Genomic DNA, 563,343 nt, shown 5'->3' with positions numbered 1-563,343 from the left:
AAGGATCATCCCAACTTACAGATTTTGATTGTAGCTTAGCAGTATCTGAGCAGGGGTACTTTCCATTCTAACGTTGCTACTTAACGGGTTACTTAATTTTAATCAGACGACCAGTTTGTTTACTTACATTTGCTCTTCTTCGAGTCCTACCAGTAAAAGATGTGCTGTAAAAAGTTACCTCAGTACTGTTATGCTTAAATGCATTTTACTTTTTTTATTCTGAGTAATTGCAGGCATGCTGCAAGTGGGGTATAAGAAATATGTCTTTTTAATAGCTGTGTCAGTGCTGGGTCATGCTACTGAATTGCAAAATCTTGGCATCTTGTGGGAATCAATAGGAAAGATTAGATGACTGTGTAGTTCTCAATGCCCATATGGGTTTTTAATACATTTTTAAATATTTTTTTTTCCGTTAAGTTCTTGGAGTTGGTTTTGCCCATGTGACAAATAAGGCTGCTGAGTCTCTTCCAAAGGATACTGTAAAGGAATTTTGATGGCCTCTGAAGAAAACTAACTTCACTATATTAAATTCGTCTTTTTCAGAGCTTTCAGGAGCTGAAGTTTTTGAGTGTTTCAGAGCCTGATCAGGATTAGTGATTCCCCTGGTACACAGCTGACTCTTGTTCCTTTTGAGGAACCAGCGTCTCACTTTGATCTCCTTTCTGAGTCCAAAATTCAGGTTGCATTTCACTGATGTTTCCTCAAAGGATTATCAGCTACCATTGGCTTTGGGAGAGTGCATCTTTAGCCTGCCTGTTTCTAGCTGAGGAGGAAAGAGACAAACACTGCAGCACTCCACAGAGGTTATGATGTTCTGTGCTCATCTGCTTTTGAAGTCTCAATTTAAATTTACCAAAGCCAAACATGTAATATGTAAAACAATTTAATTCAGTACAAGAAAAATAATTCAGACCTAACAAAATCTTCAGGAAGCACTCACTGAGAAACCACGTTTATAAAGGTAAAGAAGCCTTCAAAGTGCATCAGCTTTTCTAGATCCAAGCTGATTGACACTGTAGAATTTTTACCGTATGCGTATTTATATTAGATTTGCAAAGTAGGATGAGTGCTCAGAGCTCTCTTAAATGGAAGAGCTGTGCCTGGCCAGCCAAGGATTTGTAGTCGCAGAGGAAAAGCCTTAGAACTCCTGATACAATGTCCGGTACAGCTGCATTAATTTTTCATGGTGAAAAATCTTAGGAGGCTGTCTTCTGAGCTGTGAGGAGCGATGTTCTTGCTAGAAAGATAACATTATCTTTCTGTCTTAAAAACAGAGGCAAGGCAGGGAAAAAGAAAACCTTTGTGTTTGTGTGACTTTTACAAACGAGCAGGGGAACATTTTCCAGTAGGCTAGAAATCAGAAAACGAATGGCCCTCAGTTCACAGGACATTGGGGCATGCTTATCTTAATGTGTCTGCTAAGTGTCAATCTCCCTGGTATTCACACAACTGAATGCAGAGTATGAGATAGCTACTCAGTTTATTGATAGGAATTGAAGAAGGTTCCGGTTTTTTGTTTTGTGAAACGAAGCTGAAACTACTTCATTGGCTCAGTTTACAGACTGGAAGGTACTGTAAATGAAGTGCAGTACGTCAGTCTCAGTATGCTGTCAGCAGTCGCTGAGGTCAAATAGTAAATTGCCAATGTGAGGTGGATAACAGAGGAAAGAGAAATGGTCACGGGTAGAGGTTTTGTAGAAGCGAACAGCCAAATAATTGCTTTAGTACAGTATCTATACTTAGTATCTACAAAACAAAGCAAAAAAATCATGCCAGCTGGAGAGAGAAAAGTATACGTGTTTGTCTATTTGGTTGCTGCAGTAGGTACAGGCTTCAAAGGTTTATAATATCCATGTGATGTCCTCCAAGTACAGGGTAGTACTTTGGAGTTTAGGTAACAAATTCTATGAGCATGTGCGTTGACACCAGCTCTCTGCAGCCTCTGTCAGCTGCAGGAATTTTAATTCCTTAAGGCAGCTGTTCTATAGTTCAGATTGCACCTTTGGTACTTTTTCCCATGGCTATTTCCGTCCATGAACTTCATCCCATTTTAGTGTGGCTCAGTTCAAAGGTTACTTGAAGTAATTTATTTCCATCCTTGGTGTTAACAGAAAATTGAAGAATGATTATAAGTTTTGTTTCTGCCTTAATTTTCAGACACTGGTTAGAGCAGAAATCTGTAACTTTGTGTTTCCTAGGAGCTCCCTCCAAAGATGAACCTACAGTAAATGTTGCTGTATTCTTCGCTTTCCTGTGATTCAGCACTGTTGCATTTTGTATGTTGTAGGAGGAGTGGAAATAATTAAATTGGACAACAGCTTTTTGATGCTCCTATTTTTTATAGCAGTATATTCCATTGAGATGCATATCCTGTTACAAGGAGAAGGTCAGTGTACTGGAATACAGTGGTCGTAAAGAACACTGAATGATTTATCACCATTGGCATAATCTCCATTCATAAGGGTCACAGATGTTGTGAGGGCAACTTCTTACAAATAAAGCTTTATTTTACAGATGAAGTCTGAAAAAGAGCTGTATTCCTCCTACTTCTGAAACCAGAGGCCTTAGCAAGGCTGCAGTCCTGGGGGTGATGGAATGGGTCAGGAACAAAGGGCTGGGAGAGGGCACTGCATTTCCTGCTGCCTCTGGGGAGCTGGAGTATCCAGTGGTAGCAAAATTCTTTTTTTGCTGGGTGACTTTTCACTTTTATAACACCCGTTTTCTCATCACGTGTAACTGTGTGTTATTTGATCTGTAATGCTGTGCTGTAGAAGTGCTCAGTGCTGCTTAGCCATGCTTGGTGCTGGCAGCAAGAGTTCAGCACCTTCCTTGGCTGGCGTTGCAAGCAGCTGACTTCAGTATTGTGTTTTAGGGAGGTGAGGGTGTATGTTATGAATTAAAAGGGCATGTTATTTTTAAATTTTTTTTTTTAAGATAAAATGTATTAACTCCCTGTAGTAATTCCTTCTGTGGCTTGTTTATCATATAATGCCATTAAATTCTCCTTATTTGCATCTCCTAAAATGAAGTTTTTAATGCTCTGACGCTGTAAGGAGTCAGTACATGCCAAAATATACAAAATGCGTCTAAGTGGGTTGGTTTGTAGTGGCTTATTTGGGTTTTTTCCAGTCCTCAGAAAAATTTTTTTAGGTTTTAACTGCAGCTCAAGCACAGAAGTGATGGTGATCTTTAAGCTTTGTTATTTTTTTCTAGTTTTTGAGATGGTGGATTTTTGTTTGATTAAGTAGTGGTATTGCCTGATAGGCTATCTTAAGTCTTAAAATTATCAACTTAATTAGTAATTTGAGTGCAGGTTTTTTTACTTCGTGTTTAAATTGTTTTAATATTTTTTTTAAAATAATAGTTGTATGTGTAATGCCTTTTTCTAAATCTTAAAATAAGCGATCTGCATCAAACATTATTCTGTGTACTTTTTGTACATAAACCATTTATTTTTAGTGTGTTTCTAATGCAGGAGGTAATTATCTGGAGCCTACGGTTTATCTTTCATCTGAAAGAGACTAAAGGCAAAACCAATTACTTGAGTTGTTCCTGAAGCAGAAAAAGAAAATAATTTTCCTGTCTGAAGCAGCCAGAGGGAAGCACCCTGTCTAATCATTAATTCTGTTTGTACAATGCTTGACACTCTTGTAAATGTGTTTGCATTTGTTAATCTGAAACAATTCCAGGATTTTACTGTCCAAGAGAGCTAAATGGGTGATACGGACATAAGTATTTCAAGTATATTTTAATAGGATTTTGGTATGCCAAAGAAGTGGTCCTGAGCCACAAAAGGACTTTTCAATCCATGGGACATCTGTGTTTTCTCAGTTTTCTTGGAAATGATGTGGAAACTAAGTATAGATAACCTAGGGATCTGATTAAATGTTAGTTAATTTAAAGTTTAACACAGTGTTTTATGATATGCAAGTAACATCACATATTCAATTATTTAAGAATGTGCTTAAAAATAGTTTCTGGTGTTTTGGTGGTTAGTGAGTCATTGAGTCCTAAAATAATGCAGTTAAAAGGCCAGGAGAATTAAAACATTTGAAGATGTTCTTCATGTTAAGTCTCTGGGAGGAGCCCCTAAGAGAGCAGTGCTAGTTTTGTTAGTCATTCTTCTTGTGACACGATCAAGTTAACTTGATGACCTGGTAACGTGCTTGTACTCATTTTGTTCCCAGCAAAGGAAAAGCAGTTCAAGTACACACTAAAATTTCACTGATTATAGGACTTGTATATATTTATGACTTAGATACCTCGGTGTTTTGTCTCTCATCAGGGTGATATCTGAGAGCACTAAGATTCTGCAGGTACTTGGAAGAGTCTTTGACTTCCCACCTTATTGCAGAAGCTGGCTAGGTGTGACAGGACGTGCTGTCCCCACTCTCTCCTCTAACCCTGATCTGCTGAGCTATGGCCTTATCCTGAAGGGAAACACCTCAGGGAAGTAGGAAACTTTCTAGACATGAACAGTATGACTTCTTTGGTATCTAACTTGGTTTTCTACCCTTTTTGTTAACTTTGATCAAAGCCAATGAGAGTCTTCATTATTTCCAGTATTGTACAACTACAGTACTGACAGGTTTTTTCCCATTGTTTCAGTTTTCTGGTACCATTTAGGTTATGGAAAAAGTTCTTTAATATGAGGGTGGTGGATGAGTGGAACAGGCTTCCTAGGGAGGTGGTGGGGACCCCATCCCTGTAGACATTCAAGGTCAGGCTTGATGGGGCTCTGAGCAATCTGCTCTAGTGTGAGATGTCCCTGCTTATTGTAGGGGGGTTGGACTAGATGATCTTTAGAGGTCCCTTCCAGCCCAAGACATTCTACGATTCTATTGTTCTAGTGACAGTACAGCTAGAGAATATGCTGTTGTCACTTTGACACTAAAATATACAGTAATTTTGAAGAGGGTAAATGTTCTAGAACATCTTGTGGTGTTCAAAATAAAATTCAGGCACTGAGATCTCTTTATTGAATGAGATGTGTAATGTAGCTCTATTCTTGTCACTGAGATTCTTGTTGAATTTCATTTTAGGTAGGGGATGATGATTTCACATCGCAGTAGCTAAAATCATGTTCATAAACTAGATCCTTATGAGAGACTTCATCCAAGTGTGGCTCAGGAACTGTGACAGTATTCCACATGGTGTTCTTCCCCATGGTTTTATGTAAGAGTTCTCTCATTCTCCTGTTTTCTTTGGATGTGGATTCCCAAATGATTTCAAGTTCCCCTTCCACTTTCCTAGAAAGAAACAGAAGAGAAAAAACTGATTTTAAAAATACTTGTCACCAGTCCATAATTACAGTATAAGTAAATTGGAAATTTCATGTATTTAAATGTTTGAAATAACCTGACTGGAACTGGTTCCTATTTTGTTTTTTAAAAAGCCCACTAAATGAAGTGTTAGGATATGATCAGGAAATAATCTGGACCCGTGTAACAAGTTGGATTGAGATCCAGGTACCACGACTGGCTCTGCCCCCTGAACGGGGACCTGCTGTGACTGCGGTTCTGCTCCAACAGGTGGGTCTGTCCCATGTGCCCTTCTGCCAGGTGCCAGGAGGTCTCCATCTCTCCACAAACAGGCTGAAAATGTCTGATCAAAGTGAGTTGTGCTCAGCTAGTGCCTCATTGTGGACATAAAACAGCAGTGCTGTAAATTTGTTCTTTTTTTGGAGGGGAGGCAAAGACAGTTCAGGGACAGTCCTTAAGGCATTACAACCTTATGGGCCCACTTCTCTGCCCAAGCATAATGAATTATTTACAGCATCTCACAGAATCACCTTGGTTGGACAAGACCTTAAAGATCACCCAGTCCAACCTCAACCTAACATTGGCTAGTCTTTAACTAAACCATAACCACAAGTACTCTGTCTGTACTAGTCTTTAAATACCTCCAGGAATGGTGACTCCACCAGTACCCTGGGCAGCCTGTTCCAATGCCTGATAACCCTCTCAGTGAAGAAATTCTTCCTAACATCCAATCTAAACCTCTCCTGGTGCAACTTGAGGCCATTACCTCTTGTCCTGTCACTTGTAACTTCATTGAACATATGGATCTCCACCTCTTTACAACCTCCTTTAAGGTGGTTGTAGAAAGCAATAAGGAAAAAGGTTATTTTTCAAACACCATATCTAACCTAATTTAATAGTGTAGTGTATTTCAGTGACAGATTTTTTTTAGCAAGTTATATTTGGTTAAGGTTAAACTCTTCAGTTTCCCCTGGCTTGCTTCCCCTAGTATGTCAAAATAGAAAATAATCAGGAAGCCATGATCATTTGAAGTGGGAAGCTGTTGCATAGAAAGTGAACACACAAATGTTAATGACTTTTCTAATGCAGTCACTTCAAGCCAATACCTGAAGAATTTGATAGAACTAGACCTTTACACAAACTGCCATGAATACCAGGTTCTACAAATGAGAAATTGATGCAAAACACTGAAGTCTTGAGATGAAATGCTGTCAGGCTACACTTCTGGGAAAAGGTGTATACCAGAAAATACATAAGCAATACTTCTTTCAGAGCCTTTTATGGTCTATTGAGAAGCAATCTCTCCTTTTTGAAACACCAAAACTGTAGATTATTTTCTCACAAAGTGTATTTCTCCTTAAGCCAGCAGTATCTAATACTACCAGTTACTCCTACATGCTTCACAATGCTTTGCAAAGGCACTTACTGTTCTCACCCTCCACAAGCCATCCTGAGTTTCACCCATTGGTTGACTCTGACCCTTTGTATTGTGATCTTGGAACATTGTCAGCTTGTTGCTTTGTTTTTAAATGAACTTCTGTGTCGTGATAGGAACAAAACTCCTGCTCTCTGTTGCCACTTCTCCACAATTGGAGTTTGTGAACAGTCTGCACAGCACTCTTGTGTTCCAATAGTAATTTATAAGATCTTAATCTGGTTTATCCTTATTGTAGTGCAGAACATTACCCAGGCTTTATTTCATCTACTAAGTTGTAAAACCTGAGACTTTTTTTAAAAGACTGTTTAATTCTTAATGCTTGTATGAGCTGGAGCCAGAGACAATTTGATGAATGGGGTGCTCATTTCCAGTCCGTATGTTCAGTTCAATGGCAACTGCGTTCATTTGAGAAAAAATAGTTCAGAGAGTTAAGTTACTGAAGTGCCCACGTGGTTAAAATTATTTCAGTAGGAAGGAAACTGATACCTTTACAGGTAGTGATGTATCTGAACTCTTTGTATAGGATTAATTTTTAAATAGCGCTGAGAGATGCAGAGTCTGAAGTGCTCCCTGACTCTGCTTTGGAATGAGCAGTCAAAGCTCATGTTGTTTAGGAAGCACTGCAGCTGCCCCTGGCTTTGCACACAGTTTACTGCAGTAATAGGAAGTCTTTTCAGTGATTTTTTTCTTGACACTAACATTTCCTTGCTTCTACTTCCCCAGGCAGTGGCCCTCACTACCCTTCTCTTGCATTTTTCTGGATCTCACCAGGAACTCCCTCAAGCTCTGCAAAGCATTACTGTCCTTGACTATGACTGATGTGACTTTACCCTATAAAGATCATCACTTGCTATTTCATTGTGCCCACAACAGCTGGTTCACCTCTTCAAACAAGTCTTTTTGACATTTGGCATTTAAATCTAGATACATACTCCACAATAAATAAGTCCTGTTTCCAGATGGTTTTAGGCAAAAAAAGCACATTAAGTTGGTTTCTCAGAAATGTAGGCTGTTGTTACTTAAATGAGTAAAAGCAAGAAATACACTCAACCTAATCTAGCAAAATGTAAGGTTTTATATTTTGTTGAGAATAAGCAAAATACCAATGCTGTAGTGATGTTTGAAGATGAAAAACAGGAGGTCTGAAAGCAGATTGTTCTTTACAGAAGACAGAGCTTTCTGCCTTTGCTGAAATAAATTAATTCAGCCTTTAATCTATGAAAATCTTACGTGGGCTGCTGGCTCAAGAATTAATTTCTAATAGTCTGTATCACAAACATCAACAGTTTTTATCATGGTTAAAATTTCTATGTAACCTTACAGATAAGACACCTCTTCTCTTTTCCCTGTGCATGGCTGCAAAGCTTTTCTACTGTTGGCCTTCTTCTGAGGGCAAAGTAAGGCAGATTCACTACTAAGGCTTTCAGACCTACAGGTCACATCCAAAGTACAGCAGCTATAAATATCTCAATGTAATGCTCCTCTGCAGAAGACTTATCTAGTAAGATTGCTCTGTAAACAATACAGATGTCATTATCAGCTGCCTGAAGAACAGAAAATAATACTGCTTTCTCATCAGTTGATTTAGGCAAGAGGTTGCTGTGAGTTCCCAATATTCTCTAACAAAGGCTGTAATTATTTAGAAGGCTCTGCAGAACAGCTTCTAGAAAGGTAAAATTTGCATATCTTTAAATTATTACATCTATACGCATTTATTTTGGAACCAAGTGGAAACATTCTGTTCCCTGACATGAAGTGGGTAAGTGGTGCAACCCCTGGTTTTTGTCATCGGGTGACAGATGATGCAGGAGGGCAGAAAATTCTGAAGGAAAGTCACCTTTTGTAACATCTTACGAAACCCATGTTCATCTGGATGTAGACGTGTCAAAAAGCAGAATGAGAGAATAAACAACAATGAGGAAGCAGATGAGTATCACTGCTATGCAAATACCTAAGCAAACGTTACTTCTGGACTGCTGTGATGTGCAGTAATGCTGCCTGTGGGCACGCTGGTCCTGGGCCGTGTGCCATGGCAAGAGGGTTCTGACCTGTGATCCTTCAGGTTTGCTTTAGTCCTGTTCAAGGTTATCAAAGTGGGGCTGTTTATCTCTGATGCAGTGTCTTGCTGAAAGAACTGCTGTTTCCAGACCTGAGGTGGTATCTTTTCCTTGTTTGACAAGAAAACTCATCACCAACAATAGATACAGTAAAATTTTATTATAAAGAATTTCATGGCAATAGCTAAGTCAGACTGGTGTGACTTCCTAACTCCACTATTACAAAACTAAATGCAAGAGCAAACCCAAATATATTTAAAAGTTTTCTTTTCTGTCTTCACCCACTTAGAGTAGGTGAAGCACTTAAAGAGTGCTTTTGGTTAGACTGACTGTGGTCAGTGCCTTAAAAATAACTTAATTTGCTTTAGTCTTCCTAAAGAGAAATACAAAATCAGCTATCCAAACAGTCAGCATACCTTCAGCTAAATTTTAAATTAAACTGGCTTTCCTGCTTAAATGTGGCATGTTACTTCGATTTTCGTTACCTAAACACTGAAATTAGATAACCTAATACACGATGTATATATTCTATGTGTTACCTGTAATGTTTATACAAATATTTTGAATGGAAAGATTTTCAGCTAGACAGTTTTCTTGATTATAAATTTACTCCATAAACAGTTAGTGGAAATAAATGTAAATATTTGCTACTGTCCTGGCACCAGTGACTTCAGTTGTCAGGTGGCAGATTACTACTAACAGTATCTAAACTACAAATAGTCTTTCCTTTCTTACACATTTGACTGTGTGGAGGAAAAGGAGAGAGAAAATAATAAGCCCTATACAACCATTTTTCTTCATCCTCATACCATTAACTGGATTATTTTGTAGCTCCATGTGCAGATCTTGCTTCTTTAGAATCAGTTGAAAGTATTAATTTTGTGTGCTTACTGAAGGAAAAATTAATCAATTCAGACTGAAGAGGAAAATGTTATTTAGTATAACTTCTGTATGCAATGTGTAATCACTGGACACAGCTGTGTGATGTCATCTCATTTCCCTGGTTTGGGGCTAAAAAGGTAAATTCTGAATGATCCACATTATGGAATTTGAACTGTGCTCTATCCTACATTGAAATAAACCTCTTTATTTAACTAGTTCTTCTCTACAACAAAAATTGTAACATGAGCCCAGAGGTATGAAAAGCACTTAATTAGTTAAAAATCCTGAATAAGTATTTCCAGAGAAATGTGGAATAGTCAAAATAGTTTTCTCATACATCAATTTCAGATGTAGTGGGATGTTCACTGTACAATTCCCAGATATAGTCACAGCTGTTCAACAGCACTGTATCAAGTAATTGAGAGGAACTGTGCTGATACAGCCTAGATGATACCAAGTCCTCTTTTTCTATTCTCTTTAAATCTCTTTCCCAATGGCAGAGATGACTTTTCTACTTCAGTGGGAGAGTTGGACTAGATGATCTCTAGAGGCTCCTTCCAACTCTTAACAATTCTGTGATTCTGTGACTTGCAAAATTACTTGTTTTATTACCTCTCTTCAGTTGTAAACGGTTTTTCCTGTATGCTGATAACATTGATGTGCTATGAAGCTTTCCACTACCAGAGGGCAAAAGTACCTTTAAAGGACTCTATATTAAAAGGGTATTTCAACACTGACAGACACAATTTTCTGTAAATCAGTTAAATTATCTTCTTTTTACTATGCATGTAGCCAATCTATGTCACTTATCAGCAGAAAAGTAGATTCAAAAGGAAACCCATCACATGAATACTTATTACATTCCTTTAATTTCCTACTACGCTGAAAACTGTTGAGGGGTGTGCAGGAGAAAGTGTTGAGCTTTCAGCAGAAGATGCTGTTCAGTAATTAACCTGGATCTTGATTTATAGACACCACCCCCCAGTCACTGAAGACTAGGTTCAGAGTGACATTCTTCTTAAGAATAAGTGTAGTCATCCAGAATAAATTCCTCCTTCAAAAGGTATGTTTTGGAGCTGGGAAGGATGGAATTAAGAGGACCATTTCAGTATAAATAAAACATGAGTGAGAAAGGATACCCAGAATATGCCACGTGAGGCTTGGGGCTGTGTGCAGTTGCCTCCCTCACCCTGTTCCCCATCAGATCTTGCTGGATTTCTTCTGCCCTGGACTGACTGACCTTTTCTGCTGCAGCACTTCATCAAGGGCTTCCTGTCTGTCTTGCAGCAGATACTGGAGGTGCTTCATTTCTTGCTGGTACTGAGCAGTCTTCCCGGCAAATTCTTTCTCCTGCTCAATCATTTTGAGACTGATATCTCCAAGCTTCCCAGCTGCTTTTTGTCTATACACCTGGAAGATTTAAAGGTAGTAGGAAAAATACGATTATAGAAGAAGAATCACTTCATGTTTTAAAGTATCTTGCTGCTTCACGTAAGGTTTTTTCTCTTCAGTCAGGCAGAAGTTATTTGTGGCTAATTGGTAATATAACTAAATACATTGGTCTAATCTCAAAAACAAGAAATCATCTTTGTGCAAAGTGATTCTGCCTTCTGAAATAACTTCCCAATTAAATTTCATAAGCATGTGAGGAACTGAAAAATACGGCTTGTGTATGGTAACACACTTCTACATCCTGCTGCTGTTAACAACAGGTACTATTCAATTTTTTTTTTTCCTTGTGATTATAAATAGAACGCTTCAACTGTTTCTGTATCTGCAGAATGCAATGTTTGATACAGGCTTTGGGGATGGAAGCACCCTTAATAAACCTGTAAACTATTTAGTGAGGCTTTGAAGATACTGCTATTTATGTCTTGTTAATACAAAGTTTTATCTAAAGTGTTAACCACTAATGTTTTGTCTCCATCTGAACCAGAGCAGAAAGTCTGAGTGTTCCTTCTGGAGGGAGGAAAAAAAAGGCATTTTTAGGTATGTTCTGTAAGCTACATAATCCTTTCCATAAACCGTTTCCTTTTTAGCTCTTGTACAATGTGTCACTTTAGTTTCTTTTACTCAAAGTAATGGGATAGTGACAAATAGTGATAAATACCTGGAATTTTAGTAATTCAATATTTAAGGCTCCCTTCCACAAGTTTTTGGGTTTTGTTCCCTAGCTTTTCCCTGTCAGTTCTACAAAAAGAATTAGAAACCTGGGAGTTAATCATTCACATTGCTCAACTTCATAGATTTCCAAAGAAATTTTCAAGATGCAGAGTTAGATGCTTGTTAACGCTGTGAGAGGTTCCTTCTGAGCAGAGGCTTGGTCAGAGCTGGCCTAGAAAAGTGCAGAGTCCAGGAGAACAGCTGAACTTTCCAGCCCTGTCTGTAATGCCTCCTCAAGCTCTGGACCCAGAACCTGAAATGTTCTCTTTAGGGCAGGTGCCCATAGTCATTTCAAAGAACTAGAGGGAACTTACTCTCTAACATAAAAGGTTGATAAAGAAACCAGCCAGTGGAACGGGTATAATCAGTATTTTTTTTCTAGGGATCACTGATCATCCAGCTAGTGGGAGGAGGTCTGTGTGTTTTAAGCTGCTCTCTGCCTGAGAGTGTTCAAGCCTGTGACTCCTGTATATCCCACAGCCAGCTGAAGCTGTCACATATGCAGAATGGTTGCAGAGTCAGTGGTACACAAAGGGCCAAAGTGCACCATGTTCTGACCTAACAATCAGGGCATGAAGTTAGATAAGGAGCGATACACAGTTCTGATCTTGCTCAGATTTATTATAACTAAGTCTGATTAAAATGCACAAGCTATCTCAGCAGAACTTCAGCAGCATGGGTGAAGAGTGCTGCGACTGCTCCATATGTGGCTGTGGGAGCCAGGCCAGGTTGGGGTGGTTCTGGGTATAGTGATGTGCAGCTGCTGGCACTTCCAGATCCTTCACAACAGGCTACTACCTTGGAATTGTTCAAGAAAGCCTTCTATTAATTTTCTCTGAAGTGAAGTAGACAGCAGTGAGCAGACTGGTGCTAACTCACAGCTGGAAGTAGTAATAATTCAGCAGTGGGCACTGAAGAGGACATAACTGACACTCTTCTAAAGTAAAGTGTCAGGAAGGTATACTCCTGGACACCATAATTCCTCTACACCGTGTGTAGTGAATTAGAAACTGGAAATTGGAGAATTCTGGATAGAAAGCCAACAAAACATTATTTCTACAAACACAGGCTCCTGGCCATGATCCATGAATTACGTGGTCCCGAGATCCCTGTTGAGGCAACAGGGCTATTTCCTATCAATCATGTATTGGTTTTCTCCCATCCTCTACCAGTAGATAGTATAAATGAGACTAATCAAAGTACAATCTGAAGAAAGCTGTCTGACCATTGCTATAAAAAGTGTTACAATTCTGATCCTGACAGAACAGCCTTACTCTCACAGTAATGGGAACCCTGATTAACTTTTTACTGGGTGTTAAGGAACATTGCCACTTGTCTCTCAACTAAGACCTTTTAAAATACATGAAGATTACAGACAATTGTCTTCAAGACCACAGTAAATAAACTTCCTTATTTGCAGATTGATACTGGCACGCAGAGGAAAGAGAAACAGTTAGAAAATAAACTAATTAAAGGGAAAAGCTGTTTATGCCAGAGAAACTTTAACACTGTATGTCCAAAGGTATGAGATAGTTGTGTTTGTACAGGAACTGCTTTGACAAAAACTTATCTAGTATTAAATAAACAGAACTGTAAGAATGACATTGTTCAGGAAGTGTCAAGAATAAACCTTTAATACTTCTTCTCTTTGCCAAGTAGCAATTTTGTGCTCTCCATGCAATAAATAGCAAGATGGTAGGGAAAAAATGAAAGCCAGCCTGTTTTGTAAATTTGCATTAAAATGAGGGGAGTTTACAATGGGAGATACTAAGTACCTCCAGTATAAAGGTTGTTTCTACCTATTTTTACTAAAACCTTATCATTGACAAAATCATAATAAAATGAGATTCACAATCCATTAAACAATTTGTTATAATTTGGCTTCTTTTGGACAGGTGTGTCTAATGTAAGGATTAATTACACTTGCACTGAAGGAGAGGGAAGGGTGCCTGATGAGAAACTGAAGTGCAATATCTGTTATCAGAGATGTACTGTTCAGTCATAAGCCCAAAGTGTTGTCTTCCCAGAATTTGTGTGAGATGTTCAGCTAAAATACTTGATGTGGGAGATGGATCTCCCTGCCTTAGCTGTCCCTTTTGCAGCCATTAGAGCTGCACGAAGATGAAGAACTCCCCAATGCTACAAAAACTGTCTAAGCTCATATTAAAAGATGAATCAGCATGGAATTCTGACTGTTAAGAAGTAGTTTCAACAGCAAAAAAACAGCTTACTTAAGTTCTTTGCATGAATCATCCAACTGCTTAGTAATTACAATTATGGAAGTACAGAGAGACTCCCCAAGCACTCCCATTCAAAGTACTCTCTCCAGTTATTTTGCTGACCACGGCACTGAGTCAGTACCTCTGAAGTTCTCAGAGTCACCTGGACCAAGACCTCTTTTCAGAGCTAGCCAGCGTGCCCAGAATACTGGTATGGCTGCTTGGATTTCTTTACTTAGGTTCCCTCCCTCTTGGCATCTACTAGTGATTCAGAAGGTGACACTGTAGGTGGTGTGTGTCTGTGAGTTTTGTTCCTCCTGTCACACATGGCTTCTGCCAGTGGGTCTGCCACGGAATTTGTAACTGCTTTTCACAAAGCTGATGCAGTGTTTTATCAATTTTGGTAAAGTTTTAGCTGAACCATAAAACAGCTTCATTGCAGACTTGAACTTTTATGGACAACTAAAAATGAATATAGTATGACATACCTATTTTTTTTGTTAAAGCACAATAAATAACTTGTGTGAATACTGGCAAAATTATAACATAGTGCTGTAGTTTTTCTTTTACTAAAGATGGAAGTTACTACTGCCTGTTACTTAGGGAACATAGTGTGTTAGATCATCATCTCATTAACTGCAAATAGAACAGGTATTCTAAGGCTATATTATTTAAAAACAAAAACAACTAAGCCACACCCTGTATTTTTATCAAAGATGTTATCACTGTTTTTAAAAACAGATAGAGATCAGAAATTCGGTGTGTATGACCTGAATATGTGTATTTATGCTATTTGATACTGCTGTTATTTTCTGAATTTTGGTTGTACTGAAAACCTAGAAAACATTTTTCACAATTTCCTTCACAAAATTTATTTACAGTAACTGCTAAATCCCAAACTAAAAATGGGCATTTATGAGAATAATTTTTAATCTGCTACTTAAGCATAGAAATATAAAATATGTAATAAAGCTTTGTATATAAATACCTACATGGTTTTGGGTTTTACTGTAGCAATAGCCTGTTACTTAGCTTTGAATACTTTCACAGTGATTCTGTGTTTAACAGATCTGCTAGACCTTGTTTTATTTTGAGGCTTCTCAATGCAATAGAGAAAAGCACAGGATTTTTGTTTATTTCTTTTCTCTAAAATAATCCATTAACAGGAAGAGCTCTGGACCAGAAGACCAGATCCACTTCTATGTGCAACGCATAAACTGACCTGATTCAGAAGGAAGTGAACTAACAGGAATGGAGTTGCCAGGTTTTTGCATGACCACTGGCCAGAGAGTGTGTGCCATATGTTTTGAGTGAAGATTGGCTGCCCCACCTGCCCTTCCTTCCTTCCTGGCCTCAAATAATAATTGCAGTGATGTGAAGGAAGCCCCAAAGAATCTTTTGCCACAAGCATGGTGCATCTAACCTGTAACATGGTTTTAGATGAGCTTGTGCCTGCTGAGATATGAGGCAACAAATTCACCAACAGGGAAGCATAAGATACCTGGTTATGTCTAAGAAGTAAAAAATACAGACTCACAGTGTAGGCACTTGTAAGTAACTCAGACGTGTAGGCTAGCAGCTTTTCTTTCATCATAGGCCAAGAACTGTATGCTCTCATTGACAAGATATAATTAGTATTTCTTATCTTGTATCTCACTGAAATAGCTGAAGATGGCTAAAAGCCAATGCAAAACACCCCTTTCTAAGATAAGAAATAGCGTGACACATGAATAATAGTTCTGTCACCCTTGAAATGAATGCATTTTAAATGTGATTATCACTGGAGACAGATTACACCTAAATACCTCCTAAGAGATTTGTCCTGTAACTGGACACACAGTGCAGTTGCCCAATTTGTGATTTCCTGAAGCAGCTGATAGTAGTACTCCTCCAGCTGCTATCATCAGACTAATGAGACCTCCAATCTATCTTATTCAACTAAGTAGGAAATCAGTCATCTTAAAACTGCTGTTCAAGTTTCATAGTTGTTAGCATTGTGCATGAACTGTGGGGGCAAACACATTCCAAGTTAAGAATCCTTTTGCCTTTCCACATTGACGAAATTTTTTATCAGCAGTACCTGAAAAAGCAGTGTGTGCAATATGGCTCATCCTCTATGCAGCACTGCATTATGTTACTGGGATTTTGAGTCTTGTGACTAAAAAGAAGCCAACTAAAATTAAGACAATGTATGTAAACTTATAAAAATTTTTTTTTATATGTAAAGAAAAAGAATCCCTGTAACTTTTCATAAATCACTGAAGAGAACAAATGAATATTAGTTCTTTTTGGAAAAGTGGATTACCTGCCTGGAGGTGTATAGGAAATTAAGGGGTTTCCAGCAAATAAATAGAAGATACTACCTTTTAGCAAAGTTCAATTAATATGATAAACGAGTAGATGATACTTTAAGGTGTTTTGTGACTGTTAAACCCTCTACTTTGCTATAAAAAAGTTTTGCAAGTAGATTAGTCTTTTGCTAAATAGAAACAGCAATATTTAAAAACTTTATTTACAGGCTTTCCTTTCTAATTTCCATTAAGAGCTGATGGGTTAAGAAGGTTTTTTTTTATTTCCCTTTGCACTTAAATTTCACAGCATGTACCGAGTGTCAATATTCTTAGTTTTATTTAAGTCCCTTCTCTATTCCTTATAGTAGTACTAGAACTATTCAGTTGCAGAAGAGCTGCATTTCAGGAGAATACAAGCCAATGTCTTGGTAGCAAAAATGTTTTATAAATTCAGATAGACATAAAAGAGGGTGAAAAATGGCTAAAAGATTTTTATAGTTGTGATCTGTATTACTTTAAATATATATATATAAAAAACAAGTCAGATGTCCTTTCCTTCCTTTTTTGGTGCTGAAGTAATTCCTTTTATGGTCAACTCAAAGATGTTAAAATACACGTTTCAAATGCATTTCACAGTTATAGTGCAGTCAGACACGATGCTTTGTATTTGTTTGAGCAGTTGTAAAGATAACCTATGATGTATTCTATAATTAGGCTCCATGTCTGAACATCCTCTGTGTTTCTAAAGCTCCTGTCCCATGGCCATATGGAAGTACTTAAAGGTAACTGTACAATTAAGATGTTTTTCATTCTTCCAAATCTAATTGTAAGGGACTTCAAGTCAAAGCATTAGTACAGCCTCAAAAAATGAGAGAGAATAATTGGGCTACACTACACAGCAAAAATTAAATACAAAAATAAAGTAATTTTAACTTATTTTTACACTAGTCCTAATTCTCCAGGTAATGATGTAAATGCAATGATCTGGCAGATATGCAAGGTACCAATATAGTGGAAAAAGACATTTCTGAAAACTACAGTGATTACCTGTTTTGTTCTTTAAAAACTCTCAATAAAATATTCCATAAATCTTTCATGAAAACGCTGACATAGATTAACTATTGACTTTTCTAATTAAAAAAAAAAATGTTTTACATAATATTTAGCTTGGAAATACTGCTTACCTTAACCTTTTCTTCCAGTCTTCCTAAGCGTAGACTGTCTTCTACTATTTTGTTGAGAACACCATGATTCTCATTTTCTAAACATTTGTTCTGTAAACATAGAGTACAGATAATGTAATCATTACTTTAGGGCAGATAAAATACATAAAGTGAGAAAGAAAAAGCTATTCTGTTTTGAGCTCCAATAGTCTGAAGAAACAAGATGGAAAAAGAATCCTGATAAATATTCTAATGATGGTTAATTAATAATTTCTCAACTGACGGTGAATACTATCTCACTAACAAAATAATACCTTGAAACATTTTAATTCTGATCCATAGCTACTGAGACTGTAAACCAAACCAATTCTGCATATTTTTCTACAGAGGAATGTATGTATATGTAGGGATCCCTTTGGGATGCATGAGACTCATCCTTCTGGGTCTGATTTAGTAGTCTGCTCTCAAAAGAGCCCTTGAAATTGGCACAGGTTCAGGCAAGGAATCTGAGTTGTGGTGTTGGAAACGCTTCTGTCTTGTGACTCTTTCCATCATTTATAAGCACTACGTTCTCCCTAAAACATAAAAAGTAATCGAAACAAACACTCCATAAGCTGTAAGCAATGAAATAATTTTAAAACTAAAGAGCTTTCAACTGCTAAATCCACTGAAAGCATTCCAGAGAGAAACAACCAGGTTTTAGGATTAGCTATGTCTGACCACCTTGAACTACTAAAACTTGAGTTGTTCCAAAGCTGTCAACCAGCCTTGCAAAAAGCTTGTAACTTCCAAAAATGAGCAACAATGTGCATGTGCTTCCACAGTAGAATGTCCATACAGGTCACTTCAAGGATAGTAGTTTACTTTTAGATTCAGAAACACATAGTAAAAATTTATGATGGCACGCTATTTTTAAATACGTGTAGCTTCAATAACTGAAGCCAATCTCTAAAAACAGATTAAAAATTATTTTAAACTTGATATATACCACTACAGACTGCAATGCTGATGTGAGTTAAGGCTTAATTATGTTATCTCCAGAAATTAGGGAAGTTGTTATAACCACTCTTCTGGAAAATAACCTTTTGCTGCTCCTGTTCTATTTGCAAAGGTCTATTTAAATAGCTAAATCTTTATACTGAAATTATATCTTTCTTTTTTGGTAATGCAAATTAACAATAAATTGTGCTAGTAGGATGATAATTGTGTGAACTATCAAGCTATATTAATTATTTAAAGGTAATTACAAAAATAGTCAGATGATCACGTTCCTGAGCTATCTTGTCCACCAAGCCAATAAGGTTTGTTAGATAGTGATGGGTTATCATTTCTTTTTCTGTTGCTTCCTCCAACTGCAGTTCCAAAAGACCTATTTTCTTCTTTAATTTCCTATAAAATTAACAGAAAAAGGAAAATCTTCAGGCTGGGAATTAACAACGGCATTAAAAGCACTTGCACTGCATGTTCAAATCAACTTGTAGTGGTCTCAAACAATCTAATATATTGCATATAAAATCACAGAACTTAGCAGTTACTTTACAACCAGGCCTTCATATGTGACCAAGATGTGTTCAGGAAATGTGTTTTTTCTGTAATAGGTAGAAGTCACACATTGTGGGGTGTCAGGCAGTATTTTTACAGATATTTGTGCTGTTATTTTTAGAAATGTAAGTATTTCCACATGAGGAAATGAGAATGTGATATGACCTGTTTGTCTTCTGTGTCTTTTCCATCTCCGTTTCCAGGATCTTTTTGTCAGCCATGAAGTTATTTTTCTCTAAACACAGTTTCTTGTTTTGAGCTTGCAGTGCTGTGATCTTCCCCGTTAGCTCTTCCACCTCACAGCGCTGCTTCTCCTGCTCCTGTTGTAAATGGCTGCAAAAACCAACAGCTTAAGCATCACGTACAGACCTACCTCACTAAAAATCTAACTTATATAATAAGATACCCACGTTGCAGGTATGAAAAGATATGTTGAGAATTGCTTATTTTCAGTGGTGACATCAGAGAGGTATTACACTCTCATGACAAATCATAAATTAATCATAACAGAAACAAATTTATTCAAATGAATTCATCCTGACTGCACTTGAAATCAAATTATAAAAATAGCCTATATGGTTCAAATGTATTCCCCTCCTAATTTTTCTTCAAAGAAATTACCAGCAGTGCCAAAACAGAAGACCTCAATATTTCTCAGGAAAGCACTGTACCAAGAAAACAGTAACCTGTGCTCTCCTGTTCTTAAAGCAAACGTACACAATGTCTTGTCAAAAACACTACAGACTGTGCTGTGTGACAGCACTTTTGTGCTGCATTGTTTAAAAGCTGGATAAACATAGTATTTTTAGTTTAGAATGTCAGAATCCTTCAGACATTTTCCCAAAGACAGGAACAAAAGAATGAGAACATCTTCTGTAGAGCTGATAGAAGGAATTAAGATTTGATAAAACTTGTATTTTTCATGTTTTCTCTTTCACTATTTAAAAAAGGTACATGTAACAGTATGTACTCCATGGTAAAACATTTCTACTGATGTCTCTAGAGCTGGAATTCCAAATTCCTTCTGTAATTTTACTTGTCTATAAAAAGTGAGGCAGTATTTTTTAAATATTTCTTTACCTTTCTTTGTACTTTGGTAGTTGCCTTCACAGATTACCAGCCTAAGTTTCCATTTGCCTCCTACCTACAGAGGTATCTGTTAATGTGAATGCTCTGCAGAATTGTGTGCACCATGTGTGAACTCTTACCTTTTTAAATCATTCACCAAAGCAAAGTGCTCCTCTGCTGCTATTCTGCTATCCACTTTGGCTTTCAGCTCTTCACAAGTAGAACGCAAAGCTTCCAGCTGCCTCTGGTACTCTGCTATCTCTTCTTCCTGACTCCGTTTCTTATCTTCTAAGATTATTATCTGTTTAGTCAATTTTGAAGCTTTGGGAGGGAAAAACAACAAAACCTGGGTACAGCAAAACTAATTCCATCACCGAGTGAAACTCCCAACTAAACTGTTCGTTCCTGTTTGTTCATAGCATTATGTAACAGTGGATTTGCCAGTTTGTTTTGTATTTTAAGTTTGTCTTGGGAATGTACCAAAACTTCAAGACTACTTCTTTTCAGACCTACAAGGGCTTTTCAGGGCTAGCAACTCAAGCACTTTACCTTCTTGAACATGTTGCCTGTGACTGTCTTTTGCTTTAGCTTGTTGAATTTCAAGCTGCTCCATCAACAATCCATTTTCTTCCAAGACCAGCTTGGCCTGAGTTTGCAGCTGCTGCCTGCAATGACAACTGGCTTAGAAATAAAATATAATTCAAATATTGACTTGTTTCCAAAGGAAAAAAAATTAACTGATTTCCAACAGTGTAAACTTATGAAATAGTGTTTGAACCTCTTTAATAATCTGAAAACCCTCACTGAAAGCAATGTCAGAACCCAAGGTAAGCTTATAATATTTAAAATCTTTGACTAACTAAAGCAAAAATTCCCCACAGAAAGAAGGAAAAATATGTTTGTGTGATTTCAAATTCTAGCATCAAAGAATGGTCAAGGCTGGCAGGGACCTCTAGAGGTCATCTGGTTCAGTTCCCCTTCTCAAGCACGGGCACCTAGAGCCAGCTGCCTAGGATAGGATTTCCATCTACTTGGCTTTTATCTCTGGAAAAATAATGCCAGTGTGTTTTCTGGGCCTGAGAAGAAGATGGGTGTTTAAACTGAACTATCCTGAGCAAAGAACTTAACTCTCTGCTTTATAACTGGTATTAATTCTACTTTCAAGAAAACCAATACCAGGCATTCTAATGTTAACAAAAGCTTAAGAAACTATTTGTTATTCTAATAATATCTTATACATTTAAGAAGTGTTAGCCAGCATGCAAGTAGAAATTAAACGTCAGATGATATCACATGAATTTAAATTCAAGCATTTAGCAAAATAAGACTCACTACCAAGGTTTTCTGATGAGAGTAACTAACCCAAATATATAAAAAAGTGCTTTGTTCCTGTGTGGCCTGACCTAGATAAAAATGCATCATATATCTAGATAGTGAGAGTTTCCTCTGCCACCAAAGGATATTCTGACATCACTGGCATATTCCAACTATTAGTAGAAGTGTGAAAGTTAAGTGTGTAATCTGCAAGGTCTGAGGCAGAATTGCATGGGCTTCAGGTGCATGCATATTCACTATTTTCTCTTTGCTCCAAAATTATTTCAGGCATTGCAGATCAATATTGTTTGAACAAGATGTAACTTCCAAAACTATTAACTCTTCAGCAAAATTTAATTTTGCTTGAGGGGAACATAATTTTTTCCTTAAGATCTGTAATCTTAATGAATAGCTTTTACATTAATTTATATTAATATAACTTGCCATTCTGTAGCAGTAATGAAGTTATTTTTCTTTAATTGCTCATGCAGGTCTTCATTCTCCTTCACTAACTCTTCAACTCGTACTTTAAAATTCTTCATATCCTCCTGGAAGACAGACACATAAAATCCTTTAAAGGTTTTTGTTTCAACTTTTCCATCAACAAGAACTTATTTATAAATATACATGCCTGGGTGCCTTCTAATTCTTATGTTAACAGCATATTATTTCACTACTCACTTTAATTCAGATGTGCATACTTAACTTCTGAATTGCATCATCAATCTGGTAATATTTGATTAAAAATAATATAGGTATTTGAGTTGTGCCACATTTTTGTTTGCATTAAGCACATACCTAAAAAAATGAGTACCCATTCCTTTATGCTCATTCTGTAAATAACTAGAAATAAAATAAAACAGGCCTGTAACCAGAAGAGCACAGTGACCATAGTAAATTCTTTCTACCACTGACTGTGTTTATGGTTTACTCTGTTCAGAGAGCACAGGTCTTGTACATCTCAGTGTAGTGTCAGCTTCTACATCAGAACAGCCTGACAAAAACATACAAGCCAAGCAGGATAAGCTAGCACAACAACCATGCAGGCAAAAGTAAAACAAAGTCACTTAATTTTAGGAAAAATACAGATTAGATAAATCCCTTTTAAAAAATTCTGTAGATTTATCCCTTGCTTTAGTGTAGAAGTGTGCTTTCTTTAAATGGCTACTTGCCGCATGCTCAAGGTTTAAATCTTCCTTTTCTCTTATTCTGTCTTCGTATGCCAACAGAAGAGGTGACAAATACTTCATATCCAACTTGAAAAAAAAAACACAAAACAAAACCCCCAAACCATGTAACTCAATTGCAAAACATAATCTCATCAATTTTTTTTTTACTATTCCTCTTGCTATATATTGCTAGTTTTAAAAGTTATTTAGGGTTTTTGGTATATGCTTTGCAGACAAAGTGCAGGACTTAGACAAGCACACCTACCACCCTGTGCAAAATGATGCTGCAGAAGCACTTACACGAGCTGCTTCAGGAGCAACCTTTGGAAAGGACAAGGCTGGATGCTGTACTTGCACACTTCACTAAAAAGCTGCTATTACTTATCAGTATATGTAACATGGCTGAATGTGGATGCAAATTAATACAAAACCAAAATTAATACAAAACCAAACTGAAACACCACAGTGAATACAGCTGATAATAATCAAATTTAGCCCACATTCATTACTAAGTGGGAAAATAATTTTTACACTCAAACTTGCATCTTCAAAACTAAATGCATACGTATGTGATTCTTGGCTATGATAGCTAGAAAGAGCAGAAGGGGGACTTTCCTACTTCTGTTCTAAATATCATTGAGGAAGGAAAATTTAAGATGTGCTTAGCGTATCAAGGAGAAATTGTTTCACATATTACAGATGCATTCCATTTCAGAGACTATTTGCCTTCTATTTGCCAGAGGTTCATAGGCTACTAGTGAATCCATGACCATTCCTACTATCAGAATCAGTGAAATACGCTGTTTTCTTATAGTATCATCTTAAAAGTAATCACAACAGAAGATTAACAATTAAGAAAATTAAAAAATAAGCAACAGACCTTTAAGCAAACCATTTGCTAGACAATACTAAGTGAAAGTGGCATTTATGATTTTCAGGGTAACAGTACTTCTACTTAATTTGCAATCAGTAGCTCCAAGCTGGTGACTGTGTGCAGTCTGCAGCTTACTGAGAATTCAACTGGAGCAGCTCACATTCATTGCAAAGTTCTGCCCTACATCATTTTATGCAACAAATAAATGTTTATAACATTCTTCTAGTATGTGATAGCTCATCAGAGTAACTAAGCAACATTGTAAACATTTTGGGTTTAGTAAAGAAATTCTACTGCTTTACTTTGAAAGGAATTAACAGGTAAGTGAAAATCTTATTCTACTTACCAGCCATGGTGGTGGTGGTCCTTTCATGGGTAAACTTTTCAGTTTCAGATGCTAAAGTAGATTTTTTTTAAAAAGATACTGGAATTATTTCCCGCTTTTTGAAGCACCAACCAGTGTCCACTGTAGTTACAACTGTTGCCCCAACCAAGCTGATGTTTCTAATTACATGTTGCGTATGTAACACACTCAAAAAAGTCAACAAAACTGAAGTTCATTATCTTACTAATATAGAAGAAAGTCTAACTTCTTAAAGTTAGACTTAACAATAAATGTAATTTTACATTTCAGAAAAAGCCTGTGCCATCTGTAGACTCTGTGGCAAATCTGTAGAAAACAGTCTTAAAAACTCAAAAATGGATGAAAGGACAATGCAACATTTCAGTACAAACTGCCTTTATAACTAAAATTCTCACCTCTTCTTGGAACAATGGCCTGAATTTAGTTTGATAGCGACTTAATTCTACATTTAAACGATGGACTGTCATTTTCAAAGCATCATTTTCATCTACCAGTTCTTGTGCTTGTTGTCTGAGAGAAAGTAATTCTGTAGCCTCCTCTATTAAAACAAATATCCAACAATAATGTTCAATCAAAATTCCATAAATGCTCACAATAATTTGTTAATTGTAAGAAAAAAAAAAATCAATAAGCTACAAGCATAAGAGAATCGCTGTCAAAATAATGTAATGGAATAATCTCATGTAAAATTACTATAAAAAGACATTACATTTCAAACAACCAAGTAATTTTTTTCATTTTAGGTATTCCTTGACAAAATTTCTACAAATGTAGAAAATGCTGTTCAGAAACTACTTCTGCAGAGATGCTTGCTGAAATCAAGGACTGGAAACCTACTAGTGCAGGAATAGGTTTTAAGAAATTAGAAAAATCAAACAAGGTAACTACAGAACAGCTTATATTGAAATAATGTTCTCCCCACCTTCTCTACTTGACTTCTCTGCAGCTTCTTTAAGTCTTCTGTTTTCTTTTTCTAGTCTCTTCAGCTTGATTTGCTGTTGTTCCATTTGCTGTTTTGTCCCTTCACACTGTTGGGCCATAGCCTGGTATGCCTTGCTCAGAGACCAGTTTTCTTGTTTAAGTTCTCTGAGCTTTTCTTTAGTCACGTTTTCCTGTGCTTGCCTGGCCCGAATAGACACATCTGTAATGCCACAGGGCTATGTATTTAGATGGAATTCAGACTGGAGTAAGAGTTTTCAGCAAATTATAATTTTTTTCTAATATTAGCATTAAGTATGAGTCATAGTTTGTAAGCAATACATCAGCTCATAGCTCCCAGAAGGCCAGAGAGAATGAAAAAAGTGGATTTGGATAGACAGAGTGGAGTGGCAGCAAGTTCCCATCTTTTCCCTCAGAAACTGAAAATGTTCCTTCATTATTGGGCAAAGAAAGTGTCAGCACATCTCCCTCTCCCTAGTATGGGTGCCTAGAGAGGTGAGACAAATATCCACTGCAGTAAGCAAAGTGTATTTTTGTGTGTATTTTAATCACCTATGTAATGAAAGCTTTATCCTCCTTCCCCCCTGAACAGGCTTCAATAATCTGCTACTGAGTAGAAGTTACTTAACAGTCCTTACAAAAGTAAAATTTTAGACCATCTGCAAAATCTTGGATATATTGTTGCATCAGTAAGAATGGATGACACTTAAACATTTTTCTTTTCATCAGGATGGGCTAAGCAGCTTTCCTATTAAAGTGAAGGCTGAGATTCTACCCTTAGCATCAGACCTTTAAGAGCCACCATAATCTAAGAGCATACAGGTGTGAATATAACTTAGTACAGAACAGTTCTTTAGTATACGATATAAACAAAACCCCAGAATTGGTTTTGAAATACAGACTGATCTCTGTTATTGATTACATATATTTGTCATCAAATAGTATAATACTATAATTAGTATAATACTGTAATTAGTATTAATATATTGACATATATTTGTGTGTTTAGTATTACCTCAGGCACTTATATTCACTGTTAACTTCTTCTGAGAAGGCACAAGATACTTGACAGCACAGAAATACACAGAAGGACATGAATTCAGGATAGGCACATACCCACCCATGTGACACACACAGTCTGGAATTGTTAGGTGGATGCAGTAACACATAGCTGAGACAGTAGCTGAAGGCAGACCACTTATTTCATATCACTGTATGTTAACCACTTCAGTTGGGATGGGATAATTAATAAAGGTGACATCCTGTACTGTAGATGAAACTTAGGGATTGGAGAGTTCCAGGATGACTTCAATTTCATTACGTTTTTTCACATCATTTACTTAAGACTTCAACAGTCACTCAGAAAAATAAAAACAAGTCTAAAATACCTAACATAAAAAGCCTGCCACTACTGGTTTTATACATATCAGAGAGCACTCAGCACTTTCTCATCTTCTGTACAAGAGAAATACGCCCTGCTCCCAGCCCCCAAATTAGCCTTAGAGAACACAAGCAGGAACATGTACTTTTACATACACATGCATATTATTAAAGTGAAAGTGTATAGTAAAGTCACAGAAAAATCAGAAGCACCTGGAGATGGTGGAGGCTTTTCACGGATCAGGTTTTCAGCTAATGGTTTTTCTTCCTAGAAGAATAATTAAAAAGTGAGACAATTTGCTCTAGCAGTTATCCTTTCTGAACTACTCTGAACAGCATCCCTGTTGGAAAACTTGAGAACTTTTGAAGCAGTTTCTTTCGTATCAGCAAAATGTAAGGATGGATTCACTACTGACAATATACAATTTGTCATTTACCCATCTTGAACTTTGTTTTCCCTTTGCTGGTGAAAACGTTTTTATGGAACAGCAGTGAAGTAAGGATTTGATGCCATGTGATTTAATATACCAAGACACCGATGCCAGAATGAGTCAAAACTCAAAAACAACTTCAAAAGAAAATTTATGTGGTCAAGAACTCAAAAAAAAAATAGTTATGTTAACAATGGAAGAACTGACCATTTTTGTAAATAATATTTTAGCAAGCTGATCTGAGAAATCACATTTTTGGGTCTTCTTTTTCAAGCTTATGAAAGCAGTCAGCTAGGCCCACCTGGAAAACTAGATGAAAATCTGATGAAGCCAGGCTCAGAATTTGAAAATTATCAGTAAGAGTTACCTCTTGCTATAACATGGTGTCTCCCACTCCCACTTTTTTCTTTCACATGAGGAACAACAGAAGATATGTTAAAAAAAATATATTAAAATAATAACCCCCCAGCTATTATACCCCCTATTACACCTCTATAGTGGTATTTTTCAAAAGGAATTATTAGCCATTCTTGTACTCCAAAAGAAAAAGGTTCCAAACTGGCAATAAATTAGTTTTATTTTAAGTAACTGTAAACTAGCTCTTTGTAAAACCCTTTGTTCCAAAATGCATCACAAATTAAACTTCATCTAAGTCTTACCTTTAAATTCAAGCCAGGGTGCTGGTTTTCTGCTAAAGAACAACAGATATTTCAGTTAATTAAAAACAAAAGTATGAGTGAGTCTATAAATTAAAAGGGCTTGTATGGATATATAAATTCACAAATACACTGCAAATAAATGAACAAAGTCTTCCCAGAACCACAACTTAGATCACTAAGTTATCATGGAGTAACAGGATATTGATGTGAGACCTTCTTTTACCTCAAACTGTACAGATGCAGCTATGGAAGAAATGTGTTGTTGTTGTCTTGCAGTAGTTCTTTAGAATTTGAATAAAGGACAAATGAAATATTTCCATTTATTTTACTGGGCTTGAATCCTATTGCATCTCTCCACAAGACAAGTAAGATATGAAAGCTTCCAAAATCTGCAGCACTTACTACATAAAATAGGGATTAGAAACAGTTTCTATATCCTATTATTTTCAGTTCAATGTATCCACTTCCAAAATGGTTTTACCAAAGCAATCCTCTTCTTTCTGGATATTGTTCTCTATAAAGCTTTTAAAATAACTACATTGAAATAATATGAAACAACACTGGGATCCAACATGAATAAAACTTGGGGGAAAAAAAGATCTTTTAAAAGAGACTCAGTTGTGCTCTGTCCTTCTCCAATAGCTACTCGAGTGCTACCATCCTCTGGAAAAACTGCATTTTGCAGCTCTGGAATAAATTCTCGCTTCCTGTTTTCCTGATACTTATACAGTAAAACTCCTATGCAGGTAGAGTGGTCTTGCTCTTGTCATATTTTTTCTCCATGATATTCTGTTGTTGTAAGATATGTCCAGTTCTGAAACAAATGTCCCTCATCTAATGAAATTGCTTATTGCAAAGACATTATTTGTGAAGCTTAATAGTTCAGAGCTTAGGGTGATAACCTGAGACTGATGGTCATGTTCACCTATCTACTCTATCAGAACCTTCCTGAGTGACCTGATGTACAATTTTAAGGTCCACACCTTAAAAGACAGCAAGAATGATACAACTTCTGTAGAAAGGATGAACAATACCAGTATCATGCCATTTGATTATTAAAAAGTCCCTACTACTGATTTTCAGGCATGACATTTTTTTATCCAAGAAAAATGACTGATTTAAAGTGTTTTCTTCTCTCTCTGTAGCTTTTTTTAACATTGATAGTTTCTACTTTTTTTTCCCCCCAGTTTTAGAGTGCAGCAACACTCAAATAGTTCCCAGAGTGTAAACTGGATTGATTCTGCCATATTAATCGACAGAAACATAGCAGAGAGTGACTGTACTAGACAAGAGAGAGTTCACAAATCTGAGGTTTTTGGGATTTTTTCCCCCCCATCTCTTTTCACACTCACTGACAGTGGACATTTAGGAGATTCAGCTATTAAGTGAATATAGACAAATCTTCCCTTATTATGTGGATTTCTACTTCTCTGTAACTACTAGAAATAGCTAAGTATTTAAGTAGCATTTCTTTCACTGTCTTTTTTTTTTAAAAAAGGAGTATGTTGTTATCATGTAGTATTTTATGAAAAAAAAAATTTTCCCCACAGTATTAAAGGTACAGCATTTTGACTGAAGTAAGTTTATTTACCTCCTATTTGCATGTTTGACTCATCCACCAGCACCTGAAACTCAGTTTCATGAGAAGACACCTCTTCCTTGTCAGCATTAGTACTAGGAGGTGGTGGACGCTCTTCCTGTGTAAAAACAGACAACCCAATCTACATTATGGTAACACTGTTAAAAAACCCCATGTCTTGATACCTGTATGAAAACTTTACTATGTCCCAGGTACTATGTACCTATGTCCCAGTCACATTTGGAATTGTCCTCCAATATTGAAATTGTCCTCCAATATTTTAAGATAATAAATGACAAGACACTTTTTGTTTTAGGGTTCTAAGTAAATAAAATCTAAGCCTTACAATGATCAACTGGAAGCAGGAAAATGAGTCATTTAGGTCACAAGGCCAAAACTCCCTGTCGTCTTATTCAGTCACAAGAGCGTGAAATTATCTTGTTTGCTCTGTGTCATATCTAAACTTGCTCTTAATAAAAGATCAGCCATTTATCTGCTGTGTCACAGTACTAGGGGATTAAGGAATAACTTTAAACATGGTCTTCATTGCTTTTCCCCTGTTGATTACCTACCAGTGTCCCACATATACCTCTCACTCCCTTTTTTTTCCCCCTCCCCTTACAGACTACTATCTCTTAACACAGGTGTTTTCTGATTTCTTTCACATACATGGCATTTTATTGCCTCTTTACTACTCTGTTACTTCCTCCTGTTTGCTAATTTTTATATCATTTTGGACAGAGATGCAAACTGAACTTTACATGTGCCTAGGAGTATCAAGCTGCTCATTGATGGCTAAGACAATCCAAACGTGCAATACAGAAAAATCCACTGGTCTTCAAGACAATAAGGCAATTTATTTTGTTTTATTCTCAGTCTCTCAGTCTCTGTATAGGTCTCTCCTCATTAGCACAATACTGAATCAATAACTAAGCTTTCACCATTTGTAAAAGTAAAGTTCCTAGTGCTTTTAACAAATAATCAGCTCTATATTTATCACACTCAAAATATTGGACATTTTACAAGACTAAATTATGCATAATAATTATGCAGAATACCAGTGTCTTCCTAATATAAAAAGGCTCCTACTAATCAAAGATATAAGATCTGTGAGAATCAACAAACAATCCTAACTCAGACAGGAGTAAATAAACCACAAAAAGAAGTATGTGAAATAAAAACTGAATAAATGTCTAAAGAGTAAAAAGAGAATGAAAATACTTTAAAACAGTTAACATTTGCATTAATATATTATAACACTGTAAAGGAATTAATAGATTTGAAATCCTACCTTTATCTTTTTGCAGGGAACAGCATAAATAGCATTGGTGCTAAAGCCTTCTCCCCATCTCTCATTACTGTGACAGCTGGACTCTGCCTCTTTATCAGCATCTGACAAGTAAGTCTCCATGTCCTCATCATCACAATAATTGCCTGTTGTTTCCAGGGATTGCACAGATCTGTGACTACCATCAAGTTTGCAGTTGGGCCTGCAAGTAGAAAGCAGTGTGAAGGCTATTTCAGTGTTGGTTACTCTTTCAAAAGATGTAAACATGGGTCTTAGAATATACACAAGTTGAAACAGCTAACACAGATGGACATCTATGCTTCTGCCTGCTGCCAGCAAGAAATCTAGCGTAAAAGTGTACTTTAAAATAGACAGTTAACACTGAAACTACATTTTCTTCTCTATCCTAAAGAAAATGCCAGATTAGAGATGGAACACTGCTGATTCTACCAAGAGTCTGAAATAATTATTTAGCACAAAGGAAACATCCGACATGTAATTCAGATGATTCTTCAATAATTAAATATTTGTGTAATTGATTGTCATTTGGCAGAAATAATAACATGCTTTTACTTGTGACTGCTGTGCAATCCAAATCACCTCTGTAAAGATTGAATGGATGGCATAACTTCATGAGACAAGGAATAAGGATACTTCAGACCTGATTTATGATGTAGTAACAAAAATGTAAGTGGCTTTAACATGAGAAGTTGAATTAGTTTGCTGTAACTCTCCGGTGAAATCATATTATTGACAAATTTTACTTCTAATCTATCAAACCAGAAAGTGCACACTACCCCATTCTGAGCTCTGTGACTGTTGCATATGGTTCAAGGCATTCTTGTTCCACACAGGTGGCATCACTTTCAGAAAGCGATCGCTGCCGAGGCTGAGGAATAGCAACAGTGCGCCCAGTTAGTGCTGTTGCAAGGATGGCTGCTGCTAGGGCAGACCTGGAAGAAAACAGAGTAAAGCCATGAAACAACACTGATGTCTTCTCCGTGGTCTACATTTTGTATTTTTTTCCATTGCAAAATGTCTTCACTATTTAAGCAAAGCAGAAAGTTCACAGTTAACACACATGAACACCACTGAAGTGCTACGGGACTGGGTATAAACTATTATCTCCCAAAGTAAAGCACAAAACTGGGCAAGCTATCATAATGCAGCCATCTAAGAGTAAAGTACATTACCTATTGGTTATCCCAAATCACGTGCATGAAAATCATGGAATATGAGTTACATGTTCAAAACTGACATAGATAATTTACAGTACTTGAATTCCCCTTAACCATAACAATGTTCCCTGGTGCTGTGTTGAAAATGTTCCCTGTTCTGCTACTTTGTCCTCAAGTTTCCATATTTCCCTATCCTGAACCTTTTCCTGATGCCTCTGAAGCTGTAAATGAATGCTGGCACACTGCAGGCCCAGGCAAGGGTAAGCAGATACAAGTGCCTGTTTGTGGGATGCTGCAGAGTGCAGAGAAGGGTAAGATGAAGCGGGACAAAAAGAGTAGGAACAAAGAGTAAAGGAGATAAATAAGGAGGGCTGTAACAGGAATGACAAGTTGGAGGCCAAAAAGGAAAAAGGAATGAGGTGGGATTAAGTAGGAATGTTACAGACACTAGAAAGACCAAGGAAAAGAACCAGAACTGAACTAAACAGAGAAAACATAAGAAAAACTGTAAGAAGTTACAAATTAAAAAGAAAAATTTGTGTTTTCTCTTTATATAACTTGCCTATGTAGCTAATTCAAATCTAAGCCAACATGGTTTTACATGCCAATTTTTTAAGTTCCTACTTTTTTTTAATATGCAATAAAATGGCATGTTAGTAATGTTTATGCTTTTGTAATGAGTTAAAAATGTCCTGACTCATGGTACTAGTCCTGCTACAGTCCTACATTCTACTCTAGCAGCCAAATTAAAAACGGTCCTAACTTCAAATAGTCCATTTGGTCTTTAATTAATTCAGATTTATAAGTTACATATTCATAATGGTCTTCGTCCTCATTATTTAACATGCTTAGGGGTGGGAAAAAATAGGTATCTTTTAAGTTCAAAGAAAGGAACTGCTCCCAGTAAAAATATATTGTTTATGAAAAAGTTTATGTAAATGCTGCAGCAAGGACATGCAATTCTTCTAATCATGCTACTGTTGTTGATGAAACAAAAGAAAAATAACTCAAAACCTACCTGGGCCTTTCTGGAGAAGGGTTTGGACTACGAGGGGGAGGGGTGCGGGGAACTGCAGGTTTAGGAGCTATGGTAGCAGCAGGGACCAGGCCATGAGCTATATGTTTCTAAATGATTTAAAATAAAATTAGTTGACAATGACTTTAAGTATCACAATGAAAAAAAACCCAAACAATACAGAATTGGACATGCACAAAAACTAACAATGCAAAATAATATAAAACAGAAGAACAATTACATGCAATTAATGTAAACAGATGACTTGAAATGGTTCCAAGTGTAACTTTTTAACATGTACAAACAGCTGCTAATGAAGGTTAGAAATGTAGTTTACTTAAGACCCAGCAATACAGGCTTTCCACCCACTATAGCATATTCAAAAACAGAATTTTAACTTACTACATTTTTTCTTGTGCATATATACATGAAAAAGTACTAGAAATTAACTTTTTTTCCAAAATATTTGAACTCTGTTTCAGAGTAATATTAATCCCTTGAAGAAAGAGTCTGTCAGTCAGAAGTTATAGCAGCAGCAGAAAAACCTATCACTAAACAAGTCTGGCAGACAAATGTTCAGCCTGAATTTAAAAAAAAAAAAAAAATTAAAAAATCATAATGCATTTTTATCAGCAAACCAAACATTTTTTTTTAAAGGGCAACATTAAACACCAGCTCAGAAAACCTGGAACCAGAGTTCCAGAAAGAGTACTTGGAATGGAAACACATAGTGGTTGATGCTGGGAGGGAGCTCTGGCAATTGTCTAGTGCAAGTCCCTGCTCAGAGCAGGACCAGCTGGAGTGTTGCCTGGGACCCTGTACACTTGGGGTTTGAGTATCTCCAAGGGTGGAGACTCCACAACCTCCATGGCCAACCTGTTCCATTGTTGGCCCACCCTCCCCGTGTTATTAGTATTTTTTTATTATTAAATTGAATTGTCTGTGTTTGAATTTATGCCCGTTGTCCTCTCTCTAGGCATCAGAAAGTACTGTGTCATAATAAAGTCCAGCACCTTCAGCCAGATGTTACTTTTTTTTTTTAAGAACAACTAAGTCTCTGCTGCAGAGATTAAAACTTTTTTTTTTTTTTCAGTTATTCCCTAATTGTCTTCAACAGGATAATGAACAGGTAAACTGGTAAATATTTCTGCCTTTACAGGAAGCCACATCAAATAACTAAATGGTGCCTTAGAAAGACTGTCTTTTTACTCGGTTTTATCTTGCGAACGCACTGCTCTCTAACGCTGAAGTGTCTGGCGCGAGCCGTTCTGCTCCCCAGCGGCTGCTGACTGCAGCTGTCATACTGTAATTGCCAGGGAATACAGCTGAGGGAAAAGGATGCTTGCTGTCATCCCACAGGAAAAGGAAGACGACAGACCAACACCAACACGGCGGGAGCCAGCGAGCTGCGCTTCCCCTCGCGGGGCCCCGGCTCCCAGCGGCCTCCCCGGAGCGAGGGCGCCGGGAACTGCCCCCGTCCCGCCACGTCCCGGCGCTTATCGAGGGCAGGCGGGCAGGGACGGGGCGGAGGGGCGGGAACACCGGCATCCCAGCGCTCGGCCTCCGGACGTCATCTTTTCTTTGTTTAGGATTTATTTTCGCCCCGTTTTTCACTGCAGAGGCCACCGGCGCAGCCCGCGAGGCGCAGCCGCCTTCCCCGGGGCCGCCGCCCGGGCAGACCCGCCGCCTGCCCCGCACACCCTGCCTCGCGGGGACGGGACCTGCCCGGACCCGGGCGATACTCACGAAGGAGCCTTTCCGGCCTCTCCTGAAAAAAAGCGCCATCGGGGCCGGCGGGGACCGGGCCGGGCCGCCGCCTCCTCCTACTTTCTCCCCGCTTGGGACGCTCGCCCCGTCGCCCCCCGCCTGCTAACAACGGCGCGGCGGGTTCGCGGCGGGTTTGCGCTCCCCCAATCAGCACGCGCCTTACTCAGCCCTCCTGCGGGCGTAGCAACCTACCCGTGGCTGGGCCCGCCCCTCCCCGCCTTCTCATTGGTCCCCGCGCCCAGCGCCCTCCTTCCTATTGGCGGCCGGCGCTGTCAGTCAGGCGCGCGGCTGGGCGGGCAGTTCGCAGCGCTGAGGGAGCGCGGCCTCCTCCGGGCAGCTCAGGGGGGGCGGTGGCCGCTCTTGGGGTGTCCCCGCTCTGGGCTGGGCTGCAGGGGGTGGCGGGACGGTGGTCCCCGCTCCTCTTTGGCTTTTTTTTTCTTAATTCGCCCTGTAGCCCCAGAGGCCGCGGCCTCCCCCCTGAAGCCTGAGCACCGCGCAGAGCTGGCAAACCTGAAAATTATCTCCGCCAGCCACCGCCGTCTGGTGATTTGTCTGGCGACTTCTGCCGGCTGAAGGCTGGAGATGCGTCTGGAGTCAGCTTTGAAGCGGACTTTCTCCTGGCGAGGGTGGACAAAGGCACAGAAAGGCGGTGTGGGTTGTTGTGGGTTTTTTTTATCACCTGTGTGTCTTAATTCAGGTGTTTTTCAGATTGACTGGCAAAGTTGGGAGTGGAGCTTCCAAGGCAACAGCCTCTATTCAAGTAAATAGCAACGCCTACCGATTTTGCTATGTTAGCTGTAACTGTAAAATAGCTTCGGGGAGGAGATAGTGTCTCTTCCAGAGTATTACATCTTACACATTTTAATAATAAAATTCAATTTGAAACGGGTTTATAAAAATGTGTCAGTATATATTCTGCGTTTCCTACTAGGGTGTAACTGCTGCTGAAGTAAAGAGTTAAAGGTCGGATGACAACGAAAGCAAACGTTCCTGTTATAGATGTCCCTTATGGGCATGTGATTGGAAATGAGAAGTGGAGAGGATCAGAGATAGCCCAGAGGCTACAAGGTAAGAGCAAACAGATTGGAGGAACAACAGTTCAGCCAAAGCATTTTCCTCTGTCACCCAGTGTTGCTGAGATGCTAGAATGTGTTTTACTGGTGCTACATTTGTGGTACAGCCTATGTTAGCAGGCTAAAAAATTCCTGTTTGTCTATCTTGTATCTATGTAGTCAGTTTTCTCACATTTGCAGAGTTGCTGAGCACTGTACAGAAGAAGCAGAAGTATCTGCTTCTTGGGAGCCACAGAAACAGGGCTATTGTGAATATGCATTTTCCCTGAAGTCCCTTGAATTTACACGGATTCCGTGACTGTGCTGTCATCTCTTGGTACAGCAAACTAAATTAAGACCATCCTTTAAGAATAACATCTGATGATTTTTTGAAGTCCAGAGTTTACCGAGAAGCTATAGCACTTTCAGTCTGTAGTTTGAGAGTGCTATTAATTGGCTTTACCAAAGACGTCACACAGTACTTTGGGCTGCTTGTGCTGATTTTGCTTAAAGAGAAGAAAGGCTTTTAAAGAACACGAAATTAGTTGTCAGATCACAGGGATTACTGACATGTTAGGAAGGTTGTGCTGTGGAGTGGTCATTAGATTTTTAAACTAATTTTGAATTTAATTTTTTTTTCTTTTAACAATCTCACCTTAAGGGAAAATTAGACTTATCTTTGAAGATGGCTTGGGACTTGTGGATTTTCATCTTTCAAACAGAACTTGCATTTTATATATTTCTGAAGCAGATTTGGTTGCAGGGGATGAATTCAAACGAAAATTGGTTCGGTTTAGAAACGTAAGTACTACATGTAAAGAAAATGAGAAGTTTTCCATTTATATTTGTTTATTCCATACTTCTGAAAACATTTTTGTGTTATTTTTAAATTCTAGTGGAGCGTAACTTTTGTGATCATTTCCACCTGAAAACTGAAAAATTACACAGCTGTGTAATAATGCTCTATTAAATTCCAGTACTGTTGCTGTAACCTCTGTTCTTCCTCTGATTTGCTTTTGCTCATTTTTGACAGAAGTTTTCTCTCTGTTGCATTGTATCAGTTTGCTATTAACCAGGTCTTTTCTTCTAATTTCCTTTCAATGCAGGCCAGCAGTCTCAGGGGAATTGTAATTGTAGAGAAAACCCCAATAAGTGATCAGTACTTCTTGGCAGTACAAAAGCTTGTTATGCTAGAACTTGGAATGGTGTTGCTTCATGTGGCAAATCAAGGAGAAGCTTCTCAACTTATTACTCAGCTAGTAAGTTTCTATGTTAGTGGACAAACAATTATTAAAATATGGGACACAAGGAGAATTAACTGTTTTCCCACAATCATAACTCATTTCAGAAAGAACACTTGGGATCTTAAGGCAATGCAACATACTTTGTTGTTTGAATGTAAGGAATAAATAAATGCTGTGCAATACTAATGTGGAAAAGAGGAAAGCGGGCTCATTTGGGAGCCAAGAAAAACGTTGAAGGATACTGGATTTTTTCAACATGATTGTGCACTGAGGTGGCATTGGATAGCTTTAGGCAATCCTCACTTAGGTTCTCTACCAAAACTGACTTGAGATTTTGTGGGGGAAACTGTGTTCTCTTTTCCTTTATCCTTTCTCTGATTGCATCAAAAAGATGATAAAATCATTGTTTTAATTCACGGTTGGTATTAAGAAACTGTTGGTTTCCCAGTGAGACTGTGTGGATCTGCATCAAAAGCCTTAATAAGGGCACACACATAAGGAGGGAGCTCGTTTGTAAAACTTCCTAGTGATTGGATTGAACTCTTTGGAGATTAAAGAAACGATTTTAAAACCAAAAGCCGAGCTCCAGCAGAGGGCACTCGGCGTCACTTACAGTTTTGTTTTGCTTCAGGTCCGTGAACAAAGTAAGGATCACAACAGCAACCCCTTTCTTCGTAAACAGCGTTCTCAGCTAGCAGAGCCATCAGTGTTTCGGACAGTGCAACAAATTCCAGGAGTTGGGAAAACGAAGGCTCTGCTTTTACTGCAACAGTTTGGAAGCATCCACCGGCTTTGTAATGCATCCGTCAATGAGCTTGAGCAAGTGGTTGGACAAACGGTAGCACAACAAATACACAGTTTTTTATGTTCCTGACATGCATGTGTAGTGCTGTTTTGGAAAACAAAGCCTTTTTTTGTTTGTGAATTATAACGTTTTTAATAATCACATTATGATAATTTCTATAATCCTGGGAACAACTGGGGGGTGTTGACTAATTGTGTAAATATTTCTCTGCTGCTGCTTCTTTACAGCTGTTCTGCTCTTGTAGATTGAGCTATGAAAATAGCCTTGCAAAGAGAGCTGTAAAGGGCTTTGCATCTACCTTGTATAAAAAACAGAGAGCTGTCTTTTTCAGCATCCACATTAAAAAATGGAAAAACAATTTGCTTGCTTCCTTTTGTCTTCCAGAAATGTTAATGTGGGTGGTTTTATCTTCTCAGTAATTGGAAATGTGAGTTACCATGCTTTAAAAAAGTTAGCATACATTGCTTTGAAGTAGTATCTTTGATTTATAATTTAATTCCTTTTGAAAGTCCAACTGGAATAACACATCCTTGATTTTACATTAATTTCTTTCTCTGGGTCCTTTTTCTCTTCACTGAGTGTTATCACATTCTTTTGTGTGCAATATCCAAAATCTTGCTTAATTCATGTTGTGCTTTTGAATAGCTTGGGATAATAATAAATTACCATCTGTTTTAATGATATAATTATCTATTACGTATAAATTATAAATAATACTACATTGTTAAATTATAATGCACTACAAAGAAATATGGCAAGCTTTGCTCAAAAATAATAGGTAATCCTGTAATTCCAGTATTAATATTTTCAAAAGTTATTTGTAAAGAGGAGGAAGGATCTTCCTGATATCTTGCATTTTATTTTAAATTGTATTCTTACCATGTTTAGTAAGCATAAAGTTGTCTTTTGTCTTATGTACCCAATTAAGGAGGTGTATGAAAAGCTTATTTCATACTACTTGGGTTTTGGATCACAGCAGGAAGGCAGCTGAGCAGGATTTTAAGCCTCCTCTTTTAAATTAGAGATGAGAATAATGGCCCCTTGGCACCTCTGTAAGTAACCTCATCCACTGGTTAGAGGGGCAGCAGATACACCTGTTATTTATACTGATCCTTACTTGGGATGAAAATATAGTTTAGGCATAACTATTTAATTGACTAAATTCTATCAATTTACGGAATAAGATACTATTTCTTACAATTAGCGAATGATTAAGCTTCTTTAGAAATCTGTCTGTTTAGATTTTTTTCCCTCAGACTTTCTTGCTTTGCGATGGTGACTGAATTTCACATATCAAGGTAAGTGGCTATTGATGTTGCAAGGCAAACATGTTTTTACTACTTCAACTGTCCATCCGCTCAGCGCATTAAATAAAGTTCAACTGAAGTAGTAACAATTAATACTCATGGAGTTACAGGCTGAACTACTAATCTAATGCAAACCTTTATTTTTAGTAGCCCTATACATCCTTGCGGATAGGAACTTGTTAAAAATATTCCTGTGGTCTGAGCAAGAATGTAACTTGCCATGAAGTTAATATTTGCCTGAAGTGTAGAATGAGTGTTTAGTTAGCTGACAGAAAAATGTATTTGTATGGCAAATACAAATACAAATGTATTTGTATGGCACTTGGTAAGCCCAGATTTTGGCTTGAATTGAGGGGAGGGGGTTGTTAAATAAAAAAAGACCCCACCCCAACCTTTCCTAGAGGACTGGTGAATGTGATGCTGGGAATGAAAAGGCAGCTAAGGGGAGGGAAGATATTTGCAGGAAGATGTCATAGTGGGCTAAGAGAAATGAAGAGCTGGAGATTCATATAACTTTGCTAAAGATTCATAAGCTGGATAGCAATTTTAACCATACATGCAAAGTAAATCTCTACATGGAATTCTGTATGGCAAGGATCATGTGTATCAGTGCTGCTGCTTGTGTCTGTGTCAAAGTGCTACTACAACTACAAATGAAGAGTAGCTACTATGGATAGGTGAGTTACAAGTAATTTATAACATTTTTAGGTAACCTTTATAGGGGAACTGTAGAAATATGTTAATACTCTTTGTAAGGAAACAAGTCTTGGACTATAAATTTTAAGTTCTTGTACTATAACAATATAAACTTTAAAGAGACAGTTTCTCAGATCTTTGTAAGCAACATTACAGAAATATGCAAGAAGTATATATGCTAGCAGTGAATAGTGAAAACTTGTAAGTTATGCTGTATCATCCAAGCTGTAACAGAATTCAAAGCTACTACTAAATGGCAGCATCTGATTTTTATTCTTAAATAAGTCAACATATTTACACCTATTACATAAGAAACTAAAAATAAATGACAACTTTAAAGTTTACACCCAGACACACTTTCCCCTTATTTTAAGTTTTGAGTATCAAACAGCATATATCTACTCTGTAGATGGCAATGTTAACTAACACTACAGTGTTAGCAATTTTCAATTCATTTCAATTTCAGAAGAGAAGAATCTCAAAGAAATGCTCAGTTATTTTTTGTCTCCCTCCTTAACATATATATAGAAATACTCAGTTGTTCCAAGGGGAGGAGGATTATTTTATACCTACTTGATTTTTTTTTTTCTACTTGGTGTGATAATAAATAGATATTCTGCCACTTAAAACTCACAAGCACTTTTTTCTCGTATTTTAAAGCATCACCACAATGTAGTCTTGATCACTATAGCGGAATATGTCAGCTTTGAGATGGGTTTCACAGCTACCATTTTTATCAAGACTAGTGAGATACAAGTCTTATGGTAAGTAGGTTAAATAATTTCAAGTTTGGAATTAAGCCTGTTTTTAACAATTGAATCAGCAGGCATTTAAAATATAATCTAGATGAGAAAAGAGCAGAGTAAAAAGCCTTTTGTAGTTCAAAAGATCTTTTAACTTCTAAGCCTTCTAATTCTCTTCCAGAATTAAATTAACTATTCAGTAGAATACACCTAGTACTCTATCAGAATCTATCAGAATATCTATGCATAAAACCCACCCCTTTAGGACACTGCCCCTTGGCACAAGGCTAGTTTCTCTGAACAGTGTTATCCTCTCTTGCCTGTGGTTTAAAATGATTCTTTAAAGTAGTGTTAAGTGATTTATTAATGACTTTAATGTGTCCCATATTGCTTTGCATGCAGCATCAAGTTTGTAATAAATAACTCATCTATCATAATTATAAAAAATTACTAATGATACTGTATTTTGAAATTCCAAAGGAATCCAGTCCTCATGGGAGCAGTTTTATCATCTACACCTTGTTATTGCATGTCTCCCAAACCACTTCATTCTGACCTTCAAATACTTAACAAGTTACAGTTTTTGCCAGCCTCTGACCTTCTTAGTAGCCTAATACACAGTAAGAGAAGTCAGTGGCATTTGTCTGAATTCATGCACACTTGTATAAAATTGATTGGTTTTTTATATACATTTTAAAGACAAATGTCATGTTAACAGATCCTTCTGAAAGATTCAGTACAATGAACTTTCCGTATTCAAAAGTGTGAAGGGAGAGAGCTTCTTCTTAATCTGAGAACTTCCAGCTACAGCTGAAGGTAGGCAGAGGGTGCTTGCAGCTTTCTGTCTATTTTTAGTTCCCCAACTTAGAAAAGGCAGTTTCAGGGGGGCTTTCTTGGTCTGATCATTCTTATCCTCTCCCATGGCTAAACAGATTAAGGAATATGTCTTCTGCATTCCCATGGAATAAGTTGCACTCTTATTATGCTGTAGGAAAAAGAGAAGCATTATAAGAATCAGTCACCCAAAATGGGTCAAAACTTTGAAGGTAACAAAAGGTTACTGTGCAGACAGTTTTCCAACGCAGACTACAGCAAGCTTTCTATGCTGATGACATACTAACTGAACACAAGGCTCTTCAGCATGCTGTGATGTGGATTTTGCCCATGTAGACTCAAGGGTATCCTGTGCAAAGCATAAAGGGACTTGTGAATCTTTTCTAGAGGATGTGTTAGCATTTACTGGCTTCTAGTGTAACTATACAATATATACACTAACCTCTCTACAAAGCTTAACTATGTAGTTCTTGCACAAATCTGTGAAGGAGTCTTTTTGCTGTATTTGGCCAAGTTCCATGTTGATTGTAACAATGACAAGAGCTGCTATAGGACACTCTTTTGGGATACCTGAAAGGCACAACCTTATCTGTCTTGCCTTAGATGTGCCCTGAAGCAATTCTAGTATAGTCTGTAACAGTTGGAATGGCAGGTGTGCAATTCCTTATTGAAAATAAGGAAAGTCAACTTCTTAAACAAAACAAGAAAACTGAACAGCAGTAAAAGCACCTTAATCCCACCAATACTTCAGTGCCTAAGCTTGCCAGGGAATGTTAGAAGCTTGAAGCAGTGACTTAGCTGAACTACAGGTTCTCTCACACTGCAAATAAGTTTTAAGCTATTTAGAGCTTAACATTTTTTAATCTTGTGATAATTTTTCCTTAGTCTAAAGCTTTTACAGCAACTAAGTAACTGACTAGACAACCAAAATGAAAAATACATACAGTATATATATATACATACATAAAGTGATTTAATACAAAAGTCACAGATTGCTTATGTTGACAGTGATAGAAAACAAGCACGTATTATTTTATGTTCTATTTAATTCCATTATTATTTCATTGTGACTTATCCAATGCTGAACAGAGTAATATTTTTATCCTCTGTGACAACTCAGAGGAAAATAAAATACGCCCTGGAATTTATAATGCAATTAATCCAAGTAGCTCCACCACAAAAAAAAACAACCAACAAAAAACCCACAAGGAACAACACCATCCCATCACACTTACGCACAGGCTGTACTTTAGCTTGCTAAGTAATGATGTTTAAAACTGAACACATGCCTGAATGCTTTATATATTCACCGGTGAAATAGCGTATCTGACTACATGAAAGTAAACATTAATCAGGGACTGAAGCCAGGAAAGTGAAAAAAATCTCACAGATCCAATCTACAAAACATATTTGCCTCATTACATACCATGGATGCCGTTGTATCCTGGCAACTGATAACCTCCATCTCAAGAGGCTCCTCTCCCACGCTTTTGAGTTTTTCCAGCACCTCATTCACTCCAAGCCACTTGCAATCCACACCACCAACAGAAACAATGTAGTCACCTTCTTTTAGACCCATTTTCTGGAATTACAAAGACACACAAACTGTTTTTAACATCATACAGTATCTGCTGTAGAACCAGTGGCTAGCCTGGCACATGGAACAAAAGTGTATAGATAACATAGAAACACAACTTTTCCAAGCACACAAATTACCCATTTGAGTTACCATTGATAAATGTGATTTTAGCTTTATGTCCTTCTCGCTTTTCTCCTTAGGTAAACAAAGCCTGTTTTTTGCTACTCAATCATCCCCCATGAGATATTTTCTGCAGTTTTGACTTTGGTTTCTTCAGGGGTTCGTTTTTTTTTGTACTTCTGTGGTTGCTTCTGCCTTTCCTGTAGCTAAACTGTGCTCATCACTGTGTGCTGTTTTGTTCCTTTGTTCTCCCACAAAAGTACAATGTATGAGAAGCCAGTCATAGGTTCCTTGCCCTCTTTTTCCTTGGACACATGCCACCTTGCCTTCCCTTCCTGATCTTCATCCTTACTGTTCTTGCTACTTTCTAAAGCCTTTATCCCTTCTGACTTCCTGAATTAGATGGGGAATAACATTTGCTTTTATTATTTGGGACTTTTTATCTATTACGTGTGAACAGAGAAAGAAGTCAACTCCAGTTTAATGTGATGTCAGGGATACAGATACTCCACCTTCTAAGGTGCATATAGCACTGAAAATATGCTCAGATTATATTAATTTACTATACTGATATATAGTAGAATTTAATAAATACTCCATATGCTAGTATGAAGAAGATAAAGTTACATTTAAAATATGTCAATGCTAAAGTCTGGAGATAAATTATTAATACTGCACCAATCTACTTACTGCTGCAGAGCAAACTGGATCAAGACAATAAATTTGTACTGGTGAGCCTCCTTTAAGACTGAATCCTAGCTCTCCTGCTTCATGGTGGACACGAATGGTACGTGGGGCTGTCCATCTCTGCTTGGCTGAGAACACTGTAAGTGGTCCCTGGAGGTAACACAGCAGCAGGCACATGGTTATGGTTTACTGTCATGTGTGAGTAAAAATTACTATTTTTTTTAAGTTATAATGCTTTAAGCTCTTGTTCTTTAGGTTTTGCTCAGGTTGACTTCCAGCTGCTTCCATTGAAACAGACAGTGAGATTTATCCCAGAAGTTTAAGGTGTCCCCTCAAGTACTAGGCCCTACTTCATGACTGTTCAGGTGATACTTCAAAAAGAATGGGATGACAGCACTGCCAGGTTGTTCTGAGATCTCTGTTAAGGTGTGCAGAATCTTTTGGCTGCAGCAGGCTCTATATTACTTATTATTATAAGTTCCTATATTACTTAATTTTGGAAGACAACATTTAATTAATGACACATTGCATATTCCAATCTAACTACAACCCCCAATTCCCTTCCAACACCGACACACATGGAGCTATCTGAAAGGCTGGCTTGGAGGCACACAACTGTACACATTCTGCATGCCCATCTGCAAGTACTACTGGTTTCTCCTCACTTTTAAATTGTATACAGTTATCCACTGAAACTTCATGGGACTTTTATGAAGGTTACCAAGAGTGAATCCTGTGCAAAACCATATACAAATGGCACTTCCATTCTTTGCTAGTCTCAAGTTGACTTACACCTCTGAAGCTAGGAGTGATGTCTTCACTAACTTCTCAAAAAAAGCCAGTTACTACAGGATCATCTTTGCAGACTAAAATGCTTCTGTCTTTTCCCTCACGTTACACCGAGGTTATACTTGCTAGCAAAATGACACAGGTTGGTCAGCATTAGCATGTTACATACCAGCCTATGGAAGAAGTCTCTCACTTTCACCTTGGAAAACAGAGGAGTGATTGTCTCTATTTTATGCTCTGTTTTAGCTAAAACAAAAAGAAAACCAATAATTTTCTCTCAGGTATTAGTTACAAAACACACACATTTTTCTTGCATTCAAGCTACACAGAAATTTCTCATAAATTCTTACCAGGCTGTAAAAACACTAATTTTTGTGGAAAGTTGTAAGACGAATGATTTACAAACAAAATATGCTGTTCTCCTCTTTATTTTTCTTTGAGAGATATTTTAAACCAGTGCTCATTCTTTCCTACTGCTTGCAAAGAGGAAAGAGTTGGATGAGCTGGTTTAAGGTGGAAGAACCAATAGCAGTCAAATTGAGTTAACAAGTTAGACTTGTCTAAGAGTTGTGCTACAAGAAACAATTACTAGTTTTCCCCTATATGATTTTAGCTTTAAAAGTTTCCCCATTTTTTCTGGCTCACAAGATAAGTCACCAAAAAAAGCTGAATTCTAAATAACCACAATTGTTATCTATCCAGAAAATGGTGTGGCCAGAGACAGAAACACTGTAAAGCAGCTGCAACAAAAATAATTTATCTGTGATTGAGGAAAGATGTAAAGAATCTGAACTCAAATGGACAGTATAGAACTTGTACGTTAAGTATCAATCATATTACATATGTATACATACATATAAAATAACGACATATCCCCATGAAAGGGAATAAACGTATGGTTAGATACCCTTCACTTCTAATTGTGTACACTTACGAAGGATATCTGGAGCCTGGATTAGACTGAGAAAGTCATCTTCTGTCTCCTGCTGAGCATATTTGAGAAGCGAGCGCTTATGTGCAGCTGTCAGAACCTCCTGAAGAACATCAATGTTTCGAAGCTTTTTGCACAGACCACAGACTCTTAGAGCTTCTTCATGGTAAACAATGGCTTTGCGTAAATGTGACTTCCCTGAAAAGAATGAGAAACTGTTGCTTGTCATCCAGACAAGAAAGACAAGGTAATTTTCACATTGTATCTAGTAGCTGTGTGAAACTGGTGGTTACCTAATTGTTTTCTCTGAACTTTGTCCTTTAAAACTGTGAGAACCATCAGTCCTTCAGGCATGTGGTCATACAGCTGGGACAAGGCTTTCTCCTGCTCATCTTCATCATCACCAGACTGCACTATAATAATTGATAGAGAGGATTAACCATTACACATCTACTGGTGCCCTGTTCCTTTAGGTGTATTGTTGTGTAGTTTTTACTCTCTTCTCTCCAAATGCAGTGAAATATTTTTATATGTATATTAAAGTGAATTACAAGTTTTTAGGACTTTTATCAGTTTTGCAAGTAATACTTATGTGCCATATTGACAAATACTGAACAATTTGGTAGGACATAATGGATATAATATTCCTTTTGTTTCCATAAAAGTTAAGTTTCTTGAACCTTCATATTCTTCTGCAAGGGACAAAAAAGCACAGAAACAGAACAGAAAAATGGCCACAAATCAACATATATTGAAACTGCAAAGTTCCTGGCTCCTAGTCTTATTTGTAGACCAAATTATAACTGATTGTGTTTATTATTGTTATTTATATGAATATATAAAAAATGTACAATTCTTACGTTCATGGTCACAGAGAATGGTGGCAATGAAGTAATGTGCCAGAGCTTTGTAATGGTCTGACTTAATTTGTGCCAGTTTAGACCAGGAATAGGGGATATTCTCTTTCACTGGTTCCTGATTCATTGCAGTGTTAACCAGCATGTAAACCTCTCCCACCTAAAATAAAGCACAGAATTGAAGTATTAAAAGTATTTAACATTAGTTATTAAGAACTCAAATAAGGGATATTGTATTCAACCTTAAGATAATTTCATGTGTGTCACACCAAAGAGGGGGAAAAATTGTTAGAAAGGGTTGGAAATAACTTTGAGAAAATTTGAAATTCCATCTCCAATTCTTCTCTTACAAGCAAAAGCAAGTCAATTTTGTACAGGAACAGATGGACTAAGTTAGCCAATCTATATGGCTTCACAGTTCAACAAAATCACTGTATCATAAATGTTTTTTAATTTATGGATACATCTAATTGGGTTAATTGATCTGAGAAAAAAGGTGAAGCATATCACTCAGTAGGTTTGTGCTTCACTTCTGAAACTAGCCTTAAGTTTGTGTTGTCTATTTAAAACTGGGCTACTCTCCTTTATGCAGAGGAAACAGCTTTTCAGGCTGTTTTAATGGATCAAACAACTCCAACTGACAGAATCCAAAAATATCATTTTACCTTGGCAACTTCCTGTGTCATTTTCACCAGTGTAAAAAACTCATTGCGTATTCCAGGAAGACCAATCTGCTCAAAAATACACTCCTGAGCTTGTGCAAGCATCATTTTTACTAGTACATTCAGCATAGCTGGGCTCATATCATAACTTGGTGTGTGAGTAAAGGTCTCCTTTAAGTAGGTTAGGACTCCTGAAATTGAAAAATGGTTTTGTCAGCATGACAAGGAGAGAAACAAGTGAACTTAATTCTAGCATGTACCATAATAATTAAGATTGAAAGCATACTTTCTGGTATTGCACTACAGCAATCTGAAGGGTTTCTTAGGACACATTAAATTAAACTGACCTACAGGTTTTGCTTTGCATTCCCATCCAACATCTCCAGGGACAGTTCTCAAAATCATAGTTCACAGAAGCTGCAAGTTTTAAGGGCAGTGCCTTCAGATTTGCTTATTATCTTGACTATAAAGCTGTGCTAAACTGAATGTGACTTGTATATGAGAGTGTTAGGCTAGGGCATAGGACAAGAAAAAGAAATCCATGCAACTATAATGGGGGTGACAGTAGAGCCCTTGGGTGGAAGGAAAAAAACAAACATGTAAACTCAATTATCAATCTCCTTTTCAGATGCTGCTAAGTGCATTGTGTGTCCCAAGGAAAGCTCAGTTCCTTCCCTGTAAGTAAACTAGAACAATATGTTTAATAGGGGAAAACCAGATTCTGCTCTATACATTTGGCTCTACCAACATATTGTTTCTATCATTCATCAAATTAAAAACAAACACTAACTGTAGTGCAGATATTAAGTAACAGTTTCATGGATGGAAGCGTAACCTTCCGCGTGCATGTCATCCAACTGGTTTAGTGAGTTCTACTGGTCTCCTAATTGCCGATAATACTACAAAAGTGGAATGATAAGACCTCTGCTTTTTCAATGTCCCAACTTCTGTAATCTTACTTCTTGCCACTACATTTAGCCCTGGCCATGTTGTGCTATATTTTCCTACTACTGGTTTCTGAGGTTTTTCAGTTTCTGCATATCTCTTCCTTTTTGCACCAAAAAAACCCCACAACCCAGACTTGCCCGGTACACCCCAAGTACTGCTGGAGTGTCCTACTGAGAGTACAGGGGGCAAAAAATAATTTCTAAACATATTTCTGCTTATGCTGTAAGCATCTGCACATAGAGCTTTGTTGAGGATAAACTCTGTGCAACGGTTTCCATTCAGCACAGAAAAGCAGTTAATACCTGCTCTGCATCATGTCTCTACCAACATAATGAACAGTGTTACGGAGCCATGCACAGGTACAATGAAATGCCTCCTGACCCCATTGCTTTGGGGCCCTGCAAAGGTGCTGTGCTAGCAAATGATGCCTTTCAGATGGTGAATTCTGTTCTGCAAATATGTTGAACTGAAAAGCAGTGATTGTGGTTTTTTGCAAAATGGAAGGAGCAGCAGCAAAATGGAGAAATTTCTCAAGTATTGAAATTTATTTTAGATTAGATACAAAGGTTGAATTTTTTTTAGTAAATGCATGAAGAACTACTTTTTTTTTTATAGTGGTGTATTCAATCAAATTGTGTGGTCCACAATTTGTAGCTGATAATGCTACCAATACAGCAGCAAATTTCACCAGAGAAGAGACCATACAGAAAATTAGGTTTTAAGGCCTTTATCAACCCTTTACATTTTCTTGTACAGATTTTACACTAATGCAGTATCACTGAGGTAAAAGCAGCTGTGTTGGTGAAACAAAGATTGAACAATGAAGGAGTTAAGTTAGGGCTATTACTTGGACCTTTGAATTGCAGTTCGTTAATCATTAACCACAGTATTCACTATTTTTATCTGCATGTTCAGACTACAGGTTCCAGGTTTTGAATTACAGCCTCATCTCATCACTAGGCTTCTTGAAATAACCTATTCCTTCTTTTGTGTTATGAAGTCAGTGAGCATGGCAGAAATCTGCAGGGTGTCAGGATGAGATTAGGATCATTTGCATAAAGACCTTTCCAATATTTTAAAATTTGTACCTGCAGCTCTCTGGAAAGCATCAACAGCATTTTCAAGTCCAGTCTGGGTCTGACGATTGCATCTTGTTCCAATCTGGGTGTAGAGGGCTCCAATGTTGAATAAAATACTAGCTTTTTCAAGCAACAGGTTTTGCTGACACACTGGGACACCTGTGAAGGAATCATACCTTGGGAAATAAATATTAGAAGAAGTGTTAAAGCAGAGTCCATTGAAACAATAGATAATTTCATTCTATTTTTCCAAAATAGTAGTGGAATTCATAATAATTGTTCTGCTTTACTGAAAAAGAAGGTGAGCAGAAGTTCCATTATGTACTGTGAGGATGATCTAGATGCTGCAAGCCAGAGAAGGACTTAATTTGAGGCTTAGTTTTCAGCAAGTTTTATAACATACATGCATATGCATAAGCATATTGTATCTAACACAAGTGCCCACCACAGAGGCTGAGTGAATACCAGGGAACCATCCATATGTGCTGCTATGTTCTTGTACTTATGTTCTTGGTGTTGCCAAAAATCAACTACTGGCATGGTCAGATAATCTATAGCTTGTGTTTTAAAGTTTCTATTTGAAGTTATATAGAAATCTAACAGTTCCTCTTGGCTGCATGGTAGTCATCACAAAATTAACAATTCTGTATTCAGAGTAAAACTTTGCTCATAGATGTAGAAAACATTTCTCTATAATAAATTAAGTTGCTCCTCCTCTCGTCAGGCCAAAATGACAAATTAAAGAAGGGGAATTGAGGTCTGACTCATTGCCCATCTGCTTCATGCACCAAGGTTCAGAGTCCAGGAAACACCTGCAGTTATCCAAAACAAAGATTATTTTCTGTCTTTTTTGCCCTGTGCCAACCAGTAGCCCAAATCATAATCTAGCCAATGGCTTCACTCTAAGCATGAAAATGGCATAAGATGCTCAGGTTTGCTCTTAATGCTAAAAAAAACCAACAAACTGACAACACAGAGCAGGGAGGGTGAGACACAGTGATACGCTTCCAAGTAGCCAGAAGACAATTACTGATTAACAGTGTTCTGAAAAAAAAACACCACAAGACAAAAGACAAACATGAACTACACACTTACCATGTAAATAAAATTCCCATGTGCCTGGTGGGTGGGAAAAATCTGTTTTCTACATAACCAAGTTGAAGGAAATAGCTTATCAACATCTCAATGCCAGCTTCATCTCGGCTGGGAGTGCGGCAGGCCTTAAAAGACAATGGATTGAAATCAAGTTTATTCTGTTGAGTTACAGGGTAAATACTGACACATCAAGGATAAAGCTCTGCTTCCTTTGGTCTTCTGCACCTCTTAGAAATGTGTGGAATCTGAAAACAGTAAGCTTAAGGCCATGTGGATGCATTCCAAAGAAGAGTTTTTTAGTTGCACATAAGTAGCATGTAACCTTTAAGGAAGCAAAAGGGATCTGTTTGGCAAGTCTCAGAGTTAATAAAATAAAGATTGTAGGGATTTTATGAAAGCTACAAAGGAAGTTTATGCTTCTAGTATAATACAATACAATAGTTAGAAATAACCACCATTCTACTACAGTATTTTGCCAGATTAATTCACTTCAACACTCTTCCTGCTAAATTTAAAATACTTTAAAGTGGAAAAAGTAGGCAAGACAAATATTAGATTTACAAAGTTGTGTCAGTAACTCAATCACTTTACATAACTTTGTCCTTTTTTTCGCTTGTTCTTTACTCAGATTGTCAAGCTCTTGGACAATGGAGATTCATGTTCTGTAGCTCAGAAATGGAATTCCATAAGAATATGGTAAGTTATAAGTAATAATGGCATATTCTGATTCCACACAACTGTTGCTATTTACAACTGTAGATTAAAAGACCTCATGGTATGCCATACTTGAACTTACTTGTCTCAGATCCATGAGATCTGCTATTTCATCTTCATACTCAGAACCGTCTTCACTATAATGTTCCAAAATAAAGTCCTTAAAAAAAAAAGTAAAAAAATGTGAATATCTCAAGTTAACCTAAGCTATTATTTTCTTCTGCAGTTGCAAACAGTAATAAATTGATTCAGTTGTGATTTGCGTGGTGTCTGCCCCCTTCCAGTTAACAGTACAATAAGACTCCAAAAAGACATTAAAACTAATAATTTGATTTGGTATCTGAGACAAGAAATTTCAGTCTCATGTAAAGGAGCCAAACACCTATTACATCGACTCCACTGGGTTTTAAAACAACAACACTTAGTGGTTTTGAAGGGGACAAATGAACCCTGTTAGCTAAAATAACAAGGGAATCAAGTGACCATAAGAACTTGTTAAGAGAAAGAGACTGCCAAATTCTTGTCAGCTATATTAGGGCAATTCCACTTAAATTAACAAAGCTGCAATGGCATAAAGTGGTAAGATAACTGACTGTGGAGATTAACCTAGAGAAGTAAAAGCAGAGACAAATGCTACAGTGATACAAGGTGGTTTACCACGAGATAAAATCTACATTGCAAAATATACAGTAGTCCAAAAAGTACAGAAGGTGGCTCAAACATTAGCCAACAAACAAGCAGTGTTAGTGCTGCAACCCTGCTTCCCAGCTGAGCTAGCTTTGTTAGTCCAAGTTGGAGTATCACTGCATTGTGCTGAGTAAAACCTTCAGTACTACTTCCTTTCACACTTACAGAAGTAATCAATAGTCTTATTGGAACAAAAAACTGTAGAAGGAATTTTTACTCCCTTTGGTTTAACTCTCCCATCTCCAAAGTGAGATTTCTTATAACATCTTCTGACTCCTTGTCCTAGTTAGATATGAGCAACAATCCAAATAATAGATGGTTAATTTTAACACGTTGTGATCTCAGTTTTAGGGCAAATAAAATATAAAATTATTTGTACATAAATTACTTCTGCTTCTTTAAACAAATCTGAAATCAGTTATTGCTGTTAAGTATTTGAAATGTGTGTCCAAAATTTACCTTTAGGGGGAGTGTAAAGTCTACTTCTTTGGTTTCCTTCAGGCCAAGAGGTACCAAGGGAATGGCAAAAGTCTCTCTATGGAAAAAAAAAATCAGAAATATTTGTTTTCTGTTTGTCTGTTGATAAGATAATTACTTGTGTTTCATGGAAGTTTGTATGCTGATGGGTGTTAAGGTAAAAGGTACATAGTTGGTAACACTTCCTTCTTGTCCAAGAAATTCTGCTTAATGTGCTGTGACCTCCCAAAAAGAGAGTGAAGAAAGCTACTTGTCTGCACTTTTTTTTTTCATTTGAGCCTATTTTTCCTTTAAGGAATGAAAAGACTCCAAGACTGGCCTACTGCTATTTAGCTGAACCTCTATATACCTGCACAAGTTGTATGGACAGAAAACAGTTCCACAGCTGCTAGATGTGCCACAGTAAGAGCTATGATAATTATCAATAGTTATCATCAGTATTTTACATGTTACCATTGGTTTCACATGTAGAATGTATGCATGTCTAACACAGGAAAAAGCAGAGCCAAACAACTTTAACAACTCCTACTAAGAGAAGGAAGTCTGAGTACTACTTAGTTTCTAGACAATGCTAGGTGTTAACCTCTAAAATATCAAAGGGGAATAAGGATGAGAACTGTGACTAAAAGATCAGATCAGAACTGCTTCCAGATACACGGTTTGCTGAGTAGGTTTAACAGATCACTATCAGGCAAGGTTTGTCTGATATTTTCCTTTTTCCTGAGAACAACTGATTGATTGTCCAGATAATTGTTTAGAGTGTTCTGTTACTAACTACAAAACCCCACAGATGTGATTTGTTTATGATCTTATCAGCAAAGTCCTACGGTTGAAAATTCCATCTCAGGAAGGTGGGAGTAGGAATACAGTTTCTTCAGCAGAGGAAGTCTCTAAACTGGTTGGCAAAATCCAGGAAGTGGCTCTGCTAGCTTGAAAATTACTTCCAGGATACAGAGCCAAAAGACCACTTCAGGTAGTGCAAATGGTCTGATTTCTGATGAGGCTTTTAGAAGGAACTGCAGTGCTTTTACAACAGATTATATCAAGACCTCTTCCCCAAAAGGAAGTGAAAAATCTCAATTGATCTGATGAATACTAGTACCACCCACAGTCCTTGTAGACACCAGCATTTGTCATTCAAAGGAACTGAATTTGTATTTTTTAAGTTTCTCTGGTGCCACACCCATGGAGTCAGCATCATGGGGGCACTGAACAATTAGGGAGGTGATCCTGGATTTCCAGAATGAAGCAGAAATAGCATCATGCTTCTCAATCCAGCTGAGATGTGTGCAAGCGCTGGGAAGGCCAACCCTTCAGATGGTGTAACACAATACAGTGTAACCCAGCAACGTGGGTGTGGCCTCATGTTAGGGACTATATCAACAGTAGATTCAGAGAGCAACTATTATTAGTGATGTGTTATTAAAGGTTAGTGAGCAATTACAGAGGGAATTAATACTTTTAAATTATGGAAGATAAAAGGCCTTTAGTGCTTAGAATGAACAGCATCATAAAGGTAAAACACCATTCCAAACAGACTGGGGAAGTGGGATCAGGAGAGAATAAAAAGCAAGGCTTCTTCCTGCCTTAGGGCCTAACCTACTCCTCACCCTTCATTAAGAATCCAAATATTTCAAATATTCTTTAGCTAGAAGAAGGAATGAATAGTACTCTGGAGTCTTGCTCTTATTTCCACAGTCAGAACTTTCATACTGCTCTCTGCTCTTACATGCCTCTATGAAGACCAGTTAAAATCTTGAACAAAAAATGTTTCTGCATCAAAAAGTTGACAAAGCTTGCCAAGGTACGGAGGGCAGGAACTTTAGCACAAGTTTCTTTTTGAGAAAAATGAAACTTAGATATTTTGTGTCAGGTCAGCATTCAGCGAAAGATTCCCTCCTACGTTAATAATTCATTTTAGTCCATCTGGATATTAACACCTAAGAACAGTGCTAAGACAGACCGAAAATTAGACTCCTCTCATATGAAGCACTTGAATTTGTCTCTTGAGCTGCTACTGTTAATCACAGAGTAAATGTTTAGTTCTAGCAGCAATGAGACATTTAACTGATACAGAAATCACTGTAGTATTCAGGCAATGAATAATCTTTAACTTGGATGTTTTATCTTTGAGGAATCCATTGCATTTTGAAGTTCCGTGTGTTCTTTAAAGTTGGAAAAGTATCTTGGAAAAAATTACAAGCTCATCTTCTAAAAACTTCTGTTTTAATGAGCTAATTTATGCATTTCTGTCACTGACCTGCATACCATAAAGATTACCTCGAGTCTGCTCTAAGCTCCAAATCAGTGGTGTACTTCTATTCTCCAGCTAAAGGGAGAACTGTTACATGCCCTGCATTTGAGAACAGGTATCACTGGGTTTGCTCACTCCAGATTGCACTGAACCAATTAGCCCTTCTAGTACTGGAAATGCTGCTGGGTGCTGTGTTTCTCCCCATAGAGCCCCAAGAGCTTTCAGTTCTCGCAATACCCTCCTCCACAAAGGAACTCCATATCTAAGGATTAGTGGTACATACCTTTCCCAAGTGAAAGACAAATATGCAGACTAACCCTTAGTCAACAAATCTACCATCAAGTATGTTCTTTTCCTACCAAGTTCTGTATTATTTCACATAGTTGTCTAGCATTCATGTTCACCTAGAAACAATTCTGTTTCCAAGGGTAAGCAGAAGATCTGTTAATAGTTCAGTAACGTAGCTTTATACTTACTCTGTATTTTGATAAACTTCTACTGAGATATTAAGTCCTTCCAGTTCCTCCTTTAAGATCTGCAGGTCTGAGTTTACGAAACTCAGTTCCAGTAGTACCTGCTCTCGTACTTTGTTGTTGGTGGTTGCTCTGCAGAAAGAAAGAGGCATGTATTTTTTTTTATTGCTGAGGAAGATTTTGTACATAAGCTTGGCTGACCCCCTTGCTGGCATTCTCAGCATTTTTAGGATATTTTTTCGATTGCCATAAAGAGATGATACAAGACCGCATGTTTCACAATTTATTAGGTTCTTCTGTCAAGGGAGAGCCTAGGATAGTTTCCAGATAACTGCACACAGGTGGTTTGCTATGTGCTAATTTTTTTTCACGTGATTATGGGTCAGGCTTATTTCAAATATGTTAATCAACAAAACTAAAGCATCTTAAACAGAATAACTGTGCTGATCTTTTTCTAAAAGTTAGGAGAGTGGAGATGTGGCAAGTCAGGATATTTTTTTCAAAAGAGACTTCCCCACTTTATAAATTGAATAATGATCTGTGAGTAATGCTCTTACTACAGGATGTATTAAACCAAATACACAGGTAGAAAGATATTCTTTTTAATACAATTTTCTCTATAATTTTATTTTGTCAGATGCAAATAAGATCTTTAGTGTTTGCTTATTTCCTTTGCAATTTATATGTTTACATGGCAGCATTTTGAACTGCTAGCACAGTAGATGTTAGTGTCCAGCCCCCTCCTTCCAAACATTTCTGTGTGATTTCTTATTTGTGTATTCCAGGATATTATATCACTATTTCTAACCTGATTCTCCAGACAGTATTACTGTTTTCAAGAAACTTAAACTGTTATCTATAATCACAGATTTGAGTTAAAGATAAAAGGCCTTGATCAATATCCAGGCTTAAGATATTGTACCCCTGTATTAAGAGAGTCCAAATCATTAGACAATAACAAATTTAAAATGAGTTTGCAGCATTTTGCATTTACCTTTATTTTAGGATAAAATTCACATTCATAAATATTTATGAACAACCCTGTCATACATCTAGGCTCACTTGGAACAATCCTCCAGTTTTATGGAGCACCTTGGTGAAGAACTAGTTTTTCCCAGGCTAAAATTCTAACCTTCTACTTCATATTATAAAAGTGTTATCTGTGAGTTTTCTATGGTTTACTTCACTGAATACCTGAGATTGGGTAAATAAAGCAGTATTAACATATGCTTCCTGCATAAGCCAAACTGGACACAAATATAAGGTGGAGTGGATCTTCCTTGATATAGGCAGCACCACATAGATAACTGGATGAGCTCTGATACTAGCAGCAATTGAATTATGGTGCTATTAAGGCTCCACATTTGGTCTAGTTTGCCATCCTACACAAGAGGGATTCTAGTATCTTTTTCAGAAACCCCGATGTTCCATCCTGGTGAACTTCTCTAATACAGCTATATTGCTCTTAACATCCATGCCAGGCTAGAGTTCATTTTGCTACCTTTTCATGTTTTTGCACTGTAGGCATACTTTCTAATGACAAACAGCAAAACACAGCAACAGGGGCAATGTGATATCCTTGAGATCCTTTTAAGTCTACTCTGAATTCATTTTTCACTCAGAACTTCCAGAACAAAAGACAACGAAAAGGAGAAGGGTGACTTTCAGAAGTTCTAAAACCAAAAATCTTTGCACTATAGGGATCATTTGTTTCAAGCACAGCATTTACTCTCAGCCAAAAGTAAAGAAACCTGCACTGCCAGTTTTTTCTCATGTCCTGCTGCAGGAGGCTGCTTGTGGACAGCAATTGGTTGGTTTCTTTTAGGACTTGATGAGATGCAAATGGCATCTGAAAACATAAAGTTGGTTTATGTTATCTTAGGAGAATGTAAATATGTCTAGTCATGTGAACTCTCTAGTGGTCAGGTTACTTTAAAAAAATGCTTCTTTCAAAGAACTAGCCATTTTTAATAGTCTAACAGGTGTAAATTAATTTTATACTTTCAATAACTTAAAAATAAGTCTGGTCCTCTACTTTTCAAATAGGCTTAGGTTCCCACTCCTATCAATAGCAGCTTCAGTATTTCAGAAGTTAATATTGGTATCAGGAGCTGAATTTTAGGACATCTTTAGGTTGAATGTCAGGGCAACCCATGTTCACATTAGAAATTACTCATCTCCATAGCCTTTCCAAAACACTCCTGAGTTGGTATGCAGGAACATCTACTGAATGAACAGTGTCGTTTCCAAAGCAGATATAAGAATTTTACTCCTTAAGTCAATTACCAGAAAACAAACCAAAATTAAGTCAGTCACAGACACTAAAACTACATAAGCTTTGGACCTACCAGCTGTCTTGCCAAGAGCTGAGAGGCAAAGGGCAACCTATCAATTAATGGCAAGTTTAAGAAAAGTGAATTTATGCAAGCATTTTCACTTATCTAAGGGAAGTATACTGACTAGATTTTTGTTCTTGGAGACACATTGTTGCTCCAGTTGCAGAGAAACAGGGAATACAGGAGATTATTGCAGATGAGTATTGAGGAAATTTTCAGTTCTCAGTAACAGATGGGTGGATTGTTGGAAAACTACATGATTGTTTGATAGGCAGTCAATCACAGGATGTAATACCCTCAAGACAGGGTCAACATAAAGCTCTTCCTATGGGACAGTCACATAAACTTTGTCTTAAAAAAAAAGTGGACAAAATATAACAGATAAAGGGAAAAGCCTCTTCCAGTTACTTCAAACTGTAGTAGAATTTGGTGGCAACTGTAACCCAGCTCAAATTAGATGTGTGCCACCCTGCTACTCCTCTATCTCTGCTACATGGAATAAATAAGGCAACTGATGGTCCTGTGCACTGTGGAGCACAGACCTTAAAGGGTCTTTGAAAAAGCAACACCATAATAAAAATACCTTTATTTGCTTTAAGGTGTAAAAAGGACTCATTACAATATTCAGCAAGGTTCGCTTGCCATTATCACTAGCAATAAAGCTGATCAAACAGAGAGAAATGTGAGATAGTCTAACATTCAGATCATTTGCTACAACACCACAGCTCTGAAAACACACTTTGTGGCAGGTAATCACTCCATAGAGCTACAGCATTAAAAAAACTTAAGCAATATTCACAAAGCATCCAGCAGTTGTTTATGCAGCATGTTAGGGGAGCAGTTAGGCAGACTAGGAAAGAGCAACAGCTAAGAGACTTTTTAAAAAGAAAAAAAAGACCAACAACAAACAAGCACCAAAAAACCCCCCAACTTGTTGCTTAGGCAAGAGAACCAGGAGTCATGAGACATACCTTAAAAGATTTTCAGCACCAGCTCTCATTCTTACTGCTCTTAAGATCTGTTGGTTTAGGACAGCTCTTTGATTTTGCAGTTTGCTTCGACCAGTCTCAGCAAGAGGATTACATCCCTAGAATTAAGGAAAAAAAGCTTTTTTGTTGGTACTGGAAGAGACTGAAAAGGGAGTAACTGAATTTGAATGAACTTGAATGGCATAGGTTCTTCATGCACACAAATTAACTAGATTGACATTAATGACAAATAACTGACAGTGTTTATTTTCTCAAACTTTGTCATTAAAAATCAATAGCAACATGATGACCAAAATATTTGACATTAAAATCCAGGCAGAAAGTGTTGGTTTTAAAGCTCATGTGCATGTGTGAGCATGCATTACACAAGAAGGAGGCTCAGATCTGATACAAATCTTCCCTCAAGTACTCCAGCCACCAAATTGTGTACTATTCTGGACCTCTCCCTCTTATTTGGTTTTGACTAGAAAAATTAGATTTTGGCATAAGAGCATTTAAAAGTCTCTCAACACGCTCTAATTATGAGTGGTCAGGCAATGACATACCAGCACAACAAAAGCAAGTATTTAAATAGAACATGAAGTTTTAGTCATCTGCTTGAAGTTCAGTTATTTGGGTTGACAAGTGAAAGCAAAACATCTTGACAATAGAGAAATGAGCTGATCAATCTAGATTTTGCTAGTTCAACTGAGAAAGCATTTTAAATGTCTACTTTGAAGAGCTTGCAATTAACAGGTGAAATGACATGAAGCTTGTGCAGACATCTTCAGAAGCACCATTTGCTAGATAACTTGAAAAAAAAGCCCAGAAAACATGCCACCTTCAATTACTCCTACTGCAGAAACATTTGTGCATTGAAATACCAATTACAGCAGAGGCCCAAAGCTTGGGTGTGCAGTATACACTCTCTTCATTGAGAAAGCCCTGGCAACAAGCACAACATGCACGTGTAGCAAACTCATTCATCCACTCAGATTAAAAGTAGTCCTTTAGCAAATATTTTATGCTCCTTTACACACAGAGACATAAGCAAGGCACAAGGTGCAAGATGGTCTTGTATCCACAAACTACTTTCTGTTCCTAGCCAATTTTTTTATGGGCTGCCACTGTTTTTCCTATTTTGCTTTTTCGTCACTTTGTGTTGTATAATCTTTCTCTTCTACTGCTATTCAGTCTTCTTTCCTTCTATCCATGCAACTTTTCTTTTGAACCTTGCCAATTATTTTCTCTTGCTTTTTGCATTCAGTTTGAATACTTGATCCTCATCTTGGGCCTGTCATATATCTATATCCCTGTACAGGTCTGTGATGCTTCCTTCCAACTTCTTTCTCAACTACTTAGCCCAAGCATCCTACCTAAATGTGTACTTGTCTTGCCCTTGTCTTTATTTCTCTGTACAGCTGCAGCTTCTTTCCAGAATTCCCTGCCCTTTCCATATGCTAAACAAGTTTAATTACATCATTCAAATGCTTTTTTACAGCTCTACTTCTGAGAAATCTTTCAGGAAGGTCAACTGCCTGATTCCCAAGCCCATGAAGCTCAGTAGAAGTGGTGTGTTTATTTCAGTAGACCTTTGATCAAGCTCCAGCCCAGAAACCAAACAGGCTCCCACAGAATAATGAGTGCAAAAGTGCAATAAGCTTAAACTCTGTGCAAAGAGAAAAAGTGGCAGAGATGTTTCCCTGCATTTCAGGACCAGGCACTATCTCTGTATGAAGCTTTAATGTAAAAACAGCCCTGAGGCCTAAGAGGGCAAGGCACTGACAGAGTGAGGTATCATATCACCTCCAGCATGCCTGGAAGTGCTGCACTTTTGTCTTGGCGATGAAAGGCTTCTTGTGGATAGAGGAGTCTGTTTGCAGGATAAGCTCACCTGTTGCAAGCACATACCTCCCATTTATTCTCAAGGCCTATAAGGAACTTGCATTTTACCTTTTGGAAAAAGCTGCATTTTACATCTCCTGCACAGGGGATGGGGACACTCAGCTGATTTGTGTTCATTTGCAGGCTTAAATTCTTTACTGTAACCAGGTTGCCAGAAAACAGATGGATAGAAGTCTGCATAAAGGATAGTGAAAATAACCAGTAGCTACAAAATAACATGAAAAATACACAATCTGGGGAATATTCCCCCTTGTGTAAAGCACACATTCTGTGTACTAAGTAGTAATTTAGCAGACAGGTCCAAGAAAATGCTTAATTTTGTTTTACTTCTCCCAGACAACATTTGTACTTGGTTTACATTCAGACAAGCCCAAGAATGTTAATGTTCAGTTCATTAAAATATCTGGCAGCCAAACTTCCCAGTGGTTTCCACACCTACTGTTTAAATTCTTGTCAACAGATTACTAGATGCTTAATTTAATTACTGTTTATTTCTTTGCTGAGCCAAGACAACTTGGAAAGAGAACTGGATTTTACCCTGGCTTATATACTTTCAGTAAAATTATTAAGATTGAACAGCAGCAAAATAATGTTTATTGCTAAGGAAGTTGCAAAAATGACCAACAACGGAGTATGATTTAAGCTTTCATTCAATTAAAGCATTTTTTGGGTGGAAAAAAAGACAAGGCAAGTAAATTGAGTAACTGCTGTTTTAGACAGTTCAAATAGTAAAGACAGATACCAGTTTTAGAGCCTTTTTTCCCCTCAGACCATATCTGCACTTCATAAAGAAGTGCTTTAGGTACTTAAACATTATTATTCTTAGCTTCTGAAACAAGAAAAGCCTTTTAAAACCTAACATTCAGTTAGCTAGTGAATTTATTTCTCCCTGTTCAGTTGAATAGCATTGTTGAACTGCAGAATCAGGAAGTCAAAGTGTTTTTAATATATCATTATCAGAGGCAAGACCTGCGCAAGAGTTAGAGATTCTTGCCATGTGTTATTTATTGACCTAGTCAGGGAACATCGTGAAAGAAAGAGACACTGATATTAGACAAATAAAGATGCACCTTGTGCTGGTGGCTGCCTGTACAGGGCCTGCATGTTTGATAGCAATCCTGACTAATTAATGGGGTGTTCTGACAGATTTCAATGGGATTGCTGCTCACCTCTTGTTATAACTAATGCCTGAGCTTAGGTGGCAAGATATCCCACTGGGTTTTATTTTTAAGTTTATAAACATTATCCCACACACACTTATTTGGCAAACAGTTGTATCATGAATGCCTGTGGGATGTCAGTGTGACGCTGTCTCTGTCAGACCAGGCAGAGCCAACTGAGCAGCAGGAGCTCAAGCAGAGTTAGGAAGTGTCTGACTGGTTCAGGACTCACACTGGATTTTGGGGAGATTTTATTCTACAGATTACCAGGGGGCAGAGAAGGTAGGTAGGCAAGCCTGTAATCAGGTACTCTAGGTTAACTATGGATGGACAGCATCTTGCCTCTGTACAAGGTACCAATGCATACCTCCCATCGGAAGGAGCCTTAAAATCCCCCAGTCTGAGGGATATAGGTAGTATCCTTGTGGTTTTCCAAGTTTAGGCTCTAGGCCTTGAGCAATTACCTATCAAACAGGGAAGATCACTGTAAAAAGTATGGGTCTCAAATAAAGATGCAGTTGTATTTAATTTGGATGCCAAGAAGTTCTTTCTTCAAGACAGTATTTTTTAATATCAGAAATCCAGTTGTGATGGACATAAAAATTATGACTGTTTGCCAGACAATGAGTAATCGCAATAAGCATTTGAAATTAACATAAATATGATTGATGAAGTAGTGCTTTGAACTTTCAAGATGAGCCACACACTGTCTGAAGGTGACACAGAGTTGAAACTGGGTGTGCCTTCTTACTTAAAATAAAACATTCCTTTCCAGCCAGTGCAACCTGTGCTGCTTGTCAAGCCCAGTAGCATACGCAAATGGCCATATCCTCCAGATATTTAAAAGTGTGTGTAATTTAACTTAAGACACATAACTTCTTTGGCTGTAATAACAATTGTAGTAAACAGTATGATTCACACCAATATTTCTAGAACTGATCCTAAGTCCTGTTAAAATACTATGTTTATCTCCTTACCTTCTCTAACTACTATAATTTAAGTTTCTCTTTGCATGTTTCTAACTAGTTAAATTTTGACATTTAAGCTACATACTGAAAATCTTTCAACAGTTTTATCTGAGTTTAAAAAAAAAAAAAAAAAGGGGGAAGGTATGCAGAGGGAGGAAGATCTGGTCTTCCAGAGCCTGGTCTACTTGTGCCATGAACAAGTATTTTACAGTTCTAAGTGCCTGGCCCCAAAGATTAATAAAAAGTTTTAGAATGATTGTATCAAATTCCAAATATGATTTTTCCATCTTGCCACACTAGTCACTAAGCAAAATGAAAATTAATGTTTCATCAGAGATGTCTGTGTCTTGATTAATCAAGTTACAGATTATTCTTAGTTTCACATGAAGGCCTACTTTCAGTTTTATGTTTCATGAATTTGTATATAATGAGTGGATATGGGATGATGGAGGGTTATGAATTACCAAAACGTTGTTTCTGTCCTGCCAGAGAAGTGGAAAGAAAATAGGCAAGTAACTATTCCTGTGTCAATGTTAATGGTTGCCTGGCTACTAATGACTAGAAAAACTACAAGAGCAAAACCCCAGTGGAAACACAGGTGTAACAGGTTGGTAAACTGATACATTAACCACGGTTGGGGGGGAAGCCCTACAGAAGAAACCCCAAAAGCTAAGGAGTGGAAGGAGTGAGAGTTAATTAGGGAAGTGCTGATTCACAAGCTGGTTACCATACCCATCATCATTTTCATCTTGGTGCTTCATTTATGGAACTGCTTGTTTTTTGGTTTTAGCCTTTTACCCTGACAGAGAGGACTAATACTGACTTTCTTTCCAAATCATCAGCTTGGTCTATATGGTAAGTATCTAACCTCACAGATTGAACCAAACCTTTAAGAAAGGGAAAAGAAAATAAGCATATTCATTAAGCTAGCTGTCTTCCTGCTCTGCCTCTAGGTAGCACAATGGACTGCTATCCAAAACATCCAAACTGAAGACTGCTTAGTGTTGTACCAGCAGATGCTGAGAGAGCTACAGAAAAAGTAACCTTGGAAAATTAACTATGGCTATTTCTTGTGATTTATTGAAACTTCCTGACTGATTAGAGAATTTGATAAGATACAGTCTGCATAAGGTGTTATAAGGCAGTAAACCAAGATGGGAAAGATACATTAGAAAGGAACTGCTATATATCTCTTCCTTGCTCTGCTCCTACCCACACAAAAACCCAAAAAAACCACCACACCAAACCAAAAAACAACCCAGGGCAGGTATAGCCTTACTAATAGATCAACATGCACACCTTGGATCCTGTGACTGGATGAATACTAATTTATAAATATTCTGCATTCTGTATATTGATGTGTTTTGGGGATATTTACTTGGTGACAACTTGCTGGTTAAGTGGGGTAGTGTGCTGTAATTAAAATGAAAAATTAAAAAAAAAAAAAGGGGAAGACAGCTTGTAAAAGAGAGCTAGTTCTCCCAAAATAATTCAACAGTAACTAAAAAAACAGAAAGAGGTCTGAGAGGCCAAGCAATCCACAGAACCAGGGCAGGCTTAAAGAATAACTTCCCCAAGGTGGGTGAAGCATCTTGCATAATTAAAGCAGCACATGAGGATAGACCTGCTTTAATTGCTGTTGGTCTGCTGAAAAAAATCCTCCGAGTCTAAATGCCTTGCTCTAATTTTAAGATAAACTGTTATTTGCTCTTATCATTAGTTTTGTCATTATTTTCTGCTGACCACAGACTCCATCATAGGCAAGAAAGACTGGGGGCAAAATTTGGATGGACGTGCAGGATACGCCTGGTTGATTCACAGGCTGCTGCCAGTAATGCCAAAAGAATGTGGAAGTCCACACAGAAGAGGTCAAGGCACAAGGCTGGCTGTCCAAGAGCACTTGCACCACCCAGGAGTACAGGTACAGTTTGATCTGGCAATGTACCATGGAATATACTGAACTAAGACATCCACACGTGATGGCCGAGATAAAAGAGTAGCTGAACCAGTTTCCTGGTGCGTTATCTTCCCATAAAGTAAGAAGTTTTAGACAGAAGTTCCATCTTCTCTGTGAACACACATTAACAGCTCAATCAGTAGTTTCATTGACATGAAATCACCTAGCACACCACTCAGATAAACATGTAGGGCCTAAAGATACTATGTCCACAGTACGTCCTTGGGTTCACAGCTTGTATCTGTTCAAGATTGCAGGAGTGGGATTGGGTTTTGGTTGTTGGTTTTTTTCTCCTAGAACTGCTGAGTCAAACAGAGAGCTCTGATCTTTGAGACCCTTCAACTAGTGTACAACAAGGACTACTGGTGGTTTCCTGCTTACATATAACTTTAAGGGACAGAAGGCTTTGAGCATCTAGCCTGATCTGAAGTTTAAAACTTTATTAACCTTATGAACTGGATGGATCTTTCAAAGGTCTGAGTGAACAGAGGGAAAACTGTTCCACTGCAACACTGGCTCATCCGGATTTATTTGATATCAGATTCATATTTACTTTCTACTTCTTTAAGACATAGATAATTCAAAAGTGGCAAAGATGCTCATGGTTAGATATAAAATTGATCTTAAAGTATTTCCATATATGAGAAAAACTTAATTCCTGTCCAGGATATGGGCTTTATACTGATCTGATGCCATTTCCTTGAACTGAACCCTAACATGCAACAATTTAATTGAAAATAAACTCAGTCCTTTAGCAAGTATGAGTGCATAAGATATACTTGTCTGGTAACTATGAAGCACAGCTTGGTTATTAAGCTTCATTTAGTCTCTATTAGTAAAAACAAACAGGTGGACAAGTTGATTTATCTAAATTAATGAACTTGACAAGTTCATGAAAAGTCAGCTTTTTTACTAACATACCTCAAGACAGCCTGGGAGCATCGATGCTGTAGAAAACATAGCTGTACAAACTAAATAATTTCAACTTTGCCACACATAATGATTTCCTGCTATGGCCTACTAAAAAAGAAGTGATTACTCACCATATATTATAGTAGGATTACTCAAAGGAAGAAACCAGACAAGATATGGTCAAAGTTTTTTTTCACTCTGTCTAGTTAATTTTACTGCAGTACCGATTCCTTGCAGCATGGCTGGCAGAGGGAAAACTTGGCTCTTTTCAGCTGTGGAACAGTTCCTCTGCTAAAGGGCAACATTGTTGCTTAAGCAATTCGGTGACTACTGGGGGCAAAACCCAATAGCCTCTAAAGAGGGCAACAGAGCAAAGCCATCTGTGCTTCCCTGCCGTGTAAGCCAGGGGGAAGCAGAAGTGCATCGTAGGGATATTTTTGTGCAGAGGTGAGTGGCAGCAACCTGATAAAGCTTTTTTTTTTTCTCTAGAGAATAAACAGTTTTTTAGTTTCGGATCCATAATATACACCGAAACCTCAGTGTAACTACACCCCTACTTAAAGCCCATCAACAGAAGTTACAGGCGCGGATATTTTAAAAACAGCGAGGGAAGGCTGAATCAAAGCTCCCCGAAAACGGCGCTCACTGCCCTTCACCTCCCGGGAAGTTCACAGAAGCCCCCAGGGCTGCATTACAGGCGATACTTAACTATAATTACTGCTGTGCCGAAAGAATTCGGGTGCAGGTTGTGCCATAAGCCGCCCACTCAGTCTGAAAAGTAATTAGGGCGGATGTTCCTTAAAAACTTCCTAACGAGTCTGTTAACTTCACTGCCTTCCTCCAGTAAACTTTTTCTTACAGGTACACAAGGCAATTTACTAGAGAGCGAGCGCGGGGACGCGGTGAGGAGCGAAAAGGAAAGAGCGCAGGAGGGGAAATAAAACGTGGAATTCCACTAATTCTGTGGAGGTATGAGTGCTCCTGTCCTGCAAGGTGAAGCTCGGCCCAGGGACAGGGAAGGGAGGGTCGCGGCTGTGCGGCTGCGGCCGCCCGGGACCCCGCGCAAGCGGAGCCCCCGCCCTGGCGGGACAGACGCGCTCAGCCACAGCCGGTGTCCCCACCTCGCCTTCCCCCCCGCGGCCGGGGAACAGCAGCCGGCTGCCGGGGGTTCGCCCAACCCGGAGTGCGCGCCGAGCGGGCTGCCCAGGGCACACAGCCCACCGGGCACACAGCCCACCGCCCCCGAGCCTCCCACCTTCCGAAAGTAGCCGTCCTCTGCCGGCTCCGCCGCCGGGCAGCCGCGGGGCGGCAGGGCGTCTGTCATCTCCGGGCGAGCCAGCCGTCCCTCTGCCGCTGATGCGAGGCGAGCGCTGCTCCGGGGAGCCGCGGCCCTGCGGGAAATGTCGGCGCTGCCCCACGGCGCCGCCCGGCTCCTCCTCCGGTGGCGGCGGGGAGGAGCTGCCCCGCCCCGCTGCGCTGCCGCTCCGCGCCCCGGCCGCGCTGGCGGGTGTCCCGGGAGAGGTCTTTGCTGCCACCCTGGGCCGGTCCCCCATGAAGCTCAGCGACCGGGCAGCCCCGGCGGGGCGGGCGAGGTGTCCCACGCCAGGGACAGGCGGTGGCTGTGACTGGGAGCGGAGCCCGCTGCGCGACGGCGGCTCCGCGCGCTCCTGCCCGGCCCTGCGGCGCTGCTCCGCGCTGCTCCGCGCTGCTCCGCGCTGCTCCGCGCAATTGTGGCGGAGCCTGGCCTGGGGGCACCGCTCGCCTCGCCGCTTCCCCACGGCCTCCCCTTGCCGCCGTGCCCGCCGGCGGGCCACCCCCGGCACTGTGGGGCTGTGGCCAACTTTCCCCGGGCTCGGGAAACCTCATCTCCCCGCGGGTGGCTGTGCTTCAGCCCGGCGTTTGTTCTCCCGGGACGGTGCTCCCCAAGCCCGGGGGTGCCCCTCGCAGCGGGGAGCGTGACCGGCATGGTGCCCACCCCCCGCACGGCCACATCGCGCTTCAGCGATGGGCTTTGGGGGTGCGTGTGGGGCTGCCGGCACGGCTCGCAGGCCTGGCCTCCGTCCGCGGGGGCGAGGGGAGTTCCCACACTCCCGGGGAAGGGCAGGAGCGCGGGAGAGATCCCAGAGCGCGGGGAGCTGGAGAGGCTGATAAGGGCAGCGTTATCTCTGTGAAAGTCAGTGCTGGCTCCGGGAAACTGCCGTGGGATCAACCTCAGAGTTGCAAAAATCTGTTGCAGTGCGCGCCCTGAAAACCTCCTGTTTTAGAAATACTCCACGGTGTAACCGGTTTCTCAGATGCCATTATTGGATGCTCGGATAAGCAAATTGCCGATAGCGGTTCCTATTGCTGGTCAGGACTAACCTAGAGTTAGGACCTTTTGCACTTAAAGATGCAATACAATAAAATACTTAAACTGCTGTTATGGAGCTTGTCTTCTCCCCCTCCCTTTCCTCTTTTTTCATCTTTCTTAGAAGTATAGTGTAGTTGTGTCAGGAAAAAACACATAGATACAACGTTTCTTTATCAAAGGGAAAATATATTTGGAATTACATCTTTAACTGAAACTTTCTTTGAAAACATCCATGTCTCCACAGAGTTATGCAGGACAGTCCATTTAAACTGTATGTCTACTGCCTGTTTTTAAGGAAGAAGACTAGAGTCAGCAACTCAGAAATAGGGATCCAGAGATCTGCTGCTGTCTCTCTTGAAGTCAGCTGAGTTTTGCTCTTTCTGATTTTTTTTCATGCTCACCTCAGTAGTTATCTCTTTTTTTCAGTAATTCTAGAGTTACTAGGTGAATGTATCTCATTCGGTGTTAAACGGAAATAGATAAAAGTGGGAAAGCAATTTAACTTGCTCCAATTTTTATTTAGAGGATGTAAAAATGGTTTTAAATTATTTTTATGCTATTAGAAAAATTACTTACCTGCCAAATTAAAAAGGGGTTTAAAATTTAAATTTTGATCGGTCAGTGTAAAACTCCAATGCAATAGATACAAATTAGTTCAAGTTAATATAAATGAGAGATTAATTAGTAATAGTTCATGCTGATACAGTCTGGGAATTAAAACAGTATGAATCTTGGGAGTTTGCACTGCTTTCACTGGATTTGCTGAAAGCAGATCTCATTGAAAGACTTCAGCTATTACTCCAAATCAAGTCCTGAGAGTTTGTAGCCAGGCCAAAGGGTCAGACAGTTAACAACAGAATGAGTGACTATTATGTGTAAACCACAAATTTGCAGAAGTTTCTGCGCAGTACAATAACAAAGATAACTTGTAACATATCTTAGTGATAAAATGCAGCCTTTCTTTGTTGCTGGTGAGTGCTACAGGCACCGCCTTTCTACAGCAAATGCAGAAGAGTCCAAGATAGCTCTTACAGCCTTCCTCCCCCATCTTTAGTGTCCTGGGTATATCACCCAACACTCCCACAACTGCCAGATTAGCCTTCCCACATGGGTAAAGGCTACTTCATCATGACTGTATTAGGGCTGGTATCTTAAGTAAGTCACTGGAAGTTTCAGCTGCATATGGTGTATATGCTGTTTTGCAAAAAGCACATTGATTGTATGGTCTCAGTAGCTGGGGCTGAGCTGGATAATGACTGGGTAGGAGTGCTCCCTGGCCTTGGAATGTAAATTGGAGCTTAGAACATTCCAAAACCTGATTTACCCTCAAAAAAAACATGTCCCTACTCTTTTTAACAGTTGGTTAAACAACTTGTCTCTGGTAGCTTTTCGGTTAGTGGTAGAATTCCTAAATTGAGGTGGGTTTTTACTGCAGACTTTCTCAGTTTCTCACGATTATATTAGTCAGAGGGTTTGGTTTCCTGCATTGTAAGGGTTGAATAATAACAGGTTAGGAATCCGGAACACATGCACTCGGAAATAGGGCGTATAGATGCAGATGTTTGGTTGATATTTATCTTTACTATTAGAAGAGACTAAATTCAGTGATACAGGTCATGGCACTATCTCTGAGAAAGAATCAAATGCTGAAGAATTTGCACCCAAAGAAGATCAGTATGTTGTGCCTAAGGCATTGAAATTGAAGCAATTGGTCTTACCTCTGCATCAAGTCTCTCTCTTTGTTTTACACAACTCAGTGCTATCTGGCTTTGTGCATCTCCAAAGATAAACCAGACAGGTGATCCAAACAATGACCATGCTGACAACGGGCACAGAATGTCCGAGCTTGAGTTGTCCCGAGTTTTGTCCCACAAAAGTAAAGGTAAGAGGGACCAGAATCTGGATAGTTTTACTGCAGACACAAAATAGTATATATGATATACATGTACACATTGTGTGCCATATTTCTGTTATGGTTGTACCACTCCACTTTCTCAGTCAATCCTGTCCTTCTCCCCCTCCCCACCTTGAAAAATTATGTGAATATATGAGATTCTGTATTTAGTCCTCCCCTTGGCCATTAGGAAATGGTCTCAGTTTGGGAAATTCATTTCCTGCTGGGACGGTGCTTGATGCACTGTTGCATACTGAAGACAGGAATCTGCTTTGACTTAGTAAGGACAGGTGCTTCTCTCTGGAATGTTTCTTTTTTGTGATTTTTGCAGACCCTGAGGCTACAGGATGGTAACAGGTGCCTCAAAGACAGCTTTTGTCCCAGAGAGACACAGAGGCTTATCAGCAAAACAAAGTTAGAATTATGCTGTTTGAAGGGAGAAGTATGTATCAACTCCTGCTGTTTCTCAAGGTAGATTATTGAATTCTGAACCTGAAATATGGTTACCTATGTCTTCTATTGTTGGTGGCTTTGAATACTAAGCTTCTATTCTGAAAGAAAAGACAAAATGTTTTTGTTAGTAACCCTGACAGCAGCAAGTTAGTCAAGTTAGTACCATCCTGTATTTCTGAAGATATGCAGTTCTTAATGAGCACATGTCTGGCTACTGTAGGAAAGTTTCAGGTGAGGAGAGAGGAAAGTGGATCACAAGTTGATTCCCCCTACGCCCCCTTCCAAATATGAATTGAGGAGGAAAAAAAAAATTTAAATTGTGGCAAAAACAGGGCATGAGGTCACAGTAGCAACAGTGATGTGAATTTGCTTTGATACTGTTATATGAGTTTACAGGATGTAGGAGGTTTTCAAGTTTGAAAGTAAAGAATGGGAAAGTATTCTCACAAACAAAGTAAGTTCTTCTGCATTTTATGACAGATGAATTGAAAACTGACCAGACAGGAACTGCAAGTAGAAGTGTCAGTGGGTGGTTTCCTTGCCAATAATTTTACTAAGTGACAGCAAAATGGTATAAAAATAGTGCACACATTCAGTACAGGGGCTCTGGATGGCCATGAAATGATCAGCTATAGGTGCAGCACTTCACTGCTTCAAGTTACCAGTGTGGAGCATCTGTTAACTGCAGCTTTATCTTCACTGAAAAAAAAATAAATCCCATTAACTACTGAATAGCCAATATGCTTTGCTTATTCTACAAGAGATCATACCAGAAACAAAACATTGTAGTTTCAGTGGGAATTAAGAACATAAGGCAAAACGTGGGCAAAATCATCACCACTTCTCCCAGATAATGATTTGCTGAGCTCCATAGATAAAAATCTGTGTACTTAAGGACAATATTTGTTATCTCTTTTTTAGATTTCCCCCCCATTGTTTTAAAAAATGGAAATTAGCACTCTGTAGAATGCCTCAGGCTCTGGATTTCTTGTGTCTGTTTGGTAAAGTAATACAGTAGCGACTGTGCTGGTGGGAAGAATATTCCCATTGAATGGCAGTTAAAGCAGAGAAGTCAAACTATCTGTCTCTTTTTGCTGTGTTTTTAAAAATGAAAAGGTAGTGTATTTAATATCGTATTTTTATACTTCCTATCCTTATGTTTTCCCTTTTTTCTTTAACATGTTTTTAAGACCTCTGTAAATTACTACATTTTTGCTTCCTTCTGTGATGTATCTGTGACGCTGCTTTTAGCATGAAGTTCCATGACTCACATAGCTTAAAACTAATCAACAAGAAGTTATATATTTGAGGAACTCCTTTTAAAGAACAAAAGATACAGGAAGATACTTTTATAATTTATACTTCTTGAAACACTAATTCAGAAACATATGTTGGAAATATATTGAAAAACTAAAGCCTGAAGTCCATCTATGGCTTAGGGGCTCAGTTTCAGCCTTATATACTGGCAAGTATATACTATATACTGGCAAGTATTTGAAAATTTATTTTAAAGTGTTGATTTTTTTTTTTCACCAGCCACATGATTGTAAAAAAATCTATTTTATATGTAAGCTATCCAGACCTACTAATATTTTCGTTTCATTACAATTACAAAAAGATACTGTCTTGTTGAACAGCTACAAATAGCAATTGTCACCTGGTTTAACAATTGTAAAGGAGAAAGAGCTTACAATGGAGAAGGAAATACTGCTGGGATGCAAAAGTAATTCTAATCTGATAAAAGCCTTAAACGGAAAAAAAACCTTAATATTTGATTACCCCAACTCTTTGAACATAACAGACAAGACGCTTAAAAGATTTTGTGTCAACCTTGTGCAAAGCAGGTTTATTTAAGCCCATGTGTTAAATCAAATTCACATAGAATTGACTATTCAGGAACAATTATTTCCTAAACAAAGAGAAACAGCAACTGTGCTAACAACTCATTTTGCCACTATACATTCTAGCTAACAGTTTACTAATTTGTAATTATGTGAAAAGATAATGCATGTAGATAAATGTCTGTGGCTTCTACTGTATTGTTTTAATGTGAATTAGAAACCTAAATTAAACAGAGCACTCCCTATTTGCATGGAACAGGGTAAATATTTCCTATGGAAACCTGAAACCACGTGAAACTCAGGTAGTTTCACTTTGAAAGAAACCAGTTCTGTGTATACAAACAACACTGGATTAGAGAATACACCGCTAAACTTGCACAAGTCTATCTGCTAAGGGCACCAATCTCTCAAGACTGTGCTGTGATTTCTTTTCAAGGATTTCAAGAAACTGCTGATACTTGTTTACAGAAGTTGTGGATTGATAGAATCTAAGTTCAGCATAAAATTACGTGTTTTTACTTTGTTTGGGTTTGCAGTGCTTTGGGGTTTATTTATTGTTTTCCTAATCTATACTAGATTGTGCTTGTCGTGAGTCTGAATATTAAGGTGAAATGTTAAGCTTGAAAATTTATCAGGAGACTAGATACAAGTTTCTCATGGATAACACTGTGGAAAGCCACAAAATTAACATCCGAATTGTGAACGCTCAGTCTTACCGGTGAATATTGAATTCTTACGTGGTCTTTGTATTAAATGCCTTCAGGGAAAGCTTATCCCGTGATACGGGGCTCCCGAAGAGGTGCAGAGTGTAGAGGGACAAAGCTATTTTACTGAAGGTTTGCGTGCAGAGGCTCCTGCACACGCTCCCTTCTTCTTGGCCCGTCAAACGGCGCCGTTAACCCCGCTTTGCCAGATCTCCGCTCACGGCCGTAACTCAAGGAACCGACCCCTGCTCACACGGCTGCGGCACGCGCTGCGCTGCCCGCCCGCCCCGGGACGCTCGCGCTGCCGCCGCGGGGGGGGCGGGGTCAGGGGCTGCTCCGGGCCCCGCCCCCGCGCGTGACGCGCCGTGTCCTGCGCGAGCCACCGTTGTGGCAAGATGGCGGCGGCGGCCAGTGACAGCGAGGAGGAGGACCTGGCGAGCTACGGCACCGCGCTGCAGCCCCTGCAGGAGGGTAAGGGCCGCCGGGAAGCTCGGCTGCTGCTCCTGGTACCTCCGCCACGCGCTACGCGAGCGGCTCGGGCTAGGGGGCAGCGCGGGTATCCTGGAGGTTGTGGGGCCGGGACGCCTTGGAGGGTTCGGCTGGGGCTGCTTTCCGCCTTCCTGCGGCCCGCACCTTGGGAAGGCTGCGGCGTGTGGGCCCGGCGCGGACCTGACTCCCTCTTCAGTCGCCGTGGGGCGTAGGATCTGCCTTGGCAGCCGTGTTGGCCTGCGAGGGGGGTGCTGGTGCCGGCCCTGGGTGAGGGGCCACAGGGGATGGCCTGGGGACAGAAGGCACAGCTCCCGCGATGGGAGGGTGAAAAAGCGTAAAGAAGAACAAATGGGCTTTATGCAGAGTTGTGACCTTGTTTCTGATTTTCTTGATTGTAGGTGAACGAATTAAAAAGCCAGTTCCTCTTCAAGAACAGACTGTTAAAGATGCAAAGGGGCGATACCAGCGTTTCCATGGAGCGTTTACTGGTGGTTTCTCTGCTGGTTACTTTAACACTGTTGGCACAAAGGAAGGTTGGATATTTTTCTGTCTACTGGGAAGGGCTAATTGATTACTATAGTTTAGTGTTAGTGAAAAACAATTATCAAGTAAGCATTTTTTTTGTCTTCATTATACTGTAAGTAGTTGAAACAGTATGGTTGAAGATATTTCCCCCAGAGTTTTTGGACTGCAGTTTTATGGGTATTCCCTTGATGTATCCTTGAGGTGTGAGGTTGAAACGTTTGAATTATTCTCAAATATTATGTTGCAGTTCACAGTACCTTACCTAGATACTTCCTTTCTTGAAAGGATGGACACCTTCGGCTTTTGTATCATCACGTCAGAAAAGAGCAGACAGAACTATTCTTGGACCAGAAGACTTCATGGATGAAGAGGTACATTTAGAAAGGAATGCAAATCTTTTGGAAGCAGTTGCCGTGACAGCAGGTTTATCAGGCAATGAAATCTTCTAAAGAGCTTCAATAGTAAAAATTGAAGTAACTTTAAAATTACTTTTTCTATACAGTATTATACTGTTAGGTCCTGGAGAATGTTTCATAGATGAGGGAGCTCCTGTAATCTCAGTAAAAAAAAAAAAGCAATAACCCACAACTCTTTTTTTTTTGAAGCTGTTTAAAATATGGTCATCCAAGTTATTGAAAAAGCATGTATACATGGCATGAAAAACTTAGCCAATATGAGGGTCAAATCCTGTTTTCTTTCCTTTACTGTTACAGTAAGTAAGCATTTGAGGGAAACTTATTTTAATCTAAATTTTCCCTGTTGTTTATATTTTCCAGGATCTTAGTGAATTTGGAATAGCACCAAAAGATATTACAACCACAGATGATTTTGCATCCAAAGCTAAAGACAGAATAAAAGAGAAAGCTAGACAAATTGCAGGAGTAGTTGCTGCCATTCCAGGAACCACCGCTTTTGATGATTTAATAGGACCATCAAAGTAAGTAAATTTAAATAAAAGTCAACCAAACTGTTCCTTTCATTTTGAAGAGTTACAGTGATTAGAAAAGTAATGTATGACCATGGTAATCTATGAAAGAGACTGGAAGATCTGCAGTGTTGCACTTCCAGAGTGACCTCTACCTGGATTTTTGTTTTCTATGTGCCAGGTCAACATTTACTAACTGGGGTGCAGTGTATATGCAGATGTTGATACATTCACATTTGATTATAAAGTGGGGTATAGAACCATAATTTTGAAAGGTATTTATGTATATTATTGCTCAAGAAATATTAAAAATGTGGGTTTGGATAATTTTTTTCCCCCTTCTGTTTTCTTTTTAGAATAACAATTGGGGTTGAATTGTTACGGAAAATGGGCTGGAAAGAAGGACAAGGAATTGGACCGCGAGTCAAACGAAAGCCACGCAGGCAGGAACCAGGTAGGGTTAGAGAAGTTCTGGAACTCATTAACAGAAAGCTGGCATTCATAGACTGATTAGAAAGTTTATTTTAAAACCACCTTGTATTTGGTCTGTTTCTTTAATTTGAGAGAAATTTAGTAAAGAACTGCAATTTATTTCTCTTACAGATCCTGCAGTGAAAGTATATGGTTGTGCATTACCACCTGGATTGTCTGAGGGTTCTGAGGTATTGAACAAGCAGAAGTAGTTTATTAATTTAAGTAAGAATGTGTGCTAACACTTGTTAAAAACTTCTTTGAGGCCTTTGAACCGTATTTCAACAAGCAGTTTCAAGTTTTGTTACAAGTATTCATAAGTATTATGCTTATTGTGAATAATAGAACTAAACTCATTCTTCTGCTACCTAAGGAGATGTAGTTCATACCTAATTTTTAATTTATAATTTAGGAAATCAGACTTGCCTAGTCTCATGTTAACTAAATGTTGCAAAAGCTCAATAGACAACACTTTTAGTAATATTTGCTGTTACATACTTCTATTTTGTATAAGGATGAAGAGGATCAATACCAGCCAGAGAACGTGACGTTTGCGCCAAAAGATGTCATGCCAGTAGACTTGACTCCAAAAGAGAACGTCTTTGGACTTGGCTATAAGGGTTTGGACCCCTCACAAGCTTTGTTTGGTGTATCTGGAAGAGAACACCTGAATCTTTTCACAGCTGGTTCTGAAGACACAAGCAATTTACTTGGTGATCTGAGACACAGTAAAGGAAGAAAACTAGGTATTACAGGTCAGGTAAGGACATCTCAAAATGCGTTATATTATTAGTGCAGTACAATCTAAATAAATTCCAGTTTTTCTTTTGTGGAAGTCACCTAGCCACTGTTGGTTGTAAGACATCCAAAGTGTGGTTTGAGAATAGGATTTTTTTTTGTTTTTACGTAATATGAAGATGTGGGCTAATCCTTAAACTCTTAAATGCCTTCACCTATTGATAAAGTGAACTATAAAGTACCTTACTCTGATTAGTTGAGTGGAGGAAATTCTTGTGTTACTTTGCTCAGAGAAAGTTAATAATCAATATGGTTTCAGTTTACATTTTTGTCAGTTTTACTGACTTCTTTCAGTAATGTTGAAATGTCAGCTACTGAGGTATTACTTCCCTTCATGGTATTTATTGTTCTTATATAGAAGAACTGTCAATTTATATTTCTGAGAATTTTACTTGTTAAATTTTCATGCCAAATTACATTTTTTTCATTTTGAGAACACAACCTGCTATTAGTCAGACTGCCAGTGCTAGGCTGCTGTCCTCCTCCTGTACAGCCCAAACTCATTGCCCTTCCCTGGAAATGGAGTGGAATATGTGTTGTTTTGTGTTTGGTGAGGTTTTGTTGTTTGTTTTTGTTTAGGCTTTTTTTGCAGTAGTTGGTAGGACACTTACTTGTGAAGCTGCACATTTTTCCTAGTATCTGTATGTGTACCAGATAGACGTGTAGATGTGTTCGGACATGTGACTTAAATGTATTATTTTTTCAATTTTGAATTATTATTTTTATTTAAAATATATTTTAGGCTTTTGGTGTAGGAGCTTTAGAGGAGGAAGATGATGATATTTACGCAACTGAAACACTGTCAAAATATGATACTGTTCTGAAAGATGAGGAACCTGGAGATGGCTTGTATGGCTGGACAGCACCTAAGCAGTATAAATCCAAAAGAAGTAAGAACCATGGTTCTATCTAAAGAGCCAGTGTGATTTGTATTTAGAAAAAAAAAATACATAACTGTGGTATCTATTTTCCAAATATTTTAATGTTCAATGGACTGGTATCTTCTAGCCATGATATCTTAAACTTTATCTAGCCTGCTTTCTGTATTCAAGTGACCAAATCTGGAAATAATTTCCAAAGTCCTCCATTAATCCCCTTGTAGATTAAACCCCAAAATGATATTTTTAAAAGAAGAATATGTGCTGCTCTGTGAGACAGCATTCAGCTCGACTGAAGGAAACAAATGATTGTGAATCATTACTAGAAAATATGCAAAGATAAGTGATTTTTTTTGTTTAGACATACTTGAGTATTTTCCAAGAACCTTTGTAAATTTCATCTTTATACCACTTTTTTAGTGCAACTTTTAACTTTTAGTGCATGAAATACAATAGTGATTTCTAGGGTACCCGTTGATGTTTGTTAGTTGTACAGAATGAATGTTACCCCTGATGGTAGCTGTGCACAGTAGTGGTACTGTTGCCTCAGTATTAACCATGTTAGCTGTATAACACTGATCCAGAATTAAAACCCTTCATTTTAAATGAAAGGCAGTGAAGAAAACTGCAATTTTGCTCCATAAAGTATATTGCAAAGTGGAAAGTATTCAGAAAAAGTGCATTTTGCCAAATGTGTTTTAAATATTGACCAAGTCTTTGGTCATTTTGTAGGGTCTGAAAGAGATGTTAAATACATAGGCAAAATCTTGGATGGTTTTTCCTTGGCATCAAAATCATCAACTCCAATCAAGGTAAGTGAATATTGGTATTTTTTAGTTAAGAATAGCATCAACAAATTGACTTGTGAGCCGTATGGACTTTACAATTGCTCAGTGGTTTTTATGTTCTTAGAAATGAAAGTTCTGGTTGGCAATAAAGGTAGCTGCATGAGCAAAATTACAGTGCTGGAGACTGTTCAATACGAACCTAAAATTTGTAACGTTACTGGATTAATTTAAAGTTTGCCTGTGTATTGGCTTCGAGGAAATGCCTTCAACACTATCCACTGTTATTTGACATAAAGTTCAAAGAATGGTTTGATTTCACTTTGAAATTAAAAATGTACATCTTTTGTTTCTAAATCTTTTAGATGTAATGTTCAGTGTTCTGTACAAATCAGGCCCCAAGTTTCATCCTCATCACTATTTTGGTGACAAGTTAATTTGTTAACGCTGTTATCACATTTTCATAATTTATGACACATAGATTTTTTCATAAATTAGAATGACAAACAGAATTATGTGACATGGCCCCTCTTTCTAATGAGGAAGAAGGAAGAACATTTGCCTGGTGTATAAAATAGCGTCATAGAGGAAGCACAGGGATGATTTTTGAAGTAACAGCTTGAATGAAGAAAGTGGGAGAAAAGGACTTTGAAAATCATTAAAATACAGTAAGCACAGAAGTACTCAGTAGTCCAATTAATTGATTAAATCATGTGTTCTGTTTAAAAAAATAAATCGTTAAGCAAAACCAAGAGCACTTCCTCAAATATTAAGACTTTAGTTAATTTTGCTGTGCCTTGATGTGCTTTTTTTCATCAATGTTACACGTTAACAATAAAGTTTGTTCCTGGAGTTTGTGTTACAGTACCACTTACTGACTGGGTCTAAAAGAATCAGTAACTGGTAATACCTCTTTCTACTGCTAAGATGTAAATTGAGGCATTTTTAGTTAAGGTGACTTTTTCTGAAACACATTTGGAAGTGTTAAATACAAAGTTGTATTTCAGTGCATTTTTGTTTTGTCATCCCCTTGTCAAGATTTACCCACCACCTGATCTACCACGCAACTACAGACCGGTGCATTACTTTCGACCTGTGATAGCAGCTGGGAATGAAAACTGCCATTTACAGAAGGCATTAGAGGAGTCGACTGGAAAACTGGAGAGTGAGACAACACAACAAAGCAGGCACACTTTGAATGCAGCTCAGAGGAGGGAACGACTAGGAGAGACTGCTTTAAAAGGTATTGATACATGTGATTGCATCTTTGCCTGTGTTTCAGGGTCCCTTTTTGTTCATATAACAAAATTTGGTCTAGCCTTGAGCACTATTTTCTGATATAAAAATACTAAATCTGGTTGGATTAGCTAAAATACCTCGTATTGTTCAGTTTAATTTTAACAGATTAATTGTTAACACACCTGCATATGTTTTCTTTTATGTAAAACTTATAAAAACAAATGTTATGTATGGGATTGTGTTTTGCTGTGTTGTGGTTTTTGTTATGGTGGTTTTGTTTGGTTTTATGTCCTTACTATGATTTCAGAATAGAGTAAGCTGTGAGGATTTTTTCCCTGTAAAATGAGGTCTCACCGAAATACCTGCAAATTCACTAAAAGTGTAATTTGTAAATGAGGTTTGCATTTGTATCTACAATAGTCAAGCTTACAAGGTAATATGTAAATATGTGGTAAATAGCATAAAAGATCCAATAATGGCAAAATTTTTATCTGCTATCTCTGCCATGATACTGTTTGCTGATGTTTTAGAGCATTTTCTCTGAAAGTATATGCTTAGTGGTAGGCTTCTTTCCTCCCCTAAAGTGGCAGAAATAGTTGTCCTAATTTTAAATTTATTTTTATCTTTTACTGCTCTTTTTTGGTTTTAGGTCCAGCTCCTTCTGTTTTGGAATATCTGTCTGAGAAAGATAGAGAGAGACTTAAAGAAGTGAAACAAGCATCTGAACAACAAATGAAAGCAAAAATGTTGCCTCAGCAGTCACGAAACAGCAGATTCCAGCCAGCCTCCCCAGATGATGCTTCTCAAAAATGGCAAATGTTGTTGGGGGGTCAGTTAGCAAATGCTGGTTCCAGTGACTTCAAACCATTTGCCAGAAATCCAGAAAAACAAAAAAGATATGAAAGCTTTGTGAAAAGTCTTAAGCAAGGAGAGAAAGGTAACTGAAGAGATGAATCCTGACATTTAAAATTTTCTCTGATTTTTTTTTTTTTTTTTTTTAATTTCACAGCATTTTCCCCTCTACTTCTTTCTAAGGAAAATACTAAAATAAATTTTTACTGGTATTTAATTGTGTTGGCTTCAGGAAGGCTGCTCAGGAATTTAAGTGTCAGCAAGACTTGTTTTTAGGCATTAGATTTCATACTTCTGTGCTGCAGCAAAAGTGCCGTTCTCTGGGATATTCTACTTCATTGCCTGTAATTTTGGGTTTCCAATCTTTCATTTGGCAAAGAAGACTTCACCTTTGGCCAGCACTATAAACTATGAATGGAACAAGTGTTTTCATTTAGTTTGTTTCTGTCTGAGGGATAAAACTGACATATCCTATAAAGGCAGAAAGATTGTGTCCCAATAAAAGGCATTTTTTTGCCTTTTTGCACACAAGACAGGAAAAATGAAAACTCATAACCTGCACTTCCAGAAGAGATAAGCACCCTGACATGAATGAAGTAGTTCACACACATGTGCTCTGGATACTTACAGTCACTGTCACTTGCATTCTTCACAAAAATGTGTGGCTGTAAAATCACAGCATACATAGAGCTCTTACTTAAAACCCAACACACTTCATATGTTCTTTTTCCTGCTGTGTCGGGTAGAAAACATAGCATTATTTTTTTTAATTATCCTTTTTAATGATAAAAGATTTCCTGGTCAGTAACCTCTTCTGGTTACATCAGACTGCTTGAGCATTGAACTCACAGCTCCTTCGTTCAGGACTGGGTTCTTCCCTGTGTAAAATGTAAAAATCCTCTTATTACTTAAGTACCTTCGTAGTAATATTGATGAAAATGCAGACTTGTTTAAATAATGCAACTTATTTAAATAATTTGAATTATTACAATTCTGTTTGTAAGAGTGTCTTTGCTTGGCTGGTGTTACTGCCTAATCCTGGGAGCAAATGTCTAGCTGTTGCTTTAATCAGGGTCTATATTGTTTACAAAAACCTGTGTCAAAATTCTATATTTATCATTGGGCACTTTATATACCAGGAAGCCCCTTGACGTTACCAAAGCCTGGCCAAGCTTACTCACTGGTTAACTCCTGTTCTGTGTTTTAGTTATTTCATAAAGCTCTGAATTATGCTTTTTTGTTTTAAACACCTATTAAATGCATTAAGTATTTTGAACATTCCTTAGAGGGCAATGAATAAAGAGTGAGCATTGTAAGTAAAATTATTTAAAGTATCTATCTTGCATTTGGTAAATGCCGTGATTCTTGTTATGTTTAAAAAACTATCTCCACTTATCAAGGAGTAAGACAATTGAGATTAATTAATATTTAGTTTAAGGATAGTATTAAATATTTTCAGGGATGTCTGCTTTTTTTTTTTCTGATTCTCTTTTGCAAAGCATCAGACCTAAGTAAGCTGTAATCTCTGCTAAGCATTTATGTCCTTATCTTGCAGTAGATACATTGGAGCGTTACTTAGACCCAAATATGACAGAATGGGAGCGAGGAAGAGAACAAGAGGAGTTCTTCCGTGCAGCAATGTTCTACAAATCCTCAAATTCAACACTTTCATCCAGGTTTACCCGGGCTAAATATGAGGATGATGTTGACAAGGTTGAAGTTCCTCGGGACCAGGAGGTATATACTGTTTACTAGAGTACATGGGAGCTTCAATTGCTGCCTTAACCCTGACTTTAAAAAGTCTTTTCCTTTAAAACTCTTTTGTAGATGGAATGGCAATGTTTTGTTGCCCTCTTTTTAGCAAACTTTGGAAAATACTACATACAAAGCAGTGATTTTTTTTAAACCACTTAAGAACAGGCTGGAAACAAAAATATTTAAGTTTTACAACAATAGCAGTCGGTTCAGTAAGTTGTTACTTATTTAGCAGCTATAAATGTTTGACTTTTTCAGAATGATATCGATGATAAAGAAACTGCTGTGAAGATGAAGATGTTTGGCAAACTCACAAGGGACAAGTTTGAATGGCATCCTGAAAAGCTGTTGTGTAGAAGATTTAATGTTCGTGATCCATATCCTGAGTAAGACCATTGATACTGATATTTTTCATGCTTTTTGAAGATTCTGGGATTTTCATATGCTTGTGGAAAATCTGGCTTGGTGTTTTCTTTTTGTGTTGTAATAGATGTATTTTAAACTGCCTAATGTTTTTACTTGCCTCATCAAACATGGTGACCCCTGACAAAACAGTATGCATTTTAAGGACTGCTGTAGGTCTTTCTGCCTGTTGTAGATAACTTGAGACCTTTTCTCTGTTGAAAACAATAATTAACAAACATTTTTATTTCCTTCTAGTTCTTCAGTTGTGGGGTTACCAAAAGTGAAACGAGACAAGTACTCTGTTTTTAATTTCTTAAATGTGCCGGAGCCCAACACACCTGTAACTCAAGCAACAAATGAAAAAACTGGACAGAATAACAGTCTCAATAGTAAGTTTGTTGTTATTGTATTAATTTACTATAAATGAGATAACAGTACAGAAGAAACATATCTATGTCATGGAGAACTTATCCACCTGATTTTTTTTTTTGATGAAGAAAACCACAAACAAACTGAAAACAAATTCAGTGACATTAAAACTGAATTCAGTGATACTATATTAATTTCTTCTACCTAGGAGACCTTTAAAGGTTAGATTTTCATTAGAAAGATTTAAAAAATGTCAAGCTATGCTGAAGAAGCAGAATAATTTAAAATTATATAGGCCGTGAAATGCAGGATAATTTGGCCTGCAACTAATTTTAATGTTTGTGACCTTTTTAGAACCAAAGAAACCTTCAAGATGGGATGTGTCAGATAAAGAGAAGGAGAAAAAAGATGCTATCAGTGAATTCATTAGTCTTGCTAGATCAAAAGCTGATGTTCAGCAACAGTCACCAGTGCCAGCAACTGAAGAACGTGGAACTGGGCCGAGTGAAACTCTCCCCACTGAGGTATAGCTGTAAACCTTCACAGCTCTGAAATAAGGTTGTGTAATATATGGATTGATTTAATACAGATCAGTTTGCACAGAGCCAATTTAGGATAAGCAAAGATATGAGATTGTACCTGAACAATTTGGAGGTTATAACTCTGAGATGTAAAACGTTTACCAGGTACAAGGACAGCAAATATGACTACATTTGAAGCAGCATCTTAAGAGAAGGTAAAAAGTAGCTCAGCAGTCTGGGAGTTAAATTCAGTCCCTTACACCCACTTTGCTCCCAGGCACAAAATATTATTTTCTCTGCTTTGAATGGAGGAGGGTGCATACTTTGGGAAAAAAGGTTATGTTTTCCTTTTGCTTTAATTTAGTAGTGTATAATTGAAGTTTGAATTAACAAATTAGAATTTTTAATATCTAGGGATCTATTTTCAACTACATGTAGCACAAGTTGCACTAACTTTACAGGACATTGACTTGTTTTAGCACCATTTCAGAGTTTTATTATTTTGGACTACCAGTCCCTAAGATGGTGTATTTCACAGGTGTTGTGATATTTGAGTGTTTTGTCACTCAGCACATCATTCATCAGCACATTTGAAGTTACTACTTACCACAGAGGGATTGTTACTTTCTTTAGTGTTTAAATACAGTTTGGTATGATGCTGTTTTGCAGGTGGCTAATGAGGATAAGAAAGAAGCTAAGGAAGATCAGGAAGAAGAAAGCAGACCATCTATGGACTTATTTAAGGCCATCTTTGCCAGTTCCTCAGATGAAAAATCATCTTCCTCTGAAGAGGAGAGTGACGACGAACCGCAACCAACTACTTCAGTAACAGATCCAGAAACCACCAAGCAAGCTGATCTACCAGGCAGTTCTTCATCTAATGTGCAAGGTAGTACTTAATGGACATTCATTTTTAGAAAAGTTTCATTCATTAATCAAATACTCCAGGACTTCAAGGACAGTACTGTGCTCCTGTGCAGGTCATGTAGCATTGATGGAGCTAGGCATGTAAAAAATGTGAATAATTCAATAATTGCATGTTAGTGTTACTTACTTTACCCTATATCTTGCTTACATTTTACTAGCACACTGCCCTATGTAATAGCTTGTTAAACAGTGAGGGGGAACAAAACACCTAATGTTAGAGTACACTTCACTGAGAAATACAGGGAAACTTTGATATCTGTGATAAATGGTAAGATAGATTGATAAATGATGATAAATTATTATCTTCAAAGTAAAAAATAACTTGCATTTCTTTGACAATTAAATTCACTCTTAAATACTGACATTCCAATAAAATATAATGTTGAAATAATGTTATGAAGACATCAAGAACTTGCAATTTATTTGTATTCTAGTTATAAAAGTTGCCAGAAAACATCAACAAGAGAAGACCAGTCTCCTAATAAATGTTACTATGAAGTAGAGTAAAAGAGCTGTAAAACGTTCCCATATTTTTAGGATACTATTAAATTGACCAAACTTACAATATAGTTAGTTTACAATGGAAATAGTTTGTGCACTGAATTGTCATAGTAGGTTCTGTTAACATCTAATTTTAAGTGTTTATTAACTTCTTCCATCCTGTGGAGTCTTTTAGTCATACTGAGTAATGGAAAAGTAGTACTGTGTTAGTGAGCTAAACAAAAGCAAACAAATGCACTGATATCAATTTAATTAGTAATTGTATAGTGTAAAAGATCAATTTTTTTTAAAAAGAAAAAATAAAATAGTATGTTGATATGTTTCTGAATGTTAGCTATGCAGTTGGCCAAAGCATTCCACAGAGATACTGGATGCTGACTAATCTGCTTTCTTAGAGGTTTTTAGAAAGTCTCCTTTAACTTTCTTCAGCACTTCTTAGAAAAAGTGTTTTTCCTTTCAAATAAAGAAGTTTGGTTTCTTTTCGTAGAGAATCTGGCTGCTACAGCTGATCCTGGTGTGTCTTTGTTGCCTATTTCAAAGCTGGAACTGGATGCAACAGAGGAATTTGGACCAAAGCTGCCTCCAGCTTTTACTTCTGGTAGGTTCTGTAGATTTCTAGTGTATAGATTCTGCACATTTAAGTCAGATGTAAGATACACAATATTACACTTTAAAAAACATTTGTGAATAGACAGTTTACCTTTTTAATGCCTGTATTATGTCAAACTGGCATCAACAAATGCTTTGTTACCACACTCATGGACTAGCAGCAACCTCTGTGCCCATGTACCAATTTTGTTGTAGCTCTCAAGTGACAATGATCAAAAATTACAGTGAAAATGCAGGACGTGCCTTGCAATTTATTTTAAGAATAGACTGCAAAGGCATTTAATTGCATTAGGAAGGTTGCAGTTTAAAACACTTCCTTTCCATTTGAAAGCTTAGGTTGTGTTGTTTGTTGTTTATTTTTAAACTATACTATTAGATTAAAAGTAATACATAATTTAATAATAAAATTACCTTTGTTTGTTTCCACATTTGCTTTGCCTTTTAGGCTCTACTTGGCAACAAGAACCAACAGTGCCAGCAAGTTTTCCGGGGCCTAGTAGGAAAGAAAAATATAGGAAGAACAGAGAGAAACACAAGGCAAAGAAAGAACACAAGCACAAAAAGGAAAAGGTATTTAATTTAAATAGTTCATTGATTCTTTGATTTGCCAGTCAGATTTTTTTATTTATGCTAGGTTGTAGAAAATAAATATACTGGGACTAGAACTTAGGCAACTGAATTTCTCAGGTGTCTTGAAACCTGAACTTCAGAACAGAAAATTGTCCAACTAGGATGCTGCTTTTTTCATATATGTGACTACAGATAAAATATTGCAGGTAGTTTAATATTGTATGCTGAAGATGTTAAGCATATTCTAGAGACTGTGTATAATTAATGGCTTGTATACAAATACTAATAAGGAAATTTCTGTTTTAGGGGGGGTTGAGTGCTTGGGATGAAATGGGTGATTTTGGTATATAGTTCCGAGTAGTGGTAAAGATTCCTTGTTGTTTCAGTTAAGATTGGAGTCTACATTTTGCTGTTGTTGCCTTTCAGGAAAACTGAAGTTTTTCACAATGAAATAAGGGTTGATTTCTCTTCTTACAGAAAAAGAAACATAAGAAACAGAAGAACAAAGGAAAACATAAGAATAAAAAATCAGAGAAAGACAGCAGCTCAGACACTACGGATAGCAGTGACAGCCTTAGTGATACAGACACCACAGGCTTGTCACCCAAAGAACTTCTAAGAAGGTAAGCAGTGAGTTTCCCTTAACACTTGCAAATTTTGCAGTGAATGACCAGAATTTCAGTTTATGAACTGTCATTCTAGTGAGCCTATTTACAGCAAATAGGGATCAGCTGGTCTCTTTATGCATATAAAATACTGCTTAGGTGATTTTTTTTTTTAATCAAATGAGGCAAGACTACAAAGATCAGGTGTCTTAATATAGAGGGTAATTTAAGGATAGAAGCCTTTTAAGGCAAAGGGCAGTAAGTACACAACTCTCCTAGTTAATGGGGATTACAGTTAAAGATGGCTGATAATTTTGTAAGGTATTTTGAATGGGAACCAAGTACAGGTTGTGATTTGTATTTCTATTACTTTGTCTACTTCTCATTATGTGTAAACACTGGAAGCAGCATTGGCTGCTTCAGAATGCTTTGAGTCTGCTTTGGTTTGTTGAAAAATAGCAAAAGGTCTGATTCAAATAAATCCATTGTGTGGCACTGATGCTTAAGATAATTCTGTACGTGAGCCAGGAGCAGAGAAGTAAACACAACAATGCCCAAGTCATATATATGTCTGCTACATTTAGACTGTGCTGTTACATTTTTATAAACTAGAGACTTGAAAGCAGTGCCAACTGAAATTTGCAATTTCATGTTCCTTACCTACTTTGAGTGAAGTACAAACAAATATAACTGTCTCTAGCACAGATCTAGTTAAATTTAAGTGCAGCCTGTGTGGAACAGTCACTGCATTGGCTTCTGTTTAGCATCTCTTATTAGCTGAAGGAGAGGTCTCAAGGAATTTTGAAATATCACATCTAGCTGGCCTGATGGCAGAATGAGTGGGGTACTGATGGAAAAGCTGGTACTCTGTTCCTTTGGAATGGAATTGAAGTTATTTATTGGTATTGTCTTATTTTAAAACCAAACTACTTTGATTTCTAAATAGCTAAATATGTGTTTATGCCTTGTGCACAAAATAGATTTCTTTGGGGAAGCAGTTATTTTGGAAGTCTTCGCATTTGCATGTCTCTACATCAGTAAGAAAATGTTTTTATCTCACATAACCTAGATGTCTCAAACTAAGGTTTAAGAAACTGCTCAAGTAATTAAATGTTCTTAAGTTTGCATGTTACTGTTTGACCTCTTTTGTTTTCTTTCTTCCTTTTAGATTAAAACAACTTGAGTATTGAAGAGGTAGCTTGCTTTCTTCGGTGCTGTCTGACTTGATCTCCAATTTTTGATCTCCTCCATGATGGTAGATCAATCATGTATAACCTTGAAGCACTGTAGATACTGTATTCATATTGAATTTGTTTGAAAGTAAATGTGTATATGTTTATTACTTGTTGCCTCATATGTTCAAAATATATGGAGTATGGAATATTGCAAAAGACCCCTTTGTGGGCAGCATAATTTGAAATAACTGCAGGCTCTGTTTTAATTAACATGAAACAAGATATTTTAATAAACTTAAGTATTAAATTTTTTTGTAGTTACAATGAAAACTGTTTATACCTCTTTTTTTTCATGCAGTACATTTAAAAAGCAATTGTCATCTTGTGGAATTATTGTAATAGAAGATAAGAAATAATACTGGTTTTTGAATGACCAGGCTGTTAAAACAGACCCTCAGAACTTCTCTTTCCAGGTGCAAAGGGAAGCCAAATGAATATTCCTACTTAAAACTATGAACAGAAGTCTGTAACTGCAATTCAGTGGTGTGAATGGCAGTTCCTTGGGGCGTGGTTTAATGTGTTTTTCAGTACCCGCGGCTTTTTGATGGCTTTTGACGCGAGCAGAATGATACAACAGCCTTGTGTGGGCACACAGATCGTGCGGTTTTCATGTCGACAAGTAAAACGTGCGTGATGGAAGGAGAAACAAGAAATCGGGCTCTGAGGTGGCCTGCGTTTCAGGAACAGCAAGAAACGCGACGCGGGGAGTCGCTCGGCCTGTCCCGCCGGGCCTGAGGCGTTTGGCGGGAGCGGCAGCGCAGCCGCGGGACGGGCCGGCTCGTGCCGCCGCCTCAGGCGGGAGCGGAGCCCGGTGGCGGCGGGGGCAGCCGGGGCAGGGCCAGAGCCTTCTGCCGAGGGTCCCTGCGGCCTCCGTGAGCCCGCAGCGCAGGCAGCCTGGGGAGAGTGGCCGGGGCTGCCGAGCTCTGTGGCGAGTGCTGGCGGTGCGGGCCTTTTGCTGGCTCTCCTCACAGGCGCGTGCGGGACGGTCACGGGCAACCTCCCAAATGACTGAAGAAAAGCCACTTCAAAATGATCTCGGACAAAATTTGGAATGGTCTTGGCTAAAATTGTGTGGCCTGAGAGCTTGATGTGCTGCCCTGAAGGAAACAAGCGTTGGAAAGACTTGTGAGAGGCCTAATGAGACTTAAGATAAATACTGCTTTTCATGGGAGGAAGAAGCATTAAGAAACTAAACCTAGCCTCTTTCTCCTCCAGAAAAATAAAAATAAACCCCAAATCCATCAGTCTTCCTTTCTCAACCAGATTTGGTAAACCTCCTCCAAGCTAGTATGAAGGAAAGGATGTGAGCTCGCCTCAAGGCAAGTGCAACTTTATTCTCTGGTTCTTGCTTTCATACTCCCCCTCGTGGACTAAACGTCAAAAATAATTTCACAGAAAAATACTCCTTCCTTAGTTGATGCAGAAAGCTTACTCCTTTTCTCCTGAAAGCTCCATTTTGGAGGAGCTCCTTCTGTGGCTGCTTGTGGAGGAGATGCAGAATATCACACAGTTGCTGTCAGCATGGCCATGATGTTTTCGTACTTGTTGCTTACTTTTCCTGTTTATTTAAATCTTGATTTGCACCCTTTTTTTTCTTGTTTCTCCAAGTTTTGTGTACTTAGCTGATGTTTCCCTAAAATTTTAGCCACCTTGGGCAACAGCAAGATCTGAATTGGGAAAATGTACAGATTCTGGGTGATAAAATCTAAATTTAGTCTAAAATATACCTTGCAGACATATAGTTATGCAAGCCCTTGAATTTTAGCTGTGCTAAGTAAATTGCAGGCATGAGATCTGGCATATATTAAACAGTCACAACTTGATAATGAGTTATAGTAATGCCTTAATAGGATATTAATACAGATAAAATAATTTTAGAAAGGATCTAAAGTGTTGACTCTTGCCACAGCAGTACTGGGTTTCTACCACAATCCAGACCTTTCTTTTGACATACTGAAACAGCCCAAGAACACCAAAAGTGTAAAAAGTCCAGGCAATTTTCAGGTTAGCACCATAGCATATTGAAGAGCTGGGGATGGCTAGATCCAAGAAATCTGGAGTCTAGGATGAGAAAAGTCCTGTCTTGATCAGTTTCAAAGTAAATAAATGTGGCGTTCTTAAGGAAATGTAGCTAGGAGCAATAAAAATAAGCATCTCAGAGTGTTAGTCGTGACATTTACAGTTTAATAACTGTCAGATTGACAGTTCCGAACTTTCCTGTTCGGATTGATAAGGGCACACAGCAAAGACTAGGGAAGTCTAGGAAGGCAGTTGTAACTGCAAGGATTTTTTGGCTCAGAAACATAGAACAAGAACATACTTGGATTTTTTTTTTTAATTTTATTTTTTCTAGATTTTTCTAGTGTGAGTTTCTAGGTCTAGTACATTGACACACATTAAGAAAATAAGTGAAAAAGTGAAAAATAAATTTAATTCCAGTTTTATCTGTTAGCAACAGCTGCCAAGTTAGCAGGATAGCTCCTTTGGGGGAACGTCCTTGTGAGGAAGCTGCTCTACATCTGAGACTTGTCAGCTGATGTTAAAAAGGGGAGTAGCAGTCAGAGGTGCAAGGTTTGTTCTAATTCTGAAAACAAATGAAAGAACACATACACAATGACAGGAGTTTCTTGCCTGCTTCCAGACTGACTTTGAAACCTCTTGGTACTTAGGCAAACAAAAATCTAATAAAAGTAATTGGGTAATAATGGAGATAGAAGATTTTTATTTAGGTGAAGGTATAATGACTGATCCTGTGATACTTTGATGTGTGAATTATTCAGCTTGTCAGCAGTTCTCCTGTTTTTTTGGGGGTGGGGTTTTTTATGTTTACAGTCAGGCACCATGATCCATTTGTGAAACCTGATTTGTATTTTTATTTGCATTACTCAAGAACTTCAAGGCTGTACTCATGGTTTAGAAGTGCACTAAGCACACATACACATATGTGTATGTGTCCTCAGTCCCTTCCCGAGATCACTTAAAACTTTCTGTGTAACAGACTTCAGTAGATAGAAGATGACGGAGAAATAGAATGGCCTCAAATTGCACCAGGGAGACTTAGACTGGATATTAGGAAAATTTTCTTCACTGAAAGAACAGGCTGTCCAGGGAGTTGGCTGAGTCACCATCCCTGGAGGTATTTTAAAGGTTTGTAGATGCAGCACTTAGGGATATGGTTTAGTCATGGACTTGGCAGTGCTGGGTTAGCACTTGGACTCAATGAGCTTAAAGGTCTTTTCCAACCTAAACGATTCCGTGATAAATGGACCGGTAATGCAGTATGGGTCATCATCTTAGCACTTCAGCAATCTGTTGATTGCTCTTGTAGGAACTGCAAAACAGACATTTAAGTGGAATATTGTATTATGAAAGAGATTTCCAATTATTTATAGGTGACTCCTTCAAAACATGAAGGGCAGCAAAGGGGAACTCAAAAATTTTGAAAATGTAACCACTGAGTGACAAAGGTTGGCATCAAAGGTAGGGCAAAAGGGAGATGATGTCTGGGTTTAAGTCACAAAGGACTTTGCATTTGAAAATGGAGAGGCTTGTATTTGTGACTGACAATGAGGAATCAGTGAAACACAACCAGAGGGAATGACATAATACAGACAGTTAAGGGAAATCTGTGGAAGAGCATTGAACATGGATACAAGCAGGGGGGAACTGCATTTATGAAGAAAACGATGTTGCAGTAATTGATACAGGGGTGGCCTTAAGAGTTACATTAAAATGGAAAGGCATATATTAGTTTATGAAGAAAGATTTGCTAGGATTTAGGTTTGGACACGGATGTGAGAGTCTTAAGGAGCCTAAGAAGTCTTTTCAGGTAGTTTCTGGTGAAAACTATTGTGATGGAAAGGAGATAAATGTAAGTCCAGGTGTGATAGGTGAAGAACTCTGTTTCAGTCAGTCTTGAATTGGAAAGAAGGAAGTCTTGATTTGGAAAGAAGGAAGAGAGAGTCTGAGATGCTAAGAGTAACTAAAGTAAGACTAACTTTACAGATTTCACAAGTTTTGTTTTCCCTTTTTTGTGATGCTTCGTATTGTATTATAATTTAGCAAAGCACTTCCTAATCAAACTCATTTGGATTTATTCAAGGATGTTGAGAAAGATTTTCCTATTCAAGTTTTTGAAGAAGAGCACACTGCCCCAGTTTCTGAGTGCAACTTGACTCCTGATGACAGAAGGCGACCATGTTCAATCTTAATTCATTAAGATAAAAAAAATAGTATTATTTTCAGATTTCAGTGTTCAGTTTCAGTGCATGTGGAAACAATACAAAAATTAGAACAAAAAAATTTCAGCCCTTCCTATGGGTTCCTAACTTGTACTACATCTAAGTCAAACTTCTTTTGCTTGCTCTAGTGCTCCATGGTGAGTCATTCAGTTAGAATTTTGTCTTGCATCTCTCTCCCTCCCTCCTTCTCTCCATCCTTTCCTTTATGCTGTCCCCACGCTGCTAGCAGACTGTTACCTGCCAGACTCCTTTATCCACATGACTGCTATAAATCTCACCTTGTTCTCACCTACAGTTTGCACAGGAGCTCTTAAATCTTTTCTGATTTGCATATGATGTCTGCTGAATTACACAGGAATGTTTTTATTAAATGCATGTGGAAACAGTCTGATGTATTAGGGTCTCTTAGGGCAAAGGACTTGCCTAATTCTGTTCCCAAGTTACATGGAGCTGGAAGTCTTATCTTTATCATGTGTTCTGAAAGGCGTATGTACATATATATCACTTGTGTAAAAGAACAATATTGAATTAGCCAAGGTTCAGGGGTTTATCTATCAGTGAGATTTACACCTTCATAAAAGTGCTCTTCTGTCTATATTGTTTATTACTGTTCTATAGCTTTTCCATTAAACCTGTCTTGTCAAAGAAGAAATGCAGTGTCAATCTGTGGGTATCACAATTAAAACAACTGCAACATATATTAATATTAATTTAAGTAGGTCATACAGTGCCTTCAGGGGTACTATTTCTGGCCTATTTTATCATTAAGTCCTAGTTCAAATAAATTTGTTGAGATTGTAGAGATCACAGATTAGTTCTTTGATCACTGAATAGTACCCATGCTTTGCTGCCTATTGCAATTGTGTATATTTTTTAATTTATTTTTTTTGCTAAACAGCAAATAAATACCATTGTGTACAGCCCTGGAAATCACTTTCCAGTAAAATAAAAGGCTACCAGTTCATAAGCTTCACGTGGTGTTTTGCATTGCATGTTGCTTTTTAGGAGCAGAGATTCACTTGGTTGCAGGAAGTATACATAAAAATATGTGAATAATGTATGGTATTTTTAGTTGTTTGAATATTAATGCCTCAAATTTATTGAGCAAAATGTATAAAAGTGACAGTTTATGAACTTTATCAAAATTAAAAGTCACAGTGGTACTAAAGCATTTGTCACATCTAGTGACTTTCAATATAAATGTTACTTTAAATATTTGGGAATATTGTAATAACACTGAGAGAAGAAATTCTGACCTCTCGTTTAATGGAAACCTGCCAGTTTTAGTAAACTTTATTTAATAGCTTTGTTGTCTAATGTGGCTTTGTGTTTGTGCAGAGCAGTGTTTGTGGCAGAGGGTTACCCAGCAACATAACCACTGAAAATAAAAAAAACCTGCTGACAAGAACACTTCACATTCATTAAAGAAAAGAGATAATAATGGCTTTAAAATTATTCTAATGTTAGAAATAATTAAGTATCTTGTAATGGATGAAATGAAATTGAGTCGACTGCTTGCACTGAAAATTACATATGTGACATTTCTATTATCTGAAACAGAAATAATCCTGTTTTTATCTAAGCTCTGCAATTTTTGCTGTAGCCTTTAAAAATCTATTTTTAATTATTGTGTGTGAGGATGTAAAATCATTGTCAGAATTAAATGTCGTTTATTTTTTAAATACTTTAAGTGAAAACATTGATTGCTTACTTTATTAACATTTTTTTTAGAGTAGTAACATCATCCTATGATAACAATGTTAAGGCTTGGGATATGGAAATATTTTTATTTTAAAAGTTTTTATTACTGTAAGCATTCCAGTGCTATTTTTTTAGAGCTTCTAGGTTCTTGGGTATATATAGTGGCAGAAGATGGCATATGCAATATGGTATTGCAGAGTAAACTTCTCATTTAAATTTCTACTAATTAGCAAAAATGTATAATCATTGATGAATAAGGAGATAAAATATTACTTAGAATAGTGAAGTCTTTAAAAACATTATGGAGTTAAGCAAAAATAATACAGAGGAAAAGGAGACGATACATCTAGATGTTGGGAACTGATATTAATGAGTTCTTACATGACATTTTATGATAATTAGGTATTGTACTGCAGCCAGATCACGTTAACCCTTCATAAAGTTCATGGGCCACAGAGCAACCACAGGATGATCTACTCTGCCCCTGAGGAGCTCCAGTGAAAACCTCACAGACTCCCAAATAATCTGTTCTGTTTTCTCACGGTGTTAATAATTAGAAAGATTTTGCAAAAGTGGACTATTTTGGCTGCATGTTTCTGTTTAGAGCCCCTTCAGACATGGAAATCAGATTATTCCCTTGTTTTCTTCTACATTTATATATATATATACTTTCATTATATCTGCCTAGTAATCTCTTCAGTAGATTAAACTGTCCTTATTAATGGAATATTTAATTATTATTTCCTATTTTACTGACCATTCTTGTTGTTGATCTCTAAGATCTTTCCAGTTGGCCCACATTTTTCTTGAACTGTATGACCCCATAATGTAAACAGGATTCCCTCTAACTGGGAAAAAAAATACATGAATTATTCTTGCATGCTTCTCTGTAAATGTGCCTCTGTTCATATATTCTGGAATGAGATTTACTCTCTTTCTGTCAACATGATTGTGAAGAGGAGTCAGTATTTGTTGCATCTTTTTTTTGAAGAACTATGATGTTGTTCCCACCCCTTCTCTGTGCAGTTATTATTTATATGTTACTGCAGAATTTCAGACTCAAAAAAATTGACCTAATCAGGCAGCAGCATATTAGATAATTGATTAAACACTAAGATTCCTACAAACTGCAGTGATGACAGCATTGTTTCCCACAGAGACTGTTACAACCCTTTTATTTTATTGATCATTTATTCAATTTGTGAAGATAATTTTAAATTTAAATCTTCTTCCTTGTATAGCAGCAGACTCTCTTTGGCTTAATTTCAAATCTGTGCTCTTTATTTCATTATCTGCATTGTTAATGGAAGTGTGAAACAGGAATGGATTCAGGACAGATGCTGTGAATCACAGCTCACTTTGTCCTTTGATTTTCAGTGAACTATTATGGCTACTCTCTGAGCAGAGAGATCATTTTTAAAGGTCATTTTTCCTTATATGCTTTTGGAGAAGGTCATGGCCAGTGCCAGAACCCTTACTCAGTAGGATCTCCTGAGCCTTCCCATGCTAAACTCTAATATCTTTCAGTGAAATCAGTAATACACTGAAAACATTATGTCAATTTAGGATATTGTTATCATTTTAAGAAGGAAGTATGCAACATTAGAGATGTCAAATCAGCCGTTAAAAATATCAGTGGCTTTAAATAAACTCAACCAATTTAGCTTTGAATCCCTAAAACAATAATCAGAGAGAGAGTCTGCCTTTAAACACTATAATAAAATTGTCTTGGAGGGATTAGAAATTACTTTGGATGGGAAATTCAATCTGGAACATTGTAATGTTTCTTTTAAATAGCAGCAACTGCAGCACTGTTTCTGGTAAGAGATGCTCATAATCCTTTCCACTATGTAGATTTCAGGAAGCACTGGAGTCCTCACCCAGTTCTGGAACATCCAGATTTTAATTTTTTTTTTTTTTTATGGGTATCCCTGCTTTCAAAATTAGTCTTTAGTCTAGAATTGTTTAATCTTTTCCTCTGAATGTTCTAGTTGAAATTTACATACAGAGATAGATTTATGCTATTTATTTAATGAATAATGGGTGGCTTTTTTGGTAATTTACTTCTAGTAAAATGTGGTTGTGTTGTAGCTGCTGAACAATTTGTTAAGCTCTGTTCAACAACAACAAAAAACCTGGTCACTTGTCACTCAGCAGCTAGAGTTCAGTCCTGCAACATGACCTAATCCAATAAGGGGTTTAAGCCTCTGCTGGCTCTGAGGCTGTAAGCAGCTCCAGAGGTTTTACAAAACTGTTCATATGGTTAAAATTCATGCTTATGATGCTTTAGTGGATGGAGAGAGGGTGTTCAGTGTTGCAGGAGGCTCTTTGAGAGATATGTAACTGTTAGAAAAGCTTGCTCTTCCTGTTTTCTGTCTTGTGTTCCAGAAGACACAGCAATGCTATCTTAGATTGCTACTTTACCTCTGATGGTCATTACTTGTGCATAGCATCCTGGGACAAAAGTTTAAAAATATGGGATATAAAGAAGGAAAATTTGAGTGTCATGAACCCATTTCCTTAAACCAAGGGTGTGGGGGTTCTGTTAGTTCCTGTCTCTTTAGCCAAGATGGTGAGTTATCTTAATTCTAGTTCATGATGTATCTCAATACTTACAGAGATGTAAAGGACATCTCATATAAACCATGAGTGACCACTCTAATCATGTAGGTAATGAATTTATGATGTCCAAGATAACATGTTTAATTATGAGAAAATTATGTCCATGTAAATAAGTAAATTGAAGTTGATGGTCTGTGTTCTGTCTTAATGAGGCAACTGGAACACTTGCTTAATTGATATACCAATGAGGAGGTATAATGAAAAGATCATAATGAAGTAAAAGCAAAATAATATGTTAGAATATTAACTTAGCACTTGCAGATATTCTCGTAATGTTAGTTGTTTGAAAAAAATACGTTCAGTAAATACTGTGCTGATCTGTAATAATTAGGAAAATGTGTGTGTCTTTGTTAGTACCCCCAAAAGTAATGTTACTTGACAGCCCAAACAACGTACACTTGTAATGTACTTCTGAGAAATGTCATGTATGTTCTTAGCTACTCCGATAGAGCACATGAACTACTGTGTTCAAAGTAGATTATATTTATGAGTTATAGCCAGGCAGTTTGGCACCTGGAACTTGATCTCTCCTTGATGCTTGGGTGAATAAGAGGAAGAGACTTCCCAGTTTACCTCTGTCTCAGTGGAGGTACTGGGGAGCTATTTCTTCCGTTACTTTCACTAGGTCATAGACAACTCGTCTCTCCACATGAATTCAGTGCTACTGCAAACTGCTGCTGCACTGAAACATCTCCTCACTGGGGTGGACTAATATTAAGTTCTGTACATTGTGACCTAATTGGCTTTCTTGTTTTGCAATTCCATGTCTGAATACTCCAGTAAAGAGGGCTCCTGAACTGCTGGCAGTGGATTAATCCGCAGTGATCAAACAGTGCCTTCTGAGTTAGGCAACTCAAATAAATAAATACACAGCAGCTCCGTGGGGAAAAATGTACCTACATACATGCAAGTAGGCCTGTGAATATTGGAATCTGAAAGCATGCTCTCCACTCTAAACTCTGCTTTTTTATTTTTATTTACAGTTGACCTAACAATTTTGAAAGTATTCTATGTATTTTAATTTTTAAACTAGGTGTCTCCTTAATTTTCTAAATCAATGTTTTCATATATGTTTTTTCCACTCAGTTGTGTGTTTGCTAATTTATGTATGAATATTTACAAAATTAAGAACATTAAGAAGTAGCCGAAAGGAACTTCTCCTGTCTTGTTATGGCATGACTAGTACTTTTTTAATAAAGTCTGACTCGCTGTTAGAAGGAGCCTCTCTTATTAGTCTGGATGACAAAGCAAAGCTAAAATACAGTATTCTTATTTTACATTTCAGCCTCGCTTGTTGTGTCTGGCAGCTATGACAAAACTATAGCTGTATGGGGTACAGATGCAGTCTATAAAAAGCTAAGCTTAAAGGTAGTGAGCTCTCATTTGTTCAGTAGTTTGATGAGAAGGTGTAAAATGTATTGCTGGTTTAAAAGCACTGTAGATTTCATTACCTGACAAATACCCTTGCCCGTCCTTCTTAGATACAGGCAGGAATATCATAGAATGATACAGAAAAATATCCTGGATTTGGGTCATTGAATTTCCTAGAACAGTATCTTCTTGTACAGTTAGCTACAAAGATACTACCTTTGTCAACTCTGTTGTTAATAAGTTATTACATTTCTCTTTTTATTAACAAGCTCATTTAAGGATTATGTTGAGTTGTAGCTGTTTTTTAGGAGACAGTTTCTTCCAGTGAGTAGGAAGAGCCTGGATAGTGCATATATTAATTTTGAAATGCCAAACTCTTGTAAATATATGTATGTTTACATAGAGATATGCTTATATCCACAGAAAACAGTACCTTAAAAGGGAGCATTAAAAATAAGGTAAATATTGGTGTTGAGGTTGTCAAGCTTAGCTGGGTCCCATGGTTACATAGTTTACATTACTGCTTATAGTGACAGGATGTGGTCTGACATATTTTAAGATGGTCAATTATGTAAATGAGGAAGCTACCCCTGCTTGGAGCTAGGTCTCCTCTTCTGTATCCATGGCAATACTACCCAAAATTTGAGGTGGTACATAATACCTAGGGGAAAAAAAAGTTTAACTCTCATTAGGTTTTTTTGTGCCATTATGACTTTATCTTTTGCATATTGTATTACAATACCTTGCATTACTTTCTTATTTTAGTGGAAACAATACAGAAGACTTGAACTAATGATCAGACATGAGGGTCAAATAAAGGGATTTACAGTATTCATGGAGTTATGTGCTTGCATTTTGCAAGTATTAATTTCACAGAAGTCAGGCAATGTCAGAGTCCAGATCTGCAACCTTGGTTCTTTCCTATCTAATGAAAATAGGATTTTAATGGACTTCTTTTTTTACTTTCTGCATACGTTATTCAAGGCTTAGTTAAAAAACACTCATGAACAAAGTCACCTGGAAAATCTCGGGGAGGGCCACTTGCCTTCAAAACCTTGGGCTTAAAAATATCTTTCAACTGCTGTCATATTCAAGTTAGCATCTTCATATATAGTAGAGCTCATAATCCTGTTCCTTACGCCCGTTACTGCCCTCCAGAATTGGATCTGTGCTGCTTGCACCATTTGAGCAGTGACAGTGCACATTCTCCACCAGTTTTGGTGCTTTACTGTGAATTTCCCAGTTCCCAGCACTCACTCTAAGTAACTCAGTTTCCCATCAAAAAGAAGGCATCTGTTTAAATGCTAATATCTTTGCAGCTATGGAGAATTCCAGTTTAGTATCTGTGCCCTGGTATAATTATATTCTGGGCTGGTAACTAAATTTAAAACATGTTTGAAAGATTCTGTGATAAAACCCATGTTTTATGTATGTTTTGTTTTGAGTACTTCTCTGTGCTGGAAAAGTTTATGTTAATCTTTTTATTCTGTTTCTCAGTTGTAGCATTTGGCAGCTCTGATAGAGCTGCTTGATTTGCTCTGCTTTCAGCACAGGTTTCTTTCAATTAAATTGGGGGAAGGCTGCTGTTTCCAGAGCTTTTCCCTCCGTTATCACATGATAAACAGTCTCAAGATTTTGTAGTAAGTATTAGAAGTCAACTCTCTTTACAATTTTTTTTATCAAGCTGTTTGAAAAATAGAAAAGACCTATGTTTAAATGGGGCTTAAACCCATGGTAACTGTAGCTGCCATTCTTCTGAGTGCTACAACTGGCAGTCTGCTTGCCACTGATGGCAACAGCCCCTGTTTTCAGGAATATATAGGGAAGTATGAACATTTTAGCAGCATTTTTTCTTGACTAGACATGAGCCAGTCCAGATAGGAATATTCTCACTGCATTTCAAAAGGGATTTATGTATAAATAGTTGTATTTTTTCTACCCTGAGAGGATTGTATCTATTCAGTATATGTAAGAATGTCAACTAATAAAAGCTTAAGTGTTTCAAAAAGTTTGGAAGCCTTATATTTAAAAATATGGTTTTCACCCTTTTTCAGCATTTCTTTCTGAAATAAATTCAAAGTGGGGGAAATAGTTTGAACTGGGCATGTGACAGCCTGGAATGCATTTAAGCTGTAGAATACCAAGAAATATTAAGGAGGTAGATTTGTTTTCCTTGTTTAAATTATGTGAATTGTGTAGCAACAATTACACTTGAATCTAAGGTTAAATGAAAAATATTTCTAGGGAATAATATGTTTTGTACAGACTTAAGGCTTTGAATAAGTATTAGGTGATAAATTGTATTATTTTCCAGCCTTCTTTCCCCCTCTTTAACTCCACAATTAAATATTATTTGTCACAGAGGCTGAAAGAAAATGTGTCCGTGCTCCTGATGGTGTGTTGGTTTTTTTAACAGTTCACAAAACATCAATTAATTTGGCTTTAATGTACTTAGTAATGCCAAACTAATTTCTGTATGTTAGAAAAGATTCATTCTAGAATAATTAATGTTATATTAGAATTGAAAGTGCTCTTTCTTTCTTTCTTTACCCCTTTCAGCTGCAAAAACCAAAGCTCTGTTTTTCTGCTGAAAGAGGAAAAGAAGAGAGGCTTGGTTCCTTTTGCATTAGTAATGCTCATAGGTTGGGAATTATCTTCTGAATGAAACCTCTATTTTCCAAATTGAGAAAACCAAGGAAAAAATAATTCTTTCATTCTGGATTTAGTAAAATCGTTAAGTTTTATTATCTCTTGATGTTTTCTGTCCATTCCCATCACTCATTCAGTGCTTGGGTGCCATGGGAGTCAGGTTGTCTTCAGCCCTGAACTGATCTCACCTGCAGCACTGGGCTGCAACCACAGGTTTTGCAGAGAATGTGATAATCATGGAAAATTGATAACCTGGAGATTTACCTGCTTGTTTTCTGGTTCTCATACCCCTGTAGTTTGACTAATTCTCGGCCCCCATCTTATCTGATGAGAAAGTTTAAGAGTGTTTTACCCCAAGGCAGCGTGGCTGCCCTTGCATAAGATACATTTGAAGATTAAAATATAGTTTGGTTAGAAATGTACCTTAGATGCCTGTAAAAGCTTTGCAGGTTCTGATTGCAGTGCAGGCCTGTAGTCAGGTCTATTCGTGAAGATGATCCTTTCGCGGTAACTGGGGTTGGGGACGGGCTCCGTGTTCCGCCCTGGCTCATTCCTGAGCCGCAGCTGCGTGTCTGAACGCTGCCGGGAGCTGAGCTGCCAGCGGCCCGCTCCGGCTGCTGCCGCCTGTCAGGGCCGTTCTGCTGGCGGAGTCGCCGGGGCAGCGCGGCGGGCCCGGGAGGGAGCCGGGAGCCGGGCCGTGGGAGCCGGGCCGTGGGAGCCGGGCCGTGGGAGCCGGGCCGTGGGAGCCGGGCGGGGCCGGGGCTGCTGCATTGGGGCCGCGGGAGTGGGAGTTTACCGCCTGGCGCCGTGGCTTAGTTGGTTAAAGCGCCTGTCTAGTAAACAGGAGATCCTGGGTTCGAATCCCAGCGGTGCCTGCGCGCGTGGTGGTCGCATTTTTTGGCTGGGGGCGCAGCGAGATCGTGGCTCCACTTGTAATTAGGAGGAGAAATGTTAATATATATCCAAATACCGAGACGTCGCGATTCAGGCTCGCGCGTGGACTGCCTCAGGTTGGCAGCGCGGGACAACTGACATCCCCAGGCCATTGAAAATACCTCTCAAATTGCTGTTTTTAATCCCCAAATCTTCAATAGCCTCTCAGTTATGTAAATGCAGGTATTTTTTACCTTATTTTTTCCCCTCTTATAGTGTATGTGAAAGGTTTCTAAAGTGCTTTAAAACTACTAAACAGATCACTAGCACCCAAGTTAAATACACATGTTGAGCGTGTGTGGGTTTGTTGGTCTTGCCTTTTCTTTTACACGTGGGAATAGGCTAGATGAAGGCCACTTAAAGTAAGGCTGCAGTTACAGAATTGTCAGTGGTGTTAAAACTGCATTAAAGTTTGTATGTGGTTTGCAAGGTAGCAGGTAGTGTCAGCTGTCTTTGCATAAATATTTGCATTTTTCTTTTGAAGTGAGCTGCATAAGCTTCCTCCTCCTGCTCCTCACCCAAACCTTACACCTTCACATCAATAGCCAGTGAAGGCAAGCAGCTGTACACTGTAGATAGTCGTGTCATCAGCTGCTCTAAAATACAGCAAGTGGTGCTCATAGACCTGACCTGTATGCTACTGGTATTTCCGATTTTGTATTTGAAAATAAACCTATAATCAACATGATCTGTGTAATTCCCAGCAAGTGACGGAGCACCTGGTCAGGCTGTTGTGCAGACCTGTTCTCTGCTCCTCAGCTTTGGACACATTGTTCTTAACTTTTGATCTCTTTTGCCATCTGCAAGATTACAATCATTTTAGTGATCTCACAGAGTTGCTGGGAGAGTTAATTAATATTGTATGAAGCACTTTGAGTTTTTTGATAAAATCAATGTTACTAAAGCCCTGTTTTTATTTTTCTTCTCAGTAAGCTCAGTCTTTCTGCAGTTCGGTCGTCTCGGTATTGAGCCCCTTCACCAGTGCTGGCACTGTTTACAGATGCATTTGGACTGTGTCTGGGAAGAGGGGCCCAACTGGCTTCATCTCATTGATGCAGTACAAAATCAACTTGCAATCAAAACTTTTGAAGGGTTAAATCAAGGTTTTCCTTGAAAATTTAGTATGTAGGACTGTTTTAGTCATCTTGTTGAAGGTGATCACCTAGCTATTTAGATTGTTATGTTTACCTACAAAAATATGTGTAATAAATGCTTTTACAGGCTGGTATTTTTCTTTTAAGATACTTTTGCTTTTTTAATCTCTCAAAATATTGCAGCGTTTTGCACGAAGGTGTGTGATTATTATACCGATAGCAGGATTTATATTGCTTGAGAAGAGGTAAATAATTTGAACACATAATATTTTATTTGCATGTGTAAGATGTACACCAGTGGTGGAAAAAGATGCTCTACTGGCATACTTTATTTGACTTAACCGCTGTAGGGTAATAAATTTAAGTTATCCTGGTAAATATATTTTTAAATAAGCTTTTACCTTAGACAGGTGCCAAAAACTCTGTAATTTGTACCCATTATTGATTTATAGCTGAATTAGGAGTGCAAAACTAACCTGTTCTTGAGAATCAGCTGCAGAGGTTCTGTCAAAGTGCTATAGAATAATAACACATGAAGTAATCTCTGAACAATATAGCATTTATATAAAAATAATGGGGAATGAATTAATGAAATAAAAGGCCAGTGTCTGACATTTTAAAGAATTCTCAAGGTCGCAGATATTGCTCCAGAAGATCTTTAACCCCTGTGCTGTTGTGACTAATAATTTTCTCAGGAGTTTCATAATCAGCTTGTTCTGTGAAATTGTATCCAGAACTTATCCCAGCCATGGTGACTCTGTGCTGCTGACTCTAAGAAGTTGAGTACGTTAAGTATCACTTAACATAAGAAAATAACTACACTCCGATTGAATCAGACCAAAGGTGCATCTAGCCCAGTGTTCTCTCTTTAACCATGGCCAATAGCATATGTCCAGAACAGAAATAAGCATGGGACAAACATGTAGTGATATTTTGCCAGAATCCCATATCAGCCTCTGGTGATTTCCAGCTCAAGGTCTTGAACTCTCACATACAGACCTGATCAGATTTAATTTTTCATTTCTCCATGTCTGTGAATAGGAAAAAATGAAGTGACTCCTGCAGGCAGATGTCCATATTGGAGACATCTTCATCATAGGGACAGTTCCCTAAAGAAGGAAAACATTAGAGGAGGTCAAATGTTTAGTGGCTGTTTATTGCAGCAGTGATTATGGGCTTAGGGGAAGATATTTTCCAGTTTGCCTGTGAGCTGGCATCGCTGCCTGCACATTGTTCACAAAGATTTGGGTGAAAACATTTGATGAAAACATCGAGTGAAGCCACATTGCCTGTTAACCTCAGTTTGTAACACTGCCCTTTCCTGTTTCCTGACACCTTTCTCTGTGATGTGTCATGTTTCGACATGCATGTCCAGTTACATGGTGTCATGCCTGTATAATGAGATGTGATGTACATGTCATGAAAGGATTTGCCAGGCTGTAGCATGTCAGCTTTGAACTTTGAAGGGAGGGAACTGTTTGGGATATTGCAGACTGCATATTGGAAAACAACCTTGAAGGTGTTTCCATTTCTCATATTTTAAATGCTCATTGCCCAGCTTGGCAATTTGGATTTGTTTTGTTAGATGGTGAAGCCATTACAATCCAGTTTATTTTCCGCTTAGCCTTCTATTTCTGTTCCAATAGGATATAAATGGATTAGCAAGTATGTATGCATAAAAAATTAATTTATATCTCTTGCTTTTGTGTAGGAGTAGTATAGATTTAAAAGCTACACAGCCTGATGTCACAGAAGACCCGTGTCCTAAATGTGATCCAAGTGGTGTGACTTGTCTATAGACTTATTGTTCATTTCAATAGCTGTTTTCAAAACAATTACCTTAAGCAAATGGCAAGTGTTTTTAACACCTACAATACAAAATCTACGGCGTTAAGGCCTCCTACATGTAACATTGCTTTTTGGCCTCACATGAAGGTGTTTATTAGTGGCTCTGCTCACTCTTTCATTATGTTTAAGGTAGTAAGATGCAGACCTTGGAGGCAGACCTGCAGGTCGGTGCTTTGCTGTGGGTTCATCTGCATGAGCTTTGATCCACAACATTACCTTTCTAATCCTGGAGATGTAAAATTTGCACAGGTAAACGTCTGCTACTGACGTGTTGTGAGAACTTCTGTTTCACACATTGGAAGGGTCAGCATGCAAGTTACAATGCATTCAGCAACAACAGAAAAGCCATCAACTCATCTCTGTTTTAAGTAATTTGACAGATAAAGCTGGAGGTGTATGAAACAGGGAGGCATCTGTCCTTCCTTTTTGCAACAGGGCTTTTCTTTCCATTAAAAAAAAAAAAAAAAAAGTAGTTAAGCTATGAGTAAGATTTAAATATACACAGATATTTTTAATATTAGTTGGTGAGGTAATCAAGAATTGACCTCACTGATGTCAATGGCAAAACTCCCACTGACTGTGCTGCAGTCAGGTTTTCATTCAGTAAAAAGATAATAAACAGCCTGATTCATAATGGAAGGAGGAAAAGATGAATCAACCCAAACTGTGTGGGTAGTTTTTCCTGTGTTATTAACTGTGCAGTGCCATCAAAACAACAAGGACTGTCCTTATCTGCTGTAGTATTTATGATTATTGGTTACTTGATACAACTAAACACAATTAACTCCCCCTTTATTCCTGGTAGAGGGTGTGTTAAGCTCTCGTTGTCAATGGAAACTGTTGAGTGCTGAATTTTTTGGAAAATCTCTCAATAGTATTTTAACACAAAGTATTTTGAAATTGTCATCTGAATTACAGCTTTTTGTGATTGACATAATGGTTGATTAGGTATTGTTTCATGGAATCATAGAACTGTTTTGCTTGGAAAAGACCTTTAAGATCAAGTCCAACCATTAAGAGATTATTTTTTTAAACAAATGTGCTTTCTTGTATATATACTACATACATTAAAAATCTTTCTCTCTTTTTCTCCCATGATAGCAAAATGTAACTGTCAGTTCTTTTGTAAGTGCAAATAATATGACCATTTATACCAATAACTTGATTTGACATATCTTGCTGAATGAACATACTAAAATGTAATAGCCCAGAAATAATTTACTAGTGTTCCTAATTATTATGAATTTGAGTTAATTGGAAAAAACATCTGATATAAACTATTCAATTGAATTTGTTTGTGTATGTTGGATGAATTATATTCTATGTAGTGCTTTTCTGTTAGAATAAATATTTGCTGTCAGTTACAGAAATTGTCAAATAACACAATAAATCAGTTCTGTTTGGCATAAGTGGCTATCATTTTCAGTACTAGACTTTTTTTAATTAATATTTTAATTTGCATGTCATTTTCAGGCAGAACAGAATCACTGATTTTTTCTCTGGTATGAGTTAGGCTCTTCTATTCAGTGCTTCTCAGGGTCATTTGGGTGATCTTTATATATTAAATATGCATTGATGCATTATCTTAATTGAGCAGGGCACCACTATCCTATTATTTCCCTAGCCTTAAAGCAACCCAAACTCACTCTTTGTACAGTATTATCTATATTAGCTGAGTTCTGAAGTTTGTTCTTTTGTTTTCTAGTAGAATATCCTTTAAAGAGGCAGAGCTGTGTGTCCGTCATCACTGTGTGATGCAGGTAGGGATCATGCAGACTTTTCAGGTACCATTATCATGTAACATGCTTTTCTTTTGCCTGAGAAAACATATCCAAGGTATTTCGAGCAAATTCCTTAAACAAAACTAGAGTATGTAAGGTTTGCATATTGAATGAAAAAATATGCTCAAGATTTTTACTTCTCAGCTCTAACCAGCTGAAAAGATACACAGGTCTCCATGTCCTGCAGTTCTTTGACTACCCAGAAAAAGAAACCATTCAGTGAATACTTAACTCGGGGCACTTGGTCAAAATAAGTACACTGCCTTGGTTGCCATGGCCAAAATCTGCCCTGGTTCTAAGATGGCAAGAACAGGGTGAACTTCATGTGCTCCTTTAATACTGTTTCCCATGAGGTCAGCTACCATTTCTTCTGGCAGTCTTTCTGGCTGGGGCTATGGAAACAGAACCTGGAAGATTAGGAGAGAATTAATGAACTGGGAGTTGCAAACACAAATTTGGAATGAGCCCAAGGCTGCTATGAGTTTGTAAAGGTCCTAGTAAGACCCATAACAGTGTATTTTAGATGCAGTGGTCCAAATTTAGTGTTACATGACTAGGGATAAGAGGATTTAGTCACATCTTTTGATGCCATCTTGTTGAATCTCTGAGTTAATAATTTCCAAATGATTTCACATAAAGTGATTATGCAGCTGCTGCTGGTTTCTGTAGTTCAGAGACTCTGAACACAGGGCCCTCAGGAGAGCATAAAAATAGATTTGGGGCTGTCTTGGCACCTCTGGCTTTAGGCCTGCCGGATACTGATCATAGCTAATTTGGCTGCAGAGCTCTTGGTTGGTACTGTACCATCTGAAAGTGATCCAGATCTTTGCTCTGTGTCTGTTCTTCCCAGTGAAGAACTTCAGGATGAATATCCAGTAATGACCACTGGAGTGAAAGTTGCCTGTAAGGAAGAGAGCATACTTCATTCAGTAAGTACAAATACTGCTGAAACAAAGTTACATTGCGATAACATCAAAATTGTGAATCCTTGCACATCAAGATTTATGTATTGCTAATGTTTTTTGCATTAGCTTTTTGTCCCCCAAACTCTGGACATTAAAGAGCTTTGCAGAAATTCTAATAAGCCCTTCTATGCTGGAATGCATCAAGTAAATTGCCCACAAAGACAGCGAGACTTGAGCCCAGCTAAATGTGGGCACTGCAGTAAGTAATTGTAATTGCTTCCAACTGGGAGTACTGTACTTTCAGTAAAGCTATAGAAATGGGATGAAATATTTAAAATCACTTGGCAGTTAAATATTTGCTAGTGTGCCTCACTTTTGAGAAATAGGAAACCTTTGTGATTCATACCTCTGTATCACTGCAGTCAATGGGCCTCGCTCTGCCATTAAGTGCAGCGAATGTAGGATTGAGAACAAATGAACTAATCAGAGTACAAAAGTTCTTTGCAATAGCGGAGACAAGAATTGAGTCTTTGATTGCTACACCTGTGGCTGTGGAAATGGATCAGTGCTGTCTTGGCTAATGAAGAAACGGTGTTAAATATTATCTCTTTGGATCACTTTGGGTTTTTTTTTTCAAGCAAGAACGGTGCCATTTTTATGGACATAACTACAGGTATTTTTTTGTAGTTAGACCAGAAGAGCATCACAGAAGTAAGATAAAAAATAACAATTATAATAATTACTTTCTCTTATGAAAGTTGACAAGTTACTGCGTATTTTAAAATGCATAGGTTGGCTGAAGTTGCATGAAAGAAAATGATATGTGAGCTGCTGTACTTTCAGCACTTAACAACAGGAATGCATAAAATATTTTTATTCATTTGTTCCAAGATTATCTGTGAATAATGACAGATTCATAAAAGCTAATTGCAGTGAACTTCCAAAGCAGCTGATTGGTTGAATTAATAACTGAAAAATCAACACCACCTATCTATAAATGAATCTGACAAAATGAATACAAATTTGAGTATAAATAAATACTTCTTATTTTATTCAAATAAGTCTTAAGACTAGTTTAATCTTCACAGCACCTCCCCAAACATGGACAAACCAAAGGATATGCTGCTGTGGGAAAAAGTGCTATAATGAAGGATATTTGAACACTGATAGCTGTAAAAGCATATGCCAGTCTGGGTATCATGGGAACTCCAGTGATATGTATATTGCATTACCCTGAACTCCTCTAAAATCTGTACAAGATCAAAGTACTTTTCTGTTAGCTACTTTTAATTTAGAATTTGTGACCCTCTGGCTTTATCTACTAGCTTAACTGGTTTCTGTTTAAGAGAATTCATAAACATGTAATGTATAAATATAAAGAAACCCATGTATAAATTGTTTTTTATTATGGTTGCCTGTTGCAGTATTCTCCCCCACCCCACCCCCTTCACCCTTTTGGCACATTTATTTACTTTTGAGATTTCCCATACTGAGAACTATATACAGAACTAATATATTTAGAAAGGTAAAATTACCTTCCCATAATTTTAAGTAGGTTCCATTTTGTAATGTTCCCATTCATCTGCCTAGTACTCCAGATACTGGTGGATATTACCCTAAGTTGTTCTACTGCAGTGTTTTTCAATTTTATTTCCTTATTTCTGGTAAAATAATATTTTTCATTGATTTAGTTGGCTTCTCTGCCTGGCACCTTCATCTCCCACTCAATGAAGGGAACAACTGGAATGTTTTGACAGCCATGTAAATATTCTGGGAAGGGATGACATCTGGAGCAGTAGTGCAAGCAGCCATGCTACTGTTGCCCTCAAGGATAAATAAACAAATGTCAGTTCAGGGGAGTACCACTGATCCTGTGTGAGAGGCTGATGTATGTGAAAGAGGATCTTGAATGACTGTACCTTCATAAAAAAGGAAGTCCAAGGGCAGGAATTCTCTCACATATTCCTTGACCTCGTCTTTCAATTTTTGACAAATATTTTACTGCTTCTGTTGGCATTGTGTTTACAGTGTGTACAGCTACATAGTCCAGGTCTTAAATAGAGTGAAGGAATTCTCAAAAATCTCTTGAAAGCTTTGCAAAAACAAGTACCTATGCTCTCTTAAAATGTTCATCTAAGTCACTAAGTATCCTCAGACTTTTTTTTTTCCTTTTTCTTTTTTTTTTCCCCTCTGCAGGCACACTCACAGGCTATGTATGAATCCACAGAGCTGCTGTCTTGTTTATTCAGCTGCTTTGTTATGATGTGGTTCTTCCACAATTGTTGGCAATGATTTTCCCTTCACATTCTTCAGCCCATTTACCACAGGCTCTTCTTTTATTTACATGCTTTAGTCAGAAGGTACAACTGGCCTCCCTAGTTCTGCTGCACAGACTGAGTCATAGTTAAAGGGTATGTTGGATTATGGGGTTTTCTTTATGCAAAAGAAAATCTGACTTTGCATGGCTTTAAGCTCCATGGAAGGTCAAAAAAACTTTGATTCTTTTGCAAATCTCTAATGTTGGTTTTGTCCCATCATTTATGCTTATCCTCTTTTTTTGTTTTCTTAATCTCTCTCACTAATGTGGTCTGAATTGACATGCTCACCTGTCAAAATGTTATTTGGTTTTATATTATCAGATAGAGTTCACTTGTGTGCTTCAGACACCTTATTCTTTTTTGAGACTTTGTACACTGTTCAATACTAAAAAATAGCCTAAGCAGAAAGAAACAGAGATGAAATAATTACACCTTCAGGGCAGCTATAATTTCCTATCTGCAGCTACTAGCCCATCATCCCTGATAACAGGCTCCCAGATTTTGTTTGGGACACTAAGTATTTATGCAATAAATATTTATTTTTGCTGTTGCTGCTAGCAGTTGGTAGAATCACTGACATGCCAGAGAGACAGTGTTTGTTTATTCAGTGTGAGCCAGCAAAGAGAGCAGAACTTAGGGTCCCATGGAAGCATGCCTCATGAATTCATAATGATGGAGTTGGGATGTCCTGTATCCCTCTCAAAGGACTGGCACACTGTCTTGCAAAGTGATCTGACACTCGTGTGTGAGCACATGCTGATACTTCTGTTTGCTGGTGCTTAAAGCTTGCTTTGATTTTTACTGCAATCAGCTGTGCAGATTATTCTCCTGATGAGCCAATACATTGTCATCCTCATGTCCTTGTTAATACAATACAATGAGTCTGGCTGTATTAGCCCTGAGAAAAATGGGGAGAATTTGATAGGTGAGCTCATGCGTTCCTTTACATCCTTTCTCATTCTTCTTGTGGCACAGCCTCACTGATGCATAGTTCCAAATTTTGCTGGTTTGTTTCTATGCATGTTAAGAAGAGCTTTGCAGTCATCTGGGAAATAAGCTGTAATTTGGTGGTTTATGAACCCAAAAATCACTGTTATGAATATGTATTGAGAACTTAGAGAAAAAAATGTAGAAGAATTGTTAGTAATAATTTTAGCTGATTCCAAGGAAACCCTCATACCATAAAATCATTAGGAGCTTTAAAACTATGTGGGGTATTGCAGTGAATAAGTAGTGCAATACTTTGTGCAAAATGGGTTTAACAGAAATTCATACTCAAAAACATACCACTGGAACTTTAAAAATATAACTACAGTAGACAAATAAGGAAAATGAAGCCATAAATTGGTACTAGCAACAATCCCTAAGACAGGTGGAAAACAACTTGCATTCTGTAGGACCAAATCAGATCTCTAAGGAAGTGTCTGGGCCAAATTTTCATGAAAAAGAGTAGCTATTGCAGCTACATTTAGGTGTTGGTAACACAATGAGCAGTAGGAAAAAAAATAAAAATTCTTTAATTGTCAATGAAACATGAGAAGCCTGGTTATCCTTACCCTCTACTGTGATCTTCCTGCTGAACTGGTAGTTGGATGCAAATAAAATGGCAGACTATAACAAGAATTCTGGATAGTATAGACCATAACTATATTTGGTTTACAGTGCAATTGCTGCAGTGCTCAGAGTCCAGTTCAGGATTGTACTGTGAGTGTTGCAGTGATTTTTACCCCAGCGCTTGCAGGTGTCACTGGTGTCCAAGATAGTTGCTGCACAATTCCTCCAAAGTCAGCTTGCTGACCATCATCAGGCTGGAGTCTTTGCACAAGTTTCCCAGTCATAAGAATGGATGAAAGGCAGTCCTACATATTATTAGTGTTCCCAACCAATGGGGAAAATTACACCAGAAAGCATTTTCTAGGCTGGCAGTGGGACTGGCACTACAGAGTAGCATGACAGGGCAGCTGCTCCACAGCCTCTCCATCTGCCTGGCAGTTGTGTCCAGCCCTTCTCCACACACTACAAAAGCCAGTCAAGGTGTCTGTTCAGCCCTAATCACATGTTTTGCTTATCCACACATGCTCAATTTTAGATATGCCTGATAATTTATATTATTTTTCTTTTTCCTAAACAGAATTGGAGGCTGGGAGCACATCGCTGAGCAACCTCACATAGTTATTTTCATCTGCTCTGATAAGAATATGCACGCTGAGCAAATAAAAAAATTTGTTCTCTCCCTAGGAGGTAGTTTTAATGCACATTCACTATGTTCATCTGTGACTTAGGGAAGCTTTCATGTTTCTAATTCCAATCTGTTTGATCTCTTACTTAAATTCTAAAATAAGTCTGTAGTAATTCATGCAGCCAGTGTATGTTTGGCTAAAAACATAAATAGTTTTTGGTTTTTTTTTTGTTTTGGTTTGTTTTTTTTTGTAGAAAAGAAGTAATAAAGACAACTTAATGCATTACTGAGCCCATTATTTCCTTGAATTTCTGTACATGAAGAGGAATCTGAAAGCACATTCATACACCTGAAATGTGATTCAGCCTTATTTTGACATTGCTCTTCTATCATTTACAAGCAGAAGGGGCTCCCTTCTGAGTTATTTTAGCCCTCATTTACCAAAAATTTTGTATGTGAAGGAACATGGTAAATCTTTAATGACTCCAGCTACCAGAGAGAGTAAGCCTCTAACTTAACCAAAGCATAAAAGGATTTATCATAAACTAAATTAAATCATCCGAACTCAGCTCTTCAATTGATACAAAGGAACAAGCAGAACAGAGAAATCAATTTAGCTTTTTAATAGATCAGGGGACTTACTATTGTCTTGCAGTGCTTTTCCAGTACACAGGTAATAAGAACTAGCATCATCACAGTTTAAATCAATCCAAACACAGTTGTTAAATGATAAAGTCACCAGGGAGGCAGGAGGTGTGCTGTGGTGTTGAAACAGCCTTTTACTGTGCAGTCACAATGTAAATATATTTGCAGGAACTCACTGTACATGTGTAAGCTGCAGGACCTCTGTGCAATGTAGTGGGACCAGGAAGGTGCTCAGAGGATCCTGGGAAGCAGAGCCAGGGAGCAAGGAGGTGGCAGGTGAAAGACAAGAGCCTCACGAAATAATTGACATCATTGCTGACATAAAACAGCACCAGGAGATTATACTTTTCAAACTGAATCACACTGAAAATCTTGAAAGGCAGTAAGAAGAGAGAAGTGGAATGAGCGGTGGTCTTGGCCTGGCTTTTCCTCCTTGAGGTGCCCAGAATGACTTGCTGTCTAGTACAGCTTTTTGATAAAGTGCATCTTAACAATTTTGATAAGGAACACTGATAAACTTATCAAATTATTTATGTAAGGATTAGAAACTAAGACAATTCTAATCCTATTCCAGAATTATGCTGCATGTTTCAAAACTCTAATCTCAATAACACTGTTAAATAAAAATGAGACCTAACTGACTTAATGGAACAGGCTATGTAAACCTTCAGTTTTGTTAGGAAACTTAAGTTGTAAGTTTAAAAAAAAAATTCAAGATGCAATTAATGCTGCCTTGATAGCAGTTACAAAGACAACTGAACCCTTTCAAGACAGAATTATTTTATTTTTCAAGCAATTACCATAATGTAATTGCTACTCATAATCTGGTCTGCTTGATATAAATTGAGGATTTCATTGAACATTCACAGTGTCACAGAGGAATATCACAGCTTTTCACTCTCGTTGGAAAACTGCCAATACATTGGTGATCTTATTATAGTATTTCTCCATCAGTTTGAATTTGCTTTTCTGTAATACCAAGTTGCTTATATTTATTCCCATCACATTTCATAAAATGAACATGAATTACAACAGGGTTTTTTCAGCTCTTTGTAGAATACATGAATAACAAATTCCTAAAGAAGAGTAAAGGAAATAGTTCACTGTGAAGCTTAGTAATGATCTATAATGGATCAAGACAGGAATAGCATGTAAGTCAGTGCAGCAAAGTACCCTTGAGAATATTTTCTCTTTCAGGGAGAGTTGTCACTAAATGTAAACCTTGTTAAATCCAGGGAGATAATGTCGTGTGGTGGTACAGTATGAACCCTTGTAAAAATAAAACTGGTGGTAAACTCTGTGAGATTGAGAAACATAATGCGTGTTGCCACACCTGATGTTTTCTAACCGATTTTTCTTTAACTCCAGGTTTCAGAAGAGAACAGTGGTGATTATCTTTGCATTGAAACCCATTTATGGTGAAAATGAGTTAAATGGATAGAAAGAACTTGTGGAACAGGTAAAATTAATGCCTTAGTTTAAAGAAATCTCAACCAAATTAATCCAAAGAAAGGGATGTTTACAAAAGAAGCATAAGCTTTTATGAGTTAAAAAGAATTAGATACAGAGGACACTGATGTGTAAAGTGTAGTAAAATTATATGTAGTCAGATGTTCCAAGTTTTAACATTTTTAGTACTAATATTAATACCATCCATAATCTCTTTGTCAACACTGCTGTATCGTTTCATGATGTCTTCATCCTTTTACAGCATATTTTTAAAAAATAATCTGCAATATCCTTTGATTTCAGTCGGTAAAACTTTATCAGAACTTTATTTTGATAGTGTTGCTGTGACTTCTTTCTGATCCAGTTCTGTCAAAAGCATTAAAATGAACAAACATGCTTGTAGATCCAGCTTATATAATATATAGCTTATTCTAATGAAATTTTCTAGGGACATCCCCATATCACATCTTCAGAAATGGGATATGAAGGCTTCACACTTGGCTTGCAACTATGGTTTAGCTTGGTGCAACTCTTTTAAAATAATCTTTAAATGATCTGCAAATCATCCTGAAGTAGAGCACCTAGAATGGGTTCTTCTGGTTATGTTTTCAAGGTGTTTTTGTGGATGTTGTAATATGATCATGAATTCCCCTATGTCAGTACCTGCTGGAGCTTTGTAATTTTCTAATTTGTACATAGATTTTTGTGAACCCAAAAGTGTGTGACTGCAAATCAGGACTCAGAATTTTAACTTAGTCTTACATGAACACTGAAGTATAAGAGTGTAAGTATAAGCTGAGTGGGTTTTATCTTGACAACAAGTTAGTGGCATGGATCAAATCTGCTAAAAAGGAATGTACATCTGTCACTCTGCTTTCAGTGCTATATAGTGTTCCACTGAGATGCAAGGATATTATTTAATGGAAATGAGAGATACACTTTACTCATAATTATCATAAAAAGGGTTAATGCAGAGTGTGGAGGTGACTAGATATGTTATTTTATTACAATAATAGACTTACTGAGGAAAAACTCTTTTATGACACATTCCATTATTGCTGTTACAGACCTGTAATTTGAAGATTGCTGCTCAAAAACCCAGACAAAATGATTTTACAATCATGGGCCCATTAAAGGTTTAAGAATTGTCTGGTTAGATTAGGAAGGATTTAGTTGTGGAAAATGTTGTGTGATTTATTATGCTGCTTAAAAAGCACACAGATACATATACTTGTAAGGCACGGAGAACAGCCAGGTGCCCTCCATGCTGCGTGCGGGGCCTTCTCACCTAGAGGTGAACTTTGTTTGCATTGATCCCCTTGTTATTTCTGCATATTTAGCATATGTAGAAGTATTTATTTTAACATCTAGTTCTCTCATCCCAAGTAGACAAGACATGATACTATTGATCCTAAGGCAAATCATCCATTAGGCATCCATTAAGATCCAGAGTGATAGACAAATGTGAATTGCAATAATTATAATTCCATCAAAGGGCTGCTAAGATAAGGCACAAGTCTGTAGCTCAGTGAGGATAAGGATCACTTGAGCCCCTGAGATATTACCATAGCCACACTTTGTATTGTTGAAATAAAAAGGCCTGAAGCAGTATTCAAGTGTGCTGAGAGATGTCCTGGGGTGAACTCTGGTGCTTCTGGGCATGAAAGGCCTTAGGCCCTCTGTTTCACCACTCTGCCAGAGGTTTTCACCATCTGCAAAGGAGAACCATAGTCTGTGCTTTGACTTTCATGTGCTCTCTATGTTCAATGTGATCTGCTTCCCATAGATGCTCCAGAAAGCATCTGTCATCACCGTTGCCCTAAAATAGTTTCAGCCTTTCTCATTTTCTCATCCGCTTCTGCCTTTTCTTTCTTATCTGTCATTTCCTGTATTATAATTTGGTCTTTTTCTGTTTCCCTGGCCAAATCTGACTCTGAAACTTTCTGCTGAGTGGATCAATTTTAAACAAGATACAGTGCCATGAGAGTAGTTCTGTGTAATGGTCTTCTTGTAGACATGTTTGAAAGTATTTGTTTGACTGTGTTAAAAATTACAAGCTTATGGGTGAATGAGGATCATAGTTCTAACTAAAATTTGTAAACTGCATGACACCACGGGCATATTAAGTATGCTTTTCTCTCATATTTTAACCATATAAACAGGTACTTAGATTTGTGCAGCTGTTTTCTTTGATGGGACACAGATAATTAAGAAATATCTGAATTGTCTGTCTGGATGAGTATCTGGATGTGGATCAAATGGACCTTTGGTGTGAGTTCTGCTGATGCACACAGATGGGTGAGTTAGTTACCTGTCACGGGCCCAGGGAACCCAGCTCTGCCCCAGCCACTTGCTTCCCTCCCTGCATCCACTTCTGTTATTACATAAGATTATTAGCATTATTGCTTCTTTTCAAGGGTAGCACCTGATCCAAACCTGACTCTTAAATGACTGTCAGAAGGTTGAAACAACAAAAAGCTTTCAATGTAGCATAGCAAGTGTAATTCATGTTGTCACATCTGAAGTGAGAATCTTACTCATGGTGTGTGTGCTGCTAGAAGGTGATGTTCACTGTTAGCAAATGCCTCAGCTTTACCTCAGCATCCTGATTCTTCTGTCTCTTGCTTTTCTTATTCTTCCCCAGCAATGCTGCTTTTTCAATACGATCACTCCACCAGGTCTGGTCAAGGTGAAGAGGTGAACATGGGTCCACCAATGACAGAATAATTGAGACTCTGTTTTTATAACTGAGTAGCACCTACCACAACTCGCCCTGCAGGGCGCATCAGCCAGTGCTTGTGAGCTGGCCTGGGTGTGTCACTAGCACAGTTAGACCTTCATGTTGGACAGAAACCCCTGAAGTACAAATTTTACTTGGAAACTGCATCCCTTTAATGGGAAAGTGGTTGCAATAACATGTATTATTGTTTTGTGATGTGGATTTTACCAATCAATACTTCATTTAGTGATCAAAGAATTTATGTTGTAATACCCACAGACTTTATATCAGACTTCATACCTTTCTCAAGGTACAGCCATAGAACCCAAAGATGTGATTTTTTTTTTTTTTCAGGCATGTAGGGAAATTTTTCTGCGTTGGTAGTGAAATGCAGCAAGACCCCCACTTTTCCCTGGAGGATTAAACAGTGCCTTGTAGCACAGCCCTCATTTGTGTAGTTTAAGAAGAGGTGCTGGCACAGAGTTTGGTATGGCTGTTGGTATCCGTAGGTGAACTAAAGTGCTGCTGCGTGGGCTGCAGAACTCTCTCAGAACAGTCAGGGCTTTGCTCCTTGAGAGGCAGCAGCTGTGCTACCAACAGAGGAGCTGGTACTGGCTTTCTGGGGGAGGATGCGAGTGCCTGCAAACAGGAAAACAATGAAAAGTTCAGGAAATATGTGAGGTAGAGGTGCTTCAATTTAGAATTTCGTAACCTGCACGTAGGTATTTTTCAACTTTCGCTGCTTTGCCGTGCTAATGAAGCTCCAAGTTAGCATTGTCATTTTTTGCTTGTGTACACGTGAGACTTTGTGTTCAATGGACAGGATGGTTTATACATCGCTTACATTGACCCAAATCGTGTTGATTTGCTGTGGATACCCCTTGGTATGACCAGATTGCTTGTTTCACAGTTGGCAAGGCCTGGAAGGCTCTGGGTCCCATCCCTTGGGACAGGTGACCCGCAGCGTGCTTTGAAGGGAGTGGAGAGCCCCGGCTTCAGCCCAGTTTCTGGGAGGCTCTCCTCCCTGTCCGCAGTACTGAAGACATCTGGTTTAAAACCCCCAACGCGTTCAGTTTCGCGAGCCGCGGAGGAGGCAGCCCCCGCCGCCGCCTACGGGCCCGCAGCTCGGGAACTCCGGCAGGAAAAGACGCACCGGCACGGCTGGGCCGAAGGGGCTCCCCAACCCCCCTGCGGCGGCCGGGGGGCAGCTTCCCCCGGCAGGGGGGGCCGTCGGGCCGCAGCGGCGCCGGACGCGGCCTCCCGCCATGGGGCCACGGGCTCCCCGCAGCCCGCCCGAGCAGGGGCAGCCCCCGCGGAGCGCTGCGCCGCAACCCCTGCCCGCTGCGGCCGCCGGGGCGCGCCATGGCCGCGGGCTCTGCGGCGGAGGGAGCCGCGCCGAGGCGGGCGCAGGGCGCCCCGCGCCTGACAGGAAGCCCGGCGGCCCGGCGCCCCGGCGCGGCGCGGGCGGGCTCGGCCCTCGCCTTCCCTTCCGCCCCGGGCCGCGCTCCGCCCGCGCCGGCCGGCGGCCCCTCAGGTGTGCGCGGCGGGGCGGCGCTCCCCTCGCCCTCCGGCCCGGCCGCCGCAGCTGCACGGCGGGCCTGTCACGTGGGGCGGCGGCGCTGCGGTCTGTCTCCTCCACCTGCCCCGGAGCGGCAGCGCGGGCCGGCCATGGGGCTGCGGCGGCGACAGGCTCCGCTCCCGGACCCCCGGCCCGCGGGGGCACCGCGGGCTGCCCGAGCCGCCGGCTCTCGCCTCTCGGCGTAGAGGCGAGGCGGGCGCGGAGCTGCCGTCGTTACCCCCGCGCTGAAGGGCAGGCGGCGGCGACCCGCCATGGAGAAGGCAGCGGTCGCGGAGCTCCGGCAGGGCGCGCTGGTGCCGCTCACCGCCATCTGCCTGGGTGAGTGCCGGCTCGGCCGCTCCCGCTGGCGGGGCATGTCCGGACACGGCGGGTAGGGGGGCGCGGGCACCTGCGGTGGGGCTGCCGGGGCCCCTCGCTCATTACGGGAAATGATCGGGGGCGGAGGGAGCGGGACGGGACCCCGCCGCATCAAACCGGGTCGGCGGATCCCCCTCCCGGCCTCCCTCCCTCCCCCGTGCTCTCTAACGGGCCGAGTGGCTGCGGGTCCCGCAGGGCGCCCGCGTCGCCGAGCCCGGCGGAATTCTGCCTGGTCCTGCGGAAAGCAGCCCTTTGCCCTTGGCTTTGAAAGCGCTGCGGTAACCCCGCATAGCGCTCAGGGGGTGAAAAACAAACAAAAAACCCAACAAAAAAAGTTTAGACATAATCGGTGCCGTCTCCGGACTGCAGCTCTGGTGGGACGCGGGGCGGGCAGCGGGTCCCGGGTCTGCCCGCGGTGCCACCCGGCGCTCGGTCGCGCTCCTCGGCTGCCTGTCACTGTCTTGAGTGGCAGCGTGGAAATACATCCTCCCCGTTTCTCTGCCATATTCTTCTCCCCTTCCCTTCTGCTTGAAGCAATTGCTCTCCGCTCGGCTTCGCAGCAGGTGTTAAGTTATGGCAACGCGATGAAGCGTGTTACGGGTTTCCAGTCTGTCAGCCCTTTCTGTCAGGGAAGACGTTTTTTGTTAGGGAGAAGCGTTGACGCCTGGGACTAGAACGAGCGAGCAAAAGGCCCTGCACATTTAACAGGAGCCCGTAGTTATTAGAGCTGACTGCTCCGTTCCTGCATGCTGCCAAAAGATTCTGGTGGAGCAGAGTTGTAGGAAGCACTGCTGGGCTGCTCTGAACTCCCCTGACTGTTACTTGGTAAATAGTTACAGCTCCTTAAATTAGTATGTGCTAAAACCACAGCTTTTTGCTAATAAAGTGGATTAGAGTTCATTTTTAATAATCCCAAATGACAGCCTAGTCTGTGTTCATTACATAAATTATCAGAAATGGGTATTTGTGGCCAGACTGCTCATTCTATTTTTGTAAAAGTTTTTTGTGTTTTTTTTTAAACATCAGTGCTTGCCTAGAAAAATGTAGGAAGTTAAAGTTTGAAAGCTGCTCTGGTTACTTCAGATGTATCTATTTTAATTAAAGGAAGTGCAATGTAAAAAGCTGTCTAAACTGGAAACCAGTTTGAATATCCATTCTAGCTCGTACAGCTTTTTTTTTTCAGACTTAAAGTGATGTCAGAGATGTGCACAGCATGAGGATAACGTCTACTGCATTGTTTATTTAAAACAAGATTTCTGCCATATTTCAGAATTTCTTAGTGGTTTTGGGTTTTTGTGGCCCAGTCAGACCTTTGGTTTAAGTGAGATCACTTGTGTTTAGCGGTGGGTAATGCTAGGTTGAAAATTAGGTAGATCTCTGCTTTCTATGACTTCTAGAATTTCACTGTCTGGCTCTTCTTTTCAGCTGGAATGTTTTATTCCTATTCCTTGCACAACTGACAGTAGTGGAAGTTGAGAAACATGAGAGGTGGGAAGCTTGTGTTCTGCTTCAGTGAACCCATAAGAATCTAACGGTGCTGCTTTAACTGTTTTTGTATTTTACTTCCTGCTTGTCTGTCCCTTCCTTTTGGCCTTATTTTTAGTTCCTGTTTCTTGCCATTCTTTTTTGTTTGTTTTTCCATAGGCTGTATGTAGTGTTTGGTGTCTGCATCAATGCACTGCCACTGACCATTGCTGTGTGTGACCTTGTATGTAAACTGCTGCTCCAAAGACTGGAACTGGGTTTGTTGAAACTGTTCTTTCACAAGGCCATTTTGTTTCTCATTCCCAAGAAATTCTGGAGGACATAGAAAATTGTCACTTAGGAAATACTCAAAACAGCAAAGCTGATGTCTGTCTCATTCCAGCTGTGGGAAAAGCCTGGTAGCTGTCATTTGGTTTGCAGGTGCCAAGATGTAAATTTCCCTTTTGATCCAAATAACTGCTTTCCCAGCTGAAAACCTCACCCTGAGAATTACTTAGCAATCCAAATGAATGCCACCCTACATTTCCTACATGGAATTCAAGCCAACTGAACCGATTCTTGTTTTTTTGGCTTTCCCATAACTGCCCAAACAGTTATGAAAAACAGCACGTTGGAGACCTCCTAACCTGCCCCTAGCCTCTCACCTGTTTTTATTTTGACAAGTTTATTTTTTGACAAGAGACAAGAAATCCAGCAGGGAATGGCTGTTCTTTCTTTTGGGCCTCTGACACTTTTGAGAGCTGTGTTTCAGAAAGTGCTGGTTTATAGCACCTTGTGGTTTGATCTGATGGTCTTGAGCGAGACTGAGTGAGGAAAACAGATACTGGAAACTATAAGCTTACTCATTCATTGGGGAAAGTACCTGCCTGATGTGAAACTTTGACTTTATTTTAAATAAGTGTTCTTGACTGCTGACTTCTTAGTGTGAAGGAGTTTGAAAACAGCAGCAAAGAACTGGCAAAAGCAGCCAGTAGATGTCTTGCAGAGGTAAAAAAGCATTTTCGACAGTTGTCTTTCTTAGGTATCTGCCAGGCCTGGTGTGCAAAGCTGCCTGTAACTCTCCTGGTAGCAAAGTAGGGCTGGCTGTTTAACGGTTCTCAGAAGAAAGCAACGTGATTCTGAGCCTGCTAATTGCACTCTACCACACCCTTTGTCTTCATGCTACTTATTTCCATTTGAAGGGCATAGGGGCCCCTCATCAGCCATGCGGGGGAACCTCTGCTCGGGAACTCCTGTTCTCTTGTGACCTTTGGGAAGATTCTGGCAGGAAACATGAAAAAAGGTGGTAGAATGGTAGCACAGACCCAGGCGTTTCCATACAATGCATCTTCAAACAGTCCTTTAAGTTGTGATGGTAATAGTTATGCAGAGTTTATGAATGTACTTTCTTTGGAGCAAGACAAAATCTTTTTTGTTTTCACGAAATTAAATTTGTGGCTTAATCACTGGTTAATTTCTTCTTAGACTTTATGGCTATGTTACTATGGTTACAAGAATAGTGGTGCTTTAATACCACGTGAGAAAGTTGTGTGTTGCCTTTACTGCTCTTTTCCAAGGTTTGCCATAAACGGGGGTCCTGCTCTGTCACAGAGCAAGAGTTAAGGGAGCTGAGCTGTTTCCTGATTCAGGATGGTAGTGTTGCTCCTAGGTGCACTTGCTGATCTATGGGAGCAAGCTAGCACCCTGAAACAAAGGAAATAATTATATGGCACCTTGTTATTATCATTTAGCAAATGTTACTGTATATTAATTATCTAATAAAAATCAGTGCTGTTCAGGCTGTTTGAACGTCATGTTTATGCTCATTAACACCTATCTGCAGCTCAGGGCTCTTCTCAAGCCACAGGATAGGTTTGCTGCCATTCAGTTGCCCTCCTGCCCTTGTGTGCTACTAACAGCTCACTCCTGCAGCCACTTAGCGAGAAGTCGCACCCTTGTGGGAGTGCTGTGGAGTCCTCTGTTATAGGTGACACCAGGAGCAATTGTGCTCTCTGGTTTGCAGGGCCTGGCCTCAGCCTAAGGTCAGTAGCAGTCTGTGCACCTATCGAAATAACTCTCTGCATTTAACTCTTGGAGCTTTGGCTGTAAGAAGGAGAAAGTCCATATAGTGGACATCCAGACCTAAGTCAGGAAAGGGCTTCTGTAGGCACCTGGGCTGCTGCAACTTCCTGGTAGTTCACTGGCTAAAAACTGACTAGGCTTGAGCAGGCAAGCTAAGGGAATATTTTTAATTTTTCTGTTTCCACCCCTTTAGTGCTAGGAACTTTTTTCCTCTTGTGCTGGTTGAAGTTACACCAGAAGGTGGCTGGGGCAAGGGTCAGTGTTCTCTGATGTGTTTGGAGGGTGTTGAAGACAATAGGGGCCTGTGCTTGTACATGCTACTCTGAGACATAAATAGTGTTAATTGTCAGCAGCTTCCCAAGTGACTGTTGGGAACAGGGACGGTTTCTCTTCCTCTCTTCTTCTATTGTTCATTTTTTTATGATGTTTTTCACTAAATGCTTGCCAACAGATAGACTATAAAAAGATTTAGGAATTAACACATGCAAAATAAAGCCAAAGTGAGTTCTTGGCCTGGGATGTTGTAAATTACAATTTGGTAACCTTCTGAACATTTTCTTTTTATTAAAAGGCTGTCTTTGTAGATTATAGAATACCGCTAAAATGAGAGCAGATAGTGAAATATGCTGTCAGTGTTAGAGAAGTCCCTTAAAGAATGTGTGGGAAAACTAATATGGAATGACATGTTAATGCTGACCTCTGGAGCAACAATGACGCAGGAGAAATTTTTTTGGCAATAACTACTCTTACCAGATCACTCTAATGGCGTGTACTGTGAGAGGAGACTTCTGAGAAAGTGAAGAGTATTTGGAAACTGATTCGTAAGTCAGATGTGTGTTGCAAGCACCACCTCATCCTGTTTTGATTTTACTGGTGGACCTTTTTGGAAACTTAATTGCATTTGACTAGTTCAGGTAATCATGTTAGCTTCAGCAGTTTATTTTCAAGGTGACGTTCACCTGAGAGGAACAAACTTTGCTTTATGCAGAGGAGGCATTTTTAAAGCTAATAATATCATTAGTTATTTTCTGGCCTTGAAGCAGGTAAAGTGACTAGCTGTGATGATGAATGTTTTAGTGTAATTGTTCTTCTGTCTTCCCCAATTAAAAAAACCCAAACTGCAGAAAACAAATTATAATAGACTGGCAGTTGTTTCTTCTGGTAGCATATTTGACAGATACTAAACTAACATTGTGTGCTGACTTTTTTATAGCTACAGTGAAGGTAATAATTACATGACTTGCCTGTGTAAGTAAGCAAAGTTCTTGTTGGAAGACTGCAATGCATTTATATTAACACCCCAGCAAACACCTAGAAATGGTTAACTGCTGACTGCCACCCTGTGCCTCTGGAACCTGTATCAACATTATTTTTCTGTCTTTACACAGTGAACCTCTTCCTGACTGGGAAAATAGAAAGTGCTGTTACCTCATTGGGTAAGATGTACATTTCTTATTTTCGTTTACTTTCTTTTGAGTTGTTGTTATTGTTTCTTCCCCATACAAAGTGATCTTTTAACCTAACAGTATGACCTTTTTTGGGAGAGAGGAACATTAATGTTTTAGGAAGTTAGGACTTCTAAGTCTTCCTAGGCTTATAGGCGCCATCAGTGACTATGCTAGGAAAAAAATTGTGAGCTTGGGGCTAAGGTCATAGTACATGCTGATATATTCAGGGGAAAACTCTACATTTAAGAAATGTGCATGGGAATATCAAGCCACAGACAGTGGCCCATTTCCCAGGGGAGCTAAAATAAGAATGTTAAAAATGTCTCAGGAATGTCAAAGTGGCAATTCAACCAGAATTGCAGCATTTAGTGTCATTTCCTTCTCTGTAGTAGTACTGTGACTAACTGACAGTACAGGAGCATTGCAGTCAGGGTCCTCTTAGGGATAAGGGCCCTCTTGTGCCTGTCAACCCACAGTTACATTGATGGGCAAACTGTATGCCCAAAGAGGCTGCAACTTAGAAAAATCAAGTAAGGGAAACAGCAGGAAAGAAAACAGGAAAATAATTCTAAGGCATTGGGATGATTATTGTGGGAGCTTGAGCATTCAAGCCATCGTGGGGGTTTGTGAGAAGGTTTAAATCAGGAAAAGGTAGTAATTTTATGATTAGGTAACTTCCTTACATTTAGTTTAGGGTTGATGTGGACAAACCGTATAGGACGTGTGTTGTTTCCAACATACTATTTCCATTCTTTCTTTGTAAGAAATCCTGAATGTCATCTGTGTCCTAGTTTATCTGCCTGTATAGCTCTTTGGCTTTTGATGGAGTTTACCACCCCTCGCCTGATTGGTATATGAGTTTACAAAGTGTGGCTTAGGTAATTATAGAGTGGCTGGCCTAGACTGGTGATGCTGTCTTGACCTGAAACATATAATGCTTCAGCCAATTGACTCTGCTGCTTTCTGATGCTGTTTGGGTTTTTTTTGCTAGAATCAGAAAGTCAGTTGTAACATTTGGCTTTTATTCTTCCAAGTATGCTGAAAACCTCAGAGTGCTATAGCCTTCGTGTTTTCTTGTCTTGATACAGTTTTGACTCATTTTGTCTCCTGACAGCATAACTGGAGAGGGAACAAAAATGAACATAAAAGGTCATTTTGATAGCATGATCCATGTGTAGTTCCTCTTACCCATGCATTGGGGGATAACTGCTTAGGACAGTGCAGTTGTAAGGCAGATGACCCTGCCAGGAGTCATCTTGCTAGAGATGTTCCTTAGGAGCCCTGATATGCATGCTGTCCTAAACATGTCCTGACAAAGCAGCTTAAGACGGAGTTGATCTGTATGCTAAGGTATGGTATGATCTATTTTCAGAAAGCAAGGGATAGCAGAAATAATGAGTTCTGGAGAACACAGGTTGAGCCACCATCTTGGCTGTATTAGTACGATTTCAAGCCAGAAAAGCAGCTGCTGCTGTTAGGGAGCAGCCCTCCTCTCAGCCCCCATCCCCACACTGGAGCCAGTTCAGCCTGTGGATCCAGCAGAGCGTGAGCTCAGGTTTTGTCAGATCAGTGGGTTCAGCTTTTGGGCTTTGCCTTTGCTGGTTCTGGTATTGGGCTGGAGTCTGAATAAAGTGAAGGGGAGCCTTAAATCCTTTTTTCTCCACAGGTGTAAGGGATCTGCATTAAGCCATTTGTGCAAACCCTTCTTGAGGGAGCATTTGGAGAACTTGGGGAGAGTTTCCTGCTGTCCCTGAGGTAGCTACTGAGGAAGTGTATATTGCCAAGCGTTTGGTTTTCAGAGAAGGTTCCTTGTGGCAGGTGCAAACCATCCTTTATTCTGAAGCAGATGGTTGGGATGTGTCCTTTAGGACTGAGGCAGGCCCCTGGCATTGCAAAAGAGTGTGAAACTACAGGATTTATTTTCTGCTGGGATGTTCTGAAAATTTATTCCTGCACAGTGTAGTGCTCCCTCCCAGCACTGTCCTCTGGTGGAGCTCAATGTCTCTTTTTTTACGTTGGCTTTTGCAAAAATAGGAGTATTATTCATGTAAAGTTTTAGAAACTTTCTTGCAAGTATTTGTGGCATATTTAACTGGCAGGGGGAATCTACTGCTGTTTACAGTAGAAGAAATCCATTTGATTATTCCAGATAGAGCCTCACTAAAAGATTTATGCCTGCTTCACAGAAACTCTCTGAACTCAGACCTCTTCTGACATTTGTTAAAAGTTGTTTGTTTTTTTTTAACCTATAAAAGATTCATTATTGCCTGTCTTCAGAGTTTACTTTTTTTTTTTTTTTAAGCACCATCTCAGTAGGATTTTTGGTGGATACAGGGGATATTTTTTTTTGGATCCAGGGACAGATATTACCTTATGTTTCTTCAGTAATCCTGAATGTGGAAAATGTAAGCTGTTGGGACTTTCAGTAAATTGCGTTTTCACTTTTCTTTTGGGTTTGTATAGAAAGGCTGCAGAAAAAAAAAAAGTTATAGGACATTTGTTGAAAAAATATCATCACCACTCTTCTCATGTGTGTCGCTGATGATAAGGCCTTCAGAATCCAGGTCTGTACCTTTCTATTTAGAGACTTCCCTTTCCTTCAGATGTTTTGGCAATTTGAAAAGGCTTTTGTTTGTTTTCCTGAAGGAATCACAGTGTCATGCTGAAGCCCAGTTAATAACACAATACTTAACACATGTATGTGATTCTGTAAACTTTATGGCCAGGAGCTGAGGAGGGAAGTGGGGCCCCTTTACTGACACTGAAGCCCCAGCAGTACAGAATTGCGCCCTTGTGTGGTTTTTCTGTTTTGTTGGCCAGCACTGAAGGCTTTTGTTTTGTGTGTTGGTTTTTCCCCCAAAATTTATGTAGGTCAGAGAAGAGTTTTTGAAAGCAGTGCTCGGACCCTTCACCTTTCTGCTGCACAGTAGTCAGTGCGCAAGGAGTAAAGAGGCAGGTGACTGGTTAGGAAGGAGATTTATTGATTTATTGCAAATACCATAGTAATGAGCATTGTTGGGAAATGAAAGGTGTCAGAAGAATAAGGCAATTACTTGAAGTTTGGGTAAACACAATAGTACTTTTTTGGGAGGTGGGGAAGTGGTGCCCTCTTTGTCCCAGTAGAGGACTGTGGATATATCCTTAAAATAGTGTAAAGCCATGGGCAAGAGTGAAGCAACAATGACTGTTACCAGATGAACTGCCCAAAAAGACATATAGTGTCAGTGCAGCCCTGACTTTGCTCATGTCCTGAGGTTTTCACAACTACAATTCTGTTAAAATGGAAAATACTTTTTTTTTGTCTGTTCTTTCTGTGTTCCACGTTCATAGCAGATGTGCAATGCTAATAGGAAAAAGCATTTCTCACTGAGAAACTAAACTGTCATGTTACATCAGAGCCAATGCTTACAAAATTTTACATTGTTTAAAAAGAAAAAATGCTAGTGATGTTATTTTAAAAAATCTGTGATACTTCAAATAACTATTGCTCATGATCTTTGTAAATACTTCCTGAAACTGAGAAGCAGGTATTTGGGAGAATCATAGCTCTGCTTAACTGCACTGATGAATGCATGAGCGGAAGTTCTGATGTGGAGTCACCAGTATGTCAGTGGGCCTTCCTCAGAATGTAAACTAAAATCAGCTTTGTGTAATGATGGTTCTGTTCTAATGCATATATTATGTATAAGAATATTAATCCAAACCGGTATTTGGTACAAGGGACACAGAAATATTTGCAGAGTTGTTGCCAGAAGCCTCTGGATAGTGCTGTCTGGTGTATTTGCTCTTTCTGCGCTCTGTTTCCTTCCCATTGAGAAGTGTAAGTAATCTGGCAGTTATGAAGTGCAGTCTTTCCAGCTCCTTTTATGTGGTTGCTAGCTCTAGGTCCTCTGAGGCTGCTGTGATGCGTTGGGGCAGTGACAAGTGTGTGGAGGAGCACATTTGAAGACCTAAACAGAGAACTGGAGTTTAAAAGTCCTGTGCATCTTATATTTGCTTTTATAATTCTGTACTTGCATCTCAGTATTTTGCCATCATCTAGTGTGGAGCCTCTCTGGTTTTAGAGATGTGGTAACAGAAATGTTTTTCCTAGCTGCTTTACTGCAGAATATTTGTTTGGAAAATAGATGTTTTCATGTCTTTATGTATTCTGTAGGCTTTTGTGGCCTTTGAAACTAGCAGGAATTACATGCATATGTTTTAGTGGAATGCTCTGCTTGGAGAGTAAAAATAAAGGCTTTTTGTATGTTTTGCCTTAGGTAAGTTACTCACCTCATGTTTTTTGTATTCCTGTGACTCTCACTTCAACAGTGCTTATTGTGAACAAATGAACAGTGCCAGGCACAGGTTTCCTGGTGGGGGGACACTGAGCTGGGCTGGGCTCGGCTCCAGCCTGGAGCTCTGCAGGCAGCCCTGCCACCACAGCAGGGCAGGCACTTCCTCACCCCCTCCTGCCAGCACAGCTCAATCTGATCCCAGCTGTGAATTGAAAATGATGCATTTATGTGCCTGAATTTCAAGCAATACTGTAAATCTATGATTTATAACGCAGTACATTTGGATGCGTCTGAGGAAACTTGAAGGTACAGGCAATCTTATTTTTCCTTGCTACCTTTTTGAGCTAGAAGAAGGTGAGCTTCTGACAAAAATTGGAATATTCAGCTGCAATGCACAAGTCATACTCTAGATAGTAATTTGTTTTTAAAATAGTTTTAAAAATAGTTTTGGAGAAGAGAATGTTCAGAATAGCTATCGCATTGCACAGAATCTCCCCTCTTGTAGTCTGCTGAGAGTACATTTTCCCATCAGAACTGCTTTCCCACTTATCCTTGGAACGTTTCACTTTCATTTTAAAATTGTTTAATTACAAATTAGAAATATTTGATGTAGCCTTAATTGCCCTGCTGTTTTCCATAGGAAGGTCTGAAACTGCTTTGAAAATAATGAGCTTTATTTAGCTCCACTCCTTTCCCTATCTGGAAAATTTTTCCTCTCTGCAGAATTTTAGAAGGAGTTTAGAGTACTAGTAAAAAACATTTGACGTTGGAGTCCAGTTTACTGTTTTCTTTTTTGTTGGGGATTTTTTTTTAACCATAAAAATACAAACTCTTCAGGTCTGTTATATGGCTGGGAGATTAAACAGGTCCAGGAACACGTTACAACAAAATGAGCTTTAAGATACTTCACGCTGAATGTGGATCTTCAGTGTCTGGGTGATGTACCCAGGCTTTGGGAAGCTGGTAAGAAGGATTTCTGTATTACATCCTCCTGACAGATCCATGCAGTAATATTGATTGTAACCTTTGGTAGATTCATACAAGGTTATTGATTGATCCTGCATTGAAATGCAGGTTATGCTTACCTACACTTCAAGCGGGTGTCTTAATTAAAAAACAGGACAGGGAAGAAAGCAATGAGAGCATAAAACTGTTAACTCTTATTTGTCTGCAATCCCCAGAAATTGATTAAAGCTCTTGTAGCTAATGTGAACTGTTGACTAAGCAAAACATTAAGAATATTATTTTTTTCCCCTCTTATTAACAGGTCCTTGCAGAGGAGAACAGGAACAGCACACAGAGAGACGGGGAGTCATCTATAGTCCTTCTTGGCCACAGAACTATCCTCCAGCTGTAAACTGCAGCTGGTACATTAAAGGAGATCGTGGAGACATGATAACAATTAGGTATGGTTTGATATTCTGTGCAGGCAAGGCATTACTTCACTGAAATGAAACAAAATGTGAGTTCTTGGCAGATACACCAGTATGAGGCTGTTTGTCGAGCTACTGAATTGTCAAAGGAAGTAGAAGTTGATTACACTGGAATATGATTGCAGTTTGGGCACCTCTCTTGTTTTAGAAATGTTCCTCATGTCTTGTTTCTGTAGGCTACTTCTGACATCCATTGTTATAGATGCAAGTCACTTTTAGTCTTAATATAATAAATATAATCAATACCTGTGTGAGATTTCATCCACCTCTGATAGATGAGGAAGTGGGAAACAGCAGTATATTTACTCACATTAAATAGTCCCCTTCTCTTAATTGCTAATAAATAGGAGTAGGTGAAGGCTGTAAAACTTGGAACAGCCTCAGTGGGATATGTAAAATTCTTAGAACAAAAATGGCTTTTTCTGTCATGTCTTGAGGTGGTACTCTGTTTAATTGACAGTTGAAGATAATTGCTTATTGTTACTTGTTGACCCAAAGACACGTGCATTTCTGCTTAATATTTATTTCCAACATAATTAAACAATAGTTAGCATTTGTGGCACAATTTCTGCTTATTCTATGAAAATACGGTTCAGAACAGACTAGAATGTATTGCTAATGGTTTGTTAAGAATGTTTAGGCTGTAATACCAGCATACTGCAAATGTGCTTGATTTGTCTGGGCTAATTGTAGTATCCTTCTCAAGCTAAGAATTTCTTCCTTGGAAAAAAAAAAAAAAGCAGCAAACCTAGGAAAGGGGTTTTTGTTTGTTTTTTTGTACTGTTGCATTTGACACCATCTGCTCATTCTTTGCTCAGCTGCTTAGAAGGACTGCAAACCTCTTCAACTGCAGATGCTCAGCAATTAAAAACAAATCTGCCACAGATGGAATAATAGGAGGGCTCCACCATCCGTAGTTCAAAATAGGAACTACTCATCAAAAGTAAGGAAGTAGATACCTGCCAGCATTTGAGATCCATAAATAGAAACATGCTTTTAAACCCCATTAAATTGTATTGGACTTGGGGAATTTGTTTCAAAGCAGAGATTGTTGGAAACTCTGGGGAAGCATACAAATGAGACACAGGACTCGGCTTTGGAGAATAGAACTGCAGTTCATGCTATGAAAATGTCTCTGAGGTCTCAGATAGAATTAGGATTCTTTTCTGCAAGTGTGAATGTAACAGAAGCTAAAGAAATACAGGAAAATAAGATGGGGTAATAATATGTACACAGTTTAGATGTCTGCATAGCAGTGTGATTTGAAAGATTTCTTCTTAATGGGTTTGTTTTCTCTCAGTGCCATATCCTGCCCTCCTATGCACGTGCAGACAATGGGAGCTATGTGTTTACATCCTAGGGAGTAATGTTGTGTTACATTTCTGACTATAAATGTGCTTGGAATGACTCACTCTGGTGTATGAAATGCAAAATGTTACAACATTGTAAGATTTATTTAGAAGATTGTAGCCCTTGTAACGCCAAAGACATGAAAGAAGCAGCTGACTTGCCTAGGCTAGCATGGTATAGGCAAAGTGGAAAAGAGGGTTAAAATACAAACATTTTTTTCTTCTCAACAGTTGGAAGTGTTTCTTGTCTTAACAGTGTGCTGATAAGGGCATAAAAGAGTAGCTTTTTAAATTTTCGTAGAAAATCAAACACAGTTCTTGTGATAACATTTGGATTTTGAAAGGTTTAAAAAAACCCACGTCCTTTTTGTTACATTGAATGTATTTTCTTTGATCTTGAATTCTCATTGACAGCAAGACAGCAATGTTATATAAGTATCATATCTGAGATACAGCAGGAGTCATTAAGGGATAAAATTGCAATTGAAAGTAGTTTTGATTTCTAAAACCTTTTCAGTCAGTGGTAATTTTTTATAAACCTGGTATTTGTTAGCTTTCAGTAGAACAATGCCCAGATATACATGTGGATGTAATATGCTGGCTTCTCTGGGCATGTCCTTTAGAAGCTTCGTCTTAATATCTGTGGTTCATGTGTGTGGATTGATTTTCTTCATATCCTTACACTTCCATGTTTACTGTTTTGCTTTATAGTTTACTTTTTAGAAATCCTAGGGGGAGATTTCACAAGAGCAGGAAATATATGTTCTTTGTGCTTATACCTCTCTGCTAATTATGCATGTTTCAATACTTTCTTCCAAGTTTGTGTGTCAAGTTTGCTGTTGAGACCTGGGAACAAGCATCTAGCTACTGTTTACCTGCACTATGTTGTGTCACTTCAGATTCAGGCAATCAGTTATTGTTTTGGAATCTGCTTGATTTTCCCCTCCCATTTTCTCTTTTTTTATGCTATTTTCACAGAGGACTAGACATAAATCTTGTAAGATTAGATAAATTTGTCATAATGCAAGAACTGTCCTTGTGCCATCCTTTACAGGCTTTATATGTGTATGTTTCCTCACCTTTGAGAAGAACATTTAAATTGTTTTTCTTTAGCAGTTGCTGTTACCTGATGGCTGTAATTAACCTGTGGGCAGATTATAAATTAATTGTGTTTTATTATAGGGATTTATGGGACTAAGAGTAAAACGTTATACGTGTTCAGAATTTAAGAAGAGTGTTGAAAAGTGACCCATTTAGTGATCCACTCAAGCTGTCTTTTATGAATGGAGGTGGGGAGGGGATCACCTGCAGTGGCTTTCACTTGTGATTCATGTCACTGGCTTTGGACAAAGAAATTCTCAGATAACATCTGAGTTTCAGTTTCTTAGTAAAACTGAGGCCTGTTCATGTAAAGGCTTGCTGGTCTGTAATTGTATGAAGAATTAAAGAGACTGCTTCATAGTCTATTCTCCAAACTCACAGCGTTTCAGAGCTTCACATTAATTGGAAAAAAACCTCATAATAGCCATTTATTTCATTCAGTTGTATGTGCTCAGCTTTTGAAACCACAACCCCTGTGTCTCTTGCCTACGGTTACACAGCTAGCTGGTGCTTGGGAGCTGAGAGTAGAATAGGCTTCCAGGTCCTTGTGCTTCAGTGGTTAAGCAGAAGTTTTTAATGAGCCAATTAAGTCATCAGTTGTTCACAGTCTGCACTTGCTGTGAGAGATTGGCAAATAGAAGTAACTTTTCTTGCTTAATTGGCTGATCTCTTTTATTTTGGGACTGTGCTCTACTGATCTACCCATAATATTTATTCTTCAATTTTTTAATGAGTTTAGAGGGCCAAATTGGACATTATAATTTATTTATTTATTTACTAATTACTTTCATTCAGATTTTTTACCTGCTGGGCCTTCAACAGTTTACCCTTTTTTTGTTTTGTTTTCCTGATCATCCCATACTTGCCCTTTCTTAGTTATTAAGAATGCTTTTTTATTATTATTCTTTAATCTCTGGTTGCTTGTGCCTAGATTACTAAAAGGATTGTAGGGAATTCCCTAAAAGTACTTTTTTTTTTTCCTGGCTGCTACCACTCCTTTCAGTGCAGATGGCAAAAAGCTTGATCCTGCTAAGCATTAGTTTTGCAGGTAGCACTGTCTTTTCATATTTTCAGAGTGTATATGGGTGTTTATGATAGGCTGGCTAAATGAAGTTCTTTCCAGCAGCATAAAAATACTTGACAGTTATAGGAAAATATTGTCATAGGCTACTGTTCCTTCACTTGAGTGATTTTACAGGCAAAAACTAATACATGGTTGATCTGTAATTTTCTGTAAGCTCCTGGAGTCCTAGTCCTTGTTTCAGTGTCGTATCACTGAAAGAAAAATCAGATTATTTTACCTGTTTCTGCAGAATTCTGTAAAAACAGATTTAGTGGTGGTGCATTTGTCAGTTCACATTGGATTGTTCTGATCCTCAGAGTTTGAACATTTTGAGTATTTGGTAGACTGTTCTTTTACTTTTTTTAAAATAAAATGAAAGCATTTTTTAAAAATTAGGACACTTTTAAAAAAGGAATTAGCTATGGAAGAGGCATTCCAAAAGCAAGATAACTGGAGTTAGTGCTTTTGAATAGCATCTTTCAGTAGAAACAAAAGCTGCAAAACGTAGTCTGATAATTTTGATCTTTTACATCTATCTCCTCTATTCCTATATGGTGTTGGAGATCACAGGTAACAAAGATAACAGCCTAAGGGACAAAGCATTTTAAAGGATGTTCTATGTGTTAGTCATAGTATCTGCACAACAGTTCTAAGTGCTGAAAATACCAGCAGTTGACTCCTGTAGTATTGTGCCCAAGTGCTCCACTTCTCCCTGCTCTATGAACCAGGCTGTGTGTTCTGGTTGTGGAGAGGAAGGGAAAGCTTGGAAGAAAGCTTGGTTGTGGAGAGGAAGAAAAAAAAACTTTGAAGAAAGCTGGATTTTCCTTCCCTTCATCGTTGAGCACTGGAATCAGAGTGTTGCCCTATAAGTGAAATTGGTAAGTGGAGGGGGATGTCTGCATCCCACAGAGCAGATGCAGTGGGGAGCTGAGGGGTACAAGGGCTGGAGTTTAGGGCCACTGTGCACTGCAGCTTGCATGGCAAGATGGACCTCTAGGTCCACATCCCACTCCTTCAGACATGTGCTTTCCTGGAGGGGGTTAGTGACTGAACCAACAATCCTTTTGCTTTTCCTCCCAAATCCTGTGCTTCCCTGCCTGAGATGGTTAGAAATACCACAGTACTGACTGTTGCTCCCTGATATATGGCTGACCTGATCCATTAAGTATTGTTTCAGTATGACTCGATTCTGTTTCTTTTTTTAATCACAGAAAATTGTGGGGTTTGGATACAAAGGGCTTGAGACCTCCCTCAAGAACTGTAACTGCAGACTTAATTCAGTGCTCTTCCAAAGGCAGTAAGATGTTTGTACACTCCTACAAGCAGTAGGAGCCCAAAACTTTGTCCCTTATTTCCACTGCATACTGTCAGTCATCCAACCACTGGACTAATCCTTTTGATAGAAAAATTTACATTCCGCTTTGAGAAAGTTCAATGGAATAAGTAGATGTCCCTGCACTGTATGTTGTGGGTAGCAGGATTAAATTATTCTTCAGCAGACTTAACAGCAGCAGCACTAGATCTAATTACAAATGATGAAAGAGGTGAAGTAGCAGAGTTTGAATGCACTATTCAGGAATCTTAAAATTTCACTCAGGTAAAATGAATCAGTGGCCCATTTAATGTTAGATTAGTATGGCAGAAACTTCTTACACAAAACCTTTTTATTCCAAGTACAGTATACAGAAAACCTCAGTTTTATGTATTTATATATGCACACGTGTGCATGCTGTTTTATATTTCTTTACAAAGGAGTGTTTTTCATGGTGAAGTTGGTTGATGGCTTGTTCAAATAGAACATGTTTTTGGTCTTGAGTAAAAGTCACCATCAATTTAAATGGGGAAAAAGATTGCTTCCATTGGAGATAGTGCAACATAAAAGGATGCTGGAGTGGAGTGACAATGCCTTAACCAAAGCAAAATTTGTTAAGAATATGTCTGTTGATTAGTTTGCATGAAGTAGAATATAATTGCTTTGGCTTTGCTTTTGACCTTAGAAGAAGAAATTTTATAACTGCTATGGTATCTATTCTATATAAAACTTAACATCAGAACTAGAACATCTGTATTTCAGAGAAATTGTGTTTGTTCAGTGGTGTTTGAAGCTCTTAGGCTCTTGTGATTAAGATGCGTATTGTTTTTGAAACAGTTCATTCTTATGAATACTCTTTATTGCCCTTTTTCAAATACCAAGGCACTTTTTTCAGGAGCTCATGCATCCCTGAGAGCTGTGGAGGTTTCAGGAAGGATGTTAAAGATGAGACTTCCTTGCAAATCTGTTTTGCCTCATCACCCTTATACTCAGTTGGTTTTGGGGTTAAAGCTTGGCTTTCTCAGTGGAGAAGTATGGGATTCTGCTCTGAATCTATCTCAGATCGACAGCTGACACTCAGGAAAATCAGTTATCTGTATGCCTGTGCTTCCCTTTTGGAAGGTGGGTCTGAAGTTTTTTTCTCTTCCACACTCTGTATAATAAACCAGAAAAAGCCATTTATTAGCAAGGTACAATACTATATTCTTCAGGTGCAAGTAGATGATATTCTTAATTATAAACAAGTACAGGCTCTCCAGAAGTATTGCTGTCATCTGCAGAAGTCTGTAAACAAGGCATGTAGCTGACTTTCCTGTGCTCTTCTGCTGTATAAGTCTCTTCTTTTTTTGTGTTAAACCTCTTTTATTTTTTTCTTCCCTAGAAAGAAATGCATTTTAATAAAAGGTGCAGACAGCTTATTATACAGGCAAATTCTCCCCTGGGTGTGTGCAGTCTGTGTTATGTAACAATACTGTGGGTGAATTATTTACCTGATAGACAAAAGCAGCTCTTGTGAGTAGAGTCAGGAAAATGAGTGGCTGTGGGACATAGCTGGAGAATTGGGAACTGGGTAGGATAGGAGAACAAATTGTTTAGCTCTTTAAGGTTGGTCCTGGTACATCCAAAATAACGACAGAAGTAAGAGATCAAAAGAGCTTCCTTGTATTGCATGAGCAGTTGTTTTTCTAGTCATCCACCCTTCCCAGTTCTGAGTTTCTATTTCTTGATTCAGTGACTGATCCCTGTTCTTAAAAGTGTTTGGTTTTGTGGAGGTAGGTCTTTCTGATACTTATCCAAGAAGTCTTTATGACAAGAAAACCCTGCAAGCAGTCCTACAGGTAGATGATAGAAACCCTTGTTGATGTCTGGTGCCAAAATGAGTTACAGAGAGCAAAACCAATGTGGTAGCTCAGTAATGCTGTCTCACATCTCTTGCAGCAGACTTGATGTAGGTGCCCATAGTTTCACTGATGCTTTTTATAATTCCTTTTCATGCTGTAGTGCCTGTTTGTACACTGTCTTGTCATGATTTTTTTTTTTATAACACCTGGGATACATACTCTTCAGTTTTATTTTTGTACGGCTGAATACTTTTATCTTTTCATTCTGACTGCACAGCCATCTAAAACTTCCTTCCAAAATATGCTGGTTTCAGAAGCTTGATGAGGTTGCTTGTAGAAAAGAGTTAAGTGCTGCAGGAATACTTTGTCCCAGCTGGGAAGATACATAAAGCATGGTGGGAGAAAAAAAGTCAGAAAAGAGGAAGGAAATACTTCTGGGTGGATTGTCCTCATTTCCACATATGTTGTTGGGCATCTCTTAATTTCCATTTTAACTTAATGCTTTCAATGTTCTCTTTTAATTCTCTTGCTGATATTTCTTTTTCTGGAGAGTTTTAAAATTGGAATGTTTGGCAAAACCTACAGATGCGTGTAGGCTGGATCTCCTGTTTGAATATATTGGCTAATTTATGTAGTTGCTGCTCTTACCCTTTTGCCTTCCAGTGGCAAGATCTGGCAGGCATTGATAGCCTTTTGTAAATACAGTCATAACAGAAAATTATATTTCAGGTGTTTATTTTTGTCAAATAATTAATCTTTTGTGTTTGTGAAAAGTCCTTTGTGGAAGGAGGTCTGTATTTCCTAGCAGCTTTTCAGCCTTTCTGAAGCTCAGAATCATAGAATGGTTTGAGCTGGAAGGAGCCTTTAAAAGTCATCTTGCCCACCGTCTGTGCAGTGAGCAGGGACAGCTTCAACTAGATCAAGTTTCTTCTGCCTAGGTGTTTGATTGGAGTACTCACAGACTTCCACCAAGTTAATTTTGTGTATCAAGAGTTATATCAAAGAGGACCAAAACTCATTTCTGAGTGTCCTGAACAATGTGCCCTTTCCTAATCAGTGTTCTTCCCTGTGCAGTGCTGTTGTCAGTGCAGATTACTGAATGCAAATGTAATCTGTTTCATCAGACTGAACAAATAACCTGTATGCTTCCTGAGCTACATGTTAGGGAGTATTACCTGGTTGTGTTCAGTGTTCTGCAAACAACTGGGGCACCTCTTTGCACTAGGTAAGCTACTATTGAATAATCACTGGGCTTGGGTCAGTGGAAGGGCTGGAAGTTAGACTGTAAAGGGTTATAGGCTTGTTTGCTCTGTGTTTACGTTGCCAGAAAGGGAATGTTTTAATCTTTGAACTAAAAAATAATAGTGTTAGATTTTAGGTTCAGTTTCCATCCCTTGCAGTCCTCTTCTTACCCTCTCCCTGCTTATCCATATATTGAAGAGTTGATTTTTGTCTCTTGTGTTTATCCCCTTACGGTTCTTTTTACAGCTCCTTCTCATCCCAGTTTCATGGCTTTTAACATTGACTGCTGAAAATTAATCTGTTTTCTGTATAACATATTCCAGAATTTTGCTTTTACTCATATAAATATTTTAGGAACCAGTTTTGTTTAAGGACTCTGAGTAAAAGAGGAATCATCCTTCCAGCTTTTGGAGCTACTTGGCATGCTATTTATGCCTGAGAGATGGGTGCTTTTCCAAACTGAGGGAATTTGAGTGCTCTGTTTATATGTACTCAAGATAGTGTAGGTGTTTCATTGTCTTTGAATGTGATCTCTTTATGTCAGCACTGCTTGGTGCAGAAAGTTAACTGTTACAGTCTGGTTTTGTCTCTGTCTGGCTTTGTTCCAGATACATGTTCTCTTTGTAACTTGTATTTTCTTTTGTTCTTAACAGTTTTAAGAACTTTGATTTGGAAGACTCTCAGAAGTGTGCAGTAGACTGGTTGATGATTGGCCCCTCTTCCAAGAAGGAGGAGTACAAAGTGTGTGGATCTTCCATCCCTCCATCTTTCATCTCTGCAAGGGACCATGTTTGGATATTTTTTCACTCAGATGCATCAAGCTCAGGACAGGCTCAGGGATTTCGCCTTTCTTATATTAGAGGTAAACCTTACAGTTTTGTTGGCATCACATACGCTCTCTCTGGCAAAACATGAGGACAGTAGTATTTTTTGTTGACAGGAGCCTTGGGCCAGTCTTGATGACTGCAAGGTGTTAGCATGGTAATGCTGATATTATTTCCTCTTGGCTTTTTAATAATATTGCTGACTTGTGGCCTGCAGGTTATTATGTGTTAAAAAGTGACATCAGATGGTTCCAAAAGTTTTGATAACTGACTATTTTTTTCCTTGCCTTCTTTCACAGGAAAGACAGGTCAGGCTGTGTGCCAGTCAGATGAATTCCGTTGTGCAAACGGAAAGTGTATTCCCAGTACTTGGAAGTGTAATTCCATGGATGAATGTGGTGATAACTCGGATGAAGGAAACTGCACTGTCCCTCCAACAGATCCCCCATCCAGCATCTGTCCCTCAGGAACATTCCAGTGCAGTGCAGCCCGCTCCACCAAGTGCTTGTTGAATGAGCTGAGATGTAATTCAGTTAAGGACTGTAGTGATGGTTCGGACGAAGATAATTGTCCCGATCTTTCCTGTGGCAAAAGGCTGGGTAATTTTTATGGATCTTTTGCTTCCCCAGACTTATTTCGTGCTGATCACAGCAGATCAGACCTTCGTTGCACGTGGTACGTGGACACACAGGATAACCGACATGTTCTGTTGCAGCTTGATTTGCAGTTAGGCTACAATGATTATGTAAAGGTGTATGATGGCATCGGAGAGAGGGGTGATAAATTAATGCAAACATTTTCATACCACAATAATAGACATTCAGTGAGTGTGGAGTCATCAAAGGGCCAGCTCACTGTCTCATATCATGCCCACTCCAAGAGCACTGGCCATGGGTTCAATGCAACTTACCAGGTGAAAGGCTATTGCCTTCCTTGGGAACACCCTTGTGGAAGTGATGAGGAGTGTTTCACAGACAAGCAGCATTGTGATGGCTGGTGGCACTGTCCAAATGGCAAGGATGAGGAGAACTGTCCTGCTTGCCAGAAGAATGAATACCCATGTGAGGGAAACAGTGGGCTTTGTTACTCAATACTTGACCGCTGTAATAACCAGAAGAACTGCCCAGATGGCTCAGATGAAAAAAACTGCTTTACTTGCCAGCCAGGAAACTTCCATTGTGGTACAAATCTGTGCATCTTTGAGACTTGGCGCTGCGACGGCCAAGAGGACTGCCAGGATGGAAGTGATGAACACAACTGTCTGGTCATAGTTCCCAGAAAGGTCATCACAGCTGCTCTGATCGGGAGTCTCGTGTGTGGCTTGCTGCTTGTGATTGCACTGGGTTGTGCATTTAAATTATATTCTCTGAGGACCAGGGAGTACAGGTAAGCATCCTGCTTTTGCGATGCTTTAGTACCTGTGGGTTTTCTCCTTTTTTTGTTTAAAGGAAAAAAGTTGATTGTTAACCAGGGAATTTGGAAAATACTGTTAAATCAGTCCAAGGAGTTGCTGACAATTAAATAGCAGTCACTGTGTTAGGCTTAGGGAAGAGCAGTAAAGATTTTCAGAAGTAGTGAGGGGAGTGTTAGCTCTTCTGTGTTCTATGAGAATACACATTTATTATGCAGCCTGGCAGACCCTGTATCTAACTTAAAAAACAAAAATTTTGAGCAGTTCCTTCTCCCTCTGCAACAAACCCCCTGCCCTTAACCAAAAATTGAATGTTGAACTGTCACAGTGAAGTCTTTGCTCTATTTTATGTTTCTGCAAGCATGGTTCTGCCCCTTGGGAGAGGGTTGTAAGGACTTTCTGAAGCTCATCTCTTGTCATACACACCAGCTCTGTGCCATGCTGCTGACACCGTTGCTGTTTTCAGCACAGTGTGCTTCACATTCCCTCCTGATCAAATCTGCACGATTAAGGAGCTGGAAAACAGCCGCAGTGCTATGTTGGGAACCTCAGTGCCTCGGTTCTGGCAGGACAGCCAGAGCTCTCTGCAGCTGCAAGCTACCCCTGGTGTGTGATTGTTTCCAGTTCTTAATGTTGTCTTTTCCAAAAATAACCTATGGGCCCTCGCTGAACAAGTTACCACTATTACTGGCATAACCTGGCCAACAGAAAAAACTTCGGTTGCCACAGAGTCCCACCTAGGTCTGCAGGAGAGAGTTTGCTGATTTGATTCACTGATGCTTGTACCCTGTAATCTTACTCCTTTTGTTTACTTTAGCATCCTGATAAGACTTTTACGGAGTTTAGTTGAAGATTTGCTTTTTTGCTGCTAGTGAGAAGTCCCCTGCACTGCTTTTATAGAGTAATGTGGGGGAGGCAGGACAAACTGACTGTTACTTCTGTTCTGTTTCCCCTCTGGTTCTGTTTCCAGAGCATTTGAGACCCAGATGACGCGACTCGAGGCAGAGTTTGTGCGGCGGGAAGCGCCACCTTCCTACGGGCAGCTGATTGCACAAGGACTGATCCCCCCAGTTGAAGACTTCCCCGTGTACAACGCATCGCAAGTATGGAGACGAGTGCCAGTGAACCTATCAGCAGCCAAACTGCTATAAATTAGATACAGTCAGGCTGGAACTGTATTCTTTCAGTAGCTGTGCTCATTATATGCAAGTCATATAAAAATGTGTGTTTTTTCCTTGGAGCTGAAGAACCACAGTTACACATCTTGGTGCTGTGGGTAGTTCTGAGCACATTAAATGTGTTTGCTAGGGAACAGCAGTGAGATAAGCACGTGCTGTTTTGCTGTACATCAAGATAGAATGAGCAGAGACAGAGAAAGGTCAGAAGGTAAATAGAAAAAAGGCTTTCCAAGCTGAAACTGTAAATGTGCCCAAAGCGATAAGAAAGCAAGATGTCTAGTAGTATTTTTGGGAAATGCTGGGATTAGTTTTCATTTACAAATACATTACACTGGGAAGCCATTAAGTCATTCTTCTATTTCATTCCTCTGTTCTCAAAAATCTGCTGTGCTCTGTCAAAAGCATCCAACTGTGATACAATTCCTAATGTGATAAAGATCTTGCAGTTTGTTGCTCCAGTGGAGAAGTAGTTTGCCTTGACCTTTCTTCTCTGCTGTTGTCATCAGCTCTTGAGGATCCTCTGCCGTTGCTGATGGTAGAGGACTCACTGGTCTGCAGTGTAGTTCTTCAGTCGTGATCTAATTGCATGAGTGCAGCATCTTACTGGGTAGACAAGTACAGCTTAAACTCATAAAGGAAACACTCCAAGGGATAGTCTTTTGGTACAGGCAGAACTGTCTTTGGTATTCTTAAATAGTTTGTTAGAAGTACATGTTTAACAAGGAAGTGCAGGGATCAAGTCTGAGAATCCTGGTAAGGTGGAGATATTAGTGGAAAGAATGGGATTTATGAAAGTCTTTTGGGCCCGTGTGAAGTCATGGTTTGTTATCTGTGTTACAGGCATCTGTGCTGCAGAACATTCGAACAGCCATGAGGAGGCAGATGAGACGACACTCGTCACGACGGAGCTCGTCACGGCGGCGCTTGGGCAGGCTCTGGAACAGACTCTTCCACAGACCTCGGGTGAGAGGACAGATCCCACTCCTGACACCCGCCCGCACTTCACAGACTACACTGGGTGATGGGATTATCAACCATGCTGATGGGGCTGTTCAGAGTCCTCCATCTTCCCCTGAAGGACCTAATTTAGAGGCAAATGGTCAAGCCAGGGGCCTACAAGAAGCTGGATGTAGCAGCTTGCAAGCAGAGACTGAAGTCATAGAGCCATCACCTTCAAATGTCTTACCCAGTACTTGCACAGCAGCACACGCAGAGCCTGAGGCTGGACAGGCTGATAAATCTTTAGGTGCCGAGACATCTGGCAGTGATCTTAAGCAGTCCAGTAAAGTGGATTCAGGAAAGACACTTAGAGATCCTTTATCTGAAAGTGTTACAGAAACGATCCATGGAGGGTCGACATCCAGGAGGACTGTCCCAGAGGACAGTAGTTTAAGTAGAAGTCATCCACTGAGTGAAGAGCCATGTAGGTTACCCTTAAAAAAATGGGAGTCTGCTTATTCAGACAGCTCTGTGAATGTTCATATCCAAGTGGATGGACAAAACCGATGTTGCCCTAACTCATACCGGGAGGAGCCTTTGGGAATTCATGCAGCTTGTTGCCATTCTGTGGAAGTGCCAATGTTAGAGTCCTCTACCCCCCTCTCTGAAATCAATACCAGTGATGATGAATCTTTACTTGTTTGCTAATAAAAATTTTTTGTTTGGCCCTGTAAATTTTGTAAATTCATTGTTTATATGACTGCACTTTGATGGTAGGTGGTATGTCTGTGCTCTCAACTTTGTTTCTTAAAACCAGTGTGCTTTAATCCCACAGGGAGTACAGTACAAGGCTAAATGGGACAAGCTTCTGTCTTCGTTGCTATTCCTGAAGCTCCATTGGGGCAGAAGTAGGCCAGTATGTGATGTCAGGGGCTAGGAGAGCAAGAATGTGTCACAGCAGTTTAGAGGCATCTCCATCCTCTGGTATTTCTTCTATGTGTTTATTCACTGTTCATTCAGGGAATTAGTGTTTCTTTGCTTTTCAAGTGGTCTTACTGGAACTAGAGAGAACTCTGTTGGAACCCAAGGCAGGCACCAGTCATTGTAACTAAGGACTAAATTAGAAATGACATTTTTGTATTTTTAAAGATAATAATTTAAGTAAAATTTAATTTTAATTACAAATACTTAGAAGGAAATAAAATTCTTTGTAGCTTCCTCTTTATAAAAATTGCTTGTTCCTTTGCTCCTTTCAGAAACGTTTTGATGGCCATATGTACTTTGAAGCATGCACTAAACCCAAAGTTTCTGTGTCAAATACCCAGAATGATTCCAAGTGTCTTACCTGCTGCAGCTTTGTAATGATAGATCAGCAGTGTTCAGTGTGAGCGGAGTGCATTGAACCCTGGTTGCAGCAATATGTCTTTTTTTTTTGTGTTCTCATATGTTACAATATCTTCATAGTGATGTGAAGGTTGAAGAATTGTTTGCTTTCTCCCTACCCTCTTCCTCCCTTCTGTTTTCAGGGACTTTAATGATTATACCACTTCTGGTATACCCTGAAGGATCCGGAGGCTTCACAGCTCCTGTTGGCTGCAGTAGGAAGCACTGTGCACTTGGTAACTGTCAGTCTGCTATTTTATTATGAAATAAAAATCTGCTTCACACGTTTGCCTGTGAATCTGCTACCTCGGTGCAGATGTATAAATCAGGTTGGGATTGTTGTTGTTTTGTGGTTTTTTTTTTTTAGAGGATGCTATTTTGTTTGCTTTTTTATTTTAAGAACTGAAATAGTTCAGTGCCATTTTCAAAGCTGACAGTCTGGATTGTACAACACTTAATGTAAACTGATGCCTTTTTGGGTTTTAGAGTTTAACTAAAAGCAACCAAGTTACTTACCTGGAAGAAGGGTGACATTCCCCCATGACACAGTGCCAAACCAAAATGCTTTATATAGGAGTTAACAATTTGATGCTGCTGCCCTGTAAATACCCTAGTGCTCTGAAGCCTGTTTATTGCTGTAGGATTTCAAGTTGCCCAGAGTTATTAAATTAACTTAGAGAATTGAGGTGAACTTTGGCATTGGTGGACCTGAGCTCAGCTGTCCACAGAACCCTCCTGTCTGTAAAGGCAAACAGGCTTTTGCAGTGAGCAGTTAAGTTTACATCAAAGTGTCAAAGATGTTTTTCTTTTAAATGCGTTGGATCTTTTATGAGGACTCCCTTGGGAGTTAAAAGAACAAGAAATAGGAGTTTGACTTAACTGAAATGTAACATGGAAAAATGAAACTCAAGTGATTTTTTGTTTTTTTCCCCTTTTCATTTGCAAACTGGTTTCATACTGTGCATTCCAGAGGCAGAAGATTCAAACTCCTTAAGGGCATTAATAGCAGGAAGAGCTTGTGGCAAAATGCATAACAAGTAAGAGTCATAGTTACATAAAATAAATAGTACTCTTTTTTTTTTTTTCCAAGTGCTTTTTGGATCAGAATTAATTTCATCAAAGGAAATGTAGTTTTGAAAGACACCTTGCTTGCATAGCATTTGTAAACATTTTAGGTACATTCCACCTTTGCAAGGCCATACACTATAGTCGTTACACTGCCAGGGTTGTTTGCATCTAAGGCTACAGGTTTAAGTAAGGTCTTTTTTAAGTAAGGTGTTTTGTTTTTGTCTAAAGGTAATTTTAAATACATAGATTGTATGTATAAACTAGTTAATTATAATTGGGAGGAAGATTGTATTTTAAGGTTAATATTGTGCAGATATGAAGGACCTTAGAAATAAGCATATATTTAATTCTTTTACAGAAATTTATTTCTGTAATAAAGTTGATTATACTATGCCTTAAACTATCACTACTGAAAGGCTCTTGAAGTTGAAATATATACATCAGAATACTGCTATATTTTGAGAATAACTCTGAACAGCTAACACTGTATTTATTTTAAGATGTGTAACTTCACATAATTTCTTACATATATCATACATTTTGTCTGCTGATCCACTTGGTAGCTTAGTGGAAATTTCATTGACAAGGTTTTATTTTTAGAAACTTAAAAAATCCATGTTAGTGAAAATCTGCTGCTCGGAGTGCACAGAAATGTTCACAGCCCTCACTACTGGAATTTATAGCCTTGCATCAAGAGATACAAGTCTGGTGCTCTTTTTAAGCACCTGACTTGTGTATTCTGCAAGACTATATTCTCTCTCAGCTCCCCTAGCTCATTCCTTAGAGGGAAGAGTCACAAATTGACAGTTAATTTTACAGAAGAAATCTCCCTGCCCTGTGAGCACAAACAAGTGCATTGCAATGTCCTGGAATGTTAATGCCTGAAGAAACCACAGTCTGCCTTAGTCTATGTCTGCCCTTCCTCCAGCTCTTGTAAGCATTAAGCAGTGAATCAACCATCCTAAAAGACACCTAAATTTTGTTTCATGTAAGTGGCTTCCTTGTATTCAGAACTTCTTAAAAAAAAAAAAAGGGAAAAAAAAAAGGGGGGAAACTCCTACTATGCCAGATGTGAACAGTAAGATTTCCACACTTTAATGACTAAGCAATCTAAAGTTAATCAACTAACAAACTTGTTAAATGTTTTGTTATTTTAATAATGCTTTTCTGCACTCTTTTTATAGACAGAAAGGAAACAAAGTATTTAGGATAGCTTTTTAAGATACAAAACTCCCCTGTTGCAGCACCCAAAAAAACCCTCTCAAAAATATCTCTGAAGAGAAAACAAAACCTACACTGTTCTGAGAAGAATGCAAGCTCATAGGCAGGATTAAGGGAAAAGTGATCCCCTTATGTTTTCCTTTACTGCTATTAAAATATGGACAATCTTTCTGTTTGAAATTCTGGCACCTTCCAGCTTGTATATGATTCTGTAACATTTTTAAATGTACTTGTTTTCCTTCTCTGATAACTGTTTGGGGGTTTGTTTTGTTGTTTTGTGTTTTTTAATTATTTTATTTTATTTACATGTTGTATATATTCATTTAGATGCAACATTTTACCGTAATGTGTACAGATACATAGTTCAGGTGTGGCATCATGGTTGCCAGTGTCTTCTGGTTCCTGGACAACAATACTAAGCAAGTAAGATGCTGGGCATCATTATACTTTGCTCATGCTTTGGATTTCTTAATTTTTAATAAAATTTCACATGCCCAGAGACGGTGGGTTTCTGACTGTCACTCTTAACACCAAAGATCAAGCTTGCTTAAATTGTACTCCCACAGCCTTTGCTTGACTCTGACTGCATATACCAACTCACGGCTCAATGTGTTGACATTGATATGAAGGTTTGGTTTGGGTGAGTGGTGGAATTTGTTTGTTTGGGGTTTTTTATTATTTTCTTTTTCTGGTAGCTGAAGCTGTGGAGTTGCATAACTATTTTAGACAGTACATGTGAACTCTTACCACTAGCAGTTCAGTGTTGTGTACAGCTGCCTTTAAAAAACATGTATACATATACCCACATAGTTAAGAGAAACCCTGAAGTGTATGATACTTCAGGTAGTTCAAAAAAATGATTTCTGAACTGCAGCCTCTCCTCATCACTGAGAGCAGTGCTTGTGTTGCTGATGCAAGGTTTTTCCTTTTCCATGTCCAAATGCAGAAGTTTCTCACTGAAGTTAGAGCACCAGTGAGAAGTGTCTAGGAATGAGGAAGAGAGTTCAAAAAGCCAGAGGCTTTGTCTGTATTTACAGCTGGAGTTGGAGATGGTGACGCAGGCAAGTGCATCCTCAGACAGGGCACACAGATTTGAACAATAAAGTTTTAGAAAAAGATTAATTCCAGCAAGGTTCACCCGTATTTGTTTTGTTTTTTTTTTTCCTTTCATTTATGGCATGTACTTTAGCTCTCATAAAACACCACCTCTGAATAATTGTAAACTTCTTGTCATTCAGTGCTTGCTTGCCACAAAGGGGCTGGAAAGCAAAGGGGCTTTGTTTTCTAGGTTTCAAGAATTCACAATTGAGAGAGGGAAACATGAGAAATACCTTGACAAAGGTCTCTGAAAATGAAGTGCGGGACAGCATATTTGTTGGGGGTTGTTTGTTTGCTTGTTTGTTTGCTTTCCCCCAAAAGATAAGTCATTTTATTTAGCTCCAGCCTTTGGTGTGGAGAGGCATGTTTGCTTTCAAAGCATTAGCTTGTTCACAGAGAAGTGCTGGCAGTGAGCTCTCTCCTGGCCTTCCCAGCCCACAGCAGCTCTTCACCAGGCAATGGTGGTGGCGGCTTTTCTGGAGCCACCAGCTCTCATCCCACAGTTGAAAGCTGAATCAGGGTTGTGCTTTCAGAAGTGATTGAGCATGGCTAATGAAATCTTGTCTGCATATTTTTTGTAAAGATGCATCTTTTCTGTAAAGATGTTGCCAACTCAAATGTACTTTTAAATACACAGTGACTCATGAATCCTTTCTGAATTGAATGAAAGCTCTGGCCTGATACAAGTCTCTTTGTTTGACCCTGCTGAGATCAATCTCTTCTGGTTTATGCAGTAATGTGAGCAGAAAGCAACAAATTTCTTAGTAAGTTGATAAAAACACTTGAGGGTGGCTGGGCCAGCGGCAGCAGCTCTGACTCGTTCTCCCTGTGCTTCCCAATGGTGCCCACTCAGCTCCTCTTTCCTATGGAATGCCATCTCTTTGGGAGGTGGCCTGTTGGCCCAGTCTCCATTTTGCACGGCGTGTAGCACAGGGACATCCTGATCTCTTGCACCATCTCTCGATACTGTGATAATGCAGGTAAGAATAATCCAGCACCTCTTTCATTGACTTTGCAGGCTGGAAAGCTGACTTACAGGTGGTGCTTTTGGTAAAACTCTCATCATCTTGTTTTCCCTCTAAAATTTGCTGAATCCTGTAGTTTTGCCAGTGCTAAAAGAATTAACAGCACAGAGTATTTTGCTGCATTATAGCCTTTACATAAACACAATAGCATGTAACGTATATTCTTACACAGAATTGCATTGTTTTTAAAGCTTTGTGTGAACACATTTATTCTGGAAACAACTTGCTTTTCTTTATCAAGTATCACAATATTCTTGACACTTGCGGTAACATCTGTCTTGGGGTTTTCCTGTTGCTCAGTGGGCTTCAAAATGCCAGCTATTTTGTCTTCTTTGTGCCTGTTGCTTCATTTATTTTATTATTATTTTTTTTAATCACACACAGTGTTGAGTATCATGCTAAATTTCATTTAGCATATGGATTTCTCTTTCTAGTTGGGTACATAGATTTCTATGGGTAGAAATTGTACACGTTAGGAACCTGCTTTTGCATTGTCTTTAAAAAATAATACATGTGATGTTGGGAGCACAGATGAAGCTGTTCCTGAAAATTAAATAAGGCATCGTGGAACAGCTTTTTGGGTTTGGTATGTAATTTGAAGATGAACTCTACTTAACCATCCTGTTCTAAATTCAGCCTTCAGATTTAAGACCAAATGTTGATTGTTTTGAAGCACGGCAGTATAATCAGGAAAAATTTGAGCCAAACTCAATTAACAACTACAAGGCAATTGGTCCTTTAATTTTGCTTTTGTTTTCCTTAAATAATAGCCAATGAAGGCCTTGGTAGAAGTTGTTGTTGTTGTTATTGTTATTATTATTACCTTTCTCATTACCATACAGACTTCTTGTCTCAAGAGCTACAAAGTTTCCTTGCTTGCTGATTTCCATACCTTAATTATTTAAACAAACAAAACCAAAATCACACAAAAACTTAAGCAGTTCTGAAAGCAATCATTATTGTTGGTGCTAAAATACATTTCATTTTCCCACTAGATAATAAGGTTATTGAAAAAACTAATCTGTTGGAAATTACACCACAGAAAGTTGATTTTCAACGATGGAAAATAAGACAACCATGAGAGCCTCAGACATGGGTTAAGTGCTCAGGTTGTGCTTCAACAGCAGAAATACAGGGGTGGTGTGCTGTGAATGAAAAAAAAAAAAGGTAAGCTGAATATATATTATTTTCATTAGCAGATTTTGTATAGTTATAACATTATTTTAAATGTGGAGTATCTCTTTAAATGATGCATATGTACACACAAAGCCACACCTTTTTTTTAGCTAAATATATATTTTAATCTCTTAGGAGCTTTATACAAAGAAGAGTGCAAGTTCTGTTTCTTTTTAGTATCTACCATCTGGAAGTTCAGTGAGAGATGGATAGGTATTTAAAAATAAAAATGCTTCTGAATAATTAATTGTGTTGGAAAGATGCTTTCCTTGAACTTGCCCCTTATTTTGAGTCTATTCTCAAACCTTTTTAGAGTGTGTGGTACTTGACAAACTAAGAGATAAGGAATCCTTAGTTTTTGTACCAGGGCCTGTAATAGATGCTTTTAAAATTAAATTCACATGGTTGTCACCAAGACTACTGAACATGATAGGTTTTGTTTTCAAAAGTTGCAAAAGAATACTAGTGATTCAAAATACTGCTCAGAGCTGTTCTCACATTTTGCATTTTCAAAATATTATTTGGTGTGAAAGTGGCCATATTGCTACAGCAGCAAATCTCTGTATGTTAATTAAATACATGAACTATTTTTTTTTTCCTAGGGCTTGCTGCAAATAAAATATGCACAGCACTTCCTAAGAGCATCTGGTGTGAGAACGATTTATGCTTGTTAGTTGGCTGAGCATGGTTGAAATGGGGAATTTGTCTCTGAAGCGATGTGACATCATGTGACACTTCAGTAACAAGGAGAACCACTGGGCTCCATTCCTGTGTTTCCCTGAAGTTCCCACTGTTTGTGCTGCAACCCCCTCCACATCTCAGTCCACCCCATTGTCACCCAGATTGTGCTGAGCTTCACGCAAGAGTTGCTGGTCAGTGCAATGAGCTCCATCCCCATCTGGGACACAGAAGACCACCTCCGCCTTTGCAAAAATGCTTCAAAATGGAGATCTTTTGAGATTTTATCACTACTTCTGTATATGTTTTTTCTCTGTGTCACCAAGCAATGCCTGAACAGTCAGGCAGGCTGTTGGTTTTGTGCCTTTACTCTGGGGCCTGCCCAGCTTGGTTAGTGCTCAGTGCAACCACCATGCCTGGACTCGGGTGCTTGGGTGGACCTGTTTTGCTCTTGCAGGTATGTGGAAGGATGATCTTTTGAATTGTAACCTGGAAACCTCATTTGTTACGAGGGGATTCACCCCACCCAGGGGACAGCAACTGAAATTTTCCTGCTGGGATGGATGTTACAGGGTTTCTTTTTCCCGATTTCTTCACTTTGATGTTGTGTTGGGAGCTGCCTCATTTTTGAAATGCCTAAATGTTTATGTCTGGATCCTCCTAGTGACTCAAACCGGGACTATATCTGTGCTGCTTTCACTTGCTGAGCAAGGACACTGCCAGAAAAAACAACAACAACAAACAACCAGCACCTTACTTTATATTTAATTTTAATTTTTTCTTTTTTTTTTTCTTTCTTTTTGTTTTAGGGGAAAACTAAAAGCTACAGATGCCATAAGGGGTGTAGCTCATTTTATGGGCTTCACTATTGGAGCTCTAAAAACTTTTTTTTTCTTTTTTTTTTTTTCCTTTCTTTTTTTACAGAAAAAAAAACAACAAACACAACAACTTCTTGCAAAAATCAGGATGTAAACAAGGAGCCACTTCAGCCTGGAGGCCGCGGTGTTATTTCCTCAGGGCCGTCTCGGTCGCCGGGCGCAGCGAGCGGGCCGAGGCTGCCTCCTCCTCCTCGGCACCTCCCCCCTGAGGGTAGACCACGAAACACAGCTTCTGTCCCCAGCACGTCATGGACTCTGCGAACAGCAAAGGTGCGGGTGGTTAATGGGGATCCTCGAGCTCTTTTATAAACAAAGGTGTGGTGCCGGGCTGAGGGAACGTGTGAGGGAACCTGCACCTGCCCAGCCAGACCCCGCTGCACAGCCAGGCCTTCCAGCCCTTTTCATCTCCAGCTGGGCCACGCAACCGTGTGTGTGCAGCGGGGGCAGGCTAAGGCCAGGCAGTCCCAGGAATGTCCATCCACAGCCCTTCCCTGGCCCCTCACAGGGCAGCCCGGGCTGCCGGTGACGTTCCTGCTCCCCTGGGGAGCTGCAGCCCCTCACCGCTGGTGGCAGGCCTCTGCCAGAGCCAGGGGCCTGGCTGGCTTCTTTGCAAGTCCCTCACCTCAGAGCAAAACAATGAAAAGCCAAACACAACTAAAACATAAAAGACTTCGATGCCGTTTTAATTTTCAGTGAGTGATAAGGCTTTCTTATCTTTTGAGCATGAAATAATTAATTATGCTGCGTGGGGCCTGTGCAACGGGACATGCTGGTGGCGAAGCGGGAGGAAAATGGGGCAAGAGGAAGGCAAAGCTTGGCCTTTTATTAGCCCTTTTGTAATAGCTCATTTAGTCTTCATCTGCTTAAAGTTATAGCCAGTTGTTGGGCTTGGGCAGGCAGTTCCCTGGCTGTTAAGAGGTTAAGCAGATCCCTGCAGACAACCCAGGAGTGCTGCAAGGCCCTGTGGTGCTGGCTTACCTATTAGCCTATTTACACACTTTGGTTTATTTCTCCAGTAGACTCCAAGAAAAAACACTGGCACTCCAGTTAAAATGATAATGAGTCCAACTCCACAGACGACTGGCTCAGAGTATAAGCTGAAGATCAGCAGAAATGCCCAAAATGCCAGGTAGGTGATGGGGATGAGGAGGTTTACCTGCCAGGAGAGAGCAGAGCAGGACTGTGTAGAGCACCAGCAGTGCTTGACGGGCTGTGAGGGCCTAGGTGGTTTGTGGGCAGCACTGCAGCTTCAGGACCCTCTCTGGGTTGTGCCCCTCTTCCCTCCACCCCTGTTATCCTCTCTGCCCATCCCAGCAAGTTCCTGTATCCTGTTTTTATACTAATGGTGCTCTGGGACATGGTTTGGGACCCTAAAGCATTACCACTACATCAAAAAATAAGCTGTTCTTCAAAACAGGAGGGCAGAGGGCTCGGCGTGCTTGTCCTGTCCCTTGCATTGCTATTGTTTTAACATTGTCACCTTGATAGGTCTGAAGATTTTGGGTTTCTTCCAGCGTAACACGATCAGGCCTATAATTGTCACTCCATAGCAGAGGTAGTTAATAAATGACACGTAGTTGATTAGTGTGTATGTGTCTCCAACAAGCATGATGATAAGAGTGGTCAAACACTGCAAAGAGAGAAGCATGGGTCATTACTAGGGAAGGAGCTTAAGAGCAATAAAACCAAGTAAAGAACCCATAAAAGCAGTTTAACTCTTTTTGTTTATGGCTCCCACTGGATGTCTGCTTCCATCTGCTGTTGGATGCTTTGACCCCAAGCCATGCCTGCAGGGCTGGGGCTGAACAGGGATTCAGGGTTATCAGAAGCATGCTGAAGCCTGAGCCTAGTAAATATAGGGCATTTATGATTACATTATAAATAAATGTTTATAAATACTCTGGGGTGCTGGCAGAGGTGGCTCTGCTGCCCTTAGCCAGGCAGGCAGGGCTGGCAGAGCTCCCCATCACCCCTCTCACCATTTCTGTTGCGTGTTTTAAAAGCTGTTGAACCCTACGGTGAGTGCTTCTGGCAAAACGGATTCCTTGCAGACTAACACATTGTGGTCAGTGCACTATATTGGTGCAGGTGCCCTGTATATCATGAAGAGTAAGAGCTTTGCTCGATCTTCCTGCCAGCCCATGGCTCGTGCTGCAGATGACCGACATCATTGATCTTTTGAGCATTCTTGTGTTTGGAAACTGGCAGATGGATGGTAGAAATTTCCATGCCTGCTCTTGCTTGTTCATACTATATTTCTGCGTAACTCTCCAAAGCCAGAAGAGCTGGGTCAGAGGCTGGGGGGTTCCTCTTCTGGTCCTGCACCCCTGCCTGTTGGTACCCCAGGAGCTGAGCCCCTGCCTGCACCACATACTGGTCCTGTGAACCTTGTCTGCTGGTGGTCAGAGCCTGAGGGAAACTAAAAATCCAAATCCCTCCAGAGAGGACTCAGGATTTGAGGCTGTGTTGCTCCAGGCTCTCTTTTTGCTTATGTTCCCTTTTTTTAATTAGCTGTTTCAACAGCAAAGTTGTCTCAGTATGGAGGGCTTTGGCACCCCCAGAACCTGGAGTTATGCTCCACTGCAACCAAACGTCGCTTTGGTTCCTCTGTTCCCCTGTTCAAAGCCTTGCTGGCTTGGCAGGGGTGGGGGATTTCAACACACTGAGCAGTCTGACCACAAAATTAATTTACAGTAGGATAGTGTTCTGTGTCAGTGTGATATAACATGTTCCATGCTTTCCTGTGGTAGGCACAGGTTGTCAAACACACACAACACCCTCTCCTGCCACTATCAGGTTTGCTTGGAGCAGCAAGATTTGCTGCATAGGTGGACACTGATGTGTCAGACCTGCTCACAGCATGGGCCTGGTTCCTGGCTGGTATGAGGCTGCCAAAGGGCTGTTGCTCCCCCCAGTCACCTGGCCACAGCCAGAGGGAGAGCCTGCTGCTCCCCACTGTCTTGCAAAATAAAAACCCAGTCTGTTTATTTTGCATTTAACTTGGTCCCTTGGTTTTTGAAAGGATTAGTAAAAATGTAGGTCTTGCTGGTAATCTTAAAAAGGCCTTTCTTCATGTATAAAGAAACATTTCTCCTTGCAAAGAGGCAGGTGTGATTCACTGGAGAGGAAAAAGAACCTGATGTATTAATTATGCTTACCTAAAGTCTAACCCAGTTTGCTATTGTAGTTGCCTACACTATATTATTTTTATATTTCTATTTGTTAAGAAATTAATATTTCCTAGCAGCATTTGATATACCCTGAGCTGCATTCAGATGCCTCCAAATGATGAATGGATGCACAGGGTTGGTTCTGTGGTCTGTAATTCAAGAGGATGGTTTGAGCAGAGCTGGGGTTGGTGCACGCCTGATTGATCAGCCAGTGCAGCTCGAGCAGCCTGCTCCTGTTGAGGCTGTTCCACAGCAAAACAGCCTCTGAAACTTGACATGCTATTTCAGCCAATGTGTTTTTCAAGACAGAAGGGTTCTGTTTCCTCAGCACTAGTGGAGCTGAGCTGCCTGGCCGGAGCCTGTGACAGGGCCAGAACCCTCCAGCTGCTGAGGGCTGTGGGCACTTTGCCCTGAGACCCTGCATGAGTGATGGGCAAGATGTTTGTGGCAGGGCACCGTGGAATGCATCAGCCTTGTGGGTATTTTGTCATAGACATGGAATGTGCAGGAGGCATATCTGGTGAAATTTGGTCTGGGTGTATTCTCCCAGAACTGCTGTCAGAGCTGGGAGAAACATAGATGTGCACCTTCCTGGTGCATCTGGGGTCAAGCACTCACTGTTTTGGTATCAGTGGCAAATCTGCAGTTGGCAGCAGTTGATGTAGCTGAAATTCAAGCAAATGTTCTTGGGGGAATTCCCTTGCTTGGGCCACACAGCTGGGGACAGCAGTGCCAGGAATAATTTCCCTCTTCAACATCTATGCCACAGTAAAACCCATCGCATATTCTAGCTTCATTATTGGTAAAACTGTATAAAGCTCTTTGTTTCAAATAATAACTTCTGTAAATAATTAGTATAATTTATGCTGTATACAAAGTTAGCAAAATCTTCCTGTGGGAGCACACCAGCAACCTGACCAGCCCCAAGCCCTCACAACGCTTGGTCCCTGGTTTCTGATCCTTGCAGGTGACTTCTTGTCTGACTGATGGATCATTCAGCAGTGGCTTTATTCAGGGCCACTGCAGTAATTGTCCCTACTTAATTTTTTGACAGAAAAGAAATACCCCTGGGTATGTCTCTGGTTTTATTGGAAGGGTCTAAACAAACCATGCTTGAGTGGGGTTAGCAGTTACCATGGGGATTTCCAAATGTTTGTGGAAAGTGGGCAAAGCTGGTCAAAAGAGCTTGTCTTAAATTAAGTACCTAATTTCAAAAGCCAGCATCTACTGTGGGTAGGACAATGGTAAAAGGCTTATGTTGCAGCTCAAGTTAGGTGTGAAGGAAACCCTCCAAGCATCACTGATGGTTGGAAGTGGAAGAGATGATTTTGGAGGCTGAAGGCTCCTCGTCTCTGGGGCCATTGGAGCTGCTCAGCCAGCACCCACCAGCAGCACTCCAGGGCTACTTGCTTCTCCTTTGGGGTAAACTAGCCTTTCAAGGATTTTCCCCACTCTTCTCTCTGTGATTCAGTATTTTTAGGAGCAGGTTACAGGGTGACAGAGCAGGGACAGTCAAACTTACACAGACAAGCAGGGCTGGGATGGGCGTGCAGTGCTTGACATGGATCATGGCAAGCAAACTTGGCAAATGGCCTTCTCGAGCGCCGGAGAAACATAACCTGAAATAAGAACAGGAATGTTGAATCCACTGGATATACAACAGCCTCTTCAATATCTAGCCATATAACATCTCTAATCTCAACTACCTGCATCAGGCTTGGCATGGAAGGGAGCTGCAGCCAGTGGGTGCTGGGCTGTGACTGGGGACACCACTCAACACTGTCTATGTAACCTGCCCCAAGTTGTTTTAACCAGACCCTTCAGTATATGAGGTCTTAAGTGGCTAGTGTCACCTCTGAAATGGACTGCTTTGAGATACCAAACTATGTCTGAGGAGCAGGGCAGAAATCTGCCCAGTGCCTGTCTGCTGGCCAGCATCACCTCATTGCCCAGGGTGGTATAAATACTGTGAAGGTTGTGAGGTGATCAGCCATATGTAGCCAAGGCATAAAAAAATTCACATAGACAGTATTTCCAGTGTCAAAAGGGTGTTGGGTAAGGTTTAACAATGCCTTAAGATTTCATTTTTAAGTGCATAAACTGTTATGTATGCACTGAGATTTGTTGCATCTCATTATACTCCTGAAAGTGCTGAGATAAATAACTTTCCTGAGGTACTTAAGACTTGGGTTGTTTTCTCAAAACCAGAATTTATAATTTTAATTACATTCAGACAGGTCAATTAATATAAATAGCCTTTGCAGATTCTGGTTCCACTATCAGCAATGTGCACACAAAGTATCTTGCCTGAAAGGAGCTTTTTCCAGCATGGGAATGAAAACCTTTTAACTGGGAACAGCACCAGGCCCTAAAACTCCTCTTTGAGGGAAGAGCAGTTTAGGTTGTAGCTACTGGAGCTTTACTGATGCAAAATGACTTTGGTTCCATGCTAATGCCATGTTTGTCTCTTACTGTGAGTTACTGCACATCTGCAGATGCTTTCAGTAGCTTGTAAGGATTGGTTTACAAGAGATTCTGTGATTCAATATGACATTTGCTGATTCAAAATAGAGCAATTAATAACTGAATGTATCCAACACGCCCAACAGCAACCTCAAGCTCTACCACATCCAAAATGTCTAGCTAGCATTTCTTTAGCAAATTAAATTAAAACAGCCCCTCCCCAAATTAGATAACATTCATAAAATTGTACTCCATCTAACCTTGATGAGGTAAAAAGGTATCCATTTATTCCTCCAAATGTAGATAGAGCCACTGAGACTGGCATAACCCAGGAAAAATAGCCCAGTAACTTTTCACCAAATGTCTAAAGCAACAGAAGGCAGAGAAACTGAAATACACTGCAAAGCACAGAACTGAAATAAAAGTGTATTTTAGACATCCAGGGAATGGTTTACTTACTACCGCCACAGCGTTGGAGGACAAGAGCTCTTGGGGTGACATGGCAGTGAAATATGCAATGTTGGTGAACGTATACACAAACGTCACCAATGGGATGGATATGAATATGGCACGAGGAAGGTTCCTAATAAAAGAATTAGGAGGGTAGATAAGAAATTACAGTCATGCACAGTGAGACCACAACTGTCTACAGCCTGGGGGAGATCACCCAGCTGGGTGGGTTAATGGATTGTTTGGAGGGGGGCTGCACTTCCGTCAGCCCTTTGACCCACTGCAGGTTGGAGAAGACTAAAAGAGCTATGGAATGTCACATCTGCAGAGGGGAGCTCTCTGGGACCAAATCACCACATGCTCCCCATGGGCTGTTGGTTGGGATTGAGGCGGAGTGTTGCTGAAAAATGAAATAGCTGTTTCTTGGTAGCTCTAGGTACAGGCACCAGTGATGGAATAAAATGCTTTGTTTTGCTTTACTTTCACCTGCTCTGGAAAGAAACAGGATCCAGAGTAATCTGTAGAGGTGAATTCCTGAACTGTTCTGCATCTAACACAATAATGCATTTTTCTCTTTGTGCCAGACCTGGAAAAAAGTTTTTTTAGAAAGGTATTTAAGCTTTGTGATTTTGAATGTATTTAGTAAAAATGCAAAGGTTATTTTTCAGTTATCCAATTATTTCTTTATATTTTAGTTTTTCCCTCAGGGGCTGCAAAAATAATACATAAAAGTCCAATCTTTATCAGCTGAGGACATATTTGCCTTAATTAAGTCATAACTTTTCATTGTTCAGCTTTGAAATTGTGGTGGTCCATTAAAATGTTGGTGTTTTATTGAGGGAACACATGATCACAATTTCTTTATTCCTGCCAAGATCTCTGGACATTTCCTTTACCACTCACTAGCATGAAGGCATGTGCAGAACCCCTCATAAGGCTGCAGCTGTAAATAATTTCCATCCAGGCTGTGTAATAGCTGAAACTCCTTGTTTAATTGCTGTGTGCATTGAATGCCCAGAAATAACTAATGCTCCAAGAGCTGCTCTAGGCATTCATCGTTCCGCTTCATCAGCTCAGAAATGTTTGAGCTTTGCTTTACTAAACTAAAATTCACTTTCCCTCCAGCTTTGCCAGCCTGCTCTTCATAAGTCCTTTCGAAGCCCCTTCCTGTACCCAGACCAGGAGCAACCTGACATTGGTTGCTCCTGCTGGGGCAGGGAGCACTGCCCTCACCACACAATGACTCTCTAACCTTGTCTTTCAGGTATCTGTGGAAAAGCCCCTTTGTGGGGAAAAAGCCAAGCATCTTCCCATGTAATTCAACATGTTTCTAATAGCAGTGATTCTCCTTATAGATACTTGTGTGGCATCTCATCACCGGTTGATTTTCTGCTATAGAAGCACCCAGTGGTTGGATAATGCCACAAAGAGAATGCTTTGCTGATAAGCTGATGTGATTCAGTTAATGTCTTGTGCAATATATTCTTAATTCCAGTGTTTCTTTAACTTTCCTGTTACCTGTTCTGAACAAAAGATCTCTCTCTCTCTTTTAGAAAGACTGGGCCTGTAGACATGGAGTGACATTGCTGCAGCTTATTAAATGAATAACATTACCAGATGGCTCCAATGTCTCTGCACTTTATAAAAATGTGGATGGCATGGAAATGGATACTTGCCTGCAGGGATCAACCAGTTCTTCTGTTACGTAGTTCAAGAAGTTCCAGCCACTGAATGCAAATGACCCTTGAAGAAAAGCTAACGCTAAGTGCCCCACTGATGGAGTCATCCAAAAGTTGAACGCGTTGCTGGGTGTCAGCTCTTTGTAGTTTCCTGCACAGAAGAGCGCAAGCAAGAGGTTAAGCCACCCCTAGAGAAGTGCTACCTACAGGAGGCACCAGGAAATAGGTAAACTTTGGGGTTGTATTCTTTATTTTTGTTTTTTATTGGCTTTGGGACTTCATGCCCTTCGTGTTCTAGAGGTCACCATGGGCTGGTGTTGCACTTGCAGTGCCTTCTGTGGGCTGGTGCCCAGGGAAGGCAGCTCGGGCTGTGCGCTCTGGCCTCCCTCGCTGCCTTCTGGGCCGCAGTGCCTGTGTCACCGCCACCACTCATGGGACCAGCCTGCCCTGAGGGTGGGTCCTTGATGGGGTTAGTTCCTACCAGTTCCTAATGCAGTTTTCTTTTTACAAGAGTTTGGTGGCGTTTAGTAGAAATACTGAAAAATAAAATATCTATGGGGCTGCAAGATTTGTTGAGATTATGGGACTGTTTCCACTGAGAAAACAAGTTTTGTGGTCTCTGAATGTCATATTTCATCTTCCTTTAAATGACTCATCATATACTCGATAAAAGCATTGTGAACCTTTTGTGTTTTCTGCTTTCTGTTAGGTTGGTGAATCAGCGAGACTTTTTTTTGGCCTATTTTTAGTCTTATAAGCGACTTTTTGTAGGAAATTGGACTGTTGCCCAAAACAAAGCAGGTATATTCCTGATCAGCATCACTGATTTATTTTACACCCAGAGCACTTTGAATTTAAGGAACATACAACAGAAGAAAACATTTCAGTATCTATTCCAAAACATCTTCAGCTGCTCTCCTTTATTGTATCAAGCACAAGGTGGGCTGGAAAGCGACTTGCTTAAGGGGATGCAGCTGATTTCTCTGTTGTGCCATCTCTTCCACAGCAGCATGAGTATAGAGTCCTCCAGCTTGACTAAACCCAGCACTCCTTTGGGCTGGTTTGTAGGCAGGAACAGTGCAGTGAGAAAACTCAAGTATATCAACAGTACCATAGCCGTGTTAGAGCTGTCTCACAGAGTACCTTTAAAGATCTGTATGAAGCCCACAATAATGATGAGGGCCAGGGCTAAGAGTTTTCCTGCTGTAAATATATCCTGAATGCGTGTTGCCCATCGAACGCTGGAGCTGTTCACCCAGGTCAGGAGGACTGGAGAGCAAAAGACTGAATTCAGTGAAATGAAATGATGGTTATTTAAGAACACACAGTCAAAGCATTCTAAAAGAGACCGATGAACACGTTCCTGTGGGGAGCTCAAGCATGGGTGAGAGCAAGGGTGAGGAGGAGCATAACTTTTTCCTAGGAGATTCCTGGCTGCAGCCATCCCTGGCAGCCAGGAGCTTTCCCCCCTTGGGCACTGCTGGCTGGGGCTCAGCTCTAGTAACTGTGCCTGAGGGGTGTTCACGAGCAGGGATTGCTGCCTCCTCATGGCAACTGTGAACGTTGTCACTCCCATAGCTCTGGTTTGCTTTTGCCAGCTCCACAAGTAATTAATGCAGAGCCAGTGGTGTCCTGTGCTTCCTAGACTGCAAGAAGACTAGGAAGGGCTCAAAAGGTGGTGGGTAACCCGTGCCAGTGGGTCAGCCATGGTGGGCACCTGTGGCTCTGCAGGTAGCATAGCACTGCCCCATCCCACCTGCTGCCACTTTCCCTGGGAACCACAGGGATTTGGGCACTGTTTTTCCCCACTCCAGGCCACTGTGCTTGCTGCAGGCAAGTGGGATGGGAGTGATGATCCCACATTGGTCATTGTGCCTGTCTTGGGACCTCCCTGCCTGCTTTTTGGCTTGTGGCTGTGACCCCAGCCTGGCTGGGGCAGCCTTTCAAGTGGTCCCATGCAAACCCAAGGCAAGCTTTGTGTGTGCACGAGAAGCAAATACTCACGTAAACACACCATGGAGAGGATCCTGGAGGCATTATAGGGGGGGATACAGTTAGGGAACACAGGCTGCAGGACATAGTTTGAGAAGGTCAGTGAAATGACAGCCAGACTGGTTGGGTACATGATAAGCACCGCACTCCATAGCAGCAGAAACCTGAAAAGACAAGAAAAGCAGCAGTTCTAGGGTTGTGCTAGAGGAGGTAACACTCACTTGGCTGTGCTGCACTTCAGGCTCCTGAGGTACTGGGACGGAGCACCTTTGTCCCAATCACACCTAACAGTCACTTACTTGTGCCTTACCCCTTTTCCCATGTTCCCAGTGCAATTTGCATTTTATATTAAACATTATAAAGCAAATCACAATTTAGGGACTAATGGAAGAGTGAGGATTATGCCCAGTGGGCACACCTTGGTTTAGCTCTGTACATCACAGTGAAAGCACGTCTGTAGCTGCTGGGCTGATGAGTCACTGCCAGCCTCTGTTGAAGCCATCTGTGAAGGGTTTTGGCAGGGCCCCCAGCTGCACTCCTGGGGCTGCTGCCGGCTCCCCGACAGTCACTGGGGGTTCCTTGTCAGCATCCAGGTTGGCTCTGTGACCTGGGCCAGGACAGCGGAGAGCAGAATTCTGCCATCACCCAGCTGGGGCCCACCAGGGCTGATTGCCTCCCTCCAGCTGCAGCTGTCTGTACCAAATGAGGTGCCCTTGCAAACACACAGGGTGAGATTTTGGTTTCTCACTCTGGGAAAAGGAAGAAAATATTAATCTTATAAAAGCAGCAGTCAATAGTGGATCTGGTTAGTTTTAAAAAATATTTGAAGTATCATTTCTGTAGTGAGAAGTAGTAATCGCAAGAAAGTGAAATCCTTCTGTCCATGCACTTATCCACACAGATACATACCCATGAATTCATTCATACACAAATGCAATGTGCAGGGATGTTCAGCACAAATGAGGATCAGAAAATTTATTTCCAAATAAGATAGTATAATTCCTAGGTTAGATGGGATGCTCTTCTAGAGGCTGCTCCTTCCCAGCATGCTGCCTGCTGCTGGCCCCTTAAATCTGGCAGAGCTGGGGAGGTCCCACCTGATGCTGATATCCTGGAGAGAGAGAGTAGTGCTTACTGGTTGCTTCTCGCGCCAAGATGGTGAGTGTTCTCAGTCCCTTTGTCTTGTTTCTGAGAAGTATGGGGCAATTTAGTGCTTCCTTTTTCTTGCTAAATACTAGGGATTTCATTTGGTAAACTGGCATGATGCAACAGCGGGTGGGTTATCTTCCCAAATGGCACTAATGTTTTTTAAACCCAGAGCTTTTCTTTGTCTTTATTTTGTGTGACTCTTCAGCACTTCCCCCCCCCCCCCCCCCAGTTTTTTAATATTTTCTTTGTAATTTAAAGCAGTTTTCTTCAATAATTGCTTTGTGGTGTTTGGTGCTTGTTGCCCCTGCAGCAGCCCTGGCTGTGTGTGCCTGGCAGGGGTCAGGCAAGAGTGGGGCTGGAGGTCTGGTGGGCAGAGGCCGCCAGCTCTTCCTCATAGCATTTATCTTAACCCATGTGCTTTATGCAGGCAGAGATCTGTGTTCAGCAGGGAGAATTATTCTAAAAACAGTATTTAATGCAAAATTGGCCCTTGCTTCTATGCTATAATACAGAGCACATTACAGTTGGTATTGGGTAGAACACAGTTTAATGGGAGTGTGAATAATTCAGATTTCTGACAGTCAGTTTGTTTCATGCTGAATCGAAAGACATGCTGGACTGATAACACCAATTAAAGTAAATGCAGAATTTTATCAGAGGGTGACAAAGTTGCACTGTGAAACAGCAAGCTCCCACAAAAGATGGCTTTAAAATGAGAAGGCAACTTGACTAAGATGTAGGCCCACTTTTATCTTGTTTTTTCCGGGTAAGCTTTGACCAAAGCCTAGTTCTGAGAAAAAGGTACCCCTGCTGGTCACTCATATCCCGTTCATGTTCCTCAACATGCAGCTTCCAGAGCTGCACTGCTGAGCGCTTGCCCTGCTCTCTGGTGCTGTCAGCTGCTGCCGGGCCAGTATCAGGCAATCCTGAGGTGTTTACCCAGTCTTCCAGATTTTCTAGGAAGTATTTGCTTTCAAAGCACAACTTTTTATCATCTGTTGTGTAGGAAGAGTCAAGAGTACATTTTCTTTAACAAAGAACAACTGTTCCAGGTCGGCTATAATTAAATGACACAGGACAGAAATTTCCTGCAAATGTAACTTGAGCTTTGGTTGTCTTGCTGTTGCAGTGCACACAATTTGTTAAGCCAAGGTGCCAGCTTAAGGGCTGGAGATGTGCTTCCTGCCCTAGGCAGCTGTGTGAGGGAGTGCAATCAGTGCTGGGAGCCCCAAAACCTGCTGGAAGCAGGGAGGGGCCAGCGTGGCACAGGTGGAGTTACTTTGCCCTGGCTCCACAAATGAGAAGTGGGGGAATGACTGTTTCAAGGGCTGAGGCACAGAGGTTGTCAGGAGCTGAACCCTATCTGACAAGCTTTCACAGCTACTCAGTAATTTACAGCAACAGAGAAGCTGGAGATGTTGTCTTCGCTCATTTCTGACTAAGAAGTGATCAGACCTTTAGAAAAAGACTGGAAATGGCTGAATGCATAGAAAAAGGAAGATGTATTTGTTCTTGTGATTTCTTTCTGTTTTTCTTTTCCTTTTCTGAGCATTGGACTCTGTGTAGGAAATACAAGCTCCTGCATGTGCTAGTGGCAAAAGGGACAGTAAATTAACCTTGCTGCCAGAGGTTATTCTTTTGAGCAACCTGCAGTCAATGGCTGCTAGCTGGAAGGCCTCTGCCATAGTTTTTGGTGTTGAGTTTGGTCCAAAGTTCATTGAAGTCAATGGCTGTACTGCCATCAGTGATCTTGTGCATTAGGTAAGGTCTCTAATTAGATAATTTTTCCCCATTTTGGAAACACATTGGAATAATGTGGCAATCTGTGATGGGACATGCTTTTGGGAGGATGTGGCATTTATGTGGAAGTGCCAGTCATCCCTGGATTAAAACTGCTCTTTTTCAGATATCTCTGCATATTAATTTCATAACTTGTGGAAAGAAATTAACAACATGGTTTGATTTGGGTCTCTAATAGTCTAGTGGACTTGGTGAAACTGATTCTTAGATGTGTATTTGGGATGTGCCTGTAGACCTAAGAGGATCTGATGTTAGATACAACATGGACTCAAAGCAGCCTGTGAAAATAGGAAATTAGAGTGTACCCTACTCACGTGTCATTAACAAAAGGGAACAGTTTACAATAGATGCTTTAGTACAGATCACCTTATGGCTAAAGATGAACTGGTTTAAGAAAGTTTGAGTATAGTTAGTATTATCCTAGATTGTTTAAGAATTACTTCCTTTGGAAACTTGCAATTCCTGCAACAACAAAAAGGAAACATAGAAGTATATTTGAAGCATGTTTTACTTACAGTTTGGAGTGACATTTATCAAAGCTTTGGCTTAAATCTCTCTGCTGATTTCAGTACTGCTGATTTTTAGTCTGGACATATGTCCAGTTGTCAGCATCCAGATTTGCTATTGGAAAAATCCTTTGGCAGATGCACTGAAGCATTGTGTGGTGAATTTTATTTGTTGTAGAAGAGTTAAATCAGAAAAAAAAACCCTGAATTTGGGAGAAGCAATGGTTTCTTTCCTTGAGAGTGGTGCAGTGCAGGCTCCTGAAAGGGCCCCTTTCTGCTCAGAGCCCTCCACACAAGTGCCAGCTTCCAAAGTGGAATGGCTGCTTCTGAACTGGGACACTGGAAGTGCTTGTGAGAGTTCCCCACAGCTGCAGGCTTTAGGTGGTGGCTCAGCAAAGTGCAGCTGCCTGAAATCCCAGTTAAAGGAGAACTTTGGTTTATCATAAGTAGCTCCAGCCTGGTTTTCTTGGTGCATGAAGCTCCTCAATACAAAGTACTGCTCGTTCACAGCTGGCAGGCAGGAATGTCACTTGGACACGGTGACATTTACAGCACCGTTCTTTCCTGTTATGGATTTTATTGAGTCTTAGAGGAAGGTGAAAGAGTCTGTAGATTTGCACAGGGGCAATTTGGTATTTCTAATGAGAGGAGAAAGAAGGGCCTCGCAAAGCCATTTTATTGACGATCTGTTCCTTTTTTGCTTCTAAGTCAGATCTCTTTTCCACGCTTAATATACTTAGTGTAAACATGTTTTGAAATGCCTTTATAGACACAGAGTACTTACCCAGCTAACCCACCAAAGATCTCTGTGACGTAGGAATAATCCCCTCCCGATTTGGGGATAGTGACTCCCAGTTCAGCGTAACACAGTGAGCCAAGGGCAGCCACCCCGCCGCCAAGCACCCAAATAATGAGAGCGAGTCCCACCGAGCCTGTGTGCTCCAAAACTCCTTTTGGTGAAATAAAGATCCCAGAACCAATGATATTACCTGGAAAGGACAAAAGGTTTGCAGTGAGGTAAATTAAAGTGAGAAATGCACTTTTCTGTTTTTAATTAAAAAAAAAAAAAGGCAAACCCACAACCCCCATCCAACCAAACAAGAACCCCCCCATCAAGTCCTCTCACCCAGATTTTGCATGCACCCTGAGGGAAAGCTTTGCCGGTTATCAGCAATCAGGGATGGTAAGAGTGTGCTCAGCTCTGCTGAAGCCTGGTAAGACTTGGGTATGCAGCGGTTTTGCAGCACAAACTCAGCTGCTGTCACCTGCCATGCCCAAGCATTTTATTAAAAAGGAGCTAGAAGCATCTTTGTAATGAAGTTCTTCATCTCCTTCTGAGAGGAATCTAAACAAGATAACGCCATCTTCAGGGGCAATGGCAAGTCACAAAACCCTTTGAAGTATTATCTACAAGGTAGAGGCCAAGAGGTGCTTCTGCCACCAGGACAGGTTTAAGATTGTTCTTGAAAGGTCATCTCAAAGTCTCAGATATTAGAAGTTAATTAATATTTTATACTTACAATACCTGTGCTGCTTAGTTATTGGCCGTAGATTTTAAAGGGATATCGTGAGGTGTCTGAAATATCAAACAATGTGGACTTTGTCCTGTTCATTTTGTTTAATTGGCATGTGAGCTGGGGGTAGAAAAGGTGTGCTGGATTTGACAGATGGTCTTTGTTCACATGGGACCAGGGCATAGTTGGCCTCTCAGGCCAATGGGAGCTGATCTGCAAGATCTTCAAAGCTGCTCAGGGTCTGGAAGAAGAGAGTTATTTTATTTTATTTTTTTGGTCAGTCTTGAGACTTTTTGAGTGATATCTGAAAAGCACTCTTTTCCTGAAAGGATGTGAATTCCATGATGAAGTACAACTCTGCTGAGTGCTTTCTTTTTTTATGAGCTACTATTAAAATCCTCACTGACGGAGCTGAGTTTCAGCTGATGCTGTTGAACAGCATTTCTTACCAGTGTAGACATGAGAATAAAATACAGGATACTGGTAATTAAATCAGCTTCTCAGCAGCCTTTAAACCTGTGTGTCATCAAACCAAAGCTCTCTTCCTCCCCTCTGCTTTATAAATGCTTTTCAGCTTACAGTGTATGCAAAACATGTCCAGTTATGCCAAATTTTGCTGCATTTGGCTTCAATTTTGTCCTGATGTTTCTGAATCAGCTTCTGGAAGTGCGGCTCATCCAGCCAGTCTGCCCTGTTTGTCCTCGCATGTAGCTGTAGCTGTGTGTTTGCAGCGTGTGTTGAGGCAGGTACTCCATCTGTGGTTTGAAATGAGATTAAGGTAGAATATAGACAACTTGGGCACTTGATAAGCAGATGGCTGCTTTCTAGCAGGAGGGTGGGAAGCCACCGGGGCAGCCCCATGGCTGCCAGATCCTTGCTGAATTGCCCAGAGCTTTTTGGGCTTCTTGGAGTGATGGGCTGCTTATGGCATGAGGATCTTGTCACAGGTGTAGCCATTCCCTGAGTATTGAAGTGTTAGTATAGCACTGCAATGGCAAACCAGAGATTCTAAGTATAATATTATATAATGAAATAGAGCTACGTTCTCAGGATGGGGTGGTAGGACATGTGCTGGACCTTTTAGGTTTGCTGGCATGACAGCTTGTGAAAGGGCACTGCAGGGCTGTTATTCTAGGATAATAGTTTTTCTCTAGTTTTGAGAATACCTGGATCCCTGATCTGATTAATTTTTTCTTTGTTTCTTTTTTTTTTTTTTCTTATATACATAGAAACCGCTTCTGGTCTGGGAACATATTTAAAACAAACAAGCTTTTCTGGAAGACTGGTTGTACCCTTTTCAGGAACTGTAACAAACCTTGAGTTTAAGCTGAAAAGGAAATATCTGCCTTAGGAATTTAAAAACTGTCTTGACAAAGTCTCTGGCACTGCTGTGTGCTGCAGTTGTAACAACTATATTTGTCCTTACAGAGGAAGGCCTTAAGTTGTAAGGGCCCCCTAAAAATTATCCTTTACCTGCCAGTGTAGATCTCTCTGTGCATCTATTTTTCACAGATCAATGCACCTGAAAATACTGCAGTTTCAAGAAGAGCCAGTGGTATTTGGGGGAGCTTACTGCTTTTCACTATGATAGAACTGTAGGTTTTAATTGCCTCTTTGGGATAGGGCCGTACTTGTTCTTGTTCTGGCAACCCCAGTACTGAACAAATGGGAATCGCCCAAAGACAGAATAACCCATAAATGAGTCTCCTGACTCCTCTCACACCATCTCCTCCTGATCAGTTCTCTCTTTTACCTTAGCTAAGGTTTGCTGCTATTTTTGGCAGCAAACAGCAGATGCAAATACTCGTCCTTCAGCTAACTCTCAGCCAGAGCTTCCACCCCCACACTGTCACCTTTTCATTGTGTCCGTTTGTGGAGAAAGGATAAAATCCAAACGTGGTGTGGAATCCTCCAAACTGATGATGACGGATGATAGATGTAGCAAATGTTGAAGCTGATGTGCAGCATTACAGTGTGGTCTCTCTGCAGACCTGTGCTGCAGGGGGCTGGTGGGGTGACCCCCAAACACTGCTGTGGCCCACACGCTGGAGCAGGGGGGAGCTGAGTGTGCCTCTGGCTTTCTGTGCTGCCCAGCAGCCTTGTTGTGACAGGCAGACCTGTGAGGGGGCTGGGAAAAGGGAGAATGAGGAGATGAGTGGTGGCTGCAGGGTGGGAAGCAGCATGACCAGGCCATGCTTTGGTGGACGGGGGAAGAGAGAGGCAAGTCCCAGTGAGCTGTAATCACAGAGATAAGGTGGTGGCAGTCGTCTTGTGTGACAGCAGTAAAGTGTCATCTCAATGCATAGACATAAAGTCTATGGTGTGTTTTTAAAATGCTTGTATTTGGCTTGTCAAAGCCCTGAATCTGTCTGTTCTTTGGAGTTCTGTTACTAGGAAAGGGCATTGCTTGTCCCCCGCTGCCTGGGTGCAGGGCACCCAGGGGGTGTTGGCAGCAGAGATGACATTCAAACCCAAATTGGTGTGGGGAGATGTCTGTGACACAGTGTGGATCTGAGTACCACACTCCTGCTATGGCATGAGTGTCAGCACAGTCTTCCTTGTGTGCAAGTCTGTATGGAGCTGGAAATAGCCAGTACTTCTGTTATTAACAATAAGGCTTTCTGGGTGCAGCTACCTGAAGAAGCAGGGCAAGAAAGGAACAGGCATCCTTCTGGATGGTCCTTTCATGCAAACATTCACACAATTTTTTGTTAGATTTTTTTTTTTAAATACAATTAAATACTTAATGTCCTTCATGAATGAATATGTGATAAGGCAAAATTATCTTCCAACCTCATTATAGTTATGCTATTGTTTTGCTCTTGCAACATGGGCAAAAGCTGTATCAGCAGGAGTGGAAGTGCTACACCCGTTTTGACAACAAAATGTTCTTATGGAAACCTGCCATGAATGTGGTAAATGTGCCTGGGAAATACCGTTGCTTCACTCAGTGTAGGACATGTTTAAAAATAGATATAGTGAAGATGCTTAAATGCTCCAGGAAAATGAGATGTCAGAAAGTGCTTTGTGAGAAGCAGAGTTCTCAGGAGGTCTCATGTTCCTTGACTTGTTTCAACTTTACTAGTGCAGGTACTCCTGACACTCACTGCAAAAAAAAAGCTTCATGATTTACATTTTGAATTTTTTCTAAAAGATCTCATGGGGATTAGAAAGATAGTTCTTACACAAAAGCTGACAGTCTTGTGGAATAACACCATTTCAAGAGTTATTGTGTGTGTGTGAAAGGCAGCAAACACCTTAAAGATTATAAACCAATATGCTCTATATGGGCAAGAGTGCATATTGTGGCAACTGACTATAGGGAGACAATAGGATGCAGATAATAAAATAAAAAAATCCTATGATGTAGAAATATTGAACAAATATTTTCCCTGCTGAACAGATCTTTTCCTGCTTCGTATGTAGAGCTGTAACCTGCAGCTGGGGAGCTGTGTCTGAAGCTGCAGCTCAGCCTGTCCTCTGTGAGCCACACTGGGCCCAAATGGCTGGGATGGCTGCGACCCAGGGCACCCACTGGTGCCACCCAGCCTGCTGGAGGCTGGACAAACCCAGAATATCTGTTGTAACATGGCAGTGAACTGGGTGTGAAGTGTCTGTGCTATCAGCCACACTCCATCTCTGACCTGAAAAATAGAGCATGGAGCTTTACTGGAAAACCTGATGTTTTCAGTTCAACTCTGGCTTTTGGGTCAGGTTTTGATGTTTTTTCAGTGTAACTGTGGGAGATGAAACTCATCTTTTAAACAAAAACTGAATTCTTATTAAAACACTTCAAGGACTGCAAGGAAAGCCCTAAATATTACTGTGCTTCTGAGAAAATAAAGGAGCCTGGAAATACTTTGCGTATTCACTTAGCATGCAAAGTCCTTAGGGCATCTTTTATTTATCTGCAGCACAATCCACATGGACTGTAAAAATAATGGATCTTGTAGCCTGTTGAAAGTATTCAGTAGTTCTTTAGGAACAGCTTTACTGATTGTGTTTAGAGACCATATTTCTGATAAACCGAAGCAATTTCCTATGTGCTTAGCAAAGAAAAATATCACTCATGCCTTTTTACTGCTTGTGAATTTGATTTAAGATCTACATTACCCATCTGAAATTCTGAATGGGTCTGTAATACGGACTAGAAATTTGTCTAAGCAGTTCTTTCTCCTACAAAATGAAATATTAATAACTGAGAAATTCTAACACACACACCCCCCCCCTTTTTATTTTATTTTTTTATTATTGCTGCAGTCAGGTAAATCACTCTGAGAGTAGTTATTCAGTGAGGAATTACAGCAGGCAATGTTTCTGAAATATGGTTCATGAGCATAAATCCTACAGACTCCTGTTTTCACTGATTGCTGCTGGAACTCCAGAGCCCACGGCAGGTCATCTGGCACTTGGTGGCAGGTGCTGACATGGGGAGGATGCAATGCTGGAAGGCAGCCTCTGGCATGTAGTGCTGGCAGAGGGAAAGCCTGTGTTACTCAATGCCCTGCTTCCTCCAGCATCATTGTGGTTGTGTGTCCTGTGCTCATGGAATCAGAGTAGGAATTAGGAAGACAATAGTCAAACAGTAGTCAGTGGCATCAGGGATTATATCACCAATGGTATATTAAGAGTTTGATTGCTACACTTGTAAGAGATGGTCTGGGTATCTTGGCTAGGAAGGGCAAGTCCAGCATCTTTTCTCAGTGCCAATGTGGGGAATGTAAGCCATTATTTGTAATTTTTTTTATGAAGCTGTAGAAAATGAGATTTAAATTTTTTAAAAAGTTAGACACCAACCTGGTTTCATTTACAGCTTTCTTTTGATATATTGGTATACTGTATCCTCAACAGTAGACTCAGTTTTCACTGATAGGTGTGAATAGAAGAATAACCAAAAGTCTATCCATCCTCTCAGGACTCACATCTAAACAGACATTGTTAAGCCAACACAATGATAGTCTATGTTACTGCTTAAAGTAGCTCTCATATAAACAAGTGCAGAAGCTTTGCATCTTGCTTGGGAATTAATAAATAAATAAATCTTATTTGAGTATGAACTGTTGTAATGATTACAGATTAAGCTAAAAGGAGTTGTGCTTTACAAATAGTTTAAATCCAGATTAAGTATGAGGTGGATTACATCAATAATAGCAATGATGTAACTAATTGTGGATAATTTTATATTTATTTAGCAGAAAGTTGCTAAACTAAGCAGCCTCCAGTCCAGCTGATTGTCAGTTACTAACTGGCCCTCAGGAGTTAAGCACCCCTAATGGAGAACAGTAGTGACCGGCTTTGATTGTCACTGCCTGTTTGTGAACTCGGGGTATGACACGCGTATGAAGCCAGCCAAGGAGTAACATGCGTGGCTCATCATTTCGGAGCTAACCGGAAATGTTGTGGCAGCACAGGCAGCCCTGCCGGCTCTATTTCTAGTAAATAAACTTGCTTCTTCTGCTCTGGCCGAGCTCAGGCTCAGCCCCAGCGACGGGCACAAGGTGCTGCTTGGCCCTCAGCCTGCTCCTCTCCAGTTCATTAGCACAAGAGTAGCATTTAATGCAAGAGATCTTAAGTGCCCCCCGCCCTGCCTTAAAATACAAAGGATAAATGAAGTTCTGATTTGACAAAGCAGTTGGGTTAAAAAAATTAGCAGGATATTGAGACTTTGCTGAATTAAAACCAGCAAACACTCCAAGTGCATTTTTTTAACCTCTAGTCAAGCATAAACTTAAGCTACATGGCAGGGGTTTAGATATATCATATAATGGCCTTCTTTGCTTTTAAAATAACATTCAGAAAACAATTAATGAAGAATGGATGAAGAATAAAAGAATCTATAGAACTTGACATTAAAGTAATAGCCATTTAACTTTATGTGTGAGTAAAAAAGATATAACTACTGTATCAGTGAGAAATTAATTATGGCTTCTCTGCTAATACACTTGTAAAGGAAAACTTGAAGAATGGCTATAGAAATAAGTGATAATTTACTGTCTGTGGGGATTGGTATTTTAAAATTATCTTAAAATCTGACTTTATTTCAAATATTTATGTGAAAATTCCTTGCAAGTAAGAACATGACCAGTCATTACAGACTGTAATTCCAGCATTCCAACTGGATTTTACTGGGTTAAGAATTTATAATCTGATTATGGTGCACTCAACTTTAAAGACTGTAGAAATTAAGCTACTTAAAATACTGACAAAAGTGCTTTCTTTAACTTATTATAGATTTATAAAGAAGATATTTGCCTTTTGAGCACTACAATACAGGTGAGGTCCACGAGGACCTGAAGAACCAGGCTTCTCTAACAATGAAGCTGTGGTTAGCACAGAAAACTGGGTAAAGGAAATATTTCAGGCAGAACTTCACTAATAATAACAGATGCAGCCTTAGAGAGGGTGTGACAGTCTGTTTTAGTACTGAAGTTAGAGCTTGCTATTGCATAAGATACTATGGAGATTTGAATTTACATTTCTATTTTAAAATGTAATATTTATATATTAAAATGTAATCTCTCTTAAAATGAGCTGCAGCATCCTCACAAGCATGCATGCAAACCTTTTGTAAACTCGAACATTTAATTAGCCAGGCTCAGTTTCCTGCAGGACTGTTTCACTTCGGAAAAATCCTTTAATGAATGTAAAACCCCAAAGAAATACGGTGGGGTTTTCCACCCCTGCCGCTTTGCTGCGGGGCGGGAAGGGTCCAAGCCCCCGGCCCCGGCCGCCCTCTCCAGGCTGCGCCAGGCATCGCCCCGGGCCCCGTGAGCTCCCAGGCGGCGGGAGAGGCGAAATGAAGCAGTGCCATCAGCTGGGAAACAGGAGGGACTGGCCTTTACCTGGGTAGCTCAGGGAGCGGCAGTGAGGGTGAAATTATCATTCTTAACCTGAGTTTTAGGGACTATTACTGTGGCTGTCACGCTTCTGGTTTGCTGTTTTCCCCACTCTAATCAACCTGCCTGTAAGACGATTGCATGTATCTTTCCCCTTGGAGAGAACCGCCTCTGTTTGTCTTTGATGCTTCAAAAAGCAAGACTGATTAAATGGCAAAGAAAATTGATGAGCAGAAATAGCATCTGGATGCTGCTTGTACGTGAAGGCTGCACTGTGGTGGTTTTGGGGGAGTGTTAGGCAGCTCTGTTGCAATTAGATGAAAAATTCACAATCTAGAGAAAACAGACTTGTGCGAACTGCTGACCTCAGGCTTCCTGGGGCCTTTAATATATCTGGGGCCATCTGAAAAGTTCTGTAGAAGCAGTAAGTTGCGCATTTTGCTCTGGCTTAAGGTGTGTATGCCGTTTAATAATGACTAATAGTTTGGAATGACTTTCCACTAGCAATGGAAAGCAGCCCTAGAGAAAAGCAGTACTTGAAAAAACCTGCAAGGTGTGCTTGTAGGACTGCAGCACTTTGCTGCTCAGCTGAAGCCTGCTGCTTACCACACGAGGCTGCCCATCTCAGACTGGTAGTAGCCCAACCTCTGTCAAGCTGGCTTAAAAACAGAAAGTTACAGTAGTATGAAACTTCTAACTTTCTGAAAAGCTCTTTTATATTTTTTTTTTCAAAATTAGTGATAATTTCTCAATTGCTTTTCTTCTACTGAAGAAGGCTAATCAAGAGAGAAACTTGATCAAGAAAGCTTTTAAGCCTCTGTTTTGATAATGTGATTGTCACAAAATAATCTGTTGCTTGAGTTAGAAAGTTTACATTGGCAGGTGCTGACTGTACTTATAAGAAGGCACATCTTTACTGATGTGACCTCACTGCAAAAGATATGATTTTGGATATTATCACTGTAGTACTTAAGAGTCAAACACAAATGCTGCCTTAACTGGCAGTGAAAACTCTGATCCCATGCTCTGGCTTGTGAGCACCATGCTCTGCTAAGTGTGCATGTGAGCATACACTGAGTATGATAGATTAATTTACAAATCTGCATGTTTGACATTTAGCACCTGGAAGGAGACACGGTTGTCCCTATCCGTCAGTGTTGGCCTCCAGCTGCATAATGCCTCCCTGTGTTGGAGACCAAACATTTAGATGATGTGTGTTGAGGACAGACCTCCACTAATGGTGAGGAGATGTTGGGGATCAGGCCTCTTAGAAGCATGTGAAATAACAAAGGAAAAGACAGGTATCTGCTAGTGCACGGTTTTATTTAATTGCATTTGAGTAACACTGCTGCAATGTGTTCATATCAAAGGAGAAGCTAAAGCCTGTACGATAGGATTTTTGTTGTTCTAAGTTGAGAACTCCTTTTAGTCTGCTAATCCTTTCAGCAGCTGCAGGCTCTGTCTGCTCTTTTCAGGCACACAGTCTACTGCTTTATTTCCTGCTCCTGTGTTCTGACTCTTGTACTTGGTTTGATTTCTCTACTTCCTTAACTTCTGACTTGTTCTCCTCTTCTCTTGCCAGTGTGAGGATATGTGGGCTGCATTTCATTACCATGGAGAGCCAACTTCAGCCTCCCATGCCCTTCTCTATACACTGCAACGATAAGGCAGAAATATTGGGAAAAACCTTCTCCTAGGGACTAGGTGGCATTTTCCTTGGGACATTCTCAAAGGAACAATGCTGAGTGAGCTCCAGCATGCTGCTACACTGAAAGCAGCCTATGCAGTAGCGGGGCTATGTGTCTAGGAAAGGATTATTCCCAGACACCTTTGCTGAGGCACCTCTTTTCCTGCCTTCTTTGCTGGCATCAGGGACCTTGAGTAGTGAAGATGAAGGGCCCCAGCAGAGAGCTGTGGAGCATTCCTTTTTGGTGGGTCCCACTGCATTGCTGTTGGCAGCAGAGCAGGGGACTGCAGGGAACAGGAGCTCAAACTACCCCCTTGACTGTGAGACTTCAGCACATAAAGGAGCTACTGTGACCCTTGAAGCCAAGCCAAGAGAATGCTCCAACCCTTCCACTAGGTTCCAAAGTGAAACTGAATACTAAATCACCACTGAGGGACGTAGGTGAAACCAATCTCATGTTCCTAAAATTCCTGGGTTGCCTTGGTCAGAAAATGTAGCACTGCATACTGCTTTCTATAAATAGTTCAGCTTCTAGTATTAGCCCTTGTTACCTGTCCAGTATCCTGTGCTCTCTGGACCTGAATATCCTCCTGACTTGGAGTTTCACCTGCAAACAGCAGAAATGTCATTAAATCCCCTGATGCAGAAATGGGCAGCTCCTAGTGTCCATGCTTGCTGGAGGAGGTGTGGGTCTTCTCTAGGACCCCATGTGACTGACTACTACCAGATAATCCTGATGTTAAGGAAAGCAACTGATAGTGGAGCAAGGTCCCCCCATAGTGGCTTAAGAAGCAGATGCCAGCCCATGCAGCTGATTTAATTCCCTTGGCTGAGAAACCCTGCAAGTGACATCTGTGTCTCTGGGATGGCTCTCATGATGTCCTCTGCACCTGCAATGATTTTCAGTATTCATCCAGAAGAAAAGCAATTACAAAATGCCACTCTAAAGCTCCCCAACTTAGCTTTAATTACAACCAAAGAGTGCAGCTGTATTGGGGAGTGCTGCGGGTCAGACAAGGACAGTATGACAGATACAGCTTTTTGTCAGCCCATACTCTTTAGCCCTACTCATGCCAATGGCAGGGACCTTTGCACCCTTTTTTCAAGCATAATTTGTTTCACAGAAATTCTGTGGGGTTTTGTTTTGGTTTTTTTTCTTTTTCTCTCTCCCTAGCTCTGTTCTTCTTGCTCATTGTGACTGAGCATATTAAACAGATTATTTGAACAGTCTGGAAAAGTTATTGGCAACTGCTATCCACTGGGAAGGCCTCATCCAGTCCACTCCTGAAAGCTGTCAGTTCTCATGGAAGCATCATCATTTGCCTCATCAGACATGCTATGAAATGGCTCTATGCAATTTCAAAAGTCACACAGTATGCTAGTACAAGTTCACAAAAGCATCTTTTTTGTTAGATCAGTCTAGGCTCTAGCTGAAGATACCAGCCTGAAAGCTGGCACTGTCTCCCTGACCCCCACCTGGCTCCCCAGCTGCTATGGCATCTCCCTGCTTACCTTGCACGGCATCACTCTGCAGTTTTTTGCTGGGAAAAATGTTCCTCCTTTTAAGTTTACATTCAGCAAAGTGAACACTTCAAACTTTATCTCTGCATGCACTGGGTCTCTTTCAACCTTCAGCTATGACTACCAAGAACCCATACATGAGCCTGTTTGCTCCAGGGCAAAATTACAGGAATGAGCAGGTCTAGAGAAAAGACACAGCTTGAACTTATTTGCTTAAACTGTAAATAAGGCAAAACTTAATTCCCAGTTTTGCCCCTGGTGTTCTTTCAAATTACTGGGTTTTATGCATCCTGCTCTGACCCCAGAAAGATGGGGGTCAGATGGGGTTTGACTGTGCTTATGTAGCTCCTTCAAACCTGTGACAACATCATAACCTGGGATCCATTAAGAAGAGCATCTCTAAACTAGACATCACTTGATCCTTAATTTCTAAAGGGGTATCATGGCAATTTAAGCATGCTAAACTTTAAGGTAAAGCTTAGTCTTTATTGTCCTGAACAGTAAAGGAGTTAAATGCTGATAGTGCCTTCTCCAATTGAAATTCCCAGCAATACATACTTAAAGCAACTTGAAAACAGCAGTAACAAACCATCCAAATACACCAACTGTTGTGTTATAGCTCAGGTTACATTATTGGGAAGAAAGATTGATTAAGAATCTCCAATAAGCTCTTCTGCCACTGCCTGGGATCCTACACAAACCTTATTTTGGATGCAGATGTAAACAAGACATGAGCTCTTTAGCAAAGCTTACTGCTCTTGAAGGTTTCACAGCTCCTTTATTGGAAATCATTCAGGCTCTCAAGTTTACATTCTTCTGGTTGTAAATCTGTGTTAGCAAATTCTGGTGTAGTTAGTTTTGCTTCTGTCAGCATGGTATCATTACATCTCTACATGGCTTTGTCCCTGTTCTAGCAAAGAATACAAAGAAACGGTTTTGTTACACTGTGGTCAATGAACTGAGGTGGAATAGCAAAAATGAGTGTTTGTGTTTCCCAGGGTGTGCACAACTATTGCACGATGATGTTTGATTTAAAGCTCACACCTAATTTGAAGTGCACTTTAATAACTATATCAACCTGAGTTTAAATGAGATTTACAAATACTTATCAGCTTAGTATACACTTCTATAGGCATAATTTAGGATGCCATAGAGCTGTCCTCGTGTATTTAGAAACTGGACCTGATTGCATCTTGACTTTATTTTTTAATCTTTCATTTTTTAATAATACATTTCTAGTTTTTTGTAAAATTATCTAAGCTTCTTGGTTTTCAAAATAAATGTCAACTTTTCTTGAAAGTGTTAAACATCTATGATCTGGGCATTTAAGGGAAATGCCAGACCTGTTGTAATAGGATCTCAAAAGTAAGCAATACTGCAATGCAATTTTCTTTTGCACATATGAATCCTTTATTAGCAAATACTGCAACTAACTCTTAAAATTAAGTATCTTCAGAATTAGAAAGCTTCATGTTGCTCACTGGTGTCTTTATTTATCAAGTTTGCTTAAGCAGTTGACCGGCTCTATCAAAATTTAAACAAAAAAATGTCACTTCTTGCCCCCACATGGGAAAAAATTAGTTACAGAATGTTTTGAGTACACAGAAGCATGGAATTGAACTGGCTAAGCCTGAAAAATACAGATTAACACTTCCCTGCCTTCACAACTTATTGGACCCTGATTATGATATGCTTTCTGTTCTAGTTCTGCTACAGTTTGGAGATGTTTGACTTGATTTAGGTAACTAGGAAAAAAGAAAATGAGACCATAGATCTCTGCTTGAAGCACATTCTTTACAAATGCCACTTTACAGAAGTTTTGTCACTGGTTGGGTGTGGTTTTTTTTCTTTTTTTCAGTTCTGGTGCTTCTGAGCAGCTAGATCAGAGCCAAGAAGTCCTCAGACTGTCTCAGAAGGCTACAAGGGAAATGTAGGGATTTCAATAGAAGGTGTTTTTAGAGACCTGTCTTCAGAGAGGTCCTGTGAGTTGGTGGTTGGAAGCGAATTTGCTCCTCTTGGCCTTTTTGCGAGCCACTTCCCCTGTCTCTGTAATCAAGATGATGAGCCCCACCTGCTCCAAAGGGCCGATGGTTTTATTATTAGATTTATAGTAAAAGAAGTGTGCAAGACTGGCACCCTATAACTTCAACTAACAAGAGCAGACTACACTACATCTCTCGCTCCTGTCCTGTGCAACCTGAACACAGCACTGTCCACTGGCAGCCAGCAGTGCGGCGCGACGGCTGGCCTCTGTCTTGTGGGTAGTAATGGGCTGATGTGCTCCTTACCTAGCTGCTTTAGTTTGATTTGGGGTCTGATCCTATGAGGCAGGGAAGTCCTCAGCTCTCATTTACTTCAGCTGGATTTTAGTGACTCAGGACCTGTTAAGAAAAGGGTCTTTAATCTCCTGTCAGGAGCCTGAGCGTGCGAAGGGCAGCAATTCCTTCTGCACACACTCATCATATGTATGGGATTTGGGTACCTTTTGTAGTAGTCCACTTAAATCTTAATACGTTGCTAGGGAACTGGCTGAGTCCACAACCAACAAACATGTAGACATTGTGTTCTACTGGTCTCTGGCAGAATTTACCATAAGAAAAGGGCTTTATTACAACAAGATCTACTAGCAGTAGTACAGAAAAGTAGTTTGTCAGCTTTTTTTTTTTTAATTATAAATATTTTCATTCTGTCATACAAATAGAAATCCCTTCTAAGCTGAAGGCTGGGCATGCAAAGACAACACCCAGAATCACGTATTTCTTTCCCTTATTCTTTAAAATATTGATTCAGCTATTTTTTAATTTACTTGAGTTTAAGTACAGTGCTTGGAAGCTGAAAAAGCTTGGATACTTTCTGCTCTCTTGTACTAACTAATGCTATTAGTATTTGCAGGGCACTTACACAAATGGTTGGTTATTTATGTTTCCAAAGTGTATGGCTTTTCAAGTTTTCAGACTGTATTCAAAAGTACCAGAAATTGTGAAACTTTGTGTTTATGGGGTCTCAATTCCATCTTCAGAAATCACATTCTAGGACCCCATATTAACACAGTTTTGTTGTTTCATCTCCCTTTCATGGACATCAGAACTGTTTGCATTGTTTCAAATTAATGATAAAACAAGGCTTGAAACCTGAACTAATGAAGAAATAAGTCTGCTTTCAAAGCAGCACAGAATCTGGGCAGAGAAAAAAAAATATAATGGGGAAATGGAAATGAAATATATTCTGAGATGACATCCCCAAAAGCAAGCAAGCCTTGTTCTATAATACTCATGGGAGAGCTGCTAAAGAATTTTTAAATAATACAGAGAAGGAACTCAACCCCTTACTTTAATTTTTCTCAGACCATTCCTTGCAGCTTCCTAAGAAAAACTGTTCCCTTAGGTTTTTTTGTACAAAAGGATGGATTTTTATGATATAAAAGCACATAACTTATAACCTTAAGTCCTCGTATTTGTTGGCAGTCATCATCTTCAGGTTTATGGAGAAGCACATTTTGATTTTCCAAGGCAGGGGTTGGCAGGGAGGCAAGGGACACTTCTGGATTCATCAACCTCCCTTGTGGGGCCCTAGCAGGAGTGATCTCACAGCACAGTATGTGACTATTAAACACCCATCATATATGATGTGCTAATAGTTTTTTCTCCTTATCTCATGGTCTCTGAACAATGTAACAGCACAAAGATGGGAGACACTTGAGAACTACAAGAGACTAGCCAACTAATGATGCTTTTTCTTGTCAGACCTTTAGCTTGTTACATCATGCACGTGTATTCAAGTGGAATTACCTTGTGTGATTATCTGATCCAGAGTTAACGGAGCATAATTAACATGTATGTGAGTTGTCCAGTGTCACAGGTGAACTAGAGGTTTTGTGATGGACAGCCTTGTGATATTCATTGTCATGGATTATATAATATTGTGGATTTTAGATCTCTGACCCAGAGTATTCAATAGAATGAGATTCTTCTTAACTTGATTTTTCCCTGGGTTTTGTGACTCTAAGGTCCTTATATTGTTCAAACATAATTTTTGTCATATATTAAGATGTTTGGACTGATCCAGATTATGTGGCTCCATTTAACTGATGAAAGAGCTATTGTTTTTCATAGCAGAAAAACTGCCACTCATCCAGATCACTGACCTATTTATTGGAGTCAGAAGTAACTGTTCTGAAGTCTTACAGATTTCAGTGCTGTTTTACAGTATTGATCTTGAAGGCCCATGTTTGAAATGTGATTGCAACAATAGTTAAACATCAGATAAAAATTCAACTTAATTTTCAGATGTAGAGAGATTTTACTTTTCCTTAAGTTTTGGTATTATTTTAAAGGAAGTGTTAAATTAATTGGAGCAATTCAGCCATGGGGGTTATTCCATCACTCAGTGATGCAGAAATTCCTCAGGCTAAAACATCACCAGTATTTTCCTCTCCACCTTTCTTTCTCTAAGATCCAATGGCATTTGTCTCTGTTGTCTGAAAGAGATGATGGACTATGTCCAGGAGCAAGAATTTAAATGTCTCACCCTAACATCAGATTGGGCCATTCATTACCCTGCAATCAGAAAAACAGAATCTACAAGTTCCTGAAGATGGGAACCATTTGTAGGCAACCACTCCTCTAATCTTGCTTTTCAGCCCTGACGTGCAGAGGCCAGTGCCAAAAGAGCACATTAGGAGAATAAACTAATACTGCATAAAGAGATTTTCTGGAGGCTGGCATATGAAGAAATGTATTTACCAATACAAATGGCTTTCCTCTGCAGGAGAATGGGGTTTGCATATTCTCTATGCTTTCTCACTATACAGAGAGGGATACAGGCATTTAAAAAGGAATCAGGATGTTGAGATGCTTGGTCCATGCTGGCTCCCTGCTCTTTGCTGTGGAACATCTGCTAAAGAACTCTTTAGGAGACTTCTGGGTTTTTCAGGACCAGCAGAAAAAACAACACTGTTAGGATGTTTTACATTTGGGGTACTTTGGTACTGACAAATGCCTTCTCATTTTATCATGCTGCAATCAAGATGACAAAAAAGTGTGGCAGCTAGTAGAAACTCCCCTCACAGCCCAACAAAAAACGGGGTCTTGAAAGGAAAAGTTTGGCACACAAAAAGCTCCAAACACAAAAAAGCTAAACCTTTACCAAACCATTTCTGCTTGTTGTGAGCCTGCCAAAGCAGAACAGACTTTCTCAACAGAAAAGGCTACATTATGCTAGAAGGAAATGAGCTGCAAGGCACAGGAAAAGGGAACACGAGTGGAGATTTATGGCACTGCTGAAAGCAGGCACTGTACTGCCAGATCAGGAGTAAGACACTACCAAAGGATGATACCTTTGTTTTTTTCATCTGTCAAGGAAGAAGGAGTTTCTCTTGCAGGGTACCTAAACTACTGACAGCCATTGCAGAAAGCCCATAGCTTCAGCCTTTTGATCAGTCATTGTGCCCCAGTCATCTTTTTCTGCTTTTTTGGAAGGTAAGAAGGAAAAAAAGAACAGCTAGCAAAACCTACCCAACCCAAACCACCAGTCAGTGAAACTTGACAGTCAATAACATAGAAACAGAACTGTATTAAAAATGTTGCAAGTTTTGCTCAAATGTCAGTAACTTTATAAAGCAAAAATTGAGTAGTTGTTTGTTTGGGTTTTTTTCTTTTTGCAAAAGATCTTCATTATGCCCTTCTGCTGTTCCTGAAGATCATATGGGAAGGATTTGTTCATGCTGACACTTTTTTTTTTCTTTCTCTTTCTGCTCTTTTGGCTCTTACTTATTGTACATGAGGGGCTTCACATGCTGAATTCTCCTGAATACAGCCTGCAGCAGAAAGGCACATCTGTGGACAAACAGAACTGTTCTCTATGCCCAGAAAGACTCAATTAAGAAAAACTATAAAGTTAAGGCTTTTTTTTTTTTTTTTTTCCCCTGCCAGGAACTTCTAATTAGACCTCCTTTTTGCCTCCCACTGTAACTTCCATCTCGGAGGTAAGCCGCTAGCCCAGGGAAGCTGCAGGAGCTCCCTGGATTTTTACCAAGCTAATCTGAACTTTGCCATGGTTTTTACTTGCAAGTGAAACTGCAGCTTGTTTTCAGCTCCCTGAACTCAGGTTAGAAGGCTACCCTAAATGATCCTGATGGATAACTGTATGTTGCACAGCCTCAAAGAACACCAGAACATGGTATCACCCCTGAAGTGTATCATGCCATAAATGTATCTTGCACAATGTATTTTGGATGGGCATCCCTACGTTTCTTTCTTTCAAAATGTAGAGTCTGATCTTCCTTGGTAATATGTGCCTTTCTTTCCTACTGGTTATCATACCAAACTAAGAACACCTATCAGCTTTTATGTACATGTGGAATCTGGACATGAAATGTTCAGTAGTTATGAATCTAAGCCTCTGGACTGTATGAAAAATAACCTTCACAAGTGCCTCAAAAGTGTGGTTTCTTACTGCTAAGAAAGATGTGTAATTTATATTGAATAAAAATTTGCTCCTGTCTTTATTTAACCACAATTTGCGTTTGTAAGAGGACAAGATTATGAATTACATTTCTCTACAGTCCAGAGCTAGATCCTGAAGTATTGTCCTAAAGAAATTATCATTCATCTTTGTGTGCTACACCAACAAGTGCTATGTTGAAGCGAATGTTTAAAATACCAGTTTGCAAGGTGTATAACAGAGATAAGGAAGACACTTTCTATTTAGAAACACATTTTTGAGAGAGAGAAGCACTGAAGTAATCTGTATTACTCTCACAAGTCAGTGAACAAAGGTGTCTTGAAACTTCAGCTAGCTATGAAAGTTAAATGCTCTCATACAGATTCAGAGAGAGAGAGAAGGCTCTTGCTGCAACACCACAATTTTCTGTGATCCTGGGTAGGATCACAGAAACTGGAAGAAATCGCCTAGAGATGTGGGTGTTTTTCTTCTTTCTCATGCATCTGTTTCTGCTGCAGTCCTCTACCTTGGGTACTTTTCCAGTGAAGACCATTTGGGCTGTCTAGGAATGATCTCCTAATGATTTGATATATTACTTAACAAAGAGATGCATCTGATAGGTGCTGGTTGATTGAATGACCAATAACCAGTCTCCTTAAGCAACGGTGGCATATGAAGCACGATCAGAGGGGATTCACCAAGTAGCTGGCATTAATACCTACCCATTTCCACTGAAGTTACTGGGTTTTTTTTAATGAAAAACATGAGTATGAAGGCTATTCCCCATTCAATGTTTTTCCCTGGTGTTAAGCTAGCAGCTTGCTGAGTCCTGTAGCAGAATCTGCAGGCTTTTGGGCATGTTAGAACAGCAGGAGACATAGTGGCAAGAAAGGCTGGTACATAGTTTTGTGTTAATGGCCAGGAGGAAAAATCACATCCAGTGCAATTATACCTCTGAACTTGGTGTTATCTCAGAGTGGTCTGCTTGGAAGTGGTATTTATGTAAAGGAAAACCTCTCCGTAGATGCATATGTAATTGTTAGTAAATAAGTACAATGCCAGGCAGATAGAATGACAACCAAGGGAATTTATTTGGTCATTCCCTTGATGGATTATCATGATGTGGGCAGTAATATGCGCAATGTTTTAGGACAATCCTGACATCAGGAAGTATCTGCAATGCAAGGGGGCTTTTCAGCTTGTGTGCCTTCTGCTGGGAAAGCAAGCGTGTGCTGTGTTTTGGGTGATGGGAATGGACAAATTCCAGAAAGTTACTTCCAGAAGTAGCAATAACTGAAGGTATTGCTTGCTGGCTGTTTGGTAACAGTTTTGATACTATCATTGGAATTGAATCAGGAACCTGTTTACAGGGGATCTTACACAAAGCTTGTGAGTGAGTAGAATAAGTACTGCAAGCATTTTTTTTAAGCAACCCAAAGTCAGCTGACACGGGTAACTTGACTGCCTATGCTCAGCAAAATAAGGAGATGTATTTAGTTTTAGCTGACATTTTATTGTGACTCAATTTGTAGGTCTTCTAATATGTCTTATACAGCCTGACATAAAATCATTCACCTGTATGCAACAAGCTGCATAATGTGAGCGAAACCCTACGGCTACTTTCATGCAGTTCTACAAGCTGCATAAACAAGTATTTTAAGAGATATTTATCTCTTAAAAAAAACTACTACTACTAAAACTACTTAAATAAAACTACTAGATCTGTATTTAAAAAACAGTCAAGTTTATCTTGTTAAATGTCTTATCCATGCTACTTGTGTATACATTTGCATGTTCGTTTCTAATGTAAGAGTGGTTAATTTTATTATTCAAACCAAACAAAATAGGATGTTATCAGACTTCAATCAGGCTGCCGTTTCTAAGTCTTGAACTTTTCTAAAGAGCACTGGTATGTGGCAGAAACTACACAGAGCTCAGTCATGGAGTTTTTTACTTAGTTTTTCATCTCCATAGGCAAAACCAAGTGCTATTGAAGGCACTGAATAAAAATTTCCTCATATAGCTAATGCCCCTGTGCTGTAGAAGAGATACATGTGCAGTAATCTTAATTTCATATATAGCACTACAGATAAGATGTAAGGCAGCTATGTAGAAAGTGCATAAAATAACTGTAGCATTAAATATGGCACAGATTTATGTGTCTGCTAAATATTAATTGGGAACTAAAGCAACTAGATAGTATCTGTAAGTTATTATTTAGTAGATAATAAAGCACATATGTTACTGCTTTTTATGCTCTATCACTTCATCTGAGTATTGGAAAGCTTAATTTGCAGTGTAATTGAGTACATTAGAAGATTATTAATAGCTGGAGCCCGTGAGAGATCAATTTTTGCTGTAATGATGCCAACACAGAGCAGTTTGGGTGCTCCTACAGAAGTCTCAGGCACTTTCCAAAGTTCTGTGGCAGAGATGAATTGTCAGGAAGATTTGTTACTACTACTAAACACAGTATTCAGCTTTACAGTCATTAACTATCAGTGTCTTTTTAGCATTAAAACAAAAAGGTTTTATATTTAGTACCTACATTTACATTAGGATACCTCAAGAGGTATCTTCAGGAAAGTCAGGAGACTGTCCTATGGGGTGAACGTAAGCCAGGCATATTATATTCCTAATTTGATTTACTTTGCTGTTTTTTTTCTGTCTCTTTTAGACCAAGTGGCATTTTTTAGGGCAAAGCCTTTCAAACCCCCATAAAGAAAGGATAACATCTGAAAGGATGTCTGGTGAGTGTATTAAGATGGCATAGTAATTATAATTATATTAAATATCTCAGTTGTAAAACTAGTAAGGAAACTGTCCTAGAATTCAAAACATGAGAAGAAGAAAAAGGGAAGCTGGCAGGATGAGGGCTACCTGTGACCTCCCATACCAGTCACTGCTCCTTGAAACAGTACATGCTCCGTGGTCACAGGGCAGATTGAGCATCTCCTGGGCTCTAACAGCCAGAATTCTAATGTTTAAGGTGGATGAAGTCGTGTACCTGTATCTAGATGTAGTTTTTATCAGATGGAACTATTTAATTTCATGGGGTCCTTGTGGACTATGAGATATTGAGAGACTGATATTACTGGAATACTCTCAAATATACCAGATAATGGTGTTCTTACCTCCAAGCCTTCTCTTTCATCTCATTTAATTATGCCAGGGAGCACAAAGACAACAATCTGATTATTTTTTTTTTCTTCCAACTACAAATCATATAATGCTTTATTTTAAACAAGCAGAATTAGTGTATAGAAGGTAACCACAAGCTTATTAATCACATATTTATAGACTCATTTTTACAGTATTTTCCAAAGACTCCCTCATGTTTCCTCTTCCTGTTACTAATTACTAGAAGATTTTAATTTTTATATCCATCCTGTAGCTGACTAGAATTGTAGATCATTCAGCTAAAATCGAACATTTGTTGTAATGCTGGCAGATCACAGCATCAAACTTTGATAATTTAAATATATCCTCTTACATTTTCTGTATCGGCAGCACTTCTGTACACTACTTGCAAAAAGAAAACCTACAAGAACATTTAAAGAAAAATAGAGTCTTCTTTTAGCTCCATGCAGAACGAGATGAGGCTTTCTTTCAAAGGTGATTTTTTTTTTTTTTTTCCTTGGTGTGCTCAAGAAGTATGGCTTTGCCATGGGACACATCACAGTCTAATGTCCGAACTTTCAAAGGGAGGATTTCCTTCCCCAACTCAGAAATGGGAAATCCATGATGATGGCCAGTATAAGAGTCCTGGCCTGTCATCAGATCAAAAGGCTAAGACACTGCATCCATTTTTCCCCCACATTCAATAATTTGGAAAGAAGTCTTCCCCTTATGTTTGTCATACAGAAAGATTGTGAGCAAACTGGTTGCCTAATAATAATTCAGCTCAAGTAGTTTAGCTTTTTGCTGAAAAGTCTTAAAGAACATTTATCTTGTTTAACTCAATAATGGCTTGCAAGCTGATTTGGTATAATTTACAGTATCCTCTAATTATAGGCTGTCATGTTTTATGTAGTGACATCTACAAAGCTATACTATACTCTTATAATCATTTTGTTACTGAAGACTTTTTGATAGATGATGTAATTTTACCCACCTACACAAGCAAATCAAACCTCAAAATAGGATCCTAGGCTTGATTTTCAAACTACTTTTATCAAAACATAGGAAAATTTGCAGCAGAATTTTTAGGCTTTATTTGGCAATGCAGATAACCTTCTCTAATACTTAAACTGCTAGACAGTACTAGACTTCATCATAAATGTCAATACTTTTCCCTACTCCTAAATCATTCCTAAAATGTCTTTGATTTGATGAGAGGCTGTTTCACCAGATTTGTTTCGTACAAGGGTTATGTATACGTATGCTGCTTGCAACATGTTGTAAATGAGTCAGGTTGATGAAATGTTGACTGGAAAGGGATCTGAGAGGGCAGGGTAGCAGTCTTGAGATAGAATTATCTAATACTAGGACTAGCAAATGACAGATGCCATAAGTTTTGCCCATGGCCAGCAGCAACTTGGGCGAGACCCACCAGAATCCCACTCTTACGCAAGGGCATCTGTGCTCCACTGACATCCAGAAACTAGATTTTTTGCCTCTTAGATAAGCCTAAAGATTCACAGTAAAGGTATGTCTGTATACGTAGAACGTATCCTCCCACAAAGTGCAGTTACAGCTGCCCATTAGATTTTAGTATTTCAATATGGGAATGGAATTAAATATTTTCCTTTTACATAATAGCCTTGCCCATGATGTAAGAGGTTCTGTTCAATGGCATTACAATTCCTCTCCTTTTTTTGGTTGTGGGTTGTTGTTTTAGTGTTGTTGGTTTTTTTGTCTGTTTGGTTGTTTGTTTATTTTTGCAAGACCCCATCCACCCAAATGGGGTATAAAGGGATACAGGGCTAACAGCATAAAATTGCAGGAGGATAGTATGATAACCCACAGGAAGTGTGCAGTAAAGTCCTCTTTCTCAAGCTTGGGGACATCATTTGTGCAGACCCAATAACATGTCCCAGCCAATTCTGCTGCTGCACAGAGTATTCCCGTGGACATGGCAGCTGCTATTGTGCCCACTGCCACCCCCTCATGCTGCCACGAACCTTCCCCAGCTGTCACTGAAAGTCTTCGCACCAGCTCATGGCAGAGGAGGCAATGACTAGGTCTTCTCCACGGGCTTTTGAGGCTCACTGCGTTTCCACAGGCTGCTTGTATTCCCCTGGGAAACTACTTCCCCAGCTTTGCCCCAAAAGAGCGGTGCCTCAAAGAGCGGTGGAGACAGCGTGCCGAGGGAAGGTGCTGAGCACGGCCTGCCCCATTTATCAGTTCAGACTTTGCTGGGGGAGAAGCGTGAGGCGCAGGCTCAGCCCCGCCGGCTGGTAACTCTGAAACCAGGTTTGTCGGAGAAGGCACCGACCGGCAGCGGCTCTGCCCGGCACCCGCAGGCACGGGAAGCGGGAGCGCATCGCTGCCCGTGCTGCCGCGCCGCTGGCCTGGGGCGAGAGGGGTCTGAAAGCCCGAGCTGTCATTTGGAAGAACCCCCATCGTAGATAGAAGAATCAACTTTGGTTTTAGCCTTAGAAATAAGAGCTGCTTAAGACTTAACAGCTCAAAAGGCCATCAGGAAAACGCTTTGGAAATCCCATCATTTTGTGTCCCGCCGAGCGGTCGGGGTGGAGCGGGCTCTTACTGCGATGTTGCTGGTACCTCAAGAAGGACCGTGCATTACAGGCGATAATGAAACGCCGTCCCATCCGCCGCTCTCTCCTTCCACCCCGCTCACGGCTGCCCGAGACGCCCTGTCCCACGCGACACCGCCCGGGCACCTTCGCGGTCCGGGTAACGCGGGGGGGAGCCGGCTCTCCGGTACCCCTCTCCCCCCGAGGGTGCTGTGCCTCGGCCGAGAGGGGCGCGCCGCCCCGCGGGGGGCCCTTACCGATGATGATGGCACAGGCGCTGAGCAGCCCGATCTCCTTCTTCAGCGCCACCCGCGCGGGGCCGCCGGGCGCGCCGCGCTGCTCCCCGCCGGCCATCGCTGCGCGCGCTCTGCCGCGCTCTGCCCCGCCGCCGCCCCTGCGCGCATGCGCCGCCCCCGGCCCGCCAGGGGGGTGTCCGCGCGGGGGGCGCGCGCTGGCGGCGGGAAGGCGCCGGGGGGCCGTGTCCGCCCCGCTGAGGGGACGCTCCGCAGGGCGGGGGTCCCGCCGCCCCTTGTGGCAAAGGCACCTCACCCGGAGGAGGAGAAACACGTTTTGTTGAGGTAAAGACACTAATGTGAAGGAGTTCAAGAAATTCGATGGGTTTTAACAAAATTTAACAGTGGTTTGTCAAGGTTTGCTGCGTTTGATGGCGAGAAACATATAAAGGAGAGATGAGTTAGAATCGATTAGAATAATTGACACAGGAGGCTAAGGGAGACCCTCCAGTTGTGTCGTGGGGTTGAGTGAACCCCCTTGTTTTCTAAACTCATGGAGCTTAGGTGTGACTAGTTCCAGCTGTAGTCTGAGGCTTGGACAGTTGTTTATGCCTACTAGAATTATCTATACAAAGTTTACAATAATATTTAATAACTATATAGATTAGCAGTGATTCATTAGTGTCAATACAGCATGCTATCAGTCACTTACCAAAGAACTGCTGTTGGTAAAATGTGTCTCTGCCTCGAGGAGTAGCCTTGAGAGGTGTCCCAGCTCAAGGGGAGATCACTGCCATGCAGCCCAGCTGCTTAGCCAAGAGAGCTCAAAAAAGGCTCATCTAGGTTGTCATAATTATGGAATAAAGTAGTTGGCTCATCATCAAATTACATGCAGTGTGAAAAGTATGTGTGAGACTCCTTGTATTCACAACTTCTGTTGTTCTTTGATAAATGAGTATGGCTCACTTTCACAGGGCCATCTCCACATGAATCTTCTTAGTGGTGATCCGTGTACCGTTGTGGTACTGCAATAACTTAAAGAAAAAACATCACTTGTAATCAGTACTGGCAGCATGTGGCCAAGCAAGCATAGTTAAAATCAACAGCAATGCCCAAACACTGTTTGTTACCACCCTTGCTACTCTTGTTAGTTTCTTGTTTCTTCCCTCCTACTTTGTTTCAAACCTCTCTGAAAGGAGTTAAAACCCCAAGCCTGTGTACACACCAGCTCCACGTGCACCTGTTAGTGAGGAGGAGCCCACAGCTAAGGCCTCCCCACCAGTTCTCCCAGTTGCCCCAGGTGCCTTGCTGGGCTGTTGATAAACTGCTTCTGGAGTCATCATTTGAGGAAATAATAAGTATTTCCTTTCCTCAGAGAAGGGATGGAGCATAAATGTTGCAATAGTTGATTACAGCAAGAACATAGGAATCCAAGCTAAATATAAGGGAAATCATGTGGTGGTAATTCACAAATCTTTTGCTCTGTAAGCAAACTGCTTTCATCAGAGTGTAAATGGATGATGTCTTCTCTGCTCTAAGATTAAATGAGAAAAATAAATTTAAGCTTGGGAATCTGGGCTCTTTGCTCAAGCTATAACAGCCAAAGGTTTATCGAAAATCCCTGGTTCAGTCCTTATGTATAAGTCAAGATTTACATCTTCTTGAGAGCGGTTCTGTATTGAAATAGGATCCCTATAGGGGTGACCTATGCTGAAAGTACATAGCTTAAAATATTTTCACAACAACATTATGGGGTATCTGGGAGTGGTGGGAAGGAAATAGTGTGCATCAGTGGGCCAACCAACGCAGTAATGGAAATTGGACACGGTGGGGTGTTATCAATGGGAGAAGGAAGGTCTGGTTCTTCACCTCAGTAGAAGGAAGGTGGGAAGTTTCTGTGGTGATGTCAGTCTGATTTTGTTTGACTTTAGAATGAAAAGTATGACCTGAAAACTGGTGAGCTGTTTGAGGAAAGCACTGGACTGTTCTTACAAAGCTGATAATTGTAAGTGATTTTACTTTATAAAGCTGCTTTATAGTGCTGCTATTCTAGAAGGGTTTATTGATTTTCAGAGGCTGAGACTTGTTTCCTAAATTGATCTATTGCTCTATGGATCTGTTGTTTCTAAACGAACTGCCTCACTAACTTCTAAAATGTTATTTTGTTCAAATACTGTGTACTTTTAATAAGGAAGCATATTGTAAGAAGAATTACTTTCTGAACGATGTGAACAGTACTACTGTTTTCTTTTTAAACACAGGGAAACGTGAATACTAGAAATGAAGTTTCAGATTTTCAAAAATTACCTGATGTTTTAGGTATTTCCTCTACGTGGTTTAGATGATTGTTTCAGGGCTATGTTTTCCATTGGTAGCAACTCCAGTCATTTCTAGTACCTCTGAAAGTCTATGTACTAGTCTTATATGAACATTATAATTAATTCTGTGAAAGTTGCCTATGACTGTCTATTTTGTAAAAGCTAAAAAAATAGATTGAACTTCATCAAAAAAGTACAAAAATCAAGAAATGTGGGAATGAGTGGTTTTAATAACTTTGTTGCTGCCTGTATTGCTGGAGAACCTAAGGAAGTTTAGGATCAATTAACCTTTACAGAACAACTCCAGAATCTGTTAAATTAATAACTACTTAGAAGGATAATGCTGCGTGTGGTTTCTTTTGCTGTGGTAGAAATATTGGTTTGCTTTGAAATATGTGTATAATCTTTGTGGTATTGTGTGGAAGATAAAAACCCCTGTCAGCCCTCTTACACTGATTAGTGAGGAACAGCACATGCTGGCTGTGGAATGATGAAAGTTAATAGTAGAATTCAATTAGCTCTAACAATAATCTTCAACTCAACTGTGCAGTAGCTGCAGGATATAAAAACAAAACCAAAACCCAAAACGTTCTGGCCAGTTAAGGGGCTTTGCCAGAGAGAACGCTGAGTATTCGTGTATGTGTGCCCTCTGCTTGCTGATACAAATACTTTGTACTGTAATTGTTTATCCTCGCTAAAAGCCACTAGGCACAACTGTGTGATTTTGTTTATTTATTTTGTCAATTATTTTACTGACAATAAGAAAGGAAAAGTCTGACAGAAAAGCACCAGGAAATTCTTCTTAGAAGTAGCCAAGAAACCATTAAATCTGGGAAAAAATGGAGAAATCTTCTGAGCATTCTGTTTTTCTGTCCAGTTTCACATTAGGTGCATTTTGAACACAGCTAAAAGATCAGTGTGATCAGGTAGTGTGGGTAATAAACAGGGTGGAAAAACAGGTTGAGTGCAGCTGTGCTGGTGATGGAGGAGGATAGTGACTGTACAGTAGCAGTACAGTCTCTCCCTACCACATGAGATGATATATATGGTGTATGGAATAATGGTTATGGGCAAGGGGATATAGCCAGGAAACCTGTGTTGGTAACTTAATTTAGGTTTATAGTCCTGGACCCCTGTGGGGTACTTATTTTTTCTCATTTGTCCTTGGAAAGAGGATAAATTCTTTACCTAAATCAATATAAAGAGCACTGATTTACTGATTCTTTTCCAAGTTTGTACGTAATAAACAACTTCTCTGGTCAAAGTTTTAAGCGTTTTACTGTGGCTGAAGGGGTAAGCAGGTGGCTTTTTACAACATGAGCTTCCATATGCCCACATCCATAGCAAAACACAGAAGTATAGAACAGCAGTGGGCCAGAAACCTGTTAGAAAACACAGCAGTGACAAAGGTTGCCCACATTAACTGCCAAAAATTCTCCTTTTTTTTTCCCTCCTACCCCAACTCCCGGCTGAGTGCCTGTCAGCTTCACTGTTTTTTTGCATGAGGGTAAAGAGAGGACTTCTTTCTTTTTGTGGTAGTGTTGGCTGCTTATTTATGTTGCATATTCTGTCATATTGTTAATATAGCTCTAAAATGAGCAAGTCAGAGGGCATGTACATTCTAATTAGTAGTTATCTGAGACAGCTCTCAGAGCAAAGACTTCTTTTAAATTGCTTTGGGTCTGAACATACTGTATCTACTTGAATGACAAAATGTTAGTAAGCAAAAAAGCCAAAGTTCTTTGTAGGAAGGCAATTGCTGCATAGCAACTGCACAGAGAGGATGCAATGAAGCTTGCATGTGTTCTCTTTTGTTGCTATTTTTGTCCTCATTTTCTCCATGTTCTGAAATGTAGAGAAATTATCAAAGTTGTTTAAGCCAGTTATTTAATTCATTTTTACTTATGCCCTAAAAAAGGAGACACAAACAATGCGGTTTGGTTATTGTATTTTGGTAAGAAATAATAAAGAGAATTTAATGTGCTATTTTTGAAGGGATGCTATGACTGAGATTTCAAATGAATATGGTCTTTAATGTATGTTAAGCCTACATGAAGATAGCAAGGTTAAAGAATTATAAAGACTTCTTGATAGTAGATGTTCTTTCCAGATTCCCTCCATCTATCCATCTAAACAAATTTCTATTGTCTTAAGAGGTAACCAACCCTACAGAACTAAAACTTAGGGTAGTTAAAGCATAGTTCAGCTTTTAATTTAATGGGGTCACCATAAACAACAGCTGAGAGGTAGTTACTTGGAAGGAGAAACTATCTTGTCCTGTATCCTTGAATAAAGCAGTGGGCTGACTGGTTTAGCAGAAGGAAATCTGAGGAGTAATAGGATTGTGAAATTATTTTTAATTGCCAATAAACTTGAGAGAAAGGTTTGCGATGTTGAATAGGGTCTGTGGAAAGCCTCTTTTATGTCCATACAAAGTATAGGAGACTGATCTGAGCTGTGTCCTGTGCCAAACCCCTGTTAGAGGGGTTTGGCCAGCCCTGCACTGACAGCTGTCTTGGGACTGTAGGGTTCCACTGCAGTAGGATTGCTATATTAGGATTAAGAGCAAGCATACAAGCAGGAGGTAGGGCCATTTACTGGGAGGTGACATCAGTGGGAGGGAACCATGTGAAGCCTTTTCACTTTAGCGTGAACAAGTCCCAACAGGCAACTCTAAATGTTGCCAGGTGTAGGTAGACCAGTTACTTGCTGGAAGCATCCCATTCTCTATCACCTTGCTCTATCATGTTCTGTCTCTATGTGATAAAGGTAAAAAAAATGGTGTTCTTTGTGTTTCCAGTAACATGGTACTCTGTTTTCAGAAAGGTGTGGTAGAGGAATCTGCATTAGTATGTGACTCTTGGGTGACTCCCTGCTACCTAAACAGGAGCATGGGGGATGTACATTTGAAAAGGGAAGGCAGAATCTTTTCTTCTAGTCCAATAAAAGAGGAAATTGTCCAGAGTGTTACTTTTTTTTTTTTTCTTCCAGGTTATGGGACACTTCTGGAATAGGTTGAAGAGCCTAATTAGCTTGTGCAAACTAGCTAAGCATCTGAACTAGATAAAAGTAATTCCTATGCTTAAAAATAAACCTAATAATTTGTTGCTGAGGTTTCTGTCCTTAACCTTGATTATTACAAATTTAATTAAAAACAAATATTATTCATAAACAATGTCCTTTTATATTTGTGCCATGCTAAGGGATAGCATGAGCACTGAGTAGCCAGAATGTGTGAGCTGTTCTCTAGCAACAGACATGAAGATCCTTCACACTCTCCACTACCTTGCCCTGGGCAAAGCACTGCCATCCAGGACAGTGTGCCAGGGGGTGAGTGGAGTGGAGTCCTCCTTCACTGATGTCTAACAGTTAGTGTCGGTTAGTGTGGGTGCTGGGAATGGAGGACTATACACAGAAAACCAGCAGCCATCTTTGACCAAAAATGTCCTGTGGTATGTAGTAAGGCAGTGGGAAGTCTGTGTTTATAATAAAACCACCTCATTTCACTTGTGCCCTGTGATAGGATGAGGAGCAATGGATTCAGGCTCTACCACAGGAAGTTCCACCTCAGCATGAGGAAGAACTTCTTTACTGTGAGGGTTACAGAGCACTGGAACAGGCTACCCAGAAAGGTTATGAGTCTCCTTCTCTGGAGACTTTCAAGACCTGTCTGGATACCTTTCTAGTGATCTGCCCTAGGTTTTTTTTGGTCCTGCTCTGGCAGGGGGATTGGACTCGATCTTTGGAGGTCCTTTCCAGCCCCTAATATTCTGTGAACATTCAGTTGTCTCTTCCTCTTGTTTCAGGTTTTTGGTAAGACTTCTTTTCATGTGAGTTAAGGGGCAGGAGCATTACCAAGAGCTCAGTTAGCAAATACACGACTGTCAGGCTTACAGCAGTGGCTTCTGAGTGTACTGAGCTTTAAGGGTATGTTCCAGGCATGGTGAATGGAAACCTGGATGAGATAATTGGAAAAGCAGATTGAGAAGCATGTCTTCTGCAAAGGTCTCTGATCTCTTTCTGACAATGAAGTATATCTTCTGAGTTCTGTAATGTATCACATTCATTGGGCATTGGTAAGAGCCTTAGCAGGTAAGGCTGACTGTTTGGCCTGATCAATGCCACTCTTTCATGGCTCTCTGCAAGATCTGGGACCTTTTCCTATGATTTAGGAAGTCTGAGAGATTCTTCAAGCAGTATCACTGTGTTTTGAGCTCCTGTAGAGGAATATGGGTCTTGTACACAGCAGAGGCCTAATTTCAAAACAAGCATTTGTTTTTGCATTTTTTAAAGGTCCTTTTTAAAGATCTCTGACACTTCCAACACTTCACCACTATAACAACAGAAAAGCTTTTCTTAAATCGCCAGTCTAAATTTTCTTTGTTGTGATTAATATAGTCCTATCTTTTCTTCCTCAGTGGTCACTGGGAAACTCTCTTTTTTATACTATGCTTTATTTTTTCAGTTTGCTAGAGAACTTCTTTTAGTCTTCTCTTTTATAGATTGTAAACACCCCTGATTTTTAATTTTTTTTTTTCTTTAATTAAAGGACATGCTTTCTAAACCAAATTTTTGTTCCTGTCATCAGGACTGTCTTCAATTTCTGAAGATGATATCTTGAGTTGGACGTGGTAGTGAAGCTAATGCATCACAACTGCTAACTGGGTTGGAATAGTCACCTCTGTTTCTTACATGTGACATTTCTCCCAGCTTGGGAATGTGTTTTTTTGTGTGACATGGTTGTGCTGTTGACTTGGGCTTTTAGTTTCATCATAACCTGTTTGACATCCTTTTCAGAAGGAAAAGGATTCTTTCCCCTCTGCATTGCTACCTACTATGTCCTTTCCTAGTCTGCATCTGTGTGCTAGAACACTTCTTTCTTCTTTCCTCACTTGTTCAGCTGATTATTAGCATCCTGACTTTACACGCTTTCACCAGTCAGCCGAGGTAATCCTGAATTTAGTTCCTCACTTTGGCATTTGCGGTTGTTCTCAGCTTGGTGCACCCATGAATTCCAAGTCTCTGGTCACTCTGAGTGAACAATATTGGTTCCTGGATAGATTCCAGGGAACCCACCTTGAAATATCTTTCTGGTTTGTCAGTGCTTTGTGAATTATTAACTTGAGAGGAATAGGGGTTTTTTTTTAATATTTTTTTTTTGAACCACAGGTAACATGACAACTGTCACTTGGTTCTTATTTTGTATTATCTCACTTATCAACATAACACGTTGGGCAGAGTTAAATGCTCTAGTTTAAGGGAAATTAGTTAATATGACTACTTCCCCTTTATCTGTTGAAAGAAGTTCGCTATCGGTCACAAAAACCACGACCAAAATCATCCTTCCTCTCTGAACTCTTGTCATTCTCGGAGAAGCCCAGTAGATGGCACTCTGGATCTGTAACTCTGTTTTAAACTAACTGATCACAATAGCTTCCTGTTCTAATTATTTTAAGTACTTGTTTCTCAAAGTTTAGCATCTAAGCTTAAGATTAAAATTACTTTAGTAGTAAAAGTCTTGTTGAAGTGGATTTGGGTTCATGTTGTCATTAAAAAAACAAAATAAATCTAATAATCCTTCAGTGTATATTTGCAAACCACACTTTTATATAGTTTGCCATCAAGGGAGTGAGCCAAATCTGAGGGTGGCTGGAACACGTTCCAGTGTTGGCTGTACGATACACTTGTGTATTCGTGCCTGACACGTGAAGGAGCGAAATAGGAAGAACAGAGGACAGGAGGATGCTCTGCTGTGTGTTTTCCCCATCAGAGTATGGCCCAATTGTAGTTTATACGAAGGGATGGAGGTTGTTCTTGGACCAGGCCAACCAGTATCACTGTGATGCACAGGTCATGGAAAAGCTATGTATGGTCTGTTTCAAAGACTTAAAGTAATGTTAGTTCTGCTAATGGCATTTGCTCTGGAATTCTGTTTTTGATTGTGTTTAAGTTGCCTGAAAGCATACCTACTGCTTCATTTTGATAGCGTCATGTGGCTGCAGTTGGGATCTGCTGGCTATGCTCTTACTGAGTGCTCTGTAGGGTCCTGCAATGATCTGAGAAGTAGAGCCTTGGACCTGCTTACTTTGGGGGCCCAAGGCATGGCTGTGTGGGTGTGTCAGTGTGCTGTGGGCCTGCACTCAAGATGCTGGGGCAGAGCAAGCTCTCTTCTTGTAGGGGGAAATCTCCAGGCTGCTAGTCCAAAGATTTACCACTGAGACACAACGGGGCATACTGCTGCCTCCTGACTTTTTGAATACTATCTTCCTGATAATTGATTGCATCAAAGGCAAAGTCAGTGGTGTTTAAACTAACCTGTCTTGGCTTTGCTTTCAAAGGAACTAATGCTTAAGATGCCAGTTAGCTCGATTCATCCAGGATTCTGGAGCTCCCTCTCAACTCTTTCCGACCTGTGAGCACTCCCGAGTCTTCCAGGACAAAATAAAACAAGTTAGCTGAGCCACCTGGCAGTGGTTTGAACCAACTTGTTTGACTCTGCCCTAGAACTGACTAGAAGTGCTTACACAGCCAGTTACTGGGTCTCAGCTGGAAGGTGTTAACTAACAGCTGAGAAACAGAAAGGAACAGCTTTCTAAATGGCCTCTGAACTGTATGCCCTGAATGAGAGGCTATACCTTAGCCTGTTGTCTTTCCCTGGAAGAAACAAGGTGTGCTCCTATGGCCTGTTCCAGTGGAGGGATGCTCTAAGAAGTTATCGTGTCTCAGCTACTAGCTAGTGTTTTTTCCTGCAAAGATGTGTTCACTGCCTGTGCAGCACAGATAGGATTGCTGTTACTGAAGGTGTCCAGTGAAGCCACACAGTATGCTTTGCAGGGCTGCTGCAAGTGCTTGGGGTGGAGACTCCATTGTAGAACCTTGTTTTGTTACGTATTTCAGAGGATGGGAAAGCCAATTTGGCACACCAGGTTGTCTAACAGTCTTTGAAATACAAAAAAATCTTTCTTTTTAGTAAACCAATGCATCTATTGTATCATGGAATTGTAAAGAAACAGTAACATTTCTTAGCTGTACATTATTATAATTTTTGAGAGAGTAACAAAGCTGGAACATATATCATGCTTTTCACTTAATATGTTGGTGATTATTTGCACAGAGACCACAAATAAAATAGGTTATCTTTTTATCCAGGAGCTCATCTATATGCAAGATGAAGGGCTGTCTTACAGACAGAAATGCGTATTTGGTTTAAGTGTATTGGGCTTACAGTTCATATACATCCCCTCCAGTACTTACCTATTAAAAGAGTTCACTGAAACTACACTGTAAGTACACTGGAATAATTTTTATTAAATAATTTTCTCTGGTAAACAGGGAAAACAGAGCTTCAAGGTTAAAATCTAGGCTTGGCTTCTCCATTAATGACAAACTCAGGCCTCAAAATTTGCTGAGACAGAGATGACAGGCTCTCACAAGTACATCAGGTCATCCACCCACCCCTCCTTTCTGGTTGCTGCAGGGTACAGGTGCACTCAGAAAGGACTGGGTTGCTTTCGAGCTTTGATGACATACAAGGCAGAGCAGGAGGGAGTGTGGATAGCGTATACACCTGTTCCACTCAAACGCATGAGACCAGCACCACCAAACCTTTCTTTCCTCACACTGCTTGAAGAATATGGACTGTAGGACTACTGCAGCACTGCTGGTGGTTTTCTTTCATACTGAATCGCCATTTACAACTTGCCAGCCTTGAGTGGTTCCCAGTCAAAACAATAGGTGTTTAAAGAAAAACTGCATGTGAGCAGGGATGCGATGGGTATGTAGGGTGTGCTCTAGCCCAGGAAACAGTGAAACATGCTCAGATGCTGGAGCTTAATGTGATCTTGGACAAACTTTTTGCCTTTCTGGACTTGGTCACCTTTTTCTAAAACAGATATGTCTTTCCTGTTGCAATCTGCATGTAGTCTTGGTAGTTTTATGTATCATGTAATCCTTTGATATTATCACTTCTGCATTTTTTCAAATGGAGGAGAGACAGAATGCCTTTTCTTTGTTAGACTTTGACAGTACCATCACGGGGTAGGGGATTTGCTGTGCAGTGCATCATCCAAAGCATTTTTGATGATAGCATCGGATTTTTCTCCTGTTTGCCCTTTTCCCTAGAAAGAGGTTAGGCTATTCGGGTGTTGCCTGACAGAATTCAGGAGGTGGGTGGGGTGTGGTGAGATTTTCTGGCTGCATGTCTCTGTAGGGTTATTGAGAGTGCAGAGGGCCCTCAATCCAAACAGGGAGCAGCCTGCACAAATGCATGTAGAAGATTCTCCAAGGCAGCACGTTTCTTCTTTCTAGAGCAGCTTGCCAATAGAGAAGGAGATTATGTTGGAAAGCAGCTGGGCTGTTCACTGTGTGCGTGCATTTGGCCAGTCATCTTTCATGTGAACACATCAACCTCTTGGAAAGATGCAGTTTAAGCCAGGTGTTGGTATTCACTTGCTGTCTGCACATCACAATAAGGAAATGCAAGGGGAATTTGTAAGCTAGTGAAAGGCTCTGTCAGTAACAGAGAGGAATACCAGAATCTAGAGCTTGTTTGTTGCTTGTAATCTCACTGATCTGTCTTCCAGTAGTAGTCTGTATGTTCACACAACAAACGTTGCTGCAGGATGCCTTCATGTGCTGCAGCTCACCCTAACTTCGGAGACTTCCTTCTGCCTGCCTTCAGTACTTTGCCCAGTGATCTTTCTTGACTCTCTGCATATGTACCTTCTGACCATCTTCATGCTCCTTTCAAACTTGGAAGACACGGACAGACAGATGTACCTGTAACATGACTACAAACCCTAGTTTTCTTGGGTAATCTTGCCAAAAGAGAGGTGTCCAACTACCAGCAGTTCTAAAGCATGGATGTGCAGAAGTCCAGCACTACTAGGTGCATAGTGTTGAAATTAGTGATAATCTAGATCTTGTATCACTCGTGGAACTACAGGACAGAAGACTGTTCAGCAAGTGCTCTTAATGAAAGGTACTTAAGTGCTCTGTTGAACTGGAACCACAGACAGCCTGTGGCACATGGAACATTTTCAGCTGGAAAGTCTCAAATTGTTGAGTCAAGTCCTGTTGTGTTTCAAGAATAGCTCAGGGAGCTGCTGACAGCTGAGACAAATTGGTGTTTTTCTACCTGAGTTGTCGGCCATTCAAGCTGAGCTCAAAGCAAAGCTTTGGGGCTTTAGGAAAGCAAGTGACAAATCAAAGAATCTTGTTTAGCTTGGCTATGGCTGAATGCTGCACTTCCTTGTGAGGCTTGGTATACTCCTCTGTTTCACAAACAACATCTGTTTCTCTTCACTAATGATTCCTAAGATGACCTCCTGAAGGAAAGGGAGCAGGCATCATTTTCTGAAATGCTGGTGAGTCTCAATGGAGCAATTGCAGGTGTGTGCAGAAGGCCAAAGCCAAGCATGCTGGATGAACACCTGTATGCTCCTATGGCTGAATACATCTGCTTTACCAATGTTTCTTTGCTAACCCAGCACTGATTGCTGGTGGCACCATGTGGTTCATGGATTTTGGGGTGCTTAGCCTCCTAAAGTCTAAAGGGCACTCTGCAAGGGCTAAGAACCAACATGTATCTTGGAGTTCTTTCTGGTATCTGATGTTAAGTAATACCAATGCTTAACAGCATCTAAAGGCCAGCGCTTTCACTTCTGCTGGTCTCTAGTCACAGTATTTTCTATCTTCATATATATGTCTTCTGTGTGTTCCTTGCAGTGTACCGACCATGCACATTTTACCTTACGTGGACAAAGCATATGTGGACCTGGGTAGTAATTTTGTTTGACTATGGGCTTCCTGTAAATGGCAACCAGAGGGCCTAGCCCACCCCTGTGGCACAAACTTTTAAAGTCCTATTATTGCTCTGAGTCACACCTTTGTCTCCACACCCTGAGTCATATATTAAAATAAAACTGTGGGAAATAATAAAACCCAGTTATATGAATGTGTTTTTTATTATAAGAGTTCTTAAATTTTTTTTTATTACTGCTTTGTGGCCAACTCATCATCTTTTGTTATGTTCATTACAAAAGGCTTTGGTCCAATCCCTGTTAACTTGAAGGGAAAGGAACACAGTGCACAGGGAGAAGAGCAGTTACTTACTGGCATCCATTCTTTTGTCCTCAGCATGCCTCACAGTCTTTACCACAGCTGCTCTACAACAGCCCTCTGGGGTAGGCGTTGTTACAGGGAAGGTTGACCAGGCAAGTTTGCAGAAGACAACTCACAGAAAAGGGGTTCAGGCTGAGTTCTCTAAGTCTTACACCTAACACCCTAGCTCATGGCCTCTATTGTTCCAGGTAATCCTGATAGGAGCTACTGCCCTTTGTCAAGCAAATACGATGTAGTTTTCAGCTTCTCCTGCTTTATCACCAGCAGAGTGAGAAGTCTTTCTCAGTCACAAAGAGGTACAAGATGAGATTGGGGGGGGAGGGAAGCAAAACGAAAGTAGGAGGCAGAAGACTTGTTTATATTTGCTAATTAGATAAGTAGATTGTTCCCATTTAAAAAGGAATAATCTGTAAGACCATGTTTTTGTTAAATATTTAGGCTCTGTGGACTGGGGAATGGGTGGCACCCTTTTCTTCCTAGGGCTTTGTAAATGAAAGTGTTTGTATCTTGGCTGAAGCTTGGCAAATTCCTTTTCATCTTCAGTTTTAGATCATACTTGTTGACCACACCAGTACTAGGACTCCTTGCTCAAAACCAGCACATCATTCATGCCGTTTTAATAATAAAATGGTTTGGGTTGGAAGGGACCTAGAAGGTCATCTAATTCCAACCCCCCTGCAAGGGCAGGGCCACCTCCCACTAGATCAGGCTCCACAGAGCTCTGTTCGACCTGGCCTTGGAACACCTCCAGGGAGGGGACAACCGCAGCCTCCCTTGGGTTACCTGTTCCAATGCCTCAACACTCTAACAGTAAAGAATTTCTTCCTAACATCTAACCTATATCTGCCCTCTTCCAGTTTAAAACCATTACCCCTTGTCCTATCACTACACTATCCCTATTTTCTCTCACCCTAAAAAGTACCTGAAAGTACAAACTGAGCCCTGGATTAATGCTCCATTGGAGCCTGGCATCATGACAAACAAAAAAATTACTCTGTGCACTACTGGTTACAGCTTCCAACCTCCCTCCAATTTTTATTTTGTTTTTTTTTTTTCATGTGTTTCTGCTTTCTCAGAGGCACAAACCTCAGCCTGTACTCTAGGACCAGTCTGGTATTCAAGATCTTCCTTTATTGCAGGGCTTGCTACTCTTTGCCATCCCTGTCACACACTTATCTAGGTCATCTGAACTTCTTTTGGCTTTTAGAAGAGCAGATGTTTCTGAGACTACAGTCTGAAGCTCCTCTGATGGAGCAGGTGAGTCAGAATTTGGCTTCCTAGTTACTTTATGGGGAGATGGTGGTAAAGTCTTTATTAGATTTGCTGTAGCTTTTTTCTGAAGCTTCTCATACTTAAAAAGATGTTTTTTTTTATGATGTGGGCTTCTGCTCATCTAAAATTCTGCTGCCATCAAGCTTACAGTTAATAGGCCACCCAACAACTGCCTGGTGTTGAGGGCTTGTGGTGGTGCATAACTTCCTAGTATCATAGACTCACAGAATGCCAGGTTGGAAGGGACCTTAAGGATCATCTGGTTCAATCTTTAAACAGCAATGTTTTTACATATCTACTTCTGTCTGTTTTGACACATGTATGAAACAATTCTCCATCATCAGAAGTGTGCTAAATGTTCCCTGAGTGACCATCCACAAATCATTTAAATAACATTATTCTAGTTTACTGAATATCTTTTGTGATATGTATTATTCTCTACTTAGTAAACCATACAGGATCTAAAACTGTGGCAAGTCTGCTTATCTCTGAGGATGGGATATATATTAAAATATTTTTTGTCTGTAGACTCATTAAATCGTGAGATATTTGCTGCTTCACTACTATGAAATAAATAGAAATTTCTGTCAGGTAATCAAAACCCCAACAGACCAAGAAATTGGCTCTTGAAAGATACAATAGATCAACAGGATAGCCCCATGTGAACCAAATGCCTGGAAACTGGGCATCGTCTGAAAATAAAGTATACAGTGGTTGTACATAGCTGTGAAATCCCTGCAGGTATTTTATTCCCTGTTCCTTAGTAATTCACGTGACTTTTGTAAGGCTAATGCCTGGAGAGCTCCCATGGAAATGAGAACTGATGATAGAAATAGAGCTGGGGAGAAACATGTTACAAAGGCTTCATAAAAGCTTCTAACCCAAGAGATCTAGCATATACTGTTGAGGATACTGAATAATGGATTTACTCACTGTACAAATATAAAGCTCACTGCAGGCACCTTTCAGTAACTGTGGTATTCTGAAACTGTTCATCCAGCTCAAATGTCCACTCTTTTTAGTATTTCTTGTACTAGGATATTTAATCAAACTGAAATACTGCCTGCTTCACTCTTTCTGTTTCTGTGGTTTGTCAGAGCTTCTGCATTTCTGAAAATAAGTATATTTTTTAAGGGAAGAAAACTACAGCTTTGAACCTGAGTGTTTTCCTACAGGGTAGCTGTTCATGGTCCTTCTGGTTTTGTGAGTAATCGGTCTGGTCCTGGGCACTCCATATCTAACATTTTGCATACAGTGAGTGGGTGAATGACTTACATCCATGGCAGTGGTGCCTGCGGGTAGGCAGAACAACTGGGAAATTCAGTTCATATAAATCTATAAAAATAGCTAAGAGGTGTACTGTACTGTAAAGCTGCCACATTAACATGCGCTGGGCAGTCTTTTCATTGTTTTGATATGCAGCAACAGTTTTATGGCTGTCTCAGAAGGTGTTATAAAGTTTTGTTTCAGCATGGGTAGTATTACAAATCCAAATTTTGTTTCATTTTATGTGGTTTCAGAAAACTAAAATTAACTAGAGTGCATTTGCATTTACCCTGCTTGTCACAATTACAAAGTAAGTGCAGAAATAATGAGAGTTGGTTGCATTTAATAGCAAAGATGCAGCAAGATTTGTCCTATCCAACTGTCTATTTTTTTTCTTTGTAAGTGAATTGAGAACCAGAGCTTGAGATGTACTATCACTGTCTTCAGTTGCTTGGTCTTTTTTTGTCTCGCTTTCCCCATGTCTCCAGGGATCTCTCAGGAGAGCTAGTGTAATTCAACAAACACCAAGAGGCAAACATGCTCCTTCCATCTCCAGGCCATCTTTTCCTTCCTCCTCCTCCATCCCTTTCAATGGAAGGGACTCTCTTGTGGACTTCATGACTTACATTCATTATTCTTCATGCTTTCCATTCTCTTCCTGATGAACTTGTCCCATGGTGTTACCCTGAGAAAGCAACATGACCTCTCCTCCTTTTGTCTGTCCAGTTGATACTGGCTGATCCTGTCCCGGGGCTCTGACCTGCAAAGCAAATAATGTTCAGGTTAAGAAAACACAGATTCCAACAGATGGTTGGCTTAACATTATGCATATATTTCCGGTCTTCATGTACTCTCTTTATTGTCAACTATATTTCTGGTGCCTAAAATAATACTAAGTTTACTTTTCAGTTAGGAAATTTCTTCTGAGATACAGTTTTTATATAACTGAGGTCGTATGAGTACCAAATAAATTGAACGTTCAAAGCGAATCACGCTCAGTTGCAAAGATGGCAAATGTTTACATGCATTTAGCTTGTGCTTTACCTTGTCAGTGAAATAAAACCAAGGAGGTTTGGATCTACATGTAGGTGGCTGTGAAAGAGAATTGCTCTAATGATAGCAGTGAAGTCTGGAAACTTTTTCCAATTTCTGTTTGTTCTCTTTCTGGTCACTGGAAATCCTTTCAGCTCTCTTTCTCAGCATTAAAGTGAGGATCGTATTATGCCATTTTTTTCTTGTGGGGAATATGACATCTGTGCCAAGGTGATTCTGGAAAGAGCTGAAAATGAGCAAACCACCTTCAAAATTACCACCTGCATGTGATGCAGGCTGGTGACATGTCAGTAAAGGCTATTTTGTGCATTTGCACTCTTAGAGCTTATTAGAAAATTTCAAACAAAATACTTCTGAGATTGACAGAGAAGACATTAAAAACTCATACCTTTCAGCTATCTCTGCTCTGTGTTGGTATAGTGTATATATAACTGATAATTTTGCATTTACACTGTGCCAATGTAATTGACTGAGAAGTATCATCAAATCAGTGTTGATACGGAGAAGGATGAGTTCTGAATAGAGATTTTTAAGTGACAAGCATTAGAAATTAGTCTTAATTTAAAGTATAGGTAGTCCTAATTAATGTGTTTCAGTTTTAGTGGTAACAGATCACACTGATAATTTTGATTGATAATGCACAAACAGGCATATTTTGCCAGAACTCTGGAGCTGTAGAGTGAATTTGAATCTATGTACTGGGTTCTGCTCCTTACAATGCTTCTTTGCATCTTGTCCTGTGATGGTGAGAGAAGGGCTGGCTCTGGCTCCTCTCTTCTGGCTGTCTGTACTACAGACTGGAGAGAAAATCAGTAGGAGAGGCAAAAGAGACACTGCATACATTCTTTTCCGTCTACTCAGAAGTGCACTAAGCTCAGTGCTTTGCTCTGAGACAGCTTGCATTCTTTTCCTGCACTCTTCCAAATATGTATTTAAAACAAACAAAACCCAAATGAAAAAACAACCATTTCCCCCCAAAACCCAACACATTTGCCTAAAACAGGCCTACTTCTATTTCCTTTGTGTATGAAACAGTGGTTTCATTGTTGATAATGCAGCTGAATAAAGTCTACCTGCTTTCCATTAGGGTAACAAAGACTTTATTCCTTCCTAGTAGCTCAGAATTCTAGTGGGATTTTTCATCTGCTTTTGCACAGCTCTTCACCAAAATCAACCCCTCTCCTGTATTTCCTTTGGAGGGGAGATAATATGAGAGAAGCACATTCAGGGTTAGTATTTTCTATCTTTTTTTCTTCAGACATTGCTTTTAATCTGATTCTCATACAGGGGCACACAGTAGTCAGAAAATGAAAATACAGATAAATTTTGCTTATATGAAAATCATCTGAACTCTTCTAGTCCTAGCTTTATTGCAAGATTTGTGGAGGAGTATATAGAACTTCAGTATCTTAATTTTTCAAAGCTGTAGTGTGGTGGAAGTTGCAAAAATTTTCATCTTGCTCAGTTTGCTTGAGTTTACTTTTGCTTTCAGGATTTCTCAATTATTGTGGAACATGTACTAATGAAAGTTTTGGGTTTGTCTTTTTTTGGTCAGTAGCACCTATGAAGAAAAGTGTAACAAGTAAAAAGTTTTAAATGCTAGAAGAAATTCCAATAAATAATTGGTAGGTGAATGTATACATGAATGGAAGAGTTATTGCTAAGAATTTTGAAATAGAAAAAAGCCCCAGATGTTATTAGCTTGAAACTATTTTGAGACTAAAGAATGCCAGTGAAAGATCTGATTCGGTAAATGGTACTTAATGTCATGAGATGCTGGCAAGCAAAGCATTAAAGTCAATAAGATGTATTTGGAGTATTAGGCCCCAAATGTGATGCTCTGGTTTCATCCTGAGCTGTGCGTGAGTAGGTGTATACTCTATGACAGCAAGGTTGCTGTAGTAATTATTCATTAGCTTTAAATAACAGGGTAATTATGAAGGCAAAATTCATATACCCCAACACACCCTTTTTATGCTAGCTTTTCAATTTCTGAAGAATGCCTACAGCCCTCTGCTATGTGTTGTAAAACAGGGCACTGCCCCTAGTTGTACGTGGTTGTTTCTTTGCTTTTTGCATGCTTCTTGCAAGAACGTGAGCTGGGGTGAAAAGGTAACATGAATCAGTGAGGCAGGCACTTGAAGAGAATAAAAACTCAGTTTCTTCTAGGCATCCAAGGATAATGAAGGTCACTGATGCCCCATAAACATAAATACTGCACACAGGACTACTTCCTGCCTGGAAATTATTTTATTCTCTGTTTTTTCAATTTCTGTTTCCTTCTATACTGGGGCAAAAAGCAGCTAAAAGAACAGAGACAAAGGTGACAAGTCACAATATTTTGGGAGCACAAGACCCATCTGGTAATCTATATCCTAGATATTTAATTATCAGGCACTTTTGGCTGTCATGGCATGACCAGTGAACTTATGTTACATAGGCAGAATAGGCCCAGATTGAATGCTTCTGTATAAAAGTTCAGATCCAGGAATAATTTTTTCTCACATGGATTGAGCCTAATTCACTATATTCCGAATCTTGGAATGAAGTCCACAAAACTTACTCTGTCCTTTTACCCATAATAGGGAAGTATTGCACATGAAAACGCTGCAGTGCTCTGCTTGTTCAATGTAGCAGCTCTGATTTACTGTTTGTGAAGGGCTGCTACAGTGCAGGGAGCTGTGCTCACGTTGTGTGCTGGACAGCACTGTGACCTGCATGCACAGCAGATGAAAGGTCCCCTGCATGCTTTTGATCCTGTGCATCACCACAGGCTAATGCAGCTTCATTCTACACTTCCTGTGCTATAAACCCCATAACCCTGCATTAGACACTGGGGCTTCCCCTTGTGAAAGGGTGGACAATTCGGAAAGGCAATGCAGTGCTCTTCCAGCTAGCTTGTTAAGGACAGGCGGCCACTGAAGTTATTTGGTTTTGCTGTCCTTCACCCAGCTGAGTGCTGCAACCATTGGCTAAGGGTTTATCTGTTTCTTGCACTATGAGCATTGTTTTGTGAATGCTCAGTGGAACATAAAAGAGCTTATGCTTACAAAGGCATACATAGTTCAGGTCCTCATGCAGGATTTGATACATGTGCCAGATGTCTTACATTGCAGATAAATTCTCAGTACACTGGACTGTTGGAATAGAAGAGTCACAAACAGTACCACACTTGTGTGTCTCAATATGTGCCTTTTTAAAGGTCCAGTCTGGTAGGTGTGCTCTAGTATCTGAGAGTGAGCTTTCCCAATGAGATCAGCAAGACAAGGCTGACTTTGTGGTCCCAGGTATATCTTAGATATGAAACTAAGCCTAATACTTAGTGCTCTTGCAAATGAGATGTGTTTTCATTATAATATTCATGACTCAGTAACAGTAGGGAAGAGCAAGTATGTGCTATACATTTGGAGCCAGTCACTTGATATGTTGGGCAAGTACCTGAGATCTTGTGTGGAAATTACCTATCACATTTTTCTGTTCTAGTGGAGAGCATGTGAGAAAAAACTATAGTCTAAAAAGACCCATGTGGACCATGATCCTGATGTGTTCTGAACTTGAAAGCTGAAATAGTACTTGTGTGATAAAAGGCTTATGCAATTTACATACCAGCTGAAATGCTGTGGAGATTGGAGAGGTAGACAGGCTTGTAGTAAGGGAAGAAAGAAATTTTCAGAAACTTAAGCTCTACCTTTGGAAGTATGGAGTATATGACATACAGAGTGCAGATCTGTGAGACCAACCATTTTGAAAACAAAAATATTATTATAGTGCTAATTCTTGGAGTCTAATGGAGGCTTTTCAGCAGTCAACTACTTTCTTGCTGTAGTTGTCTGTGTGCTCTAGCCCTGCATTAGGGGTCCCTTTTATTATTCTGAGATATTCTATTATGTTGTAAAATCTGGTTTTAACAAAATGCTGAAAAGGACTGTGATACATATGCTGTTGGATATCTTTAAATTCTGTACCTCCTCTTGTTTTTTTAGTCCTCAAAGCAACACTATTATTTTTAAACACCCTGGCAGCTTGGAAAAAAAAAAATCTTATTTGATTGTTCAAGTAGCTATCCCACTCTGCCCACCTGCTCCACTCTGCCCTCCAGCAGAAATGGAGCACACTTGACCATGCAGCCTCATGTGTAGCTGTGTGGAGGGCTGGGTAATGACTCAGTGTCTGATAACACAAGAGTATTTCAGACATCACTGAATAAAGATCTCTGTGAGAAATACATGAAATAAACTGTGCTTTACACAACAGGAAAATTAAAATTGATACAGTAGTAACAGAAACTGTTGTAGTGTTGTTGTTTGCATTAGAACAAATGTAGTAGCTAAGCTGTATGCAAATATTATAAGGAAAAACAGAAGGTAAAAACCACACCCTTTTATTGCACAATACTGTATGCTCTATGCATGTGTGAGATATATACACATTGCTCTCATGCATATTCCTTGGACTTCACAAGGTATCATTTTGTAAATAGAATCTCAAGTGCTTATTGTATGGAGCCTTTGGTTATTTTTATTTCACAACACTAACATGTTTTGTTTGTTTGTTTTTCAATAATATTAATCTTAGAACACCTGAGAATTGAGTTGCTCTGGAAGGGAAACACATTTACGTGTATTAGTGGATCACTTAGCCAGTGGCTTCTGGCATCATAGATTTTTCATCCTAGCATCACAGAAACATGAAATCGTTTTGAGAGGCATGTAAACACTTCAAACACAACTTTTGAGTTCTAGAGACTGAGGCCTTTACATTTGCAAAGTAAATCTTCAAAATTTGGATGCCCAGTTTTGGATGCTGATGACCATGGTGGACAATCACAAATGCAGTCATCTTCACAGGAACCATTGATGCTCAACTTCTCTGAAAGATTGGTAGAGGTTAGGTGTCTCTGACAGGATACCATGAATAGCAGCATTTCTCTGTATCTTAGTCTCACATTGATCAATTTAGCCCAGATTCTTACAGGCTGTTGACAGATCAGGCAGGAACAGGACCTTTTCTCATTGCTTTTCAGTGCTCTATGTTACACACAGAGTTGTCGTTTTTGTGTTGCTCTAATCAAATGGTTGACATGTCAATCAATTACTACAGAGGTTAATGGCTGCATGGAAAATAATATGGCAGACCGTTGTGGCAAGGCAGAAACCCTATCATGCTATTTCATTTCTGTTCTCCTAAGTTTTGATGGCTGTCATGGAAAAGAAAAAAAAAAAGCTTTTTTGTTCCTTTTACTTTTTCCCTCTCTCTTCATTTTAAAAAAAGAATCAGTATGTGGAATTTTGAATTATTTTGTAGGTGAAAGTGAATGAAAATTGGATTATAGACTCTGAGAAAACCAGGACTGTAAAAGCAGGACTCTCATAAAATGAGTGTCTGCTTATTAAAGAGGATTAGATCAGATCTGTCATACAAGTGTTCAGGTGTAGCAAGCACAAGCAGAAAACAAGTGATTTTTTTCACCTTTACAGAATGGTATCCTGTCCTGTTTCTTATATTGTCCTTCCTGTACTGGCATAACATTACAGTTTAGGTTAAAATCTCTATGCTTAATTATAAAATAATAAGGCCTTCACCCCCTCCTCCCCTGTCTTTGCAGAGACTGGACAAAATTGCAAAATATTTTAAACAGGAAAAGCTACTACTAGAGAAAAAAAAAAAGAGGAAGGCTTTATTGCTAAATTAGGAAGTGGAAGTTCATAAGAAAGATGTTTTCCTCAGGAAAAGATTGGCAAATGTGAGGCAAGGTGATGTGCTATTGCAGCACAGCTGCTCTCATCACTCTCTTCTCTAACATACAGTTCTTCCAGTGTCATGTTTTATCTGTGTGCCTTGTGCACCTGATATCCAAACAACACTGGCAAAGAAGGATGTTTTACATGATGGTCTGGGTAATAAGTGAGGATTCTGTAGCAACAAGGTATTTGGTACTAGTGACAGCAAAAGATTATGAATATATCAGTCTTAATTTTTTTTTCTGTAACATTGTGTGTAAACAGCAACAGTATAAAATGATATAATTTCCAATTCTGCTTCTTCAATTTCCCAATGTGACTTAGAGCTAGTAAAGCATGTTTACCCGAATCAGGTCTTAATTATTTATCATAAAACTTAACAGCTTATTATTGCAGTAGTTTGTCATCTGTTTTTTTTGTGCATTAGTTTACTTGTTCATTCCAGAATGTATGCTAAGGTTTTTCTGTTGATGATTCCACCTGCTTGGTTTAATTAATTACAGTTTGCTCAAAACCCACATGAAATAGCTGGTCTCCAACCCAAAAATACTTAGGAAGAAAGAAAAAAACAAACATCCTATGCTTGTGGGTTATGTGGATGAGATCCAAGAGTTCAGATAGCAAATGCTAGAAGACATTTCTTTGTAGAAAAGGAGGCTCAACGAGGAATTATTTCATACTTTTCCATTCTTTCTTCCCAGCAGCATGCAACAAAAGGACAAGGTCAGTGGTCACACGTTGTAATGAGACATTTCAACTAGATATGAAGAAATTACTATTTTGGCAGGATGATGGTCCAACAATGGAATAGGTTGCTCAAAGAGTTTGCAAGGTTTCCACTCTTGGTGATGTTCAAAAGATGAGCCTTGACCAACCTGCTGTAGTTGGCCTTGTGCTAGATTTGGAAGATGGACTAGGGGTCTTCAAAGATCTCTTCCAGTCTCAGCTGTTCTGTGATCTATATGTGATTCTGTATATCTTAGTTCCACAAATAACTTATTATTGGCCAGAGTTTTCAATACGTCTGTGCAAAAGTAGGAGATGTGTTTTCTACCCACTAGGATAAAAAATTTCTCTATGAAACAATGCATTTATTCTGCATATATGTTTTCAAACAGACTAAATCCTTTCTGTTATGTTTTCATTTTAAGCAAAAAGATTGGTCCTGTCTTGTTATTACCTTGATCTTGTCCTTTTATGGATGGTTCCAATCAGATTTATAATTTTTGTCTTGTTTTTCTTCATAAAGGAAGTACTAAGAGTGTTAAGCTGTACTTGGACACTGTCAGCTTCAGTCATTCGGTCAATGAAAATTTTGTATGGTATAGGACTGTGAAATTCGAATTTTCTTTGTGAGTTAGTTTTCTCCCTATTTCCCAATTGTCCGCATTCATGTAGCAAATTTTTTATGAAAATCCATTACATTTTGAATGACATTGTTGAAACCAACATATCAGCATTCAGAATGATTGGTTCTTGCAAATTATTTCTTTTCCTTGATGACTTGCAAATAATTGCTGTGATTATTATGTTTGCTAATGATTTGAAGATAATAGATCGGAGGCCTATTTAAAAAGTTTCACTGGTTGAAAAAAGCTTTTTCCTACATTATAATTATTTAATGTGCTAAGAAAAGGCTGGAAAGAACCCTGGTCTTTTGCAGATGTTACATCTCTTGTAATATGAAATGTTATTCTAATGCTTAAGAAAGTGTTTATCTTTGGGGTAAACAATTATCTGATCGGCACCTTCTTTCTTTTTCATCCCCCGGTACCTTTTTTCTTGTCTGGCTTCTTCAGTTTTCCTCCTCCTTTCCTGAGAATTGAGTAATAATTACAAAGAAAAAAAATCTTGTTAAAATACAGTTAAATATGTATTAACAATACAGTTAACAATACAGTTAAATATGTTTTAACAATAATTTCTAATAGGAAACTTTGCTTGTGATGGCTGCTGCTATTATACATATTGTGAAATCATTCTAGATTTGGAAAATGTATCTTGCGTGGACAGACAAAACCTTTCCTTTCCAGAGGTAACTTTTATCCTGACAATGCTTAGACATCATATGAGATCCTTCAACATGCTTAGACTACATATGAGATGGAAAACAGGGGAATGGAGAAGCATACGAAGAGCCTAAAGAAAATAGTCAGTTATTAAAACAATTTAGCTTGCCATTAAATCTCACTATTTTTGAATATATATAGGTTACTCTTCCCTCATCTGTCATTTTATTATCGGAAAAAACCTGAAGCTGAACAAAATAGGCAGGGTAGCCGAGCAGGTAGAACTAGAAACCAGGATCTAGATTTTTGGCCTTGACTCCAGCAATGACAAGCTGTATCATCCCGTGCAGCTTACCAAACGTCTGAGTCTTACTTACCACTCTGTAAATGTCATATAACTACATAGGATACTGAGAGGTTTAATTAGAATTAATTTTAGTCTTTCAAGTACTTTGTGTTTCTCAGATGAAACGTGCTGTGCAAGTGTGAAGGATAATTATTATGTTGCGTCTGTTTTTTTTTTTTTTTTTTTCTGATACATTATTACTATTCTTTTATTAACCATGTTTTGAAGAAAACCCCACGGTAGTTACTGGTTTTGAGTTTTGTTTGTATGGTTTAAAGTTAGTTCCAATGAGCGCAGTAAGTAATTAAACTAATACTGGCACCGAGATGTGGGTTTTTTCATTTGAGAATGTTAATGGCTGTTAGTAGATTGTCACAAAATGTCTGTCTGTTTTGATACTTAGGGCAACTTGAATCACGTACTGAAGTGTAAGATGGGTCATATTGTTTTTAAATATAATGAAGTAGCCAGGCAATAACAACCTGCAAGTAGGCTCTAGCAGAGGGCATTACAGAGCAATCGTTCAGAAAATTGTCCTAGCAATTAGTGCCTGGTGCCTCCTTAACTGCTTGCCAGTCTTGTCAGGAGCTGAGCATACCTTATGCAACAGGCCACTGTCTGCTTCTCCATTTTTTTCGACTGAAACACTGAGGTCCAGGGAAAGCTGACATACAAAGGGATGACACGTAGCACATGGAAGCACACTGTCTTATTGGGCAGGAGATAACTGTGTTGTTTCCAAATGGAATCACTGCTACATGATAAATAAAAATAAGTGATTGTAGAAGAAATTCCATGTCCCAAGGACGTAGTAATTCAGAAAGTGTTAAGTTATAAACTGTGCTTGTACTTTAATGTGGATTTGAGCATGTGATTGGGCTTTTCTTGTAGCTGAGCATTCATGAGCCTTAAATAGAAAGGCAGTATTAACAAATAAGATCAGGTCTTTTTGGGATAATGAACTTCTTTCAATAAGGTTATTGTTTTATAGGCAGGTCACACTCTTTTTGTCCTCACTTGCCATGCACTATAAAGTGTGACTGTACAATTATTCAAATACACAGGACTCCTGTGTTAATTGCAGTGAGATAAACGTGTCTGGGGACACAGTCTTTTCCAGCCAAGGGCGCAGATGTGATGAAGCAGACTTACTTTGCTGTTCAATATACAGTCTTGGAAAACTGCTTGCCCCCTCCTATTCTGAAGTAGGTTAGAGCATAAAAATAAAAAGGAGATGAATGAGTTTATGCCGTTTTAAGCTTTATAGGTATGCCATGCAGATGATTGGACATGTACTGCAATGCTACTTAAGCAAAACACAGACCCAGCTCATACACCAAAGCTGCATTTTCGCCCTGCTGTAGTAAAACTGCTCGAGCCAAGTCCTCAACAGTGACTATCTTAGTGGTACAATTGTCTCTGCTGTCTCTGTTGGAAGTATTAAGTACCATTTCGTGGTCCTGATCATGATGTAAGATAAACGTTGGCCAATGTGACCTTTGTTGAATTTGTGCAATAGACTTCTTTGCTAGCATAGACCAGACATTAAATTCAAGATTCCAAAATTACACAAAAAATGTTTCTTAAATGCTATTCTAGCCCAGATTAAGATATATTAATGTGGGAATTGCAGGCTAATAGCAAAGGTATCCTGTCTTTGGCAGCTTGTGTACACATTTTGTAAGGTTTGTTAGCTAAAAAATGTTATTTGCCATAATTTGCTATTATTAGGAGGGGTAATGTGGTACTGGAATGTTCTCAGAGTAAAGAATAAGCATAGATACGTTTGCAGACCCCAGCAGTTTCTTTTCGTCCCTTGCTATCTGTGTCAGCCTGTAATGCCTGCATTAATACGTAGGATTTAAGATCTGAAGTCATGTCACAAACTAAAGGTTGATTGTGCTGTAATGTCTGATGGCCACTCCGATGCCTGGGGTCTGACAGTTCTGACACCATGCTGGGCAGACAGCAGTTTGCTGTCTGGCACATCTCTGTTGCCCTTTGAGAAATAACTGATTATGGATATGAATCTAGCAGAGCCATTAACAAAGAAACTACCAGGTCTATAAAGAGACTGACAGACTGAAAGGGAATGCAGATGGGTGATACACATTTGCAAGTGTTTATTATTTAAAGTCTGTGACTGGAAAATATATAGAATGAAAGGGTAAGAGAAAGACAGTGTGCCTTGCTGGCTTTGCCTTTTAGATTTTAGGATCAAAAAGAAAGAAGGAGGAATATGTCACATTACAGGTAATTAAGGATTCATCAGGAAATAAAGAACACTTGGTCCCTCTCATAGCTTTGAGGACAAAAGGTGAAGGGTATCTGGTATAATATCTTCCATATGTGGCATGCTAATTGGAGGGATAGAAGTGAGCTATTTGGAAAGCTGAATTTAAGGTCTTATAAATAGAAATTGCATTTGCTTAATGAGTTTGCTGGTGAGCTGAGTGCTTTACACTTGGAAAATAAGACAAGTTTTTTGATTATGTATTTGTAAACTAGGGCTAGCCTACTTATTGAGTTAGCCCTAAAGATTTAATAACCTATAAGAATTATTTTTTTTTCTTTCCTTTTATATTTTTGGGATTTGAGTGATGATTCCTAAACATTGCAGTATCTTCTCATCACCAATGCGTAAGGTTTGCTGTAAATGTAGTCTAGGCTGTTGGCATTTTAATCCAAGTCTTTCCAGAGTTTTGAAAACCTCACATTGGGAACGACATACAGAAATAGCTTCTTTCTCAGACCTTAGAGAAGTGTGGGGCTTGTTCTGATTAGGTATAGCTTTCTTTTTGAGGACAAAAAGGCATCACCACTGCGTTGGTTTTGTTAGCCATCCCCTGGCCCAGACAAAACGGGTCACTGTGTCCGGGTGAGTCGAGCTAGAACAAACACCTACTGGGCAGTTATGTCCTGCAAATTTACAGGTTCGTCTGGGATGGAGGGGAAAGGATTTCTCTAGGAAGGACTGGAACATGAGAAACGTCGAGGGATGGAGTTGCACGTTATTTCCGCTAGATGGCAATTAAAACACATCGGATAAATCTGGCCAGTGAAATTTGCTACAGCTTTCGACTCTTGCAGCTTACTTCAAAGTGTTAAAAGTTGGGCTTTTGAGTAAGACTTTGGGATATCTGTATTTTCCTTGGAGTAGAGCGTGCAATAATTTCCATATGACAAAGGAAATATTGTTAAAGCTGAACCGAATTTTGGATTGCACATTTGGATTCATACAAGTCTTGGCAGTTTTGGAAAGGTTGTATTTGGTTTCTCTGCTGTAGAACCCCCACCTCCTTGGGGAAGGGGAGTAGTAGAGTCAGCAGCAAGTAGGAGAGGTCTTGGCAGGGTGGCCTCTTGGAAATTCACTGCCAGAAAGCCAGAAGATCCCTAATTAGGCAGGCAAGTAGAGCCTGATCCAAAGCTTGCTGAAATTAATGGGAGTATCTTGGGTTTGTGTGTATTTTCCTATTTCCAGGTAAATCTACCAAATGAGTCTGTCCTCTTCAGTATTCTGCTTTATATAGATTACATCATCTACTGCAATTGCTAGCATACTAGGTATAAATGCATCTTTGTATTATTTATAATGAAAATATGGTATACATGTGCTCTGTATGAACAACTTACAGGAATACATGTAAGGTAATTGAATTGCTTTTCTAATTTTTTTTTCCTAATTAGAGTTTGAAACAATATAATTTTCTCATGTGTGTTGGAGAGTATAATTTCTTTTGAATGAAGAGGAGTGGCACCTTATGTCCTGACTTTTGTATCAATATATTTCAGTTACAGTTCTAATTAAATGCAGAATGCCACATGTTGGGCTGCCCTAGCATACACCCAGAGACCTTAATAACAGCTGGTCCTCGACAACCAAAATGTCATAGCTAGCAGAATTCAGGCAAAAGCTACTGCAGAGTTAGTCCTGTTTCTCTCCTTAAACTTGCTTCAGTACTGGTAATACTCATCTCAGAAAAGCTAATGTAAAATACTGGAAATGACTTTGTGCTTTATAATCAGGAAAAAATTCCCCATAGATTCAGTGGGAATTCTGCCTGGGTAAACCCACAGGTATTGTGTGCATTGTGAGATTGCATGCAAAGGAAGATCATCCCTATAAAATAACTTTATGGCCTGATTTAAAAAAAAGTAAATCTAAATAAAGATTAATGGAAATAGCTTCTCTGATTACACCACTACTTTATGCTTGTTTGAGCAACTTTAAATAGATAAGAAACTATGAGTTTCAATCTGTGCCTGGTGCCCCTGAGTAATTGAAACTCCCTTTTGTTGCAGAAGTGCTGGCTATAACCACTGTAAAGCAGCAAAACGTCTGTAAATATTCTTGCAGAATTCTATTTTTGTCTGTCAAAGTTTATTCTCCCTATTCATACAATGCTAGAGTAATATTTATACTGATTTAAAAAGATACACTTGATCCTTTCATTACAGAAGCACAGCATATGAAAAATGGAAGATAGCACTTCCACAATTTTCATATTGGTAAGTCACAGTTGGATTCAGATAGCTTGACACTAGGTTTTATACAAAGCTGAGACATTTGTGATTGCAAAAGGATGCTAGTTTCCTAATGACTGACAAAAACTGCTACACATTGTACCCAGAGAAAGGTTTTCATGTTCTTCAGTTTAGTTAATATTTCATCACTGAAAGGCTCAGTTCAATTCTACAAGATGTTAAGCTGCAACTCTGAGGAAGTAAAGGATGTTTCTAAGGATGGGTGGGTAGATTCAGGTAGGAATGTAGTTCTTCGGCAGTGATGGCTAAACACGCTGTGTGGAACAGTGCAGGGCTGTACCAAAGCAACTGCTGAACAAGCTAGTTTGCATATGGGAAACAGTATAATTGTGTTAGTGTATCGTTCCTGTGGGGCAGCCAGCCATTCTTCTGGTAAGGATAAACCAGTCTAGGCAGAGCGTGAAGTTAACACATTTGTGTCATGTCTGGTACCTGAGCTCAATCACTGAGAGCTTCTGTCTGTGCAAGTGGCTTTACCCCTTGTCTTGTTGGGGTATCCTCCATTATGTGGCCTACGGAGAGAGCAGAGCCCTATGTCATCTCCATTTGGAGGGCACTGGGACTCCAGCAGGGATATGTAGACAGGTGGCAATGGGCCCATATAGAGCAGGAGCTGTGGATTCATAGCTCACACCACCTTCCTGAGGATAGGTACTGGCTTGTGTTCTTTCAGATAATTAAGTAGAAATAATCTGGTTTAAACCATGATTTTACCTGCTTAAGTGTATAATAGTCTAGCAGATTAATGAGGAAACCAATACTCAGTACCTTCTCAGGTAGGAGAGTCTTCAGCCTGCATCTTCCTCCTTCCAGGAGAGCTGTATCAGCTTCTTGTAAGAAGGAATACAAGACTGTATCACTCAGTGCAAGGCAGGGAATCAGTCTGTCAGTTAGTGACTAAGGAATTCACCAGAAATCAGGGTCCAATTCCAATTCAAAACAGTTTCCAGGTAAGCTTTCTGAGCGCTTGGCTAGGGACGTAGGTTCATGTTGGCTTCTTTCTTTCTTTCCTTTCTTGTCTATTGAATTAAAAATTCCTTTCTGCACGTGAGCTCTTCGATAGAATGTTCATTGCTCTTTGACTGTATTTCGAAAGAGTGGGTTCTTCTGATTGCTGTCAGGCGTGGCTGAGACCATATGGCAAGTCAAGAAGCTTTATGGGCAGGCACTGAACTCTTGCATCCCGATCCAGGTTAGCAGTTGAATAGGTGCTGAGCACAACTAAAGGAAGAAGATAATATGGTGAAAATTAAGGATTTCTTTGGAATTAGGGCGTATCCAGATGAGGTGTCAGGGTTTTTAATCATGGTTTTGTACTAAGTTGCCTACTTGCCTCCTAGATGATGCTGTAAAATGCTTGCATCTTTCACAAGAGTTGATCCTTGTATCCCTGAATGTTTTGTAAAGTAACGTGTCCTGTTATTCAGAATGCTTCTATCTACTGCTTTGATTTAATTCAGTTGCATTAGAATATGCACAGGACACAAAATACTTCTTACTTTCAACTTTCAAAGCCTTGAGTGACAGTCTATTTGTCCCATGTCAAAAAGGAAGTGTGAAAAAATACAAGATGACGACACTGGTATCAGAATCCAAAGAGAAATATATGTTCAATAACAGTACATGACAGCATGTTAATGTTGTTCTGCTGGTGCTTAAGGATAAATTTAATAGGATTTCTTGTAGTGTCTGAACTGATTTGAGACTCTACAGAACTGAAATGCAGAGTAAGTTAGTGTGAGACTTCTTTACCCTGAATGAGGTGCTATGACAGATCCTACAAATAAAACACAGAAGGTTTAATTTTGCTGGCAATGGGAGATCTGAGCAGAGCAAAGGCCTTACAGAATAGTGTGATAACCACTGGAGAATCCCTGGTCAGAGGGGACCAATGTGCTGATTCATTCTCTGGCACTCAGAGCGATTGTGCTGTTTGTTGGGAATCACTTCATTGTATCAGTTGAACTGAGGTAGAAAAAGTCTAGGAATTCATTCTGGCTCTTCATTAGACTTCATGACTCCTGGCTGCATTTTACATTGCAGTATCTTTCTGCTGCCAGAGGAGGTTTGGAAGAACCATGTGGCAATGTTCCCTGCCAGGAGTGAGCCTGATATTAGATTACTGGTGGGCTTCTATCCCATCTTCTCAAAAGCACAGATGACCTTCAGTTCCCCTTTCTTTACTAATTCCAGGCAAGTTAATGGTTGCTACTGAAAGTTAATTAAAAGGGGGAAAGATGCCCAGAGAATGGACGGAATGTAGACCTTGTGAACAAGTCATGGAACAGGAAATGTGAGAAGATCTGGGTTTACAGTACCAGCTCTTTAGCAGAGTTGATATCTGTTTGCTGTCTGTCTTTTTGCTTGTCTGTGAATAAAGTTAGAACTTTTGCCTCTGCTTTGGACTATTTGATGTTTGTGAATTAAAAGTTCTATGTAACAGCTAAGCAAACCTTATGACCTACTTCTAATATTGTTGGACCATCTCACTCAAAGTATAAGCCCTGAAAGTCCAGTAAAAAAATCTTCACTATTCAGGTGAAATTATTTGAGAATGAGTAGCAGGATTTCAGGTGCAGTTAAGCTATAACAATATTAACATACTGTAGTGTTTCAGTTCTTCAATTGTTGTATGAAGAGGGAATTAATTTTGAAAATTGCCAGGGGTTGCCAGACAGCAGAAACAAATGGAAACATTATTACAATTAATGGAGGTAACATTATTAACAGTAATGGGCAATACAATTGTAGAACTAGTCCTTAGGTATTTATCCTGAGTTGTGTCTTTTTTTGCTGAGAGGTAGTGAGGGAAGGTATAATGGTTCAGCAGCTAGTCAGAAAGTTGCTTTTCTGAGAGTTTTAGCTGATAGTGGAAGCAAAAGCCACATGTAATGCAGAAAGTTACGGAAAGTGGGAGAGAATGAGTTCCAAGCTGGTCTGCTGTATTGCTATTCCAGCAGCAGTTTTAATGGATATCTGCTATAGTTCTGCTAGGAAGAGGGTTCTGCTCAACCTATATATATAGCATCGAGATATATTTTAGTAAGCTCATCTTCTGTTTATTTAAGCACAAAGATATGGGTTGCTTTTGCTTGACAGTCAGCTGTTCGTTATCTTTGCTAACATAGGTTATTCCATTTTGAGCTATTTGGGGTTTTAATTGTTTAGTTTATTTAGCCTTATAATCTCTTATACTCAAGTTACCTTAAGGAAAGCCTTAAGACAGCAAGTAAATAAATACCCAGTGCTATGAATTCTGTGACGCATCTTTCAAGTCCCAGATGGGAATGTCAGGAGGAAAGACATCAGCCATCAGTGTTTGTATGTGAGCATTCAAACATGAAGTCATGTCTCTTTCCTGTTGACTTCATTGTCTTTCAGTTAAAGTTTTTTCTGATTGGTATCCTGGAGCCGATAAAAGCTAAATATGGCAAGGAGAGCAGGCGATCCTTTCTCAGCAGCTTGGAGCTGCTATGTCACATCAGTCCAGTGACTGCTGCTGTCTAGGAGGAGGTTTTTAAGCTCTTGTGCTAGCATGTCCCATACCATTTGAGGACTGTTTAATCTTTCTCTGTGAAGACTTTCTATCATTTCTGACAGGCGTGGACCTATTGAAGTTACAGTTGAGTGCCAAGTCTCAGACATCCTCTGAGAATTATGCTACTAGATGCCTGTTGATATCAACCTGTACTGCTGGCTTTCTTATGTCCCAGTGAAAAGAATGACACCAAGTCAGTCTGATTTACCGTGAACTAGGCTTCCTAGGGCAGAGATGCAATTCAGTGTTACTCCTTGACATCATTCACCTCCAGCTTGAAAACAGCATGTCTCAGTGTTTAGATTTATTTTTTTTTAAGCTTTTGAGACTTGCCTGTGTTGAAAAGTGATAATAAGTAAGTATTGCTAAGGCAATTTCCATTAGTTTGAATGCTCATTTTCCTCTTTCATGGTAAATCCCTGAAGGTCCCATTTGACATTAGACTGAAGAAACCCATTAAAAATTCAGTAGTTTAATGTACATGCAATGAATAAATTAAAGCAGACATACCTCTGAATTTCTTAGGCAAACATTGTGTGACAGTATGAACTGGGTACTGTATATATCTTTGTGTACCTGTCTGTGCAAGTACCTTTATGGTACTTGTTCCTGCAAGTAATCTTATCCATATGCAATACTCGCACATGCCAATTCGTTCTTCGCACTGAAAGCACTCTTCACTGTCTGGAAATTTTGCCCGAACTGTACTCTCACTTTTAATACTTCCATTGAAGATTGTAGAAGAGTCAAAGGTAAAGAATTGCTCCAAGAATTCATATTCAGAAAATGCATTAAGATACAGAAGAAAAAAAAAACACTGGAATTTTTGTGGATGTGTTAGGAGGAATGAACATGGCAACTGTGGCAAGAAGTATGTGTATCCAGGAGGATAATGCTGATCTGGTGTGGAAGATTACACATCTAGCTAGCTGGAGAATAAAACTATACCCAGTGTCAGTAGTTTGAGGACAGGGGACAGATCTCTCTAGCAGAGCTGTACTGTTCCGACATGTTCAGCATGTCTGCACCTCCTCCAGTAACACAGCACTTGCCTTTGCTGGCTTCCTTCTCAGTTTATATGATACCCTCCAGGCCAGTCCCTGACAGACATACAGCCAGACTGAACTGGACTGTCAGCGCAGAAAGCATCAGCAAAAATCATCTGATTCAGCAGAGCAGACAATAGCATTTGTGATGTTGCAGAAGGTGACCCAAATGTGTTTCTTGACTTCTATACTCATGAGATTTATCTGACCTTATTTAAAAATCACTACTGGTAAAATCCCAAAAGGAGGATGACAAAAATTGGATGATTGGTATGCTTGCAGGGGTGATGTATGGACTGGTCTAATTGTATATATCATGTATTGCCTACACTAGCATGATGAGTGATTTCAGTGGTATAGGCAAGAAGGGTTAATGTCATCCTTTGGCAATTGTAAGATTCTAAAATCCCACATGAAGTCCATTTAAGAGAGTTTCAGTGAGACTACAGCAGTGTGTAAGACCTGCCAAGAGTTTTTGTGCTGGAGGAGTACGGGTTGGCAGGATCAGCCCTAACACGTTAAGTGCTGTTTATGATATTATTATTGCTTTGTGAATTCATTTCCCGCAGAGACAGACTGGAGATGCAATGTTCAGATTCAAACTTCCTCTGTGCTCTGGGGTGTCAGCTCCATGTTTTAGACTTGGGCCCATGTCAAACTTCTACTTATTAATAGCAATACTCAGCATTGTGTTATAGACTATACTATAAACTGTATGAAGAATGCAAAGAGTTGATTTTCATGAAAAGGCTAGGAAGATGTTATTTTCAAGGATAAAGAGAACATAATCACTCTTCATAGGTAAGATTTCTTATTTACACTATGGGGATTCATGTCAGTACATTTTAAGTAAGTTGCTTGGCTGAACTTGTTATCTAGCTGCCAAGAACGGAAGTGAGAGAGAAGAGCCAGTGAGAATTATTGGACTCTATGCTCCAAACTTACCTCATGTAAACATTCATAACATGACTTTTATTTTCAGCATTGACCATTCTGGTGGGGGTCTCTTTGTTGCTTTATTGCTGGCACACTGCTTTTGATGGCACTTTTTGGCTTATTTGTGAGGGTGCAGCAAAACAGCAGACCTGGAACTACACAACATTTGCAACATATTTAATGAAAACTTCTAGTCATCCCTTTCTTTCTCCAGGTTCCCAGCCACAGCCAGCTGCTTGGGTTTAAACATTTCCTTATGCCCCGTTAATGCTGACTTGCTGTGACCGATGGTCCCACCCTGCTTTCTCAGCATATAGTGGTGAAATCAATAATAATGTGTGAGAAAGAGGCTGACTTTTTAATTTCTTCTTAGTCTCACAGTAACAAATAAAGGATGTAAATTTGAAGCATGTTATTTTCCATTGAAGAGTGGTGGCACATAAGAGTCTGCAGTGTACCTGGCTAGACATTTACCTTGGGAGAGGAAACAGTCTTTCATTACAGTCCAGCCTTCCTGCTGGTATCAGTAGTGCTTCTCTCTTTCTTGGTATCAAGATATGTTCTTCCCAAAAAGGTCATGTTGATCATGAAATGCATAATTCAGACAAGTTACTTTTTTGTTTCAGTTGCACATCATCTGTAAAAGAACACAGAACAACGCAGAGCTGTGGGGAAGAGTAGAATAATTCAGGTTTCTTCCTTCGTGCAGTTTTCACTTTTCTGATAATGCTACAAGTATCTGACCCAGTGCAATTATGTGAGTGAACTCCTTAAGTTTTTCTTAGCTTTTGTTGCAGTTCATCAGTTTGTACCATTTAGGCTGTAGCCACAGCTTAGTTTATATGCAAGTTTTGTTTGTTGTTGTTGTTTTCAGAGTCCCTTAATGCTCCTCAGTGACCCTTTTATAAGCTATAACTTTTACTCACACTCCATAAGTCAGGGAGTCTTTAGTAAAAGAGCCTATCAAGAAAAAAAATCTGGGATGCTTTCCAGGGAAAGGCATGTATAATAGAGAATTCTGGCAGTTTTTCATCTGGCACTAATTTATTATTTCAAGCTGGCTTGCTCTTTAAACTATAATAAACAGTATTTTACATCTAACAAATCACTTTTAATACCTCTGACCTTGACAATGGGTATCTAGTACCGGTTTAAAATAAAAAACTCTAACCAGAAATACAGTGGGTCACAAACTGATGGAATCATGGTGGATCTTTCTGTTTCAGCATTTATAGTTTAACGAAAGATATGTGGAAGAGTAGGTTGTTTTAATAGAAACATCCACTTTATCCAGCTATGCCATCTGTGCTAAGTTTTGGAGAATATAGGCTAAAAGGATTTAAATGATGTAATCATGGAAGAAGATACTATATTAAATGAAGTGAAGGCAGCATTTTGGTGGAGGCTGCTGTTTGTGTACCCTTAAGAATTCAAAGAAATACTGTATCAACACACTTAAATGTGTTTAGATGGAAGTTGCATTAATTATCAAGGTCCTTATTATCTTGAAGGGAAAAGGATTGTTCTTCCTTTTATCAAAAAACACACTTAAATCCCTAGAAGAGAATAGTGTCAAAATGTTCTCTGCACCACTGAGACATGCTGTCTTTCTGTTTTAAGACAAGTGGTAGCTAGGGAGTTGCTTGTGAGGTCCCTGGATGGAAAAAATAATGAGAAGTTGAAATAGATCTTGATTAAAGAGCAGCAGACAACTATGATCCAAGCAACAGTTTGACTCTTTCCTGTTCCTTAGTACTAAAAGTACCCCTTGAATACTTCAGATTTATTGAAACGTGATACTGGTCACCAGGCTGAGATTTTTGATCTTTTTCCAGCTTACATCACCTGCATTTTTTGAGTTCTAAACCAATTAGAGTAAATTAAACACAGGTAGGTGCTTTGCGTAATTTACAAGCAGTTGCTACATATGCACACAGCCACACACAAAATATGCCAGTCTACATTGTGATTTGGATTGTCTCAATCACTTTATTGATAAAAGGAAGCTGTAAGCCCTAGCTAGTTATGCATATTCAAGTCATAAAGAAATGGTTTCTTACTTGTGTAATAATATTAGTAATCCTGATCCCAGAAATGCTAACCCACTGTTTCTCTTAATAGCCTGTACCTGACTTCAAAGCTCATTGAAATTATGCTTATTAGTTCTACTCATGTTGTTATTATGCCGACACCTGTTCAATGATAATTCTTGTACTCTTCTCTCTCCCTTTTTCCTTCCTTCCCTTCTCCAACCCTTAAGTTGAAACTTGCCTCTGCTATGAACTATTTTCATTTCAAAAGTTAGGAATAGCTAGTTTGTTTTTTTCTAGGGCATGAAGATGGAAAGTGGTTCCCAAAATAAATGGTAAATGTTTATTGCAGAATATTAGGCAGCCTTTTCTACGATGTTAATGTCATTAGTGATTAGATTAGCATGGTATTGATTCTCATTAGCATTTCATTTCAACATCTTAAATGTGTGTGTATTAAAATATATGTTTGCAAAGATGTTTTTGATACAAAACATGAATGACATGACAGGGTATCCTTGGTTTGTTGTTTTGGAGAATAAATAGAGCTTTCTAACAGTGTAGATTTAAGGTTCTCTGCACATGCTATTATGAGATTTTAAGAAGAAAAGAGAAGTTGTGACACTTGGTAATAGCTTTCCAACTATTAACCAATTTCTGCTTAACCTGTGTAACAGAGGGGAACTGGTTGACCTTTCAAGCTCTGATCATAGGGGCCCCAAAAGTTTTGCTTCAGCAGCTCTGTAATTGGGAATATGTTTACGAGATGAACAGACTCAAAGAATTTAAAGAGCGATCTAATATGATTTTTTAATGGGGATGTTGGATAAATCCTGTGTCTCATTCATGCACACATTCCTTTGAAGCCAGGAGATTGATTGTATGAGCAGAAATTAGTTGAATATATACAAAATGTAATGTAAATTCAAAGTGCTAAACAGAAGAATTAGAATAATTGTAAAATATGCAGACATCCACTCATGTTGAGTAACCCCAGTCTGGTCATTGCAGCAGAGAAAAATTAGCTTTCTGTCTCAGCTGTTGAGCTAAAGTTAGTCAAACACTTGTAGTATGTAAATGCATGGCAAAAAATTAGCTTTTTAAAGAAACAGTTTAGCTAAAAATGTGCCAGATGTTCAGACGAAAATACCAATTAACCAATTTTCTTGTGAAAAGTTAATCTTCTCTTACATTTAAACCATGCTGTGTTATGTGAGGTTATACTGGAGTACAACATGAAGGGATAGAGCATGCCATATTGTCAGCAGTACAATGTAATAGCTTATATTTGAATGGCGAAACACACTTTCAGATTTGTTGCCAGGAAAATTTGCACATTTTATGTTTCATTGGGAAAGTCAACCAGATTTCACAAGCCGTGCTGTTGAAGAACAAATTAACATTGACTGGAGCCAATACTATAATATCTTTCCTCAAAGTACAGCCTATATATTAATTAACATTTGTAAAGCACTTTGAGGTGCTGGATGAAAGGCAGTATAGAGTACAAAGTTGTTGCTATGATTAATTAGTTTTCACATTGGACATGTGAAGTATTATATTAGAGTGTTGCAGACTATTATTTATTAATTGTTGCTTTTGCCTGTGGCCTTCTTTGTTCCATCCTTTGCCTACTGTGTTACTGCCCTTATTAACCACATTCTTTGGGCTGGAGGGGACTGCCTTGACCTGTATGGCAAAGGCCATGGACTTTCAAGCGAGACCTTCAGGAAACCCGTGTCTTTTAGTTAGGTACCAAGACATCTGACCTTGATGCAAAGATTTCAGTATCACATCTCTAACAACTTGGTTAATCACCTATGCTATTAAAACTGCATATATTTTGCCTGTCTAAAACTTATGCTTCCTTTGTGTCCTTTTATATGTTTGTCTATAGTTCTACTGTAATATCTAGTTAAAATGTAAGAAGCATATTTTCCAGTTTTTCAAGTGAGTGTCCATTTTAATGCAACTGGTCATCAAGGGGTAATAATCTACTTTGTGTGCATGAGATTGGATCTCACTGCTAAGAACAGGGAGCATATTAATTGAAATACAGCCCATTCCCATGACTCTTGAGCTCCACAGTAGAAAACCTCTCAGTAGCTCGGTTCAGCGTGGTTCTTGGCTTTTCAGGAAACTAGATTATGGATAGAAAAGCGTATTCTACACTCCCATTAGGCTTATAGCTTTTCTGAAATGAGCTTTGGCAGATATCAGATCCAGAGTGTGGTTTGGTGTTTTCAGGACTGTGAACTGAACTGCTACTTGTTTTGTCCAGTGTTACTGTAAGCTGAGAGCAGGCACTTGCTTCTCTTCTTACTTACTTCAGTGGTTTGAACAACTAAAATAGAAAACCTGTTTGCACTAAGAAGATTAATTAAAATAAATAAATATATATATATATAAAATGTTTAAATTGGTCTGGAAAGGTCCTTTTGTTGCTATTTCTCCTCCAAGACAGAATCAGATCTACCTAAAACTTTCAGCCAGAGACTTCAGTAAATGGTCTCAAAGGACCTCCAAGTGCCACAGTTCACTCCATTCCACTGCTACTCTGTGTTAGAGAGCACTACCTAACAGTGAGCTGCAACATTGATACTTGTCCAAGCACAACATTTTACATACCTAAAAAGTCCGTGCCTAGTACTTGATACTCTCTTCTTTGGAGACAGCTTTAGTTCTTTTGTTTTGTCTACGTAAATCATGATTTCTAGCTCTGAGCATTACGGTTGCTGAATTCCCCCCTCGCTCCACATCTTAGCAGAGAGCTCTAGCTAAGGCTACCAGTAGACCAGGGAGAGGAGGTAACATGTCATCTATCTTGTCCTTCTGGAGTTCATGACAATTGCAAAATAGTAACTGAAGATGCTGTGTAACAGTAAGCCTCTCTTTTGAGTAATAGCTTAATTTTCTAAGGTTTTTCCCCACCGCAAATGTAGAGAGAACAGATTTCCTTCTGGTAGTGAGTGCTTTGCAGATTGTGGCAGCAATGGGTATAAAAGTCTTACATTTACACAGCTTTTTTTGTTTGTTTGTCTTAAGCAATTTATTATTACTAAATGAGTATTTTGACTTCTATATTTATTGAGAGTTAGAACATTTTTAACAGCAATATTTTTATAAAAAGTAAACCAGATTTTCTTTAAGAATGGACATCTCATTGCCTTTGACTATGCCAGTTACTAACAATTGACAGAAAAGACCTGGTTTTGTTTTTCTTCCATTGATAAATTTAGCATTCCCAGTTTTCTAGGGAGTTCACAGTAAATATACATTCCCAGCAAACAGATGAATGAAGGACTACTGCTGAGTTCTGTCCTGGACATACTGCATTCTAGATACACACTAAAACTAATAGTGGCTGAATTATTTATTCAGTATGGGTTGATTTTTACAGTTTACACTATGAGTTTGTCTTAGAAATAACTCTAACGCTAAATAATTGTAACACTACCTATAGTAGTTTGAGCTGAAAAGAGAAAAGCTTGATGAAGTATTATTAATTTGTATTATTTGTAATGAGAATACTTCATTTCAAATGAAAACACAGCAAAAGCAAAAATCCATTAGTGTCAATGGTATTAAAAACCCTTACATTTTGATAAAAGTTTTTATAACATTGTCACAAAAATTTTTCTTGAAATAAGATCTGGAATAAAATTGTTTCCTATTTATTAAGTTTGATTAAGGGTGAAGTTCCATTGGAAGAAAACAACATTAATTCAGTACTGCAGAAATGCCACTTTCAAATTGTGTAGATGGATTACAGTTGACAGTAAAAGGAGTCCATGTGGCTACAATGGTCACTGTCTCAGTGCCAGATATGAAGTGTGGGTTCTCCTAGATACCTACCACACTGAGGGTGGGCTTCCATTGCCCTGTCATTCCTTTCCCTATCCACACTTAGGGGTTCTTGAGAGCTTAATTTAATTGAGAAATTATTTATGATTAGTGTCTAATAGGCCTCTGTCAATACTTCCTTTAAACATGTCTTTCATTATGTGTCCTGTGCAGACTCAAAACTGGTAAAACTTTAGAACCAATGAGACCCTTCTGCACAGACTCCTCAGTGTATGCTCCTCTTTATAAAGGTACTGAAGGTCATCAGATCAGTTATCTTTTTGTCTGCTCTCATTTGAAGGCTTTTACAAAGTCTGATTGTTCTGATAATTAAAAAGGTTTATTTCAAATATCAGCAGACATTATTCCAGACCAGTTCATTTGTCAATAAGCAAACTGTTTCTGTGTTTAAAGGGGTTTTCCTTCTTTAGTTCTTACTGCGACTATACTCAAACAATGATTTTGTCCCCTCTTGGCTTTTGTCAACCAAGCCAGCTATTTTAGTTTCCTTTCTGAGATTCTTCCTCTTTCCTCTTTTCATCCTTGTGACCCTCTCTGCACACACATCCCAGTTAAAAATGACACATTGAACAAGAGAGACTGGATGTCAGTTTTACATGTGGTACTGATGTTTTCCTAACTGCTGGAAGAGCCTTTTCTGATCCATTCTTACCCAGTTGCCTTTTTAATGTTTGCATTATGTAATTGCTTCATAATAGTTCTATGGACCAGGTCCTAATCTTTGCTGTTGCAAACTCATGAACTTATTTATTGCAGTCCTTTAGTAATTAACCCTGTACTGCACAGATGGGACTTCTATGACTTCCAGGCACAAGATTTTTAGTATAGCTATTTTGTGACTTGAGGAAATAGAATGGAAAAATAGAATATACTAATTCTCAAAGAAGATTTGTCTGAGGCATGAATGCCATGTCACTTAGGCTCCATGTTCCTAGAAATTACTGGAATACATTATTACTGTGCTGTCTCATGTGTGAGGCAATTAATAGAATAAACTGGACTGAATATTTTAAAATATTTTCTTTCAAGTTTTTGTTTGTTTGTTTGCAAATTGCCAGAGCCTTTTTTGAATACATTGCTCTTCGTCGGTGAAAGCTACCTACCCTAGAAGTCTGGGACAAGCTATGCCTGCCTTGTGTGTGTATAAATCAACACGAGAGACCCATATAGAATACAGAATTATATGCAGAGTATCATTAGAGAGAATATGAAATGGAGGAGAGTAGTGCAGATTTCTACTGGCATCTACTTGAGACCATTGGTATTACCCTTCACTGTTTATGAAACTGTGGTTCTCCCAAGATCATGCTGATAAAGCAGTCACCATCCCATAGTGTCTGGTAATTACTGTGTCTACACCAGGTATTATAAATGCAGACAGAGAAGAGAAAAAACAATGCAGTGCTAAAAGATTAAACAATGTAATAATTAATTAGTTGCAATTGATGAATTTGACCATGCCTACAAACACCTTTAATTCCTTAAAAGCTGTTACAGACAGATGTAAAAGCTCAACCTGTGGAAATGGAGAAAATTCTTGGATTGCCTCACCCTTGCGTATATCTTCAAAAGCTATTTCTAATCTTGCACAGGCTGTTAATGTGAAGATAGTAGCAGTTATGAAACCTCGGCTAGATTCCAGATATGTTGTATCAAAGTGTAGAATGAAAAGGAAATCAATAGTCACTCTTCGAAGAAAGTTATGCCAGAATTGTCCAGCATGGTCTAGATTAATCAAAGCCATAACAGCTTTTTTTCATTAGTAGAACATTAACAAGTAAACAACATTCCTGTTTTGTTATTTAGTTATACTAACCTTTTTCAACAGCTAGGCCCTGTGATAAGTTTGGATTTTTACTGTTTACAGAAAACTGGTATATCAGCAGATAATAGTACAATTCATTATTTATGGAGTGCTGGCTTTCTGGAAATGGAGGAAACTGGAAGTTTTTACTAGAAGACTTCATTAAAATGTAAACAGGAGTGAGGAGACAGCACTGACAATATTTATTTATTTATGCTATTGTCTGGTTACACAACAATGTCATGGCTGTGGTGTGAATGTGGGAGCTGTTCTGGGCAGAGGCTTTCCTGCTGACCCCCTGAAAGGAGGTGAATGCCAGCAGTGTGTAACATCTCTGATTCAGTGGTATGTTGGTGTACAGATGTGATGCACCATATCACAGTGTCTGCTTGAGCAGATCCTGCTTTATGATACACAACTCTATTAAAATTAGAACTGTGTGGTATCTGTTGTGTGGTGTTTTAGAGAAGTTATGACAATGGAAAGCCTGAATTATGTGTTATGTAAATGACTGGGAAAGTTCCTATCAAATTGAACACTTCTAGTTTACTTGGATTTAATTGACTAATAGCTGTTTTCTGAATACCAAATAGATGAGTATATTGTAGCTGATATGTAAGCCTAACAATACATAGATTAGAAAATTACAAACTACTAGGCCCACGACAGTGGAAAAGAAAGGAACAATACTTGTTCTGCAGAGTTTATTATCTGGATAAGTGAGAGAGATCTTATTCATAATTAGATAATGGGCCATATGTATTCTATTGTTTTTAAAATTAACTTGCTCTGTGAGTTGCATTGCTCAAGCCTTTGTGAGGGAGGATTTGAATGAGCACAAGATGGCAGAACTGCACAGATAAGGAAGAAGAGGGAAAATAAAGCTGTTCTTAGCATAAGGGGGCAGCATGGAAGTGACAAGGCAAAGACTAGGAAAGGTGTGCAACTCATTTAGTGGATATAGAAGTTTGTGTGTTCTTAGAAAGAACTGAAGCGTGAAATGTGATGTCTGGCATTCTCCATTATAATACTATCTATCTCAAGATTTCATTCTTCCAAGTAAAACAAATGCAGAAGTTTCAGCTTACTCAACGTTAAAGTAGAGCTCCTCTTTGCTTTTCCAAGGTCCTGTGGTGCTTTTCACTCTGTGCCAGGGTTTGTCTTAGTGTGAATGGCCGAGAGCTTTTATCCCTGCCCCCCCCATATGCTGAGTGCTTCCTGGGGCAGGGAGTTCTCTCCCCAGGATTTTGGAGCTTGCAGCATTTATTTGGTATTCTTTGTATACATCTTTCAAAGTGCTTTTGGATGAAAAGTACTGTGCAAATACAAAAGATTAATAATTAAGATTGTGTTAATGTGTAGTAATTGTGCATAATACTGTGCACCACAGGAATCTCTCAGGAATCTCTCTTTTGGGCTGTCTGACTCGTCTATCTTTTTTTTTTTAATAAAGATACAGGTTAATTATGAGATTCCTAACCATAACTGGGTAATTATTACAGGGCAGGCACTCCTATTGACATGCATAAAAATGATTTGATGAATCATAATGAGTTTTGGCTTATTTAACCTATCATGAAAACTCAACACGAATCCTGTGTTTCATAAGCATGTACTTCTCATGGGTCACCACAGAAATTACATTAATACAATGTACCACAAAAGGGCCAAACCATTCCTCAGCTGTGTGACTGATTGTTACTGATCGTGCTAATAATATGTTGTTAGACCACTCTGATATGTTTTTCAAGAGAGGACATGAAAACACATTAAGGATAAATAACTAGAAAACCCCCAGGTTTCTACTGGTGGTGTAAAAGAAGCAAGAGATGGTTTAAAGCCATACCTGAGTTATGTATTTCATATTTGCTATATTCTGTAACACAGCTGACTTGAAGTCCTGAAGGCATTTTTTTGTTTACTTTGCACACAGAAGTTCCACTGTGTTAAAGACATAAAATCCACGCCCTCACGCAACAGGTTCTCTTGAATCACCTGGGCTGCTCATGGGGTTGGGTCCTCCGCATGTTGCTCTGTCCTTTAGTTGAAATGTTCTTGATTATTAGATAGAGAACTATACTTTCACACTGAGAGTCATGGTGGGCTCAACATAACCTTTGTGTACTTTTCAGGTAATTGAAAGTGTATTAAAAAAATAATCAAAAACAAGTCCTCTAAGTCACTGTGGGTCAGGATTGAACTTAGAAATATTTGGTGAGGTTTTTTTTATCCACATTGAGAATTGAAAGAGGGGGCCAAAAACGTAGAGAAAATCCTGAAGTTAACCGACTGAAGTATTTTCTGAGTAATATTTCACTGCAAAGTCTCTGAATGGTTTTACTATTACACTTACTGAGACTGAATGTTTTTGAACTTAAATATGGATGAAGAATGAGATGAATTAAGGAAATTATACTTGCATCTGCCTAACTAGTTTTATTTTGTAAAAGAGAACTACATATGCATATACATATACTACATACACAGTTGTGAGGGAACAACAGAGCGGTGCTGAAGAACCTACTAAAACTAAGGGTGTGCTCAAAGCTTTAACAGGGCAGATATCTTCAGGTCTGGTTCAGGATCAAAGCAAATCCTGGTAACCCGAGCGCATTCAGATTGAAATGAGGGAGGGACAAAAGAATGTTGCCAAGAGAGAAAATCTGAGTTCTGGCAATTCTGTATCTTAATGTAGGTGGAAGATCGTAGATAAGAAGACATGGTAGAGATCAAGTAAGTCCTCCTACTCCCATAACATAGGTGAAAAAATAATGTGTCATGTACTCTGGATGTTTGTGGTGCCAGAAAGAATAAGGTGGGGTTAGGTCTTCCTCTTTGCATCTTATTTTTCCTTTTTCAGCTTTCTTGTGTTTAATTTTGGCTGTTTTTTGCAGCTTCCCCACTGCTGATGTCTAGATTCTCCTGAAACTTCCTGTGTCTCACAGCCGAAAGACCACTGTTTCTGTTCCTATCTCTTCTTTGGATCTGTACAAGAAATCAGTTTTGGCTTGGTCACTAAGCTAAACAAGAATAATAATTATAATGATGGCAATAATACTAATTCCTGCAATTAATTAAATTACATTTTTTTCTTTACCAAATTGAAAAACACATGAATGTTGTTGTCAGGTGAAATCTTCCTTCTGTTTCAAATATTTCAAACAGATTTTTGTAGGCTTTTTTTATCCAGCTGTCCAGCAGTTAAAAAAGTAGTTGATCTGGATTGCAGATGTTTCATTCTCATACTGCCTGAGATAATTGGAAGCAGTGTCTTCTAAGAGAGCACACAGCTGCCCTCACTGGGATGTAATCTGGGCTCCCTTGATTGTTCCCAGTCTATCCTTTGGTTGCTGTACTGCTTTGCAGAAATTCTTAAATACCCACTATTCAGCAATTTCAACCTTTTCATCCATCATGTCAACAACCAGGTAATGGAGTAATTTTCTCCTTTCTTTCTCGTCCTTAACACATGCTGAATAAAAGAATTTCATACAGTGAAATAGCATTAACATGAGAGAGTGCTCCATCCCTCCCTCCCTGTTCAGTACACCCCTATGAATGCCCTAGGGCAAGGTACTTCCAGAAATGTTAGTTCAGATGCCATCATATAGAAAAGGCAACTGATCCCACACAACCTCAATGAGCATACTGACAGCCAAGCTTCTGGTAATAGGGGGTTGACACTACTACTTCCCCAGGCAGTTTTGTGAATCTGTTCCCCCTCTGCTCCTGCTAATTCTCTTCAGATGAAACCCGTTGACCATTGAACAGTTTCAGGATGACTAAAGCAGCATTTCCCAGTAAATTCTCCCTCCACTCTAATGCTGACCTTTTTCCTTTGTGGCATTCTTTCTTCTTTAGCATTTCTCTCCATTCTTTCTTCCTTCTCTTTATATTCCTTTTCCCTGCTGATGTTCTTTGCCATTTGTATGCTCTTTTGAGTTGCCTGTCTACCCCTTCTTTCTGATATGACTCTGCTCTTCAAAGTTCCCACTTCTGTGGCCCGAGGCACTAGGACACACAGCTCTTCAGGGTTGGGCCTAAATACCTGAAATACCTCTGAATTAACACCTTTAGTGATAGGAAATATTCTGTATAGGCCACTTAGCAGTTAAATTCTCCCGGTAAGAGCATTTTCCTGTTATGACTGTGCTGTTTTGCTTTTTAGCTGACATCACATCTTCATGGCTTTGTGATGATAGTGCAGTAATAGTACCCTCAGGAGCTCTACAGTGTTGTACTTAGGGATTCTTGACATCTAATTCCATCTCTTATCTTCTCCAAAGTGGTTAATCAGGAATATTGTCAAACGAGTTCAGTATATTAATAAGAAAAAACAATGATACTACAAGGTTGTCTTCCCTTTCAACACTGGATGTTCAGGTTGCCCGGACCTATCTCTGCTTCAATGTGTTATAGTGAAAAATGATCCTTGTGCTGTCAGAGCAGCAGATGTGAATACACTCTCTCAAAGTAACTAATTCTTAGGCTCAGCTTGAGCAAGGGAACAGCTAACACTGTAGCCTGAGCTGCTTCTGGTGCTGAGCTGTTGCATCCCCTGGGTTATCTACAGCCATGCTGGCGTATGCAGAGCATCTTGTGATATTTGCAATGAATGAAGGATCCACATATTGGGCCTAAAGTAGTTTTATAAGATATGTTCCCTCTTCTCTCTTCATTTCCTATACATACTGAGAAACATGCAACTCAGCAATCACTCTGCATTCAGTGTGTTCAGGTGCTGTACTCGTGAATGATGAGATGTTTAACATCAGCTGGTGATAGAAAGTTGGTGTAAAAGTGATTTGAGGCTTTCCAATTATTTTCTGAATTGTCTTTAAAATGTTTTTTTTTTACAATTGATTCTAGATTAGGGCTTTGGAGAACAAGGGTAAAACATATCTATTTTAAGTGTGGTTACTCCGTGATTTTGGAGAACAAAACAAAAGCAAAGGATCTGTTTGAAAATGTTCTCCTTTAATCTGTGCTAGCAGTAAGGGATCAATACCAAGTTGTACCAAGCAAGAAGAACAAATATCTTGCTGTTTATGGATAAACTGATCTTGCAGTGATACAGCACATGTTGTAGAAGTTAAAGGTGAACAAACAAGACCTCAAGTCTGCTAGAATTATGCTATCAATTTCATCGACCAACTCCTGTAGGCTGGGATTATTTTTCTTTCGTATTTGAACAGAGCCCAAACCAACAGGGTCTGTTTCACAGTTCGTGCTATCAGAATACAGACATGAATGAATAGAATTAAGAATTTTTTTTACTTTCCTAGCTTTCTAGGTAACCTAACCACCAATCTGTTTTAAAGGAGGTTACCAAGCTTGAAGTGAGAATTTTACTGAATAATATGGACTTCTTTTCTCCCTTGGTGTTAAGTGTGCTGGCTTTCTTAATCTTACAGATTAAAAGTTTAAGTTTTACTGCCTAACAGAATACCAGTAGAAGTAACACATTTTGCACAGCCTCACTTCTATATGGCATTAAGAGGACTGGGATCTTAAAACTAAAATATGTATGAGCACTATTTATGGGCAGTGCAGATTTGGGGTGTATTTTTGTTCTGGCAAAACTATGTCTGTCCTCTTTTCACATACACCATGTATAAATAACACATTTGTCTTATACAGGTAAAAAAGGACAGATTTAAAATAGAAGAACAAAACACATAAAAGGAGCTTTAGACTTCATTTGCTGTTTCCCTTATTTGTTGCACAACTAAAATGATGACATGAAGTTCTTTAGCAGTCTGTGATTATTACAAACAATGGAAGGAGAATGTTTATCTGCTTGTTCCTACAATGAAATGTGAATGCTATGCATCTGATTAATGTTAATAGCCATGAAATCACATCTCCCTTAGTCTTCAAATAATTTACTAAGGGAAATTTTTCTAGTTTAAAATTCCAGCTTTTTTCCCCCAGTATAAAGGTAATAAATCTCTCTGATCAAATTTATGTCCAGTTAATAGCTTTTAATTAAACAGGAACAAAAAAAATAGGATTTTTAGTGACTACTCTGTCCCTGAGGGGCCTCAGCCCCTTTCCTCAGATCCCTCTTCCCTGTGCCCTGTCAATGGCCAGAAGCAGATTCTGAGAGAAAGTGCAGCTAAACACAGGTGTTCCCCATAGATCCCCTCCCTCCTCCAGCAGGTTACAGCTCAGCAGCTTCCGCTGTTCTCCCTTTAAGAATTCTACTGCAGAATTAATGCTCACACTGCAATCTCTACCCCTTCAAAACTCAGTCACCTATGAATTCTTGTGTATATAAAATGAAAGCCATAATTTTCACATATTAGTGACCCCAAATGAGAGAAGCATTATTTTAATGAGATTGAGCTGGTTAGCACTCACAGAATTACTCCTGGTTTGTTTCTGGTATCCTGGTATAATCTAATGACGATTAAGAGGAGAGTGTTGAAGCACGGACACACTTACCAGGCATGGTAAAGACACAAATACCAGCTAGTTAGGTGCTCATGTCTCTTTGTTTAAACTTTTTCACTTTCTCAATTCTACCACTGAAGGAAAGTGAAAATGTAAAAATTCACAGAATCAGAATCACAGAATTATTGAGGCTGGAAAAGACCTCTGAGATCATCAAGTCCAACCTGTGACCTAATACCATCACATCAGCTAGGCTATGGCACTAAGTGCCACATACAGTCTTTCCTTAAGGAGAATTCATTTAATTGTGATAAAGGCAAACACATTTCAGGAACAGTGTTTCTGTAAGCCAGTGCTGTCAGACTATATGAGACTCTTCTTTCTCTACCTTTTTTTTTTCCTCCTTCTTTATGTTATTTCCACTTGTCAGTGAAAGAGAATGGGATGGTGAGCATTTCAATAGGTGCATCATAGGCCTCGCTGCATTAGGAGGACAGGCAGCTGATGTGTGTGGTACTTGAGAGTGGGAATTGCAGTCAGGGTAAAAGGTGCATCAGGGTGAGGGAAGCTGTAAGAGTGTCTTTGTTACACCCATATTTTCAGCTCCTGCAGCTGTCAGTGTATATAGATCTGAGGCACATGGAGGCCCAGAATCTGCCCGGAGATTTGTAACTTGCAGATACAATCTTCTGTTCACTGCCATGGGATTTGTAAGGGAAGTAGCAGAGGGTGGCTTAGTCCCATCTTGTAATAAGTATGTGCTGCCAAGGGAAGAATTGAGGACAAGGAGCTTTCCTTTTAAACCAAGAGATGATGTCCTGGCTGTCTGCATTTAATCAAAGCCTCAGCATTGCTTGAAATGGAAAAAAACCCTTTGTGCCAGGGAGATGGTGTCATATCTCCTGGTATGTATCTAAACCTACTGCTAAGTCCCTTGGTTTTTGTTTCAAATTGTTAATGAAATCAAAGCATATCCTGGCCCTATCCAGGGAGTGGCTTAGTTTGTGTAGCTGAAGAACAATCACAAGACAATTTTCTAAAAACGATAGGAGATGAAAGAGGAAGTTAAAACCACTTCCCAGTTGAGAAAACACAATTCTGCTGACTCACATCTGTGTAAAATGCTAGGTTTTTTCTTTGCCCAGTTGTTCTTAGATTGCCAAGATTATATTAATATATGAGAGTGCAATAGGACACTCCCAGATGCAAAGCCCAGTAATCAAACACAAATTCTTGAACTATAATTATCTCTTCATATTTCATCTTAGGTTTCGGTTTTTTAGCTTACCTGCCATATTCTTTGTACAAACACCCTTGTGTTATTTGAGGATGCTTGGGCAGAAAAACCACATTTACTGATGCACCACAGATTCTGTGAGGGTGTATCAACAATAGTACAGATACCATTCATAGCTGAGAAATTCACCTTGTGCAGAATGTGAATGTTTAACTGAAATAAACTATTAGCTAGGTAAATTGAACACAGCTGCTGTGGACAAGCAGAGGAATGGAGGAATGTTGTGCCCTTTGTAAGTTAGCTCTTCAGTCCATCATAAAAGCAACTGCTGGCCAACCCTTCCTCTTTTAATTTAAGGACACAGGACACAAAAAAAGTTCAAGATGTAGTGAAAGCGGCACTTTCTGTACAAGATATACCCTCCATAAAAGCAGAACTTGAGACATTTTCACTGTCCAGTTTCATAATACTGAAGGAGAAAAAAAAAAGATTAAAAGTACACCTGACTGATATAAAAGAACTGACATAATATATAAGCTTTTAAGTAACATTAATTGATGACTTAAGATTTAATGCGTATAGTTTGGAAGGAAATGCAGTCATATACATTGTGATTTGCTGTTGTTGAAATCAAAAGTGAAAATCCTGTTCACTCCATGGGGCGGTGTTAATTAGTTTGAATGAAGTGCTTGCTCAGCTCCTGCTATGACTGCTGCAGTACTGAGGAAATAATGCAGAACAGAAACATGTCCTGTATGCCCTGTTTGCTGGGAATGGTGAGAGTCTGACAAGGAGTCCTGAGGAGCAGCTGAGTTACTTCAGCAATGGTGGTTGTCTCCAAGAAGGGCAAAGTACCTCATGGATTTCCTTCAGCTAAGTAAGAGACTTTCTTCTTGTATATACACTCTCTTTATCAACTCCCATGTTTTGTACATTCATTTGAGTAGGAATTAAGCCACTCTTCCATAGCTAACAGAGTATGAGCTCATAATGACGGCTGTTACTTTGCACAAGTCTTATAAACAGTCTAGTGCTAATGGCATGGTCCAGTTTGCTGAGTCACTGTATAGTCCTTAGACTTTTCCACAACAATTTTGTGAAGTGAGAATGGCCACAGACCTTGATCCTGTCCTTACATGTGTCCTCTCTTTCTCTTATACGCCTTCCCCAGTAGGACAGGTGCATTTGGCTTTCTCTCAGCGCAGTGGCAACATGGGAAGAATGGCAAGACAGACTCACTGAAGTGCTCAGGATGACTTTAGGGGAATCTGCTTCCAGTCAGAGAGAATGGAAAAATTAGGCTTATATCCAAACAGGCCAAATACATAAAGTTTCTAAGTGATTATTACTGTCATTAACATTCTAGCTTTAGCTTAATTATTCACCATTTTTCATTGAAAGTCAGGGCTATTTTCACAAATGAATCATACCAGTAATCAATTGTTTAAAACCAGTTCCTTAGGCTTCTTATTCTTTACTAGGAGCTCAAGTTCTTAAAATACACAATTTTTGAGAATTTTTCTGATTTCATTCAAATTATAAAATAAATTAGAAAAAGTCTATAAAGTATTTGTTCATCTACCTCTCTTCATTATTCAGAAAAAAAAGCAGGTTTTATAGTTTACTACTCTAATATTTCTATAGTTGTTAGCTTTTAAATAGCCCCAAATGCAGTGTGCTTGACTTATACCTCATTGCATGTGCTAGATCTCTGCATGGATGCCAGTTAGAAGAAATACACACCGTGACATATCCATTAAGATCTTTGCATGTGTCTATATGCCTCTGCTGTTTTTTTTAAGATAGTTGCAAATTAGCTGAACTGGATTAACAATTGAAACTTCTTCTTGAGAAAACTGGTCCATTAAAATATGAACTTCTCCATCTTTTACTTTCTCTTTTCTTTTCTCATTATACCATGACTGTAGGCGAGTGCTACCAAATGACAGTTGGAGGGCTCAGAAATTAGGCAATGTAAAAGCTAAGAATACCAAATTGTTTGGCTTCAAATATTTAAATTGTAAATAATTCTATTCCCACTTCAAGTAAAACACTGTATTTGTTATATAAACTAACTGACAATTTTATTTATTTTAAATTTTTTCCCCCAAGTTCTTCCTAGTGTGCATATAACATTTTAAAAAGATTATTTTAACATTTCACTATTAACTAGTTTGATGCCTGTTCAGATAGCATCATTGAACATCAGAGTATTTCCACAACTACTGAAAATCTACAGAGACTGAAAGATGGTACTGGAATAGTCCTTTCTAAGAAATAAAATTGAAAGCTGTTATATTGGTTTCCATAGGGACAAACAACAAAATATTGGCAATGAACCTATCAGGGGACTTTATGGGAAACACTTGTTATAACAGACATTACTTCCTTTCTTTTTTCTTTTTTTTTTTAATAATTGCAAAAGCATAAAAATACATGTTTCATGAGTGAAAAATAAAAGAAACAGTTTTATTTTAAGTTACTTTATTTGACTAAAAAGTGTTCAACAGTCACTACAGGAACTTGAGAGTTTGTAAAACCGCTACTTTTTGTAAGCGTTTCTTAGATATAGCTGTCACAGCTAATATTAATGTTGAGGGTAAACAGGAATCAGATTATGCAGCAGAGTATAAAAGTCCTCACTAGCTTGCAACATTTCATTCAGAAAGAATTTTTTGTTCTGTATCAATAGCAATTACAGTAAATCTCCAAGATGTGTAGTATTACAAACCTGGAACATTATACAAGCTTGTAAATTCTTATACCTAATACTCAGAATAAAAGACCACTTGTATTGTTAGTTACTACTGTGTACTCAGTACAAACTATCTGTGTTTAAATGCTGCCAGATTGTACAGCATTGGGACATAAGTAGTGCCAAATTTAAGGTATAGCTTTTACAAAACTAAGATTTGGGAATATTTAATCCTCCAGGAGTTCTGTAGAAGTTGAAGGAGCCAAAATAATTTCTGGCAACGTAGATTCATCCTGACATAGAAATGATGTCATTTACTTGAGTCCTGGGAGAGGTTCTGTGCTCCATGCTCTACTATTCCTGAGATTCCTTTACAGATATCAGTTGAGTGGAGAGCCAGGAAAACAATTTAGAACAACTTGAGTCTTCCCTTTGCTTCAAAATCTCTCTCTTTGGGGATATACATACATGTTACAGATGTTAATAAAGATTTTTAATGTAAAAGGCTATTTGTAGGACTCTTTGAAGGTTTCCAGTATATGTGTATCTTTTCTGGATCTATAGGCTTCATTATTCTTTACTGACTTAATTCCTACATAATGTTCAGAGTTGCTGCTAGCCCTTTCTGTCCCTTTTCTCCTTGGTGTCTGTTAAAGCTCTGAGTCCTGTGGAATTTAAGTTGAAAGGTGAGAAACTTCTAGTGACTCATTTTTTCTCCTGCTACAGCCAAACTTCATCCAGATCAACAGTTGTTGATATTTTCAGGAGGCAGAAAATTCTGCTCCTTTTCCTAGGTCAGGTGGCAGTTCTGTGTGTGCCACGTCAAAAAGAGCACTTTTTTATAACCTCTTGCATCTAATGCTAGTATTAGCTAACTAGCCCTACCTAACTACTGATTTGTGTGGCATTAGAGCAGAATAATATATTTCATAAGTTTTTCAACATGATATCCTGAAAATAAGATTTGACATATATTGAATATTATCAGTGAAATGTTATGTTGTGCTTATTGTAGAAGAAGCTTTTTTTTTAAAAAAACCAACACACCTAAATGGAAAGATATAATCTTGCCAGTGAAAGTCTTTTGGTAAATACTCTGGTTTAAAATAGGATTTTTATTTATTTTTACTAAAACTGCTTGCATATATCTTGGGTCTTATGAAGTCTTTCAGACTGACAGATCTGGAGAGCAAGGCAATACAGTCATCATCCATGATACTACCTGTCCCATTTGCACCTCACCCATGTTGAGAACAGCTGCTAGTCAGCAGTCCCAGTAAGGAACTCACACACCCATTGAAACCTCAGAGTAACAGATTTCATTCAGACTGGTCCCAAAGTCTGTGACTAAATAGCAGCTTCATGAAAGAGGTGCTCAGGAGGATCCAAGCTTCGCAACGGAAAGGATCGCAATTTTATTAAGGAGCTCATCCTATCTGAGCAATTGAACTAGAGTAACCTTAGCTCACTCAGTGTTTATACAGCACCAACACCCCTAGAGACGACTTTGTGTGTATCTATGAATATCTACTCCTGATAGTAATATATAGTCCAAAGCTTTTGAATTTGGATAATGAGATTGTTTTTCTTACCCAGCTAGAGAGATACAGTAGTGGATAATCTCTCCTATTATGGCATGGTTTCCCATGCTTGCTCTAAAACTCTTTGGCAATACTGCTCTTAAAAGGCTATGACTACCTTACTGGAGTGTCTGAGCTGGAGGGCGGTTGACTCCTCAGTAGAAGGAAAGAACCTCTTGCAGGACGTGATTGCAGCTTGGAGGAGGTTGAATTGTCCATAGATGGATCTCTATCTTGTCACTGTTTTTTAAAATGTCTCCATTTTAGAATGGCTCTTTTTGTAGTGAAAGCAGAGGTAGAGGAGTTGGAAAAGTCTGGGCTTTAGTCCTAATGGTTTCCTGTTTGGAAAAATCACTTGTTCTGTGCGCATTGCATTCTGCTTTTTGTTTTTCTGCCTTGTTTCTCATACGTAGTGCATGTTTATCTCCAAAGGTTATTGTTCAAACTGTGAAGAAATTTCAGTTTCTCAGATGAAAAATCCTATATGAACTTAAAGGATTGTATCTAACAGTTAATAAAGCCTACAGTTAGACAGGAAAACAACTTATTTAAACTTCTGTATATGCAGTTTCATATAGCTATTGTAAGCCCTACAAAGGGAGCTTCTTAATTACTTTGCTGTTGGTTTTGTCTGATCAAGTCCCAAATGGGAAGTGAGCTATGAACACCTAGAGTTTCATTCTTTTCGTTGTTGCATCTCAGCTTTCTAAGCTTGTGTGTTCTGCAAACTGAAGCTGTAATTCTCCAAATTGGTGTACTTTGTTTTCCTGTGTGGTCTGGAAACTGTGAAAACTGATCAATATTTCAAGCTTTTTGCAAAAACACTTAGTACAAACACTCAAAACCTTAGTAAAATTTCTTCGTATGATCTGCTCTCTGTATGTATCTCAGCCTTATGTCTTGAATTCTCAACTCAGACTGTAAGTCCTGCTGACCTCACGTGCACTCTGTCCAGGCTAAATTCCTCCTCCTAGCATTTGTCCTTTTGCTTGTAGAAGGGCTGCAGGACTAAGTGCCAAAGCTGTTAGAGAGGCTAGGTTTGCAATGAAATTTTTATGGATCCTGGCACTTTGTGACAGCAGGTCATGCTGCTTGGGCTCTGCAGATGTGTATTCTGCATCCTACATCTGTATCACAATTTAACAAAGGTGACAGTAAGTTTTGCAGTGAGATTGTTGTTATTGCTTAGGTGATCTGTACCTCTCTTCCCTTGACTGAGGTTCTAGGACTAGGGAGAAAAAGAATAAAAATGCCAAAGAATGTCTGAGCCCTGGTTCGATCAGTGCAATGTACATTAACTTTCTGGTCTAATCCAGGAGAGGGAGCTAACTTTCTAAGCCATCACAACTGGCACACTGTGCTGAGGGAGGTTTTTTCACAGCTGATATCCCATGTCTGACTGATTATCCACATATGCTGTCCCTGAAGGAGAGTCATCTTCGGAGTGCAAAACCACCCTCTTAAAGCATTGGTTACCTCTGTTCAGTGCAGTAAATATAATTACATGACATGTTCTTGACAGGAAAGTATTTATTAATGTACTTTGCTATAATTTAAACACTCTTATGCATTGTTTCCTCTTTTCCCCTACTCTTCTGCCTTTCGCCTATTAAGGAATATTAACAGATCTGAGCTTAACATTTTCTACAGTAAATGCTGCTTGCTGATGCATTGTGGGAAAGCAGGGCAGTAACTCTCCACAGCATGGCAGCAGGCGTGTTGGCAAGCTTCTATGCTGGTAGCTTGCTGCCAGCCTTGGTTAGTGGCCCATACGCAGAGTGACACATGCATGAAGCAAAGTTTGCTCACACCAGCCCCCTTCCAGTGAAGGAAGCTGGAAAGCAGCTTGTGGAGTCTAGCTAAAATACCGTGTCCACACTGCTAGGCCCTGCTGCCCTGCGTCTCTTTGCAAACTCCTCCCTACAAAGCTTCTGCCTTGGTCAGCTGTCACTGCAGCACCCAGACTGGGCTGATACAGGAAAAAAAAATAAAATCCCTCTTTGTTGAAATAAATTAATGAGTTAGAGAGGAGCACAAAACAAAGAAGGGAGATGGGTCGGAATGTTTTATGGGCCAACAGAGGGGAAATGTGCAGGCAATTGTGCAGAACATCTGCCCATGGGCTGTCCTGAGGAGTCATTAGCTCCCGACATGTGCCTTGTGCTCATGACCCACAGCCACATGTCCCCCTAAAATGGAAAAGCATAAGGCTGACCTTGCTGCCTGGGTGTATCGTGGCACTCTAGGGTGCTCTGGCCCAGGCAACCAACTCTGGCCTTGGTACCCCAGTCCCCTCCTGGGCAAGGAATACCTGCTGAGTCAGCAATCCCCTCTCTGTGTTTCTTCCATATTGCTCTTTCTCTTTTTTCTCTCTGTCTCTCTCACACACAAGTTTTAAGTGGTAATTGTTAAGCAGAAGACTTTGAAAACCTGCCATGTGTGTAATAGAAAGTTCAGACACTAGAAAGAAAATTAAAAGAAAACTAACACACTGGACTTTTTTGTGTCTGGATTTCTCTATGAGTTTGATTAATAATAATTAGTTTTAATTTAGCCTGGTGATTTTGGGTGCTTGAGGTTGGACAAAATTTGAACTGGGAAGATTAGCTCTGAAGCACTCTATTTGCTGTCTGCACAGAGCCCAGCATCTCTGAAGGCATAAAAAACTGGGCACAAAGCAGATGGAATCATTTTTCTGTGTTAGTTTAATACAAAGGAACATGGGGAAATTAATATGGAAAATTTTAAAAAATCAATTTGCCACATTTAAAATTAATAGAACATGAAAGTTCAAAAGAAAGGGAAAAAACTTTTTAAGCCTTTGAGCATTTTTTGTTTGTTTCACAATAGGCTGATGTTAGTGTACAAGTAAAACCAAAAGCAAGATAAATTCTTAATGTCATATTATCTATTAAGAAATTTTGTTCCAATTTAACAAGGCATAATAAACACTGTGGGCTTGAATATAGCAGGGTGGTATATTAGGACAGAGTGTGTATAAGTTGATAACATAACCTTGAGCTATCTGTGGTTAGAAAATACGGCGAGCTATGAGTTCTCTGGATGTCTTGGAATGGTCTGACCTGTGACTGTAGTCAGGTTGAAAACACATCCCACGTCACTGGAAAGTACTCAGTAATACTTTAATAGTCCGCTTGAAAACTGTATCCATGGAGAATGGCCCTTTAAAGCTTAGTGGAGTTAATTGCAGCAAACAGTTTATTGAGCTAATTAGGCCACTTTTTCTGTTAATTTTCGATGAAGACTGAGCATTTTGCTAAATTATTTATTTGCAATTATTTGATGAATAGAGTGTGTGAGCATATTTCAACCTCAAGAACTATCTACCATCGCTATTACTTTAGAATTCACTGTTCACACTCTAATTAGTTAGACAAGTCATATGGAGTTTTTTTTGCTGCAATTGGAAGAGTCCCAGATTTTTCAAGAAAGCTGAGTATATACTGAAGTGAATCCATTTTGCTTGAGTGATCATTCAAATTCCAGAGAGTAACACACATTTAAATTAGAAGAGCAGAACAAAGAAACAAGTCTCTCATGTTTACTATTGTAATTGTTTGTACACAGCTATAGATAGGGGATGTCTGCTGACCGCCGTTGCAGGTATCCTTTGTGGTACAGACCGGGGCAATTACTCCCTCAGAGTGTTGTACTTTGCAGTTATTTTATCATATACATCTGTTTTGTGAAGCCAACATTGTTATTCTATTAGTTGTTTCTTGCATTATGCTGGAGTTTGATAGATGTCCTTTGCTGTGGAACGTTTTTCCAAATGAGGAATAATAACAAGAACTGTTTATTATGGGAGTGTGACTGTAAGAACTGTCTAATACTGCAAATTCATGACCATCATGCCGTTGTAAGACAGCTGCTGGTGTGTCATGCTGATTGGTTTGAGCAGGGTAGAAGAATCTGGTCCAGGTTTGTAAACCTGTGCCATCATTCCCCATGGGCCACCGTGGGTACACTTTCTGAGCTTTTTTGAACATCTGCACTTTAGTGCTTTTCAGCAGGTACTAACAAGGATTTACCAGATTTCACTGGCAGTGTCACTACCTCAGTATTCTACCCACTGCCTCGCAGCTATGAGGCTAAATGGATATTTTCTCAATTATTCACAGACACATAACTGGCCCTTTAAATTAGGCAATAGGATTCCAGACACCAGTTATGGCAAAAACGCACAATGTTCATCTCCATTATCTCTGTTATTTAAGGCTTTCAGAAAACCACTAACCTTAACTCCTACACTCAAACAAGCAGACACTAGCACACAGAGTTAAGCCAACTTTTTAACTCCCAGTCATTAAGGATGTCAAAACATTCTGATATATGATATAAACTCATTATGACTGGATTTTGTTTTTATTAATGTAAGGGTTAGGTTGTGAAGAACAGAAGATTTTTTTAAGCCTCTTACTCCTTAGAGACAATGTGATTTGGTGGTTTAACATTGTAACATTTTAAAGGGCTTGTTAAGCCCTAATCAGAGCACATTAAGCACTAACATTTTTAAAGTGCATAATAAGACCTAAACATTTTAATAGCATCTTAACTTGTAACATAAACCAAACATACAGTGTTGTCTTTTTCCTAGTGTTTTTCCTATAACAAGTTCAAACAAGTAACTGATACTTTTAACAACTATTAGAAAGTTGAGGTTTTCTTAAAAAAAAAAAAAAAAAAAGAGGCAGGAAATGTCTGTATAAAAAATTTTGTTTGGAGTGAAATTTAAAAATTAATGCAAAAAATTTGAGAGTTCACGTTGCTACATGTTAACAGAGTATGCTGCTAGACAAAAAGGATTCTTTTCAGTAAAATGATGTTTTGTTCTGGCAAAATGGTTTTGCTTGAGATGTTTTACTCAGATCTGGAAATTTTGTAGCCATCTGTGAACAAGAACTGAGGGATGGGCCCTTGCCAGTGATAAAGGGTTATGGAAAATCCATGTGGTTTTATTTTTATTTCCCCCCCCCCCCCCTCAAGACAATCTTCTGCATGTGATTCCGGAAAAGAGGTACAAGTTCATTGATACCATGGCCCAGCAATTTCCTTTGAGAAAAAAAAAAAAAAAAAGTAAAGTACAATGTAGCCTGTGAGCGTCTCTTCTTAATTGGTTTGGAACCTCTTGATGAGTGATTCCAGGCGCACCTTCCCTCCAGGGAGCTGAGCGCACCACCTCTGCAACTATCCCAGCCCCTCCCAGGTTATGGCAAGGCATCTGAGCCACCTTTTGGACCTTCTTCTTCTCAATGATATTGTGAGGGGAAGCTGTGGCTCAGTCATTTCAGCTCAGGTTTGACTTCAGCTGCTCCTGCTTTCCTGTAGTGGCTGTGACTCTAATGCTTTCTGTGGTGGTGACAGGAGGAGGATCGCATTGCCTTTGGAAAGCAGTTTATAAAATGAGTTTGGCAAAGCTGACTCAGAGCTGTCAACATAGTACTTGATCAATAGTGGGGTACAGGCTCTTTCCATAATGATTTGGAAATGCACTTGTGGATTTGGTCCATAAGCTGTTGAATCTATGTAATTGCCTCTGCATTACTGTCCTGTTACTGTGAGAGGACAAGGCACCCTAACTCAGTGATCTGAAGATGAACATGTCTCTAGAGTTGTACATTGCTACTGCTGTCGCTCCAGTGCAGGCAGTGCCTTTCTGTGGCTCCCTGTCCCTGGCAGGCAGCGAGCAGGCTTCTTGGAATGTCTCTCATTAGGACGTGCTGGAACCCCAGCACAGCTTTGGCAGATGCAGACCAGCTCCAGTCTAGGTCTGGACAGGTAAAGAGTCCCACAACAGCTCCATCTTGAGAACTGGCATATGTTTGCTCTTTGTAGAAAATGCTCCCTTTATTGTAACTCTGACAGGGCAGCTCCTAGACTGAGACATTTTTTCATATGAGGAAGGCTGTTGAGGGAATAAGAAGGCCTTCCAAAGCAAGCACAGGGCCCTGCTGCATGTGCACAGCAGGGCCTTAACTCCTGTGGGGATTTTTCTCCAGCAGCTGGGGAAAAGATGTGCAATGCACAGCAGGAATGGACTCGTCCATGAGGGTGTTCAGGTCAAATCTAGTGTGCAAAGAAACTAAGGGAGTGATACGGGTCTTGCCTTGTGTCTGGGCACTGTTACTCTGATATAATAACAACCCTTTCTGTTTGTTTATCTGTTTATTTATCCCATGTAGTACTTGGAAGTAATTAAAATAAAACCCCACCCTCACTTTGGAAAAAGAGTGACCACAGGGAGGAAGAAGTAATTCTAATATAAGTACAGAGGTTTAACTACCCAGTGTAATTGTACCTTGTAACTGCAAAAGTGTTCCTGTGGAGACAAGCTCCAGTTAGAGAGAGACAAAATCTTAAAACTCTGTAAACCACATCTGTAAAAATAACTGTATAATCTCAGACTAGCGATTCATTATTTTTAATAAATAACTTGAGTCAATAAAAGGAAAGGGCTTCATGTCTGCATTAACATGACTGGCATCCTGCAAAATGTGGGACATCTGAGGATGTACCAGGGCTGAGGATGTGTTGCTGTACTGATGCTGTTGTAGCCCATGATTTGGGGAATGATGCAGAGGATGTTCTTCAGGCCTTTAGCTCTTTGGCAAACAGAAGGACAGAGGGTAATATCAGTGCAGAAAGTCTGCACAGAGAGTGAGCTCCTGTTGCACCTTGGGCTACATCCAGGAAGGTCTGGCTCTCCATTCTGTTTCTCCCCAAATTCTTTCCTCAAACCTATCAGCATTTGTCAAATACTGCCTGTATTTGTCAAAAAGAGAAGAAAAAGATAGTAGAAAAAGAGTCTAAAAGTTTGGCTGTGGCTCCCTTGTGAGATTCAGATATCGCAGTTTAGACTAATCTGGCTGGGAACTACCTGCCTAAGGTCTCTTGGTGCAAGGTAGATCTTTGTTTGGATAGATCAATCTATGTATCTGTTCTGCTGCTTCTGCTGTCCTGCCAGGGGAGAAGGAAGAGGAGGTGGTATGCTGTAAAGGACTCTACACTGACTCTTGTTTTGCAGAGGTTCATCTATGTTAGTGGCACTATAGGAAAGTGCCAGATAGACAAGTTGAGTCATCAAGGATCAACACCGACTGATGTCTAAAAGGAACTGATAAAGCACTGACAAGGGAGTGGCGTGCTGATTTCCCAAGTGCCATCTATTTATGTGATAAAATCAGCACTGCATGTTTATCCTTATTTGTCACTTTATGTTCTGAAGTAGTGTCAGTGTGGAGCAGTGGGTATTATGTTCATGTCTTTGTAAAGCAGCCATGTCATTTCAGAATCACAGAATGATTGCAGTAGGAAGGGACTTGTGAAAGTTGCCTTATACAAACCCTCTGCTCAAGCAGGGTCATCTAGAATATATTTTTCAGGACCATGTCCAGACATCTTTTGAGTATCTCCAAGGATGGTGATTCTACAACCTCTGTGAGCAGCTTGTTACCTTTTATTAAAAATGAGTGTACCCAGTCCTCTGACAGCAGCTTAGTGCACATGTTGTTACACCAGGAGCCACAGTGCATCTAATCGCTGTGACCTCGTGGCTAGAAGGATGGCACTCTTTGCTGCTGCTCAGCTTTCCCCACGTGACTAGTTTTTTTAAAAAGATGTGTTTTTCTCAATTACTTTTTTTTTTTTGGTAGATTCATTCTTGAGCTCATAAAATACTTGTATATCATCTTTGTGTGAAAATAGGCCTGATTTGGTGACTTCCTCTGTAACCAAAACCTTAAAGGATTAAGCACGCAGGTTCTAGATTCTCTGGCATCTTAATTTAGCATGTAACACATGTGAATACCAAGCAATTTACCATACTTCATGGTTCTGAGAAACTTTATTTTTGTTTTAGAAGATGTCTTGGGATAGACTGTGCAAAGACTGTGATCAAAAGACTATGTGAAGTGTATTTCTTTTAAAGGTGGGAGGTATGGCTGCCTGAGATGAGGGAGACTCGGTTGTGAAGAAGTATTTGTAAATTCCTGGGAAAGAAGACTTAAAAAGGGAGAGTGTGAAAGATTAGGAGAACCTGTTTGAAAATCCGGCTGCTTTCTTTATGGTGTATGCTACCAGCATAGAAATTCTATGATCTCAGTGTAAGTTGAGCAGAATACCTGGACCACTTTCAAAGTCTGTAAAGGCATCTTAAGAAAATGCTTTAAGTGAACTCTGTAGGGACTGTGGAGTAGTATTGCACATGCTGTATGTACCTGGATTAACTGTACTCTTGAGGACGAGCCAATCTTACATGCTCACAGCCCTTCTTATTTCAATAGAAGTATTTGTGGATGCTGAATGTTCAGTCTGTGTTTTGACAGGTATTGCTTCTAGCTTATTGCATAGTTGCCTGCAGGTTACAGAAACTGTTTTTGTAGAATGCAATTGATACGTCTACCAGAGAAGAAAGGTTCACATGCTCTTTGCTTGTATGCTGAGCTGACTGGATGTGAGTACAAACACATTAGCACAGTACTAAGCCCAGGCGCATATACTTGGCTCATTAGCAGGGCTTATCAACTCAGATTCAGGACTGTGCTAAAGTCTGTGTGGCTTCTGAAGTTCAGATAATGTCTGGCCAGCAAGGAGAACAGGCAGAAAATTTTCATGCCTGTTAATCTATTAAGACATCTCCTGTGGATAAAACACATTAGGAGACTGGAGTAGTGTTACTGGGAGAATATTTGGGAGGTTCTTTTGTTTAAACACTAATTATTTTATTTAAAATAAAAGAATACGTGTTTGATCAACTTGACTGCAAGAACTGATGAAAAGGAAAAACATGCAGAGGGGGAAGACATAGTAACAAAAGGTTTGCCAGATGTTTGTAAACTCTAAATTTTGAAAAGCCCTACATAATTGTCTTGCATCAGTATCTTCAGGAAGCCATTTGTTTTACCTAGCTTGGCACTGACTTGAAAATTTCACTGGTGGAAATGAAATTGAGATACGATTACTTTCTAGCAACATATATGTTTTCAATTTATTAGTATAGACAAAAATCTCCCTTGGTTAGTTATTAAATTTGGCAAATGAGTCTGACTTTTGCAGGCATCATTTACAGAGATGAAAGCATGTGGCTCAGGATAAAAGTGAGGAGAGTGTGGAATGATATTAAGCACTGAAACTTACACACTAACTTCGAAGCATGCTTCACACCAGGTTGAAGGGTAGGTTTGAATATCTTCCAGTGTGCTTAAATATATAAAGCCTTTTGACAGAAAGAGTTGATGGGTAGAGATGGAAGAGCATCATAGCTCCTAATTTGTGTCCATAGGTTGCTTCTTTTATAAAATGTGAGGCGTTTAGGTGAAGTATTGTAACAGCTTTTAAATAGAGTGCAAGTTCTCTTTTTTTTCTTGGAACCAAAAAGTTGATGTGCAATTCAAAACTTCTCTCAGATGCCTGCTGGGCTGACAGGATGTCAAGTTGTTTGGCCTGACTGTCTCTCTTTAACTCCCTTCACATTGTTTACAGACAACATACTCAACTCCAACTGACTGTATTTAAATATCAACTAATTATGTGCAAGAGGATTTGGAAAAGGGCACCACACTAAACAGTCTCTATGTCTTCAGGCAAATGACAAGGTACCATCTAAGTAAAGTTAGTGAGACAGAGAGAGAGAGAAAAGAGGTAGGGAGAGACAAAAAAATGCTTTCAGCCAGTGCTTTCTAGCATTTGGTTAGAACTGAGAAAGTAGGTGACTCTTCAGCTTTTGCCTCAGGTTGCATACACTCATATGAAAAGTCTTCTAGATGCACCATGTTTGCCAAACTCAAGGAGGGGGGGCACTTCCCACAAGCTGCATTTTTAGTCAGAGTACATCAATACAGCACTGCCAACCTGGATATTAGCTGGATTTGTGACTTAGTCCCTTAGTTTCTTGATTGAGGTATCGAGATGTTTTAAGCACAGATTTTGCTGAAGTGTGTGCCTGCCTTATCTTGGATTTGCCTGTAACGTGGACTGGAACTTGTGTACTAAATCATCCAAGGGCTGTTAGTTGTGCAATGCCTATGTCATGGTGTTCTTGGAAGACAGGCAAGTTCTCCTGCATCTGGGCCAGCTTCATAGAATCATAGAATGGTCTGGGTTGGAAGGGACCTGAAAGATCATCTAGTTCCAACCTCCTTGCATGGGCAGGGACACCCCTCACTAGACCAGTTTGCTCAAAGCCCCATCCACGGGCTGGCCTTGAACTCCTCTAAGGAGGGGACATCCACAACTTCCCTGAGCAAACTGTTCCAGTGTCTTACTACCCTCACAGTGAAGAATTTCTTCCTGGTGTCTAGCCTAAATCTGCTCTCTTCCAGTTTAAAACCATTACCTCTTGTCCCATCACTAGTTGCCCTTGTAAACAGTCCCTCCCCAGCTTTCTTGTAGGCCTCTTCAGGTATTGGAAGGCTGCTATAAAGTCTCCCTGGAGCCTTTTCTTCTCCAGGCCAAACAACCTAGCTTTCAGCCAGTCTTCATAATGTACGGAAAATCTCATTGCCAGAGGTCAAGTGTTCACAAAGGAGACAGAGAAGCTACAGCAACTGGTGTTTTTATCAGTAGGAGAGGTGCTCCAGCCCTCTGATCTACACGGCCCTGCTCTGGACTCGCTCCAGCAGCTCCACATCATTCTTGTGCTGGGGACTCAAGAACTGGACACAGTACACCAAGTGGGGTCACACAAGAGCCAGCTAGCCAATTTCTTCTCCGCTGAGTGGGTCACCCATCAAATCCATATCCTTCCAATTTAGAGACCAGGATGTCATGTGGGAGAGTGCTGAACACTTTGCACAAGTCCAGCTTAACTGGAAAGGAGGCCTAAGGCATCTCATCCCAAAGTGCTATAAGATATCATCTCAGACACAGGTAACTGAAATTGAAAGGGTAAAGTATGTATGATTTTGGAGAGGAGGGGCTCACATCTAGGCTAAATAGTGTTGATTGCATAAATACCTGTGTAGATCAGCCATGGAAGTGATGGTGCATGGAAGCTCATGGGAGATTCTTGGCCAGTTATAGGTTAAGAGTTGTTGTGTTAAATTTAATGGTGCAGCCACCACAGAGGAGGCTAACCCAGGCAGAAGCTTTGTTTTGCTGTCAGTCAAAAAGCTCTCAGTATTCCTGAATTTTTAAAATATATAAAGCTTTCTCTTATTTACAGCATTATCTTTCTTTTAGTTATATACCCCTTCTTGTCAAATTTAGTTGAAAAAAATTATGTGATACAGAAGGTAAGCAACTGGGAGTCTGTGTTAGGCATTTATATTCTCTTATCTGTGTGATGTGGAGTTTTGCATGTGATTGAGTGTGACCTGGATTTTAATGCTTTATCTAGAAAATTAACTCAGTTTTGCACAGATTCCTATCAGATTCTCTAATTCTTTTAAAAAACCGCAACATTAAAAATCTAAGACAAGTAGTTCATCTCCTTAAAAAAAAGTATATGATAGGGGAGGGGAAATAGAAGAGTTGGATCCTGTTATGACTAAGGAAATTTTCTTTGGGAGCTTCATCTACCAAATGTGCTTATCTGTTCTCAGGAATTACAATGTGGTTAGTTTACAGTCTATTATGCAAAGTTTCATGCAATGTGTTAATGATATTGGTAATTTAGTCACTATGTTCTGCACTAATTAGTAAAGCTGAGTATCATATTGCTCATTCTGGATCACTTTCAATGCTGCTGCATATTTTTTCAGTGTGTATTAACTCTTGTCATTAAAGCATGTATGTGCAAGCCAACATACCTGTGAACTTTGGAAAGAAACTCAAAGAGGCCAGTGTTTTATTATGTCTGTCACATTAAGCAAGGAAACAATCTGGTGGTTTGATAAAGAGATTATTGTGGAAGGACAGCTTCTGTGGTTTAGGGAATAGAACTGACTACAATTCTTTTCCATCACCTGTGTTAAATGTAGGGTAAAGGACAATGCTCTGTATTGATAATGTAACTGAGAGAAAAGGTTTTGACACAGTGAATTTAATTATACCCTCACAATTAAATGTTTTGATCCGAGGTAGGTAAAATCAAGAGTTACACTTTAAGATCTCTGTTATGTTGATCTCTGCTATATCTTTTTTTCTTTTTTTTTTTTTGTGTTATTGTCTGCAAGAAATTTTTTAAAATGAAGCATATCTGTCTTCTGTGAAGTGACTGCATGGGAAAGTATGGAAAAGAGTTACAGTAAGAAAAAGCAGCTACTTGGAAATGGTCTTACCTCAATATTAGATATACAAACTAGTGACAAATCTGTTCTGTGCTACATTCTCTCAAGACTACTGTGAAATGCAGATGTGCTAGCAGTTAAACATCTTTTGGGAGATGGATGGATAGTTCACTTAAAGAGCTAAGACCTGTTGCTGGTTCCAACAGCTTGAATACAAATCTAGACTCCCTAGCTTTTTATAAAGTACGTAGGACAATCTAATGTAAGGATTGAACAGCCTTGTGGGAGGAACTCTAGAAGCTGAGAGAAGACTTGAATTGACATTTCAGATTAACAAATCAAACTGGATCACACAGATTTTTTTAAATGCTTGTAACATCTGATGCCAGATCCTCATGTGATGTACACTGTACTACAGTATACTAGCAGAGCCTTTTTGACCTCAGATTGTAGCAATATGCAAAGGAAAACACATCAACTTCATTGGTTCTGAATTATTTACTAACACTCAGGTAGAGACTTAGAGATTTTAACTAATTCTGTAACAATGTCAGCTTCAGGATTCAGGAGCAGTTAAAAAAGCAAAAAGCATACTCAAATATAGTGGAGAGGAGTAGAGAACACATCAGAATATATGGTTATGTCACTGTGTAAATCATTGATGCATCCTCATTTTGCAGTGTGAAGTGTTTGGTCTCATCTCAGGAAGGACAGAACAGCTGCAGGCAACCAAAGGCAAGGAATGGTTTCCATACACAGGAGAACCAAAGTGGTTAAGAATTAGCAGCAAGCAGAAAGGGGTTTAGCACAATATGAAACCCATTGATATGAATTGTGGTGGATGCCAAAAGCTGACAGATTTAAGAAGTGTGAGTGAAAGTTATAGAAGGAAAGTCCAGCAAAAACTATCTATTAAGCAGAAGGATACTAGTTATGGTTAGGAAGCTGGAGCAGTTGCTGTAGTCTGGGAGCCTGTATTGGGGAAATATCACTGTGTGTTACTCATCTGTTGGAGCCTGGGTACAGGGCCTTGGTTTAATCCAGTAATGTTTTTCCCGTGTCTCTAATGAAATTACTGGTTCCAGATCTGCCTTCAGTTTGCTGACCCTGAACCAGCCAATGGTACTGTACAAATAGGGAGCATTGATGAGACATCACTGATATCTAAGCTGGGTGGAAGTAGTTACTGCTTTTAAAAAAAAAAATCCCATATAAAGCAAACACCCTTGCTGTCATCTGCTAGCCTACAGTCTTTCCTCCGATATTCTAAACAAATAATGCTTGTCTGCTGATAGTGGAGATGAGCTGACTGAAGATGTATTTTTCAAGAGCAAATTTCAGGTGTTAATTTCATATATTAAAAAAAAAAAAAACAAAAAACCAAAAAAAACCAACAAAACAAAACAAAAAAACAAACCAGACACAAAGCCAAAACCAACCAACCAAAAAACCAACAGAAAAAACCCGACAATGTTGCAGCCAAACAGGAAGGTGACTTGGTCAGAACAAGTTGATATGCTTTCTGGAAGCACTGACAGATAGACTTGTCTGTATTCTTCAGTACTTCTGAAGTAGTCAATTGTATTAATTTCTCCAAATATCTTTGTGTTAGAAGATAACTTTTTTTCTTTCTACATAACTTTGTGTATGTTGCTTGGCTGCTTCAATGAGACTGTTCATTTCCATAATGTTAAAAAAAATCACAACTCTGGAAAGAGTCTTTCATCTCCCATTACATCTATTGCTTTGACTGGATAAGAACTGAAGATGGTTCCCCCCAAACAATTCTTAGTTTCTCGACATTCACAGAACTGGTATAATGCTTGAGAACTTCAGTCCTATTAGGATTAAATTCAAGCTCCAGTAGAGGCAGAGAAATGTATCTTGCACTTGAACATATTTTTCCTGACCATAAATACAATAAAATTGTAAAAAAAATTTTAAATTTTAAAATCGGAGATTTCCACTGGTACAAGGGAATTCAGTGTGAAATGGTGTCATCCAGAATGACTGCTGCTGGTGTATGGCCCAAGGTTAAACAGTAATTTAATTTTATCTTGTATAATAAGTTACCAGATAGCAGTTAATAATTGAATAGAATCCCATATTTCATAGCAAAACACTTCTATATCTATTAAAAAAAAAAAAAAAAAAAAAAAAAAAAAAAAGGAGAGAGAGAAGGAAAAAGTAGAAATAGCTTCTGGAATGTGAGTACATAAAACAATGATCTTTTGATTTCGTATGTATAAAATTTATGGAACAGTTAAGAGACCCATTAGAAAAAGGAAATAATGAACAGAATAGTGCAATAGAGCATGTTCTGTGGCTGAGCCTTAAGCAAGGCAGTTCAGTGGGGACTTCACCGAGGGAAAATTGGTCTGGCCACTAGTGAAATCCATGGCAGTTTGTCAGGGAGTTTTGTAATTCCTTCCTCCACAACTGGTATAACTCGGTTATGTTTCACACTTGCTGAACAGAAAAGCAGGCAGCTTTGTTGGAACTGATACTGTTTTTTCACAGCAGCCTTCTTGATGAGTTTTCATGGTACAAAAATAGTACTAGGACCACATTCAGTAGGCTCAAGTTCTCACCTGAAAATAATAGGATCTAGCTATTGTCTGGGGCACGAGGGCTCTGTGTTAATTCACCAGCTGGAGAGCGTGGCATCCTTATCTGAAAAGCCTCCAATCTAGTTCCTGGTGCCCACTTGGTACTGCCCTTAAAGGAGCTTGCAGAAAAGGGAAGAGATAAAATTTACCAATCACGCTGCTCTCCATTCCTCAGGGATGCTAAAGGGAGTCTCCATATGTATCCTCCTTGCTCCTACAGTGTCTTCCATGTCTGGAAGGGTGTTGGGACAGTCTATATTCCACTGAAACCTTTGGCACCATCTCTTCCTTTGTCCTCCTCCTCTGGCTGCTGCTCAGTAAGTCTTGCAGAGAACTCTGAAATGTGCAATGGATGTATTTCCCTCTTTCACTGGACAAATCCTGTTCCTCTCCTGCAGAATAGGCATGTCTTCTGTTTGCTAGTGGGATCCTTTGAAGAGGGTAAGCATCATTTTTTTACCAGTTTTCAAAATGGATTAATAACTACAGGTTCTGGCAAATTCTAAATATCCAGAAGTGATTTTTTCTATATGAGTTGTTCCTGAATTTTGGACTTTTTTTTTCCCTTCACACAAATATATCTGTTCCAGTAAAAATGTCAGCAGATCCAGGGTGGGGTAAGGCAAGAGGAAGAGCTCCACCCAAGCTTAGTGGTTAGGACACTCATTTGAGATGTGGGAGATCCAGACTCAAGTCAGTGTTTTCCTGGTTCAGAGTGGGGACTTGAACCTGAGTCTCCCACAGATCAATGAATGCTCTTACTGCTGACTGTTGAGTAGGGGATGCAGCGCTTGGTCTCCTAGGATATTAGAGAGTTTTTGTTTTATGTTGTATTGTATTGAAGACAAATTTGAAACACTGAAATTATTTGCATGGAATGGAATAGCTCTTTTCCAGCCAGCCCTAATTCCCTACATGGCAAACTCGGCCAGGGCTCTGAGCAGCAGATTTTGCCATGGCTTTGGAAATTAACATCTGGAGGCAGAGCCATAACTGAGCCATTGTACATTATTCTAATGTACTTTGGACTGTGTGCATGGGTGTGCAAGCAAAAGCAGATGCTTGCCTACTGCACAGAGACACCGCAACAAATGTTCCTGGGCCAGAGGTTGCCCCGAGAGCACTTAGCGTGTGAAAAAATAGAACTAGGACAGCTTTTCTTAACTGCAAATAAGATTAAGATATTGTTTCTTGTGGCTTCCTGCCCCTTTCTGCTTTCTCTGCATTGATTTGATTCATAGAGATGGAAACTATCTGCTGCGCTTTGAGACACAAGTGTACTTAAATGGCCATTTATGTAGCTTTGCTTGCAACTTTCAGGCTAGCCAACAAATAATCCAAGGACCTGACTGAGAGGTTAGCTGGGTATGGAAGCTAAAAGCAAGCTCATTGAATAAATATAATTACTACCACTTCCATGAAAATTTGATCTTTGACTAAGTCTGTTTAATATCAGACAATGTTGTTCATTCTTTAAAAGAAAAAAATTCTGTTTCATCCAGGTGTATTTGGGCATTTTCATATATCTAGGCAACCTATCATCATTCCAAACAAGCTTTCTTGCAACATGTGACTACTAATTTTTTTTTTTTTTTTTTCACAATTTACGAAAAATTTTACATTACCTTTACTGAAAAACAAACTTGTATGAGCCTGTAATTACACTTGGAGTATTTTCTAAAGAAGAACTTTCTGATTTGGAACTGTTAGATTTTGCTGAGCTGACACTCCACAGTTTTATGTATTTTCAGTACTTGGTAGTATTTAGTCAGATAAACTGTTTTGGTTTCTGAAAAATTATAAGAGTTTCCAGGTAAAAGGAAAAGAAATTATAATGTGATGAGAGACATTGAGAAAGCACACATAACTTCATGTTTGTAAAGCTGAACTATAGAAACTGAGTGACTACTTACGTAATAGAGCCAGACTCAGCTGGGGAATGGTAATCTGTACCTGTTTATCTTGGAGATCTATCACTTTTAATGAAGGATAATAGCACTCACAACAGCCACATACATGCCTGGAAAAAGCCCACGTGTGTAGGTGCAAAAATTTGCCTTGCCTCAGGGAAATACACTTAAAAAATTGAATGCTGTGGTTATAGGTTGGTTTTGGCAGAATCATTAAGAAAAACCCACCAGACAATCTAAATATCTTGTCTATTATGATGCTATATCTCTTTAACCCTTGGATTTGTTTTTTCCTAGTTTTTTTTATTGTGCACCCTGATCTTGAAAAGAGTCTTGTTTCTTTTACTGAGTTCAATGGCAGGCAAGTAATTGCAGATCTTGTAAGACTGGCATCCTAGTTGATCCTTGTGAACATAGCTACCCAAAATAACCATTGTGACTGACTCTGGGTTTAGCAGGATGATGTTCTAAGACAGCATCACTAGGGATCACACTCTCTGAAGTTGCTGCCAGTTTTGTGGCTAATTTCAGCTGAAGTACCTGCTGTCTCAGTTTTCTACATTGACTGTGTGTTACTGGTTCATTCTTAATTCAGACCAGAGAGGTCTCTCACATGGCAAACAAGGTGCAGTGAGTGTCCATCCTGCCCAAGGCTTGTCTCCCACTCCCAATCCATTTGCCCACGAGCAGGATACCGCATATGGGCTGCTCTGCAAGTCAGTGACCTGAGCTACAAGGTGACAGCAGTGAATGTGGCCACTGCACTGTACTGTGGCTGGTGGTGGGGCTCCTGCAGAGTGGGCACCTGGAATATTCTGTCTTGTCCTGCATCAGTCTCCATGGTCACATAACAGAGCACACAAGTCCCGCTGCTGCAGGCCAGAGACGTTTAAGTGCTGAAGATTTGGTTACTGTATGTTCAGGTTTCTGTCACAGAGGCTTCCTCTGACTGTAGCTAGATTGGTGCTTTAATATCCAGAAAGGCTTTTATTTCCAAAGCTACCTGTTCCACACCCATCTGAAAAGCAAGAGAGGTTTTTTTGCCTCCTAAAGCAAATAAACTGCTAAACCCGCAGATCAGGCCTGAGTGTTTTAACAGCAGGAATTGAGGAACACACTCTGTGAGCTTGTTTGCCTCATGAGGACAGTGTCCCAAACTGGTCCATTTCATGTTTAATGCACTGTGACAAGGGTTTCCTATGGCAAAATTTTCATCCATGCCGGGAGGACAGGGATACATTATGACATGTAGCCTATGCAAGATGTTTGCTTGTATATGAGACATGTTTTAGGCAGTTTCCAGATCAAGTTTCTCCTTTTCAGTTGAACACACCTTGCTTTTCACACTTTCATCTCTTTTTCTCAGTTACTGTACTTTTCTGTGGGAAGACCAAGTAGAGACATCATACTTGTTCTTAATGCAACCTTCCGAGGACAAAAGAATGTAATTTTCTTAGGATCACTTCTTATTTTTTCTGTCAGAGGTATTTCTATAAGCATCCATATTTTTCTGTTCAGTAAGGACAGCTCAGCCAATGATCCAAAATACTGCCTGTAACAATGACAGGTGAAAGAAAGCTGTATATTTGGTTCGCTTTTTTGTATATCTGTATTTAAGACAGTTAATAATTATTTATCTTATCTAAGAAAGCTACTAGCTAAAAAGTTTTGCAGAGCAATGTGAGAAAAAAATGCAGTGTTAGTTAGTATGTGGTTTTAAAGGGAAGAATTTCTTTCGTTTGTGCTTCTATAAGCCAGAGTAGTAGAAAGTTTTTCCACTCACAGCCTCTGTAAGTAGATTGTATTTAAGAAGGTTTTGGTTTTGTAAGATGGTTGTATATTTTTATTTTAAAAATACATAAACAGTTTAGCTGGGTTATTTAAATCTGTTTGCTTTCAATATAGTAGATATTTATTTCCTTGCAATTTACAATGTATTACTCCTAATTGTTTTCTCTTTTCTGTCTTCTTGCCAGCTGGATCTTTATTCTACCATTGCTAGTTGCTTCTTTTTTTTTTTCCTGCCAAAATGTGAAACATTTTTAAATGACATTAAAATGGTTTAAAATTAGTCTATATTAGTATAATTTGAAAAATGTGTTATATGGACTCAGCCTGATGAGTTAGGCCTGGTTTTTAGATACATTTGGTATATTGTAATATTTTATCTGGCTGTCAATAACTCAGTTAAGGGGGATGAAAACAAAAACGCTCCAACAGAGCAGAAAAAATCAGAATAGTGTAAGTATAGGGACAATTAGGAACTGATTATACATAATTTTTGCACCCAGATTTCCCTTTATTTTGCAAAGATTTTTCTAGATATAACTTCACCTAGATAACATTCTCCTTTCAAGCTAAAGAAGCAAGGTTTTTCATTAAGATTTCAACTCAGTGGAGATTTCCACTCCTTAACATATGCTAAGGAGTTATGCTTAGGTATTCAGAACTGTTTACAGAAATGGACTAATAAGAGAAAACAGCTTTATCATTGTGGTTTTCCTTGTGGTCAGCATCTGCACGAGAAAAGGAAGGGTATGAAGGAAGGGTAGTCACATTTCAACAAAAAGACAACAGAGCAGATCCTGCTCTGTTAAGTGAGTGTAAGGCCATAGATAAGTGATGATTTTAAACGAGTAGTTACAGAATCACACTGCTATATACAGAAAAGAGGATTTGGCACTGTATCAATAAAATTATTCCAGGGAGGTGGGAAAAAAGGCATTGTACTGTTTGTGCTTGCAGATTTAATCTGCTCTTGGAAGGCATGTCCTTCAAAAGAGAATCTTAAGGATAAATCTTCCCATGCAACTCTCTTTAAGCCCACTGAATCAAGATTTACACTGTTGCAGCTGATCCAAGGCTTGTGTTCCAACTGGCAAGCCCTGGGCAACCTCCTCATTGTTTTCCAGCATGAGTTTATGCATCAGTTTGCCAATACTTGAGCTAATGTTATCAGATGTGTATTGCTCTGGATAACCTGAATCATGATGACACATGTGGATCGCAATGACCTAGAGTCATACAACTGCTGCTCTGACCCTTCCTTAATGGGTCCCTGGGTGGAAAGATGAGGAGCTAAATGTAACGGTTGGGAATGAGACAATTGATGGCCCTTGTGGTATGAACTGTAGAGGGTACCACACATATAAAGGCACTGAAAAGTGCACCACAGAAACCCTCTGTCTTGAGTGTAGTCCTGCACTGAGCTGAAGTCACCTCTGCTAACCAAAAAGTCTGGTGGTTTCAGCGATGCGTGTATGACAGGTATAGGTCAGAAATGAGGCCTTTTTTCAAGCTCCTGTTCGGATGAGTTTGTGCATGAATGAGGGTCTGGAGTGCTTTGGGGGGCAGCTAACAAATGCTACCGCCTCCTGTCATGCACAATGTGTTGTGTACACATTATAGAGGCAGTATCAGGGTAGAGCCTCACCTTCCTGAGTTTGGTGGCAGCAGGTTGCATAGGCTGTGCTCTTCTCTGTTGTGTCCTGGGCTTGTATGATCAATATAGAGGTATCAATACCTGTGAAATGCCTGCAATTGCAAAACATTACATTGCATTATACTACAACATTTGAGTAAATAATTTGCAATATTCTTTTACCCAAAGGGCCCTATCTTGAGCTTTTCTACCTAGCTTAGATTCCCACTTACACTGAAATAAGAATTGAGGCAACCGTGTTTGGATACTTTACAAAGAAAACATAAGTATCCAGCTTGCTCAACATGGGTGTCTGAAGAAATGTTAAAAGGTGTCCAAGATGTAAATGTTTGTTTATGAAACACTCAGGAGAATTTCACAATGGCATTAAAACGCAACCTAATTTTCCATTTGAACCCTTGTACATCAGATATATGCGGTGTGGATATCCACTCGGCACCTGTCCTGTCATCTCATTCCCACTGACTGCTGCTTCATGAGGTTAGCATGACAGTAGAGGCTCTGAACCTGCAGCATTGTGACTGCCTTGTGCTAATCCAGGTGTGGGTTCCTCCTGAGAAAGGTGTCTCATTGGCTGTACTTCCCCAGCTGTGTTCAGCACCAGTGCTTATGGAGCAGTGTGGAGACCACAGGCTAGCTGATACATTGAGTTGATTTTCATGTAGATTAGTTCCCAGATCTGTCTCCCTGTGCAGTCAGAGAAGGATTAGCCCTAGAACAAGGGAAGAGATAACTGGGTCAGATATACCCCTTGAAGCAGTAACCCTCATTTAGTATAGCTTGAAACTACTGTGATATTGGTTCGGTGTCAGCACAGGTAACACTTCAGTAAAATGCACTGTGAGCGCATGCGGGTTTCCACTCTAATGATGAGAACTTCTTGGTGTAACTTACTGCAAAGTATCCAAAGAGTACTTGATGGCTTTCCTGCTCTACCCTAACTTCTCCCTATTGCTAAGCCCAGAGCAATGACCAAAAGTCTGGGAAAGACTTTTTGCAAACTTCATATAAATTCTCATAGTTCTTTGACATATTGTAGGAGAACTATTTCGTAGTCTATCTCAGTTATTTTTTAGAATGTGAACCTAATTGCAAAACTATGATACTGTACTTCAGCATCTATTGCAGAGTTTCTGGGATCACGTGTATCTGCAAACTTTCACTTCATACCAATGTACTGTGCTCTAATGGGTGAACTTTCTAAATGTAATGTTCTGAAAGCTTGCTGGTATTTTGAAACAAACCCCAGTGGATAAAAATAATCCTCTAGTATTTTACTCCCAGTTAGCCTTTTGATGAGAGAGGTTATAGAGTTGGACAGTAAAGCTGAAAGTCCAGTTAGTCTCTGTAGAAGTATTAATGGACTAGCTCCTCTTCTGTGTTAATGAATCAAAATCTGCCCCTGAGTAAATAATCTCTAAGTTCAACAGTGAATATACAGAAAAGAGCCATAAATGCTACACAGTCATAGGTCAAGGCAAGTGGATGTTTTGTGGTAGTGCACTTCATAATTACTGAACTGTAGCTAAAGTCCTAAGCTTGTGGATGCAGCTGAGGCAGGAGTTCATATATTATATAGGTCACCTCATTTTTTATGCTGAAAAATAGCCTCTTTCCCTGTCTCATCCCCTCTTTATGGATCAGTCACTGTTTAATGATTTAATGCAAAGTTGAGCAGTGGCTCCCAACAGAGCTGAGAACACCTTTCTCCAGTGCCTGTGAGGCAGTGGGTATGTTCCACAAATACAGAAGGGAATTAAACCTCTTCCCTTCCTCACTGACATTCTGGGTGAATGCTCTAGCCACTGAGCTGCTGGTGAAGATGGGGGATGAAGGCAGTAGTCTGATAAGAAGAAGGTGACCATGTTCTGTGGGGAGACAGCTCTGCTTGCAGGAAGCACTCGGTTTGCTTACCTGCTTGAGTAGCATAGGAAGATGCAAGCTGTTTCTGTGAGTCCGCAGCATGGAACTGGGTCTTGCCAGGCACATTAGCAGAGGGCATTGAGACCAAAAGCAGCTGGGACTTTGGTACTTCTGGCCTTTTGTGTCTCCAGGCAGTGAGTTCCATCAAACATAGCATTAGAGTAAGGTCTGCTGGATCAAGCAGAGAACTTTCTGACCCTAACAAAATGAAAAGAATAAAAGCATATTCCCAGCTTCTGTGATCCTAAGTCCCCTAGCTGTCCTGGTGTTGATATGACACCTGATGTACCAAAACAGCATGACAGTTAAGATCAGCATTCACCAGCAGATAATACCAGTAAAGATTTTATTTCCTATTCTAACCAAATATGGTAAAACAGGTATCTGATGACAATTGCTGTCTTTTTAATAATACTCAGTTACATTTGCGTTCCTGGAATCATTTATTCACTGCACACAGATACAGTAAGATGTTTTCTTCAGTTAAGCCAAGACTGCCCCAGGGAGTCAACCAGCCAGCTACTGAATCTTTATCAAACTGACGCCATTGGCCTTCATTCCTGGTAGGGAGATCGAATACCTCTCACAGAATACACAATATTCTTTCAGCCTTTCAGCATCACAGTGTAAACTGGAGCATGCATTGGCTTGCTGGCAGGGATGGAAGTCTGCAGCCCATTACCTCTGCCCCCACCATCTGTGGCAGTGAGATGTGTTGCAGGTTCCAGGGAGTGTGGGGATGTAATTGAACAGCTGCAGAACATGAGTAAGGGGAAGAAAAAGGGCTGTCTCCAAGCAAATATGCCCTGATTTATAACAGAACTGTATTTATGTTAGTTGTAACCTCATTATTCAATGCAATTGGAGTCAAGAAAGGAACGAATCTAAAAGCCTGCAAAAAAAAGTTTCAGAATTCTTATTATAAATAAAGACCTGGTTTGGAGGTTTTGTGAGAACTCCAGAAGTTGAAAGGGTAGCAAAACCCCAGTGTTTTCCAAAAAGCAATGCCAGAAAAACCACATGAAAATTCCTCTCAGTGGAGAATGACTGAAATGCTTTAATTTTATGTATTTTTTTTTGGTGCTTGTCAGTGTCTCATGCTGCCCTCACTGTCATTTTATTTCATGCTATTTCTGTGCAGGCTGACCAGTTTGGTATTGGTGCATTGTAATACCAGTCAAGAGCAGGGACTTAGTGTTCACATTTGCCAGGAGTGAATTTCCCACCCTTCATCATGCCCCAAGGTATTAGCAGTTGTCAGTCAAACAAAGCAGTGGCAGTACCCTCCAGTCTTATGCTGTGTTTGTTAGATTTTCAGCTGGGAAATGTATGTATTTCCCCCTGGCTGCATTTTGGAAGGCTGGCCCCCAGGCTGAGGCACTATGTTCTGCTCTCCTTTATATTTATGTGCTATCCCAGGGCAATGTTTGTCTGAAGAGTTTCTACTATTTGCCTAATTTTTTTTTGCATTTTGCTTCTTTGCTTATGCTCTGTCTGGTATGATAATACTGAGCCCTGAGTGAAAGCTGTGCCTGGGCACACTTTTTGAGACATGAATTTTATTGTGTTAAGCCATGTCTAAAAGGATGTTTTTTCCCATTGAGAGCTCTCCTGACTATTGCTGCTCTTCACAGTTTTAAAGTGAATATGAAGCACCCCCACTTCCCCAATTTCCACCTACTATTGTCTTCAATGATACTCTGAAGAAATACTGACAAATGGCTCTCTGCCATTGATTTTTTTTTTTATGGTTCTGTTGCCATAATTAAAGAAGTTGTCTTAATTTTGACAAAAAAAAAAACAACAACAGAATATGGCTTTTAAGCTACAGTAATGCTGACATTTTCTATTACAGTTAGCCTTTGCTCTTCAGTTAAAGCTGTATCTCAGACCCAAGCCAAGGGTCATAGATAAAACATCCTTACGTTTTTTTTCCACCTATTAAACTGAGTTGCATCAGTGAACCATTAACTTAGTAGATTATTTACTGTTGCCTTTATGAGAGAAATGCATACTGTAGTTTTCCTGTATTGTTCAGGTTTGATTTATGCATGGTCTCAGTTCTATAGGTCCTTCATTGAGGCAGGGCCTTCATAGAAAAGTAAACAGGTGGGTGAAACTCACCTCAACAGTAGTCAAAACTTACAGTATTTCACATACTCTTGTCCTTACATCTTTTCTATTTAACATGCAGCATTAACAGTCCTGGTTTGCACTGGGGAAAAACTAATTACAGAAACATTAGCCTCAGATAAATGTTAGCCTCAAGTTAAACTGCAAAGGCTGGGATCTGAGCTGCGCCCAGATCCTACAGGAGGCTGTAGCCAATTAATTTTAGCTCCCTGATCTGAGAACAGGTTACAAGCTGGCTCCAGCACTGACTAGAGCAACATAAGAGAAGACATTACAGCATCTTGGGGGCTGCCCCAATCAAGACCAACTCCCAGTGGCCACTGGAGCCTGCCAGAGTGCAACTTGTGTTGGACCACACTGCTCTGTGCCCTTGTGATGGCCTTGCAAGGGGTTGCAGGAACCAGTTGCACCAACTCTCAGGCTGAAAATGAGTGAGTTCTGTCAAAAGAAGGCAGCATATGGAAGTGGGGAGGCCATGGAATGACTAAACCTTCATCTTCCCATTGGGCAGCTCAACAGGAAGAGATAACAAAACAGGAGACACCCACTGGTAATGACAAGCTTTTCTGCTCTCTGACTAGAAAATGGGGCCTTCCTGGCATAATGATTTTCCACTTCCTCCCAATCTTGCCAGCCTATCTTTGAGAGTCACATTTTACAGTAATTTTTGGGAGGTGAACTTCCTTATTTCTTCTCCTGCACACTCCTCTTTACTGTTGCCAAACATTATCTCCCCTCCCAACATGTTGGATCTCCCCAAAGAAAAGGGAGTGGAGTGTGAGGAAACCAAGGGATTTGTCTGACTCAGCTTCATTTTGTCCTTCAATCGATAGAGAAATGTGGTATCCCCCTCTACTCCCTGTTGACTGGGCCTATCCATGTAGGTCAGGCATCTGGAGCTGAATTTTCCAATGGTTGGGAAAGAGCTTCATGCTTAAGGGAATATTTGTAGAGAGGTGCAGAATAGAAGGGATAGTTTCTTAGTGCCCTTATAGTAAGAGCCAGGAGAGAGATTATTCACTCAGCTTGGCTAGTAGCCTTCTACAGATGCCTTTTAAAGGAGTCCAGAGCTAGTAGAGAAGGACAGTGCAAGCCAGCTACAGATGCTTTTTTTGCTACTTACATTGACTTCTTGACAAAGCAGGGCTTACTGCTACTTTCATTCTGGTTTGTGGGAATGATAGGCTTAATCTATTTTGACAAGAAAGTTTAATTCTGCACCGTGTTGCTTCTTTGCTAATGGGGAGAGCTGGCCCTGTCAGTCGTGTTAGGGATGCAGAGTAACAGCTTTACTCTGCTGCTCTGTAGCACATGGTCCAGTGATGTTGCAGTCTGCATGCTCTGAGTACCCCCAACGGGCTCCAGTCCTGACTGCTTTCCGAAGGAGAATTACCTGTGGCAGTGGACAAGTCTGGGGACAGTGCTGCCAGCTGTTATCTTGCTATATCTAGCATGCCAAAAGTGGCATGATTTCTGGGGGCAGAGAGGAAAGAGAGGACAAATGGAGAAAATGTTTGGATCTCAGTGGTTTTTCTTCCATATGCAGCTGCCTTAAGCACATGGCTGCTCTGCATTTTGAAGCATCATTCAGCCTGAGCCTAGGGTGTTAACTGTGTCAGGGCTGCCATTGATCTGTCTTTAAGCACCAGACTATACCACAGAGTCCAGAGGCTGGCGGCAAGCTAAATGTGGTTAATTTCATTTCAATGTCCAAGAGTATACCACCCTCTTGGATACAGATCCAAGATTTTATATCTCTCATCTGTGATGTTTTCTTGCCTTCTGGCCTTTGACTAGATGGTGCTGCCCAGACAACTCAGCGGTTGAGTAGTGGCTCATGCCCTTATGCACTTCAAACATCCTGGTACCCCTTGAGTGCTCAGGACGCATAGTACCCCCCATGCAGAGCTAATCTCCCTATTGTAGTCGTGCAGCAGAGGAAGCTGGCTTAGAAGGGAAACAAAACCTCTTCAAGTGCTATTCAATATAGCTTGTTCCTAGTGAAACTTGGAAGTTCAATATGTTGAATGGATGTAACACTCTTTTCTTTCTCCCAGTCTAAATACTCTTCAGCCAATTTAAAACAGCCCACATCAGTGAATCTCAATCTAGTTGGGTAAATAAATGTTAGGTGAATTTTAATTAGCCTTAAAAGCACTCACTGAATCAGCTTTAAATTAATTTTTATTAGACCAGTGATGCCTTTGTGAGTGGTTGATGCATTTTTGTCCCAGCTGTGCAGTGGTTCTGTGCTTCAGCCCTGACCTTGCTCTACCCATGCTTGTTTGTCCCTTTGTAAAGACTCCTCTAGATGTATCACTCTGTGCAGTGCAGCGTGGCTTATGGAAGGTCGTAGAGGAAACAGTTCAGTTCTATTCTTCATGCTCACAGTGTTGTTCATAATCAGTGTCAAGATAACAATCTGCTAGTGTTTTTCCATAGGAATGAAGCTCTGATTTTCCTCTGCATGACTGTAGCTCTGAAGAGGAGTTTGTTTTGCCCCTTATTACAACAGATGATTGCAGGGTTGAGTAAGATGATGTAAACTTTGAGGTTAAGTAAGGTCAGGAAGAGAAAGCCCATGTGGCTGTGAGTGTGCTTGACAGGTGAATTTTTAAGTACCTTTTTCCTTCTCTGGAAGACACAAGGAATTCAAGTTGGCTTTTCCTATGGCCTTAAACTTCCAGTGAATTCCATTACTATTGTTTTATCTTTTCTTTTATTCTATGCCTCAGTGCATGCGTAATTTTTAGCTGCTGGTTGCTCTCTCTTGTGAGTGTGCAGTGGCAGGAAAAAGTCTTCAGCTGTGCGACAGGGCTGAGAGATGCTGGGGAAGTAACATCTGCATAGCTAGCTGTTCGTGGTACTGTCCTCTGACAGCTCAGTTGCCTGGGGTGCATGTGTAAGAAGTCCTTGAGACTCCAGGGTGTCTCTTGGGAGAAAGACAAGAGAGTTTTTGTGCCATTCTTCCTGTGCAGGATTCATGGCATGGCCTAGATTTTGTTTTCAGAATTTTTCTTCCAGAATTTTATAAAGGGAGAACCTTTTTTTATTCAGGAAATTAGATATTTCATTTTGACCCTTGATTCCCACAAAGGACTGGGCTGATCGTATTAATTGCTCAGACTGCAGGAAGCCAACTTGGGTGGTGTACCATGAATAAGCGAATTTAAACTTTTTAAAGCTCCTCATTATATATATATTGGCATTCAAAAGATGTAGATCTGTTTGAAAAATACCGATACTGCGATTCTGAATATAGCATTTTTCTTCTGTGCATTTAGATCTACTCTTGTTCATAACATAGCAGTTCCAATGAAGACAGTAGACTTTACCCTATAGGAAAAAAACACACAGAGATTCAGGATTTGCACAGAATTCAGTCCTCTGTAATTTTTGCTTTAGGGGCCACAGTGATCTCCATGTCAAAGTCAGGAAGACTGCACATCACCCTTCAAACACCTGCTCTCCTAGAACAGGTGTCATTCTTCTTCTTGGAGACCAGTGGGTACCAGTGATTCTTAGCTTTCCTCCTCTGCTGCAGTTTCTCTAGGTTTTCATCTGTGAAAACTTCATTGTTTCTAAGCTCACCATTTCACTGTTACTCACTGCCTGTCTTTAAAAATAGTTTCACTTACGCATTGCTCAATCAATTCTATTCTTATATTTGTCTATTTTTGGAGCTGGAATTTTAGAATTGTAAGATGGCTCTGTGTAGTGGCCATTGCTAAGAGCCACTGAGCTTCATGATCCTCAGAAATGGAGAGCAATTGGAGCGACTCTAGTGTTTGCTCTGCCTGCCAGACCTTGCAGTGGTTGAGCTAATGTCCCAAAAGCAGGCTTAAGTCATGTGTTGAAGGCTGAGCACCAGCACTAGAGCCATACCAAATCAGCTGAAAATCCTGGCTTGGGTTTTTCAATGTGTAGGTATGTTTTTCACAGAACCGTCATGGTTGGAAAAGACCTAAGATCAGAGTCCAACCATTTACCCAGAAAACCCTATTAGCTGTTAACTCTGTTAACTTCCTTTTTCCCTAAGCTTGGAACTGGAATTATGACAGAGACAGTAACTGAATGTAAACAGGATGGTGGGAAGCCTCAGATTGTTTGTATATATGTATGTACATGTATATAAAGAACACCCAGCTTGTCTGTGCCTGCAGTAGGGAGCTTTGTGTGCAGGTTTAAGAGCTGAATGCAAAAGTCCTTTTGTGTGTGTGTGCAATGTTTGGTTAGCATGCAGGATGAGCGTGAAAGAAATACATGCACTTGTATGCATGTTTACTGGTGGTCCTAGTCCCATGGGTCAAGTTATTCAAAGTTTAAAATGGTTAATAATGTTTTCTGTATTATTTTGGTATAAATAAGGAAGTGCAGCGTGCAGCCATCTTTACAGTCAGCCATTTTCATTTCCTCTTTTTTCTGATCCACCCTTGGACACGAGAACTTCTGTGAGTGCATGCAGCTCAGAAGCAGCCCATGGTCACTTCAGAAGTCGTATGAGTCATTTAGTTGACCAGATATTACTGGAAGACAGTGTTCTGATTTCAGTAACAGAAGTATGCAAATAATGGAAATAATACAAATTTGAAATGTTTGCATTTTAATTTTATTAACAGTAACATTCATTTTTTGCTATAACATTCACACAATATTTTGAAGTTCTTTAATTTTCACATTTCACTGCAAATTTGTTGCTATAGCTCTGGTAGGATTACATTCAAAATCAGCATGTTGGACAATGGTGGGATTACTTCAATTATAGTAGAGAAAGTCGTGACTCTAGACAAAGTGATGAAGGGTTGAGTAGGACATAGTGCTGAAAGTTAAGCTGCACCACAGCTGGTGCAGCAAGAAAACTGCTCAGTTATGGAACAGTTAAGTGTTAAGTTAATGGTTAGGAAAGATGGGTTCAGTGCTTCAATCTACCTCATTGCTTGTGTGATTTTTAGACCTGAAGTGATGGACCCCCATATGTGGAATGGTTTTGCATGGAACAGGTTGTGCTTGCCTCATTTTAGTGAGATCCAAATTAAAGATTTTTATCCTATACTGGTGATACTGAAGAGCAACCTGCTTTTAGGATACAAGCCAATGACCCTTCATTTAAAGTCAAAGGTCCTAGGCAGGAGAAGAGGAAGTGAGGTAATGAAAAATGACCAATGTTTGACCGTAATTCTGGTGAATTCAGCTGTATTAGCATAATTCTTCCTTTGAGGGAAAGTATGTAACATCTTGGCAATGTGTTGGACTTCCCAGTGGCATCCAATTGCAAAAGCTGAGGATCTACTGCTTACCTCCTAGTAACATTACTGTATTGCTAAGAGCATGACTCCTTCAGTTCTTTTACTAGGGCCAGATTTTTAAAGCTAAAAATTCAAACCCAGTGAATAAACCATCTGGTCTTTCATTGCAAAACTTCATGAATAATCAATTATGTTAATCATGTGAACAGATGCTGAAGGATTAGATTTTTTTGCTTTAGCAGTATAAAGATTCCTTACTAGCATAGAAAAGTGGTTTTATAATGCCTTCATCAGCTCTCAGAATGATATGAATTGTTCTTCCTATGCATGGTTGAGAGCACCTGCCTCCAGGGCTGTCTCATTATAGTGCCTATTGAACATCTCATTGACTTTTGCCTGTTAAAGTATGTACACAGTAGTTGTGATGTTTCTTAGCTTCTGGTAGTTCTGGGCTACATTCACTAGAGTTGAGCTGAATTGAATCCTGGCCATATTTCTCTCTGTATCTTTTGTAATAATGTCTTCCTTCTCCCTTTGCCTGTCTCCTCACAGTCTGTGACCGCTGGCCTCAGCTTCTCTAGAACCCATTTATTGCAGTTTTGCAGCTTGCTGACAGGCTGGGTGCAGCAGCAGACGGAGAAAACATGGCAAATCTCAGAAGAGAAAAAACAGATTGATTTGATTAATTTCTTACTTTAATAAATTTAAGATCCAATATAGTTAAGGAAACTCAAACTATTGGCAGGACAATCCATGCAGAAGGTACTCATCACCAAAGTAATTTGCCAGATTCTAGTCATTCTTGGTAGCAAAACCAGATCTAGCAGCTTCTGACTAAACTGACAATAATAAACAACACACAGGCCAAATGTGGCTATGTGGTGTCTTTCATAAAGATGGAAAGCACAATTTTTCTTAAAAATGTTTTAATTTTGTTTTTAACATTTTACATGCATTTTCTTCATTGATCTGGGTCCACAATTGTGTTAGGAGGTCCAAATGAGTGGTGTATCTGAAAAAGGCACTCAGCTGTTTTCAGGGTCTTAATAATATTCTCAAAGGAGTAGCCACTGATAAGCATGATCTAGATGAAGGAAGAACAGACCAGTGTTTAAAGCTGCCCTGGTTATATTTCCATTGATTGTGTAGCCCATTCAAAATTATAGAAGATCTGTGTTCATTAGCAACTTCTGTCTCAAGTCAAACAACCACAGTAGCCTGAACTTCAGATGCCAGAAGTCAAACCACAGTCAGACTTGAGAACAGAAAGTACAATACATAGAGAGGGATTTTGAAATGGTGTTTTAGCGAACTTTTCATAGCAGTGAAAATGATGTAACCATTTAAGGAGTTTGAGGTACAGTATGTCAGTTGCTGAAATGCTTAAAAATAAACCACAGGACACTAGTTTTCACAAACTGGGAAATCGAAGTGCAGAAAAGTGAAATGACTTGGCTGGGAAGCACAGTAGCCTCTAGCAGGTCAGGACCATATACCAGTTGTCCAGGGCCAAGTGATGGTGTTAATCAGTAAGGCCTGCTGCTTTCTGTGCAGCATTATGTCTTGTATAAAAATTGCAGTCTGTTGTAATTTTTCTGCTTTTTCTCAGCTGAGAAGGCTGCAAGAAATAGCTGTTTCACTCGCTAGGTGACAGTTTTCCTTACTTCTCACTAGGAGGGATGAGTTACCAGAAGTGCCCTACAGAGAGAACGGTACTTGTTGCTAGGAAGTCACACTTTCAAGTGTCCAAGCCCCAAACCACAATGTACTATTTGCTTTAGACAGTCATGCGATAACATGTTTCTCTCTGTTGTAAACTGTTAAAAATAAAACAGGGATGCAGAAGAGAACTGTTAGAAGGAGCGTTCTGACTTTCCACATAGCTAAAACAGCAGGGTAGCAGCGGTTCAAGCCAAACGAAAGTAGAATTTAGGGAGTGAATTCTTTTTGCTGAGATTTAAACAAATCGTCACAAAATTTCCCTACCTTTTAGAAATTAATTTTTTAATCAGCCCTTTTCTGAGTGTTGTGTTGTATGCTGTCAGGTGACTAGGAAGCAGCTATGTAAAACTATATCTGCTTGGCTCATATTTCCTGTTTACCACCTAACTTGGTAAGGTTGAAAGCTGAGCTTACAGTGGACGCTGTATCATTTGACTTGGTCTTCAAGTTTTTCAGTGCAGGAGTACTGGCTTCACTGCCATTTAATTGAGGTAGGGTGGTTAAGGGCAGCTGATGATAAACCATGTTTTAATCTGTATTATGGCACACTTCATATGACAGTTATCATCCTGAACAGTTATATACTAAAAGCACTGATTTCTTTAGCTGAATGTTGATGATCCAGGCAACTGCTGTGAAAGACTTCTGCCATCTGTGAGCTGGAAACTGGGGAGGTGGGATGGGCAGCAGTGAGGGACATAAAAAGTATATCTTTCCCAGGATTAAAACAGCCCTCTTTGGGTATTTTAAAATAATGTCTAGTGCTGGTTCCCAAGAAGAACCTAATATAGAGAATGGTTGTCAGGAATTTGAAATAGGAATGATTGTCACTACTTAGCTCCCAAACCCAACAAAGAACCTGTCTTCATCAGGATAACAGCTGTAAACTGTAGGTAGTGTTTGTTTTGCACATTGTAAGTACACTTCCAGAAATGGGAATGTTGCTTCCTCCTTGGGGGGGGTATATGGATACTCTTCCATGGCAAGTAACTGATAAGCATCTAGCTCCAAAGCAGGCTCTTAAAGAGTTTCACACTATTTGCACAGATGGAAACCACCACTGCTACCACTTCTGCTCTGTGGGATGGACTGTGTTGATCCTCGCAGGGACAGAAATTACTATTTCTTATCATGGTAACTTATATGTGATCAGGAGGGCAGATGCTGCAGCCCAGCAGGTGCGGAAGATTCCATGATGTGTTATCTCTAGCCATGGACTGTCCTGTTTCCAGGAACACTCTTCTGATGGAGGAGATAAAAGCCTGCCAGTAACTTCCCTTAGGTGAAGGAGTCAGCAAAAGTGTCTTTATCAAAATGGCTTTGTAATTGCATTAGTTTCTAAGAAGTGCAGGAGGAAATACAGATAGAGCTACATGTCATATTCTACTTTTTACAAATTCTTATTGGGTAATAGTATCACATTTGTCATGAAATGGTAAAGAAAAAATCAGTCCTGCAAATGAGCAAACCCATTGAATCCAGTGAGATACTAACAGGTGTGAAGCTGGTGACTTTCTCAGAGCTGAAAGGATAAGCTGCCAACAGTTCAGTTTGTGCATGATTTGATTCCCCCATAAACCAACCCAAATCAGCCCAAATGTACAGAAAAATCCATTTTTACATTATTCTTTCAAATAATTGGAAGTGAAGAAGTTTTAAAAAAATTCTGTCTTAAATTTCAAGCCCCTCTCTTTTGTGGTTAGCTCTAGATCTCTGGCATCTTTCTAGGCTGGAGCTGAATGAACACTGGGGTTTTGCAAGCAGACATGTGTGGAAACTAAGGAATGAGGGCCTGATCCGAAGGCCATTTTTTCCAGTTGACTTGGAACATTTCCATTAGACCGAAGTAATTAAGGCCATTGTACCACCCTGCAATGTCCAGGCAACACTGAGATCTTGCAGCATGTAACTAAGTGGGTTCAGCTCTTCACAAAAGCACATTTTGCCCTGTGTTAGCTCTCTGGCAAACACATCCACTGCATTTGTCATTATCTTATGGCATCCTTCTGTGTGCTATGGTGCGGGCAGTAATAAAACTGAAGAAACATGATTTGCAAATGAGTTGGAATCCATGCAAGGGAATGGAAGGTCATTGTTTCTAAACCATGTTCCTGAGCTTCTTTGAAGCAGACTGAGGTTTTTGGAACTCTGTGGTGAATGAGGTAGGTGCTGTGCTGGTATGTGAGTGCAGGTAACTGTGGGCATTGTAGCACACTCAGAAAAATGCTAATAGAGCATTAATGTTGCAAATTGGTGGTTAGGCTGCCTCAACTCTGTTGCTGGTTATCACTCTTTATCCCCCTCATCCTCTCCCAGATTTAACTTCTAATATTCCCTCTTGAGCGCATCTCCTATAGACAGAGTCTGTCCATCACTTTGGACACTGCTTGGAGTGGGAATTAACTATCCCTCATCTGCGTTTGACTCTTAACGCTGTGAATCAAGCTATGCGCTGCTTCTGCTGCTCCTGAAAGCAGAAATTCCTCTTGATCTTGGAAACAGTGCACTCATGGACCAGTTCTTGCAGAGGATTCTTGCTGTCATATGGAGTAATGGGAAGGGTTGGAGAAATAGCCAGGGGGTCTGAAATACACTGCTGTGACTTGCCAAAATGCCTGACTGTTCTGGAGAGGCAGGGTAGTCTGGGCTTTCAATGTCTGACAGATCCTGAGTGCCCAGACATTGACTCCATCCCAGAGCTGCTCGAGGAGACCCTACAGTGGCTACAGCCTTGACAATCAGCTGAGTCTGTGAAGGACAGCCACAACCCCCAGATCCTGCTCAGGCCACGTACAAAAGCTCTGTGTGTTGCAAGAGGGCTACAGACCACCCTTGGGAATCCTTGATGGACAGCTTCCCAGCCTCCTGGCCCCACAGCATCACCCTGAACTCATCATTTTTGCTGGGCCAGAGGCCTTCCATGAGTTAGCTTGAAACACGAATACTTGTTTTCCTCTTGCACTGAATAAGAGGCTGACAATATCTAATTGTCAATACCCCTCCCTTGAGAGACATGCAACAGCATTGCTCCTTAGGGCATATTCCCCATTGCTGTATTTAGAACAGTTTGAAAAGACCAAACTTTAAAAATAATAATCTTTCCAAAAACTCTCCACCCACCAGCAGTCCTCTGCCAAATTTCAGTTTGAAGAAAATGAGAAAGGACAAGTTTATACACTCTGATGAACGGGAGTTCAAAATGGAACCTGAACATCATAATTCTTGCACATGTACACTGATAATGAAAAGCAGTGGTGCTGATGGCATCATGCCCAGAGGGGCCCTTTGTTGTAGATGCTTGTGGTGTTGCTTCTTTTTGCAGTTAAAGGTGAAAATGGCTGTTTTCTTCAGTGATAAAGACAACTTTTCTCTCTCTCATAAATGCAAATTTTAAATAAAGCTACACATCAGTAAGGCTGCAATATTGCTAAGTGCAAATCACTTGTATGATGAGCTTAGCTATCTTTCTGTTCATGAAACTCACACTTTCTGCAGATGTTAATTCTTAGGCTTATTTGTGAACTTTTGTGACAAATGACAAAGTGTACAGTTGTGAGACGTTGGCTGCTTCTGTTAAGTATTTGTGAAGGAAGGGTCACCTAAATAGATGGCATCTTCCCTGTTCCTGGATTTGATAGACAGTATTTGCCCTGTGTATGCATTCTAGGTCTAAAGTGAATGATAATGTCAAATAATATTATTGGCTTGCAAACACTTGCTTTAGAAAATTAGTGGAGGCCGAAACGTTGTGATTGGATGTTTCTCCCAAACTTACATGAATGGAAATATTTTGTGCAAGTTGCCTCAAATGCCATGTAGGAGGCTTGAAATTGAGTGGAATAAGAATGGTTTTGAATTTGTAAATACAGGGTTGGGTGCTGGGGTGCAGAGTACCTGCACTCATAAAATTTAGTGATGTGAATTTTTGCAGTTTGGAGTCAGTTGTCTTTGTGCAAACTCTGCTGTGGTACTGTAATACTTCCTCAGCTCAGATGCAGGCAGTAATTTCTAAAGATTGTGGAGTATGTTTGTGCCACATTTGACATCAAGTAATAGATATTGTGCCTAATCTCGTGACTAAACCATGATTGTAGGTGAATTCTGAACTTGTACCTTCTGTAGCACCAGTGAAGTGTACGCAATTAAAGACAGAATATAATATCTAGATTTTTATAAGGCTATAACAAATAACTTTTACCCATGCACATGAAATACTGCATCAGGCAAATCTATAATTAGTTAAAACTAAACCAAAGTGTGTTTCTATTATTAACATTATTGCATAAACGTCTCAGTGCCATAGCTGAAAAATCAAAGCCAAGTAACAGTTCAGAGACAGTTGCTGCTATAAAACTTTTGACCTTAGTTACCGAATGTACATACAAACAAATAAACTAACCAGACAGAGATAGTCCCTTAGGAGCAATAATGATTTGCAAAATTTTGGGGGCTTCTAGCCAACCTGTAAAGTTGATGAAATAAAAAGTTTGCCTGTGTATGCCAGCTCATTAATCAATGCCCTTTTTCACTAGCTGAAAGGCTGGTTTGTAGATTTACTTCTACCCAAAGCATCCATTTTTGCATCTTTTCCAGTTAATGCTGCTGACTCGAAAGCTCCAGGAGTCAGGGAGTGTTTTGATGAAACATTGTGGACATCATTGTGCATCTTGCCGTGATAGCTCTGTGCAAGGCCCTAAGTCCAGTCTTACCAGTTGTAGTCTTCAGAATACAGCTGTCCTCTTGGATGCCTATTGCTTCATGTTGGCTTAAAATATTGCTATGCTGTATTGTCAATTCTGGGACCACTTGAGTAACTGGTTCCAAATAAATTTTTTTAGTAATGTTAGAGATACTTGATGGTAGGCATTGCTGGTTCAAGGGGTCTCAAGTATGCCAAATTAGTTCTCAATATTCCTGTGTCAAGTCTTCTGCTTATCATTGGCCTCTGGCCTTGCCACATCTTATTCGAAGTCCTGAGGATTATCTTGTTGAGGGTTTGCATTAATCTCCATTGCTCAAGTCTTCTTGCAGTCAGCTGCAATCATGCTCCAGTGATTAGCAGAAGCAGTCACTACTGAATCTTACATGTATTTTTCATCTTCAGCATAAATTTAGTTTTGGCAGCATGCTCATCCCCAAACCCCCCTAAAATCCCCTTTGAAACACATGTTAGAGGCTTAAACTTATTAATTACTGGGATATGTACTGGTATATATTGGGGACAGTTCAAGGTAGAGTTTCAGAAAATGACAACTCCTTCTTGGTGTCTCTGAGGAGACGTAGGACATAGTAAGTTTGTTTATCAGAATTTTGTTCCCAGCTAGCATTGCCTATCAACTCTGAGCAGGGCTTTGTATCTCTTAGCTTGAGCCTCCTAAGCTAGGGCAGAATCATAAATACGAGCTTCGGATGTCTGCCATGCCACATCTATGTGGTGCACCTGAAATCAGAGCTGTGGTTCCTCTGACATCTGTCTTCAGTACGCCTGTTGGATTATGTGTTTGAATAGCTACAAAACATGATGATCTTATCCCATTTCAACACACACCTACTCAAAGAATATTACAGTTGGCTTACCTAAGAACTAGACAAAATATTGCCATTTAAAACTTGTTCACATTGTTAAAGCATAAAGGGAACGATTCCTTTCTTCACCTTTTGCTTCAGACGCTGTGTCATGGTGAGGCACAGGCAGTGGATGTTAGGAAACCAGCTCAGCAAAATCTTATTTAAAAGTTTGCAGAAGGCCTTGCCATGTTCAGGTGCATGGAGGGTGGTGTGAGAATGCACAGTGTGAGGCTGTCTCTGGCTTTAGACCCTAATCACTGGGAGTGGAAGTGAGGAAACATAATGAGAAAGTGGGGAGCGGTGTATACCCACTGTGAGCCACATAAACAGAAAGGTGCTGGATGTAGCTGTAACCCTAAGTGAGATGCCAGCAGTAGAGAGGTTATACAACAGAAAGAAGCACACTACAGCTTTTTCTCCCCCCCCCCAATACAAAGACAAGACATTATGTCTCTGTGGTTTAGGGCAAATTCCATCATTCTTTTTGCCCAACCTCTGGGACTACTCCTGGAAGAATATTTCCTACATGCTAATCTGCAAGTCACCTCATGAAGCTTGGATTTGAGGTGATTTCAAACAGCAGATTTCTATAACAAAAGGTTAAGTTGTCATGCATAAAGACGACCCTTTGCCTTCAGAAAAAGGCCACACAAAGCAACCTACATTTTGTCCACCTAACAAGATACACATGGAGCTTACATCAATAATCATAAGCCTTTAAATGTATGTGTGTCTTCACTCGCTGCGCTGCGACTTGTTTGGGCTGTGTAAACTCTTCAGAGCCTTGTCCTTGTATATTTGTGTGAAATGTCTTGCACACCTACAGAACTGTATATGAAAAATAAATCCTAATCCTCATCAATAATCAAAGAAGGGAGCAGCTGCAGGCTGTACTTTGGCTGACCCTGGCCCAAGTGAGCTGAAGAGAAGAAAATGAAACATCAGTATATAGCACTGTGAAGCAGAAGACAAGTGTCTTAGCTCCTGTCTGAAGTGATCTGCATACCTGCAGCGCTGCAAAAGCAGAGGCTGCTTCTTCCCATGAGTAACAGGGTGATGCACAAAATGCCTCCTTGGTCCTTGCAGCCAGCACAGCCTGTGAAGGGCTGCAGCAAAGCACATACATGGGTGGGTCTGAGGCCAGGAGGCCAGGCACTAGAATTGTCTCTGGCCCAGAGGGAAAGAGGCAGGGTGACTCCAGGAGTACACCCACAGCAAGACACATCTCCAAAGGTGTGAGTGTTAATTCTTTCATAAGGGCATTACTTTGTTGAAGTCAGATTTTGGTCATGGCCATTGCCACAGCCTGCTCTGTGTGTTGCTGGAGTTCTCAGAATGACAAAAGGTGTGAATTTACTCCACTTTGTCTTCACTGCCTGCCAATCTTTGGCTGTTTTTAGTCCTCACAGGGATAGTGGATATGCACAATTTCACGTGTTCCACCACAGCTGAATTTTCCATACAAATCCCCACTTTACAGCTCTCCTGTGCTCTCAAAGATGAGAAATTATGTTTTTGCCAGTTTAACCCATGTAAACTTCAGCATAATCTGAGTTTGGGAGAGAATTAATAAATCCCAGTGCATGTTTCCTGGGAAGGAATTCTAGTCTGTTTTCAAGGTGATGGAGTGAAAATAGCTTTTGCTTCACTCCACACCTTGGATTGGACATTACTTCCGTAGAACAAATGAAGTATTCCCAAGAACACCAACAGAAGGCCAGTAATTTTCTTTCTTTCCTTTTCCCACCATTCTTAAATCTTCACGCTCTTTTCAGCATGTACTGTTGGTGTTTTGTTTTGTTTTGTTTTTTGGTTGTTGTTGTTGTTTTGTTGTTTTTTTTGTTTTTTTTTTAAATCTAAATCCTTCCATCATACTACTTCTGCTGGTTACATGCCTGTCTTCCTTCCACCTGCTGCAGTAAATATACTATAATGATCATGTCAGCAGCAGTTGATGGGGGACCTGCTTACAGGACTGGCTGAATCAACAGTATGGGGAGCACCAATCTAGCACTGTTACGTTGCTACCTGAGAAGTGGTGCGAACTAGCAAGGTGTAGTTACACTTGTAGAAATTTTGAAAGTTTACCAAGTATTCTTTCCCCCTTTCTTTATTCTATCTTTCCCAGTGCTCTTGTTTTCCTTTTTCCCTAGATAGGAAGTAGTTCAGCCTTTGTCTCTTAAGATTGCATTCAAAATGCCACAGATCTTTCAGAATCCCTGGGCCATCAGTTTTTAGTCAAACTGGTATTTTTTTGTTATTTAAATGGAAATACTCTCCTGGAGCTGCTTCTCAAAGACTTACAGCAGTGGTTATGTGAGAAAGTGGCTAACTTTCAGTCAGTTTAGGTAAGGAAGCAGGTAAACAGTAGCATTTTGCATGATTTTGCAGCTTTTTTGGAGGTCTGAACGCGGTTGGTAAACTTTGTATTTACAATGCTTTTAACTAGCTATTCAAGCAGGAAAACTCTTACGTAAGTGCATAAGGACTATGTGACATCATTTCTAGTGTGCTGTGGGTTGTTTTTAAGTGACTTTGTTGGCTGGCTTTTGTTCTGTTTCCTGTTTCTTAGTCTGATATATGGACTGGCTCTCGCTTTGGGATAAATCTGAATTGCAGTTTTAGAATATGGAATTAAGTTATGAGTATTATCTGTTTGGCTTGTATCTTTGTTGTGAAGCAACTAGTACTTCACTCACGCTGTAAATGTACATTATTAAAAATATATATTTAATAAAATTAATACTACTCTGAGTTCAGTACTCACCCACTGGTCTGTCCCCGCTGCCTGGTAGTCTTCACTTGCTGTTCACTTAACTAAATTTCATTAGGTCTTACTTGCACTTTTCTTATGTAATGTCCTGGGGGAATGCAGGTGGTCAGTGAAGAAACAGTGTAAAGCCAAGTCTAGCAGAAGACTACTTTGCCCCTGAGACACCTTCAAATCTTCAATGTCATTCTGCTAGAGTGGTGAAGGCCATATGGCACATTTACAATATAGCTTTCAGAGGGGCAAGGAGACAGACTCTTGTTGTGTGGAGCTCACTTTATCTAGGAAATACTAGAATGTTGTGAAAATAAGTGGAAAATGAAAAATTCACAGTTGAAACTGATTTGGAAATGAAACATAATTGTATTGTTAATTTTGTATAAATGGTTGCCTGCAGCAGCTGACTTTTATGCATACTCTTCCATGGCTAGCCTAAATCAGCTAATGAGCCTAATCAAAAGGGGCCTTAGCTAAGGCAAAAATTCCAATTTTAAATTGAAGATTTTGCTGGTTTCACTGATCTGATACAGGCTTGTGTATAGACAAATACAATGTAAAACTACAAGACAGGATGCCCACTACTGCTATATGTATGCCATCACTGGTAGCTTTGATTGCATGAGAATGGATTTTAAAAAGCATAGCTGATTTTTACTTTAAATCCTCAAATATGTTTCTTTTTCCTTTTATATGCCTATCTAAGCTTGTAAGCTTAAGAGAAAAAAGAAAGGGCCTTTGCCTGAAGTAATAAAACTGGACAGCCAGCGTGCCTTGGAGTGTCTCCTGGGTTGCGCCCCATAGCTCGTTAAGAGTTAAAATAGGAAGAAATTAATTGAAATGGAAAATACATTCCAAAATGCTGAGAAAGAGTTATTTAGTCTGCGTTATGGGGGACAGCTTCATCTGGTGGGTGAGCGCTACCAATACAAATGCTAACAACATGAAGTTCTACTGGGAAGAAATTAATGTTGTTTGTGCCCTTCCTGTCATTGCATTTTATGATTAGGCTGGTGAATAAGTGTATTTTCTTGGCATTGGATCTCATGAAAACCTTAACTGAATGTTTGGTGAGTTGCAAGAAGTAGGTTTCAAAGGGAGTAAAATTAAAATTAGGGTGATGATGGAACTTTGAATCTTAAGTTGTCTGTTTTGCTTTGGATGGGTCCCTGAGAATGTATAATGCAAAATGCAGTAGTGACAAATCAGCACTAGATAATAAAATTATTTTGCCCAACCTCTAAAAGCTGAAATCTGCAAATCTAATTTCCTGTAGAAGTTTTTTACTGTTGTTTACAGCTGTACTGTAAAGCATATATGGATGTACAACAGGAGAGTCATCTGGCCTTAAATGCAGTTGATTGTTTGGCTCAGGAGTGTAATAAAACTGCCAGCCAAACTCTTACCATTAAACACTGAGTTATCTATACTTGACAGGAGCTTGTCAGTGATTTCCAGTAAAAACTCCTGGAGGCCTAATAATTGCAAAAATGCTGAAAGAGAATTTTCACCCTCATTAAGAGTCAGAAATCAGTTGTATATTAGTGGACTACAGGCAAACTACACACGCTTGAGCTGAGCAGAGCCCGGTGCCATTACAATTTCAACCTGCAGGCAAGGATGTGAGTAGTGAGCACTATGTCTTTGCAGTCCAGAGGAAAGCGTGAAACATGATTAGAAACATGATTAGAGTAAAAAGATTTGTTTTTCTTCTTGATGTTTACTGTAGGCTCATTTAGAGGATTAATTTCCCTGCACACTTGTCCTTCCTTGGTATCTGTGTCTCTAGAGGTGTTGGAAGAGGGAGCTGTACTCAGTGTTGCAGGTTCTGCTGGATAGTTGAGCTCTTAAAAGTCAGCATTACAATGCCTTTTATGGATCTAAACCTTAGAAATACGAGTCGTGTTTGCAAAAGGGATTTAAATGATCAAGTGCGTAAGAGTGCTCCAAACCACCAGAGGAAATGCTTCTTGCACCTACCTGTAGCAAGTTTTCATCAGAAGAAAGAGTATTCCCTATCCCATAGAGTTTAGTCCCAGCAAAGCAGACAGTAAGTACTCAAGAGGACACAGAGGGGAATCTAAATTTCTTTTACTTCTTTGTAATTGTTTTCTTTTTGTCTGCATCTGAGTGCCTCTCAAAAATGTAAAGGCATTATTTAGAAAGATACCAATGATCTAACTATCAGTTCTGTAATAGTCATTGCTGTTTTCACGTTTCTCAATTAGTCCTGGAGACTCCCTTCATTCTCTCTTCATTCAACTTCTGAAAATAAGATTTTAAACTTGACCAAAGTGCTTATGAAGGAAGCAAATCCCTTCAAAAGAGGCTGAGCCCCGGAAGTGTCAGCTGTGATTCATTAATGGTGTAGAGACACATAATCAAGCTGATGAGGACAGGGAAAGTTTCCGTAAGAGTTATAGTACTAAAATGAGACTGGAAGAGTGGTCAACATTGTTTGAAATAGACACAATCCCTAAGCAGATCACTATTATTTTCTAGACTTGTTGCAGTGCTTGAGGCATTGTGCGACTCACAAAGCCTCTCAGCCACCTCTTTCCCTTCAATTTCTCCATCATTGTGGAATTTAAATAGCTTGTTCTTCTCAGACAATAGATGTCTTTCTTCCACCAATGCTGTATTTGTTATAAATGACATTTCTGCTTAAACAGAAGAGTCTTGATTAAAAAAGGACAGCAGTCAAGCTTTTTTTACCAAACAAAGTAGAATTTATTTTAAAGAATTCAACTGAGTAGATTTCAGATATTTGCGTAACAGCAAGACTTGTTTTCAGAGGAAATTCAGTAATTTCAGGAACAAGTGAGTTTAAATTAAGTTTATTTATTTTAATTATGAAGGATTTTCTAAACACAGCAGTTTGGCCACAGCCTTTCTGACTAGCTTTGGCTGCAGCAGCAAGGCATGAAGTTTAGTGGTGGGTTGATAAAGATGATACTTCTCAATCTGGAAGTGTTAATCTTACTTGAGATACATTATTGAGTCTACAAGGAGGAAAGTTTTTTAAAGTGCTAATTGCATATATTCTCTTTATGCTGTTTCCAGCAAGGAAATAGTTGAGAAGCTTTTATTGAGTTGGGCATTGTGTTGAATTGAAGTCAAGATAGTGTTTCAATACCTCTGTTCTTACATGTGTTGGCAAATGATCAGGGATGGAAAAATAGCAATATATGTTTTCCAGCCAGCAGTCTGTGGTTTACGCCCCATAAGCTGTAGATCACCCACATTTCTGTTTGAGGCAAGCCTCAGCAAATTCAGGCTTGCACGATTTCTTTGTATGGTTTGCAGTTCCAACCTGCTGAGTTGTGTTTGGGTGTTCAGGCTCATGTGAACTAGGAAGTGTCCAACTGATGTCAAAAGGAAACAAAAATAATTTGAAATCTGATCCAAGGTTTGTTGAAGCCAGTGGTAATGCCTCATGACTTCAAGCAGTCTTCTGGTCAGATGTGTCTTCTGTAATGTAACCAATGATATTCACTTTCCTTATATGCCTCTGAATCCGTTTGCCTCACCTAAGACAAGTAGAAAAGATCTTCCCATGCAATCTCCTGAGTTGTTAAGGACTGCAGTAGAGTTTCCTTTTTCTGTGAGTTTTCTGGTAACCAGAAACCTAAAGCCAGAAACACTCCAGAAATAACCTGTTAAAACACAGGCTGAGAAGAGGGTACCCGGACACATTGCTAGCTGGAAGAGCCAGTTGAGAGCAAGACACCAAAGTCTCCAGGACTGGTAGCAAAATGCTACTACTTAGACACAAGGCAAACAAAACAGGAACTGACACACTGACAGTGAAGTTGTGAACTGATAGAGTTGATACACATGACAATATGGAGGAGTGTTTGAAGAGGGGCTTAACGTTGCTGCAAGGTAGCAGGAGTAAAGCTTTATGTGCTGGTGACTAACCCCTCATTTCTTAAAGCCTTACAAGCATGCCTGTTGGTGACTACTCTGAATTCACTTCTGGTAGGTTAGTTTTGCAGAGGTTAGTATCTGTCCCACCTCCCCCTCCAACAGCACAGCTCTACACTGGCATGCTGCAGGCCTGTGGTTAAGTGCTGCAATCTGGTCCTGTATGAAATACTCTACTCTTTAGGTTTGTGGTACAGTAACTTGAGCAATCCCAGCTATGTGCATCTTGTCATATGGCTCTATAAAATGGGAACACACTTTCCTACAGTTATTAATTTTCTACTGCAACATAAAATATATGCTACATCTGCCACTAGAGTTCAGTGTTTTCAGGCTCCCCGATGCTGAGGGGCAATTCTTGAGGGGCAGATGCATGAGATGAGGAAAAACTTTTTGTCCCCAGAGATATGTCAGACATTTTTCATGTGTTTAAAATGCTGCCAGGATAGGAGCACCTGTAATTAGTATAAAATGGAGGAGTCTTCTCTGGAAATTAGATTTTTTTTTTCCTACTGCGTTCTTTAGTTTGTATCTAAACAAAATAATTATTTTTGTACATACATGTCTACTTTTGAGAGACTTACCATGCTGCACTGGAAAAGAGATCTGAGTGAAGCTGTGTCTATTGATTTGCTCCTTGCTGTTTAATTAATTCAGTTGAATATGATTAAAAGAGAGGAGTTAATATTTCTGTATAATCTTTGTCAGTTGAATATGAAGCGTTAGTGTTTGTTGGCTTGCTTCTCTCTGATCTGCAAAGAAGGAGGTTAGGAAATATCTTTGGTCTCATCTTTCCTGTTATGATAAATAACTGATCTGTGGTCAGAGCTGTAAAGTTCATAACCTACCCAGAAAAAACTTAGGAACAAACCACTGCTGCTGCAACATTATGTAAAGTGGAAAACCTTTTTTCCTGGGGAGGGGTGCTGCTTAAAGATGATTTCACAAAAGAGGAAGCCCTTGCTGTTTATCCTGCTTGATCCAAATGTGCAACATTTCCTGTGGCCAGATCTGCAGTAGAATCAAAGGGGGTAGCCATTTTTCTGTGGTCTATTGCTTCCTATAGCATACCCATATAAGAGAGGAAGAAAATTACCATTTGTTATAAAACTACTTCTAACCTTCCTTATCTGAGCAATCAATTAAAAACAATGATGCATTGGTAATAACACCACAATGTCCAGTTGATAATCTGTTTTTCACATCTGTCTGGCAGAACCTCTGTGTATTTTAGGGTGACAGAAGCAGTTTTATGTATTCTGGAAGATGGAATTTATCCTTAAGACTTTGCAAAAATGGAGAGTAGACAGCTGATCTTTGCAGGAGGTCATAAAGTGTTTGTGTGAAATAGCTACATCATGGGTTTTAGAAAATCAGCATGACTATTGGCAGCCATCTAGAAATTAAGACCCTTGTTAATATTCGGCATTTATTACCAAATCTTGATATCCTGATACAGGCATAATCACTACTGAACTTGGGCATTTTGCATGTTTGGGTATGTATTTCAATTATCCTGGAAGGTGCTTAGAAGACTCTATGATAGTCAGCTTTATAAAAACTGAGTATGGACAGAAAGACTTCAGGCCTTATGTCAAATGTGGACAAACACAAATGCCAGAGACCTCCTGGCAGAAGTTGTGTCATTGAGGCCAAAGGTTAGTGCATTGACTAACACTGAGAACGTTCGCAGGCCTGCAAGTACACATGTTCCTCATCCAGACTGCTGGAGGGACTTCATTTAGCTGGATATAAACATTTGCCAGCTACTTGCAGAAATTCTCTGACAGATGAAGAAGGCTATACAGTCTTTCAGGAGTGTGTGTAGTGCTACCATACACACAAAATTACATTAAGGTAAAATTATTTAGGTTACAAGGTCAAACAGCAGATGGCAAATGCCATAATTAAGATTACCTGTGCAACTTTGGTTTTAGTCCCCTTTGTATCTAAATAAAATTACAGTCTTTAATTGCACCCTGTGCGTTTTAACTGTGATGGCTCCAAACCTCGGCTAAGGAGTATTTGGGAAGTCTGGAAAATGCTGAATGCTCTCTAAGTGGAATAATGTTACTGGATTAACTGGGATACTGGAATAACTTTACAGTTACTGGAATAACTTTATAGTTACTGGAATAACTTTACAGATTTTACCAAGGAAGCAAGCCATGTCCAGTGCAGTAGAGAGCAGGCTTTCTCCTTTATTTAGGACTGAAGTTTTAGTCTAGTGAAAAGGAGTTTCTTTCCAAAGTCTGTGTGTGCACAGTTAACCAGAGCCATACACAGGGAATGCAGTTCTTCCCGTTTTCTTAAGCACTGAGGTAACTATGCCTCCTGGATTCTGCAATCTTGTGACAGGGCCCACAGGATGCTGAAATGACTGATTAAATCAGTTGCCAGCTAGAGCCCTGGGTGGGTAATGCAGGAGGCAGAGGCAGGATTCCTGGATTCCACTTGTGACTGACTCAGTGTGTAATCTTCAACAGCAAATGTAAGTCAAACCAGGGCATGCTCTGATCTGTCACAGAAGGCAGTTACAGGATTAATGAATTTTATCAAAGCTAGTCTAGTCAATACTGCAAAACACAGGCACAAATGACTCTTGGGTGCTGGGTCCCATTTTATCAGGGACAGGCTGACAGAACTAACAGGGATGCTGCATTGCAAGCCCATGCTGTTTTTCAGCCTGCTAAGAAGATGCATTCCTTCTCGGTACAGGGCTTGCATTAGTGTTTTCTGCCCTCCCTTTCACTTAATTGGCCATTACCATCCACAGTTGTTCGAATTCATTCATTGAACCCACATTTCAGCTACATCCTCCAGAGCTCCCATGTCTTTGCCTTGGCTCAGTGTCCCTGCTCCACATCTCACACAGCAAAGGACAGACTCAAATAATCTAAGGACAGAAATACATGCACATGCACCAGCTACTTTGCACTAAGTCCAATTCTTTTGTGACAGGTCAGATTTACTTTTCAAGTTCTGAACAGCTCACAGGACTCACACCACATTTCTAACGTTTCCCTGAGGCATCAGACTGAGTGCCGCTGTGCAGAACAATGGGGTAATCAATGCAGGCACAGTGGGGCTGTCTAATTTGCCTGGAATTGGGACAAAATCCATGGGAAGAATTGGGCCAAAATGCACATTCCCAGAGCGAGTGTCTACAACATGCAGTCGGTCTCATTCTTTGGGAGAGCAGCAGGCTTGTAGAGCAGCCCAGCACAGGGAGCTCCCTCAGAGCTCCTCTGTCAATGGTCCCACACCAGCCAAGGGAAGGTAGCAGGGCTGTTTTTCTCCTTGGATCATCAACAGTTCCAAGGAAGAAATATAGAAGAGAATGTTCTTTATTGGGTACTGCCTGGTCAGTGGTGTGAGAAGAATCTGAAATTTAGTAATGAAATTAGTGTGCAGAGCATCGCAGAGTTGGCTTGTGTGTGTCATTTGCTCCAAAAAGCCAGGTGACAACTCCCTGCCCAGAAGTCAATATTCTCATTCTCAAAATATCAAAATGTTGAAAGCAAGTGTCCAAAGTCTGAGACAACCTGAACGTGGATGTGTTTTGCAAATTATAAAATAAAAAAAGCATTTGGGTTTCATTCAGATATTGACCCATTATATTTTAAAATATTTCTTAGATAACTTTTTTCCCCCTTGGTAGAACATTTTCACATGGAAGTTTTGAAATATAAAACATTGATATGTTAGCAGTAATGGAATATTATGTAAAGTATTCGCATTATCAAAACTAGTCCAAAACTGAGTTCCGTATCCATATGAATCACAGTAGAAATAAGTTGTTTTAGTATGCTGTTTCCCTGTCTTTCTCGCTCACTGCTTTTGCTGAAAAGAAGTTAATCAAGATGATTTTATGTTATCTATTTTACAGTAGTTAACTCATCAGTTGGAAATTAGTCAGAGATTAGGAAACATTTTGAAGTTATCAAAAAACTGGCAGGTTAGGATGAAATCAGTTAATCTTTAGCCTCACAGGATAGAAAGAGGAAATGTAATTGCAACACTGAACTGTGTCTTATAGTCATTATCACTTAGAAAGCCCTTCAGATAATTCTATAATTAGCAAGGGACATGTAATGGAGGGAAAAATACCTGACACAAGAGGAACTTAGTGAATCTCTTCATTCACAAGTGGGATTTAGCTGCCACGCCAGTACAATCTGCTGAAACAAAGCTCCTTTGAGTAACAAGTCGAAGTTTATGATATCTTGGGGCAGGAGATACCTGGACCTTGACTAAGTGGCATGGCTCAAACAGCTGCTTGTGCTCATCACTAAATCACACATGTTGTTGGTCAGGAGCAAACTGTAGTCACCAAATAGTAAGCAAGACTTATTCCAGTCAGGTAACTGACTGCAGTTGTCTGATTCTCAAAATACCTTTCAGCACAATTACTGCTTCAGTCAGATCACTGAATTAAAACCAACTCAGTTTATCACACATGTTGATGTTTATATAGTACCTGTCATCACTCACTTAAATGGATAAGAATATGGATAGAGATTAATTCCTTCTCTGTATTCTGTCTTGAAATATAAACAGTGTTTTAACTACTAATTCCTGAAGTGTGACTCTTTATAAAAGATCTACCTAAATCTTAACAATAGTTACTGGTGCTTAGTTCAGGATTGATTTGCTTCAGTGTTATTTATACAACGAACAGAGTGTGTCAGTGATTTCATCTCAGCTGAGAAAACTCAGTTAAGTTTTCAAGTGTTCAAAGTCCAGGTTCTAATGCCGAATTGTGTAAATAAGAGATGACAAAAGAAAGATAGTTTGATGATTCTTCTAGCAAGGTAAGAAAACCATGTTGGGTTTCTTTTGAAAAGTGTTCTTCAGAAATTGCCTGCCTATTTTTTTTTGAGTGGAAAACTGCTGTTCAGTTAAACTGTTGAGGGAAAATATCTTTGTAGAAAGTTACTTTTTTATTGAGGAAAAAGAAGAGATACATGCAGTTGTATCATACCAATGTGGGGGCCATATTTCTGTAGTCAGGTAACTTAATAAAGGCTTCTGATTCCTAGGGTGTGAAGAACGTGTATAAATGCCCAGTTCAGATTTTAGATCATCACATTAAAGTCACAAATCTGGGATTCAGAGCTGCAGTTGTAGTCAGGCAGCTATAGAGCTAGAACCATCTTTCTCAGCCATGTTTGGGCGACGCCTGTTTTCCATCTTCTGTAGGGATATATTGGTGGGAAAACTCTTCAGGTCTAGTTTCCAGCTTCTGCAGGCAATTCTCTCTTCTAATCCTACTCACATCTGACATGAGCTTTTTCTTCCCCCTTTTCTTACTGGAGTCATATTCTGGCTCTCATTCTCTCATGAACAGAACTTTCCTTCAGTTTCTAGCCCAAATATATTAATGGATATTTTATACATGTTTTTCTTTAGTTGTCTTTTAGTTTCAACACCTCTTGTAGTATCTCCCACCAGATTACCAACAGGAAGCAGTAGCTTTAATTTAACTAGGGAAAAAACCAAACAAGCCGAACTCTGCTTACAAAAGAGAATATAATTCAAAACCAGACCGTATTTTTCTCTGCACCACCAAGCCTCAGTAATTTTGCAAAGTGCCCTCAGCTCTGCTAGCTGCTCCATCTCCTGCTCTCTGGCAGCAGTGGGGATCCAGGTTGGCTGAGGAGGTGATATTTCCTGCTTGTGAGACATTCCAGCGTAAGGAGGGGGCACTCTCACACAGTCTTCTCTTTAGCTAGTTATATCAGTGAACTCCAACCAGAAAATGCCAACTGCATAACATTATGACCACAATTGCTCCAGCTAGAATGCTTCAGATACCGCCAGAGCTATCAGTGAAAAGGCAATGCTCTCTACTGCTGCATCAGCTGTCCTTCCAGAGCTGTTCACCAGCACATCCTCTCATTCAAACACTGATGAGGCATGTTTCAAACATAACAGAATCCAGATGTTGTGTATTCATTGTATAATTGCACAGCTGAAAAGAGGTTACAAAGTGGCCAGATAGCACTAAGCAGTAACCGCGGGAAAGTATTCTGTGAAATCTCTGCAGACCAGGTTAGACGTAGCCATTCAGTGCTGTGGATTTATACATTTGGGAGAGGTTAACCTTCATTTTGACTCAGCTGTAAACCTTCTGAGTGATCTGTAGAGTATGGCTCTACGAGACATGACTTGACTCTCCAGGTTAGCTGCACAGGACCCACACCTCTTCACTCAACTGACTGTGGCTGGCATAGCGCCTGCGCAGCACATGAACATCTGTGGTGCGCTGAGCACATTTTGCGTGGCATGTAAAGGTGTGATCTTTAGCATGACTAGTTCTGCAGAACAAAGCCCTCCTAGTGTTCTGGTGACATCTAGTCTTTATATTCGTGTTTTCAGTTCATACATTCATGTATGTATTCAGTTGGCCAAATTTTGTAAACCGATAAATGGTCACAGCACTTAGATCTGCATTTGGATGTGTATGACCACATTGCCAAAATAATAGTTTGTCACCATTAGTAATTGCTGACAGTATCATTAGTAGTCTAACATTTTTGGGTAAACAGGATTTTTGATTGCAAGATTTTTATTCTCCCAAAGATTGGGATTTCAAGAATAGAAATAGTTATTCAGCATTTGATATCCAGCCAGACCAGTTGAATTTCCACTATAAGAAATAAATCCAGCTAACACTAAGCAGGGATACTTTGCAAACTTAGCCAGATAACACAAACCTTGACGAGTCCTAAAGTGCAGATAATTTATGATTTGAAAGCTCATGCTATCGCCACAGGACCCAGGGAAGAAGTTCAAGGGATGCAATATATTTCTTGTTAGAAGCAGTATAAAATGACCCTCCACTGATGACGTTCTGAATTTTGTTACACATCCAAATAATTCCATGAAATCTTTGCTTGAACTTGTTGACAAAGTTGCTTCAGTATCTTCCTGTAATACAAAGTCAGGGCTTATGCTAGTGAATGGTCTTTGTTCACTGCTCGTAATTAACTGTTTAATTCTTAACTAGAAGCCTTAGGGTTTCATAGCCTCAAGCCTTCATACGCTTGGTGCAACCGCTAAATTTAAAGGTTAGAATCACCAGAAGTATCAGGAAAGTGTCAGCAGATTGATTTCCTTTAAATTTATCTTAGTGGGGGCAACTGGCAACTAATAAGATTATGATTGTTCCAAAAAACAATTATGTATTGAACATGCTGCCAGTTGCTGTAAATCCTGGAACTTTTCAAGAGATGGCTCCATTATTAGCAATGTTTTTGTGGAAAAATGAGAACCACAACATTGGCATTAGGAAAATCCTGGAAATTGATAAAAGCAAGCTTTTGTTTGGAGGCAGAGTTTCGTTTTGGTTCTCACCTCCTGAAACTGAAAGAGGCCCTGTGTGGTTTTACCCAGAGGAAGCTCAAGCCCAGCCTTGTTTATTAAAATTTGAGCGACAATGTTATCTCCCCCGAAGAATCAGGTTCCACACTGGCATGATTCATGCCAGCTGAAGCCGAAGGGCTTGCTGCTGGCCTGACTGGGTGTAACTCTGTTTTTGATGACATAGGCAGGGAGTGAATCTGCACCAGTCCTCCAGAATTCCACATCCATAAGGACATAATGTGTATAAAATATGTCCTGATTGCAGCACAGTCTCAGCTGCCAGCAGCAACTCTGGAAGCAAACCTGAATCTCAGTCGTGTTCCTTGGGTACAAAGGGAAGGGGTTGAGCAAAAGGCAGAGGCTTAACTTTGGGTCGTGCATCTCCCTCTCCCTGCTCTTCTGCTGTCAAGAAGCCCCTCTTCATGCCTGTGATAGCTTCAGAAATGTTTTCTAGAAAGGTATTTTGAGGGACTTGCAGTAATAGTAATCAGAGAAAAATGTATTGTCCCCAAGACCACATGAACTGCGGTCCCAGTCCCTGAAAGTGCCCATGATACTACAGGGTCTTTGAAGTTGATGAGCTATGAGGAGTCTCTGCAGTATGATGCATTTTCCCATTGTATCATATGCACAGTATTGATTCTGAGCATATCCTCCCACAGGTGAAAGCTGGCTTTTACTTCCATGTGTATAAGAATGCTTAAAACACTGAAAAATGAAGAGCAATAAATATACAAGAAAGCAACAGATACTCTAAAATGTACCTGGTATCTCTGGGTGACCTCATGCTTTTGTTGTGCTGGGATGACCTGCATCACTTGATTCTGGTTGTCTCTCTTAAGATAACCTGGTTTTCTCAAAACCAGCTCCAGGTTAGAGGAAAATCCTGACTCCATGAATGAGAATTTTATTACACACAGAATCTTATCCTCAGTTTTTCAAACATGAGATGAAAATTTGGCTCTTAACTCTCCCTTGGGATTCCTGAATTAGTGGTTCAACTTCCAAAAGTTCCAACACCCACTGATTTCAATAGGAGCTGGTGGAGCACTGTGAAAAAAAGGTTGTTCATTTTCAACACTAAATATGGATGGTGGAATCTTAAAATTAGGCTCCTATTTTTTAAAATCTTGGCCCAAACCTTTATTAATACCACACTACCATGTGTCCTGCATCTATTAGCAAGCATAATAGCATTCAGATTTGCATCTTTTTTATTCTCTAAACATGGGAAACAAAAATGGTCTTTTAATCAGAGTTAAATTAAAAGCTCTCTCTGAAATAATGATAGGCAGTTATGGATAGTCTATAATTTGCTATTAGTTAAAATATTCCCAAACAGCACAGAGAATAAGTGATATGTGTATATACTGTTCCCAGATAACTCTGGTAATTGGAGTAATTTCAGCAATTTCCAATTTTAGAGGAAGTAACTGATCCCAAGTTGTTACCTAAAGTAATTCTTACTGACAGTATTATAGGCTTGAAACATTTTCTGCTATGCCAATACCACAAACTAGCTGTGCAATTACAAATGTATTTGTCACTTCTGTGTTTATGTTATTAACACTGGTAGTTTTAAAAAAATAATAAAATCCTTACTTAGGACAGTCTCTGCCTCTTTCCAAAAGTAAAAATCAAACCACCAAACAAACACCCAAACTAAACAGGATTTGTTATGTTATTAAAATCAGCATTAAGTCAGATCTTTTCTGATATAATCTTGCCAGAATTAAACAGCAAAGTAAGGCTGAATTTGATCTAAATTTGAATGGGAAGCCTCTTGGTGTAATGTAAATGCTGGGGGAAGTGGTATTACTAGTTCTGTAGGTGGCTTGAGTCAACAGCCCTGCATTGCTTTTATATTGCATTGGTCTGTTGAGGATATTGACTGTGTTTTTAATAAAAATTATATGGGACATTTTGCAGAAAAATTAGTCCGATGTTTCAGCTGGATTTCAATTTGACTATCCTCTCCTTATCTCTCTAGAAACAGCTAGAGTTAGGGTTGCAAAATATTTTCCATTACAATCCTTGCTTTTAGCAGGCTCCTGATTTTCTGAACTGTATATTGCTGTTTGCTGAAACTTCTTGAGTGCACTGTTGTGCAGTGGGGTACAGCACTCTGTGCTACAGTTGAGCAAGATCTCTTCAGCCACTTCTGTGTGTAGGAGAGGAACTTTTTACACATTCCCCAGCATAAACTGAACCACCTTGTTGTGAACAGAGCTCTGCTAAAAATCTCCCTAGCCCCAATATGGCTGAAGTGTGAAGTTTAAAAGCTGGCACAAACCAGACAGTCATGGCTGAATGTTTATTAGAGCCAGATCTTTATAACCCTCATTTTATATGTGGGTGAGCAACAACCCCATGGACATCACAGGACCTCTTGGTAATACAGGGTAGTGCTGAATGTTACTGGGCTATTAAGACCTGACTCTGTCCAAAGGAACTAGGAGTGCCTTTGGTTTCTGCTGCCTTGAAAACAGGTCCCCTTAATAGTAATATTGCAAAGTAGTACCAGGACTCTGTCTCCTACCTCCCCTAGGAAGCAAGAGACAGGGCTAGTGAGAAGGAAACCACACAAAAGCCTTGTTGCATTGCTACATCAGCTTTCTGCATTTTATTACTGGAGGCAGGGTCTGGCTCCTCATCTGCTTTTCATCAAGGCTGAACCCTGTGGTACCCTTGTATGTTCAGGCCATTTGAGGCTACCATAATAAAAACAATAATAAATAACAAGCAACTGGAGTCTAAAGCCGTAGGGTAAACTCCTTCTGGGTCCTAATGGAGTGAGTAGTAAAGTCCTGGTGGACCAAGAGAGCCCTGATTTCTAGTCCAAGAAGTCAGAGGTGTCTGCAGGACTCTGTAATGGGACACACCATGGCACAGCATACTGCTATTTGGTTCATCCTCAGCAGCAGTGACTCAACCCAGGATCAGACCATTGCTCAAAGCCAGCTGCCCCCACTTCCTACCTATAGCTTTGGCTCACACGTTTTGGATCTTATGTCCTTGAGTTTTCTTTCATAAGACTCCAACCTCTTTCATCTTCTACCTTGTTCGTGGCTTGCAGGGAATTCCCAGTGTTGCTGAGGGCATCCCTTTGTATAGCTAATGTATATGCCTCAGTAGCTCTTAAATATTTCCAACATTTTATTGTTGTGGTGTGATGCAGAGTAGAAGCATTTACAGCTCAACCTAGATCACATTTCAGGGCACAGAATTTCCCCACTGTTTTGTAGCAAAAAGCATTTCAGAGCACAATGTGGCACTGAGTTTGAAGATGACTGTGATGATCTTGTAATTTGGATTTGTCTTTCTTTTGAGACTGACAAATCAGTTCAGCTCAAAGGCTGTTTTCACAAGCATTGTAGCAGGGGGCACCCAAGCATGGTCTCCAGTTCTTGCCCTGGTGATGTGTCAGATTGTTAAGTTGTGCTAACCAAGGATACAAGTGACCCAGACGAAAACAAGACCTGAAGGGTAGGTGCTTGACAGGCTTCTCCCTTGCTGGTTAGCAGTGGTCAACAGTGTGGAGCCTTCAAAATTTGGAAGATATTTGACAGGTTGAAAAACTGAAAACCATCTGCCACACCTTTCATTCCAGTTTAGAAGCATGTATAAAGCATCTGGTTACCCTTGTCTGGGAAGCTAATCCACAGAGAGCTGAAAGTATCTGGCAATGAAACACATTTTGCCTTGGGCTTGATTTGGGGAGGGAAAAGTAATATTTCCAGTTTTATAATTGGCCTTTGGCAGCCATGGAACACTACCTTACAGGATTACTGTGATTATAGACCACAATGTGCACTGCAAATGCGGACTTTTGAATAGCTGCTCAATGCCTGGTTCATATGGGGCTGGTGGGGATGAGCACTGTCCTGAGCTGGGGCAGAAGTGATGGCCACATTTGTCTCCCTTTTTTTTTTTTTTTCTCAACTATAAAACATTGATGTGTTCACATTATGTCAGCATGTATCATAGAACTGTACTATCTGTTATGCGACATCCTGTTTAGATCCTTTTACCAAATTTCTCATCTGTAATAGCAAGAATGCATGAAGAAGATGAGGGATTTTTAGTATATCCAGATGGTAATTAGACCTCAGCACTCAACCCCTAGCTTTTGAATGTAATTTGCTGTTGTTACAACCTAAGCTGGTTTGTACGTTCTGGCTGTACAATCCCTGTAAAGAAATCTGGGAGGCTAGTCAAGCATTGTCATAGGGCTTAGAACTGATTCTCTGTTGAAAATAAACTGGATACCCAGGTGCCATTGGTGTCCTCAACAGTCACTTTAATGTGTACTTGATGAACAGTCCATATTAATGAAGGACCCATTTTTTTTGCTGCCCACATCCACATCTCCAAGAGACTCCAAAGGGGAACTTGTGCAGGGAAAGATGTAAGATGAGTCTGACATGTAAAACCAGAATGGGTTAAGAAATATAGTTTAAGGCCTCTGAAATGTTTCCTCACAGGGAAACGCAAAAGCAGCTCAGCACAGTAGTGTAATCGTAACAGTTGATTGGCCATAAGCCACAGCTCCGTGCTGTTGCAATGTGTATTTTCTGCTGTTGAGACATGCTGTGATAGGAAGCCCTGACATAGCCACCAAGTAACAGCAGCAGACCTGTATCAGGGTCCTTCCTGTCTTTGAATAGGGGGTAAAAATGGCTAAGAACAGAACTGGTAAACAGAATTGCCATAAAATACAGGAAAACAGGGTGGGAGGGACCATGGCTTAGCAGAAGAGGTCTTCCTGGTAAAAATAATAATGGACTACGAGTAAGATTCGCCTCAGAGACACATGGAGTGTGCACAAGGCACTTGCTGATGAAGCACACATTCGTGACACATGCTCAATTCATCATTATTTCAAAGCCATTTCACCATTGTTTCTATTACAGCCCATTGTAATAGGCTTAGATGAGAATTATATATGGCATATTCATTCCTAAAATGACCTGGGGAGAGAAGAGTATTGAGATGTTACAGTGTGAGGATAAAGAGTGCTACAGATTCCAGGTGAGGCAGAGGGCAGTATGGATTCCTCTTGCAATTGCTAAGCTGTGCACAGGTAGAAGCAGTGTCAAATCTTATTTTTACTTTTTTCTCTCTTTTTTTTTTTTTCTGGGACGATGATTGTGAAAGTTAGTATTCCCCTGAGTTAAGCAACATTTCACCTTTTGAGCAGCTTGTTCTTCTTGCATGTATTAGCCCTTGGGAATTATTTTTTCCTACTATTTGTAAGCTGTAGTGCCGTGTGTTGATGGTTGCACCCAGTCTTTGATTAACATGTCAAAATGTTTTAAAAAATATGGTTAACTTCTAGCTCGCCCACACCCTTTATTCCACTTTGTGCAAAAGCCCAATTAAATAGCAATATTAGAAAAGATATGAGAACTCAAATTTGCAGTCTAGACTTTTATTTGGTGGTCATCCCAAATTCTGGGTCTAAAAGCTTTACAGCTAAAATGGAGATTAGTTTCAGCAAAATTGCTGTAAAGATGCAGAAATTAATAAGCTCATCTCTAGAAATAAGGACTGAATAATATTTAGGAACAATGCCTCTCTATGCTTTCTACATATTTGGTGAACACTGGGCTACCAGACTGTTAATAAGGGATCGTTCTGGAGCAACTGATTTACTTAAAGCATCATGACACTTACTAATGCAATGCAGATCTCTTTTAAGACATGATGTTTTCCAGAGCTGTTTAGCTGCTATAATTTCTCGATGAAATCAGAGAGGTGCGGGGACCTGGCATTAATTTCCAACATTATATAGATGTATCTTAATACAGGGTTTAAATAATGTTCAAATTAATCACCAACTAGTTTGGGTTTTTTATTAACCCATATGTATTGCATTTTGATAGTTTGTTGGGAAGTGTTTTACTTTGTTTCTTGGCAATACTGTTCATTCAGTTTTTATTGTCTGTGATAAAAGCAGCTCAGCCTCATTATTATCCCAGGATTTGGGTGACAGTAGGAAATGCATAAGAGGAAAACTAAAACCTAGCTGAGAGCAGTTTTACTGTTACAGGCACAATTACCATCCATTACAAATTCCAGGAATGAGCACAACCATAACTTTAATAGGTGACTATGTTTCAGCAGCATAAAAAGAAAAATGGCATCCCTCCCTCAGCTCAGAAGAACAAAGAAATAAATAAAAGACTTTTGGTTGCATGCTCTGTTTTAAACCCAGGCAGCCCTGAAGGCATTTGGCTCTTCAGTGGAAAGCAGCCCTGGCTCTTCTGTTTGTTGTAGTTTCACTTGATTTAGAAGACTGTTTAAGGCCCTTGTCCTGCACAGCTAGAACAAGACACCTGTGCAGAATGCTGTTAGCTTCAGTGACTCTACTTGGGATCTCTGGGACCTATTCCCCACAGAAGTGCCAGAGTCATGTCTGACCCTTTGCAGCCACTCTTCTCGTCCAAGAGAAAAGACAGATGTTTGTGTGAAGACTTGAAAAGTTCTAGGCCCAGAGTATAACTGAAGTTGAAAGGGATTATCTTTCATTACTGTTTAAAAAGCAGCAACTGAAGCTTAACTGAAGTTGTTTGCATTTACTTTCTTTCCACAGTTCAATTATTGCTGCTTTAAAGAAAATATTTTTCACTAGAAGTGAAACTCAGACCAAGACTCCATTTCAGGAGAGCACTTCCCTATCCAGATAGCACTAAAGTAAATTCCTGATTTTAAGCAACCACCTAAATGCTGTTGACTTTCCATCTATTCAGATAATTTTTTAGGCAATTGGGTGAAGCAGGTCAGAAACAAATGTGAAGCTGTAAAAAAAATCCATCAATTTACATTACCTGTAACTGCAGCACAGCACAAATGCTAACTAAGGAAGAGAGCAAGTGCTGAAAGTTGAACGGATGGGTTTTTTTTCAGCAAAACATTAAATAGTCTCAAAGTTACAATTAATATAAGGAGTATAGATGTGATACTGTTCATGCTCCTTTATTAATGTCTCCTCATCACATTCATGTGTACAAAGAGTACTGACAGTGAGTTATTCAGTGAAGACTCAATTCTAATACCTTACTTGCCAAGGGTTCTTATTTTCTTGCAACTTCAGTAATTAATCTAGCTATTGTATGAAAAGGGAAACTGTCTATACAGGTTCTAGACAACATGATTTCCATGCCTACATTTTTGAACTTTTTAATTAATTTGTGTTCTTGAAGTAACAATATTAACATAATTTGTTGTAGAGATTTAATCACATAGTGCACTTCAGCTACCCAGACGTTTGTATTTGAATAACTGTATAAGGATACTCATTAGAGTAGGATCTCCAAATATAACAGACTGGTTTTCCTTCCCAGACATCTGTCCTCCTGTCCTCGAGTAGCCTTTTGTGATTGTTTGGCAGCATGTTGAATATATGGAATTATGACCATCTGAAATATAACAGCATTTCTGAAGGAATAATGAAGAAATTTCCTTCTGTGCCTGATTTTCCAATAGGGGAGCAGCAGCTGAAACATGCCTTTTTTACCCTAAGGCATTGTGGCTGTGAGTGACTCTGGGCAGGGGTTGAGTGCGCAACATGGATGGTCTCAGAAAAGTGGTTGTGCCAGGGCACAGTGTGGGCACCAGCACTTTGTGCTTCACACAAAGCTATGTCCCATGTGGATGTTAATGCAGACCTCTAGCCTTCAAAGTCAAGGTCATAACCACCAAATACCATTCATGAACAATACAAGAGCAGAGAGCTGATGGTCGAGACTCCTTACCACTACCACTGACTCAGGCACAGTTCTGGTCAAGTTACCTGCTCCATTTATAACACAGGGGTAACTGCAGCCCAAAGTGTGTTACTGAGCTTAACTGAAGTATGATGATGTGGTAACTTTAGAGAATGTGGTGTATAACACAATAAAAAAAAAACCTGTGCAATTGTCTGGTGTCATTAGAATAGGCTTTCTCTGAGTAAAGAACACAGAGACGTAAGCGGTGAACTTTGATTTGTTTTTAATTAAAAGTACACCTATTCAATGAATTTTGTACAGATGCATTTGTAGGCACTCTGGCACTCAGCACTCATATTAGTAAATGTGAAAGTTCAAGGTATAATTCTGTGGTGTTAATTTTTATTTCACTTGATGGGAAAATGGAAAAGAACAAGGAGTTAAAGGCCTTTTTTTTTTTTTCTTCTATGTCAATAATCCAATCAGTTTAAATGTATATTTACTCTATATTTGAAATAATGCAAACTATTCAGAATGCTATGAGAACTATGAAAAACACAGGGCTTGGAAAACTGGCAGTTTTTGTGGTTTTGGGGTTTTGAGTAAAGTTTCACAACCAATCAGCCCAGAATAATGTCCAGTAAAGGCATTTCTGCTTGTTAGTTTATTTATTTATTTACTTTGGCATTCGGAGTCAAGGCAACTCACATTTGGAGGAAGGTCAGTGCAAATACTCCAGATCTGGTAAAGGGTCTGATCCTGCAAAGTGCTGAGGACCTGCTGTCATGGGGAGGTACCCAGCACCCTTCAGGGGCAGCAGTGCTCGCTCAGGAGCAGGCTGGAGAGGCTTGCTCAGGCAGCACGGGCGCTCGCAGCTTTCCTGAGGAATTTACACAGAAATTAAAATCAAAATTGGATCCATTTGACACTTTACTTTGGCAGCCACTGGTCTGTGAGTGTCTCCTTCTCTGCTGGTGGCCCTGATCTCATCTGCCTCACTGGAGATACACCCTTTGCTTGATATTGTGTATCTTCCAGCAGCCTTCCCACCCGAGCGCCCAGCCTGCCCCAGTGGCGACGCCTGAACTGTTAACTGAGTACTGGCAGAGACTTTGAAGGGAGTGGATGCAGTCTGTGGTTCTTGTTCCCCTCTCCCCAAAATGTGCTAACATGTGTCATACAATATTTTGCTCTTCGGTTTAGATCCTCAGGATATTAGGCTGACTTGAGTTCAGGAGGGGAGATGTCCCTGGGGGAAAATGTTTGCTCAATGGTTTGCTCAGCTCATTCTGGGAAGTTCCTGCAGGAGAGGCTCCTCCTGCTCAGCTTTCACCAGGGGAGCTGCCCAGGGAGGGATGAAGGATGGCTCCAAAAGGACTTAGGTGCTCCCTGGGGAGCACAAATAGTCATGGAGCTTGGGGTTAGTTGTCCCGCTGTGCTTCACCCCTTTTGTCCATGGTGGTGCCGAGGCCTCAGCACTGCAGGGAGCTAAACAGCTGTCCTGGCAATGGAGCCCACCCAGAGTGTCCCCGTGCAGGCAGTGCTTCAGTGTGCTGGGACAAGGGAGCCTTGCGCCCATAGTCCAAATCAGAGGTGCTTTGTTCTGTGGCTTTTGTGTGTATCCCTGACGTTGCAAATATCCACCACCAGGAGGGCTCTGGAGAGGAGTAAACGGTTTTGAAAAGTAAAGACTGCTTCCATATCCTGCACAGTGCCCCTGCTCCATTGGTTGTATCCCCATGGGTATCCTTGCTGCCGTTGGCCCAGGGAACAGTCACATCCCAGTGAAGATTCATTGTTTCCTTGCACCAGCCACAACCAACCTTGCCAGTGTGTTGTAACACACCTGGGTATAAAGGGGAACATGGGGGCATAGGGTCCTGGCCGTGCAGTGGCCATGGCATGGCTGTCCAATGCCAAGGTGGCAAGCACCAGCAGCCACCCTGGCTCTGGAAGATCCCAGAGAAGAAGCAGTAGCAATTTTCTGAGAGTACTGCCACCTTGTGTTGGTACATCCTGCATTGAGGTAACACCATGTCCTGGCACAGATGGGCATATGTGCTGTCTACAAAAGATCAAGAGATCATTTCATGGCCCGAGGTAGCTGTTTGACACTGCTGAATGTCCTCTTTAATAGCGTGCTCTCATAGCTGCAGGAGCAGAGCCTGCCCGTGCAGCCCTCTGCACGGCACTCCTATGTGTGAGCTGAGGCTGATGGGGTGAAGCAACCATTTCCTCTTGGATCCTGAATGTCCATAGCAGAGGCTGGATTTACAGACAACAGAAAGAGCCTGGAATACCATCGGCAGTCCCATCTAATAGCTGAGTGCTCAGTGCAATATGGAGAGAGAGGCCAGAGGAATTTTTTGTTGCTTTGTTTTTCTTTTTTAACCTGAAAGGTCAACTCTAGTTCTCCCCATCCTTTCCTCTGTGCCCAAACAGATTGTTCTGAGCCGCATGCTTCCATCGCACACATTCTGCACTACATTAGTTTAATGGCACTGTCACTATGAATTGCAAACTTTCTCAGCTCCCCCCTGTGCTGGTGAAACATGGCAACATAAGGAACATCTGTTCTCTTACCCTTTGCTGGAAATGGGAAACATCATATTGCATTTTTGTTATTAGCCTTATTTGGATGCCAGTGGTTTTGTTTCTAAACACATCAAGGCAGCTGAATAACCTTAATTGAGTACTACAGAAAAAGCATGGTTTCATGCAAATTCAGCTGCCAACATAATTATTAGGACAATACCAAACTTCTATTCCTGAGATCAGTTCCAGTTCCTTGGTTTTTATATTGCTCCCTTGCTGCTGAATTTCATTATAGACATCTCCACACAAACCGATCTATAGTTAGGCAGTAAACAAGTAAAGTCCTTAATTTTGACGTTAAAAAGCCAAACAAACCTAATGATTACAATGTGCATTTAAGCCTTTATTTATGCATAAAATTAATTACCTAATCTTCTCTAGGAATACCTACCACAGGGAAATCTGTCTCAAACAGTCCCCAAGGTTTCTAATGCAATTTCATTAAAGACAGCAGATTCCTGCAGCTCCTATGGAAGATGACAGTATGTGTAAATGGAATCAATTAATAATTCACAGATTTAATTATAATGGATTCATTGTTATTGCATGATCAACCACAGTATGGAATGGGCAATTAAGCAAAGCACATATATGCAACTTTCTATCCACCCATTATATAGAATCACTTCATTATGCTTGAAGGCAAGTCAGAAATGAAGAGTACAGCAAGGGCACAAAAAGTGGCAGAATCTATTCCGACCATTTAATTAGCGTCCTTCTGCTTTGCGAGGTACATGCATCCTTCATGATAGGCACACTTTTAATGAGTCTTCATGAAAATACTTCACTTTTACCTTATCTCCTTTACCAGCTTACTGGAGCATTCCAGAAAACTATTAGCTGGTTGTGGCTTGCTCAGTTGTTCATAGGTTTGCCTGGATGTGCAGAGGTCTTTGGTGAAGCCTGAAAATTAGGCATCTGGTGGGAATGATGGGGGGCATTTTACCCTGCAGATTCAATTAGGCTTTATTTTCTTTCAGACCCTCAGCAGAACTGAAGGCTGCTTTGGATCACCCATGAAGTATGCTTGGTCTAATTCCTTGGAGGGATGTGTTCATTGTCACAGAACAATTGGATCTAGTGTCACACTAGTAACAGTGTCTCTTTAAGAAAGGCAGACTGTGAGACCAGCAGAGGTTTTGCAGGTCAGGATTTTGTTGTATCAGCAGAACTTTTGTGGGGAAGCTTGCACAGCACGTGCCTGCCCTGTCTGGCTCAGTCTCTCATCTTCACAACTAGTAACTTTTACTCCAAATTTAAAGAGGCGGAAAGGTCAGCAAGCCAAATTTAGTCTGGAGGTATCTTTACTGAAGTCAGTAGAGCTGATAAATTCAGCCTGATATTTGCTGTTTTAAGAGCAAATATGAGAACAAGTCTTCAAGTGTTTATTTTCATTTTTACAACTGCAGAATGAGGCAACTTGCACCAAAATGTTGCATGCCACTATTCTCCCAGAGCATAAAGTCACAAAAGATGCCAGACTTAGTTTTTTGTTTAACTGATATTAGAAGTTTCTAGCAGGTTTGTACTCGTTTCTGTCTCCCCAGTACCTCCTCTCTGAGAAACAAACTCCCTGGATACTATAACTGGTCAGGTCATTCATTCAAAGTGAGAAATCTGTATTGATGGTATGTACAATGGTAGTGGTGGTGTATACTTAGTTTTTGCTTCATAAAACCCCTATTTCCCTAAAGCTTTATCATATACCCCAGTATTATTGCACATGTATCACAGTTAGTGGAGTGTAATTCTCAGCTAATCAATTAAACACGCGCTTGGACCCCAATGCAGTCTTGCCTATGCCTCTAGTAATTAAAACAAAGGCAAAACTGCCTACAAATGTTTTTATGACTTGATATTAACCAGGATAAAAGTTGGACATGCAACTGAAAAAAGCCAAAGACTGTGAAAATGAAGAATGAGCACCATCCTGTCAAGGAAAGTTTGGTATGGCAGGGTTTATTCAGTGCTGTGCTTGACTTACTTTAATATATCTCCATTAGTAATTTTGCAGTGGTTTGTAGTTTGAGTACAATGTGTGCCATGCTGTATTTGTGATTTGTTATTAGTAAACAATCCTGAACACACCATTTGCAGAGCCTGAGCTGCGCACTCATTTTCCATGCAGTTAGCATGGTATGTTCCTCATTGCCACATTTGGACCTCTGATGAAGAGAGCACAGACTCAAGTGCTCTTGGAGTTAAAGTCTGTGGCCATCTGTTTTATGACTCGAAGAGGGAAACTTTAATGCAAGCCAAACACCCCAGTGTCCTGAGACACCAAATTGTTGGAGAATCCCCATTTTTTAAATCTTTCCAAGCAGATTCACATCTTGGGGATGAATCCGAGACCTGTGCTGTCCTCTGACCAGGCCAGTTCCTGGGAGTTTTCCTGGACTGTGACTCATGTGCTTCCAGGCCAGTGTCACCACTTGCTGTACGTGACGCTTGGGGCACCCCTGACTTCCCCAAGCCAAGCAGGGGTGATGGGAGTCTCACAGAGCAGCTCCCTGTACTGCGACAAGGCAGTACCCCAGTGCAGCTCCCTTCCTCTTTGTAACCCAGAGCAGGGGTGCTGGGCTGAGACACTGAGTGCCCCAGTGAGGGTAGCTGGCACAGCCAGCACCAGTTGTTCCATCACAGAGCGGGGAGAGAACAGGAAACAAGCAGTGACTCACAGTCCACACTCTCCCCACTTGGCTTTTGAGGCAGCAGAGCCACTCACAGCCCCTCACTTGGGGCAGGCTGCTCAGGCACAGGCTAGTCCTTGGTGAAATTCATAGCATCTGGTGCTGTTCATTTCCTTTCAGTTTTTATCTAGTCTTTCTGGGCTTCCTGTTAGCACCTAATGCCAGTCGGGACAGCACAGTTCCTGCTGTGAGTTTGCTGTGCAGAAACCAATAGGAGCAAGGGGTTGCAGTAAGGGGCCGTGATTCAGCTAGCATGAGTTTTGGTGTATCCTCCCTGTGCTTCACCGTGTTCTTGCACTGCTAGGAGGTGCAGTGCCAGGGATGAAGAAGAGCTAGGGCACTGCAGGAGCTCAAAATGAAGTCCATTAAATGGATCCCGTGTTTCTGCCAGAAAGGGCAGTGTGAAGCAAGCAGCAAAGACAAGACACTTAACTGTAAAATGTGGATTCTAGTTTTTCATGTCACTTGTTTTCCCCTTCAATTATATTCTATTAATGCTGATATAACCATTCACTTTAATATTTTCAGCTTTTCTCAGTCAGGTCTGTGAACTTTGTTTTTATAAGGTGAGTTTATTTGCCAGGCAGGTTTTCCTCAAACTCTCCCAGTGCCAGTAATTAAAGGATTATCATCATTACCTCACTGGTGCAGATATTGAGTATTAGCACTTAGGCTGAATGTGCCTGCTTTGATTTACAGTGACGCTTAGGTAGGCTGTGGCTGAACTCTGCTCTAAATGAGTACAGTGTCATTAATGACAGCACTCTTACAATGGGCATTTTTGTGCTTAAGAAGATTTCTCTACCTTAATCCAACCTGATGCAAGCTACACATGCAAATGTATTACAGGTACAATTTACTTCACAGCATTAGCAAAACATAAAAAGAGATTCAGACTGCACTGTGAAGTATTTAATGAGCTGTGGGTCAGATCCTTGAAGCTGGCTGAACTCCACTGGCTGCAAGTCAGGGTGTTAAAGCTTTCCCTTCCCTGTCCTGTGCCTGGCACTAGCCTAAGTCCTATGCTCCTCCAAGGCTTGAGAGTTCTTCTCCTTTATATTGGCCTTGAGAGGTCACAAGGAGCAGAAAAATATTGTAGACTCTTTGTGGGTCCCTTTTCTCCATGCAGCTGCAGCAGGGAGGGCATGGCGTGTTGCTTACTGACTGTCACTGTTTTGTGGTACACGTGCAGGGGAAGCCACAGCCAAAGTACATGCATCTACTGTCCTGAGTGGACACAGCACACCAAAGAAAGTGCTCCTGTGAGTCCTGAGCAGAGACCACACCTCAGACCAAGAACTGAGAGAGAGCAGAACAGCTCTGCTGAAACCGCTGCTCTTGTGGTTCTGTGTATCCAGCACACTCGCCTTCCCAGCCTGTTTTCAGGGATTGCTGTGCCTTCCCACATCTGGCTCTTTCATGTTTGGCCTGAAATGGCCTTGCTCCTAATGGCAGCTTTTCCATTGCATGCAGGCTCCTGAGGTGATGATAACGTTATGTGTCCCTGCAAGCTGTAATTAAGCTCTGGTGACAAAACTGTTCAGGACCTGAATACCCTTCCACTGTGAACAATGCAAAGTTCTGACATTCATGGGAATGAAGTCTGATCCTCCAGTTCCCTTGCAGATCATTATTTTTCATTCTGCACTTTGCCCTGCTGCCTTTCTAAACCAGCTATAAAAGCATTTGTGCTGTAAGACAAACTATGTCTTGTCTGCACTGGGAGAGAGCCCATGCTCTAAGTGCTTCCTCCGCATTCACAGATGAACAGCCTGAAGCAGTAACAATGCCCATAGAGAAATAATCTCTTCAATTTCTATACACTTTTTTTTGTTGTTTGTGTTTCTGCCATTAGGGCTGTATGTTATGTATGCCATCTCTGCTTGCTTCCTGTTCCTGGCCAGCTGTGGATTGATGATAGCATCTTCAAGTTGTTGGACTTCCTCTTCTTGTCTTTAATCTCTTTTGGTTTCAAAATGACCCCCCACATTTACAGTTACCAACCACAGCAGGCAGATAGCAACAGCTGGTAGCCAAGCAGACAACACTTAGTACATCTTAAAAACAAACAAAAAGATCTGTTCTTTAGGTTATATAAGAGGATTTAGTGCTAAGATTTAGTGCAACTTGGAGTAGTTTCTGAAATATTTGGTAGTTAATATCTTAAATTTGCTAATTCTTGACATCTTCAAATTCACATTGGTCACAATCTGATTCAGCTGTACCTGTGGGAATAATGATAGCCCGTAGCACATTTATGCTGCATAGTGTATAAATTCAAAATGTATCAGCTTAAAGAGAACTTTTTACTGCCTGAGCTTATTTGTCTTGCTTGCAATAGACTCCTTCCTATCAGACTATGCGTTCCTTGTCCTAAATCTATAGGCAGCACGTTTTCTTTATTTAACACCTGTGCTCAAAGTCAAGCTAAACCAAGCCTAACGTAACCACCCAGTTCTTCAGAAGCAAACCCACAGGTGATTTTGCTTCCTCTTCCTTTCCTTCTTCATTAAAATCTGGTTTCACAGGGCACAGAGCCTGACTGAGCTGCAGAGCAGATGTTTTGAAGAAAGTCCTGGCCTGAAGCCACTTTCTTTCTCTTTCTGGTTGGTTTTGTTTTAAGATAGAGAAGGAATTGTACATTATTATCCATAGGTACTTCTTCCAAGAGGTATGAAAAGTAAGAACAAGCCAGGAAATGCAGTATTTCTTCAGTCAGGTGCTACAGACCTTCCCAGCTGGGAGTACAGCCAACGTACAACTTGCATAGCTGAAGCATCCACATGTGTCAAGATCATGAAGATGAGGAATCAATCAGTTTGCTGTTAGTATGCACTATTAATTACAAGCTGCTTCTTGAATAGATTTTTATGTTACAGTTATGCGATTCAGCTAATGCAACTATAATTCTACATCATTAGTCTTAAACTGGAAAGGTGGAAGCAATTTTTGATTCAGAGATTTCTCAAACATTACCCATTGGTGTGCCTTCAAGACACTGCAAGTTCTCACTTTTCCTCACTCCATTGACAATCCCAGATTGCAAGCTGTTCTACTTAAGTGTTTCATTGTAATAGTTTTATTTAAGGCTGTTATCTGCTCAGTGTTTCATTGGGAGGGAAGTTGTGTTTATCATTTGGGAATTGTGACTGCAACCAGGAGATCTATATTCAGTTAATGATGTTTTGGCAACCCTTTACCTTAGGCCTCAACCCTGCACTGTCTTAGTGCCTTGGACTAAAGCCAGTTGGAGGTTGGTATGATCAGTATCATGGACTGGTGGAGGATGATAGTTTATCTTCTCAAATCTGTTGTCTCCTCTTATCTCTTGCTTCATTTATAAAATGGGGACTGTGTCATAAAAGTTCCTTTATCAGCTTGGCGTTAGGGTTATTTGAGCAGCTTTGGTCTCAACCATCTTCTGTTGAAACCCTCATACCTTCTAGGATTGTTCCAAAATTCCATCTGGACAAATCAGTCAAACCCCTCTCAGGCTTTGGGGAGAGGCTGGGAAAGATTATGCTGTGTAAGTCTGGTGACCAAAATGTCATCAGATTGCCCCAGAGCTAAACGTCAGCTGTAGCTGGACCTCCTTCCCCAGTGTGCTTGCAGAATAGTCAGGTTCCAAGGCTGAGGATATGAGATTCATCCTGTGCAACTCTCACCTGTCTCCACTTTTTTGCCTCCCAAGAGCAAGGATGCAGATTTTACTGGCTACACCACATTTTGCACCAGTAGGTGCCTCCTGTCTGATGCTATGTTCTGACAAAATAGCTCCTGCATTCATTTCAGATGGTTTTGCAGAGCAGCAGCCCACCCAGTACGGTGGACTTGCAGCCAGGCTGGTGTGTGTGGTGAGCCCACACCACTCACCCAAAGCAAGACTGGTTGCTCCACTGCCGAGCACCACAATGGTACCCACCTCCTCAGCAGACTGCTGGGTGACCTTTCCCGCTGTGTCCTCCGTCCTTAGACCTTTTGTAGAGTCTGTGCATTTGAACAGTAATTCAGGAGACAAGAGGCCAGTGCCTGAGCTGCTGTGCCCTGCAGTAGCAGTGAGGAGATTGATGTGGTGTTGTTAGCATGGCTATCACAGCCACTATCTCATCTGACTAGCCTTTAGTAAATGCCCTGTATGTTACACAGTCATTTTGTCTGCTGTCTTTACAGAATCCTCTCACTGTCCAGGAAGCACCATAGCTGCCAGCCAGAAATGACCAGCAGCTGTCTTTGAGTACATGTGGGGTTTGTTTATTAAAGGGTTACTTCTCCCACACACTCCAAAACTCAGGAAGAAATGCCAACCAAAGGGGAAGGAGACAGTGGACAGAGAGCGCATTGGGCTGATACATACACTCCCTCTGCCCTCACCTGATCTCTGTGACCTGCTGATGCAGAAATCAAATTGTCACTGGCAACAACCCATGTTGGCCTGAAAGCCACAGATTAGCTTCTGAGAAAGCCTGATGTAATTTTTCATTCTCATTACCAAGTCTAGAGGGAAGACACCCTCCATACGCCTATTCCCTCCCCTTGGTTCAAGGATTTAAATTTCCACATGGTAGGTGGTGGTGGACATGATACACGTGCTTGAAAGGACACATTTAGATGTGAGCCAGGGAAGAGCGGGTCTCTTCTCCAGGATGCCTCATCCTTATTTTCCCTTTGAGATTGTGCATATGCACAGCACTAACTTTTCAGAGATGCTGAAACAATGGAAGCTGTAAAACCTCAGCTCATATTTCAGCTCATATGTACTTTTGTTGCCACTGAATATTGTATCAAAAAAATATGTAACGGTAGGCAAAGAAAGAATAGTCCTTCTCTGATATGACCAATATTCTCAAGAGCTCCAATTTGCTACCTTTGCTTGAGCTAAATGATACTGTGATGTTGTGTTATCAAAGGCTGAAATCTGTTTTTTGCCAAAATGGTTTAAGTCCAGCCTTTCTCTATTGGCTTCAAGGATGGCAGTCCGGATTTATCCTATTGATTGAGAGTTTCAAAGCAATAATGGCTTCACACTTCCAAAGCCGTTACATTTAGCTCATTAATATGAACTGAACACGCAAGCAATGTAGGAACATTAATAAATAGGGAAAGTCTACCCTGAAAGCCAAGCAAGACCTGCCCTTATCAGCCCAGGACACATAAATCACTTTCTTTTCCAGCTCATTTAACCTTGGCCAGTGGCTTTATGCCTCACTTTGCTCCTTTTCCAAAAATGTGTCCAGTTCCTCTCTTAATGCATGGCTATAGCTCTCTTCTATAACTGACTCTGTCAGCTGGGTAGAATCCCAGCCCCTCCTAATTGTGTAATTCTGCCTCAGTTTAAATATATTATTCCCCTTTTGCTTTCAAATGAATTATCTCAGAAATAGCACTGGCACTGTGTGGTCCTTCTGGATTTCTGGTTTCTGTGTGCCTTTCCTAGAGGAGCTCTAACCTTTTACTAATTTATATCTCCCTTACGCTCCCCACCATCACATGCATTGCTCTTAGAGTCCACAAGATGCACATGCAAGAGGGAAGGAGAGACTCAGTTGCTCTTTAACGTGAGAAACTCAGAGCTCAGTTCAGTGAGTGATGCCAACACTGAGAGAAGCTGCAGAGATGCCTGTGGCTCAGCCCACTGCATGCATGCTGTGGGTGTGGGGCACATGTGGGTTCTTGCACATCACACTCCTGTTGTGGTTGAGGTTTGGGATTGAAATGTGGCAGAGGCTCTGCCACTGCTGTCATATTTGTTCTTTGGTGGCAGCTGAGAGCTTCAAGCTGGAGCTCAGAAGTGTCTGAGGCATATTGGACGGAAACAGCAAGAGGGTGAACAACTGGAGAAAAGAGTCTGCAACCAAAGGTCTTCTGAGACAGACTGCTGGCATTAACACTGTAAGGACAGCTCATCTGGGCTAGGCTGGTCTAGGGGTGTGAATGTTTCAGTATAAAACTCTTAAAGGGACTAATTACCATTAAACCAGCCAGATTGTTGAAAATTAAATCCATGCTCTGTGTAGAATGATGTTACCTCCATAAGGAGATAACCTATGTCATGCTGAGTCTCAGGTCTGCTGTGAGTGGGACACAATGCTGCTGTCTTTGATTGTGCATGGGGGGGAGGGCAGAGCAATGCATCCCTCCTGGTGTTTATTCTTGCATAGGAAGAGTGAGAAGATGCTGTGATTAGTACTAATGTATTTTAAATGGAGCCCAGTGTACCTTAGGTGATCAGTGCACATATTTCAGCACAGTGGGCTGTCCAGAGTAGATGGCATCATGTAGAGTGCAATTATGCAGATGTGTAGTGTTTCCAAAATGTATTGCTGTTCTAGAAGACATTGTATAAATCTCTGCTGCAAAAATGTCCATTTTTGCTGTCACTGCCAGCTTGCCAGACTGTATTGTCGTCTGCTCAAAGCTTGTTAGGGTTTTGGAGTGCTGTGCAGGAAAATCTCTTGGTGAGATGCATGTTGTGAATTACAGCCCTGACAACTATTAGAGGGTGCATGCTGAGGTGTAGCATTAATATTTATTTGGGAACAGATGTCTTGGCTATCAGCCAGAGCACAACCTTGTTATGTTAGAAGTTGGAGAGAGAGAGAAAGTGATCCCTGACCCTAAGAACTCACAATCTCTATATAACGACTATTTAAAATATTGAATATAATTTTAAACACATTATCTAGGTTTTAAGTGTAAATTTTATTTGAAATTTTTACACAGATAAAGCTTAGCTATAAAAATAATCTTATTCTTCTTACACACTGATAAAGATGTTAAGTAAGAATTCCTAAAACATTTTCCTGCTATGTAGAGACATGGGGATGTAGCAACCACATATTTTAAAATATTCTTTCATTTTCCTGGCAAGATTTCTAATTCCAGTGAAGCACGACAAAATTTCCTTCTACTTGGATAATGTCATGCATGCATGCGCCTGCTGTTAGTTGCAGGACAAAGACTTCACACCAGACACAAATGAGTGACAACTGACAAAGCCAAAATCAGAGTATGTTTATAGCTTTTCTCTGTGCTTTGTGTACTCCTTTTAGAGGAGAAGCTAATTCCAGCTTTGGACAAGTTTGCAACCAAACATCTGCTCAGGATGGTTTTTGAAGTCATGGTGTGTCACAGGGTTAGAATGTGTATGAGTTCTCCTAGTGCCATTTGCACAGACAGGCAATAGCTGGCTCAGCAGAGAGTTGATGCTCCAGAAGTGCTTTGATGGCTCCTGTGCCAAGTTCTTGTGATGGCCATCCAAGGGTTAAGCTACACAGTTTTCTGCATGCTCTCTTTTCTTTCTGTGTGCAGCAAGACAAAGCTTGCCACACTGTTTGCTTTTCTAAATCCTCTGGCAGGGCACCACTCAGGAGCTCACAAGATCACCACTTGAAATGATACACACTTTCTGCCTGTGAAAAGCCAGAAACTGATTAGCATTAAAACGTGCTCCCTGCAGATTTGCAGACATCGTCTTTCCACCTTAGTAGCAGCACAGGGAAATATGGAAGTGCTCACAAGAACCCTGCCCAGAGTCTACCATTTCTAAGAGCAATGGACTTTAACCTTCAGAATTAGAGACCAGACAAAAAATTAACTCTTTATAACAAGTATCTGTGGAGCATGTGGAAGGGGAAAAAATCTGCCTAGAGCCCATGAGGCTCAATCTTTCACACTGATTACTGGTGAGGAGAGAGTGAGAAAAATCAGATGACCTTTCCTGACCAGATGACTTTCCACCAGAAATGAGAGAAGTAATAGCTTTCCTTTGATTGACCAGAGCAGTTATCTACTGCAGAAAAAGAAAAGTGTCATTATGAAACTTGTAGCCCTAGTAAGGAAGCTCCAGTAGTTTTGTCACAAGGCAGAGTAGCAATGGGCTCTGCGTTCAACATTGATGTAAATTCAACAGAAAGCATAGAGAGCAGAGGCTTGACTCATCACCATGGGTGCAAGAGCTGTTCTTTGAACCCTCTGCACTCATGGAAACAGCTTTCTTGGAAAGGTGATTAATCACTGGGGAAGTATGGACACTGCGGACACTGCTTTCCCAAAAGACACAGCCACAATCTCTTGCCTGGACTGCTGTCCTGACTGTCACAGCACTGAAAATGACTTGCTGCTTCTGGGAATGAGCCACATGGTGCAGATTTTGCGGACTTGTCTCCTCACTGTAGGTTCTGAATTACTAAGACTGAGCTTCTACATGTAGTGTCCTCTGAAAGTGGGGTCTTCACTCTCTGGCCTAGCCTTGGTTAGGTGACAGTACCAGAAAATCCATCTGTCACTTCTCAGCAATAGTTCTGCTACAAATTAAGCCAAAACATTGGGGGAAATTCTGATAATCCACAGAGATTGTGAGGGGAGCACAGGTAAACCTCAGAAGAGGGCACCAACCCTGGACAGAGAACTGCAAAAATGAAGGATCAGAAAAAAACAGCGAAGGTGAGGAAACATGGGACAATGTGTGCATCCTCAGACCAAAAAGTTTTGAGAGTTGGTAGCATGAAAGAGTCTACTTTCAAGTGATGGACAGTCCGAGTAGGTGAGTTTGAGCTTTAGGCATCTTCTTAATCAGTTGTACTGAAGTTTGAAGGAGGAGGATCATGTAAGACCAAGAGTGGAAAATTCAGATGAATTATATGAAGGGGCATACATCCGGCATGAAGAGGGTGAAGAATATCTGGAGGGAAAATAAATAAGAGATCAGAAAAAATAAGTCTTGAGAGAGTAAAAGGACTAGAAGCACAAGGACTGTTGAAGGGTGCAACCCAGGGCAGTTTACAGAGCTCTAAGTACATAGAAACATACTTGGCTCCAGTTATTTCTAATCTGGAGATGGTTGACGTCTGGGAGAGCTCTCAGGGGAAAAACTGTATATGCTTACCCTGTACTCATACTTTTCCCCAGGCATTTTGCTTTTGCCCACTGTTGGAGACAGGAGCTAGATGGACCTTTGGCCTGGCCCAGTGTGGCTGCTCTTATGTTCTTGTGCTGTTGTGTTGTGAAAGAGTTGGAGTCCTTGTGGTGAGTCTGGTGTTCTTTAGCACAGGCTGCAGGACAAACCGTGCTTATCACAGTGCCATTGCTGAGTCAGGCAGAGAAGGGAGCTTGCTGACATCTTCATTGCTTTGCGTACGACATGATGAACATATTCTGAGAAGACTTTGTGTTTCCCACACTGCGCTCGTCACCAAGATGATTCTTTCATAGGTGCAGCAAATTGCTGCTAGTGTTCCTGTCTCCTACAGCCAGGCTGCTCCAGCTCCAGGCTATGGAAGGGTGGCAGCAGCAGCTTTCTAACAGTGTTAGTATCTGTTTTGGTGTAGCGGCCGGGCTGTTGGGTTGCTGGGGCTGCCTTGGGAGCCTCTCCTGCGGCATTCTTTGCACCTCCAGCCCAGTGTGGTCTGGTAGCCTCCACACTTCAGGCTGTCACCCACAATGTGTTTGTGAGGCTGCTTGTGTTCCCTGAGGAGATGGAGAGGATGATGTATCCCATCATTCCTCTCTCTTGGCTAGCATCGTGATGGCTGGTGACAGAAGAGCTTTCACAGAATCACAGAATGTTGTTAGGGGTTGGAAGGGATCTTGAAAGATTATCTAGTCCAAGCCCCCTGCCAGAGCAGGATCCCCTAGAGTAGTTTACACAGGAAGGTGTCCAGGCAGGTATTGAATGTCTCCAGAGAAGGAGACTCACAACTTCCCTGGGCAGCCAGTTCCAGTGTTCTGTTACTCTCACAGTGAAACAGGTTTTCCTCATGTTTACATGGAACCTCCTATGCTCCATCTTTCACCCCTTGCCCCTTATCCTATCATTGGACATTGCTGAGAAGAGCCTGGCTCCATCCTTCTGACACTCGCCTTTTACATATTTGTAAACATTAATGAGGTCACCGCTCAGTCTCCTCTTCTTCAAGCTAGAGACCCAGCTCCCTCAGCTTCTCCTCATAAGGGAGATGTTTGAGCCTCCTCTCTGGACCTTTTGTCTGCCTCTCTCCTCCCCCACCTTCTTTGGTTTAGTAGTCTCAACTCTTGAGGCTGTACTTATTGCCCATGAGTAGTCCTATCTTGTTTTGTCTACCAGAGCTAGTATTACCAGGAAAGGTCTCAGTTTTTCCAAGAATACTGTGATGCTTTTTAAAAATGCATATCTCCCAAGGAGGAGATGAAGGTACTGTTAGAATCTCCTGATAGTTGCACTTACCTCCTTTTCCTTTCTTATTTATTCCTGTGGTGAGAATGAGAATATTTCTGTTTATTAACAGGTAAGAGGAAGTAGAATCTGCTCCTAGATGGGAGGGCAAGGAGGTCCAGAGGGTCAGCACAATGTTTATACACATATACTGTAATTTCTCACTCTGTGTGTGCATACAAATGCATGTGAACTACATATATCAACAGTACATTTTTTCTAAGGTCAGAGTTTTTTTCTGCAAAGCCCAGACCCCACTTAGGGGACAAACAAGCCTTGCCAATAACTGGATTCAATTTATGATAAACTAGGTGGAAATAATGATGAGGAAATGAGAAAAATAAGCTTTTGATGAAATAATTAATGACTAGTTGTGACACAATCTCACAGCAGCAATCCAAGGCTCAGGGAGATCAGAGGGCCTCATCCGCTGCCAGACAATGCTTACCATGCAAAGCCAAGTAGCCTCCTGTTTGCAATTTAAAATCATAACCATATACATGAACTGCAGTTGGTGGTGGCTTGTTTGTTTTAAGTTCTCTCCTAACAGAGTAGCAGCACTCGCTTCACATTGCAGCTGAAGGAGGAACGAAGCGGTGGGTTCCAAGCAGTTATGTAGCATGTCAGGCAGGTCCAGCTCTAAAGCAGTTAGAGCCAGGAAATGAATGTTTCAAGATGTGTGAATAATTCTACTGCCACCAAACTCTGCTTGCTCTGCTGCTCACAGATCTGGTCCAAAAGACCAAAGCCAGTGATTCTTAGCTGGGGATGTCTGGGGTAGGGGGTGACTTCTGAAGAGTCTGCAAAAAAAAAAGGCGCAAAGGAAAAGCAAACCTTTTGTCAGCAGGCTTGCATTTGCTATCACCAAGTCCTCACCCTCACTGTTGATATTTTTATGGACCCACAAATGGACAAAGTTGAAAAACTCTTGGACCAAAATATCTTTTGCAGAAGGATTGGTTCTGCCCTCAGAGTTGATGTTCCTTACATCCACTGCACAGAGCTGTGGGTGAGCTTGTGACAGTGGGTTGGTTCAGCTCAGGAGTAAGTTAAGCAGGAAATCTGTTGTCCCCACTCACTTGATTCTGCTCACATTGCAGTGTCGTCTCAGTTGTACAAACTGGATTGTTCTGCCTGAAACCAAATGATCAGAGGTGCTCCAGTAGTGTACCAAATGGGTTCTGACTACCAGTGGGTGTGTTCAGTCCAGATGTCTGAACTTCCTGAAATTGCTGTGATATAGCCGCAACGATGGCTCCACCATGTACTGCACAGCACAGTCTACCTCTTTGCAAGGCATGTACTGCCAGTGCCAGCAGAGCCACTGCCACCATCCTTCACTCTACTCCTGAGTCAAAGCCAGACTGACTGCAGTGGTGCAGAGCAACCCTCTCCCTGCTCTGCTCTGGGGTTAGCTCCTTTTGCTGCACTGCTCTGCACATCTACCATCCCCAGTAGATTAGTGGGGGAAGGCATGATGGGAGACAGTCCACTCCTAATAACTTCCAGAGGTCCTGTTTCCAGCTTGGTCAAGGCACTGCTGAGTCATTTTCATGCAGAATGAGTTATGAATGTGTTTAAAACCTCTTTATTACCCCTTCAGTAATCCAGAGCTCAGTCTTGCGTTTTTAATGTTGCTCTTTTAAAGGGCAGATTTATATGTAAAACACTTTACACTTTGGTTTCCTCCTAAATAATAGCTAACGTTGTTCTTTTGAGTGCTTTATGACACTAGCTAACTAGTCCTGACAACACCCTGGTATTCCATATGCACAGCAGAAAGCTTGGATGAGCTTCTTAAGTCTGGTGTTTTCAATTCTCATGATTTTATTGTGAGTTTGGGGTGGGCTTTGTCTCCAAGTCTCAGCTCCTGGAAGCACACAATCACATGACTCTCTCACTTTTCATTTTTTTAAACAATAAATTTCTAATTCTTGTAGTTGCAGGGAAGAGCCTGAAAATGTGATCCAAGTGCACTGTAAGGCTCAGAAACCAGATGCTAAAAACCAAGAAGCCAAACTATGTTGCCGTTTTTAAATCTCTTAAGTTTTAAGGCAATCTAAGCATGCTCCAGGTCTTCACCCATGTTTTCTGAGTGTGGAGGGACTTGGCAGTAAATAAAGCTTCATATTACAAAGAGTCAAAGACAAATAAAGTGTTCAGGGATGTTAATATTCTCCATCTCCCCACTCTTTCTTGCTTGTTTCTGATTCTCGTCCTGCCTATGCTTTGCTTTCCGCATTGTGAGTGGTCACGTTCCTCACAGTGGTAAAGAAAAGCACACAAATAAATCTTTGCTGGAACAGAGCAAATTTTAAATAAAATAATTTATAAACAAGTAAGATCAAGGTTTTAAACACTTCCATCTGTTACTGTGTGCTTGCAGAGTGCACTGTGCATCAGGCCAGGGCATACAGCTCATGACTCTCAAGGATACTGTAACACAACCATTACTGCTGCTGATGCTACTACTACTGAAACAGAATTGTAATTTCTTAAGTAGGATTTGTAATTGTGATCATCAGCTTAGAAAGGTGCAAGAAAGGATGCAACAGGCTTTTCTTGTACTGTGGCACTGCAAACCAGCTATTTCCATATTGTAAAAAGAGCTGGACAAAAAAAAAGTAATCAACATATTGATTTTGTGTCACAGATTGTATGTTTCTTCTACTTCCTTATTGGTTTTGTACTGACCTGTTTCTTTTCTCCCATTATTTCCTGCTGACATGGTTGCAGATCAGAGGCCATGACTGACTTGATGATGGGACAGCAGTTTAGTTTTGTCTCACTAGGTTTTTAGTCCTGTATAATACTTGCTACTCTAAAAGTGCTATTGGTATTTCATTTATGTATTCTGCATGGGAATCTAATACTATTTTAATTACTCTATGCATGTACTTACTCTTTAGCTATTATAAAATTTCTGTTAAAGTCCAGAACTTCCCTGAAGGAATTATTTCCCAGCCTGCTAGATCTTAGTGATACAGGATCATCTTGGTATTTATTATAAAGCATATTTTTCTTCATTTTCTCCCATGGCTTCCAGACAAATATTTCTGAGACTCCCTGAACAAATCCCTTGTCCCTCCAAGTTGGATAGTTGCCTCCCTCTAACTTCTGCTCAGCTGAATAATATCTTATTTTCCTCTAAGCATTTTAATCATGCTTGCTGCTTTTTAAACCATTCTCCCTGTTTGCTCACATGTTTACATGCTGAGTAGAGAAAGAAAGAAAAAAAAAAAAAAAAAAGCATTCCAGGTAGACTCAAAAGAAGCAGTGGTTTCCATCTTGTGGTGCATAGTTAATATATTTCCACACCTTCAGATGCCTGAGTGCCAGCAGAAGCCACGAAGGAGCTCTCTGTGCCAGCCACATGGAGCTCTCTTCGAGCAGCAATCAGTCTGTGTAAGAGCTGATGGGAGGGCCAACTGCTTGTTTCAAGTGTTGATGACAAACTCATTTAGACAGGTTTTGTCTAGGAATCTAGGGGTTCCTGTACTGTGATCTTCCTGGGGCCAATTTTCTGCCCATTTCCCTTACACTAAATCTGCATGAGTAAGGTTGCTTTAATTTTGCAAATCTTTGTTTTGTTGCAGTTTGGAGCGTTCAAAGGCAGACCACCCTGGTTTACATTTGCTATTGTCAAAGGCAGACCATGCTATGGGCAGAGCGGAGCAAGACAAACACAGAGTGCGTCTGACAGTCCCCTTCAAAAAGACTAACAGAAAAACCACAGCATCTACAGGGAACTTTTCCAAACACAGGAACAGAGGCATGCTGGGAAGAGAAGAGCCTTAATATGTGAGTAAAAATGAATGAATTATTCTAGAATGGTTGCAATGAAATTTCACATTGAGGAAAGTGACCAAGACTCCAGTTTTTTTATTTGCTGATACCAAACAGGTGAATTACTATCAAGCACAGGAGAACTATCAATGAGTCTTTCCCTGCTATACGCTTTTCTCTCCACTTTTAGTAGTGACAGCTGCCCTTCCAAGAGGGGAAGAGTTGCTGCTGAGCCGAGCTGTGGCATTGATGCAGCTAACTGATGGTGGTGTGACAGGGTGCTGTGGCAGTGCCTTTGCAAAGTCAGTCTCCGAGCAGGAAGCAGGCTAACATGTTTCTTGGAGTATACAAGGCTAGGAGGGAGTAAATTTATGTAGGGATTGCTTTAACATTAAAATTAGGTATCTGATCAGATAGTTGTGGTTTTTTTATGTGCCTTCTAGCATAGAAGGAAAGATGGAATATGAAGTCAAAAGGCTGTGGTTACATCATATGGGCTGGTAACAAATTTATGAACTGATAGATACATGTTGTCACACATCAGATGAGTGATTGCTCTTTTTTATATTTGGATGTTCAGGAAGGGGTGCACATATTGAAAGATCAGTGGATGGAAATGTTTTTCTCCAGACCCAGGCAAGCATTCAGTCTTTCAAAAAGAAAATGCAAAGGGGAAGGCAGAGCTGGAAACAGGGCTGATGTTTTGCTGCCTATATTTTGGCAGCTTCCTAACTTTAGGCCTCAGCTGCCTATATAAAGTGGGGATAATGGCAGTTCTGTACCTCACAGGGTTTCTAAAGAGAATTACATTAAGGGGTATGAGATACATGTGCAGTATAGTAAGGGAAGTGGTTTTGTATATTGAAGGTAAACAGCTAACTCAATAGGATAATGATTCCAGAAAATACCTTACTGAACTGAGGGCACATATGATAGTGATTCAACTGTCTGTGCTCCTCTGTGTCATTCCTTGATAGATTTACCATGCAATTTTGGTTTGTTTTTCCCTCTCAAGTTCATCAGAGAGTGATTCCTGTAGTGGTGATTTAACACACACCTTACAATATAGCAACCCAAGAGAGTGTATTTAAACATTTATGTTGCTGATTCTGCAACAAACGCATCAAGTGCCAAATGCACGTTCAATAACTTCCTGTTACGCTGAGATAGTTGGTCAAAGGCGTCTTAGTGAAAGACAAGGAGAGCTCAGAGTCATACCTGGGCATGGGTTTGCTCCACTGTGTTTCATGCACTTTTATTTATTACAGAGGCAGTTTGTACCACTTACAGATTTACTCCTCCAGCAACTATTGAAGCAGTTTAAATAAGCCGCACTTCCAATATTTGGACATTGACCTGCTTTTTACTTGTTTGTTTAGTGAAACTGCCGCATAACTGACCCAGCAGAGTCAGGAGTTATAAACAAACTTTGACTGCAGAGTGTGTGTTTAGTTCAGCTTTCACCTTGACACAAAGCCTTTGCTTTCTGGAGGAGCAGACAGTACCTCAGCAGAATACACACCAACTCGCCTTCAGGAAAACAGAGCTAGAAAAAGGCAGCTAAAAAAGCCATGGCATGCAGGTGTTTTGGTTTGTTTGTTGTTTTGTTGTTTTTTTTTTAATAGAATGCATGAGTAACTTACAATCTATTTATGTTAATTGATTTCAATATTAGGCTTTTTCATACCTGTGTGATATATAAAGCTGCAGTAAAGATTTGCCTATGAGCTCATTTATGTGACTGTAAATCCAAAGTAACTCACTTGAAAACAGCACTTACAGTAGCTCTCCATCAGCATCCCTAGTAATTAGTTTGTCTTATGTTAGGTTTTTGTTCTTTACACATGAAAATGTGAGTCGTGTTGTTTATAATTTGTGATTTTTTTTTAATTTTTTTTTTTTGAGACAGACTTACTTGCTAAGGCTGAAAATATTTAAATCCATCTAAATATTATAGAATAATTTAAATTCTATTCTGTTGAGTATTTTAATCTGAACAGATGGCACCTGCCTTGAAAATGTAATATCACTGAATTATACCATGTTAAGGGTTGGAAGGGACTTCTGGAGATAATTGAGTCCAACTCCCCTGCCAGAGCAAGACCACCACAGAATCTAGGGCAGGTCATACAGAAATGCATCCAGACAGGCCTTAAAAGTCTCCAGAGGAGGAGACTCAACAACCTCTCTGGGCAGCCTGTTCCAGTGCTCTGTAACACTCATGGTAAAGAAGTTTTTCCTCATGTTAAGGTGGAACTTCCTGTATTCTAGTTTGCAGCCATTACCCCTTGTCCTATCACAGGGCACAACTGAAAAGAGATTGGCCCCTCCTTCTTGACACCCACCCTTCAGATATATAGAGTTTATAATTTCTAGTTTAAAGTATTAAAAGCAGTCCAACTCAAGTTGGACAAGAAAATATTTATGGTCTCAATTCTGTGGTCTATGGCAAATAAGTGACAAACGTAACTGCATGACTAATATCAGTACCAGGAAATGACAACCATAAACCATACAAAGTTAGCAATGCCTATCAGTAGTAAGTCTTTCAGGAACTTGTGGAGGCTTCTTGTGACTTGGAGGAGCTTTCAGCGGTGAGATGTCTGCTTGGACAAATAGACACATCTTTAAAACTATATGTTTGCATCAGTAAATTCACTCACAGACATTTTTCCTAAAGGGATTCCCTGTAGGGGAGCTATTATACATGTTCTAGCCTGAAACTTGAGCTGGCCAGAGAATGGAAATTGTGTTTCACAGACAATTTTGAGATTTTGAAATTTGTTTTCATTCCAATTCAGAACAAAACCTCAAAATGTTGAAATTCTCCACAAAGGAAAATTCCACAAAAATAAATAGTTTTGGCTTATTTAGATCATTATAACTGTAAAAAATGCATATATTATAAAAAAAAAAATATCAAAATGTCTTATTAGAAAAATTGCTGGCATTTTTTTCCTTTGAGAAAGTCAGTAAAAAATAGTAGTTTCACAAAGCATTTTGATTGTAGCAGAATGACATTTTTGAAGGAAAACTAATCCATTAAATAATGGATTAAATAATTTTCCATCTGAAGTTCGTTAGAGCTCCTATTGCCACGTTATCCAGACCTGTTGCTGTAATGCAAAAACTCTACAAATAGTCTAACGCCGGAACCATGGTCTATAATGCTGCTGGGCTTCTTATTTCATGTTGATGCTATGGCAAGACCTTGAAGATCCACACAGATGTCACCTTCTCCTTGGCCAGGTGTGAGCAGGATGAAAACAGCAGTTTTTCTGAAGAGACCTCTCAAGGTGGGAGCTGCTCTTGCTACCACCAAGCCTGACACAAGAAATCCTCTCCCTTTCAGGGGAGCGAGCAAACAAACCAGCAATCAGCATCAATACTGGCTCCTTCCACTGAAAGAAAATGACCCACACAAGGAAATGTGCTCCTTCTCCACCACCAATAGGGCAAAGTCCATCGTGAACAGACTCTAGGACAGTTTAACAAATAGCAATGTCTATAGACTGTATCCCAGAGCTTAAGACAGTGGTGATGTGCTTTCACTGTCTCTGCTGCATTTTGGAAGACTTGAGCTGTTCCAGGGTTATCTGAACTGAAGGGAGTTTCATTTTCATCGACATCCAAGTATGAACTAGGACACCATGAACAGATGGAGGATGTATCTCTAACTGCAGGATACCCAAGTGGAGCTTTACGTAATACAATAGACATAGGCCAGACTGCATTGCATCAGTACAGCAGCAAGGGAGAGAGAAGCCATGACAATTGCACTGTACTCAGTGCAGGCAGTGAAGGCAAATATCCACCTGTACTGGCTGCCCTCCCACACCTCCATAGGGGTCTGGACAAAATTGATAGAGCTAAAAGACTTCACAGGTGCTGCTGCCTCTTTGCTTCTGATAAGCGAAACATATTTGGTGTGTGTCACAGGTAATGACAGTGGCAGGTGATGAGGTTATTGGATGACAAAGCTGGTCACACAGGTCTAGTGAGATTCTTGCCCTGTATGCTGTACCCAATAAGGAGGTGCAGCCAGCATTTGGGTCCCTATTGTATGTACACACAGACAATATGTTGTCTGCAAGTGGGACATTTGGTCTTGGAGTGCAATTCTGGAAGATGTTTTTCTCCTTGGGATATTTCTGAACTGCAGTCAGCATGCTCCCCACTAGAAAATGACATGTATGAGCCACTCTCTCTTGTTGAAAACTTGGTAGAACGTCTGTACAATATTATGGTCTCCAAACTATGTCTAAACCTAATTGGTTGCATGTGGGATTGATTGCTTTAATATAAAGAACTGAATGCACTGAAGACCTGCCAGAGGTTGTGGAAAGGATCAAAGGAGGTCAGATAAAAGGCCAAATGTAGCTTTAGCGAGAGCAATTGTAATTGCTCTCAGTGCCCTTCAGTGGAAGGGCACCTCCCAGCTCCGAGCTGTGGCAGTGATCTTTTGTTGGATGAAGATAGGCCTCAATAGGGCCCACACTTGACAGCCATGTCCATCATCTCTTGGAAATATTATGGTCCAGGCAGCTGTATGGTTTCATCTTCAGCTGGAGCAAATAATTCAGTGTAAGGAGCTCAAATGTTTCAGTCCTCTGGAAAGTAAAAAGCTCTCTTGAGAAATTTATAAATTAAATGTCTTAAACAATTGTCAGAAACTCCATAAAAGTGTCAGGAAAGAGGCACCAACCTTCCTGGTAACACTGCCACCCTCCCATTTCCCCAAAGACTATAACCACTGCAGAGCTGTTACCATCATGTTGTGCCCCCACACAACAACCCCACTTCAAGGCCAGGAATTTACTGTATTGCAAAGAGAAACCATTACAGTTCAACACAAAGCCCCCAGGGTGCAGAGCCCTTGGGGCCTTGCACAGGACCTCTCTTACCTTTGGAGCCTGCTAGTACATAATTGCATGGCACAGCCCCAGAGAACTGCTCTGCCAAGTGCAGATCCATTTGGGGAGGGACTCAGTGGAATCCTGATAGAATATTTGCATGAATGTGAGAGAGGCTTCCAGGCAAAAAAAAATGCCATTAACTTATTTTTCCATCAGCCAATTTTATCAGCTGTTCATTGTTCATTTGATGCCATTTCAAACCTCTCTGGTTGGTGTTCAAAAGCAGTGAGTGTTGCTGAGTCTGGAACAAGGATGGTTTTAGTAGTGTTTCAGTGCAGAACTTCAGCAAACATCTCAAAGGAAGGCAAAATCTCAGTCCCTGCCAAAGGCACAGCTGGGAGAAGCTGTCCTCTCTGCAGGGCTGCACATTACCTGGCCAAGGGCTTAAACAAGATCCAGTAAGCTTTTGCAAGGCTCAGTCTGTACAATGAGGGATGCAAGATAGAGCTTATTAGACAACACAAGATGTTGCCATTAGGCATGCACAAGGCGAAGGATCAACTCCCACACATGGCTTGATCTCTATGTAAGTTTTTGCAGCCATAGCCTCAATGGTCAAGAAAGGGAAAGGCAGTGCACCTCTAAGCAATGTAGCTATGATAGCAAGAAGCCTTCTGTAAACAGCCAAATCTCCTCCTTTATGTTGTGCACCCCAGTGGCAGACTGGGGACAGTCACACAGGAGCCCTCTCCAGCATGGCAGGCTGAGCCTGTCATTTTCAGGTTGGCAACTTCAAGCTTGCCAGGGTGTCCCTAGCTGAGGGAAGGCAAGGAAGAGGGGCCACAGTGAAAGCTGGAGTGGCACTGGACAGCCTCAGAGAGAGCTTGCCTCTGTCTCTACTCCTGCTTTGTCAGGAGTCACCACTGAGACCACAAAGAGGGTAAGGTACAAAAGCAGTATCTTGCCAGACATCAGTTTTGATCTGCACCAGATTTTCAAAGGCTTTTGGGGTTCTTCCCATCTTCCCAAAGGGCTCTGTGCCTGGCCCTGGACATTTTAGGGCTGGTCTTCCCTGATGTGCTATGGGTGAATTATCCTCTCCCATTACGCTTACGAGGAACTCTTGAGATATGCCTAAAGACAAGCCTTATAATTATGTGTGTGTATGTTAGCAAATGAGACCAAACTGAGCCAAAGGGCCTTACCAAGATATTAGATGACGCTGTGTTGCTATGCTTGCTTTCTGCAGCTACCTGGTTGGAGAGGACACTGCCACAAAGTGAAAAGCTTGGCAGTGTGCAGGGAGGGCAGCTGACTGGTCACAGTGTCTACATCCCTGCCCAAATCCCCTCAAGTTCCAGGGAGATAAAGTTTGAATGAAGTAAGATAATTTAAACACAAGCACCCCTGGATGGATTAATGAGCACATTTTAAAGCCTTTTATTTCCTCAAATAGCAATGTAAATTTAGACACCTGTAAAAGGGCTATGCCTACTTGGCACTCACCATCCTGCTGTGGCTCATTAAGGGCTTGCCTGGACTCCTGGCAGAGGCCAGGGCTGGTGCTGAGAACTCCTGAAATTCCTCTCTGACTCAGATTCTGTTTGTTTTATCTTCTTTGCAGAACAAGCCATCTAAAGGCACCTTCTGAAGGGGCCCGTATTAAAAAACACCAAATACTCCATAGCTCTAAGTAGTGACTCAAATCAGTGATATTTTTTCCCCATGAGTTGCTTGGGTAAGTCAAGGCAGTGTGGCTGGAGTGTCCCTCTGACCTGTGCTTGTGACTTTCAATGGCTCCAACCTTCTCAGCACAGGGCAGAGATGCCAGTGCCTCTGCAGTGCTGAGAGAGAAGTCTATTATGAACAAAAGCCATGAATTTGTCAGCCCTTTTAAAATTAATGTTTCATTAATTAGTACTAATTTAGCAAATGACTGCCATTATTAGTTTGATTAGGACTAGAACAGAGTGGAAGGTATGGGATACTGAAGCATCAGCTCTGGTTTAAGTGGGGCTGGGGAGCTGCTGTCCTGCAGAGAAGAAAGATGCAGCTCAGTGGCTCCCATGAGGCTGGCTGCCCGTCCTTTGCTGTGAGCAGGGAGGTTGGGATGGATTTGTGTTCATATAGAACACAGAAGAAGCTGGCAGAAACCTTCTGGAGAGGTGATTCCTGGTTTTTATGGTGGAGATATGGGAGCCTGAACCACTGTCATGGAGATTTGAATGTGGTGTCCTCTTACAAGCAAGCACAGCTGCAGTGTCCTTGTGACTTTCCTCATCCCCAGCCTCTAGCTGCTGCTGTCAAAACCCTGTGCCCTTGACACAAACACCAAGATATCTCCCGCTTAAGTCCCAGGCTAGACATTTAAGTACAGTAATTGCAATGGCCTCTTCCCACTGTGCTGTCTGATTAGAAAAGATGGCAACATCTCTGCACGGGAGCTTGGACACATGCCCTCCAAAATTTGACCACGAAAATCTGTTCATGCAGCTGGGGTGCTTCAGGCCCAAGGCAAGGGAGCTGGCACCCTGGTAATGCTGCCTGTAGGGTGACCCAGGCCCCACCAAGAGATACAGCCCCTCCAGTGCCACTGAACCAAGTCAGATCCCCTTGAGCAAATTGTCCTGTTTCCATTACAAAATATTATCACAATGAAGAGCTGTTTAGTTGATGCTGCATGCATCTCTTGGACTGCTTCAAAGTCCAGTTAGACTAAGAAATTGCTAGCTGAAGTAGTGGTCCAGAGGAAGCAGCAATTATGGATCTATTGTCTGATGGCTGCTTTTTTGCAGCAGGGATGACTCCTTGACATTAGGTCTATGGAATCTGACTGTTAATAGTAGTTTTAAATGGTCAAGAGGTTAGAGCAGTAAGGAATGTTAGTAAAAAATGTCTCTGTGGAGTTTAAACAACCAGTATTTTAGGCAGGGCTTGGTGGGTTACTGTCCCTGCACAAACAACTAGAATGTGAGAGTCTGGGCTGGGAAATACTTAAACTGTTTGGAAAAACTTGTTTTGTGCAGCTTGAGAGTGTCCCTGGAGGCTGTGGCCCAATGCCATGACTCCTGGTAAAGGCTGGGCTGCAGTAACAATAAAGCTTTTATGGGGAAGCTGGAGTACAATCAGAAACTTTTTGGTCCCAAGGGATTATGGGGAGGGGAGTTCCTGGGTTCAAGATGTCTGGCACATTATGCACATTTCCACCAGGATTTGGGGGTGTTCTATGGCATGCAAGGTATGTAAATTGCTAAATGTGTTTTCAATTTTGCTGTGTTGTGCTGTCTTTGTTGGGTGATCATTTTCTCTTCAGTGTAGCCAGAAGACAAGATGGGTTCATAGCACGAGAGGAAAAGTGTAGTTGTCTCACAAGCAGTACTGACCTATGAAGAGCTTGTACTTTTGGTTCTCTAGCATGCTCCTAACTGGATGGCCACAGATTATTCACTGGTTAAACTTCCTGTAGTAAGAAGTGTCCTGAATGGAAAGGCATCTTTGATGAACCACTCCTTACCAAAGTGATCAAAAGTGTGCACCTAGAAAGGATCTCGTTCTCTGTTGCTATTTCTTAACATTAATCATTTGCATGCTGTATTTCACAGATGTCAGCAAGAGGTCTAACAAGTTACTGAAGTATCCGGTCAGTCAGCATTATAGCATCAATTCAGATTTTCTTCGAAGGCATCACCCTGCTGTTAATTAATTTGAGGGTTTTGTTACAGGAGAGGAGGTGTTTTCTATTAGACATAGATTTTCATTATTAATGGTGTTAACTGCTAGAAAAAACTGGGCATGATGGGCCCTACAAACCAAAGGAGAAGATAAGAGGCTGAACTAGCACAGCCACCATACATCTGTTCCTGCATCTGGTCTGGGAGCACTAAATCTATTAAATGCCCATTGAAATCAGTGAAAAGATTCCTGCAGATTTTGGTAGACTATGGAAGGGACCATCCAGAGGCTGAGGAGCAGCTAACCCAGCACGGCACGAAGAGTTAGCTCCTCAGGGTGGGCTAGGATGGCCATGCCCTGTGCCCTGCACGCTCCACACATGTGCCACACACACCAGGGCAGCACAGGGCTGGCCAAACCTTTGTCCACTTGGGCAAGGGCAACAGGCCTCACACTAACAGAGCCCAGGAGTGGAGAGGTTGGAAGTAAATTCTTTTTTTTTTTAGATTACAGAAATGCAGTTATGAAGCTGAGACTGTACAAAGACTGTAAGTTTTGATGGGTTTCGTTGCTGCTGTCTTTCCTGTCTCTGGACTCTCAAGGCAGTGTACCAGTGACAAGGAGGCTGGCTTGCTGATGGGGTCCCCCTGCCAGGCCCCCCTTGTCCCGTGTTTTGTGCATCTTTTCCCTGTGTTTGCGGAGGTTTAACCTTGGGCCTGCTTCCAGTTTGGAAACATTGAATGGCTCTTATGACAGCAGCACAAACAAAACCCTATAAAGGCAGGATTTGTGATTTACATTGGGTTAATTACCACAACAAGCATGTTTATTCACTTCTCTAATAATTCCTTAAGATGGTAACAAGTACTAGCTTGACCAGATTCATCCTGTGCATATATTTTTCTTATAGCTATTTTTGCAAATCTGTATGTGCAGGATAGAAAGAGACAAAATATCCCTCATCACTTAGGCAATAATTAATGAGCTGTGTGCTTTTCCACCTGTAACAGCATCAGCATTTATTTCAGATCTGGTACAAAAGAGTCTATAATTACTTTTGCTGTCTTGCTTTTTTTTTTTTTTTTTTTTTTAAGAAATGAGTAGATCATAAATGCATATGAACTACAGCAGTGTGATCTATTGCTCTTGCCACAGCAGGAATGTGAGGTCTACGTTTGTTTCTGCTATGCTAACAAAACCTGATCATTATATTCATGAGGTTAAAAACCTGCAGTGACAGGTGCTGGTGCACAACCAGGCCCTGTGGTGTGAAGCTGTGCTTCTGTGTGGAGGTCCTATGAAGTCCATGATGTGCTTAAATATTCATGCCATCAAATTGAACAAATTGCTTGCTTTCATCAATCTGATTTAGAGTAAATTGATGTAGGGAGGTGACTAGTGGCTTTGGGAGCATCTGGTTTTAGGTGATGGATCACCTGAATGACTTTATGGGGGCCAATATTGTTAAACATTGCCCCCAAATCAATTGCATTCTGTTATATACAAGTTGCAAAAAGATTTTCTTTGGCTGTTGATTCAGTTTAGCTTTGGCCGCCTTTAGGTTTTATGTGGCTACACGTGCATAGAGTTGACTGCAGTGTCCCTGATTTGCTAGAAAAGTATTTGTAATGGCTCAGTGCTGTATCGGATGGGGCCCTCTGCCATTCTTTAGGAATTTGTGTCAGACAGAACATTTTGTACAATGCAGAAGATTTTGTCACCTTGATTTGAAGGAAGTTGTTTGTGTTAATGCTTAAAGGTAATGTGAGACAAGGCAAGCTCTTTGCTTTAGAACACACGTTGTGCCATTGATGTGCACAGTACGGTAAATATAACAAAGAGTCCACTGTGGTGGTATTTACACTCGCTGCAAATGCATTTGCAAAACAGGATTATTTGCAATCCAATAAAATAGTACTGCTTTTAGGCAGAAACCCTGTGTGTTCAGTGAAGTGCAGTCCTCAACTTTTCTTACCAGTTAGCAACCCAACACATTCCTCTCAATTTTTTTTAATGCCTTCCATTAATAGTTAAGAAAAACGCAGGGAAAACAAACACTCTATTCCTGATTGTTTATTCACCAGTCTCTTAGGAACCATAATTACGTCTCCCAGGAATTGTGTGTTTTATCATACTGTATATCTTAAAGAGCCACTTTAGGTAAAATAACAAGGAGTGCCTTATGAAGGAAAACTGGATTCATTTTAAGACTTTTTTAACCCTCCAAAGAATGGCTCTTTGTTTACTTCTTTAGTGCATGTGGCAACTTGCCCAAGTAAATACTACGCTGCATAAATACCAGAGATTGGTATTTATGATATTACATAAACATACTCTGAATAATGACTCATTGTTGCAATGAAGAAGAACACAAGCAATATGCATTGCAGTCAATGCATTATTTCTTGTCACAGTAGTAAGTGGCGCTGAAGCATTGTAATACAAAATGATACTGAGATTGGAGAGGAAAAGTCCTGTAGCATTGTTTAGCACATCTGAGTTTACTAAACAATACAGAAAACAACCAAAACAGGAATTTGATGAGGATAAGAAACACAGCAAGTTAATCATCAATATGCAGGGGTGAGGAATCAGTGGTTAGGTATATTTTAGGGTTGACTGGCAAAAGGTTTATTGCTCTTTGAACTAAAAACTCTTCCAGTACATTGGTACTGCTGTTACAACAAGGCGCTGACCCTTAGGGTTCATACTCCTGGCCTGCAGTGATACTTACGGATCTTGAATACCAGTTTTTCACTCACGGAGCCATGTTTTCATGTGACTTCATTTCTCAGAGGCTTAGTTTACCCAGATACTGTTTCATTAAACATTTACCTGCTTTTCAGCAAAATTTTGAGTGTGCAAGGACTTGTGTGAACAAAAATGTCACTGTGCCACACTTTCCATTACTGCCAAATGATGGCTCTCCTGCTGCATGGGATTCAAATTCAAGAAACCAAAATCCCCAAAGGAAGATGTGTATGCCAACCCTTCTCTTTTACAGCCAGTGGGGTATTAACAAACTTTATTTTTCAAATTCATGATTGTAGTCTGTCTTGTCCAAACAACAAATATAAAATACACTCAAATCCTCAAAGGGCTATTGAACCACCCCTTTAAAAAGGATGATGAAAATTGTCACCCATAATAATGCACTAGCTTAAAAGTGTGATTTATTTTAATCCTTCTCTTTCCCTGAAGAAGCCACAGCCCTTCAGGAACAGTGGAGTAATCCCAAAGCCAGCGCATATTGAAAAAGTGGGTGGCTGATCCTCCTGAAATGCAGAAGTTTAGGGGTGCCCTAAGCTAGGTGCACACTACTTCATGAATGCAGGTTTGCAGATTGTGACCGAGAAGTGGCTCATGTTTGCTGTGATTTATCATCAGAAGACATTTCCTCCCTAGGTGAGAATAAAGGGATGAATTGAGGAGTACCCCTTTTTTCCTCCCGCTCTCTCACCTGAGAAGATAGCACTGGAAGTTCCCAGCAGCCTTGCAAAGTTCATGGGTTTATGGAAACCTCTGCACTACTGCATGGTTAGTAGCTGTTTATTGTGGTTATTAAACTGTACCTTATTCCTCTAATTTTTACCAGTTCCTAGTTTTACTTCTTTAGCCAAAACCCACCACGTTTGGGCACAGCTGTCTATGTGCTAAACCACCTCGTGTGTAAGGTCTTACTGGATAAATGGAGCGCTCATTGACTTTTTCTTCTTTGTGCTTCACGTTTTTTTACAGAATAGGAGGGAACACAGATGATGGGAGAATAGAAAGCTGCTGTTCTGCAAGGAGCAGTGTTGGAGGTTGTGTCCAGGCCAGGACCCAAGTGCATGGCAATAGTTCACTGAGGCTCTGCTAGCAAGCCTGGGAATGACTCTGATGCCCTCTGTGCCACGCTGCAGGTCCAGGCAGAAGGCTGCACCTTTGAGGTTTGTCCTTATCTCTTATTTTCCCAGAAAAAAAAAAAAAAAAAGAAAAGAAAAAGAAAAGAAAAAGAGAGAGAGCAGTAATGTATATCAGTAAAGTTGAGAGAACAAGAAATACGGTCAATTTTCAAATTCAATCACAGTTCTATTATTAGTATTTTTTTAATTTTTAAATCCAGGGCACTGCCCAAAGCCTCCAGTTTTATGGTGTTTGGTGCTCTTCCAACACATGCTGGGATATCATGCCAAGATATCACTCCTTTATTTGGATTTTGAGGCCATGCTTCACTACCAGTTATCTCAAAACACATACTAAAACCTGTCCCAGGCAGCTTTAACCTAAATTCTTTCCTCATGTCATTTGGGGTCTGCTATTCTCTCTTCCTGGGAGCCTGGGAGATGGGATGGCAGACTGAGGTCAGTATCAAAGCTAGATAACAAGCAAGCCCCATCCAAGCCCCACAGAAGTCAGTGGGAAGGCTTGGGTGGACAGCTGTGGTTTTGACTCGGACCCAGAGATACTAGAAAATAACAAAGGGGACAGAAGGAAATAGCTTGGTCAGTTTTGGGGGTTATTTCTCCAGCCTTTTAAAAGGAAAAAAATACATGGTTTCTGTTATGAGTTTCTGTGAGAAGTTGTTTGTGCTTCTAGTCAGCCATGTCATACCAATGTGTCTGTGTGATAAAGGCAGAGCAATTCTGAGCTTAGAGGTTTAAACATCCTTTTTCAGTACAGTTCATTGCAAGGAACTGTGAGTCACCAGCCTCCTAACATGCTTGTCTACTCTGCATAAAGGTATTCATAACACTTTGCATAAGCATGAGGGTCACACTGGCAAAGAATGATAGCACTGCTTAAGTAGTTGAGTTGGTTATTTATTCATTTAAATGTATGTGGATTAAGACATTTTTCTGTGATCTAAAGCAGCTGCCAAACCTCTGATTAGTTTGTAACTCTTACAATGTCTTGTCTTGTTCTTTTGTTTCAAACAAAAGGATGCAGACAAAATTTCACTAACAGTTGCCTTGAAAACATCAGCCCTCTGTAGCACTTCCCAAGAAAGAGAACAGTCAAGAAACTGCACCTCATTACTTAATTTCTGCAAGAGTAAACAGCACACCTGTGATCTCAGCACTCACTGTGCCTGTAGAAATGCACAAGAAAAGACTGTTTCAAGCAAAATGCCCCTATGTGGGCCCAGTCCAACTAAAAATCAGGTTAGGTTTTATGCTTTTCAGAAGTTCAGCTATCTAAACAGGGCAATTATGTTTTGGTTCCTTCCCCTAAATATTGTTGCACAAGTGAGCACCCATGTGATTGCAAAAGGTAGAGAAGGATGAGGCAAACTCAGCATATAACATTTCTTGAAATGGCTTAGAAAAAGATCTTGTAACTTGAAGATGCTGTCACAGCCATTAAGTGGTGTTGCTTCTTTCTGCCACTCCCCACATATGCAAACAAAGCAAATTCTATCTCCTAATTTCACCCATTGTTGTTTGTACAATGATTGGTGTTTTTCAGATATATTTAATATTATTTTTCAGAGTCCTTTTATATTATTTTTGTTGATCAGAAAGCAAGAAGATAAATATATCTGCAAACCAGACAAGGTCAAGTGTTAAAGCTGTCTGACAGATGGGTAGTCGACATACAATTACCAAAGCAAGAGATTTGTCTCTTTTCTCAGACAGTTCAGTGTCAGAGTTTTTTGGGCCCTGAAAAATATAACTGCAGTGCAGAAGAATGTATGTCTCCCCTGCATCTCAGCTATCCTGAGGGGTCAGAATGGTTTGGAGTAAGGATTCTCTATTCCACAGGTAATGTTTGTTTGTAATTTTTTTTAAAATTCTCAAATCAAAGGGATGTATGGACCACATCCACAGACATCTTACATTAAGACAAGACAGAGCTATAGCTGTATGTAGACAGGAAAAAAAATGCAAAATTATTTCACTGAACTTTGCACAGATCTGCACAGTGTTAAACCTCTTTACAATTCAAAATTCCTTTTTGATTCTACAGTTCAGTAGATCACCAGCAAGGCACACTCTGCCAGCACTGTAGTGTCCCCAGAGGAGCTGGAAATTATCCCAGCCAGAGAGCAATGGCTGCAAACGAAGTGCAGGCAGATCAGATGGCATTGAGAAAGTGTGCACAGATGTGCACATTTGCCCCATCTCGTTGATGCGGTTCACCTGTCCAACTTGAATCCATTGTAAGAAATTTACTGGGGAGTACCTGAAGAAAAGCTTAGCACCAGTGCAAAAGGCATTCAGTATCTCTACAAAAGATGTGGTGTCAGAGGTGTCTAAGAGCAGTCACAGCTGGATAATAAACTACAACAGTGGCCTGGATTCTCCTGTAGTTGATACAGTTGATACTGCTGAAAATACCAGCACCTACAGCCTCTGGAGAGCTGTGTTCAGTACCTAGATGCTACTGCATGCAATGCCAAAAGTATTAGTGGATTTAAGAATTACATATTTAGTGTGCTTAGGTGTGTTATCCACAGAATTTTTCTTCAAAATCACTAGTATAGAAGAGTTTATTTTAGAAAAAAATAATAATCTCAATGTCCTTGTCAGATACCTCCAAGTGAATCACCAGTCATCCCTTCTCACTGAAGAAGTCAACTGATTTTTTTCCTGTTGCAAATGCTCTAAACTCAACTTGTGATCTGAAGAAAACAGGCAATGTACTTTCTTTTGTTTGCATCACTGTGCTAACAAAGATTCTGCAATCGGATTTTATCTGACAAGATTATTAATTGCATTGTTGCATGAGCGCAAGTGGAATTCAGGTCCATCTCCCATCTCAGCATTTGGCTTTCCATGTAGTAAAGGGATTTTAGTTTGTTTTTAAAAACACAGTAAATGCTTGGATTTTGTCAAGTATGCAGCTTTGACTTGAAACAGGGTCTGTTGATCAAATTCCATTTTTTACCACTTTAATCCTGTAACCTTAACTATCTTTTTTTAAGAAAACTGAGATCAGTCTCATTGATGATGAGTCAGGGATGTGTCAGAGACTAGAAGTGTGATAGCTGTTCTCCTGCAACCACAGGCATCCAACTAGTATTATTTATGTACCATTGACAATGGGACATGCTCAGACTTGAAGGACTAGTGCTGACCTTCCCTTGCTAATCATTTATACACTCCTTGTTTTGAGTGCTCCGCCTTAAGGTTTCTCATGACTCACTTTCTCTCTGGAGTGAACAAATAAATCCTGAAGGACTCTGTACATTTCCAAGTGTGTAACCTGTCCCTCGTACTCGCCTTGTTCTCAGCAACAGAAGCTCTCCAGGCAGTAGTGCTATTTATTATGGTGTGACCTCAGAGCTGTAGGACTTCAAGTGCTGAGAGCATGGGGGTTGTTCAGGTTGTTTCAGGCTTCTCCTGCTGAATGTCACTCCAGTGCTCTCACAGGTCCTACAAGGAAGGAATAAAGCTCCTCTGCTCTTTGGAGACAGGGAAGTTGGACATCTAAAGTTCAACCTCAAAAGAGGGAGCCTTAAATGTTCAGATAAGATACCTTGACTATAGTCAAAGGCTTACTGAAGCAAAATGAAACCTGATTATATCTCACAGGGATGTATATCTATTATAATACATAACAAACACAATATATTTAATATCTACAATATAATATATATTATTATTATATATTTGCAGTTCTACCTTATATATTCATTATACGTTACATGAGTATGTATGTATGTATATCCACATATACATGAGCCTATATATATACACATGCATATGTATATACACACATGTGTGTATTTATGAGCACACATGCATTTTTTAAACCATTCTTGCTCTTAAGGTGACCCACTGAATAAGCACTTGCAGACACTTTTTTATCTGAAGGGAACAGTAAATTGAGGAGAGCTATTTCTGGTTTGTTCAGACCAAAAGGCCTCATGCTGGACACTCAAATGCTGAGGCTGCTGCTACTAACTCTTATCCTCGCTGTATTGACTGGTCCATCTGCTAAATGGGGCTGCTGGTGCTGACATCTGCATTTCCCTTGCACTGCTTCTGAAAGAAATAAGCAGTAAATAGTTGCAAATGCTTTGAACATACAAAGAGTGTACAAGGCTGAAATTATGAATAGTACAAATGTTATGGAATACAGCAATAATGGAAAAGCACCAATATTGTCATTAATGAGACACGCAGCAGTTCACAAACAATAGAATAAGCTTGAGAAACAATAGAAGCATAGAGGAGAGAGGACATAGGTACAAGAGGGTGCGAGGAAATACCATCTTGTCTTTATCCTTTCCTTGTGTAGCTTTCCCCCAAGAGGCATTGCAGGGAGGTGGGATGGGTGGGAAAGACCTCCCCACTGAAGGTTTGTTGGAAGCTTTGGAGAGAGCTTGTCTGCTTGGGGCAGGGTTGGCTTGGCTGTGGGGTCAGAGGTGGAGGGAAGGGAAGAGCATTTTTGGCAGATATTTTGGCAGAGGCTGTGGGCTGGAACTTAATTGTAAGGGCTTGGAATAGGCCAGCAAGGGTGGGGGACACATTGTCATCAGAAAGAAGGAGGGAGGCTTGATCTAACACTGCTGCCCTAATGGTCTCTGGTCGAGACACATCTAATGTGATGGAGCTTCACCACAGCAGTCACAGGGGAGCAGTGTAAGAAGGAGGGCACTATGGGTTGGTCCAGTGTGAGAGAGTTAACTCAATCTGCAGGGCTGTGATGCAGAGAAAGATGTGGTTCCTTTAATTCCTTCCCCCTTGTCCCATTGTTTCCTTCCCAGATGCACACAAAATCTTCCTCTGCCCCTCCCTCCCAGCTCAGCTTTTCTCCTTTTCAGCTTTTTGTCTTTTCCCTGTTGTAGAGCCAAACTCACCAGTATATACCCACACCCAGTGATGCAGGGACTTTGCCACAGTGGGTTAAATTTGCCTTCTTTGGGCTATTTTCCCCTATCTGGGACCCAGATGTCAAGCAAAGCAATTCTAAATGGGGTTAGTTCATTACTTTGGAATGGAGTGGCAGGGGGCAGAGACAGGAATGGATTCTTCAGAAAAGGTTGTATTTCACAGCTGTGCCCATTAGTTGTGCTGGTGGGACTTGTTTTCATTAATTTACAGAGCACAGTCACACCACAAAGCAGTACATGGGACCCCAGATTTTAAGTCTCCTCCCTAACAGACAGGAAGATGCTAGGAAGGTCTGGGAATCATGGGCGTGCAGGCAGGACATAAAGGACGTGACCTCTCCTGCCATTAGCTTTTAGAGCCAAACTCTCCCTGGCTTCAGAAGATGCTTTATGTGTGTGTAAGGAACCACAGCAAGGTCAGGGCTAGATTGCTTCACATCACCAAAATACGAATTCATACATTCATCCTAGAGCAAGGCTTGTGCAACAAGACAAAATGGAGTAACATAAAAGCTGGCAGGCAGAGTGTGCTGCAATGTCACTGGAGAAAATACCCCAACAGCCTCACAGGAAGGCAATGCTGAATCTGCTGTCAGATTAATCACAAATTTTTAATTTTTTTTTACTGCACACATGACCTTAAAGCTTTCATTTGCATGCTAGAGATGCCACCTCTGACACTGAGAGGTGCAGTGCAGTAGAACTGCATCTTTTAATGGAAGTTCCCAGGCAACATGCCAGTACTCTGCAAACAGATAAATTTATGGTCTTTCAGGTATAAAAAGGCATGATGTGGTTCTTTCTATTCCTTCTCTCCATCCCCTTCTGAGCCTTCCAAAGCACACATGAACATAGCCCAGCAATGTAATCTTCTCAGGGCTGGTAGACAATATTCCTATTTTAAATTACTTGAGTAACTTCACCAAAACTAAGTAAAATTTCCACAAGCATAGGCTATTAATAATTCTGCAAAATCCTAGGCTAGCTTCACTGATACAACTCAAGAAGGCCAGTAACTGCAAGGCTTCTACTGCTGAATCTGTGCTTTTTGTTACTGATGCCTATTTAAAACTTTCTAAATATTCAACAGTTTGTAAATTGGGAAAAATTCCTCTGTCCAAATGTGAAATATATTTCCCTGTACTGATCTTGCACCAAAATAGGTACCATTCACACTGGAAGAGGACCTGATTCCAAGTCCTTGTGCTGTGCAGAAAAAGTGCATCTCTCCAGACAGGTGCAGACAGCCCTGAACTTGCTTTGCTCAGGCTCTGAGGGTTGGACACGGGTGGCTCCGCAGCCGTGATGCACCGCCCGGCACTCAGCCTGGCCATGGGCTCCCTCCAGCACCAGGCAACTGGAGAAACACCTTTTTCAGACACCTCCTTGGGTTTGACAGTGAAGAGCATGACTGCTCTGTGGTCTTGTGATACATGTGACAATATGACCATCCTCAGATGTGCAAAGCCAGCTCCCATCTGGGTTGCTGTATTAAAAAAATATATATAAAAAATTAAAGCCATATTATATCCAGCAGCAAATAAGGTGTGCTGGGACAGATGTGCCCAGTGCAGTGATTTATAGTGAAGCAGCAATTTATAGCCCTGTTCTTTTGACTGTTTTCTGTCAGCTAGCTCAGAGAGAAGTATTTGTGGCAATCTTGTTGGGCCCACAGTTCATGGCATTATTTCTCAGGAACTGTAAACAGGACAGTGCTTTTCATAAGTTTGGCTACTATCTAGGGCTTTTTTCCTGTAGTACTAATATTTGTCTTGTATTAATAATAACACAGTCTGTGTATCAGGGAGGGAGAGGAGGAGATCCAGAAACTGCTGTATGCACAATAATATTTATGAAGTCTTGTGTTCAGTTATTTCTCTACCTGCGTGGTTTTGTTTGCTTCCTCCATTCAAGGATCTTAAAAATACCTTGTAGACCTAATTGGCAGGGAGCACTAATATGTTCATTAGATAACTGATAAAGAAGCAAGCTTGTAGGTAAATAAATGAACATGTTTTGAGGCACAAAGGCCTGTTTCCATTCTAAAGTAATCTTCAACAGAAGCTGCAAGTTTCAATGATAAATATGGACTAAGAAGTGCTGTAAGTTGGGGTAACCAGTGCAATGTCCTTTTGTTCTCCCAGGCTACAGACAGGCAGCAGGTGTCTCATTGCTGCTACAGCAAGGCAGACTGAAGCACTGAGTGGTGGGGTTGGCTTCTCAAGGCCATGTGCCAGTTTTGGGAGACTGTGAAAGTCCTGATCTTCCAGTCTTTACCAAGTCAGTAAAACCACTTTTTCTCCTCTTGTGCCTAGTATTGTCTCAACAATATTTTTGACTGCTCTAATATAAAGCCCTTTTTGTCCTGGGATGTTAATGTTGGCGTATGGGTGTTTTCTATCACCCTTCTCCAGGTTGCCCTGGAGAGGACATTAAGTAAGTAAAATTTACTATAGTTTAAAAAAGCCAGCACTTCAATGCATACCCCCAAAGGAATGCCTTGTGACCCAAACTGTCATTGCCTATCCCTGCTTTGGAAACTCTTCCTTAGTCAAAGCCTTTCCATGTTTCTTCCTAGGATTTTAACTTTGATTTAATCTTCAGTTAGAACATCTAGTGAGATAAAATTTATTTTTAAAAACAGGTTGAGTAGAAGGTTATTTATCTTGCATTTTTAGTGGTATTTTTTGAGCACTGATGGTTATGCAGATTATTGGTTTTGTTTCCCCTCCAATAACAAGGACAAAATTTGCAAGTATTTCATACTTGGAAGAAGAACAGGATGTCTTGTTCCCTGCATAGGATTCATTCTAAATTGTTATTTCCAGGTAACATTTTCATCTGGCTCTTTATTCTGCTGTCTCCCTAGCTTTATGTTGTTAAGCCAAAGATCATTAGAGATAGTTGCAAGCTGGCTCAAACGTTGCCATCCTAAAGCTGAGCTGGTGGAAGTAAATGACACTTCTTCCAGCTTTCTCAACAGGAGCGCTGCTTGCTGTTACCTCGGCTGCTGTGTCCTTAAGCCACAAACCAAAACATTGCCAGAGTCTGGCATCCTTCTCTAAGGTCTCCCGAGCCATGGCTGTGATGGCAGGACCATTGCTTGGTGGTACCAAGCTGAAGAAAAGCTACCACTCATCTCACTGTACAGACACATCAGACTTTGGCTACGAACAGCAATGACTATCTCCATGGCCCCACGGAGAAACGTGAGTAAGATTCGTGCACGTGCAACAGCTGCGCCTCAGAGGGCTGCAGTCCCCTCCTTAGCAGGGCTTGGGGTGCCCTCTCAGTTTGGGGGACTCCTGCAATCCCAGCCAAGATGAGGCTTTAGAGTGGTAGATGTATTTTAGAAATAAGGGTTTCAAATTATTGGTTATCCCAAACTTACTGCCTACTATAAACAGTCCTAAAGTATAGGTAGGTAGAGCCTCCTCTATCACTGCCCTGAGTACAAAGAGCATTAACCTGGCAGCAGGAAGCCTGGGTCACACACAGCACTGCCACTGTCACAGCATCCAAATCCCTCCCAGGTGGTGGAGCAGGGCTCCTCTACCTGAGCTTGCCCTGAAGCTGTGGAGCAAGGGGATCCCAAATGTCATTTCAAGGGATATTTTTATTCATAAGTGACCTGCAGTAGCAGCAGCTGTTACTTGCAAAGCAAGCTTTTTCTGTTGTGGATTTTTTTCCCCCTTTCTTTGTATTTCAGCTAAAGAAATTGTGGATCCAAGTGTACACCTGGCACTGTGTAAGAAAAAAACACTGTCTGCTACAAGACAGGGGCTGCCCTGTCAGTGCTGCCTCCCAGCCAGGGCTGGCTTGCCTGCAGAGCAGCACATCCCCATCCTCAGCCTCACAGCAGTGGAGCCACCTGGGGTGCTTTGGGTCAACCCCAACTCCCTTCAGCTGCTGCTCAAACCCTTGCAGGTCCAGTGTGATCCTGGTGTCTTGGGGAGAGCCCTCAGGGAGGTGGTCTTGAGGATCCCAGCACACGCCCCTGCCGAGGCTGGCATCACCCTGCCGCCGGCCTTGGCCATGGGCGATTCCCGGCAGAGGTGACACATGGGCAGGGAACGCGGTGAGGGCCCTGGCACATGAAACACTGCCTTCATCCCCTGCCCCTGCCACCTTCCCCCAGGGTCCTAACTCCTGACTTTGTTTCTCTATAAACATAATAACAATAATTATTCTCTCATTGGACACATAGCCATCTTCTTTGTTTGCAGGCTTAGATAAATATCATTCAAATCAAGGAGTCTGATGCATGAGTCAGGACAATGGCAGCCCTCCAAAACCTCCTTGCCCGTGGAGAGTGTGTTTGTGTGAGAAAGATAGTTTCACTGTATAAAGAGTAAGAAACTGGAAGCCAAGTGAATTAAATACAAAGCAGATAATTATGTGTAATTCATTTACTGACTAATGATTGCACCTGGTATGGGGGTTTATGAATTCATTTAACTCTGCATAGGTTCTCAGAAACAATCTCCCTGCTACAAGATAAAAACTAGGCTGACATTTCTTAACAACAGTGTTTACATTAGTTTCATTGTAAGATTCTGCCTTTTTGGCTCATTTTTATTTTATCTCATGATGTTTCACATTTCCTGGGTTCATGTGGTGTCTCTTTGACAGTGAAAATTGCTCAGTGCTGGTCAAGGCTGGGTGTCACTGCAGAGTGAAGCCATCACTCAGCTCCTGAAAGCCACGCAGTGCAATTAGACATGGTACTTACCTTCTTTCTGCTGCAGCCAAGCCTTGCCACAGAGCCTGTGCCTTTGGCAGGGTGTGGCAGGTCATGCCCCCCCTTTCCCTTCTGCTGTAATCACCAGCAAATAGGTACTTTTTTCATGGTGTCACCCATTTGTCACCACAGCCTGATGCCATCAGCTCCTTCCAGCTGAACACCAGCAGACAGAACCAACCTTCACCTGTTAGCACTTGGGTTGATTTCAGCTGGAAGAACAAAAGACACAGTCTTTAGTGGGGTGAAAAAGCTTTGTGCTAACCTGCTGAAACCCAGCAGTGATGTCTCAGTACTGATGTCAGCCCTAAGACTGCAGCCTGTGTGACACCACTTGTGCCTGGGTTGCTCAGCTCCTGGTGGCCTGGGCACTACACCTGCAGTTCCAGAGAGGAGGTCTGAGCCATCCTGGGCAAAGGCAGCAGCAGTGATGCTTCCCAAGGTGATGTTCTTACCAAGTGGAAGAAACAAAAGAGCTTTTCCAGTTGTGTTCCAAGTGCGTTCATTAGGCAGAAGCTGGGGCCCCCTCTCCCAGCCTGTTAATGTGCTAAAGGCAGCTAACCTTGACCATCCCTTCCACCACGCTGTCCCCCCACCCCCCCCATAATAAAACTATACACTCAGGTAATTGCTCAGGTCCTCTGTCATAGTGGTTTGTCAAATCAACAGACATTTGGCTGTGTTTCTTGCTGAGACTCTCTGGACCCACCATATAAATGGGATGCATTTGTTATTAGCCAGTTTAAGCACAGGGTGCAGGAGAGGTAAATGTACAGCATTTGTGCACAGGGGAGGGCTGGGTCTCCAGGCACTACAGGAATGCACACTTCTATGAGATGCTCTAAAAGACTGACTGTGGGAGCAAAAGAATGACATATAAGGGAAATGGGAAGTTATCTGGCAGTTTGAATAGAGATTACTTACAAAAATCAGGAGATTATCACACTAAAGGAAGAAAACCCAATAAGCTGATTACACTTACATACACTTTCTAGCGTTATTTGCCACTGAGTGCCTACCGACACGTAACATGGGAAAGTTGAGCTCAGGGCTGCAAATAAAATAGCTGTAGTGTCTGATGTAACTCCCATAGCTGCAAGAACACACACTTGGAGGTGTCTCCTTGGAGCTGTCAGTAGCCTCAGCGTGCGGTGATGGGCACGAGCGCCCTGAACTGGCAGCACAGCTGGCAGTGCCTCCCAGGGCTGCCCACCTGCCTGCCCCGTGCCTCCCTGCCCCCCTGGGCAAGCAGCTGGGCTGCTCCTTCTCCATCGTGGCAGCCAGGTAAGGAAAACATCTGCAACAACAAAAAGTACCACTATGCTCTGCTATTTTTGATTTGAGTGATTTGTAATTAGAAAAGCCAAAACCAGCTCATCTTGTTCACACGAGCATTCCCATTGACTAAAGTGCAGGCAGCATGTGCTCTAATTCTGAACACAGATAATCTTTCCAGTGGAGATCTGGCAAGCCAGAACAGATTGCAGTTTGCAAGATACTCACAGTATGATAGTGATTTACCTGTAGGTGGATCCTCATTTTAGATGCATAGTGAGATGCAGAGCCAATGAGCCTGATTCACTGCTGCATTACTCCAGTTTTTCAGCAGAATAACACCACTGATTCATCAGCAAGTTGAAATAACAAAAGATAAAATGGGAGCATTGTGTCTAAGTTTGCAGCATGTGTATGGAAATGATGAGGTCCTTCTTGCAGAACCATTAACCTACATGGATTTTATTTTTCAGTTCAAAATGTATCAAGAACATGACAATGTGTCTAGGCTAAAGTTTTGCATGTCAAAAACCCAGTAAAAATCTAATGTAACAGCTTCATGACTCCTTCATGATGTTGATGTGGTGCCTTATTTATTTATTTTTATTCAGAAAAGGAGGATTTTTGAGAAAAGAGCTTAAACAGCTTCTGAAAAGCTGCAATTTCTGATGCAGGTCATTTCTATGCACCAAAGGGGCACCACGTAAAGCTTGGAAATAGGATAAATTAAAAACCTAGTCCTGGTTTCTTTTCAATTTATGAAAATATTCACAGAGCAATTGAAAAGAACTGAGTAATTGTGATCTTTTAGCAAGTAATCCTCTGGAAAAGCCAACTCAAGGCAGTAAGCAGGCGTGCAATTAGTAGCTCTAATTATAAAGTGTACACATAAAACAGTGTAGCATCATAAATAAAGGCCAAATGCAAATGATGCAATAAGAACAGCAGAACATCATATAAAGATGGACAAATGATCCAGCAACAGAAATACTTCTAAAATACCCATATTTTTCCAATAATAGCAACCAGAGGAAGATAAAATAATAGCAGTGCTTTGTTCTATGTTACTTTTGCAGTAATCCTGTCCCAGTGGCATCTGATGCTCCTGGGGCTGTTGTAGACCAGCCTCCCTTGGGTGATGCTGACAGGCACAGTGTCAGTACTGAGATGGTCACATGGACAAAGCACAAGCTGGTGTGGGAGCCTGTGGCTCAAACAGTGTCCTCAAATCATCCATATCCTTTGTCTTTATCAGGGGACTGCTCCACAGCTCACAGCCACTGCCATCACTGAAAGCAGCTAGCAAATGCTACAGCTTTTCTTCCTTTTTCTTGAACTTAAGATGAGCTGCTTTCTAGGTGAGCCAGGCTGATGTCAAATGCCAGCTGTGGAGTTTCAACAGGACTAACTGAAGTACAACACAGGGGACTGTGCTCAATAGACTGTTGTATGTGTAGGTTATGTGCACACCCTAAGCTCCACCAACCTATGGCAACACTTTATGTACCACCCAGGAAATGTGAAAGCGTCAGGGAGCAGCATCACTGCAGTGCTCCTCTGAACACTGTGTGTGCAATAGTAGAGCAGGAGTACTTTTTTTTTTTTTTTTAATTACTGCACTCCTTACAAACTGCTCTCAAAATAAAGTCCTAGATGCAACTAGAGAAGGTAAAGAGACATAATACCTTAGGGAAATGTTTTTATTTATTCTCCTTGGGTGCATATATGGCAATCACCCATGCAGTGTGAGCCAGGATGCTGAACACCATTTCATTATGTTCTATAAATAAAGGACTGATGTGATTCAATTGTATTAATTATGCAACTCTTCTAAGTGGTGTAGTCAAGGGTAAATGCAGGCATAGGGCACTCCCTTTGTACCTGCTTCTACTCTGGGCACTTCTAGTAGTTACCTGCTCCTTATATCCCACAGACAGATGAATCTTCCCACTTCTATTGACCACTGCACCACTGACTCCTCTTTGGTCAGGAGCTTTTCCTATGCACAGATGGCACAACGAAATAGAAAATGGAAGTCAAGACACTGCTGTGTGCTACTCTGTTGTGCAAGATGTAAGTGTGGCTGTACAGTAATTTTGAGCAAAGCATTGGTTTTAAACAATGTTTAAACTGACACCATTATTATGCAATGTAATTAATTATGGCTAGAAGGGCATTTGAGGTTAGTTGGCACTACCTTTGTCCATTTTATAATTACGCCAAGAAGAGGATGACTAAGTTGTGCCTTAGCTAATTGTATCCATTTGGTTTCATCTGTCCTCTTCAGCATTGTAGTCACATTCTGAACTGTAAAAATTTTGAGGGGTTTAGGTGCATTTGTGCTGAAAACAATGAAGCACAAGTGCTGACTGGGCAGCCTCAGGTAATACTGCAATAGTAACACTAACAATAGCAATAATTACAGCTAGTTAAAGTGATAAGTACAAAACAAACATAGCTTTTTCCCTGTCACTGTTACAGTTACCTGCAAGAGAGTTATTCTTACCTGCTTCAGCTGTGTGTTCTGTGATGTCCTCCAGACATGCTGTGAATCCAGCAGACACCTCCACAGAGCAGCTGAGGACCCGTGACAGACCTGATGCAGCAGAACACGCCGTGCCAGCCCTCTTGCCCAACATGCTGGAGGGGTTTCAATATTCAAGGGATGCACAATACAGCTCAGCTGCCCAGGCTGATACAGCAGGGCACCCCAACTTTCTCTCCAGCCCCCATGGAGCCAGCCCAGCCCTTTCTGCACCGTGCCTGCCAGCAGTCCCCAGCCTGGGCCAGCGGCTGCAAGGCAGACGAGACACTGGGCAAGAGTTGCTCCCTGGACTAGCAGTTTGGTGCTGGTGTCAGAGCGTGGTGTGGGCTCTGGAGCCAGGCTGGCTGCCACTGCAGCCCAGCCGCAGAGTGCCCTGCTTGAGCTAGGGAGCTGCCCTGGCCCTCAGCTGGGCAGGCCTCCGTGCACCTGCCAGACGAGCTGCCCAGAGGTAGTGCCACATAAACTGTCTCTTTTGACTGTTACCTGGCAGCATCAGGATTAAAAACACCACCAAAAACCCAAAGACAACAGATTCACTCCAGAAAGGAATATGGTAACACATGGTCATGTTAGGCTACAACAAAAGGCTCTCATCTTCAGCTGATGGCTGGAACATGGATTGCACTTATGTAAAATAGAACTGCCTGCAAGGGTTTAATGTGGTAATTAACAGGTAGTTTTAGAAATTATTGGCTAATGCTATTTAATAGAAATACTGCTAGCTATTGTAAAAACTTGGTTGGTTCCTTTGGTGGTAATATAAAATGAGTCAACACAGCTTCAATGCGAAGAGATACCTTAGTCTGCTACATGTCATTACCTACACTTTTAGAGTGGTTCAGTATGACAATAAAAATTTTGAAATTTAAATATATTTCCCAAAATCTATTAAGAGGGCCAACTGCCTCCGGAGCAATCACAACATTTGTGATACAACTTGGCCTATTTATTGTAACATGGCATTACTGACCCAGGCCTGCTCCCACAGCAGCCAAGGCAGCTTTTGCCACTGAGGGTGTTTAAGAAGTAGTAAGTTTAAAGGTTTCTGTAACAGGCAAATCTATTCATTTAAGCATGAGCAGCTACATCAGGAGCATTTCCCTCACAGTGTGTACAGTATGACTCAGCAAATTAATCCACATACTGAACCATACTGGAGAATACAGGTAGCTCTGAGATTATGTGCTCTGCTCATGTGATGCAGCTGTTGTATCACCTAAGAACATTTTTCACAACTCTGCAATAGTCACCAAAAGGTTATTTCTCAAACTTTATCACCCAGAAAGTACCAGCTGAAAAGTTTCTGTTTGATTGCTAAAGAGTAGAAAGCAACAAACGGATATTGGCAAATCTTAGATGAGGCATCATGTCAATATTGCACACCTCAGCCTAACGCCCACCTTCACTTCAGGGAAAGGAGAAACCAGACCTGCAGACATTCTAATCACCTCCTGGTTTGAGCATTCCCACTCACCTGTTTGGAAATGAACTCCAGAACCCCACTGCTTTCTATTTACTGCACCAAGTGCCAGTAATCACACGGTGCTTCCAAAGAGTCACTAATTGCACCTTTATTACAGCATTTTATGATGCCTTTTAATGTACAGATTTAAAAGAAAAAGCAGTCTGTGGGGAGATTGACCTTTCTGATACAAGAAGAGGTCAAGTCCTCTCTCTGCTCAGCTGGCATCAGCACAGAGGTGCGTGTGTTTGGGAGGGCTCAACAGTGTGGATGTCTGACCCACCAAACCAGGGTCACCTCAGCTGCAGCTCTTGGCTCTCAAGGGCAGGTGGTCAGACAGTATCACCAAAAGCAGAGCTCCCACAGCCTGCAGAGTTGAAGCACAGAGACTCTGCACCCTTTCAAGTGCAAGGGGTAACACCCTGGCCCTTGTGTCTAAAGGCAGGCACTGCAGAGCACATGGGCATCAACACTCTGAACCGCTCAAGGTCAACACCTTCCAGACATGCCAGAAATAAGCAAGACAGGGATGCCGATGGCGCCAAAAGGATTTGTTTACCCCGTCCCACTGGCTTTCAGTAGTGCTGACCATGACAAGCTCTTAGAGAACCCTGTGAAACCCAGCCCAGCGCCCAGTGCAGGTTACAGACCCACCCCAACCCCCCCAAGCTGAAATGCTGGTTAACATGTATGTAACCTGCACTTGGAGCATCTGTGATGCAGCAATCCCAGTCACCAGAGCACCAAAACTTCCCTCATTCTCTTTGGCAGCCCCACGTACCAGCCTGTGCACCCAGTGAGGAGCAAGTGCCTCAGCAGGGGAAGGTTAGCCCCAAAACACGGCTCTGGACGTGGGTTAGTCTGAGTGCCAGGGTCAGAACTGAAGCTGCTGCTGCAGTAAACACCCCAGTGCATAGCAGGGCCGTCACTGACCTTGTCTGTCAGTCTCCTCAGCAGCGATCCCCTGCAGACGTCACATGCCCGCAGCGTGACAGTGGCACTACAGTGCTTATAAAGGTGGTGAAGCTGGTATATTAGCAAATCAGTGAGTGAATCACTTTCCCCTTCCTGCACTGCTGTCCCATCTCTATTCCCACCATTGATCTAGGCATCAGAAGACAGCTGCTTCCCTTATCCAGACCCCACATTTCATTGTATCCGGAGAATTCTTGTCCACTGACTAGAAACAGCAAAGATGTGAATGCACCTTCTGTTTTGAAATGTTACTCCATCCTCCCACACCTTTTTTATTCTTTGCTAACTCCAGTCAACCATCCCCAGGACTTACTTACACCTTCTCTGATCCCAACTCACTGATGAGCATATAAGAAAACAGGCCTTGCTAAATAGATTGCAGCTCCTGTGCCATAGCTGTGTTTATAGGATTATTTGGCTACTACATCTGATCCATAAATCCCTCTGAGCCTGAGCTCACTGGTTGGGTAGGGACACCCGGGTTTAGCAATTGCTCCATGGAACAGCACTCAGCACCGAAGCTCTGAGGTGCTCCAGGACCTCAGGACTGAGCAGCATGGAGGCTACAGCTGGTCCCCTTGTGGGGCTGGGCTTCACACAACCTGAACGAGACAGCTGAGCTCTCCAGGGACCCCTGATTCCACTAGAGCCCCTCACCTCGCTCCTCCTGCTCTCCCAGCAGAAGTCTTGCACGCTGAAGACTGAGGCTCTACAGGCTTGGCCTCGCTTCTGTTTAGTCTTCCATGTGGTGCCAACAACCTCCTGCAAAGATGGAGGATGCTGAGCAAAAAGAAAGCTTGGCATGGGACACTAGTGCCAAAGAGATTGCAAGTGGTGAAGGGAGGAAAAGTTACCCAGCACTGGTACTATAATGGCTCAGCACTGTTGTAATGAATAAAAGGAACTGTGTTGAATGTTTTATTTTGCTTGTGTGGTAAACTGTACAGTTAAGAGTCTGAATAAACCTATTTTGTCAATATTATTACCTCAATGATATAAAAATAAATAAATGTTAACAAAGAAGGTGGGGAGGCAGCCTGTTTCAATAAGCACTGCACTGACAAGGCAGCAGTCTGTCCTAAAGCTGAGGGTGCTTTACACAGAAGGATCTAGAATAAAAGAATTTTAAAAGGGCTTCTTCCTAAAGGAAAGGAAAAAACAAAAATACCATAAAATCTTTCCTACCAGAACTGCTTTCTAGTTTGATGGGAAGGCTGCTTGCAAAGAGCTGCTGAGAAATAGGAGCGTGGCAGGGTAATAGCAATTAGGAGCATTTTAATGATAATTAAGAAAAACAATCACAAGTAAATGACACAATGTATTAAGTAACTTCTTCTAGGCTGAATATAAAACAGACATCAAGAAATCATGCTTTTACTTTGCAGTTAATCTCAGTGGTGAGCTCTAGGCTTACCACTCTGATGCCAACATGGGAACCTCCAGTAGCAGTAGGCAGCAACCCGTAATTACTCCTGGGCGGAGATGAATTAAACACTCTCCATCATGAAGACAAGGAGAGACCCTCAGACCATCTGCCAAAGGTGGGTGGGTGAATAAGAGTGTTACTGTCTTGCTAGACTCAGATCAGGGCACCACACCTTATGATAGTATCTCTGTACTAAGCAAACAACTTTAAATGATAGTGTCACTGCAGGAGGGTGACCCAGCAAGTCGGGTTTCGTTAAGGCACCCGGGACTGCAGTGCAGGGGGACTCGCCCTCACCCTGGGACCCTGCAGACCTCAGCCTGCCACGCAGAGGAACCTCAGCTTTGTCTCTACTTCATTAGAGAAGCACATGGCTCCACAGCAGTGGTGCTGCTACACAAAATCCTATTTGCAGTTCTGTGCATCTGTTAAAAGTCTCCTAATGTGCTAGTAAGGACCTAACAAATACAAGTCCATCACAGAAATACAACCACACTAGTACGGGCACAACAATAGATGACAGGAATATATATCTTCTAATTAGCAAGAAATTGCCAATGCCACATGCCCAAGTGTTCCTACAGGGTCATTACCTCTCAGCACTGTGTCTGCTGACTTCCTCAACTGCAATTACATGGTCCTGTTCCAGTCACAGGGGATGTGTCTGCTCTGCCAAGCCTTCCAAGCCCCATGAAGGCCCCAGTGCACCCCACAAGGCCCCCATGAGGCTGGCCTGCTGCTGTACTGACCAGCATTTCCAGGAGTTCTGTTTTCCACAGAAACGGAGCAATTCAGAGGACACCACAGATGCTGCCCTGGATGGGAGCAAGTGCCGTGGCTGCAGCCATGGCAGGTGTGAGTCTCAAGCCACCCAAGGCCATGCCAGCTTGGCAAAGCAGCATTTGTCCTGCTCTGGCTTCATGTCAGGCCTGGTGGCTTTCCAAATACTTTGTTTCTTACTTTCTATAGCCAGACTTGCCTCAGAACTGTACTTCAGTCCCCAGTGAACAGAAGTTATACCTAGTGAAACTAAACCATCCTCTGTGAAGTCAGACTGTTACAGACCATGGTGCAAGTGTGTGTTTCGGCAAGTGCCAGGCCCTTCCTGTGGACTGGAACACTCATGCTCTCTAGAAATGACCATACCTGCTCCAAGCACTCTGTGCAGATGACCTTACTCTTTCTTCTTCCTTATTTTTTCCTTTTACTCAAACTAGTTGAATCCCCACTAGGTGCCAAGATCTGACACTACCATACTCTTATTCATTTCTGTTGGCTTGGTAGCCTCATTCCTCCCTTTTTTCCCCATTTCCTCCCCTTAGAGCACCTGCCATGGCAAGGCCATGGCAATAATGGCAGGAAGATTGTCCTTGGTGGCAAGGCTAGGAAGAAAGGGATTCCAGGGGAGGAAAATAGGTGTGTCCTGGTTAGGTTGCTTCTGAGTTTGACCTGCTCAGCCACTCCCTACCAAAAATTCCCTCAACCAACACTGCAAACTCATGCTGAAAGTCTCACAAACTCAACACATGTAATCAACAGGCTTCCGAAACAGATTAGCCAAAGGGTTAGCGAGGCTGAAGATGTCTTATGGAAGGTATCCATACATTTTTCCTGGGAATATTATGGAGCAGGTCCACACAGAAGCCATGTCCAGATATACAAAGGTAGCTAGGAACAGCCAGCATGGATCTACTACAGACAAATTGTACACAACCAATGTGGCTGCCACCTGTGTTGGAATGATGGGCTGGATGGATGAGGTGGGGAAAGCAGCGGATGTCACTTTGGTTTTAGCATGGCCTTTGCCATTGTCTCCCATATGGGCCAAACAGGGGTGGGATTGCCTGAATGGATGGACCACAACCTGGCTGAAAAAACCTCATGGCTGGGCCATGAAGCTCAAAGAATAATACTGGTCAACAGCTAGGAATGTAATTGGTATTAACCAATGGCATTCCTCAAGTGACAAGGCTAAGGCCAGTCTTCATCAGCAACCTGGATGACAGAGCAGAATAGTTCTTCAGCAAATTGTGCATGACACTGAGCTCAGGCTGTAGGTCCCTTATACTGGAGGACAAGGCAGCCATTCAGGTGCTCTTTAGCAACCTGTAAAACAAGCCTGAGAGAAATCTTCTGAAACTCAGCAAGGACAAATGTGAAGTCTGCACCTGACACAGAATAAACCTGTGTGACAACACAGGCTAGGAATGAAGCTGCCAGAAAGCAGCTTTGCTGAAAAAAAGGACCTGGGGTCCTGGCGGACAAGAAAGGCTGAAGAGGAGCTGGCAGCTTCCTGTGCAGTGATGGCAGGTAATGGCAGACTGCTCTGTGTGAGTGAGAACTCTGTTGTGCAGAGCTGCACAGCAAGGAGCAACAATCACATGTTACAGCAGGAGAAATTCCATTAGACACCACAGAAGAAATTTTTCAAAATTAGAGTGACTAACCTGGAGCAGGTGCTCAGAGAGGTTTATGAAATCTGCATCCTTGGACATTTCAAAAATTTAATGGACAAAGCCCTGAGCAACCTCAGCTAATCTTGAAGCTACCCCTGGTTTGAGGAGGTTGGAGTGCAGCCCTCCAGATGCACGTTCTAACTGATATTATTTTGTGGGTTGTTTTGTTGTGTTGGGTTTTCTTGATAAGGGAGACCAAGCTGGAGTTAATGATTCCTCAAAAGGAACAGAAGCTGTTAACTCTAAAACTTCCCCTGCCAATTATTTACTTATAATACAAATGCTTTCTCAGTATATTTGGATATATATGCAGCTCTCACACATTCTTGTGGTGGCAACTTAACCATGTTGAGAAGCTTTCTGATTAAACCATTGTTTTGGCCTGAAACGTTGTGAAAGCAGTGCCTGAGAACCCGCCTCCAAACCCAACCCCAGCCTCACTCTTTGCCTCTCACCACGATCTGTTTGGTTCAGATAGGAAACCTGGGCCCGTCTCTAGTCCCAGATGGCAGAGAGGTGTGAAGCTGCCTGTGTACCCCAGTGTACAGGGGACAACCTTGCAGGGTGACAGTGCTGTAGGAGGACTCCACAGACCAGGGCAGATAAGCAGTGGGAGTGTGCACAGTGCAACCCTGCAGCACACACGGGTTGCTACAATGCATGTGGCCGAGTCCCATCCAAATGCTCAGAAAAGGTACCAGATCTGTCCCCTATCTGCATCATTTAGGTTCTGTGACACCAACATAAAACCGGAGCCAAGAAGGAAAAAATAAATAACAGTAAAAACCCAAAGGTATTTGAAAGTATGTTCAGAAACAAACAAGCAAAACCTCTTATCCAAACAAACCATAGTTAGATCTTGGGTGAGACCATGTTTATAAAGGTTTAGCCAAGAAGCTTGCTCGGAGATACTTCTCCAGCCTTAACAAAACACTACCAGCCTGGACAAGCGCTATTAGAAAACACCTCATTAAAATGCTGTTGTGGTATTTATTTATAGATAGTAATTTATATCACATCCATCATACACACCGATCTGGCAGCTCTGATTGGCACATCAAACTGCTTCTCCCACAGCACTCCCTGCCCCAAATCCACTCCCTGATGCCCCCCACTCCCTTACCAACACAACTGCTTCCCACTGGGTATCTGGCATATATTCAGCACGACAGCACTCTTGCTCTGAATAAGCCTCTTTTTGTCCACACTTAACCCAGCACTGCAGCACTCTTCAAACATACAGGTGGTGAATCAAAGATGCAACAGCCCCATCAAGAGCCAAACACAGATCTGTGGTGCTTTGTAGCTAGGTATTCTTGTGTACAATCATCCGCCACTATAGAGAGCTCACCCCTGGAGTGGACAGGCAGTTGGAGCCTGCATTTTCCGGAGGGTGCAAGGGTCTAAGTGACTTTGGAATGCTCCAACAATAATACCAGAGAAGCTCCTCTGCAGGTTGCAGACACCAGTGCAACAACCAGCATGATAAAACACCTTTTAAGAAAGCACAGGGTGCATCTTCAGTGGAAAAAATAAGAAAAAAAAAATACTGGCAAAAAGAGGTTAGATGAGGTAACTGGGACTGCCAGGGGCAATATGAAATCAGTTTACATTAGAGCAGGTTGCTCTTGATTTCACTACAAGTTGTCACGCTTGGTAAGAATAACAAGCTATTCATACAGCAGCCACCACTCTGCAGCTCAGCACAAGCAGCCTACTGGAAACAAATCCAAGTAAATGCAGAGCCTAGGATGGGACTTCTTTTTTAAAAAAGCACATAAAATGGTTATGTAAATAAATTGCCACTTCAGGAATCTATGAGAACAACTGCTTCCCCCTAAAAGGACTTTTTTACTGAAGGACCCGATGTTTTACCCTAAATCAGTACTTTAGGTTGAAACGCTGGCATTTGCATCCCCCTGCAGCTCCTAAGTCCCTCCCACTATCTGGCCCCTTCAATCTCCAGGGGTTTTTTAATACTTTCAAGCTCATCAGCTATCTAGAGTTCCACCTTTGTGCATGCCCAGAACTGCCCCAGTCCTGACAGGGCCAAGCAGCTCAGCCCAATTCACACCTAAGTCTGATCAGGATCCAGAAACTGGGTGTTGCTTTGCCTAAATGCCCTGAGGGCTTTGATCAGGGATTATATGTTACCTGGTGACTATTTCATGTAAAATGCATAAACAGTCCTGGGAGCAGAGTCCAGAATCTAAACTCCCAAGTGAACGCTCAAACCAGTAGGTAAGACAGTCATGTTTCCCCACATGCACTTACTTTGTGGCCCCGCGATTCAACAGCACATTGCTGTAGAGCAGCAGATCCTCAGCAGAGAGAGGGCGAGGAGTGCCCAGCTCCCTGCCTGGTGGTGTGGGTGCTCTGTTGGAGGTGGCAGATGGGAACAAACAGCCTGAGGAGAACAGTGACCCTGTTTGTGACTTCCTGGCTGCTGGTAATCCATGTTTCAGATCAGACATCTTTGCTGTGACAGAAAGGCTGGCTGTACTCACCGTCCAGAGGAGCTGCTGGGCTGGGTTACTGCAGCAGTAGCATTAAAATCTCCTTATTAGTCTCTCTGGCCACTGTGCTGAGTGTTTTGGTCCTCGTGTAGAAGTGCCAGACTTGCCCCAGGCACACTGCAGGGACTGCTGGCTCTGAAGTCAGAAGCTGGGCACTAGAAATCAAGAAACACAGAGCTTAAAACATCAAAGTACTCTTTGGTATAACTTCAAAAATTTCTAATTGCATCTGTAAATGGCTACACCACATAGTTACTCAGCCTTGGCACTCAGGTCCTGGTGCATAACATGAAGAGTTTAATGAATTAGCATGTGCTAAGAGAGAAAGCCTTTGGAAAATCTGTATTGCTGCTATTGCTACAGACAAAGTTTTCCCCTACCCAGCATCATGCCAACTCCCTCCCTGCTAAGGCTCTCTCCCTAACATGCATCAGTGCATTTGTCTCATCCAGGACCATTTTCATGAGTGGAAGAATTATTTTGCAATAAAAATGGACAAATTATTACATTTCTCTGCAGAAATATCCAACTGGAAAAGCTTCCATCAGGACCAAATTAATGATGTGGTGCAGCTCGGTCTGGTTGTTTTCCATTTTTACTACACAAATTATATTTGCAATGATACAAATTGATAATTTTGACCTGGACTAAATACACAAAAATGCTTTGGAAAATGCCATATTTTGCTCACAAATGCAAAGCAAAAGTTGTTTCTAAGTTTTCCACAGTGAATTTCTCCCATTTGCCACAGTACTCAAAAAGTTCCTTTGGAAACCACTCAGCACACACACAGAAAACACCAGGAGAGAGCCACAAGCCAAGTCACATCTAATAAAAGCTCTTAGGCTTCCTTCTGTCTGAGGTTCCAGAATCACAAGCAAAGCTGTTCACCTTGCCCCCATGTCATGATTTGGGGTATTATCTCCTTCTGATATCTTAGAAGAATGAAAAAAAAAAAAAGAACAAGTGGGAACATGCTCCTGAATTGTGTCCTTCAGACAAAATGAGCCATGCCAGGTTTTCACCACCAGTGCCACAGCTCATCTTTGGATTCCCACTGCATTTTCCCTTGCAGGCAACTTTAGGGACTCCAGCTAAAAGCAGGGGCAGCTACCAACTGAGCTGTAGGGCTTTGTACATACTACTCTAAAGACAATTATCTTCACAGCTCAGCACAAAGCAGAAACACAGTCACTGGTGGGTCCAAGTCCAAAATCACCACTAGCTACAGAGGACTATGGATACTGCAGGGCACACACAAAAGCTGACATTCGTTGCTGTTGCAGATGTGCATGCACTGGTCAAATTATAAGGCCAAAGGGTACAGCAGACAAGGAGCAGCTTGGCACTTGACCCTTAAAATAGTACAGCCTTTGTGTGGTGATCTTGGGCAACTCCTGAAGCATAGCTAGATATCTGAGTATCTCTACATGTATGCAAACAGAGCAGTTTATGAGCAAGTACTCTCTTTACTAGCAGGGCTATGTCCTATACAAACTATACAGAAGAAGGCCAGTGGGTAAACAAGAGGGGCTCAGCTCTGCCACAGGCTGAGGTGCAACAAAGAACAGGCCCTACAGGAAAATAGAACTTTCTCCAAGGTTGATGATTGCCTGGTGCATGCAGCTTCGAGGTCCAAGCTGAGGAAGTGTGTTACCACACTATCTGCCATCAGTGAAGCTTGCTTGGTCCGGCAATAACAGTGCAGAGCCCTGATTCACAGCACTGTTTGCCAGGCATCAGTCTGCCACTCCATGCAGATCAATAATGGCTTCAGGGGAAAATTAACAGATGGTCACAGGGGAAATCTCCTGAGAGCTTTTTTCCCCCTTCCTCTGGGATAACAGGCTACTTACAATTTTCTGAAACCACCTGCATATTTTCCCAGGCGCTCTGGCTACCAGCTAAAACAGAGTGTTTGTCTCTAGTGGTGTTTGCACCACTGGGCTTGCTTTTCACTAAATGCTTCTCATTTGTGTGCAAAAGCCTGTACAGTCCAGAAATTCACTGTCATGAGGCCACTGAGGGGTGACATGGTAGTGATGACTAATGCTCAGGATTGGGTTCAGGGAATACTTAACATCTTCTAGCTAATCCCACTGCTTCAGCAGAGTGATCTGACATCCTGCTATCCCAGCTTTCCCATTGCTGTACAGGGAAGAAGTAAATCCTCACTGGTCTTTAGGGGAAGAGCGCAGTGAATTGGTGTTGTTAAAGACTCCTGCAACTCACTAGGTAACTCAGAAACAACAGATGTTTCCCAGAACAATGCACAACAAGAGGAAATAGGATGACATCCAGAGACAGGAGCAGAAAGCTCCACCACCCTGGGTGTATCCAACTGTAGAAAGGCGGGGATGAGCAGTAAATGTGTATCTCATGAGTAACCACCACGTGCATTTTCATGTGGCATTACAATTCTGCAAAGGCTGCCAGCTAGAAACACTTGGAGCTCTCCCTGCCACAAAGTGTGATGTATGGCATGGCCATGTGCTCCTTCACAGCAGCATGGAGGCACAGGATCTAGGACTTCATGCCACCATTCTCTTAACCTTGCTTAAGCTATAAGATATTGCTCAGATCCCAGCTCAGCCAGATTTCATAAAAGCGAGCATCAATTGCACTGTGCTCCCTGCTTCCCACAGCAAGTGTTCTGGGATGAGCATCCTGCACACATCAGATCAGTTCATGGATTGCTGATCTCTACTGCTTGCCAGCCACCCAGCTGCAGCCCAACATGCAGACACAGACACACACACAGGGCAGCACCAGCCATGCCTGCTTCCCCAAGACACCACATGTTCTCCACTTCCCTGCTCCTCACCCCTCCTCCCTTTCCCTTGTGTCAAAAACACAGAACACTAAGGCCTACATGAGGGCTCTGGGGCATCCAAGATACCCCCTTCTTGGCAGCTAGAAGCCACTGGTCCTGCCTTCTGACATGTGAGAGCACTCAGTTTCATGAATATTCTTTCATCCCACTACAAAGACCCTACAACAGATCCCACATGTACTCTTCCCTGCTTTGTCTACTGTTTCCTCATGTAAGCATCTGCCTCTCAGCCTCACTGTCTTGTCTTTTGCTTGGTGCCAGAAGGGCAGCTCTGTAGAAAGCCATTCCCTTGCCCACTTGTGTGGCCCTGCCTTGGATGGAGACAGGCCCTGGTGCCCTCTAGGACTACAGAGCACAAGATGACTCTTTGTTAAGGCTCTGGCATTGGAAAGATGCTAAAGATGCTCTGAGCTCACAGCCAAACAAGACCTGCTCTGCAGGGAAGATCTTTCCCCATCAATCTCTTTCCCTCCCTCTGAGTTAATAGGCAGTAGGGACTGCTGGAACAGGGACTGTTGATCTGTTAAAGGGTTACTGCCTCCCAGAATAGCATTTCAGGAAGCTAGGAATTGTAGTTTGCAATCTGCATGGTTTCTGTTTCCAAAGGTGACCTCCTGTATGTGTGTGTGTGTGCTCCTGCTACCTTCTTTCAAGAAATAGCAACACATACGGCACAGCTCCCTCAGAAAGGGGTGTTGCAGCTGCATGCCAACAGTGCTGTGCCTGCACCTTGGCTCTGTCTGCTCTGGCCCTCCGTACATCACAGTCCCTGCTTTGAGGACTAGATGTGTGCCTCAGGACAGAACAGTTGGAGCACATGAACAACAAGGGCTACAGATGAGAAGCTGTGGTCAGCTGGCACAAGTATTGCTTTTGTCATAAGCACTTTAAGTAGCTCATTAATGGTAAACCCTTTTCTAGTGAGTGGTACCTGCAAGCCAGTAGATAAACCACAGACTCCAGCTCTTTTCCAGAATATTGCTCAGTGGCTAAAGACAAGTGCTGCTTGGAAAATAGACCTTTTTTTTTTTTTTTTTGGCAAAAGACAATGACAGGGGAGGGGTCACAATGCATAAAGTGCACATATGCTCAGTCACTTGGAAGAAAGAGGTTTTCTAGTATTCATGTTTGAATTTTAACTGTTGACTGTGAGCCAGGTTCAGAGATGACGTAGGTGGTTTTGTAAGTTACATTGGTAACTTAGTGGGGTGGCTGTAAGCAGGCCAGCTACAGCACAGCTCTTGACTGGCACACTTCCATAGGGAAGATGCACAGGTCTGAGCCTGAAGGAGTATTTTCCAGGAGACAAATAATGCCCTATCTGCTACTTCAACCTTGGTTGCCTACAGTGTCCTGAAATAAATACTGGCAAAAATATGGAAAGGGGTATTTTTGTTGCTGTTGTTTCCCAGCTGCAAATCCTCTCCATAGATTTGGAGAACCTGAAAATAATCTACGAGAATGTGTATTATTTTCAAATTGGCATTTTAGTCCAGAACTGGATTGGGAATAATAGTGATGGAAGAAAAGCTAAGCCAAGCTGATATGCTACAGTAAAGTTGTGTTGTACTTTAGATTACTTATTAACAAACAGCAAATGGGCCTCTGCCTTGACCTTTTCTCATTTGAGCAAATATACTCTTCCTGCCCCTTGTAAACAGCAGTTACTGGTAACTGAGACACGTACCCCCTCACATCACCAAAGTTCGTTCTTTTTCATCCATGGCAAGTCTTTCAGTCAAATTGAATTTTGCCAGGCTCACTGAGGTTTTAGCAGTATTATTAGTCTTAATAATACCAGCAGTAATAATAATACTCTGGATCACCATAAACCTGAAAACATCTAAGTACTTCACAAATACTAATTAACAAAACTCAATAGGAGGTCTGAGAAACCATCAAAAATTGTCAGCCTCTCTTCAGAGCTGGAGTTGAAAACAGAGCCAGACCAGGCAGAAGTGGCTGTTTGCTTGATGAGTTTCAATTAATGGCTGTTCCTTTGGTGTCATTAAATGCCAGGTGCCCAGTGCCTCTGGCAACACTGCCAGGTTACAGGCAGCAGCCAACAGCACATATCAGGAGCAGCAGAAGTCAGAAGTAGATTTAGGAACTGGAATCATGAGGATAGGTTCTTCCACTGAAAGCTGGGCTTTCAGTAGCTGCACTGATTAGAATGGGACTATCAGATGTGTCCCGGGTGTCTTGTGCCTTGGGATCCATGACAAATAGTCCCTTGGGCATTTTGGAAAAACCCCACTTCTGCCAATCTTCAATGAAGTTGAAGACCAAGAATGTGTCTAGAACCTGCACATGTTCCTGTCCCAACAAACCTGGGATACGAACTCCTTTGTCAGCCTTTATATTAAACCTTCTTGAGCGGAGGAGGCAAACTCTGACAAACACAAAGAACCACTCTGCAATAGCTGATGACTATTTTTCCTACCTAATTATTTCCCTGACTTCTCTCTACTGCTATTAAAGCTCTAGTGGTGGTGAAATCATGACAATGGCACCAGGGAGTTTGCAGTAGTCACCTTGGTTGTAAGTTAATTTATTCTGCAGATATCACCCAAATCCATTCTGAATCATACAACACTGGGCATTCAGTAAACAAGGTGAAAATTTAATCTCGATTCTTCACCAGTGATGTCTAAGACTCTTTGCAGCAAGGAGCAATTACTACTATTAATTACAGACTCCTCTAAAGTATATTATGCCACAGCATACAGAGGGTTGGACATATAAATTGGCAAATGTCATGGTTTGACTCAGGAGTGGCTTTATTATTTCTTTGATTTGTTCAAAAAACTTACCATTTGTAGGCATAAAAGTGACACAGGCAATGTCAATCTGGATGAGTTGTTTGCAGACAAGAGGATGCAATGTCAAGAGCAACAGTCTCACAACTGAGTGATCCAGGTGCAGTTTCTCACTCTGACACAGACTGCTCATGTGATCTTGACCACGTCACGTAACCTGTCTATCCCCATCTGTAAAAACAGGATAACAGTGGTTGGTTCATTTTAAAGCCTAAAAGATATCAGAACTGTAAGAAAAAGCAAGTCTGTCTTCATTGAGGCTTCATGCGTCAATGTCTTCCAAGAGTCACAGACAGCACCGTGGCCAGACTGACCTGATTTCTCTGTCTATGATACTATCACTGGCCTTTGCCTGGTGGGCAACCTTCACTCTGTGACTGTGCTCACTCACTGCGCTCTAGGCCTTGTGAAGACATTCTCTGAGAGCCTTTTATCTTCTCTGGAAAGGTGGATGGCAACCAGATGCTCTAACTTCACAGTTATATTAATCCAATTTACACCACTTACTTCACAGAATCACAGAATTGTTAGAGTTGGAAGGGACCTCTCTATATCATCTAGTCTAACTCTCCCACTGAAGCAGGATAACCTAGAGCACAGGACTGCATCCAGGCGGGTTTGGAGTATCTCTAGAGATGGAGGCTCCACAACCTCCCTGGGCAGTCTGTTCTAAGTGCCTTGTCAATCTTATTGTAAATAAGTTTTTTCTTATGCTTAAATAAGACTTTCTGTTTTCCAGCTTGTTTCCATTGCCCCTCATTCTGACACTGGGAACTATCGAGAAGAGCCTGTCTCCATCTTCCTTGCACCCACCCTTAACTCCCTCAAGTTCTTTAGAGAGTTAGATGTTCTCCAACTTCGCAATGAATGTCAAGCATCTCATTTGCTGACAATAATTCCCAATGTTTCACATGTTCCTTTATGTCTCCTGTGACATCCACTATTATAATTGCTCCTTACAAAAAATATGCAAACCCTACAGCTGAAATTTTGTGAGGTGTTGTTCTTGGGGGCACAGCAGAGTTAATTTTCCTCCACTTGCCTTTGTCTTGGCAGCCTCAGCATCAGCTATTCCTCTGGCGTCACAGAAGTTTTCAGTCATGTGATACCTAGTGACTTTAATGGGAGTCCCATAGCTGCCATCCCACACAGTGCTTTGAAGATCTGGGCTCTGTATTTCATCCCAGATAGACAGTCTATAAAAGTCTTGCAAACAATTCAGGCACAGTCTTTGGCTTGGCCAGCTCTCACCACTGACATGTCATCCTACAAGCAGAAGCAGCCCCTGGGCTTACACTGGGGCACAAATGGAAGTGACTCTGCATCTCTTTGGGAGCTCTCCTAGCCAGGAGATCCTAGAATACACAACACAAGCAGAACAAGGCAGGGGTCCTCTGCATGGCCCTCTGGTGTTACACTCTCTGGGCATAACATTTAGCAAACATCAAAGAGAGGCAGGGAGAATCCCCCCACACCAGCTTGGCAGGAGTTTTGGGGGTTTCTACAGAGTGAGGCATGCTCCATCCAGGCACACACCCTTGGCCTGCAGTCATTCACAGAGCCATGGAACTATACAGTCCTTTCCGAAGAGCTTTTGTGACTATGATATTAAAAATAAACCAAGGGCAGGATGAAAGGAAGGCTGCTTGAGTCTGCTGAGAGCCTGAGAAGACACCTTTGCACCAGAGAACTACCCATCCAGAGGTTGGGGACAGCTGTGTGTAACCTCTGCTTGCTATGGACACAGCCACTCCAGATTTGTGCAGACCCCTCTTTCTCCTAGCTCTGTCTGACCCAGCTGTAAGCTCTGTGCTCTAGAGATGCTGTGACCTCTGCTGCCCATTCTGTCTCTCTTTCAATACAGAGAAGGGCAGAAAATCTTACAGGCAGGAGACAGGACCATGGTGGAGGACTACAGTAAGGAAATCCCTGATGGATTGCTGAGGTCCCAGAGTCATGGGCACATGGATGAAGAGCAGGTATCAACAGCAGGATTGCATCACTATGGCTTGCTGCATCCCTCTCCCTCATCTCCACGCATCCACAAGCTGCCGAGAGCAGCTGCTCAGTGGGGCAGGCCCACTCCACGCAACCCAGATGAACAGGAGCTGTTCTGCACCTGCAGTGGTGCAATGGTGCAACAGCTCATGTCCTCACCTCACCCCTCCTTCCTTCCCTTCACCTCAGACAGCAGGCTTGTTGGTAGCTGTCCCTTACTGAAAAGCACACCTGGGTGTGCTGTGGGGTGAAAAAGGACACAGGGAACTGTGCCTCACCACCACACTGTTCTTGGCTCTTGCACAGCTAAGCTGAGGGTGTATGATGACCATCCCTGGGAACAGCTCAGCACCCAGCACCTCAGCCCTCTCCTTCTCTGTGGCTCCTCCACGGAGGTCCTCCTCAGCAGAGCAAAGGGAAGAGGAAGGATCTGGAAAGCTCTGTGGCTCTATGCTGTTTTCATGTCTGTTTACATACATTGCTCTCTGAACGGCCAGAGGTCTGTGAAACTGCTGATTCATTAAGATCTTCACCATCTGTGGCCTCTTCAAATGAGAGCTCACCCTGACCCAAGGATGATTTACTTTTCTTGGCTATTCATCTCAAACTGATGCTGTCTCCAGCCCCTCAGACTTCAAGGGATTTGGGTAAAAATAAATATTATTGAGTCTCTTGTGAAGCTCTTGAATTAACTCTGAGCAATGAAACATGCAAATCTCCGTCAGAGAGGGGAAAGATGTCAAGGGTTACTGCCAGGGGATGACTTCTCACCAACTTCATACTTAGCCATCCTCTTTAGACCTACCAGTCTCAGCATATTTGCAAATTCAAACTTTGGAGACCACTGAAGAATGAGCAAGAGCCTCTGACATTCAAGGGCTCTGAGGTGGATCTGAGCACAGATTGGAAACAGAAGTTAAACTACCAACTACTGCACACATCCATTCCAGACAGGCTACACCCACCTCCTGCCCCATCACAAAAACAGCTTAATTTCCTTCTTCCCCACCTCAGCTATTATCAGCACCTGTTTTTGCAGATTATTTCAGCTTTAGCCCTATTGCCTTTCCCTCCTCTCTTTTCTCACTCTGCTCTACCAATCTGCTGTTGCAGATCTACTTTCCCATGAATGGTTACAGTCTCACCAAGCAGGGCAATGCTGTGGTCACTAAGATCTCCTGCCAGGGCATGTTATATGACACTGTTGTGGTCAAGCAGCTGCCCCCTTCCTCCCCGCCAGCTACGTCTTCCTACTTGTGAAACCATCCTCTCAAAACCAGAAGAACCCGCTCCAGGGCAAGGTGCCTGAATAGGGCTAGCAGGAATTGACCCTGAAACTTTGTTACTCGAGCTGACACCAGTGTCCAAGAAGGCGCTGCTCAGCTGCACCTCCCACTAACGTCAACAGTGTGGAAGGTGCTTTGCACACCTCAGTACTACCCCCAGCGTTATCACAAGACAAATCATAACCATCATAATAAAATTCTGCAATAACCTTAGTTTAATTAATAGTAAGGAGAAAAAAAGTCTTGCCAGGCCAGATGGCAAACTCTTAAGTTTCTCACGTGATGACTGTCACATTACCATCTCCACAAAGAAACATCAGAGGGTGTATTTAATAAACCTTGTAAATGTTTATCAAAGCAGCAGTAAAGATCCTGGCTGTTCCGCCAGGATCTGTCCACATGAAGGAGCCAAACGCAGAGCTAGGTTTTCAGGAGTTATTGCTGATAAAGGACTTAAGTGCATAAAACCATACTTTAATTGAACTTAGTCACTGAAGTCCAGAGTCACAGAGGTCACTATCTCTCAGCCACCTGCACTCTGTGGACTTTCCTTGGTTCACATTAAATTTTCTGCTTCTGCACCTGAGAACAGCATCTCCAAGGAGATGCACTTTGTGCTATCCTTCATGGACATCCAAAGATAAGGTGCCCCTTCTCTGAATGCCCTAAGGAACAGAGTTGTGCAAAACAGCTTTGAGAACACCAAATGCAGCCTGAGGCTTCTCACACCATGAAGCTCTGACCACTTCACTTTGAAACAGAAGCTGCCCACCAGCAGCAGGACAAGGAGAGCAAACATCCTGTTGGTGGAAGGCATGGTTTCACTCTGAAGAGCTTCCCCTGGAATAGCTGATCCGCCAGCAGTTAGACAGTCTCACGGGAAGTGAGAGACAAGCACTCTCAGTTTGAGGAACGCATTGAACCCAGGTCTCCCACTTCCTCAGTGAATGCTCTAAAATAAAAAAGGAGCACTACTCTCTTACTTCCAAAACATTGCTGGCACTGTCCTTGAGGAGAAGCATGTTACCATTACCAGACACCTTACACAACTTAAACATGAAGTCCTGAATGAGGTTTCTGTGCTCTGATGGGATGGCATGAATGTGAAAGTGTAAGAAGATTTCAGAAATACCTGTATTCTCACTCTACCCTCTTGACATCAAACGTGCTCTGTGTTTGGGATGGAGATGTCTCAAGTAGGTAGGTCAAGTCTGGACGTAGCCCTGATTTGAACCAGGAGAAACAGGGAAAAAAAAAAGGGCTTTGCCATTGTACAGCCTTTCAGCTCTGGTCCCTGGCAGTCTCCTCAGCCCATCCAAGCAGCCTGATACTCCTCCCAATCCACAGGCTGGGAAGCCTTGGCACAGCAGCTCTGCTTTTGGCTCCAGGGTCTGGCTCTTGAGTCTAGAGCCAGCAGCAATCCCTGTTGGGATACCTGTGCCCTGTGCAGAGCTCCGCACACCCTGACCCGCAGCCAGTGAGCACTTCTCTTGGACTGGGGTGCCTGGGGGACACTAACAGCACAAGGGTCTTTCATCTGTGCTCTTTGGATGAAAGGATGTAATTTATGGGGTTCACTGAAGCCTTAAGAGGTCTTTTGGCTAATTAATGGATATGCTCTATGGGAATTTGTTTTGGGTCTTCTGTATTTTTATCTTCTGGTGGGACAGGACACTCTCAAAAGTGCCTTCCTTCCTCTTATTGAAAACAGGAGAAAAAATAACCTGACACTTTCACACTGCAGTAAAGCAGACTTTAAAGTGTACTAAGTAAGTTCTGCCTCATCTGAGTTAAAGTGTATTGTACTTTAATGGCCTTATGTGTTATCTTGCAACAATAATAACAACAAGAAAACAAATCTTCCATATAAAAGAAAGCAATAAAAGTACATCAGTTTCAAGTGTTGGCTGATAACTCCATGTAGAGTATTTTCAGGCCTGCCATGAAAAAAAGCAACACAACGCATTTTTTGCAAGCTGTTTCTTTTGGCAGATGGCATTTCCATTTTCAGTGTAACTCAAAAGGATGAAGTGACTGACACCATTCTTAACTTTAGTTAAACCCTAACATAGCTGCTGCAGCCACTGCAGAGTTCTGCTTTCGTGTTGCTGCTAGTACAGGGAGTTTCAGAAGAATTTTTTATTGTCTTGGATACAAGACTAGCAGGGTGCTACAAATAGAAATAGCAGAAGAAGGTAACAGAGTAAAAATATGCAGTGTTAGATCATGCCTAGAAAAGTAGCACAGACAGGGAGTCAATGAAAGGGAGAGGCATGCTGTTGCTCTCTGCCACTTGCTATGATTTTGAATGCATTACATTTCCAAAACCAAGACAAAATTCCCACTTGCATTAACCCTGCCTCCCTCCTTCATATCAACATTGGTAGCCATTCTGCATAAAATGGCAGCCACACTAGTTAAGAATACTGGCTGCTTTTAAACCTGCCTCGTCAAAGCCGCCCTGTGCATTGTGTAATAGTTCACATGGTCACCACACTGCAAAGTTTCATCTCACAACAGGTACATTGGGATGAACAAAGAACCCTGCACTTGAACATTTTTTACTTTTGGGGATACAAGTTTGTATTCTGGGCTCTCAATCCATTCATATGGTGGCCCACATCTGAAAATCTGGGTGCCTGTGGCCAAGCTTTGTTGATACACCTAATGGCCTGGCTTGTTTTCCAAGGTGCAGATTATGTCCAGTTCCTACTGACTCCTGCAGGATTCACCAGTTGCACTAAGGAATCTGAATATGGGTTTAGGATTCTAACTTTTGGCACTTGGATTGGAAAACTTTAGCCAGTAAGACTGCACAACTCTTTTACCATGACAGCTTGGGAATGTGAGAACTCAGCAGTTTAGAATAAGGCGCCACATTAAAAATAGATTAAACTGAAAACAGCCCTTACGGCCTACGGCGCCCAGGACAAGCGTCTGCCAGCCGAGATGCCTTGTAGGTAACTGTTCGCTAGTGAATCAGGTGCTGGCTGAAGGTGCCCACAGTTGCCTCAAGACACAGACAGATTTTTTTTTTTTCCAGAGACATGGTATTATTTTTTTTTTTAACACCATATGAAACTCAGCAGCTCCAACCCTAAGGGGATCCATGCAAACCTCCTGCTTGCTCTGGTTCCCATGGCACTCATATCCACAGTTTCACTTTGAATTTCAGCCTCACAAATCTCCAGACTCAGCCTAGCGTGATAAACTGTGCCAAGCCTGATCTCCAGCTACAGAGCAGGATTGTCCCCCTTTCTTTTAATATCACTCTATAGAACAACAGAGGAACCAAGTTGCCTTACTGCAACACAGGAAAAATATGATCAGTATACAGACCAAGGTGTTGGGAAGACTTACTTCCTGGTGCATTTGCTGCCTGAGGATGAAACAAAGGGTGAGTTGTTTCCCTGGCTGGCGTCTTCCTGCTAGCCAAACACAAAGTCACTTGTCCCCTTGGTTCCCTTAGGTCTGTCCAGCAATGACCACAGATGTTTGCTGACCTGCTGGTGGGCACTTCTGACAGTTGATGGGGTTGCATTTCAGTGGCTCTGTCTTTTGTTCTCTGACAGCTCCCAGAGGGTAGTGATGCTTTTGTGCTTAATATAGGCCGTCATTTTGTATTACATCTTTTCTTTGGAAGTAACTTCATAAAGAACCAAAACAAAACACAATCCCAAACCTCAAAATCCAAAGACCAAAGAAAACTGAGAAGTGCTGCAGACATCACAAATGATTTATTGCTCCTTCAGCTGACAGGGAGTCAAAAGAAGCCATAGTCCTGCCTGCTTTACCAGAGCGATCTGCCATAGAGTGGTGGTTACTGGTCACTAACATTACTTCCATGGAATTCTGCTCTTTCTCTTCTACAGTCCCATGATGTGGTGAAGCCCTTGACAGAGGCTTTTGCTGCTGTCTCAGCATTTGTGGCATAAAAAAATATTTGTGACAATAGAGCAAACCTTTGAATTCCACAGCTGGGTTGCTTAAAGACATAAATGATTGAACACAACCCCAGTGCCTAACTGTCCTTCTCAATCCATCCTCCCATGCCTGATTCATGCAGCAGTTACAGAGTGACAGCAAGGGTTACAGTCTTGCATAAAGAACTGACAAATTACTTGCTCAAAGCAGACTGGATGTATTTGCATGTAATGGCTCGATGTGCTGGAATAATATTACAAGCATGCTCCATCCAATTTCATCTTCAGCTGAGTATAGTAACTCACTGAATATTGCAATACACTTGACAGATTAAGAAATAATTTTATTTAATTCCATGCACATCTCTCTGGTTTCCCTACAGGATTGTTTGGGAATACCTTACAGTAACAGGATCAAGAAAATATTAGTGTATACCAGGTACGTGAAGGAATAATTCCTCCCCATGATAAAAACAATGCCAAAACTTTGGGGGCATTTCTGAGTAATTCTATTTCCGTAGATAAGGTTGTCTGAAGACATCATTGACTAGGTTCCTCTAGAACAAATAAAAACAGGTAAATTGTAGATGGGGATATATCCCCCCCTCCCAAGCCCTGGGTTTTTCAAAGACATCCCCTACTCCCTACATACAATCTATACATGTTAAGATCCACAAATCACCTTTTTACATACGTAACTTAAAAAATTTACACTAGGCTTTATAATCCTAAAATACCTCTGTGGCACAAAGCCACACATGCAATGCGTGGGTGGAAAAGCTGTCAGCATAGCGGAAAAAATATTCTGCTGAAACTCAAAACTTTGCAGAAACAGCTGAGTCACTCTTCCACAGTTAAGGTAGTCTGGGCTTGTTACCCTCTTCTATGCCTCTGGATGGTGTCTGGCACACACACCCATCCTCTGACTGCCAGTGACTCCAGTACACCTCTAAACAAGAACTGCCTTGGAAGTATTGGGCTGGCTTTCCTCACACAGGTTTATCTTGTTATCCACATACATGAATGAATAGATGCTGACTGTCCTGGAGACTCAAAGCCCTCGGGTACACACAGCAGTGCAGGTAGATTTGCACTGGCCAACTCACACACATCAGCTCTGCTCTAGTATGCAAGACCATACTCCGCAATATTGCCAACTTACAATTTGATCACAGCTCTCAAAGCAAGCAACGTTTTCCTAACCTCCTGAGAATTAATGCTTTTTTATTAAAAAGCATGAACACACTGAAAAATTGAAAGCCTAGCTCAAGTGCACCAAGCTTCGGGAGTGAGACAAAAAAATGGAAAAAAAAATCTCATTTGTTGTTCTCTTCTTTCTTGTCCCGTTTTTTTTGTTTGTTGTTTTTTTTTTTCCTTTTCTTTTTAAGTCTCTTGATTCTTCATCCAGCATTATTGTTTTGGCTGGGAAAAGGGAACTGCCTATGAGCCATTTATTAGTACATAAAATTACATGAAATTGCAAAGGTCCAGAAGTCATAACTGCCAACAGATTATAGACTCAACTAATGCAGTCACATACAAAATCTATAAAACTCATTTTAAAATGAACTCCAGTGCAGTCTATACATTTTGATCCCCAGAAAATATAATGTGGCTTGAAAATCTTTTGATTCCTTGACAGGCACTTCAATCAGAACGCAAGATTTTCCTGAAAACTGTGTCCAAATCAGAAAAGTCTACCTACATGTAAACAACTGCTTCATTTGTATCTGCAACAATGTGCCAGATTTTCAGCATGTAAGAATAATTTTCTTATGAACTACAGCAACAATATAACTAATTAGCTGCAACACACACAGCCATGCATATGCTGTCACTGGGACTCAGCTGCTTGTGGGGCAAGTTTGCCACTGTAAACCAGCAATATCAGAAGGTAACTTTTGCATTTTAAGCCCTGAGATGACAAGCACACTCTAACTGACAAATCTTCCATAAAAACTTATTTCCCAGTTTTGTGTTACATGCTAACATTACAGCTGTCAGCCAGTTCAACATGCATCCATGTGTTTCCTCATCCTTCTCTGTTGCAGTACTTGAAGGGTGGCTACCAAGAAGATGGAGACTCTCTTTTTACAAGGAGTCACATGAAAAAAAATGAGGAGTAATGGGTACAAGTTACTCCTGGGGAGATCCCAACTGGGCACCAGAATAAAATTTTTCACCATGAGAACAGTTGAACATTGGAATAATTAACTCAGGGAAGTTGTGGATTCTCCAACACTGCACACTTTTAAGACTCAGCTTGGAAGAGTGCTAGGCCATCTCCTCTAAACCATGTTTCTGCCTAGAAAGGTTGGCCCAGATGATCTTTGAGGTCCCTTCCAACCTGGCATTCTATGATTCCATGATATATTCCATATTGTACATCACAAAAGGGTGCACAGGATGTACATATACCCCAAACTGTAATTGTTCTTTTACCCTTTTCTCCCATGACACTGGAACTATGGGTGGGACACTTGCGATGGAATAAATGCAGCGATTGATTCCCCTAAGTTTCAAAGCTTTCTGAAACTTTCCTTGCTCTCATATTTCACAAAACCCAGCAGTCCTCCAGCAAGAACACTGCTTTTCACGGGAAATGACTCTGACAGTGGCAGAAATATGCTTTTCTAAATAAACAAACTATGTTATATAGCATGAAAGCTAAAAAAATAAAGTAGCCTCAGCACGCCTACACCCTGTGCGCCATCACCAAGTACACACATGTGCCCAGCCTTTGGCTGGATATAATTTCAATCACTAGGCCCTCCAAGAGTAGACGTTAGACAGCTTGCTCTCTCTCAGGCCCTCTCTCTCCTTATCCTAGATTTCCTCTCCTTGAACATTTGCTCCCAATCCAGTTGAACTCAATGCAAATTTTGCCACTGGCAGAATCAAATTCTAAATATCCTCACTTCTATATTCTAACTGCAGCCTATTCCCTTTTCTCTAACTTTCCCTCAGCTCAGTATCACATTTTATTCCAAACACATCCTTTCTTGTCTCCAATGGCTTCTACTCACTGGTGGCTGCCTGGAGCTGGCCTGCAATGATCTGTGTGTAGCACCATGCTGACAACAGGAAACCTGCTCTCTCATTCACGTTTTACACACACAGCAGCACTGGAGATGGCATTGCTAGACTCATGTTAGAGTCTTGCTGTGCTTGTTTGCTCAGCCCTGTTTCTTCAGTTAGTGCAGAGCACAAAGCATGCTGCAGCAGAAACCAGCAGAGCTCAGACACCAGCTGAGCTCCTATCACCATCAACTGCATGATTTGCAAAAGGGAAAGCAGCTGCATCAGTAAGTAAACCTGCTCCCTATTAGCAGCATGCCCAAGAAATAAAAGGTAGACAACTCAGTGTCCTTCCAGAAAGCTCCACTAATCAGTCACTAATGCTCAGTGAAACCCACAAAAAGACGCCTGAAGTCCATAGCAGGCATCTCGCACAGAAGTATTTAAGCCTTTTTAAACCATTGCTCAGATATATGCACAAAATACAAATACCAAAATATACACTTTGCAACCAAGCCCTAAAATGTTTTCATTGCTTGGAATAGCCTCCTGTTAGCTACTGAAAGGCAAAGAGCAAATATCCCTCAATCAAATGAATACATGAAAACTCTCTCAGTTGGCTGTTCATGAGCTCTTGCAGGGACACTCCAGGTCACTGGCCTAACCCTGAGGAATATATCCAGCTACTGAACAAAATTCATGGCAAACACCAGGCATGCCAAGGAACATTTGTCACTGTTTTAGTTATAGGGAAATAATCCACACACAAATTAGCTAGTAAATGTTACAGTTACATTACTGATAGCTAAAAAAAAAAAGATTTCCTACACCACTTGGTAATCAAATTACAAAAATAAATAAATACATGAGCTAAATGAAAAATGTGAATGACATTCTTCATGTTGTATAATGACCTATATATTGTTATGGGTCTCCTGAAACATCCACTTGGAATCTGCCTTAGCAAAGGCCTCCCTTATATTAGTTTTATCAACTCAACTTTCTTGATGTGGTATTTGCAAATGTTATTGCTCACAATGCAAACATAAAGCAGTATACCTAGAGCTTTATTTATTTACATTACCTACATGTTCACTTAAAATCAGAACTTGATGTTTTCATGTGGCAATCGTATATTGACTTTTTCAAAGAAATGTTGCCAATAGAGTTATTATATACATTCCTCGCTTAGCAAGCCAAATAATACAGTGCTATTCTTAAAACTGCAGTCCAGGGAAAGAAATCCTACTTTTATTGCAATCAATAGCAACACCCCTTGCCTCCAGAAACAACTGGAATAAGCCAATTCTGTGACCAATAATAAGATAGGTCAAGAAATCTTTGGTATGAAAACTCTGGCAATCCCATTCTTTTGATATTTAACATGAGTTCCAGTAAACACAGGAGGGTTGCTGACTGGAATGAAGCAAGCAGCACTGGCACATAGCCTTCCAAATTTTATATTATTTTATGAGAAGTCTAAATGCTAATTTGCACAATTATGAATCAACAACAGACACTCATTTCAGGCTGGCTCTGTCATCAGGGTTTTAACTGAACTGGCATGTCAATAAAAATGTGAAAATAACTTTTTTAAAAGTTAGTGAATATACAATCCCCGTCCACCAAACTAAACTTGGTTCTACCAAATCAAATTTAACCCTAATACATACATTACAAGGTTAAAAAAAGCAAAACATGTATGTGACAGAGATGACTATAAGCTTGTACATAAAAGCTAGAATACATGACACTTAGTGACCAACAGCAGGTTTGGCATTCAGTCCCGATCTCGGAGTTGTTGGTTCAAGTGTACTTACTGGTAATTGTTCACATCATCTCTCCCTGAGGGCGTTCAGTACAAATCACATGGTGGATCCAGTACATATCAGCAGCCCAAGATTTATTTGGTTCTTGAGGCAGGTCTACAGCCAGATGCATTAGAGGCTGTGGAGGGAATACCCAGAGTGAGAAAACTGCAGTACAAAAGCTCCCTGGTGTTCAAGAAAGTTCTGAAACATTTTGAGGCATTTATTCAGTCAATACTTTGCCCGATTGCAATGGGATTTTCTCTGAGAAAATGGTTTGAAGGCCTGAAGTGGGGTTAGTGTGGCTCTTTATTGTAAATATAAATAATCAGAAAGCACAAAACCCTGCTCAGGAAAGGTGCTTTGCTAATCCCTCTCTACAGTCACTTGTTACTGACTCTCAGCAAAGCTGCACCCCCTACTACTGAGTATCTTCACATTCAAAGGAGAAGTCAGGTCATCTAACTAATAAATGAAGGAGCAATGCCTAAAACCAGGGGAGGTCTTGAATCTCTCTGTTGAGTAGGAGTTGTTAAAATACAAGTTGCAGTGCTGCTCAGAAAATACAGTCAGTACAGGTAAGCAGAGCCAGCTCCCACCACATGGGCCAAATCCTGTTCCCACTGAAGTCAGTGGCAGAACTCCAACCTGCTTAATGGGAACAGCAACAAGCTCTCTATCTACTTAATATAAATGAAGATACACATCTCCTCTTTGACATATTTTGGGCTCAAAGCCATTGGCTGACACTTGTTTGGTTCTCTGCATGTATGTGACTCATGGGATAATATAATGCCTGATTTCCATTCTGCCAGACCTGTCTTTCTCCGTGGTTAACTATTAATTTCAGAAGCAAGATGCAATACTGCAGTAAAATAAAATAGTGCTAAACTAAGAAAATTGCACTTAAATATTTAAAGTAAACACATCAGATTCCCTTTTGTGAGGATACCATTCCAATTAAAGAGGTATACCTACATAGTCCTTAAGACATCAACCTATAGCTCCTGCATAGACAGGGAGTTTGTGGATGTCTCTAGCAAAGTACTCTGCAGGCAAGGCACTGCAGACATGCTGCCTTTATCCCATCAGGACAGCTTGAGGAGCAACCTGATAACAGAACTGCCATCCAAAAAATCTGTACTCTAAATCCTTGATTTTTGTTTCAGTTTACCTAGGAATTGGGTCACTCTGGACATACAGGTGTTCAATAAATACTAAGTACATGCTGTCTTTCTCTCCTTGCATCCATAGCTTAAGTTTGAGATACTAAATTGTACCATTAAAAAATATTAATAATATAGTACAAGCTGGAAGATATTATCTGAACAGACTTTCTGATTCTTCTCAAGTTTCTTGTGATATGTTTATTAAGTGTTGTCTTGTATTTAAAATGCAGTTACCCTAGATATGATACAGCAAATCACGCTGAAACACATATTTCCGTGCAAGATGTATGTTTGCATGCAATTTCTCTTGTATAAACCCGGCTTTCATTACAGGGCAAGAGATACCCAGAGATGTCAATGTATAAAACACTATTTTTTATTTAATCTACTATACCAAGAGAGGGCAGTGGGACTGTTCTTGTATCCTTTACTCAGTTAAACATTTGTCATTCTTTTCTCCACAGAATTGGGTCAAATCCAATTCAACCTGTAAATTCAAACCAGTAAGTGCAAAGCACTGAGAAGCATCTGCTTTCCCCTACCAGCAAAGCTTGCACACTTCTCCTTCAGTGTAGAAACTCATGTGGAGCACTCCAAAAACTGTTCCTATCCTCCAAACCCCTGAAGCAGACAAGCTCCCCAGGGGCAATACACCCATTGCAGCAGAAAAAATAATAAATCACTGAGAAATCTTGACATTTCTCTGCCACCCCCAACCCGCTGCAGGACTTTGCTATGGTTGTGAGCAATCTCTCAACTCTGTACACAGTGCTAGCAGACAACTACTCCCTTCCTCCCCAACATGTGACTACTTGCTTGGCCTCTCAGTCACTGCCCACCCCCACATCTCACCCCCTTCATGTCCCCAAACCCGTGTCTGTGAGTGACGAGGGCTGGAGAAGGAAGGATTGCACAGCCACACTTGTGTGGCAGGACAGGCAGAGGCTAGCAGCACCACAGCAGTGATTGGTGGCATAACAAACAGGCTCGGTGGGAAACATGCAAAAAGCCACCCCAGGGTCGCGAAGACAAATGCTGCTGAGCATATACACACCCGCAACACTCTGCTCAGTGCTGGAGCTGCTCAAGCCCTTGTCCAAGCCGGGACAGTCTTCCGTGGGGAGATAAGGGGGAAATGCCATATACGAGGCCAGCCCCTGCCCACAGGCCTGTCACTTACCTGCTGCATCCAGCCATGGCACGCTGCAGCAGCACAGCCTCCTCCTGCTGTCCTCTTCTGTAACAGCGTGGACTGGCAATTGTTTTCACATGAGCATGCTTGGACTAGACAATCCCACGAAGTCCCTTCCAGCTCCAACTGTCCTGTGATATTTGGAGTAGACAATGCATAAAAGTCCTCTCCACCACCCAGTGTTTATAATGCATGCCTAAATACTGCTGAAATAGGCAAGGCACGGGGTCGCAGATGAGACTGCAGTGCTTCTCTCTTTGACCCTGGTGTTAAAGCCCTGAACATGCAGCTGTGAGAATTTGTTTTTTAATTTGGGCGATGATTTGGGGACTTATCAAAGTCAGCTGTGTGCCAGGCTAAGGGTTCAGGTTGAAAGGAAGAGAAAATGAAGAGCTGCAGCTGGGGAGGGCTGGGAGGAGGCTGCCAAAGCAAAACACAGGCTGCAAAGAGCAGCGTGCTGCAAGAATGGCTGGGGGCCTTGTCGAAGGCTCAGCCTACAGTTAGGGTTAGGATTAGGGAATGCTGCTCACTTTGGCACTATGTTTAAGGCAACTGTCTCTAAACACTTTCCTGCTATCAATAATTTACCCTTCAAAATATTCCAGGACATGCTATGTTTATATAACTATTGAAACACCTATGTGGTAGATCGGTGATCTTAATTTTGAATCATAGAATGGTTGATTCTTCTGCCACTGAAGGCCTGTTTAATCTACAGTTCATTTAAATTAATGGAAAAAATCTGTTTTGTCTGAGGCCATAAATGATTTGCTGAAACCACACACGCACACGGTGAGTCACAGTTCAGAACATAACTCAAACGACCAGGACTATATTCCCATGCTCTAACCACTAGATTACAGTCCCTCCCACATATACCCTGCAATAATACTTGCTCAAATGATAACAGCGTTTCCCCACTTTACACGTCGGACAGCATTACTCAGTAAGGCACATCACACCCGACAGGAGTACAGCTCTGCAGAGCTGGGGGAGGGAGGAAGCACAAGTAAAAGTCATTATTTTTGACTGATATCACTAGAATTTAGCTCTCCTATTGGAAAATTACCAGCTCTGAACCCCCTGATTTACACCTAACTGAAAAATAAAATCTGTACTCCTGATCCACACTCCTTTTACCCACCTTGACCAATGACTGCCTGCAGACCGACTGTCACAGAGGATCTTGGAGGAGCAGCTTTACTTTTCCTCCACTCTGCAGAGCGGCATGAACCTCACCAGGAGGAGGAGAAGCCCCTCGGCACCCTGAGCTGCCCCCACCGACCGTGTGGCACGGGGCGGCACCGGCGCCGCGCCTTGGGCGCCATGTTGAGGAACCCGCTGCCTCACGGCCCGAGCACCAAGGCGTCAGGCACCTGCGGATCCAGACCTCTTGTCTTCGGGGTGCTCAATTTCTGCAGTCGCCAAGACATTGCCACCGTGGGGGCAACGAACAATAGGGCTCTCAGGAGAATCACCCTCCCCCAGACACGGATCACACAGGTGCTGCCGAAAGGGACGGGGCCCGGAGCGGCTTTTCCTCACACACCTGAGGCGCAACCCTGGGCCGACCGTCCGTGCCCAGGCCCGGAGCCTCGGCGGAGGGGAGGCTGTGGCAGCGGGAACGAGCGGCGACCGGCGCGGGGAGGCCCTCGACCTCCCCTCAGGACGCCAGGGCACTGCGCCACGGCCCGGGCCGGGCGTTACTTCACCTCAGGGCCCGCACGGGGCAGCGCCGGGTCTGCCCGGCCGGAGCCGCCTCCGCCGCGCGAGCCGCCCCTTCCCGCCTCACGGCGCGAGGCCCTATCGCCTCCCTCCGCGCGCCGCCTCCCTCCGTCCGCGCGCGGGCCGGGAGCCGCCTGTGCCCCCCCGGCCCGGGCCGTGCCCCCCGGGCCCCTGCCCGGCCGGGGCGAAACTCCCTGGGGCAGGGGAGGGGCGCGGGCCGCGTCTCGCCGGGCAGGGCCGGGCAGCGGCAGCGCTGACGGGCGAGCGGGGCCCGGCCCTCCCCGCCGCGTCCTTTCGCAAGCCCCCGCCGTGCCCCGGCTGAGCGGCCGTCCCCTGCGCCCTGCTGGAGACCCGCGGCGTCCCCGAGACGGCCCGGCGGGCTGCCAGGCCGGACGGAGCCCCTGGCTGGGGCTGCCGGCCCCGAGCCCGCCTGCGGGTGGGCTGCGTGTCCTCGTCGCCCTGACGCCTTCCCTGTCCCCCCCGGCCGCCCTTCACCGTGTCCTAAAGCCCCTGGGGAAGAGGCAGCGGGCTCGTCGCAGGCTGGACGAGCCCCCAGCCCAGCCACGGGGAGGGTGGAAGGGTGAAGAGTGACTCACAGACACACAGCTGACACCACAAGTATTTAGGAAATTGCCGTTCTCTTAAAGGCAACCGTGTATTTATTTCTCTGGGGCGAAAGCGAGGGAGTTGTGCTCCGGGAAGGCATTTTGGTCACCAGTCCTGGCAGGGGAAGGAGTGCTGGGGCAGAGCGGGATGTGTGGTCTGGTGGATGAGGAAGACTTTAATGCTCCAGCTACAGAAAAAACTGGAAACACTCAAGAGAGGCGGGTGGTTATGGTAGAATATATGCTGTTTATTTATGAACATAACCAGGGCTTCCGACAAACTTTATATGCAGCCCCTGCCCTCCCCCCCCAGTTCAAAAAAACCCACCAAGGTGTGTGCATATACTGTATGTATACATACCCATACACACACGCTGCACACGCACATGGCACACGCACACACACACACCCAGCACTGCATTCCCACTGTCATGCTTTCAAACAGCTTCACATCTCCACCTCGTTCTCTTCTCCCGTCATACTGTCTCAACTGGACAAATTCTTGTGCAGCTACAACATGAGGAAGAAACGCTCTGCATGGCGACCAGCACTCCCTGGAAGTGGGCCTGTTTGTTTATTTTTCTCTTGCCCTGGGAGAAGCTCCAGAGTCCAAAGGTGCTGCAGGCACCAGGGACAAGCCTCCTTACCCCACCACTGGTGTCCTGCAGCCCCACAGCCCCCTGCCCCCTCCCAGGCACCCCTGCCCTGGGGTCCGGGGGCAGTGGCCAGCCTAGGACAACATGAAGGACGCAACACACGCTCACCCACCCACACTAATAATAAAATAACATTGCAGCACAAGGGCATAGTCTCTGTCACCAGATAAGAAAGTCGTGTGATGGCAAAGACCTAAGTAATGCAATAAAAATAAAGTGTAGCTAGTATACACAGAAAGGCTTTCACATTAAATGAGGCACAGCTTGGGCAGACAAGAGACTTGGAGAGGAGCTAAATGTCCTGGAATAAAGCAAAATACACTGAAAGTTCATAGTAAATACCCGCATCAATAGGTATTTATTCATTTGTGCTTCGCCACGTTGTGACATACAGTACAAGACACTGCTGCTCTTCCTTTTGATGGAGGGAGCTCGCCATGCTCCCTGGCAAGCTGCTGCTCCAGGCTGTCCATTGGTCCTGCAGCGGTGACAGCCCCTGCCCCACTCCAAGCCAAGGCAGGGGACAAGGGTCGGCAGAGGCAGCCCAGCCAGGCTGGGACAGTCCTGGCAGCAGTCCGGCAGCCCCCCACCTCAGTGCTCCACACAGGCATCTGGTGCTGCGGGTCCCTCAGCCTCAGCCCTCTTCTCCTCACCACCTCCCTGTAGCTGCACTGCAGCCCAGCTGGGGGGGCCTGGCCAGCACCCCCAGATGCCCTGTCCCTCAAGCCTGCACATCCCTAGCCCTTTTTCCTTGCGCCCTGCCAGACTGGGGAGAACAGAAAGCCCCAGAGCTCCTGCAGCCAGCTTTTAAGGCACATCTGGATTGCTATGTGTGCTTTATTACTATTATTATTATTGTTATTTACCCTGTGTAGACACGTGGGCTTTTTAATTTCTTCTTTCCCCTCACCCTTCTCCTTATAAAACCCACCATGTTTTCAGCTTATTCGTGTGTCACCCCTAAGGCACAAACCTTTTAATACTACAGCTGCCTGGCTTCTTGTATTGGTCGTAAATTGTTAAAACAAAAACCCCACCCCCCCCCACTCCCCTCGAAACAATCTGAGATCGCTGCGCTCCGGTATGTATAGTATCTATAGGTGAGCGGGGGCAGCCCGGCAGCGGCCGCGGCGGCCCCGCCAGTCCCGGCGCGGGTTTAGGCGCAGCTGCCCATGGCCTTCACCAGGGAGCTCTCGGGAAGCTGCCTGAAGATGCCCCGCAGAGTCTCCAGCTCCCGGGTGAGCTGCTCCACCCGCTTGCGCAGCCGCTCGTTGTCGGTGGTGAGCTCCAGCACCTTCTGCTGCGTTTCCACGTTGCGCTGCTTGGCCTTGTCCCGGCTCTTGCGCACCGCGATGTTGTTGCGCTCCCGGCGCACCCGGTACTCGTTGCTGTTCTTGTCCACTGTCTTTTTCGATTTGCTCCGGTGGTCCGCGGGCATCATCTTGAGGGCGCCGGCGGCGGGCAGGCCGCCGGGGGGATGCGGGTGGTGCGGGTGGTGCGGGCTGGGCACGGGCGTGGGGGGCGGCGTCGGGTGCCCGGGCTGGAGGTGCATGGTGGTCTGGGCGCAGTGGGCGATCTGGTACTGCAGGTGGGACGGGTGTTGCTGCGGAGCGTGGTGGGGGTAGAGGGCCGACAGGGCCGCCGACTTGACCTCCTCCTCCTCGCGGGGCTCCTGCTTAATAACCAGCGGCCGCAAGCCGGGCGCGGCGATGCGCTCGTAGAGGGGGTCGAGCTTGCCGTCCACGTAGCCGGCCACGCAGCCGAAGAGCGGCTGCTGGTGGTGCTGCTGCTGGTGCCCCGGCGCCGAGGCGGCGGCGCCGGCCCCATGCATGCTGTGGAAGTCGAAATCCCCGGCCAGGATGGCCTTGGCTTTCTCCTGCTGCTTGCTGTGCTGGAAGAGGTCGGCTAGGAACTCGTCGTTAAAGGCGGCGGGGTCGATGTAGGCGCTGATGTCGATTGAGTTCTCGTTCTCGCAGATGTCGCCGAGCTCCGCGCCGCCCGCAGCAGGTGCCGCCGCCGAGGGAGCCTCTCTGTAGCTGTAGGCGCTGCCAGACAGGGGAGTCTGAAGCTGGTGGTGCTGGCCGCTGCTCATCGGGGGCCGGGAGTCGACCTCGTAGAAGTTGGCTTGCTCCATGAAGCACCTACAGTCTGCCGGGCATGGTGAAGGGCTCCTGCAATCCAGGTTTCGGACGGGGCGGCGGCAGCGGCAGCGGCGGCTCTACCAAGCCCGCGGCACCCCGGCTCTCGGCGGCGAGCGGCACAGCTCGGCGCGGCACGGCACAGCTCGGCGCGGCGCGTCCGGAGCCCGTCCCCCGCCCCAGCCCCAGCCCGGCCGAGCCCCGCTCGCTGCCTGCCTGCCCTGTTGCTAGTGGGTTGCCGCGGTCCTGCGTGCCGTATATATACACCCCCGCAGCAGGGCCAGGGATCGCCCTCTAGTGTCCAAACCTCCCGCTGGGAACCTTTGACCACCTCGCAGCCGGGTCTTAGCGCCCGGTAGGGCAGCGCCGTCTGTCCGCCCTCCCCCGGGAGCCGCCGCAGGGACAGCGGCCCGCAAGCCCCGGACCCCCCGCCGCCCCGAGCTCGGAGGGCGCTGAGCTACCCCCGCCAAGGAGGCTCGGAGCTGATAAGAGGCCCGGAGAAACGGCGCGGGGACTTTGCGCCCTCCCTGCCCGAGGCCGCTTGGCGGGGCAGAGCGGCCAAAGGCGGCTGGTACATTCATTCCACCGCCCGCTCCCAGCCTTGCGCCGAGCGACTCCCCGGCCGCGCTACGAAGAAAGTCTCAAAGTTCACCGTCACCCACGCGTACTTGCAAACACTTGGCCAGTCGGGAATATTCGCCCCGCCGGGCTTCCCTGCGGGGCCCCAGGCGCAGCTTGACCGGTGCCTGTCGCTGGGCGGGAAACCTCGGGGGGCAGCGGAGCCTTCCCAGCTCCGCTCTGCTCGTCGGTGATCGGCTGGGGACTGCTGGCTGCTGCTGCGCTTTCTGTCGGTCCGTCAAGCCCGGAGGAGCTGTCCTCCTGGGACGGGACGGCCCCAGCCGGGCCTCCTGCGGGCCAAGGGCCCCGGTGCCGCCCGCGGCGTCAGGCCGAGCGCCGCGCTCCCGACACCGGCAGCCCCACGGCTTTCCCCGCACGTAGGAGGGGAGGGAGAAACACGCGTATCTCCCCCCTCACTCCCAACACGAATCGAGCAGGTAATGTAATTACATTTCCCAAAATGCATACACAGCAATCTCGACCAGTGTCGGGTGCGGACAGGCTCCTGGAGTTTACCCGAGATAAACCCGGGCGCAGCCGGACCCTCGGGGCAGCAGTAGCCGGGTAACCCGGGCGTGTGCCCAGCCCCGCGGCGGCAGCCTCCGTGGAGACGCTGTTTGCCTTCCCAGCCTGTGTTTCCTGGCGGCTTCCGAGGCGGCGATCGCTGCTCCCGCACCGAGGGGATGGAGGGAGAAGCCGCGTGTCGCAGCCACCGCGACTCCTCTCCCCCGAGCAGCAGGGGATGTTCCTACAGCAGCCCCTGTGCAAAGCGCAGCCTTCCTAGGAGACCCGGCTTCAAGCTTCAGCTCGGGGGGGGGGGGGGGGTGAGGATGCACACAGTTTCCTCCTGCTGTGATCCCTCTCGGTCTGCAGTAGAGCTGTTTAAGTCCTCCCTTGTGTCTCTCCCACGAGCGCCTCAGGAAGCTCCCTGGGACTTGACCTCTGCTGGGGCTGAAGGTCCCTTTGAAAGTGGCACAGAAAAAGGAGATGTCAAGGCCGTTGGAGCAGGTGCAGGCCTCAAGTTGCTACAGGAGGATTTGCAGAGAAAACAATTCAAAGATAGTGATGGCTGGAGAAAAAAAAAAAAAAAAAAAAAAAAAAAGCTGTAATTCTTACTCCTGGATGTTCTAGTAAGCCAGAAACTTGTGAAAGTAAATTCCTTGCTCAGAAGGGGTTTGACAGATTCCTTGCAATTAAAAATATTTGACAAAGTCTTAAACAGGAAACAAAATTGCAATGTACCAGGAGCCCATGTTTCTGTATCACACAAGGCACATGTGTGCCTCTAGTTCATGAGCAAAAAGGGAGGCCAGTGGAGTCAGTTGGCTTTTGCATCCTGGTATCCTCTTGGAAGAATGGATTCTGCAATTACAGCAGGGAAACATATTAATTTACAGAGTAGAGAATATACTTTTCACCTTTCACTATCAACAGAAAAAATAAATCCTAAATTCTTTTTATATAGTCTGTTTTCTAAAATTATGTTGGCTTCAGTGCACAAGCAGTGCCTCGCAGGGGTGTTTCAGTGGTCCATGGGGAGCTGTAGCACTGACACTGAACAAAGTCATAATACAGAGGAAAAGCCTCAAGTCTGTGACAGAAGTGAGTTTTGGATGCTTCAGAGAGCAAAATGTCTCTGACTGCATCTGACTGTCCAAATTCTGCTTGTTCTACTCCAGTGAACCAGTTCCCAGAAGAGGAACCAACCCAGAGATGGACCTTCTGCCTGCTGCGAGAAATATCATCTGGAATAGTAGCTGGTAAGCAGTTTATAGCCAGTGCTTTTGAAAGGCCTTATCTGACTGAAGTTGGCAGAAACAGGCACAGGCCATGGACATTGAAAATAAAAGGCCAGAGCTGCATGAAACAGCAGAATCATATTACTAAGTTTGTAATTTAATAACAATACCTACGCCTCTGTAGTCTTAAAACGCTCTCACATTTTGTAATTATTCTGAAATTAAGGCCTACCCACATATTAAAAGAAATTCAAAGTAAATCAGAAAGTTTAGGATCAAATTCCATTCCTAATTACTGTAATTAACAAACAAGTCCCCGCAATTTAAGGACTGGTTTGCTCAGTTTTTGTTTTGTTTTGTTTTTTACATAGACCCCTTTTATCTAAGTTAAAAACTTTTCAATAATCTCTTTTTACATGAAAATATGCATTCCTGTTCAAATTGTTTTAATATGTTATAAAAATGAGGTTCCCAGACTTAGACAAACAAGATAATTCTTTTTCTTTTTATTGTCCCCCTTTCTCTGAAGGCAAAAAAAATATTTAGAAGCTGCTCATCCCTCAAACAAGCACAAATGCGTATTTCCACATTCATATCAACAGTGACCGATACTAAATATTTCCATCTAATATCAGGAGAAAACTTTTGTTTTCATTGCTTCAGTTATATGTGTCAGGGAGTTAATTTAACTAAAAGAGGAAGGATGTGTGATGCATACTATAGAACCCTGAAGCAGCCTGGCTGTCAACTCTTGAGGGTGCTATTCTTCCATCTCAAGGCAGATCTCACTGTGTAGCAGCTAGGGGAGGAAGGGAGAACTACTCCACAACTCAAACAGAACCAAACATCACTTATACCAAGTCAGCTGTGCTGGTTTCTACTAGTAGTGAAGGAAACTAACTATCTGGTTTATATAAGCGAATTTTGTGACTCTTCAGAGTTTTTAATTGCACTGGAATGCTGAAGTCTTGTCATTTCACCCGAATTCAGCTCCTGTGCTGTTCTCAGGCCTTTGACTCCCATGGGCTGCAAAATGGGTTACCTGGCTACAGGATCCAGGCTGGCTCTAAAGGGTGTGTGGGAAGCACAGCACTCTTGCTTTCTGACCCACCAGCTCAGAAGTATGAACAGAACATGGCATGTGGCAGCCCTGTTAAGAATCAGAGTGCTATTACACATTTATTTTACTACCTTGTTAAACTACAATATTTCATTGCTGCTGACAAGGCTCCAGAATGTCATGTCTGCATGCAAAACTTCCTGGGGTGACTGCCAGCACAGCCCAACCTCTCCTCTCTCCCACCTGCAGCAAGGGTTGGGGGGGAAAGGAAACAGATTTGGCTGGGGCAGGAGTGGGCACTGTGGAGCAGAAAGGACACTACGGCTGTTTTGGATGTGACAAGGGGACATTATCCTCAGCTGGGTGTAGTGCTGTGCCCCAAGTGCACCAGGGGAGGAGGCGGGGATGGATCAGCAATAGTTGCCTATGCGAATAAAGAGCTGGCAATCTAACATCTTACTTCTTATGGTGTAATGAAACACAAATTTCTCCCCTCTCCTGTGTTTTCTGCCCCAGGGAGGGGAAACATGATAGTGCACATAAAAGCTGCCACACATGACAATTTTCAAAGGAAAGGTCTTTACGTGCCAAAGCCTTGGAGGGCAGTAGGTAGATCAGCATGGTATGACAAGTCAACAGGACCTTCCCTTTAGCTGGGCAAGGCACCCGGTGACTGATTACCATTTTTGATGTGCAGTTTGGTCCAATGACAGATGATTTAATTATCATTACATCTTTTCTCCTTTGGAGAAACACTGTTTACAACTCCAAGGTGAACCAACTCAAATCCATGCTATCTTCTTCTTCCCTTTTTTGTAACACTCCTCTTGTCTTCAGGGTCTTTATGACCATATCCTCAACCCTCCCTGTCCTTGTGCTCTACTGACTTCTGCTTCCTCTCCTGAGAGCTCAATGCTTTGCAAGTACAAAGGCAGCTGCCTGGGGTCATCTTTTCACTTCCATTTGTCTGGTTACTGCTCACATCCATTCAAACAGCGCTCATAACCCAATCCATTCCCAACCTGTCTCCTGTAATCATGTACAATCAGTCTGTGAAGTTGTAAGTGGTTTATCCTTTCACAGTTTTTGTATCCTTAATGAGCCATTACATAAATAGTTTCTTTTTTATAGTTAGGACCATATTCATGGTGCTCAGAATATTCTGAATCCTTTTCAGATACACGATTAAGTTCTGTTACAAAGACCACAGCTGAAATACCACAAAAAAAGGATGTGATAGTATTGGTCCCCACCTCTCACTATACTGTTTTCATCTGCAATAATAGGCCATGACCTTTGCCTGAAGACTTCCCTGGATTATGTTTACAGTTCTCCTGCTGGTATGCATCAATTATCCCTTTCCTGAATATTTGGCCTATCCACAAATCATCCATGGTCTCTCTACACTTTTAACTCAGACTAAACAATAACCTCCCTTCTTTCACATCTGAATTTACTTTCCAATTTTCTGTCTACCTTACAAACTTCATGGTTTCTCTCATCATGAATAGCTCAGGATCTTTAATTCATTCATGCTCACAATCTCTGGGAGGTGGAGCACTGTTGTTACTCTCTATTTCACAGCTAGATATTGGCCATATAAGAAATAGGGAGCAAAGCTCAGAATTTAATCTCTCCTACGTTCTGAGCTAATAGCACAACCAGTGAGCATGCAGAAGTTTGATTACTGCTTCCCTGCAAATGAAACACCTTATTTTTCATACACTTCCTTGATATTTTTAACTATTTTTAATTAAAAAGTTCAATTACCTTCTATCTTGAAATAAATTCTGAAGTGAATAGTAATAGGGTAGTTATGATACTCCAAACTCAGTTCCCAACTCTGCTTTTAGGAGAAAAGTGTTATCAAAATACTCTCCAAAGACTGTAACACTTAGAATATGGCTGGCTGCTTCTCATGGCATCATCCAAGATGTAATCCAAAACTGGAGGTTTAAGCTCCTTGTAAATCCAGGAAACTGCAACATGGCTTCTACCTGTGTTTGCACTCAGGTCACACCAACTTCAGGCATGTAATTTAGATGCTCTCAAAGTGCCTAAATGAGCTATGCAGGGAACTCAGGCTCACAAATCTCAATGTCCTAAGCTGCACCTAAAACTAGATACTGAAATAACAGGGTCTCAATAAGTCATCATGCATGAAGTCAGCTGGACTGCACACCTGGGTTAGCATCACTATTCAACAAAATCCTACTAGTTAGAGCAATAGCATCTCCTCACTTGTATGAGCATCACTCTGATACTCAAAGTGTACTATTATTATCAGCTCCTCTCAAAAATACTGATTTTCAATACTAACTAAAGTAGTGGCTAAGGCTGAGCACATGTATTATATTGGTGACTATTCCAGCACACATCTATGTAGACACTGCAGTGTAACACTGAGCTCCACAAGAGTAGAATACCCTTGTTTGGCTGTCATACACATGTTCTGACTTGGCACTAATCCCTTGAAAATATTCACTTAGTCATCCTGTAACATTATTCACATCTGTTCTTTTAATGCAAAAGGTAGTTTATTGGGGTAAGTGTAACTTGGCAACGTGTAAGGAGACCACGTATAGCCAATAGCAAATAATCTGATTTTCAGAAGGTACTTTTACAAAGGTGGGCTAAAACATTTTGAAAAGACTACTTAAGGAATGAGGAACCTTGCCACTGACCTAGATGTTACTTTTTGCTGACTTCAAAAAACTTTGAAAAAGAAGATGCTGCAGTGTGGCTCAGACTTCATCACTCTTTCTAAGCAGTTTTTGTTTGCACTGTAGACATTTTCCTAAGACTATCTGCAAAAATAAGACAAAAATATTTATATTATGGAAATACCAGAATATGTTAGGCACTTTCCAGAAGTATAGAAAAATACCCTTTGCCACAAAAACAATTTAGAATCAGAAGAAAAAGGTATGAAAAGTGAGTGCGATGGGACTGGAAAGGAAGAGGAAGACCAGCTTGTAAAAACAGAGTCCTGCCATTTCTTAATTATGTATTTTAGTACATGAAACATCCTGCCACAAAACTCAGTCCCTGACATGGGCTAAGTTCCATGTTTTTATTCTCTCTAAATGAACTTTATTCCCCTTCAGAGCAGAATTTTACAAGGATCAAAATTAACTAAAGAGCAAAAAATGTGATAAAAAGTACAATGCAGATGTTAAAGCCTCATGCTGTTGTTCCACAGATGAACACATTGATAAATCTATGGCAGGCTTCAGCAGGATAAGAACTGCATGAGGCCTCTCAGAGAACTCAAGGATCTGCTGGGCCTTTTACACTTCTCTTACCTTGAAGCTATTGTGGGATTCACAAGTCAGACAATGGGACAGCCTCACTATGCTGTAGCTGATGGTTCTTGATTCCAGCCTGCAAAGATTCGATGCTCAAAGGTTCTATGGAATTAGGGGCTAAGACCTGGAAATATGAAGGTAATATACCTTTGGTGCAACCCTTCTTTTATTAATGTCATAAAGTGTTTGACTTTGATGGCAGAAAATTTTGGGGCCACACTTGACTCATATTTTAAAATGTCAGATTTTACAAGTATTGACTCTATACTAATAGAAAGTACTTCTACTGCTCACTGTGGATGCTGTCTTGTATCTGAAAATTTGACCTCCCTGTTAAGCTAATCTCAGCTTTCTCTAATTATCCCACTGCTAGCCCAGGGATTACTGGCATGAGTAATCTAAGCAGGAGTTGGCCTACTAAATGGAACAATGTCAAAGGCAGAGAGAGGGAGGGAGTCACAAGGAAGCTCTGCAAAGTTCTTAGAGTCACTTGGTGACATCACCAATGAATCCAAATCATGATCAAAGCAACCACCAGCACCAGCGAACAACAGGTGCACAGAGGAAGGAAGCAAGTCAGAGGCACCCTCAGCTTGAAATTGCAGTTTTGTTATCAGCTTCAAGTTAGGAATAGTGGTATTTCTGGCATCAGAATTTCCTTGACTCTCCTAAGAACAAACACAGCACAAAGAACATACTTAAAGAGCTGGCATACAGTGCTGAAATTCCCATCTGCAGCACTTTGACCCTGCCACAAAGTGACTCCACCTCAAGGCTGACCATGCAGCAGGCAGATGGGGCAGCACCAGCTCTCCTCCAACCACTTGTGGGTGACATGAGAAATGGCCCTTTGTTCCCTGCAGAGATTCCAAAGGTCACTGGAAAACATCCAGCAAAAGGATCTGGCACTCCTGCTGACTGAGTTAACACCTATTCTGCCCTCTGAGCCTTCATAGAAACAGAGTTGCACACAGTGACATTCAGCGTGTCAGTCTTGTTCATAAAAATAACAACACATTGCTCACCACTGCATGAGTTCCACTGGATTTTTGCATTTACATTTTTCTGTTCAAACTGGAATCTTACGATTTGGGTAAAACAAATCTTTATCTTAAGTGCAATAAGAGTTAATCACAAACCAGGTGAGTCTAACAATCAGTAGGTCTTTCCTGAAAGGATCACAGTCCCATAAAAATATAGAAACTAAAGCTGGGAGGTTACAAGGACATTTCAAAGTTTCAGAGGAAACGGAACCGGCTACCTGAAGTTATGATGCTTGGAACAAACCACTCCTGCTTAGTTTTGAAAGGCAGCTGACAGCTGAGTTACAGAGTGCTTTAGGTAAATATTATCAGAATTTATATGAATAAAATCAGAAGACTTCTTTAATGGAAGCCATCATATTTTTCATTCACTTTATGGAAGCATAAAGATGATACTTTGTTTGCAGTAATAATTCAGAAAGCAAAAAGCCAGTGACAGTCCTAGGCTGTTTGCAAGATGCTTTGGTTTCTAAATCCTCAAGAAACAATGCTGAAAAGGCACAGCCCTTCACCTAGGAGTCAGAAACAATGTCATGTGACTTACAAAAAGTCCTTGCAAACTACTTGTATTTCTAAGTAAAAAATGAACCAGCTATTAATTGGGTTCCCATACTGCATAAACTTCCATTTTTTTTTCCTGCTGCTATAATTAAAGATAGGAAATGGGAATAAATTTTTGAAGTCTGAATTATTCACACTGAATAATTCTTTCAGTCCCAAACAGTTAAACTAGATGCTAATTTTATGCAAATTGCATGTAATATATTAATATGAGCATAAATTCTACATTCCTTAAGAAAACCCAACATTCTATTAATGGGAAATATGAGCAGTACGAACTGCTGACATTTATGACTAAAAAGAATTAATGCAACATGTTTTAGTCTTGGGTGCTACAGTACTGGATTTTATTTTACTAAAATTCATGATATTAAAAGGAAGATGATGATTTAAACCCCTGCATGCCACAGAACCCGTAGCATGCTGGTTGTCAGCAAACTGACACTCAGCTGCCAGAAGAGAAGGACAGAGAAGTGTAACTCAGCACAGAACTTTGTTTTGGGTCAAAGAAACAATTGCTGACAATCATCAAGAGATCATTTGCCTATATGGTAGGTCCTAGACCACATAGGAATTACTTTTCTCCTTCATTAATAAACTGAAATAAACATCACTTACCCAGCCTGGCATGGCACTGATAAAAGTTTGAGGCTGTGCAAGCTCAGCTGCTGGTTCCACTGGATATGCAAAAACTGGTGCCTGTATTTTATGGAAGAAAATCAAACCCTAAATATCAGTGTGGAAAGGCTAAGTGTTCAAACTAGGGCAGTGCTGCAGGTAGAGCTCAGATGTTCTGATGCATCAACTGCAAACTCAGTCTTCAGGAAGCCAGATTGCCAGACCTTGTCCCAGTGCCCCTTGCCTGTTTGCTTCAGTGGGCTCAGAGCTATTCAGTCAAATCTCTCTTGCAGCACTGAAATACTTCTAAGGCCTTGGATCCACATATTTCGGTTAGGACTTAAAAAAAATAAATCCACCTGGAGGTAGAGTATCAGAACATGTGACAAACCTACTGAAAATCTTTCAAAAATCTATTTTAAAATACTCAGAAGGTAAACACATGCACACTCTTCAGCATTCCCACAGCTCAACAACCAATGCTGCTATAGCATGAAGGGTCTGACAGCCACCTGTGAACTCGCACTAAGCCTACGGCCACAGGTAGTCTGCCTTCACTTGATGAAAGCCAAAGACATATAGACTGCTTCAGAATATGCTGCAGTGTTCTCTCCTCAAGCCACACAGTAGTGTTGAATAAATGGCCCTTCATTAAGTCAGCATCCACACAAATTAAATATTTTTGTTGTAAGTTTTTTGTACTTAAGGCATTGGAATTTGTGCCCTAGGTTTTCCAGTTCTTTCTAGCGCCAGCAAAGCACAACATCCCACATTAGCTTGTTAGCATTGCTGGAGTTCTCTGGGAGTGGTTGCCTCTGTGCATATTCCTGCTAGGAGTACACACACAACTGTGTGCACTTGTCCTGCCTTCATTTTGTTCATGGGAAGGAAAAGACGAGCACATGTGTGACACTCAGCTTTATTGCACCTGCTGAGTCCCTTAATATCAAAGGGCTTTACACCAGAGGAAAAAGAGGACAGGAGGTGAAGGTACACAGAAACAACGTATCTCAAATAATTCCATTTCCCAGTAAGCAAAGCCCTTCTCTCCAACTAGCAAACCACATTTTCACCAGGCCTGTGGGCAACTTCAAAGCAGTGCCTGTAGTCCCTGGAGAAGGGCCTCAACGATTGTGATTTCTAACATATTCATTCTGAGCTTTGAAGGTTTCTATGAGTGTGCATCCCTTGGTAAAGTCCTTTTTGGAAAGTGTATGTTCAGCACACACTGGGTATGTCAAGAAATAGTCTTCAGGGAAGCCACCACACTTCAGCAGAGTCAGTCTCAGTCTCTGCCAAGTGGCTTCTGGAATTATATTGATTGTCAGTGCACATGCACCACTAGAAGTCTACAAGAGCAGGTTCAATATGTTTTCAAGTGTTCTGTGTTCCTGTCAACTTCTCCTTTGCATGTCACTCTTTTTTGTCCCATATTTTTGGAGACAGGCTGTTCCCCTCTAAATCATCAACATCAACTTTGTTGTAAGATTGCTGATCCTGAATTCTTTCCTTGGGCAAAAATTCCTGATAATCCCAGTTGATGTCTTAACTGTGTAAGAACTTCTGACCAAATAAATCATGCCTGGTGCAGGAAACCCCCGCACAATGGCTAAACAACTCAGAATGGTAAGAATTTCCTCCATGCAGAGATTTGCTGAGTTGGTGTTTGAGGCTAGTAAGGTGCAGAAACATGACCTCAAAGGACATGCTAGCAATGGAGGGAGCATAAAACTTCTTCTACCTGTTAGAGGGAAATCTGATCTAGCTACTGCTGAGAGTAGAGGAAAATCAGATGAGCCCTTCTCCAGTGACATTGTTGTCCCTGGAGCCTACCAAAGTGGCTTTTTCTACAAATTTGGCTGTGGCATTTTTAAGTAATAGAAACTAGATTGTGTCTGGTAAATTCACTATACCAGAGACAGTCATGTGCCTGCAAGTATAAGCATACTTGCTTTGTTCTTCTGGGAGTCTATAGTATGTTAGAAAGTATGCAGAGCCAAAGAGCATAGAGCTGTGCTCCACTGTTTCTTTAGAATTTGTTTCCATTTCAGGAGGCAGAAAAAACAGTTAACTCACCAAATGTGGAGAATCACTTTCTGGAAGGAGGATGGCACTGTTGAGATAAGTACTTCTCTTCCTTTCTGTTGGGGACAAGAGATAAAGTGCTTGCCTGACAGAAGTATCACTGTCATTGATTATCTAGCAAAAAATCCTCTAGATGTAATAGTTCAGTGACAGACATGTTGGAATTACCAGTAGGCTTTCTCAAGTTTTCCTCCCGCGTATTTTATGTGATCCAGGCATAAATCACTCGTTTTCTATTCGTGTCTGTCAAAAGAAGTGGGGCAGAGTAAACAATCAGGTGGACTATCCCCTGCCAGCTGACAAGCTCTCAGATTCTTTCTTCTTTTCAAGTGCTATTCATGGAAGGGTTTATGGTATTTCAGAGGTCATATAGGTTGCAGGGAATAATAAAGCTATTGATAAGAAAGAAGTTTGTGTCGTCATACTCCCAACACCATGAGACTGAAGAAGAAACAGAACTATGCCTCTCCAATTTCATTGCTTTTCTGGAAGGGTATTTACTTTAGACTTCTGTTCTGAAGAACCATTTTGAAGTCTGGGTAAAATTAATAAAATTTATCCTTAAAACTATTTACTCTTCTTGATATCATATGAATAAGGCAAAGTTCTTCACTAGAGTATAGTCCGTGACAAATAGTGTCCTAGTAATTATGGGTGTGGATTTTCATGCAGTGACTGATGATGCCTTGGAAAAGAGCCATGGCACTGTGCATTCATAAACTAAGCTATCTAAATCCTTGCAGACCTCATTTATGCTTTTGGGAATATAGGACAGGTGTGGCAGTTACTAAACCTGGATACTTGAGAATTCACCTCTTATTCCCAGGTGTGGGCCATTAATTCTAGCTCAGACTTGTCCAGCTCTAACAAGTCTCTTTTGAACCTGATTTTATATGTGCACATATACACACAGGGTACATAGCATTTTCCTTTCAATCCATTTATCTACTTTGTTTTTCCTCATCTGTAGCTATGCAGCCTCACCTTACATTTTACACACACAGCAGCAAACTCCTGATCAGTGAGTCTACAAATCTGTCACATTCTGTAGATACCAGAAGCCTTGCAGTTTGAATTGTTTAGTACAATTACTGAAGAGGTTTGGGTAAAATTCAAGCCCAAGCCCCAGTGCAATTCACAACAATGGCTATACCAATTTTAATTGGATCACTAAACATCAGAACAAAGCCAGAGACCCCTCAAACACAAACATAGGTTGATAAAAACTGTAAAATTCTGTAAGAAAACACCTGTAAATGAATGTGGTGCTCTTTCTTTTTGCTAGATGCTCTTCCAGAAATCTGAACACTTTGGGGTAATGTGGCACACCTCTAACCTCCTTCCACATCGGGTAATCCTCAGGGAAACACTTGATATTTTCAAATACCTACAAGAAAGCTTCTAATGGCATATTCTGATGTTTCTATAGAATAAAGAATTGTCAAGATGACAAAGGATTACTTGGGGTATGAGATGGCCTTCTAGCTCCAAACCCCTCAAGAGGCCACTGGTGCAGTGGTATGCTTCTCAGCTCAAAGTTCCATCTTGTGAAACGAAACATTGACACAAGAGATCCTGAGCTACTTTGGCTTAAAGCACAAATTCCTGATAGCATGAGGGATAAGCATAGGCTGAGTTTCACTAAAAAATAGACTGATCATCAACAAGTATCTTGTAGCTATGAAAGAGGAGCCTGCCTCTGTGTGACCGTTAAAAGAATCCAGCCTGCTAACCAGAACAACATGAAAAAAAAAGTGAAACCTGCAAAAAATGGGCACACCTTTACCTATGCAGCTGGCTAATTCTAAAGGTGCTAGCTAAAAGCCTCTGATTAAAAATGTAACTTCCTGATAACAGCATGAGATGAAAATACATCAGTTAAGGAACTAAATCTCAGAGCAAAACTAATGCAGATTCTACCTAGATAAAACCAGTCCATCCCGCATGAAGTCTCAATCCCCCACATAAAAGAGGAAATGGGAACAGCTGTAGCTGGAGAGAAGAGTGGCATGTAACACCTAGGGAAGTGACAGCTTGGGCTTCTAGTAAAAGCAATCAGTGATACACTATTTTTCTCAGACACTGTAAGATTTCTTTGTTGGCCTGATTAATTTTGCTATCACCCAAAAGTGTGCTGAAGATGTGGGGAGGGAATGACTGTTTTTTTATTTGTTGTTTTGTTTGGGTTTTTTTGGTCTTCCTCCATTTGAGAAACTTTCCTTTTACTCTGCCCATGTAAATGAGCAACCCTAGGTATCTGAATAACTTGAACATTTTGTTAACTGCTATTAAGGAAAATAGTACTGGAGGATGAAGAACTACAAACTGGAAATGCTTAGTTGCAAGACTTCTTAGCTGCACAGAGAGAAAGAAAAAAGGCATTGGATTTTTCCTGTAAATGAACTCCAGGCAATGCTACAATAAAACGAATGTTTGCTATTAGAACAGGATGGCTCCTTTCTTTACTTAGTGTTTTCTAGAACAAAAGTACTGCAGCTTTCCAAGGCTGTAGTGAGTCAGTGCTAGAATTAGAAGTACAATCCTGACACAGTGGTCACCACTAAGCAATGTTTCCTCTCCTTTCTCTTCACCTATTCAAAACGGCCACCTATGACAAATCATCTATTAATAGACAAGTTCATATAATTTAAATTATCAATCTGGATTGAAAAACCACTCAGAAATTCTGTACTTAACAAGTGTAAGGTTTTTAAAACAAAGATGTATTGCTAATACTTTTGGTTCTGCATTTCATTTTTTGAAATATAACCAGATTCCTGATAAAAGAAACTCAGCACCCCTTCTGCTTTCTGAAGCATTTATAACCTCAGCTCTGCAAAACTTGGATTTCTAACAATGGTCTTGGTGCAGGTCAGTGCTCAATGAGAAGAGTAATCCTTGGAATACCAAAATGTAAGGGTTCTTAAGAGAAGGGAGGTTTGCAATAATAAGATTAGGGAAAACCTCTATTACAGACTTTGTATATCTGTTATATTCTTGAATGAATGACATCTGCTTGGTGATTATATGGAATGCAATTTCTGCCCAGTTTTGAACAAATCTAGGGAATAGGGGTAACACTTACCAAGAAAAGCTTTTATTTAATTATAATTCAGCCCATCTGCCCTGAAATACATGAACACACTTTACATCACAGCCTGGAACAGTGTGTTTTTACCTAAGGGGTCTGTTTATTTCCACTTGTAAATAATATAAACAAATATTTTTATTTTGCTGTCTTCTAACTCACTAGAATAGAAATTACTGACTTCTCATCTAAAATAATTCAAAGGCATGGATGTTAGACAAGACAGAAAAACTACACAAGCACCATGATGTGTGAAAAGTAAACCTTCATAGAAAGGTGCAAGTCTGAAGTAAAAAAAATTCCCCCATGAGGGAAATGGAGGCAAATAATTGCATGCTTACAGAAAGACTGTATTTTTTAAAGTGTTGGTTGTAGTCCAGAGTATTTGTAGGGTTTTTTAGGACAAAGAAATAATTGCCCTTGAAGACAGAAGTAGCAATCATAAACACTGGAGTCAGACACAACAGAAATGAGACTGTGGCAAAACAGTTTTTACACTGTAGAGTGGAAGGCTGCAGAGAAATTATTAAATTTTTTTTAAGTGTTAAGGGAACATACTTGGTGGGTAATGAACAGGGGTAATGAATCCCAACAGGTTTCTCTCTCCTTTACACGTTCTGCTTCCACTTCCCACAGATAGTTCCTATTTCCTCAATAGCCTTTCTGCTTCTAACCATCATTTGATGCAGGTTACTTGAAAATGCTGAATACCTGTGCAATTTTTTTCAAGGACTAAAGTCTTGAAAGAATCATGAAACTGAATTTTGCAGGTGAAAATGAGATCCTATGTCAATATTATCTATAGTTGTACAGATAGACTGTTGCTATAGGAACACATCCAGACTCAGAGTGAAAAGGACTCCATCCCAACAGGGACCTGCCTGCTGGCAACACACGACTCCAGAGCTCATGTAACTTGTAAATAAGCAGGTAAGGTGTGTATTTCAATGCCACATCCCAAGAGCAGTTGCCCTTATATTTCTGTGATTACTTTTTAGATCACTTCCATCATATTCTATTTTTACTGTCACGCTAGGGGAAAAAAACATCCTGCAAACTCTGAAGTACACTGTGTGGTGTTTTTCTTGTAACAGGATACAATGCTAACCAAGCTCTGGAGCGCCTTATGTGCACGGAATTATGCACGGGCTCTAATGTTTAAAATAATCATAACTGGGTCTACATTTTATTTTCTTCAGCTTTCTCTGATGGGGATTAATGAATGAATGCTCATAAAGTGCTCTAGAATCCTAGGAAAGCACCCTAAGAACACACACTTGCTTAACCATTGTGAGCAGAGGATAAAGTTTAATGCTTACCTGGAATTTCACTCTAGCTGCAGACGGATGAATCACTGTCACAGGAAATGTAACAGTTTCAACTGAGAAACAGAAAAACATTAGCGATGTTAAAGCAAACACTTGATGACTGACAAGGAAACAGTATATTCGTGGTAATGAACTCAGTAAAACTGTTTGCCCAGACTAATCCTCAGAATTCTTCTGCAAATGTAGTTTATTTTCCACAGGGCTTTATAAAAACAACAACAAAACTCCCTCAAAAGATCAGACACCCATAAAAATGGCAAATACAAGTAATTATATTTACATTAGTGAGCTCTGCAACTGTGTTAACAAATCTAATTCTTCTCACTTTCTTTTTTTTTTTTTTTTCAGATAGAAAACATTCCCCAAGCAGATCTATATGCTAAACCGGAGTAGCATGCAAAGGGGTACTTTTTACCTCTGCACTTAAATAAAAACTACTTTTTCTATACGTACACCTGTGCACTGAAATGTGTTTCCCTTGAAGATCCGTAAGCACAGCCTGTGCACAGACAACCGAAGAGATGTGAGCACATACATTTTGATGCTGCACTTGTGTAGGTAAAGTTCAGGAGATGTGAACCAAAGTGTCTTGAAAATATAACAGGCCAAAAATTATTTTATACAAAAATTGAGGTATTTTATAATAATAAACATGTATCAATTAAATGGTGCATGATCTTGCTAGGCATTTAACTCAATGATCTAGATGTTTCCTAATCTGTGCCTGTGTTTAGTCTTTCTTTTTAAAAATGTTTTAAAAGGAAAATTAACTAATAACCTGTGAAATTTAGGAATTTGCCATAATTTCTGTTTTCAAAAGAACAGTTACAATTTTTATCTAATGTCTTTGGCATCCCTTCCATCCTCCCTATCTCCACAACGTCCCGCAGAGGCAAACCACACAGCAGCTGGATGGAGATGGAAACACTCTGCCAGGCGTTAATTAACAGCCCAGGAACAATAAGAGAGATGCCAATCAGCACAGACACACAGCACCATCTACTTTGATGCCAGTGGGGCGCGGGGCAATTTCGTGGCAACTCCCCCCAGGAAACCAGCCCGCCTTGCCCCGGGGGCACCGGGACTGCCTTCCCGCCCCGCCCGGGAGGGATCAGCTCCCCGCGCTGCCTACGAGGGCAAGTTCTGGGGGAAACACGGGTTCGGATCCTTCCCCGCGGGCTGAGGGGACGCGTCAGGCCCGTCCTGACGCCCCACCGGAGGCAGGGGCGGCCGCCGGGCTCCCCACAGGCCGCGGGGCCACGGCCGCGACCCCCGCTCCTCGCCAGCCGCGGGAGGGGCCGAGGCGTCCGCACTCCCCCTCAGCCCTCCGCCCCGTCACGGGGCGGGAAGGTGGCGGCCGCAGGCAGGGCCGGGGCGCAGCCAGCCTCGCCGGGGACACGCGTGGCCGCGCAGCGGGTTTCCCTCCCTCCCTCCCTCCCTCCCTCCCGGCGGCAACAGCCGAAAAGCGCGGAGCCAGGCGGAGGCCCTGACGCCCCGCGGGGCTCCCGAGGCGGCGGGCGGAGCCGGCGCCGCCCCGCCCGGCCAAGGCGCAGCCCGCGGGACACGCAGCGGCCCCGCGGCACGGCAGCCCGCACCGCCTCGCGCTGCGCGGGGCCGCGATTGGCCGCGGCGGCTGCCAATCCGGGCGGCTCTTGCATCACCCCGGGCCGGCGGGGCGGCGATTGGCGAGGGGGCGGGCGCAGCGGGGGGTGTCGCAATCGCCGCTCGCCCGCAGCCGCGCGTGAAAGAAAGAGGCTCGGGCCCGGCCCGGCCCCTCCCGCCGCCTCCGCTCGCCCCGCCACAGGTAAGCGCGGCCGCGCGGGGGGCGGCGGGGCCGGGGCGCGGAGCGGGGGGGGGCGGCGAGGGGGGGCACCGGGCCGGCCCTCGCCCGCCTCTCTCCCTCCCGCCGAGTCGCAGCGGGTGCCGCGGCGGGCGCCGCGCATGGGAGCGCATGATGCAATCGGCGGGCGGCCCTGCCTCCCCGTCCCTTCCCTCCCCCGGTGAAGTCACAGCTTGGCAGCGCCGGGAAGCCCCGCGCCCCGCACGGGCCGGGGAGGAGGAGGAGCAGGCGGGGGCGGCCCCGGGGCCGCGGCCCGCAGGGAAGGGCGGCGATGTCGCAGCCAGGGGCCCGCGGGGGAGGGGCGGGCCCGGTCCCCGGCTGCGGCCCCTCCGGGCTCCCCCGCTCCGCGGCCGGGCCGAGGGTCCTCCGGGAGCTTTAGACAGCGGGGCCAGGCCGTCCTGACGGCTTGTCCTGCGGCCTGGCCGGGGAGCGGGTCTCCGAGCGCGGGCTTAACGCCGCGGGGCCGCCCACCGGAGCGGGACAGGCCGCGGGATCCCGGGAGCAACCCTGAGCCACGGTCAGATGCCGTGCTTTAACAACTGGTGTTCTTCTTTTCTAGCTTCTCAAGGGAGTTTTGAATGTCATGACAAATCTGTGGGGTTCCTAACAAGTTTTTATAGCTCCAGACACAACTTTCAAAACAGATCTATTGCAGAACCCTTGACGTTGGTTTTAGCTCTAACATCTGGTTGGAAATAGCAGTCACTCTGGTAACTCAATACTCCCCTCAGAAATAGTGTCGTGCTGGTTACAATGCCTCTTCACAAAGTACAACAATTCATATTTTTAAAAACTTCTGGATGTAAGGAATTAGTTAAAGTTTAGATATAGCTACTACCTTCATTACATTTCAAAGGACAGAGTCAAATTGGTACCTCCTTGCCTCCTGGCATCTGGGATTGCTAGTCATTCTGTCATCAATGCTGCTCACCTGCAATTAAAGGACATACTTTACACATTCCAAACACATTTTTTAAGGATGTTGTAAGTGCATTTTTCTTGTATGGAAAAAAAAAGGAGATTCTGAGAAAAAAAAAAAAAGAGAAAGTGATGTTGTCAGCTATGGCAACAGATGACAAGTTTGAGTCTGAAAAAAGCTGTTGCCTAGCCTTCAGTATGTGCCAGTTACCATCAACACCTACTAACCTGCCTGTGAGAGTGTGTGTGCATCAAACCATGCAGGAGCGATTCTGCAAACTGGTGCTGTTCTTTGCACAGGGTTATCTGGATTTACAAGGGTCTTCCTACTGAAGATGGTAGAAAAGGGAGGCCACCTACTGCTGTTGAGGTTAGGACTCACTTTGCATTAGACAAGACAGCTGAGGGCATTTGTACAGTAAAGTTACTCTCACAATCAGAATCAACAGTCACAGCTCAGAAGAGGAGCAGAGAAAAGCTTTGTATTTTTTCCCTGCTAAGTAAAAAAAAAAAAAAGGGTTTAATTAACAAACAAAACCACATATTTTGATTTTTGCCAAAACAAACATTTGGAAGTTTAAGATATTTTTTTTTCCTTTTGGGTGAAAGCAAAGATAATAGAGGCCTTGATTTGCTTGTCCCTGAGGAGTGCTGTCAGGCAGTAAGAAACATCTCTCTGGTTGAGAAGACACCTCTTGAGTTAGAAGCTATTATGCTGTAGTGGGTGGCCAGTTGGTGTCCTGGGTGGCTAGCTGGTGGCCCAAGGAGAGAACAAGGCAGTTCTAACTGGCCACTGAAAACACTACCATGTGCTGGGTGGAACTGGCCTAGGGCTGTGGCAGAGCACAAGCTAATGAGCAGCTTTATGGGAAAAAGATGCTGGGAGACTCCCTGAGGAGCTGCCTCCTGCTGTGATAGGTGGGGCTATCACCCCTTCACAGGAAACCAACCTGTTTTTGGAGTGGAGCAGCTGCATCTGTGTGGTACCATGTCTGAGAAACAAACTGAGATCCGTCTGCCTCCCCACCCATGGGGCCCCTCCCTATTAGTGTGTCCTTTACCTCACTCTTTGTGACAGCCCCTTCTGTATGTCTCATACCTGCTGCCTTTAAATCTCCTTGCAGTATTCCCTGAAGGATGCCCCATAGCACCTGTTGATATCCTGGATAGTCTTCCCTCCTGTTCTGTTGGAAGAACTGACAATTGGTAACAGGATCCAGCCTTCAAATAACCAGGGAGAAAAATCAGTGTCAGGGCTCAATTCTTACCAGTCCTGGGTTATCTGTGATGCAGTACAGTTAGTTCTACTTGCTTTGCATAAATATTAGTTGGAGCAGGACAAGAATCCAGGTGTCATCCCTCCCAGGTAAGAGTTCTGACCATCAGATAAGTCATTAAATAGTTATTCAATACAAAATGGATCAGTTATAGTGGGAAGGAATTGAGGAAGATGTGTTTTAGTAGGGCTGGAACACTTGCTTGAGAGGTGTGACACAGATTCCTCTTCTCTGCTCATATCTGTGTATTGTCCTACTAAAATACTCTATTACAATTCAGCTTAATGGAGCAAATATTTTTTCATTTGAATTACAGGGGAATTTGTAGAGGTCTGAAGGAAATGTTCTGAGGAGAGGCTGAGAAAACTGGGTTTGTTCAGCCATGAGAAAAGAAGGCTTTGGGGAGACCTTATTACAACATTCCAATACATAAAGGATGGCTACCAAGAAGATGGAGACTCCCTATTTAAAAGGAGTCACATGGAAAAGACAAGGGGTCACGGGCACAAGTTCCTTCTAGGGAGATTCTGATTGGACACGAGGTAAATTTTTCACCATGAGGACAATAAAACATTGGAATAGTCTCCCAAGGGAAATAGTAGATTTCCCCACATTGGATTGTTTCAAGTCTCAGCTTGACAGGGTGCTGAGCCATCTGATATAAACTATAGTATTACCTAAAAAGGTGGACCAGATGATCCTTGAGGTCCCTTCCAACCTGGCATTCTGTAATTCTGCAGCATAGAAAAAGATAGCACATGGAACCTGGTGATATAAGAAACTTGTTACATAAGGGGTGTCTCTGCATGGGGAACACAAGTAAAACATTACAAATAAAGCTGAGACAAAACATGCACTTGCATCTTGCCTAAAAACGTGCAATCACACATGCACAGCTACTACCTGCCAGCCTGGTCTTTGTGCACTGTGACATCTTGTTAGCCGTACAATTCAGCTTAACTGCTGAACCAAATTGCATATTCAGTCAGAATTTAAGCAACAAAAGTTGCTTAAAGAGTTGAAATCAGGAAACTACTAAATACAAAGGCATGTATTTATATAGATTTACCTATACAGACATTAAAGTGTTGATGGTCTTTTTCTATCCTGAAATATAAAAAATAAAAAAACATTTCTTGATAGGAAGGGCATGATTCTAATCACACATCTTCTCCACTTAAGTGAGAAGACTTCTCTGTGACAGAGAATGTTAATTCTGAGTAACACTGGAGACAAGCTTACTAGGCTTTTCCATTAATTTTACTGAACCATACTCTGCAGCTGCATCTTTTTCTGTCTCCCTCATTATGGAAGAAAATTTGCAATAGACCTAGACAGTAGAATTTAAACCTTTTTAGTGCTACCCTGGCAAAAGGTAGAATAGCAATTCAAACTGCTGAGAAAAACTAACAGTAAACAGCTGATGAACCCCTGAGTTCACAATGACCAGTGACACACAGCAGCTGGTTTACAAATGTCTCACCGCATCCATTCATCAGCCAGACACAGCAGCCCAGTCATCCACCTCTTGTGCCGTTTCTGATGCAAGCCATGACCCCTGGGTTGGACACTGGGCTGGTAGCATTGCCCACTGCTAACTTCAGCTGCTTGCTTTCCCAGTGGGTTCTCTTGAGGATGGGGAAGGAGGATGTTGAGCATGACTCCTCTGATACTGTATGTACGTGAGTGACAGAGCATAAAGCTGCACCATTGCAATGGAATCTGAGCATGGAGTAGGATTATTTTATGCCTGTTAAGATACATTTCTTTAACCAGGACAACGACAAGAAATCACTCATTTACTGAGTACTTTTCACTGGAGCCACAGATAGGCATTTCAGGAACTTAAGACAACCCTCTTGCCCTTCCCCTCTTCTTTCCAGACTTATCTCCCAGACATTTAGGAGGTCATCCCATGAGATGGGAAGAGACGGGGAGCAGCTGTTAGCCTTGCCAGGGCCGTGTCCCTGTAGCAGCTCTGGTGGAGTCCTCTTTGTGCCACCAGTAGGGTCAGGGGCAGGCTGACCTCGGCATTGGGAGAACATGAGTCAGGTGAGAGGGTGTCCTACCTGTCAGGCCTGTTTGTCTGCTGGAGAGTGGACAATGACTGGTGAAGGAGCTACAGCAGGGGAACATATTTTGTGGATGAGTCAGCTGTGGCTGCAGTCTTGCTATGATTGCTGTGTAGTGATTTTCACACTGCCATCACCCTGTGTTCCTGTCCCACCTGCTTGTTACAGTACTGTTACAGGCTTAGCTTGTCTTACCTTGCTTGTGGTTGCAGGGGTTCCTTTAATGTCAGTCAGTCATGGCCTTTGCAGCACACTACCTTTTTCCATAGATTATTTTTCCACTCAGTACTAGTGAGACATTAGAGTTACCAGTTTGGACATCATCTTCAAAAGCAAGTGCTCTAAGATGATAGAGAAAAGCTGGACGGTCTGAGCACCCTTACTCCAGAGAAAAGAGACCAGGGCGGAATTTTTTTGTGCATACACCCAGGGGGATGCTCTGCAGAGGACAAGGATCAAGTACTCCTGTTGGTCAAGAGTCAAGCTGTTAATAGGTTTAAGCTGCAAAAGGAAAACTTCAGTCTGCAAATTAAGAAAATTATATAACTGGAGGAAAAGTTAGACAGTGGAACCTGTTGCCAAGACAGAGGTTGTGAAACTGGAGATATGCAAGGCTAGGCTAGACACCCATCCATCAGGGATGGCTTTGGAATAACTGAGTAAAGCCAGTGAACAATGCAAACAGCTTGACTAGATGACCCAGTAACAGTCCCTTCCAATCCAAATACATTCAAGAGGCTTCTGAAATGTAGTTGGCAGCTTGTCCCCTACCAGCCCAGTTGTGATATGTTTGCCAGATGTACCACCAGTACCTTATGCTAAATGCTAAAGTGATGTATAAGATTGTAGCTGAAGCCATCAGCTGTAATAGCTTTTTTCCCCCCCCACTAGGTTCACCTTGCCCTTAATCCATGTGAAGACCTGGAGACGCCTTGTAGAAGCAAGTTTTCAGTCTCTTAATAAATTCTGTTGTGTCCAAGAAGAGCCTGTCCAAATGAGCAAGACATCCCAACAGAACACCACGACAGATGCCAACGGAGTAAGCGTGATTCACACCCAAGCACACACCAGTGGTTTGCAGCAGGTTCCCCAGCTGGTGCCCATTAGTCCTGGTGGTGGAGGCAAAGCTGTGCCTCCGAGCAAACAAGGAAAGAAAAATTCCTTTGTGGATAGAAACAGCGATGAGTATCGTCAGCGCAGAGAGCGCAACAACATGGCAGTGAAAAAGAGCCGGTTAAAAAGCAAACAGAAAGCACAAGACACGCTGCAAAGAGTCAACCAGCTGAAAGAAGAAAATGAACGTTTAGAGGCAAAAATTAAGCTCCTGACCAAGGAGCTGAGTGTACTGAAAGACTTGTTCCTCGAGCACGCACACAATCTTGCAGACAATGTGCAACCTGTTGGCACTGAAACCACCACAACAAATCCAGAAAACAATGGACAGTAGACACCGTTGCAACCTTATGAAATGAACGCTCGAGGTGCAGCTTGTCTGCAACACCCATGCAGTCACCAACCAAAAACTCTGCTCTCTTAACCATCATTTTGTGGAGATTTTCTTCTTTTTAGGTTTAACACTGAAGATTTGTTAAAATTAAACCAGAAACTGCTTAAGGTATTTGTTCTAAATATTTTTCGCCTCTAAAAGATTTATCTAATAAATGCAGATCTAAAGTCATAGTCAACAAGGAACTTAGTATTAGGAAAGTAGCATTTTCACAGAAATGTTCACTTACCACCTTCTAGCTTACAAAATGAGAGGAATACAGCAGGATGGTTCACTGTAATATCAAACTAATAATTGGATAAAATGTCTTTTAAATACCTTTCAATGTATTTAAGCCCTTTGTTTTCTCCATCACATATTACAAAACTGCTAAGGCTGTGAAGGGTGTTAGCTTTCCTGTTTGGTGGACTATAAATCTGTAGAGCAAGTCCTATAAAGTACCACTTAGGTCTTTCCTGTCCAGTTATAGTTAATGGGGAGGGCATAGAAGTAGTGAGCTAGGATGCTTACTGCTGTTTTCTAGAAAAATAGCAAAAGGCTATGATGATATATACAGGCAATTGGCTTCCAAATGGCAAATGAGTCTGAAGCATCATGTACAAGAGATAAAGCAGCACACTGACAACGCCTTTAAAGCCTGTGTTCACATTGCGCACATAGTGGCTGGAGCCTAGGAGAACAAGATTTTGGTTTTCAGAAAATGTCAGAATGCTACCAAAAACGTGTGCTCTGCAAAATTGCATTCCTGATGGGGTGCAGGTATCACTGCTCATTGACATTAATCTCCATTTTCATGGCTGTTCAGATTTGCAACCAAGGTCTTACATAAGTTCACAATAACTTTTAAAGTAAATGGCCCCAGTTTGAAATGCTGTTCAGTGGAATTTCTATAGTCATCATACAGTGGTGTGAAGGAGTTTTTTGGGTCTTGTTTTATTTTCATAGCAGTTTTTCTATAGCAACTTTTTTAATGCTAGTGCTAAGTCTTTGCCATGATCCATAAAGCAGTGGTATGTAGTATATTGAGGATTTAAACAATAAAACTAAAGCAGGAACTTTGATGTAACCTTAATTTATTTTCATTTTTTAATATTTCACTGACGTTATGGTTGTGTTACATTTAACCTGTGTGTCTGGCTAGTGGATTATTACACTGTCTTAATTTCCCTCCTACATTACCTTTATTCATAGATTATTTTGTAGGATGCTTGTTTGCCTTGTATCTGTACTTAGGAAGAGAATTTGGATATTATCTCTATGAAGATGTTGTTAGAAAATGAAACCGTAAAAAGTTCTTTTTGAATTTAAATTTTTAATACATGTGGAAAACTTTTATGGATTGTTTTGGATTATGGCAGTCTTTTTACAAAGATATGGGGTTTTTTTGATTCTAGCTGCAGCTTAAGTAGGTAGGGTTGAAATACCAGAAGCTAATAAAAAAACTTTTGCTTCTAATGCTGGCCTCATTTTTCCTGTCCCTTTTCTATTTCCCTGAAGTACAAAGGTGCCCACCTCAAGCAGCTATCTTTGAGTAATTAGTGCAACAGTTTCCATTCCTGTCTTCCAGTCAGGTTTTTACTCAATGGAAAGAATCAGAAACTGCAGTTTTGGCTGAATTCCTGATTTAACAAAAAAGCACACAAACTCCAAAACATTTAAAACTGAAAATGTACTGCAATTAAAGGGGAGGGTTAGGAACAGAACACCAAAAACTACCAAGGAAAAAGATGACCTGAAAACATCTGTTAGCTGTGCACCTACTCTGGTGCAAAAGGCAGGAGCTGCTCCCTTCCCTGGCTCTCTGCTCCGTGAATTGGGTCTGTGTGGCCCTGTTGTGCTGCAGGTGGTTTGACAGGCTGATGTGGGGTCCACCCCTAATAACCAGAATGGGGGCTCCAAATCTCTGCTATTTCTTTCTGATTTTGGTGAAGATTATTTCCTAAATTTCTTTGAGAGGGAGTAATACTCTTTCTGATGCTCTGGAGGGTGACTTCTCCCCTTGTAATTCCTGACAGCTCCGATTCCACTTCATTCTTGTTTAAAACAAAACCATTGAGTTATGAAAAGTCATTTGTTTGCAAAATGACATTTCTGGCTTAGCAGACTCCACACTTGCTTTGTTTGCCTAGGGAAGCACACAGGCTGTGTGCAGCACATTGCTTAGATATGTGAAGCCATAAACCCAAGACTATACAAAAATATTATTTTAAATCTATCCTCAATCAGAGTTTGGTTACAAGAAAAGCATTACTCTATTATTTTAAGCCCCTCCTGCCAAAATATCTCAGAACCCCAAGAAACAGGCAGAGGTGAGGCTTTCCCTCTCTTTGCCCGAAGGTGGAGCAGCCCTAGCTGTGTGACAGCAGAATGCCTCAATCTTACCCCTCCCACTATGCAAGGCATAGAACAACCATACCTAGGTGACTGGGATGACTCTTCTGCCTAAGGTTGGAATAAATACACATCTACACAAGAAAAATTCAGTCTAGGCCTATAAAATTTAAGGTTTTCCTTTTGACACATTTTTCTTAACAACAGAATACAGTGCCTGTCACTACAAGAAGGAGCATTACAGCTCTGCATGTTTCAGCAGGAAACATTCCCGTTTTCTCACTTCTCCTCCAGGAGCATTAGGATCCTCTACCACTTTACCTATACCCTGTAGCTGCAGCAGTGTCAGTGGCATGGCAGATAAATCCAGAGTGCACCCAGCCCCAGGGAGCTGAAGCAATTTCAATATAGTTGTTCATAAGTGCTCAGATCTTTCAAAACATATAACTTGGTCAATATAACACTCTTTCTGTTACTTTGGTGCCACTATTCAAGTCTGTTTGCATCAAGGAACATCAAGACATTTAGGGAAACATGACAGCTAACAGCCTAAAATATCCCAGTGTAGAAAAAAATTAAGTTTGCCGTAACCTGTATTTCCTCCCTCCACACTAATACATTTTAAGTGTATTAAATATCACCTTGCCTGTTTTAAAAGGCTTACTTCTCTGCTTTCCCCCTTCACCCTCAATGCTAATTTAGAAAAAAGTTCTAATTCACTTTTTGCTTAAGTGGATAAAAATTATGATAATTACAGAAGACTTCTGGAAGGAAAGATGAAATTTATATTCACCAAGTTCATGGGCCTGATTATGAAGGAAAAAAGGTGCACCATCCCAGACCAAAATGTATCCATGTTTTGGGCAAGCAAAACAACAGAGAAGCTGGTTACGTGAGTGAGCGCTTCCCCCCCCCAGGAACTCGTGGTAGTGTTAGTTTGCTGGTACATGTTGAAGCAGAACCAGTTCTGCCTCCTGCAGCACACCAGATTGCTCGACCTGTTCTGCAGCAGCAGAGCCCAATATTTGCCAAGATTAATCATAGGCAGGGAAAGGCCTATTAACTAGGCTGGGGTTATGGCGTAGTTGAAACAGTTCCAAAACTCTATTTTTTTGAAAATCTGTGAAGTGTTACTTTAAAATAGCAACTGTGACTGAACCCAAATAACAGCAGGTTTCAGAGTGCCCAGAGCAATGAGTGATCCCATGGGCGTGTTTGGAGCATGCCACAGGAACGCACTTGGATGTGGAGGGAACAAGGCTGAGGCCATGAGCACCATCCTGCACTGAAAAAATCTCCCCAAGTTTTAAGGGGATATGGGTACAAAGCAGTGCCAATGTAGTTTCTGTGTTCTCATATATGCAAAGCTACCAAAGCCAAGCCTGATGTCCTCTACACAAGTACTGTGTTTCAGAGGTACAAGACTTGCAGTCATCCCAGAAGGAAGCACCAGCACATACAAGCTGCTGATTGCATACCCTCCCCTCCTCACCCTTCCCCTTTGCAGTCAAGACCTCCTGCACTTACGTCTTACAAACCAATGCTGAGCAACCTTTCAAAAATGTAAATAGGCTCATTTGTTAATGAAGTGACATTAAATGCAAAGAGTCGAGTCCTCTGGATTATTTCACAATGTGTTTCTCTGGTCTCCAATGTGCAGTTTCCTATTCAGCAATGGATCCCCAAGCTGTTGTGAATAAAGAGCAGGTTCTCATCACACAGATCAACTCAGTTAGCAAAAAGAGCTCTCTGTAGAGCAACATATTTGACAATTTTCACAGCAATCATTTCAGACCTAGATCCAGTCGCAGGTGGGGGGGAACAAAGCAACACATTTTTTGATACCATCCAAGCCTACATTGTGTTGTACATCCCACGTAAGACGGGCGCTTGTGGGCACCCAGAAGTTGGCCCATCACCTGTGCCAGCTCCAGGATGTGAGGAACAGAACCAAGATGCTGAGATGATCAAGTCAGCCAATCTCTTCACAGTGGGAAAATCCTCATCTGGCAAGTAGTGAGAACCAGAAAGGCCATGACATCCTGCTGTGATTTCAGTTCCCACTGACATGGTAGAGGGATGTTCTGAAGTGGCTTTGCAGTCAAACTGCAATGGAGCCTGAAGACCAAACAGGAGTTTTGATGTGTTCATAAAGCAAGCAAGATTATTTTTATGTAGTTACAGCAGCTCATGCTATTTTATGATGCAAGAAATGTATTTATTCTCCTGCAGGCTGATGAACACCTACAGTAAAGAAAGGCTTCTCTGAGTAATTTAAATCTTGTATGAATGGAAAATAATTTAATGATCATTATTAATGTTTGTGGTGTATCCAAATAAAACTTACATTCATTCATTCTGAACTGGCTAACACTGGACAGTTAAAAATAACTCATTTTGCACAGCACATGGTGCTGAATGACCCTAAGCCCTATAGCAAAGGTACTCCCTTCTTGCAATTTCAAAGGCTTGTGAACACCACGGGGATCTGTTTGTAAGGAACAAATGGATGGACAAATCTAGTAAGCATTGGGCTGTGTGTAAAGGATCAGTACACCCACTACCCAGAGCAGAAAAATCTGGCTAATGAAGGGTCAAAGTTTCCAGAGCACAAATGGGTAGGAAGGTCAGATAAAGAAGCAGGAATAGAAGCAGACGAGCATAATGATCACAAAGTTGTGAGCATAAATAATGCCAAGATTGAAGTTTAATAAAAATTTGATTCTGCTTAGTCCATTGACGCTGCAGTAAGATTGGTACAAAAAATGTAAGTATCATGATGTCCACTGAGACCAGTTGATTTGTCTTCTATGTTTTTTGTAGTACTTGTGATGAAGTTTAAAAAAGGACTTAAGATTGTTACAATTGCCGAAGGCATTCAGGTAATCCATTTGGTATTTTAAAGAGTCTCAATCATCAAAATTCAGATTTAATTGCACAATATGTCTGAGCTCAGATGTGAGAGAAGAATAAGCCACACTGATAATGCAGCAGGGTTATTCAGGTGGCACTTGGGTTATGTGAACTGCTGACTGCAAGCAGCAGCATTTGAGTCACCTGGATATCAAGTGCTGAAGCCTGCTACCTTAATTTTTAATGAATTAATAATTCCAGCTTAAAGCCTGCCTGTCTCCCTTGCTAGTAAGAGATGGATGCATTTTATTTTATATGCTGCAGCATTAAATCAGAATGATGACTGATTAGTGAGACAGTAAGTATCACCCTGAAGTTCCCTGCTTCTGGTTAATGAAATGACTTGGCACTGCCTTGGCCTTCTGCCATGAAAGCCTCTATTTCTTCAACAGTACGTGGGACACACGTTAGCAGCTCCATTCCACCGGCTGTCACCACGATGTCATCCTCGATCCGGACCTGTTACAGAGAACACGTGGTTACCAACATATCCAGCTGGGGATGAGAAGCACATAAAGGCAGCAAGAGCACAAGGTGTGCTGCAGTCTGTGGTGTTGATGCAACACCAGGCAGAGCAACGCACTGCAGGCACCAGAACTGCCCATCACCACCACACCCTGTTGCAGAGCTCTGTAGGCCTTGGGCCATCAGCCCCTGCCACCCTCCTGGGATCCCACAGGCTCTATGGTGACCCTGGCAGAGCAGCCCTGCAGGACGTGGTGGCCCCACAGGTGACTCAGGTGGTGCCTCTGCCATGTTGGGGACACCAGGGACAGGCTGAGAGAGATGTTGCATCAGTAAGCTCATGCTGTGCAATTACATGGGGCCAATAGATCTCAACCCCCTCATGTCAGGAGCAGCAAAAGAAATGTTCTCCTCTGAATTTGCTTCCAGCCTTCTAGCGTAGGGCTTGCTAGGGACAGGTTCAGCAGTGCCTCCTGACATCCAAAGTGCATGTTCTCCAAGTGGTCCCATTGCTGAGCTGCAGTTAGTTGCTCCTTGCCTTTAAACATACATTCATTTTTCTCTAAACACAATAAACTTTAAGAGAAGGAACTGCAACATGGAATACCTTGTAGCGATATTCAAAACACTGAATTTTGAGCTGATAAGAAAGTCCTAAACAGGTCAGACATTCCTTTTAAAACACAATCACTACATTTCAAATCATGCAACGAAAAAAGCAGATCCTCTCAGTTCTCCAGTTCTTGGTCTGTTAAGATGAAAAGTATGCTCCATTTCTGTTTGACTCTAATCTCTTCTTACCGGTAAATATGCCTACACAGTCATTTCCCATTATCTTATCAGAAAAATGTTAGTAAGTTGCTAAGCTGCAATAAAAGCAATTTTAGTAAGGTGTAAATCCAAGAGAACATAAACTCTGGGGACTCCCACCTTACAGTTGCTTTAATTGTTTCTGACCTCTTGACATTTTCAACTAAAAATAAAGCTGGTTAACATTTGTACTTCTGATTGCAAAATAATCCGTTTGTTCAAACAAAATGAGTCATCCAGTCCTTATTAAATTGTTTAATGATGTCTTTGCCAGATTATTTCTTTTGCTTGGTATCAAGTTAAGTGTATTATAAAGCAAAATTAAATCAACAAACTCCATTGAATTCACACATTTGATTTGGACAGCTGTAAATTTGAGAGCCAAGAGGCTCCTGATGCTCGGTGTACGCAAAAGGCCAGTGCCTTGCTGCCGAAGAGGAAATCAGCAACACACTCAGCTACTCTATGCACTTGAACAGATTTTACCAGGGTGTGGTTTTTGATTCATTGCTTCAAATTTGGCCAGCTGAGCAAAAAACAGCCCAAGGATTCTGCTAGACAGTCACATTGTATCTGAAGGTGAAGGATGCCCTCTGTCTTTGCAGCAGCCCCCAGCCTCTGCCCTGCAGGCTCTGGATCCAGGTGCAGCCTGTCTGGGTGGACCAGCCCCTGCCAAAAACCTGCTGCTATCAGGTGAGCCCTGCAAAAGTGCCAGAATCCAGGGGGACAGATCTGGTGACATGGTGGAAGCCAAGGCTTCATGTTGGCAGGCACGCCAGTGTAAATGGAGCAGGGTGCAGAGTTCATGTGGAAAGTAAAAATGTTAGTGCAAAAGCAAACCTGAGAGCAGAGGTGAGCCTCAGCCAAAGCTGGAGCTGACTCTGCCTATGGAGAGAGTATCTTCTCAAACCTTCACCTGCTTGAGCTGAAAATCCCCAGTGTTTATGCTACAGAGAAATATCAGCCACAATTAATCTGCTTAACCAGGAAGATCAGCAAAAAAAGAAAAAAATTGTATTCCAGTTCAGTGTTTCATGCATTCACCAATACCTCAACACTCTTTGAGAGGATGGACTGATTTGAAAGCAGAGCAGATGAAAGCCAGACTAAGAGAGAGAGGGAAGAACAATTGGGACAAGGTGTCTGTCAATACTGTGCCCTGTCTAGGCAACAAGAGAAAATCAGGATGGGGAAGGAGCTGGAAAATGCAGCTAGAGTGATGAAAGGAGCAGGGGAAGGAAGATACAGTGAAGCAAGACAGGATTGACAAATAATGGACAAAGAGAGATGTGGCTGGCTGAGGAGTCCAGGAAGGGGACATCTTGGTGGAGGTGAGAAGCAAGATACCCTGAATGAGGCAAGCACAGGGAGGTGCTGGAACCGCCTGCAACAGGGAACTGAGAGGTACCAAACAGGGGAGGATGGGAAAACCCATCAGTATGGAGTGTCACACACAGCAAATCATCATATAGGAGAAACTGTTAAATGATTATATAACCAAAGCTGTAGGTTGCTGTGAAAAGTGGGGGATCCAGCACTGTCTCCTGGCCTGCTCACCATCAGCAACTCCAAATGGTCTTTGGGATGTAGCTGGAGGTGCACAGACCCACTGCTCCCATGGGGCCTCAGCCATCACTCCTAGGAAAGCTCCAGCTCTTTCTTCAGGATTTAACCATTCCCCTGCCTGGATGAATCTCACCTGAAATGAGTGCTTGCTGTAACACAAAAGACTGTCTTCTTGCTCTCAATGTACATTTTTCCTTTGCCTAAAAGCAACACAAGTGCAGAAGAACACAGGTTCTCAAGTGGGTGGAAATTTTTGCATTTGCTCTTTTCCTTCAAAACAAGCTTAAACTCAGCAGCAGCGAGAAGCAGCTTCAGAGGACCTGCAGAACCTTGCCTACAGGAGAGTCCAGCATTTGGTCTTGTCTTCTGTCCAAATGGACAAAAGACACTGGATCTGCCTGGCAAGGCTCACTGGCTTGGGACTGCCTTTCCCAGTGGGGGACAGTGGTTATGAAACTTGCTCTCAGAGCTGCCCCTGTTTGCAGCCTCTTTGTTCAAAAGTACTGCTTGTTTCAGGGCTACAAAGTGGTTTGGAATCAGACATGGCTTAAAGGAACAGCAAACCGAGGTGTGAAGCTGTCTGCACCAGAAACTTTCAGAGCACTCTGCAAACACCCCAGGGGAGGGTTTGCTTTTTCCATGTGAAATGGCATGCTTCAAAAAGTACTCCTGCAAAGGAGTGGCCAGGAATGCCAGGACTGTCCCTAAAATGCCTTTTTCTTATCAAGGGTAGTGGCATGATCTGTCTAGATGGACCTGGTTGCACAACTGCGTAACACCAGCAACAGACTGTCATGTGGCTTGACTCAGTGGTCCCAACTCTGTCCCACAGCCGGGCTCTGCAGGCACAGCCAAGGACAGCACAGGAGTTAACTGTCAGGGCTGCTGTCAGCTATATATACAGCCTCGCACTTTGTCCTGACTTACTAATACAGTCATGCTCCCCAGAGCCTCCTGTGTTATCTTCCAAGGGAAGGGGGTTGTAGCACTCATTCATTTCTTTTGCATGATGATATATATATAAAAGGCTTTTGAGAATCAAGAAACAATTTTAGCCAATTAAATAGTCCAGGTTTGCATGATGACAGATCCCACATGTAATTAAAAAAGACCACTGGTGACATGCCTCCTTTTAAAAAAATCTATTGAGCATTTGTTTGATTATGTCTGTGGAAAGCAGCAATACTATCCCTGCAAGAGTGGGAGACTTGTCTGGGGAACGATGACAGGACATGGGCCACATGTGCTGCCCCACAAAGTAAATTAGCACATATGGTTCTGTCCGGCTGAAGGATCCACATCTCTGCTTTTATAGCTGGTATCCTACAGAGGCAGATGCATGTAGCCAAGGGGACTTATTTTGACTCGGCCATCAACTCACCAATAATTTGTAATAGAGCAAACTTACCACGAGCAGGGTTTGACTTCTGAATTTTGGGGGGAATGGCTAGGAGAGAGCTTAAGTCAAACCCAGGGGCAGGTGGGTAGGTTGCAGGGCTGGGGAGGGCTCTTCCCTGTTACCACATTACACAAAGTGGCAACATCATGATCTTTTATAGAGAGGCTCGAGCTACAGCTACCATGACTCTTCCTCATACCATACTGCCAGTCTTCCCTCTTATTCGCAAGCACGTCCTCATGTCAAGTACACTTTATTTTAAAGGTCCATATATAAATATTTCATAAAACAGAATCAAGATTAATAGGGTGAGGCCATGTATTATATAAAATCAACGGATACAGTTGGGAAAAGAGACTTCAGACAAACAGTCCCTTCATCCAGGTGCAAAAAGTAGCCATACACTAGATTTTAATACAGATTAGAAACAACTGCTCTCACTTTAACCTAATATTGTTTATTAGACAACTAAAGAGAAAACAGTTAAAGAAGGTTTACAAGCAACTAGCTGTTTTTTTTGGGTTGCCTACAACTATCATTTCTCTTACAAGAACTTTAAAGAAAGCTATATATTTCACTATGACAACTAATTTTCTATGAACATTTTTTTAAAAATGTGATGCAACATTATTACTGCTGCATAATATGAAATGTTAGAAGCAGATGAGCATAATGGTTATTGCTGAGTAAACGATTTCATTCCACATCACACATTCGCCATAAACCCAGAAATGGAGCTTCTGAAAAATAAAAATCAGGACAGAGACAGCTGCACGGCTCTGTGAATCAAGGCAGAAGCAAGTAAATATCCTGCTTATTATTTGGTTTAACATTTGTTCTTAAGTAAGGGAAGTAGTATAGATTTGAAAAATACTGTCATACTAGTGGATCTTCAAGGTCCTGGGTTTTGTAAATCTGTTTAACTTTTAAATGAGAAAAATCTGCAAATGAAAGAAAGCAATGTATTTAACATTTAATTTTCTTTCAGCATTTTCTCTAGGTTGTATAGAGTCTTCACATATTAAGTCTAGTGGTAGTTCTACAACTCCTAAGGAAAAATAAACCCTGAACAGAGACTGAGTATATAAGGCCAAAAAAAGCTTGAACAGTTTTACTGGGTCTTTGAGAAAACATCATATGAACTGCATGAATCAGTAATCAGCTTATGAAGAACAGAAATGTCAAACCCTAAAGGGCAGCATTTGGCATTGTTAGTTCCCCTTCCCCGAGGAATCAGCTGCTTTTCCTGAGCAGTATCTACAACCATATACACACAGCTCTATTTGCACAGCTATGTTTATTTCTGAGAGCAGGGTGGGCAGAGTCCAGGCAGAGCAGAGGTGCCCCAGGATGGGCACTGCACCAGCGACCGCAGGACAGCTTGCCCCAAAGAATACATGACCTTGGTACAGGGGACCTTAGTTTTGCAGATAGAGAACTGAAGTACATGTGACAGAATAACTTCCTGGAATTGGCCAAGGAAGCTTGCAAAGGACTGAACTCAATAGCTGGCAAGTATAGAGTTTAAGGCTTCAGACAGGGCAGCCCGTGCCCTCAGAAGCACATCTCCTAGCAAAGCTTCTTGCCTCCTTCCAGAGGGATCTGTATTTGACCCTGAACAGCTCTAGTTTGGTAGAGCTCTAGTAACGAGGTCCCTGAGCAGCAGATAAGAGTCCCAATGCCTGGGTGTCCATGTTACAGGGATATGGGAAGGCTGGGCTAGACCTGCCAGACCTGTTTGGAGTGTGTGCAGGGGCTGCTTTGGTGCCCCTGGCACATGCCCCTCAGGCCAGCAGCAATGAGGAGCAGGCAAAGGAAAACCTTCTCTGGCTTCTCATTCCCTCCTGCTCTTGCAGCTTTTACAGTCTCTTTATGGCTAACACCAGGCAGCACAAAGTACAGTAAATGGCTACAATCCTGCCCTTTCTGGCACAGCAAAAGAGCTTCTCTTCTCACTGCAGAGACTTGTCACGGTCAATAAAATTATCCAAAGCCGAAAAAAGACATGAATTCAAGGTGAATTCATTAAAATCCACAAATCCCCTGTGTGGACAGCATTACTCAGAATTACAGAGGTGTTACTTTGATTAATTTAAGCTCATTTTTTAAGTGAATTAAACTAAACCAACTTAAGAATACTTTAATTAGTGCTGAGCTCTGCAGAGGGAAACAGACTACTTATTTCCTTTTGTAGAATGTACTTGTCTTTTAAACTTACAGGAAGATTGGACTAGCTGTAGTAAGCTCTTTAGCTAGAACTGACACTAATACTAACCCCTGTACTATTAATATTCATCAGTAAAAACTTTTTAATCATGCAGAAAGTCTTCTGACATGCTTTTGAGAGAAACACTCCATCTGGATAAACTAGAATGAACCAGCATGTAGACAACTAAGCACTCTACACAGCACAAATTGCATCTTGTATTTATGCAGAATCAAGTCAGAATTGTAAAGATGGAAAAAATAATTTTGATTGCATTACAATTCAGCTTTTGTGTAGAATTCAGAAATATTCAGATGTACTTCAGTCTCAGATTTTATTTCCGTTATCCTGGACAAAATCAAGTGACAACATCTGGCTCGGAGTACGTGTGTTATTATTTTTTTCTCTCTAAGTAAAATGTATTGTTCACAGGGGGATCAGAGATTTAGATTTTTACTCAATCATTTTTGGGCAGCTCCCCCTTTTACCAAAGTTTGTTGGCTAGCTCTCCTTACAAGTCATCATTACAGGAAGCTACACAAAAAACAGAGGAGAAAGTTAGACTTTGCTTGAAATCTCTGGAACAAAAGTGCCTGATCCAGCAATTTACTACCAAGGTAGAGATCCTGTGCTGTCACTTCTGTTACACTCATAGGTAACATGGTGAGCCACTCAAGCTGCAGAGCTGGAGTGGGCATTCACAGCATGTAATGATAAAATATGGGCTTTGCTGAGCATTTCCAGAGAAAGCTCACCAAGAATCAACTCAGCTGCCGAAAAAACTCCCACGGAGTGTTTACAAGGAAAGCAAAAACAGTTAAACCTGTTTTTGTTGCAGTGTCAAGCTACACAAGTGCATTACAATGTTCCTTTAAATATCCTTCAGCATGCAGTGCCTTATAGAATGTGCTCACAGTTCGAAAATGCAGAGTTAGCTGCCTTTAGTTCACCAGTATCTCAGTTGGCTGGCTGGCAAGTCTTGATAAAGAAACAACACCCAAACCCCATCAGGGAACTCAGTACCAGGAAGGGTAACGTCTCATGCCTCTTGGTAAGGCTGCACAAACATCTTAGAGGGACCCTTCCCGGGCAGCTGCTCAGGAGCCTGGCTGGCTCACACTACTGGTGATGGCACACACCACTTTTCTGTTGGCATTGGTGGTTCAAAGCCAGCTCAGACCAAAAGCGTTACAGTAATTACCCTCTCATGGCTGACGTACAGTGATAAATTAGTTGATGGCAGCAGCAGACAATTCCTAATGAGTGACTTTTCATACCAGAAAATCACTGCTGTTGCCAGTGATTGTTAGCTTTCTTGAGACTTAGCAGAAAAGCCACGAGGAGGATGGGGCACTGCAGCTGCCTGCTCTATCTTCTCTGTGCATGAATACGGAAGCTCAGAGAACAATGCGGCACCCTTCAAATGCTTGCCCTGCTAAAATGGAAACCCACTGGAAGCCACTGCAACTGCTGAATGCTCTGCGAGGGCGGTGGCTGTGAATGGGAAATGTGCCCTGGAGAGCACGGAGAAACAAGGCCCCTCTACTTGCACAGTAGCTGCCTGCATGGGAACGATCACTGGGATCATGGCTACCTCCTGAGTCAGCCATCCTGCACACACACCGCTGCCTGGGCCTGCAGGGCAGTGCCTTGAGCACAGCTGCTCGTGAAGATCATCAACCACCACCTTGGACAACAGGGAAGCCTTTACATTCACAAGTTTCAGACAGTTCTGGTAATAATCCTCTAAGAGCAATTATTGCTGTTTTCCTCTACTGCCTCCTTGATTTAAACAGCATCAGGATCTCCTGCCTTGGGACAGAGGACTAGACTGTGCTGCTGTCAAGGAAGCTAACTCTGGAATATGGATCTCAGTCTCATACTTCATACCCTTCACACTTCACACATTAGACAAAACATTGACCCCGCAAGTCACACTGTACAAAGCTGACAGAAGGTATTTCAATCTATGGAAAAATACAGGTCTGTTGCTAATAGGATATCACAAGTATTAAACCACACAGAAAAATAATACAAAAAAACAAACCAGTTTGTCTTCCTGTCAAATGGCCCAAGGTGCTCCTTCAGGAACAGCCCTATGCACAATATATTACAACTTCAAAAGATATTTTCAAGTACGTAGTAAAGGCAAACAAAGAGAAAACCAATTTCAGAAAACCATCTGGTTAAGAATTACTCACCCCACCAAATCCTCTAAAGCGCTGCAGGACATCATTGTTGATGAAACAGGACTGTGCAGCATCACGGAGGGCTTGGTCCAAGAGGTGGTCAATGAAGTAGATGCCTGGCTCAATGGTCAGCACCATGCCCTGCTCCAGGCTGCGGGCAGTGCGCAGGCTCCTGAGCCCTGGCAGGTCAATGCGCTCCACTCCCTGTGGAAGAAACACCAGTTCTGACAGACAGAAAGGCAATTCGTGGTGACCTTTTATCAAGACCCTCCCATGCTGACTGCTTCATAAGAGACCCAAACCACAGAAAAGTAATCGGGAAGCAAAGGGCTGAAGCAACGCTGCAGTTACCCCTCTCCTGTCAGTCCCTCACTTAGATTTCACAAACAGTGAGGACCAGCTTCCAACTCAACACCCAAACTGGTTTTTGCACCACAGAAATCCTGGCTTTGGATACACGGTACTGTCACTCGCTACCTTGGGAGAAGTACTGCACTACAGAACAAAAATAATAACTTGCACGATTTCTTCCTTTACCCTCCCTTGCAAAGTACAATATTTTAAGTGACATGCTTCATCCTGGCTCAAACCAGGACACCCTTCCACGTCATGGCTGAAATAGCTGAACTATGCAGCAAAGAACAATTTCTCCAAGGATATGCAAATGATTATTCTCACTGAATGTTATTAAAATTACCCATTTATGATCTTGATTCAGGAGCAATGAGTCTACACATGACCTCATAAAAGCAGCCTATTTAAAACTAAAATTTTGTCAGATTCAGACTTTCAGGCAACATGGTGCTGACTGATATTATTAAAAACTAAGTCAAAACAAGTCCTGACTAGCAAAACATTCTCTTCTTCCCAAAAGCTGGTAAAGTAAAATGATATATGAGGACGTGCTTAGTCAAGGAATTAGAAACACTACAAAGACTAGTTCAGGATATTAATTTTGTTTCCCCCAAATGTGCCAGGTATTGCAACATCAGAATAAATATATCTAAATCCCCTTAGTTTTTTTAAAAATCTTTGCAACTGTAGCAAATTTCATCAACAAAATATTGTGATGACCAGTAAACAGTCCACAGGCCTACTAGCTTGCAAATGTGCACACACTCTGCTCAGGAGAAGTCTTCCACTGCAGCCAGTAAGTCAGAGGTTAACAGGTCTGCAAGACCAAAGTTATCTGGTCTCCAGGTAGCATTCCCAAATCTTGTAATTTTCCTGGACAGCAGAAGGGGCAAACTCCTTTCAGGATCACTAGAAGTATGACTGGTAACAGGAGGATGAAACACCCCCTTTTCTCCAGGACACAAGCCCTGCCCAGGGTTGCCCTGGCTGCACGTCGCATCCTGCTGTGCTCCGGCCTTCCTGCCATGCCAGGTCAGGGGGTGGAGGGAGGCAGGAGCCTCCCCTGCAGATCAGCCATATTCAATCAGATGTTCTTCAAAGTGTGTATTGCCCCACAGCACTATTTGCTCCTGAGCTCCACTTAGAGTTCAGAAATCCTGCTTGCAGCAGGCCCTCAGCAGTGCTTGACTTATTCTCACCGGTCACCCAAGCAATACCGGAGTTGCATTTTTCTCTTTGCAGAGCTTCTGTTTCAATGCACAGCATCTTACAACAGAAATCACCAGCCTGGACATCTTCAGGTAGGTTTGCCCATTTTTCAGAGCTGTGGAGCATCTGCTTGCTCTCACAAGCCAGCAAGTGTATCCTGACCCTTTTCACTGTGTATTCAATGTATTTTCTTTCACGTTTGATCTGAATTTTAGATACATTACCATGTAATATAATATATTACACTAAAATAAGAAAGCATGATTTTATTTTACTGAGGCTAGAAAACAAGAATAATCTGATATTAAGCAAGGCACTTTGCATTTATATTCTTATCAAAACCCAAAGAGAATCAATATATTTCTAAACTTGAAACAATAACTGCACTGAAATGGAGCCGTTTTTCTTTCTGTTGCTGCCCCATGGGGTTTGGCATCTCACACATTCATTGTAATGCGTAAAGGAAATGAGGGCATCCAATCTTGTGGATTAATCTCTCCATGAGCTGTAAACAATTATATTGGTGTCTGGACCTTTTGGTGCCTCGCCAACTATCTATCGTCTGCTTTACAACAAAACCCATATTTGGCTTTTAAGTGCACGTCTCTTCCATTCTACTTGTAAATGCCCTTTCTGAGGAAGTCAATCCAAGACAGATGCTAGAAAGACGCTAGAAAGATGAATGCACAGTGAGGGAAACAATGGCAAACACCCTCTGAAGGCAGCCCTGCCACAATGTCTCGGGTTTTTTTGCCTTTTCTTGCAATCAATGGGGTTTGCCACCAGGTGTAAGGATCAACTCGCAATGCCCACTCCAGATACCCCTGCACAGCCATTGAAGCAATGGGTAGGCATTTTGTCTGGACTGCTTGCAGTCTGATTCTGCTTTTAGTACATCTTCCAAGAAGCCAATCATACAATTGCAACCCAGGAGAAAGACCCAGGGATTCACGTCTGCAAACTTCCTTCAGCAGTGCAGGCTCCTTGGGCTGTCAGCAATGCAGGGCGGGCTCCTGAGGCACCAGAGTACTCCTGCTCCCCCAAAAGTAAAATTTTAACTTCTCTAGAAGGAATTCACAAACTTGTTTTGATATTTCCCCCATCCTATCTCAACTGTAGGTCGTGTCAGCTCTTGGTTTCAACTCCAGATCTTTGGATTTTGCAGGCACTGAAGTAACTGTGTAAATGGCAGCGGCTACAACCCTTTCACAAAACCATCTCTCATTGGCCTTCAGAGAAAGAGTAACACTGCTCAGCTTTCCCAAGACTGCAAGCAGGACACTGGTGGGTGGATCTATGGCAAGGAAGCACTGTGCTCTCTTGCAACGGAGGCCAGCAAGGTGTTCACCAAGTGCTGGATGAAATGGATGAAGACAGACATTCTATTAGCCAGAGGTTCTGGCTATTCCGTGAACATGGCCGTGCATACTCTAACTGAAGGGCAGCCCCAGTCCAACTCAGTGAAAAGGCTGAAGGACAGCCTGAGCTGGGTCAGGGAACAAGCAGAATGGGGAAGGTGACCAAGTGGGGGAGATGACATAATTTCTTCTTCTGAGAACAGCATTGGATTAAAACATTACATCACATGATGGCTTCAGCATCCCAAATGACATTGGATCTCTAGATCACTTGTGACCATCTTGGTAGCCACCACAGCCATCAGGTCCAGGAGCTGACAGTTCTCAGCTCTCAGTCTGCTTCAGTTGTTTATGAAAACTAGACTAAACTGCAGATTTTTTTAATGACTGAAACACCACCAACCCCAAACAGAAGGTGATAGATCTAAAACAAGGGCATTGCTGTTTTCCACCTATTCAAACCCTCCTGGGAACAAAGCCTCACACTGTCACTCATCAGTATTAATCTTCTGCCATTAATGGGTTTTCTTCTTTGTGAGGAGGAAACTTCCCAATGTTGTGCAGCTAAACAACTAATGCCTTGTTTTTGACAATAACCATGATACTCTTTTGTAGTTAGATGAAATGAAGAGTAAAAAATGTGAACGTTGGCACAGCACCTATGTGGGTATCTGTTTCTATTACCGTCATATCCTGGAGGCCTGGCCGTGGAGCAGGACCCTCTCTCTCAGTGCTGTATAACTGTAAAGCATAAGCTGGTACTTTGCCCCAAAAAAGCACAGAGCATAATCTAGAAAATATTAACACCTAGGTATCTAAAAAGAGAGTCCCAGTGATATTCTGAGAAAACTAATTCTCAAAAAACTGTTTATTTTCCTGTATATTACAAGAACAGATTATATACAAAATTGTTTTCTAAGAGTGATTTTATCTGGAGGTTTTGCTCACATTTTAAAATGGAGACACTCCCCCCTCAGTAAGCACAGATGTATGACACTGTCATTTGTGACTGTACTCCTGCCAAGAACATCAGATTCCAATTAACAGTTCACGTAAGGTAACAAAAAAAAGCATGTCTAGGCAATAAGGACTGTCAAGGGAACAAGAGGATTATTATGTAAACTGATTTCATTACTATGTAAGCAAAATAAAAGTTCAAATTAAGTGTGCAGTATTATAAAATATAGATCTATTTTTGGAATAAGTGGGATTTATGAAGTACGCAAACGTCTGTCTCCCAGAAAAGTGGATGTGGAAGACAACAAGTTGCAATAACCCCAGAATACCTCAGTATAAGGATGAATTACTGCTGGTTCCTCAGCAGCTCAATGGTTAACAGGGATATATGTTGCTTTTTCCATGGAAGAACTGCAATGTGTATCATGCTGAATCTTGTCCCACAGATGCCAGCTACCAAGCAAAGTGATCAGAAGCAGAAATATCTCCAGGCCCACTTGGGTGAGCCTGATCTTGGGTCCATCTTTAGATCAGGACAGAAGAAAACGACAGGTGATGTCTCTGCCTGCTGATCATTGCCCACAGGGCAGTTACACTAGCTAGGGATGCAGAAGTGCAGAGATGCAAGGACACCCACCCTCCTAAATCAGGGCTGCAACACTTAGCATGACCCAGATGCTTCTTCAAGCCAGCAATGGCAGGAAAACATGGCCACAGCTGAGATCACCAAAGCTACTCATAACTTGTAACGGCAAATACTGAACCACGGTAAAACACTCACGTAGTGACACAAACTGAGTTCTGGTACTTTTTTTCCAGCTACATCATCACAGAACTTTGTTAAGCCTGACAAATAAGACTGTCCCAGTTGGACCACATCCAATAAAGTCCTACCCATTTTACCAAGCTAAGTGCAAATCAATTATTTAAATTAGTTGGAATACTAACATTATATTTAGATTATACAAAATCAACACTGAAGTGAAATCTCAGCTCTTTCACTCTTCCCTGTTCTCCCACTGAGCATACCCAATTTCTAATTAGCTCATTTATTGTGAAAAGAACAGAGTCCTATGCAGCTAATAAAATATGTCTTAAATTCCATTTCATTTGAATCCTGGTCCCTTCCCTCTAAGCCCTGCTTCTCTTACTGTTACTAATTAACATTAGTTGATTCAATCTACCCCACTTTTTCCAGCAGCCTGCGCAGCTTATAGTCACCTGAAAGAACTACCTTTTAAATCAGCAGCAGGTTACAGGAGAACGTGCCCCAAGCATCACATAACACTTGTGGCATTTGCAAATCAAAGCTTCTGCTTCTGTAGGAGAATCTACTAGCTGGAGCTTTTGGGACATAGCTCAAAGTTAATATTGGGGCAATGGTGAGCACACAATGTTTAACTGGCTATTTTTATTTGAAACATCATTATCTTCTCCTAGCTATTAACTGTGCTATCAGGTTTAATCTACCTAATAACCTTCCTGTTATTACAGAAAATGAAGAATTGCCCACCATGTTTTGGAGGCATCACTGCCTGCTCTGAGTCAGACAGAGCTGAATTTCAAGCCATTGCTACAGTGTGATCCTCAGCATAACTTCTGATGTCTTTTTTCCATCCTGATCCTCAGATGTCACCAAACTCCATTGCTATCATAATGGAAACAAAACATACCAAGTGTAGTTTTTTCTTTTCCTTAAAACCCAATAGTGGGGAAAAAAAAGAAATAGCACGTAGCAAAAATCACCAAGTTGAAACATAAACATGGAAGATGAGGAGAATATTTAGATGGAAAATTTCTAAGACATGAGATAAAGAATTGCAAGAGCTACCAGCAACAGAGTTTTTAAAATGAGACCAATGACAAGCACAGTCTAAAATCTAACAGACAGGTTTTTTTCTGGCACACAGAAAGCATACACAGGCAATGGCACTTAACGAAAGGGCCTCTTCTTTTGTGATCTTTTGATACTGGTATTAGTGGAAATTGCATAGCAAAACCCCTGCAGCATACCTGTGATACTCTTCATATCTTATTTTTATAAATAATTGAAATCAGAACTGTACTATTTTGTTTTTTCTCCTATGCCTAGAATGAATTGTTCAAAAACACACAAGCTGTCAGTCTCTGCTAAAATTTCAGAAAGATCTGGACAATCAATATTCAGATAAAAATTCTCTTAGCAAACAAAGTCTTTTGCAACAAATTTCATCAAGTAAAACAATAATAACCAAGTAACTCCTTCAAATAAATTAACCAGAACTAATGAAACCCAAACCAAGCAACAAAAAACTCCACAAGTGTATGACACTTTCTTCCTCAGAGAAGGAGGGAAACCCTGTGGGGTATGACAGGAAATGGTCTGACCACGGCACGGCACTGACACAGCACCTGAGCCTTTTCTCCTCTTCTGCCTCTGCTCAAGCCCTGAGCTCCCACAAACACCCAAATCCCAGCATCTGTCCTCACAGTGAAAAGCTGCTGGGAACCAATCACAACTTTTCTGAGCCTATGTAAGATGCCACAGCAGACTAAGAAGATCTATTAACCTAACTCCGGTAAGGGTTTAAAATCCCACAGGAAATCTTCCGCTGCAGGAAACTGTCCTGGTTGGTGTTCGACCCAACAGGTAACAATAAGCACTATGGATTTCAGTGCTGCTCTGCATGGAAATGCTGTAGAATTCAAAGTTTTCACCAATTTGTTCCTTGCCTGCACTCTGCCTCCTTAACGGCCCCCACAACCATCCAGCTCTATTATGCAGGAATACAAAGAATCAAAAATAGAGTGACTCAAGGGGACCCTGTGAGGTAGAAGCAGCAAGTTTTTTTTCTTCTAATCTTTTCTCAAGGTGTACAATAATTTACAAGAAAAAAACCTAGAGCTAAAACTGGTGAAAGGCCCTTTTACACTTTGCTCATACAAGTGCCTGCCATACAGGTTGTTTCACGTTTGCAGGACCTGCGTACGCACAAGGCTTTGCAAGGCTATGGCCAAGTGAAGCAATTTGCATCACAGGGGCTCTACTTAACAGCTTTAGGCTTCTTGGTAAATTCACCTCATCCTCTGCTTCTTAAAGGAAAAAAAATGAATGCATCATTTGCAATGCTAACCACAAAAAAAATGAAATCTGCTTCAGCATAAAGTATGGATATGTAAGGAAAATAATTTTTGCCAGAACAAGAAAGTGAACAAGATTATTCTTGTATTCTCTAGTAGGTTTGGTGACCTAAATCCCTGGACAGTCACCTGGGATCTGGAAGCAAGCTTTCTGTCAGAGCCAGATGCAGCTTGTACACCCCTCTGAGCAGCAGAGATGTTCCCCAAGCATGTACAGTAATGGAAGGACATGGATAACTCAAGGATCAAAACAAACCTCTAACCTGAATTTGCTGATGCAGAATAGCAATGAAAGGATTAGATTTAATGAGAAGCTAATTGAATTAAAACTTTAAACTAAAGTAAATCTTACAATTTTGAAAGACAAAATAAAATGAAACACTTAATTCACAAGATGTTAAAATCACATAAGTTATTAACCTAACTTAAATTAACTGGCTTATTATTATAGAAAGTCATCAAATGTACTTAGCATTCTTTAGAGCCTTACAGTCAATTAATATAACATGAAATTGAATCAACTCAAACATCTAGAGACACAGAACCCAAATTTAAATGAAAACTTCAGCCCTTTCTACCTCAGGGTCTGGAAATTTGGGATCACCTACCACATTTTCTCCATTGCAACAGGCACAAACCCTCATTTATATCCCATATCGAACTTACCAGAAACAAATGAAAGACTGTGGGAAAACCATCTCCATGATTAAATTTTACAGCTGAAGCTAAGCCCAGTGGAGTTTTCACCCTTTGAAGCTAGCTCTGTCTGACTAAGGGCCAGATTTTCTGAAGTGATTAGTACCACTGGGGCTGAGTTTTCAGAAGTGCTCAAGTTGTAGCTAGACCCTTAAAAGAAGCAGACAGATTTTCAAAGACGTGTTTGACGCTTGGTTTCCCCATGAGGAACGTCACAGCACGCTGCAGGAGACCTGACTCCCGAAGGAGCTCCTGCCTGCTGAGTACTTCTGGAAATCAAGACATTTAGTTACGTACTTCAATGGGAAATACTGGTGGTTACAGTCTTTTAAAAATCTTGCCCTAAACATCATGGCTAAGCCACACTTATTGCTGGCCAAAGCCAAGTATTCTTTACCTTGGCAAAAAAAAAAGAAAAAGGAAGGGAAATGCTATGATTTTTCTAATATCCTGAGTATCTTCTGCAGAAAATGTGCAAGTTCTTTTCAGTGCTTGTCAAAGAGGAAGAAAGTGCTTGTTCAATGCTGCATGTGAAAGCAGCTTACTGGAAAAGATGAAAACTTATTATTGCCAATTTTGAAAAAAGAAATCTTTGGCTACTAATGAATAACTAATCTAAACTAACAATGTCTGGAAATAGTTTTTTTGGAACACACACAACTTTGTGATGGATAAAAATTAGGAAATTAAAGCTTATTGTATTATTCCAAATGTAACTGTTTACACTTGAGGAAAAATAATGGAGTAATATCCAGTTGGAAAGTTTTTATTTTTAAAAAATCCTTTGTAATACTCCCAGAAATTTCCTCAGCCAAAAGCAAATAACTTGCTTCTTAACCAGCTAGAAAAAAAGAACATGATACTACAGGCATGGGCTCAGTGTACAAGAAACACAAAAATGGTTTTCTGAAATTCCTTGTGAAAATCTTGCTAGCTGGTAATAATTTAAAATGCACCAAAAATCACTCCACAGCATACTAAATGTCTTCAAAATGTGTTTTCTCATTAAACAATGAGGCTTAGATAAAAAGCCTTCTCACATTTAATACAGAGACATATCACACTCAGATGAGAGAAGCCCAACTGCTCACATTGAGATTTATCTGGGAAAAAACACATCCCCCAAAGCCTTCCAGTGCTCCCCTGGCCCCACAGCCCCATGGTGCCTCCTGCCGCAGGCAGGGATTGTACCTCCTGTTAGAGCTTCAAGCCCAGAGAAGCCTAATGAAGTTCACCCCATCAACAGACTTTTGATGTGGGTTTTTTCACCATCAGGTGCTCCGACACTCAGGTACCTCAACTTAGTCAAATGACCCATAAAAACCCTCATGCTTTGGGACAGAGAAATCTGCAGGGCTAACAGAGGTGGAATTAATGCTGCAGAAAGAGTTTAAAGGGGCTGCTCTTCTGCAGCACCCAATTAATTTTTGTTCAAACTAAGCTATTGACACACATACATACAAATACAGGAGTTCAGCTCTTTGTGAGCTTACATATATACTTCCCCAATATTCAAGGCATTTATTTAGGATTAGATTCTGAAAGTAAATTAGCTCTGCAAACATTCTTAATGTAAAAATGCAGTTGTATGTCTGCACAAACAAATCATTTTAATATATGCAGGTATAAAATTCTCTATGTGCACAGAGCTTCGGTATTTTTACACACATTAAGTATGAAAGTGGAGAGCCTCACTCATTTGACAATACAATCCCTGTATCAGTTTTTATCTGTAAGATGTTGCTCATTCGTAACTGTGGATAGATCAGTTTGCTTTCAGAAAAATGACCCTTAAATTAAGAAAATATACAGGATAATTAATAGTTACAAATTTCTTCATGTGTAATTAAAAATTAGTTTTTAGAACGGATTCTGTAGCTTATATGCCACACTCCTGAAACCCACTGAGAGATGGAAGGTATATGGGGACTGTTGTTCTATATTCCCCCAAATCAGTTCTAAAAATCTTCCTTGAAATTAAGGTACTTGCTCTAAACATCAAAGTATACAGTTTCTCGGCAAAAACCAAGCATGGTGCTTTTCACTCTCACAATTCTTCTCATTTGTTCCTAAAATTTAGTTTTACCCTACCAAGTCTTCAACATCTTTATGTAAGCCCACCAAATTCTAAAAGGTTAGTCACAACACAAGCAAAACAATCTAAGCAAAGGCATCCAACACTAGGGTCCTAGATTTTTTAGTCCATGTAATCACATCCCTGAATGCCCCTATTCGTACACAGTGAGAATGCACTTGGGAGAGAGAGAGGGGCAAACCTCCATCCTTTCTGCCTTAGCTTGTGAAGAAACCTTAAAAACAGAATAGGGTTGCTTTTGATTTTTGTTTCATTTTATACATACGTATGTTTATTAGTTGATGCCATTTTTGTGCCATTGTCATCACAGTATTGTGTTTCAACAATAATTATATTGTGAACATGAGTATGCTCGAATATTAGATACTGCTCCTTCCCTGCCTGCAAAAGTGAACTCAGCAATAGCAGCTGTTACATAGTCTGTTCACCCAATATGAGCAATTTTCAAAGTATGCTTAAGCCTTACCTAAAAAGTTCTTAAGTTTCTTTTTCAGGTTCTTATAAAAGAATATCTTACATAAGAGAGAAGGCAAATTATCTATTTCAATATTGTATTACTGAAAACTCTTAACAGCCTCAAATAACCCAAATGTAACACAACGAAAATCTTTCTGAAATCTTTCTGAAGCTGCTGACAACTTCCTTTCTTTATTCAAACCTTAAATTCAACTCCCTTTTAGTATCATTGCATCATTTAGTATTCACTGATTATAGATTTCTACTCATTCTGCTTTCAGACCACAGTCATGAACCACCATGCTAATTCAAGGAAAAAGGTTTTCTGCAGAAACTCCTAATACAAGAGGTTATACTTTCACATTCACAAAGACTGGAAGTCTTGATGGATTTCTTCTTTCCATTCTCATTCCACAATAACACTTTTAGATTGGTGCCAATGTTGACACTGGAGATCAAAGTTAAGGACAGGAATATGAGGCAGGTTGTTTCCATAGGACACAGCCATTGGTCTTTACTAGCCCAGCGGCAGCAGTGGGCTCCCACAGCTGTCTCACATCTGGAATCTCACTATGGGTCTCAGACAGACTGAGATGCTCCCTGCCACAGCATAACGTATGCTTGAGTGATTTATGTTACAGCAGTGACTCATGGAGGAACAATGTATTTAGAAATTGAACAGCTGAAGACTACCTGAAGGGCAGCATCAGTTGACTTCTCCCCATGAGCAATTTCTGGTTTAATGAACTAATAGATTCCCTTAAACGCACATCTGCTCCACCTCTGAGAAGATGCAATCGGCTAATCATGCATAAATGCTGATTGAATTAAGGGGGGTTAACCTGCAAGGCAGTGGAGAATGGACTAACACTAACCTCTGGGTAGCCTCCAACGTCATGCACATCAATTCCAAGTAGATGTCCAAGTCCATGTGGCATAAATATAGCACCCAGATGAACCTTCACCATGTCATCTACATTGCCTTTCAGAATGCCAATTTTAGTCAACTCCTCCAGATGGACTCTGTCAGCCAGACGGTGCATATCAGGCCAGGCGACCCCTTAGAGAGCAGAAACAAGCAGCTGAGTTAACTATTGCTAAAAGTTTCTAAAGATTACTTTCAAAAAGTAGATACAACATGTGTCCTTAGCTCATACAAAAAACAAAGGTGGAAAGAGCAACTACATTAGCACAAAAATATTTTTAACAAGCTCAAATTATCTTTACAGGCATGCAAAGCACAGAAAACTACAAACAAGAGCAACAGCAGCACCTTATAATCCAGATCCACAAGAAAAAATGTTGAGATACTGCATCTAAGCATGTCTAAGCAGATGCAAATGTATCAATGAGTTTTCTAAAAGAATGTCAACTGTAAAGTGCAGTTATTTAAAACGCAGAGTGTAAAATATTACTACCCTATAATTTTCAATAATGGTCATACCCATTTAGAACATCTGAGATGGACAGTACTTTTCTACGTACACAGAAGATTTAAAGCCCACATCTTTCTGGCAAAGACACTCTCCAGAAATTAATGATTCCCTTGTGTTAACGGGCTGTGTAAAACACAAGTCCTCTAATACACGAACTAAAACAGCATTACAAAATACTGTTGGTTGACTAGAGACAGTGCCAGGATCCATTAGATTTCTATTATTTTGGTATAGGATACAATTTTGTTTGACAAACTGCTGGGGGGAGGAGGGAGGAAGAAAGCAGCTCTTTTGTTAGTAACACAGTACTGTCTTAATTAGTTCTCCATGGCTTTGAGTCATCATCAACAGAGCAGTTGCAGAGTCAAGACAACTAGGGCTAAGGTACAGTAGAAGAATATTTTCCTTGTTCAATTTTGGCATGATTAAACAAATAAAAAACAAGCAATTTTTAAGGCCAAAACCCCATCAAGTTCTATTTGCCTTAATCTAGTTAAACGTGCAGCTCTAGGATCTTATGAACATGAATGTCGTATCATAATTACACTAGCACTCTGCTGAAAATACTAAGGCTTCAAAGGCTGAAATAAAATCATCCTGTGGGAGTGCTTAAATAAAATTCAGTTCTCTTATATGGCTCTGATGTAAAGGTCAGAAACAAATTGAAGAGCAAGTGTCTGCTCTGTCTTGCACTCCATCCACACAGATACCAATGCACCTTTATGCTCCCATCAGCACTGACTGGGAATCAGCTGAGCATCTGAGTCAGTAGCAGGCAGCCTCCTTTTCCCCAGTCAGGTACTCAGAGGTCAAACCTGTTACATGCATGCATGCAGCTAAGGAAGCATCTTCTTTGGCCAAGTAAGACCACAAGACAGAGGTGTGCAGCACAACATGCTGGACAAACTCTTGGTTGCTCTTTCCTCACAAAAGCCAATAGTGCCAAAGTGAGGGATCCTCACTCACAAGATGTGTGCAGTCTTCCTGTTCAGAATGTGCTATTTTTGTGTTTTCCCTCCTTTTAAAAGGAATTCAGATTTTTCTGTCAGTAAGAATACATCTATAACCCACTGTTCTTTGACAACTGTGTTCAACGTAATTAAATTTTACAAGGTTTTATCTTTTTGAATATGAATTGCATTCCAATTTTCAATTCTCTAGATTAATCTGTATTTTGCTGCTATCTCACAATAGACTCAAATCTATTCCATGATAAATTGAAATAACTGCAATCTACGGCATTGATATAATGGATATAAAACTGGAAGTATTACTGAATCACAGTTGCTTTCCTGTTAATTTTGTAGTTGTACAGAATTTCTGTAACTCCCGGGTTCAGCTTTTGCACTTTGCAGTCAACTCTAACTGCTCTAAAAGTCTTTAATATTCTTTCTGGGGACACTAAATGTTCTTTTGTGATCTCTCCCATGATTTCTTAGCTGAGTATTATTACAAGTCGTCTATTTTAATCCCCATGACTGCAAAGCCACATGCAAGGTCTGACCCTGGTCAAGTATTTGAAGCCTCATCCTCTCTTGATATAAGCTAAGGTCAGGACTGCATGGCTGTAAGACAAAGCACAACCAAATCCCAGATGCTCTGAATCGGCTTAAGATGAGGTGCCTGAGAGAACTGAAGATGAGGTGCCCTGGTGTTTGCAGTACAGCTTCTCTCTAAAGCTGTGCTGGTGCCATTCATCTCAGTCCAAACCCACAGCCTCCACTTAAAGAGATACAGCAACCTTTGTAAGACTAAGGATGGGATACAACTAACAAGAGATATAAAGATTAAACTGAACAGAAATAAAACCACCAAAAATGTAACCATTTGTCTGCAGAAGTTTAACAGAGCAAATGAATTACTCTACTGCCCTAACTGAAAAGATTGCTGTGGCTGTAAATCCTGAGTATTTCTGCACACTGAGCAAATCCATTAGAGGCCCTTCAGCCCTCGCCTCTATATTTTCTTCTTTTCTCATTGAAAAAGACTGTTTCCCCCGTCCTCCTCCTTCTCAGAGCTCTCTGTTCTCCACCTGGTTTGGTTTTTATTCATCTTATCTATTTAATTAGAGACAGAGGACAACAAAAAGCTCCACTGCAAAATAAATAACAAGGCTGGATGGAAAAATCTGCAGCTTTGGGCTCTCTCTTGGAACAAGGGCAGTGCTTCAGATAGAGCCCAACCAATCCACTCCAGACCACTTTTTATCATCAAGCGAGTAGCATCAGTTTTGCTAGAGATGGGAAGTGCTCCAGCTCTCTCACGGATGCTGCAGGAGCTGCAGGTAGTGCTGGGACAGCTCTGGCTAGAGGGAAATCAAGCTACTGCTGGAGAAATTCTGCTAAACAGTAGGAATCTTGTTTTGCAAGCAAATAGGTTTTCAGACAGCCTTCAAAAAAAAAAACAAACAACCAACAATAAAACCCAAAAAACCTGTTTATAGATAGATTGAATTTCCCATTCTATTGTCTGGCTCCACGTTTTATTCTACTACAGTGTGGTGGTATTTTGCACTATTAGGCCACCCCCTCTGAGCCACTTAACCTACAAGCATTGTGTAATAGTCATACATACACAGACTATTACTAGTTTATGAGAATATTTTTGAGCTGACCAGACACAGTTAACTAAGTGAAGTGACCTTACTGGTCTTCATTTAAAAAATGGTGATATCCTTGTCTTGTCTGATGTGAGCTGATTGTCATCACACTAAGAATAAACTTTAAAAATAAGGCACAAACAGGTTTTGCTCCCTTTTTTAAACCAAAGAATTTGAGAAAACATGATGATCTTAATGCAAATCTTCAAACGTTTTTAGTACCCTTATAATCTTAAAAACATTAACTTTGTTAAGAACTACTTTACAGTAACAAGGCAATTAAAAGTACAGAACACAATCTAGTGAAGAAAGGAAGCCATCCTAATTCAAGAAAGATCTCAAGCCCATTTTATACATAAAATATATGTTGGACACATGTTGGACACATTCAATATGCAGTAAACAGAAATATACAACTTTTCAAATTTATTTTAAACCTTAAATTGCACTAAGTTTATCTGTCAGTTGGAATCTTTATAATACAATGGCCTATGCAAACCCAGCTGTCTCAAATTGGCTGGGATGTCTGCACTCAACTGTCATTTAACTTAACTAGTAAGTATATTTGGAAGAGCATATGTCTTCAGATTCTGCTAATCTAATTTTCCTTTGTATATACTGAACTTCCACTAATTGCAAAAAGCTGAGAAGGGAGGAAAAATTAAACATCCCAGCTAATTTAACCAAGAAAGCCATGAAAATAGGTTTTTTTTGTGCAATTCAACAACCTGAACATGCCAGAAGGACTTGCAGTGAGGATATGTGGATCCCTGTGTTAAAGCACAGAGATACCTACATTGTTTTCAGATGTCTGTGCACATATCTATATGTGGATAACTATAGCATGTTAAAACAAAGAAAATTATAGTAACTAAGCCTCTGTGCAGGCAGCCAGGGATCAATCTACCCAACATGACAGCACTTACAGGTGTGAACAAAAACCCACTAACTAAACAATGTTGAATGAGCAACATTTTGTACAAAGACTCTTTAATTCACAGAGGTTACCTGATGTTCAGACACTTCAGTATTTTGGATTAACAGTGGTCTGGTAGAGAGCTGTCACCTGCCCCAAGGTGGTGCAGCAGAACTCAAACACCATATTAACATTGGTATAGTGAGAAAAAGCAGTCAAAAAACAACTAAAACCCACAAAAAAACAACTTCCACACAAGAAGCTCTAACATCAGTTGTGAGTTACTGCAACAGCTGGCTGTTTTGCAGCACCAGCCTGCACTGACCTCCCACCACCAATCATCCACCAGAATATTTTACTCAGATCTTATTCAGGACTATTAGTTTTAAGCTTTAGTGAAGTTTATCATAGTCGCAGACATGCTTTTTGTGTAAAAAAAGCACTATTATCTTTAAGCCAATTTATAAACCAATTATAGTCCACTGACAGATGAGGTTTAGAAAGCTAGACTGGAGGGTCCTTGGACTTTGACAGCTTGTACCAAAATGAGTCTGAACTCAGGAAAATCTGCTGATGATGTGTCTGCTCCATTCTTAATTCTCTGCCAGATGAGATACTGTGTAATACAGGTCACTGAAGCAGCGACTGGCTCCCCAGGAAAGCTCAGTTACCAAGGCTCATTAGGTTGTGATTCACTACCTGCCATGCAGCATGTGCTTGGGCAAGAGGCCAGGACAAAAACCACCTTTCACAGAAACCAAAGCATTTGAGATGCCTTGAGAGACAGAGTGAATGAACAACACAGCATTGACCAGACAATGGGTATGTCCGATAATGAAATGTCACAGATCATGGATTAAACAACATTTAACTACAGAAACTATTAGTTTTCAGATACCACATAAAGAGTGGAGCAAAGGTTTGCAGATGTCAGGTACTGTGTTTAAAAATGGCAAACTTACTACATTAAAGTTAACTAAAATAAGTTTTTAAAAATATATTCCCATCAACCTGATACTGATATCTGATATTCTTAGCTACTACCATGACAGAAAAGAAAAAGATAAAATTTATATTGTTTTACCTCCTTGAAAATATTCCCTCTCTACCAAATTTCGGACAAAACACCATGGTTTAGGGACTCGAAAACATCATAGAAGGATCTCTGGAATAATCTATGACCTCTTTGATCACACTACTGATAGGGAGGATTTTTGTACCCCCCCAAAAAAAAAAAAAAAAAAAAGGTTATTGGGAAACCAGAAATCAAAACCATCCCTATCTTTTAGTGAACATACCATAACTTTTCAAACAGTAGAACTACAAAGATGAGTTGTTTGTTCTAACACATCCCATGATAAACTGTTCCTCAGTTGCTGTTAACTTGGTGGTATTTTCATTCCAGTGATTATTTTCTGATGTTTTATTAGAAGCTATTCGAGAACATAAAGTAGAAACAGCACACAAAAGTAATTTAGAATTACTGCATGGTATTTAGCCACTTTGGTCAGAAAGTGCTCTAAAAAGGCCTAACAGGATTTTTTTGGCCGCTACTTAGGGTACTTTGTGGTTGTACTGTGACAATGATTAAACCACAAATGATTTAGCAGGGCTTTTTAGTTGTTGTAGGGTGGGGTTCTTTTTGCCAGCACTGATGTCACAATCTTGGTTAAAAAAAAAAACGCAAAAAACCCCAACAAAACCCCAACATGGCAAGATTGTAGAAACTTCTCCCCAAACTGTGCTAAGGTTAAATTACACTAAATTTCTGAGTGTACACAGATAAGGGCAAAAAGCCCAATGTCCCCTGGCAGTGCCACTGAAATGCAGACATAACAAGCAATCCCTGTCCAGCCAGCAATTCACTGGAACAGATTAAAATCTGCCAGCATGCTGCGACCATATCAGATATAAAACAATAGGTCCTCAAAAATTCCAATCAAACCCAGCTTGAAAAACAACGCAAAACATCATTTAAATATTAAACCAAATCATTTCTTTCCTCTTCACTTGGGTCAAAAATTGTATTTCTGATTTTTATGCTTTCCTTTTGGTCCATTAGATGAAATACTCCGTAGTTGCTCAGTTTTTGAGGTTGGTTTCTTGCAGCACGAGGTAAGGCAATGGGGTGAGGAATCAGAGAGTGAGAAAGCAAAATACTGTATTCAAACACTGGCAATGTTTGGGCAGCAGTGAAGCTGTTCAAAGCTTCATTTCCTGCCTAGATAACTACTTCTGAGTCCCTCACACTCAACATTAGATGGCTGTAAGGATGCCTAAGTCAGGGATGCAATTTTAGGCTGTATTTTACAGGGGTGGCATGGCTGCAACTGGCTGCCTTATGATGAGAAAAGCCTGTTAACTTTCCCATCATAAAAAGGTGATGAGAACTATATTGATTTCGCTGCTGTGTCAACCTGCAGTACTGACTGCAGGGTTTGCTAGCCTTCAGCCTGCTCTGTGCCATGACTCTCAGTGCCACAGCTCCAAACCAAGAAAGACTCCTTCAAAAACCATCCCTCAATTCCCCGGTAAGATGCACCTGCCTGGAGCACCAGTTACCAATGGGAAACCAAAGTGACTTTCCATTGCCTCTGAAATTTGGACCTCTACTTCAATAGCATTATGCTGTTTGGTTGTCCCAAGATGTTTCTTTTGCACTGGTATGATGGAAGGTTTAAGTGGTAAACTTACCCTCCCCATTACAAACTCTGCACATGATGATCATAACATATCAGGCGCAACATCAAGTCAACAGCCTGCCATGCTGAAACCTTAAGAAAAGCAATTTGAATGGATGCAGATGTGGAGCAAGAAGAGGGATTTTTATTTTTTTTTTTTCCATGTCTGGAAAGACACAGCACTGGGACTGAGCAGCACTGGCAGACTCTATGAATCCACAGTGCACATTCCTTCCAAATAGGTGTATGTTGAAGACAAAAAAGACTGGGGGAAGGAGGGAAGTGCTTGGAGGGAGGGACTGCAGTGTGGAAACTTACCAATCTTTGAAGCTTAGACGACTCTGTTTAGATAAGATTCAGGGCAAACAGCACAATCTATGTCTTGCAGGTTTGCACTCTGACAGCTACAGCTGATGCAGTGTCAAGATCGAAGGACTCATGAACTTTGTACTTCAACTCAAATTACAATGTGTAACGAGTGCATTTCCTGAATACTGAACTGCGAGAAAATCAGCGCACATCAGACCATGTAAAAGCAGCTTATTCCACCCAAAGCCACTGTGAGAATTGCATAATGTTACAACATTGCAACCTGTTACAATTAGTAAAAAAACATTAAAAAAAAAAAAATAGCCTTAAACCAAAACCCAGAGAAAGGCTAAAAAACCTGCAAGCCAATTTAGGCTCTAAATCTATACAGATTTCTAAAATGTATTTGCTTTGTACAAGTAGCACCTTTGAAGAATCACTGAAAGAAGCGGGACAAAAAAATCACGTGTGCAGTTGGGATGGAAAGCTGCAGGTTTGCCCTGCACCAGGGCAGCTCCTGCAGACACTGTCTCCAGAAGGGCTGTTCAGAGACAAGGGGGACTTCAGGGCAGAAAGCCCCAAGTGTTTTAAAGTGCCCGGTTTTATACACTTGGAAATAACTCAGTGCTATTTTAGTCTCCCCAAGGTTGCAGTGGTCACTGTATGCATGGGTCAGCTCCTGCGCGTTAGTCACAGGCGGGGAAGAGCAGCTCCCAGAAGGTTTGCAGTGAGACTCACAGTCTGAAATCTTGCATTTCAACAGATTGCTGCTTGCACAGAGGGACTGGGGGATCTGCTGAATTTGACAGAAAATGCTGCTTTTTCCTTTTACCTCTTGCTGTAGGCTACTGCTATTCTGGGCAAGGTTAGGTTTTACATCCAACAATGAGAGCTCCAGTAATCAATGACACCATTTTTATTTAATAATATCTTGAACTAATCAAGGGTTGCAATCTGATTGTCAGTATTATCTGTGAATCCTTTAGTTCCTTCAGCTTTTATTTCCTAAGTGGTGGCTGATGTTTTAGCCATTTATACTGACAAAAATTGAATTAACTTAGCACTGAAAGCTTGACTATCTTCGCTGGGTCAATCTTAGAGAGTTAGTATTCAAAGGGAAACTTATTTATGAACATTTACGCTAGCAAGAAAAATACAGCCAGCTCCATTCAGTAGAGAAGAAAGAGAGCAGACTCACACATAGCTTTTTAAAACATACATTGACAAGATTTACTTTCTAATCTATCTTTAACACAGTAACATATTCTTAACTGCAAGGGGGGGAAATATACTATGGCAGTGTGATTCAGCAGGATTTGTGAGTATCAAGTACTGGTTACAACATGCCCTGAAAGCATTTGTTCTTCAGAGGAACTGGTGAGAATCTTCAACTTCTGTCTTTAATATTTTATTTCTGAGAGTAATTGTTTTGCTTCAGATATTACAGCAGATTAATAATGATCAGCAGCACTAAAATATGACAATCTGATGGGAATAATTCATACGGACATTTCAAAATTTTACAAGCTGTAAAATAGATTGTGCTCCCAGACCCTTCCCTGTTGTGCTATTGTTAAAAGGTCCAGCTTATAGTTTAATTTATTTCTAAAAATTCATCAAAATTAGCTACTGTTTTTATACAGCACAAAAGACAAACGTGCCCACATGGTGTTCTTCTAAGTACAACTCTAGAGTACATAAAACTCAATTGACTTGCGTGCCAAACACACCCACTGTATGTGAATGAGAACCTTGTACTTAACTTGGAAGAAATAAATATTAATAACATTTACAATTATTTTCTTTAGGTATAATGAATTTTAATCCTGGTTGCATAGAGTAACAATTACTCCAGAGCAGTATTCAAAATAATAGCAAAACCTAATAAATCTGAATTCTAAAGAAGTTACAGAACTGTCACGGACAAAAAGAAGTAGTCATCTGTGAAGCTGCAAATTTTGAATTTGCGTATGTTCCTAAGCACAACTCTGCTCAATAACAGAAACAACTGCCAGTAATATGATCTGCTATGTCAAATACCCCAGCTATTAGCTTCCAACTAAACAGTTTTTAAATTATTTTATTTATTTTAATCCTTGGTCTTAGTACTATCCTACCTGAGCTAAATTCTCCACTACTCTTTTTTAGTTAGAGATATGTTACTAGACCATACAACAGAGAACCATCCTGCTACTGTGAAGTCCAATCACCGCATTTTCCGCTGTATAAAACAGGTTACTTATGAAACCAGTGATTGTTCAGTGAACCTGCCTCCTCCTGACAGTCTCACTGAAAGAACTCTGCCCCAATATTTAGAAGCCAAAATGTTTTCAGGACTGTGCACCATCCAAAGTTCACATTCTGCTGTACAAAAAATACAGACCATTCATCCTTCTACGAGCTTTACTACTTCAACCCTTTAGCAAAAGGCAAACAGGGAGGTGGAAAACACTGGAAAATAAAGATCAGATTAACTTTGTTTAGCATCCTGCACCTACAAATACACAAGGTTTTCTTTGGTCCTCTGTCACCAAGGGGAAACCATCAGTTACAGAGAACTTTCTGTAGTCCAAAGTCAGACAGTTGCTAGTCTGTGCTCACTGGCTTTTTGTTCAAACCTTGTCCTCCTGGCGTCCTTACCTCAAACACCTTTGTCTTTTGGGAGCTACTTACTTCTTTGCATTTATTCAGCATCTACAGCAAAAGAAGACCCAATCCTGGTATGGTCTAAGGATGAGCTGAAAGCTACGTGATTAATAAAAGGATGTTTTATTTGCTTTGGATGTGGATTTACTTCTTTGCCTGAAATTTTTTGACTGAACTTTGTCTTGAATGGTTTTGAAGTGTACTTGATTGTACTTTCTTGCTCAAAGCTTATATGGCAATCCTCGCATCAATGAAAACTTAATGGCTGATCTTTGATCCTGGAAGAAAGGATTTAAGAGCTTAAAGACCTGATGTCTTTATGTGAAAATTGAGTTCTGGGAAATCTATAAACAGACAAGAAATCTTCCAGCACTAATATGGAGAAACCCCCATCTTTCATTATCAGAGATGTTAGTCCTGCGACAGAGATTCTTTCAAGACATTCCTCAACAGCATTTATCAGAAAAACAAAGCCTGAAAGCCAGAGGCAACATGGTACTCGCTCTCTTTAATAGTAAAATAGGGGGCTTGGGGATATGCATATACCTGTGAGCATGAGCTCCAACCTGAACAAATGCAGAGATACAAATTCTATAGGGAGATCCTATAGTAAGGACAGCATCCCAAAGAGGAAAGCTTTCTCACTGCAGATAAACACTTGATGAAGAACAACTTCTGTGCAATTTGGAACTATTTTTTATTTTTCATTTTACTGAAACAAGCAAACATTAATCAGCAAATATTCCCCAGCTGCGGAGCTAATGTCCAAATGCAATTTCGGTTCCGTGGGGACTTTGGATGGACAAGCTTTTTAAATCATGTAACTGTAAAGATACGGAATTGAGTGACTGCCAAACCTGCCCTTACTCAACTGTTCCTTGGGAGCAGTTTGCTAGACAAAGAGATCTTTTTTTAAAAACCTGGAATTTAGGACAATAGACCTTATGGACTAAGGTGCTTTAATTCTTTCTCCCTCTCCCCTCACATACTAACATGCATAACTCAAGATATAGTAAAAAGCTTTTCCTGATTGTTTTTTTAAACATACACAAGTTTTGCAGTAGTACCAGGAATGCTAAGCAGAACAAGCTCCCTTCCTTCCCCTTCTGCTGTGACTTTCCATTACTTTACAGAGAAGACAGGGAAGAATATTGAGAAGTCTCAGTGTGCAATTGCAACGGATGAGGTGACTGCTCCAATATTTAGCTTAAAAACTCTGTTCATGATCTGGTTAATTAATCCAAAATAACTTTAATTGCAAAGCTTTGACATAAACATACTTCCTTTTTATTTCTTTTCAACACAGAAGCTGAATGAATGTATTTGAGGAAAGTTAGTATCTCTATAAGTAGAAACAGTATATAGAAACCTTTTAGATATAGAAACCATGCTGTCCTTATCAACTAGGAATTAAATTATAGAACTCTAATTATCAATGTTCTCTAAATGTTCAAGATAGTAATTAAAATAATAAACAGTATAAATCACATGAGAGGCTGGACATGATATAAATGCAGACATTTGCTAAAGAACTAAAAAAAAAGCTGTTCCACAGTAACTTCCCAAAGACTACTGGACTTGTGTGTATTGCAGACAACAAAGCACCCATGTGAGAAAAAAAGTGATTCTCAAAGCTGGGTTAAGTATGAGTGTGCTTCATGCAGAGATACTGAAGCAAATCACTATCTGCTGGCTTGCAAAATACTACCTCCCGTGTTAAGAATTAGAGCTGAGCACACAGGCATTGACTCCAATCAACATCTCTCCTTCATCACTGACATTTTCATTTGCACATTTCAGAACATACTTAAGAGTCATGGAGTAGTGCAGGTTAGGAGGGACACCAGGAGGGTATGTGGTCCAAACCCTGGCCCAGAGTAGGGCTAACTTCAAAGCTAGATCATGTTTCTTCAACAACTTGTTTTCTAGAAGTTTCAGAGAGTAACCCTCAGCAAAAGAAATTATTTTACACATTTCTGCAAACAGATTTATATTAATGTCAAAGGGGAAAAAATACTGCTCTTCCAGATGTAACTTATGACTAACAATGGTTAATAAAGTTACTACATTGATATTGCATCCAATTTATTTGACTGGAATACAGAATGGATTGAGATAAGATTTGGAAGCAATGCACGTGTGCCTTTTCAAGTTCTTCAGATCTTTCCACTATCAAGAGACATGTCAAACTTGGTCACAAAAAGGTCTAATCTACCCTTGCAGTTCAGGCTTTTAAATGCTACCATGACAGTTGTCCACTGGGGGTACTACAGATGTTAAGAGCTGAGCCCTCACACTCTGCCATTAACCATTACACTATAAAGCCTTATGCCAACTGATGCTGTGCTACACAGTATTTTTTTCCACCAAAGTTTGCTTTTTTAAGCCTGGGCAATTACAGGGATGAGGGCAAGCTACACTAAAAGCAGTATTTTTATGGTTACATCATCAAGGACTTCAGAGTTAGGGAATACCAACTGATGCTGTGTGACCTTTGCTTGGACCCTCGGTACTGACGTGTTACAGACCAGTCCTTCAGTTGTATGACTATCTACTGCTTTAGATGGGTTTTCAATAGGAGCAAAGCCTTTTGGATGATGCTGCCTTTTTGAGTCCTACAGTAAAACTTTTAAAACCTTTTGGAGATTTTCAGTGACACTCACCAGAGGAACAGACCCAGTGCTACGTTTTGTACTTAGGCAGCTGGCTAAAAGACAGAAGACCTGATGCAAGCAATACTGCAACATGCATTTGTGCATAACTACAGATGGGAGAATTCACATGGAGGAGAGCTTCAGAAGTACCTCAGCCCACTGGACAAACTTCCATCAGACCAATCAAAGCTTCCTACCAACCACAAGATGCAAATTCACAGGAAGCCCCAACTCTGATTTGCAGAAAGGCTGAGCACTTGCAGCTGTAACAGAGGTCAAAACCAGCAGGGGTTTGAGCAAGAGCAATGTTCAACTCCCTTAAAAAAATACCTCAAGTCTGATGAATTTCAGTCTTGGAATTCCAAATGAGTCAATAGCTTTTACACTAGCTTCTCCAGCCTGGCTGCCACTGCTTGCAAAAGGGGAACTGCTGCACACTTCCCCATCACTAAGATGAAGTGCAAGCAAACTCACTGCTTCCCAAGCACTTGTGAGCCCTTGTGATCAGCACTCTGAGAAAAACTGGTGAGGACATTAATAATTCTAGATTCATAGCAGGTTTTGAAGAGTAGGCAATAAACAGCTCTGGGCCATGCATGGAACAAAAGGCTAAAATAAATTACTGAACAACTGCTCATTAGTTAGGCTCTTCCCGTTATATGCACTGCATAAATATAGTAGGGGGAGAAACTATGGTTTTATCTATAAGAAGATTTTAATTCCAATCATCCTTGGAGGTGAAAACTCTTGGTTGTCTCCACTTACTGTGTTTTGGTTTACACAGTGGAATTTTGAAGTCTGCTCCTGTGTTTTCATTCTATGGAAGAGTAAAATCTAATTCAGATGGACTTGATGCATTAAGAATATTCCCCAAGTAGAAATGCAACATTCTGCTCTGACATTTTGGCTCATGAGCCTGACTTGTAGGAAAGAGACAATTATCCCACTGCCACACAAGCATGCTTTTTTGACTCTTGCTTCAACAGCGAACATTGCTGCCTTCATATGAGATCCATGTTCAGTAGTTTCAAAATTGCTGCTTATGCAAGACTGAATATATCTTCCTTCCCTTTTATTTTAAACAGATTTGGTTTGTGGCAGCAGTTATGACAACTGCACTGAACTTGGGCTACGGTCCCACAGAGAGCATTTCTTAATTTTCAGAATATATTATTTGGCTCATAGAGGGAATTCTGTTCTTTCAGTTGGAAAGTAGGGAGACTCATGTAAGTGATTTGAGCTGCTTGCATGTTTGGACCATGCACAGGATGTAGTCAGATGAATGCTTTCCTACAATAAAATACAGTGTTTTGGAGCATTTTTAGAATTATGACAACTGTTTGCATATAGTGTACACAAAATGTGTAAGAAAGCATACTAATCTCTCAGAAAGTAACTTCATTTGAGAGTCAACTGGGTTCATATGAGAGCCAAACTGAAAACTATATGCAAATCTCTGAACTACACACAACTATGTAAAATGCTTAAGGTTGCTAGCAAATGTGTGTCCTTCCACAAACACCACTATGTTACCCAGTATTTGGTTAGTGACTCTTCTTAAATACGCGCTCCCTATCTTGCCATGAGAAAGACTCCAGGAATCATTAACCTTCTGAAGACAACAACTAGATGTCCTCTGTGACCCTTTGCCACAAGGCCCCAGTTCTGCAGCTGGAGAGCAATACCATTTCCCACAGTTGCTGACTCAGCTGTGGACACCCTTTCTGCACAGCCTGCCCCATGAATGGTCACTGCCATGTGAGCCAAGTCACTTGACTGTCTTTGATCTTAGGAACCCTGGGACATGAAGACGAACAAAAATAACAGGAAAATGAACAAGGGCTCCATAATTCACTCAGTGTTCAATAAAAATAGCTAGCCAAAACATTTTCTAGGAATTTGGTGGGAGGTACAAAGCAGATAAATTTCTTCAAAAAGATTTATGAGAGCCTTTTACAGAAATGTCTGATCTTCTATGGTCACTTTAGTAAGAAAAGGTGTGTAACTAGAAACAAAATAACTAAATATCTATTTGAATACTATCTAGTTTTAAAAATTATTTAAAGTTTTCTCTGTATAGAAGAGGATGTCTCTCTAATCCAACTCATCGTTTCAGTTTGAACTGTCTTTAGAACGCTGTAAATTAATTTTGGACATTGTAAGTACTTTTTTGCCAATTTCTCATTTTAAGTGTTTCACACCAATTTCAGTAGTAAAGAGTCTTTAGCCTTTGGTGTGCTTTTGAGAGGTCGAGGAAAATATACCATTGTCAGATTTTCTGCATCAGTGGACAGGTGGGTTAAAAGCTGCAAAAGAACTAGGGTACATCCACAGGGACCTAAGAAGCAGACTATTCCAGATGGTGAGAATTTTTACACATTGCAGGCCTCTACCCAGATCTGTAATTCAACAGAGGGTGAAAGGTCCAGGCTGTATTTCACTACACAGAGGTGCCAAATGAACCAAACCAATGAACCAGTCCACAGAATATGCGTTTAACCTGCCTTCTGCAGTCAGAACATTCATGATTACTTGTCTCAGACTGCTTAAACACATTTGTGTCTAAACAGGCAAGACTACTAAAGCACAGTGAGACCAGAAAGTTCAGTCCCATCTTCTGCCAGACTTCAAGAATTATTTCTCCAAGGCTAGTAGAGGATCCTTGCAGCTACTTTTCAGAAATACATAACTTAGTATGTCCTTGTTTTCTGACACTGTAAATAAAGTGTTAAGTAAACCGAGGAATTCTCTACACCATCTTGAGTACAGTATCATAATAGCTCTGCAGTTATGAAGATAGCCTGCAACTTATTAGTGTGAAGCACTGCCAAAAACATTACATGAAATTAAAGGTGGCACTGAAATGCAAAGCAAGCCATGAAGAAGAACAGGGACAAGATCCTTTGAGGGAGAAACAGCAGATGATGGAGAATGCACACTCCTATTAAAATGGCAAAATATCTAGTTCCATTTGGCAGATAAGCTTCAATTGCTATTGCTCCCTTCCAAGCTGCCCAAATGAACAGTGCTGCTGCCAGCCTGTATAGCAGGAAAATGACGTATGTTCCGACTGGCAATCTGGAAAGCCCAAGCACTCAGGGCCCAATGACTGAAAATGAATATGGTAAATTTAAAAGATAAGTGTGCTTTCTGCATTAAGTACATTTTTCTCAAGTTGTTCTATTACTAATACTGAGAAATGCTCAAGTACCTTCACCAGTGAAGTACTCAAAATCACAGCAGCAGTTAACTCTAAAAGCATTTATTTGCTGCCCCGAAAGCAGAACTGGAGAAAAAGAAATTTTTCATCAAGCTAGGCAGTTGTTTTCAACTACGAAAATGTACACTTGATGAATTAGCTTGCCCACAATTCACAGGCATACAATACAGTACCAAATAGCCAGTGCTTTCTAAAGCTTTTTAGGGCTAATTGAGTACCCTTTCGAAAGATGCACACTCCATCCTCTTTTGCAATAGAAGATTTCTATTGAGCTCACACATGAAATACAGAAAAGATTTGAAACAAACTGAAGCATAACACACTTTTACTCAAACTCTGACTTCAGTCTTTGGCATAAACTTCCTGAAAAGATGGATGCCAGTGTAAACACACACCAGAATAACAACAGTCACCACTAGTTTAAAGGAATTTAATTTTTTTAAAAGTGGAAGATTAAAATGCATTTTTTCATCTCATTAATAATTGCTTATGTGTTTCCATACAACACTTTTAAAGAAATATATATTGTGTGTCCATTAGGAGATGTTTAAACATGGAAACTGATTTTGTCATTTTGTTCCTTTCCAGCACTTTCTAAATTCCAAACATAATTGTCTTGACAGCCTGAATGCTGCCACCAAACTTGTCAATTCTTGTTGACATGTACCAATTTTTTACCTGGCTTCACTGCCCTCATGACTGCCCGAGATGACTTCAGCACAGCTTCATAGATAGCCCTCTGGTCAGGAGTGAACTTTCCATTTGCAGGGAAGGTGCAGGTGATGTCAGAGCCATAGCAGTAATACTCTCCTCCCATATCAAACAGGCTAAGGAAAAAGAGCGGGGAAAAATGAAAATTTAATTCCAATTAAATAGTAAACCGTAAGATATTTCTCTTGCTCTGCACTTGAAAGTCATCTGCATTTTAGTAGTTGGTCATATTATCACCACTTGAATGCTGTTCCAAGTAAAATGAGATGACAGTCCCTTAGAATGTCCTAGCAGAGGGTATCTGCATTACCTATGGCTTAAATGGACACTTACAGACTGTGCTGGCCCTGGATGGAAACACTGAGAGAACGCAAGAAGGAAGAGAAGAAGTACACAAGGAATCTACTTCAAGTTCTTTGGTTCCAGTTCCTAGAACCTCTTCTCAGAAGAAAAAACATGTCCTTTATTTTTTTTCCTGAGAAATGGTAGCACCACATAAAGGGTCAAGCCTCAAAACTTAGCAGAAAATGTTAATTACACTACGGCCTTTTGTATCTGTCAAAACACATCTGACGTTAACAAATTAAATGTCCCCAATAAAGGCTGACTGCCACTGCTCACAATATAAACTTTTCTTTATGACAAACTTGCCTAACACTGATTAAAGAAACAAAGATTATGGGACGATCAAACCAGAAAAGAACATATAGTACAGTTTTCTGCATCAGAGGCAGAAGAAAAAAACAATGAAATGCTTTCTTTTATGGGGACAAAAGACCTGGTTTACCCCTTAAGAAGCATATTTATTCTATTCATAAATCAATGATTGACTAGTCAGTGCTCAGCTGCCAGAAGTCAATCTACAAAAATAGCATGTGGGTTTCTACACCCTTGCAAGAACCAGGTTAGACAGTTGCAATACTATATTTCTTGAGCCTACCTGGTTTCAGCAGACTCAAAAATGAGTAAATAACCAAATAACCATTTGGACCAAAGGGTACTTGAGCAATTATCCCCCCTAGTTCATCATATATTGATTACAAGAAGGCACATCTTACATATAAGACTTTGACACACAACATTTGTGTGACCTCCTGACTGCTTAAGTAATGAATTAGAGTTGAAATCAGCTAATTTAAGTCTTTTTCTAATCACCTCAGGAGTATGAGACTCTTACCATCATAAGAAACACAATTTTCCTTTACTGTATTTGAAAGTCTTGGGAGTTTTTTCCTGTTGCTTCTGCTTCACACCAGGATCAGTCAGACAATACAAGCAGAAGGACAGTCCACCAGAGCACCCTCTCCTGCCATCAAGTCCTCATTACAGCAGTAATTAGGAAAACCTTGCAGCTTAGCTCCGTCCCCAGCCAGCATACATGACTAGGTAAAGAGAATACCACAAAAAGTGCTACAGCACTCAGCTGTAAACATTCACTATTTCCAACATAACTGCTGCTGAAAGCAATGGCCAATAAATGACTGAAGGCAACCATGAGAAAGCAAAATATTATTTCAGCAGGGTTGGGACTCTTCTTGCTGCACTCTAAGATATTTTAAAATCCACCCTACAATTTTCTTTGTGAACAAATCTTTGAGTGCAAGCCCTGCTGAAGTCATTGCCATACTCCCCACACTGTGCAAGGTTCACCTGCAGAGACACTTGCAGGACTAGAACTTCAGGAACAAACCCAGTGGTTTACAGATGTGGAACTGCATGAGGCTTAAAGCTACAGAAGCAAACTCCTTAGGAGAATGTGAAGAGAAAACTGCAAAGTTCTGTATGTACGTGCAGAGCTAATACAAACACTATATACATGCTCTTAAATATGAAATATTATGTTAAAACACAAGGTTGCTAATTGAAAAAAGATACACAATAGACAGCAAATGTCAGACCCACAGGGTAAAAAAAAAAAAAAAAAAAGTTGACACCAACACAGCAACTGTAAACTAGCCTAGCCAAACCTCAAAATCAGAGAGCCCATCAACACTCCCTAAGTTTTGATTTTATGGTTAGACTCGCTTCTAAAAATAACTAATGATACACACAGAAAACCTAAGGATACAGAAAACTAGTTGCAGCAACTAAGAATAATGTAAGAAGCTGCTACTTTCCCTAACGTGCCAACACGATACAGATTTCAGTTTAGTTATAAATCTTTCAACCCATTCCAGACTGAACACTTTCAAAATCACAAATCCAGTTTCATGGTGCTTCGTGGGATTTGCAGCAGTTCTGTGTCCTAACTCTGTTGCATTTACAACTGTAAGTGTCCATTCAGCACAGTGAAAGTAAAGCTGAGACCAACAAGTTCCAAACTCCCTGTCCATGTCTACTGGAATTGGCTGTTTTCTACATTTTACCTGGAGAATGGTTATTCTGAACTTACCACAGACAAAATATAGCAATGTCTTTAACCTCACAATTATCAGCATTTTCTCAAACCCATTCATCACTTGGTGGTTGTTAAATAGCTTTTTCGAGTTACTGGAGCAGTGAGTAATGGAAAAGAAAAAAATCACAAGACTGATGGTACACCAAAACAAGGCTCACAAGCTAGGAAGCACCATTTTTTCAGGTTTCTTGGCTTCCAGACAAGAGGAGACATGAGGGAAGATAAACTTTCAAATTCCACCTCAGAGCACAACACACCACCCAGCCTGTATGCTCCAGTGAAAAAGCATCCAAACCAAACTGTACATTTGGGAGATATTTTGGCTCTTACTGGGAATTCTCTTCCATTTAACTTCAGTTGGGAACATATCCATTAGTCAAAATGTTGCCCAAGACATGGAAATAGCCCAAATACTGTTCTTATCCTGTGGAAATCATAGGAGCCTGAGAAGATCCCAGTTTACTATCTTGGCTTGCCAGGCAAAATGAGGGGTGAAGCACATTTAAACCAAATAAAATGCATGTGAGCTACCATCTTCTCCTGTTGACTAACTGGAAAAAGTTTCTACAAGCAGATTCCTTAAATCCTGTTTCCTTAAAAAAAAAAAAAAGTTATTTTACCCTGAAATTAGATAGCAACTGCCAGTAAACAATATATTATGAAAGTATTTTAGTATGTTCTCAACTGCATGTGCAAAATTACCTGCCTGATAATTCAGTCTTACAAGGGTCATGTGCAGAAACAACTACTTAATGTTATTTGGACTGTTATCAGATGTAGCAGCAATCTAAACAAACAAAATGCACATATGAAAACAGGCCTTACAGGCATCTTGATCTATGACTTACTTTTTAAGAACTTTACTGTAGAGTAACTTAGGCAATAATATAACAAAGTATCTCCAAACTCTAGTATATTTCCCTTTTAGATAAATTGTTACATATCTAGCAGACTATGTTCTCTATTACAAAATTTTCCTGCAAATTCACTTTTCTGTTGAATGAAGAAAAATTTCATTTCAGAACCACTCCTTTTCCAGAAAGGATGCAATTGTTAATTGCTGATTTCAATGAATGCAGAGATGATGTGTCTGAGGCAGTCACGTTCCTGAGGCGTCTTGAACGGGAAAGTGGCCAGAGAAGGAGTGTCACTGATCAGAGAGAGGTGCGTGGTTGCATGTCAAAGTTCTCACTGATGTAGCTGAAGCTAATGAAGTCTTTTATTGCACACTCAATCTTTTTCAAAACTTTCTGAGAGAGAAACTAATCTTACTTTGCATCATTTTGTTGGGAGCAAAAGCAACAGAAACCTTCCTGGCTTCATTTCAGGGTGAAAAGTGTATGGTGTACACAAAGCAAATTTAACAGCCAGAAGACCTGAGCACTCCCTAAAGATTCCATGTTACTGTTTCAATTTGTTTTCTAGAATTAATAACAAGCTATACCACAACTAAAGTTGCATAGCAAAAATACTCCAAACTCCTTCTTGGAAGCATAGGTGTAGCTCTCCTATAGAAGGCTTCAGTTCTGTGTGTATATATAAAAATATATAATCTTTCCTCCCAAACATATTGAAAAATACTGTAAACATTATCATTTAAAACTGAACAATGCAAAGCATGAGAAAAATCAGATAACCTCTCAGTTGCTCTACTGACAATGATTTGCTTATTCATATTAATAAGCAGATATATTTATTATTAACACAATGTTAGCCAACGGTGTGAGAAAGAAAAAAGTTGCCTTCTGCATCTGTTTTAGAAGTCACCTTCAAAAATTACTATGAGCGTTTCAGAATCAAAGAATCACTGGAGTTGGAAGGGACCTCTCGAGACCATCTAGTGAAAAGAGTCTGTCTCTATTCTCCTTACACCCCACCCTCCAGATACTTGTAGATGTTTGTAAGGTTTCCTCTGAGTCTTCTCTCCAGGCTAGAGTCCTAGCTCTCTCAACTTTTCCTCATAAGAGAGATGCTCCAGTCCCCCACTCATATTCATTGCCCTTTGCTGGACTCTCTCTAGTAGTTCCCTGTCTCTCCTGAACTAGGGAGAGCTGAATTGGACATGGTATTCCAGATGTGGTCTTACTAGGGCTGAAGATGGGGAGGATGACCTCCCTCAACCTGCTGGCCACATTCTTCCTAGTGCATCCCAGGATACCATTTGCCTTTTTGTCCACAAGAGCACATTGCTGGCTCATGGTTAACTTACTGTCTACCAGGACTCCAAGATCCTTCTCCTCATGCTGCTTTCCAGCAGGTCAACCCCCAACCTATACTGATGCATGGGGCTGTTCCTCCTCCCCAGGTGCAGGACCCTACACTTGTCCTTGTTGAACCTCATTAGGTTCCTCTCTGCCTAACTCTCCAGCCTGTCCAGGTCACACTGGATGGCAGCACAGCCCTCTGGAGTGTCAGCCATCCCTCCCAGTTTTGTACCATCAGCAAACTTGCTGACAGTGCAGTCTCTTCCCTCGTATAGGTCATTGATGAATATGTGCTGACCCCTGGGGAACACAGCTGGCTACAGGCCTCCAGCTCGACCCTGCACCACTGATCACAATCCTCTGAGATATGTCACTCAGCCAGCTCTCAATCCACCTCACTGTCCACTCATCTAAACCACACTTACTGAGTTTCTTAATAAGTATGTTAAAAATAATTGCTGAAGTCAAGGGAGATTACATCCACTGCTCTCCCCTCATCTAACCAGCCAGTTTTGACATCACAGAAGGCTAGCAGATTGGTCAAGCATGACTTCCCCTTGGTGAATCCATGTTGACCATTCCCAGTAACTTTCTTTTCTTCCACATGTTTACAGATGACATCCAGATTGATTTGTTTCATCACCTTTTCAGGGATGGAGGTGAGACTAACCGGCCTGTAGTTCTCTCGGTCCTTCTTCTTGCCCTTTTTGAAGACTGGAGTGACACTGGCTTTCTTCCAGTCCTCAGGCACCTCTCCTGTTCTCCATGACCTTTCAAATATGATGGAAAGTGGCCTAACAGTAACAACTCCCAGCTCTCTCAGCATCATGGATTTATGGATGTCTAGTTTGGATAACTGGTCTCTAACCTGGTCCTCCTCTACCGAGGGAAAGTCTTCATATCTCCAGATCTCTTCTCTTACCTCCAGGGTCAGGGATTCATGAAGACCAGGTTTTGCAGAGAAGGCTGAAGCAAAAAGGCATTCAGTGCCTTATCTGTGTCTTCCACCACTAGGACACCCACCTCATTAATCAGCAGGCCTACATTTTCCCTAGTCTTCCTTTTTCTATTTGTATACTGAAAAAGCCCTTCTTGTTGTCTTTGATACCCCTTGCCACATTTAATTCCAAGTGGACCTTTGCCTTCCTCGCTGCATTCTCTCACAACATTCCTATATCCCTCCCAAGTGACCAGTCTTGTTTTTCACATTCTTTATATTTCCTTCTTCCATTTAAATTTCATTCCTTTCACACCACAAATTAATTTTGTACATAAAACGGTATCAAGTTGAAAAGAAACAGAAACACATGCCACATGGCACAGCCTTGCAGAAAGGATCAGCTGGAAGTGTCCCTCCTTCTTAGCCCCTCCCCCGCAGGTCCCTGGTGCCGCTGGCAGCAATCCTTCCATGTCTGACTGAACTGGGGTTCTGCTCCCTGTGCAGGAGCCCAGGACAGGAGTTTCGAGAAAATATTTCAAGTCTGGTTGATTTTAAAGTTAATACAGGCTTGTAAATCAGCACTGTAACTGACACGATGCACGAAAACTTTTCCCCTTCTGTACCTCTGAAACAATACGGATGAGTAAGACGTGGTGTGCTACTTTCACAGAATATTGGCACCACAAAATGCAAATTTATGGTTTCATTTTTGGCTTTCAAGCCCAGAAAAATAATATGCATTTTGCTATCGATTTTAGCTTTCTTAACCTCTGACTGGGAAGCATCATAAAACACTTCTATAAAACTCTTGCCTATAAACAGTCCTGGTTCTTTGCTTCATAAAGTCCCTATATACCCTTTTTTAAAAAATAAAGCATCATCTTCCTTTAAGCATGTGTTTTACTTTTATAGGCTTGCTGACACTTTTATTGTCAAATAATTTGAAACTGCCAGGCAATGAAGCAAATTATGGCCAATATCACAATGGGAAGCAATACTTTATTTGGGATATCTGAGCCATGTGTATGAATTGTTATGATCCAACCACCAACCCAACCCAAAGACAAGCTCTCGCAGGCATTTCTTGGGAAGCCTACAGCTAACTCCCACATGCTAACATGTAAAGCTGTCGCCCTCCTGCTCTACAGATCTGCTTGGTCTGTACACTCAGAACTGGATCTTCTTGTGACAGTTAAAAAACCAAATTATTCTGCAGTTGTTAACACTGCAGAGCAATGACTGCAGTGAAACCCAGTTGGATTTCCTCCTGGCGCAATGTACTCCGGCACAGGGTTGAACTGAGTGTCACCTGCCTGCAACCCATGTCCTCCCCAGCTTCTGTTCTCAGGACAAAACCTTTCTGTCCCTCAAGTGGGTTTGTGAGACTAGCAAGTAGAAAACCGATACTGTTATATCTTACCATGCCCTCCTCGTACCTCAGGTTAAAGGTAAACAGGTATGAATACTGAGACACTTTACTCAGCCATGTTTACTGAGGTTTTAGGGTTTTGAGCCATTAGTAACCAACATACCTCTGAGCAGCCACAGAGATGAACTGGTGCCAGCCCAGTCCTAGGACAGCAGAAATAAATGTATGTGCAACCTTTTCCTCCTCTTGTTGCAGTAAGATCAAGTCATCTCCAGCTGGAGATTTTATTCTGTGTGATTTCGCCATATTCCGCTCTGGGTTCATAGAGAGCACTCTGTGCTTTACACTTCATGCAACAATTAAATCTTTCAGTATTCACACAATAACAAAACCTGACCATTTCTAATGCAATTTCAGGCTTAAGGGAACAAGGTATCATCATTTCTAGGAGCTACATCTTTGGAAACATGCCAACTTATTTGGAAATAGGGTGGTTTAATAGCAGACCACAAGGATGATATCACAAGTAGAAAAATGGAGAGTTAAGTGACACACACTTTTTTATCCACTTGCATACTGACCAGCCAAGAGTTATCAATTAAAAAAGCAACACAGAGTAAGATAGCATTGCAGACCACAACAGAGAACTGGAACAGTACAGTGTAAAGTCCTACCATCCTCAGGAAGGTTTTTTAAGAGATACCCTGCTCTGACCAGCCTCCGTCTGACATGGTACAGAGAGTTTGTACTGGCTCTGTTTTGAAGTCAGGCTTGGCTCACTGATTTAAGGCCAGCTTTTTGTTGCCAGCATCTCTGGAGTCGACAGTAATTTAGAAAAATGCTAGAGGATATTTTTTATGTAAAAATGACGTTCTGGATATTCACAAGAGAACATAAGATTTTTTTGTTTAAGCCTCCTGTTCAAAAGAAGATTCTGTAGCCCACACAGGAAACACAATTACACAGTCACAGACCAGCTACATGAATATTCTTCATTTAGCTGCAACTTATATAACCACGTAGCCCCATATTTTTTGTGTTTGTCCTCAACTGTCTTTTAATCTCATCTGTTTTCTCCATGACATTCCCATCTTTGCTCCTCTTTTTAACACTGTCTCACTTAAGACTTTCCCAGACTATTATAGATAATGGGAGGCTTGTCTCAACCTTCTCTCACAGAAGATGACAAGATAGGCTGCTAAGCTTTGCTCAGATAGGAAGAGGGTGAAAAAAATAAATAAATCTGTCTACACTGAATTTTGAAGGAGAGAGGATTGCATGCCTGTACCTCTACAGTGCCAAAAGAGACTTCTGTGGCTGTAGCAAGACAAAAGTTTGAGATGGCTGGATTAAACAAAACAAAACAAGAGAGCAATCAAACAAAAAAACTTTCTCCAGGTATGTGTGCTCTGCACTGCTCAGGGTTTCCTCTCAGTGCAACAGATACCGGGACACTGGGTCCCAGGAGCAGAGGAGCAGGTCAGCCAGCCATGATGCAGCGATGAGCAGCAGCAGAAGGGTGAGCCCCTGCCCCACCACTGCAGAGAACATGTGCCTCTGCTCTGCTGCTCCAGCCAAAGGCTGAGTAAAAATGGTTTCCTCAACCCACAACAGGGTGTGGGAGTGTCCTCTCTCACAATGATTTGATACAAGCAGAAGAACTTCAGATCCATTTATCGCACAGGATACGAAGTCTTAGTCTCATTAAATCCACCAAATGAGCTGCACGGAAGAGTCAGTACAGTAAACACGCACCTATTCTAGTAAGATTTTATGTGCTATTTTCACACACAGGTTAAGAAGGAGTCCCTTGCCTACAGAATTTATTATCTCTTGAAGAAATCTAACAGCCTTCAGCTTCTGCACTAAATAAACCAGCTTCCACAATCAAGTATAACCCCTCTTCCACCCCCATGCAGTTTGCATTAATGCCTTATTAAAACTGTTAAGCTTGCCAGAGGAAAGAGCCAAAAAACTTTTGTTTGGCTTGTTCACAGCTAAATTTGCCTGAGTGCCACCTCCCAGTGCTTCTGCTAAGCAGAGGGATGTCTCTTATACAGAAGTGCTGGATACAAGTAAGGAGTCGGGAACAGAAAGCTCATGTTGCTGACTTAGGGGAAGACAGCAGCAATGGAGACTCCACAAGACACAGAGGGAGAAGCATCAGTGCTGCCTCCTTAACCCCTCCACTGGACCCATGCAGGCAAAATGCCAGAGATCAGGAAAAGTCTCAGGTGAAGTTCTGACAAAAGGGTTACCTGTTTGACTTCTCTTTTTGCTGAATGGCTGATTTTTTCCTGGCTTTATTATCCTAAATATTATCCTTTTTTAACTGGTGTATTTAATAAGCAACAGTAGTCTCTCCAGCAGAGACAGTTCTTCACTGAAAACTCAGCCTGAGAGATGGCAGCAAATCCCAAGTTTTGGCTAGTTTCCATCTATTAGGAGCCTCCCCCTTGGAAAGGCAGGAGCTGGGGCATTCATGGCTCCAGCAGACTTGTTTAAACAAGGAGCAAGGATGTCAGAGCTGCAGGGAAAAGAAGGGAGCGTGCAAGGGGAAACCTGCATTGGCAGCTGAGTACTTCCCAATCAAACCCAGGACAGCAAACCTCACTAGCTTCTCACCAGAATGTGAGGTACCAGCCCAGGGTAACAACTGCACAGCTACACTTTCAGGTTACTAAAATTTTTCAGTTAACCAAACCAGTCCATTTCTACATGTCTACTGAGAAGTTTAAGGTACCAACTGAAAGTAAATTGTAGAAGTTTGATACTTGTAATGCAGGCCACCATTCTTAGGTACTAATATTTGGCTTGAGAGCCCTAGCTTTCAGCAGCTGCTTTTGGATGTTCTGACCTGTGTTCCTCAGCCTGAACAAAAAAAGTACCACAGACCACAGCAGCAGGTGAAGTATCAGACCTTGCCTATTGATTTTTACTGTAAATGCTGTAAAGTTTTCTTATGTGTGTATATGCATGCTCACATACACACATATATCCATATAAGTAAAAGGCTAATGCTTCCAATCTTTTCCCACGATGAAAACTGAGCCAGTGTCCAATGGTACAGGTTAATTTGGTTTACTAGACTTCCTCTAGCTGTTCTTGGGCTTCTTCAAGCAGCCTCCAAGTTATCATTTCTCTAACAGAATCCACCAGACAGGATTTTTAGAGTATGCTACAGAAGATGACAACTGAATGCTAAAAGCTAGACCAGCCAGCTGCTAGCCTTTCCATGGACAGGTCCAAATGTTCAAGCCAAGTGCACAGTAATGAAGGCAGGCACTAGTATTATAGAAAATGAGGCTGCTCGTTCCCTAGCCAAGCATGATATTTTGCCAGTAAGACCATTTTTCCCTCTTCAGAAGAAATACTTACTCTTGATGGCAACACTTCAAGTCAAAAGTATAGTACTGCGTCATACAACTGAAATCAGAAATATACTTGCCTTTAAGACTTAAATTGGCTGAGCCTAGATGTGTTACAGTATTACACTAGAAGGACTTCTCCTGAGACCCTGGCTCTGGAACACTGTTCCTCCACCATGGGATAACAAGTGGTGCTTTGAACAGACAGGAGAGAAGACCCAACGCTGCCTTGAACCCAGGGACTGCGAGTTACATCTGGTTCAGTGGGTACACAAAGCGTGTGTCGGAGACTAATTGTACCTTCCCTCTGAGCTGGGGTTTACAAGCCAGGCAGACTCCCTCTAAAATGGTATTTCGGCCTATACAATTGAGTTCCCCACATCAAGAGCAAGGAGAAAGATTTTTCTACTGATATACATCCAAGATAAACAACATCCATCAAGAGCACTTCTATCATACTTTATATGTATCTGTATTAACAAGGATCACCATAAAAAGTGGATTACAATAAACAGCATTTATAAATGATCAATATTAAATCAAGATTAAAAAATACTAGGTTTTACCATGCTTATTTTCTTTAAAGTGATGAACAGCCTATTCAAATCAGCCCAACAGCAGCCAAAGCAACTTCACACTGTTTTTCCAGACTATGCTGGGAATACTAAACTAAAACTATGAGAGATAAAATCCATTTACAGGCCACAATTAAAAAGGCATTTCACATACACTACAGAGAGCATAAAATGAAGAGGCAGATCATAACACAGTACTTAAAGGAAAGTAAAAAATTTGTGGGTGCAAACACACTACTTAATACTTATTGACCTCTGCTTTGGTTAAATGGCCTACCCATTTCTGACAGCTGGCAAACTCATAGCCTGAGTTAGCCAGTATTAAAGGAACACATATTCAATTAGAGCAAAATTATTGTTAATTCTAGCAAATATTTTTCTGGTTTTAATAAATTAAATTTTCTAGATTAGCATAAAATTAACACAATCTATACGTACAACAAAAGGAAAAATACCTACCCTTGATGAAAATAGTAAATATTAATCAAACCAGAGGCACCAAGCCAAAGGAATTATTTCAGAAACGGATAGCCAGTTGATTTTGCAACCAACCAGTGAGTAGTAGCAATGTACTTTGTATTATTATTAGAAACAAAACCATAACTAACAAGAAGTTGTTTCAAAACTGCAGACTGAAAGGTTAAAGCTAACCGTATTTTTTGCATATTATTACAGCATCAAACTTCAAAATGTATAAAAAATGCACACAGCCAAATGAAAACACTGGTCTCACCCACATAAAATAGCTGAGCATTTACATCTGACACATTAATATCCTAGGATCTTAAAATCAGTGCTTTCAAGAAGCAATAAACACAATATTTTGTTCCGTAGGATAAATTGTTTTAATAGCAGATAATTAAGTACTCGGGGTGGAAAAGGGAGGACTTCTGATTTCTGATGCAAAAAGATTGGTCAGTTCCTGCTTTTTAATGCAACATTGCCCCCACCTGGACAAAATTAGTTTTGGTTTATAGGCTGGCATTAGTATTGTAAAACTTGATAAAACACCGTGTAAATTAAAAAAAAAAGTTTGGAAAAGAGTCATGGCAAACTTTTATCATTTTTTGTAGTACACTTTTCTGAAGCTCAGCTAAGTCTTTTAGTTGACTTATTGAAAATCTTTCTGATATTTTCCTGAAAGAAATGATGGCCACTCAGTACTCCTTAATAAAAAGTCGTTTTATATTAAACAGTTGCTCATTCCTTCAAAAAAAAATCAAAATAGTGCATTTTCTACAACTTGTACTGTATGATACTAAGATAAGTATGCTGCTATAGTGTCAATGCAATGCATATTGTGGGTATATTTAAAAGATAAATTTACATAGTTTAGACAGAAAAAGACATCTTTTGATTGTAGAAAACCATAAATTATGCTTTTAGATCAAATAACTAAAATTAGCAAAGTAACTTCTACTTTACCTGACAAAAGGCTTAGTTTTCATAAATAGCCACGAACAACTGAATCTAACTAGTTCTTGCTATAAGCAACTTTCTTTTGCAATATTCGTCACACACGGTGGAGTGATCAAGAATTCCACGAAGCCTGAAAACTGTCCTTTTCTCTTTTGAGTAATTACAACATGAAAACAGCATCTTTTCTGTCTTTTTCATCCAGAACAACCTTTTGCAACTACCAGTACCTGCAGTCAAGAAAAACTCCCTATGATGAACAACGCTTCTGAAATAACAGGAGGAGGAGTGCTAGATGTTAAAAAGGATCTTTTGACAGCACCAGAAGTTATAATAACAAAAAAAAAAATTAAAAGGTACATAAAAGTGCCAAATAGAAGGAAATAAACCCAAGTTTAAAACAACTTGAGTGGCATGCACATTATACATATAAAGGGAGTGCTCCTGGAAGGCTGCTGTGCCTCTGCCCTGGCAACTACAACATGTTAGCAACACCAAAACATGGGACAGCCACCTCTCTCCAGCGCGCACTTATTTTAGTGCCCCCTAGTGTCAATTATATTCTGATGCCTTAAAATTGCATTACAATATTAAGGAAAGAAAGAAACAATAGTATTCTTCAGAGTTAAATTATTACTATTTTTGCAACACTAGACTGCTTTCCATATCCCCAACTCTATTATTTGACTAAGCAAACAATACCTGTCCATATAGCCAAGACATATTTAATACATTTAACACAGATGCATTATGCTAAATCTATACTTAGGTGACAGGATGTTTGATTTGTGAAACTAACACAATTCTCCTAGAGCTTAAACTCTGAATGCAATAAAACTATTTGCAGCTAAAACTTGCTCCACTGCTGTCACAAGCAGGATGTGGCAACTGCAGTGAGCTTTGAAGCAGGAAACTTCCTGCTTCACCAAGGACACTGTACTCTTCCCAATGCTTTCACTGAAGTGAGTAAGCTTAAATCTGACAATGTTAAAAGAAACAGTTAAATAAAATTAATCTGATGTCTTTGGCTGCAGTGATCATGGGATGGTGGAGTGCAGGATCCTGTGTGGGAGGAACAGAATACCTAGCAGGACAAGAATCCTGGACTTCCGCAGGGCCAACTTTGGCCTCTTCAATCAATTATTAAGAGAAGTCCTACAGGACAGGGTACTGATGGTAAAGGGGCTCAAGATAGTTGGTCAGCATTCTAGAACCACGCCTGGATGTGTTCCTGCGTGATGTGCTCTAGGTGATCCTGCTCTGGCAGGGGGGTTGGACTAAATGATCTTTCGAAGTCTCTTCCAACCCCTAAGATTCTGTGATCTGATGATCCAACCTGCTTCCATTTAAACTTCTGAAGTTAGTTTTATTTTATAAAGAATAGTCTGACTGTGAATACAAGGTTAATGGTCTCTCTCTGAGGTCTACTGCACTTCACAGGTTCACTCCTCTTATTTATGTTTTCACCTAAACCCTCTTAATAAATCACGCACTGCCCCCCTCTGCAGGGAGGACTGATATCCCCTGCTAATTACCTGTGCTGCACCAGCCCGCAGACCTGGGTGAACCTACCAAAGCCCCCATCTCCCTCAGGGTGTGTGGAGCAGGCATAGCCCAGGCTCAGGGCTCTGCTGGTGAGGGTGCTCTGAGTGGGGACCTGCCCACGCAGGGGGAAGGAGACCACCCATGCACCCCCCGGCCTGCACCGACACTGCGACTTCGGAGCCGATTTCAAAGTGTTACAAATGCTGAGTCCTTCAGCAGACAATTCTTCAAAACAGACAATTCTTTTCAGTATCTTGCAAAGCCAGAATGGACCAACCAACCCCCAAAGATGTCATCAAGTGCTTGAAGGTCAATGAACTTGACAGTAAAGTTGCTTATTAAGCACTGAATTTTCACTGAGACACATTTTTCAGATTCCATAAAAAGGCCCAGACCTGTAACTTGTGACACCTGCAGAAAAACATCTCAGGTAATAGCTGTATCCATCTCAGTGACATCTGAGGTCAGGCTTATTTTACCACATTTCTATTATTTAAGTGTGAGCCTTATCACAAAAAAAATCAATCTTTATATTAAGATCATAGAAGCATTTTCTATTTGTCAGATGTTGCAGAAGCCCTGCTGATCAATTGTAATAAAACAATCAACTCCCCAATGTGCACAGCAATGCAAAGAATCCACAAAGGCAGGCTGTACAAACTGCTGGGCAGTAAATGGAATGCAATAAACTATAATTTTCCTGGAAACCTTCTCAAAATCAAAATATCAAGTACATACTTGACGTTCAGCACCTCCAATGGTTATTACAACAAACCACTGAACCACAAAGGTGAGAAGAGACATCTGTCTTGCCACCAGCTTTCTCTCCTGCACCATCTTTATTTTGATGGCCAGTTTTCTCCTTTCCCAACAGCCATAGTATGGCTCCATACTGCTGCACTGGTAGGGCAGGGGCAGGAGACAGAAGGAAGGACTCTGGGGATTAGCTTCCTTCATTTTCAAGAAAGCAGATGCTTTCATTTTTCAGAAAACAGATGCTGATTTGTCGAGACCAATTCTTTTTGCAGAAACACACTGGCTTTTACTGAACTTTTCATGGATGCTATTTCCCAAGGCAAAGCCATAACTTCCAGCCAAAGTCAGAGATCAATTTGAGAAGAGCTGAAACCAGAGGTTTCTTTCTCCCACAAGGGCTCTCTAACCACTGAACCAATCCCCTTCCCCAGTGTGAACACAAGCAAAATATCTGCAAAAGGAGAGATCACAATACATTTGCCCAGGAAGAATGAACAACACAGGGGACATCACTTGATGAACAGGAGCCCCAGGTGCTCATTTGATCTTCATTTTTACATAGCAGGGAGTCAGATCTCTGCTCCTTGAATTTGTTGGATTTCTTTTTTCTTGAATAGCAAATTTTAATTGCATTTTATCCCCCCCCAACTTTGAAAGACCTTTGCTTATTCAAACTGGATTGCAGGGGCTCAGAGGGTGGCTCAAAAACCCCTAGAAAATTTGGTTCAGTTACTTTCTGGCTCTGGTCTTGATGGAGGCCTCTTGTGTACAGGGCAGGAGACTGCAAACTACAACAAGCACTTTTGCTTATGACTCCACTTTTCATATTACGAAATGTAGTTAAAACCTCCCTACAGAAACAGCAGGAGCCCTGGCACACAATGAGCAATGCAATACCTTGAGGTAACACAGTAAGCCTCAGTCTTGGGCTCAGTGTCAATCCAAGCTGTCACAGGTTTAAGATGAGAGAAGAAAACCAGTATTTGTAGCTTAGCCTGGCCATACATCATCACTGCAGACCATGATTTGCAACATTCTGAGTGGAAGATTTTATTTAAAGGTAATATCAAGTGAAAGGGTAGAGTGCCTAGAACTGTGAATCACCAGGTGGTCATCCTACCCATTTATCTGCATGACCTTTTTGACCATGGAGACAACAGACACTTGCTTAGGAATACTGTTTGCTTTAGACCATATTGATCATACCAGTTAAATGTTTACCATGTAGATGTTATCGTATATTATTTATATAAAACACTAACTTGCTGTTATTGTGATATTTACTTTTAATATCAGCATCAGTTAAGTACACACATCTATTGAACACCTAAAATTCCCTAAAAATATAACTTTCTAGTCAATCATAATGCTTTGTGTTAGTTTGCTACTTTGTTTCTAATGTGTAATAGACTGAAAATTACAGCCCTGCTTGTCAATACAGTCCATATTAACAAGGAGTGTCAGAAATTATCTTTAAAGTCCTTGCCTCACACTGACGCCTTTTGGCAAAGAAACTGCACCTGTAAAAATGTGGGTTATGGTGCAGTATCAGAGATGTAATTCCATGCCAGTTTCTTAGATAACAATAAGCCCATTTAATGTAGATTGTTTTTAAAAAATGAACATCATAAAACCAGGCTCTTCTAAACCTGCTACAGTTTTTCAAGGAGTCAGAATAAAAGACTTCAAAAAAATTAAAAATGCAACACCTCTAGTATTTTTGCCCATGATCTCCTGTCAAATGCCATCAAATCCTTAAAAGAGCAAACCAAGCATAAACTTGAGTATTTCAAAGAAGTAACACATTAGTTTGCCAAGTGTATTTTTTCTAACATTCAGCTACTCCATTGACTTATTTACTAACACTTATTGCACTGCTTTGTACATAAAAAATCTGAGCAGCCTCTTTCTGCAAAACTCTGAATGTTAGCTACATTCACAAAATAATGTTAGGGAAAAGAGACTAAATTCTACTGAATAATTTAATAAAAATCATAGCAAGTACCAAATCTTCTGATTATACTACATACAAATACAGGAATCAATAAATTAGATTTATACCAAAATACTGGTAGAAGCAGAAATAACCCTTAAAACACTTCTACCCCTTTTTCATCAAAAGTAAAGCCATTTTTTCCCTGTGTTCAGAGCTTCCTACAATTATCCAACAGAGGGCTCCCAGTAGCTAGTAAAAAGCTTAATTGAGAGCCAAATATACAAACTCTAACATACACACACAAATAAGCATCCTGTCATTAGAATAACCTGTTCTGTATGCACATACACGTGTACCTATGCCCAGTTTAGAAATCTGTAAAAGCATGCAGTAAAACCACCCAGGTAGTGCCTTGTCACAATTTTATGCTGCTAAAGTACACTCAAGATTGTTTCCAAAACACTATTTTAAACTATGAAAAATGAGTGTATTTTTCAATTGTCTTTACACAAATGAAATTACATCTTCTTGTTATTCTTTACTTCCACTTGAGAAAAACACTAAGAAAATCATGTGGAGCAAAGTTTGTTTACTATGTATCAGCCAGTGCAAAGGGCAAGGGCAGTCACTGAAGCCAGGTGGGTGTTCATGTACACTGAGCACTCGTTAGCTAAAGCCAACCTACACCTGACAAACTTCACCTTATCAAGGCAAAGATGCAACTGGACTGTTTCAGCAAGAGGGTATTTCAAACTAGGTTAAACCTTGCTCTCTTTGTTGAGATGGTTACAAACTGGCGCTGCAGAACAGAAGTTTTGAAATGCTGAAGTAATCAATGCATTTGGTAAATTGTGCTTTTCTGACATTCAGATATCTGAGGCTAATGAAACCAAAACATTTTTTAAAGATTATGCCAATATAGCAGGAAATCTGAGTCTTGGCATGTGAATTTGGGGGTTAGGAAGCACTTCAGCCATCCACTAAACTATCCTTAGGGACTGTAAGTACAAGGGTCGTACATATTACCTTTACCCTGAGGTCTCCCAGCAATACTACTCCCCATGCCACTTGAAAGCCTTAATGTTAAATACAGGACATAATAAAATGCATTGTGGCATATCTTCTCTCAGTACCATACCCTGGGATTTCCTGTAGGCTACATGCTTTTGCTGAAAAATTAATTAAACACCATAGCCAATACAGTATCATGTTGGTGTGTCCTGCCTGATCAAAAAAACTAACAGCACTTTATCTCCTCTAACACAATGTGATCATAAGTCAAAGCTATGGTCCTGCAATAAATTAACATTAATATTTGATGAGTTTAGTAAGATATTCAACACAGATGAAGATAATACATAGGCTATTGTACAAGAAACTTAAAAAAAGTTTCTACAATATTAAAAAGAGATTATTTATCTGTAATTCAGGAATTTCACCCTACAGTACCTGCAGATGGGCCCAGAACATTAGCCAAAATGGTGTATTTTTCTACTTCTGAGATTCAATTTGTTTTCCATAATGGCTTTTGAGCTTATCTATGATAATACTAATTTGCTTTCTTTCACATCTTTACATTCAATTTCTAAAAAGGTTCTGCTTAGAGTCTAGCACTGCACACCACACAGCTGCAGTCAGGTCTGTCTTTCAATGTGCAGCAATGTATGTGGGGCTTTCATTCACTCTTCTTTTACCTGCAGTCATACTGCAAAGCCTGTGGACATGCAATGCAAGCAGATAGAATTCATGGTACCTGCAACTGTATTATGGCAATGCTAGACTCGAAGCAAAACTTTTCTAGAAATTTTTGGCACAATACAGCACTATAAGCACCCTGCTCTAACCTGAACTGAGATGAGTTCGATCTTCTCACACATTTAAAAGTCTACTTTCAGGCCATGCCTGGGTGCACATAAGCATTTGAAAAATCTAATCCATCCTGCAATTTGATGCAATTCTTTAGAAGCAGCCAACACACTCTCAACCTCCACTACATCATCAGAACTGAGGTTTGGAACTGAGGTACAAGAGGAAATGCAGATGCCAATTTTCACAACTGCCCTTGCACTTAGAATACAGTCATTTGCTAAACTAAATTTTAAGTGCCTTTGGCACAGAAGTGCCTGAAAACAATTTTTCTCCTTCAACTGGAGATGCAGGTATACAGGACCTTTGAAAGAAATGTGACTAGTCTGGCATGCAATATTACATTCTATTTAAAAGATCTGGACTTTTATCATTATGCACGCATCACTCTACTGGTTAAGACCAAGAGTACATACAACACGTGTAGGAAAACAGCAGAAGTGTCACAAAAAAAAAAATCATCAAAATAATTCTAATCCTTTACTTACCACAAGTCTCCGTCTTCAATAGTCTTATCATTTGGGGCCCCAGCATGGCCATAGTGTAAAACAGAAGAGTTCTCCCCACTGACAGGAGAAAAGAAAATTCAGCACAATTAATGGGAGCAGAAACACTAACATGCACAGCTTAAGACAGAGCATTGTAAACATGACATTGTAAACATCAGTCTATTCATACATTAAACACAACATCTTGCAGTCTGTGGGAAGTGCCATAGGCTCTGACCCAGTGTAGGCTGCAATAGCAAACCCTGCAGCTCGCTCTCCAGAAATGGGTACAGAATGGGCATTTTGCTACTCTGGCTGCAAGACACAACCTTTCTGCAGAAGGAACTCAGAACAGCTCATATAAATACTTCCCACATCCATGGCAGCGTTAAGGAAGCGATTATGCAAGACTAATTCTTCATCCTATACCCATCTATTTCCTTCTGGATTTTTTTTAATTACTAAGCTAAGCGTTTCCCTATGTGAGGTTAAATACTCTGAGGCATCAAAACCACACCTCCACTGGAGTTACACCTGACTAAACTGCTGATTCACAGGAATAGAAATATCTCCAGAGAAGGATGGACCCTTGTTCTGTGCTTTTGAAGCTCCACAATCCATTTGGTGACCTATACTTGTCCTTGGGGTCCTCTCTTGCCTCCTGATACTTCCCCAGGTCTATCAAATAACAGCTAAAACACCGATGAAGAACTCAAGCTTTACCTAGTTTTTCTTCTACTATCTCCTCAGATAGAAGCTCTCCCTCTTTTTCTTTTCAAAAAGCTAGAAGAATTATACCACATCCAAAAATACACATGTTGGATCAGGGTGAATGTGGCATTTCTCTGATCCCTCCAGGTGACTTGCCAGTCTATATCTCACCTTCTATCAAAAACACATTGGTTATTCTGCACAAATTTGATTCTTTCAAGTTGTGATGGTGGAACAGTTTCCTACCCTGGGTGAAATGAATCTAAGGCTCAATTTCAGTAAACTTTTTGTTACATGTGGAGTAAGCAAGCCTTCTGACATACTTCTTGTATTTCACTTCTGATATGTGCAATTACAGAAACAGTAAACATACACTGTATCCAAAAAGAGATTACCCTCAAGATACATTAAGCACTTGAGATCAATTAGGTATTTAGTAGATCACTAGTTATTCAGATACAATAAATCCTTAAGCAATGATTATGGGGGAGAAAGTAGATGCTGCTTTAAATTTCTGAAGGCTCTGAATCTGAAGGCCAGGATCATGTTGATATTCTGAAAGCAGTAAGTTTTTATTGTTAAGTATATTTTAGCATATAAACATCAATATGTAATAAGGCAGTGAAGGGCAATGTATAAGAATAATGTGAATGATTTTCTGATACAAGGTGTATTTCTTAAAATTAAATACACTCCAAAGGGAAAAACTAAAGTTGTTAAATCAAAAGTTAAAAAACCCCACAGACTCAAGGCTGCAACAAATTTGTTTTGCGATGATGTTCCAATGGCTTAAGCATAGTTTTACAACTGGCTGCTAACTGGCTTTTTACTTTCTGGATGTCTGACTTGGGAAACTATGCTGTTGTGCAGATAACTAAAAAAGGCCCCATACAGCTTGCACACAAGATGCAGACAGACATGAGCTTCTTTGGAGATGTCCTGTCTTCAGGGCACTGGTGGAATATTTCCCTCTGGCCACCACTGCAATTTTCCAGGCCAGGACACTTTCAAACTTAGTTTGCTCTCTCTGAAAAAAAGATCTGTAATAAGGCACTGGAGTGCAAGTGAAAGAAAAGGAGATTCTGTGCCAGGTGAGGAGTGGGGCAGGAGCCGTGTTTCCAGCCTCAGCCTTCTCCTGTCATGTGCAGGCAGCAGAGGCAGCCCCTGCCTGGGACCACCAGTCTGGCAGGAGGAGGTAACAACTGCTTCCTACCTGAAGAGCTGCTTCCCAGGTGGGAGGGCTACGATTTTGAGCAGATGGCACTTGGAAGCAATGGGAATGACCTTGGTGCTATGCATGACACCGCTTGTGAACCCACACATTTGATGTTTAAGGAAAAACACAAAAATATTTCAAAAAATCAACACCTGGCATGCGCACACACGCTCACAGGCTTCACAGCAGTTTGCCAGCATTTTAGCTGCAGATACTATTTCCTATCTCACTCTAAAAATGGGAATAAAGCAGGAGAAGCCAATAGCACATGCATATATTTATGATCAACTTTTAAAAAATTATCATGAAGCTTAAGGGTACGACTCCATGCTAATGTATTTGCAGATAGCTTGTTTACTTATCATCATATGCTGGCACCCTCAGTGTCACATACCATACCAGCTGCATAAACAAGTCATATATTCAAATGAGCATGGCACAAATGCTTTCAACAATAGACATTGCATATATTTTAATATAAAGGGTTTAGTTTACAAAATATTTCTGTAAGGTTCAGCACCAACTGTTAGGGAAGATGCATGAAAAATCTGTTTTTCAGCACTACCAGTGAAGCGTTAAGCAGCACACAATCTTTCTTGGCATTTCAGACTCCTTATCTGTCACCTACATCTTGGCTCTGCAGAGCAAATGGGATGGTACTGCAGAGAGCACAGTTGGTGCTGAAGACCAGAGATGCACACCATATGCATCTCAGGGTTTTATCTGTTTGAAGTGATTGGGGTGAGAAGATCTGCTCACTTGGGACTGGCTCTGGGCAGGTTCCACGGGTTGAACACTCATTAGCAACCAAGGCACAGCAGACCTGCTCTTGAAAGCTCTCCCAGCTGTTTTTCACCCCAAAAGAAATCAAGCAAGTGCACTCCAAGACTGGTTCCTGGGTCTGAGCAAACTCCTGCTGCTGGGATGAGTGGGAGACCTTGCCTCAGCAATGTACTACTGACCCAAAGTAAAGCACTGATGTGGACACACCTCCAGCCTGTTCCTGCCAAGAGGTGCAAGTTCAGTCTTCCTCACAGGAAGCACCTTTACCATCATCCTGGGATGAATGCAGGAAAGCCACTTTAGGAGCAATGCTACAGAAGTGCTATTTACCCATAAGGTAAATGCTACAGCTAGTCAGAAATTGTTCATCATTATTCAGTTAGACTTTCAAGGTGGCTTCAAAACAATTTAAACAAAACCCCCAGCCACTGGCAAAGCAAACAAGCCTTCCTGTAGAAGCTGTATCTTTTCTTCCCAAGACGCAACAGTTGAAAGGTCCAGCATAGAGTACCAAAGTCAGGCTTTAAAATGAAGTGATGTGGGGAGGTGCAGACCACTGGCAGATCTGCTGCCTTCCTGGAGGTCAGCACCTCTGAAGACCACCACACATGATGATGCCAATGTCTGACTTCAGGCAGACAACTTGAAAAATTCTCCAAGAGCTTTCTGTGTATCTATTTTTATCCATTAATAATGTGCCTCTAACTTGTGCCAAAGATGTGTTTGTTACTGAGACAATTGTGTGAAGCAGTGGCAAAGCTGCAAATTAACACCACTGAGAATGCAAACAGTAGGAAGAGATTCAGATTACTAAGAAAGGAAAAAAAGTCTCCAAAATACATTTCAGACTAGAAAGTACCAAGAAAACAAATTATTAGAAGAAAGAGAAAGAGCAGAAATGTCAGCAATATTTTAAAAACAGGACTAAGTGGAGCATCAAGTGTTACAAGAAGTGCAGCTATTAGCTCTTCATTAAGAAGACAAAGAAAAACCTACAGATCATTACTTCCATCATGATTTAAATAATAAAATCAATCCAGTAGGAACCCCTGACAGCCTTCTCTCCACTTTTTCATCTAAGACATGAAATCTTACCAAGTTGTACTGAAAAGAAAGAAAACCAGATTCAGTAAGTATAGTCATCTTATCCAAAACATTTTACTTAGGTAATCCTCAGATAGAGGAAGGCATTTTATGGCACTATGTTATTCTTAATCACTGGTATCATCTGCTGAGAGCTGACATCTGCCTGGAGATATCTGTCAAGAAGATCTGAACCTAAGTTTAAGAGGCTGTAGCATCAAGTAGTGGCTGACCACGGCTTCTGCAGTGGTTGCAGAAATACTGACACTTCCACCTCCAACCTAACTCCAGATGGAAACTGCATCTAGTTATCAACAGACAACATCCATCATAGGGTCACCAGGACACACTGTGTATGTAACTTAAACTTTGTTTTCCCCTTTGTGAAAATGGTTACTTGGTACACTAAGACACTGCAATGAATAATCCATGAATCCATCTGAACACCACACAGAAGTCAACACTTTGTAGATTAGTGCTAAATATATCTAAGTACGCTTATCAGATACTACCATTTTCATTTAACTGCACTTACCTGATGCCTGTTTGCACTTCAAACGTCTGACAAGTTGACAGTGTTTGAAAGCATCACTAATTACAGGACTACCCTTACTATGTGACAACCTGTAATACTAACGTATGTGTGCTAGTGTTCTCAACTGATTGGAGGGTGAATACATCCAACTGAACACTTAAAGCAGATCTGGTCACACTCAATATTCATTTACCATCTCCTCAAGAGTGTAACACTGGACAGGGACAGCAACAAATGAATGCACTCAACATGTGTCAAGTGATTTATTTTTGTACTGAAATACAGTATTGATTTATCTTGATTTCCAGTTTAATGAGCATCTTTTCTAAAATCTGAGTAACAAACTTGGTTTTTATTTAAAAGCATAATCCTCTTCTATGGAAATTATTATTGAGCCTGTAAGCTAAAAAGGAAAGATCCTGTAAAAATATCACAGTTTTGTACAGAAAACAACAAAAATCAGCTTGAGTAATATAAAACATAACTAAAAATCCGAATTGCAAAAGCTATTTTTAATCATAAATGTAGTTAAGTGTAATATTTACAATGCATGACATTTTCATGGTAATAAAAAAATGCCTATTACTTTTGCCATTATTATGTTAATTGAGCAAATAGATCTACTTACATTCATTTTATTAGGACCTAGCTTAAAACTGTTAATATTATTCATTCTTACTCCATCACTCATACTCAGAATATAGCGATTTCAGGACAAAAGCTTTTGAATTCTACCTTATGTAATAATAATTATTTTTTTAAATCAAGTTTCTCTGCACTTTTAATTGTAGTGGAGGGGTACAATGCCAGGTCCCAGCTACAGCATCATGTCACTATATTGTTAGGATCCTGCCTTTCAAGGGCAGCCCTTCTCCAAGTATTAACTTCTCCAACAGTTCAGAGGCAGCTCAAACACTGGTCCCATGTCCTGCTAAGCCCCTCCAGTGTAGTGGGACAGGACACTTGGGAAGCTCCTGTCATCACCCAGTTCTGAAATACTGTAGGGGCTCCTGAGTCATGTAGTGCAGGCCCTGGGTTTTTCAGTCCCATGGAGAGATTAGTCACAAGGACCCACTACACACAAGTATATAATAGATGTTTCTATAGGTTTAGCAAAACCATTGATGCTCTCTAGCACCCAAACCAGATCCTGCAACACAGGCTCTGGTTCACTGTAAGTGAATGTGATGTCTGTATTGCTGTGAAAAGCAGACGCAGACAACCTGATTCTATCATCTCAGCCTGTGACAATACCAGAGACATGCAGTCTCATTTTGATGGGATGTTAATTCTCAAGTTATATGATGGTACTTAAACTAGGAAACTTTTCAGACAATTTAGATGCACAATCTGCCATAAAGCTGCTCATGCTCCTACTGCAATTTTGCATATAAATTGGAAAATTGCTTTTACAAATAAGCAATTGAATAAACAGCAGAAAGAAGCAAAGACGCTAATTGTCCTTATTAACTCCAAAGCAATATAACATTATTCTCATTAACATAAAAAATATTTTAATAAGTGTATGTGACTTCAGTGTAGGGCAAATGTTTGTTAGTAGCAGCACATCTACAAGTGGCACAATATATCAACACATATGCCTCATCCAATTGTCGTATCTCTCCGATTAGATTAATCTCAGCACAGAGCAAAAAGCTGTATTCTACACTATTTTTTTGAAATTCTGCAAATTAAAAATGTGCATTTCTACAACTGCAGGGAGAACTTTTATAATACTTTCTCAAATACAATACCTTCCACACTAGCTGTTCAGCAAGAATGAAAGAGAATAAAAAAATTCTAAATTCCAAAAATATTTTAATCACATTTTAACCTTTGAGGCAAATAATTTTGAGAATTAAATACTTAAGGTGTATTTCAAAGACTGCATTTCTGAGCAACAGAGAACAACTCTAAAGCCCTTCTCCAGAATGGCATTTAATAAAAAAGCAAATTGCACAGATGTGACCATAAACATGATCTTGGCAGTAGCAGCAGTCTCTGGAGAATGCCTCAAGTGGAGCAAAATCTGTAACTGAGTTATTTCTTTAAGACACAGTGCTAGTCACCTTTCTTTGGCTTTTTCAGAGAAAACAGTTCGAAACTCACTGTGATGGCACATGTGAGTAAGAGGAACAATTTTACAAACATCCATTGGGAAGCTGACCAAAAAGACTGCGACAGTTAAGTATATGCCATCGACTTACCTGCCACAGATGCAAGTGTAGGAAGTGTGGCGCATGCCACCTCGAGCATAGCAGTAGTGCTGGAACAGGCTGAAAAGAAAGAAGGGTGGTAATTAATAATATATTCAAAACCACCACAAGACAGGGAGAAAAGCAAGTCTTGCTCGAGTACAGCTGTATTGGTGGAAATCCCTGGCTCCCCAAGGAGGCCCTCTGCCTCAGCTGAACAGTGGAGTTCCCTCACTCCAATGGCTTGGCAGTCCTGTGGAGCATCACATCATCTCCACAGAGCCCATTAAGCAGCTCTGCAGCACAGAAGCAGAGCTTGAGTGCAGCTCAGCAACCTCAAATGGCAAGCCGAGCTCCTTAACAACTCAACATAGAAAGACAAATTATTGTTTGCAAAAGGTAGTTCTCCTGACCATGGAACAGACATTGGAAGATTAAGGCAGTTTTATGTTGCTGGGTGCTTTGCTGTGAATTTTTAATGCAATCAACAGAGATGCAAAAATTAAGCACCTCTTTCTCTTCTTCTATCACAGGTTTCAAAGCTTCCTGTCCTGCTTTATGCAGTATTTCAGCTCTGGGCTGGTTTGGGTTCTGAACTGCTTTTGAAACTTTTTTTTTTTTTCTTAAGGTAGAGGTACATTCTGATGTGAGTGCACTTGCCCCCACCCTTGTAAGTTTGCTGAGGCACAAGACAGTGTTACCCCCACTGCTTTGCTGAATCTTGACTACCTTATTGACTATACTGATGAGCGAGAAGAAAACCCATTCTCAGAATAAATCATTAGAAGTAAAAGTATATACTTGCTATTCTTGAGATCTTCTGGAGTATTGCATATATCCAAACAAAACTCCAGAATGCTTTAAAAGCCTAAATTTCGAAACAGCCTTACCAGGCGTTAAAATAAAACATGCTATGAATAATCCTTCTGACAAATCCTAAGAACCTCTCTGATAATGATGCCTGTCTTTGGTCCACTTTGTACTGCTAATGCCCACTGACAAGTGCAATCAGATCTGTGCTATGAATGTAAATTGAATTAAATAAAGAGTTTAATGTCAACAGTTTTCCTAACTTCAGTGGATTTACAGAATAAGGGCACTTAAAGCAGGAGGGTAATGACTTCCCTTACACTTTTTGCTTATTTTCAGGTCTTTCTCAACACTGGAGTACAACATATCCATACACACTCTGCAGAGTGTGATTTTTATTTCCCAAAAGAGGTAAAGAAGTAAATCCTACTTTGAGTTCTTGTAATCAGTTCTTCTTGAGTTACAACAAATATTGATAAGAAAACCTCATTTTGTATTTCTCAGCTATTAGCTCCCCAAACCAAGACACTTCTAGATCAAAGAGGTTCAATCTCTAAAAAAAATCCAACTGAGTATTTTGGCCTATATCTTACAAAACAGATAAAAAATGTAATTACAAAAAATGCAGTGATTAGGGAGAAATGGGAAGGAACAAAAAGTGGCAAGAATATCTGACAAAATACCGTATTAAAAACTTAAGCCAAGTTTCTATAGCGTGTCCCAATACATTCCTTAGTGACATCTTCTGATGCTTCTTCTGCCCTAGCCCCACATCCTTAGTAACTACAGCGCTGTGGAACGAGACACACACATCACTTTGGGTTGGAGGAACAATTAATTACTCATTCCCAGGTTTCTCGTGAAGGATGACCCAAACCACTGAATAACTACATTCATTTTTCCCAGATACCGGAACCACGCCAAGAACCATGCCAAGAGCCAGGCTGGACACTGGTAGTTCAGGAACCAGATTCTTGGACTGTGTATTAGAGAGATCTGATGACAGAAATGCACCTTGCCTTGTGAAGCACACAATGTTTGGAATAGTCAAGGACACACATGCATTACCATCTCATTAAGTTTCTTCTATTGAAAATATATTTATATAATTTTTTTTTTCACACTAGATCACTCACTGGCTTGAGGATGTTTCAGATCTCCAATAATGTGCTCAGTACAACTTTTAGAAACTTGCCTCCTAATAAAAAGAAACCTTTACATACTTCGAAAATAATATTATTTGAACACAGCTCTTGAGACTTGACTTGAAATGCACACATTTAGTTTTGAACTATAAATTGGAAACCACAGTGGCTTAAGGGAGATCTGTGCAGAATTTGGGAGTATTTTCTGTAGTGGTCTTCTTAGGTTTTTTTTATGAGTGCAAGTTGGAAGACATAGGTGGATAACTATTAGTTATCTGTGCACCGAATTACTTTTGAGTTGCAACTAGACTGTGCCCATATGCTTTCATACAAAGTAAGTATCAAGCAGAGCCATGAGAGAGGCTAAAATCCAAAGCTCTTCTGAAGAATTCACAAGAGGCAAATTCTTCCAAAGCTGATCTGTTTATACCAGGGCTGAAAACCACAATTTTGATCATTTAGACACAGAAATATTTTCATATGAGAAAGCTATAAAGCTCAAATAACACAAAATTGTTAAGCTACAGTAAATAAAATTTGTCTATGATATCTAAAGTATTTATGCTTAGCTTCAAACTGGGCAGGAAGAACCATGTACACAGGGAAGGAGGCATCAGTATCAGCCCATGACGGGACATACAAGCAGTGCTCCCTTTAACCCCACACTAGACCCTGAGGTTCTTAAATACAGAGCATTTTCCTTTGTTAATCAATTTACTTTGGTAATGTCATTTATTTTGCATGGACAACTAGATGCTCTAAAGCTGTTCATCTAATCCTATTTTCATTTAGTTCACAACACAACATTGTAATATTGCAAAAACACGTCTGATGTTTTAATACAAAGAGTCAGAACTTCATTGCAAAAGAGTAAAGAAGGGCAGTGGAGCAAAGTTGAAGAAATAATCCAGTTTACTATTAATGAATGAATGCTGGATTACAAATTTGCACCAGAATAAGAAAATTAGCACTATGAGCAGATAAACAAGAGTTTCTTCTACATCTTGGAGTCAATATCATTAAAGATTTACAAAAGCAGTGTTAATAATAAAACTGCATTTTCCTCACACACACGCATTTTCACTTTTTAACTTTATGGCTGTCCTTTTATCACCACAGTGAACTATTCCATAAGAAGCAAGTTTACCCACATGATTTTGCAAACCTAAAATTTCTGAATAATTTTTAGGACACAGAACAAAAACCCAACATGACTCTGTGATACTGCTGCAGCAGTTTAACAATGCCCGTGGAACTGTGTCCCCTTCTCCCTCCAGAAAGACTGATAGAACTTTATTTTAACAGCTCTGAGTTTAAATCCACGTTTTTTTCCCCCAATATGAGGAAAGGGCAAGAGTTTTAACAAATTAAGTTAGTGCATATACCCACTCTCACTTGATTTGCTCTTCATCTAATTCTATGTTGGTGAGACATTTCTCCACCTCACTCTGAAAATTCATCAAATTATGCATTTTCACAGAAGTTCAGCTAACCCATTTCATTCCCAGTGTCCACATGATGACCATGCAAGGCTATGAACTTACTCTCAGCTGCTGCTTTTCCAGAGGCTTGGCAAGACAACTGAACAGGTACCCTAGAGATAGGAGAGTTGCAGAGTGCTCTGTAAATACACCTTTTCAGTAAGTCAATCTTTAACACTTAAAAAGCCCTTTAAAAGTCTTATTATTATTTTCCAGAAATGCTTTGAACTCTACTTGGAAAATTCACCTATCATTTCTCAAAACTGTTTGATTCATCTGCATAAAAACTGTTGACTCACAGATTCAAATATTATGACTTCTGAACTATTGAAATTTTAACAGTTATCGTTTCATAGCAATTAAGATTATGAAGACATTCACAGTCAAGCCAGCTAAGATTTTAATGTTAATTCTGACAAACTATCAAGTCAAGGTCTACCTCACTGTTTTTTTCATATGCAGAAGGCCCTGGGCAGTAAGAGTGTGTTCTGTCCGCAGAGGAACGGCTCTTCCAGAGCAGCTCAGTCTGCAGAAGGGCTGTTACACAGAACACAGGCGAGGTTTACCCAAGGGGAGCATCAGAGCTCCAGGGAGTTGAAGAACCACCACTAAGTATCTGACAGAAAAAACAAAGTACAAGAGATTGCCACCACTGAGACTGCAGCTATGATTAGGCCACTGCAAGAAATGACCCTGAATTTTTTTGAACAACTGCCCCTGCAGCTGATGGAGGTAACAGACCCTGTGTGCAATTCCAGAGCCTCCTGCAACATCACCTTCTGTATATTTGGTCATGCCCCTGCCTGCCTGTTGTCTGGAACTCCCCACCTGCTACTGTACCTGGGTAGCCAACACAGCAGCACATCTGCACTGCTTCTGTGCAGCTATAAAACCCTGAATCCAGGATTCATTTTCATACATTTTCTACAGCAGGAGGATTTTTAAAGTGACTTCTCAATCTTCACCAAATGCATAAATGGAAAACAGATCCCACTGCAACACTAGAGAGCAATGACCATTAAGAAGGGTCTCCATTTTACTTATTCACCAATTCTAAAGTTCACTTGGTGTCATGTCCATGATTAACAAGGTAGAACTAAGTTCTGCTCTACTCTAAATTTCATACTTAATCTGGTATTACGGAAAGACATGGCACGATTTTTTCTTAGACTCACTGCTCCATTTCCAGCTGTAATAATTCTAGATCTCAACTGGCATATTTTAAATTAAATTTTTTGTAGTTTAAACCTATTTATCAACAGCTAATTAATGAGGTCTAAATCCTTTGATGACAGAATGATTAAACTGCATTTTAACTAATCTGCCTTTAATTAAAATGCTGCCAGCAAACCATTTCTGGATCTGTAAAAAGGACACATTTATAGATGCTCACTCTTTAACTATGCATTATGTAAAGCCAATAATTAGAAGAACTCATTATTTCGATTATATTTTAATTACTGTTACACATAAAACATGCTTTAATAGATGTAATGCAATACATTTTCTTTCTTTACAACCCACTAATCATTCCTATTGGGGTGACAACCAATAAAAGGAAGTTTAATGTATGCGCTAGTACAGAAATCTTGTTTTAGCTTTGAGCCAATTCTCTCTCAATTTCTTCTTTGCAGCAGAAAGATACTTAATTATCTCCAAACCTAAACCGCAAATGAATCCCTATAAATCCCTGTTAAAACTCTAAAAGGAGATTAGCAGTAACTGACCATAATAAAGATACATGCTTTATCCTTGTTATTACACTTGCATGTCTTAGTTTCTTCAACTCAAAACACAAGGCTACAAAAAAACAAGTCAAGGAAAAAATATAAGGTGACATTTGTACTGATTTTCCTACTTTTTTCCTATTTCAGGAAATAACATGAGTCAAGAGAAGTTCCAGTTAGCTCAAGAGCCACCAATTTCCATTCATTTAGGGTATCCCTTTTCCATTCATTTAGGGTATCCCTTTGCCTCTGTCTGGCAGGGCAGGGTGGTAGATAACTAATGTGATAACTGCAGCCAGCTCTCTATTATCTGCATTAATGGGAGACTGAGACATCTAAATATGAAAGTGATGGAAGTTTAACTGTTCTTTACTAAAGCTAAGCCAGTTTTCAATGGAATAAATTTTTATTGAATACTTTTTTTTTTCTGAATCTACAGATAGCTGGTCAGGAACATTAAATATCCTGTAGCAATCCAACCTTTAAAATGGCATGTGATTATAATAAGTACTTTTTGCTGAGACAACCTAAAATTCAATAAATTACAGTTATGAAACATGTTTCTAAACTCTGCATGTTCCAAGTAGCTGTGTGACACAGAAAATTCAGTCTTAGGGTTTGGCTGCTTTCAGTGATCTGAATCTGGCATGAGGAAGCTAGTAAGCTTGTGGCAGAAGCCCACTTAATTTACCCATTAAATTATACTTTAAAAATATTCAGAAAGGTGTATTATGTTATTTCTACTGACTCAGATATATTTAATTTTAATAAGCTGACTTCTACTGTTTGCACAGATTAATAAAATTGCCGATATTCTTGTTTATGTAAAGTTTTCTCTAAAAATACTTAGCATTTAAAAAACTCTGATAATAAGATGCTTCCATATCACAGGAGCCTATGATGAAGTCACTGAACATACAGATAGTGAAATATCTGCACAACAAGACTTAAGTTGCTGCACAGTTTGATTTATAAAAATCCACTCCTCTAATTTCCCTTTTTGTCTATTTCTGTTTATAGGGCAAACTCTCGAGGGCAGGGAAAATATTTTACTACCTTATTGAGTGCATTGTCCATTTATATTCTGATTAAGTAACAAGAACAATAGCTTATCGTGAAGAGTATATGTACTATATCTCCTCAAGAGACAGCATATCCAGAAAGGTCATTTTGAATATTTTAGCATTCACACTTAACAGATGTCAAGAAAAAATGCTGATGTGGCAATGTGCTTTCATCAAGGTTTATCGAGAACACTTCTTACTTTTAAAAGATTACAAAAGATCTACCTTGAAAAAAACCATGACCTCTTCAGTTTATTATGTATAGCATCCAATTGCTGCTCCACTATGTCAGGAATCTTGTAAAGCCAACACAAGTGACAAGCAGACAAATGAGACTGTTCCTCCTCACATCACCTGTCCTCCCAACCAGGTTACTGTTTTTACTGTCTCGTATGGTACCTCTCAATAAGAAGCCAAGGACAAATATGTTTCAGGACTGTGTGTACAGCAATAATAAGAAGAAACAGTCAAGAAATATTTAAGTTGTTAGAAGTGCTCAGGAAGAACAGTAATAAGGCCAATACCAGAAACAACATTTTGACAGAAGCTCATCAGATATATATGGATGAAAGCAACAGCTCTTTTTTCAGTTTAATTTCCTGATTTATTTAAAGGCTAACTATACTAACTGCTTTTGTTTTAAGATGGCACTTTGGGCAGTAAGTGCTATGATTTCCTTCTGTATCTACCAAGGCAAGGACACAGCACAGAAGTGCCAGCTGCCTACTTGCTCTCATGCTGATGGAGTCCAGTACACCAGAGCAACACAGGAAGGGAGAGGTGACCAGTGTTTTCCTGGGGAGATACTTTAGTGGAAGAGCTCATGGCAGACCACTTACAGAAGGCAGAACTCTGCAACCCTGCCTAGATCTCCCCCACACCTTCTGGAGTAGCGCAGGGCAACTGCTTCTTCCCTAGCACAGAACATGCAACTAAACATTGAAAAGCTGGTTGTGCATTTCAGAATCATCTGGTTAACTCCAAAATATTATGCAAACTTCTCTTAAAACTGCAGAAGGCTGGAATAAGATGGTGTGTTCAGCTGGGCTTGCTCCCAGATATTGTATCACCAAAATAAAAGTTTTCCTGGTTTGTGCAGATAAATGACAAATAAGAGATGTCCTTCTATAATCTTTCTGACCATGTTTCAAGGGTCCTGGTCATATAAAATGAGTGAATAGCTGCCCAGAGGACTACACCATTTACCACAAATTACTTCTTTATGGAAGAATCAATTTTACAGTCTCCTGAATTCCAAACACTTGCCTCTTCAATTCAGTGGAATTACTCTTTTGAGGGCCAAGCCTAAGATAGATGACTCGAAGGATCTACTCTTGGGGCTATGATCTATCTGTTACAAAAATCTAGAGAGAACTTTTAAGTCTTTGAAAAAGACTCTAAGAAAATAAAACATGTATCAACACTTTAACACTATGTGGCTAAAAGTGTCCAGATTAATTTGTTGAGTTTCAAACAATCTTCTATCCCAAAAGATCAGAAAGTAAAATTCAAGTCAATCTAATACAACAGAACCAGAAAGCTGTTTGCAAGAGACAAGAGGCCATGCTCCCCCACATACTGTTCTGGAAAATCCAAGATGCCTGTTTTTCAACTCATACAGCTTTTCCAAAGCTGAACTAATTATAATAAAGCTTTAAAAGTATATTAACTAATTCCAACTCCTAAGAAGACAAGAAGCAACTTTAAAAACAAATACCGCTGCAACACAGGGAATAAAATGAAATGCATTCTGCAGAGATGATCCCAACAGCTCTCAAGCTCTTGTTGTCTCAAGAAGAAATCTGTAACGCTGATTGTGGTTCCCTCAGTCCATGCTGCAGAGTACAAATCATGACTCAAGTGAAAGCGAAGGCAAAGTACACCCTCAAAAGAACATTCAACAATTCAAGTTGTCACACAAGGCTTGACAAATCCACTTGCCTGTTCATAAGAGACACACAGAAAATTGCCCAGCTCATAGGTTTCTGCAGATCTACTGCTTTTATTAGAAGAAATTAAAACCATAAGGATTAGAAAGATTACATCAACCAACTATAAATGAGCCTAACATTTCACTGCATACCTAAAACTCTGAGGATGTTTCCGTTACTCCACTCCTGAGATTGCAGAGACTTCACCAGCAAAGAATAAACCAAGAACTCCAACATTAGAATTTCTGAATCTATAAAAAAAATGAAATAAAAAGTTTTGTCCTGATGCTGCATGTATACTTAGGGATCAAAACTGCTGGTGTCAAGATGTGAAACTACATATCAACACCACATCTGCTGGGAGGCACAGTCATGCTCTTGCACCAAAATGGTATAATCTGTTCTCTCTGTATAGAAGATTTTTTACTCCCAACCCTGGCTGCTTCTCCCTAAAGGAAGGTGAAGGCAGACAGGAAAACAGAACAGTACTTGCAGGACAACAGCTTCCATACTAACCTCATAAGGTCTGTGGTGCTTTCTGTTGATGTAGCTGAACAAGCAATCACATCCCCAAAGACAGTGGAAAAATACCTCCACAGTCACACCGTCTTAAAGCATGACCCAGGGTTTAATGGCACATCCAAGCACCAGTGGGTTGATGATATAATTCTAAACACTTGTTTCTTGTCTTACAAATCTTGTAAATCAAATCCCTGTCTGCAACAGGAAGGTGAGCAGCTCCTACAGACAGTTCAGGATGCTCATGAAACCATAGGCCCTCACTCTGCCAGGAATATAACAAGTATTTTAAATACTTAATTCAGCTGGCAATTACCTTTTCACTAGTATATTACACCTTTCATCTCCCTCTGGAGGTGCCTACACACAGTAAACTTACGAGATATAAACAGAAATATGGGCTTTATTTGCCATTTCTCACAGACAAAGCGAGTATCAGATGAGATCACTACTGAAACCTCATAATAGGAGTAGACAGTCTTAATATCAGATTTGACAGGTCTCCACAACCACATGGTAAAAAGATCTAGCTTGTGCCCTGAGTGCTGGAGAGAGGACCAAAATCAGGAGGGATGTTAGAAGACCAGGACATGCTATTGAAGCCTATGGCACATCAGGGAGCAGTGAGGGCTGCTGAAGTCTCTGAATTCAGGGTGAAGTTTAGTTTAGGAAACACTGAACGCTGGTTTACTCAGACACATGCATTTACAGTCAACTTGCCTAAGTCCTTACTTGGAAAAGTCTTCATCAAAGGAAGGTAATTTTCCATTTTAAACATGCTGATTTTGTGAACAGGTAGAATTCACAATTTCTCTTGTTTATGGCTTGTAAATTACTTATCTACCTTAGTTTCTATTTGAGTTTGTCTGGCTTCACCATACAGCTACTGAACACGTGAGGTTTTTGAGTGCTCAAGTAGCCTCCAACAGTACCTGTACACTTGCTAAAGGATTGCCTGTAGTTACTGGAATTACTGTTCTTGAATAATTCAGTGTGTAGGTACCCTTCCTTCTCAAGTGAAAATGTTCCTTGCCATCACTTTCAAAATGGAGCTGACATTAGAAGACAATAGCTGTGACTTTCCACACAGACATCAGACACATAAGTACTATAGAAATTTAAAAAAACTTTACCTTGCACTAGATTCATTCCCCCTGAGGTAATTTAGCCTTTGTTCTAATGTATATATAAAAGTCTCATTAGCTGTTTCTGAGAGATTCACTACAGAAGACATGTTCTGTTGTTTGCAAACTCTCATGTCTAAATTATTTCCAGATCACAAGTCCAGTATTCTCTAGCTTTCATCTAAATTCTTTCTTCTTAAACTTACAACCTCTCTCGTCTGAATTTTAAAAAACTATATTAATAAGCTCAGCTGATCAAATGACCCAGATCTTACAGCTAAACCTTCCCATCATTTTGCTGACCTACTAACTCTAAAAGTTCTCCGCCTGCATTATTTATTTGAATCCAGAAATTATTTCTGAGAAGTCAAATACCATCAAACAACTATTTCTGTCAGTTACCCAGGTTTTAATCCATTTAATGTGTATCTTATTAATATTGTATACAATTAATCGGAATGTTGTGTGATAATAAGGGAAATGCATTACTGAAAGCTAAGTATATTACAGCCATGGAGTTAACTTTATCAACTAAACAATCTAATTAGGAAAATTAAATCCAGGTTTCTATAATAAGATGTCCTTCATAACACCACATTAACTCAAGTTAATTAAATACTTGTCTTCCGTTATTGGAACCTCGTATCAGCAGTGCCACAGTTGCCAAATAAGCTTCCTTCATCAGGAATTGAACATGGCATCTCTCAAAAACCCAGTGTGCACAGTGATGGCTGCTAAAACTTAAGCCATTTTTTAGATCTTCTATATTATATACCTGTATCAGTATTAAATTACTTAGAAAAAAGTAACAGCAAACAAAGACAATTAATTTTCTCTTTTAATACAACATCCACTGGAGAAGTGGAACCATTAAATGAGATCTGTCTACATCATGGATTCCTTCATTATAGTTAATAATTATTTGATTTTTATATTCAATAACATAAATGTGATGTATTAAAAGCAATTAATAGCTAAAAAGTTAATTTTAATTCTTTAATTTTAAAGTATATTTTAAAATGTGTTTTTTAAAAGCCTACTTATTTAACTACAGATGTCAGTGGCTGGTAGTTCCACCAAACAAATGGCTTTTCTCCTCCATTTTTTCATTCAGTTACTTTTGTTTGTCCCCCGGTATTCAGCAGAAACCAGTTACATCAATAAAAAACTGTCAATTTTGATCTGCCTCATGAGATGCAACAGTTCCACATAGATTTTCAGTCAGAAGACAGGGTGACTAGAACAGCTATTATTAAAAGCCATTAGACAGAGTGGCAGGACCAGAGGACAGCTCCCTACATTTATGCTGGATTAAGTGGATACTGTACAGACAGACCTTCAAGTGCTGTAAATAACTTTAAAACTGTACATCGTGGTTGAACTCTCTCCACTGTCAAAACTGGTTAGGTCACATCACATGAGATGGTTTACAGCAAAACAGGAAACTCTGTGTGGCTTATCATAAATTAAAATTGCTTAATACAGGTATTTGGGCAAAGGTCTACAAGAATGAGCGGGGCAAAGGAGACTGCTTGACATAGAACTAATCAGAAAATCACTAGAGGAAAGAAGAAAATCAGCAGCTTTGCTAGAGGTATCACTGGCTTTTAAATAATATTTTCTGCTTCTCCCTTGTGCTGTCAAATCATGCTTTGGTTTATGTCATCTGTACTTAAAATGGACTACTCAAATATAAATAATTTTTAACAGATGCCCAAGTTTCATGGCAGATAAAGCATCATGGGTAAATACCCAGTTTTCATGAGCCAAAGACAGGACATTAGTATTATTCATATTAAGAAAGGAATCAAAGCAAACCTTTGCAACTAAGATGGTATGTGACATTTCCTGATTTTAACAATATTCACAGTGATGATGACAACATTTAACTTTCCTTTTCCATTCATACTTGTTTAATTTTGCTTCTGACAAATATGCCACCATCCATCTCAAAAACACCCCATAACCAAACAAAACTCCCTAAAATATAGAGAAATGTAAAACTAAAAAGGACTCCCAACCCAAATAAACTTAACCCAAGCAGTTACTGGAGAAGAGATGAAGTGATCACAGAAATGCTGCCATTTCTTCTGTATTACTGATATGTTCCAAGTTCCCCTCATTGCTTTCCAAAGCTCCAGGTTTGTATTCTGCAGCACTGCAGTATTTGTAATAGAACTAGCAACGGGGGAAATTACTTTTGCTCACGTATTTAATGCTTTTATGCTAATTACCTCTATGAACTTAAAGAGAGACACCACTTTATGCAGCACTCTCCTACTGCCAGAATCCTGCTTGGGACAAGATGCAGGAGCAGTTCTTCCTGAGAACCCCTGAGCTGCCCCATGCCCACTCCACCAAAGAAGTGACCTGTGTGGTGAACCCACGTTGCTGCTCACTGGTTTCTTTAATGTGGTACTAGGGGAGAGGACAGCAAGCAAATTGCACAAATTTCTGCCATTCCTTTGTGACAGGAGTATCTTTATGCCCCTCCTGGATTATTAGCAAAGTTTTTAAAGGAAGGCTAGCTGAGAAGATACACAGTCATTTCAGAGAGTATCTAAATATCTTGGAAATTTAAGCCCACAGCTCCCAAATACTAAAGCACTGATTTGTAACTATCAAAAAAAAGATGCAGTTGCCTTTAAAAAAACAACCTTGAAAGCTTAAATTTTACTGAAAAGGCACTATGGAAGTGGGACTACAAAACTGAAAGCAAGGTCTTTCCTTACATTAGCAGCAGCTCCTTTGATAATCTAAGTTGAAAGGAATCCAATATATTTTTCAATCTCCAGCCTTACTTTTAATTCCCTGTTAGCTTGGGTAACGAAAACAGATGAGTCCATTTCACTTGCACTTTCTTGTGCACCAGGTGAGCTCACCAGCCCCCAGCACAGCCCAAGCCTCCCTTGGGAAGGGACACCAGCCCCAGACTTCTTCAGGCAAATGAATTGAATTATTTCTACCAGTCTTCACTAGAAAAAATGAGGAGGGAGAGGCTCATGGATAACATTTAACAATTGCAGTGACTATGTGGGAAGAACACAGATTTTTAATTTCTCTTTCTGAATTTCTAATAATTACAACTGAAAATGGACACCCTTGTTAAAATGCACACATTACGGAAACAAATTGCCATTCTCCAGACTATTTTGTTTACTTTCCTACAAAATAATCAATGCAATAGAAGCTCTTTAAATGTTTCCAAGTAACTTTTTCCAAGCAGACAATCATTCAGATTTTAATCTTTTTCATCATGGCTGCTCAAAAAAATACCAAGATGTACAAAGCTCACCCATAGCCAAGAAAAATAAAAAATAATAAAAAAACCCAAACAACCACTAAACCGGTATTTTTTACTTCCACTATCTTTACAATCTATTTTATCATGTTTCTTGAGTGAGTTTTCTACATAGTCTTGCAAAACTCCTTCACAAATACTCCAAGTTTTTTGGGGAGAACAAAAAAGTTTCTTATCTATTCCAGCTGCTTTCAGTACTTGCAGCAATTACCACACTAGGGTGAACTGCAATTTAGGGACTACCCAGTCTCATGTTCCTACTCCATCATTTACCAGCAGTTTAATTTTGTTCTCTTTACGTTCACTAACAGTGTTAAGAATCTTTAAAGCCAAGTTTACCACTCCTTTAATCAGTAATTTCCTGAGTTGCATTCTGCTTTTATTTCACCTCTTAATGACTAACAACAACAACAACCCTTGTAATAATCTGATTATCTTAACAGAAAACTGGAATTTGACCTTAATATACCACCAAACAAGCACAACTGCAGAAACTGTATATTGCATTTGAAAGGGAAGTGAGCCTTATGGGTGGATTTTGAAACATATTTGAGTATTATCACAAAGAAGAAAGGGAGCCAGCAGAGGCTGGCCATTTGCTGTTGCAGGTACTGTATGGAGAACTGGAGCTTCTGCTCTGTCTCCCCAGAGAAATAATGACAGAAAAACCATAAGGTGGTCAAAGAGACTTGTTTAGCACCTCCTGGAAGAGCTCAGTACAGAAACACATTTTCAACTTCTGGTCCAAGCCTTAGCCCCTGGATACACTGATCCTTGTCCCAGCTGGTTGAGTTGGCAGTGTCTCAGCTGGCAGCTTTCTTGACTTCTGTTATTAGATGAGCATTTCTTATAATTCTGGTTTTCTGTTCTGTTTTCATATGACAACTGTTGTGTGAGGCAAGTGCATCTACCCCCACTAACGAATTACCTGTATTAACAGTACTAAAACCCCAAATATTTTCATTCCACAGGATGTAGAGGGGGAAAAGCCTTCATAAGTCTATGCATTGACACCCTGGCACTTAGTGATGCTTTGACAGACAATTCCAGACAACAGCAATTTTTAGCCTCCGGGAAAATCATACATTTAGGCCAATATGTAATTAATTTGCTAAGTAATCTCATGTGCAATAAGTCCTTAAAAAGGGAATACCACTAGACTTAACAGAAATTTAATCTGATAAAGTCTCCTAGTTGCAAAAAGATAAGAGTACCCAATATTCTAAAAACTACCTATTTTTATTCAGAATAAAGATAGTTATATAAGCCATATACAGTGTCTGAGTTTGCTACCTACAGCTACCATACTACTACCTCTCTTTGAATCTTTGAATCAAATGGACAAATAAACAAACAAACAAAAAGTGAAACAAATAACATCTTACCAACCTGATGAAAGCTTTGTGGCTTCTCACACTCTGAAAAGCAAAATGCTATCCTTTTGCTGCTTATTTCCCACTCTCCCTTTCAAAACATCCTGTTAACATGGGGAATGTGGTTTTGTTTTTGCAACTTTCCAATAACAACAAGTTAATATAAAACTTGTCTGTGTAGATTCTTTGTTAAAGATCATGTCAGTATTTTCTTGTACTTTCTATTAGGTTTAGTAGCCTTATAAGCATTCCTCTTCCCTAATCCCTTTGAACTTCTGCATCTTTCAACAAAGTCTCTTCCTAATCCTGCACTCAGACTTAGAGCAGCATTTGCTTTCTCTAATCACTCTGAAAATCAAGACCTTTGAATGTGATTATAGATACTGCTTTTTTATATTGCCTAGACTTCCATGACAAGAGACCAGAACGGCACACCAAATCCCCACTAAATCTTTGCATGCTGCTGAGGCATTTGCCTGCAATGTACCATTCCCACTTGTATTTACTTATGCTGCTTGGTTCTTCTCATTTCAGTGGTCCTCACCACTGTGCTGCAAGAAACAAGGCAGAGTTCACAAGTTGTACATGGCACACAAATATTTTTTGCAGACTACGGACACGTGTAACAAACCCTCAAGCAGAAGTGAAGTACTATGGCAATGGCCAGACTCACTGGCATTTTCTTTCTCACCTCTGCAGATACAGATGTAGAAAGAATTTAACAGTCCTCTACCAGTCTCTTGCATGTAGATCAGGAAGGATCAAATGGGCAATAACTGGACTTGGTAAGAAAAGCCTGGCAAAGTAATGTACCTTCTCTACCCAAAACTGTGACTGTAGGATTGGCACTGCAAGAATCTTTGGAAGCTGCTAACAGGCCCACAGGGCACTGCTGCTCCAATGGACTTTGAGAGAGATGTGTTTCATACCTGCCACGACAACTCCTCTAAGACACTGTGCTCCACCAGGGCTTATTTAAAGCAGTTCAAAATATTATACATATAGAGAGATGTGTGTGCATGTACATCCTCTATAAACTGAAAAACATACAAATAGTATTTTAAAAATGCATAGAACCTGGCTAGAGTACTTGAACTTCATTCCACGATCACTATATAAATTCACCACTGATGAAAACGTGTTTTGGATCTGTTTAAAAACTATCAGTACTCCTGGTTTATTTCCACCCAAGTGGTATAAAGCCGTATTAACAAAGGTTTTGACAGTCTGTGTACCTGAGGAAAGCCGCCTGCACTTTGCAATACTGAACAGAGCAAGTTCCATGCCCAGTACTCAGATCTTGAAAACACTCCTGATAATTTATTTCAGAATTTTAGCATTAAAAAATAACTTTTTTAAGCTTTTAAGATGTCTTAAATTCTCCCTGCAGTAACAGATTGTCATTACTTTACAACTTTAGAAAGAAAAAATCTTGAAGGGGAACAAACAACGTAATTTTTTTTTATCAAACTTCTTTCACAATTTTCTGAACTACCCTCTCTCAGGTTCCTCACTGCCTATTATAATCTGTCCACAACATTTATATGAAACATATATCCCACAAATCCCAAATAGGGGAACAGATAGTGTGAGACACCTTTCCTTGTTTTGGTACATTGCATCTGACTTAAGAGAGACTAAAACAGATTGAAAAGATACAAGAGGGAGGGTCAGAGAAGGAAATAAAAATGCTTGTAGACTTGCTCTCTGGTACAATTGAAATAGCAAAAAGCGAAAGAAAAGTTAAAAAAAAATAATTAAAAGAATAAATACCAGTTATAAGCCTGGTTCCTCTGAAGTAGCAAGTCTCCATAGACATTTCAGAAATGGCTGCCAGCCAAGTATTTTTAAGCAATTAAAAAAAGAAAACAATCTATGAAAACAGATATATTAAAAATTAACCCAGAAATTTGAACTGATGCTTTATGCCATTTTAGGTCTGAAAAAACAAGAAAAGCTATAGTTTCTGCCATGATTCTTTGCTGATACATACATATGGGATCCTCACCAGAGCTCTGCCCTCTGCTCCAAACTTCCTGTCAGCAGTTGGAAAAGCAATCACAGCTGGCACAGAATTTCCATGTTACCTTTTCTATACACTCCATGCAGAAAAAAAAGCTGCATGTAGCAAGCACATATAAAACCATATTTTGAATTCTGAGCACGGTACATCCAGCCCAGTGTGCACCATGATGCAACACTGTCGCAGTCTGGACAGCTGCTCTATCACCCGGCCCCATCTGAGAAGGGGAATCAGGAAGAGGAAAGGAGACCTGTACATTTAAATGAAAACAGACTTAAGAGAATAACAATATTAATTAAAGAATACTAACCCAAATAGATTTACAAGTTATACTCAGCTCCAGATAGCAGCTGCAAGCTCTCTGCTTCCTGCAGAAGCGGAGGAGTAGGCCTCAGGCACAGGACGACTGGCAAGATGCTCTGGGCCCTCTCAGGAATGCAGCCCTGGTAGAAGAAAAACCCTTCCCTGCAAACTTCCTGATATACAGGGAGAGTGAGGTTTATGGTATGGAATACTTGGGAGAGGCCAGCTGGGGTGAGCTGCCGCAGCTTCACCCCTCCCAGCCCACCTGCATGGTTCAGAACTACCCTCTGCCTCAGTCCCTGAGGAAACGTGCGCACCAGAGCTGGGCACAAACACAAACAACACATCTCGCCTCTTTTGTTCTCACAGAACTGGACTCTGCAGCCTCTCAAAACTACATTTTTTCTGAACAGAAAAGTGATATTATAATTCTGTCCCGGAAAAAACAAGGACAAACATATTTTTAAAGGAGTATCTTGCAAGAAAACACTTTAAAGTACTGTTCAAATGACATGTCATTCCTACCAACAGTCCTATTCTTTGGACAGCCACATCAGACTATTCTTTCACATCAAGACATAGCATGAGAGTTTCAAGGGCAATATTTTTTGTTGAGACTTTTCCATAAAATCAAGTATTGGAAAAAAAAGGCACCTTCCTTCCCCCCCATTCTTAGCAGATTCTTTTCCTTGTTATTCCTTAAAAATATTCCTCAGCACAGACTAAAAGCTTATGTTGCTCACATTCAGACCAGCAGGGTTTATAAGTATATTGCAGGCACATTTCTAGAGAATTTAACAGATACTTTGTTATAACAATACAAATCAGCAAGACCAGTGGCTTAAAAAAAGGGCTCGTTAGCAGTAAGCTGTGTGAACATTACTTTTCTCAAAACCATGCGCCAACTCACTCTACAAATAAATTGCAGCCTCATAAAATTGTCAAAATTGTATCCCTTAGGAACAACAAAAGTTTGATTCACATGCATGTTCTGCATTGTAAAATATTTCATATTGTGTTTCTCCTATGTAAAGTGTAATAGGATACATAATTTGATTCATACTTCAGGGATCCAGCACATCTATTAACTATGTAAAAAAGAGCACATCAAATATTTCACAGTTTAAGCTCCAAGTTTCAAATATCCCTGATACTGAAATAATGAATGGGTGCAGGCAAGAAAGCAAAAACAAAAACCCAACAGCAAAAAAGAATTGTTTGCTGACTATTGCCAGCCTAAACCACTATAGAGTAAAGCAGGAGCCAGAGCTTTCAAGTATCAGAATGAGGAAACCTTTTCTTTCATGCCTATACCGTCATTTACATTAAAATTAATATTCCTATGTAAACTGAGAAAAAAATATTATCAATAAAGCAATTACATTATCTAAAATAGGAAGAGGAAAAAACACTAGATAAATTGTTAATATGAATGAAAATGTTATTTCAGTTTGCAAATTACCAGTTTTGGAAGGGAAGATCACATATGCAAGTTAGTAGCAACTCTTCAAAAAAATCCCTCACAAACCCTCATTAAAAGTCTCATCAGAAGAGTCTGTAACATGCACCAAACCCCCTCTGACATTATGTGCATGGCAATACAGAAAAAAATCACATCGACAGCACTCTGTGCATATGACAAGAGTTAAACCTGTACTTTTGAACAATTCTTTCCATTTTTTCAGGTGATGAAAACACAAGTTTTCGGCATTTTAATTTTAAATAAATTGGTTTGATTAGTGGAAACTCCTGCTATAATACACATATTAAAGCTTCAAGATTGGGATGATCAGCTCTTCTTTATGTCCCAGTTTTACTAATGTACCAAAGAAAAAAGCCTGTGCATGTGAACAGTAAACCCCCAGGTCCCCAAACAATAGTTGGCTATAAAAATGACAAACTACATCCACAGTTTCAGTACACCCCACTCTGTAACAGATTACATTTCAAATTGAGCAATGCACCAAGGCAGCTATTAGTCTTTCAACTCAACAAATTAACAACCGAGCAGCCGAAACCAAATGGCGTCTTGACAATTACAAACTGCATTTCTAAATCCAAATTTCAGTGTGATATTCCTGACTAAATTTTCTGAACTGTGGTGATTTACTTGAGTAAAAAAAATACTGCCCCATGTGGTTCTGAAATATTCTGCAAGTTATCACATCCACTCCACCATCCAATTCTTTAATGAAAGACACATACTGGAGATGAAAGAAAAGGAGATCAGAGCAAGAATGTGATACACAAGAACTGAAAGTTACATCACACATGCAACCCTTGTCAAATTCCTCCAGCGACACCCATCTACACATAATCTATAGCTAAAATGAAAATGAACATTCTCCACGACCCAGCATGATGTGAACCATATCTCAGCTTGAATCTACATAGCAATTGACCAAGAGTTGAGATTTTACACACTATCATCCATTTTCAGCACACACTCTTCAACTCAGAGAAGACACATAAGCAGACAGGAACAACTAATTGTATGGCCCTTCTTTTTCCCTTAGAGGTTTATGTTTTTCTCTTCAAAGCTTTATAGATTGATTGTAAAGCCATGCAGTAAATCAAAAGAAAGCCACTACTCATTACCTATTTAGAATTTCCTGGGCCCTAACTGTGAAGCTATTTCTCTGCTTTTAACAAGGCCACCAGCAATGTCCACCAGCACTACCACGCATGGCAGCTGATATGCATTTTTTCCCAGATCCCTTTTCAGCAGCTTGATGAATTTCCACCTGCTTCTGGTTCTAGAGAACCACCAAAATAAATGATTCATAGATCCAAAATACTTGCTCAGGTTGAAAAAAAGAAAAATATATGTAAAACTAGCTAAGAGTGACTCAGAGGTAAAGAAAACAAAGTGCCTGGTCTAGTGTTCTAGACCAACATGCCCAGTTGCGATTGCCTACGCTCCATCTGAAAAATAAACAAAGTAACATTTGGGTTTTTTTTCAGAAAATGAAGATTTAAAGTTACTTTTGCCACTGCAAAAGTTACCTCTCAGCAAGGAAAAATACATAAAAGGACACAGTTTCTGCCCATCCCTATCAGCTTCTAAATTTCTTCCTGATGTATGAAAGATAGCATGGAAAGTTTAACTGTCTGGGTTTTTTTTGTATCTATGAAATATCAGGAAAGATCAAGCCTCTTCTTTCCACTGTTGCTGGAGGGCACTGCTCAAACAAACCACTTCTCTTTTCCAGTCCTTCAGCAGACAGCAGCACTCAGTCCTTCACTCAGATTCTTTCTAGATAAAAGCAAATACTTTAAGCCCAGTTTTCATTGCTGCCAGCTCTGACAAGTCCCATGCCTCTTGTTTTAGTACAAACAGTGCACACAGCTATGGACAGCAGGTCCCCACCAGCAACCCAGCTCACTGCTGCACAAGCCCTCGCAGCTGTGGGCAGGGCTTAGCAGCAGCACCCCTGGCTGGATGCAAAAGAAGGTACCTGTAGGACTTCGAGAGTATCTCTGGGACCTGAGGACTTGTGCTGTGAGGGGCACTAGATGCTAGCAGAGGGCTAAGTACACGTGGAAGCAGTGGAGGAAGATGAATGGTACCTGGTAATCTAGTATTTATCTGGAACAAGAATGGTGACAGCTGTGATTTGCCACGATTTGCAGCTGTAAGTTGGAAGCCTGGAGCCAAAATCCTCATTCAGGCATTGAGGATCAAAGCAAGGCCACCAGCAGACTGTCAAGATGAACTTGGTGCAGTGTTGACTGGCATAGAGAAGCAGGACCCCTTTCTTGAACTGGTCCCATTATCAACCTACATCCTCCCTAGTCAGCCCCACCAAACACAGACAAGCAACCTGGCACAGTACAATCCTATAATACACAATCTTTACCTCACACATTCAGAAATAAAATACTTGAATAGTCTCTACCTACACATGCTTACATCCATTCATCTTCCCAAGTTGTCTTTAAACAATAAAGACAGTGGCAAAGGTAATAACCCTACCCTTCTTTCCTGCATCACCTCACTAAACAGGAGGGCAAAGTGGAACAAGATAATATGTACCTTGCACTGAACCTTAAAGGAATGAATATATCTGGCAAACAGCAAAGTAATTTAGCTAAAAATATCAGACAGGGATCACACCGCAGATGTAGGTGCAGCCAGGGTGGATGTAGAGAAGCAGTACATTTTGTGTAGAGCAAGTGGGACAGCATGCAGGAGGTTATAGAGCTCCATGAAAGATCTGGCCATCTCACCTCTGCTCCAAAGCACGGCACATAATCTCAGAGCAGTGCATTTCCCCATAATATATTGGAATATACATTTAAATGTTTGCCACAATATTTTGGAATCGAGTTTTGAACTTCAGTAAGGTCTCACCAAATCTTGTAAAATTACTTCTTCATACTATTATGCAAGCTAAGTATAACTGAACCAAAACCTAACAAAACGTCCTCAAAAAAATTTCCAAATCTCACTGGAAGTTCTATACAGTAGCTAAAAAACATTACTTGTGTCTGCCCACACAAATGAATCTGCATCCTTTAGTGTAAGGCCAACAGAAAAACCTTAGCTGTTTTTACTTGCAAGGCTCTTTTCATTTCTCAAAAAAAAGCTCTTCACTTGATGTTGCCTGTGACTATTTTGAGTATCATCAATAATTTAAATTTAGAAGACTATCAAACAATATGACAAATACAAACCACTGAGGGGTGGGGAAAAAAAAAAAAAAAGTACAAATGAAGGTGACCCTTCCTGTCCTCGGGTTGGCATATTTGGGACAAATCTGTCTTTATGTCTCACTGCAGTATTATGGTAAGTGAAAGGTGCTTCTGACTGTCTCAGACCTGAACCTCAGAAACCGTAGCATAATATCCCTCCTAGCATCTCACAACTACTTTCACTTTACTAAAGTCTTTGAACACATCATACAAATTCTATGCATTTCATCAGCCTTTCCCACAGCTAATGACCAAACTGTACTCAGCAGAGAAGATGATACATGGGAAAACAGAGAGGGTTGGGGGCAGGAAAAATAGCAGATCCAAACCCAGCAGATTAACTAACAGAAAAATATTATTTTAAATTCTGTTGGGAATAATGCACATGCTTTGATTGATAGGACTTAAACACCAGAATTAAGGAAGCAAAAAGCACATGTTGCACCTCTTCAAAAGGAAGCAGATTCCCCTGAAGGCAAAAGCATCAGCTCCTGCAGCCCACTGCCTTCTGCAGACCGATGGCTGGAAGATGAACATATTGCTCTTGTTCATCAAAACATTTCACTCACGCATCATATCAGATGCCATCCCATGTTCCTAAGCAACACTACGCTCACTACACATTCTCCCTCCTCTGCCACCACGAGACAAGAGGTTTTAATCATTGACTCATGCTGCACCCAACGTGCAAGAATCCCACCACAAGAGGCTTGGGCACAGCACTGCATTAAGCAGAACCAGGCAGCTTCAGCCCACTCTGTTTTCACGCAGGCATGCAGACTTAAACTAAAAGGCAGCATTGTTACTTTTGAGCTGTTTATGAAGACAAGGTTTTTTAAAAATCCTGGCTTAAACATAAAAAGCTTGCAAATACAAGCTAAAAATTTATATTCTTGCCAGCAGGTATGGAAACATTCTTTCAGAGGTACTGAGGGTTAAACTTTTTTCTGACATTTATAATATTCAGTGCTGGAAAAAAATCTCTGCAAAGAATAATTGCTCCCACAGGGACCAATCCATGGGTCACAGCTTTTTGCACTTGATGGCAACAGAGCCTGGAATGAGATTTTCTATAAAACCTAGATTTAAGCTTGCAGCATAATCACAATGTTTGCCCTAGCTCTAGAAGCTGAACTAAAGCACCATTTCTACAGTGTAATTATTCCACATATGTTCCAAAAACCCATGGGGAAATTTTATTATTCAGAAGAATAAATAGGGTAAAAATAAATGGTTTTTAATTTTAGCCAATTTTTACACTCCTTATGAATTTTCATTTTTCTTATGCAAGTTTAAGTCCATGGGAGAGAGGATTTGCCTTGAAGAAATAATTAAACTTTCCTCTTCAGTTATGCTTCTTAGCAAACACACAGCCACCCACACAGCACACAAGTGCTATTCAGTGACACAGAATGCCAATATAATCACCAACGCTTCATAATCTTCCTTTCAGTTTCAAACTGGATATTTGAAGTTAGAACTTCTGTTCAACAATGCAGAGTAAGCAGAAGTGCAGTAAGGGCTTAGGTTAGAAGGATGTTAGGGTCTCAATATAGAGCTTAATTTGTCCTCAACACTTTTCTGAATACTTCAACTATTATTAGAGGATAATGCAGTAATTTGTTATATGGAATATGTAAACCTACTACCTTAAGGATCATAAAATATTTTAATACTCAATTTATGATGACGACATCTGAACCAGATTTAGTCAGCTGCAGAAGTCAAATTTTTTCTGGGAAAGGAAGTTGAGGAAGCAGGACTCCATCTGGTTGAGGAAGACGCAGGCATATTGTGCACCTAACTCTACCCATGATACCTTCTCCAATTCCTGGGAACATTTCAAAAATCCTTTCTGCAAGCAGGGACCAAACAAAGGACTACAAATATGCTCTGTAGGCAGGTCATAAAATCTGCACACCCCTAAGCTTACTCATAAACAAGCTGCACCATGTTCACTCACCGGCCTCAGGTCACACATCATCTCTGCAAGTGCTGCTCCTTCTTCCCAGACCTCAGGCTGTTTTTCAGCACCTGACCTGGCTCAAGGGCAGAAAGACCAAACACTAAGAGTGGAAATCAGAGGTTAATGCAGACTGGTGGGCTGAAATATAAGAATAGTTTAATCTTCCATGCTTATTCTAAACTGCACTAGGGACCTAGAAAGCAGCAGCTTAGCAGTCTTCCTAAAGATGCCAAATCTAGCTCCAAGGGCTCCACTGGCCCCAAATAAGCAAAAAGCTCACGTGACTCAAACAAATTCCAGACCCCCCAGGAAGGTCCTTATGGACACAAGCCTCTTGAGACAGAAACAGTGTTGGCCAGTACCCTCCTCATGTAAATGGCTTCTTGTCATACAATACTGACCTCTTCTCACAAAGAAAGAATTGCTGATGAAAACCATGTCTCATCCCTAAACACAAACATTTCTGAAATTCCCCAAATCTTGCAGGACTGGCAAGACAACTCTTGAATGCTGTTGTAATTTCCAACCCAAACAACACATTAGTCATAGACATGTCCTTCAAACACAATAAAGAAAAAAAACAACACTATCTGGAGAGCTGACCACTGTATTAAAGCCAGTGTCAAACTGTACACTGCAGAACAAATCTAGATATGAGGTGGGCAAAAGGCTACTAATAAATAACTTCTAACATTCTAGACTTCACACACTCCTAACATTTACAGCTTGTAGGTTCACCTTGCACCCAAACAACTTCACAGTTTTTACAAATCATCTGATAACCAGAGAGATAAGAATGGCTGCCCACCATTCAGTGCTGACCAAGAGGACACAACAGGTTCATTTTCAAATAAGATGAGAAAGACAGGACATTTTATAAGAGGATTGTACCAAGTGAGAAGTGATGGCAACTGTACCTTACAGTAAATTCACTTGTGGAGCTTTCAAATATCACATATCTCATTGCTTCTTTTAAATATACAGGTTTCAGTAGATGATGCAGAAGACAGTCAGTTGTAAACAAAGTTCTTTGTATCACTCACTCCCTAGACTGCCTCAAGGTTCAATTTGATCTACTCAGAAAGAGCAGTTGAAAGCAAAATCCAAGCTACCCAAAAATAATGCTGGTTTTTGAGGAGCTCTTAGTGGAAAAATTCCTTTTAGAAGAAACATCCCCTCTACTGTCTAACATGATTCAGGTTCCTCCCCAGTCCTAAATTTCACATACAGTTCATTTTCAATCACTTCTGCCTGGCAATTTGACTCTACTCTGCTCTATGCCTCAACCTTAGTTACAGCTGCCGTCTCCAGCGCTGCTGGAACAGCAGAAGTGCAGCACAGTCAGGCAGAAAGCCTTCAGCCCTAAGCAAGCTCCAGTACTCTGGCATTGCTCCCTGCAGGCAGCCATCTGCAGTGTTGTCCTTTGCTGCCTTCACTGACTTCGTATACATATATTTTTTTCAATTATTGTTGGTAATCTCAGACCTTAATAAGCATCAAATGAACTAAGCCTATCATCTCTGAACAATTTTTAAAATCCCATGACCAAGACCCAGGTCAAAAAAACTACAATGCTTGAGAGCAACATACCATTCTGCAAATAAGAACAAGCCAATATGCATGGAGAACCAAACTAAAAATGACTATCATCTATGATCCTGCAATTACAATCTTCACCTTGTGTTTTTTAATACTGCTGATAATGGGTATGTTAAAAAAAACCTACCACCTGCCAGAACAGTACACAGTTCTACACAATTCCTCACCTAGAGAGACGATGCAACAATGGAAAACCAAGAAAAAATCAAACAAAGAAAAAGAACCATCAGGATAAACATTAGAAATGCTGCTTAATAAGATGGAAGGTAGTAGTCGCACACTATGGTGATGAGCATGCTCTAAGAACCAATTTGTAGAAGAATTTATACAGGGGGCATGCCAGCAGCAAGGAACAGAATCTACTAATTTTCTTTTCATCTGTATAAAATAGTTCGGATTTTCAGTGTGCGAGATCATGTTATTAATGGACAATCTTGTATTCTACCCATTTCCTTTGAGTTGTGCTTCTGGTCCCTGAGCATGATCACGTAGCAATTCTGGTTATCAAAAGATGAGGGCCAACAAACACAAAATTCTGATCTCTCTGCTTTGACAGTAATTAGCAAAAATTATGGAACTAAAGCTCGCAATACAGATAAAGCCTCACATATGGTAGAAACTTTAGACTTGTCTGAACAAGCATGAACAAAATCCACAGCAAATAATAATCAGCTCAGCCTGCTGTCTTTTACAATGAGTTCCATTTCACATATCTCCGAACTTAGCTTGTCATTAGTAATGCTAATTGGTTCCCTATCTCAGTGTCACACTAGATTCAGTAAAAAGTGAGATCATTGCTAATTTGAGAAGAAAGCTTGTTCTTTCCTTAATACAAATAATAGTCACTCTACAAAACACCCACAGAAATTATTATTGCTTGTAATTTTCCATCAGATTCAAAATGTAAATAAAATTTGTGACTACCTTTTGATTTCCAGAAAGATAATAAAAGGGTAACTACAAATTATCACAGCACTAACCAGATTAACAACCCTGTAGGGATATACAATGACACAACATTTAAAGTTGGGTTATATCTTGCTGCACAAGCAAGCTCAGTTCTGTACTTATGCACATTGCACAAATCCCTCCACAGCTCCCTTTCTGAAGGGAACCATCCTCTAAAACCAGCACAGTAATTGTTCTTTGGTATCTCTGGGCTGATAGAGGGTTTTATTTTAAAGCTCTCACACAGTCTGATTCCACAATTTTTTTGGTAGAAGATAAAACCCAATTACGTGGAACTTCAATCACAATCACAAAAGAGACCTGTGCAATTAAACAGCACTCTCCTACACAAAGAGCTAATCAAAGTGACATCCAGGAGGTGAACCAAGCTGTCCTCTACTGAAAGAGAGAACACAGGAGATTGACACAGGACGTCCTGAAAAGAGAATAGACTGAGAAGTTACTCAGAGTACACCAGAACTGCTCTGCTCCCCGCCAGCAGTTAATGGAGTCCACCACCAATCACCATGACCACGAAGCCTGAAGATCACACAAGTCAGGTGTGGGGAACTGTCTCAGGGGTTTCAGTGCCTCCACGCTCCCCTCCCCAGAAGGTTTATGCCCCTCACATTTCTCCTCTCAGCTAGGGAGTGGGGGAGAGCAGGGTGACTGGGAACAGGTGTGTTTGCCAGGGCTGGGGCAGCTGTAACCTTTCAAAGTAGATTTACCCCAGAGAAGCACTTCTAAAGCAGATGAGGTGTTGGGACAGGAGGTCTCCATGTTCAAGAGGTGATGCTCACCTCCATTTCTGAGTCAAGTGTGTGTACATATGCATTTGTGCCTCTGCATGTCACAGAAGAGGAACAATGCTCAGGGGTTTTCTAAACCGATTTTTAAATTCGAATTTATTTTAAGACTATTTGCAAACTCAATTCAGCTGGATTAGGAAATCAGTGGAGACAGCCTAATTTGAAATACCAGAGGACCAGCTGTACCTGAGGGAAGGCAGGCAGGAGAGGAAGACTGCAGGAAACATCTCTCAATCCAGCTGCTCTTCCCATAAAAGCTATTATATCTGACTTCCCTCTGGGCACTGGACACCTGAGATTAGTGGCTTGCTCAACCTAAGCAATTAGCAGCTACTCGACACATGCTGTTAGAGCTGTGCTAAGCTGGCTACCTGGCCCTGGACCACTGTAGATCATTCTGTACCACCATTTCTAGAAAGTTCTGTGTGACTGGGGCTCCCCGGCACAGGTGCCAAACCACAGGCTCAGCCACTTGCTTCCCTGCCCACCCCAGGATGATCCCTGTTGAACAGAGAAGCTCCTGGGCTGCTGTGCAGTGTGGACACTTCGCTAAACCCAGGAACTGCTGCTGATCTAATTTCTTCCTTCAACTCTTCTAGCCAAGTTAGATAAAAGGCAAATAAGTAACATTGGGTACAGGATTATCTTGGTACCAAAACACCACCCGGAAGCAGGTACATACACCAGCCCCTATCAGATGGGCAGGCAGAACAAAGGAAAAATGAGCAGATGTTTTTTAAAAACATGGAGAAAAGCCACCTTCCTCCCTTCTTTCAGATGTTTTGGGGTATTTTCAAATTTTAAATCCAGCCTTTTGATAGCAGTAGCCTGCATTTAAAAAAACAGCACCTCTTAACACTGAGGCAGCTTTGGGAAACAATGCAGTCAAGCCACAATGCTAACAGCTGTTTAAGAAAAAATTAAAAGAAAACCACATTTCAGTAACTGAGCAGACTGACATGCTGCTTGAGATTAATGGAGCACTGGTCCCTTATATAATACATCTAAATCCTATACACAAATAGTGAGGGTCATGGCACAGTTCAATATCAATCCCATGTCAAAGGCAACTTAAGAATTCACCCATGTTTTTCTCTGTCAGCTGCAAAGAGCATTCTTGTTCACTTTACACACACACTTATCTAAAGAACTTATAAGGCTATGCTTGAGCTGAAATTCTAAATACAAAAACTGGATCATGAAAAAAAATATAAATATTTTTAAAGACTATTTGCAGAAGTCAATGACTTTATCAAGAACATTCAAAGAGCAAAATCTATCAGGAGATGTTAAGTGGAAAATCCTGATTAAGTAAAACAATCAGCATTTCACTGAAAGAAAATACCCAGAGAAAAATAACATTATTCTGTTTATTTTCTCTCTTCTAGTGAAATAAAATGTATATTTTATTTTCAGTTTGTTCTGCTGGAGCAGAGGAGAGAGAGATAAATGAAAGATGAGAGCCATAATCCATGAGAGCACTCTCAGACTTCCACAGATAGTGAAATTTAACATTGACAGATATGACAGCAACTCATTTCCGAGTCTAAGCTCTGCTCGGGATCAGGGGGCAGGACTAAAAAGAATAGGGATAAAGAGCTCGAATCAGCCTCAGCTGGTAAGAGAGGCAAGGTGAAAAAATAGTCTGTAAACATTGTAAACCAAGAAGGAAAAACCTCTGTAGCTGCCTTCTTGACATTTTATTATTTAGATTGTTGCTATTACAGCAGAGTAGATTTTAACTTTAGTATTAGCTACTGCAAAATCACCACAATTATTTGTATGACTGCACAGATCTAAAAGATGCACTGCACGACGTACAGAGGGGGCATTTGTACAGTTAGGCAACAAGCTCTTGACCTGGCTGGCACATGCTCTCAGTAAACTCCAGCTTCCCCCTCTACAGTCACATCTGGAGAACCACAGTGTCACAACCCAGGAGCCTCTCCAGCTGACAGGTAATGACTGGCTGCTGTGGGGTGGTATGGACTGTACATTGCCCTCCAGCACTTGTGCCAGCTTCATCACTGACACCTTTAAAGTCCTAAGAGAGGAATGGAGGCAAAAATTCTGAAAACAGAAGTTGCAGAGATAAAGTGGCTTCCCCAAGCAAGCCAATAATAAAACCAACAGAGCCCATGAGCTCCAGGATCACGGGTCCTCTGAACAGACATTGTCAGATTCTTCTTACTTTGCTGCTTTTACAGATGGAAATGTGCAAAGAACTGCTACCCATCCCTGACACTGCACATCACACCACCTGCCCTTGGCACCAGCTAGTTGCTTCTTTGTTATCAAAGAGCCTGCTCTACAGGACCAGGACCAAGTTTTTGGATCTTAGGTACTGGAATCACTGTTACTTGCATGGTAACACTAAGGTGCTCCTGTATTCAGCAATTGCAGAGGGTTCAGAGATAGTCAAACCACCTAGGGAGATCTTGGACAAGGAAACAAGCTTTTAGGCCTAGCTTAGTGCTGCCCAGCATCATCAAGGTGATGATGACTCCACTATAAATTAATGAATCTAGGACTGTGCACACACTTCTATCACAGGGCCTTTGGTGCTATTAAGGACTGGATAAAACCCCACAAAAAAGAGAAGGACATACAATAGCTATGAGTTCAATACTGTGTATGTAGCAAGTTGCTCTTCTGTTGCTACAGCACACACTTTCATGTAATTCCCCAATCAAATAAAAAATTCCAAATAGCCATTCCAATCTTCAAATTGTTTTGTTTAATAAAAAAGTAAAGAAATGAGAAAATGCACGTAAGATTCAAAACCTTGTTTGGTAAATACCAAGCAGATGAACAGGCACCACCCTAGAAACTGCTAAACACTGATCTAGAGAAGTTATTTCCAGTGCTTTAGAGAATCCTAAAGCAGATTATTGTAGGTCCTAATTAGTACTTTCACTGTGTATTTATACACTTACATGTATATACACAAAATACTTGTTTATATATGCACACATAAAACAATTCAGATGAAATCACATTTTTTTCACTTCTCAAGCTGAAGAGATTTATTTTGTTTTTGCTGTATTGTAACAATATATTAACTACAGAGCAGTTTTATAATTAAAAGCCTTTAATTAAAGATCAATTAAGCATGAGATAAGCACAAATACTAAAACTACTTCAGAGAAAAAACACCATCTGACTTTATATTCAATTACACATGCTGTGAATTACTGTTTGTAGATAATTGCCTTGGCTTGTTGCCTTAAACTCAACCAACCACATATTAAAATTGAATAACACCAAACCAAAAAAAAAGAAGTCAGAGCTGATTGGACTTGCAGCCAAATGCATTCATTTTTTATGTATCTCAACATTAATGCACTACTGGTTCAAATTTTACCAGTGGACCACTACTGTATTTCTGAAGCCTGCTTTCAATCCCTCAAATAAAAGATATCTAGAGATTTCCTAATAATTTACTAAATTTCCTTCAAATTACTTCTAAGAGAATAATCCAAATCCTAGAAATATAACTAGCTTTGTATATTTGTTGACCCTTAGATATATTTTCTAGAGTATTTTAATGTGTTCTTACAGTATGATACAGCAGAAATAAAATGACTCTTGAAGGAAGGCTGCTTAACCCAATGAACCAAGAAAAGGCAACGCTGAGGTCCTACGTGTAGTAGCGGAAAATGTTAATGGCTTTTGGAATCTCTGGCATTATTCTTCCTAGCAGAGAGGGGCAGACCAGCTTTGTACCCAAAAACTTAAATGCTATATTTCACAACATCAAAGAATGAAGTAGAGTAATATGAAGGGCAGTTTATTGGCCACACTCCAAGATATATCTATATTAATTTTAAATTTCACAGCAGTCAGTGGGAACTGCAAATGCACCCAAGAAAGATGGTCACACAATTCAGAAGGCTTTCACAAAAGGAGTGGAAGCTCCAGAAACATCAGAAAATGAAAAATCTCATTAACTTTTGATAAACCTATAGAGAATAAGAATTTTAGTTCAAAATACCCTCCAAAATACCTCTAGTATTTAAAATAAAATTGTTTATTTTTGTATGTAAGCTATTTCCAGGTCTTTGAAAGTTTTCCTCTTAGACAGCAATAATCTGTTTATCTACATACCGAGTAGACATGTCCTAGATAATTTTCTAACTTCACTTATAAACTTTTTAAGTACACATTTCTTGCCAGAAAGGTGTGAAAATGACAGCTCTACAGTTTTAGGACCCTTTTCGCCTAAGCAGTAAGGGAACAGAAACGGGAGCAGAGATGAATTCTACCAGCAACAGAAACTTAAGCTCTAATTATAGTCTCCAAGGCTGCCACGGCCTCTTTCATTAGTAAGATTATACTTGAAAGAGTTTGAGGTTATTTATCAAGACACATGGAAGAACAGAAGGCAATTTTAAATAGGTTTAATAGGCAGTTTACTATTTTTTTAATTGAGAGACACAATCTTTTCAAAAGGTTGATGTGCATGGAAGAAGCTAGCCAGAGAAGGATGAAAGTCCTGGAGTAAAAATGCAATGTAACTCATAGACTTACAGAAAAGGGCATATATATATATATATATTTGTTGTGTGACATTTACACCAAACTGCCAGAATGGTGACATTTAAAAGCACTTGAGAACAAACTCTGAACTATGGAAATGTTTTATGACTATTAACTTCCAGAGCCAAAATTCACTCTCAGCATGTATAGCATAGGTAGTGAATAAAATTAACATAAAACCGAAGTTAATTAATAAAAGTAACAGGGGAATGCATGCAACTTTTTTTTGTCCCTGTTACCTGGTGGTGTATATAATTGCAATGTGAAGCACAATCACATTATAGTAATTTAATCACACTATAGAAACTTAAACTGCTTAAATGTAATATTAGTTTTTCCATATTGCATATATTGTAAGGGCATTATTTGTTTTTTGACGTACCTTGAAATTCTGATGACTAATATTGAAGTATCTTTATTTTTCCCTCACTGGGCACTGGATTAGCCTGCTTACTAATATTTGAAAAATTACTGTCAAGAAACCACAGTAACTGAGGTATGACTGCTACCTTCCATTTTCTTCAGTATGCAAATACTTTGATAACTGAAAATAATGCATGCAAGCTAAAAACTTGGTGATCAAACCCATGCTTTGTAAGATAGGCTGCTGGCAATCCAATGTAAATATTGATTTAAAAGCGGAGGAAACATTTTCCTTGTATCTAGACACATCACTACTGTATCAGTTAGGAGCAGCCAATCCCTATAGATGCCTGTACATGTTTTCTTCAACATAAGGAATATACTCTATATTCTTGTGGAATTCTTAACAGCTGTAGCAGCATCCATTTAATTTGTGAGATTGACTCTTTGTACAGGCTAAGTACAGGTAATGCTGACTTGTAATTGCAGGCAAAATGTAATTGAACACAGCCTTTTATAAGGTTCTTAAACACTTATACATGCAGGCTTCTAAGCACAGCAAGTATAAGGGAAATGTTTATCTATGAACACCATTTCATTGGATGGCTTCAAACAATAATAGCTGTTTTGTAAAGCTTCTGTAAAGCTCCAGGAAGCAAATCGTACTACACTAAACCATCACCAAAAACAATCAACTGTCATCAAATACATGTTTGAAACTGATTAAGTACTCCTCAAAATAAAAAAATAATTCTTAGAATAGTCTTCAACAGAAATGAGCCCTCAGTCTCAACTGAATCAATGCTACTGCTTTGTCTCAGCTATTGCTTTCTAGAGACAGACTTTTTCCTTTTTATTACAATTATTGAAAGAAATCTTACCTCTCCATCTCATATTCCTTCATACCCGCTTTTACTGCCTTCATTACCTGTAACATACATATTAACATGGGATATTCATAGCAGAATGGAATTTCATATTCATAAATTTATTACTTATGACTGAGTATATGCAGAGGAACTTAACTACAAAAATATCATCTGTACTTAATTTAGTTTTACATCAGCAGATGCATTTTAAAACTACATTAGGCACCAAACTCATTTTAATCTTTATAAATGCTTGCAATCTCCAGCAATAAAGCAAGTTTAATTGCCAAACTACTATATCCTAATTAAGTGCAGCTCATCAAAATACCAATGCTTAATTCTGAAGGCTCTGGTGAACTTGGCAGGAAGACCTTTTGTTTTACTTTTATGGAACACCAGCAAAACAAGACTATGAACCATGTGTATTCTACAAAGGGAGATTCTCTTTTATACTTTGCAATCTGAATCAAGAGATAACAACAAGAGTTAATACTGTTTTATAACATGTAAAGTCTAATTTCATTCCCACGTTCGCTGAGAATGTGCACCAGTTTTATTCCTTTGCTTGTTTCTGTGTTATAAAAGTTCCCAGCAGCTACTCTACAGAAGAAATCTTTCAGATGCAATAAGATCATTCAAGGATGATAAAGGAGAAAGGAAAATTAATGCAAATTACTATCCCTAGACTTTGCAATTTTACAATATCCACTTAAAATATTTTTACACTTCACAGTTCAGAAATATGAGGAGCAGGAGCAAAGACAACAGCTGAGTCAGTAACCTCATCAGTTGCTTTTACCTAATGTCCCTCTGGTCATTGCTCAGAACTTGTGGCGTCTTTGCCTCACTATACAGCGTACAGACTGACACCCAAATTGGTACATCAGTACCAGCAGAGCAATATGACTCCACTGGTACAGTGATAGACCCAACCTGAGCAGCCTTCTGGGAGTCTGGATTTATCTTTGCAATGTTGCTATGTCAACAGAATAGCATCATGAAGCACTGTACTGGGGGACATAGCCATCTCTGAGGAGCAACCTAAGGAATCCTTGCAATGTCCTCCCTCCAATGTGCATGGCAACACCCCTTCAGCTCGTAAGGGTCTGGAGAGAGTAACCTGCTAGTTAAACTGTTTGGATCTGCACATGCTGACATGGACCATAAGAATCATCTTTTTTCTCTCTTCTTTCTCTAACACGATACAGGTATTTGTGCATACAGGACAGATCAACAGCAACCAGGTCACCTTCTGCTGAGGCTCCAGCTCTTCTCCAAAACCACACTTCACTTCTAACACATTGCAAATGCACCAGTGAGTTCAAGGACAACGCAAGGTATATTACTGAGCTGTAATAGGAGGGATATTATCCTCTTATTTCTACCCAGCCTTTCCATTATTTTATTACTAAGCAATTCAGGGCTGCTGGAACATTTTCTGAGTACCACTGCTACACTAAGAGCAAAAATTATTAACAGTAAAGGATCCATTACCTCTTTATGAGCTTCACTGGAGATTTTATTGGTGTAGCGCAGAACTTCCAACTCCATGTCTGTCTTAATCACACGACTTAAAGAAAAGTGGAACAGATATCAGGTTAGGTTGCAACTTCACAGCTTAAGAATAGGAAATAAAACCTGAAAATAATATGCATCACCTATGGTAAAACTAGATCAAGTACACCCCAAGAGCAAGGAGCTGTTACAGTATTCATGACAGCTAAGTTTTGTTGGCATTGATTCACCATTAGCAAAACTAACATATAAAGGGAAGTTACAAGCATTTCAAACACCAGCCTGCATTATTTTAAAATTAATAAACAAGTGGTCCAAGTAACATTTTTTCAACTCATTCTACAGTACATTAGGAACAAAAGCAATGTATTTCTGCATTTGTCATGGCTCAAACACTACTTCAAACAGAACATTTCTGCAAGTATACTTGATTTACTTTTCAAACACATTTTGAAACTAGTTTACATAATGAAATTCCCAGAGCTCCAGAATTTTTACTCATCACAATCCCAACTATTTGCAATATTTCAAAAGGCAGGGTAGAGGACAGGGGGTGTGAAGAAATGTTATTTCAGTTTGGTATTAAAGAAACAAAACATAGAACTCAGAAACCATAGCAGCAGTAATTGCAACCAGAGTGTCCCTTCTCTTTCACATGCTTCTGGAGAAAAAAAACCCAAAACAAACTCCCCCCCAAAAACATGCTGTTGTTCCTGCCTTATGAGATAATGAATTTGTGTCTATTTATGAGTCTTGATAGTCTGTTGTGAACTCATCTTAAAAATTTACCATTAAACTCTTATCTACTTACACTGCTTTCTACCATGTATTTCAAATAAAAGCAGCTATTTAGTGTGACATGAACAGGGAAGCAGAGATAATTCCATACTTTCTATTAAAAACCACCTACTCTTTCCACTGCTTCACATAGTGATTTCCTAATATTTCTCACGTCCATCTCAAAGGCAGTCATGAAGCACACACTGTCTACAAAGAACAAAACTGTATCTATTGAATTGCATGGAAATATTTAAATCGTATTTTCCAGCTCCACTGCAGAGCTTGCAGCAGTTAAGCAAGTTTTTATGCTAAAGTGCCATAACTGTTATATTTTGAAACTGTCACCAAGACACCGCTTTTTTATTTTAACATGCTCCTACTCACACTGCTGTAAAAAACTATTTACTGTATTTCTGCTCTTGTAGTTTGTTTTAATGAAACCAGGAACAGGTTTCTTAGCCATCAGTGCCTCTGATGTGCAATAAGAGCATTTCCCACAGACAGTAATTGCATCACTATGCAGCGCAGCCACTCCCCTTCAAACACAACTTTTCTGGCAAGAGTAAAGGTACCTGTAAAAATGCTGACATCAATCAAAATCCTCTTAGAAACAGAAAAAAAGCAGAGAGGAATGTATTGATATTCTTAGTCAATTGGAATATGACACAAAATAATCACTAGGCATATTGAGAATGAGAAGTACAAGGTTTTAAAAATGCACATCAAGGTGAAAAAAATTACACTGAGATGGTATAATCTGCTCACCACGGGTAAGAAAAACTTCTGCTTCTGCCTTTCAGCCAAGACAAAGACCAGTAGTAACTCAAATATATTCATGTTAGAATGAGGTAGCAAAGGCTTACAGATTTATTTTTTTTTAATCCTGTTCTTTGGAAGACTGCATGTACTAGCAGGATAATTTAATACTCGTTTGATGGGCCTCTATATTACTTTCAATAAACAGTACATATCCCTGATCTGCAAATGCCTGAAAAATAGGTTGTTTCATAATTCAGTTATTTAATCTCTTTATTGGGATCTCCCAGTAATGCAAGTTAGTAACTGTTCAATGGAAAGTGCAAACAAGCATAGAATCTATTTTACTTGACTAGGTCATAAGGCTTCAGGGTCAAAGTATTTACTTTGGATCATAATTTCTCAGGTATATTTTTGCATATACAAATTCACTCACAGCCTCAGATAGACTTTTTATGCAATGTATCACCTCCATTCACACAAGGTCTAGCACTGATACATTTTACAGAAATTGTTTAGTCATACTGAGACCAACAAAACCCACTACCCAACCGTTAGTAGGAAGGAGAGGAAGGATGTACAATTGTGCAGGAACACGAATAACTTAACCCCTCCATCAAATACCAAAAAGTCATTGGGCTCTGATGCTGTTTGCAGTGGTACTCTTGATGGAGTTCCCACCAATATATTTAGGTAGCAAAAAGGCATGTATTTCAGCACCTTCTCACTATAAAAGCAACACTCTCCCAAGCCAGGTTTAAAGCATCACTCGTCATGCACTTCATTCAGCACTGTGGTGCAATCTTGCAGGCAATGAGTGGTCCACAGTTTTTGTTATGTTTTTTCCCCCACTTCCAAGATAAGGCTAGGAAGAAAGTCCCACCTTTGTTCATAAATCTGAACTTCAGTGTTCTATTAAAAACAGCTCTTGGAGCAGTTACACACTGTGTATACATTCATTAATATTTTCATGGGAACAAGTACATTTCCAGCCTCCAGTTAAGCCAATTGCAAAACTGTACAGACTCAGCATACAATGCAGTTCTTCAACTAACAGGTAAGCCACTCAATGCAATCAATTTAAAATAGAACCACAAGTCTCATATTGTTGAGATTAACCTATAACTTTTTTTTCTTCATTTTACCAGAGTAAAAATATTTCTTTTTCCCGACTGTTCCCTTTTACCTGCACTTTGTGCTTTTATTTGCACTTGCCGTATGAGCAGGTGGTCTTTTCATGCATGTCAGTCATCCAACATAAGAGAGAAGCTTTAATACAAACAAGTACCATTTCAGTCCTGAAATTAAATTTGGGCATTTTATGTGGCAGGATATCTAATTTCATGCACAACCTATTTTCCATTAATCAAGTGGCCAAGAGCACAATGAATCTGAGGCAATTATGAGGCTAAAACTTGCATAACTCAACTGCATTTTCCTAACCCAGTGATTTCCTCAAAGGTATGCAAATGTTTGCTTCCCTATGTGCATTCACCATCCCTGATCATGCACCAGAATAATTTGTTCCCAGTTATCAGCTCAGTGTTATCACCTGTTGTGTTTTGTTTGTTTTAGTACACGCATGCAACCTCAATGGCTGCTTCGTGTGACATAAAGGGAAAACATCTGGGTTCATCCGCTCCTCCTTGTCCTTCTGGAAACTTTATGTCTACAGACCATCTAGGAAGTATAGCTGCTGCACACACATCCACAGACTCTGCAGACCTGCCTTGTCTTCACTTTTTCACCTCTGCTGTTAACTTCCATGTTTTATTTATGGAAATTTCTCTGCCATAGCTGATAGACTTCTGCAAGCTTTTGCATAAAAACTTCCTATCTGAATTAGCATCAAAGCCAGCAAAAATAGTAATGCATGTAAGCAAAGAAGAAGCTTTACAGTACAATTCTGAAAGACACTTGTATGAACACCAAACACAGGAGTTAATCTTGAAACAGTTCAAAAAGTTAAGAGGTTTGCAACATAAATTAAAAAAACCTGAAAACACAAAGTGTGCATGCCCAGCTTTAAGGCATTAAAATAGAGAACACTTTTCCCAAAGAAACAATTACAGCTTTCAAAGTAATGCAAATTAAAGAATACATGAAATCTTCCACACGTAACTATCAAATCCCATTTTCACTGAGGTTACAGGAAAATACAGTATATAGAGGCACAAAATGAGCCATATGTTGCTAAAAGATTCTCTTCTACCACCACCACAATTATGGTAGACATTGGTACAGTAAAGCAACAAAAGGCTATTTTGCTAAGTGCTACTGTAGAAAAATGTCCTTTTGATTGCTAGGGAGATAATTTGGACAAGTTTGGAGTTTGTCTTCTGTTAAATGAGATTTTCCTTTCAAAACAGTGAAATAGTGCATAAATTCAGTATCAAACTTGGAATGAGAGCCCTTAAACTTGAAATTATAGTGTTTGAAAACATGTTCACTTCATTAAAAAAAAAGTGAAAACACCAGTCAGCAAACTGCTGAAATCCTGTCTAAGGTCAAAATCTTTTATGTTTTATCCTTAAGTTTCACAGTAAGTCAGAAAACGTTATTGGAATGAGTAAGCAAGGGAGACAACAGATCCTTGATCACAAAACACTTTGCCCCTTGTCAGTACTGAACCATTTTCTCTGCATTTTATTAGAAGACTGTATAATACTAGAGATGCCTTTTGTAGCTCACAGCTCTCGCTGGCTGGTTCAGAAAGCTCAGCCATTTCACCTCTTGCTGGCAGTTTTGACAGCATGGTATAGATCGGAGATTTTCTGACAAGTATCATAAAACAGACTAGTACAGAGCTTGCTGAATTTGAAATCATACACCTCCGTGCAAGCACACCATTCAAATGAGGCAATTTTCTACTCCAGAATATAACCCCAACAAGATTCTTCCTAAAATAAAAATATTATTAATTCTTGGGCATTAACTTGACATTCCACAGAAAGTTCTACTTTAGGAATTTCAATACACATAGCCTGTCATACACGTATTGATGTCACCAGACACTTAAATCCTAACCATGGTCTTTAACATACTTCTGACTTAAAAGAAAAGCTACCAAACTTGATAAAACCTTTCAAACACTCTTGAATGCAATTCTGAACTTGGCTTCACTTACAATTCCCCTTCTTCGAAAGCCAGGTGGAGGGAAGGTACATACCAAGCATCTCTCCCTTGTGAGATCAAAGGGAGGACAAAATCAGAATTCCAGGCTGGCACTCCCAATTCACAGAAGAGATTCTCTCTACACTCAACAGCTCTAAGTGTTGCCTTTCTACCGCTTCAACGCTCCATCTATCTCAGTACAACCTCAGAGCATAGATCTCAGGTTTGTCCATCTCTGAGCTTCCTGAAGATTTAACCCCTCATTAATATAAACCACAGAGGAGAAATGCTTACCAGGTAACACCTTGGTAAGGTGGATGGAACCAGAATGAAAGCTAACTTGGGAACAAGCCTTGTGCAGCTAAAATTAGCATCTGTCTCCCTGTAGTGCTACTCTATCAAGGCTCAGAAGTGAGATCAGGCCCTCTTCAAGTCCCCTTTCTGGCCCTTTGTCTTTCCTTGCTAACAAGAGTGCAAAAAAGCAGGCAAATACAAGGAGCACAAAAACTGCACTGTCAGATTAAAGACATAGCTCCTCCACTCCTCAAGCAGCTTGTCAGGTCACTCAGAGAATCCTCCTCTTGCTGCTCGGCACATGATAATGAAGTAACAAGAGGCTGAAAGTTCCTAATGTCTTCAACAACAACAAAACCCCACATGCCCTACACCAAACCAATCAACTGAACTCAGCAGCAGCAGCCACCTCTGGAGGAAAATAAGACTTTATTAAGAACTTCTAACTTAACTTACCCTATTATTTTTGTAAGCAACATAGCATGGCATCAGAGGTCTTAGTGCACGTGTGAACATTTCTAGATCTTCCTGTCAATATGACAGGACCTTGACTAACTAAACACTAATGATGCCTTAAAAAAACCCCAGGTTGCTAAGCTCCTTCTTTACCTAATTGTGTGTAATTTGTGCACCTGAAAAGCACATCCCTACACATCCATTTCTGACCTTGTGTTTTGCCTACATTATTTAGGGCTTTGCACCTCAAAGCTGCACCAACTCTTAGATTCAGAAATCAATTCTGTAAGGCAACTTATTTGTTTTGGAAAAGGAAGCATCCAAATTCTAGGACAGAACATGCAAAATATAAAACATGGTACCCTGATCTTTCTGTGTTGCAAAGCACTTACACAAATTAGCAGGATTTGCAAGCAATGAGCTCCACTACTACACATCTCCAGGTCCATCCATGACTCAGTGATGCAACAACGTCTAAGCAAAGTTTCCGTGTTTTTCACTTTCCTTTTACAACTTTTTTTGCCAAGTACTGAAAAATGGCAGTAACAACAGAAAAGTGACCTATTAAAAATGCTACTTGTTCTGAAATCACATTGAAGTTCAAAAAACATGTCTACAGTTTTCAAGCTGGCAATCAGATGTAGATGAAGACAGAAGAAGATTGTTCTCAGCATATGTGCTAATAATAAACATTAAAAAGAATAATATGTAGTAGCATTTAATACAATAGCCTACAGCAGTGGCAGTCAAGAGTGTGCATTTTCCTGTTTGTATTTTAAGATTTTGAGCTTATCTGTCTTAACTAAGGATTAGCTTGTTTCTAGATTAATATAGTCAAAAAGCTTAGATAAAAACCTAAATCATTAACAAAAATCCACTCTGTTTTTTTCAATTTATTTCCTTAATGGAAAATGAGAAAGCCCTAGTTATGGAGCAATCCTAAGGACAAAGTCAGCAGTGCTGAGCAAAAAAGAAAAACTGGTAAAATGCAGTAGCTTTGCAAGCTACTAATACACTTAGTCACATTCTCTAATTTTGTCTATTCTAGATAGGCTACAATAGAATTCTCCTAGAATTACAAAGTATAGTTACATGAATAATAATTCAACAAAATGAATGCTGTTTAAATAAATCCTAGAGAAGTAATAACATCTTATTAAATATTACCTGTTCAGAGTTTTCATCACCTTTGGTTTTCATTGCTAGAACACAAATTCTCCTCAGTTCTAGCCATACAAATTCACATTTATATGCATGTGATTTAACTCCTAATACATTCCATAAAAATGCAAATCCAGACACAAAGCTTAAGGAATATTACATAAATTATTTACTTTTCAATGTTGTTACATAGCCCTGTTTTTAGTTTTGTACATTATTTCTACACTAAAACGTGAAATCATCTTAAAACTGAAACTCATAAAATGCAGTAGGAGGCATCTGCTGAGGGAACCTCTCTGAAGCAATGGTAGAGAACATAAACATGTTCAATAGTACTCAAAGAGAAAGTTTTTATGTTACTCACCATTCTGCAATTTCAGGATGAAGGATTTTGTTGTTCACATCAAATCTACCAAAAAAGAAAAAAAAACCCAAAACAAATATTAAAAAACAGCCAGACACACAGCAGCAGAGACTACATATCTATTTCTTTTTTTTTTTAACTGTCTCTTCTCTGAAGATGTGAAAACTTGGGAAAGCAAATACACTCTCGGAATTCAGTACAGATCAGTATAAATCTCAGCAAGGCGAATGGACACACCCACCTGTACTGGACAAGTATGTAATTTTTAAACACCTGAGACTAAACAAGATACATAGTTTTAAGGCTGTGCAAAACCAGAGTAACAGTACGTTCACAACACGTTTAGTAAACTTTTTTTGACAAATATAAAATGTTATCAATTTACTCTATGAGCATGGGTTGGAACAGATTGACTTCCAGAGGTCCCTTCCACATTGTTCTGTGATTTTAACTTTGCTCCTGAAATGCCCTTCAATTAAATTAAACAAAGTGAATTGCTGATTTCATCCTTTGTTTTACACCTTCCCATTGTTTGTGTGTACAGAACCTGCATGTGATAAACAAGCTTGCTTAGAGGACTGTGAAAAGAAAAACAACCTCTCCTTGTCTTTTCCTATCTACGGAAGAGTTAAAGCAAACACTTCCATCTCACCTTAGCCTCAAACACTTAACTGTTTTTCTGTTTATTTTCTACATTAGCAATTCATGTATTCTTGGAACTATTTTGAGACTCTCTAAACAGTAATATTACAGTGTCCAACAGAGTAAGAAGCTGAGTAATTAAGTGGAACACAAATGGATTTTCAAGCATTGCTCAAGGGTTTTTTTGCACAAAATTTAAATGCCTAAGGAGCGTTCTGCATCAGAGATATTTTTGTCTGACTCAGGACTGTTGGCTCTTCAGTTAGGGCATTTAAGAGAATTAAAATGCTCCAAGGCTTCCAACACACCTTCAGAAGAATGTTATAAGGCAACAATTAATTTTCCACATTTTTAAAGGAAAAACTTAATATAGTCCAAGTTATCAACCATTATTTATGACTCATAAATGACCAACTAAAGCACAAAGCCAATTAAAAAAATTATTTAGAAATCACTACTAATGACACCAGGGTCTTCCTGCATCCTCAGATAGCAGAAAAAGCCCCTATGTTTCTATTTTTCAAAACCATATGCTCATAAACTTATAAAAACCTAACAAGGTGAAGGTTAATAGCTTTGTGTCCCTACTCCAAGGTAGAAAACAACTTATAACATTCAACATGGACAAGCTGTATGGTATTCAGTATTATGGGTAGTAATTAGAAACTACTGGAAAAGCAACATAATATGAAAAGCCACAAGTCTCAGAACAATGCATCATTATAGAATAAATTTGGTCACTTGGAAACCAGACAGTCTTGTAAAACCAGAGACAAATGGCATTTTTTCAGTTTAATCACCACCATCCCAACAACTATTATCTATGTACACCAATGCAGAAATAATTCCAGAATGGAAGAGCCAGTTAAATACAAATTTATACAGATTAAAATGAACAAATTCTATGGTAAAATAACCTATAAAAATTCTAAAAAACTAAAAACCTGAACTCCCTGTTTGACTGGAAAGGGAATCAACTGATAACACCACAGAAAACCATGACAAAGAAGAATTAAGCTGCAGCTGCAACAACAGACATGAGGACTTTGAGTAATTGTCATCAGTATGTCAGACAGAAAACAGATCAATGAAGGCAAGTGTAAGGAGACACTGCAGCACTGCAGAATGCTCCAACACCAGCTCTGTGCAAGTAAGACAAGTATAAAGCGTGGTAATTACAAAGTAACAAGAAAATACAGGGCAGCCGACTTAAAGTCTGATAATTCCTCTCGTGCCATCTCTGTTGCAGTCCCTGGATTTTAGCTTTCCTGGCCACTAGGGTTCTTCTGGAACCATCTTTATGCTGCCAGAAATGAAAGTTTTACTTACTGGCTGGGACTGCCTACTATATGGCAGCTCCTTAAAATTTCAGTTACTGTTAATTGGGGAAGCTAATTAAACACAGAAAGCCAGTAGGATTGAAACAAGAGGGTGCTGAGGGAGTGGAGAAGAGACAGGAGGTCATGAGCTGAATAGCAATTTTATCTCTCACCTGAAAGACAGACTTTGTAATATAATTTCAAGTATAAAACAAGATCTTAGACCTCTGCGACACAGCATCAATTCAGATGTGGAAGAGAATTTGATCTATGCTATGTAGCTTCTTCAAAGAAGCCAACAATTAAGCATTGAACTGTCTCAACTATGCTTAACTCATGACAGCTCTGGGGCCTGTGTGAGTGACCACAAGGCCACCTGTTAACAACTGCTGGACTTCTAAGTTAATGACTCAATTTATGTTTCACTTTAGTTACTAACACAGCAGGCAAACAAACCACATCCCAAAAGTTGCTGGTTAAATAACAAGCTCAAGGGGAAGGGCTTGCCATTGCTAACAGAGCACAAATAGTGTTTAATTCACGTAATTTGTGCACAAAGTCCTACATAAAATAATCCTACCTTGTCAATCCAGCAAGGTTTTTATCCTGCTAGACAATAAACAACTTAAAAACCACACATTGTCCTAATGTTAAGAGGATCATACAGGGCAATCAAATTCTGCATTTTCCTACAGTTTGCAAAATGACAATACTTAGATGATATGTGGTTTCAAGGAAGAAAACAAATGGATATTTTGCTATAGTTGCAAACTGTGAGGTGTTCATGCTCCCATTTAATCAACACAGATTTAAGAAATACTGCACCGAAGCGCATGTCCAAATTGATTTCATACTCAGTTGTCCTTTAACAGGCGAGGCAATTTCATTATTTTTAGAAAGAAAGCTAGAAATCTACACCTCCTCTATAACTCTGTATAATGAGACCCTTTTTTGTCAGTTTAACAAATACACTTTGTGCATATATGGTGATAAAAATCTAAACCATAAACAATGTTAGAATTCTCTACTCTTCTTCAACATGGAGAGTCTTCCCCTAACTATTGACTTAGCTACACAAGTGCAATTCTGAGGCAAAGGAATTAACTGAAAAAACTTTAAACATTAGGTACAATTGCTTAAACTGTCCATCATTAACATCAATCCATTCTGACAATGAAAAAAGCCCCAAACACAGAGCAAAGATTTATTCAACAGTGTTTTAAAGTATGTGGCACATCACTGTTTATCCATACAGGTCCAAAACCCATTTTCTGTATGGTGAACCACAGCATCTCGAAGGATTTTTACAAGTACTACATGATGACCACTGGATTAGATTAAAAAAGTTCCTGCACATTTTCCACTCTGAAAAATGGGTCCATGAATTCGGGAAAAAAAAACAACCCATAGAACTAGCAATCAGAAATAACTATTTCTAGAAAAAAATGCATTAGAACTACTTCGGAAATCTACTTTCTTAAGCCATCTGAAGTGATGAGAGCAAGTAATTTCTGTAGGATTCATAACAGCTTTTTTGTAAAGCTGACCTGAGGAGAGTTACCAGGAGCAACACTAGTAATGGTCCAGGTGTCCTAAGTCCCTGTCCCAGACTGCTCCCTCCATGGCACCAGGGTACTCCAAGTACCACCATTCTCCATTTTTGCAGACTGCAGCAACAGACAAGATTTTTTTAGTACAACGTTCTTTGTTAAATGAGAGCTATATGTAAATTGATGGAAACCATTATATAAAAATCAAGTTTGATGATTGCTAGCAGGACAAAAATAACTTTGGGGTGGTCTTCAGGGTGAGCATAGAAATAACCTCTGACCACAGAAGTAATTTTGTCTCAAATTACTATTTATTACAGTGGAAAAATTATTCAAATAGTTTAGGTTATTAAGTTCCAGAAGAAGTTAAAAAGGTTCAAAAAGTAAGGCAATGAAGAAACCTCATTAGGGCAAGAAATCGGCAGCTTCTAACAGGAGCAAATTAACAGCCTCCAAAGAGGGCAAGATTCAGCTTTTTCAAGAGATGATACATCATTTCTATTATTATCTGTCACAAAAAGAAAAAAAAAGAAAAAAGAAGCAAGCAGCACAAGGGCACAGTCAGACTGCAAGAGAAAAGACAAATGGAAGCAGGAGGAACACAAAAAAGCCCTAGCAAGCAAATACATCTTGGCCAGGTAGCCAGCAAATGGAAACAAACAAAATAAACAAGAACACAGGAATAAAATACAGCATTAGGGCTACGGCAGAGCCCAGCTGAGCAGAGGACAGAGGAGACAGCAAACAAGGCACAGTCACAGGCAGGTAGGTGGGAGGGTGGTTTGAAGGACACATTGCTTGTACAAACTCTGGGAAGAAATCAATCTAGCCCAAATACATGCATTTCCATAAATGAAACATTTGATAAAGGAGAGGCGGAGAAGCAGGAAAGCAGGAATGCTGAAATTGGTTAGGGTTTGTGTTGAAAATAATATTAAATGGTCTGATTTATATGCACTTACAAAAAACTGAGGAGAGCAGAGTTTAAAAGGAAGCTCTTCAACTTCAACTAGCACATGCCAACCAGTGGCACGTGGGCCAAGTGAGGCGTGACAGCCCCAGAGAAGGCAGAGGCAGGAGTCAGGGAGATCAAAGGAAGGCTGCAGTGATGAGTGCTTTGAGGGCATAGTATTTGTCAGAAGAGGGGAGTGAAACTTCAGCACACCCAACAACAAAATGAATGCATGCTCCTCTGTACCACCAGCACAGGAGGGAAAGACACCAACCAGATCTGTCAAAGCAGCAAAATTAACAACTTGGCACCTAGGGCTGGAGAGGGGAGAGCACATCCTGGGTCTCAGAAGAGAAGCGTCTGTTAAACAACTGGAAATTGCCCCTAAAGAACTGAGCAGCATTCCTTCCAGAGCACACCAACAGCATGTTTAGTGGAAACCAACAAGCCAGCAATAAAATATCATTAATCCCTGTAAGTGTTGCAGGAGACATGCTATTAAAATCTCAAACCAAGTGCTAAACGGAGTGGCTTCCTACCTTAATGTTGACTAGTAACAGAATGTGTTACTAATTAAACTCTAGTGGGTAGTGAAATTCAGGGGGAAAAAAGGGGGCTTTAGTACTTCAAAAAGACCGTTGTACATCATTCCCATAATGAATTACTGCTGGAGTTAATAACTCTTTATATTTCATGCAGAGGTGTCTCACATAAAACTGGAGTTATAATCCCACACAGATTTTTGAGTCCACCTGCATCTGGAGGGTATAAGGTAGCCGAGTATCTACTTGGTCGAAGCAAAGGAACATCATCCTGCTGTAACAGCAGAGAGGATACCATATATTCATTAAATAGGCCTGCTTATATTTTGGAATAGTTTATATTTAACTCACTGGGCAGCAAGAGATGTCTAAATGTCTGCCACCTTGGTCCCCAACATCCCTGACAGAATAATTAAGTTTCCACTCAGGTTGCAGAGGGGCGAACAAAGTAATTATGGAATCAGATTCCAAGTTTCAGTTCACACAACACAGAGGAAAGTTCATCCCAGCAGAAATCATGCTCTCGGACTACACAATTGACTCTCCAGACATGCAGCAAATTCTGTGTATTATGATCATCACTGGATAATTAATATGCTGTCAACAGAGGTGGACAGAGAGAAATGACTGGGAGTCAAGAATCATATAAAAAAGGCCATCTACTCAACATCTCAGCATGAGTGTTTCTTTTAACAGGCTTTTTAATGGGAGGTATTGTTTCTTTTTTGCTGTACACTTGAGCTAAAATGGAAAATTATCTCATTTTAGGAAAGCATAACAGAATAGATAGTTGTATTTCATTCCAAATTGAGGCCATCATCCTCACATCCCAGAGCAGGCTGTGACGTATTTTTATTTACTGCCTTTTCAAAATACTGCACACAGAAGGACATTTTCACCCCACTAGTCTCCAAACTTCATAAACAGACAACATCAAGGGACACTAAAATATCACATCTAGGCAGAAGGGTGATCTTTTATTTTACACTTGTAATGTGACATCTTTTCAGAAGATTGTGCATACCAGAATCCCTAATATCTACCTTAATACTATACAAGGTAGACACCAAGACAAAGAAGCTACTCATATTCATTTTTCTGAAGTCTGAAAATCAAATATTCCAATTCCTAAAGTGGAAATGGAAGCAAGGGATTAAGTATGCTTGGTTTTAAATGCTTAAAGTAAACACAGAAAAAGAGAGACATTGGATCACCTTAGATGCAAAAGACATTTCCAAAAAAACACCAGTGCATTTCAAGTCATCAGAAACACATCGAACATATCCTTTCCAAAGAAATACCAATACACTTCATCTGACATTCAACATCCAGTCATTAGGAAAAACCATCATTTAATGTGAAATATTAAATTAATTTAACATAACCATGCAACAATTAATGTATAAAAAAACCGCTGTCACTTACTGGCTGATTCCCTCAAACGAAGCTTCTTTGGAGACATTTCCACTATCAGTATTAACACCACGCTGGGAGGGAAAAAATTAAAAGAACCATGACTCTGAGCCAAACACACATATTTAAAATTCAAATTGTGGGCAGAACCTGACTGCAGTAAGTCTTTAGGAAAATTTATACATAAGTTTACTTGAATCACTAGACTTAAAGAACCCCAGACTGTTCATTCAAATGTAAACCAACATAAGAAATAACTTGTTTGATCAGAGACCAATGCAGAACTCAAGTTAGGATGTGCTACTTAGGAAACTGGAAAGGTTTGGTTTCTAATTCCCTTATGTCTTGAGAAGGAGCAAGAAGACCTATACAATAATAAAGGGCAAGGGACTAACAAATGAGCAAGGTTTCTTCTAAAGTAATTTAATTTAAAAATGAATTATTATGCACTGCCTTGGCAATGCTTACTATTTAAATTTGCATGCTGCTCCCCTACAGCTTCTCATTCAAGTAAGTAGCACAAGCAAGATTATTTTGGCTGCTACACAGCAGAGGAACACTTTGACATGTGCCTGGGAAACCCTGTGGAGCGGTGTTACAGTTCTGTATCTGAGACCACAGGAGGAGAGGAACAAGTTTCCATTCAGCCAGCAGAAACAGAAGTGCTCTTCCTTCTCTGTGTACTTCTTCACGGCAGTGGGAGCATCACAGCTCCATCCTATCAGCCAGAAACTAGATGAAATTTCCCCATTACAACAGGATGCTCACACAGTGAGAACTAATCAACAATTCGATGTGTAGAACAAATAGCAAGAAATACAAGATGGTCAAATATTCCTTTCCCATTCATTGCTCTTAACGCACGTAAAAAACCCAACAGGGTAATCTTTTATGTGTGTGTGAGGGGAGTATGTGTGTGTGTATAAATACACAAGTATGTTTGTGTGCCATGTGACTGCTTAAGAAGGGATCACTTGTAGGACTTCTGACAACTATCATGGGAAAACAAGAAGGAGCTGCCACTGCATTTGCTGCAAGGAAAGCTCAAGAGTCAGCAAATAATTTCTTATATAGATTGGAGACAAGAAATCCAATACTCTAAATAGTCAGAGGTTTTTACAAAACATTTGTCAAGGAAAGAAGCTGGGGGAGAGGTGATGGGAAAGAAGAAACTTGCAAGTTTTACATCCATTAATTTGTCCTTCTTCTAGAGAAACAAGCAGGCACCAATCAAAATATTTATCAGGCAAGTTTCTGAGTACTGGGAGCAGTTGTTCTTACCAATCCACTCAATGCTGAAAAAGTATTCCCTGAATCCTTGTGGGTTTCCACAAAAAGCCCCAAACATACTCATGACATGACCAGATCAGTATAAGAGAGAAATGGAATTTTGAGCCATTGTACACAGGCTGGTATACACTAGATAGGCTTGTCATGTTTTACTAGAAACCAGGTAAAGCTTTTGGCAGAGAGAATGTAGTCTGGAAGGTCAGAGGTTACAAATCTTAGGATCATGGAGGAGCAAATAGACTAGATGACTATATACAGGTAGCTTCATATTTGGTGAAGATGGGGAGGAAAAGACAGGGAATGACAGTGCAAAGAAATACTGAATAAACTGATCTCCTTATTGAATCAAGTGGGTAGTTACTCTTCAGAATAAAATTACTCACCAAAGTGAGGAGCACAGCAGGTTTCTTCGAAGCCAAGACACCGGATATCTAAAAGGAAATTTTAGATTGCTATTATTTTTCTTTTTTTATTCCTTAAAATCACATTGATACCAATTTCATCAACATTTGCTGTACACAAAGTAAATAAGCTGCAAAGAGAAAAAACGCTCCTCTAATATATTTCAGATATTGTAGTATTACCTCACAGTTGCAACAAGCCTCAGTGGATCACAAAATATTTAGATGGAAATGAAGTGCTTAAGTTGGTAATGTACTTTAAAGATATAAATACCAACTATAACTTAAGATTAAGTCTATAGTCACCATTTGGAAGACAGGAAAAATGAGCCAAAGTGCTGTAATGTCACACAGAAATAAGGAATAACAAGATACTCTGTATCCTCAATACACTACTGCATATAGAACACAAATGCATTGATACTATTGTGCTGCAATGTGCTAAATACTTGGTAATTAATCTTTACTGTTATTCTCACTGGGTCATCTTTTACTGACTAGTATTTCTATTGGGCTCCTTCAGTATCTTTCAAACATTTACAGACTGAGAACAAAATCATTGGGCTTGTACAGAACGGGGCTTTCAGAGCAGCTGAAGGAAGGTGGACACTGAATTACACATTCCTTCAGGCAATGCACAGATGAAGTAATTCCATGGAGCACAGTTCTACAAACTTTAAACCAGCTTAACAGCCTTCTAATAAATATTAACAAAAGAAAACATATAGCAATGAGGTATAAAAACCCACCAGTTCTACATATCAATTCTTGTTCCTCATGAAGTATCTGGATTGCACACTCACACTGGCTGGTCATTTGACATAAAACTATCTTGTAAATCAGGCCCCTAGATGGTGGTAAAACCAATTCCTTGGCAAACCAGGCAGAAGTTATAGACAGAACCTTTGAAAGCTGAACAGTTCAGTTGTGAACTTCAACAGCTTGTCCCTTCCATCCCTGTAGTCCAGGTGGAAAACAGCTTTTATGCTGGGACACCTTTCTGCTTCACATAAAGAGCTCTTTTTCACATCAGTAAGTTTTTTGAGCAGTAAGGAAACAGACAACAGAACTGCAATAAAGACATTAGTTGATGGAAAGTGACCCAAATCAACTAAAGTGACCCAAAATAAATGTAATTTTAAAAAATAAACCATGTATTTCCCACTTGCAGCTTTCACTGTCTGACAGATGAGCACTGGGACACCTGCACTCCACACGAGTCCAACTCATGCACATCAAAAAACCCCTCCACAACTTCCTCCACCCTCAGCTACTAAAATACAGGATTAAACTTCACTTTACACCTGGACTCATTACAAAAATGAAATTAAATATCTTCACAGCTGATGACAGCAAAATTTTTGGTCTAGTGAGTCAGACTTAGTACTCTGTAGGGACAGAAGTATCAGAGTCTTCCTTTTCAAGCTGCTCTCCACACATCACCCACAGAGCTTGGCAGGGGAGGAATACTGCTCTTATCCTGTCAGAAAAGACAACTGGCCAGGTGCATAAGTATGCAAACATCTGCTCAGAAGTGAAATGAGAAACTAAACTAAGCAAGTCACACTTCCCTTTAAAAATATTAATGTATTTTGCTTATTAAAATATTAGAATGATTCAACACAAACTAAAACAGGCAGCCTTTCCTCACAGCTCTTTGAAGGCATAAAATACATGCAGGTTCCCAAGTCAGAGCTAGGACATGCAATCTCCCCAAAAGCAATCTCCTCCCATCTCCAAGGCACTGCAAAAAACGTGGTTAGCAGGATGTTTCTGTTGGATAAAGACAGAGACTGATAGGTCTCATGATGCACAGAACACGTTTGTGAGACCGTCTTTGAATTACAATCTTAGTGTTGAGCTCAAAATAGCAGATTTTAAAAAAAAAATAATTATAAATTACAAGTGCTTTATAAGAATAAAGGACACTTTCCAGTAACTGGGGGGTGAAAAGGTCTCGCCAAGTCAGCAGACATCCAATAAGCAGAGGGCTTAAACTAAGCAAAATCACTGCCACACATTGTTTTTGTATTAACAGAAAAAAAATTCAGTGACATAGACAACTCACCTCATTCACATAATGGACTTCATCCACAGCATATTTTTTCTTGAAGAATTCAGGGGGATGAATCCTTTGAAAAACAACAAAAGAAACATTTGGGTTTAGCTTTATTGTTATATGTAATAAGGCCACAGACAAAGAAATAATGTCCTCTACTATCATAACAATAGAATCAGATATGAGGTATGTTTTAATAATCTTATCCTTGACTCCATTTCTCAAAATAGGAGATTACACAAAGTTGCCACAGTTACAAAAATCAGTGTGCTTTATTCCACTCCATGCTTAATACATAGATTTCATGGTCTCCTTCTGAATTGAAGGTTGTTTTTTTCCCATTCACACTACACAAGATAATTTGGTTAAGGATTTTTGCCATGCTGTTTGCATACAGCTTTCCAACACACTAGACGTTGGAAGGATGTGAAAACAGCAAAGGACCAGTTTGCTCTCTGTTATATCCAAAGAATGAACAAAACATTCCTTTTCTACTCCAGTACTCCCTCTGATGTGAACACAAGTAGACTATGGGCTTTTAAGACATGGTCTCTGCTGTCTCTGTTCCTCAGGACACCAGAGATCCACTCCTTTAATCCAACAGAGTGTGCAACTTTACATATCCATGTCCAAAACTAAATGACTTTTGCTGCTTTCTCACAATACCAAATCAGACACTTTTTTCCTAAATGCAAGAAGAAGTGGGAGTTCTGCGAAAGATCTGTTTGCAGTCAGTCAGGGCAGATGCTGGTGTGGAACAGAACTCCAGGGTTCCTCCACCGACCCTGTACCAGGAGCTGTACCATTGCCCCTCCCTTCACTTGATGGTAGCAGCCAGCTATTCATGACATCTTAGTATCTGATTACAATCTCCAACTCCCACTGCCCCCAACTGAAATAATTGGTGTAATCCTGAAAATGTAATTTCAAAAACAAAAAAAGAAAAAAGCCTACCCAGCTTACATCCCTCCACAGAGTGAAGAAAATGGGAGAAAAAACCATGGTTGGATAAGCAGCAAATTGCAGGATCCTGTGATGTTGAGGAGCAAGAGGTATGTGCAGGACCAACCCTTCAGCTGTTTCAACATCAGATTACAGGAACACAAGGCCAAATTGGGAAAGAATACGTTGGGCTGGAGATTGAAGTATGTTTCTAATCATTGTAGTGAGGAACAGCTGAAGTGGTGAGACAAACAGCTCAGCATCTTTCAGAGGTGCTCCATGACAAAGGCATGTCCTGTAGCTGCCTGCAGTACCAGCAGGCCAGAGCTCCAATTTACAACATGTTTCCCATCTTATGCACAAGTTTTTCATTTTACATTCCTTTATGCTTCAAACAGTACTGGGCTGAGACATGAATGACAACATGAACACATTTATGGTGTTCTCAAGCAGAGAATCAAATATATATATTTTTTAATTTATTTATCTGTGAGAGTATTTCTCAAAAGCAACACAAAAATATCTGATTATATGTTCCCTTTTGCAATGCTCCTTTTGTGGAGTCTTACTATCACTGTTGGAGATTTCAAAGCAATTACCATTTATCTTCCCTCCCTGGCTAATTTCACATATAATTTTAAAAAAATCACTATAGCCTCTTATCTTCCTATACCCTGTATTTTACAGTTCCCTTACCTCCAACTTTTGCATGCTCTGTTTCTCCTACAGGCATCTCCTTTCCCCCTCCTCCATTACTCACACATTCAAGTACTTTAGTATTCCAGAAACATCATGAACAGATTTAGCACTTTCTATTTTTATTCTCTTCTACAGTTTCAACCAATTCATCTGGTATGAGAAGAATCCCAACTATAAAACCAGCTAATTTATGGCGGTAATTTATGGTAATATATGCTCTTTACAGCAATACCTCCAAAGCACCATTTACAATTAGCTGCATTGTTTGAATAAAAGAACTGGGTTTTGTAAAGTAAATATTTCTTAAAAGTATGCCCACAACTGTGCTTTATTCACTTCATGCAGTTTAAGTAATCATAAGTATCATTTTTCAACACATCAATAGAAAGCTTCTGTCTTTTCACAAGCTGTTTTTCAACTTTTTTTTTTTTTTTAGTTGCCTCCTATAATTCTGTGGCCTACAGGACACTACTGCTAATTTAATTATTTGGTTACAGCTAATATTAATCCATTATTGATTGCTTTCCAGTTGTAATCCCTCCAACATCTTTTCTTATGTACACTATCACTCTTTTGAGGAACCAAAGCAGCTCATTATCCTTTCAAGACTGAGTATTTTTTCTCTACTGTAGGAGAAAGAAAAGAGCAGCCTCCCACAGTCCCCCGTCCTCTGTGTTATTAAACTAGGTCATCTCCATCGCACCTAATAACAAGCTGCCACATTTCCCAGATGTGTACCTCCTTTCTGGTCTTGTTCTCACTACCTCGCTCAGAAATCAGCAAGACTTTTAGTGCAAAGTAGAGAGCCAGACTTCCCTGCTCCTCTCTAAAGCTCTCAAGGCTCTGTCTCACTTCTTTTCTTCAGCCATTTAGCACCTCTGATTAGATGGTAAAATAAATTCACATACACTTCCATCCTCTGTCCGTCCCAAAGGAGCCATGATGCTTCAGTGATAAAGTCACTTCTCTCACTGGGAAGATTTTTGCAAAGATCTCCCTATTGCAAAAGTATACAGGTGGAAGGCAAAAGTGCACGGGGACATCTACACTAGAGTGGAAAAACTCTGTGCTGTCACATACAGAAAAGCAGTATAGAAGGCAAAACAAAACCTCAGGGACAATAAGCAAGTCCAAACTCCTGGAACTGCATCGTACCCAAGCACTCATATTCAGGTAGCTAGGCAAGAGTCTGGCATCTCATAGTTTATAGCCATTAGAAAGACAACGTAAGAGTCTAGCACTTATATTTAACCACAATACAGCCCTCATTTTTTATCAGCAAAGGATCCCTTAAACAAGACACTGTCTCTAGTTTACCACTTAAAATTAATCACAATTTCTCAGTCCAGTGAAAAAGCTATTTGGGGTTAAACATCAAAGCTGTTTGCATTCTATTGATGCTTCCTACATACTCTTCCTTCTATCTTACTCTACCCAACCTATTTCACCTATTTGGTTTCTTACTCTTAGGATTTTCATAGCAATTGGGAAATGCTGAAGATGGCATAAAGACATGAAGCTACATTTCTAAGAGACCATTCGAATTCTGATGCACTCATTTTAACAGCTAAGGTTTTATTAAAGCACCAAAGACCAAATATTCACCTTTCACCTATAACAAGTGACAACTTTATTATAAACAAAATTCTACGCAGGTAGCAACAGGAGAAAGAGGAGAAGCAGCAGCAGCAATACTTTAATTATAAAAATAGAGTGTGAAACATTAAGTGAGACAGTAAAGTGACACCCCACATTAGCTATACCTCATTTCTTTTATACATTGATCCAACACAACAACAACCAACAAAAGAGCAAGGGAGTGCAGTATTAAAAACTAGTAATCAGGAATCCCTGCACATCGATCAGCTTAGTGAAAACTTCACAGTTTATTCAACACTTTTCCATGTGGTTTAACTAAAGTCACAGTGGTTAAGTGATGGCATATTTAAAACCAAGATGCTTCACCAAATCACAACCTAATCACACCAGTGTAGATTTTTCCACCAACTTTGACAGACCAGTATTAAGTCTTAACAGTAGTAAGGTTGGCTCCACTTCAATGCAATCCTTCAAACAAGAATATAATACTGACTCCTCTCTTTATCCATTAATAAGATGAACAGCTCCAACAGCCTATGTGTAAATATACCTAAAAGTATATTTTGAAACTTTTATATTGCTTGCCAAAATTCAAACTGCATTTTTGGGCAATATTTTATTTACCATGTTGTGTTTCCACTTTAAACCCAATCAAAACTTGGTTTCATTGTCTAAAACCATATTAAAGCTGCTGTTCACTACACTGCACAAGAATTCCTAACAGCAAATCTTAAGAGATTGGGACAAATTTGACATTACCGTAAAAATCCCACTAAGCAACATTTATTTGTATTCTAAAGGACTCTGGAGCAAGAGCCTCATATTACCAACATGATAAAAGCGTGTTCTAGTTTTTAACACTGCATTCAGAAGAGAGGTACAACAAATGAGATAAATCTAAATCACAAATGCCAAAGAAAAACTGTGAACAGAATTTATCACAGCTGATAGCTATTCTTGAAAGAAACACATCTAAACCAACTGCTAATACATTTGCAATCTAATTGCTGATATATACTTGACTGTGTATGTTTTCATTTGTATCTAAATGCCCTTCCAGACAATATTCAGTATATATAACTTATTCCTACTGGTCGCTTTGTATTTGGTTTTTTTTTTTAATGCCTCTAGGACAGATTTTCAGTTTTCAGTTTTTACAGTGGATCAACTCTAAAATGAAATTCAGCTTTTCCTGAATCACCTGCAATTTCTAAGCACTGAAACTGGCTTTAGCAAAAAAAATTATCAGCATTCATTTAATGTATTTTTTAAAAGGATGAGTAAAAAATCTCTACATGAAAGTCAATAACCATTTAGAGGATCTCTTAGCATTTCAACAAAGAAGAGAGCAAGTAGTGACACCAAGCAAGACATGACATACTAAAGACCATCTCCTGCAGTTAAAATACAAATCCACAGTCTTGTCCACTACTTATTGTCTTTCAGATCCACAGCTCCTGGCTGTTACCAGAAAGTGATGTTCTTACAAGCAGTAATTAGAAATAAGAATTAACATAGCTGTAACAACAACAGAATAGGCAAATATCAAAGACACTATTCATGACCAAGTCTAAAGCAGAAGGGTATCCACACAATAATGTACAGGTTACAGTGCTCTCTTAAAAGGCTCTCAAAGCACTCTTGCTTAAAATGCATGGAAACTGTCCAGGCTTTTATCACAAAATCAGAAGAAGATTCTTGATGTACTGAGGCATAAAAGCTAAAACCAGCAAACTTCAGAGTAAAGCTTTGTGCTTCACAGAGATACAACGATATTGCTTCCTTCACTCCACCCTAAGTTTCACAGCCAGAGTAACAGATTTAAAACACCACTTCATGGCAAATTTACTTTGTCTCGAGCAAATAGTCTCTGCTAAGCAAAGTGAATGCCTACATTAGCCTGCACATAGTGCCTGTGCGTGCCACTGCAGCATGCATACATTTACTGCCAGCAAGTCCCTGCATGAGTTCCATCACATTTTTCCTCACTTACATGAGGGAAAACACATGCACGAGGAATAAAATGGACAAGCATAGTCTTCAGCAATTGAAGTTCTACACAGTCAAAAACTCATTTCTCAGGCCTTGCTAGAATGAGCTTAAAGAAGAGGAAAACTTTCAGTGAGACTGCATATAAAGAGTAAGAACCTTGACAAAAATTGAAGTGGATGAATAGAAATACATCAGCAAAGCACACAGAGCTGAAGGAGGAAAAGGGATACAAAAGCAATGTTTTAATGCTGTCAGAGATTCACCAACAAACTCCCTCCTCATTACAATATCACCAAGTTACCAGATGGCAAAGCATTAACCAAACAAGAGGGTGCTGAGAACTGCTAGGAAGAGCAACACAGGAGGCTCTACAAGATACCAGTAGATGTTCCTGACTTTGTCCAAAAAAAATGCAATCACCTTGATATCCAAAACAAGTTTCACAATCTCAAACAAGAATATCATAGACACTAAGCTTGATTTAAAACAAAACAGTAATAATGGACTCACTGGTATCACAGGCAGCCTGCAGCTATGTTTTGATTACCTTATATTACTTCCACATTTCTCTAGATTTCTCTTTTATCCTTTGAAAGACAGATGTATACACATACACAAACTCAGAATCCTTGCTCCTTTTGATACAGTACAGAGCAAGAAGGATTTTGAGAAAATAACAGAATTTAAAATAAATTGAACTGAAAATGAAGACTCAAGCTGATTTGGCTGGAAAAGGTAACCAAGGCTGTAAATGAAACCACAGCTAGCAGAGGGACAGAGTCCTTGTGCATGATGCTGGACACGGGACACTGGGTATGAGAGACTGCACTTCCCAGTGCTGCACATTGATCACGTGGAAGCAGAAGAACTATGAGCAATGCACAGATTGTTGGACTTAGAAATAAAGTATTGAGGAGACTCCCACGGTTCTTCCCAATAAAAACCAAGCTCTGAGCTACCTATTTCATGTATACTTCAATATATACAGTGGTTTTACTGCTCCTGCTAAGCTATTCCCACAAGTATTCCCAAAAGTTGGAAAGTTCCTCAGGGTTTCTATAAATTCTACCTCAAGAGCCAGTGTCTCAATTAGACATTTAAAAGACTCTATCAATAGCAACCAAAAAAACCCCAGAAAACTTGCAATTCATAACTTTTATTTCTTTCTGCAAATAAAATTATTCCTTGGAGAGAGGAGCTCTATACTAGTACAGAAAAAAAACTGTAACAAAGGAAATGTTTATACACTGAAATCTCTGAAAGTATTCTTGCAGTGTAAGACTGCTGACAAATACTCATTAGAAAGTAGTCTTCCCATAAAAAGAGCATAAAAATAATTAAAATGGTTAAGAGAGAAAGTATGATTTCTAGGTCACTACATAATAACAGTGTTCCACTCAAACACTGTTCTCAATTCATGCTTCTCAACTGAGAAAGCTACCTACTGAATCTGTCAATAGCAGATGTTCTGCTTTTACTTTGGAAGGACCTCTGTATTGGGGGGGAAATGGGCAGTATTTTATGTCCAACACATAAAAGCACTATAGCAAGCTCTGGAATGTGTGCAGCATGTCCCACAGCTCCAATATTAACCAGTAATAGCATGAAAGAAAGCAGTACTCACGCGTACAGAAGCATTAAGATGACCTGAACAGCTTTCAGAAGGGGGTGACTCTATTCCCCCATCTTACAACTTGTAAAAAAAACTGAACACAAAAAAATTAAAGGAACTTGCCACAACAACTCATTGGGCATAAAGAAAAAGAAGCTTGACTTAGTGCTGGGTTTATTTCCCAATACACCCAAATCAAAAAGAGGAGAGGAAGAAGCACTTTAATACTTACTAAATCACCAACTTGAGTATCTAGCTAAAGGTGCATGCTAGTAGAGATTGCAAATCAATGGACTGATATAAATTACTATTATTGTTTAAAACATTATCAACAAGAAATACAATTAAACTTAAGCAGCTAGAAAGCAAAGATTTATAAAAATCATTACTGAAGTTAAAGCCGTAGAAACAATACACATTAATCCTGGACCAGCAAGGCTTGTGGACAATTAGAATACTGGAACAGTGACTAAACTGATCATTTGAGAAGTCAGAGCATTTGAGCAGCACTTTCAGAGAAAAACAATCATCGGTAAAGTGGCAGGAGCTATCCAGACACTAATTATTCTGTAAAAGTAATTTTTATCCATAGAGAAATACCACAATAAATGAACGGGAGACAAGAAATGAAAATCACTGTACTATGGAGAGAACTAGAAAATAAGCAGTATGGGGAATTGCACAAGTAAGTCTCATCAATCAAAAGGAACCAGCTTTATATTGCATAGTTTTGAAAGGTTCGGATGAAGGGTAAAGCAACAGATGTGCTATCTGAAGAATAGCAAAATATTTGATAAAAATCTCTCTTAAGACTGTTATTCTCCAAAATCAACTCAAATTGGCTTGGACAGGAATACTACGTTGTGACCTGAAACACAATAACTAGTCAGAATAAAAAAATGAAAAGCCTAAAGCATAAAAAAAAAAATAAATAAATAGCTTTTCCAGGGCTGGGAAACGCTTCAACCACCACACTGAACAAACAGCAACGGACTGCAAGTCTTGATTAGCGGGATGCTACAAAGACTGAAATTAACTTGCATGCTATTCAGAAACAGAAGCAGGATTAAGTTCATGAGATCTGCCAATGTCATTTGCAAGTGTGGTAACAAGCTTTGCAAATAAAAATTGAAATTGCCAGTTGGAACAAACCAGCAATAAGCTGACCCAAAGTGATTTTTGTATTTATTCTTTTTTAAACAGGGGAGGGACAAATGGCAGGAAGAGATCAAACTGATAGACATGGAAAAAGAGAACACTACACATATTTCATTTTAGAGAAAAAAATTACAAGAAGAAATATGAGGGGATGATAAGGCAGATCCCTCAGATCACAGTATACTACGTAAATACACACCCCCAGAGCATACTGCAGAGAAGAGGACCTGTATGCACCACAACAAAAGAAAAACAACCTAGAAAGTGTCTTTCATTTCTGCAAAATCTGTATCAAGAGCAGAATTAAGATAACTTAGAGTTTGTTCCCTACAGCATCCACATACAGCATCCACTGCCTTTCCAAAGAGTTGTCTCCAATTTCAGTTTGCATAGAATGGGCTTATCATAGACCTTGCCTTCTTGTAACCAAGTCTAGAGCTAATTAATGGACCAGTTTCAGCCACCAGCACACAGTCAGATGAACATACCCTGCTGTACACAACTTAATATTCAAAATACAAATGTCACCAAAATTGACCAAACCATATTAAGAAAAAGAGGTCAAGAAACCTATTTATTGGCTTCTAATTTTCATGGTCACATACAGTTTGGAGGGAAAAAACAGGATAAAAGCCTAAATAGCCTGAAAAGCTCAAAATTGTTTTGAGAAAAAAAGGAAACAAACAAAACCCCAACCACCTACTTCTGCACTTCTTCCCAAAAAGCAGTAAGACTTCAGCTTTGCTGAAATCAGTCAAGTTTGAACACAAAAACCAATGGTTGATTTTAGTTGTAACCTACTTAGAAAATGATGGCAACATTTAAAAAGCTTCCTCATTAGGTCAATGAGAAATTATTAACATTTGTAAAGCGTTTCATTGTGCTTTATTACAGCTCCAAGCTACCACATCAAGGTTCAACTTTCCAAGTATAGAGAGCTTCCAAATCAAATTAATGGAAAAATGTTGCTTACGCTGGCTGCAAAGTTAGATTAATGTTGTTACACTTACCAATCAGCCTGCAGGGCTTCAAAAAAAACACAGGAAATTGCATGTAAATATTGCTCTGCCCATTTAATATGTATTTCTAAAGTGAGAGCATGAAAGTGTTAAATATTTTTGTTTTCCATTAAAAACACACTATACGTGGCAAGGCAATTAAGTTATTCTGGCATCCTCTCCACATAAAGCAGCTGCTGTACAGTATGTTTTACTTTATAAAATATCTTTAATCAGCACACTGACTAGTTCTGTCATTTATAATTAAGGAGGTAAATGGCAGGTGCAGCATTAATTAGTCAAATTGAAGTGTCTGTGCAAGACATGCAGTCACACCAACTTACTGCTTTCTAGGAGTTGAAAAGATTGCTAATAGCTTTTCAGCATAAACTCAACCAGTAAGACCATGCTGAAAAAGAGGGACATTTAAAACACAGTTACATTTCTAAAGCCTTTGCAGTCTTGTAGTACCAGATTTAGTTCTTAAACTCTTCCTCTAAAAGTAATATTAGAAAAATACTTCAGGAGTGCACCCTCAAAGCCATCCTATGAAAGTTGCTGTTTCTGCCTTACAAACACTGGGAGGGGCAGGGGGCAGAGGAGAGGATGAAGAGACAGACAAAGAGATTCACTCAGTTAAGAAGATATTCCCAGCCACTAACATCTGGAGAAATGCTCACACTCATAATTTAAAAACAGAACAGCTGTTGTTGTAATCTCTTCCCAATATTAAAGTAGTACCACCAGTCCCTACAGTTATGCTCATAAGAACTCTGTGATTGCCACCTTAAGAGTTTGTGGGGTTTTTTGAGAATGTCAGATATAAGTTAAATCTGACCTCCCTTTTAAAAGTGCGAGGCTATTTTGGCTTGAGGACTTTTGAAAGGTTACAGCTGTTTACAAATCTTTAGAGCACACATTTAGGAAGAAGTCCTACAACATGAGTAACATTTTCAAAGAGGTGGCAGTCACCCTCAATAACAGTACTATGTAGTGCTGGGTCCTTGGCAGACCACAGCCCAAGGTGGTGCACTCATCATCTCCATGCTCACCAGCTCTGCAGAGTCCCCAGGCATCACCATAGCATGCAAAACTGTTCATAAAAACAAGTGCAGTTGCTGAGACTAAAATAATTACAGTGCTCATGGTCTCATTTGTAAACTAATAGTCTGCTCATCTCCACTGCTCTCAGACACTTGATTGGTGTTGGCCAAACTAAGGCTGCTATTTGAGGAATCCAAGAAGCTCCACTTCTGCATTACTTCAAGGCAAAAAGGTTAAGGCTTCTGGCTGCCACATTATTTAAGTTATGTTTTGAAAAAACTCAAATGTGTGTCCTTCAGAACTAAAATCACAACAGTACATCGATCCATTTAGTAATACAGTAGCAGTAAAGAGCTTTCTGTATTAATTTTAAGAGAATTAATGCATTTTTGCCTAAACTCACAGATTCCCAAATCTGTCTTAAATAGAAAGCAGTACAAACACCAGGCAAAGGAACTGCACCCTGTGCTATGAACTAGATCAGCTGTAGGCTGTAAAATACCAACCTCACAAATATTGTACAAGGCATTGAATTGCTTTGTTCTTCACTAATGTTAAATGAATGTTTCTTAGAGGGTAGATAGTGCCTTCCACATGCAAGGAAACAAGGAGTTCCAGGGCTAACTAGTAGGTAAACGCAACTGATGGAAGGCAAACTTATTTGTGTTTTTCTTTCAGTGCTAATTTTGTCTTAAAATTGAGTCTTCTTGGAAGGAACACAATTCCTAGCAGTGTGCAGTACCCCCCGCCAACCAACTTATGAAGCAGAACTGCTACTGACTCACAAATGAGTTATTCATCCACCCTCCTTCTGACAAGCAGAAAAAGTACATGACCATGTCTGACAGAAGAGAAAATAAAGATTCAAACAGAGGGATTCAGGAAGGGTAAGGAGGAGAGTTTAGAAAACAAGGATGCTGTGATAAAGACCATTTGTCATACTCTGCAAGAAGACACAATGACAATAAACCACTTTTAACCACTTTGTAATTCTTTAAATGAACCAATAATGATTGCTGCACAAACCAATCAAAAAGGCCAGCACTTATAAGCACCATAATATTTTGTTTGAAAATGCAAAATGAGACAGTGGATTTCAATAATATTTTTAAACCTGTTCAGATTAGCTACAATCAGCGTGGGTATGGAACAGCTGATTTGAACTAGCAGAAGAGAATTCAGGGGGAGGAAAAAGCTTTGTCTATAAATGGGAACAAGCACCACTAGGGAACAGACTCTGGAGCGTATATGTGGGGATTAAACAGAACCTACCCTCCCAGACAGGTGCAGCTTTCAGCTGGAATATTTCAGACAGCAGTATTCACATCTTTTTGCTATCACAAACAATTTCAGTTTCCAGGCAGGTCTAAGACAGTGATGTTCATATAAACTCCCTGAGAAGACAGCAGCCATGCCCTACCATATGGTCTGGCACAGTTCAGCATACAGGATTGGTTGCAACTGTTTTCCTTTTCCCAAAATTAGCATTAAAATATAAGTGATAGCTTCCATTAGAAGCTAAGCAACCTGAGCTCAAAATATTAAATTAGAAGTAATCCAATGTTCCGAGACAATGTAGACAACAAAAAAATTTACAGTTTGTTAGAGGGCATAAATACAATTAAGACTGAGAAAAGAAATGAACACATAAATCAATTCCTCCACTGCTGTGGCACTAAGCAATATTTACTACCAGTGTGGATAAAGAGAGAGAGAGGTTTATGGCATATTCACAGAACAGAATTATAATCACATTCCCCACTCTGTCAGTTCATATAAAAGAAAGTATCAAAGTGGCTAAAGTACCTTATGCCATTCAAAAAGCTTCATTAGCTAAGGCAGCTGCAACTGGGTAAAGCAATTTGAAAAACCCTGCTTTACTATTTAACTTGTTCTGTCTTAACACAAAACTAGTACTTTTCTTAACGGCTCATCTTCCTTTCATGGCTGCCATGAGTTCCATGTGCTCAAATTCTAAAGGTAGTCTCTACCATATTTTGGTGGATCCTTTTATATCATATGATCAATACCAATCAATCACATTCTGTATCATTGTATGTACATATCACTACAATTCACATTGAATGATTTGATGGAATCCAATTAAAATGAGGTAGCATTCCAGCTCTACAGTTACGTTATGGGAAGTATTCAGATACATGGGAACACAGTTAAAAGACAGATCTTACTTTCCCATCCAAACCGCATAGCTTTCAGGGAGTTGTGGAACAAAAAGCATGGATCTTCCAGTATCAACATCTACTGCTCCAAAGCAGCCTGCTTCAGTTACTCCAAAAGTCCAGTGAAAGTAAGATTCCTAGGTTAAGACAAAATACATTCTTAAAAGAAAACCCTCACTTCTACCAGCTCTAAAAATACCCTATGGTACCTACTAATTTCTACTTCCACGTATCTGAAGAGATCTCTCCTGCTTTTGGAGGGGGAGAGTGGTTTAGGTCTAAAGCTTTTCAGACTGATAATTTTTAGGTTACAATAATACAAATCCCTCTCCCGGCAACTGGAAGGGGTCAGAGATTAATAATCTACCATAAGAAATGAACAGGTTAACTAAGCACTATAAACGTACACTACACAATAAAATGCATTCTTCAAATTTAGAATTAGGGAATGTAGTATCAGGAAGAAACAATCATGTCACATGAGACATGGCAAAAGTAGATTGCAGATTCACTGGGTTTTGATGGCAGAGTTCTGAAGTGAAGACCCCACCTGCCCCAGGAAGTAGCTACATTTGAAACAGCCTTTAGCCAAGAGTTATTTTAAGAACAAGCAAACAAACAACAAAACACCTAACAATACAGAGATGAATTTTGGTAAGGACAGACATATGCTCTGATACCCTGAAAGGCAGAACAGATAAATAACTACTATATTAAGATATATGCTATCTAGATTAGAATTTGGTTTGTTTTTCCTAACTGTACAACAGCTCAATAAAATTCATTAAAAAAAATAATATAGCAGTCATATGAAGTTTGGAGTATATATAATTAGAATTCTGTTATGCCAGCTTCCCCAAAGACTAAGAATGCATTTGGCATGACATTAACAAGTCATTAAGTCCTATTTGTGACAGAGGAACACATGGGTACTTAAGTAAGAGTCTAATTTGAGAAGACAAGTTTTAAATTCTAAAATACATCCTATTTTGTGGAATATACTATTTATAAAAGCTTGAAAAATACTTTTCTATGAATTAATTCAGTTTAGGTCCACTGTAACACATTTCACTGCAGAAAGAAGGTTATTTTGAGTCACAGACAAGACTGAAAAAACTAAATGTTTCATTTCTGTCTTTAATGTTACTTAAACACTAACAGACAGTAGAGCCTTGAACAGGTTTAGGCCGTTTAAACCAGATAATGGACCTGCATGCTAAAGCACTGAAAGAGAGAGTAACTCTGAGGTGAAGAGGCAATGTTAGAAAGAAGCCAAGTTATTGAAGTGAAGGAAGGCGATGCACACAGGAGTGATAAAGGGAAAATAATGAAAAATCATTTAAAAATTCATGCAGTTATAGAGAGTTTCTTAATTTGATTTGAAGTTTTGATTCAGCTCTTACCTGGCGAAACACGATACCAGTATCAGTACAGTATCTCTGGGTTTCTTCCCCGCCCTGCAGCAAAACAACCGAATTCTTCTGGACATCCTTGTTCTGTCTCAAGCGATCACACAGCCGTTTTCTATTCAAGGCAAAGAGTGCTACAGGCACTTTCAAGGTCTCATTCCCCAGCCAAAATGAGGGTCTAGAAAAGATGTTTTAAATTGACAATTAATGGAAAACAAAGACAGTGGTTAGCATGATGCACACTGCTTTTTTTACTTAAGGCTCGAACAGAAGAGAACTCTACAAACAGTCAGAACTCTACAAATAAGATGTTCACCACTCAAGGAAAAGAGATGCTGCATGAAAGCATTGCTCAAACAAGAACCAAAGGAAAAAGATGGCAAGAGGAGACAGGGCTGGCTGTAACTGTGGCCCACAACATGCTAGTCCTTACAGCCTTTTAGGTAAAGCAACATAAAAAGTACACACAGAAAGCAACAACAGCTGAGGTCAGCCGAGCAAAGGCAAAACAGGAGAGATGAAAATGAGTTCTGAGTTCATAGAATCACTTAGGTTGGAAAAGATCTTCAAGTCCAACCACTAACCCTGAGTTACTGAAAAAAGAAGTGAAAGGTTACATTCAGTCTGACAAACTTCAGCAAATCCTTCTGGAAAATGTTCAGCAGCTGAAACAGGGACTGGAGGGAAAAATATGACTGATAGCAGGCACTCGACAACAGCATTTCCCATACTCACACTGTACCTGCAAATTTCTTTTCTATGTATGTATGTTTATTATGGCAAACAGCTTCAGTAAGTGACTGAACCCACATACGTGGCCACAGAAGCACGTTCCAGGTGCCCATGACCTCCTGCTATACATCACCACCTGCCCCTAAGGCAGCACAAACATGCTGAGACAGTGCAGAAAGTTTCTGAAATGTTGTACTCAGCAGAGCCACAACTGGGAGAGCACAGTAAAGAGCTCTCTCTTAAATAAACTGCTTATTAAGTAATTTAAGGTGTTTAAAGTACTAGAGTAATATATTGCTGATTCGTTCACATTTGTTACAGGTCCATACCTGCACTTTTTGGAGCTCTACCAGAAGAAGCACAGTACCTTGTTGTAGGATTATTATTTCTTTTTAAAATCAGATCAGTAGAGAAGAATCTAAGAGTATTCCAATTCTTTTAATGTTTAATATAGCAAAGCTGTGCTTTAGAGCTTCAGTATTACAGATGAACACTGTATTGTCAATAAAACCCTATAATTTCAGTCCAGTTTGCCCCTCCACTTCAGCTTCTTTCAGCTCATTGAAGACTGACTGGCTGGATGGTCATTTTCTATTGATATGCTTCTAGAGGAGATGACAGAAAGGTGCAGTTAAATTGTTACCATGTTAAGATGACAAGAAATGAATCATCAAGGGACATAAGCTCAGAGAAGCAGAGTTCCACATCTTAATTATTATATAGTTTTCACAGGCAATCTGAAAGGTAACCTTTGATTTACAGCTGCCTAAAGTAACCTCCTGAAAGACTTTAACAGCATCAGAAATGTAAACCCTGTAATTTCTTACTGCAGACACAGCATAAAGAGCTAGTAAAATATTTTCTTTTACTTGTTTATAACTACTTGATGTAACAGCAAGTAATTTCAAAAAGTGAAAGACTGCTCTTGCTAATCCAATTTTCAAACTACCTGCCTAGGAGTTCCGATGATGGTGCACAAAACCCAAATGTGTTTAATTATATTACTTCCCACACACACCCAACACCCCACAGCATGGCAGATGGTCGTTACAAGGGCTGCAGACTACCTACTACAGCACATCAGCAGTGTGGAAGTACAGCATAAGCTTTTGTTTTGGGGTACCCCTGCCTGTGGGAAGAACAAAGCAAGTTCATACAACCCTACCAAAAGCTACTGAAAGCTTTAAATCAGATATCAAACCTCAGACTAAACATGGGCAAGGCTTTTCAGGTACAAAGCTGTGGCTCAGCAATGCACAAGAGGTTGAAAACGCTGTTATCCAAGCAAGATCACCCCCTGGAGTAACTCCATGCAGCGGCCTGTAAATCATACGCTCACCTATTGCAAGGATGAAAGGGAAGAGAGAAGAACATCATCAGATACTCTTATGCTATAGATTGCTCTCAGATCCTTGCATCTTCTGATACAAAGAAAAACACCAAAAAGAGGCAGAGGTCATAGCACTTGTTTTATGTTTTGCTTCAAAAAAGAGAAAAACAGTCACTTTTGTTGTAATTTTACCCTCTTCACAAGCTGTTTTTTTTCTGCTGTGATTTAAAAAAAAGGACTCTGACCTCCTTCCTTCTCCAGGCCTACTCCTACACCCTGGAGATCATAGGAAGCTGATACAAAGGTACAACTGCACATTTTCATCTCCATTAAGTTTATTATTAATATTTTTATTGCACTTAAAACCTTTGATAACCAAAAAAAGACTCAAGGAGAAATAACAATGTCAGGCAGCAATTCCTACTGACAGTCTCACTATACCACTTTAAGAGTGCCTTTCATGGGGTCTTAATGCTTGAGTTGAAACACACCCTGGTGCAAAATGACCATGGTTTTGCACATATTAACCAAGCCCTTGGCAAAACTGAGTCCTCTTTATGTTACAGATCCCACTTTCACTTCTTGACTCTGATGCCACAATATTCCTCAACAGCAGAACGTGGCCCTGTACAGTTTTTAGACTTGCACTTTTTTTTCTCAGGCATGGTCTTGTTCTCTCTTTTAAGGCTGCTGTTAAGAGTCACAGCAGCCCAGCAGGCTGGACCCCGCTGCAAGGCACAGGAGGAATGGGCCGAGTGCTGTTGCAAATACTGTTCTGCTCCTCAGGTTCTCTGCTGAGCACTCCTATACTAATTCATGGCTTGGACTGTACAAGCTTGCCAGGCAACAGACCTACTTTCACATGCAAAATTCTGTGGAGAAAACCAGCTAGGTTTCAGAGACGACTCAACTCAGACGAGTTTGTTTCCTCTCCAGCCTTTGCTCTCTCTGCCCTCCTGCAAGCACTCAGAAACCAAACCAACAGCACCCTCATGGATGGACAAACAACACGGCAAGACACCCACAGGTGCCACTTTGCCTGCAGAGGTTGGGTGACTCCATGGGAATGAGCCCAACACAAGCTTTCCACAACTCAGGCAGAGATCGCTCTTCAGAGACTAACAGTGACAGACAAATTTAACTCCGACAAAAAACAATATGGCTGTTCACTTGGCATTCTGTTGCAAATCGTGACTTGGGAAGAGAACTATCACAGTACTCAAGAGCACAAGGGAAGTCTGCACACGGGACTGGCTATGTAACCATCAGTCTGCTGTGACCGTTGCTCAGTTACTAAGAAATACAAGGCAGGTAAGTAGGTTATGACTGGCCTGGCCTTTTCTCCCAGCCCAAGTGTTACCAGCCCCTGTGAATACATAGTGCTGTCTGTACCACACCTGCTACTTAGCATTTTTTTCTGTTTCAAATATAAGAAGTAGTGGTTTCAACACCTGTAGTGAGTCGAGCAGGTAGATTTATATAACTATCTTATATGTGTATCAACCCCGCAAATACACAGGCAATTACAGCATAATCAGCATAGAACTGTTACTTGCCACATAACAATACTACCACAAAGTTTTTTCTAGAGAGGGAATTACAAGCTTTCAATGTTAGTCCATGACCTCTAATATCTCAGTTTACATCACACAAAACACACAAACATCAGAATTTAGTTCGTACAATACACTGGCTGGTCCTTCAAGGTCTGTTTCACCAATTAGCACAAGGGCTCTGGCACCTCCAGCCACAAACTCAAAACTCTCATCTAGAGTTACACATTTGATAATGAAGTGTATTTCATGCAAGCACTGCCTTGTGGTGCACACCCCTCTGAAGCTGTGCAAGCTTCTGCAAACACGAATTAGTCAGTGTCAGACACAGCTACTTGCAAGACCAGGACAGGACAAGTGAAGCTCAGCTGCTCCATTTTCTCTAGTCTCCCTACCAGAATTCAGCCATTGCTCAGTCTGGTAAAGGCCTCCCACAGCAGCTGTCACTTTCCCTGCTGGCTGTCACACACAATGTTTATGATCACTTAGGCCCAAGCCCACACAAGAGCTCTTTTATTTTATTATACTGGAAGTGAAACGTAGCTAGAAACATTAAACTACATCTGTTTCTTTAAAGGACATTTTTCTTTTGCCTGGAACCATCGATTTTCAATGTTATTTCAGAAGTTTTATGTTTCCAGAGAGCCTAAGTTTAAGCCATAAACTGAACATTTTCTTCATGGTAAACTCTGTGCTCCTTGTAAATAACTCAACAACTTGCAGTCCTGGCCCCACTCGATGTCCCAGCGACCCAGCCCAGCCTGGCAGCAGTGTTCCTGACAGGGAGCACCCCTGCAGCGCTGGGTGACACCAGGGGCAGGAGAGGACCTCCCAGGGGACCAACCTCCACCCAGAGACTACAGAGTCTGGACCAAGCTCCAGCACCACCACTTTTTGACAACTATGAAAAGTTTCCCCCCCCCGATACATTTTTTATGGCACCTTTTTACAGCACTGGAAGAAATAGCTGAATTTAGCTATTAAACTCGGGAGAGACCTTGTGCTGAGTGCTCCACAGCATGATTTCCCAAACCGACTGAAAGGCAGACCCGGGGCTCAGGGGAGGCCCTGCCGAGCCACCCCAGCAGGCGGGCCGCCCGCGGGACCCCCCGCAGCTCTCGCCGCCCCACGCAAAACCCGCTTTCCTGTCAGGGAGCCCCCTGCTCCAGCTCCGGCGGCCTGGGCTCCCCGGCAGGCTGCACGGCCGCCCTGTCAGGCCCGGCCCTGGCCCTCCCCAGCCGGCTCGGGGCACCGGCCGCTCCCCGGCAACTCTGGCCCAACCCGGGCCTCTCAGCAAGGCCTCCTCACGGACCAGGGCCGCCGCCGCGCCGCGGGGAGAGGAGGGGGAGCCAGGAGGGGGAGCCGGGAGGGCGCGCAGCGCGGGGCGCGATGCTTACCCCGCCGCCGCGGCCATGTTGCCTCGCCGGACTTCGCCTGTCACGTGAGGGCCGGGCCGGCGGGGCGGGGCAGCTCCCGGCCCGCCCGGGGAGCGGGAAGGGCGGGAAGGGCGGGAAGCGGCCGGTACCCGCTCGCGACAGGCGGGAAGGGCTCCGGGGCGGCGGCGGCACGAACTGCCAGCCCCACAGGGTGCTCCTCTCCGCAGGCTTTCGGACATGGATGTGTCAGGGGAGAGGCCCCGGTGAGGGCGGAGGCTCGGGCTCCTTCTCACCTGAGGGGACGCACCTGAAACGGGAATCAGGGTTTTGAAACCATCACCTCATGCGGTGGCTTCCTGTACAAGAATTAGAATCCTGGAAGCTGAAAGCTGTATAATGGAAGCCAGCCCTTTTGCAGGCAGTGATGTCTTTAGCAGCAGAGCTCCCCTACATTAATAGTTGCTCAAAAATCCACCCCTGGTGCTGCGCTGCTATCGTCCTCGTGAGAGGCTTTCCACCCGCATTTTGAAACGGTGAAAGTGTTTAAGAACAGCCTTGAGACATAAACCTCTTTAGCCAACACCCATCCTTGGACTTGCCCCACTGTGCTGAATTGTGCTCCTATTCACACAGATTTCTTCAGATCTTGAGTAGTTCTTGCCTCAAAAGTTAAAGCTGCCTGAAGAAACCAACAACTCATAGGCCAGGGTTCATGTGGCCAGTAACTGCCGTACAGCAGCAAAAGAAAATACCCAGAAGCATTAAATACCAGATAAAGAATGAGAGGATCTCTGCTCTGTGACCTGAATACTTGTTTCACTGCCCTGTGCCTTGATAAAACAGTGGTAACAATTGCTCTGAGCTGGCTGCTTGTAACAGGTACCAACCACTGCCCTCCCTTGCAGGAAAACACAAGTCTTTGCTCTGCTGCTGCTGAGCGATGCTACTTCTGTATTGTTCTGGTACTGATCTCAAAAGAAAGTACCGTGATACTGTGAAATATTTGACTAATGCACCTGGAGGGTCTGCTTCCACCACAAGTGCTTGGGAAAGAGAGGAGTGAAGAGCGGTGAGAAGAGGTGGCTATACTGGCAGCCAGTAAAACCGCAGGAACAATACTAGCTGCCAGACTGGGAGCAAGACCAGCTTTATTGCCACACATAGGTAATTCTGATTCTCTCTGCATTGCATTTGACTTTGCAACAGACAAAATGCAGGGGTAGACCCTAATATCCAAGAAACCAGTTTAGAGCATTTGCCTCTAAAACAAGGTTCGACCACCACTGCCACTTGACCGCCAGCAAGACTTCTCTGCAAGGTCAAGAACATCCTCTCTCTAATGTTGAAGGCCTGATTTTGGTGAACAATTGGTCACTTTACACCTAGACAAAAAAACAGTATTGATAAGTTGGTACCAGAACTTCCCTATTGCTGCTTGTCTCTCTGAATTTTAAGTCCACTGATCTCAGACTCCAATGCTGTCAGTGAGTGGCATTTACAGCTTCTGTTATCCTAGCTGAACATAAACTATGTTAGGTTAAAACCCCTTCCTAATATTATATGAAAATTATATAAACATTGGGAATAAAGGTCAAGATCTTTTCCCCTGGTTCTGCAGTGCAACAGACAAAAATCCAAAGTTAGCAGGGGCAAATGCAGTCCAAAGATGAACTGGGGGAAAAGGAAAGACCCTGCAGCTGTGGTAACAGCATGTGCTAGGGGGGCATCACCCCTCTCTTCTGCCCTCCAGCCTCAGTGAGGGATCACTGGGCCACACTGAGAACACAGTACCACAGTAAAAAATCCTGAGCTGAGTGACTAAGGTTACCATGGACCTTTCTTAGGAAATCCTTAAATCCTTACCTGCATATATTATTTCACTACAAGTTTCAGCTATTTCCTAAATATCTAGAAAGCTTACAAATTATATGTGTCATCACAAAACCAAAAATAACAGGAAATGCTGATTTATCAGCACAGAACTTTTTCTGTGTTCAGCTTGATCTGTTTTTCTGCTGATTACTCCCCCAAATTTTGGAAGTTAGAACATTGCTGGCTGAGATGCTCTGTGACCTACACTTGGATAGGAGAGCACTAGGGAGGCAAAGAACAGACAGAGCTTGTAGGTACGTGAGTGAAAGTATTTTATAAATTACAGAATTAGTTGTTAGTCTGCATATAGTTATATATTTTCCCATGTTAAAATGTTAATACTATTTTTTTTTCATTGAATTACTATACACAGATCCCTAGCATTTAATCACTGAAAGATACATGCACTGCCTTTGTTTGATACAATGGCCACAAGACTTTAACTTGGAATTAAGATTGCAAGGTCCCTTTGAAGTAACAGATTGAACAAAAGCACCTGCCTTTGGCATTTTCATCATGAAACAATTTTGAGTAAATTTTCCCTCAAGCACTAAACGTATACAGCTGTATTGATCTTTTGGATCTTGAAATAAAAGTGTGGCTTTCCCAAAGCCTGCTTGAACTAAACTATTATAAAAGACAAGAAAGGTAAAGCATTACATTGCCTCATTACTCTCCCCATTGACTTTCACTTCAGAGTAAGAAAATCTAGTATAGTCAGATTGTGCCCATCGAGAGTAGGACAGTGTAAGGTAGTTTCTCTGACTATTGACTGATCTTCACAAAATGTTATAAATTTGCGGAGGTGGAGGGTGGTGTTTTTGCAATTCCTTGGTATAGACTGTCATTGTTTCATTTAAAATCAGTCTAGCCCTTCTGTATGTATAAGTTGCTGCCATGGGAACTATTATCTCAAAAATTTATTAAAACAGCACTATCAAAACTGCTTGGAAGACTTCTCTTATTGGGAGTTTTTGTTTGTTAGGTTTTTTAAAGAATTTGTGGTCAATATGATCTCTGTAATGTTTATCTCTGGCAGCTTGAAAAAAAAAAATCCACTTTTGCATATTGCAACATACATATTTGCTGCAGTAAAAGGAAACCTCAACTGTTTTCAGTCCAGTTGCTCTTATATTAGGTTTTTTGCTAACCCATGGCCATGCAGACATGGTTTACAACTGTGTCCTCTGCATAATGCCCAGCACCATGACTCATATTTTGTTTTTCTAAGAATTGTCTTCCCTTTTACTACATTAAAAATGTGCTGTGTGATATAAACATAGTTCAGTCATGGGTAATTGCCAGGTACAAGAAATAAGCCACTATGCTGTATTTTCTTTTTTATAACTGTTACTAGTTATAAATAGATAGATGGACATTTTTGTTTATTCTAAGTAAGTTTAATGGAAAGTGGTGAGATTCTACAATGCTGGGTTTAGGGCACAAATGTTGTAACATTTGTGCTGTTATGCTCACAGCATTACCGAGGTTACTGTGGACACATCTGAGAACAAAATTCCTTCACGTTACTCATTATTTATTTCCTCAGCATTTCTCATTTTCAAATGCACAGCCCTCTTCTTCAAAGAGAAGTGGCACACTGGCCAAACCAAAAGGTGCTTTGCACCATCTTCTAGAGTAGAAGCATGAAAAGAAGTTAATGAAGTTCCTGTACTGTCTGACAGAAAATTTCCTCTAGCCTGAACATATGAACACGTGACCAGCTGTAAATGGCAAAATATCACTTCTCATGCAAATTCCCTGTGGTACCCCAAATTTACCTGAACCCTTGCAGTATATTGTACAGTTATAATGCAGAACATGTTTACAAATCTTAGGGTTTTTTCATTACTGTCTGCATAATTTACTCTGTGCACAACAAATCCCCAATCTTATAATATGCTTATGTAAATATTTTCTCAAAAGATTAATGCCTTCAGGTTTTTGCAGATTACGATTCATATCTTCACACTGATTTGAAGTCAGATTTTGCATTTTTTCGTAAGAAAATCCTCTTTAATTATTTACTGTTTATATGGAAAGAATTTTCCACTCTTGAGATCTTGCATTAAAATTTTAAGCCACTGGTTTATTAAGATCTACATTTAGGTGATGATGAAGAAATTACTTGCTCTTAGACAGACATATAAGTTATCTGAATTTAGTTCTTTCAGGCTTCGCATAGGCAACATTGCCTTTTTTCTCTTTGAAACAGTCCTACCCTCCTTGCCAGGGAAGAAAGACCTGTTTTCTTCCAGTGCTGCTCCCTGGTGACAGGAACCCCCACTTCTTCAGCTTTCCCCTTCTGACACCATTCCACAGTGGAGCAACAGTTGGTCTAAGAGGTTCACATGGACCCGTATTTGCCACAGCTGTGATCTCAGTGGTGAGACCATTCCCAGCCAAAAGTCATCAGTGTCCCTGCCCCAAAGTGACTCCCAGGGTTAGCCCTTGGCACCAGCTGCAGAAGGTGGGACACACTATTTGTACAAACCAGTTGTCTAATCTCCTTTGCATCTGACTGGAAGTGTAACCCAGCTCGCTTCTGACTTCAATTTAAAACCAAAGTGATAAGCAACTGGCCATCAGATGATCTAATCACAGCTTATGTCCTGTGACTATAGCACCATTTCAGTTTGTTCAGACCACTTATGCTACCCAGTGTTCAAAGCCCACTCCCACGAGCAAGCTCTAACCTGGGAGCTTAGGAAGGAATGGAGGAGATTTGCAATAACATGCTGGAGGACAGAGAAGATAAAACCAAAAGCTTGTGAATCTGGGAATTGAATTATCTTTTGAACTGTAAAAAATGGCTATTTTTCACAACTGCTCTCTTCCCAAAAGAGAAAACAAAACCTTTCTCCCAGGCAGTGGAAACTCTACCAAATGTACAGAGTGCACTAAGGATGTTATAGACCTCTCTGCCTTTTAATGAATCAACTGACTAACATTTATTTTTAATGGGTCATATTTACAGACATTTTTCAAAGGCTACCAGCTTGGTAAGACTGAGATTAGGCTTACTGCAAAGACATTCACCCCTTGTTTCCCCAAGCATGTACCTGTCTGCCCTCTGCACAGCTGCCTTGTGCTGGCAGCCTCCCTGCAGAAGCTGTGCTGGCCACAGGGATCTACAGAGTGATTTGGATGCACACATGAAAATTAGGTTCACTGAGATTCAGCTTGGGCCACAAAAATTCACAGTCACCATCATCTACTGCCTAGCCTCTAAACTCAAATATCATCACCTTTTTTTAACTTTACAGTCACAAGTGTAGATATTTCTAAAAAATTATTTGCTATCTCAAAAAGTCTTGCTACACTACCCTTTAGTTCTGTACGAAGTTTAAACTCTTGTGATGACAGCTTCACTTGGTTTCCATCAGTATTAGTAGGGTTAATGTAATTTCTGCAAAGGAGATTCAGAAAGGAAGCTCAAAGCACGTGTGTAGTTTTAATTGTGTGTGTTTGGCTTTTCCAAGCATCCTATGTTTCAGGCAGCATCTGTCTGCATCCTTGAAAATGAAAAGGCTCAAACAATTTCACCAATGCGGTGCTACAGCTGTGCCATTTTTTCTCCCTTAAGCCCTGACAGGCATCTTTGTTTGTTTGTATGCAGGGGCTCTGTTTGAACTGTTGCCTGGTGTCCTTGCTTCGTGTGCTGGCAGGAGAGGTGATTGTTTTGTTTTCATTTTCAGAAGATGTGGTAACTTTTTTTGCTACTATCACTGTTGACAGCAACAAGTCTTCTAGTCCAGGCTGGCAGTGCATGAGGACTAGAGATAAAGAATTCAGCTTCAGAAAATAATGTGGGTTCTTAGTGAGTTCCAGGAATGGGGAGATGCCAAGAGCAGCCCAAGTACAGGCTTCACCCTGGGATGCTGTCAAGTTGTAGCAAAGCAGCCTGTCCTCCCTCAGCCCCAGCTTCCTTCTCAATGAAAATATTTAGGGGTTTATACTGAATATCAGGAGGTATAAACCAGGGATAAACCAGAAGAGGTTTAATACCGGTATTAAGCAATGCTTATTTAGGACCAGACTTTGTGGGTTGTTTTACTTCCTGCTAATTTACATGTTTTAACTGTGCAGCCTGCCTTTTGTGGTACTGCCCTTCCCCTTTTGCATTGTATGGATTAGGGGCAGAAAAACAATAACATTTGCTGCTTTCCCAAGACTGCAAAGAGGTAATTTTCATTTGTTCCCAAAGATATAAACAACAGAGAAGGAGAAACTTCTCCAGGCCCAGCCTTCTTTCTGAAATCACATCTTAGTGCATTTTGGTACCATCACCAGCTGATCAGCTCTGGGGGCTGCGCTCAGCTCCCCCTGCTGCGTGAGGTTTTCCCAGTTTCACTTTTCTGCACTAAGTATGGGAAAGCAAATCTCTGAGTCACACTGGAAAGCAGTCCCAATGACAGGCTGACTAATAGTGCTTTGACAACATCCAATAGATTTTACAGAGATTAAGGTCTTCTCAGAAATTTGTCAGCAGTAGTTTAGGAAGTACTGAAGATTTGCAGAGCTAACAGTTATGTTGGTGTTTGTTGTTCAGCAATCTACATAAACAGCTGGTGCAGCTGGAATAAAACCAGCAAAGTTATTACTGACTTGGACTCTTTGGGCACATCTCTGCTCCAGGCAGAGAAATGACTGTGCTGGAGTGCCCTGTTATCCCAAGCTATTTTTAAACCACCTAGCTTGGTACCAGAGGAAGCCAGCTACAGCAGCACAGAGCTCATCATGGACTCATTTACCCAGCTTTTTGGCTCAAATGTTAGTGCCAACAGGATTAGCTAAACACTTTTAAATAAAAGAAAGTAGATACAATGGACTTGATTCAGCAACAGTCTGATTCAAAGAGAAAACTCACAGTTGTTCACACTAGGAGCTGTGACAGGCTACATAGATGAAGAAAAGTGGACAACAGGGAGGCAGGGAGTCAGTAAACACAGTGGCTGCTGCGGGGAAGGGTCTGCTCTTGTCTGTGAATCCTTTACGGCATTGCAAACAAAATGTCATTTGGAAAAGAAGGACACTCCTATGAATAAAGAATCACTAGCGTAATGTGCAGTAGAAGAGGAGGACGGATTGTATCTGGACTTCCTTTTCTGCAAAGATCTTTATGTGCTGTGAGAGCTCTGCCTTACTGCTTCTGGAAGAATTTCTAACATCAGTGTCAAAGTTCAGGGGCCTTTCCCACATCCTCAATGCTAGCTGGCAGAACTACCCCTTTGTAATAGTTTCTTACCAGCAGTGACTTGTTTTATGAATGTCTCTCTTGCTCATTAGAGGCAGGTCAGACAGGCAGGACAGGCAATTGTCCAAGGCTGTCAAATGCTCATTTCCTAGTAACTTCTGGCTAGAAAGAAGGGCATAGTCCCACTTACCTACTAATCTACTGACCTATCCCTAATCTTAGATTATTCTTCTCACTAGCTTGAGAGTCAGTAAGGTTAAAAAGGGCAATAAACAAAAATGTAAAATATAAAATTAAAACATCCAGAAAACTTCAAACCTCCACAACTGTGACACTGCAATCTGTCAGAACAGGACTTGCTGAGAAAAGCAGTTTCTTGGAAAAGTCTGACTTCTTTTCCAGAATATTTAGGGCCATTTCTAAGGCATGGATTTGGGCTAGGTCCTCAGAAAATTAAAGTGAAGGCTAAAGAAGTGTACTTTAAGAAGCCTCCTAAAGCTATGCCAGCCAAGCCCAAAGGCCATAACAGTAGAAAAATATATCCAAATATTAACAGGAGAAAAGCACAGTCTCTACAGTGCACTGAAGAAAGAGTGAGGCATGTCATTGCTGCAGTGCAAGCCTGCCAGACTCTAATGAGACAGGCTGACTAATGGGGGAAGGATATGGGAGATGTTCAGCAGGAGCAGGCCTTGACCTTGGAACTGAGCCCAAATTCTGTAGTGGAGAGTAATAAGGAGAAAGGCAAGATCAAAGGAGACACCTCTAACAAAGAGGCAAAAGAGATAGGTAAAGGCACACGAGCACTTACCAAGTACTTGGCTTCTCATCCTTTGCTTTGGGTTTGACCTCACGTTCTTCGGACTCTCTCCCATCATCTCTGTAGGCCTGAGACCAGGGAGCAGGGACATCCTGTAGCTGAGCTGGAGCTGCACATGTATACAGTATATGTGCTTGATACATTCACAGCCATTATGCATGGGTAATTTTTATTACCCAGGGGCATTTCTCTTTTACATATCCCTAGCTACAATTTTACTGAAATAATTTTCTTTTTTATTGGCCTCTTACATTGTTAAGAGTGCCCGTGATTTCCCCAAGGTTAGATGATGAATGACAACACATCATACAAAGACAAAATACAGGCATTTGCCAACTATAAAACGGATTTTTTCATTTGATATTTTTCCTTTCCTTGTGCAACAATGATAAGCAACCTTGATGGGATGAACAGTATGAACAGAAGTTTAACAGGCTCTTTTCTGAATCCAGGATCACACAAAAAATAGATTGGGTAAGGATACTAGACTTCTCCTAACACAATGGATCTTTAGAAAATTGATTAACCACTTTAAAGACAATTCAAATATAATCAGCTGGGTTCAATCCTGCAATTAGTTGTGCCTGGGCAGCCAGCTGGGTCCTTGAGAGGTTCCAGTAACAAGCAAAATCAGTGGGAATGTACAGAGACATAACCTTTACTCTCTGCACTACCAAATGCAGGCTTCACTCCTCAGCACCCCAGGGGTCTCCTTTCCCTGCCTCCTTTCCCCCAGACCTCTCCCTCAGTCCAGGTGGCACAGAAACCCCACCAGGCACCAACGTGCCTCTTGCTCTCCCACCCTCCCCTCTCCTTGTGAGCATTTGGTAGCAGCAATAGCTCCTGGCCAACCCCATGCAGGAAGCAGCTTTTGTACAGACAGTATCTTCTGTTCAAACAGAAATTCCCAGCTGCTCCCAGGAAAGAGAACATGAATATCATCATTTTTCTGGCTGAAGCCAAGTAATCTTAGCCAAGCTTCAGTATGACCAATAGGTCTTTCCTTAAAAAGCCAAGGAAGAAATAGCAAACAATGTGTGGGTGTCGACAGACAGGTACCTGGTGTGGGAGTGCTGCTGTACCCACAGATGAAAGGGGCTCAAGGATGTTCCACAGAAGACAGTACTGATCCAAACATGGGAACAGATGTTTCAAACATATGCAGACTATATGGGCAGTACTGATTTGGCCCTAAAAAAAATGAGAAAAATAAAGTAAGCGATCAACACTATTTTAAAATTTTAAATACTTCCAAAAAGCCCAGTTATCAAAATATCCAAGTCAGCATTGTTATGCTTACCAGCCTGAAGGAGAATACTTTGGTGGCAGAATGGTAGAATGTAGGAACACCAAGTGTCTCAAACACTACAGAAATGCTTCAAATAAAATACTATACATCTACCTATCCGCACAACACTAGAGGGAGAACAGGCAGCCAATTTTATCTTGCTTTCTTCAGTCCTGGCTTGTTGCCCAAACAGGCATGCTAAGGGTGATGAGCTGCCACCTCAGTTACTTCTATCCCTGTTTTTCAAGACCCAATCCAAAACTCAGTGAAGTTCACTGAAAGACTCCAACTGACCCAAGGCTGTGGTTATTCTATTACCAGGTCAGAAGAAAAAAGCTTGTTTAAAAAATAAATACTAGAAGACAAAAAACCCAGCAAAATAGAATTTGAAAGCATCAAATGTAACTGGCTAGTGTTTTAAACAGAAGGACTACACAAAAAGCAGAAATAAAATGTAACTAAAGAAGAGCTTAGAAAGAAGTTATGTGCCTGAACTTTTGAACTCAATCTTTCCACTGTACTATCATATATAGAAATGACATGACTGATGGGACTTGAAAGGCACATTACAAATTTGCAGATGAGATTAAATTAGAGAAAACATTCAAACCATTTCTAATACAATGGACGTGTTGGATTGATTATACTCTTGGACTAACAGATAGTAATTGCAGACACACAAAGACTTTTTAAGTCTTCAAAGAACCTGCAGAAGAAATAGCTATTTGGAAAGGCACTGGAGCAATCTACCTCATAAAATAGATAAAATTTACAGTGTAACATTGTTAAGGTTTTCAGCCAATGTACATATGAAATGAAAAATAGAGACTCAGATTGCTTAAGGAATAATGGAGAGATAAAAGGACCCGGCACTAGCTGGATGTCACAGAGACTTCAATCACCAAAATGAAAAAATATTTTCACTATACCAGCAGCAAGCAGAGAAATAGCAATGTAATTAAGGGTGCACTAAGACATACAGTGTCAAACCTCTGCCATCACTTGGAAGAGCAAACACTAAACCAGGCTATTCCACCCAGGGAGTCAAGGCTAAGGTGTAGGACTCTCCAGGTACAGCCAGCCAGGACAAGGCACTCACCAAGCTGTGGGTTTGTACCCATCTTGCAAATACAGGATTCATGACTGTGTGTCTTGCAGTATTCATGCCCTTCATGAAGGCCATGTAGGGTATCAGGTTAGCACAAAACATAAAGCCTACAAATGCTGTGTAACTCTTTTACTAAGTTTGTTTTTTTGGCAAGTTGCAAATGGGAATCCCCAGCATTTCAGCATTAGGTGGCAAATTAAAAGGATCCAAATGTAGTAGCTATAAAATCTCATGATTGATCCAATATTTCTGTGCTTGAATAGGCTTTTATATCCAAAGTTCTGCCAATCGTTTATAAATTGCTGACAAAACTACGAAAACAAATCTTAATGATTTAAAACTGCAGAGTTTTTCTTGAGTGATCATAATATTGATAAACAGATGGGCTGGGTGCTGCACACACACACAAGCCTCCCATACCAGGTGCAAGATTCCTGTTCTCGCCTACACGTACATAACTATGGTTGACTCTCCCATCCATGTTTCTTTGATCAAAACTATTTGGGGTTTTCTGAAGCCTTCCAGAAGCAATGCATATGGTCTGGAGAACTGAAATGATCAGAGTATTTGCACCAACTACTACCTTGTGTAGTCCTTGAGCAATCAATATCGGTCGTGGCATGATCTGATGTTACTGTGACAGAGCTATGCTGTGAAAGCTTAAAAAAAGGCAATGTCAGATTCTCAGAGCCAACAAGAAACAGATGCCACTCACCAGATTTCTTTAAATCTAAAAATAGTGTCCTTTTGTATACATACTACCATGATTAAGTAGTATTTCATCTTGATCTTTTTTTTCACAAAAAAAAAATGCTATGTGATTTCTAAAACTCTCCTTGGCATTTGCAAAAAAGGAAAGTTTCCTGCTATTAAACATCTTCCACTGAAACATAAGTATAATACAATTTTCTCCCATAAAATAAACTCAGTCTGGAAATAGGGAACCTCCTCATCCTGCTTTATTGCTTTAACCAAACCTTCTGGAGACAGTTCTTACTTTGTAAGAAAAACTATGTTAAGACTGAGATCAATGTTTTATGAAGGACAGATTCCTGTTACAACCTGCACAGATTATTTTAAACCATGCTTTCGTGTCTAAATTACAATTTTCATTCGAATAGTATTTTTTGATAGAAAAAGGGATTTGTTCTCAGTGTCTGGAATCCCTGTCAAGGTACCAAAAATACACCAGGTATTGAGGTATTGAGAAAGAATGTGCTCATATTCAAGCTATTATTCTGACCAGAGCTCACACAGGTGGCACAGTACACATACTTGTAGCTATCTTTATTTCCATTTAGATACACTCTTTAGCAAAAGCAGCTTTGTCCTTGTAGCCACTGCAGCATCATTGAAGAACTTTTGAAACAGAAGCAGACAAAGGATTTAATTATTCTTACCTGGGCTGCATGTTTGCACATTTCTCTCTTGAGAAAACAAAAATTCTGCACCTGGAGTTGTTTGCAAACTAATGCTTTAGTTTCACTTCTGAGTAGAGGTTAATTTGTTTGCATATTTACAGTAAATTTATAGTGAAACCTCAGTTTGGATGTCTCTGAACAAAGCAGTATGTCTGAGTCATCTGTGTCTGAAATGATGGCAAATATTGGGTTATGTGCAGTTGCTGTGGGAGCCTGCTCAGTAGGAAACCATTTAAGATAACATTGTACTGAAAAGGTACATAGATGTCAGAGTGTAAAACGAATAGATACATCTTTACTTATTTATAAAACACATTTACATCAGATCAAAATACTAAGCCTAGCTAACTGCTCATACAATTGCCAATATCAACTCTCTGATCTCCTGCCACCACTGCACAACTTGCCTGAAAGGGACAGCTGAAGACCAGCCCACAGGCCAGCTCACAGTTTACTTTGGGAGAAGGACAAAATACTGGGCTCTGCAACAAATTCATCATCCTTGGGGACAGAACACTTTGTGTTGTGTTGTACTGCTGCACAGGTACCAAAACAATGGAAAAGCACAAATAAGGGAGACAAAGGGACCTGTAGGGTTTGGAGATGACTCCTTTGAAGTGAAACTGAGGCAGCTGCAAGGGGAGTGTAGGCGCACAAATCCTTCCTCAGCTGCAACAGGATGGCATTGGAGCTGATGACCAACCTGGAGCATCTTCTTCCACAAGTGATACAAGAAAACATACACAAAATGCTGGGGAGCAAGGCTATAGGAAGCAGTTTTTTCTGTGTGCAGATGATATAGCCACACCGCCCTGCTAAACAGCTTAGTGCATGCACAAAACTTAATTTGAACTTGCAAGTGCCAAAACAACACTTCACATTTCAGGACTATAATTTTAAAAGCTTGATTGAGAGTTCTATTGGAGTATGGAAATTACATGCATAAACTTTGTTTCTCTGCAAAGTGACACATGCTCCAAAAGCCTCCTATTGACATAATTTCTGTGCCAAATTCTCTCTTGAACCTGGAAAAATTAGAGCACCCAACTACATGTTGACTTCTATTCTGCTATACATACACATAAAAGATAATTAACATTTGCATGAACCACAAAGATTGTATTAAAGTCATGCAATGGATATTTATAGTCTTATTACACTTTAGTCCCTGGTAAATAACTGTGGTATAACAACCACCAAAAATAATCACATAATGTGACATTATCACACTCCTACTAGTTACACCATGGAAAGTGAATAATAACATGATTAAGATTTTCTCCATGGAAGCTCTGAAGAGAGGCCAGGAGGAGGACAGAGAAGGACAATGAAATACAGATCTGAAAGCACAGCACATCCTGCTGTCTCCCTACATGAAGATTAGTGGCCAACCATGCCCCAGTGGAATTGCTTCAGTTTTATGCTGCACTAGCAGGAAGAAGGCAAAGAAAATTAGGAAAGAAAGTGCCACTTTGATTTGTATAGTAGCAAATAATATACCTCAAAAAGTTCATGAATTCAGGCTATAATTCCACCTTAGATTATGATCATGTGAATAACTAGTTTCTTCTGGCCTCTTCCAGATTTCAGATACCTTCAGCCAGACTCTCAGAGGAATGAGATGCTCGCTGTGGGCAGTGAGGGGGTTTCCAGCTCTGCTAGTTATCTTCTTCATGAGCTGCTTCTCCTTCCTTCCACAGCACACACCCCCTAATTTTCTCTCCTCTTACATACACATAGAACAAGACAAACTTTCTTCCTCCTCCCTCCACGATTCCACATCATTTTGCTACTTCTGTGGAAAGATGGAGACCAAGAGGCCAAAAGTTACGCTTCATTCCACAGCACAGAGATGGGGGAAAATGATACATTTATGGCAAATCACAAAGCATTATGCTGCAAACCGAAGGTGCAAAGCAGAGCCATCTGGCAGTCTCTTTCCTCCCTCTGACTTGCTGTCACATTTCAAGATCAGCCTGTGTTTTCCATCAAAAAAAATGGGAAACCGTAGGCCACTGACTCTGAATTATCTTTAGAGTAGGTGGAACAGGGTGGGCAGGAAGCTTGAATCCTTACTTGACACTTTATTTTGTCTTGATTTACTTGCAATCTGATGCTTCCACTTCTCCTAGGAGAGGCAGAGCAGCTGGCAGCCAGTGGGTAGGCTGTCAGGTGGTCCTTTGGCCACAACCATGAATGCTAGAGTAGTTGGGAGACCAGATCAAATCCCCAAATTTCCTGAGAGTCCTTCATTTCTCCAGGGTCATGAGACCAATGCAGTCAGGCTACTGCAGGATACCTCTCCTCTGGGGAAAAAGCATCCTTTCTTCCCCCCATTCAAAAGCTGCAGCTATGCTGACATTTGGCTCCCTATTCCTGTGTTTGAGTAAATAAGCTTCTGCAGACAGAGAGGAGCGTGAGCACAAATTCAGCTCTTCTGATTAAAATATTTTTTCTCTGTGTAGGTATGAGATTGTTTAGGCTCTGTCTGAATGGAGTTCATGGATAAGCACAGGTACCCATGACAACACAGTGCACTGAGGCCAGGATATTCTGCACAAGGATGGATGGATTGGGACATCCATAATGAGGAGGATCTTCCAAATGAGGAATGACAGCCAATCACTTCCACCCATGATGTAAAAGAAAACCTTGCCATTTCATTCTATGTACTTGATCTCCTCCAAGTACCTTCCCATTTGTCCTATAAATAAATAACTTTACTTCAAGTATGTTGTTGTCACAGGTAAGTGGAAAACACTTAGTCCTTTACCAAGCAGGAAAAATGTATTAGCTATAGGAATGTCAACAAGACAATATTTGTACAGCTCAGAAAACCCTGGGAAAGAAAAGAAAACAGGAATTATACGTAAGTGCCTACAAGTTTACTTTGTTTGCTGTTCTTATTCTATCTGTTCGTTTCTGTTATCAATGCAAAATTATTGAATCTTTAGGGGTAAAATGCTGGCTTACCTAGCAAAACAAAACTACACTGTAATCCTAGTCCTGACCCAATTATTTCCCTCTGCTGACAATCATTCCTTTCCATAGGTGAGCACTGCAATGTAGAGCAGTACTGTGGAGTGAAAGAACTGCACAAGGACAGGATTATGCCCTTTTTTTTCTTTTCCTATCCACACAACCAGGAGAACTGTTGCGATACATCCTTTGGACAGGTCCTCATGAGGATATGGTACATGGAGGCATGTACTGCATCATTTGCTGATGAGCCACAGAGGACTTAATTTATACCTATGTCTACCATACAAAAAAATACTTTTTTTTTTAAACACAAGCTATACATTCTTGACCCAAGTACTATGCTTAAGTGGCACTTGCTCTTCTATTGGAGATTGCATCACATCATAAAAAGACAGAACGTGTCTTTTAAATGCTATGGAAATACTGTCCCTTACAAACATGCACAAAATGCCACAGAATGCAGAATAAACTTACATCTCTTTTACTCATACTGAGATATTTCAATAGTTCTACTATGACTATTTATTTGATTAGGGCAGTATTTACTACCACATAGTCATGCTAATTTTCAGGCAACTGCCTCAGTCCAATTTATGATGCAAGTGCTTTCTTTTTTTAAGCCATTCATGTAGGCTTTTCATTAAAGTAGAAGAGAATCTGTGATGGATTTAATATGCAATGCAAAGATTAGCTTTGAAAATATACTTATTTCTGCTTAAGTCATGAAATATTACATGGACATGAGTCTAAGTTCTGAGAAAGCCAAGTGAAATAAGAAGCTGCCTCTGAAGATGGTACTGTGGGTGCTGGGTAATAAGAGAGTTTTTCCTTTTGCTCAAAGTATTCTTCCTACTTTTGTACTCAGATCTTCCTTCCCAAATCAGTAACATCCTCCCTTCCGATTACCTGCAGCCTCTTTGCTACCTCTGCTCCCTGAGACTCCTGCTCTCCCCTCCTTTTGGGAATCCTGTGTCCTCCACAAACTTGTTTAAGGTACAGGGAGGTACAGGATATGGTTTTCCAATATTTCTGCAGCATTAAAACTAGTAACTAGCCAAAAGCTTTCATCCTCCTTCAACAAAGCTTCCACTGAATTTCATAGTTAAAGAGTCAATGAGAGACTGTGCCTGATTTGGCCTTACATGACGTATAAAATGGAAAGGAAAGCAGGGAGATGCTGCCAGTTAGCATCCCAGTATTTGAATACAAAATTAAGAATCAAAGTACTTCTTCAAATAGGAGCAGACATTAACTTTTAAGTAGGCAGGACCTACCAGAAAAGCATACAAATGAGCTCTGAAAAGCTGTTTCTATTAATAATGAGTCATCAGTCCATCTGGACAAGTTTTTTGAGTTCTTAGGGATGTTTACAGGCTAATAACTAAATAAAATAGGGTAACAAGGCAATGAAGGAACAGAAATCTTCAAAGCATCAGCAACAGTAAATGGAAGCAAATAGGAAGATACTCACAGAAGTAATTTTTCAGCAGTTTGCCATGAAGGATCTGTCAAGGGCATAAGGTAAAAATCACTTCAGGAGTAAACCTAACCTCTAGACATACATCTGTTTGGTTGTCTAGAAATACATAGCCAAAATGAGCAAACAAATTCATGAAGAATCTGAGCAACTTAATAATTTGGCCTACAGAATTTCAGGACCAAGACAACATGCATTAGTGAGCCAAGCTAATGCTTATTAAGTGTAGCTCTCTGACATACCACTACAGAGGACCAAAAAACTGCTCGATTCATATTTGACAAATAATTGACTTGACAACTTTTTTTATTTATTTGGAATAAGGAGTACAATGATTCATCTTCCTCCTTCCAATCTTTATTTTCTGCTTATAGAGCTGTGTAAATGACTAGTGAATATATTCATTGAACATTTTATTGGTTGATTTTTCAAAAATGCTTATAGACATCCAATGTTTTTTCATCTTCTTGCTCACACAACACTGCTATGTTGAGAGTTACAGATGGCCAGGAGCACAGGAATTAGAGCCCTGGAGAGCCTTCAGCCTTCTTGGTTTCAAACAACAGCAGCAAACACCTTTTTGTTAGCAGCTAGAAGACATAAAACACACCAGTAGCAACCCTTACTTTATCCATCAGGACCATTCCCCTTTTACACAAGAAATACCCAGAACATTGCAATAATCTTGCAAATGAGAAAGTATATTTCCATACTGCCAGAATCTTAAGTATTTTAGTGACTGAAATTTCAAGATGATTAACACTTTGCATTTATTTTTAATGTTACTCTGTATAAAATCAGAAACACAGATTACCTCTTAAGTTATTTCAGTGAAAGCTTTTCTGGTAAGATGAGAAAATGCCTCCCCCCATCTTTGCTGTATTTTTCTTTGTTCTTGTTGCATTCAGATCCTTCACTACCGGCTCAGTAAAGCAGACCATGATGCTACCAGTTGTTCAAATGTATTTGGAGGAAAAAAGCAACCCCCTTAAAAACTCTTAACAGGATTGCAGTAAGCCCTGAGGAGCTGCAGCATTGCCTCTGTGTGTAGGTAGCCTGAGCACATGGCAGACACAGCAAAGCATTAGAAACCTAAATGCTAGCACAGAGTTGAGGATCAAACTCAGTTCAAGTGCAAACAAACATGCAAATCAGTAGCTGTGCCTGCTTTTCCCAGTATGGTTTTCTCCCAAAAGCATGGACAAGCAGCACATCCCTGCAGCCAAGGCTGGCCAACTTTTCAGAAGGCCCTGCAGGCCAACAAGGATGGACTGTGCTGGCAAGCTCAGTTAGCCAAAAACTATCATTTCACAAATATTATTGTTTATCAGTACTGTTATTGCTTCCATTCATTGTGAGCTAGAAGGTCTGTACTGCTTGGGAAAGGCTCAAAATGATGAATTCCTACACAAGTGGCATGTTTACATGTCACCTTTGCTCTGCAGGGAGTAAGGTGAGGACCAGATCAGAAGCTGGAACTTCAGTAATGGGCAAGGTCCTCCAAGACTCCTCTCTGAAGCCTTAACAAAGCAGATACTACAAGTGGAAGCTTGCCTGATGTGGAAAATCATGGAACAGTACAAACCTTACCAAAGCCCAGCTCAAAATTGGCAAAGATCGTGCCACACTTTTTTAAAGCCTTCTGTTCTGCTTTGCAGAGATTACAGTGACATCGGGTCAAATCCTGAAGCAGATCAAAGCTCAGACTGACTGTTCTCAACACATACACCCTACTTCAAACAGAGAAATCAGAGGAGGGGAACAAAGGATAAAACCTACTCCAAATGCCAAAATTCATCCCCCCTGCTACTGTTGAGCCAGAGGCACATATTAACTTGCCATGACACGCAGGGAGCAACAGCATCACTAGAACAAGCAATCTGACTGCAGTGTTTGATATTGCTTAATCATAATGAAGGATGTTCAGCCTGTCTACCATGTGTCCCCACAATCTTCTTCACACTTTTACAGCAGGCCTACTCATCTTTCTTCCTAAAACAAATAATCGCTCAGTCTCATTGTAAACCACCAGTGACACTTAGTATTCTGTTCACTCCATACAAGCCCACCTGGTATATAGTGCTTTAAATCTAAGTGCTGTTATGGCTATGCATTTTCACTAGCTTCATGGTACAGCACAGTAGCTCTGTTCAGTAAGAAGTAAATCTAAATTCCAGTCCTCAAATGATGAGGTCTATATAGGTGGGTTTTTTTAGACTTTTATGCATCTTGAAACCACATCTGTCAAAATATGTTAACTAAACAATGGGATACTTAAACACTCACTGCAATACCAAGAAGCTTTTTCACTGATTACAAACCTTTTTTATTTTAAATGGTGACAAAGGATCATTGAAAAGGTCCCCATTGTCTGGCAATGCCTGGAAAACACTATTTATCCTAGACAGTTTATCAATGTGTCATTTAACTCAAGATTATAAAAATGGATTTAACATACCAGCTCCAGGGGGTCTTTCAGAAATCCTGACAACACACCCACTTGGCTTCTGCCTTGCCTGCCCCCACATCCCTGCAAGGAAGGATCCTACCAAGTTTTCTAGTCTGCTGCACATGGATGGAGCTTGTGCAGTGCACCATTTTGTTTTTAAGCGGATGAAATCCCTGATCCTGCTTCCCCCGAGTCTGTGAGGTGTGATCCCAAACCAAGAGGAATCAAGGAGCACATGGCACTTCAACAGCAAAAGGAAGCAAAGTACAGGGTCGGCTCCAAGGACAGCTAATATCACATGGATTTTCTGTGGGGACCATGAGTCCTTTGTGAACATTTTTGCTGTTCTTTAAACTCAAAGTCATTAATAGAAGTGGAAGGATAGATGTGAGCCCTGGTCTGCCTAAGCTGCCAGGTCTAAGTGGTGTACTGATAAAACAATAATAGTTCCCTGTAATCCTGGAGGCTCTCCTCACACCTAACTTCTCTCATTCACCATTGTCCAGCTCTCCTGGTTGTAGGTACTGCCCATACTTTCCCATTAGCCTCTACAGCAAAGAGCAAACTTTGGCATCACCTAACTCCTTGGTGTGATTTATAAAGCTATCGAACTTCTTTTCTTCCTAGTGTGTCTCATGTAACCTATTTGTCTTTTTATCACAGCATCTTATCTGCCCCTTACTTGCTGTAGCTATTTATCAAAGACTTACAATAATACCTATTCCTCCAACATTATTGATGCGGACACCTCCATGGTCAAAACCTCAGCTCCGTCACAGGCTGGCTGTGCTGCTACCTTGCTGACAAAGCCTGGGCTGGGGAGCAGCAGCACCCCTGACCAACAGTCCTACAGGGGAACTTCACACATCTCCCACACACACACCTGAGGTGCAAAGTCTCTGGTTTGCCCTGTGAACACCATGCCTGGGGAGGTGCCCCGCCACACCTGTGCAGCCAGAGATAGCAAAGCAACAAGCACACACCCACCAGCAGCCATTAGGCATAGCTAATCAGAGCTCCTTTTGACTTCTGAAGACTGACTCACACTATCCACCTTAGCTTGTCTTTTGCAAATGAGTTATACTGTTATTTTGCTGCATGACAGAAGATTTACATGGCTTAGATCATTCAATATGTAGAGTCCCCTAGAGATGTGCTTAGTTTTATTACACTATTGCTGCCATACTTATGGTTATTTCCAATGAAGTACCATGCTGTTCTGCATCAGTCAGCAACAGCTTTTTGTGGTTGGCTTTGGACTTAATTTGCTAGTTAACCTCAGCTTTAAAGAGGCCATGAAAAGCAAAACAGTGACAAAAACACTGACATTTCACATTCAAAAAAAGATAATAGGATAAAATCTTAGTGCGCACATGTATATAAATATCTGGAAGTGATGTTTCAAGGTGTGTGGTCAGTAAAGCATCTTCCAGATATTAGCTAACCCAGAGAGAAGGTCTTTGTGGAGCATGCTAGGAAGGCAAAGCACAAACTTCTTCAAAGGCTTATTCTGTGTGTTTAATACTGAAAATTGTATAAAACTAAAATCTATCTACCTGTGCTATCCCATTAAGAGATCTCCTGAAGCTTCTCTGAAATACAGAGATGCTAATTTTACCATCCTGCAAAAAGCCAACAGGCACATGCAACCAGGCTGCCTAAAATACCCTATCTCTTCACCAGCCAGGAGACGCTCCCCTGCGTGCCTCAGGCACTGGGAACTGCTGCAGGCAGAGCACTGGTCCCTCAGGTCATGCCTGCCACCACATGCTGCCCAGCTATGGGTTTGGGGCTCTCATGTCAGTGGCTGCTTCATGGTCTGAAACCAGGGGGTTTCTTTCCAAGTGGACACACACACACACATTTATAAGTATACCTTAAGCATATATCTTACACACTTCCACTAATTAAATCTTCTCTGATGGTATGAATTCTCATTAGCCAGATAAATAAATGCCTGAATCCTTTTCCCATGAACATCATTATATCTTTATACCCAAGAGTAGCAAGTTTGATGCACTCATCATGCATTGTGTTAAAAACCTACTAGTTTTTACATTGTCATCTTCTGATGCAATTTAATATTTTTGTCATTTTATTTTATAAAACAGTAAATACAAAGAGATTTTACTTCAAATTCCAATTTGTACATGAACTCCTACTAGTTTTCCTCAGAACTAGTTAGTCTTGACCTTCTAAACCCTGCCTTCACACAAAAATTTACTTAATTATTAGCAATCCACTTCCAATTAGCAAATTCCAATTTACCAGATCTATCAGATGCAGAAAAATCTTAATATGGGCAAGTGAAAGTATGAGAGGAGTAATAAGAAAGAAAATGGTCAAATGCAGGCAGAGATTCCAGAGCAAATGCTAAGGCCCTGGGACTTTTTGTTGCATGTAAAAAAACTAGTACAAACAAAAATGTGAAAATTCCACCCCCCATTACTTCCCACTCATAATGCCTCAAGGACCAAAGGATCATTACAAACTTCAGACATAAAAGGATCAAGTCCAGTGGGAATTTGCTGCAATGCTGAGAAAAGCTCAAATATCCTCCAAGCTGAACTTCCCTCAGCATTGCCAGCCAGCCAGGGGAGCTGGGGACTGGGTTGTCATTCCCCCACACAGAGGGTGAGAGGGCTCCCATGGCAGATTTGCTGGAAGGAAGATTAATCAGACAACTGGGACACAGTGGTGAGAGGCCAAGGGCTGAAACTAGAAGGGGAATTCCAGGAGCTGTGAGATTGTGTCCTTTAAATCCTCCACATGCACCGGCTGAGCCCACAAAAATTGAGACATCAGAGAGATGTGGATGGCACAGCAAGAGGAGAGGTCGGGCCAAAACAAGGGGAAACAAAAGGCACTATTTTATCTGCAGCAGAAAAGCAGTGGCATGTTTCAGTTACCAAGTGACCTGACTGGAGAATACAATAAGCATTGTGAATCACGCAGTAAGGAGGGAGAATAATTTCTTCTTTTCAAAATCTAATTCAAGTAGAAGCAGCCTTAGCAAAAGCCACTTTATATAAATTAACACAATACTTCCATGTATCACAACGACTGGCTAGTCCAGAAGACTTCCATTGTCTGCAATTTCCTCCCAGCTGCAATCCTTTGGCTCTGCTGTCCACAGCCGTATGCGACAGAAACGCAATAGAGGGGCTCAGCATGAAGACAAGGGTCAGCTGTGATATTTACCAGTTGCCTTCTGCCTCCTAAATGTTAGAATGAGAGCCAGACAATCTAATTAGTCTACACTGACTTAGCATAGACCTAGAACAAGGGATGGAAGTGGCTTTAAGACACGCTTGTTTGTGCGATTGCTGAGGAACTCTGGGCAAGCAGGAGGGAAGTTGGCAGCAAACCCCTGGTGCGCCCCAGCGCAGGGTCTGCCCCCTGCACTCCCTGGGGCTGCACGGCATGGCTTAACAAAGGGCCTGAGCCCCAAAGGGCAGGCATTAATAAATTGCAAGGTAGGCTAGAACAAGCTTAGTGAAATCATAAAACATGGTATAACTAAGAAATTTGGTAAGTAACTGAATAATCGGAGGAGAACCAGGAGTGTTGTGCTGCTGCTCAGCAGAGGCAAATGCTGGTGATTTTAAGGCTCTTTTGAGCAATAATCTCCATTAAAAGGTCAATAACATGTAAATGATTAACAACTAAGATCTATGATAGAAGTATCTATCACTATGTACATTAAGGGAAAGGAAAAAAAAACAATAACAAACCAACAACCACCCAGACTCAAGAGTACTTAAGAAAAACATTCTGATTGCTTCTGCAGATTAGTTCCTGAGGTAAATAGCCTATAGGTCGTTATGCTGAACCAGTCAGGGACATCATTAGGAGTTCACCTTAGAGAAGTCATGGAGGAGGCACAGGGGAACTGGAAAATGACAGTGCCCAGGCTGAACATGGGGGAGGATGGCAGAGTAAGGAATGAAAGGGCATTCAAGAACACTGGAACAAATAAACAAGTGATTTGTAAGGCCATGGAGGAAACAAACAGCACTGCCCATGAATCTGTCTTGTGAAGATAATGTCAAACAATATCCTCTCATTTTGCAACAAAACAGCAGACCTTGTAGTGAAGGGAAAAGGGTAAATGTCATACTTCACCTAGTAAACCTCAGACACCGTTTCCTGCGATGTTTTCATAAGCTGTGGATGCACAATGTAGATGAAATTGTTGTAGGTGGATGCAAGAAAGACAGGGTGACTTAAGATGGGGAGGAGTTATTGATTGTTTTCTGTCAGAATGGAAGGCTGCACAAAACAAAGGTGTTCCTAGGGGAATTGTCCTGAGGCAGCTCTGTTCAAAGCCACATTATAGTGACCTGAAGGCAGGATAGAGAGTATTCTCAGTACATTTGCAAATGACCCCCAGACAGAAGGGACTGCAAATGTGTGGGAGGATAGGATCAGAATTGCAAATTGTCCTGACAAGCTGGGGAACCAGCATAAACAATAGGGCACATTTCAATTAGAGCATGCAAAAACACTCTACTGCAGATATACAGGATGGAGGAGAAAATTGATTAGTTAGAAGTTCTTTAGAAAAGGATCTAGCAATTATAGCAAATTACACTGAGTGGGAATCAAGAATGCCACAATTTTGAAAGAGACAAACATTCACGCATAAATAAGGGGATTGTCTGCAAGTTGTGCAGAGCAACACGGCTCTTGTTGGTAAAGTTTAACCAGTGTGGGGCACTCTCCCTCAGGAGAACCGTGGACCACTTGGTAAGATTCTGAGAGAGAGAAATGTGAAAGGTCAGAGTTCAGGAAACTGGCCTACATGGAATCTGTGAATGACTATTTTTGTTTAGCCTAACGTTCTGGTGCAGAGACACAAGAAATCAAATGCTTTCTTTGTCCCCAGCTGAAAGAATAGGAAGTAGTGGGAACCCAGCATCTCTGGCCCTGCACACAGAGAGAAGAAGCAGAGCTGGTTAATACAGACACTGAGAAGGGGTTCTTGTCTTAGAAAAAATAATACCATTTTTTAAAAAAAGAATAAAAAACACTCAAGTAATCTGCAACTAGTTTAGCAGATGCTCACACAACTACTTCAGACTTCAAATAATCAATCATATGATGAGAAAGGCATAGCCAAGATCAGCATACAACGATCAGGGAAGTGTTAACTACTGAGTAGTTGAGTTCAAGGTGTGCTAGTCAATCAAGGGGAAAAATAATGAAATATCCTTCTTCAAGAATAAAAAAAGCCATGAATTGTATGTTCAGGTGATTGCAATATTATCAGAGAGGTCATCACATTGAATATTCATAGATTGCCCTGGGCAAGGGCTTAAAGTGGTCAGAGAAGTCTCTGACTGCCCAGCAATATAATTTTATTTGTTCTTAATCAAATTTTAGGATCAGACAAGCTTGTGTAATTGCACTTTAAACGTTCCCTTGCTGAACATCTATCCTATTCAACTTCACCTCTTATTGTCTAGTCTCTTTTCTTGAAGATTATTTTGGCATTAGCTGCAGAGAGCCTGCTCCAAAGCCTACAGAAGACAGCTTCTTAAAATGCAGACAGTGAGAGACACCCCTTCATCACTATCCCAAACCCCTCAAACTGCCGCAAACCATGAAAAAGGCCAGGCACTTTACCTGAAGCACACTATCACAACCACCAGGACCTACCTCTAGAGCCAGCAAAGCACAGCACCCTTGGACACAGGAGCCTGCTTGGATCCAGCACAGGCATCACTGGTCTGGAGCTGCATCAAACCATCTAGGCACAACTGTAATGAGGCAAACTTGTTTCTAGCAAAACACCCTCAAAGCCTGACTCACAGCCACCTTGCTTTTTGCTGCTTATAGCCATAATGATCATATTCACCCCACAGAACTTTCACCTCTTATTCTGACAGCAACACACAGTGCTGTAACATTAATAAATTAGCAGGAGGAGAACACTACTCACTTGGAAGAAGGCTTCTGGAGAAATATAAAGCTGCAGGAAACCTGCCTGATTTGCCTTTTGGCAAGTTCTGCTACTAGCTTTAAATTAACACTGCAAGTGTTATCAACTGATTCTCTATAGGAACTATTTGAGTGAACCTGAGCACAGCCCTAATTGCATGTTAAAGTTACATGGACCTCAGTTTTCTGTCTTAGAACAAATTAGGCTTATTTTTCAGTTTTTTGTCTCCACCTGAATCAAAGCACCAGCCACATCATTGTAATATTAAACCCACAAAGGTCAAAAATCAGAAGAAAATCATTGCAGCAGCCCTTTTGAAGTGAAACACATTTTAGAGTATTCTCAGTAACATTTTGTTCTGCTTCTCTGTTCTTTCACAATTCTCGGTTCAGAGAAAGGATTTTGACATGGGCATTGTAGTCCATGACTGCTGGCAAGGAACAACTCAAAATTACACAAGCTTTTAAAAATTAAGATTTTTTTTTTTAGTATTATCTTCATCCCTCCCATATCAACTTAGCAGTGATTGGGAAAGCCTAGTTGGGTTATTTGGGTTTTCCTTTCATTATGAGTGTAACAATGGGGAACCATTTTTGTTGGCAAGTTAGGGTGATTTAAGAAACATTGCAACAGATAAGGAATTTTTAAGATTATTACAGCTACTATATTCTTAGTAATATATAGTGAACAGAAGAAAAATTAAAAATGTAGCAAAAGCTTGTTGAAATCTGAGAGCTTTCAAAACTAAAATTAATAACTCACCTAACATGCTTGCTACCATTGCCAAGAGCAATCTAGAAATCAAAGTTAACAAAAACTCTCACCCCAAGTTATCCATGTCTCAGTCACTGTCAGAGCCTCTAAAGTATATCAGATCTTCCAGTTAGCTCTAATTAAGAGTATCTTCAAGACAGAATTTAAATCCTCCCAGTCTTGGTAGCACAGAACCTGTGCTTACTCTCAGCTTTGCTTTACACTTCAAACTTTGGAGTTTCACCTACCAGCTTTGTGGCACTCTTCTGGAGGATAGCATTCAACAGAGACATTCAGAGCAGCCTTCAGGCTGCTTTTATTTCCACCAAGAGACCTACCTAGTGCTAAAGAAGCAGAAACTGGGGCAGCCATGTAAATGGTTTCAGCTTTGTCTCTGCTAGCAAGTAAGTTGGTTCAGCTGAATGAGTTCAGGAGACCAAAGCAGCAGGTGCTGATACTTCCCACATCTCCAGCTTGTATGGATTGTGGGCTTACTTTGGATTAGATTTAGCTTGATCACCTAGAAAAAAATCTTCCCCTTGCACAGGGAATCAAAACTTTCTGAACAGAAAACGCATTAGGTGCACTCTAAAATAATCTTACAGTCCACAGCACAGTTCAGATCCCCATGCCCCATTAAACACCAGAGTCCATCAGATGGCTCACCTCAAAGTACAATGCTTCCCTTCCTAAACCACCATCTTATGTCATATCTTCCTCACTTTTCCTCTGTCCCAAATTATTGGAAAGTTTCTTAAGGCGATTGTGTTTATTTTGGGAGGAATGTTGCAGATGCCTTGAAAATGGGGGTATTGTGCAGATCTAACAATCAATCTGTTATGAAGCATATTAACTATGCACCACTGCTCTCTGCATTACATAGGTCTAGCTCATATTTAAAATGCATTCAGCTTCCAGCACAAATATTAGACTCAAGTACCATATGATTTTTAAGAAACAGTAACATTGTCAACTAGCTGAAGTCTACCTGGGCTATTTCAGCTGGTTCTGATTAAAGCAATGTTGCACATTTCCCTTCTCTATGCATACATACTTGGTCTGCTTCCTCTTAAGTTAGAAAGTTGAGATACAAGGAGGGAAAGAACTCAAAGTTTACATTAAAAACTACCTTTCCTTAAGAGTCTCAAGATATGATGAAGTAAATTTCCACTGCAGTGAGTTACCTATCCAGCTGCAGTTATTACGTGTTAAAACTCCCTGTGCACCAAGCAGAAAATTTGCCCCTAAGCATTTTGGTGGTTGCTTTTTTTTTTTTCCCATCCTAGAAACTGCCAGAATACTAAACAGATTTTTAGGAAATTGCTCTCAGTGGTAAAAATTTACCAGCTGATCTCCAAACAGAATTAGAAGCCTGAAACAAAGGCCAGATACAGCCCTCTAATTAAGAGTGGGTAGGGATTTTCTAGCAAAACATGTTTTGTCAGAAAACATCCATGAATCAACTTCCCCCAACCTCTCCCCAGAAAAGAAGAATATGAAATGAAATAGATAATTTCTTTCTATTTCATTGAAATGTTATCTGAAAAGAGTCTGGGTGCCAGCACGGACAAAGCAGGCTCCTTTTCTACCTGATTTCTGCCAGAAATGGCACCAGGGGGTGCCTGGGCACCAGCCTGGGCCTCTCCTGGCCAGGACCCTTCCCAGCCCCCCATTTTCCCCATGTGTGCAGTTTACTGAATAATTAACCCTTTGGTGGTCCCAAGGGCCCCCAACGGCAGCCCAGCTGTTCTGCCACTCTTGGAGGAGCAGCAAATTAGAAAGCTGCGTCCTCTCCTACCTTCATTATAAACTATCAAGACTGAGTGCTTAATACTGGTGTCCTGGTAGTTGGCTCAGTCTCTCTTTAAATGTATAACTCAGTTAAATTATTGTAAGTCATTGTGAGCTTTCACTAAGTGTAGATGGTAGCTTTGGACCATGGCAAGTCATTTAAGACAGTAAATAATACAGCTTTGTC

General features: G+C 40.5%; 9 protein-coding genes, 4 long non-coding RNA genes and 1 other non-coding gene across 30 annotated transcripts; 7 read left to right on the top strand and 7 right to left on the bottom strand.

Annotated features, from left to right (window-relative positions):
• Positions 1 to 4,956: 4,956 nt before the first annotated feature.
• CEP89 (centrosomal protein 89) lies at positions 4,957 to 34,128 on the bottom strand. 5 transcript variants are annotated; one of them, XM_051629321.1, is made up of 19 exons: positions 34,021 to 34,128; positions 32,278 to 32,384; positions 30,879 to 31,034; positions 30,085 to 30,283; positions 28,806 to 28,911; positions 27,215 to 27,246; positions 26,338 to 26,392; positions 24,728 to 24,946; positions 24,201 to 24,343; positions 23,788 to 23,838; positions 22,571 to 22,654; positions 21,839 to 21,946; positions 20,634 to 20,745; positions 20,225 to 20,405; positions 19,182 to 19,349; positions 18,722 to 18,863; positions 17,496 to 17,585; positions 10,879 to 11,048; positions 4,957 to 5,249 (listed from the first exon to the last, which is right to left on the bottom strand). In XM_051629321.1, exons 1-19 carry the CDS (start codon positions 34,057 to 34,059, stop codon positions 5,039 to 5,041), a joined length of 2,373 nt encoding a protein of 790 aa, XP_051485281.1. In that variant the 5' UTR covers positions 34,060 to 34,128; the 3' UTR covers positions 4,957 to 5,038. The 5 variants fall into 5 exon arrangements, with proteins under 5 accessions (XP_051485281.1, XP_051485282.1, XP_051485284.1 ...); XM_051629322.1 differs by having other exon boundaries at positions 27,215 to 27,243; XM_051629323.1 differs by lacking the exon at positions 4,957 to 5,249 and adding an exon at positions 8,866 to 10,714.
• A 211-nt stretch (positions 34,129 to 34,339) lies between these two features.
• Positions 34,340 to 38,528, top strand: FAAP24 (FA core complex associated protein 24). Of its 3 annotated transcripts, XM_051629444.1 has the most exons (6): positions 34,340 to 34,667; positions 34,750 to 34,801; positions 34,973 to 35,109; positions 35,755 to 35,894; positions 36,200 to 36,352; positions 36,969 to 38,528. In XM_051629444.1, exons 3-6 carry the CDS (start codon positions 35,010 to 35,012, stop codon positions 37,209 to 37,211), a joined length of 636 nt encoding a protein of 211 aa, XP_051485404.1. In that variant the 5' UTR covers positions 34,340 to 34,667; positions 34,750 to 34,801; positions 34,973 to 35,009; the 3' UTR covers positions 37,212 to 38,528. The 3 variants fall into 3 exon arrangements, with proteins under 3 accessions (XP_051485404.1, XP_051485403.1, XP_051485402.1); XM_051629443.1 differs by lacking the exon at positions 34,750 to 34,801 and having other exon boundaries at positions 34,340 to 34,692; XM_051629442.1 differs by having other exon boundaries at positions 34,340 to 34,801.
• An 871-nt stretch (positions 38,529 to 39,399) lies between these two features.
• On the bottom strand, positions 39,400 to 65,696 carry RHPN2 (rhophilin Rho GTPase binding protein 2). The gene is made up of 15 exons (XM_051629441.1): positions 65,536 to 65,696; positions 57,382 to 57,497; positions 54,078 to 54,206; positions 51,330 to 51,405; positions 50,266 to 50,343; positions 49,470 to 49,594; positions 48,384 to 48,550; positions 46,351 to 46,538; positions 45,689 to 45,845; positions 45,122 to 45,241; positions 44,832 to 45,026; positions 44,067 to 44,143; positions 43,112 to 43,258; positions 42,149 to 42,304; positions 39,400 to 40,873 (listed from the first exon to the last, which is right to left on the bottom strand). Exons 1-15 carry the CDS (start codon positions 65,602 to 65,604, stop codon positions 40,622 to 40,624), a joined length of 2,052 nt encoding a protein of 683 aa, XP_051485401.1. The 5' UTR covers positions 65,605 to 65,696; the 3' UTR covers positions 39,400 to 40,621.
• Positions 65,697 to 71,894: 6,198 nt separating this feature from the next.
• GPATCH1 (G-patch domain containing 1) lies at positions 71,895 to 86,088 on the top strand. Of its 2 annotated transcripts, XM_051629568.1 has the most exons (20): positions 71,895 to 71,993; positions 72,410 to 72,544; positions 72,822 to 72,907; positions 73,313 to 73,473; positions 73,818 to 73,915; positions 74,065 to 74,123; positions 74,447 to 74,692; positions 75,473 to 75,620; positions 76,341 to 76,420; positions 77,432 to 77,636; positions 78,282 to 78,569; positions 80,040 to 80,221; positions 80,498 to 80,625; positions 80,900 to 81,033; positions 81,368 to 81,537; positions 82,204 to 82,423; positions 83,450 to 83,560; positions 84,017 to 84,141; positions 84,619 to 84,764; positions 85,915 to 86,088. In XM_051629568.1, exons 1-20 carry the CDS (start codon positions 71,918 to 71,920, stop codon positions 85,934 to 85,936), a joined length of 2,820 nt encoding a protein of 939 aa, XP_051485528.1. In that variant the 5' UTR covers positions 71,895 to 71,917; the 3' UTR covers positions 85,937 to 86,088. The 2 variants fall into 2 exon arrangements, with proteins under 2 accessions (XP_051485528.1, XP_051485529.1); XM_051629569.1 differs by lacking the exon at positions 85,915 to 86,088 and having other exon boundaries at positions 71,909 to 71,993; positions 84,619 to 84,768.
• A 13,278-nt stretch (positions 86,089 to 99,366) lies between these two features.
• On the top strand, positions 99,367 to 99,440 carry TRNAT-AGU (transfer RNA threonine (anticodon AGU)). Its single transcript has one exon. It is a non-coding gene; the product is annotated as a tRNA-Thr (tRNA).
• A 16,505-nt stretch (positions 99,441 to 115,945) lies between these two features.
• LRP3 (LDL receptor related protein 3) lies at positions 115,946 to 140,071 on the top strand. Of its 3 annotated transcripts, XM_051629500.1 has the most exons (8): positions 116,251 to 116,333; positions 117,798 to 117,860; positions 121,307 to 121,354; positions 126,911 to 127,049; positions 135,638 to 135,846; positions 136,108 to 137,194; positions 138,190 to 138,322; positions 139,238 to 140,071. In XM_051629500.1, exons 2-8 carry the CDS (start codon positions 117,854 to 117,856, stop codon positions 140,042 to 140,044), a joined length of 2,430 nt encoding a protein of 809 aa, XP_051485460.1. In that variant the 5' UTR covers positions 116,251 to 116,333; positions 117,798 to 117,853; the 3' UTR covers positions 140,045 to 140,071. The 3 variants fall into 3 exon arrangements, with proteins under 3 accessions (XP_051485459.1, XP_051485460.1, XP_051485461.1); XM_051629499.1 differs by lacking the exon at positions 117,798 to 117,860 and having other exon boundaries at positions 115,946 to 116,333; XM_051629501.1 differs by lacking the exons at positions 116,251 to 116,333; positions 117,798 to 117,860; positions 121,307 to 121,354; positions 126,911 to 127,049 and adding an exon at positions 132,351 to 133,023.
• Positions 140,072 to 147,782: 7,711 nt separating this feature from the next.
• SLC7A10 (solute carrier family 7 member 10) lies at positions 147,783 to 185,124 on the bottom strand. The gene is made up of 11 exons (XM_051629760.1): positions 185,028 to 185,124; positions 161,857 to 162,061; positions 157,630 to 157,781; positions 156,769 to 156,894; positions 155,623 to 155,776; positions 153,956 to 154,079; positions 153,757 to 153,860; positions 152,556 to 152,652; positions 149,344 to 149,493; positions 148,842 to 149,019; positions 147,783 to 148,118 (listed from the first exon to the last, which is right to left on the bottom strand). Exons 1-11 carry the CDS (start codon positions 185,122 to 185,124, stop codon positions 147,991 to 147,993), a joined length of 1,515 nt encoding a protein of 504 aa, XP_051485720.1. The 3' UTR covers positions 147,783 to 147,990.
• Positions 185,125 to 186,938: 1,814 nt separating this feature from the next.
• Positions 186,939 to 342,110, top strand: LOC127389241 (uncharacterized). Of its 2 annotated transcripts, none has more exons than XR_007890595.1 (5): positions 186,939 to 187,008; positions 316,387 to 316,591; positions 328,843 to 329,033; positions 336,897 to 337,134; positions 341,875 to 342,110. It is a non-coding gene; the product is annotated as an uncharacterized LOC127389241 (long non-coding RNA). The 2 variants fall into 2 exon arrangements; XR_007890596.1 differs by lacking the exon at positions 341,875 to 342,110 and adding an exon at positions 338,152 to 338,439.
• Positions 309,283 to 373,066, bottom strand: LOC127389239 (uncharacterized). Its single transcript, XR_007890592.1, has 6 exons — positions 372,512 to 373,066; positions 371,356 to 371,498; positions 369,019 to 369,145; positions 356,968 to 357,144; positions 351,313 to 351,476; positions 309,283 to 311,281 (listed from the first exon to the last, which is right to left on the bottom strand). It is a non-coding gene; the product is annotated as an uncharacterized LOC127389239 (long non-coding RNA).
• Positions 373,067 to 374,681: 1,615 nt separating this feature from the next.
• On the bottom strand, positions 374,682 to 376,487 carry CEBPA (CCAAT enhancer binding protein alpha). The gene has a single exon (XM_051629549.1). The coding sequence runs from the start codon at positions 376,485 to 376,487 to the stop codon at positions 375,510 to 375,512; it is 978 nt and encodes a 325-aa protein (XP_051485509.1). The 3' UTR covers positions 374,682 to 375,509.
• A 973-nt stretch (positions 376,488 to 377,460) lies between these two features.
• Positions 377,461 to 392,391, top strand: LOC127389238 (uncharacterized). 4 transcript variants are annotated; one of them, XR_007890589.1, is made up of 5 exons: positions 377,461 to 377,546; positions 378,789 to 378,869; positions 387,490 to 388,874; positions 390,297 to 391,541; positions 392,288 to 392,391. It is a non-coding gene; the product is annotated as an uncharacterized LOC127389238 (long non-coding RNA). The 4 variants fall into 4 exon arrangements; XR_007890591.1 differs by lacking the exon at positions 387,490 to 388,874; XR_007890588.1 differs by having other exon boundaries at positions 387,490 to 391,541.
• A 1,233-nt stretch (positions 392,392 to 393,624) lies between these two features.
• Positions 393,625 to 401,008, top strand: CEBPG (CCAAT enhancer binding protein gamma). 2 transcript variants are annotated; one of them, XM_051629551.1, is made up of 3 exons: positions 393,628 to 393,743; positions 396,291 to 396,516; positions 398,938 to 401,008. In XM_051629551.1, the coding sequence occupies exon 3, from the start codon at positions 399,041 to 399,043 to the stop codon at positions 399,491 to 399,493; it is 453 nt and encodes a 150-aa protein (XP_051485511.1). In that variant the 5' UTR covers positions 393,628 to 393,743; positions 396,291 to 396,516; positions 398,938 to 399,040; the 3' UTR covers positions 399,494 to 401,008. The 2 variants fall into 2 exon arrangements, with proteins under 2 accessions (XP_051485510.1, XP_051485511.1); XM_051629550.1 differs by lacking the exon at positions 396,291 to 396,516 and having other exon boundaries at positions 393,625 to 393,743.
• On the bottom strand, positions 395,824 to 398,280 carry LOC127389240 (uncharacterized). Of its 2 annotated transcripts, none has more exons than XR_007890594.1 (3): positions 398,242 to 398,280; positions 396,652 to 396,708; positions 395,824 to 395,918 (listed from the first exon to the last, which is right to left on the bottom strand). It is a non-coding gene; the product is annotated as an uncharacterized LOC127389240 (long non-coding RNA). The 2 variants fall into 2 exon arrangements; XR_007890593.1 differs by lacking the exon at positions 398,242 to 398,280 and adding an exon at positions 397,458 to 397,493.
• Positions 401,009 to 404,573: 3,565 nt separating the features above from the next.
• PEPD (peptidase D) lies at positions 404,574 to 536,107 on the bottom strand. 2 transcript variants are annotated; one of them, XM_051629547.1, is made up of 15 exons: positions 536,076 to 536,107; positions 531,058 to 531,241; positions 529,664 to 529,791; positions 517,440 to 517,503; positions 515,354 to 515,401; positions 513,693 to 513,754; positions 507,263 to 507,307; positions 500,317 to 500,392; positions 498,835 to 498,881; positions 466,246 to 466,314; positions 459,711 to 459,788; positions 440,817 to 440,965; positions 424,553 to 424,737; positions 413,445 to 413,636; positions 404,574 to 405,256 (listed from the first exon to the last, which is right to left on the bottom strand). In XM_051629547.1, exons 1-15 carry the CDS (start codon positions 536,090 to 536,092, stop codon positions 405,128 to 405,130), a joined length of 1,473 nt encoding a protein of 490 aa, XP_051485507.1. In that variant the 5' UTR covers positions 536,093 to 536,107; the 3' UTR covers positions 404,574 to 405,127. The 2 variants fall into 2 exon arrangements, with proteins under 2 accessions (XP_051485507.1, XP_051485508.1); XM_051629548.1 differs by lacking the exon at positions 536,076 to 536,107 and adding an exon at positions 532,997 to 533,025.
• Between the last annotated feature and the right edge of the window lie 27,236 nt (positions 536,108 to 563,343).

Source organism: Apus apus, chromosome 11, assembly GCF_020740795.1.
Source record: "Apus apus isolate bApuApu2 chromosome 11, bApuApu2.pri.cur, whole genome shotgun sequence".
Lineage (NCBI taxonomy): Eukaryota > Metazoa > Chordata > Aves > Apodiformes > Apodidae > Apus > Apus apus.
The sequence above is the reverse complement of the archived record's forward strand: the minus strand, read 5'-3'. Positions and strand labels throughout refer to the sequence as shown.

Excerpts from the sequence above, each read along its gene's own strand:
- CEP89 (XM_051629321.1), bottom strand. The coding sequence starts at position 34,059 with ATGGCGCTTTTTTTCAGGAGAGGCCGGAAAGGCTCCTTC. Across the intron at positions 30,284-30,878 it reads GTCACAGAGCTCAGAATGGG|GCCCAACTGCAAACTTGATG; the intron begins GTAGTGTGCACT and ends TTCTACTTGCAG. Across the intron at positions 19,350-20,224 it reads TTGGTGAATGATTTAAAAAG|CCATTTACAACAGGAGCAGG; the intron begins GTAAGAGTTCAC and ends TGGTTTTTGCAG.
- FAAP24 (XM_051629444.1), top strand. The coding sequence starts at position 35,010 with ATGACAACGAAAGCAAACGTTCCTGTTATAGATGTCCCTTATGGGCAT. Across the intron at positions 35,110-35,754 it reads GATAGCCCAGAGGCTACAAG|GGAAAATTAGACTTATCTTT; the intron begins GTAAGAGCAAAC and ends TCTCACCTTAAG. Across the intron at positions 35,895-36,199 it reads AATTGGTTCGGTTTAGAAAC|GCCAGCAGTCTCAGGGGAAT; the intron begins GTAAGTACTACA and ends CTTTCAATGCAG.
- RHPN2 (XM_051629441.1), bottom strand. The coding sequence starts at position 65,604 with ATGACAGACGCCCTGCCGCCCCGCGGCTGCCCGGCGGCGGAGCCGGCA. Across the intron at positions 50,344-51,329 it reads ACTTTACACTCCCCCTAAAG|GACTTTATTTTGGAACATTA; the intron begins GTAAATTTTGGA and ends TTTTTTTTTAAG. Across the intron at positions 40,874-42,148 it reads AGGATACAACGGCATCCATG|CATAATAAGAGTGCAACTTA; the intron begins GTATGTAATGAG and ends TTTTTCCTACAG.
- GPATCH1 (XM_051629568.1), top strand. The coding sequence starts at position 71,918 with ATGGCGGCGGCGGCCAGTGACAGCGAGGAGGAGGACCTGGCGAGCTAC. Across the intron at positions 78,570-80,039 it reads TCTTAAGCAAGGAGAGAAAG|TAGATACATTGGAGCGTTAC; the intron begins GTAACTGAAGAG and ends CTTATCTTGCAG. Across the intron at positions 81,034-81,367 it reads ACAGAATAACAGTCTCAATA|AACCAAAGAAACCTTCAAGA; the intron begins GTAAGTTTGTTG and ends TGACCTTTTTAG.
- LRP3 (XM_051629499.1), top strand. The coding sequence starts at position 116,267 with ATGGAGAAGGCAGCGGTCGCGGAGCTCCGGCAGGGCGCGCTGGTGCCG. Across the intron at positions 116,334-121,306 it reads GCTCACCGCCATCTGCCTGG|TGAACCTCTTCCTGACTGGG; the intron begins GTGAGTGCCGGC and ends GTCTTTACACAG. Across the intron at positions 127,050-135,637 it reads GGAGACATGATAACAATTAG|TTTTAAGAACTTTGATTTGG; the intron begins GTATGGTTTGAT and ends TGTTCTTAACAG.
- SLC7A10 (XM_051629760.1), bottom strand. The coding sequence starts at position 185,124 with ATGGCCGGCGGGGAGCAGCGCGGCGCGCCCGGCGGCCCCGCGCGGGTG. Across the intron at positions 157,782-161,856 it reads ATCTTTGGTGGGTTAGCTGG|GTTTCTGCTGCTATGGAGTG; the intron begins GTAAGTACTCTG and ends TTGTCTTTTCAG. Across the intron at positions 155,777-156,768 it reads CTTCATACAGATCTTTAAAG|GAAACTACAAAGAGCTGACA; the intron begins GTACTCTGTGAG and ends TCTTCTGTGCAG.
- CEBPA (XM_051629549.1), bottom strand. The coding sequence starts at position 376,487 with ATGGAGCAAGCCAACTTCTACGAGGTCGACTCCCGGCCCCCGATGAGC.
- CEBPG (XM_051629550.1), top strand. The coding sequence starts at position 399,041 with ATGAGCAAGACATCCCAACAGAACACCACGACAGATGCCAACGGAGTA.
- PEPD (XM_051629547.1), bottom strand. Across the intron at positions 466,315-498,834 it reads AAGGAATATGAGATGGAGAG|CCTGTTCCAGCACTACTGCT; the intron begins GTAAGATTTCTT and ends CTTTCTTTTCAG. Across the intron at positions 440,966-459,710 it reads ATTGAAGACGGAGACTTGTG|CCTGTTTGATATGGGAGGAG; the intron begins GTAAGTAAAGGA and ends CTTTTTCCTTAG.